This window comes from Styela clava, chromosome 11, assembly GCF_964204865.1.
Source record: "Styela clava chromosome 11, kaStyClav1.hap1.2, whole genome shotgun sequence".
Classification (NCBI taxonomy): domain Eukaryota; kingdom Metazoa; phylum Chordata; class Ascidiacea; order Stolidobranchia; family Styelidae; genus Styela; species Styela clava.
Window position 1 is genome coordinate 1,566,005 of NC_135260.1, and position 508,570 is coordinate 2,074,574.

Here is a 508,570-nt window from a genome sequence, read left to right on the forward strand (position 1 = left end):
ATTTTTGAGACAAACACAAAGAACAACACAAAGAAAACTCATGCATCCCAAGGTGTCAAAGGTAGATTTGATGACATCACAAACATCTTGAAATTACTGCCTATTTCAAAATTTTGGCGGCTAAGGTGACGCCGGCCGGCTTCTGGTGCTCCGTTTTCAAGGTTTTTGTTTCTGTACTACCGGTACTTCTCGTTGGAATGAAATGGACCAGGTTTCAATTTTTTTCTAGCAGTACATGTTGAATCAATGGTAATGGTAGTTACTTGCTGACGCATATTGGCTATTTTCTTGTAACCTTATCTTATCTAACCTTGTGTATGGTTTTGTAGTGACATCACTAGGATAGCCTAACCCCAGAACTATTACCGGTATCGGTACCCTACGTTTGTCTGAAGCCGAGGCCTGTAAATACCGTACGCTGATGCTAAGAACTTCGGTAATAAAGTTTAAATCTCAATGAAAAAATAGAGCCCAGGCGATTAGAACATCGCTATCAGCAGTAAAGTAGGCAATCATTTATTTTGATTCCCTGACATTAACAATACAAAAAGTAAACGGACAAAACAAAATGCAGAGATACCTGGGAGACGGGCATAACTCAAAATAAAGTTTAAAAGCGTACGAAGCGTGCCCGCCCACCAAAAAAAAAAAAAAAAACAGAAAAACGCGATTTAGAATCGGGAAGTACTTTGAAGGCAATTTAACAAAAACAGCAATATGAAGCAGATAATTGAATGTAATAAACTTCTGACAACTTTTTCTGTCTTTGGTTGATGAAAATTAGAACCACATGTTGGTATCCAATTAGAGTTTATTGGGAGATCACCAGAATTAATATATAAATGAAGCCAATTTTAAATACTGTGTAGGCCTATGGAATTCTTGGTTGTGTATAGCACAAATCCGAATAAGTAGAAAGCTATACGACAAATGCAACCACAAAAAAATGCATGATTGAAAGGCTGCATGAAGCTTTGAATATTGGAAGCATTAAAGCGCAACATTGCAGAATCAGTACTAAAATCCCAAATTGGATCAATAGATGCATTGTTTTGATAAGTTTGAGAACAATATCAAACCGGCAAATCTTAATAGGAGAGCTGTTCAAGAAGGATCTACTCTTTATATAAAATATGCTAGCCATCATGTTGTTTAAATAAGAACAAAAAATGAAATGATCGTAGCCTACATGCTTGAAATGGCTGTGAATACAAAAAATCAAGCAAGACATGCCAATGTTAAAAGTAAGTGGTGAATAATAATGAACACAGCAAAAAATGATTCGGACAGTGCACCTGGATAAAATTCAACAATAGCTATATACAATGGAACTATTTACCAAAACAATTTTCAAACAACTGCCAATACTGCTAAGCATCATGAAGATGTAAAATAATTTGTAAAGCACACTCACAAAAAGAAATACCTTGAGCAAAGGTGAAATAAGTGATAGAGGAAAGTAAATTATGCTCATATCCTATGTGCTGCATAACCACAGTACAGTTACTGCAAATTCCATCAAAATAAAAATTATTGGCAGAAAAAGAGAAAATATAACTACTATTGCAATAATATCCACTCACTAAGGTTATAGGAACTCATGATAAAATAGAAAGTGAGTACCAAAAATATGAAATTAATTACGTACTGAAACTATCCTGCTCGGAGACCTGAATTCCGTTGGGGAAGAATATATGCGAGGTACGGTACCACTTGGATGGTCACCGTCATACACTGGTTCACGTAAACGCCATTTAGTTGCGCCTGCCTCTACTATCAAGTCCATGTCACTGAGACAAGTTAACTTACTTTTTCCCCAAGACCGACATGGGACTGGTAAGCAGTAAGTGACCGTGGTTTGCCATATAATTAAGAAGTCCTACTGACTTATCCAGGATAAATATGAAATCAGTTCCTACATCAGAATTAGACAGAAGACTGAAATTAATAAATAGAAGCCGGGTCTTGCTTTTTAGAAATGAAGATCAGGCTTAATGAATATTCGCTTTTCTAATGGACTGATAATTTGACACAGGTACCGTACCGTACCCTTTACCAGTTTGTCAGACGTTTAGGCTTGGCATGAACTATCAACCAAAAAGACTCGCAAGATATGGCCATTGTGCGGTAAAATTATAAAAAATACACATTTATGGTGTTAGCATGGCTTGCCCAGCCACTAAGTTACCCAGACCTAAAAATGTGGACAGGAATTTTTGCCTCTTCCATTTTCAACAGAAAATACCCTTTGATAAGTTGGATAGTTGGCGATTTAGTTGCACCAGGTTATAGGTATAAATTACTCGGATACATCCAGCCACTACTAGAACATATTGGATATATAATATTAGATATTTGGGATTATTTTATCATGAACAATCTACTACAACTAGACCTTACATGGTAAAAAAGTGCCAGAGACCGGTGAGTAAATTTTGTTCATAACAACTTGCATTGTAATTAGTTGAGAACTTGATTATTTCATATAAAGCAGAGAGAAATTGCATTAGACTTGATATAAAAATTTGAACTCTGAGAAATTTAATTTTTAAAACAAAAACTTTGGTGTATGCATGCCTTCTTACATAGACTATCAGGAACACTTGGTAAAATATAAGCTTTAGTAGAAAATTGTGTATGTCATTGAAGAATTCTAATATAGAAAATACATAAAAATATTCAAGAATAAGATTTATGAAATTAAAAATCTATAAAAAAAAAAAACAGTAGTGATTAAAGTGCAGTAAACTTCTGCTAACCCCTTTTACTTGTAAGTGTTTAAAGAAGAATAGGTATAGCATAAGTTGGAACAAGCCCCAATATTTCAAAAGAGCCTGAGACAATCAGGTGACTCTGTTAAGGAAGACATTTGCTAAGGCACACATGCAGGCAATAGTAATACCCGTATATCAAAATTTAATGAATAGCAGGACAGTGGGTTATAATGCCAGTTGTTCACTACAAAATTCAAACTACACAAATTGGAGCTTTAAACTATACAAATTGAAACACGCAAACAAAGAAACTTGCATTATCTTACAGTTAGCATGATGACGCAGTCATTAATTAAAGTGTTACAAGTAACAATGTTGACATTGCATGTTATGCAACTCCAACTGAATCTATTGCAAACCACCCCGGGTGCAATAATTTAGGTAGACAACGCAGTACTGAAAAGATTTTTGGTCCTAGCAATCATAGTAGCTCTTTACGTATCGCTAGACATCGGTGGCTGCTTTAATATCGCCTTGTTTAAAGGAAAATGCAATCGCAGGACATTGACATTATGTAAAGGAAAGCGATGCTGAGACACGGTAATGTGCTTGATTTTGATGCGCAGACGCAGTGGAGTAAATGACCTCACTGCAAAATTTGACACATACAATGAGGAAACTTTCATTTACGGTAGAAAGCTTATTTGAACCTCTCACTCTAAAAGGGGCTCTGTACAAGCACTCGCTGATATCCAGCGATCTACTGTTTTTTAAAGGCCTGCAACCTTCCCATTTTATTACAACCTGACATGGGATTTGAACCTGCGATGCCAACACAGTTGAGTCTTATTCTTTAACCACTAGGTCATCGACCAAAACTTATAGCAAATACACCGTAATATTGTCACCACTATATGGCAGGGGTGGCCAACTCATCTATCGCAATTGCTCGGTCACTTGAGTATGTCAATCACGTCTGATGTTGAGCCAATTCAATAACATACGCAAAAATTGCCTTGTGTCTGTTTTAAAACAGGACGCATACATGCGCAAAATACGATATAAACATACAGTACACATGAAAGTTTCGCGGATGCAAAGATTTAGAAATGAACTGGCCAAATATTGTGTGTTTTGACTGAGAAACGATCCTAAAATAGCTTCTGCAGTACGCGAAAGCTATTGTCTCACTCCAAGGGTGGTGTGGTAAAGTGTATTTGCAACGATAGCATGGGCATAAGAATGCCCATTTTTTTCTAATTTTAAGCGAGCGACGAGTCTGAGTAGTAGGAAATTCTAAACCAGATAAATCATGTAACATTTATGGTTTGAAAATATTTTTTTTCGCTGTTTTGATATTGGGGAATTTTCAACACTTACGACTAAAAATTAGACAGGCCTTTTATATTACCAAATTGAATGGAACATGAATAATACAAATTTTTGTGGCAATTTCATTCAGTATGCGCCCCCTAAGCCGACTAAAAGCTCCACGTCACTCAAGACACATCAAACTGCCTCCTTGACTGGAATCTTCTGGTTTTGAAGTTTTGGCAATCTGTACGGAACTTTGGTTGGAGATGTTGGTTGTTGCATTTCCAGCACTGATCACATTGGCGGCAATATTGTACACATTGGTCGGTTTAGCTGTATAAAGAATAAAGCATCATTATGATTCTAATGGAAAAAGTACAGTAGAAAATAGTCTATTACTATATACAGTGATAAAGTGTTTCCCAAATTTGGGTCCGCGGACCCCTGGGGGTCCGTGACAACTACACAGGGGTCCGCAGCGATATTGAGAGTCTGAAATATATACATACAGAACTGTAATTTGCATTTTTTTTTCTAGTTTTCGGTCTTTGTGAATATTTTTATTTTATGGGAATTTTTTTTAGAGTTATCAATATTTATAACATGTCTTGATTAATGTTTATAAAACGTTTAACAGTGTGGTGTTTCTGATTGGGTCTTCCTCATAAGATTATAACACGAGGCTAACGTGACATGGCCTGTGTGAGCTATGCATGGTCATGCGACTAGTGTAGTCATGTCGCCTTCTAACACATGGCGCGACAAATTGGATAGGCATTAGGCAATACCAAAACTTTACGGTCTTTCTAATAAATGGCAGCTTCTTAAATAGATATCAGTGGAAGCTTGTACAAATAATGTTGTCTTACCTTCAGGAACTGGTATATCAAGAATTGGCCACGTAGTTGTCAGGGGTAGAACCTTTTCAGCGTTGTCTATCTTCAGGGAATATTCTATGTCAATGATTCCAGCTTGTTGTGGTCTCGGTCTCATCTTCAAATAAATTTCATGACGAAGATTATCTAGAACTTCTTTTGTGACTCTGAATGATGTATCGTCATAGCAGACTACTTCTGCTTCTTGCGGTTCTTCACAAATGAGATTGATTTTCATCTCTGATCCAACTTTCGCTGTGAATTTCTTACCGATTGGTATGAGCTGTACAAAATTCTTTTTTGCTAGAATTTGTGACACTTCATTCTGGGTTTTAACGTCAGAAAGAAAAACAGAGACAATGGTAGCTGTATCTTTTTGTATGTAGACATCATTGAGAAGATGGTACTTTCCATCCTCTGCGTTGTCTCCAGCTATCGCGACAACATCATCTGAGAAATGGTTGACTTCAAATTCGACTATGTTACGATCACGCAAAGTCATGTGCTGCATTATCTTCCAATCTGTGCTTTCATCCTCTCTGCTGAATATCATTGCGGGAATCTCCTGATTCTCCAATGTGCTGTACCATGTTCTCATGGAGGCTTTTACAGGTTTGTTGAACTGGATTGATGGTCTACAGCCAAGAATGGGGGAGATTGGCATAACATCTTTTGGAAAGCTTTCTGGATTGTTGCTCAGGAACATCTGAATTTCTGTCTCCTTTTCTAGTGCTTCCTCTGGAATAGTGATGACACATCCAAAAAGTTCAACTTTCCTCCCATTTTGTCTATTTTGATGATGTTAGATGCATTCACATGTGTCTGAATATAGAAATCTTCGTTAACTTCCTGTGTAAGGGCCTTCATGTCGAACTTTTCATTCCCCTTATCTGCGCGAGCGTTATGTCAGTAGTGTAGCGTACCGGCAATGTATGAAATAATTATCCAGGTTCAGAATATCTTCTAATATGATCTGACGTCAAGTTTTCTCTCAATAGTCCAAGTCTTTATGCTATTTTATGTCATTTATTAACAACTCGAACAGTAAACGATCCAAAACAACCAAACTCTCCCCAAAGGAACGAAAAGCATAAAATAAAAATAACAGATACCAGGCAGTAAAATGCAAGAAAGACCACATACACAACAAAAACACTGACAAACCCTGAAATCCAAGACAGCTCTGAATAAAAACCAAATGACTCCTAGAATCTGGTACAATAAACTAGCTACTGCAATTTGCAAAACAGGCCGAAAGTAACTTATGACAGGCATTTAAAAAGACTATAAACAATTCTATAGGTGCACAACATTTGAACAATACTGATGAAAGCTAATTCCACGATAAAACTGAAAATACAACACTACGGTAAATGAACTGTAATGGCACTGTACCGGTAAAAACAATAACATGGTCCCGACGTCAGCCCACTGTCCAGCACAAATCATCCGACAGTCACACAACACAGACAAACATCCCTGAAGACCAGAGGCATTCACACAGACATTCAAAACCCACCAATTCAACCGAAACACTCAGACGACTGCACTCTGTCACACAGCATACACCAACAGACCACGCTGCCCAAGAGAACCGATCGACCGTGTCGCAGCGTCTAAACTGCTAAAAATACCAAATATGGAAACGATATCACATGACGTCATTTAACAGATAAAACAAGGGTCCTAGAATACCAAATATGGAAACATATTACCTGAAGTCATTTAACAGGCAAAACAAGGGTCGTCACATTACCCCCCTCTTCTAGATGAAACATTATGAAAGAATGTTTTCATCTCTAAAAAAAAATATTTGAAACACGAAAAGCAGTAGTCAAAACCAAAATATGTCCACGAATGTCTTTAAAATATGCAGGCCGTCTACCCTCACGCTTAAGCATCCGTAAAGTTTGTCATTCCGGATTGAGTCCACCAACGTCATCGAAACGACCAAATTGATGTGCATATCTCCATTGGCTCAACAACGGCTACTATGTTAGATCTCCGGACGGCCAAGGCTGTTGTAGCTGAACTAGAACAACCAGTCCCGAGCGGCCGGTATAACCACATCTTCAACTTTAGTCCCATGACAGCAGGGAGAAGCTGTTTGGTGCTGTACCTTAACATCCTGTCCATCAAGAACGAAACGATGCGACGAATTTGCCAAGATAGTCCATCCGTGACCCTAGATCGGCGACGGCAACGGTATGCTCCACAGGCCAGCTTTCAATCGTCAGGTTGACATCAAGTGCACCATGAGACACTAACGACTCGCCACTGGCAGTACGCAATGGTACTGGAAAAGAATACAGTTCTGAAATGTCCGAATTTCCTGCAACGTCGAGTAAACAGCGGTGTCTACGAGCGAGACACCCGCACGTGACCCGGGATCGGCGACCACAACTGTATGCTCCACAGACCAGCTTCAATTGTCAGGTTGACATCAAGTACACCATGAGACACAAATGACTCGCAACCGGCAGTACGGAGTGGCGCTGGAACAGGATGCAGCACCGAAATGTTCGAATCTTCCTGCAACGTCGAGTGAACAGCGGTGTCAATGAGCCAGACACCCGCACCGGTATCAATCAAAAACAAAACAGGCACGTTATTGACCAGAGCCTTGACATATCATCCATTAGTCCAAGTAAGAGAAAAAAATCATAGTTCATAGAAAACATCCTGGCGTGCTCTCGCCAAAAATTGTAGCGTACCGGCAATGTATGAAATAATTATCCAGGTTCAGAATATCTTCTAATATGATCTGACGTCAAGTTTTCTCTCAATAGTCCAAGTCTTTATGCTATTTTATGTCATTTATTAACAACTCGAACAGTAAACGATCCAAAACAACCAAATCTCCCCAAAGGAACGAAAAGCATAAAATAACAGATACCAGGCAGTAAAATGCAAGAAAGACCACATACACAACAAAAACACTGACAAACAAGGGTCGTCACAGTAGTCATGGCCTTGACAGGGGTTACTGGTATAGTGCTTTCCTCTGGTTTAGCCAACGCACTAGTGATGACAACATGCAAGTATGGCATACGAAGTGTTTCTTTATTCACAATCGCTTCGCCTTCTTGAACGTTTGGTTTTTTATCTTTGGTTATTTTTTCTGGTGTTATTCCAATTCTGATAAAATCAGACTTGGTTGAAGGAAATCCAGCCTGAGGATCTGTGAATAGATAAAATATTTCCTTTCTGAATAATTTGTAGAATACATCTTTATATCAATTGTTTACTTAAAAATCAGTGAAACAACCATTGTGAGCGAACATCCTCGGCAAGAACTAAATCAGTTACAGTAACTTTTGGCAAATTGAGCCTATCACAACAGGCTGAGCGATTTGCAGTTCTATGCCATATCACCCCTATGCAGTTATAAATTTCAATAGGACACATATGTCTTGTGGCAACACATTTGATCACGAAAAGCAATGTACTGTTATGTATTTTAATTGTAAAAGTAAAGATGTCCAAATCCAAAACGAACAAAATGTTTTAACATATTCGGAATTATCATTTTCCATTAGTAGACATGACTATTTCTCAGAAGATACTAACAAAATTATTAAACCAATGATTTTTGATATTTCTTTTATGCAGTTCCAACGGTTTTGTAAAAATCCATCAAATTCAGATATTTCATGGATTGAGTTATTCTGGTTTGGTCCCAACATGTGTAATTTAAAGGTGAAAATCCGTATATACTCGCCGATAAGTCGCACTAATAGTTTTGTGTTAAAAAAATTTAATTTAGAGTTGACTCGCACATAAGTCGCACTGAAAATCTAGGGATTTAAAAGGCCCTTCCCCTATCCCAGGGGTTCTGAACCTGGGGTTCACGAACCACCAGGGGTTCACGAGAAGATATCCAGGGGTACTTGAATGGCAGTTGAGTTTCCATGTGTTGTTATTTTTTCATTCCTCTACCATGAGAGGAAAATGCATGCCGATTGAAACTCAGCGTGGATTTCCCTGATCTTGCGTTGTTGTGACTCAACAATGTGCAATATCAAAAGATAACGTGCTGTTAGCTTCTCGAATTGAAAAACTTATTCGCAATAAACAGGGACAGCCTTCACACTAATTTTCTGTATAATTTTCTGAATAAAATGAATACTTTTGTTTATTATCCTTTAAACAAGTGGTCCCCCCTATTTTTGTGGAGCGGTAAAATCGAATTAAATGTACTCGCGCATCAGCAAAAATTGGAATGAGTGGAATAGGAAATAATAACATATGTTTGCCAAATGTAATCCAATGTCGGGCACTCACTGTGATTCTAGATAAAAAGGCACACTTGGAAACATTTCACATAAATATTAATAAATAATGCGCCGGCCAACAATGAAAATGAATGAATCAAACGTTGTCCAAAAAAAGACTTATTCTTCTCGTTCTTATTGTAATATATCAAAATTCTTTATTGGTCAACTGGTCTCATATTAATCCTTCTGCAGTCAATCAACGCCTCAAACAAAATGAATTTACAAGGAGATGACAAAGTCGTCGGAAAGAGAAATTGCGTAATAAACAAGCACAACGTCGTTTTGTTAAACAACAAAATTTCCCACAGACCGACAAAAAAGCTTCCGATCCGAGGACCAGCAGTTGGGAACTACTGCTTTAAAACACAGTTTCAAAATTGTTATTTTACAACTTTGTTTGGTGTCTGATTACTGGGGGTTCGGGTTGATTATTTCATGACTCGGGGGGTACTTAACAAGAAAAAGGTTGAGAACCCTGCCTAGCTTTTTATACATAGATAACTTCCTGTTTCATTTTTTTTTTTTTGTGGGGCCTAAAACCCTATGGGACAGACTTTTTACTAACAAAAAATCCCCCTCCTAAAAATGTCATAACTTTTTTTTCAAACGTACGAGTCCATTCACTCAGATTTCTTTGGGAAGCGGATCTACGCCGCTTCTCACAAGCCGTTTCTCGATACATGATCACAATTATGTCGCCTCATTGCGTTGAAACAAGAAATGTAAAAAACATTTCGATAAAAGTTTTGTATTTCAAATTGGAGTGATGAATACAAGACAGATTGACTTGACATCTAATATTCCAGAAATAGGGAATTACGTCATCGTTCAAACGAGATAAGAGTGGCATTCTGGAGCGAAACGCAATGCAAAATATTCAAGATACAAAGCGTGCATGTTTTCACGAATGTTTCGAGCAAGCGCAAATATTGTTTGTTTATTATTGTGCGGGTGATGATTACCAGCTTGTTTACGCCTCGGAAACGATTTCTCGCTCACTCAAATTACTTTTTTTCAAAAAAAACATATTCCTCTGTATATTTCTTAGCTTTCAAATACTTACAGATATAAAACTCGTAAAATTGAAAATATGCGAAAAAGGAGTGACGCGCAACCGGGGGTCACAAACACTCGGACAAGCATATGATGCTTGAAAACGGCGCGAAAATGTCTCATTGCTTTTGTTTTGAGTTACGTCCACGACAAAACGTATACATAAAGAATGTTAACTCTTACTGACCAATCATATTATAGCCATATTCAACTACAAATAAGTGTCATCCCGGCAGTATAAGGATTTATAAAATCAAAATAAATGTTTATCGACACCTGTGAGCGATAATAAGTGCATGTACGCAAACGCAGACCATACAATTTTCATGAATAACCAACTCGTTTTTCAATTTTGTTCCGACTTGGTGGCGATTTGCACTTATGTCGAGCGGATTGGTCGTACCTATATTTTTTTTTAAATATAAGAAAAAAAAATTGCGACCTATCTGCGAGTATGTACGGTATTTATGTTCTGAAGACTCGTACCTGATAACTGGCTTGTCATGCGGTTAGCTTTTCGCCGTATAGCACCTGAAAAATGTTTTGTTTTGAAAAGCATTTACTTGGTTATAGAGTTGAGTTATTCGCATTGGTACATAAGTTCGAATACCATTTATGCTAACACTGTATGGTTGCGGTCTCTATCCCAAATCAAATCCATTATAAAAACAAAACCTGACTGACTGAAAAATGTTTTTGATAGCTAATTTTGCTAATACAACAGTGGCACTCGGATACTTGCAAAGTGATTGGAATTGCTCGCACGTGCCAGAATAACTAAACTAAGAACTTATTTCGCAGGCACTTCTTCGCAAAAAATTGTAGTGTAGTAGTTCGAAAATGATTGACCACTTTCAAACCTCAAAAAGTTCGAAAACTCGTTGGGTGTAACTACAATGTTTTTGTTGGAATAAGTTCTTATATTAGTCCTCTACACAATGGTGTTTTCGAATTTTTGCCCCAGCGACCGGAAAAATTCAAAATATTTCGATTTTTGGGTAAAAATAAAAATTTCAGCGAAATTGACCACTTTCAAACTTCAAAAATTTGAAAACTCGTCGGGTGTCACTACAATTTTCACGTTGGAATAGTTTTTTTTCATTAGTTCTCTATCCAATGTCGTTTTCAAATTTTTGCCCCCGAGACCGGAAAGATTCGAAATAATTCGATTTTTTGTAAAACAAATTCAATTTTTTCATAGTTAATCAATTTCAAACCCCAAAAAGTTCGCAAATCCTTCGGATGTCACTATAATATTTTTGTTGGAATATATTCCTATATTAGTCTTCTATCCAATGGTAGATTCAAATCTTTGCTGCCGAGACCGAAAAAATTCGAAATACCAAGTTTTTTTTATTAAAAAAATTCAATTTTTTCCCAAATAATCATTTTCAAACCCCAAAAAATTCGCAAACTCGTCGGATGTCACTATAATATTTTTGTTGGAATATATTTCTATATTAGTCTTCTATCCAATGGTAGATTCAAATCTGTGCCCCCGAGACCGGAAAGATTCGAAATAATTCGATTCGAACATTAAATTTTCGCATAATCGCAGATTTTTGAACCTACATTTTGTTTGACCAGGAAACACTTTATTCAGTTATTATGAAATTTGGGAATATAAGTTAGATATTTGGCTGGCATGACAGTGTTGACCTGAGTGACATATCATTTTTATAGTCGACGGCAATGCGATACCCCTAATAAGTACCGGTATAACAGTATAAATCTTTGGGCCACATACTGACATCTATATTGATGATAGTCAATAAATACTGAAATAACAATACTGGTGCCGGCACCGTAAACTCAACAACTTTGTTACTAACCTGATGAAGTAGCAACATCGTGATCCTTATATCCCCCTGTTGCCATATTTGAACAATGTACGCTTTCAGCTCTAACTTTAAAAGCTTAGCGCAAACAGTATTATGAAAAATAAGATTTTTTTTGACTTTTCTGTCAAATCTAAACGGAAATAAAAGAATATCCTCATCAATGTAAAATAAAATAATTACACAAACCGGTACTGTAACAGAAAAGCATTATCAGTGGTATAGTAAATTCAGGTTACACTGACATACAAAGACATGATGCGGTACCTACGGCAAGCAGAACGGCACTGGAGTGGTAGCCACTTGCCAGTAACCACAGCTCAGCCATAATTCTGTAATTAGATAGAGCGAATATATATGGGCTTTGGAGCGAACAGGAACAACCCCAACACAACGATGACGTCAATGATCATGTTGACCACTAGATGTCAGCCTGTAATGAGTATCGGGCGTTCCTCTAGTCTAGTCTAAGACCTGACATGGGAAAACCACGGTCCGTTAGATAATTCTATTAATTCCAATGGTTCTTAAGATGTGACTTGTCCCAGTTGTACTGCGATTTACTCACATAAGCACATATTAGAATTCACAATACGAGCGCATCGTCACCTTGGGTATGTGTTCTGATATAAATTCTTTATTTGATCCCAGTATAATGTATTTCCGGTAATTGTTGGTTAATTTTCCTTACTACCATCAGCGGGACTCGAACTCACTTTGATTCAATTTTGCTGACTACCAATTTTGTAGGCTACAATTGCACCACCCGACATAGAAATGTTGCAAAAATACTTAGAACTTTAACGACAGTCAATTTCGCACTTTGTTGAACCAATCATACCAGTGACCACCAGTGGTTCACTGGTAATGGTCGACCACTTTCCCAGAAATTTCTGTTCCGTACAAGAGCAGCTTATTCGGCGATGCATTTATGCATTTATCGATGCTTGTGAGCCGTCTATGGAGATTGACAAGTCGCACTCGAGTACTCCAATTCTCACTAATTGAAGCCAAAATAATGAGTTTTGGGGGGTTAGAAATACCTATTTCTAATGTCGATTTTGATAGAAACTGCAAAAACATTGAGTTAACTAAACATTTTCTTGACCTGTTTTTGTTAACGCCAAGTCAGGGTTGTTTTTAGAATAAAGTTGGGTTTCGGAACTCAAATATCTACGTCACATACTTGCTGGATAGGTGCTATGGATTTCCCCTTGGCAATTTTTTTAACAAATTTGTAAAAAAAAATACCTGTCTTATGAATGTGTGTCTAGTTTCAACCTCAGCCTTTTTTGTGTAGTTTTCAGACTAAACGATACCACGGCCATGATTATAGCCAAAATCGTTGCTAGGAATTTCATAATTGTATTTACGGAATCTGGCGCTACAATGTTTTCGATGACGTCACCCACTAATTATTACTACATAAAAGCTTCAAAATACTACGATTGTGATTATATCGGCGATAATAGGCGCAACCTATCGTAAAAACGCTAAGTGGGTACAGCAAAATTGACCACTCACCCATCATGTATGATCAAGTAAAATTTTCACATTTTTCCTTCACATTACAAGGCCAAGGACGAAATGGATCAATAAAAAATCATGCTGTGCTAATACAAACTAGATTAAAATAAAATTGCCCGCTATTGCTTATCCAATGTATATGTGATTCATACCAGATATTTCAAAGTTATTATTCAACATTTTCGAATTGTTGCTATTTATAAATCTGGCGGTACCAGATTATGCTAAAGTCGTTTTTCGCTTTGAGTTAATGAATAAAGTATACGTCGATTCGGATAGAGACATTCTTGAGTTGAAATTATACATAAAATATAACTGTGCTCTCCGACCAAGCCACTCCACGGAACGTTTCGACCTATATTTTGTCAACGTATTATAAGAGCTAAAAATTCTGCTTCACACATGTAGATCGTTTCAAAAGGCAATACAATTTTATTTCTAATGTCTACCCGAACGTTTATTAATAAATATCAGTAACTGATTTTATGTATTTGATGTTTTTAAAGTGGCTTTTGAATCAATTTCTGGATAAATGTCGAAAATTCACATTTTTAGGAATTGCAATGCGTTTGATGAGCGTCACTTTTAGAACTACGCTGACATTACATTGTTTTTTTCCAAGCCTTTTGTCATCCAAATGTAAAATACGAAGTCAATACCTATTTATACTTGATAGCGAGGGCGCATCAGCGGTGGGGCGTTAGGAATACTCAGAGAGAGAGTGTATTCTTTTCCCAATTCAGGTGTGGGACACATTCAGGTGTGGGTTAGGATTGATATATGCAAAAATTTTCATGCTACATCCAATGGACCTTTCCCCAAGCATCGACTTCCTTGTTTACTTCGTGACATTGGCCAACCAGCAAGATGCAAAAAGTGACGTAACAATGCTCCCTTTTCGCATCCGCTCAGACACTTTTCTCACTCAGACAGATTTTCAGGCGTGGTCGTAAACATTACCTCGTTTTCGCGTTTTTGAACTATATTCGTTAGTTTTCCGTTGTGTTTCATAAATTGAAATATAAATCAGAAAATTCAATGATCACTCTGTCTCCTTAAGAGTTTTAATTCAATTGCAGTAATAAAAAATTGGTGTAGAAATAGCTGTGATAGACTGGGCTAAAATTCTTTACCGGTACTTTAAAAAAACAGATTGTTGTATGCGATGAATCATAATGATGGTTCGAAACAAATACCCCATTTTACAGGCGCCAACTCGCGAAACCACTCTTAAAATAAGCACCGAAAATTATGCAATGGTAAAGTATAGGAAGAATTTTTTGGGGGTCAAAGGTCGGGGAAAGGTCCATAAAAGTACTTTAGGTACGAAACTACGACGAAAAACTAGACCCGAGTTTGTGGATTAAGCCGTTCAAGAACTATACATTATGTCAATATGTGGATAGATTACCAATTAATCGCGCTACTACTTGGTGTAACAATATGCCGGTCAAGTTGCCAGAACAAATTGAAAGCAGGGATCCATTGTTCCCCTACCGGAACTTTTTTCTGGGTTATTCATCCTATTTTGTCCTATTTGCCTGTACGTTTATATTGTAATTTAGTCCCTTGGCAAAATTCAATTTACATTGTCGGAAACGAAAAGGACATAACGATCGTTTTGTTGTTCTTTAACACTTTTTGGACACCTAGTGGAAATATTTAAAAACCGCTTTTCTCTTTGATCACTTGACCAATTGCTTTGAAATTTTTAGTGGTTAAAGATGAAATTTTCCTCCAGAAGTCTATTACTTTTATTTATTTCAAATATTCCTGTTAGCTCTGTGAGATTTTGTTTTTGTTTGCTATGACGTCGCCGAACGTTCTGCGGACATCGGACGCCATTTTGTGTCCTACTATACTGCTTCGCTTGGTGTGAATATATTTATAGACTGTGATCTGACGGTACGGTAAACCGTACTGTTCTGCGAACAGACGTGTCCATATATTTAGGCGTAGCTCTCTTGTTGTTATTATTATTATTTTTTCTCCGTCAATAGCATTAAAAAATCGCTTTTCTCTTCGAATACTGGACCAATTCTTTTGATATTTTCAGTGGTTAAAGATTGATTTTTTTGCCAGCAGACTACTACTTTTACTTTTTTCAAAAATTTCTGTGGACTTCAAGAGATTCGTTTTTTATGTGTCAGAATGAAAAATAGCGACACCTTGTGACGTGTCTATACGCCATTTTGTGTCCGACTGTACTGCTTCGCTTGGTGTGAATCAATGACATTAAACAACATGATGCGCAACCTCGGCATTTTTGGCCGAAGATCGTATCCGATAGCACGCTCCAATGCACATACTTGACGAGACGAAAACGAGCGGATGTGTGCTGCTTTCAAGGCATAGCACGAATTGTGTTCGTGTCTGCTTTGACAGTTGTTGTCGATTTTAAGGATATTTTGGAAAATTGAGGGTAAAAAGAAATCGGAAAAAGGTAAGGTAAATACTATTGTTATATATAACACCCGGGCATAGCACTGTTAAGTACATGTGGGAAAGCCAGCTTTTGTCAAATACTACAAAGTTAATAATTCAGTACGGTACGTAGTTGCCCATTTGCCAAAATTGCATATTTACTTACCCTTTATGGTTTCAAATAGTTCATGCACCTCCATTTAGATTTTTTTATTTCAGTGAGGATATATACTCATTGCTGTAACATACTATTGCTCATTCACTTTTATTTGCGTATTGAATCAAAGGGTTACCAAGTTCACCTAACATTTCACTCATACCGGTCTATATTGTATAGTCTGATCTCTCAAGTATTTGGAGCCACGAATGCTTGTAATTTTCTGACTAAACCCCTTTATTAGTTGGTTTATACACCAAATTCAGTAGAACATTATTTACATTAAACATGAGATATTGGATTCATTAGCTTTTCCATTCTAAATCATATAGACTGCTTTATTTATTCTTAACGAAAATTAATAAATTTCCTCTCTTTCTTCAGATGGGAAAGTTGTGGACAAACCTGTCTAAGCATTGTGAGACTCCTGTAGCACATGGGGCAATAGCAAAAATAGTAAGTATATCAATCAAGAAATTAAGCCGACATAAAGCAAAACTTTCAACTATTCGTCTAACATCAATTTCTTATTATTTATTCACAGGACAACTGTAGCAGAAGGGGAGATATCAGAAGTCTGGCTACGTATCAGTGACAGTGTGATTCCAAGAAATATAGTTAGAATACTTCATAAATGTTTGCAATAGAAGAACAACCTATGGAGACATGCAAAGACATTTGACCCTCCGGTAGAGTTGTGTATGGCCCCTACATCCTGCAAGGCTTGAGGAAAATAACTAAGAATTCCAAAGCGTAAGATTGCATAAGCGGTCTTATTTGTGAAAAGGCACAAAACATGCCAGGCATACTTAAAACAGCTTTGAAAATGAGGATTACGGGTCACTCACTACACCTGTGTTAGAATTGGTTCATCAACTTTTGGTAGTACTATAGAAGAAATTCAGGAAAGGGTGTAATCATAATCCATGATAAAATACTGGTATATATTTTAGACAACTTTAATCTAGACCAGGGATGTCAAACTCGCGGCCCCAGAGAACTTCCAGTGGGCCCTCGAACGCTTAACAATAGTTGTAATAGTATTTTGGAAGTTTTTTTTATCTAAATGTAACAGATTTTTCAAACTTTTTTAAGTGAAATTGAATATTTACACAGAAAACAATTTACTGAAAGTAGTTTTGAGAAATTAATTTTTTTTTGTTCACATTTTGACCCATTTAAGAATACACATCAAGCTAGCAAAAAAATACTTGAATAAAACACTTTGAGTGATTAAATTAAACGCAAAGTACATGAAGAAGGTGGCATTTTTGAAGAAAATCGGAGTTGCGATATTTCTGCCTTTCACAAAATTCTCTGAAGCACATTGATTAATTTGTCATATTTCCATCAATACAATGAAATAACACGATATGCTCAGCAGTCAATAAAACAAATTCGAAGACCAACTTCGAACAGAAAATTTCCATGTGTTTGTATATTAATATAATTATACAACGACTTAGTTACTAAAAATCAATATCAATAATATTTCAAGCAATCCTATGCCATGCAATGTGGCGCGAAATGTCTTGTCGAAAAAATCTGTCATTTGTTTTTTTACTGATTTATACATGAAATGATAAAAGTAACTTTTTTGCAATACTGGAAATAATTAAGCATTCGCAAAGATCCAGATTAACCCATGATCATGTGACCTCGTTAGTTAGAGTGGGTACTATAAAATCATTTCAGCCTGGCCTTAGTATGCTGTTGACACAAAAAAGATGCCAAACGTCAGGACAAATGTAATTAAAAAAAACATTGAGTTTATATTGTAGTATTTTTGTTAATTTTAGGTCCATATATTTAGATTAAGTCATTTTTTTAGTGTATGTATTATTCTTTCCTTATCCAAAGTAAAAATGATTTTGATGGTTGTACATAGAATTTTATGATTTTTTGTAATAAATACAGTAACTTGCAATAATAGTGGAATGCAAATATTAATATGTAATTGCATTTGAAATTGAAGAAAATAATAAAACTTAATCCAACTGTTTAGTTGCATCCTAATATATGTCACAAATTAAAACTATCTTGAAAATATCTTTCAAGTATACATTATCGAAAACTGTTTTCGGCCCTTTTTACAATTTCCAACAGGCAATGCGGCTCTCGAAAACCCATGAGTTTGACACCACTGATCTATTCTAGACGATTCAAGCATTGCTTTGGGAAATAATGTCACTTCAATTAAATTGAAAACAATCTCGCTATATCAAATACAAAATTGTTGCTATCATAAAGATAAACCAATTCAGCCACTCGGAATATATTGGCCTTCACAAAGCAATGGAGGCAAAATTGAGAGTTCATGAGCTATGAACTTTTGCTCTTTTCTTTGTCTTGAACTTTTCATACTCCACAGCCCCTATTATTTTTTTTTCAATTTTAATTACCATGTGCTGGTCATACATATCTTTAACTTGTATTTTCTGTCATGATGTATTATCTCAATGTGTCAAACTTTTAATTAGTGTGCATATTTTGCTTCCAGATGACATAAATGTATTGTCTTGTTTATTACCTCAGCTTGGAGTATTGACAAGAAAAAGGTGCCAATAAATTACGAAATTTTTTTTTAACTCTTTGTTATAATCAGAATTTATTAATAGGAATTATAAACAGCCAATAATCAATGAAAATTATATGCGGAATCCCTCAGAATAAATTTGTCTTCTAAAATCGGAGGAAGGCAAAACATATAGGTAGTTTCCATTCACACAAGTCTTTCAAGAAGACTTGTTCGAGCCAAACTAAATGAGCATCGTCAGGTGATCGGTAAGGCTGCAAGTCAAATCAGCCCTGCAACCTCCTGCATAGAAGATAATATTAATTAATGGGCTATGAGCTAAATTCCTAAATTTAGACACCAACCTATTTACGAGGCATTATGTACCAGCAATGTTACCTACGATTAACTAAATATGTAATATGTCTAATAAATTCACCTACTAAAGCAAGTTCGATAGGTGCAAACTTTGTTTTATGGAATTGTATCGCAGCACCGTTAAGAGTAGTAAAAACAGTTTTGCTGTTTTGTATGACACCCTTTTTAAATGAAATTTCAATGTTTGAGCGCAAACATTAAAATTACTAACTTTGAACTTTGTCATTATCTGCAAAATGTCCCAAACAAATCTGTACGCTATCGCGTTTGTAATCTTCTCTGCTAAAAAAAACGTCTATGATGTCCAGAATTACTCTTTACAGCTTGTCTGCCATTCCAGCTTCAGCAAAACTTCTTAGATATAGAGATTATTTTATTTCGTTACAGGCGCAAAACGGCAGGTACTACACGTAAAGAGGACGCCGAGTAGCAAAAGCGAGCGGTAAACGGTCGCGAAAGGCGACGAGAAATATGTGCATTGGAGCGTATCATGAAATACAATCTTTCGCATGTAGTCTTATGGAGTGACATCAGAGTTGTCTATCATGTTGTTTAATGTTATTGGTGTGAATATACTTGTAGACTGTAATCTGACGGTACGGTAAACCGTACTGTACTGCGAACAGACGTGTCCATATATTTGGGCGTAGCTCTCTTGTCTTATTTTGGAGAGATTGTGAACATGTTTGTTCGTGTTTAGGAATTGTTGAAGCGTGGTTTGTCAGAATGATAGCGTCCTAGCAGGATAGCAACAATGCTGTCATTTTACCTTTCATTGATCGCAATTATGAAGATGGGATTCGTATAAAGCCCAGCCAACACTCAAAATTAGTAATTATCCAGTCAGTGTAAGAAATGCAGAATGGATAGTTTCCTTAATCCCAACTGAATAATTACTAATTGTTAAAACGTGGCGTACATGTTTTTCTCAAATCTCACATTTCGCAATCCCTGAAGTTCGTTTGGAAGTCCTGCAGAAGGAATACACTTATAAAGATTATTTTACACCAATTGGTGGTTGAATTAAAGTACCACACCATTGTCCTTGTTTTTTGAGTTTCCGCACAGAACAAGGCGCAAGAGAAGCAGACCTATCAATTGAAATATAGCGGTGGGTATAGTATCTTAACAGACCGATGAACCTTCTTTATTATTATAAGTCCAGTCGTGGGTAAAGTGCTACGTTCATGGGACACTCGTTCTATTTTTTTGTATAAAAACGGGCAATAGTCTAAGGGAAATTCAACAAAAAGTTGGTAACGATTGTTTCAAGTCAAGGCATGCGTAGTACGCCATTTTGTGGCTGAACAAAAGATTTGCCAAATCATCCTGCGATGTTAATTCACGAACAGATGCGTAATAAATTCATCAAAAAGCAACTCTCGTGACAACGAATACTTCGCCAAACAATGCATTTATCAAAATATACAATATATAACACACGCTAACTTTTATCGATTTACGTGACAATATCAATGAACAACCAGGGATGTTGTATAGACTGAACTGACTAAAATTTCATTCCGTTGTTTTATTTTCATTCTCTGAGTTATTTAAATCAAGATGCTGAGTTTTTCGAATTTTTAGTGCTTTCGAGTGTCAAATTTTACATTTTGTTGCCAATTCAGTCAATTCCCATTAGTTTGTAGTTGAATTCATCTATTTCTCTAAACATCCTTATCCCACGACTTGACCACAGGATGCTGTGACATCATGTCCCTGGCGGGTGTACCACCTTGCCGTGCACCTATTGCAAGGGTGAACTCTACAAATTGCATAAGAATAATTCACGCAGCGAGCACCCTGACATACATCTGGACATCCATGAACTAGAGCTTCTCCAGGACCACATGCTGCACCTAAAATATATCAAATTATAAAATAGTATAAAACATTTTGTCAAAAGATGTTGTGCCGAGGAGATGCTTACTGAAAAAAGAAAAAAAAATGAAAATGTTATAGTTGTTTCCTACACGAAAATAGGCGCATTTTATTAAACTACTTCTGACTAAGGTTGGGGATTTCGATCTGAATAGTAAATTCCGAATCGCTGTCGAGGTAAATTCGTTACTTTTTCGTATTGAAGTCACTTTTTAGGGCAATATTATGTCTTTTTTACTGATAATCTGGGAATTAAAAATGCCGAGTATATCTGACTCTCTAGCATTTGAAACGCCGACTCTTGTGAAAATTTGCCAATTACGACTCCACAGCCTAACCTGGAGCCATTCCTTCAATTGTTTATCAAGAGCGTTCACTATTGTTATAGATTTCCCTCGCTAAATGTGTTCTTATTTCCACCAATTTGTAAGTCTATCTTTGTGAAAAAAACTCAGCGAAATGCGCGCGTGCACGGTTTTGTCAAATTCTTAATTATCGTGGTCGGGTGTGTGTATTCAATCATCAAGTTGGTGAGTTAGGGCAACAACTGGGACTAAAATGCTTGTAAATTCCCTAATTTTCATTGTTAAAACTTATCGAAAACAGCCCTGGTAACGCTGAAAATACAGTAAGGAGGAATATAACAAAAAACACAAACAAAAAGTTTCTATATAAAAAGTAATGTTATTGGTACCTGCTGGAGCAATTTGCACCACTGGCACGGCTGGTGCTGCTTGTACATATGGTACATGTGGTGCTGCTTGTACATATGGTTCATGTGGTGCTGCTTGTGCATACGGTCCTACTTGTACAATTGGTGGCCTTGGTACAGTTTGTTTGGGACGATTCGTTAAACTCATTAGGAGTGCAATTAGAGTGAGTTTTGAAATCTTTTGTGGTTGTTTCTTATCTGTAATAAAAGCAGATTTTGATTGAGTGTTTTTTTTACTTCATGGATTTAAACATAGATAATTCAATTCTGCGTAATAAAAGTCGAAGGAATGCCATTTCGGGATTTTTAATTCCCCTGCTACAACTTCAATTTCCGTATTTTGAGCGTTGGTGGGTGTGTTTTTTTTTGGCGGGAGCTTTGTACGAAAGATTCCTGATATCGAACTATACCAAGTAGCTTGTAATGTATCGCGATATCGACTGGCAAGAACAAAGTTATTACTAATAGTTAGAATACAATTACATTTTAAATAAGACTTGAACTGAAAAACATACAAAACACAGATCTAGTTTAGTCAGAATGACCAAACCCCCATCCCAGAGTTGGGTCGAGACCGCCGAGTTTCATCATTTCAAAGCACGATATCACAGCCAACAAAATCCCATAAAACAATGCAGAGTGGCTAGCAACATTGCCAAATTTTATAGGCGGTAGTCGTATTCTGACCATACGCGCAACTTTTCTCTGCATTTTTGAGGCAGAGAGAGCAATTGATAGGATGAGGAAGGACATTAAATCGTTTTCTCAATATGCAACTCTGCACTCGACAAAATTCATTTTCATGAATTGCTCAGAAAGCAATTTTGTTCGTGGCGAAGAGCTGACATTGCAGACGTGGGGCGTTGTTGACCAGACGCCCAAAAAGAAAAGAGGCTTAGCGGCGCATTTTTGCTTAGTTTTTTTTACTCTTGGCACTCTTGTATCTTCAAGAAGAAGTATTTGGCTAAACTAACTAAAGTCGCGTCTTTTCACCAACTGTTTTGGACCTGGTATCAATCGCTCACCTGAAAGTTTCACACAAGCCGTTCCACAACCTGTCGAACAGCATACTTCATCGTCTTCACAATCGGTAGCTTTCATACAAGGCGGGGTTTCAAACTCATCGCAGGTATCTTTAGAAACTTCGGGAAATGGACATTGTTTATCTATTCCGGCAAATCCTTAATGGTGAATGAGAAGGTATTAGAATTTTATAAGTCTAGAAAATCAGGAAGGCCCCTTCGTCAATCATCGTAAAAACTCGAGGGATGTTTTTTGCGCAAAACATAATGTCTCGCTATGTTCTTTTCTCTCGGGAAACCAACATTTATCAAACAACATACTATAGCGCTCAAAAAATTCGCCGCTTTTGAAGGCCAAACCTCTCATTACATTCGAAAATATTACCTGTTCTGCAATAATTTTTCAAATTAAATTTATACTTTTTATGCGGGATGTTATTCAAATATGCAAATAATTGAAATTATCTTTGTTTTCGGCTAAAAGCGGTTTTGCAATGGAATTCGAGTAATATTTGCTATCTTTTGCTAATCATTTTGATATAAAGTTGTTCCTTACTAAAGTATATCAATATATATTTTTGAAATCTAGACTTTTCGAATATAAAGAACAGTACGGATAGTGGACCACGCAGTCTGGATTGAAAAGAATAGCCCAAAATGCTAAGAAATTGATTTTGAATGCAATAAAATGTGAAAGCTTACGTGTGGCGCACATGAATCCACTGTATCCAAGTGGACATTGGCATGTGAAGCCGTCCGTAGAATCGTCGTCTATGCAGAGTTTCCTCTGATCAGTGCAGGTTTTAAGAATAACGGCGTTTTTACAGCCTGCATAAATATAAACATTTGATTCCATTTAGCACTCTTTTAGTATCAAGATGAGACGAAGATTAGGATGGAATTTAACATTACAATATCTAAATGAGCATATTGTGCACGAAGTTTAAATATTTAAATATTTATAATAAATATAACATAAATATAATAAATATTTAAACTATTGGACTAGTAGTTTAAATTTGTATTTTTCGCTATAAAAGGCTACTACTTTTATTTATTTCGTGTCCATTAATTGCATGCATTGCTTTCGTTATCAGTGTTACTTTTATTCCATTGCCAAAACTATGGCTAAAATCTGAAATATTAAATGAAAGAAATATATAATATAGACCGCTGAATTGTGTGTAATAAAAATTAAACTTATCAAATAAGGTATACCAATATGCCTTTTACAGCAAGGCTATAACTATTCGGACCATAGGCATATCGGCTTAAGTAGCGGCTAAGGTTATTTACTACATGAAAAGACTTTCTATTGGGTACAAAAACGAATAGTAGTATCTATAGCACTGACCCTTTCCTCTCCCTCCTGATAAATATGTAAATCCCACCCTAACTTCACATTGGTTTAAAAACCTAACTACAAGCAAGTACAGTATTGATCGAAGGCATTATTATGTATAGTACTGACCTATTGGAAAACATTTGAATGAACATCCATCTGATCCTAAGCAACATATGTTTCCATCCGGACAATTGAGACCTGGAACATCAATGGCACATTCATCGAATGTTTCGAATTCAGCTTGTTCGCAAAGATCGGCTGGATTATCCGGAAAAGGACATCTGTCGTCGTAGCCAACCTCTCCTAGTGTTAGAAAAATAACATTTTTTCAGGTATTTATTTTCATTGTGCAAGAATCAGTGTAGAGCAATAATCAGATATAAGAAAAAAACTAGCAAAAACGGAAACAGTGACTAATAGCGACTGAAAAAAAAAACACCTTGATGCTGAATCACCGAAGCAAACATAGAGAAGAAACAATTATATAAGAACTTAAAATGCAAAAACCATTAAAACAACAACAGATTACCAACAGAAACTAGAGAAATTAGTAGAGCCATTATTTTTTATATGCAATTTTGTGGCATATGCAGTAAAACATGGATTCGCAACACCATTTTGCTCTATTCTTAGGCGATTCACTAAAAACCGGACCTCTCCATTATGACATTTTTATAACGATTTGATTTGGCGGGGTAATTTTGCCTTTTACGACACCGACACCATTTTGTTATATTCAATTTACTGAAAACCGGACTTTTCCATTAGGATTTTTTATGTACATGGTTAAATAGCGTCTTCCAGTGATATCCTCAATGAGTGCAAACATTGGAAATTTATGCTTACTAACATTGCGTAGCCGCGCCCCTATTTTAGAATATGTCAAGTCTCGTGCCCAACCTAAAAAATAACTAGCTAACAATAAGCTACATTTGAGAACCATTGCTCATAAGAAGGGTCATATACAATATATATGTAATAATATGAAATATATAAAGTAAAATTAAATTGGCATGCTTTTTAAACATCAAATTCAACAAAGCGGACTAGGAATTAAACCGAAACCAGTCATGCTTCGTTAACGCCGATGTAACTCTAAACTGCACAAGAGCATATCAATCTCAAAATCGACATATACAAACAATAATTCGAATCCTAAGGGATTCAAAAGTCTTGCTGCACACTAACACAAATATATTTCCGTAACGTTTCGTCTGACCATGGTCAGACTTCTTCAGACATACATAGTTCAACAATAATTCGAATACTCACGTTCCATACAATCATCCCCTCTAAATCCAAATGGACAAAGACAACTATGCGGCGGTGGTGTGGTTTCGTAGCAAATTTTATTTCCCGGACAATCCGTGGTTGATGTGCAGGTTGCTAAATGTTAATAAAAATGAACTGAAAGGTCACAGCATCAATAAAATGACGTAATAAGTGGCCTGAGCTGTTATTGTGCTTAATTATTAAAACAACCAAATACGAAATACCCCAATAGTATCACAGAAAATGGTGATTTGATGACCTACAGTCTTACATAATACTTCAGTAAAAACGTCCGGAGAAAATCTTCCTATAAAACCAAATTTCAAAAAATTTGTAAAAACAAACATTGTACAAAATAAAATATATACTTCGTAAATGTAGATTATAAGGTGCTCCCGTAGTAAGTTCCCCAAGATGGCGCACAACTTGAACATAGTATGTTTACCAGGTTATGGTTATGAGGTTGTGCGTCATCTTGGTGCACATACTACGGGAGCGCCATGTGTACCAGGTTAGGGTTAGGCCATAATTTTAATCCAATTTTCCGTATTTTAGTTCTGTTACGAGTTCGGGTACTGGCTAAGTGACTCCCGTATTATTTGTACCTAAAATTATTGCTTAATTAATAACCCTAATCTGATACACATACTACGTTCCGTGTCCGCCATGTTGGTACACATACTTCAGGAGTACCTAATATTGTCATAACAGTTTGATGTAAATAATATAAATAAAAATAACTTATAAGTTTTCATCTCGTTTAGTTTAATGGCAGACACATTTTCAGAATTTTACATCATTAGCAAATTATTCAGAGCACTCCTGAAGTATGCGCACAACCTGAACCCTAATCTGGTACACAAGCTGAGTTCAGGTTGTGCGCCATCTTGGTGCGCATACTTCAGGAAGTCGTTATTCAGTATTTAATTTATGTATTCTAGTAAATGAATCCATTTCGCCCATTCCTAAAATCGAGTCTAAAACATACAATACTTGGCCAAGTAATATTCCACAGTGTAAAACATTGTGATTTGGTTTTCATCTTTGCAAAACAAAGGCGAGCGCATTCGAAGTCAATTAACGCTCATTAGAATAAGAAAGGCAAAAATGTTCGCACTCGTTTATAGCGAGCGTTTTTTTTCCACATATTTGGTTTTTATCCTTGCAAAGCAATTGGAAGACAATTTTTCGATAAGATGATTCATTAAAAATAAAAAACTATTTACACTGTTTCAAACATAATATCGTCGTTCGTGACCATCGTGAGAACTTGTTACATTTGCTCGGGGCGTTTATAATTAACTCTCTTAACGTAAAGTTTGCGATGTCACCGACTTCTCCTAGCTCGATCAAATAAATTTGCTTCGCGTCATTCGAATGTTCCGATCTATTTTTTACCCATAATTACCGCCATTAAGCAGTAATTAAAACACCAGATCGCACATCCGTGAATTTGAAACTTTAATAACGATGCGTTGCAAGTTAAGTCAACTTAACCAACCAGTAAGGAATATCACAAGCACAAATTTCGGAAAGTGATAATTTACACATGTTTACTGGGGAAGGGGAGCCGCAGGAATCAATGCTGGTTATCGAGCAGCGACACCCGAGTCGAAACGCATGACCGATATATTTCGTAAACGGCACAGTTTGACAATGCGTATATTCCGATAAAAATTGAGTGGTTGATAAAAATTATGTGGCGATATATATCTCACATTGGATCGTATGAAGATATTCCCCACTCCAAAGCGATCATATTAAGATACACCCTCTCCCTTGGCTACCTATTACCAAGGTTACCTCATCCCAGGTAGGTTTGGGAGTCCCCGTCACGCTCAATCGTATAAAGCCCTCTTTGATGGTAGGTTGGTTTTTATGGTAGGTTTGATGGGGGCATATTTATAAGATCCAGTTCATTTACTGGTGAGTATACAATTTTCGAAAATGAAACATTTTAAATGTGATGTTATCAGACATGATTTCAATTACAGTTGGAAAACAGCAGGTATTCATAGACCTTCAATATTATACACTTTCACCATTCGCCATATCCTGTTATTATCAAAGATTGGAGAAGACAGCTGCGTCGTGTTTATTTGAATATGTAATTTCATTTTCATCAGATTATTGTGTCGGTACTACTTGTTACCGACCATCGTTACATTTACAAGACCTATTAGTAATGAATTATTTCCTGTAAACACCAATTGTAATTTTGAAGTTACTCAGTCAGTATTTTTTTAACTTTGCAAACCAAATGCTATTTTTTTGGACAAGGTTTCGAAAGAGAGTCGCAATGTTTACTGAGTACAAGTATATTATAGTAAGATATTTTCGTCTTTAAAAAATTCATGGAAAAGCGGTGTATAGGAAGCTATGAACTACTCAATTCCATTTATTCATCTTCAGAATTCGATCGAAAGTTGAAACGCGGATTTTCTTGGTCTAGTTTACCGCCTCGGTGGAGTCCGTCAAACTTATCGCCCTAGTTTCTTCCCATTCCCTTTCGCAAATAGTAATAAGTCGTGCAATAGCAATTTGGTACCAAAAAATATATATTTACTCAGGGCACTTATAACTATTTCCCTTCGAATTTTGCGATGTCAAGAACTCTGCCAAACGTAATTTACCAGTAAATAACTTGCAACGTTGGCGTTCAATATAGCATAGGTGAAATAAAAAATCCGATAGTTCAAAATGCGATGTATAAAGCAATACTTCGCAATATTATAAACGTTAATTAGCCGGGGATCGTTGTTTTATGATAGACTCTGAAGCCTCTGCGCTTACTTCTTCAAGGCTTGACCGACATTTATGCTGAGCTAACGGATCAGTTTAGTCAAATTTGGTTTCCTGACCAAAAAAAAAGTATTTTACATGTAAATTCAAATGTTACTTATGTGAACTATTAAATTGACATCTAGTGAGACGTTCACGATTGTTAGTTAAATACTGATCAGTTTGTACGTCCTATTATCAATTGTTGAATAAAATCCAATGTCATTTAATAAATCATTACCATGCAATTATGATAATCAACTATAGATTGTCGTTGTTTACAAAGTAAGCTATATACATTTGGACGAAAAAGCGTGAGCTGAGTGTCAAAGTTTACGTCTACGTCATAGACTCTAAGATAAGTTCATCCATTCACCCCTTTATCATTTCTAACCCCAAAGAGTCTTTGTTCATAGTTATGTCGTGTTATCACAGTCTCTGCAAAAACGTTATTACGCTTCTTATTAGGTGTTTGACACCATCGCTACTAACACCTGCAATTAATCATCGATACACAACGAAACGCCGTGTTTAGGGAGTATGAAAGCTCATTTCCACAGTCTAGAAAGTCCATTACAACTCGAGTGAGATGTGGATGGGTGCACTTGAGGATTTGGCTTTCGTGATCTTCCTTGTAACACACTATTTTAAATTGGATTTTTCCCCTCCATGTACTTTAATCTTAGACATCCTCATAGGTGACGCTGCTCGATATCATTCACTGGTTTATCGCGATCTCCCTTCACATGAAACTCACTGAAATGCATTTTTTTTTGGTCTGTGTGTACAATGTCTACTTTCGGCATACGTAAAAATAAACTACTGACTGACATTGTTATGTTAGGACAATGCTTACGTGAAGGAAGAGATAGGCAAGATAAAATGCATCCATTTGAACAGCATATACTGCCCGAATCACAATTTCCACATAGGTCAATGGCTTCACCGCAAAATTCCGGTATTCGTTTTGGTACTGCACATGTTTCGTCAATGTAATCGGTGTTGGCTGAAAGTTGTAATTAGAAGAAAAAATGAGTTTCGATCGATTTAAATACCCGTGTTTGTACGATTTTTATACACGGGTTGATATGCATTCTGCAGCGAATCATAATTTTTCAAAACTAATTGTAGGTTTCTTTCTAAAGCTAGGTCATGAGACGATCAAAACGTTTCTATAGAATTGCAGGTTTAAATTTAATAGTAATTCAAAACTGTAAAAGTTCATGAAATTATTAAGATTCGTGTCGCTTAGAAAATATACCCCGGTTATTTTTATTGATAGATGAATGACATTATTGACCTAATTGGGAAATTATTTACAAATTCTAAATAAAAAAGAATAATTTTACGATAATCTTTATTTTTCCAGTTTACTCAATTTGATTTACATCATTAAAAAAATTGCAAAACACGTTTCGAATTGCAAAGCATTATTATTCCAAACTGCAACTTCACAAAGCAATGCCCCCGTTTTCAGGACGCCGTGATTGTTCATACTTCTAAAGTTATATGCCTTGAGATAATTAGGTATCTACCATATTTTCAAATTTAACTTACGTTCATCGCAGTTGACACCTTTAAATCCAGCTGGACAATAGCACGCGTTATTATCCAATGCAAAGCAAGTTTCCTTTGCAGCCCCGCATTTCGTGTTGCAATTAGCTCCTGAATATAGAAATACGGTTGTTTCATTCGAATGGACAAAATGATTCCAACGATAATTGTAAGATGATGGCCAGTACATTGCTCTTGGCGTTAGGTGGGATAGAATTACATTTCGTTTTGGAATTCTTATTTTAAATACTCAATATTTTCTCGGTAGCTTAACCACCAAAGAGACAGACAGACAGCAATTTTCTCAACAAAAGAAAAGATTAATAGTCAAAAATTAGCTCGCATAGACCTGAGTTACAAAATCTCCAGTTCGCAGAAGTGGCTTTTTTTATTGAAACAAAAAAATAATTTCAAACTATTCTTAAATATGGAACTTATCAAATGTAATCAATATTATTTTTAGATTGAAAAGAAACCTCAAACACAGTCAAACAGGCGAAATTCTTCGACGCTCTTTAACAGTGGTTCTCAAACTTTTTGGACCGCGCCCATTTTATAGAATTTGTCAAGTATCGCGCCCCCCTCGAAAAAAAAGCTAGCTGATAATGAGCTACATTTAATAGATAGTAGGGAGAAAAAAGGTATGTTTTATTCAAAAAATACGTGGCTGGAACGTAAATAATGAAATAAATGAAAAGTTTTAAAAACAGGCAAAATTGCCTCTTGTTGGGCGCGACCCACCGTTTGAAAACCACTGCTCCGAAAAAAAACTATCAACATAACTGCTTTGTCCACAAGAAATTTGTTGAGATTGCGTTTAAATTTAGTTTTGGCACGAGCTTATCGTTTACCATTATGCTTTAATAACATTGTAGTTTGTAAATACTGTTCATAAAACGTAACTTTTTACGTCGCACTTACATGGCCCGACAGTCTTGGTGAACGAAATTTGTGGCCCCGGGTCCAAAAAACTTGCCTACCCCTGCATTCGACCAAAAAAACACTAAAAAAATAAGATTGCTAACTAAATAAGAAAATTGTCAGTGAGAGCACTAACCCGAGCCAGTTAATATTATTCCATTGATAGCAACAGCAAACGAGAATAAAAATGCAATCCGGAAATATTCATCCATCTTGGTAGATTTTGTCGCAGCTGCACTCATCTCACTGACATTATGAATTGCGTGAACCCTAATTTGAATTGAATCATGCAAAATAAATTTGCCTTCGGGACGATGCGACGAAACAATTTTCTCCACCAGTATGTCACGATTAATAACGAGAGCTATCGATGAATACGTTGTCAGAACACTTAATTAGTTCGTGTATGAGCTTGCGGGTATGAAGAAATTATTATAGAATTGTATCTATTCCGACCATCTACCACAAGCAATATTGGGAAACGATGAAAATAGCAACTAAAGTTCAAAATTTGAACAAAAATAAAATATCGCCTGACGAAAAGTAGTCATCGAAATTCCATCTCACACAGGAAAATAAAACGGATTGAACAATACTGGACATCAGAAACGAAATTTGCATGTTTTATTGTGCACAAAATTCTGATCGAACCGCCGTCGGGTGCGGACGTGAAATATCGACGGTGGAATACTGGAGTAAGAAATATTTGGACAAAACTTGGAAAGCCGGACGAATATGAACCCTACTGAGAAGATACATACAGACCTAAATCAAAGCGATGCTGTTGGATACAGCACCGATACGATAAGGACCAGTTCCCATCAGATCATTCTGGCCTGCGTGGAGTTTATCATGGAAAACTGGTCGAAGCTGGAGATAACATGAACAGCCAAACGTCAAATGTAACGGATATTTGATGATGGATTCCATAAAAAAGACTACTTACACTTACACAAAGCGCATGAGATATGATTAAAACTGAAGTTGGAATGCCAGGGCGTGGAATGCTCTTGTCATATTTTACTTGGTTTGTTGTTGTTTTCTTTGTGGTGTTTTTGTTATTGTTGTTTGTCGACCAGTGGACTATTAGTTGAGTGCGTTCGTAATCAAATTAATTTTATTCTACAATTCTCGTTATTTCCTTGTACAGATATAGTAGAAATTCCATTTCATGTTAAAACTCCCCATCCACACCCAAGTATTTACGCCAGAATTATCTTTCGTGTTATTTTTTTTAATTTACTTCAATGTGTTGTTTACTGTTTGGGGCACCAGCACGTCTTAAATATTTTCTAGATTTTGCCCACTTTCCTGATTTTCCGTACATTGGTTTGTTTTGTCATGTATTGTTTTTGTTGTATTGAAAAATCGAAATAAACACTTACTTATTAAATCAAATGGCTTTGCGATTAATCCAAATCAAATTTTACTTTGCACGATACCTGGTTTTTGAAAATACGAAGTTATAACGCAAAACAATGCGTTTTGTTATATTTATTTTGAGCTCCCAATAAAATACATATATCTTGGATTTCGAGTCGCCAATGAATCCGTTCCTATCGCCCAAGTGCACCTGGTATTTTTGTCGACGATAAATTAAAAAAGTCGCACACGTGTATGTATAACGATGATAACTGGAAATTAAAATTTGGCTGCAGAAATGAATTTGTCTCAAGTTGCTATTTAAGGGGTTTTACTCGCAGAAGCAATCGATTTCTGTAAAAGGCACAAGACATTCAAACAATATATAACGATGTCATATCATTCCGATAACCTACATCCCCATTAGACATCGACCAAAGTGACTACAACACAAGTGAGGGCATGCATTGGTAACGTTATAAGCGCTTGTGTGACGTCACACCCGCCATTTTGGGTCCAAAGTTATATCGCTGGATATGATCTCTAAGTGATGTGCAGAGCGTAGGACTAAACTTGCCTAGCACTTCTGATAATTCCCCTACGCATGTCACATCCCGTGATTATGCGCAGGAAAATTACTCAACCTTACAACGGTTTAGGATGGTTTTCACAACCACTGGTCGTTTACGACTTCCTTCACCATCAAGTCCATGCGCCTGGAAATTATGACCGATCAACAAATCTCATATCCGACATTAACTGGTAAATATGAAACCCCAGTTAAATAGCGATCGCATGGCCCCTGATATTGCGCTTCGTCAGCATGTACGAAGTTGAAATTATCCAACTTCACTCGTTAAATCAACACCCAACAGGACCAAAAACATTAAATGAAGAGCATTAAATTTTATTATAAAAATTCCTGATGTAAGTATCAATACTTGCACACAGAGTACACTACAAAAACTTGCAACTATTTGTACGTGTCATTATATTAAAATCTGCTTATCGAAAAATTTCAACCGGGTGTACATTGAAAAAATATAATAAAAAAATATACTCCACGCATGGAATGGAGGATACGACATATAACAAGGTTACACTAAAATCTAATAATATCGAGTGTATGAAATAATATACTATCAACACTACTTGAGCTCTTGCTGCAGATTTACTAGCATACTGTTTTTCAATAATTTTATTTGTCCCTCTTTTGTGTGAATATTTAGCCCCATAGTGACAAAACTTTCCAAATTTCAAAGGGCGGCATTGTGGCTAAATAGGAAATCGGCATTTACGATTTCATTTTTGGATTGGTTGCACAAATAATTTTCAAATTTTTATTGTCATGTAAGACCGAAATAGAGGTAGTATCGATTGTGGGCATTCATCGGGATTGACACTTTCTATAGAAACAAACGCATCTCCACGGCCTTGCAGATGAAAGTCTGAAATCAAGATGTCCAAAACTCAACAGATAAATATATTACAAGTTTGTTATATTCGATATAGTAAATTCTTTCTTTTAAGAACATTTTGAAATTTTCGATTGGGACCTAAATTTGACATCAACCAAGCAGGGCAAAGCATGTGGTCATCAAATACAATCCCATTTAAAAACGATGACCATAAGAAGACTTAGACGACGGTAAAACGTCGTCAAATTACACCACATTGAAAAAGCAATGCCATTTAGCTGGATCAAATGAAAAGCAATTTTTGTAAAACCAGGCTCAGGCCCATTCAGTACCATCTTCTTATGACACTTGGGTATGAAAGGGCTAGAACTGTGCATACATATTGATATGCTTTATTTGAAAAAAAAGCTATTACCGAAATATGTGAACCAAGATAGCGAACACCGGAACATAGTAAGTGTACCAGGTTAGGATTAGGCTTTATTTTTATTCCAATTTACCTTATTTTAATTGTACTACGAGTTAGGGGACAGGCCAAGTGATTCACGTAGTATTTGTACAGGAAATTATGGTATAACCCCAACTACTACTGTCCGCCATCTTGGTTCACATACTTTTGGAGTACCGAAAAAAACTAAAACAAAGCTTTAATAGATTTTATAGATGATTTCTCGTGACAACACACAAGTCAATTTTTACTGATTTTGAATGCTGTAAGAAAAAGGTTATTCTTTTGATTGGTAGGTGAATCTGCGAGTATGGGCGGTCTTGAAACACATTGTCCAACTTGCTTTTCCGCTTCTGCTTTACCATTGTATGTAGATTTCTTATTGCCATCGACCTGCAAGCATATTTAGATCAGGGCTACTCCAACTGGCGAATCGCGGTCCGAATACGGACCTTTCGAGTATTTGCCCCACTTTTAACGTTTCATTTTATAAAATTATTTGCATTGTTTTGAATATGTATGAAAGGAACTATAACACCATAATCAACAATCTTGATTAGCTAATAATCACTAGCCGACCGAGGAAGTGCGCGTTTAAGGATGCCGAAATATAATTTCTGGAAACACCGGACCCAAATAATTTTGAAGTTTCGTATGCGGACCTTCGGTAAAAATAGTTGAGTCGCCCTGATTTAGATGATAAGCATTATAAGGGTTGAATAAAACCAATCTCGCTCATCACATAAGCAAGACTATTTATTATACAGATGATTTTATACTGCAATAACAATTGGTATAAATGACACTTAACCGAACCCACAAAAGGTATACTTCCCAACTGTAATAAATTTCAAGTTTGGAACCACAAATAGGGTTGCCAACTTTGTGTTAAACCATTCCGGAACACCTTAATGTCCAGAATTTTAAAATTGATGCAAGAGAAGTTTGTGAAACACAAAATACGTCAGAGGAACAGTGTGCACTGCGCGTCAATAAATATGCGCGCTTTAAATAATTTTATCATAATCAGAGAAACTTGTGAAATATTGACTCTTTGAGGCATAAATGCAAAAAACCTAAACATGGAAAATGTATAATTTGTGCCAAGCTTATTTAATTACTTAACAAAAAACACAAAAAATCATGAGGTCTTTAGGCATTTAAATTTGTATTTTTCTTGTGATTTTGCCGCTATACGTAGATCTTTGTTAGTTTCCCCAAGTGAATTTTGATTTTAATTTCCTGCCATAAGTTTGTTAAAATGTGCAATTCTTACGAAAATATATTAATCAATGAACTCTCGTTAAGACAAAAGGCTGTCGGCAAGGCGTCCTAATGTAGAAGGCTATGCAAGCCTGAAAAACTGGTTGAATAATGAAAATCTGTCCTTAAAAAAGCCTAACACTAGCAGTGTATTATAAACCAAAAACATAAAGTATTGTTACACACCGTAACTTTAACGACCTTATTTTTTTTTTCAAATTTCACTGGATTAGGTGTTTTAAAGCTTTGTCTAACTTACTGTACTAATTAAAAAAATTAACATTTGAAAGGCCCCCTAGTGCTAGTTTTTCTAGGTATATCTCCCCCCCCCCTCTTTCGCTTTGTGGTCTTTAGGGGAACCTGCACACTTTCACAACTTTTTCATATGAAAGATATTAATAAGTACTAAATATCAATTTGAGTTTATACAAACTAATAAAATCTAATCCTGTCTTCGCCCTTACTTGCCTTTTACGGCATACAGCTACAGAACCGTTTTAAAACTACCTGCGTTTTTTCAATTGATATACCAAGTTCAATGATCCTCTCAAATTAAGGTGACTGCTGTATATAATATTATCATCCATTTTGAAATTGTTCAGTCTATTTTAGTGGTATGTCATCGAGAGGTCACAGTTGACGAAACAAGTCTCATCCACGAGTTTCATCTCACTTCTATTTGAATGACCCATACAGATGTAACCATTTTTATTGAAAAAAAAATATTTGCGTGAATAACATCCGTTCCGTTGAATTACATTCCGAGACAACCGTAGCCCAGCCCGGGACACGGGACGCTAGACGTTAAATCCGGGACTGTCCCGGCCATTCCGGGACGGTTGGTAGCCCTAACCACAAACTCCTCTACCTTTATACTACAGTTTTTATAGTAACATCCTTTCATCACTCTCAGACTCCGGGTACAAGTTATCATATTTCTGCATTCATACTCATTGAGCATTTAGGATTCACACACTGCACTCCATAACGTACATTTACCAAGCACTGTGACATGAGATTGAGATCAGTAGCTATACCTGTCTACACGTTGGGTAGCTGCCTGTGGGACATGTCAGTCTGTAGACTACACGAACTGACAAAACAAAACTGACAGGCAATAAACCAATAACACTGATATTGATACGAACCAATACGGTACTGCTAGGCGATTTCTCTTACTTATGAATGTCCATGGATATATCGCTCACTTCCATCATTATCTCTTTCGCTACAAGCATACACGAAGAACAGGTACCGGTAACAGACCACAAAACGAGAAAGACGATCGTTCCATATATAAGTTAAACTATTTCCAGTTCAGTGTCCAGGATGTTATACACTTTCGCAGCTTTAACGATACTGCACGGAACCAGTATTGTTTCATTAATAACAAATAGCATGAGAAAAATACTAAACTCACCCGAGTAAAATTCAAAACATTCCAAATCTCCAGACAAAATGACGAACGAAACCCGATCTGTAGACTGACGAAGCTCAAACAAGCCGAGCCTGTTTGCGGACCGGCGTTTTGCTGGACACAGAATGGCGGCCGATTTGCATCATTGCACACGGTGTCTCCACTTGTGTTATAGTCACTTTGACATCGGCTACAGTCAGATCAAAGTGACTATATAAACCAAGTGAGGACATGCATTGGTAACGTTATAAACGCTCGTGTGACGTCACACCAGCCATTTTGTGTCCAGAGTTCTATCTCTGTATGATCCTAACTAAGTGATTTAAACCTGCGATCGTTGAACAGCTGATAAAAAAAGGGTGCTCAATAATTTGGATCAAACTTTCGCAGCGGCAAAACGAATGAACATTCTTCTGAAAATTTAATTATCCACAGATGTTTCTCAGATGACTTGGCTCGGCGGTATGGTCAGCATATACGAAGTTAAGGTTGAAGTCATCCAACTTCACTCGATAAATCAACAACCCAATAAGACCAAAATATTAAACAAAAAGATACACATTTTATTATTATATTTTTATAAAATTCCTGGTGTAAGTACGCTACTTGCACAGAACCTATTTTGACAAACTGACAGAACTACAATACAAATTATACTACAGAAACTTACACTATTTTTGCGATACATATCATGATATTAAAATTAGCGTATCGCAAATTTTCAACAAGGTGTACATTGCCAAAATAATAACCAAAAAATATACTACATGCATGGAATGAAGAATAACGGCGTATATCAAGTTTACAAGAACATATAATAATCTGGAGTGTATAAAATAATATATTATCTATTTGACTGGAGCTCTTGCCGCAGGTCTACTAGCATACCGTTTTTCGATAATTTTATTTGTCTCCTCTTTTGCGTGAATATTTAACCTTTAATTGAGAAAATGATTCAAAATTTTAAAAGCGATATTGTGGCAAGATGGGAAATTATATTTCAAGCAACTTTATCTGTCAGAAAAGTAACAGGCGAACATATATTATGAAAGGCATCAATATAAACTATATTTCGCGCAGAAAAATATATAGTTCATATTTCGCGCAAAAATACGATTGCTTTTTTGGATGGATGGCATAAATATTGGGTAAAACTATCAATTTTTAAATAGTTATCAGATGTTTAAGACCTAAAAAGAGTTAGTAACGATTGTGGGCATTCATCCGGATTGACACTTTCCATAGGAACAAACAAACAATTTAAACCCCGTGTCTTTATAGGGTTCCCCCGGAAACATCAAGGCTAATTTTCCACTGTTGGATATCGATTAACTTATTTCGGCTCGGCTTCTCTCGACGCCGATGCCGGCGACGCAGCACTCTTTCGCCCGCCGCCGAGGGAGTGTACGCCCCATACCGCCACGCACCGCATGCCGCTCTTGGCTCACTCGAGTTATCTGTCTTTCGCTCTCACGGGCCTTACCTAGGATAAGTTTTATCAACGAGAACGTAGAAGACATGATGGCGTCGCTAGATCACCTAGTAAATATTTTACAATTGTCGACGCAAAAGAATCGAAATATCCAGCCAATAATAAGTTGATAAGAGCTGCAACACCAGTCGCGGCGGCTGGTTTTCAAATTTTGTACCTTATAATTTACATGCTTCGATGAAATTCATTAGGCCGCACAATGTGCTAGCCATGGGATCGTTTACATTCTATAATTTTTGGAGAAACTGTTGCAACAGCTCGTTAAATTAGGAAACATTTTTCCGAGAAAATTCATTTCATCAGTTTCTGAAATGATTAATGTAAAACGCAGGCTTTAAACTTTCGGCATGGTGTGAACAGGTATCATAATACCAGTTCAAATAGTACCTGATTTAAACGTATGCATTGGGATTAGGTAAAGGACGTTTCACTTGCGAAGAAAAGCGATATGTGTTTTTCATACGGAACGTTGCTGCGTTGCGACGTAATTGAGTAACGAAGTAATTAGGAAACGTTGTTGTTTAACTCAACTTGGCGCAGTGGACATTTCAAGAATTGGAGAACATTGAATGAAATACCTTATACAATTTTACTGGTGCACGACAAATTATATGTAATGTCGAAAGCTATTCTTAACCTATGCAAATGTGTCGATGTCATATTAGGTTAAAACAAGCAAATCGAAGTTTTTGTTATTTAATTCGAAAGCTTTTCAAAAAAAAATTTCACGCTTTTCAATTTTGCCGATTTTTGTATGATAATCGCGACATTTTATCTCCATCTCCCAATTATAATTATTCTTCTAGATTGTCTTTCAAACAATATAAAACTTATCTGCATATAATATAAGGTTCGTGAGATATGAGGTTTCAAAGTTGCATAACTCACACGGGATGATAACATAACTATCGCAACTTTCACGAAACCGCACGATACCAGTATGAATCCACAAGGTAAATAGTAAAAGAAAAATAATGAAATTACCGAATAAAATGCAAAACAGTAAAAAATCTTCAAACAAATTGACGAACGAGACCTTCTGACGAAGCTAAAACAAACCGACGCTGCCGCGTTCCCCCGATTCGCTGGACACAAAATGACGTCCGATATGCATCATTGCACTCGGTGTCTCCACTTGGTTTATAGTCACTTTGAGTCTGATAGCTGAGGGGTACACGCGCCACAATATCGCGTTGAGAGAATACCATGACATCACTCGAGCTTATCGAGAGAACTGTGAACCTATCACGAAATCTAAAAGGTGATAAAACATGGCAATATTGCATTATCGCTGTCGTCACCGTTACCCCGACCTGTCGTGTCTGAAGTCGTTTTCTTCCATTAACTACAGCAGGGTTGTCCAAGGTTGACGGCCTCGCGGGCCACACTATTATTCTTGATGTGTTCGCGGGCAACAATAGTGTCAAGAATAGATTAAACAGTACAATACGAAACAAACACTTTCATTGTCCAAACACATTGATCATTATTTGTCATTTATCAAGCTAAAACCACCAAAAAACTCGCTACAACGTACAAAAAATCTTACTATATCCACATTTAGTGTAAGATTTCGAACTCATCATAACGGAGAAAGTGCCATAAAGAGATTTTACGGCATTTTAGATTGTCACCGACACAACTTGCAGACATATTGAGCAAGTATTGTGGTATTTTCCTCCCCATGTCCAGTTAAAAATCTGGTTGAATTAGTCAGCTTTCTTTTCAAACTCATGTTTACAAAATAACTTATAAATAACTGCGGATTGATTGAATACCGAATTTCACCAAATTTGAGATACAGGAGGGTAATACCTAATTTTCAGACATATAGGCAGCATTTTTTGTGATACTGTTCAGGCTGGTTGAAAAAAAAACGAGCAAGAAATATGTTGTTCGGTCATAACATTATTATTTAGTTATCAGGCATAGCCAACCTAGGCCAAAAAGATAGAAAACCTGTTAACAATTTAGACTAGTCAAGCACATTATTCAACTTCGCTAGTTGCCTCAGCTAGCCATAACACTAGTCAATTTAATAACATTAGTGATGTAACAATATGTCAAAAGATTTTTCTGGTTATTTTTATGACGAAACAACACCAAATGCGAATTTTGTTTACCCTCCCGCAATGGCGACGCGTGCCGCAGATAATTAAGCCGCGGGCCCGGGTTTGGACAACCCTGAACTAGAGTGACACCAGAATATCGGGTTGCTTAATATGTCTCAAAGTCCGGTTTTTGTTACTATTTCATGTTTGACTTTTTTTCTCGGTATGATTACTCACTCCCTCAAAAGTGACACTGCTCATTAAATGACATCATTAACATCACTCAATGACATCATTAAGATAAAATCCATAAATCCCATCTCCATCTCAGAATTGAAGCTCAAAAATGGAACCACTGTGACTGAACCAGTCCTGATTGCTAGTGAATTCAATAAATTCTTTTCCACGGTAGGGAAGAAACTTGCCGATGATCTCTCACAAAGCTCAGTCTCAATTACCGACTTCTTGGGCACTCCCTTGCAAAATTCATTTTTTCTTGAACCTACGTCACCTTCAGAGTTCTTCCAAATTATAGCGAAACTGAAAAAGGGAAAAGCTGTTGGACCTGATGGTATTCCGTCCCATATTCTTAAATCTGTCGCTGATATCATCTCACCAGCACTAAGTCATTTTTTAATGCGTCATTTAGATTAGGTACCTTCCCTTCTTCACTTAAGATTGCAAGAGTGGTACCAATATTTAAGAATGGTAGTAATAATGATCCTTCAAATTATAGACCAATTTCAATACTACCCCTAAATGGCATGATCTTAGAAAAACTATTGCACAGCAAAATGCTCAATTTTTTTACCAAATTCAATCTAATCAACAAATGTCAATTCAGATTCCAAACCAATCACTCGTCCAACCACGCTATTCTCGGCCTAATTTCTTATATTTACGATAAACTGGATGAAGGAGAATTTGTTTGTTGTATTTTCCACGATCTTAAAGAAGCCTTCGACACCGTCAATCACTCTATTCTCTCACACAAACTGAGACATTATGGTTTTCGAGGTGCTACAGGCAATTGTTGCCCTCAAGGTTCTGTATTGGGACCGCTTGCTTTCCTCGTTGCAATAAATGATCTGTCGTTCTGCTCCAACTTCTTGACCAAACTTTTCGCTGACGATGCCTGTTTGCTTGACAGTTCAAACGATTTGAATACGCTCCAAGACAAGGTAAACTCTAAAATTGAAAAAATATGTGATTGGATGGTTTGTAACAAATTTACAGTGAATGTGGATAAATCTAAAGTGATGTTGTTCACCCCCAAAACTCCTAATAGACATGCAAACATCTCGATCAAAATAAATGGCATCACTCTCGAAGTTGTCCACTCGTACAAATATCTGGGCCTTCATATCGACAGCCAGTTAAAATGGAACACCCACATTGCAGAATTACACAGAAAACTTTCAAGATCGATAGGGATTCTGGGAAGGCTCAGGCACTATGTACAAGACGCAACTTTGCGAACTGTATATTTTGCCCTTTTCCATTCCCATTTACAATATGCTATAGCTGCTTGGGGAGCTGCCTCCCAATCAAACTTGTATAAATTAGAGGTCCTACCAAATAGGGCCATTAAAATTCTCACTAGAGCATCAATTCGTTCCAACTTAAGCATCCTATACCACAAGATCAGAGTATTAAAATTGCCCGACATTCACAAGTTTGAGATCTCTAAGATCATGCATCAATTCCACAACCAGAACTTACCCGCGGCTTTTGACAATCATTTTGTTCAACTTGGTTCCATGCATGAGCATAACACCCGCTCCTCGTCAAAATCTAATTTATTTGTACCCCGTTATTCCCTAAGCAAAACTCATAATTCCCTAAAATATAGAGGCGTTTTAATTTGGAATAGTATCCCCCAATGTTTACGCGACTCCACATACACTACCTTTAAATTGAAATATAAAAAACTCATGCTCTCTTCTGACCTGTCTCCTGCCAGGACTATGAGTTGATGTGTTGTCAGCATTCAGTCTTGATATTGCCATGAATCCTCGATCTGATCCACAGATCTTAACAGTCCTTGTAATTGGGTTTTTGAATCTGTTATTTAATGTTTTCGTATCAAATGTTGATATGCTCTTTTCTCAATTATTGTTATTTTATATATTGATATAACCGTATAACTCGCCTTACACATTTTTGAACCATGTACCAATTGCTTTTATAGATAATTTATTTCGTAAGACTAAGAGTCTTCATGAGAACATATAGATGAAGCTATAAACTCATAAAGCTCAAAATCCATTTATTACTGCTGTTGATTAATGATATTTAAATCGTCTTCTATTTGATTGATCGAATATTATTTTTTAAAACCGGTTTGGGTATGTATTGCATACGCTAGGTAGGTTGGTGAGCTATCTTAATAATAACTCTTATCCTGCCCGAAGAATTTTTGTGTGTTTTTTTCTTTGAAATATTTTCTTACCTGTTATTCATGTTATCTTGCTTTTTAACTTATTGGATTGCTTTTGCATTTAATTCTCAACTCTTCTTGGACTTTGTAATGACTCCAGCACCAGAAAACCTCGCCCCCATATTACCTAATTCTCTATTTAAAGGTGAACTAAACAATGTCCTTGGTTACCGGCACCGTACTCTGTGCAGCCATATCTTTGAAATGTCGTTCCCATGGTTACATTACTGACGGTGCTCGGAGTCTAGTGTTGTACGTATTTGGTTTGACTTTTGCTGTCTTTTTTTAATCATGATATAATGTTTGACTTCTTTCTCTCTTCTGTTCATATTTCTGTTAGACTAATTCACGGGTGTCGCTGCTCGTTAATCAGTTTTGGTTTCTCGCGATTCCTTTCGCCCTGAAATGCCGTATTTAAATTTCTTTATTATATTTATTTGCATGAAGTGTTTTTTTCTGTTTGGTGAAACAATAAATTACTGATTACTGATCGATATCATTCACTGGTTCATCGCGTCTCCCTTCATACTGAAATGCATTTTTTATCTTTTCTAATTATATTTGTCCGATGTGTACTTTCGGTTTGTGATAAAGTAAACTACAGATTGACTGACTATTAACGTTGATACATTTTTATTAAACCAGACTTGATTGAAAAATTAAACTCTCGCCAAGTTACGGGCGATCACTGAAGTGCCACACGCTTGTGAGAGTTTATATTGAGTGAGTGCACGTAACCTTGCTTTGAGCACATTATATTAAAAACACGCTTACAAGGAGGGCAATTTCCATATATACTGTCGAGCTATCTGGGTTATGTGCAATACAATGGGCATACGCTTATCAAAAAGCTTTGTCAATAACACGTCAGGCCTCAATAACAAACAAGCGAGTTATATCACCGACTCGATGCTTGCGTTAAGCCACACACCAGAGTTAAATACCTACGAGGAAAACGTGCAATCAACAATAAATCAACGCATGTATTCAATAATACCAGAATTTGACACCGGTAAAAAATGTCGGCGTTAAGCCACTGTGCGAGACAGCGAAATATATTATCATCACTTCACCGAAAACCATAGGGTACCCTACGCCTGCACGAAACTGAACAGTGAAACAGCTACATTGCTAGGGTAACTGACTTATTAAAACTTGGGTACAAATAACGGAACAGGGATTGTCATAGCTCTTCTATGTCCTGTGGCAATGATCTATTCTTTTCTATCCAATTTCAACGTGAATTGAAATACCAAGTGATCCGAGTTACTTCTCCATTACGGTATGCGGTACGGTAACTTACCACCAAAGCCTGATATTCGTTTACGGACGGTTCTTCCTTGTCAAATAAGAACTCAATTCATTTCCTCATATCAAATAAAATAAATAAGGTAGGCTACAAAATTTATGTTGTTTACATCAGAACTGTAACGAAAAGATGAGAGCGTAATTCACAGAGGTACCAGTACCTTTTGCTGTACTGTAGGCCAGCTATTCGATCGTGGAACGGTTCTTCTCTGGCATATCAAAACTCAATCCAATTTTCTTTTATCAAAATTAACAAATACGGTATGCTAGATTTGCCAAAAAACCTACATTTGACATTACTGCAATAGTAAGATCGCGAAATGTACAAGAGAGCTGTGCTCAAATATATGAACATGTCACAAGGTGTCGCTATTTTTTATTCTGACACATAAAAAACGAAACTCCTGAAGTCCACAGAAATTTTGGAAATAAATAAAAGTAATAGCCTTCTGGCAAAAAAAATCAATCTTTAACCTAAAAATAAATGGCTAAAAATAAATACCCGAATATGTCTCGTCGATATCGCCTATGACCATACCACGTTGAATACACCCGATCTCGTAAGTTAAGCAACGTCGGGCTCGGTTAGTACTTGCATGGGTGACCGGCTGGGAATACCGGGTGCCGTAGGCTTTTCGCCTTTATCAAAAACAAAAGAAATGCTATCTGAACAGAACAGAATTTAAAACAAATTAGTATGTTTTGAAATATTTCAGATCGTCAATTGGATTGTCGAGGGCTGAATAATCACTAACAGGGGCGAAGCGCAACTTTACGAATAGTCCCCGAAACCCGTCATCGATATTTCGAATGCGTCTTTATAGGTATACTATATATAGCAGAATAATCGAGTTGGGATAGGGGAAATCGAGATAAGACGGCCCAATTAATCTCATGACGGATCACGGCCAATCGCCCGGTTATCAATCAAGGCCAGTTATTTCATTTCGGAAGCATGGACTTAATGGTAGCGGAAGCCGTAACTTACCTGCGGTAACATGGACTACCTTACGACGACGAAGGGTTCTGAAAACTATCCCTTAATGGAATTCGAACCCACGCAGAGTAATCAGAGGTGTGGTAACGAGCGTATATCTGACACTTAGCACGATGCGCCACACGGTTGAGCACGAGTTTTACCATAGCTTGAAATCTACCTATATCTAGTATTACATAGTGAGATCTACGTCAATTCAGTACTTTAGCGCAGGTTCAAAGCCTTCATTTTGCATCCCTAGTAGATATCTCATTAAATTTAGTTAGACTGACTGACTATTAACGTTGATACATTTTTATTGAACCGGACTTGATCGAAAAATTAAACTCTCGCCAAGTTACGGGCGATCACCGAAGTGCCACGCGCTTGTGAGAGTTTATATATAACTTTTGATACTGTGTGAGTGCACGTAACCTAGCTTTGAGCACATATAATAAAAAACAAGCTTATAAGAAGGGCAACTTTCATATATACTGTCGAACTATCTGGGTTATGTGCTATACAATGGGCATCCGCTCATCAAAAAGCTTTGTCAATAACACGTCAGGCCTCAGTAACAAACAAGCGAGTTATATCAGCGACTCGATGCTTGCGTTAAGCCATACACCAGAGATAAAATACCTATGAGGAAAAACATGCAATCAATAAATTAACGCATGTAATCAATAATAACAAAATTCGACACTGGTAGAAAATGTCGGCGGTAAGCCACTGAGCGAAACAGCGACTGCCTGAGTTTCATTGTTTGTGACTCTACAAACGAAACAGTTGCGCTTCGCTTCTCTCTCATTAGGCGTTGCCTAAATATAAATAACCGAATATGTCTCGTCGATATCGCCTACGACCATACCACGTTGAATACACCCGATCTCGTAAGTTAAGCAACGTCGGGCTCGGTTAGTACTTGCATGGGTGACCGGCTGGGAATACCGGGTGCCGTAGGCTTTTCGCTTTTATCAAAAATAAAAGGAATGCTGTCTGAACAAAACATAATTTAAAATGAATATGTTATAAAATATTTCAGATTGTCGAGGACTGAATAATAACTAACAGGGGCGAAACGCAACTTTACGAATAGTCACTGAGACCCGTCATCGATATTTCGAATGCGTCTTAATAGGTATACTATATATGGCAGAATAATCGGTGCTACTATGGAGTGAGTTAGGATATGGGAAATCGAGATAAGACGACTTAATTAATCATATGACGGATCACGGCCAATCGCCCGGTTATTTCATTTCGGAAGCAAGCACCTAATGGTAGCGGAAGCCCTAACTTACCTGCGGTAACATGGACTACCTTACGACAACGAAGGGTTCTGAAAACTATCCCTTAATGGAATTCGAACCCACGCAGAGTAATCAGAGGTGTGGTAACGAGCGTATATCTGACACTTCGCACGATGCGCCACACGGTTGAGCACGAGTTTTACCATAGCTTGAAATCTACCTATATCTAGTATTACATAGTGAGATCTACGTCAATTCAGTAATTTAGCGCAGGTTCAAAGCCTTCATTTGCATCCCTAGGAGATATCTCATTAAATTTATTTAGACTGACTGACTATTAACGTTGATACATTTTTATTGAACCGGACTTAATCGAAAAATTAAACTCTCGCCAAGTTATGGTCGATCACCGAAGTGCCACGCGCTTGTGAGAGTTTATATATAACTTTTGATACTGTGTGAGTGCACGTAACCTAGCTTTGAGCACATATAAAAAAAAAAAGCCTATAAGAAGGGCAACTTTCATATATACTGTCGAACTATCTGGGTTATGTGCAATACAATGGGCATCCGCTTATCAAAAAGCTTTGTCAATAACACGTCAGGCCTCAATAACAAACAAGCGAGTTATATCAGCGACTCGATGCTTGCGTTAAGCCATACACCAGAGATAAAATACCTATGAGGAAAAACATGCAATCAATAAATTAACGCATGTAATCAATAATAACAAAATTTGACACTGGTAGAAAATGTCGGCGGTAAGCCACTGAGCGAAACAGCGACTGCCTGAGTTTCATTGTTTGTGACTCCACAAACGAAACAGTTGCGCTTCGCTTCTCTCTCATTAGGCGTTGCCTAAATATAAATAACCGAATATGTCTCGTCGATATCGCCTACGACCATACCACGTTGAATACACTAGATCTCGTAAGTTAAGCAACGTCGGGCTCGGTTAGTACTTGCATGGGTGACCGGCTGGGAATACCGGGTGCCGTAGGCTTTTCGCTTTTATCAAAAATAAAAGGAATGCTGTCTGAACAAAACATAATTTAAAATGAATATGTTATGAAATATTTCAGATTGTCGAGGACTGAATAATAACTAACAGGGGCGAAACGCAACTTTACGAATAGTCACTGAGACCCGTCATCGATATTTCGAATGCGTCTTAATAGGTATAGGCCTACTATATATGGCAGAATAATCGGTGCTACTATGGAGTGAGTTAGGATATGGGAAATCGAGATAAGACGACTTAATTAATCATATGACGGATCACGGCCAATCGCCCGGTTATCAGTAAAGGCCAGTTATTTCATTTCGGAAGCAAGCACTTAATGGTAGCGGAAGCCGTAACTTACCTGCGGTAACATGGACTACCTTACGACGACGAAGGGTTCTGAAAACTACCCCTTAATGGAATTCGAACCCACGCAGAGTAATCAGAGGTGTGGTAACGAGCGTATATCTGACACTTAGCACGATGCGCCACACGGTTGAGCACAAGTTTTACCATAGCTTGAAATCTACCTATATCTAGTATTACATAGTGAGATCTACGTCAATTCAGTACTTTAGCGCAGGTTCAAAGCCTTCATTTTGCATCCCTAGTAGATATCTCATTAAATTTAGTTAGACTGACTGACTATTAACGTTGATACATTTTTATTGAACCGGACTTAATCGAAAAATTAAACTCTCGCCAAGTTACGGGCGATCACCGAAGTGCCACGCGCTTGTGAGAGTTTATATATAACTTTTGATACTGTGTGAGTGCACGTAACCTAGCTTTGAGCACATATAATAAAAAACAAGCTTATAAGAAGGGCAACTTTCATATATACTGTCGAACTATCTGGGTTATGTGCTATACAATGGGCATCCGCTCATCAAAAAGCTTTGTCAATAACACGTCAGGCCTCAGTAACAAACAAGCGAGTTATATCAGCGACTCGATGCTTGCGTTAAGCCATACACCAGAGATAAAATACCTATGAGGAAAAACATGCAATCAATAAATTAACGCATGTAATCAATAATAACAAAATTCGACACTGGTAGAAAATGTCGGCGGTAAGCCACTGAGCGAAACAGCGACTGCCTGACTTTCATTGTTTGTGACTCTACAAACGAAACAGTTGCGCTTCGCTTCTCTCTCATTAGGCGTTGCCTAAATACAAATAACCGAATATGTCTCGTCGATATCGCCTACGACCATACCACGTTGAATACACCCGATCTCGTAAGTTAAGCAACGTCGGGCTCGGTTAGTACTTGCATGGGTGACCGGCTGGGAATACCGGGTGCCGTAGGCTTTTCGCTTTTATCAAAAATAAAAGGAATGCTGTCTGAACAAAACATAATTTAAAATGAATATGTTACAAAATATTTCAGATTGTCGAGGACTGAATAATAACTAACAGGGGCGAAACGCAACTTTACGAATAGTCACTGAGACCCGTCATCGATATTTCGAATGCGTCTTAATAGGTATACTATATATGGCAGAATAATCGGTGCTACTATGGAGTGAGTTAGGATATGGGAAATCGAGATAAGACGACTTAATTAATCATATGACGGATCAAGGCCAATCGCCCGGTTATTTCATTTCGGAAGCAAGCACCTAATGGTAGCGGAAGCCCTAACTTACCTGCGGTAACATGGACTACCTTACGACGACGAAGGGTTCTGAAAACTATCCCTTAATGGAATTCGAACCCACGCAGAGTAATCAGAGGTGTGGTAACGAGCGTATATCTGACACTTAGCACGATGCGCCACACGGTTGAGCACGAGTTTTACCATAGCTTGAAATCTACCTATATCTAGTATTACATAGTGAGATCTACGTCAATTCAGTAATTTAGCGCAGGTTCAAAGCCTTCATTTGTATCCCTAGGAGATATCTCATTAAATTTAGTTAGACTGACTGACTATTAACGTTGATACATTTTTATTGAACCGGACTTAATCGAAAAATTAAACTCTCGCCAAGTTACGGGCGATCACCGAAGTGCCACGCGCTTGTGAGAGTTTATATATAACTTTTGATACTGTGTGAGTGCACGTAACCTAGCTTTGAGCACATATAAAAAAAAACAAGCTTATAAGAAGGGCAACTTTCATATATACTGTCGAACTATCTGGGTTATTTGCAATACAATGGGCATCCGCTTATCAAAAAGCTTTGTCAATAACACGTCAGGCCTCAATAACAAACAAGCGAGTTATATCAGCGACTCGATGCTTGCGTTAAGCCATACACCAGAGATAAAATACCTATGAGGAAAAACATGCAATCAATAAATTAACGCATGTAATCAATAATAACAAAATTTGACACTGGTAGAAAATGTCGGCGGTAAGCCACTGAGCGAAACAGCGACTGCCTGAGTTTCATTGTTTGTGACTCTACAAACGAAACAGTTGCGCTTCGCTCCTCTCTCATTAGGCGTTGCCTAAATATAAATAACCGAATATGTCTCGTCGATATCGCCTACGACCATACCACGTTGAATACACCCGATCTCGTTCGATCTCGGAAGTTAAGCAACGTCGGGCTCGGTTAGTACTTGCATGGGTGACCGGCTGGGAATACCGGGTGCCGTAGGCTTTTCGCTTTTATCAAAAATAAAAGGAATGCTGTCTGAACAAAACATAATTTAAAATGAATATGTTATAAAATATTTCAGATTGTCGAGGACTGAATAATAACTAACAGGGGCGAAACGCAACTTTACGAATAGTCACTGAGACCCGTCATCGATATTTCGAATGCGTTTTAATAGATATAGGCCTACTATATATGGCAGAATAATCGGCGCTACTATGGAGTGAGTTAGGATATGGGAAATCGAGATAAGACGACTTAATTAATCATATGACGGATCACGGCCAATCGCCCGGTTATCAGTCAAGGCCAGGTATTTCATTTCGGAAGCAAGCACTTAATGGTAGCGGAAGCCGTAACTTACCTGCGGTAACATGGACTACCTTACGACGACGAAGGGTTCTGAAAACTATCCCTTAATGGAATTCGAACCCACGCAGAGTAATCAGAGGTGTGGTAACGAGCGTATATCTGACACTTAGCACGATGCGCCACACGGTTGAGCATGAGTTTTACCATAGCTTGAAATCTACCTATATCTAGTATTACATAGTGAGATCTACGTCAATTCAGTACTTTAGCGCAGGTTCAAAGCCTTCATTTTGCATCCCTAGTAGATATCTCATTAAATTTAGTTAGACTGACTGACTATTAACGTTGATACATTTTTATTGAACTGGACTTAATCGAAAAATTAAACTCTCGCCAAGTTACGGGCGATCACCGAAGTGCCACGCGCTTGTGAGAGTTTATATATAACTTTTGATACTGTGTGAGTGCACATAACCTAGCTTTAAGCACATATAATAAAAAACAAGCTTATAAGAAGGGCAACTTTCATATATACTGTCGAACTATCTGGGTTATGTGCAATACAATGGGCATCCGCTTATCAAAAAGCTTTGTCAATAACACGTCAGGCCTCAATAACAAACAAGCGAGTTATATCAGCGACTCGATGCTTGCGTTAAGCCATACACCAGAGATAAAATACCAATGAGGAAAAACATGCAATCAATAAATTAACGCATGTAATCAATAATAACAAAATTTGACACTGGTAGAAAATGTCGGCGGTAAGTCACTGAGCGAAACAGCGACTGCCTGAGTTTCATTGTTTGTGACTCTACAAACGAAACAGTTGCGCTTCGCTTCTTTCTCATTAGGCGTTGCCTAAATATAAATAACCGAATATGTCTCGTCGATATCGCCTACGACCATACCACGTTGAATACACCCGATCTCGTAAGTTAAGCAACGTCGGGCTCGGTTAGTACTTGCATGGGTGACCGGCTGGGAATACCGGGTGCCGTAGGCTTTTCGCTTTTATCAAAAATAAAAGGAATGCTGTCTGAACAAAACATAATTTAAAATGAATATGTTATAAAATATTTCAGATTGTCGAGGACTGAATAATAACTAACAGGGGCGAAACGCAACTTTACGAATAGTCACTGAGACCCGTCATCGATATTTCGAATGCGTCTTAATAGGTATACTATATATGGCAGAATAATCGGTGTTACTATGGAGTGAGTTAGGATATGGGAAATCGAGATAAGACGACTTAATTAATCATATGACGGATCACGGCCAATCGCCCGGTTATTTCATTTCGGAAGCAAGCACCTAATGGTAGCGGAAGCCGTAATTTACCTGCGGTAACATGGACTACCTTACGACGACGAAGGGTTCTGAAAACTATCCCTTAATGGAATTCGAACCCACGCAGAGTAATCAGAGGTGTGGTAACGAGCGTATATCTGACACTTAGCACGATGCGCCACACGGTTGAGCACGAGTTTTACCATAGCTTGAAATCTACCTATATCTAGTATTACATAGTGAGATCTACGTCAATTCAGTAATTTAGCGCAGGTTCAAAGCCTTCATTTGCATCCCTAGGAGATATCTCATTAAATTTAGTTAGACTGACTGACTATTAACGTTGATACATTTTTATTGAACCGGACTTAATCGAAAAATAAACTCTCGCCAAGTTACGGGCGATCACCGAAGTGCCACGCGCTTGTGAGAGTTTATATATAACTTTTGATACTGTGTGAGTGCACGTAACCTAGCTTTGAGCACATATAAAAAAAAAAAAACTTATAAGAAGGGCAACTTTCATATATACTGTCGAACTATCTGGGTTATGTGCAATACAATGGGCATCCGCTTATCAAAAAGCTTTGTCAATAACACGTCAGGCCTCAATAACAAACAAGCGAGTTATATCAGCGACTCGATGCTTGCGTTAAGCCATACACCAGAGATAAAATACCTATGAGGAAAAACATGCAATCAATAAATTAACGCATGTAATCAATAATAACAAAATTTGACACTGGTAGAAAATGTCGGCGGTAAGCCACTGAGCGAAACAGCGACTGCCTGAGTTTCATTGTTTGTGACTCTACAAACGAAACAGTTGCGCTTCGCTTCTCTCTCATTAGGCGTTGCCTAAATATAAATAACCGAATATGTCTCGTCGATATCGCCTACGACCATACCACGTTGAATACACCCGATCTCGGAAGTTAAGCAACGTCGGGCTCGGTTAGTACTTGCATGGGTGACCGGCTGGGAATACCGGGTGCCGTAGGCTTTTCGCTTTTATCAAAAATAAAAGGAATGCTGTCTGAACAAAACATAATTTAAAATGAATATGTTATAAAATATTTCAGATTGTCGAGGACTGAATAATAACTAACAGGGGCGAAACGCAACTTTACGAATAGTCACTGAGACCCGTCATCGATATTTCGAATGCGTCTTAATAGGTATACTATATATGGCAGAATAATCGGTGCTACTATGGAGTGAGTTAGGATATGGGAAATCGAGATAAGACGACTTAATTAATCATATGACGGATCAAGGCCAATCGCCCGGTTATTTCATTTCGGAAGCAAGCACCTAATGGTAGCGGAAGCCCTAACTTACCTGCGGTAACATGGACTACCTTACGACGACGAAGGGTTCTGAAAACTATCCCTTAATGGAATTCGAACCCACGCAGAGTAATCAGAGGTGTGGTAACGAGCGTATATCTGACACTTAGCACGATGCGCCACACGGTTGAGCACGAGTTTTACCATAGCTTGAAATCTACCTATATCTAGTATTACATAGTGAGATCTACGTCAATTCAGTAATTTAGCGCAGGTTCAAAGCCTTCATTTGTATCCCTAGGAGATATCTCATTAAATTTAGTTAGACTGACTGACTATTAACGTTGATACATTTTTATTGAACCGGACTTAATCGAAAAATTAAACTCTCGCCAAGTTACGGGCGATCACCGAAGTGCCACGCGCTTGTGAGAGTTTATATATAACTTTTGATACTGTGTGAGTGCACGTAACCTAGCTTTGAGCACATATAAAAAAAAACAAGCTTATAAGAAGGGCAACTTTCATATATACTGTCGAACTATCTGGGTTATGTGCAATACAATGGGCATCCGCTTATCAGAAAGCTTTGTCAATAACACGTCAGGCCTCAATAACAAACAAGCGAGTTATATCAGCGACTCGATGCTTGCGTTAAGCCATACACCAGAGATAAAATACCTATGAGGAAAAACATGCAATCAATAAATTAACGCATGTAATCAATAATAACAAAATTTGACACTGGTAGAAAATGTCGGCGGTAAGCCACTGAGCGAAACAGCGACTGCCTGAGTTTCATTGTTTGTGACTCTACAAACGAAACAGTTGCGCTTCGCTCCTCTCTCATTAGGCGTTGCCTAAATATAAATAACCGAATATGTCTCGTCGATATCGCCTACGACCATACCACGTTGAATACACCCGATCTCGTTCGATCTCGGAAGTTAAGCAACGTCGGGCTCGGTTAGTACTTGCATGGGTGACCGGCTGGGAATACCGGGTGCCGTAGGCTTTTCGCTTTTATCAAAAATAAAAGGAATGCTGTCTGAACAAAACATAATTTAAAATGAATATGTTATAAAATATTTCAGATTGTCGAGGACTGAATAATAACTAACAGGGGCGAAACGCAACTTTACGAATAGTCACTGAGACCCGTCATCGATATTTCGAATGCGTTTTAATAGATATAGGCCTACTATATATGGCAGAATAATCGGCGCTACTATGGAGTGAGTTAGGATATGGGAAATCGAGATAAGACGACTTAATTAATCATATGACGGATCACGGCCAATTGTCCGGTTATCAGTCAAGGCCAGGTATTTCATTTCGGAAGCAAGCACTTAATGGTAGCGGAAGCCGTAACTTACCTGCGGTAACATGGACTACCTTACGACGACGAAGGGTTCTGAAAACTATCCCTTAATGGAATTCGAACCCACGCAGAGTAATCAGAGGTGTGGTAACGAGCGTATATCTGACACTTAGCACGATGCGCCACACGGTTGAGCACGAGTTTTACCATAGCTTGAAATCTACCTATATCTAGTATTACATAGTGAGATCTACGTCAATTCAGTACTTTAGCGCAGGTTCAAAGCCTTCATTTTGCATCCCTAGTAGATATCTCATTAAATTTAGTTAAACTGACTGACTATTAACGTTGATACATTTTTATTGAACCGGACTTAATCGAAAAATTAAACTCTCGCCAAGTTACGGGCGATCACCGAAGTGCCACGCGCTTGTGAGAGTTTATATATAACTTTTGATACTGTGTGAGTGCACATAACCTAGCTTTAAGCACATATAATAAAAAACAAGCTTATAAGAAGGGCAACTTTCATATATACTGTCGAACTATCTGGGTTATGTGCAATACAATGGGCATCCGCTTATCAAAAAGCTTTGTCAATACACGTCAGGCCTCAATAACAAACAAGCGAGTTATATCAGCGACTCGATGCTTGCGTTAAGCCATACACCAGAGATAAAATACCAATGAGGAAAAACATGCAATCAATAAATTAACGCATGTAATCAATAATAACAAAATTTGACACTGGTAGAAAATGTCGGCGGTAAGTCACTGAGCGAAACAGCGACTGCCTGAGTTTCATTGTTTGTGACTCTACAAACGAAACAGTTGCGCTTCGCTTCTTTCTCATTAGGCGTTGCCTAAATATAAATAACCGAATATGTCTCGTCGATATCGCCTACGACCATACCACGTTGAATACACCCGATCTTGTAAGTTAAGCAACGTCGGGCTCGGTTAGTACTTGCATGGGTGACCGGCTGGGAATACCGGGTGCCGTAGGCTTTTCGCTTTTATCAAAAATAAAAGGAATGCTGTCTGAACAAAACATAATTTAAAATGAATATGTTATAAAATATTTCAGATTGTCGAGGACTGAATAATAACTAACAGGGGCGAAACGCAACTTTACGAATAGTCACTGAGACCCGTCATCGATATTTCGAATGCGTCTTAATAGGTATACTATATATGGCAGAATAATCGGTGCTACTATGGAGTGAGTTAGGATATGGGAAATCGAGATAAGACGACTTAGTTAATCATATGACGGATCACGGCCAATCGCCCGGTTATTTCATTTCGGAAGCAAGCACCTAATGGTAGCGGAAGCCGTAATTTACCTGCGGTAACATGGACTACCTTACGACGACGAAGGGTTCTGAAAACTATCCCTTAATGGAATTCGAACCCACGCAGAGTAATCAGAGGTGTGGTAACGAGCGTATATCTGACACTTAGCACGATGCGCCACACGGTTGAGCACGAGTTTTACCATAGCTTGAAATCTACCTATATCTAGTATTACATAGTGAGATCTACGTCAATTCAGTAATTTAGCGCAGGTTCAAAGCCTTCATTTGCATCCCTAGGAGATATCTCATTAAATTTAGTTAGACTGACTGACTATTAACGTTGATACATTTTTATTGAACCGGACTTAATCGAAAAATAAACTCTCGCCAAGTTACGGGCGATCACCGAAGTGCCACGCGCTTGTGAGAGTTTATATATAACTTTTGATACTGTGTGAGTGCACGTAACCTAGCTTTGAGCACATATAAAAAAAAAACAAGCTTATAAGAAGGGCAACTTTCATATATACTGTCGAACTATCTGGGTTATGTGCAATACAATGGGCATCCGCTTATCAAAAAGCTTTGTCAATAACACGTCAGGCCTCAATAACAAACAAGCGAGTTATATCAGCGACTCGATGCTTGCGTTAAGCCATACACCAGAGATAAAATACCTATGAGGAAAAACATGCAATCAATAAATTAACGCATGTAATCAATAATAACAAAATTTGACACTGGTAGAAAATGTCGGCGGTAAGCCACTGAGCGAAACAGCGACTGCCTGAGTTTCATTGTTTGTGACTCTACAAACGAAACAGTTGCGCTTCGCTTCTCTCTCATTAGGCGTTGCCTAAATATAAATAACCGAATATGTCTCGTCGATATCGCCTACGACCATACCACGTTGAATACACCCGATCTCGGAAGTTAAGCAACGTCGGGCTCGGTTAGTACTTGCATGGGTGACCGGCTGGGAATACCGGGTGCCGTAGGCTTTTCGCTTTTATCAAAAATAAAAGGAATGCTGTCTGAACAAAACATAATTTAAAATGAATATGTTATAAAATATTTCAGATTGTCGAGGACTGAATAATAACTAACAGAGGCGAAACGCAACTTTACGAATAGTCACTGAGACCCGTCATCGATATTTCGAATGCGTCTTAATAGGTATAGGCCTACTATATATGGCAGAATAATCGGTGCTACTATGGAGTGAGTTAGGATATGGGAAATCGAGATAAGACAACTTAATTAATCATATGACGGATCACGGCCAATTGCCCGGTTATCAGTCAAGGCCAGTTATTTCATTTCGGAAGCGAGCACTTAATGGTAGCGGAAGCCGTAACTTACCTGCGGTAACATGGACTACCTTACGACGACGAAGGGTTCTGAAAACTATCCCTTAATAGAATTCGAACCCACGCAGAGTAATCAGAGGTGTGGTACGAGCGTATATCTGACACTTAGCACGATGCGCCACACGGTTGAGCACGAGTTTTACCATAGCTTGAAATCTACCTATATCTAGTATTACATAGTGAGATCTACGTCAATTCAGTACTTTAGCGCAGGTTCAAAGCCTTCATTTTGCATCCTTAGTAGATATCTCATTAAATTTAGTTAGACTGACTGACTATTAACGTTGATACATTTTTATTGAACCGGACTTAATTGAAAAATTAAACTCTCGCCAAGTTACGGGCGATCACCGAAGTGCCACGCGCTTGTGAGAGTTTATATATAACTTTTGATACTGTGTGAGTGCACGTAACCTAGCTTTGAGCACATATAAAAAAAAAAAGCTTATAAGAAGGGCAACTTTCATATATACTGTCGAACTATCTGGGTTATGTGCAATACAATGGGCATCCGCTTATCAAAAAGCTTTGTCAATAACACGTCAGGCCTCAATAACAAACAAGCGAGTTATATCAGCGACTCGATGCTTGCGTTAAGCCATACACCAGAGATAAAATACCTATGAGGAAAAACATGCAATCAATAAATTAACGCATGTAATCAATAATAACAAAATTTGACACTGGTAGAAAATGTCGGCGGTAAGCCACTGAGCGAAACAGCGACTGCCTGAGTTTCATTGTTTGTGACTCTACAAACGAAACAGTTGCGCTTCGCTTCTCTCTCATTAGGCGTTGCCTAAATATAAATAACCGAATATGTCTCGTCGATATCGCCTACGACCATACCACGTTGAATACACCCGATCTCGGAAGTTAAGCAACGTCGGGCTCGGTTAGTACTTGCATGGGTGACCGGCTGGGAATACCGGGTGCCGTAGGCTTTTCGCTTTTATCAAAAATAAAAGGAATGCTGTCTGAACAAAACATAATTTAAAATGAATATGTTATAAAATATTTCAGATTGTCGAGGACTGAATAATAACTAACAGGGGCGAAACGCAACTTTACGAATAGTCACTGAGACCCGTCATCGATATTTCGAATGCGTCTTAATAGGTATAGGCCTACTATATATGGCAGAATAATCGGTGCTACTATGGAGTGAGTTAGGATATGGGAAATCGAGATAAGACGACTTAATTAATCATATGACGGATCACGGCCAATCGCCCGGTTATCAGTCAAGGCCAGTTATTTCATTTCGGAAGCAAGCACTTAATGGTAGCGGAAGCCGTAACTTACCTGCGGTAACATGGACTACCTTACGACGACGAAGGGTTCTGAAAACTATCCCTTAATAGAATTCGAACCCACGCAGAGTAATCAGAGGTGTGGTACGAGCGTATATCTGACACTTAGCACGATGCGCCACACGGTTGAGCACGAGTTTTACCATAGCTTGAAATCTACCTATATCTAGTATTACATAGTGAGATCTACGTCAATTCAGTACTTTAGCGCAGGTTCAAAGCCTTCATTTTGCATCCCTAGTAGATATCTCATTAAATTTAGTTAGACTGACTGACTATTAACGTTGATACATTTTTATTGAACCGGACTTAATCGAAAAATTAAACTCTCGCCAAGTTACGGGCGATCACCGAAGTGCCACGCGCTTGTGAGAGTTTATATATAACTTTTGATACTGTGTGAGTGCACGTAACCTAGCTTTGAGCACATATAAAAAAAAAAGCTTATAAGAAGGGCAACTTTCATATATACTGTCGAACTATCTGGGTTATGTGCAATACAATGGGCATCCGCTTATCAAAAAGCTTTGTCAATAACACGTCAGGCCTCAATAACAAACAAGCGAGTTATATCAGCGACTCGATGCTTGCGTTAAGCCATACACCAGAGATAAAATACCTATGAGGAAAAACATGCAATCAATAAATTAACGCATGTAATCAATAATAACAGAATTTGACACTGGTAGAAAATGTCGGCGGTAAGCCACTGAGCGAAACAGCGACTGCCTGAGTTTCATTGTTTGTGACTCTACAAACGAAACAGTTGCGCTTCGCTTCTCTCTCATTAAGCGTTGCCTAAATATAAATAACCGAATATGTCTCGTCGATATCGCCTATGACCATACCACGTTGAATACACCCGATCTCGTTCGATCTCGGAAGTTAAGCAACGTCGGGCTCGGTTAGTACTTGCATGGGTGACCGGCTGGGAATACCGGGTGCCGTAGGCTTTTCGCTTTTATCAAAAATAAAAGGAATGCTGTCTGAACAAAACAAAATTTAAAATGAATATGTTATAAAATATTTCAGATTGTCGAGGACTGAATAATAACTAACAGGGGCGAAACGCAACTTTACGAATAGTCACTGAGACCCGTCATCGATATTTCGAATGCGTCTTAATAGGTATAGGCCTACTATATATGGCAGAATAATCGGTGCTACTATGGACTGAGTTAGGATATGGGAAATCGAGATAAGACGACCTAATTAATCATATGACGGATCACGGCCAATCGCCCGGTTATCAGTCAAGGCCAGGTATTTCATTTCGGAAGCAAGCACTTAATGGTAGCGGAAGCCGTAACTTACCTGCGGTAACATGGACTACCTGACGACGACGAAGGGTTCTGAAAACTATCCCTTAATGGAATTCGAACCCACGCAGAGTAATCAGAGGTGTGGTAACGAGCGTATATCTGACACTTAGCACGATGCGCCACACGGTTGAGCACGAGTTTTACCATAGCTTGAAATCTACCTATATCTAGTAATACATAGTGAGATCTACGTCAATTCAGTAATTTAGCGCAGGTTCAAAGCCTTCATTTGTATCCCTAGGAGATATCTCATTAAATTTAGTTAGACTGACTGACTATTAACGTTGATACATTTTTATTGAACCGGACTTAATCGAAAAATTAAACTCTCGCCAAGTTACGGGCGATCACCGAAGTGCCACGCGCTTGTGAGAGTTTATATATAACTTTTGATACTGTGTGAGTGCACGTAACCTAGCTTTGAGCACATATAATAAAAAACAAGCTTATAAGAAGGGCAACTTTCATATATACTGTCGAACTATCTGGGTTATGTGCTATACAATGGGCATCCGCTCATCAAAAAGCTTTGTCAATAACACGTCAGGCCTCAGTAACAAACAAGCGAGTTATATCAGCGACTCGATGCTTGCGTTAAGCCATACACCAGAGATAAAATACCTATGAGGAAAAACATGCAATCAATAAATTAACGCATGTAATCAATAATAACAAAATTCGACACTGGTAGAAAATGTCGGCGGTAAGCCACTGAGCGAAACAGCGACTGCCTGAGTTTCATTGTTTGTGACTCTACAAACGAAACAGTTGCGCTTCGCTTCTCTCTCATTAGGCGTTGCCTAAATATAAATAACCGAATATGTCTCGTCGATATCGCCTACGACCATACCACGTTGAATACACCCGATCTCGTAAGTTAAGCAACGTCGGGCTCGGTTAGTACTTGCATGGGTGACCGGCTGGGAATACCGGGTGCCGTAGGCTTTTCGCTTTTATCAAAAATAAAAGGAATGCTGTCTGAACAAAACATAATTTAAAATGAATATGTTATAAAATATTTCAGATTGTCGAGGACTGAATAATAACTAACAGGGGCGAAACGCAACTTTACGAATAGTCACTGAGACCCGTCATCGATATTTCGAATGCGTCTTAATAGGTATACTATATATGGCAGAATAATCGGTGCTACTATGGAGTGAGTTAGGATATGGGAAATCGAGATAAGACGACTTAATTAATCATATGACGGATCACGGCCAATCGCCCGGTTATTTCATTTCGGAAGCAAGCACCTAATGGTAGCGGAAGCCCTAACTTACCTGCGGTAACATGGACTACCTTACGACAACGAAGGGTTCTGAAAACTATCCCTTAATGGAATTTGAACCCACGCAGAGTAATCAGAGGTGTGGTAACGAGCGTATATCTGACACTTCGCACGATGCGCCACACGGTTGAGCACGAGTTTTACCATAGCTTGAAATCTACCTATATCTAGTATTACATAGTGAGATCTACGTCAATTCAGTAATTTAGCGCAGGTTCAAAGCCTTCATTTGCATCCCTAGGAGATATCTCATTAAATTTAGTTAGACTGACTGACTATTAACGTTGATACATTTTTATTGAACCGGACTTAATCGAAAAATTAAACTCTCGCCAAGTTATGGGCGATCACCGAAGTGCCACGCGCTTGTGAGAGTTTATATATAACTTTTGATACTGTGTGAGTGCACGTAACCTAGCTTTGAGCACATATAAAAAAAAAAAGCCTATAAGAAGGGCAACTTTCATATATACTGTCGAACTATCTGGGTTATGTGCAATACAATGGGCATCCGCTTATCAAAAAGCTTTGTCAATAACACGTCAGGCCTCAATAACAAACAAGCGAGTTATATCAGCGACTCGATGCTTGCGTTAAGCCATACACCAGAGATAAAATACCTATGAGGAAAAACATGCAATCAATAAATTAACGCATGTAATCAATAATACCAAAATTTGACACTGGTAGAAAATGTCGGCGGTAAGCCACTGAGCGAAACAGCGACTGCCTGAGTTTCATTGTTTGTGACTCCACAAACGAAACAGTTGCGCTTCGCTTCTCTCTCATTAGGCGTTGCCTAAATATAAATAACCGAATATGTCTCGTCGATATCGCCTACGACCATACCACGTTGAATACACTAGATCTCGTAAGTTAAGCAACGTCGGGCTCGGTTAGTACTTGCATGGGTGACCGGCTGGGAATACCGGGTGCCGTAGGCTTTTCGCTTTTATCAAAAATAAAAGGAATGCTGTCTGAACAAAACATAATTTAAAATGAATATGTTATGAAATATTTCAGATTGTCGAGGACTGAATAATAACTAACAGGGGCGAAACGCAACTTTACGAATAGTCACTGAGACCCGTCATCGATATTTCGAATGCGTCTTAATAGGTATAGGCCTACTATATATGGCAGAATAATCGGTGCTACTATGGAGTGAGTTAGGATATGGGAAATCGAGATAAGACGACTTAATTAATCATATGACGGATCACGGCCAATCGCCCGGTTATCAGTCAAGGCCAGGTATTTCATTTCGGAAGCAAGCACTTAATGGTAGCGGAAGCCGTAACAACTTACCTGCGGAAACAAGACTACCTTACGACGACGAAGGGTTCTGAAAACTACCCCTTAATGGAATTCGAACCCACGCAGAGTAATCAGAGGTGTGGTAACGAGCGTATATCTGACACTTAGCACGATGCGCCACACGGTTGAGCACAAGTTTTACCATAGCTTGAAATCTACCTATATCTAGTATTACATAGTGAGATCTACGTCAATTCAGTACTTTAGCGCAGGTTCAAAGCCTTCATTTTGCATCCCTAGTAGATATCTCATTAAATTTAGTTAGACTGACTGACTATTAACGTTGATACATTTTTATTGAACCGGACTTAATCGAAAAATTAAACTCTCGCCAAGTTACGGGCGATCACCGAAGTGCCACGCGCTTGTGAGAGTTTATATATAACTTTTGATACTGTGTGAGTGCACGTAACCTAGCTTTGAGCACATATAATAAAAAACAAGCTTATAAGAAGGGCAACTTTCATATATACTGTCGAACTATCTGGGTTATGTGCTATACAATGGGCATCCGCTCATCAAAAAGCTTTGTCAATAACACGTCAGGCCTCAGTAACAAACAAGCGAGTTATATCAGCGACTCGATGCTTGCGTTAAGCCATACACCAGAGATAAAATACCTATGAGGAAAAACATGCAATCAATAAATTAACGCATGTAATCAATAATAACAAAATTCGACACTGGTAGAAAATGTCGGCGGTAAGCCACTGAGCGAAACAGCGACTGCCTGAGTTTCATTGTTTGTGACTCTACAAACGAAACAGTTGCGCTTCGCTTCTCTCTCATTAGGCGTTGCCTAAATATAAATAACCGAATATGTCTCGTCGATATCGCCTACGACCATACCACGTTGAATACACCCGATCTCGTAAGTTAAGCAACGTCGGGCTCGGTTAGTACTTGCATGGGTGACCGGCTGGGAATACCGGGTGCCGTAGGCTTTTCGCTTTTATCAAAAATAAAAGGAATGCTGTCTGAACAAAACATAATTTAAAATGAATATGTTACAAAATATTTCAGATTGTCGAGGACTGAATAATAACTAACAGGGGCGAAACGCAACTTTACGAATAGTCACTGAGACCCGTCATCGATATTTCGAATGCGTCTTAATAGGTATACTATATATGGCAGAATAATCGGTGCTACTATGGAGTGAGTTAGGATATGGGAAATCGAGATAAGACGACTTAATTAATCATATGACGGATCAAGGCCAATCGCCCGGTTATTTCATTTCGGAAGCAAGCACCTAATGGTAGCGGAAGCCCTAACTTACCTGCGGTAACATGGACTACCTTACGACGACGAAGGGTTCTGAAAACTATCCCTTAATGGAATTCGAACCCACGCAGAGTAATCAGAGGTGTGGTAACGAGCGTATATCTGACACTTAGCACGATGCGCCACACGGTTGAGCACGAGTTTTACCATAGCTTGAAATCTACCTATATCTAGTATTACATAGTGAGATCTACGTCAATTCAGTAATTTAGCGCAGGTTCAAAGCCTTCATTTGTATCCCTAGGAGATATCTCATTAAATTTAGTTAGACTGACTGACTATTAACGTTGATACATTTTTATTGAACCGGACTTAATCGAAAAATTAAACTCTCGCCAAGTTACGGGCGATCACCGAAGTGCCACGCGCTTGTGAGAGTTTATATATAACTTTTGATACTGTGTGAGTGCACGTAACCTAGCTTTGAGCACATATAAAAAAAAACAAGCTTATAAGAAGGGCAACTTTCATATATACTGTCGAACTATCTGGGTTATGTGCAATACAATGGGCATCCGCTTATCAAAAAGCTTTGTCAATAACACGTCAGGCCTCAATAACAAACAAGCGAGTTATATCAGCGACTCGATGCTTGCGTTAAGCCATACACCAGAGATAAAATACCTATGAGGAAAAACATGCAATCAATAAATTAACGCATGTAATCAATAATAACAAAATTTGACACTGGTAGAAAATGTCGGCGGTAAGCCACTGAGCGAAACAGCGACTGCCTGAGTTTCATTGTTTGTGACTCTACAAACGAAACAGTTGCGCTTCGCTCCTCTCTCATTAGGCGTTGCCTAAATATAAATAACCGAATATGTCTCGTCGATATCGCCTACGACCATACCACGTTGAATACACCCGATCTCGTTCGATCTCGGAAGTTAAGCAACGTCGGGCTCGGTTAGTACTTGCATGGGTGACCGGCTGGGAATACCGGGTGCCGTAGGCTTTTCGCTTTTATCAAAAATAAAAGGAATGCTGTCTGAACAAAACATAATTTAAAATGAATATGTTATAAAATATTTCAGATTGTCGAGGACTGAATAATAACTAAAAGGGGCGAAACGCAACTTTACGAATAGTCACTGAGACCCGTCATCGATATTTCGAATGCGTTTTAATAGATATAGGCCTACTATATATGGCAGAATAATCGGCGCTACTATGGAGTGAGTTAGGATATGGGAAATCGAGATAAGACGACTTAATTAATCATATGACGGATCACGGCCAATCGCCCGGTTATCAGTCAAGGCCAGGTATTTCATTTCGGAAGCAAGCACTTAATGGTAGCGGAAGCCGTAACTTACCTGCGGTAACATGGACTACCTTACGACGACGAAGGGTTCTGAAAACTATCCCTTAATGGAATTCGAACCCACGCAGAGTAATCAGAGGTGTGGTAACGAGCGTATATCTGACACTTAGCACGATGCGCCACACGGTTGAGCACGAGTTTTACCATAGCTTGAAATCTACCTATATCTAGTATTACATAGTGAGATCTACGTCAATTCAGTACTTTAGCGCAGGTTCAAAGCCTTCATTTTGCATCCCTAGTAGATATCTCATTAAATTTAGTTAGACTGACTGACTATTAACGTTGATACATTTTTATTGAACCGGACTTAATCGAAAAATTAAACTCTCGCCAAGTTACGGGCGATCACCGAAGTGCCACGCGCTTGTGAGAGTTTATATATAACTTTTGATACTGTGTGAGTGCACATAACCTAGCTTTAAGCACATATAATAAAAAACAAGCTTATAAGAAGGGCAACTTTCATATATACTGTCGAACTATCTGGGTTATGTGCAATACAATGGGCATCCGCTTATCAAAAAGCTTTGTCAATAACACGTCAGGCCTCAATAACAAACAAGCGAGTTATATCAGCGACTCGATGCTTGCGTTAAGCCATACACCAGAGATAAAATACCAATGAGGAAAAACATGCAATCAATAAATTAACGCATGTAATCAATAATAACAAAATTTGACACTGGTAGAAAATGTCGGCGGTAAGTCACTGAGCGAAACAGCGACTGCCTGAGTTTCATTGTTTGTGACTCTACAAACGAAACAGTTGCGCTTCGCTTCTTTCTCATTAGGCGTTGCCTAAATATAAATAACCGAATATGTCTCGTCGATATCGCCTACGACCATACCACGTTGAATACACCCGATCTCGTAAGTTAAGCAACGTCGGGCTCGGTTAGTACTTGCATGGGTGACCGGCTGGGAATACCGGGTGCCGTAGGCTTTTCGCTTTTATCAAAAATAAAAGGAATGCTGTCTGAACAAAACATAATTTAAAATAAATATGTTATAAAATATTTCAGATTGTCGAGGACTGAATAATAACTAACAGGGGCGAAACGCAACTTTACGAATAGTCACTGAGACCCGTCATCGATATTTCGAATGCGTCTTAATAGGTATACTATATATGGCAGAATAATCGGTGCTACTATGGAGTGAGTTAGGATATGGGAAATCGAGATAAGACGACTTAATTAATCATATGACGGATCACGGCCAATCGCCCGGTTATTTCATTTCGGAAGCAAGCACCTAATGGTAGCGGAAGCCGTAATTTACCTGCGGTAACATGGACTACCTTACGACGATGAAGGGTTCTGAAAACTATCCCTTAATGGAATTCGAACCCACGCAGAGTAATCAGAGGTGTGGTAACGAGCGTATATCTGACACTTAGCACGATGCGCCACACGGTTGAGCACGAGTTTTACCATAGCTTGAAATCTACCTATATCTAGTATTACATAGTGAGATCTACGTCAATTCAGTAATTTAGCGCAGGTTCAAAGCCTTCATTTGCATCCCTAGGAGATATCTCATTAAATTTAGTTAGACTGACTGACTATTAACGTTGATACATTTTTATTGAACCGGACTTAATCGAAAAATAAACTCTCGCCAAGTTCCGGGCGATCACCGAAGTGCCACGCGCTTGTGAGAGTTTATATATAACTTTTGATACTGTGTGAGTGCACGTAACCTAGCTTTGAGCACATATAAAAAAAAACAAGCTTATAAGAAGGGCAACTTTCATATATACTGTCGAACTATCTGGGTTATGTGCAATACAATGGGCATCCGCTTATCAAAAAGCTTTGTCAATAACACGTCAGGCCTCAATAACAAACAAGCGAGTTATATCAGCGACTCGATGCTTGCGTTAAGCCATACACCAGAGATAAAATACCTATGAGGAAAAACATGCAATCAATAAATTAACGCATGTAATCAATAATAACAAAATTTGACACTGGTAGAAAATGTCGGCGGTAAGCCACTGAGCGAAACAGCGACTGCCCGAGTTTCATTGTTTGTGACTCTACAAACGAAACAGTTGCGCTTCGCTTCTCTCTCATTAGGCGTTGCCTAAATATAAATAACCGAATATGTCTCGTCGATATCGCCTACGACCATACCACGTTGAATACACCCGATCTCGGAAGTTAAGCAACGTCGGGCTCGGTTAGTACTTGCATGGGTGACCGGCTGGGAATACCGGGTGCCGTAGGCTTTTCGCTTTTATCAAAAATAAAAGGAATGCTGTCTGAACAAAACATAATTTAAAATGAATATGTTATAAAATATTTCAGATTGTCGAGGACTGAATAATAACTAACAGAGGCGAAACGCAACTTTACGAATAGTCACTGAGACCCGTCATCGATATTTCGAATGCGTCTTAATAGGTATAGGCCTACTATATATGGCAGAATAATCGGTGCTACTATGGAGTGAGTTAGGATATGGGAAATCGAGATAAGACGACTTAATTAATCATATGACGGATCACGGCCAATTGCCCGGTTATCAGTCAAGGCCAGTTATTTCATTTCGGAAGCGAGCACTTAATGGTAGCGGAAGCCGTAACTTACCTGCGGTAACATGGACTACCTTACGACGACGAAGGGTTCTGAAAACTATCCCTTAATAGAATTCGAACCCACGCAGAGTAATCAGAGGTGTGGTACGAGCGTATATCTGACACTTAGCACGATGCGCCACACGGTTGAGCACGAGTTTTACCATAGCTTGAAATCTACCTATATCTAGTATTACATAGTGAGATCTACGTCAATTCAGTACTTTAGCGCAGGTTCAAAGCCTTCATTTTGCATCCCTAGTAGATATCTCATTAAATTTAGTTAGACTGACTGACTATTAACGTTGATACATTTTTATTGAACCGGACTAAATCGAAAAATTAAACTCTCGCCAAGTTACGGGCGATCACCGAAGTGCCACGCGCTTGTGAGAGTTTATATATAACTTTTGATACTGTGTGAGTGCACGTAACCTAGCTTTGAGCACATATAAAAAAAAAAAGCTTATAAGAAGGGCAACTTTCATATATACTGTCGAACTATCTGGGTTATGTGCAATACAATGGGCATCCGCTTATCAAAAAGCTTTGTCAATAACACGTCAGGCCTCAATAACAAACAAGCGAGTTATATCAGCGACTCGATGCTTGCGTTAAGCCATACACCAGAGATAAAATACCTATGAGGAAAAACATGCAATCAATAAATTAACGCATGTAATCAATAATAACAAAATTTGACACTGGTAGAAAATGTCGGCGGTAAGCCACTGAGCGAAACAGCGACTGCCTGAGTTTCATTGTTTGTGACTCTACAAACGAAACAGTTGCGCTTCGCTTCTCTCTCATTAGGCGTTGCCTAAATATAAATAACCGAATATGTCTCGTCGATATCGCCTACGACCATACCACGTTGAATACACCCGATCTCGGAAGTTAAGCAACGTCGGGCTCGGTTAGTACTTGCATGGGTGACCGGCTGGGAATACCGGGTGCCGTAGGCTTTTCGCTTTTATCAACAATAAAAGGAATGCTGTCTGAACAAAACATAATTTAAAATGAATATGTTATAAAATATTTCAGATTGTCGAGGACTGAATAATAACTAACAGGGGCGAAACGCAACTTTACGAATAGTCACTGAGACCCGTCATCGATATTTCGAATGCGTCTTAATAGGTATAGGCCTACTATATATGGCAGAATAATCGGTGCTACTATGGAGTGAGTTAGGATATGGGAAATCGAGATAAGACGACTTAATTAATCATATGACGGATCACGGCCAATCGCCCGGTTATCAGTCAAGGCCAGTTATTTCATTTCGGAAGCAAGCACTTAATGGTAGCGGAAGCCGTAACTTACCTGCGGTAACATGGACTACCTTACGACGACGAAGGGTTCTGAAAACTATCCCTTAATAGAATTCGAACCCACGCAGAGTAATCAGAGGTGTGGTACGAGCGTATATCTGACACTTAGCACGATGCGCCACACGGTTGAGCACGAGTTTTACCATAGCTTGAAATCTACCTATATCTAGTATTACATAGTGAGATCTACGTCAATTCAGTACTTTAGCGCAGGTTCAAAGCCTTCATTTTGCATCCCTAGTAGATATCTCATTAAATTTAGTTAGACTGACTGACTATTAACGTTGATACATTTTTATTGAACCGGACTTAATCGAAAAATTAAACTCTCGCCAAGTTACGGGCGATCACCGAAGTGCCACGCGCTTGTGAGAGTTTATATATAACTTTTGATACTGTGTGAGTGCACGTAACCTAGCTTTGAGCACATATAAAAAAAAAAGCTTATAAGAAGGGCAACTTTCATATATACTGTCGAACTATCTGGGTTATGTGCAATACAATGGGCATCCGCTTATCAAAAAGCTTTGTCAATAACACGTCAGGCCTCAATAACAAACAAGCGAGTTATATCAGCGACTCGATGCTTGCGTTAAGCCATACACCAGAGATAACATACCTATGAGGAAAAACATGCAATCAATAAATTAACGCATGTAATCAAAAATAACAAAATTTGACACTGGTAGAAAATGTCGGCGGTAAGCCACTGAGCGAAACAGCGACTGCCTGAGTTTCATTGTTTGTGACTCTACAAACGAAACAGTTGCGCTTCGCTTCTCTCTCATTAAGCGTTGCCTAAATATGAATAACCGAATTAGCTCGTCGATATCGCCTATGACCATACCACGTTGAATACACCCGATCTCGTTCGATCTCGGAAGTTAAGCAACGTCGGGCTCGGTTAGTACTTGCATGGGTGACCGGCTGGGAATACCGGGTGCCGTAGGCTTTTCGCTTTTATCAAAAATAAAAGGAATGCTGTCTGAACAAAACAAAATTTAAAATGAATATGTTATAAAATATTTCAGATTGTCGAGGACTGAATAATAACTAACAGGGGCGAAACGCAACTTTACGAATAGTCACTGAGACCCGTCATCGATATTTCGAATGCGTCTTAATAGGTATAGGCCTACTATATATGGCAGAATAATCGGTGCTACTATGGAGTGAGTTAGGATATGGGAAATCGAGATAAGACGACCTAATTAATCATATGACAGATCACGGCCAATCGCCCGGTTATCAGTCAAGGCCAGGTATTTCATTTCGGAAGCAAGCACTTAATGGTAGCGGAAGCCGTAACTTACCTGCGGTAACATGGACTACCTGACGACGACGAAGGGTTCTGAAAACTATCCCTTAATGGAATTCGAACCCACGCAGAGTAATCAGAGGTGTGGTAACGAGCGTATATCTGACACTTAGCACGATGCGCCACACGGTTGAGCACGAGTTTTACCATAGCTTGAAATCTACCTATATCTAGTATTACATAGTGAGATCTACGTCAATTCAGTAATTTAGCGCAGGTTCAAAGCCTTCATTTGTATCCCTAGGAGATATCTCATTAAATTTAGTTAGACTGACTGACTATTAACGTTGATACATTTTTATTGAACCGGACTTAATCGAAAAATTAAACTCTCGCCAAGTTACGGGCGATCACCGAAGTGCCACGCGCTTGTGAGAGTTTATATATAACTTTTGATACTGTGTGAGTGCACGTAACCTAGCTTTGAGCACATATAATAAAAAACAAGCTTATAAGAAGGGCAACTTTCATATATACTGTCGAACTATCTGGGTTATGTGCAATACAATGGGCATCCGCTTATCAAAAAGCTTTGTCAATAACACGTCAGGCCTCAATAACAAACAAGCGAGTTATATCAGCGACTCGATGCTTGCGTTAAGCCATACACCAGAGATAAAATACCTATGAGGAAAAACATGCAATCAATAAATTAACGCATGTAATCAATAATAACAAAATTTGACACTGGTAGAAAATGTCGGCGGTAAGCCACTGAGCGAAACAGCGACTGCCCGAGTTTCATTGTTTGTGACTCTACAAACGAAACAGTTGCGCTTCGCTTCTCTCTCATTAGGCGTTGCCTAAATATAAATAACCGAATATGTCTCGTCGATATCGCCTACGACCATACCACGTTGAATACACCCGATCTCGGAAGTTAAGCAACGTCGGGCTCGGTTAGTACTTGCATGGGTGACCGGCTGGGAATACCGGGTGCCGTAGGCTTTTCGCTTTTATCAAAAATAAAAGGAATGCTGTCTGAACAAAACATAATTTAAAATGAATATGTTATAAAATATTTCAGATTGTCGAGGACTGAATAATAACTAACAGAGGCGAAACGCAACTTTACGAATAGTCACTGAGACCCGTCATCGATATTTCGAATGCGTCTTAATAGGTATAGGCCTACTATATATGGCAGAATAATCGGTGCTACTATGGAGTGAGTTAGGATATGGGAAATCGAGATAAGACGACTTAATTAATCATATGACGGATCACGGCCAATTGCCCGGTTATCAGTCAAGGCCAGTTATTTCATTTCGGAAGCGAGCACTTAATGGTAGCGGAAGCCGTAACTTACCTGCGGTAACATGGACTACCTTACGACGACGAAGGGTTCTGAAAACTATCCCTTAATAGAATTCGAACCCACGCAGAGTAATCAGAGGTGTGGTACGAGCGTATATCTGACACTTAGCACGATGCGCCACACGGTTGAGCACGAGTTTTACCATAGCTTGAAATCTACCTATATCTAGTATTACATAGTGAGATCTACGTCAATTCAGTACTTTAGCGCAGGTTCAAAGCCTTCATTTTGCATCCCTAGTAGATATCTCATTAAATTTAGTTAGACTGACTGACTATTAACGTTGATACATTTTTATTGAACCGGACTAAATCGAAAAATTAAACTCTCGCCAAGTTACGGGCGATCACCGAAGTGCCACGCGCTTGTGAGAGTTTATATATAACTTTTGATACTGTGTGAGTGCACGTAACCTAGCTTTGAGCACATATAAAAAAAAAAAGCTTATAAGAAGGGCAACTTTCATATATACTGTCGAACTATCTGGGTTATGTGCAATACAATGGGCATCCGCTTATCAAAAAGCTTTGTCAATAACACGTCAGGCCTCAATAACAAACAAGCGAGTTATATCAGCGACTCGATGCTTGCGTTAAGCCATACACCAGAGATAAAATACCTATGAGGAAAAACATGCAATCAATAAATTAACGCATGTAATCAATAATAACAAAATTTGACACTGGTAGAAAATGTCGGCGGTAAGCCACTGAGCGAAACAGCGACTGCCTGAGTTTCATTGTTTGTGACTCTACAAACGAAACAGTTGCGCTTCGCTTCTCTCTCATTAGGCGTTGCCTAAATATAAATAACCGAATATGTCTCGTCGATATCGCCTACGACCATACCACGTTGAATACACCCGATCTCGGAAGTTAAGCAACGTCGGGCTCGGTTAGTACTTGCATGGGTGACCGGCTGCCGTAGGCTTTTCGCTTTTATCAACAATAAAAGGAATGCTGTCTGAACAAAACATAATTTAAAATGAATATGTTATAAAATATTTCAGATTGTCGAGGACTGAATAATAACTAACAGGGGCGAAACGCAACTTTACGAATAGTCACTGAGACCCGTCATCGATATTTCGAATGCGTCTTAATAGGTATAGGCCTACTATATATGGCAGAATAATCGGTGCTACTATGGAGTGAGTTAGGATATGGGAAATCGAGATAAGACGACTTAATTAATCATATGACGGATCACGGCCAATCGCCCGGTTATCAGTCAAGGCCAGTTATTTCATTTCGGAAGCAAGCACTTAATGGTAGCGGAAGCCGTAACTTACCTGCGGTAACATGGACTACCTTACGACGACGAAGGGTTCTGAAAACTATCCCTTAATAGAATTCGAACCCACGCAGAGTAATCAGAGGTGTGGTACGAGCGTATATCTGACACTTAGCACGATGCGCCACACGGTTGAGCACGAGTTTTACCATAGCTTGAAATCTACCTATATCTAGTATTACATAGTGAGATCTACGTCAATTCAGTACTTTAGCGCAGGTTCAAAGCCTTCATTTTGCATCCCTAGTAGATATCTCATTAAATTTAGTTAGACTGACTGACTATTAACGTTGATACATTTTTATTGAACCGGACTTAATCGAAAAATTAAACTCTCGCCAAGTTACGGGCGATCACCGAAGTGCCACGCGCTTGTGAGAGTTTATATATAACTTTTGATACTGTGTGAGTGCACGTAACCTAGCTTTGAGCACATATAAAAAAAAAAGCTTATAAGAAGGGCAACTTTCATATATACTGTCGAACTATCTGGGTTATGTGCAATACAATGGGCATCCGCTTATCAAAAAGCTTTGTCAATAACACGTCAGGCCTCAATAACAAACAAGCGAGTTATATCAGCGACTCGATGCTTGCGTTAAGCCATACACCAGAGATAACATACCTATGAGGAAAAACATGCAATCAATAAATTAACGCATGTAATCAAAAATAACAAAATTTGACACTGGTAGAAAATGTCGGCGGTAAGCCACTGAGCGAAACAGCGACTGCCTGAGTTTCATTGTTTGTGACTCTACAAACGAAACAGTTGCGCTTCGCTTCTCTCTCATTAAGCGTTGCCTAAATATGAATAACCGAATTAGCTCGTCGATATCGCCTATGACCATACCACGTTGAATACACCCGATCTCGTTCGATCTCGGAAGTTAAGCAACGTCGGGCTCGGTTAGTACTTGCATGGGTGACCGGCTGGGAATACCGGGTGCCGTAGGCTTTTCGCTTTTATCAAAAATAAAAGGAATGCTGTCTGAACAAAACAAAATTTAAAATGAATATGTTATAAAATATTTCAGATTGTCGAGGACTGAATAATAACTAACAGGGGCGAAACGCAACTTTACGAATAGTCACTGAGACCCGTCATCGATATTTCGAATGCGTCTTAATAGGTATAGGCCTACTATATATGGCAGAATAATCGGTGCTACTATGGAGTGAGTTAGGATATGGGAAATCGAGATAAGACGACCTAATTAATCATATGACAGATCACGGCCAATCGCCCGGTTATCAGTCAAGGCCAGGTATTTCATTTCGGAAGCAAGCACTTAATGGTAGCGGAAGCCGTAACTTACCTGCGGTAACATGGACTACCTGACGACGACGAAGGGTTCTGAAAACTATCCCTTAATGGAATTCGAACCCACGCAGAGTAATCAGAGGTGTGGTAACGAGCGTATATCTGACACTTAGCACGATGCGCCACACGGTTGAGCACGAGTTTTACCATAGCTTGAAATCTACCTATATCTAGTATTACATAGTGAGATCTACGTCAATTCAGTAATTTAGCGCAGGTTCAAAGCCTTCATTTGTATCCCTAGGAGATATCTCATTAAATTTAGTTAGACTGACTGACTATTAACGTTGATACATTTTTATTGAACCGGACTTAATCGAAAAATTAAACTCTCGCCAAGTTACGGGCGATCACCGAAGTGCCACGCGCTTGTGAGAGTTTATATATAACTTTTGATACTGTGTGAGTGCACGTAACCTAGCTTTGAGCACATATAATAAAAAACAAGCTTATAAGAAGGGCAACTTTCATATATACTGTCGAACTATCTGGGTTATGTGCTATACAATGGGCATCCGCTCATCAAAAAGCTTTGTCAATAACACGTCAGGCCTCAGTAACAAACAAGCGAGTTATATCAGCGACTCGATGCTTGCGTTAAGCCATACACCAGAGATAAAATACCTATGAGGAAAAACATGCAATCAATAAATTAACGCATGTAATCAATAATAACAAAATTCGACACTGGTAGAAAATGTCGGCGGTAAGCCACTGAGCGAAACAGCGACTGCCTGAGTTTCATTGTTTGTGACTCTACAAACGAAACAGTTGCGCTTCGCTTCTCTCTCATTAGGCGTTGCCTAAATATAAATAACCGAATATGTCTCGTCGATATCGCCTACGACCATACCACGTTGAATACACCCGATCTCGGAAGTTAAGCAACGTCGGGCTCGGTTAGTACTTGCATGGGTGACCGGCTGGGAATACCGGGTGCCGTAGGCTTTTCGCTTTTATCAAAAATAAAAGGAATGCTGTCTGAACAAAACATAATTTAAAATGAATATGTTATAAAATATTTCAGATTGTCGAGGACTGAATAATAACTAACAGAGGCGAAACGCAACTTTACGAATAGTCACTGAGACCCGTCATCGATATTTCGAATGCGTCTTAATAGGTATAGGCCTACTATATATGGCAGAATAATCGGTGCTACTATGGAGTGAGTTAGGATATGGGAAATCGAGATAAGACGACTTAATTAATCATATGACGGATCACGGCCAATTGCCCGGTTATCAGTCAAGGCCAGTTATTTCATTTCGGAAGCGAGCACTTAATGGTAGCGGAAGCCGTAACTTACCTGCGGTAACATGGACTACCTTACGACGACGAAGGGTTCTGAAAACTATCCCTTAATAGAATTCGAACCCACGCAGAGTAATCAGAGGTGTGGTACGAGCGTATATCTGACACTTAGCACGATGCGCCACACGGTTGAGCACGAGTTTTACCATAGCTTGAAATCTACCTATATCTAGTATTACATAGTGAGATCTACGTCAATTCAGTACTTTAGCGCAGGTTCAAAGCCTTCATTTTGCATCCCTAGTAGATATCTCATTAAATTTAGTTAGACTGACTGACTATTAACGTTGATACATTTTTATTGAACCGGACTTAATCGAAAAATTAAACTCTCGCCAAGTTACGGGCGATCACCGAAGTGCCACGCGCTTGTGAGAGTTTATATATAACTTTTGATACTGTGTGAGTGCACGTAACCTAGCTTTGAGCACATATAAAAAAAAAAAGCTTATAAGAAGGGCAACTTTCATATATACTGTCGAACTATCTGGGTTATGTGCAATACAATGGGCATCCGCTTATCAAAAAGCTTTGTCAATAACACGTCAGGCCTCAATAACAAACAAGCGAGTTATATCAGCGACTCGATGCTTGCGTTAAGCCATACACCAGAGATAAAATACCTATGAGGAAAAACATGCAATCAATAAATTAACGCATGTAATCAATAATAACAAAATTTGACACTGGTAGAAAATGTCGGCGGTAAGCCACTGAGCGAAACAGCGACTGCCTGAGTTTCATTGTTTGTGACTCTACAAACGAAACAGTTGCGCTTCGCTTCTCTCTCATTAGGCGTTGCCTAAATATAAATAACCGAATATGTCTCGTCGATATCGCCTACGACCATACCACGTTGAATACACCCGATCTCGGAAGTTAAGCAACGTCGGGCTCGGTTAGTACTTGCATGGGTGACCGGCTGGGAATACCGGGTGCCGTAGGCTTTTCGCTTTTATCAAAAATAAAAGGAATGCTGTCTGAACAAAACATAATTTAAAATGAATATGTTATAAAATATTTCAGATTGTCGAGGACTGAATAATAACTAACAGGGGCGAAACGCAACTTTACGAATAGTCACTGAGACCCGTCATCGATATTTCGAATGCGTCTTAATAGGTATAGGCCTACTATATATGGCAGAATAATCGGTGCTACTATGGAGTGAGTTAGGATATGGGAAATCGAGATAAGACGACTTAATTAATCATATGACGGATCACGGCCAATCGCCCGGTTATCAGTCAAGGCCAGTTATTTCATTTCGGAAGCAAGCACTTAATGGTAGCGGAAGCCGTAACTTACCTGCGGTAACATGGACTACCTTACGACGACGAAGGGTTCTGAAAACTATCCCTTAATAGAATTCGAACCCACGCAGAGTAATCAGAGGTGTGGTACGAGCGTATATCTGACACTTAGCACGATGCGCCACACGGTTGAGCACGAGTTTTACCATAGCTTGAAATCTACCTATATCTAGTATTACATAGTGAGATCTACGTCAATTCAGTACTTTAGCGCAGGTTCAAAGCCTTCATTTTGCATCCCTAGTAGATATCTCATTAAATTTAGTTAGACTGACTGACTATTAACGTTGATACATTTTTATTGAACCGGACTTAATCGAAAAATTAAACTCTCGCCAAGTTACGGGCGATCACCGAAGTGCCACGCGCTTGTGAGAGTTTATATATAACTTTTGATACTGTGTGAGTGCACGTAACCTAGCTTTGAGCACATATAAAAAAAAAAGCTTATAAGAAGGGCAACTTTCATATATACTGTCGAACTATCTGGGTTATGTGCAATACAATGGGCATCCGCTTATCAAAAAGCTTTGTCAATAACACGTCAGGCCTCAATAACAAACAAGCGAGTTATATCAGCGACTCGATGCTTGCGTTAAGCCATACACCAGAGATAACATACCTATGAGGAAAAACATGCAATCAATAAATTAACGCATGTAATCAAAAATAACAAAATTTGACACTGGTAGAAAATGTCGGCGGTAAGCCACTGAGCGAAACAGCGACTGCCTGAGTTTCATTGTTTGTGACTCTACAAACGAAACAGTTGCGCTTCGCTTCTCTCTCATTAAGCGTTGCCTAAATATGAATAACCGAATTAGCTCGTCGATATCGCCTATGACCATACCACGTTGAATACACCCGATCTCGTTCGATCTCGGAAGTTAAGCAACGTCGGGCTCGGTTAGTACTTGCATGGGTGACCGGCTGGGAATACCGGGTGCCGTAGGCTTTTCGCTTTTATCAAAAATAAAAGGAATGCTGTCTGAACAAAACAAAATTTAAAATGAATATGTTATAAAATATTTCAGATTGTCGAGGACTGAATAATAACTAACAGGGGCGAAACGCAACTTTACGAATAGTCACTGAGACCCGTCATCGATATTTCGAATGCGTCTTAATAGGTATAGGCCTACTATATATGGCAGAATAATCGGTGCTACTATGGAGTGAGTTAGGATATGGGAAATCGAGATAAGACGACCTAATTAATCATATGACGGATCACGGCCAATCGCCCGGTTATCAGTCAAGGCCAGGTATTTCATTTCGGAAGCAAGCACTTAATGGTAGCGGAAGCCGTAACTTACCTGCGGTAACATGGACTACCTGACGACGACGAAGGGTTCTGAAAACTATCCCTTAATGGAATTCGAACCCACGCAGAGTAATCAGAGGTGTGGTAACGAGCGTATATCTGACACTTAGCACGATGCGCCACACGGTTGAGCACGAGTTTTACCATAGCTTGAAATCTACCTATATCTAGTATTACATAGTGAGATCTACGTCAATTCAGTAATTTAGCGCAGGTTCAAAGCCTTCATTTGTATCCCTAGGAGATATCTCATTAAATTTAGTTAGACTGACTGACTATTAACGTTGATACATTTTTATTGAACCGGACTTAATCGAAAAATTAAACTCTCGCCAAGTTACGGGCGATCACCGAAGTGCCACGCGCTTGTGAGAGTTTATATATAACTTTTGATACTGTGTGAGTGCACGTAACCTAGCTTTGAGCACATATAATAAAAAACAAGCTTATAAGAAGGGCAACTTTCATATATACTGTCGAACTATCTGGGTTATGTGCTATACAATGGGCATCCGCTCATCAAAAAGCTTTGTCAATAACACGTCAGGCCTCAGTAACAAACAAGCGAGTTATATCAGCGACTCGATGCTTGCGTTAAGCCATACACCAGAGATAAAATACCTATGAGGAAAAACATGCAATCAATAAATTAACGCATGTAATCAATAATAACAAAATTCGACACTGGTAGAAAATGTCGGCGGTAAGCCACTGAGCGAAACAGCGACTGCCTGAGTTTCATTGTTTGTGACTCTACAAACGAAACAGTTGCGCTTCGCTTCTCTCTCATTAGGCGTTGCCTAAATATAAATAACCGAATATGTCTCGTCGATATCGCCTACGACCATACCACGTTGAATACACCCGATCTCGTAAGTTAAGCAACGTCGGGCTCGGTTAGTACTTGCATGGGTGACCGGCTGGGAATACCGGGTGCCGTAGGCTTTTCGCTTTTATCAAAAATAAAAGGAATGCTGTCTGAACAAAACATAATTTAAAATAAATATGTTATAAAATATTTCAGATTGTCGAGGACTGAATAATAACTAACAGGGGCGAAACGCAACTTTACGAATAGTCACTGAGACCCGTCATCGATATTTCGAATGCGTCTTAATAGGTATACTATATATGGCAGAATAATCGGTGCTACTATGGAGTGAGTTAGGATATGGGAAATCGAGATAAGACGACTTAATTAATCATATGACGGATCACGGCCAATCGCCCGGTTATTTCATTTCGGAAGCAAGCACCTAATGGTAGCGGAAGCCGTAATTTACCTGCGGTAACATGGACTACCTTACGACGACGAAGGGTTCTGAAAACTATCCCTTAATGGAATTCGAACCCACGCAGACTAATCAGAGGTGTGGTAACGAGCGTATATCTGACACTTAGCACGATGCGCCACACGGTTGAGCACGAGTTTTACCATAGCTTGAAATCTACCTATATCTAGTATTACATAGTGAGATCTACGTCAATTCAGTAATTTAGCGCAGGTTCAAAGCCTTCATTTGCATCCCTAGGAGATATCTCATTAAATTTAGTTAGACTGACTGACTATTAACGTTGATACATTTTTATTGAACCGGACTTAATCGAAAAATAAACTCTCGCCAAGTTACGGGCGATCACCGAAGTGCCACGCGCTTGTGAGAGTTTATATATAACTTTTGATACTGTGTGAGTGCACGTAACCTAGCTTTGAGCACATATAAAAAAAAACAAGCTTATAAGAAGGGCAACTTTCATATATACTGTCGAACTATCTGGGTTATGTGCAATACAATGGGCATCCGCTTATCAAAAAGCTTTGTCAATAACACGTCAGGCCTCAATAACAAACAAGCGAGTTATATCAGCGACTCGATGCTTGCGTTAAGCCATACACCAGAGATAAAATACCTATGAGGAAAAACATGCAATCAATAAATTAACGCATGTAATCAATAATAACAAAATTTGACACTGGTAGAAAATGTCGGCGGTAAGCCACTGAGCGAAACAGCGACTGCCTGAGTTTCATTGTTTGTGACTCTACAAACGAAACAGTTGCGCTTCGCTTCTCTCTCATTAGGCGTTGCCTAAATATAAATAACCGAATATGTCTCGTCGATATCGCCTACGACCATACCACGTTGAATACACCCGATCTCGGAAATTAAGCAACGTCGGGCTCGGTTAGTACTTGCATGGGTGACCGGCTGGGAATACCGGGTGCCGTAGGCTTTTCGCTTTTATCAAAAATAAAAGGAATGCTGTCTGAACAAAACACAATTTAAAATGAATATGTTATAAAATATTTCAGATTGTCGAGGACTGAATAATAACTAACAGAGGCGAAACGCAACTTTACGAATAGTCACTGAGACCCGTCATCGATATTTCGAATGCGTCTTAATAGGTATAGGCCTACTATATATGGCAGAATAATCGGTGCTACTATGGAGTGAGTTAGGATATGGGAAATCGAGATAAGACGACTTAATTAATCATATGACGGATCACGGCCAATTGCCCGGTTATCAGTCAAGGCCAGTTATTTCATTTCGGAAGCGAGCACTTAATGGTAGCGGAAGCCGTAACTTACCTGCGGTAACATGGACTACCTTACGACGACGAAGGGTTCTGAAAACTATCCCTTAATAGAATTCGAACCCACGCAGAGTAATCAGAGGTGTGGTACGAGCGTATATCTGACACTTAGCACGATGCGCCACACGGTTGAGCACGAGTTTTACCATAGCTTGAAATCTACCTATATCTAGTATTACATAGTGAGATCTACGTCAATTCAGTACTTTAGCGCAGGTTCAAAGCCTTCATTTTGCATCCCTAGTAGATATCTCATTAAATTTAGTTAGACTGACTGACTATTAACGTTGATACATTTTTATTGAACCGGACTTAATCGAAAAATTAAACTCTCGCCAAGTTACGGGCGATCACCGAAGTGCCACGCGCTTGTGAGAGTTTATATATAACTTTTGATACTGTGTGAGTGCACGTAACCTAGCTTTGAGCACATATAAAAAAAAAAAGCTTATAAGAAGGGCAACTTTCATATATACTGTCGAACTATCTGGGTTATGTGCAATATAAATGGGCAATACAATGGGCATCCGCTTATCAAAAAGCTTTGTCAATAACACGTCAGGCCTCAATAACAAACAAGCGAGTTATATCAGCGACTCGATGCTTGCGTTAAGCCATACACCAGAGATAAAATACCTATGAGGAAAAACATGCAATCAATAAATTAACGCATGTAATCAATAATAACAAAATTTGACACTGGTAGAAAATGTCGGCGGTAAGCCACTGAGCGAAACAGCGACTGCCTGAGTTTCATTGTTTGTGACTCTACAAACGAAACAGTTGCGCTTCGCTTCTCTCTCATTAGGCGTTGCCTAAATATAAATAACCGAATATGTCTCGTCGATATCGCCTACGACCATACCACGTTGAATACACCCGATCTCGGAAGTTAAGCAACGTCGGGCTCGGTTAGTACTTGCATGGGTGACCGGCTGGGAATACCGGGTGCCGTAGGCTTTTCGCTTTTATCAAAAATAAAAGGAATGCTGTCTGAACAAAACATAATTTAAAATGAATATGTTATAAAATATTTCAGATTGTCGAGGACTGAATAATAACTAACAGGGGCGAAACGCAACTTTACGAATAGTCACTGAGACCCGTCATCGATATTTCGAATGCGTCTTAATAGGTATAGGCCTACTATATATGGCAGAATAATCGGTGCTACTATGGAGTGAGTTAGGATATGGGAAATCGAGATAAGACGACTTAATTAATCATATGACGGATCACGGCCAATCGCCCGGTTATCAGTCAAGGCCAGTTATTTCCTTTCGGAAGCAAGCACTTAATGGTAGCGGAAGCCGTAACTTACCTGCGGTAACATGGACTACCTTACGACGACGAAGGGTTCTGAAAACTATCCCTTAATGGAATTCGAACCCACGCAGAGTAATCAGAGGTGTGGTACGAGCGTATATCTGACACTTAGCACGATGCGCCACACGGTTGAGCACGAGTTTTACCATAGCTTGAAATCTACCTATATCTAGTATTACATAGTGAGATCTACGTCAATTCAGTACTTTAGCGCAGGTTCAAAGCCTTCATTTTGCATCCCTAGTAGATATCTCATTAAATTTAGTTAGACTGACTGACTATTAACGTTGATACATTTTTATTGAACCGGACTTAATCGAAAAATTAAACTCTCGCCAAGTTACGGGCGATCACCGAAGTGCCACGCGCTTGTGAGAGTTTATATATAACTTTTGATACTGTGTGAGTGCACGTAACCTAGCTTTGAGCACATATAAAAAAAAAAGCTTATAAGAAGGGCAACTTTCATATATACTGTCGAACTATCTGGGTTATGTGCAATACAATGGGCATCCGCTTATCAAAAAGCTTTGTCAATAACACGTCAGGCCTCAATAACAAACAAGCGAGTTATATCAGCGACTCGATGCTTGCGTTAAGCCATACACCAGAGATAAAATACCTATGAGGAAAAACATGCAATCAATAAATTAACGCATGTAATCAATAATAACAAAATTTGACACTGGTAGAAAATGTCGGCGGTAAGCCACTGAGCGAAACAGCGACTGCCTGAGTTTCATTGTTTGTGACTCTACAAACGAAACAGTTGCGCTTCGCTTCTCTCTCATTAAGCGTTGCCTAAATATAAATAACCGAATATGTCTCGTCGATATCGCCTATGACCATACCACGTTGAATACACCCGATCTCGTTCGATCTCGGAAGTTAAGCAACGTCGGGCTCGGTTAGTACTTGCATGGGTGACCGGCTGGGAATACCGGGTGCCGTAGGCTTTTCGCTTTTATCAAAAATAAAAGGAATGCTGTCTGAACAAAACAAAATTTAAAATGAATATGTTATAAAATATTTCAGATTGTCGAGGACTGAATAATAACTAACAGGGGCGAAACGCAACTTTACGAATAGTCACTGAGACCCGTCATCGATATTTCGAATGCGTCTTAATAGGTATAGGCCTACTATATATGGCAGAATAATCGGTGCTACTATGGAGTGAGTTAGGATATGGGAAATCGAGATAAGACGACCTAATTAATCATATGACGGATCACGGCCAATCGCCCGGTTATCAGTCAAGGCCAGGTATTTCATTTCGGAAGCAAGCACTTAATGGTAGCGGAAGCCGTAACTTACCTGCGGTAACATGGACTACCTGACGACGACGAAGGGTTCTGAAAACTATCCCTTAATGGAATTCGAACCCACGCAGAGTAATCAGAGGTGTGGTAACGAGCGTATATCTGACACTTAGCACGATGCGCCACACGGTTGAGCACGAGTTTTACCATAGCTTGAAATCTACCTATATCTAGTATTACATAGTGAGATCTACGTCAATTCAGTAATTTAGCGCAGGTTCAAAGCCTTCATTTGTATCCCTAGGAGATATCTCATTAAATTTAGTTAGACTGACCAATGACATTAAACAACATGATAGGCAACTCTGACGTCACTCCATAAGACTACGGGCGAAAGATTGTATTTCATGATACGCTCCAATGCACATATTTATCGTCGCCTTTCGTGACCGTTTTCCGCTCGCTTTTGCTACTCGGCGTCTTTTTTACGTGTAGTACCTGTCTTTTTGCGCTTGTAACGAAAGAAAATAATCTCTATATCTAAGACGTTTTGATCACTTGGAAAGCTGGGATGGCAGACAAGCTGTAAAGAGCAGTTCTGGACATCATAGACGTTTTTTTTTATCAGAGAAGATTACAAACGCGATAGCGGAAAGATTTGTGTGGAACATTTTGCAGATAATGACAAAGTTCAAAGTTAGTAATTTTAATGTTTGCGCTTAATGATTGAAATTTCATTTATAGAGGGTGTCATACAAAACTGTTTTTACTTTTCTTAACGGTGCTGTGATACAATTTCATAACACAAAGTTTGCACCTATCGAACTTAGGTGAATTTATTAGACATATTACATATTCAGTTAATCGTAGGTAACATTGCTGGTACATTCGGTTTGTTTAAATTTAAGAATTTAGCTCATAGCCCACTAATTAATATTATCATCTATGCAGGAGGTTGCAGAGCTGTATTCAACTTGCAGCCTTACCGATCACCTGATGATGCTCATTTAGTTTGGATCGAGCAAGTCTTCTTGAAATGCTTGTGTGGATGGAAACTACCTATATGTTTTTCATTCCTCCGATTTTAGACAAATTTATTCTGAGGGATTTTGCATATAATTCTCATTGATTGTTGGCTGTTTATAATTCCTATTTATCGTGAATTCTGATTAAAACAAAGAGTTTTACCTAATTTACTGGCAAAATTTTACCTAAACAAAATTTTTTACCTAATTTACTGGCACCTTTTTCTTGTCAATACTCTAAGCTGAGGTAATAAACAAGACAATACATTTATGTCATCTGGAAGCAAAATATGCACACTAATTAATAGTTTGACACATTGAGATAATACATCATGACAGAAAATACAAGTTAAAGATATGTATGACTATCCCATGGTAATTAAAATTGATAAAAATTAATAGGGGCTTTGGAGTATGAAAAGTTCAAGACAAAGAAAATAACAAATATTCATAGCTCATGAACTCTCAATTTTGCCTCCATTGCTTTGTGAAAGCCAATATATTTCGAGTGGCTGAATTGGTTTACCTTTATGATAGCAACGATTTTGTATTTAATATAGCGAGATTTTTTTCAATTTAATTGAAGTGATATTATTTCCCAAAGCAATGTTTGAATCGTCTAGAATTGATCAGTGGTGTCAAACTCATGTGTTTTCGAGAGCCGCATTGCATTTTGGAAATTGTAAAAAGGGCCGCAAACAGTTTTTGATAATGTATACTTGAAAGATATTTTTAAGATAGTTTTAGTTTGTGACATATATTGTGATGCAACTAAACAGCTGGATTAAGTTTTCATTATTTTCTTCAATTTGAAATGCAATTACATATTAATATTTGCATTCCACTATTATTGCAACATTTGCAAGTTACTGTATTATTTATAAACAAATAATAAAATTCTATGTACAACCATCAAAATCAATTTTGAACAAGCTTTGGATAAGGAAAGAATAATACATACACTAAAAATGACTTTATCTAAATATATGAACCTAAAATTAACAAAAATACTACAGTATATACTCAATGTTTTTTTTAATTACATTTGTCCTGACGTTTGGCATCTTTTTTGTGTCACCAGCATACTAAGGCCAGGCTGAAATGATTTTATAGTACCAACTCTAACTAAAGAGGTCACATGATCATGGGTTAATCTTGATCTTTGCGAATGTTTAATTAATTCCAGTAATGCAAAAAAGTTACTTTTATCATTTCATGTATAGATCAGTAAAAAATAAAATGACAGATTTTTTCGACAAGACATTTCGTACCACATTGCGTGGCATAGGATTGTTTGAATTATTATTGATATTGATTTTTAGTAACTAAGTCGTTGTATAATTATATTAATATATAAACATATTTCACTTTAAAAGGTTTGAAAAATCTATTACATTTAGATAAAAAAAAACTTCCAAAATACTATTATAATTAGCGTTAGCGTTCGAGGGCCGCACTGGAAGTTCTCTGGGGCCGCGAGTTTGACATCTCTGGTCTAGATTGAAGTTGTCCAAAATATATATTACAGTATTTTATCATGAATGATGATTATACCCCTTCCGGAATTTCTTCTATAGTACTACCAAAAGTTGATGAACCAAATATAACACAGGTGCAGTGAGTTACCCGTTATCCTAATTTTACAAAGCTGTTTTAAGTATGTCTGGCGTGTTTTGTGCCTTTTTACAAATAAGACCGCCTATGCAATCTTACGCTTTGGAATTTTTAGTTATTTTCTTCAAGACCTGCACGACGTGGGGGCCATACACAACTCTACCGGAGTCAAATGTCTTTGCATGCCCCCATAGGTCGTTTTTCTATTGCAAACATTTATGGAGTACTCTAATTATATTTCTTGGAATCACACTGTCACTGATATGTCGCCAGACTTTTGATATCTCCTCTTCTGCTATAGTGTCCTGTGAATAAATAATAGGAAATTGAGATTAGACGAATAGTTGAAACTTTGCATTACGTCGGCTTAATTTCTTGATTGATATAGGCTACTTACTATATTTGCTATTGCCTCTTGTGCTGCAGGGGTCTCACAATGCTTAGACAGGTTTGTCCACAACTTTCACATCTGAAGAAAGAGAGGAGATTTATTAATTTTCGTTAAGAATAAATAAAGCAGTCTATATGATTTAGAATGGAAAAGCTAATAAATCCAATATCCCATGATTTATGTAAAAAATGTTTTACTGAATTTGGTATATAAACCAACTAATAAAAGGGTTTGGTCAGAAAATTACAGGCATTCGTGGCTCCAAATACTTGAGAGATCAGACTATACAATATAGACCGTCATGAGTGAAATGTTAACACTTTGATTCAATACGCAAATAAAAGTGAATGCGCAATAGTATGTTACAATGAGCAATGAGTATATATCCTCACTGATTAAAAAAAATCTAAATGGAGGTGCATGAACTATTTGAAACCATAAGGGGTAAGTAAATATGCAATTTCGGCGAATGGGCAACTACTTACCGTACTGAATTAATAACTTCGTAGTATTTGACAAAGGCTGGCTTTCCCACGTGTACTTAACAGTGCGACGCCCGGGTGTGATATACAACAATAGTATTTACCTTACCTTTTTCCGATTTCTTTTTACCTCAACTTTCCGAAATATCATTAAAATCGACAACAACTGTCAAAGCAGACACGAACACCATTCGTGCTATGCCTTAAAAGCAGCACACATCCGCTCGTTTTCGTTTCGCCAAGTATGTGCATTGGAGCGTGCTATCGGATACGATCTTCGGCTAAAAAGGCCGGAGTTGCGCATCATGTTGTTTAATGTCATTGGACTGACTGACTATTAACGTTGATACATTTTTATTGAACCGGACTTAATCGAAAAATTAAACTCTCGCCAAGTTACGGGCGATCACCGAAGTGCCACGCGCTTGTGAGAGTTTATATATAACTTTTGATACTGTGTGAGTGCACGTAACCTAGCTTTGAGCACATATAAAAAAAAACAAGCTTATAAGAAAGGCAACTTTCATATATACTGTCGAACTATCTGGGTTATGTGCAATACAATGGGCATCCGCTTATCAAAAAGCTTTGTCAATAACACGTCAGGCCTCAATAACAAACAAGCGAGTTATATCAGCGACTCGATGCTTGCGTTAAGCCATACACCAGAGATAAAATACCTATGAGGAAAAACATGCAATCAATAAATTAACGCATGTAATCAATAATAACAAAATTTGACACTGGTAGAAAATGTCGGCGGTAAGCCACTGAGCGAAACAGCGACTGCCTGAGTTTCATTGTTTGTGACTCCACAAACGAAACAGTTGCGCTTCGCTTCTCTCTCATTAGGCGTTGCCTAAATATAAATAACCGAATATGTCTCGTCGATATCGCCTACGACCATACCACGTTGAATACACTAGATCTCGTAAGTTAAGCAACGTCGGGCTCGGTTAGTACTTGCATGGGTGACCGGCTGGGAATACCGGGTGCCGTAGGCTTTTCGCTTTTATCAAAAATAAAAGGAATGCTGTCTGAACAAAACATAATTTAAAATGAATATGTTATGAAATATTTCAGATTGTCGAGGACTGAATAATAACTAACAGGGGCGAAACGCAACTTTACGAATAGTCACTGAGACCCGTCATCGATATTTCGAATGCGTCTTAATAGGTATAGGCCTACTATATATGGCAGAATAATCGGTGCTACTATGGAGTGAGTTAGGATATGGGAAATCGAGATAAGACGACTTAATTAATCATATGACGGATCACGGCCAATCGCCCGGTTATCAGTCAAGGCCAGTTATTTCATTTCGGAAGCAAGCACTTAATGGTAGCGGAAGCCGTAACTTACCTGCGGTAACATGGACTACCTTACGACGACGAAGGGTTCTGAAAACTATCCCTTAATAGAATTCGAACCCACGCAGAGTAATCAGAGGTGTGGTACGAGCGTATATCTGACACTTAGCACGATGCGCCACACGGTTGAGCACGAGTTTTACCATAGCTTGAAATCTACCTATATCTAGTATTACATAGTGAGATCTACGTCAATTCAGTACTTTAGCGCAGGTTCAAAGCCTTCATTTTGCATCCCTAGTAGATATCTCATTAAATTTAGTTAGACTGACTGACTATTAACGTTGATACATTTTTATTGAACCGGACTTACGGGCGATCACCGAAGTGCCACGCGCTTGTGAGAGTTTATATATAACTTTTGATACTGTGTGAGTGCACGTAACCTAGCTTTGAGCACATATAATAAAAAACAAGCTTATAAGAAGGGCAACTTTCATATATACTGTCGAACTATCTGGGTTATGTGCAATACAATGGGCATCCGCTTATCAAAAAACTTTGTCAATAACTCGTCAGGCCTCAATAACAAACAAGCGAGTTATATCAGCGACTCGATGCTTGCGTTAAGCCATACACCAGAGATAAAATACCTATGAGGAAAAACATGCAATCAATAAATTAACGCATGTAATCAATAATAACAAAATTTGACACTGGTAGAAAATGTCGGCGGTAAGCCACTGAGCGAAACAGCGACTGCCTGAGTTTCATTGTTTGTGACTCTACAAACGAAACAGTTGCGCTTCGCTTCTCTCTCATTAGGCGTTGCCTAAATATAAATAACCGAATATGTCTCGTCGATATCGCCTACGACCATACCACGTTGAATACACTAGATCTCGTAAGTTAAGCAACGTCGGGCTCGGTTAGTACTTGCATGGGTGACCGGCTGGGAATACCGGGTGCCGTAGGCTTTTCGCTTTTATCAAAAATAAAAGGAATGCTGTCTGAACAAAACATAATTTAAAATGAATATGTTATGAAATATTTCAGATTGTCGAGGACTGAATAATAACTAACAGGGGCGAAACGCAACTTTACGAATAGTCACTGAGACCCGTCATCGATATTTCGAATGCGTCTTAATATGTATAGGCCTACTATATATGGCAGAATAATCGGTGCTACTATGGAGTGAGTTAGGATATGGGAAATCGAGATAAGACGACTTAATTAATCATATGACTGATCACGGCCAATCGCCCGGTTATCAGTCAAGGCCAGTTATTTCATTTCGGAAGCAAGCACTTAATGGTAGCGGAAGCCGTAACTTACCTGCGGTAACATGGACTACCTTACGACGACGAAGGGTTCTGAAAACTACCCCTTAATGGAATTCGAACCCACGCAGAGTAATCAGAGGTGTGGTAACGAGCGTATATCTGACACTTAGCACGATGCGCCACACGGTTGAGCACGAGTTTTACCATAGCTTGAAATCTACCTATATCTAGTATTACATAGTGAGATCTACGTCAATTCAGTACTTTAGCGCAGGTTCAAAGCCTTCATTTTGCATCCCTAGTAGATATCTCATTAAATTTAGTTAGACTGACTGACTATTAACGTTGATACATTTTATTGAACCGGACTTAATCGAAAAATTAAACTCTCGCCAAGTTACGGGCGATCACCGAAGTGCCACGCGCTTGTGAGAGTTTATATATAACTTTTGATACTGTGTGAGTGCACGTAACCTAGCTTTGAGCACATATAATAAAAAACAAGCTTATAAGAAGGGCAACTTTCATATATACTGTCGAACTATCTGGGTTATGTGCTATACAATGGGCATCCGCTCATCAAAAAGCTTTGTCAATAACACGTCAGGCCTCAGTAACAAACAAGCGAGTTATATCAGCGACTCGATGCTTGCGTTAAGCCATACACCAGAGATAAAATACCTATGAGGAAAAACATGCAATCAATAAATTAACGCATGTAATCAATAATAACAAAATTTGACACTGGTAGAAAATGTCGGCGGTAAGCCACTGAGCGAAACAGCGACTGCCTGAGTTTCATTGTTTGTGACTCTACAAACGAAACAGTTGTGCTTCGCTTCTCTCTCATTAGGCGTTGCCTAAATATAAATAACCGAATATGTCTCGTCGATATCGCCTACGACCATACCACGTTGAATACACTAGATCTCGTAAGTTAAGCAACGTCGGGCTCGGTTAGTACTTGCATGGGTGACCGGCTGGGAATACCGGGTGCCGTAGGCTTTTCGCTTTTATCAAAAATAAAAGGAATGCTGTCTGAACAAAACATAATTTAAAATGAATATGTTATGAAATATTTCAGATTGTCGAGGACTGAATAATAACTAACAGGGGCGAAACGCAACTTTACGAATAGTCACTGAGACCCGTCATCGATATTTCGAATGCGTCTTAATAGGTATAGGCCTACTATATATGGCAGAATAATCGGTGCTACTATGGAGTGAGTTAGGATATGGGAAATCGAGATAAGACGACTTAATTAATCATATGACGGATCACGGCCAATCGCCCGGTTATTTCATTTCGGAAGCAAGCACCTAATGGTAGCGGAAGCCGTAATTTACCTGCGGTAACATGGACTACCTTACGACGACGAAGGGTTCTGAAAACTATCCCTTAATGGAATTCGAACCCACGCAGAGTAATCAGAGGTGTGGTAACGAGCGTATATCTGACACTTAGCACGATGCGCCACACGGTTGAGCACGAGTTTCACCATAGCTTGAAATCTACCTATATCTAGTATTACATAGTGAGATCTACGTCAATTCAGTAATTTAGCGCAGGTTCAAAGCCTTCATTTGCATCCCTAAGAGATATCTCATTAAATTTAGTTAGACTGACTGACTATTAACGTTGATACATTTTTATTGAACCGGACTTAATCGAAAAATTAAACTCTCGCCAAGTTACGGGCGATCACCGAAGTGCCACGCGCTTGTGAGAGTTTATATATAACTTTTGATACTGTGTGAGTGCACGTAACCTAGCTTTGAGCACATATAAAAAAAAACAAGCTTATAAGAAGGGCAACTTTCATATATACTGTCGAACTATCTGGGTTATGTGCAATACAATGGGCATCCGCTTATCAAAAAGCTTTGTCAATAACACGTCAGGCCTCAATAACAAACAAGCGAGTTATATCAGCGACTCGATGCTTGCGTTAAGCCATACACCAGAGATAAAATACCTATGAGGAAAAACATGCAATCAATAAATTAACGCATGTAATCAATAATAACAAAATTTGACACTGGTAGAAAATGTCGGCGGTAAGCCACTGAGCGAAACAGCGACTGCCTGAGTTTCATTGTTTGTGACTCTACAAACGAAACAGTTGCGCTTCGCTTCTCTCTCATTAGGCGTTGCCTAAATATAAATAACCGAATATGTCTCGTCGATATCGCCTACGACCATACCACGTTGAATACACCCGATCTCGGAAGTTAAGCAACGTCGGGCTCGGTTAGTACTTGCATGGGTGACCGGCTGGGAATACCGGGTGCCGTAGGCTTTTCGCTTTTATCAAAAATAAAAGGAATGCTGTCTGAACAAAACATAATTTAAAATGAATATGTTATGAAATATTTCAGATTGTCGAGGACTGAATAATAACTAACAGGGGCGAAACGCAACTTTACGAATAGTCACTGAGACCCGTCATCGATATTTCGAATGCGTCTTAATATGTATAGGCCTACTATATATGGCAGAATAATCGGTGCTACTATGGAGTGAGTTAGGATATGGGAAATCGAGATAAGACGACTTAATTAATCATATGACTGATCACGGCCAATCGCCCGGTTATCAGTCAAGGCCAGTTATTTCATTTCGGAAGCAAGCACTTAATGGTAGCGGAAGCCGTAACTTACCTGCGGTAACATGGACTACCTTACGACGACGAAGGGTTCTGAAAACTACCCCTTAATGGAATTCGAACCCACGCAGAGTAATCAGAGGTGTGGTAACGAGCGTATATCTGACACTTAGCACGATGCGCCACACGGTTGAGCACGAGTTTTACCATAGCTTGAAATCTACCTATATCTAGTATTACATAGTGAGATCTACGTCAATTCAGTACTTTAGCGCAGGTTCAAAGCCTTCATTTTGCATCCCTAGTAGATATCTCATTAAATTTAGTTAGACTGACTGACTATTAACGTTGATACATTTTTATTGAACCGGACTTAATCGAAAAATTAAACTCTCGCCAAGTTACGGGCGATCACCGAAGTGCCACGCGCTTGTGAGAGTTTATATATAACTTTTGATACTGTGTGAGTGCACGTAACCTAGCTTTGAGCACATATAATAAAAAACAAGCTTATAAGAAGGGCAACTTTCATATATACTGTCGAACTATCTGGGGTATGTGCTATACAATGGGCATCCGCTCATCAAAAAGCTTTGTCAATAACACGTCAGGCCTCAGTAACAAACAAGCGAGTTATATCAGCGACTCGATGCTTGCGTTAAGCCATACACCAGAGATAAAATACCTATGAGGAAAAACATGCAATCAATAAATTAACGCATGTAATCAATAATAACAAAATTTGACACTGGTAGAAAATGTCGGCGGTAAGCCACTGAGCGAAACAGCGACTGCCTGAGTTTCATTGTTTGTGACTCTACAAACGAAACAGTTGCGCTTCGCTTCTCTCTCATTAGGCGTTGCCTAAATATAAATAACCGAATATGTCTCGTCGATATCGCCTACGACCATACCACGTTGAATACACTAGATCTCGTAAGTTAAGCAACGTCGGGCTCGGTTAGTACTTGCATGGGTGACCGGCTGGGAATACCGGGTGCCGTAGGCTTTTCGCTTTTATCAAAAATAAAAGGAATGCTGTCTGAACAAAACATAATTTAAAATGAATATGTTATGAAATATTTCAGATTGTCGAGGACTGAATAATAACTAACAGGGGCGAAACGCAACTTTACGAATAGTCACTGAGACCCGTCATCGATATTTCGAATGCGTCTTAATAGGTATACTATATATGGCAGAATAATCGGTGCTACTATGGAGTGAGTTAGGATATGGGAAATCGAGATAAGACGACTTAATTAATCATATGACGGATCACGGCCAATCGCCCGGTTATCAGTCAAGGCCAGTTATTTCATTTCGGAAGCAAGCACTTAATGGTAGCGGAAGCCGTACCTTACCTGCGGTAACATGGACTACCTTACGACGACGAAGGGTTCTGAAAACTATCCCTTAATGGAATTCGAACCCACGCAGAGTAATCAGAGGTGTGGTAACGAGCGTATATCTGACACTTAGCACGATGCGCCACACGGTTGAGCACAAGTTTTACCATAGCTTGAAATCTACCTATATCTAGTATTACATAGTGAGATCTACGTCAATTCAGTAATTTAGCGCAGGTTCAAAGCCTTCATTTGCATCCCTAGTAGATATCTCATTAAATTTAGTTAGACTGACTGACTATTAACGTTGATACATTTTTATTGAACCGGACTTAATCGAAAAATTAAACTCTCGCCAAGTTACGGGCGATCACCGAAGTGCCACGCGCTTGTGAGAGTTTATATATAACTTTTGATACTGTGTGAGTGCACGTAACCTAGCTTTGAGCACATATAAAAAAAAAAAAAGCTTATAAGAAGGGCAACTTTCATATATACTGTCGAACTATCTGGGTTATGTGCAATACAATGGGCATCCGCTTATCAAAAAGCTTTGTCAATAACACGTCAGGCCTCAATAGCAAACAAGCGAGTTATATCAGCGACTCGATGCTTGCGTTAAGCCATACACCAGAGATAAAATACCTATGAGGAAAAACATGCAATCAATAAATTAACGCATGAAATCAATAATAACAAAATTTGACACTGGTAGAAAATGTCGGCGGTAAGCCACTGAGCGAAACAGCGACTGCCTGAGTTTCATTGTTTGTGACTCTACAAACGAAACAGTTGCGCTTCGCTCCTCTCTCATTAGGCGTTGCCTAAATATAAATAACCGAATATGTCTCGTCGATATCGCCTACGACCATACCACGTTGAATACACCCGATCTCGTTCGATCTCGGAAGTTAAGCAACTTCGGGCTTGGTTAGTACTTGCATGGGTGACCGGCTGGGAATACCGGGTGCCGTAGGCTTTTCGCTTTTATCAAAAATAAAAGGAATGCTGTCTGAACAAAACATAATTTAAAATGAATATGTTATAAAATATTTCAGATTGTCGAGGACTGAATAATAACTAACAGGGGCGAAACGCAACTTTACGAATAGTCACTGAGACCCGTCATCGATATTTCGAATGCGTCTTAATAGGTATAGCCCTACTATATATGGCAGTATAATCGGTGCTACTATGGAGTGAGTTAGGATATGGGAAATCGAGATAAGACGACTTAATTAATCATATGACGGATCACGGCCAATCGCCCGGTTATCAGTCAAGGCCAGGTATTTCATTTCGGAAGCAAGCACTTAATGGTAGCGGAAGCCGTAACTTACCTGCGGTAACATGGACTACCTTACGACGACGAAGGGTTCTGAAAACTATCCCTTAATGGAATTCGAACCCACGCAGAGTAATCAGAGGTGTGGTAACGAGCGTATATCTGACACTTAGCACGATGCGCCACACGGTTGAGCACGAGTTTTACCATAGCTTGAAATCTACCTATATCTAGTATTACATAGTGAGATCTACGTCAAGCGTTGCGTTAAGCCATACACCAGAGATAAAATACCTATGAGGAAAAACATGCAATCAATAAATTAACGCATGTAATCAATAATAACAAAATTTGACACTGGTAGAAAATGTCGGCGGTAAGCCACTGAGCGAAACAGCGACTGCCTGAGTTTCATTGTTTGTGACTCTACAAACGAAACAGTTGCGCTTCGCTCCTCTCTCATTAGGCGTTGCCTAAATATAAATAACCGAATATGTCTCGTCGATATCGCCTACGACCATACCACGTTGAATACACCCGATCTCGTTCGATCTCGGAAGTTAAGCAACGTCGGGCTTGGTTAGTACTTGCATGGGTGACCGGCTGGGAATACCGGGTGCCGTAGGCTTTTCGCTTTTAGCAAAAATAAAAGGAATGCTGTCTGAACAAAACATAATTTAAAATGAATATGTTATAAAATATTTCAGATTGTCGAAGACTGAATAATAACTAACAGGGGCGAAACGCAACTTTACGAATAGTCACTGAGACCCGTCATCGATATTTCGAATGCGTCTTAATAGGTATAGGCCTACTATATATGGCAGAATAATCGGTGCTACTATGGAGTGAGTTAGGATATGGGAAATCGAGATAAGACGACTTAATTAATCATATGACGGATCACGGCCAATCGCCCGGTTATCAGTCAAGGCCAGGTATTTCATTTCGGAAGCAAGCACTTAATGGTAGCGGAAGCCGTAACTTACCTGCGGTAACATGGACTACCTTACGACGACGAAGGGTTCTGAAAACTATCCCTTAATGGAATTCGAACCCACGCAGAGTAATCAGAGGTGTGGTAACGAGCGTATATCTGACACTTAGCACGATGCGCCACACGGTTGAGCACGAGTTTTACCATAGCTTGAAATCTACCTATATCTAGTATTACATAGTGAGATCTACGTCAATTCAGTAGTTTAGCGCAGGTTCAAAGCCTTCATTTGCATCCCTAGGAGATTTCTCATTAAATTTAGTTAGACTGACTGACTATTAACGTTGATACATTTTTATTGAACCGGACTTAATCGAAAAATTAAACTCTCGCCAAGTTACGGGCGATCACCGAAGTGCCACGCGCTTGTGAGAGTTTATATATAACTTTTGATACTGTGTGAGTGCACGTAACCTAGCTTTGAGCACATATAATAAAAAACAAGCTTATAAGAAGGGCAACTTTCATATATACTGTCGAACTATCTGGGTTATGTGCAATACAATGGGCATCCGCTTATCAAAAAGCTTTGTCAATAACACGTCAGGCCTCAATAACAAACAAGCGAGTTATATCAGCGACTCGATGCTTGCGTTAAGCCATACACCAGAGATAAAATACCAATGAGGAAAAACATGCAATCAATAAATTAACGCATGTAATCAATAATAACAAAATTTGACACTGGTAGAAAATGTCGGCGGTAAGCCACTGAGCGAAACAGCGACTGCCTGAGTTTCATTGTTTGTGACTCCACAAACGAAACAGTTGCGCTTCGCTTCTCTCTCATTAGGCGTTGCCTAAATATAAATAACCGAATATGTCTCGTCGATATCGCCTACGACCATACCACGTTGAATACACTAGATCTCGTAAGTTAAGCAACGTCGGGCTCGGTTAGTACTTGCATGGGTGACCGGCTGGGAATACCGGGTGCCGTAGGCTTTTCGCTTTTATCAAAAATAAAAGGAATGCTGTCTGAACAAAACATAATTTAAAATGAATATGTTATAAAATATTTCAGATTGTCGAGGACTGAATAATAACTAACAGGGGCGAAACGCAACTTTACGAATAGTCACTGAGACCCGTCATCGATATTTCGAATGCGTCTTAATAGGTATAGGCCTACTATATATGGCAGAATAATCGGTGCTACTATGGAGTGAGTTAGGATATGGGAAATCGAGATAAGACGACTTAATTAATCATATGACGGATCACGGCCAATCGCCCGGTTATCAGTCAAGGCCAGTTATTTCATTTCGGAAGCAAGCACTTAATGGTAGCGGAAGCCGTACCTTACCTGCGGTAACATGGACTACCTCACGACGACGAAGGGTTCTGAAAACTATCCCTTAATGGAATTCGAACCCACGCAGAGTAATCAGAGGTGTGGTAACGAGCGTATATCTGACACTTAGCACGATGCGCCACACGGTTGAGCACAAGTTTTACCATAGCTTGAAATCTACCTATATCTAGTATTACATAGTGAGATCTACGTCAATTCAGTAATTTAGCGCAGGTTCAAAGCCTTCATTTGCATCCCTAGTAGATATCTCATTAAATTTAGTTAGACTGACTGACTATTAACGTTGATACATTTTTATTGAACCGGACTTAATCGAAAAATTAAACTCTCGCCAAGTTACGGGCGATCACCGAAGTGCCACGCGCTTGTGAGAGTTTATATATAACTTTTGATACTGTGTGAGTGCACGTAACCTAGCTTTGAGCACATATAAAAAAAAAAAAAGCTTATAAGAAGGGCAACTTTCATATATACTGTCGAACTATCTGGGTTATGTGCAATACAATGGGCATCCGCTTATCAAAAAGCTTTGTCAATAACACGTCAGGCCTCAATAACAAACAAGCGAGTTATATCAGCGACTCGATGCTTGCGTTAAGCCATACACCAGAGATAAAATACCTATGAGGAAAAACATGCAATCAATAAATTAACGCATGAAATCAATAATAACAAAATTTGACACTGGTAGAAAATGTCGGCGGTAAGCCACTGAGCGAAACAGCGACTGCCTGAGTTTCATTGTTTGTGACTCTACAAACGAAACAGTTGCGCTTCGCTCCTCTCTCATTAGGCGTTGCCTAAATATAAATAACCGAATATGTCTCGTCGATATCGCCTACGACCATACCACGTTGAATACACCCGATCTCGTTCGATCTCGGAAGTTAAGCAACTTCGGGCTTGGTTAGTACTTGCATGGGTGACCGGCTGGGAATACCGGGTGCCGTAGGCTTTTCGCTTTTATCAAAAATAAAAGGAATGCTGTCTGAACAAAACATAATTTAAAATGAATATGTTATAAAATATTTCAGATTGTCGAGGACTGAATAATAACTAACAGGGGCGAAACGCAACTTTACGAATAGTCACTGAGACCCGTCATCGATATTTCGAATGCGTCTTAATAGGTATAGCCCTACTATATATGGCAGTATAATCGGTGCTACTATGGAGTGAGTTAGGATATGGGAAATCGAGATAAGACGACTTAATTAATCATATGACGGATCACGGCCAATCGCCCGGTTATCAGTCAAGGCCAGGTATTTCATTTCGGAAGCAAGCACTTAATGGTAGCGGAAGCCGTAACTTACCTGCGGTAACATGGACTACCTTACGACGACGAAGGGTTCTGAAAACTATCCCTTAATGGAATTCGAACCCACGCAGAGTAATCAGAGGTGTGGTAACGAGCGTATGTCTGACACTTAGCACGATGCGCCACACGGTTGAGCACGAGTTTTACCATAGCTTGAAATCTACCTATATCTAGTATTACATAGTGAGATCTACGTCAAGCGTTGCGTTAAGCCATACACCAGAGATAAAATACCTATGAGGAAAAACATGCAATCAATAAATTAACGCATGTAATCAATAATAACAAAATTTGACACTGGTAGAAAATGTCGGCGGTAAGCCACTGAGCGAAACAGCGACTGCCTGAGTTTCATTGTTTGTGACTCTACAAACGAAACAGTTGCGCTTCGCTCCTCTCTCATTAGGCGTTGCCTAAATATAAATAACCGAATATGTCTCGTCGATATCGCCTACGACCATACCACGTTGAATACACCCGATCTCGTTCGATCTCGGAAGTTAAGCAACGTCGGGCTTGGTTAGTACTTGCATGGGTGACCGGCTGGGAATACCGGGTGCCGTAGGCTTTTCGCTTTTAGCAAAAATAAAAGGAATGCTGTCTGAACAAAACATAATTTAAAATGAATATGTTATAAAATATTTCAGATTGTCGAGGACTGAATAATAACTAACAGGGGCGAAACGCAACTTTACGAATAGTCACTGAGACCCGTCATCGATATTTCGAATGCGTCTTAATAGGTATAGGCCTACTATATATGGCAGAATAATCGGTGCTACTATGGAGTGAGTTAGGATATGGGAAATCGAGATAAGACGACTTAATTAATCATATGACGGATCACGGCCAATCGCCCGGTTATCAGTCAAGGCCAGGTATTTCATTTCGGAAGCAAGCACTTAATGGTAGCGGAAGCCGTAACTTACCTGCGGTAACATGGACTACCTTACGACGACGAAGGGTTCTGAAAACTATCCCTTAATGGAATTCGAACCCACGCAGAGTAATCAGAGGTGTGGTAACGAGCGTATATCTGACACTTAGCACGATGCGCTACACGGTTGAGCACGAGTTTTACCATAGCTTGAAATCTACCTATATCTAGTATTACATAGTGAGATCTACGTCAATTCAGTAATTTAGCGCAGGTTCAAAGCCTTCATTTGCATCCCTAGGAGATATCTCATTAAATTAAGTTAGACTGACTGACTATTAACGTTGATACATTTTTATTGAACCGGACCTAATCGAAAAATTAAACTCTCGCCAAGTTACGGGCGATCACCGAAGTGCCACGCGCTTGTGAGAGTTTATATATAACTTTTGATACTATGTGAGTGCACGTAACCTAGCTTTGAGCACATATAAAAAAAAAAGCTTATAAGAAGGGCAACTTTCATATATACTGTCGAACTATCTGGGTTATGTGCAATACAATGGGCATCCGCTTATCAAAAAGCTTTGTCAATAACACGTCAGGCCTCAATAACAAACAAGCGAGTTATATCAGCGACTCGATGCTTGCGTTAAGCCATACACCAGAGATAAAATACCTATGAGGAAAAACATGCAATCAATAAATTAACGCATGTAATCAATAATAACAAAATTTGACACTGGTAGAAAATGTCGGCGGTAAGCCACTGAGCGAAACAGCGACTGCCTGAGTTTCATTGTTTGTGACTCTACAAACGAAACAGTTGCGCTTCGCTTCTCTCTCATTAAGCGTTGCCTAAATATAAATAACCGAATATGTCTCGTCGATATCGCCTACGACCATACCACGTTGAATACACCCGATCTCGGAAGTTAAGCAACGTCGGGCTCGGTTAGTACTTGCATGGGTGACCGGCTGGGAATACCGGGTGCCGTAGGCTTTTCGCTTTTATCAAAAATAAAAGGAATGCTGTCTGAACAAAACAAAATTTAAAATGAATATGTTATAAAATATTTCAGATTGTCGAGGACTGAATAATAACTAACAGGGGCGAAACGCAACTTTACGAATAGTCACTGAGACCCGTCATCGATATTTCGAATGCGTCTTAATAGGTATAGGCCTACTATATATGGCAGAATAATCGGTGCTACTATGGAGTGAGTTAGGATATGGGAAATCGAGATAAGACGACTTAATTAATCATATGACGGATCACGGCCAATCGCCCGGTTATCAGTCAAGGCCAGGTATTTCATTTCGGAAGCAAGCACTTAATGGTAGCGGAAGCCGTAACTTACCTGCGGTAACATGGACTACCTTACGACGACGAAGGGTTCTGAAAACTATCCCTTAATGGAATTCGAACCCACGCAGAGTAATCAGAGGTGTGGTAACGAGCGTATATCTGACACTTAGCACGATGCGCCACACGGTTGAGCACGAGTTTTACCATAGCTTGAAATCTACCTATATCTAGTATTACATAGTGAGATCTACGTCAATTCAGTAGTTTAGCGCAGGTTCAAAGCCTTCATTTGCATCCCTAGGAGATATCTCATTAAATTTAGTTAGACTGACTGACTATTAACGTTGATACATTTTTATTGAACCGGACTTAATCGAAAAATTAAACTCTCGCCAAGTTACGGGCGATCACCGAAGTGCCACGCGCTTGTGAGAGTTTATATATAACTTTTGATACTGTGTGAGTGCACGTAACCTAGCTTTGAGCACATATAATAAAAAACAAGCTTATAAGAAGGGCAACTTTCATATATACTGTCGAACTATCTGGGTTATGTGCAATACAATGGGCATCCGCTTATCAAAAAGCTTTGTCAATAACACGTCAGGCCTCAATAACAAACAAGCGAGTTATATCAGCGACTCGATGCTTGCGTTAAGCCATACACCAGAGATAAAATACCAATGAGGAAAAACATGCAATCAATAAATTAACGCATGTAATCAATAATAACAAAATTTGACACTGGTAGAAAATGTCGGCGGTAAGCCACTGAGCGAAACAGCGACTGCCTGAGTTTCATTGTTTGTGACTCCACAAACGAAACAGTTGCGCTTCGCTTCTCTCTCATTAGGCGTTGCCTAAATATAAATAACCGAATATGTCTCGTCGATATCGCCTACGACCATACCACGTTGAATACACTAGATCTCGTAAGTTAAGCAACGTCGGGCTCGGTTAGTACTTGCATGGGTGACCGGCTGGGAATACCGGGTGCCGTAGGCTTTTCGCTTTTATCAAAAATAAAAGGAATGCTGTCTGAACAAAACATAATTTAAAATGAATATGTTATGAAATATTTCAGATTGTCGAGGACTGAATAATAACTAACAGGGGCGAAACGCAACTTTACGAATAGTCACTGAGACCCGTCATCGATATTTCGAATGCGTCTTAATAGGTATAGGCCTACTATATATGGCAGAATAATCGGTGCTACTATGGAGTGAGTTAGGATATGGGAAATCGAGATAAGACGACTTAATTAATCATATGACGGATCACGGCCAATCGCCCGGTTATCAGTCAAGGCCAGTTATTTCATTTCGGAAGCAAGCACTTAATGGTAGCGGAAGCCGTAACTTACCTGCGGTAACATGGACTACCTTGCGACGACGAAGGGTTCTGAAAACTACCCCTTAATGGAATTCGAACCCACGCAGAGTAATCAAAGGTGTGGTAACGAGCGTATATCTGACACTTAGCACGATGCGCCACACGGTTGAGCACAAGTTTTACCATAGCTTGAAATCTACCTATATCTAGTATTACATAGTGAGATCTACGTCAATTCAGTACTTTAGCGCAGGTTCAAAGCCTTCATTTTGCATCCCTAGTAGATATCTCATTAAATTTAGTTAGACTGACTGACTATTAACGTTGATACATTTTTATTGAACCGGACTTAATCGAAAAATTAAACTCTCGCCAAGTTACGGGCGATCACCGAAGTGCCACGCGCTTGTGAGAGTTTATATATAACTTTTGATACTGTGTGAGTGCACGTAACCTAGCTTTGAGCACATATAATAAAAAACAAGCTTATAAGAAGGGCAACTTTCATATATACTGTCGAACTATCTGGGTTATGTGTAGGGCCCGACCGATATATCGGCCGGCCGATATATCGGCCTTGTTTTTCACAAATTTTGAACTATCGGTATCGGCTAATTTTACCGATAGTTATCGGCTAATCACGTGACTGCCAAAGTGTCAAAATTGCGCCGGGAAAGCAGTTTTATCGCTTGTTTAATTCGAGAGCGGTTCTGCGTGAAACTCTTTTTCTTCACTATTTCTATTTCTCTCTTATCAAAAGCGGTTTCACGGACGATTGCGACACGGGATTTCACACTTTGCAAGCAAGTTTGCAGCGTGGTGGCTTACAAATCGAAGCGATAGAACACGTGAACGGCTTATTTGTGTCAAATAATATACGCTAGATTAAATAGAGAATTTTCGCGTAGTTTACACGGCGCTTGATTTCCCTTGCGCTTTAGTTGTTGAAGGTTGCCGGGAAAGCAGTTTTATCGCTTGTTTAATTCGAGAGCGGTTCTGCGTGAAACTCTTTTTCTTCACTATTTCTATTTCTCTCTTATCAAAAGCGGTTTCACGGACGATTGCGACACGGGATTTCACACTTTGCAAGCAAGTTTGCAGCGTGGTGGCTTACAAATCGAAGCAATAGAACACGTGAACGGCTTATTTGTGTCAAATAATATACGCTAGATAGAGAATTTTCGCGTAGTTTACACGGCGCTTGATTTCCCTTGCGCTTTAGTCGTTGAAGGTATTATTTAACTTCTTGTATTGGTATGTTATAGATGGCTGGTTCTAGCGGTAAGAGCAAAGTATGGGAATACTTTGTATGCCACAGTGATGGTGTACTTTGTAAAATATGCTCATCATTGTTAAGTCAAGGTTCCGCCGATTCCAAAAAGAAAAACACCAGTAATTTGTGGAGTCATCTCAGATCGAAACACAAGAGCAAGTATGATGAGATTTCGCAGACGCAGTTAACGCGAAAAAGGCCAGCTGAAGCTTCCCAGTTTAATCGGCAACCTTCATGGGAACACATAATGGATAAATTTAATAAATGGCATGGAAATGACGCAAGAACGAAATCACTTGATAAAATAATAATGGAGATGATAGCCACTGACAACAGGCCATTTGCAATAGTGCAAGATGATGGATTCCGCAGGCTAATAGAAACCATTGAACCTCGCTACGCCCTAAAGACTGAGAAGTATTTCAGAACAGAAATGCTGCCACAAATATATGAACTTGTGAGCCAGAAAATAATGACTCTTCTCGTGACAGAAAATGCTGGCGATGGATTAGCATTTACTACAGACTGCTGGTCAGGACCAACAGAATCACTTATGAGCTTGACTGTTCATTTTATAAATTGTAATTGGGGACGATTCCAAATTGTATTAAACATCAAGGCCATGCATGGCTCGCATACTGGAGAGTACATAGGAACCACTTTTTTGGATTTACTGCAACAGTGGGATATTGACAAGAACCGTGTGTTCCTAGTTCTTCGTGACAGCGGGGCAAACATGGTAAAGGGTTTAAATATGGTAGAACTTCCCAATCTAAGCTGCTTTGCCCATAGCCTTCAACTTGTTATTAATGATGGGCTCCAAGCACAAAGAGCTGTGTCTGACCTCTTGGCAAAAGTAAGGAAGATTGCCACACATTTCAACCATTCGGTTTTGGCCAAACAGCGACTACAAGATATACGTGATACTACAAGATTACGTGAGTGCACGTAACCTAGCTTTGAGCACATATAATAAAAACAAGCTTATAAGAAGGGCAACTTTCATATATACTGTCGAACTATCTGGGTTATGTGCAATACAATGGGCATCCGCTTATCAAAAAGCTTTGTCAATAACACGTCAGGCCTCAATAACAAACAAGCGAGTTATATCAGCGACTCGATGCTTGCGTTAAGCCATACACCAGAGATAAAATACCAATGAGGAAAAACATGCAATCAATAAATTAACGCATGTAATCAATAATAACAAAATTTGACACTGGTAGAAAATGTCGGCGGTAAGCCACTGAGCGAAACAGCGACTGCCTGAGTTTCATTGTTTGTGACTCCACAAACGAAACAGTTGCGCTTCGCTTCTCTCTCATTAGGCGTTGCCTAAATATAAATAACCGAATATGTCTCGTCGATATCGCCTACGACCATACCACGTTGAATACACTAGATCTCGTAAGTTAAGCAACGTCGGGCTCGGTTAGTACTTGCATGGGTGACCGGCTGGGAATACCGGGTGCCGTAGGCTTTTCGCTTTTATCAAAAATAAAAGGAATGCTGTCTGAACAAAACATAATTTAAAATGAATATGTTATGAAATATTTCAGATTGTCGAGGACTGAATAATAACTAACAGGGGCGAAACGCAACTTTACGAATAGTCACTGAGACCCGTCATCGATATTTCGAATGCGTCTTAATAGGTATAGGCCTACTATATATGGCAGAATAATCGGTGCTACTATGGAGTGAGTTAGGATATGGGAAATCGAGATAAGACGACTTAATTAATCATATGACGGATCACGGCCAATCGCCCGGTTATCAGTCAAGGCCAGTTATTTCATTTCGGAAGCAAGCACTTAATGGTAGCGGAAGCCGTAACTTACCTGCGGTAACATGGACTACCTTGCGACGACGAAGGGTTCTGAAAACTACCCCTTAATGGAATTCGAACCCACGCAGAGTAATCAAAGGTGTGGTAACGAGCGTATATCTGACACTTAGCACGATGCGCCACACGGTTGAGCACAAGTTTTACCATAGCTTGAAATCTACCTATATCTAGTATTACATAGTGAGATCTACGTCAATTCAGTACTTTAGCGCAGGTTCAAAGCCTTCATTTTGCATCCCTAGTAGATATCTCATTAAATTTAGTTAGACTGACTGACTATTAACGTTGATACATTTTTATTGAACCGGACTTAATCGAAAAATTAAACTCTCGCCAAGTTACGGGCGATCACCGAAGTGCCACGCGCTTGTGAGAGTTTATATATAACTTTTGATACTGTGTGAGTGCACGTAACCTAGCTTTGAGCACATATAATAAAAAACAAGCTTATAAGAAGGGCAACTTTCATATATACTGTCGAACTATCTGGGTTATGTGTAGGGCCCGACCGATATATCGGCCGGCCGATATATCGGCCTTGTTTTTCACAAATTTTGAACTATCGGTATCGGCTAATTTTACCGATAGTTATCGGCTAATCACGTGACTGCCAAAGTGTCAAAATTGCGCCGGGAAAGCAGTTTTATCGCTTGTTTAATTCGAGAGCGGTTCTGCGTGAAACTCTTTTTCTTCACTATTTCTATTTCTCTCTTATCAAAAGCGGTTTCACGGACGATTGCGACACGGGATTTCACACTTTGCAAGCAAGTTTGCAGCGTGGTGGCTTACAAATCGAAGCGATAGAACACGTGAACGGCTTATTTGTGTCAAATAATATACGCTAGATTAAATAGAGAATTTTCGCGTAGTTTACACGGCGCTTGATTTCCCTTGCGCTTTAGTTGTTGAAGGTTGCCGGGAAAGCAGTTTTATCGCTTGTTTAATTCGAGAGCGGTTCTGCGTGAAACTCTTTTTCTTCACTATTTCTATTTCTCTCTTATCAAAAGCGGTTTCACGGACGATTGCGACACGGGATTTCACACTTTGCAAGCAAGTTTGCAGCGTGGTGGCTTACAAATCGAAGCAATAGAACACGTGAACGGCTTATTTGTGTCAAATAATATACGCTAGATAGAGAATTTTCGCGTAGTTTACACGGCGCTTGATTTCCCTTGCGCTTTAGTCGTTGAAGGTATTATTTAACTTCTTGTATTGGTATGTTATAGATGGCTGGTTCTAGCGGTAAGAGCAAAGTATGGGAATACTTTGTATGCCACAGTGATGGTGTACTTTGTAAAATATGCTCATCATTGTTAAGTCAAGGTTCCGCCGATTCCAAAAAGAAAAACACCAGTAATTTGTGGAGTCATCTCAGATCGAAACACAAGAGCAAGTATGATGAGATTTCGCAGACGCAGTTAACGCGAAAAAGGCCAGCTGAAGCTTCCCAGTTTAATCGGCAACCTTCATGGGAACACATAATGGATAAATTTAATAAATGGCATGGAAATGACGCAAGAACGAAATCACTTGATAAAATAATAATGGAGATGATAGCCACTGACAACAGGCCATTTGCAATAGTGCAAGATGATGGATTCCGCAGGCTAATAGAAACCATTGAACCTCGCTACGCCCTAAAGACTGAGAAGTATTTCAGAACAGAAATGCTGCCACAAATATATGAACTTGTGAGCCAGAAAATAATGACTCTTCTCGTGACAGAAAATGCTGGCGATGGATTGGCATTTACTACAGACTGCTGGTCAGGACCAACAGAATCACTTATGAGCTTGACTGTTCATTTTATAAATTGTAATTGGGGACGATTCCAAATTGTATTAAACATCAAGGCCATGCATGGCTCGCATACTGGAGAGTACATAGGAACCACTTTTTTGGATTTACTGCAACAGTGGGATATTGACAAGAACCGTGTGTTCCTAGTTCTTCGTGACAGCGGGGCAAACATGGTAAAGGGTTTAAATATGGTAGAACTTCCCAATCTAAGCTGCTTTGCCCATAGCCTTCAACTTGTTATTAATGATGGGCTCCAAGCACAAAGAGCTGTGTCTGACCTCTTGGCAAAAGTAAGGAAGATTGCCACACATTTCAACCATTCGGTTTTGGCCAAACAGCGACTACAAGATATACAGCAGTCGCTTGACCTGCCCGTCCATGCAATAGTGCAATCAATACCAACACGGTGGAACTCCGCCTTACACATGCTGCAGCGAGTTTTAGAACAAAAAAGATCGCTATCATGGTACTCAGCAGAGCATGGCCATATCCAAAATTCATTGCCCAATGAGCAAGAGTGGAGTTTGATCGAAAATTTGATTGAGACGCTAGAGCCCTTCAACAGAGTTACTCTTGACATTTCAAGAAAGGATGCAACTATCTCTCTCATCATACCGAGTGTTGGCGTTTTGAAGCTGCTATTAGGATCTTCGGGGCCGGAAACCAGGGGTATAAAGTCCATGAGGGAGGTTATGCTTCGAAGTATCAATTCAAGATTTTGTAAAATTCAAGAAAACAGGCAGGCCATGCTGGCTTGTCTGCTGGATCCACGATTCAAAGATAGGGCAATTCTGGATGAAGCAAGCAAACAGCGGGCAATACAATGGATGGAGGAAGAGTCAAATGCCTTAGCAGCGTCTACACCTACTGCAGAGCCTGAAGTGACACAGCCAGGTCCAAGCTCGCTTGATACTATGTTTGACTCGATTTTGCATCATGAAAGACCATCATCTGGTACAGGCAGTAGTCAGCTCCATCAATATATGCTGGAGCCAGTGGCTGACAGAAAGAAAACGGATGTATGCAAATGGTGGCATGACAATGCTTGTCGATTTCCTATCTTAGCTATATTGGCCAGAAAATACCTTTCGGCACCACCAACATCTGTTCCCAGTGAAAGAGTATTCAGCACCGCTGGGAATATCTATGCAGATAACAGATGTTCATTGCTTGGAGCCAATGCAGAAAAACTCTGCTTTCTCAACTATAACTTGAGACTGTTAAACTGGAGCTATTGAGATTCCATAAACTTACATAAGTGTTCTTTCTTTTTCCCCATGCACACAATTTTCTTCAGCACTGTGGCTTTACACTGTTTGTTTCTAATATAAGGCGTTGAAAATCGCTATTCCTAAAAAAACTTAGTGATGCACAAATTTGCATTTTTTTATAATCATTGCATGAGTTTCAACATTTATTTCTTTTGCAAGAAAAACACAGAATTCTCAGAGTGTTGTTTGTTACTTGTAGCAATTTTTTTTATGTGAAGAAACATCGGTATCGTTATCGGCTTATCGGCCTAGTTTTGGAAAACTAGCAGTATCGGTATCGGTTCAAAAAGGCAGTATCGGTCGGGCCCTAGTTATGTGCAATACAATGGGCATCCGCTTATCAAAAAGCTTTGTTAATAACACGTCAGGCCTCAATAACAAACAAGCGAGTTATATCAGGGACTCGATGCTTGCGTTAAGCCATACACCAGAGATAAAATACCTATGAGGAAAAACATGCAATCAATAAATTAACGCATGTAATCAATAATAACAAAATTTGACACTGGGAGAAAATGTCGGCGGTAAGCCACTGAGCGAAACAGCGACTGCCTGAGTTTCATTGTTTGTGACTCTACAAACGAAACAGTTGCGCTTCGCTTCTCTCTCATTAGGCGTTGCCTAAATATAAATAACCGAATATGTCTCGTCGATATCGCCTACGACCATACCACGTTGAATACACCCGATCTCGTTCGATCTCGGAAGTTAAGCAACGTCGGGCTCGGTTAGTACTTGCATGGGTGACCGGCTGGGAATACCGGGTGCCGTAGGCTTTTCGCTTTTATCAAAAATAAAAGGAATGCTGTCTGAACAAAACATAATTTAAAATGAATATGTTATAAAATATTTCATATGGTCAAGGACTGAATAATAACTAACAGGGGCGAAACGCAACTTTACGAATAGTCACCGAGACCCGTCATCGATATTTCGAATGCGTCTAAATAGATATAGGCCTACTATATATGGCAGAATAATCGGTGCTACTATGGAGTGAGCTAGGATATGGGAAATCGAGATAAGACGACTTAATTAATCATATGACGGATCACGGCCAATCGCCCGGTTATCAGTCAAGGCCAGTTATTTCATTTCGGAAGCAAGCACTTAATGGTAGCGGAAGCCGTAACTTACCTGCGGTAACTACCTTACGACGACGAAGGTTTTCTGAAAACTATCCCTTAATGGAATTCGAACCCACGCAGAGTAATCAGAGGTGTGGTAACGAGCGTATATCTGACACTTAGTACGATGCGCCACACGGTTGAGCACGAGTTTTACCATAGCTTGAAATCTACCTATATCTAGTATTACATAGTGAGATCTACGTCAATTCAGTACTTTAGCGCAGGTTCAAAGCCTTCATTTTGCATCCCTAGTAGATATCTCATTAAATTTAGTTAGACTGACTGACTATTAACGTTGATACATTTTTATTGAACCGGACTTAATCGAAAAATTAAACTCTCGCCAAGTTACGGGCGATCACCGAAGTGCCACGCGCTTGTGAGAGTTTATATATAACTTTTGATACTGTGTGAGTGCACGTAACCTAGCTTTGAGCACATATAATAAAAAACAAGCTTATAAGAAGGGCAACTTTCATATATACTGTCGAACTATCTGGGTTATGTGCAATACAATGGGCATCCGCTTATCAAAAAGCTTTGTCAATAACACGTCAGGCCTCAATAACAAACAAGCGAGTTATATCAGGGACTCGATGCTTGCGTTAAGCCATACACCAGAGATAAAATACCTATGAGGAAAAACATACAATCAATAAATTAACGCATGTAATCAATAATAACAAAATTTGACACTGGTAGAAAATGTCGGCGGTAAGCCACTGAGCGAAACAGCGACTGCCTGAGTTTCATTGTTTGTGACTCTACAAACGAAACAGTTGCGCTTCGCTTCTCTCTCATTAGGCGTTGCCTAAATATAAATAACCGAATATGTCTCGTCGATATCGCCTACGAACATACCACGTTGAATACACCCGATCTCGTTCGATCTCGGAAGTTAGGCAACGTCGGGCTCGGTTAGTACTTGCATGGGTGACCGGCTGGGAATACCGGGTGCCGTAGGCTTTTCGCTTTTATCAAAAATAAAAGGAATGCTGTCTTAACAAAACATAATTTAAAATGAATATGTTATAAAATATTTCAGATTGTCGAGGACTGAATAATAACTAACAGGGGCGAAACGCAACTTTACGAATAGTCACTGAGACCCGTCATCGATATTTCGAATGCGTCTTAATAGGTATAGGCCTGCTATATATGGCAGAATAATCGGTGCTACTATGGAGTGAGTTAGTATATGAGAAATCGAGATAAGACGACTTAATTAATCATATGACGGATCACGCCAATCGCCCGGTTATCAGTCAAGGCCAGTTATTTCATTTCGGAAGCAAGCACTTAATGGTAGCGGAAGCCGTAACTTACCTGCGGTAACATGGACTACCTTACGACGACGAAGGGTTCTGAAAACTATCCCTTAATGGAATTCGAACCCACGCAGAGTAATCAGAGGTGTGGTAACGAGCGTATATCTGACACTTAGCACGATGCGCCACACGGTTGAGCACGAGTTTTACCATAGCTTGAAATCTACCTATATCTAGTATTACATAGTGAGATCTACGTCAATTCAGTACTTTAGCGCAGGTTCAAAGCCTTCATTTTGCATCCCTAGTAGATATCTCATTAAATTTAGTTAGACTGACTGACTATTAACGTTGATACATTTTTATTGAATCTCGCCAAGTTACGGGCGATCACCGAAGTGCCACGCGCTTGTGAGAGTTTATATATAACTTTTGATACTGTGTGAGTGCACGTAACCTAGCTTTGAGCACATATAATAAAAAACAAGCTTATAAGAAGGGCAACTTTCATATATACTGTCGAACTATCTGGGTTATGTGCAATACAATGGGCATCCGCTTATCAAAAAGCTTTGTCAATAACACGTCAGGCCTCAATAACAAACAAGCGAGTTATATCAGGGACTCGATGCTTGCGTTAAGCCATACACCAGAGATAAAATACCTATGAGGAAAAACATGCAATCAATAAATTAACGCATGTAATCAATAATAACAAAATTTGACACTGGTAGAAAATGTCGGCGGTAAGCCACTGAGCGAAACAGCCACTGCCTGAGTTTCATTGTTTGTGACTCTACAAACGAAACAGTTGAGCTTCGCTTCTCTCTCATTAGGCGTTGCCTAAATATAAATAACCGAATATGTCTCGTCGATATCGCCTACGACCATACCACGTTGAATACACCCGATCTCGTTCGATCTCGGAAGTTAAGCAACGTCGGGCTCGGTTAGTACTTGCATGGGTGACCGGCTGGGAATACCGGGTGCCGTAGGCTTTTCGCTTTTATCAAAAATAAAAGGAATGCTGTCTGAACAAAACATAATTTAAAATGAATATGTTATAAAATATTTCAGATTGTCGAGGACTGAATAATAACTAACAGGGGCGAAACGCAACTTTACGAATAGTCACTGAGACCCGTCATCGATATTTCGAATGCGTCTTAATAGGTATAGGCCTGCTATATATGGCAGAATAATCGGTGCTACTATGGAGTGAGTTAGTATATGAGAAATCGAGATAAGACGACTTAATTAATCATATGACGGATCACGCCAATCGCCCGGTTATCAGTCAAGGCCAGTTATTTCATTTCGGAAGCAAGCACTTAATGGTAGCGGAAGCCGTAACTTACCTGCGGTAACATGGACTACCTTACGACGACGAAGGGTTCTGAAAACTATCCCTTAATGGAATTCGAACCCACGCAGAGTAATCAGAGGTGTGGTAACGAGCGTATATCTGACACTTAGCACGATGCGCCACACGGTTGAGCACGAGTTTTACCATAGCTTGAAATCTACCTATATCTAGTATTACATAGTGAGATCTACGTCAATTCAGTACTTTAGCGCAGGTTCAAAGCCTTCATTTTGCATCCCTAGTAGATATCTCATTAAATTTAGTTAGACTGACTGACTATTAACGTTGATACATTTTTATTGAATCTCGCCAAGTTACGGGCGATCACCGAAGTGCCACGCGCTTGTGAGAGTTTATATATAACTTTTGATACTGTGTGAGTGCACGTAACCTAGCTTTGAGCACATATAATAAAAAACAAGCTTATAAGAAGGGCAACTTTCATATATACTGTCGAACTATCTGGGTTATGTGCAATACAATGGGCATCCGCTTATCAAAAAGCTTTGTCAATAACACGTCAGGCCTCAATAACAAACAAGCGAGTTATATCAGGGACTCGATGCTTGCGTTAAGCCATACACCAGAGATAAAATACCTATGAGGAAAAACATGCAATCAATAAATTAACGCATGTAATCAATAATAACAAAATTTGACACTGGTAGAAAATGTCGGCGGTAAGCCACTGAGCGAAACAGCGACTGCCTGAGTTTCATTGTTTGTGACTCTACAAACGAAACAGTTGAGCTTCGCTTCTCTCTCATTAGGCGTTGCCTAAATATAAATAACCGAATATGTCTCGTCGATATCGCCTACGACCATACCACGTTGAATACACCCGATCTCGTTCGATCTCGGAAGTTAAGCAACGTCGGGCTCGGTTAGTACTTGCATGGGTGACCGGCTGGGAATACCGGGTGCCGTAGTCTTTTCGCTTTTATCAAAAATAAAAGGAATGCTGTCTGAACAAAACATAATTTAAAATGAATATGTTATAAAATATTTCAGATTGTCGAGGACTGAATAATAACTAACAGGGGCGAAACGCAACTTTACGAATAGTCACTGAGACCCGTCATCGATATTTCGAATGCGTCTTAATAGATATAGGCCTACTATATATGGCAGAATAATCGGTGCTACTATGGAGTGAGTTAGGATATGGGAAATCGAGATAAGACGACTTAATTAATCATATGACGGATCACGGCCAATCGCCCGGTTATCAGTCAAGGCCAGTTATTTCATTTCGGAAGCAAGCACTTAATGGTAGCGGAAGCCGTAACTTACCTGCGGTAACATGGACTACCTTACGACGACGAAGGGTTCTGAAAACTATCCCTTAATGGAATTCGAACCGACGCAGAGTAATCAGAGGTGTGGTAACGAGCGTATATCTGACACTTAGCACGATGCGCCACACGGTTGAGCACGAGTTTTACCATAGCTTGAAATCTACCTATATCTAGTATTACATAGTGAGATCTACGTCAATTCAGTACTTTAGCGCAGGTTCAAAGCCTTCATTTTGCATCCCTAGTAGATATCTCATTAAATTTAGTTAAACTGACTGACTATTAACGTTGATACATTTTTATTGAACCGGACTTAATCGAAAAATTAAACTCTCGCCAAGTTACGGGCGATCACCGAAGTGCCACGCGCTTGTGAGAGTTTATATATAACTTTTGATACTGTGTGAATGCACGTAACCTAGCTTTGAGCACATATAATAGAAAACAAGCTTATAAGAAGGGCAACTTTCATATATACTGTCGAACTATCTGGGTTATGTGCAATACAATGGGCATCCGCTTATCAAAAAGCTTTGTCAATAACACGTCAGGCCTCAATAAAAAACAAGCGAGTTATATCAGCGACTCGATGCTTGCGTTAAGCCATACACCAGAGATAAAATACCTATGAGGAAAAACATGCAATCAATAAATTAACGCATGTAATCAATAATAACAAAATTTGACACTGGTAGAAAGTGTCGGCGGTAAGCCATTGAGCGAAACAGCGACTGCCTGAGTTTCATTGTTTGTGACTCTACAAACGAAACAGTTGCGCTTCGCTTCTCTCTCATTAGGCGTTGCCTAAATATAAATAACCGAATATGTCTCGTCGATATCGCCTACGACCATACCACGTTGAATACACCCGATCTCGGAAGTTAGGCAACGTCGGGCTCCGTTAGTACTTGCATGGGTGACCGGCTGGGAATACCGGGTGCCGTAGGCTTTTCGCTTTTATCAAAAATAAAAGGAATGCTGTCTGAACAAAACATAATTTAAAATGAATATGTTATAAAATATTTCAGATTGTCGAGGACTGAATAATAAATAACTAACAGGGGCGAAACGCAACTTTACGAATAGTCACTGAGACCCGTCATCGATATTTCGAATGCGTCCTAATAGATATAGGCCTACTATATATGGCAGAATAATCGGTGCTACTATGGAGTGAGTTGGATATGAGAAATCGAGATAAGACGACTTAATTAGTCATATGACGGATCACGCCAATCGCCCGGTTATCAGTCAAGGCCAGTTATTTCATTTCGGAAGCAAGCACTTAATGGTAGCGGTAGCCGTAACTTACCTGCGGTAACATTGACTACCTTACGACGACGAAGGGTTCTGAAAACTATCCCTTAATGGAATTCGAACCCACGCAGAGTAATCAGAGGTGTGGTAACGAGCGTATATCTGACACTTAGCACGATGCGCCACACGGTTGAGCACGAGTTTTACCATAGCTTGAAATCTACCTATATCTAGTATTACATAGTGAGATCTACGTCAAATCAGTACTTTAGCGCAGGTTCAAAGCCTTCATTTTGCATCCCTAGTAGATATCTCATTAAATTTAGTTAGACTGACTGACTATTAACGTTGATACATTTTTATTGAACCGGACTTAATCGAAAAATTAAACTCTCGCCAAGTTACGGGCGATCACCGAAGTGCCACGCGCTTGTGAGAGTTTATATATAACTTTTGATACTGTGTGAGTGCACGTAACCTAGCTTTGAGCACATATAATAAAAAACAAGCTTATAAGAAGGGCAACTTTCATATATACTGTCGAACTATCTGGGTTATGTGCAATACAATGGGCATCCGCTTATCAAAAAGCTTTGTCAATAACACGTCAGGCCTCAATAACAAACAAGCGAGTTATATCAGGGACTCGATGCTTGCGTTAGGCCATACACCAGAGATAAAATACCTATGAGGAAAAACATGCAATCAATAAATTAACGCATGTAATCAATAATAACAAAATTTGACACTGGTAGAAAATGTCGGCGGTAAGCCACTGAGCGAAACAGCGACTGCCTGAGTTTCATTGTTTGTGACTGTACAAACGAAACAGTTGCGCTTCGCTTCTCTCTCATTAGGCGTTGCCTAAATATAAATAACCGAATATGTCTCGTCGATATCGCCTACGACCATACCACGTTGAATACACTCGATCTCGTTCGATCTCGGAAGTTAGGCAACGTCGGGCTCGGTTAGTACTTGCATGGGTGACCGGCTGGGAATACCGGGTGCCGTAGGCTTTTCGCTTTTATCAAAAATAAAAGGAATGCTGTCTTAACAAAACATAATTTAAAATGAATATGTTATAAAATATTTCAGATTGTCGAGGACTGAATAATAACTAACAGGGGCGAAACGCAACTTTACGAATAGTCACTGAGACCCGTCATCGATATTTCGAATGCGTCTTAATAGATATAGGCCTACTATATATGGCAGAATAATCGGTGCTACTATGGAGTGAGTTAGGATATGGGAAATCGAGATAAGACGACTTAATTAATCATATGACGGATCACGGCCAATCGCCCGGTTATCAGTCAAGGCCAGTTATTTCATTTCGGAAGCAAGCACTTAATGGTAGCGGAAGCCGTACCTTACCTGCGGTAACATGGACTACCTTACGACGACGAAGGTTTTCTGAAAACTATCCCTTAATGGAATTCGAACCCACGCAGAGTAATCAGAGGTGTGGTAACGAGCGTATATCTGACACTTAGCACGATGCGCCACACGGTTGAGCACGAGTTTTACCATAGCTTGAAATCTACCTATATCTAGTATTACATAGTGAGATCTACGTCAATTCAGTACTTTAGCGCAGGTTCAAAGCCTTCATTTTGCATCCCTAGTAGATATCTCATTAAATTTAGTTAGACTGACTGACTATTAACGTTGATACATTTTTATTGAACCGGACTTAATCGAAAAATTAAACTCTCGCCAAGTTACGGGCGATCACCGAAGTGCCACGCGCTTGTGAGAGTTTATATATAACTTTTGATACTGTGTGAGTGCACGTAACCTAGCTTTGAGCCCATATAATAAAAAACAAGCTTATAAGAAGGGCAACTTTCATATATACTGTCGAACTATCTGGGTTATGTGCAATACAATGGGCATCCGCTTATCAAAAAGCTTTGTCAATAACACGTCAGGCCTCAATAACAAACAAGCGAGTTATATCAGCGACTCGATGCTTGCGTTAAGCCATACACCAGAGATAAAATACCTATGAGGAAAAACATGCAATCAATAAATTAACGCATGTAATCAATAATAACAAAATTTGACACTGGTAGAAAATGTCGGCGGTAAGCCACTGAGCGAAACAGCGACTGCCTGAGTTTCATTGTTTGTGACTCTACAAACGAAACAGTTGCGCTTCGCTTCTCTCTCATTAGGCGTTGCCTAAATATAAATAACCGAATATGTCTCGTCGATATCGCCTACGACCATACCACGTTGAATACACTAGATCTCGTAAGTTAAGCAACGTCGGGCTCGGTTAGTACTTGCATGGGTGACCGGCTGGGAATACCGGGTGCCGTAGGCTTTTCGCTTTTATCAAAAATAAAAGGAATGCTGTCTGAACAAAACATAATTTAAAATGAATATGTTATAAAATATTTCAGATTGTCGAGGACTGAATAATAAATAACTAACAGGGGCGAAACGCAACTTTACGAATAGTCACTGAGACCCGTCATCGATATTTCGAATGCGTCTTAATAGATATAGGCCTACTATATATGGCAGAATAATCGGTGCTACTATGGAGTGAGTTAGGATATGAGAAATCGAGATAAGACGACTTAATTAGTCATATGACGGATCACGCCAATCGCCCGGTTATCAGTCAAGGCCAGTTATTTCATTTCGGAAGCAAGCACTTAATGGTAGCGGAAGCCGTAACTTACCTGCGGTAACATTGACTACCTTACGACGACGAAGGGTTCTGAAAACTATCCCTTAATGGAATTCGAACCCACGCAGAGTAATCAGAGGTGTGGTAACGAGCGTATATCTGACACTTAGCACGATGCGCCACACGGTTGAGCACGAGTTTTACCATAGCTTGAAATCTACCTATATCTAGTATTACATAGTGAGATCTACGTCAAATCAGTACTTTAGCGCAGGTTCAAAGCCTTCATTTTGCATCCCTAGTAGATATCTCATTAAATTTAGTTAGACTGACTGACTATTAACGTTGATACATTTTTATTGAACCGGACTTAATCGAAAAATTAAACTCTCGCCAAGTTACGGGCGATCACCGAAGTGCCACGCGCTTGTGAGAGTTTATATATAACTTTTGATACTGTGTGAGTGCACGTAACCTAGCTTTAAGCACATATAATAAAAAACAAGCTTAAAAGAAGGGCAACTTTCATATATACTGTCGAACTATCTGGGTTATGTGCAATACAATGGGCATCCGCTTATCAAAAAGCTTTGTCAATAACACGTCAGGCCTCAATAACAAACAAGCGAGTTATATCAGCGACTCGATGCTTGCGTTAAGCCATACACCAGAGATAAAATACCTATGAGGAAAAACATGCAATCAATAAATTAACGCATGTAATCAATAATAACAAAATTTGACACTGGTAGAAAATGTCGGCGGTAAGCCACTGAGCGAAACAGCGACTGCCTGAGTTTCATTGTTTGTGACTCTACAAACGAAACAGTTGCGCTTCGCTTCTCTCTCATTAGGCGTTGCCTAAATATAAATAACCGAATATGTCTCGTCGATATCGCCTACGACCATACCACGTTGAATACACCCGATCTCGTTCGATCTCGGAAGTTAAGCAACGTCGGGCTCGGTTAGTACTTGCATGGGTGACCGGCTGGGAATACCGGGTGCCGTAGGCTTTTCGCTTTTATCAAAAATAAAAGGAATGCTGTCTGAACAAAACATAATTTAAAATGAATATGTTATAAAATATTTCAGATTGTCGAGGACTGAATAATAAATAACTAACAGGGGCGAAACGCAACTTTACGAATAGTCACTGAGACCCGTCATCGATATTTCGAATGCGTCTTAATAGATATAGGCCTACTATATATGGCAGAATAATCGGTGCTACTATGGAGTGAGTTAGGATATGAGAAATCGAGATAAGACGACTTAATTAGTCATATGACGGATCACGCCAATCGCCCGGTTATCAGTCAAGGCCAGTTATTTCATTTCGGAAGCAAGCACTTAATGGTAGCGGAAGCCGTAACTTACCTGCGGTAACATTGACTACCTTACGACGACGAAGGGTTCTGAAAACTATCCCTTAATGGAATTCGAACCCACGCAGAGTAATCAGAGGTGTGGTAACGAGCGTATATCTGACACTTAGCACGATGCGCCACACGGTTGAGCACGAGTTTTACCATAGCTTGAAATCTACCTATATCTAGTATTACATAGTGAGATCTACGTCAAATCAGTACTTTAGCGCAGGTTCAAAGCCTTCATTTTGCATCCCTAGTAGATATCTCATTAAATTTAGTTAGACTGACTGACTATTAACGTTGATACATTTTTATTGAACCGGACTTAATCGAAAAATTAAACTCTCGCCAAGTTACGGGCGATCACCGAAGTGCCACGCGCTTGTGAGAGTTTATATATAACTTTTGATACTGTGTGAGTGCACGTAACCTAGCTTTGAGCACATATAATAAAAAACAAGCTTAAAAGAAGGGCAACTTTCATATATACTGTCGAACTATCTGGGTTATGTGCAATACAATGGGCATCCGCTTATCAAAAAGCTTTGTCAATAACACGTCAGGCCTCAATAACAAACAAGCGAGTTATATCAGCGACTCGATGCTTGCGTTAAGCCATACACCAGAGATAAAATACCTATGAGGAAAAACATGCAATCAATAAATTAACGCATGTAATCAATAATAACAAAATATGACACTGGTAGAAAATGTCGGCGGTAAGCCACTGAGCGAAACAGCGACTGCCTGAGTTTCATTGTTTGTGACTCTACAAACGAAACAGTTGCGCTTCGCTTCTCTCTCATTAGGCGTTGCCTAAATATAAATAACCGAATATGTCTCGTCGATATCGCCTACGACCATACCACGTTGAATACACCCGATCTCGGAAGTTAAGCAACGTCGGGCTCGGTTAGTACTTGCATGGGTGACCGGCTGGGAATACCGGGTGCCGTAGGCTTTTCGCTTTTATCAAAAATAAAAGGAATGCTGTCTGAACAAAACATAATTTAAAATGAATATGTTATAAAATATTTCAGATTGTCGAGGACTGAATAATAACTAACAGGGGCGAAACGCAACTTTACGAATAGTCACTGAGACCCGTCATCGATATTTCGAATGCGGTTAATAGGTATAGGCCTGCTATATATGGCAGAATAATCGGTGCTACTATGGAGTGAGTTAGGATATGGGAAATCGAGATAAGACGACTTAATTAATCATATGACGGATCACGCCAATCGCCCGGTTATCAGTCAAGGCCAGTTATTTCATTTCGGAAGCAAGCACTTAATGGTAGCGGAAGCCGTAACTTACCTGCGGTAACATGGACTACCTTACGACGACGAAGGGTTCTGAAAACTATCCCTTAATGGAATTCGAACCCACGCAGAGTAATCAGAGGTGTGGTAACGAGCGTATATCTGACACTTAGCACGATGCGCCACACGGTTGAGCACGAGTTTTACCATAGCTTGAAATCTACCTATATCTAGTATTACATAGTGAGATCTACGTCAATTCAGTACTTTAGCGCAGGTTCAAAGCCTTCATTTTGCATCCCTAGTAGATATCTCATTAAATTTAGTTAGACTGACTGACTATTAACGTTGATACATTTTTATTGAACCGGACTTAATCGAAAAATTAAACTCTCGCCAAGTTACGGGCGATCACCGAAGTGCCACGCGCTTGTGAGAGTTTATATATAACTTTTGATACTGTGTGAGTGCACGTAACCTAGCTTTGAGCACATATAATAAAAAACAAGCTTATAAGAAGGGCAACTTTCATATATACTGTCGAACTATCTGGGTTATGTGCAATACAATGGGCATCCGCTTATCAAAAAGCTTTGTCAATAACACGTCAGGCCTCAATAACAAACAAGCGAGTTATATCAGCGACTCGATGCTTGCGTTAAGCCATACACCAGAGATAAAATACCTATGAGGAAAAACATGCAATCAATAAATTAACGCATGTAATCAATAATAACAAAATTTGACACTGGTAGAAAGTGTCGGCGGTAAGCCATTGAGCGAAACAGCGACTGCCTGAGTTTCATTGTTTGTGACTCTACAAACGAAACAGTTGCGCTTCGCTTCTCTCTCATTAGGCGTTGCCTAAATATAAATAACCGAATATGTCTCGTCGATATCGCCTACGACCATACCACGTTGAATACACCCGATCTCGTTCGATCTCGGAAGTTAAGCAACGTCGGTCTCGGTTAGTACTTGCATGGGTGACCGGCTGGGAATACCGGGTGCCGTAGGCTTTTCGCTTTTATCAAAAATAAAAGGAATGCTGTCTGAACAAAACATAATTTAAAATGAATATGTTATAAAATATTTCAGATTGTCGAGGACTGAATAATAAATAACTAACAGGGGCGAAACGCAACTTTACGAATAGTCACTGAGACCCGTCATCGATATTTCGAATGCGTCCTAATAGATATAGGCCTACTATATATGGCAGAATAATCGGTGCTACTATGGAGTGAGTTGGATATGAGAAATCGAGATAAGACGACTTTATTAGTCATATGACGGATCACGCCAATCGCCCGGTTATCAGTCAAGGCCAGTTATTTCATTTCGGAAGCAAGCACTTAATGGTAGCGGAAGCCGTAACTTACCTGCGGTAACATTGACTACCTTACGACGACGAAGGGTTCTGAAAACTATCCCTTAATGGAATTCGAACCCACGCAGAGTAATCAGAGGTGTGGTAACGAGCGTATATCTGACACTTAGCACGATGCGCCACACGGTTGAGCACGAGTTTTACCATAGCTTGAAATCTACCTATATCTAGTATTACATAGTGAGATCTACGTCAAATCAGTACTTTAGCGCAGGTTCAAAGCCTTCATTTTGCATCCCTAGTAGATATCTCATTAAATTTAGTTAGACTGACTGACTATTAACGTTGATACATTTTTATTGAACCGGACTTAATCGAAAAATTAAACTCTCGCCAAGTTACGGGCGATCACCGAAGTGCCACGCGCTTGTGAGAGTTTATATATAACTTTTGATACTGTGTGAGTGCACGTAACCTAGCTTTGAGCACATATAATGAAAAACAAGCTTATAAGAAGGGCAACTTTCATATATACTGTCGCACTATCTGGGTTATGTGCAATACAATGGGCATCCGCTTATCAAAAAGCTTTGTCAATAACACGTCAGGCCTCAATAACAAACAAGCGAGTTATATCAGCGACTCGATGCTTGCGTTAAGCCATACACCAGAGATAAAATACCAATGAGGAAAAACATGCAATCAATAAATTAACGCATGTAATCAATAATAACAAAATTTGACACTGGTAGAAAATGTCGGCGGTAAGTCACTGAGCGAAACAGCGACTGCCTGAGTTTCATTGTTTGTGACTCTACAAACGAAACAGTTGCGCTTCGCTTCTTTCTCATTAGGCGTTGCCTAAATATAAATAACCGAATATGTCTCGTCGATATCGCCTACGACCATACCACGTTGAATACACCCGATCTCGTAAGTTAAGCAACGTCAGGCTCGGTTAGTACTTGCATGGGTGACCGGCTGGGAATACCGGGTGCCGTAGGCTTTTCGCTTTTATCAAAAATAAAAGGAATGCTGTCTGAACAAAACATAATTTAAAATGAATATGTTATAAAATATTTCAGATTGTCGAGGACTGAATAATAACTAACAGGGGCGAAACGCAACTTTACGAATAGTCACTTTTTTTTTTTTTTTTTTTTTTTTTTTTCAAACGGATCAGGATGACATTACTGGAATCCAGCCCAATGCCTTCATGCCCAGTAATGCCAACGGAAGTATTAGACTCATTATCCCTTGATAAAGGGATCGTCTTTACCAAACTAGTATGGTAAGCTTCCTAACATCATATCCGCAATTCGAGATGGTATTGCTTATGTTTTATAAAAACCAAAACCAGTAATTTTCGGACGTATCGGTCATCCGTAGTAGTAGTACATGGATAGTCGTCAATTTTTTTTTTTTTTTTTTTTTTTTTTTTAGTTTTCACGGATCAGGACGACAAGTCTGGAATCCAGCCCAAATGCCTTCATACCCAGACTGTGCCGACGGAAGTTTATGGATCAATTCTCTTTGTAATAGAGATCACCATTTTGTATACCATGTGTTGTGGTAGAATTCCTTTCATCACTTCCGTTACTTGTTAGATGGTATTACCGTAGTTGAGATTTAACGCCATCAACTGGGCGTTTGATTGGGGAAATTTGTTCAAAGGCCAAATTGTAACATATCATGCCCGAAATGAAAAGACGAGAAGGGAATTTTGATGGTTCGCGGTCGAAACCTAGGTTGAGGCACTCACTGTTATTTTTTCTTTTTGCCTACTGCTCTCTTGTTGGTAGTTTTGGATGTTGACGAGTCTGTAGATGTTGTGTCCTCCCTGCTACGTTTACTGGTCGGATGATATGGATATGGATAGTCGTCAAAACCATTTATATACTATCCCGCGATTGGTGTAGGTCAGGCCTGGTTGGCTAATACGACTGATGTTGGCTACCATTTGTGGTGACTGATTAGAAAGTTCCAGATTGTGCGTCTTACTTCTCAGCCAATTAAGGTCGTGCATCCTGTATGATCCCATCTAATGCATTCTCCCACTCGTTCGACAAATTGTAGAAGTCTGTTGATCCATATCGATCCTTGATTATGTACATCCAGGTTTTGAATTTACGGAAGACGGTTTCGAGAAGTATAGATGAATCTTCTGGATTTATGTATCGGTTATCCCTGTCCAGATTATGTTTGAGTGAGATGATTTCCAACTTGAATATGTTGTACATTTTTAGGATTGCCAAACTATTTACCCCTGTGTATGAGTTTTCAAAAATTGATTGTAGGGATATATCCAGCTGCATGCCACAGACCCTTTCCATTGTTAATCTTAGTTCTTCATGTAGATTCTGGTACTCCGGACATTCGAGAAAAATGTGACTTGTTTTATCCTGGTTATTTGCACAGAGTTTGCAATTGAGTTTCATTGGACGCTTGTTTACATCTCGACGAATCATTCCATACCGCCATTTCCTATGGCCAAACAAAAATCCATCCATGACAATTAGATATGATGTTTGACGCTCGATGTTAGTAAAATGATGTTTCAAATTTCGGTCCAAGAGATGTATCGCATACCAGTCCCGTGTTAGGTCTGATTTTGGTTGATCGTATGTCTTTAATTTTAGCCTGTTATATATTATCTTTAAGGATGTTGTGGTCCATTCGTCCGGAGTGAAATCTAATACATGAATAATATTAAGTAGATGTCGCCAGTGGAGATTAACTTTGATTGAGTGAGGCCTAGAGTTGGAATACAGTGATTTGTTGAGTGACATTATTCTTGATCCTAATGAAAACAGGGCTTCATGGTGCCAGAATTCGGTCGGGGATGATATGGCACATAGCTGGCTGATCTTGTATACCAAGCATGCTTGTGCCTTCAGTTTGACGTCAAGCATATTGATGCCTCCATTTGAAATGTGGTGTAGCAATTTTTTTCTGGACACCACCTCAATAGTTTCCGGAAACCAGAGGTACCTAAAAAGGTCGGATTGTAGCTGATGGATGAATGACAAAGGAATGATGTGAACTCTAGCACTGTAATTAATCAACGAGAGGGCCAGGGAGTTCAGAACAGTCATTCTACCCCTCCAGGACAGCATTCTTGGTTTAGTGCAGTTAAGGATTTGCCTGACATCTGCACACTTTTCCGTCCATGTAGTTTCAATAGATCCTCGACCGAAGTAAACTCCCAGAATTTTTATTTTATTTTTCCCAAATCTTTTGTATTGCGTTAAGTTTAATGAAGTTTCAGCTGGGTATGTAATGCACAAAATCTCAGTTTTATCCGGGTTCACCCTCTGTCCTGTTGCTTCTGAGTATCTCCATAATTCATTGAAAATGTGTTCCAGTGAAAAAGGGGAGCATGTTATAAAAGTGGCGTCGTCAGCATATTGTTCTAATTTTTCTTCCTTCCTCCCCAGCATAACTCCCTTGATACGTTTATTTGCGAGAACAAGCCTGGCCAGCGGTTCCGCATTCAACGTATAAAGGAGCATGCTGAGGGGGCATCCTTGTCGTATCCCACGCAGGATCCGGATTTCCTCGGTGAATGCACCATTAACATCAACGATGCTTACGATATTGGAGTATAGGCCTTTTATCAGATTGGTTGTTTTTTCGGTCACTCCCACCGTTTCCAGTAGATTGAAAAGAAACTGGTGGTCAACCGTATCGAATGCCTTGAGTTGGTCGACTGTCATGATGCATGACGGAATATTTTTTTCGTGAGAGTAACGAATTACGCTATCCAGATTGTTATGAATATCCTGTATTGATCTTCCGGGTAAAGTCGATTTTTGAGTACTTGAGATTACCCCGTCCAAAGCGATTTTAAGGCGGTTGGACAGAATTTTTGTCATGATTTTGTAATCGACGTTAAGGTTCGCAATTGGACGCCAGTTTTTTAGCATCGTCCTTTCCCCTTTTTTATGACACAGAATAATCCTTGCGTAGCGCCAACTGTTCGGTATTTGTCCGGATATCAAGATATTATTCATCAATTGGGTGAACTGTAATTTTATTAAAGGCCAAAAAGTGATGTAAAACTCTTTTGCTAGACCGTCAAAACCAGGTGATTTATAATTGTCCATTTGTTTGATAGTATTATAAATTTCCTCTTCAGTTATAGGTAGGTCCAGATTTTCGGAAACTTCATGTATGATTTTAGGTTCACTCATTAGGTCAACTAGGTGTCGCTGTTGTATTTCATCTGTGTTTGATTTCATTCCCCAGAGGTCGCTATAAAATTCATGAGTTGTTTTTAAGATGGTTTCTTTGTCTGTTGTAGTTTCCCCATTGGGGAGGACAAGCTTTCGTAGAGTGCATTTGTTTTTTCTGTATCTGATTTTATCATAGAAGAAGCGGGATGGTTTTTCTTCCTCCTCAGTGGCTTCGATATGAGCTATTGTTTTGGTAAAAGCAACTTTTTGTTTCTGTATGGCCTGTAATTTTGATTTTAATTCATAAATTTTATTGGTGTCCGAATCATTTCCGTTTCTAATCAGCTCCGCTAATTCTTGTTCAATTTGAAGTTTTTGGTCCCTTTTATATTTTGCTTTATATATCGAGAAGTTGATTGTCTCACTTTTAATTTGGTGTTTAAAGTAGTCCCACCACTGTTGGGCTGTAACGAAGTGGCCCATGAAATCAAGGCACTCTTCAAACTTATGGGTTATGATTTCAATATAAATATCGTCGGCGTAATGCGACACGTTGTTCCGCCATGCACCTTTTCCCCACCGAGGTTGTGTGTACTCCCCAATTTCAAGGAATGAGAATAGCATGTGGTCCGAAACGAGATTTGGATAATATTGAAATTTTTTGACTATTGGATCCAAGTTTCTTGAGTGATGGATTCGATCAATACGTCGAGATTGTTTATGGATTTTCATAGTAAACAATTTTTTATCCGGGTATCTATATCTAAATGGGTCGATAATATCATGTTCCGTAAGGAAGGCGTCAAAAATTTTTTCGGCTTTGGAGAGAGTAAATTCCTTTACAAAATAAGCATCCTTTTTGTCCAATATAGAGTTAAAATCACCGCACATCACAAGATGCTGCATACATTGCAACTTTTCAGTCAATTTTTCCGATAAATCTCGAAAAAAGGTGGTTTGAGCACCTTGTCTTCCTGATGGGACATAAACGTTCACGATGTTCAAAGGTGTTTCGTCGAGTTTTATACGTAGCAGATCAACCCTGTTTTCAGTTATGATTTCATAGTTGATAACAGTATTTCAGTTTTTTCGTGAACTAGGATACCAGTACCCGATTTAAAGAATTTGATGTCCGACCTGTTATGAGATAGCGTATTGTGATATAATTTGTAATGGAGATTTTTGGACCATGACTCTATTGGAACTATATTAATTTTGTGCATTTCCTGTATGAGTAAGATATCCGGTTTGTAGTTTTTGATAAGAGTTTCTATTTCTGCCCTGTGTATACTAAATCCGTTTACGTTGATGGAGCACAACCGCATCTAGTAAGTTTATTTCTTTTCGGTGTTGACTGCTTTTTTAACCGGTTTGTTTTTTTTCCTTTCGCTGGAGTCGGGTTTTTCTGGACTGGTATTCATTCTTTTTTGTGATGGTGAATCCGGTCTCCCTCTCAGGTCGCTGTGACTCCTTGGTCGGTTTAGAGCAGCTACTGGGTTCGACGATTTTAACAGAGTCACATTCTTGTTGGCAATAGCCTTCTTCCGAGAAGTTTGCTGTGACCTTGGGGCAAATAAGTATGCCATTGGACCTCCGTCTTCAATTTCTCTGGCTTCGAAAACATTATCTGTGTTAGGCTGGGAAGGCGGCGTACATAAGAACGTCCTATCCTCTCCCCATTGTGTTGGAGGCACGTTTTGGGCAAGCTGAATTTCTGGTTCTTGCGAGTCCAAAGTGATTCCTTGGCTGTTATTTCTGGGCAAAGCTTCAATTATCGGTGATATTATTTCTGTAATTTCAAATGGAACAGGTTTCCTGGGTTCAGATTTAGCTTTATTTACTTCGGCGTCTTCGTTGTGTATTTGTACCTCTGTGACAATATTTTTATGTTGGGTTGTTGGCGCTTTAACAGAACTGAAACCTCTTGGTTTGAAGGAGGTAGCTGTGTCCAGCCCTATCGAGACGTCATCATCAATTTTGTGGTAAATTGTTTGATTAAATACCGCTGGAACTACAGACATAGATGTCAAAGCGTCTGTTCCAATTGGTTTTGACCTTCGATTCGTTCTTATCTCCTCTTCTATTGGTTGATTTGGTTTCCCACTGGTGCAATGTCTCTGTAGGTGACCTGGTTGTTTGCAGGCACGACATCGAACCTCGTTCACACAAGACGCCGTTGTGTGCCCACTTTCAAAACAGTTGTTACAGCGTGGTACATAAAGTTCTTTTGGCAGGAACGTCCTGCACCTCATGCCACCGATGGTAACGAATGGAGGTAGTTTATCGATCTTAAAATTCTTGATGATGAAAGCCGTGTGCCCATTGTGGACATCAGTACCTTTGTGCCAAAGTCGCACAGCCTTGGTTATTTCTCCACATCCGGTGCGTTTCATAGCTGCAATCGCTGCTTCCCGGGATGTCTCGTACGCGATTCCGCGGACGGAAATCCTGACTGGCGGTGGAGAAGGCAAGAAGAGGGTGATGGTGACGTCTCCATAGACCAAACGGCCGTCAGTTTTGTCCAGGAGGGTCTCTCGGCGATTGTCCGTCCCGTCAACCAGGGGCTTGAAAGATAAAATCCATTTGTTTTGCGACGACTCCCACAAGCATCCTATATCTTTGGCGTATATTGCCGTTTGTGGTGACTTCCGAAATATTTCGTAGATTTGAGGGAACGTCAGCTCTTTGGAGGTTTCTACAAGTAGTGTCCTTTCCCTCGATGTTGGTTCGGGCGCCTGTCCTTTGGATAGAGCTGCAGCGTATGCCATCTTCAGGTCCGATAAATCCCAATGTATATGTCCAAGTGTTAGTAATCCAATGAGTTAATAGTCCAAGTAAATCAGATTCCAATCTTCAAGTTACTTAGGCTTTCGGCAGATAAACTGAATTATTACGTCCTTAAAGCAGTTATACTTCTTCGGCCGAGGGCCTGGTGCTCGGGTCCGAAAACCGTTGCACTCTCCCTTGTCGAGAGGCCCCTTAAAAAACGCGCAGAGAGGGGCCTCTCACGGAAAGCGAGCAGAGCGGGGCTTTTAACCCTAAACAAACTCTGTTTTGGTGAATCAAGGGGCGCCAGGACAAACCCTTGATAAAGCCAAGTGCTCCGTACCGCTTTTCAAAATTTTCGAAATTTTAAAAACAGACACCGATATCGACCCGTCATCGATATTTCGAATGCGTCTTAATAGGTATACTATATATGGCAGAATAATCGGTGCTACTATGGAGTGAGTTAGGATATGGGAAATCGAGATAAGACGACTTAATTAATCATATGACGGATCACGGCCAATCGCCCGGTTATTTCATTTCGGAAGCAAGCACCTAATGGTAGCGGAAGCCGTAATTTACCTGCGGTAACATGGACTACCTTACGACGACGAAGGGTTCTGAAAACTATCCCTTAATGGAATTCGAACCCACGCAGAGTAATCAGAGGTGTGGTAACGAGCGTATATCTGACACTTAGCACGATGCGCCACACGGTTGAGCACGAGTTTTACCATAGCTTGAAATCTACCTATATCTAGTATTACATAGTGAGATCTACGTCAATTCAGTAATTTAGCGCAGGTTCAAAGCCTTCATTTGCATCCCTAGGAGATATCTCATTAAATTTAGTTAGACTGACTGACTATTAACGTTGATACATTTTTATTGAACCGGACTTAATCGAAAAATAAACTCTCGCCAAGTTACGGGCGATCACCGAAGTGCCACGCGCTTGTGAGAGTTTATATATAACTTTTGATACTGTGTGAGTGCACGTAACCTAGCTTTGAGCACATATAAAAAAAAACAAGCTTATAAGAAGGGCAACTTTCATATATACTGTCGAACTATCTGGGTTATGTGCAATACAATGGGCATCCGCTTATCAAAAAGCTTTGTCAATAACACGTCAGGCCTCAATAACAAACAAGCGAGTTATATCAGCGACTCGATGCTTGCGTTAAGCCATACACCAGAGATAAAATACCTATGAGGAAAAACATGCAATCAATAAATTAACGCATGTAATCAATAATAACAAAATTTGACACTGGTAGAAAATGTCGGCGGTAAGCCACTGAGCGAAACAGCGACTGCCTGAGTTTCATTGTTTGTGACTCTACAAACGAAACAGTTGCGCTTCGCTTCTCTCTCATTAGGCGTTGCCTAAATATAAATAACCGAATATGTCTCGACGATATCGCCTACGACCATACCACGTTGAATACACCCGATCTCGGAAGTTAAGCAACGTCGGGCTCGGTTAGTACTTGCATGGGTGACCGGCTGGGAATACCGGGTGCCGTAGGCTTTTCGCTTTTATCAAAAATAAAAGGAATGCTGTCTGAAAAAAACATAATTTAAAATGAATATGTTATAAAATATTTCAGATTGTCGAGGACTGAATAATAACTAACAGGGGCGAAACGCAACTTTACGAATAGTCACTGAGACCCGTCATCGATATTTCGAATGCGTCTTAATAGGTATAGGCCTACTATATATGGCAGAATAATCGGTGCTACTATGGAGTGAGTTAGGATATGGGAAATCGAGATAAGACGACTTAATTAATCATATGACGGATCACGGCCAATCGCCCGGTTATCAGTCAAGGCCAGTTATTTCATTTCGGAAGCAAGCACTTAATGGTAGCGGAAGCCGTAACTTACCTGCGGTAACATGGACTACCTTACGACGACGAAGGGTTCTGAAAACTATCCCTTAATAGAATTCGAACCCACGCAGAGTAATCAGAGGTGTGGTACGAGCGTATATCTGACACTTAGCACGATGCGCCACACGGTTGAGCACGAGTTTTACCATAGCTTGAAATCTACCTATATCTAGTATTACATAGTGAGATCTACGTCAATTCAGTACTTTAGCGCAGGTTCAAAGCCTTCATTTTGCATCCCTAGTAGATATCTCATTAAATTTAGTTAGACTGACTGACTATTAACGTTGATACATTTTTATTGAACCGGACTTAATCGAAAAATTAAACTCTCGCCAAGTTACGGGCGATCACCGAAGTGCCACGCGCTTGTGAGAGTTTATATATAACTTTTGATACTGTGTGAGTGCACGTAACCTAGCTTTGAGCACGTATAAAAAAAAAAAGCTTATAAGAAGGGCAACTTTCATATATACTGTCGAACTATCTGGGTTATGTGCAATACAATGGGCATCCGCTTATCAAAAAGCTTTGTCAATAACACGTCAGGCCTCAATAACAAACAAGCGAGTTATATCAGCGACTCGATGCTTGCGTTAAGCCATACACCAGAGATAAAATACCTATGAGGAAAAACATGCAATCAATAAATTAACGCATGTAATCAATAATAACAAAATTTGACACTGGTAGAAAATGTCGGCGGTAAGCCACTGAGCGAAACAGCGACTGCCTGAGTTTCATTGTTTGTGACTCTACAAACGAAACAGTTGCGCTTCGCTTCTCTCTCATTAAGCGTTGCCTAAATATAAATAACCGAATATGTCTCGTCGATATCGCCTACGACCATACCACGTTGAATACACCCGATCTCGTTCGATCTCGGAAGTTAAGCAACGTCGGGCTCGGTTAGTACTTGCATGGGTGACCGGCTGGGAATACCGGGTGCCGTAGGCTTTTCGCTTTTATCAAAAATAAAAGGAATGCTGTCTGAACAAAACAAAATTTAAAATGAATATGTTATAAAATATTTCAGATTGTCGAGGACTGAATAATAACTAACAGGGGCGAAACGCAACTTTACGAATAGTCACTGAGACCCGTCATCGATATTTCGAATGCGTCTTAATAGGTATAGGCCTACTATATATGGCAGAATAATCGGTGCTACTATGGAGTGAGTTAGGATATGGGAAATCGAGATAAGACGACTTAATTAATCATATGACGGATCACGGCCAATCGCCCGGTTATCAGTCAAGGCCAGGTATTTCATTTCGGAAGCAAGCACTTAATGGTAGCGGAAGCCGTAACTTACCTGCGGTAACATGGACTACCTTACGACGACGAAGGGTTCTGAAAACTATCCCTTAATGGAATTCGAACCCACGCAGAGTAATCAGAGGTGTGGTAACGAGCGTATATCTGACACTTAGCACGATGCGCCACACGGTTGAGCACGAGTTTTACCATAGCTTGAAATCTACCTATATCTAGTATTACATAGTGAGATCTACGTCAATTCAGTAATTTAGCGCAGGTTCAAAGCCTTCATTTGTATCCCTAGGAGATATCTCATTAAATTTAGTTAGACTGACCAATGACATTAAACAACATGATAGGCAACTCTGACGTCACTCCATAAGACTACAGGCGAAAGATTGTATTTCATGATACGCTCCAATGCACATATTTATCGTCGCCTTTCGTGACCGTTTTCCGCTCGCTTTTGCTACTCGGCGTCTTTTTTACGTGTAGTACCTGTCTTTTTGCGCTTGTAACGAAAGAAAATAATCTCTATATCTAAGACGTTTTGATCACTTGGAAAGCTGGGATGGCAGACAAGCTGTAAAGAGCAGTTCTGGACATCATAGACGTTTTTTTTTATCAGAGAAGATTACAAACGCGATAGCGGAAAGATTTGTGTGGAACATTTTGCAGATAATGACAAAGTTCAAAGTTAGTAATTTTAATGTTTGCGCTTAATGATTGAAATTTCATTTATAGAGGGTGTCATACAAAACTGTTTTTACTTTTCTTAACGGTGCTGTGATACAATTTCATAACACAAAGTTTGCACCTATCGAACTTAGGTGAATTTATTAGACATATTACATATTCAGTTAATCGTAGGTAACATTGCTGGTACATTCGGTTTGTTTAAATTTAAGAATTTAGCTCATAGCCCACTAATTAATATTATCATCTATGCAGGAGGTTGCAGAGCTGTATTCAACTTGCAGCCTTACCGATCACCTGATGATGCTCATTTAGTTTGGATCGAGCAAGTCTTCTTGAAATGCTTGTGTGGATGGAAACTACCTATATGTTTTTCATTCCTCCGATTTTAGACAAATTTATTCTGAGGGATTTTGCATATAATTCTCATTGATTGTTGGCTGTTTATAATTCCTATTTATCGTGAATTCTGATTAAAACAAAGAGTTTTACCTAATTTACTGGCAAAATTTTACCTAAACAAAATTTTTTACCTAATTTACTGGCACCTTTTTCTTGTCAATACTCTAAGCTGAGGTAATAAACAAGACAATACATTTATGTCATCTGGAAGCAAAATATGCACACTAATTAATAGTTTGACACATTGAGATAATACATCATGACAGAAAATACAAGTTAAAGATATGTATGACTATCCCATGGTAATTAAAATTGATAAAAATTAATAGGGGCTTTGGAGTATGAAAAGTTCAAGACAAAGAAAATAACAAATATTCATAGCTCATGAACTCTCAATTTTGCCTCCATTGCTTTGTGAAAGCCAATATATTTCGAGTGGCTGAATTGGTTTACCTTTATGATAGCAACGATTTTGTATTTAATATAGCGAGATTTTTTTCAATTTAATTGAAGTGATATTATTTCCCAAAGCAATGTTTGAGTCGTCTAGAATTGATCAGTGGTGTCAAACTCATGTGTTTTCGAGAGCCGCATTGCATTTTGGAAATTGTAAAAAGGGCCGCAAACAGTTTTTGATAATGTATACTTGAAAGATATTTTTAAGATAGTTTTAGTTTGTGACATATATTGTGATGCAACTAAACAGCTGGATTAAGTTTTCATTATTTTCTTCAATTTGAAATGCAATTACATATTAATATTTGCATTCCACTATTATTGCAACATTTGCAAGTTACTGTATTATTTATAAACAAATAATAAAATTCTATGTACAACCATCAAAATCAATTTTGAACAAGCTTTGGATAAGGAAAGAATAATACATACACTAAAAATGACTTTATCTAAATATATGAACCTAAAATTAACAAAAATACTACAGTATATACTCAATGTTTTTTTTAATTACATTTGTCCTGACGTTTGGCATCTTTTTTGTGTCACCAGCATACTAAGGCCAGGCTGAAATGATTTTATAGTACCAACTCTAACTAAAGAGGTCACATGATCATGGGTTAATCTTGATCTTTGCGAATGTTTAATTAATTCCAGTAATGCAAAAAAGTTACTTTTATCATTTCATGTATAGATCAGTAAAAAATAAAATGACAGATTTTTTCGACAAGACATTTCGTACCACATTGCGTGGCATAGGATTGCTTGAATTATTATTGATATTGATTTTTAGTAACTAAGTCGTTGTATAATTATATTAATATATAAACATATTTCACTTTAAAAGGTTTGAAAAATCTATTACATTTAGATAAAAAAAAACTTCCAAAATACTATTATAATTAGCGTTAGCGTTCGAGGGCCGCACTGGAAGTTCTCTGGGGCCGCGAGTTTGACATCTCTGGTCTAGATTGAAGTTGTCCAAAATATATATTACAGTATTTTATCATGAATGATGATTATACCCCTTCCCGAATTTCTTCTATAGTACTACCAAAAGTTGATGAACCAAATATAACACAGGTGCAGTGAGTTACCCGTTATCCTAATTTTACAAAGCTGTTTTAAGTATGTCTGGCGTGTTTTGTGCCTTTTTACAAATAAGACCGCCTATGCAATCTTACGCTTTGGAATTTTTAGTTATTTTCTTCAAGACCTGCACGACGTGGGGGCCATACACAACTCTACCGGAGTCAAATGTCTTTGCATGCCCCCATAGGTCGTTTTTCTATTGCAAACATTTATGGAGTACTCTAATTATATTTCTTGGAATCACACTGTCACTGATATGTCGCCAGACTTTTGATATCTCCTCTTCTGCTATAGTGTCCTGTGAATAAATAATAGGAAATTGAGATTAGACGAATAGTTGAAACTTTGCATTACGTCGGCTTAATTTCTGGATTGATAAAGGCTACTTACTATATTTGCTATTGCCTCTTGTGCTGCAGGGGTCTCACAATGCTTAGACAGGTTTGTCCACAACTTTCACATCTGAAGAAAGAGAGGAGATTTATTAATTTTCGTTAAGAATAAATAAAGCAGTCTATATGATTTAGAATGGAAAAGCTAATAAATCCAATATCCCATGATTTATGTAAAAAATGTTTTACTGAATTTGGTATATAAACCAACTAATAAAAGGGTTTGGTCAGAAAATTACAGGCATTCATGGCTCCAAATACTTGAGAGATCAGACTATACAATATAGACCGTCATGAGTGAAATGTTAACACTTTGATTCAATACGCAAATAAAAGTGAATGCGCAATAGTATGTTACAATGAGCAATGAGTATATATCCTCACTGATTAAAAAAAATCTAAATGGAGGTGCATGAACTATTTGAAACCATAAGGGGTAAGTAAATATGCAATTTCGGCGAATGGGCAACTACTTACCGTACTGAATTAATAACTTCGTAGTATTTGACAAAGGCTGGCTTTCCCACGTGTACTTAACAGTGCGACGCCCGGGTGTGATATACAACAATAGTATTTACCTTACCTTTTTCCGATTTCTTTTTACCTCAACTTTCCGAAATATCATTAAAATCGACAACAACTGTCAAAGCAGACACGAACACCATTCGTGCTATGCCTTAAAAGCAGCACACATCCGCTCGTTTTCGTTTCGCCAAGTATGTGCATTGGAGCGTGCTATCGGATACGATCTTCGGCCAAAAAGGCCGGAGTTGCGCATCATGTTGTTTAATGTCATTGGACTGACTAACTATTAACGTTGATACATTTTTATTGAACCGGACTTAATCGAAAAATTAAACTCTCGCCAAGTTACGGGCGATCACCGAAGTGCCACGCGCTTGTGAGAGTTTATATATAACTTTTGATACTGTGTGAGTGCACGTAACCTAGCTTTGAGCACATATAAAAAAAAACAAGCTTATAAGAAGGGCAACTTTCATATATACTGTCGAACTATCTGGGTTATGTGCAATACAATGGGCATCCGCTTATCAAAAAGCTTTGTCAATAACACGTCAGGCCTCAATAACAAACAAGCGAGTTATATCAGCGACTCGATGCTTGCGTTAAGCCATACACCAGAGATAAAATACCTATGAGGAAAAACATGCAATCAATAAATTAACGCATGTAATCAATAATAACAAAATTTGACACTGGTAGAAAATGTCGGCGGTAAGCCACTGAGCGAAACAGCGACTGCCTGAGTTTCATTGTTTGTGACTCCACAAACGAAACAGTTGCGCTTCGCTTCTCTCTCATTAGGCGTTGCCTAAATATAAATAACCGAATATGTCTCGTCGATATCGCCTACGACCATACCACGTTGAATACACTAGATCTCGTAAGTTAAGCAACGTCGGGCTCGGTTAGTACTTGCATGGGTGACCGGCTGGGAATACCGGGTGCCGTAGGCTTTTCGCTTTTATCAAAAATAAAAGGAATGCTGTCTGAACAAAACATAATTTAAAATGAATATGTTATGAAATATTTCAGATTGTCGAGGACTGAATAATAACTAACAGGGGCGAAACGCAACTTTACGAATAGTCACTGAGACCCGTCATCGATATTTCGAATGCGTCTTAATAGGTATAGGCCTACTATATATGGCAGAATAATCGGTGCTACTATGGAGTGAGTTAGGATATGGGAAATCGAGATAAGACGACTTAATTAATCATATGACGGATCACGGCCAATCGCCCGGTTATCAGTCAAGGCCAGTTATTTCATTTCGGAAGCAAGCACTTAATGGTAGCGGAAGCCGTAACTTACCTGCGGTAACATGGACTACCTTACGACGACGAAGGGTTCTGAAAACTATCCCTTAATAGAATTCGAACCCACGCAGAGTAATCAGAGGTGTGGTACGAGCGTATATCTGACACTTAGCACGATGCGCCACACGGTTGAGCACGAGTTTTACCATAGCTTGAAATCTACCTATATCTAGTATTACATAGTGAGATCTACGTCAATTCAGTACTTTAGCGCAGGTTCAAAGCCTTCATTTTGCATCCCTAGTAGATATCTCATTAAATTTAGTTAGACTGACTGACTATTAACGTTGATACATTTTTATTGAACCGGACTTAATCGAAAAATTAAACTCTCGCCAAGTTACGGGCGATCACCGAAGTGCCACGCGCTTGTGAGAGTTTATATATAACTTTTGATACTGTGTGAGTGCACGTAACCTAGCTTTGAGCACATATAATAAAAAACAAGCTTATAAGAAGGGCAACTTTCATATATACTGTCGAACTATCTGGGTTATGTGCAATACAATGGGCATCCGCTTATCAAAAAACTTTGTCAATAACTCGTCAGGCCTCAATAACAAACAAGCGAGTTATATCAGCGACTCGATGCTTGCGTTAAGCCATACACCAGAGATAAAATACCTATGAGGAAAAACATGCAATCAATAAATTAACGCATGTAATCAATAATAACAAAATTTGACACTGGTAGAAAATGTCGGCGGTAAGCCACTGAGCGAAACAGCGACTGCCTGAGTTTCATTGTTTGTGACTCTACAAACGAAACAGTTGCGCTTCGCTTCTCTCTCATTAGGCGTTGCCTAAATATAAATAACCGAATATGTCTCGTCGATATCGCCTACGACCATACCACGTTGAATACACTAGATCTCGTAAGTTAAGCAACGTCGGGCTCGGTTAGTACTTGCATGGGTGACCGGCTGGGAATACCGGGTGCCGTAGGCTTTTCGCTTTTATCAAAAATAAAAGGAATGCTGTCTGAACAAAACATAATTTAAAATGAATATGTTATGAAATATTTCAGATTGTCGAGGACTGAATAATAACTAACAGGGGCGAAACGCAACTTTACGAATAGTCACTGAGACCCGTCATCGATATTTCGAATGCGTCTTAATAGGTATACTATATATGGCAGAATAATCGGTGCTACTATGGAGTGAGTTAGGATATGGGAAATCGAGATAAGACGACTTAATTAATCATATGACGGATCACGGCCAATCGCCCGGTTATTTCATTTCGGAAGCAAGCACCTAATGGTAGCGGAAGCCGTAATTTACCTGCGGTAACATGGACTACCTTACGACGACGAAGGGTTCTGAAAACTATCCCTTAATGGAATTCGAACCCACGCAGAGTAATCAGAGGTGTGGTAACGAGCGTATATCTGACACTTAGCACGATGCGCCACACAGTTGAGCACGAGTTTTACCATAGCTTGAAATCTACCTATATCTAGTATTACATAGTGAGATCTACGTCAATTCAGTAATTTAGCGCAGGTTCAAAGCCTTCATTTGCATCCCTAGGAGATATCTCATTAAATTTAGTTAGACTGACTGACTATTAACGTTGATACATTTTTATTGAACCGGACTTAATCGAAAAATTAAACTCTCGCCAAGTTACGGGCGATCACCGAAGTGCCACGCGCTTGTGAGAGTTTATATATAACTTTTGATACTGTGTGAGTGCACGTAACCTAGCTTTGAGCACATATAAAAAAAAACAAGCTTATAAGAAGGGCAACTTTCATATATACTGTCGAACTATCTGGGTTATGTGCAATACAATGGGCATCCGCTTATCAAAAAGCTTTGTCAATAACACGTCAGGCCTCAATAACAAACAAGCGAGTTATATCAGCGACTCGATGCTTGCGTTAAGCCATACACCAGAGATAAAATACCTATGAGGAAAAACATGCAATCAATAAATTAACGCATGTAATCAATAATAACAAAATTTGACACTGGTAGAAAATGTCGGCGGTAAGCCACTGAGCGAAACAGCGACTGCCTGAGTTTCATTGTTTGTGACTCTACAAACGAAACAGTTGCGCTTCGCTTCTCTCTCATTAGGCGTTGCCTAAATATAAATAACCGAATATGTCTCGTCGATATCGCCTACGACCATACCACGTTGAATACACCCGATCTCGGAAGTTAAGCAACGTCGGGCTCGGTTAGTACTTGCATGGGTGACCGGCTGGGAATACCGGGTGCCGTAGGCTTTTCGCTTTTATCAAAAATAAAAGGAATGCTGTCTGAACAAAACATAATTTAAAATGAATATGTTATAAAATATTTCAGATTGTCGAGGACTGAATAATACCTAACAGGGGCGAAACGCAACTTTACGAATAGTCACTGAGACCCGTCATCGATATTTCGAATGCGTCTTAATAGGTATAACCTACTATATATGGCAGAATAATCGGTGCTACTATGGAGTGAGTTAGGATATGGGAAATCGAGATAAGACGACTTAATTAATCATATGACGGATCACGGCCAATCGCCCGGTTATCAGTCAAGGCCAGTTATTTCATTTCGGAAGCAAGCACTTAATGGTAGCGGAAGCCGTAACTTACCTGCGGTAACATGGACTACCTTACGACGACGAAGGGTTCTGAAAACTATCCCTTAATGGAATTCGAACCCACGCAGAGTAATCAGAGGTGTGGTACGAGCGTATATCTGACACTTAGCACGATGCGCCACACGGTTGAGCACGAGTTTTACCATAGCTTGAAATCTACCTATATCTAGTATTACATAGTGAGATCTACGTCAATTCAGTACTTTAGCGCAGGTTCAAAGCCTTCATTTTGCATCCCTAGTAGATATCTCATTAAATTTAGTTAGACTGACTGACTATTAACGTTGATACATTTTTATTGAACCGGACTTAATCGAAAAATTAAACTCTCGCCAAGTTACGGGCGATCACCGAAGTGCCACGCGCTTGTGAGAGTTTATATATAACTTTTGATACTGTGTGAGTGCACGTAACCTAGCTTTGAGCACATATAATAAAAAACAAGCTTATAAGAAGGGCAACTTTCATATATACTGTCGAACTATCTGGGTTATGTGCAATACAATGGGCATCCGCTTATCAAAAAACTTTGTCAATAACTCGTCAGGCCTCAATAACAAACAAGCGAGTTATATCAGCGACTCGATGCTTGCGTTAAGCCATACACCAGAGATAAAATACCTATGAGGAAAAACATGCAATCAATAAATTAACGCATGTAATCAATAATAACAAAATTTGACACTGGTAGAAAATGTCGGCGGTAAGCCACTGAGCGAAACAGCGACTGCCTGAGTTTCATTGTTTGTGACTCTACAAACGAAACAGTTGCGCTTCGCTTCTCTCTCATTAGGCGTTGCCTAAATATAAATAACCGAATATGTCTCGTCGATATCGCCTACGACCATACCACGTTGAATACACTAGATCTCGTAAGTTAAGCAACGTCGGGCTCGGTTAGTACTTGCATGGGTGACCGGCTGGGAATACCGGGTGCCGTAGGCTTTTCGCTTTTATCAAAAATAAAAGGAATGCTGTCTGAACAAAACATAATTTAAAATGAATATGTTATGAAATATTTCAGATTGTCGAGGACTGAATAATAACTAACAGGGGCGAAACGCAACTTTACGAATAGTCACTGAGACCCGTCATCGATATTTCGAATGCGTCTTAATATGTATAGGCCTACTATATATGGCAGAATAATCGGTGCTACTATGGAGTGAGTTAGGATATGGGAAATCGAGATAAGACGACTTAATTAATCATATGACTGATCACGGCCAATCGCCCGGTTATCAGTCAAGGCCAGTTATTTCATTTCGGAAGCAAGCACTTAATGGTAGCGGAAGCCGTAACTTACCTGCGGTAACATGGACTACCTTACGACGACGAAGGGTTCTGAAAACTACCCCTTAATGGAATTCGAACCCACGCAGAGTAATCAGAGGTGTGGTAACGAGCGTATATCTGACACTTAGCACGATGCGCCACACGGTTGAGCACGAGTTTTACCATAGCTTGAAATCTACCTATATCTAGTATTACATAGTGAGATCTACGTCAATTCAGTACTTTAGCGCAGGTTCAAAGCCTTCATTTTGCATCCCTAGTAGATATCTCATTAAATTTAGTTAGACTGACTGACTATTAACGTTGATACATTTTATTGAACCGGACTTAATCGAAAAATTAAACTCTCGCCAAGTTACGGGCGATCACCGAAGTGCCACGCGCTTGTGAGAGTTTATATATAACTTTTGATACTGTGTGAGTGCACGTAACCTAGCTTTGAGCACATATAATAAAAAACAAGCTTATAAGAAGGGCAACTTTCATATATACTGTCGAACTATCTGGGTTATGTGCTATACAATGGGCATCCGCTCATCAAAAAGCTTTGTCAATAACACGTCAGGCCTCAGTAACAAACAAGCGAGTTATATCAGCGACTCGATGCTTGCGTTAAGCCATACACCAGAGATAAAATACCTATGAGGAAAAACATGCAATCAATAAATTAACGCATGTAATCAATAATAACAAAATTTGACACTGGTAGAAAATGTCGGCGGTAAGCCACTGAGCGAAACAGCGACTGCCTGAGTTTCATTGTTTGTGACTCTACAAACGAAACAGTTGCGCTTCGCTTCTCTCTCATTAGGCGTTGCCTAAATATAAATAACCGAATATGTCTCGTCGATATCGCCTACGACCATACCACGTTGAATACACTAGATCTCGTAAGTTAAGCAACGTCGGGCTCGGTTAGTACTTGCATGGGTGACCGGCTGGGAATACCGGGTGCCGTAGGCTTTTCGCTTTTATCAAAAATAAAAGGAATGCTGTCTGAACAAAACATAATTTAAAATGAATATGTTATGAAATATTTCAGATTGTCGAGGACTGAATAATAACTAACAGGGGCGAAACGCAACTTTACGAATAGTCACTGAGACCCGTCATCGATATTTCGAATGCGTCTTAATAGGTATACTATATATGGCAGAATAATCGGTGCTACTATGGAGTGAGTTAGGATATGGGAAATCGAGATAAGACGACTTAATTAATCATATGACGGATCACGGCCAATCGCCCGGTTATTTCATTTCGGAAGCAAGCACCTAATGGTAGCGGAAGCCGTAATTTACCTGCGGTAACATGGACTACCTTACGACGACGAAGGGTTCTGAAAACTATCCCTTAATGGAATTCGAACCCACGCAGAGTAATCAGAGGTGTGGTAACGAGCGTATATCTGACACTTAGCACGATGCGCCACACGGTTGAGCACGAGTTTCACCATAGCTTGAAATCTACCTATATCTAGTATTACATAGTGAGATCTACGTCAATTCAGTAATTTAGCGCAGGTTCAAAGCCTTCATTTGCATCCCTAAGAGATATCTCATTAAATTTAGTTAGACTGACTGACTATTAACGTTGATACATTTTTATTGAACCGGACTTAATCGAAAAATTAAACTCTCGCCAAGTTACGGGCGATCACCGAAGTGCCACGCGCTTGTGAGAGTTTATATATAACTTTTGATACTGTGTGAGTGCACGTAACCTAGCTTTGAGCACATATAAAAAAAAACAAGCTTATAAGAAGAGCAACTTTCATATATACTGTCGAACTATCTGGGTTATGTGCAATACAATGGGCATCCGCTTATCAAAAAGCTTTGTCAATAACACGTCAGGCCTCAATAACAAACAAGCGAGTTATATCAGCGACTCGATGCTTGCGTTAAGCCATACACCAGAGATAAAATACCTATGAGGAAAAACATGCAATCAATAAATTAACGCATGTAATCAATAATAACAAAATTTGACACTGGTAGAAAATGTCGGCGGTAAGCCACTGAGCGAAACAGCGACTGCCTGAGTTTCATTGTTTGTGACTCCACAAACGAAACAGTTGCGCTTCGCTTCTCTCTCATTAGGCGTTGCCTAAATATAAATAACCGAATATGTCTCGTCGATATCGCCTACGACCATACCACGTTGAATACACTAGATCTCGTAAGTTAAGCAACGTCGGGCTCTGTTAGTACTTGCATGTCAGTCAGTCAGTCAGTCGTTTATTTTTCACCAAAATGAAACATACACGTAATGCGAACAAAAATTAGAGAAAACATAAATAAAGGCATTTCATGGTGAAGGGTGACGCGAAAAAACCAATGTTGGTTATCTAGCAGCGACACCTGTGATAAATGTCTAACTTTGATACAAGTAGAATAGAATAGATCGAACACATTTAAGCAGTGAAGGAAAGAATGTCCAAGAAAATCCAAAACCGTAACAAAAAAAGAGACTCCAGGCACAACCATGGTAATCATGGGCAACAAATGGGTGGGTGACCGGCTGGGAATACCGGGTGCCGTAGGCTTTTCGCTTTTATCAAAAATAAAAGGAATGCTGTCTGAACAAAACATAATTTAAAATGAATATGTTATGAAATATTTCAGATTGTCGAGGACTGAATAATAACTAACAGGGGCGAAACGCAACTTTACGAATAGTCACTGAGACCCGTCATCGATATTTCGAATGCGTCTTAATAGGTATAGGCCTACTATATATGGCAGAATAATCGGTGCTACTATGGAGTGAGTTAGGATATGGGAAATCGAGATAAGACGACTTAATTAATCATATGACGGATCACGGCCAATCGCCCGGTTATCAGTCAAGGCCAGTTATTTCATTTCGGAAGCAAGCACTTAATGGTAGCGGAAGCCGTAACTTACCTGCGGTAACATGGACTACCTTACGACGACGAAGGGTTCTGAAAACTATCCCTTAATGGAATTCGAACCCACGCAGAGTAATCAGAGGTGTGGTACGAGCGTATATCTGACACTTAGCACGATGCGCCACACGGTTGAGCACGAGTTTTACCATAGCTTGAAATCTACCTATATCTAGTATTACATAGTGAGATCTACGTCAATTCAGTACTTTAGCGCAGGTTCAAAGCCTTCATTTTGCATCCCTAGTAGATATCTCATTAAATTTAGTTAGACTGACTGACTATTAACGTTGATACATTTTTATTGAACCGGACTTAATCGAAAAATTAAACTCTCGCCAAGTTACGGGCGATCACCGAAGTGCCACGCGCTTGTGAGAGTTTATATATAACTTTTGATACTGTGTGAGTGCACGTAACCTAGCTTTGAGCACATATAATAAAAAACAAGCTTATAAGAAGGGCAACTTTCATATATACTGTCGAACTATCTGGGTTATGTGCAATACAATGGGCATCCGCTTATCAAAAAACTTTGTCAATAACTCGTCAGGCCTCAATAACAAACAAGCGAGTTATATCAGCGACTCGATGCTTGCGTTAAGCCATACACCAGAGATAAAATACCTATGAGGAAAAACATGCAATCAATAAATTAACGCATGTAATCAATAATAACAAAATTTGACACTGGTAGAAAATGTCGGCGGTAAGCCACTGAGCGAAACAGCGACTGCCTGAGTTTCATTGTTTGTGACTCTACAAACGAAACAGTTGCGCTTCGCTTCTCTCTCATTAGGCGTTGCCTAAATATAAATAACCGAATATGTCTCGTCGATATCGCCTACGACCATACCACGTTGAATACACTAGATCTCGTAAGTTAAGCAACGTCGGGCTCGGTTAGTACTTGCATGGATGACCGGCTGGGAATACCGGGTGCCGTAGGCTTTTCGCTTTTATCAAAAATAAAAGGAATGCTGTCTGAACAAAACATAATTTAAAATGAATATGTTATGAAATATTTCAGATTGTCGAGGACTGAATAATAACTAACAGGGGCGAAACGCAACTTTACGAATAGTCACTGAGACCCGTCATCGATATTTCGAATGCGTCTTAATATGTATAGGCCTACTATATATGGCAGAATAATCGGTGCTACTATGGAGTGAGTTAGGATATGGGAAATCGAGATAAGACGACTTAATTAATCATATGACTGATCACGGCCAATCGCCCGGTTATCAGTCAAGGCCAGTTATTTCATTTCGGAAACAAGCACTTAATGGTAGCGGAAGCCGTAACTTACCTGCGGTAACATGGACTACCTTACGACGACGAAGGGTTCTGAAAACTACCCCTTAATGGAATTCGAACCCACGCAGAGTAATCAGAGGTGTGGTAACGAGCGTATATCTGACACTTAGCACGATGCGCCACACGGTTGAGCACGAGTTTTACCATAGCTTGAAATCTACCTATATCTAGTATTACATAATGAGATCTACGTCAATTCAGTACTTTAGCGCAGGTTCAAAGCCTTCATTTTGCATCCCTAGTAGATATCTCATTAAATTTAGTTAGACTGACTGACTATTAACGTTGATACATTTTATTGAACCGGACTTAATCGAAAAATTAAACTCTCGCCAAGTTACGGGCGATCACCGAAGTGCCACGCGCTTGTGAGAGTTTATATATAACTTTTGATACTGTGTGAGTGCACGTAACCTAGCTTTGAGCACATATAATAAAAAACAAGCTTATAAGAAGGGCAACTTTCATATATACTGTCGAACTATCTGGGTTATGTGCTATACAATGGGCATCCGCTCATCAAAAAGCTTTGTCAATAACACGTCAGGCCTCAGTAACAAACAAGCGAGTTATATCAGCGACTCGATGCTTGCGTTAAGCCATACACCAGAGATAAAATACCTATGAGGAAAAACATGCAATCAATAAATTAACGCATGTAATCAATAATAACAAAATTTGACACTGGTAGAAAATGTCGGCGGTAAGCCACTGAGCGAAACAGCGACTGCCTGAGTTTCATTGTTTGTGACTCTACAAACGAAACAGTTGCGCTTCGCTTCTCTCTCATTAGGCGTTGCCTAAATATAAATAACCGAATATGTCTCGTCGATATCGCCTACGACCATACCACGTTGAATACACTAGATCTCGTAAGTTAAGCAACGTCGGGCTCGGTTAGTACTTGCATGGGTGACCGGCTGGGAATACCGGGTGCCGTAGGCTTTTCGCTTTTATCAAAAATAAAAGGAATGCTGTCTGAACAAAACATAATTTAAAATGAATATGTTATGAAATATTTCAGATTGTCGAGGACTGAATAATAACTAACAGGGGCGAAACGCAACTTTACGAATAGTCACTGAGACCCGTCATCGATATTTCGAATGCGTCTTAATAGGTATACTATATATGGCAGAATAATCGGTGCTACTATGGAGTGAGTTAGGATATGGGAAATCGAGATAAGACGACTTAATTAATCATATGACGGATCACGGCCAATCGCCCGGTTATTTCATTTCGGAAGCAAGCACCTAATGGTAGCGGAAGCCGTAATTTACCTGCGGTAACATGGACTACCTTACGACGACGAAGGGTTCTGAAAACTATCCCTAATGGAATTCGAACCCACGCAGAGTAATCAGAGGTGTGGTAACGAGCGTATATCTGACACTTAGCACGATGCGCCACACGGTTGAGCACGAGTTTCACCATAGCTTGAAATCTACCTATATCTAGTATTACGTAGTGAGATCTACGTCAATTCAGTAATTTAGCGCAGGTTCAAAGCCTTCATTTGCATCCCTAATAGATATCTCATTAAATTTAGTTAGACTGACTGACTATTAACGTTGATACATTTTTATTGAACCGGACTTAATCGAAAAATTAAACTCTCGCCAAGTTACGGGCGATCACCGAAGTGCCACGCGCTTGTGAGAGTTTATATATAACTTTTGATACTGTGTGAGTGCACGTAACCTAGCTTTGAGCACATATAAAAAAAAACAAGCTTATAAGAAGGGCAACTTTCATATATACTGTCGAACTATCTGGGTTATGTGCAATACAATGGGCATCCGCTTATCAAAAAGCTTTGTCAATAACACGTCAGGCCTCAATAACAAACAAGCGAGTTATATCAGCGACTCGATGCTTGCGTTAAGCCATACACCAGAGATAAAATACCTATGAGGAAAAACATGCAATCAATAAATTAACGCATGTAATCAATAATAACAAAATTTGACACTGGTAGAAAATGTCGGCGGTAAGCCACTGAGCGAAACAGCGACTGCCTGAGTTTCATTGTTTGTGACTCTACAAACGAAACAGTTGCGCTTCGCTTCTCTCTCATTAGGCGTTGCCTAAATATAAATAAGCGAATATGTCTCGTCGATATCGCCTACGACCATACCACGTTGAATACACCCGATCTCGGAAGTTAAGCAACGTCGGGCTCGGTTAGTACTTGCATGGGTGACCGGCTGGGAATACCGGGTGCCGTAGGCTTTTCGCTTTTATCAAAAATAAAAGGAATGCTGTCTGAACAAAACATAATTTAAAATGAATATGTTATAAAATATTTCAGATTGTCGAGGACTGAATAATAACTAACAGGGGCGAAACGCAACTCTACGAATAGTCACTGAGACCCGTCATCGATATTTCGAATGCGTCTTAATAGGTATAGGCCTACTATATATGGCAGAATAATCGGTGCTACTATGGAGTGAGTTAGGATATGGGAAATCGAGATAAGACGACTTAATTAATCATATGACGGATCACGGCCAATCGCCCGGTTATCAGTCAAGGCCAGTTATTTCATTTCGGAAGCAAGCACTTAATGGTAGCGGAAGCCGTAACTTACCTGCGGTAACATGGACTACCTTACGACGACGAAGGGTTCTGAAAACTATCCCTTAATGGAATTCGAACCCACGCAGAGTAATCAGAGGTGTGGTACGAGCGTATATCTGACACTTAGCACGATGCGCCACACGGTTGAGCACGAGTTTTACCATAGCTTGAAATCTACCTATATCTAGTATTACATAGTGAGATCTACGTCAATTCAGTACTTTAGCGCAGGTTCAAAGCCTTCATTTTGCATCCCTAGTAGATATCTCATTAAATTTAGTTAGACTGACTGACTATTAACGTTGATACATTTTTATTGAACCGGACTTAATCGAAAAATTAAACTCTCGCCAAGTTACGGGCGATCACCGAAGTGCCACGCGCTTGTGAGAGTTTATATATAACTTTTGATACTGTGTGAGTGCACGTAACCTAGCTTTGAGCACATATAATAAAAAACAAGCTTATAAGAAGGGCAACTTTCATATATACTGTCGAACTATCTGGGTTATGTGCAATACAATGGGCATCCGCTTATCAAAAAACTTTGTCAATAACTCGTCAGGCCTCAATAACAAACAAGCGAGTTATATCAGCGACTCGATGCTTGCGTTAAGCCATACACCAGAGATAAAATACCTATGAGGAAAAACATGCAATCAATAAATTAACGCATGTAATCAATAATAACAAAATTTGACACTGGTAGAAAATGTCGGCGGTAAGCCACTGAGCGAAACAGCGACTGCCTGAGTTTCATTGTTTGTGACTCTACAAACGAAACAGTTGCGCTTCGCTTCTCTCTCATTAGGCGTTGCCTAAATATAAATAACCGAATATGTCTCGTCGATATCGCCTACGACCATACCACGTTGAATACACTAGATCTCGTAAGTTAAGCAACGTCGGGCTCGGTTAGTACTTGCATGGGTGACCGGCTGGGAATACCGGGTGCCGTAGGCTTTTCGCTTTTATCAAAAATAAAAGGAATGCTGTCTGAACAAAACATAATTTAAAATGAATATGTTATGAAATATTTCAGATTGTCGAGGACTGAATAATAACTAACAGGGGCGAAACGCAACTTTACGAATAGTCACTGAGACCCGTCATCGATATTTCGAATGCGTCTTAATAGGTATAGGCCTACTATATATGGCAGAATAATCGGTGCTACTATGGAGTGAGTTAGGATATGGGAAATCGAGACAAGACGACTTAATTAATCATATGACTGATCACGGCCAATCGCCCGGTTATCAGTCAAGGCCAGTTATTTCATTTCGGAAGCAAGCACTTAATGGTAGCGGAAGTCGTAACTTACCTGCGGTAACATGGAATACCTTACGACGACGAAGGGTTCTGAAAACTACCCCTTAATGGAATTCGAACCCACGCAGAGTAATCAGAGGTGTGGTAACGAGCGTATATCTGACACTTAGCACGATGCGCCACACGGTTGAGCACGAGTTTTACCATAGCTTGAAATCTACCTATATCTAGTATTACATAGTGAGATCTACGTCAATTCAGTACTTTAGCGCAGGTTCAAAGCCTTCATTTTGCATCCCTAGTAGATATCTCATTAAATTTAGTTAGACTGACTGACTATTAACGTTGATACATTTTATTGAACCGGACTTAATCGAAAAATTAAACTCTCGCCAAGTTACGGGCGATCACCGAAGTGCCACGCGCTTGTGAGAGTTTATATATAACTTTTGATACTGTGTGAGTGCACGTAACCTAGCTTTGAGCACATATAATAAAAAAACAAGCTTATAAGAAGGGCAACTTTCATATATACTGTCGAACTATCTGGGTTATGTGCTATACAATGGGCATCCGCTCATCAAAAAGCTTTGTCAATAACACGTCAGGCCTCAGTAACAAACAAGCGAGTTATATCAGCGACTCGATGCTTGCGTTAAGCCATACACCAGAGATAAAATACCTATGAGGAAAAACATGCAATCAATAAATTAACGCATGTAATCAATAATAACAAAATTCGACACTGGTAGAAAATGTCGGCGGTAAGCCACTGAGCGAAACAGCGACTGCCTGAGTTTCATTGTTTGTGACTCTACAAACGAAACAGTTGCGCTTCGCTTCTCTCTCATTAGGCGTTGCCTAAATATAAATAACCGAATATGTCTCGTCGATATCGCCTACGACCATACCACGTTGAATACACTAGATCTCGTAAGTTAAGCAACGTCGGGCTCGGTTAGTACTTGCATGGGTGACCGGCTGGGAATACCGGGTGCCGTAGGCTTTTCGCTTTTATCAAAAATAAAAGGAATGCTGTCTGAACAAAACATAATTTAAAATGAATATGTTATGAAATATTTCAGATTGTCGAGGACTGAATAATAACTAACAGGGGCGAAACGCAACTTTACGAATAGTCACTGAGACCCGTCATCGATATTTCGAATGCGTCTTAATAGGTATACTATATATGGCAGAATAATCGGTGCTACTATGGAGTGAGTTAGGATATGGGAAATCGAGATAAGACGACTTAATTAATCATATGACGGATCACGGCCAATCGCCCGGTTATCAGTCAAGGCCAGTTATTTCATTTCGGAAGCAAGCACTTAATGGTAGCGGAAGCCGTAACTTACCTGCGGTAACATGGACTACCTTACGACGACGAAGGGTTCTGAAAACTATCCCTTAATGGAATTCGAACCCACGCAGAGTAATCAGAGGTGTGGTACGAGCGTATATCTGACACTTAGCACGATGCGCCACACGGTTGAGCACGAGTTTTACCATAGCTTGAAATCTACCTATATCTAGTATTACATAGTGAGATCTACGTCAATTCAGTACTTTAGCGCAGGTTCAAAGCCTTCATTTTGCATCCCTAGTAGATATCTCATTAAATTTAGTTAGACTGACTGACTATTAACGTTGATACATTTTTATTGAACCGGACTTAATCGAAAAATTAAACTCTCGCCAAGTTACGGGCGATCACCGAAGTGCCACGCGCTTGTGAGAGTTTATATATAACTTTTGATACTGTGTGAGTGCACGTAACCTAGCTTTGAGCACATATAATAAAAAACAAGCTTATAAGAAGGGCAACTTTCATATATACTGTCGAACTATCTGGGTTATGTGCAATACAATGGGCATCCGCTTATCAAAAAACTTTGTCAATAACTCGTCAGGCCTCAATAACAAACAAGCGAGTTATATCAGCGACTCGATGCTTGCGTTAAGCCATACACCAGAGATAAAATACCTATGAGGAAAAACATGCAATCAATAAATTAACGCATGTAATCAATAATAACAAAATTTGACACTGGTAGAAAATGTCGGCGGTAAGCCACTGAGCGAAACAGCGACTGCCTGAGTTTCATTGTTTGTGACTCTACAAACGAAACAGTTGCGCTTCGCTTCTCTCTCATTAGGCGTTGCCTAAATATAAATAACCGAATATGTCTCGTCGATATCGCCTACGACCATACCACGTTGAATACACTAGATCTCGTAAGTTAAGCAACGTCGGGCTCGGTTAGTACTTGCATGGGTGACCGGCTGGGAATACCGGGTGCCGTAGGCTTTTCGCTTTTATCAAAAATAAAAGGAATGCTGTCTGAACAAAACATAATTTAAAATGAATATGTTATGAAATATTTCAGATTGTCGAGGACTGAATAATAACTAACAGGGGCGAAACGCAACTTTACGAATAGTCACTGAGACCCGTCATCGATATTTCGAATGCGTCTTAATAGGTATAGGCCTACTATATATGGCAGAATAATCGGTGCTACTATGGAGTGAGTTAGGATATGGGAAATCGAGACAAGACGACTTAATTAATCATATGACTGATCACGGCCAATCGCCCGGTTATCAGTCAAGGCCAGTTATTTCATTTCGGAAGCAAGCACTTAATGGTAGCGGAAGCCGTAACTTACCTGCGGTAACATGGAATACCTTACGACGACGAAGGGTTCTGAAAACTACCCCTTAATGGAATTCGAACCCACGCAGAGTAATCAGAGGTGTGGTAACGAGCGTATATCTGACACTTAGCACGATGCGCCACACGGTTGAGCACGAGTTTTACCATAGCTTGAAATCTACCTATATCTAGTATTACATAGTGAGATCTACGTCAATTCAGTACTTTAGCGCAGGTTCAAAGCCTTCATTTTGCATCCCTAGTAGATATCTCATTAAATTTAGTTAGACTGACTGACTATTAACGTTGATACATTTTATTGAACCGGACTTAATCGAAAAATTAAACTCTCGCCAAGTTACGGGCGATCACCGAAGTGCCACGCGCTTGTGAGAGTTTATATATAACTTTTGATACTGTGTGAGTGCACGTAACCTAGCTTTGAGCACATATAATAAAAAAACAAGCTTATAAGAAGGGCAACTTTCATATATACTGTCGAACTATCTGGGTTATGTGCTATACAATGGGCATCCGCTCATCAAAAAGCTTTGTCAATAACACGTCAGGCCTCAGTAACAAACAAGCGAGTTATATCAGCGACTCGATGCTTGCGTTAAGCCATACACCAGAGATAAAATACCTATGAGGAAAAACATGCAATCAATAAATTAACGCATGTAATCAATAATAACAAAATTCGACACTGGTAGAAAATGTCGGCGGTAAGCCACTGAGCGAAACAGCGACTGCCTGAGTTTCATTGTTTGTGACTCTACAAACGAAACAGTTGTGCTTCGCTTCTCTCTCATTAGGCGTTGCCTAAATATAAATAACCGAATATGTCTCGTCGATATCGCCTACGACCATACCACGTTGAATACACTAGATCTCGTAAGTTAAGCAACGTCGGGCTCGGTTAGTACTTGCATGGGTGACCGGCTGGGAATACCGGGTGCCGTAGGCTTTTCGCTTTTATCAAAAATAAAAGGAATGCTGTCTGAACAAAACATAATTTAAAATGAATATGTTATGAAATATTTCAGATTGTCGAGGACTGAATAATAACTAACAGGGGCGAAACGCAACTTTACGAATAGTCACTGAGACCCGTCATCGATATTTCGAATGCGTCTTAATAGGTATACTATATATGGCAGAATAATCGGTGCTACTATGGAGTGAGTTAGGATATGGGAAATCGAGATAAGACGACTTAATTAATCATATGACGGATCACGGCCAATCGCCCGGTTATCAGTCAAGGCCAGTTATTTCATTTCGGAAGCAAGCACTTAATGGTAGCGGAAGCCGTAACTTACCTGCGGTAACATGGACTACCTTACGACGACGAAGGGTTCTGAAAACTATCCCTTAATGGAATTCGAACCCACGCAGAGTAATCAGAGGTGTGGTACGAGCGTATATCTGACACTTAGCACGATGCGCCACACGGTTGAGCACGAGTTTTACCATAGCTTGAAATCTACCTATATCTAGTATTACATAGTGAGATCTACGTCAATTCAGTACTTTAGCGCAGGTTCAAAGCCTTCATTTTGCATCCCTAGTAGATATCTCATTAAATTTAGTTAGACTGACTGACTATTAACGTTGATACATTTTTATTGAACCGGACTTAATCGAAAAATTAAACTCTCGCCAAGTTACGGGCGATCACCGAAGTGCCACGCGCTTGTGAGAGTTTATATATAACTTTTGATACTGTGTGAGTGCACGTAACCTAGCTTTGAGCACATATAATAAAAAACAAGCTTATAAGAAGGGCAACTTTCATATATACTGTCGAACTATCTGGGTTATGTGCTATACAATGGGCATCCGCTCATCAAAAAGCTTTGTCAATAACACGTCAGGCCTCAGTAACAAACAAGCGAGTTATATCAGCGACTCGATGCTTGCGTTAAGCCATACACCAGAGATAAAATACCTATGAGGAAAAACATGCAATCAATAAATTAACGCATGTAATCAATAATAACAAAATTCGACACTGGTAGAAAATGTCGGCGGTAAGCCACTGAGCGAAACAGCGACTGCCTGAGTTTCATTGTTTGTGACTCTACAAACGAAACAGTTGCGCTTCGCTTCTCTCTCATTAGGCGTTGCCTAAATATAAATAACCGAATATGTCTCGTCGATATCGCCTACGACCATACCACGTTGAATACACCCGATCTCGTAAGTTAAGCAACGTCGGGCTCGGTTAGTACTTGCATGGGTGACCGGCTGGGAATACCGGGTGCCGTAGGCTTTTCGCTTTTATCAAAAATAAAAGGAATGCTGTCTGAACAAAACATAATTTAAAATGAATATGTTATAAAATATTTCAGATTGTCGAGGACTGAATAATAACTAACAGGGGCGAAACGCAACTTTACGAATAGTCACTGAGACCCGTCATCGATATTTCGAATGCGTCTTAATAGGTATAGGCCTACTATATATGGCAGAATAATCGGTGCTACTATGGAGTGAGTTAGGATATGGGAAATCGAGATAAGACGACTTAATTAATCATATGACGGATCACGGCCAATCGCCCGGTTATCAGTCAAGGCCAGTTATTTCATTTCGGAAGCAAGCACTTAATGGTAGCGGAAGCCGTAACTTACCTGCGGTAACATGGACTACCTTACGACGACGAAGGGTTCTGAAAACTACCCCTTAATGGAATTCGAACCCACGCAGAGTAATCAGAGGTGTGGTAACGAGCGTATATCTGACACTTAGCACGATGCGCCACACGGTTGAGCACAAGTTTTACCATAGCTTGAAATCTACCTATATCTAGTATTACATAGTGAGATCTACGTCAATTCAGTACTTTAGCGCAGGTTCAAAGCCTTCATTTTGCATCCCTAGTAGATATCTCATTAAATTTAGTTAGACTGACTGACTATTAACGTTGATACATTTTTATTGAACCAGACTTAATCGAAAAATTAAACTCTCGCCAAGTTACGGGCGATCACCGAAGTGCCACGCGCTTTTGAGAGTTTATATATAACTTTTGATACTGTGTGAGTGCACGTAACCTAGCTTTGAGCACATATAATAAAAAACAAGCTTATAAGAAGGGCAACTTTCATATATACTGTCGAACTATCTGGGTTATGTGCTATACAATGGGCATCCGCTCATCAAAAAGCTTTGTCAATAACACGTCAGGCCTCAGTAACAAACAAGCGAGTTATATCAGCGACTCGATGCTTGCGTTAAGCCATACACCAGAGATAAAATACCTATGAGGAAAAACATGCAATCAATAAATTAACGCATGTAATCAATAATAACAAAATTCGACACTGGTAGAAAATGTCGGCGGTAAGCCACTGAGCGAAACAGCGACTGCCTGAGTTTCATTGTTTGTGACTCTACAAACGAAACAGTTGCGCTTCGCTTCTCTCTCATTAGGCGTTGCCTAAATATAAATAACCGAATATGTCTCGTCGATATCGCCTACGACCATACCACGTTGAATACACCCGATCTCGTAAGTTAAGCAACGTCGGGCTCGGTTAGTACTTGCATGGGTGACCGGCTGGGAATACCGGGTGCCGTAGGCTTTTCGCTTTTATCAAAAATAAAAGGAATGCTGTCTGAACAAAACATAATTTAAAATGAATATGTTATAAAATATTTCAGATTGTCGAGGACTGAATAATAACTAACAGGGGCGAAACGCAACTTTACGAATAGTCACTGAGACCCGTCATCGATATTTCGAATGCGTCTTAATAGGTATAGGCCTACTATATATGGCAGAATAATCGGTGCTACTATGGAGTGAGTTAGGATATGGGAAATCGAGATAAGACGACTTAATTAATCATATGACGGATCACGGCCAATCGCCCGGTTATCAGTCAAGGCCAGTTATTTCATTTCGGAAGCAAGCACTTAATGGTAGCGGAAGCCGTAACTTACCTGCGGTAACATGGACTACCTTACGACGACGAAGGGTTCTGAAAACTATCCCTTAATGGAATTCGAACCCACGCAGAGTAATCAGAGGTGTGGTAACGAGCGTATATCTGACACTTAGCACGATGCGCCACACGGTTGAGCACAAGTTTTACCATAGCTTGAAATCTACCTATATCTAGTATTACATAGTGAGATCTACGTCAATTCAGTAATTTAGCGCAGGTTCAAAGCCTTCATTTGCATCCCTAGTAGATATCTCATTAAATTTAGTTAGACTGACTGACTATTAACGTTGATACATTTTTATTGAACCGGACTTAATCGAAAAATTAAACTCTCGCCAAGTTACGGGCGATCACCGAAGTGCCACGCGCTTGTGAGAGTTTATATATAACTTTTGATACTGTGTGAGTGCACGTAACCTAGCTTTGAGCACATATAAAAAAAAAAAAGCTTATAAGAAGGGCAACTTTCATATATACTGTCGAACTATCTGGGTTATGTGCAATACAATGGGCATCCGCTTATCAAAAAGCTTTGTCAATAACACGTCAGGCCTCAATAACAAACAAGCGAGTTATATCAGCGACTCGATGCTTGCGTTAAGCCATACACCAGAGATAAAATACCTATGAGGAAAAACATGCAATCAATAAATTAACGCATGAAATCAATAATAACAAAATTTGACACTGGTAGAAAATGTCGGCGGTAAGCCACTGAGCGAAAGAGCGACTGCCTGAGTTTCATTGTTTGTGACTCTACAAACGAAACAGTTGCGCTTCGCTCCTCTCTCATTAGGCGTTGCCTAAATATAAATAACCGAATATGTCTCGTCGATATCGCCTACGACCATACCACGTTGAATACACCCGATCTCGTTCGATCTCGGAAGTTAAGCAACTTCGGGCTTGGTTAGTACTTGCATGGGTGACCGGCTGGGAATACCGGGTGCCGTAGGCTTTTCGCTTTTATCAAAAATAAAAGGAATGCTGTCTGAACAAAACATAATTTAAAATGAATATGTTATAAAATATTTCAGATTGTCGAGGACTGAATAATAACTAACAGGGGCGAAACGCAACTTTACGAATAGTCACTGAGACCCGTCATCGATATTTCGAATGCGTCTTAATAGGTATAGCCCTACTATATATGGCAGTATAATCGGTGCTACTATGGAGTGAGTTAGGATATGGGAAATCGAGATAAGACGACTTAATTAATCATATGACGGATCACGGCCAATCGCCCGGTTATCAGTCAAGGCCAGGTATTTCATTTCGGAAGCAAGCACTTAATGGTAGCGGAAGCCGTAACTTACCTGCGGTAACATGGACTACCTTACGACGACGAAGGGTTCTGAAAACTATCCCTTAATGGAATTCGAACCCACGCAGAGTAATCAGAGGTGTGGTAACGAGCGTATATCTGACACTTAGCACGATGCGCCACACGGTTGAGCACGAGTTTTACCATAGCTTGAAATCTACCTATATCTAGTATTACATAGTGAGATCTACGTCAATTCAGTAGTTTAGCGCAGGTTCAAAGCCTTCATTTGCATCCCTAGGAGATATCTCATTAAATTTAGTTAGACTGACTGACTATTAACGTTGATACATTTTTATTGAACCGGACTTAATCGAAAAATTAAACTCTCGCCAAGTTACGGGCGATCACCGAAGTGCCACGCGCTTGTGAGAGTTTATATATAACTTTTGATACTGTGTGAGTGCACGTAACCTAGCTTTGAGCACATATAATAAAAAACAAGCTTATAAGAAGGGCAACTTTCATATATACTGTCGAACTATCTGGGTTATGTGCAATACAATGGGCATCCGCTTATCAAAAAGCTTTGTCAATAACACGTCAGGCCTCAATAACAAACAAGCGAGTTATATCAGCGACTCGATGCTTGCGTTAAGCCATACACCAGAGATAAAATACCTATGAGGAAAAACATGCAATCAATAAATTAACGCATGTAATCAATAATAACAAAATTTGACACTGGTAGAAAATGTCGGCGGTAAGCCACTGAGCGAAACAGCGACTGCCTGAGTTTCATTGTTTGTGACTCCACAAACGAAACAGTTGCGCTTCGCTTCTCTCTCATTAGGCGTTGCCTAAATATAAATAACCGAATATGTCTCGTCGATATCGCCTACGACCATACCACGTTGAATACACTAGATCTCGTAAGTTAAGCAACGTCGGGCTCGGTTAGTACTTGCATGGGTGACCGGCTGGGAATACCGGGTGCCGTAGGCTTTTCGCTTTTATCAAAAATAAAAGGAATCCTGTCTGAACAAAACATAATTTAAAATGAATATGTTATAAAATATTTCAGATTGTCGAGGACTGAATAATAACTAACAGGGGCGAAACGCAACTTTACGAATAGTCACTGAGACCCGTCATCGATATTTCGAATGCGTCTTAATAGGTATAGGTCTACTATATATGGCAGAATAATCGGTGCTACTATGGAGTGAGTTAGGATATGGGAAATCGAGATAAGACGACTTAATTAATCATATGACGGATCACGGCCAATCGCCCGGTTATCAGTCAAGGCCAGTTATTTCATTTCGGAAGCAAGCACTTAATGGTAGCGGAAGCCGTAACTCACCTGCGGTAACATGGACTACCTTACGACGACGAAGGGTTCTGAAAACTACCCCTTAATGGAATTCGAACCCACGCAGAGTAATCAGAGGTGTGGTAACGAGCGTATATCTGACACTTAGCACGATGCGCCACACGGTTGAGCACAAGTTTTACCATAGCTTGAAATCTACCTATATCTAGTATTACATAGTGAGATCTACGTCAATTCAGTACTTTAGCGCAGGTTCAAAGCCTTCATTTTGCATCCCTAGTAGATATCTCATTAAATTTAGTTAGACTGACTGACTATTAACGTTGATACATTTTTATTGAACCAGACTTAATCGAAAAATTAAACTCTCGCCAAGTTACGGGCGATCACCGAAGTGCCACGCGCTTGTGAGAGTTTATATATAACTTTTGATACTGTGTGAGTGCACGTAACCTAGCTTTGAGCACATATAATAAAAAACAAGCTTATAAGAAGGGCAACTTTCATATATACTGTCGAACTATCTGGGTTATGTGCTATACAATGGGCATCCGCTCATCAAAAAGCTTTGTCAATAACACGTCAGGCCTCAGTAACAAACAAGCGAGTTATATCAGCGACTCGATGCTTGCGTTAAGCCATACACCAGAGATAAAATACCTATGAGGAAAAACATGCAATCAATAAATTAACGCATGTAATCAATAATAACAAAATTCGACACTGGTAGAAAATGTCGGCGGTAAGCCACTGAGCGAAACAGCGACTGCCTGAGTTTCATTGTTTGTGACTCTACAAACGAAACAGTTGCGCTTCGCTTCTCTCTCATTAGGCGTTGCCTAAATATAAATAACCGAATATGTCTCGTCGATATCGCCTACGACCATACCACGTTGAATACACCCGATCTCGTAAGTTAAGCAACGTCGGGCTCGGTTAGTACTTGCATGGGTGACCGGCTGGGAATACCGGGTGCCGTAGGCTTTTCGCTTTTATCAAAAATAAAAGGAATGCTGTCTGAACAAAACATAATTTAAAATGAATATGTTATAAAATATTTCAGATTGTCGAGGACTGAATAATAACTAACAGGGGCGAAACGCAACTTTACGAATAGTCACTGAGACCCGTCATCGATATTTCGAATGCGTCTTAATAGGTATAGGCCTACTATATATGGCAGAATAATCGGTGCTACTATGGAGTGAGTTAGGATATGGGAAATCGAGATAAGACGACTTAATTAATCATATGACGGATCACGGCCAATCGCCCGGTTATCAGTCAAGGCCAGTTATTTCATTTCGGAAGCAAGCACTTAATGGTAGCGGAAGCCGTAACTTACCTGCGGTAACATGGACTACCTTACGACGACGAAGGGTTCTGAAAACTATCCCTTAATGGAATTCGAACCCACGCAGAGTAATCAGAGGTGTGGTAACGAGCGTATATCTGACACTTAGCACGATGCGCCACACGGTTGAGCACAAGTTTTACCATAGCTTGAAATCTACCTATATCTAGTATTACATAGTGAGATCTACGTCAATTCAGTAATTTAGCGCAGGTTCAAAGCCTTCATTTGCATCCCTAGTAGATATCTCATTAAATTTAGTTAGACTGACTGACTATTAACGTTGATACATTTTTATTGAACCGGACTTAATCGAAAAATTAAACTCTCGCCAAGTTACGGGCGATCACCGAAGTGCCACGCGCTTGTGAGAGTTTATATATAACTTTTGATACTGTGTGAGTGCACGTAACCTAGCCTTGAGCACATATAAAAAAAAAAAGCTTATAAGAAGGGCAACTTTCATATATACTGTCGAACTATCTGGGTTATGTGCAATACAATGGGCATCCGCTTATCAAAAAGCTTTGTCAATAACACGTCAGGCCTCAATAACAAACAAGCGAGTTATATCAGCGACTCGATGCTTGCGTTAAGCCATACACCAGAGATAAAATACCTATGAGGAAAAACATGCAATCAATAAATTAACGCATGAAATAAATAATAACAAAATTTGACACTGGTAGAAAATGTCGGCGGTAAGCCACTGAGCGAAACAGCGACTGCCTGAGTTTCATTGTTTGTGACTCTACAAACGAAACAGTTGCGCTTCGCTCCTCTCTCATTAGGCGTTGCCTAAATATAAATAACCGAATATGTCTCGTCGATATCGCCTACGACCATACCACGTTGAATACACCCGATCTCGTTCGATCTCGGAAGTTAAGCAACTTCGGGCTTGGTTAGTACTTGCATGGGTGACCGGCTGGGAATACCGGGTGCCGTAGGCTTTTCGCTTTTATCAAAAATAAAAGGAATGCTGTCTGAACAAAACATAATTTAAAATGAATATGTTATAAAATATTTCAGATTGTCGAGGACTGAATAATAACTAACAGGGGCGAAACGCAACTTTACGAATAGTCACTGAGACCCGTCATCGATATTTCGAATGCGTCTTAATAGGTATAGCCCTACTATATATGGCAGTATAATCGGTGCTACTATGGAGTGAGTTAGGATATGGGAAATCGAGATAAGACGACTTAATTAATCATATGACGGATCACGGCCAATCGCCCGGTTATCAGTCAAGGCCAGGTATTTCATTTCGGAAGCAAGCACTTAATGGTAGCGGAAGCCGTAACTTACCTGCGGTAACATGGACTACCTTACGACGACGAAGGGTTCTGAAAACTATCCCTTAATGGAATTCGAACCCACGCAGAGTAATCAGAGGTGTGGTAACGAGCGTATATCTGACACTTAGCACGATGCGCCACACGGTTGAGCACGAGTTTTACCATAGCTTGAAATCTACCTATATCTAGTATTACATAGTGAGATCTACGTCAATTCAGTAGTTTAGCGCAGGTTCAAAGCCTTCATTTGCATCCCTAGGAGATATCTCATTAAATTTAGTTAGACTGACTGACTATTAACGTTGATACATTTTTATTGAACCGGACTTAATCGAAAAATTAAACTCTCGCCAAGTTACGGGCGATCACCGAAGTGCCACGCGGTTGTGAGAGTTTATATATAACTTTTGATACTGTGTGAGTGCACGTAACCTAGCTTTGAGCACATATAATAAAAAACAAGCTTATAAGAAGGGCAACTTTCATATATACTGTCGAACTATCTGGGTTATGTGCAATACAATGGGCATCCGCTTATCAAAAAGCTTTGTCAATAACACGTCAGGCCTCAATAACAAACAAGCGAGTTATATCAGCGACTCGATGCTTGCGTTAAGCCATACACCAGAGATAAAATACCTATGAGGAAAAACATGCAATCAATAAATTAACGCATGTAATCAATAATAACAAAATTTGACACTGGTAGAAAATGTCGGCGGTAAGCCACTGAGCGAAACAGCGACTGCCTGAGTTTCATTGTTTGTGACTCCACAAACGAAACAGTTGCGCTTCGCTTCTCTCTCATTAGGCGTTGCCTAAATATAAATAACCGAATATGTCTCGTCGATATCGCCTACGACCATACCACGTTGAATACACTAGATCTCGTAAGTTAAGCAACGTCGGGCTCGGTTAGTACTTGCATGGGTGACCGGCTGGGAATACCGGGTGCCGTAGGCTTTTCGCTTTTATCAAAAATAAAAGGAATGCTGTCTGAACAAAACATAATTTAAAATGAATATGTTATGAAATATTTCAGATTGTCGAGGACTGAATAATAACTAACAGGGGCGAAACGCAACTTTACGAATAGTCACTGAGACCCGTCATCGATATTTCGAATGCGTCTTAATAGGTATAGGCCTACTATATATGGCAGAATAATCGGTGCTACTATGGAGTGAGTTAGGATATGGGAAATCGAGATAAGACGACTTAATTAATCATATGACGGATCACGGCCAATCGCCCGGTTATCAGTCAAGGCCAGTTATTTCATTTCGGAAGCAAGCACTTAATGGTAGCGGAAGCCGTAACTTACCTGCGGTAACATGGACTACCTTGCGACGACGAAGGGTTCTGAAAACTACCCCTTAATGGAATTCGAACCCACGCAGAGTAATCAAAGGTGTGGTAACGAGCGTATATCTGACACTTAGCACGATGCGCCACACGGTTGAGCACAAGTTTTACCATAGCTTGAAATCTACCTATATCTAGTATTACATAGTGAGATCTACGTCAATTCAGTACTTTAGCGCAGGTTCAAAGCCTTCATTTTGCATCCCTAGTAGATATCTCATTAAATTTAGTTAGACTGACTGACTATTAACGTTGATACATTTTTATTGAACCGGACTTAATCGAAAAATTAAACTCTCGCCAAGTTACGGGCGATCACCGAAGTGCCACGCGCTTGTGAGAGTTTATATATAACTTTTGATACTGTGTGAGTGCACGTAACCTAGCTTTGAGCACATATAATAAAAAACAAGCTTATAAGAAGGGCAACTTTCATATATACTGTCGAACTATCTGGGTTTTGTGTAGGGCCCGACCGATATATCGGCCGGCCGATATATCGGCCTTGTTTTTCACAAATTTTGAACTATCGGTATCGGCTAATTTTACCGATAGTTATCGGCTAATCACGTGACTGCCAAAGTGTCAAAATTGCGCCGGGAAAGCAGTTTTATCGCTTGTTTAATTCGAGAGCGGTTCTGCGTGAAACTCTTTTTCTTCACTATTTCTATTTCTCTCTTATCAAAAGCGGTTTCACGGACGATTGCGACACGGGATTTCACACTTTGCAAGCAAGTTTGCAGCGTGGTGGCTTACAAATCGAAGCGATAGAACACGTGAACGGCTTATTTGTGTCAAATAATATACGCTAGATTAAATAGAGAATTTTCGCGTAGTTTACACGGCGCTTGATTTCCCTTGCGCTTTAGTTGTTGAAGGTTGCCGGGAAAGCAGTTTTATCGCTTGTTTAATTCGAGAGCGGTTCTGCGTGAAACTCTTTTTCTTCACTATTTCTATTTCTCTCTTATCAAAAGCGGTTTCACGGACGATTGCGACACGGGATTTCACACTTTGCAAGCAAGTTTGCAGCGTGGTGGCTTACAAATCGAAGCAATAGAACACGTGAACGGCTTATTTGTGTCAAATAATATGCGCTAGATAGAGAATTTTCGCGTAGTTTACACGGCGCTTGATTTCCCTTGCGCTTTAGTCGTTGAAGGTATTATTTAACTTCTTGTATTGGTATGTTATAGATGGCTGGTTCTAGCGGTAAGAGCAAAGTATGGGAATACTTTGTATGCCACGGTGATGGTGTACTTTGTAAAATATGCTCATCATTGTTAAGTCAAGGTTCCGCCGATTCCAAAAAGAAAAACACCAGTAATTTGTGGAGTCATCTCAGATCGAAACACAAGAGCAAGTATGATGAGATTTCGCAGACGCAGTTAACGCGAAAAAGGCCAGCTGAAGCTTCCCAGTTTAATCGGCAACCTTCATGGGAACACATAATGGATAAATTTAATAAATGGCATGGAAATGACGCAAGAACGAAATCACTTGATAAAATAATAATGGAGATGATAGCCACTGACAACAGGCCATTTGCAATAGTGCAAGATGATGGATTCCGCAGGCTAATAGAAACCATTGAACCTCGCTACGCCCTAAAGACTGAGAAGTATTTCAGAACAGAAATGCTGCCACAAATATATGAACTTGTGAGCCAGAAAATAATGACTCTTCTCGTGACAGAAAATGCTGGCGATGGATTGGCATTTACTACAGACTGCTGGTCAGGACCAACAGAATCACTTATGAGCTTGACTGTTCATTTTATAAATTGTAATTGGGGACGATTCCAAATTGTATTAAACATCAAGGCCATGCATGGCTCGCATACTGGAGAGTACATAGGAACCACTTTTTTGGATTTACTGCAACAGTGGGATATTGACAAGAACCGTGTGTTCCTAGTTCTTCGTGACAGCGGGGCAAACATGGTAAAGGGTTTAAATATGGTAGAACTTCCCAATCTAAGCTGCTTTGCCCATAGCCTTCAACTTGTTATTAATGATGGGCTCCAAGCACAAAGAGCTGTGTCTGACCTCTTGGCAAAAGTAAGGAAGATTGCCACACATTTCAACCATTCGGTTTTGGCCAAACAGCAACTACAAGATATACAGCAGTCGCTTGACCTGCCCGTCCATGCAATAGTGCAATCAATACCAACACGGTGGAACTCCGCCTTACACATGCTGCAGCGAGTTTTAGAACAAAAAAGATCGCTATCATGGTACTCAGCAGAGCATGGCCATATCCAAAATTCATTGCCCAATGAGCACGAGTGGAGTTTGATCGAAAATTTGATTGAGACGCTAGAGCCCTTCAACAGAGTTACTCTTGACATTTCAAGAAAGGATGCAACTATCCCTCTCATCATACCGAGTGTTGGCGTTTTGAAGCTGCTATTAGGATCTTCGGGGCCGGAAACCAGGGGTATAAAGTCCATGAGGGAGGTTATGCTTCGAAGTATCAATTCAAGATTTTGTAAAATTCAAGAAAACAGGCAGGCCATGCTGGCTTGTCTGCTGGATCCACGATTCAAAGATAGGGCAATTCTGGATGAAGCAAGCAAACAGCGGGCAATACAATGGATGGAGGAAGAGTCAAATGCCTTAGCAGCGTCTACACCTACTGCAGAGCCTGAAGTGACACAGCCAGGTCCAAGCTCGCTTGATACTATGTTTGACTCGATTTTGCATCATGAAAGACCATCATCTGGTACAGGCAGTAGTCAGCTCCATCAATATATGCTGGAGCCAGTGGCTGACAGAAAGAAAACGGATGTATGCAAATGGTGGCATGACAATGCTTGTCGATTTCCTATCTTAGCTATATTGGCCAGAAAATACCTTTCGGCACCACCAACATCTGTTCCCAGTGAAAGAGTATTCAGCACCGCTGGGAATATCTATGCAGATAACAGATGTTCATTGCTTGGAGCCAATGCAGAAAAACTCTGCTTTCTCAACTATAACTTGAGACTGTTAAACTGGAGCTATTGAGATTCCATAAACTTACATAAGTGTTCTTTCTTTTTCCCCATGCACACAATTTTCTTCAGCACTGTGGCTTTACACTGTTTGTTTCTAATATAAGGCGTTGAAAATCGCTATTCCTAAAAAAACTTAGTGATGCACAAATTTGCATTTTTTTATAATCATTGCATGAGTTTCAACATTTATTTCTTTTGCAAGAAAAACACAGAATTCTCAGAGTGTTGTTTGTTACTTGTAGCAATTTTTTTTATGTGAAGAAACATCGGTATCGTTATCGGCTTATCGGCCTAGTTTTGGAAAACTAGCAGTATCGGTATCGGTTCAAAAAGGCAGTATCGGTCGGGCCCTAGTTATGTGCAATACAATGGGCATCCGCTTATCAAAAAGCTTTGTTAATAACACGTCAGGCCTCAATAACAAACAAGCGAGTTATATCAGGGACTCGATGCTTGCGTTAAGCCATACACCAGAGATAAAATACCTATGAGGAAAAACATGCAATCAATAAATTAACGCATGTAATCAATAATAACAAAATTTGACACTGGGAGAAAATGTCGGCGGTAAGCCACTGAGCGAAACAGCGACTGCCTGAGTTTCATTGTTTGTGACTCTACAAACGAAACAGTTGCGCTTCGCTTCTCTCTCATTAGGCGTTGCCTAAATATAAATAACCGAATATGTCTCGTCGATATCGCCTACGACCATACCACGTTGAATACACCCGATCTCGTTCGATCTCGGAAGTTAAGCAACGTCGGGCTCGGTTAGTACTTGCATGGGTGACCGGCTGGGAATACCGGGTGCCGTAGGCTTTTCGCTTTTATCAAAAATAAAAGGAATGCTGTCTGAACAAAACATAATTTAAAATGAATATGTTATAAAATATTTCATATGGTCGAGGACTGAATAATAACTAACAGGGGCGAAACGCAACTTTACGAATAGTCACTGAGACCCGTCATCGATATTTCGAATGCGTCTAAATAGATATAGGCCTACTATATATGGCAGAATAATCGGTGCTACTATGGAGTGAGCTAGGATATGGGAAATCGAGATAAGACGACTTAATTAATCATATGACGGATCACGGCCAATCGCCCGGTTATCAGTCAAGGCCAGTTATTTCATTTCGGAAGCAAGCACTTAATGGTAGCGGAAGCCGTAACTTACCTGCGGTAACTACCTTACGACGACGAAGGTTTTCTGAAAACTATCCCTTAATGGAATTCGAACCCACGCAGAGTAATCAGAGGTGTGGTAACGAGCGTATATCTGACACTTAGTACGATGCGCCACACGGTTGAGCACGAGTTTTACCATAGCTTGAAATCTACCTATATCTAGTATTACATAGTGAGATCTACGTCAATTCAGTACTTTAGCGCAGGTTCAAAGCCTTCATTTTGCATCCCTAGTAGATATCTCATTAAATATAGTTAGACTGACTGACTATTAACGTTGATACATTTTTATTGAACCGGACTTAATCGAAAAATTAAACTCTCGCCAAGTTACGGGCGATCACCGAAGTGCCACGCGCTTGTGAGAGTTTATATATAACTTTTGATACTGTGTGAGTGCACGTAACCTAGCTTTGAGCACATATAATAAAAAACAAGCTTATAAGAAGGGCAACTTTCATATATACTGTCGAACTATCTGGGTTATGTGCAATACAATGGGCATCCGCTTATCAAAAAGCTTTGTCAATAACACGTCAGGCCTCAATAACAAACAAGCGAGTTATATCAGGGACTCGATGCTTGCGTTAAGCCATACACCAGAGATAAAATACCTATGAGGAAAAACATACAATCAATAAATTAACGCATGTAATCAATAATAACAAAATTTGACACTGGTAGAAAATGTCGGCGGTAAGCCACTGAGCGAAACAGCGACTGCCTGAGTTTCATTGTTTGTGACTCTACAAACGAAACAGTTGTGCTTCGCTTCTCTCTCATTAGGCGTTGCCTAAATATAAATAACCGAATATGTCTCGTCGATATCGCCTACGAACATACCACGTTGAATACACCCGATCTCGTTCGATCTCGGAAGTTAGGCAACGTCGGGCTCGGTTAGTACTTGCATGGGTGACCGGCTGGGAATACCGGGTGCCGTAGGCTTTTCGCTTTTATCAAAAATAAAAGGAATGCTGTCTTAACAAAACATAATTTAAAATGAATATGTTATAAAATATTTCAGATTGTCGAGGACTGAATAATAACTAACAGGGGCGAAACGCAACTTTACGAATAGTCACTGAGACCCGTCATCGATATTTCGAATGCGTCTTAATAGGTATAGGCCTGCTATATATGGCAGAATAATCGGTGCTACTATGGAGTGAGTTAGTATATGAGAAATCGAGATAAGACGACTTAATTAATCATATGACGGATCACGCCAATCGCCCGGTTATCAGTCAAGGTCAGTTATTTCATTTCGGAAGCAAGCACTTAATGGTAGCGGAAGCCGTAACTTACCTGCGGTAACATGGACTACCTTACGACGACGAAGGGTTCTGAAAACTATCCCTTAATGGAATTCGAACCCACGCAGAGTAATCAGAGGTGTGGTAACGAGCGTATATCTGACACTTAGCACGATGCGCCACACGGTTGAGCACGAGTTTTACCATAGCTTGAAATCTACCTATATCTAGTATTACATAGTGAGATCTACGTCAATTCAGTACTTTAGCGCAGGTTCAAAGCCTTCATTTTGCATCCCTAGTAGATATCTCATTAAATTTAGTTAGACTGACTGACTATTAACGTTGATACATTTTTATTGAATCTCGCCAAGTTACGGGCGATCACCGAAGTGCCACGCGCTTGTGAGAGTTTATATATAACTTTTGATACTGTGTGAGTGCACGTAACCTAGCTTTGAGCACATATAATAAAAAACAAGCTTATAAGAAAGGCAACTTTCATATATACTGTCGAACTATCTGGGTTATGTGCAATACAATGGGCATCCGCTTATCAAAAAGCTTTGTCAATAACACGTCAGGCCTCAATAACAAACAAGCGAGTTATATCAGGGACTCGATGCTTGCGTTAAGCCATACACCAGAGATAAAATACCTATGAGGAAAAACATGCAATCAATAAATTAACGCATGTAATCAATAATAACAAAATTTGACACTGGTAGAAAATGTCGGCGGTAAGCCACTGAGCGAAACAGCGACTGCCTGAGTTTCATTGTTTGTGACTCTACAAACGAAACAGTTGAGCTTCGCTTCTCTCTCATTAGGCGTTGCCTAAATATAAATAACCGAATATGTCTCGTCGATATCGCCTACGACCATACCACGTTGAATACACCCGATCTCGTTCGATCTCGGAAGTTAAGCAACGTCGGGCTCGGTTAGTACTTGCATGGGTGACCGGCTGGGAATACCGGGTGCCGTAGGCTTTTCGCTTTTATCAAAAATAAAAGGAATGCTGTCTGAACAAAACATAATTTAAAATGAATATGTTATAAAATATTTCAGATTGTCGAGGACTGAATAATAACTAACAGGGGCGAAACGCAACTTTACGAATAGTCACTGAGACCCGTCATCGATATTTCGAATGCGTCTTAATAGGTATAGGCCTACTATATATGGCAGAATAATCGGTGCTACTATGGAGTGAGTTAGGATATGAGAAATCGAGATAAGACGACCTAATTAATCATATGACGGATCACGCCAATCGCCCGGTTATCAGTCAAGGCCAGTTATTTCATTTCGAAAGCAAGCACTTAATGGTAGCGGAAGCCGTAACTTACCTGCGGTAACATGGACTACCTTACGACGACGAAGGGTTCTGAAAACTATCCCTTAATGGAATTCGAACCCACGCAGAGTAATCAGAGGTGTGGTAACGAGCGTATATCTGACACTTAGCACGATGCGCCACACGGTTGAGCACGAGTTTTACCATAGCTTGAAATCTACCTATATCTAGTATTACATAGTGAGATCTACGTCAATTCAGTACTTTAGCGCAGGTTCAAAGCCTTCATTTTGCATCCCTAGTAGATATCTCATTAAATTTAGTTAAACTGACTGACTATTAACGTTGATACATTTTTATTGAACCGGACTTAATCGAAAAATTAAACTCTCGCCAAGTTACGGGCGATCACCGAAGTGCCACGCGCTTGTGAGAGTTTATATATAACTTTTGATACTGTGTGAGTGCACGTAACCTAGCTTTGAGCACATATAATAGAAAACAAGCTTATAAGAAGGGCAACTTTCATATATACTGTCGAACTATCTGGGTTATGTGCAATACAATGGGCATCCGCTTATCAAAAAGCATTGTCAATAACACGTCAGGCCTCAATAACAAACAAGCGAGTTATATCAGCGACTCGATGCTTGCGTTAAGCCATACACCAGAGATAAAATACCTATGAGGAAAAACATGCAATCAATAAATTAACGCATGTAATCAATAATAACAAAATTTGACACTGGTAGAAAGTGTCGGCGGTAAGCCACTGAGCGAAACAGCGACTGCCTGAGTTTCATTGTTTGTGACTCTACAAACGAAACAGTTGCGCTTCGCTTCTCTCTCATTAGGCGTTGCCTAAATATAAATAACCGAATATGTCTCGTCGATATCGCCTACGACCATACCACGTTGAATACACCCGATCTCGTTCGATCTCGGAAGTTAAGCAACGTCGGGCTCGGTTAGTACTTGCATGGGTGACCGGCTGGGAATACCGGGTGCCGTAGGCTTTTCGCTTTTATCAAAAATAAAAGGAATGCTGTCTGAACAAAACATAATTTAAAATGAATATGTTATAAAATATTTCAGATTGTCGAGGACTGAATAATAAATAACTAACAGGGGCGAAACGCAACTTTACGAATAGTCACTGAGACCCGTCATCGATATTTCGAATGCGTCTTAATAGATATAGGCCTACTATATATGGCAGAATAATCGGTGCTACTATGGAGTGAGTTAGGATATGGGAAATCGAGATAAGACGACTTAATTAATCATATGACGGATCACGGCCAATCGCCCGGTTATCAGTCAAGGCCAGTTATTTCATTTCGGAAGCAAGCACTTAATGGTAGCGGAAGCCGTAACTTACCTGCGGTAACATGGAATACCTTACGACGACGAAGGGTTCTGAAAACTATCCCTTAATGGAATTCGAACCCACGCAGAGTAATCAGAGGTGTGGTAACGAGCGTATATCTGACACTTGGCACGATGCGCCACACGGTTGAGCACGAGTTTTACCATAGCTTGAAATATACCTATATCTAGTATTACATAGTGAGATCTACGTCAGTTCAGTACTTTAGCGCAGGTTCAAAGCCTTCATTTTGCATCCCTAGTAGATATCTAATTAAATTTAGTTAGACTGACTGACTATTAACGTTGATACATTTTTATTGAACCGGACTTAATCGAAAAATTAAACTCTCGCCAAGTTACGGGCGATCACCGAAGTGCCACGCGCTTGTGAGAGTTTATATATAACTTTTGATATTGTGTGAGTGCACGTAACCTAGCTTTGAGCACATATAATAAAAAACAAGCTTATAAGAAGGGCAACTTTCATATATATCCTACTGTCGAACTATCTGGGTTATGTGCTATACAATGGGCATCCGCTTATCAAAAAGCTTTGTCAATAACACGTCAGGCCTCAATAACAAACAAGCGAGTTATATCAGCGACTCGATGCTTGCGTTAAGCCGTACACCAGAGATAAAATACCTATGAGGAAAAACATGCAATCAATAAATTAACGCATGTAATCAATAATAACAAAATTTGACACTGGTAGAAAATGTCGGCGGTAAGCCACTGAGCGAAACAGCGACTGCCTGAGTTTCATTGTTTGTGACTCTACAAACGAAACAGTTGAGCTTCGCTTCTCTCTCATTAGGCGTTGCCTAAATATAAATAACCGAATATGTCTCGTCGATATCGCCTACGACCATACCACGTTGAATACACCCGATCTCGTTCGATCTCGGAAGTTAAGCAACGTCGGGCTCGGTTAGTACTTGCATGGGTGACCGGCTGGGAATACCGGGTGCCGTAGTCTTTTCGCTTTTATCAAAAATAAAAGGAATGCTGTCTGAACAAAACATAATTTAAAATGAATATGTTATAAAATATTTCAGATTGTCGAGGACTGAATAATAACTAACAGGGGCGAAACGCAACTTTACGAATAGTCACTGAGACCCGTCATCGATATTTCGAATGCGTCTTAATAGATATAGGCCTACTATATATGGCAGAATAATCGGTGCTACTATGGAGTGAGTTAGGATATGGGAAATCGAGATAAGACGACTTAATTAATCATATGACGGATCACGGCCAATCGCCCGGTTATCAGTCAAGGCCAGTTATTTCATTTCGGAAGCAAGCACTTAATGGTAGCGGAAGCCGTAACTTACCTGCGGTAACATGGACTACCTTACGACGACGAAGGGTTCTGAAAACTATCCCTTAATGGAATTCGAACCGACGCAGAGTAATCAGAGGTGTGGTAACGAGCGTATATCTGACACTTAGCACGATGCGCCACACGGTTGAGCACGAGTTTTACCATAGCTTGAAATCTACCTATATCTAGTATTACATAGTGAGATCTACGTCAATTCAGTACTTTAGCGCAGGTTCAAAGCCTTCATTTTGCATCCCTAGTAGATATCTCATTAAATTTAGTTAAACTGACTGACTATTAACGTTGATACATTTTTATTGAACCGGACTTAATCGAAAAATTAAACTCTCGCCAAGTTACGGGCGATCACCGAAGTGCCACGCGCTTGTGAGAGTTTATATATAACTTTTGATACTGTGTGAATGCACGTAACCTAGCTTTGAGCACATATAATAGAAAACAAGCTTATAAGAAGGGCAACTTTCATATATACTGTCGAACTATCTGGGTTATGTGCAATACAATGGGCATCCGCTTATCAAAAAGCTTTGTCAATAACACGTCAGGCCTCAATAACAAACAAGCGAGTTATATCAGCGACTCGATGCTTGCGTTAAGCCATACACCAGAGATAAAATACCTATGAGGAAAAACATGCAATCAATAAATTAACGCATGTAATCAATAATAACAAAATTTGACACTGGTAGAAAGTGTTGGCGGTAAGCCATTGAGCGAAACAGCGACTGCCTGAGTTTCATTGTTTGTGACTCTACAAACGAAACAGTTGCGCTTCGCTTCTCTCTCATTAGGCGTTGCCTAAATATAAATAACCGAATATGTCTCGTCGATATCGCCTACGACCATACCACGTTGAATACACCCGATCTCGTTCGATCTCGGAAGTTAAGCAACGTCGGGCTCGGTTAGTACTTGCATGGGTGACCGGCTGGGAATACCGGGTGCCGTAGGCTTTTCGCTTTTATCAAAAATAAAAGGAATGCTGTCTGAACAAAACATAATTTAAAATGAATATGTTATAAAATATTTCAGATTGTCGAGGACTGAATAATAAATAACTAACAGGGGCGAAACGCAACTTTACGAATAGTCACTGAGACCCGTCATCGATATTTCGAATGCGTCCTAATAGATATAGGCCTACTATATATGGCAGAATAATCGGTGCTACTATGGAGTGAGTTGGATATGAGAAATCGAGATAAGACGACTTAATTAGTCATATGACGGATCACGCCAATCGCCCGGTTATCAGTCAAGGCCAGTTATTTCATTTCGGAAGCAAGCACTTAATGGTAGCGGAAGCCGTAACTTACCTGCGGTAACATTGACTACCTTACGACGACGAAGGGTTCTGAAAACTATCCCTTAATGGAATTCGAACCCACGCAGAGTAATCAGAGGTGTGGTAACGAGCGTATATCTCACACTTAGCACGATGCGCCACACGGTTGAGCACGAGTTTTACCATAGCTTGAAATCTACCTATATCTAGTATTACATAGTGAGATCTACGTCAATTCAGTACTTTAGCGCAGGTTCAAAGCCTTCATTTTGCATCCCTAGTAGATATCTCATTAAATTTAGTTAAACTGACTGACTATAAACGTTGATACATTTTTATTGAACCGGACTTAATCGAAAAATTAAACTCTCGCCAAGTTACGGGCGATCACCGAAGTGCCACGCGCTTGTGAGAGTTTATATATAACTTTTGATACTGTGTGAGTGCACGTAACCTAGCTTTGAGCACATATAATAGAAAACAAGCTTATAAGAAGGGCAACTTTCATATATACTGTCGAACTATCTGGGTTATGTGCAATACAATGGGCATCCGCTTATCAAAAAGCTTTGTCAATAACACGTCAGGCCTCAATAACAAACAAGCGAGTTATATCAGCGACTCGATGCTTGCGTTAAGCCATACACCAGAGATAAAATACCTATGAGGAAAAACATGCAATCAATAAATTAACGCATGTAATCAATAATAACAAAATTTGACACTGGTAGAAAGTGTCGGCGGTAAGCCATTGAGCGAAACAGCGACTGCCTGAGTTTCATTGTTTGTGACTCTACAAACGAAACAGTTGCGCTTCGCTTCTCTCTCATTAGGCGTTGCCTAAATATAAATAACCGAATATGTCTCGTCGATATCGCCTACGACCATACCACGTTGAATACACCCGATCTCGTTCGATCTCGGAAGTTAAGCAACGTCGGGCTCGGTTAGTACTTGCATGGGTGACCGGCTGGGAATACCGGGTGCCGTAGGCTTTTCGCTTTTATCAAAAATAAAAGGAATGCTGTCTGAACAAAACATAATTTAAAATGAATATGTTATAAAATATTTCAGATTGTCGAGGACTGAATAATAAATAACTAACAGGGGCGAAACGCAACTTTACGAATAGTCACTGAGACCCGTCATCGATATTTCGAATGCGTCCTAATAGATATAGGCCTACTATATATGGCAGAATAATCGGTGCTACTATGGAGTGAGTTGGATATGAGAAATCGAGAAAAGACGACTTAATTAGTCATATGACGGATCACGCCAATCGCCCGGTTATCAGTCAAGGCCAGTTATTTCATTTCGGAAGCAAGCACTTAATGGTAGCGGAAGCCGTAACTTACCTGCGGTAACATTGACTACCTTACGACGACGAAGGGTTCTGAAAACTATCCCTTAATGGAATTCGAACCCACGCAGAGTAATCAGAGGTGTGGTAACGAGCGTATATCTGACACTTAGCACGATGCGCCACACGGTTGAGCACGAGTTTTACCATAGCTTGAAATCTACCTATATCTAGTATTACATAGTGAGATCTACGTCAAATCAGTACTTTAGCGCAGGTTCAAAGCCTTCATTTTGCATCCCTAGTAGATATCTCATTAAATTTAGTTAGACTGACTGACTATTAACGTTGATACATTTTTATTGAACCGGACTTAATCGAAAAATTAAACTCTCGCCAAGTTACGGGCGATCACCGAAGTGCCACGCGCTTGTGAGAGTTTATTTTTTGATTTTGATTTTGATTTTGATACTGTGTGAGTGCACGTAACCTAGCTTTGAGCACATATAATAAAAAACAAGCTTATAAGAAGGGCAACTTTCATATATACTGTCGAACTATCTGGGTTATGTGCAATACAATGGGCATCCGCTTATCAAAAAGCTTTGTCAATAACACGTCAGGCCTCAATAACAAACAAGCGAGTTATATCAGCGACTCGATGCTTGCGTTAAGCCATACACCAGAGATAAAATACCTATGAGGAAAAACATGCAATCAATAAATTAACGCATGTAATCAATAATAACAAAATTTGACACTGGTAGAAAATGTCGGCGGTAAGCCACTGAGCGAAACAGCGACTGCCTGAGTTTCATTGTTTGTGACTCTACAAACGAAACAGTTGCGCTTCGCTTCTCTCTCATTAGGCGTTGCCTAAATATAAATAACCGAATATGTCTCGTCGATATCGCCTACGACCATACCACGTTGAATACACTCGATCTCGTTCGATATCGGAAGTTAGGCAACGTCGGGCTCGGTTAGTACTTGCATGGGTGACCGGCTGGGAATACCGGGTGCCGTAGGCTTTTCGCTTTTATCAAAAATAAAAGGAATGCTGTCTTAACAAAACATAATTTAAAATGAATATGTTATAAAATATTTCAGATTGTCGAGGACTGAATAATAACTAACAGGGGCGAAACGCAACTTTACGAATAGTCACTGAGACCCGTCATCGATATTTCGAATGCGTCTTAATAGATATAGGCCTACTATATATGGCAGAATAATCGGTGCTACTATGGAGTGAGTTAGGATATGGGAAATCGAGATAAGACGACTTAATTAATCATATGACGGATCACGGCCAATCGCCCGGTTATCAGTCAAGGCCAGTTATTTCATTTCGGAAGCAAGCACTTAATGGTAGCGGAAGCCGTAACTTACCTGCGGTAACATGGACTACCTTACGACGACGAAGAGTTCTGAAAACTATCCCTTAATGGAATTCGAACCCACGCAGAGTAATCAGAGGTGTGGTAACGAGCGTATATCTGACACTTAGCACGATGCGCCACACGGTTGAGCACGAGTTTTACCATAGCTTGAAATCTACCTATATCTAGTATTACATAGTGAGATCTACGTCAATTCAGTACTTTAGCGCAGGTTCAAAGCCTTCATTTTGCATCCCTAGTAGATATCTCATTAAATTTAGTTAGAGTGACTGACTATTAACGTTGATACATTTTTATTGAACCGGACTTAATCGAAAAATTAAACTCTCGCCAAGTTACGGGCGATCACCGAAGTGCCACGCGCTTGTGAGAGTTTATATATAACTTTTGATACTGTGTGAGTGCACGTAACCTAGCTTTGAGCACATATAATAAAAAACAAGCTTATAAGAAGGGCAACTTTCATATATACTGTCGAACTATCTGGGTTATGTGCAATACAATGGGCATCCGCTTATCAAAAAGCTTTGTCAATAACACGTCAGGCCTCAATAACAAACAAGCGAGTTATATCAGGGACTCGATGCTTGCGTTAGGCCATACACCAGAGATAAAATACCTATGAGGAAAAACATGCAATCAATAAATTAACGCATGTAATCAATAATAACAAAATTTGACACTGGTAGAAAATGTCGGCGGTAAGCCACTGAGCGAAACAGCGACTGCCTGAGTTTCATTGTTTGTGACTGTACAAACGAAACAGTTGCGCTTCGCTTCTCTCTCATTAGGCGTTGCCTAAATATAAATAACCGAATATGTCTCGTCGATATCGCCTACGACCATACCACGTTGAATACACCCGATCTCGTTCGATCTCGGAAGTTAGGCAACGTCGGGCTCGGTTAGTACTTGCATGGGTGACCGGCTGGGAATACCGGGTGCCGTAGGCTTTTCGCTTTTATCAAAAATAAAAGGAATGCTGTCTTAACAAAACATAATTTAAAATGAATATGTTATAAAATATTTCAGATTGTCGAGGACTGAATAATAACTAACAGGGGCGAAACGCAACTTTACGAATAGTCACTGAGACCCGTCATCGATATTTCGAATGCGTCTTAATAGATATAGGCCTACTATATATGGCAGAATAATCGGTGCTACTATGGAGTGAGTTAGGATATGGGAAATCGAGATAAGACGACTTAATTAATCATATGACGGATCACGGCCAATCGCCCGGTTATCAGTCAAGGCCAGTTATTTCATTTCGGAAGCAAGCACTTAATGGTAGCGGAAGCCGTAACTTACCTGCGGTAACATGGACTACCTTACGACGACGAAGGTTTTCTGAAAACTATCCCTTAATGGAATTCGAACCCACGCAGAGTAATCAGAGGTGTGGTAACGAGCGTATATCTGACACTTAGCACGATGCGCCACACGGTTGAGCACGAGTTTTACCATAGCTTGAAATCTACCTATATCTAGTATTACATAGTGAGATCTACGTCAATTCAGTAATTTAGCGCAGGTTCAAAGCCTTCATTTGTATCCCTAGGAGATATCTCATTAAATTTAGTTAGACTGACTGACTATTAACGTTGATACATTTTTATTGAACCGGACTTAATCGAAAAATTAAACTCTCGCCAAGTTACGGGCGATCACCGAAGTGCCACGCGCTTGTGAGAGTTTATATATAACTTTTGATACTGTGTGAGTGCACGTAACCTAGCTTTGAGCACATATAATAAAAAACAAGCTTATAAGAAGGGCAACTTTCATATATACTGTCGAACTATCTGGGTTATGTGCAATACAATGGGCATCCGCTTATCAAAAAGCTTTGTCAATAACACGTCAGGCCTCAATAACAAACAAGCGAGTTATATCAGGGACTCGATGCTTGCGTTAGGCCATACACCAGAGATAAAATACCTATGAGGAAAAACATGCAATCAATAAATTAACGCATGTAATCAATAATAACAAAATTTGACACTGGTAGAAAATGTCGGCGGTAAGCCACTGAGCGAAACAGCGACTGCCTGAGTTTCATTGTTTGTGACTGTACAAACGAAACAGTTTCGCTTCGCTTCTCTCTCATTAGGCGTTGCCTAAATATAAATAACCGAATATGTCTCGTCGATATCGCCTACGACCATACCACGTTGAATACACTCGATCTCGTTCGATCTCGGAAGTTAGGCAACGTCGGGCTCGGTTAGTACTTGCATGGGTGACCGACTGGGAATACCGGGTGCCGTAGGCTTTTCGCTTTTATCAAAAATAAAAGGAATGCTGTCTTAACAAAACATAATTTAAAATGAATATGTTATAAAATATTTCAGATTGTCGAGGACTGAATAATAACTAACAGGGGCGAAACGCAACTTTACGAATAGTCACTGAGACCCGTCATCGATATTTCGAATGCGTCTTAATAGATATAGGCCTACTATATATGGCAGAATAATCGGTGCTACTATGGAGTGAGTTAGGATATGGGAAATCGAGATAAGACGACTTAATTAATCATATGACGGATCACGGCCAATCGCCCGGTTATCAGTCAAGGCCAGTTATTTCATTTCGGAAGCAAGCACTTAATGGTAGCGGAAGCCGTAACTTACCTGCGGTAACATGGACTACCTTACGACGACGAAGGTTTTCTGAAAACTATCCCTTAATGGAATTCGAACCCACGCAGAGTAATCAGAGGTGTGGTAACGAGCGTATATCTGACACTTAGCACGATGCGCCACACGGTTGAGCACGAGTTTTACCATAGCTTGAAATCTACCTATATCTAGTATTACATAGTGAGATCTACGTCAATTCAGTACTTTAGCGCAGGTTCAAAGCCTTCATTTTGCATCCCTAGTAGATATCTCATTAAATTTAGTTAGACTGACTGACTATTAACGTTGATACATTTTTATTGAACCGGACTTAATCGAAAAATTAAACTCTCGCCAAGTTACGGGCGATCACCGAAGTGCCACGCGCTTGTGAGAGTTTATATATAACTTTTGATACTGTGTGAGTGCACGTAACCTAGCTTTGAGCACATAAAATAAAAAACAAGCTTATAAGAAGGGCAACTTTCATATATACTGTCGAACTATCTGGGTTATGTGCAATACAATGGGCATCCGCTTATCAAAAAGCTTTGTCAATAACACGTCAGGCCTCAATAACAAACAAGCGAGTTATATCAGGGACTCGATGCTTGCGTTAGGCCATACACCAGAGATAAAATACCTATGAGGAAAAACATGCAATCAATAAATTAACGCATGTAATCAATAATAACAAAATTTGACACTGGTAGAAAATGTCGGCGGTAAGCCACTGAGCGAAACAGCGACTGCCTGAGTTTCATTGTTTGTGACTGTACAAACGAAACAGTTGCGCTTCGCTTCTCTCTCATTAGGCGTTGCCTAAATATAAATAACCGAATATGTCTCGTCGATATCGCCTACGACCATACCACGTTGAATACACTCGATCTCGTTCGATCTCGGAAGTTAGGCAACGTCGGGCTCGGTTAGTACTTGCATGGGTGACCGGCTGGGAATACCGGGTGCCGTAGGCTTTTCGCTTTTATCAAAAATAAAAGGAATGCTGTCTTAACAAAACATAATTTAGAATGAATATGTTATAAAATATTTCAGATTGTCGAGGACTGAATAATAACTAACAGGGGCGAAACGCAACTTTACGAATAGTCACTGAGACCCGTCATCGATATTTCGAATGCGTCTTAATAGATATAGGCCTACTATATATGGCAGAATAATCGGTGCTACTATGGAGTGAGTTAGGATATGGGAAATCGAGATAAGACGACTTAATTAATCATATGACGGATCACGGCCAATCGCCCGGTTATCAGTCAAGGCCAGTTATTTCATTTCGGAAGCAAGCACTTAATGGTAGCGGAAGCCGTAACTTACCTGCGGTAACATGGACTACCTTACGACGACGAAGGTTTTCTGAAAACTATCCCTTAATGGAATTCGAACCCACGCAGAGTAATCAGAGGTGTGGTAACGAGCGTATATCTGACACTTAGCACGATGCGCCACACGGTTGAGCACGAGTTTTACCATAGCTTGAAATCTACCTATATCTAGTATTACATAGTGAGATCTACGTCAATTCAGTACTTTAGCGCAGGTTCAAAGCCTTCATTTTGCATCCCTAGTAGATATCTCATTAAATTTAGTTAGACTGACTGACTATTAACGTTGATACATTTTTATTGAACCGGACTTAATCGAAAAATTAAACTCTCGCCAAGTTACGGGCGATCACCGAAGTGCCACGCGCTTGTGAGAGTTTATATATAACTTTTGATACTGTGTGAGTGCACGTAACCTAGCTTTGAGCACATATAATAAAAAACAAGCTTATAAGAAGGGCAACTTTCATATATACTGTCGAACTATCTGGGTTATGTGCAATACAATGGGCATCCGCTTATCAAAAAGCTTTGTCAATAACACGTCAGGCCTCAATAACAAACAAGCGAGTTATATCAGCGACTCGATGCTTGCGTTAAGCCATACACCAGAGATAAAATACCTATGAGGAAAAACATGCAATCAATAAATTAACGCATGTAATCAATAATAACAAAATTTGACACTGGTAGAAAATGTCGGCGGTAAGCCACTGAGCGAAACAGCGACTGCCTGAGTTTCATTGTTTGTGACTCTACAAACGAAACAGTTGCGCTTCGCTTCTCTCTCATTAGGCGTTGCCTAAATATAAATAACCGAATATGTCTCGTCGATATCGCCTACGACCATACCACGTTGAATACACCCGATCTCGTTCGATCTCGGAAGTTAAGCAACGTCGGGCTCGGTTAGTACTTGCATGGGTGACCGGCTGGGAATACCGGGTGCCGTAGGCTTTTCGCTTTTATCAAAAATAAAAGGAATGCTGTCTGAACAAAACATAATTTAAAATGAATATGTTATAAAATATTTCAGATTGTCGAGGACTGAATAATAAATAACTAACAGGGGCGAAACGCAACTTTACGAATAGTCACTGAGACCCGTCATCGATATTTCGAATGCGTCTTAATAGATATAGGCCTACTATATATGGCAGAATAATCGGTGCTACTATGGAGTGAGTTAGGATATGAGAAATCGAGATAAGACGACTTAATTAGTCATATGACGGATCACGCCAATCGCCCGGTTATCAGTCAAGGCCAGTTATTTCATTTCGGAAGCAAGCACTTAATGGTAGCGGAAGCCGTAACTTACCTGCGGTAACATTGACTACCTTACGACGACGAAGGGTTCTGAAAACTATCCCTTAATGGAATTCGAACCCACGCAGAGTAATCAGAGGTGTGGTAACGAGCGTATATCTGACACTTAGCACGATGCGCCACACGGTTGAGCACGAGTTTTACCATAGCTTGAAATCTACCTATATCTAGTATTACATAGTGAGATCTACGTCAAATCAGTACTTTAGCGCAGGTTCAAAGCCTTCATTTTGCATCCCTAGTAGATATCTCATTAAATTTAGTTAGACTGACTGACTATTAACGTTGATACATTTTTATTGAACCGGACTTAATCGAAAAATTAAACTCTCGCCAAGTTACGGGCGATCACCGAAGTGCCACGCGCTTGTGAGAGTTTATATATAACTTTTGATACTGTGTGAGTGCACGTAACCTAGCTTTGAGCACATATAATAAAAAACAAGCTTAAAAGAAGGGCAACTTTCATATATACTGTCGAACTATCTGGGTTATGTGCAATACAATGGGCATCCGCTTATCAAAAAGCTTTGTCAATAACACGTCAGGCCTCAATAACAAACAAGCGAGTTATATCAGCGACTCGATGCTTGCGTTAAGCCATACACCAGAGATAAAATACCTATGAGGAAAAACATGCAATCAATAAATTAACGCATGTAATCAATAATAACAAAATTTGACACTGGTAGAAAATGTCGGCGGTAAGCCACTGAGCGAAACAGCGACTGCCTGAGTTTCATTGTTTGTGACTCTACAAACGAAACAGTTGCGCTTCGCTTCTCTCTCATTAGGCGTTGCCTAAATATAAATAACCGAATATGTCTCGTCGATATCGCCTACGACCATACCACGTTGAATACACCCGATCTCGTTCGATCTCGGAAGTTAAGCAACGTCGGGCTCGGTTAGTACTTGCATGGGTGACCGGCTGGGAATACCGGGTGCCGTAGGCTTTTCGCTTTTATCAAAAATAAAAGGAATGCTGTCTGAACAAAACATAATTTAAAATGAATATGTTATAAAATATTTCAGATTGTCGAGGACTGAATAATAACTAACAGGGGCGAAACGCAACTTTACGAATAGTCACTGAGACCCGTCATCGATATTTCGAATGCGGTTAATAGGTATAGGCCTGCTATATATTGCAGAATAATCGGTGCTACTATGGAGTGAGTTAGGATATGAGAAATCGAGATAAGACGACTTAATTAATCATATGACGGATCACGCCAATCGCCCGGTTATCAGTCAAGGCCAGTTATTTCATTTCGGAAGCAAGCACTTAATGGTAGCGGAAGCCGTAACTTACCTGCGGTAACATGGACTACCTTACGACGACGAAGGGTTCTGAAAACTATCCCTTAATGGAATTCGAACCCACGCAGAGTAATCAGAGGTGTGGTAACGAGCGTATATCTGACACTTAGCACGATGCGCCACACGGTTGAGCACGAGTTTTACCATAGCTTGAAATCTACCTATATCTAGTATTACATAGTGAGATCTACGTCAATTCAGTACTTTAGCGCAGGTTCAAAGCCTTCATTTTGCATCCCTAGTAGATATCTCATTAAATTTAGTTAGACTGACTGACTATTAACGTTGATACATTTTTATTGAACCGGACTTAATCGAAAAATTAAACTCTCGCCAAGTTACGGGCGATCACCGAAGTGCCACGCGCTTGTGAGAGTTTATATATAACTTTTGATACTGTGTGAGTGCACGTAACCTAGCTTTGAGCACATAAAATAAAAAACAAGCTTATAAGAAGGGCAACTTTCATATATACTGTCGAACTATCTGGGTTATGTGCAATACAATGGGCATCCGCTTATCAAAAAGCTTTGTCAATAACACGTCAGGCCTCAATAACAAACAAGCGAGTTATATCAGGGACTCGATGCTTGCGTTAGGCCATACACCAGAGATAAAATACCTATGAGGAAAAACATGCAATCAATAAATTAACGCATGTAATCAATAATAACAAAATTTGACACTGGTAGAAAATGTCGGCGGTAAGCCACTGAGCGAAACAGCGACTGCCTGAGTTTCATTGTTTGTGACTGTACAAACGAAACAGTTGCGCTTCGCTTCTCTCTCATTAGGCGTTGCCTAAATATAAATAACCGAATATGTCTCGTCGATATCGCCTACGACCATACCACGTTGAATACACTCGATCTCGTTCGATCTCGGAAGTTAGGCAACGTCGGGCTCGGTTAGTACTTGCATGGGTGACCGGCTGGGAATACCGGGTGCCGTAGGCTTTTCGCTTTTATCAAAAATAAAAGGAATGCTGTCTTAACAAAACATAATTTAGAATGAATATGTTATAAAATATTTCAGATTGTCGAGGACTGAATAATAACTAACAGGGGCGAAACGCAACTTTACGAATAGTCACTGAGACCCGTCATCGATATTTCGAATGCGTCTTAATAGATATAGGCCTACTATATATGGCAGAATAATCGGTGCTACTATGGAGTGAGTTAGGATATGGGAAATCGAGATAAGACGACTTAATTAATCATATGACGGATCACGGCCAATCGCCCGGTTATCAGTCAAGGCCAGTTATTTCATTTCGGAAGCAAGCACTTAATGGTAGCGGAAGCCGTAACTTACCTGCGGTAACATGGACTACCTTACGACGACGAAGGTTTTCTGAAAACTATCCCTTAATGGAATTCGAACCCACGCAGAGTAATCAGAGGTGTGGTAACGAGCGTATATCTGACACTTAGCACGATGCGCCACACGGTTGAGCACGAGTTTTACCATAGCTTGAAATCTACCTATATCTAGTATTACATAGTGAGATCTACGTCAATTCAGTACTTTAGCGCAGGTTCAAAGCCTTCATTTTGCATCCCTAGTAGATATCTCATTAAATTTAGTTAGACTGACTGACTATTAACGTTGATACATTTTTATTGAACCGGACTTAATCGAAAAATTAAACTCTCGCCAAGTTACGGGCGATCACCGAAGTGCCACGCGCTTGTGAGAGTTTATATATAACTTTTGATACTGTGTGAGTGCACGTAACCTAGCTTTGAGCACATATAATAAAAAACAAGCTTATAAGAAGGGCAACTTTCATATATACTGTCGAACTATCTGGGTTATGTGCAATACAATGGGCATCCGCTTATCAAAAAGCTTTGTCAATAACACGTCAGGCCTCAATAACAAACAAGCGAGTTATATCAGCGACTCGATGCTTGCGTTAAGCCATACACCAGAGATAAAATACCTATGAGGAAAAACATGCAATCAATAAATTAACGCATGTAATCAATAATAACAAAATTTGACACTGGTAGAAAATGTCGGCGGTAAGCCACTGAGCGAAACAGCGACTGCCTGAGTTTCATTGTTTGTGACTCTACAAACGAAACAGTTGCGCTTCGCTTCTCTCTCATTAGGCGTTGCCTAAATATAAATAACCGAATATGTCTCGTCGATATCGCCTACGACCATACCACGTTGAATACACCCGATCTCGTTCGATCTCGGAAGTTAAGCAACGTCGGGCTCGGTTAGTACTTGCATGGGTGACCGGCTGGGAATACCGGGTGCCGTAGGCTTTTCGCTTTTATCAAAAATAAAAGGAATGCTGTCTGAACAAAACATAATTTAAAATGAATATGTTATAAAATATTTCAGATTGTCGAGGACTGAATAATAAATAACTAACAGGGGCGAAACGCAACTTTACGAATAGTCACTGAGACCCGTCATCGATATTTCGAATGCGTCTTAATAGATATAGGCCTACTATATATGGCAGAATAATCGGTGCTACTATGGAGTGAGTTAGGATATGAGAAATCGTGATAAGACGACTTAATTAGTCATATGACGGATCACGCCAATCGCCCGGTTATCAGTCAAGGCCAGTTATTTCATTTCGGAAGCAAGCACTTAATGGTAGCGGAAGCCGTAACTTACCTGCGGTAACATTGACTACCTTACGACGACGAAGGGTTCTGAAAACTATCCCTTAATGGAATTCGAACCCACGCAGAGTAATCAGAGGTGTGGTAACGAGCGTATATCTGACACTTAGCACGATGCGCCACACGGTTGAGCACGAGTTTTACCATAGCTTGAAATCTACCTATATCTAGTATTACATAGTGAGATCTACGTCAAATCAGTACTTTAGCGCAGGTTCAAAGCCTTCATTTTGCATCCCTAGTAGATATCTCATTAAATTTAGTTAGACTGACTGACTATTAACGTTGATACATTTTTATTGAACCGGACTTAATCGAAAAATTAAACTCTCGCCAAGTTACGGGCGATCACCGAAGTGCCACGCGCTTGTGAGAGTTTATATATAACTTTTGATACTGTGTGAGTGCACGTAACCTAGCTTTGAGCACATATAATAAAAAACAAGCTTAAAAGAAGGGCAACTTTCATATATACTGTCGAACTATCTGGGTTATGTGCAATACAATGGGCATCCGCTTATCAAAAAGCTTTGTCAATAACACGTCAGGCCTCAATAACAAACAAGCGAGTTATATCAGCGACTCGATGCTTGCGTTAAGCCATACACCAGAGATAAAATACCTATGAGGAAAAACATGCAATCAATAAATTAACGCATGTAATCAATAATAACAAAATTTGACACTGGTAGAAAATGTCGGCGGTAAGCCACTGAGCGAAACAGCGACTGCCTGAGTTTCATTGTTTGTGACTCTACAAACGAAACAGTTGCGCTTCGCTTCTCTCTCATTAGGCGTTGCCTAAATATAAATAACCGAATATGTCTCGTCGATATCGCCTACGACCATACCACGTTGAATACACCCGATCTCGTTCGATCTCGGAAGTTAAGCAACGTCGGGCTCGGTTAGTACTTGCATGGGTGACCGGCTGGGAATACCGGGTGCCGTAGGCTTTTCGCTTTTATCAAAAATAAAAGGAATGCTGTCTGAACAAAACATAATTTAAAATGAATATGTTATAAAATATTTCAGATTGTCGAGGACTGAATAATAACTAACAGGGGCGAAACGCAACTTTACGAATAGTCACTGAGACCCGTCATCGATATTTCGAATGCGGTTAATAGGTATAGGCCTGCTATATATTGCAGAATAATCGGTGCTACTATGGAGTGAGTTAGGATATGAGAAATCGAGATAAGACGACTTAATTAATCATATGACGGATCACGCCAATCGCCCGGTTATCAGTCAAGGCCAGTTATTTCATTTCGGAAGCAAGCACTTAATGGTAGCGGAAGCCGTAACTTACCTGCGGTAACATGGACTACCTTACGACGACGAAGGGTTCTGAAAACTATCCCTTAATGGAATTCGAACCCACGCAGAGTAATCAGAGGTGTGGTAACGAGCGTATATCTGACACTTAGCACGATGCGCCACACGGTTGAGCACGAGTTTTACCATAGCTTGAAATCTACCTATATCTAGTATTACATAGTGAGATCTACGTCAATTCAGTACTTTAGCGCAGGTTCAAAGCCTTCATTTTGCATCCCTAGTAGATATCTCATTAAATTTAGTTAGACTGACTGACTATTAACGTTGATACATTTTTATTGAACCGGACTTAATCGAAAAATTAAACTCTCGCCAAGTTACGGGCGATCACCGAAGTGCCACGCGCTTGTGAGAGTTTATATATAACTTTTGATACTGTGTGAGTGCACGTAACCTAGCTTTGAGCACATATAATAAAAAACAAGCTTATAAGAAGGGCAACTTTCATATATACTGTCGAACTATCTGGGTTATGTGCAATACAATGGGCATCCGCTTATCAAAAAGCTTTGTCAATAACACGTCAGGCCTCAATAACAAACAAGCGAGTTATATCAGCGACTCGATGCTTGCGTTAAGCCATACACCAGAGATAAAATACCTATGAGGAAAAACATGCAATCAATAAATTAACGCATGTAATCAATAATAACAAAATTTGACACTGGTAGAAAATGTCGGCGGTAAGCCACTGAGCGAAACAGCGACTGCCTGAGTTTCATTGTTTGTGACTCTACAAACGAAACAGTTGCGCTTCGCTTCTCTCTCATTAGGCGTTGCCTAAATATAAATAACCGAATATGTCTCGTCGATATCGCCTACGACCATACCACGTTGAATACACCCGATCTCGTTCGATCTCGGAAGTTAAGCAACGTCGGGCTCGGTTAGTACTTGCATGGGTGACCGGCTGGGAATACCGGGTGCCGTAGGCTTTTCGCTTTTATCAAAAATAAAAGGAATAATGTCTGAACAAAACATAATTTAAAATGAATATGTTATAAAATATTTCAGATTGTCGAGGACTGAATAATAAATAACTAACAGGGGCGAAACGCAACTTTACGAATAGTCACTGAGACCCGTCATCGATATTTCGAATGCGTCTTAATAGATATAGGCCTACTATATATTGCAGAATAATCGGTGCTACTATGGAGTGAGTTAGGATATGAGAAATCGAGATAAGACGACTTAATTAGTCATATGACGGATCACGCCAATCGCCCGGTTATCAGTCAAGGCCAGTTATTTCATTTCGGAAGCAAGCACTTAATGGTAGCGGAAGCCGTAACTTACCTGCGGTAACATTGACTACCTTACGACTACGAAGGGTTCTGAAAACTATCCCTTAATGGAATTCGAACCCACGCAGAGTAATCAGAGGTGTGGTAACGAGCGTATATCTGACACTTAGCACGATGCGCCACACGGTTGAGCACGAGTTTTACCATAGCTTGAAATCTACCTATATCTAGTATTACATAGTGAGATCTACGTCAAATCAGTACTTTAGCGCAGGTTCAAAGCCTTCATTTTGCATCCCTAGTAGATATCTCATTAAATTTAGTTGAACTGACTGACTATTAACGTTGATACATTTTTATTGAACCGGACTTAATCGAAAAATTAAACTCTCGCCAAGTTACGGGCGATCACCGAAGTGCCACGCGCTTGTGAGAGTTTATATATAACTTTTGATACTGTGTGAGTGCACGTAACCTAGCTTTGAGCACATATAATAAAAAACAAGCTTAAAAGAAGGGCAACTTTCATATATACTGTCGAACTATCTGGGTTATGTGCAATACAATGGGCATCCGCTTATCAAAAAGCTTTGTCAATAACACGTCAGGCCTCAATAACAAACAAGCGAGTTATATCAGCGACTCGATGCTTGCGTTAAGCCATACACCAGAGATAAAATACCTATGAGGAAAAACATGCAATCAATAAATTAACGCATGTAATCAATAATAACAAAATTTGACACTGGTAGAAAATGTCGGCGGTAAGCCACTGAGCGAAACAGCGACTGCCTGAGTTTCATTGTTTGTGACTCTACAAACGAAACAGTTGCGCTTCGCTTCTCTCTCATTAGGCGTTGCCTAAATATAAATAACCGAATATGTCTCGTCGATATCGCCTACGACCATACCACGTTGAATACACCCGATCTCGTTCGATCTCGGAAGTTAAGCAACGTCGGGCTCGGTTAGTACTTGCATGGGTGACCGGCTGGGAATACCGGGTGCCGTAGGCTTTTCGCTTTTATCAAAAATAAAAGGAATGCTGTCTGAACAAAACATAATTTAAAATGAATATGTTATAAAATATTTCAGATTGTCGAGGACTGAATAATAACTAACAGGGGCGAAACGCAACTTTACGAATAGTCACTGAGACCCGTCATCGATATTTCGAATGCGGTTAATGGGTATAGGCCTGCTATATATGGCAGAATAATCGGTGCTACTATGGAGTGAGTTAGGATATGAGAAATCGAGATAAGACGACTTAATTAATCATATGACGGATCACGCCAATCGCCCGGTTATCAGTCAAGGCCAGTTATTTCATTTCGGAAGCAAGCACTTAATGGTAGCGGAAGCCGTAACTTACCTGCGGTAACATGGACTACCTTACGACGACGAAGGGTTCTGAAAACTATCCCTTAATGGAATTCGAACCCACGCAGAGTAATCAGAGGTGTGGTAACGAGCGTATATCTGACACTTAGCACGATGCGCCACACGGTTGAGCACGAGTTTTACCATAGCTTGAAATCTACCTATATCTAGTATTACATAGTGAGATCTACGTCAATTCAGTACTTTAGCGCAGGTTCAAAGCCTTCATTTTGCATCCCTAGTAGATATCTCATTAAATTTAGTTAGACTGACTGACTATTAACGTTGATACATTTTTATTGAACCGGACTTAATCGAAAAACTAAACTCTCGCCAAGTTACGGGCGATCACCGAAGTGCCACGCGCTTGTGAGAGTTTATATATAACTTTTGATACTGTGTGAGTGCACGTAACCTAGCTTTGAGCACATATAATAAAAAACAAGCTTATAAGAAGGGCAACTTTCATATATACTGTCGAACTATCTGGGTTATGTGCAATACAATGGGCATCCGCTTATCAAAAAGCTTTGTCAATAACACGTCAGGCCTCAATAACAAACAAGCGAGTTATATCAGCGACTCGATGCTTGCGTTAAGCCATACACCAGAGATAAAATACCTATGAGGAAAAACATGCAATCAATAAATTAACGCATGTAATCAATAATAACAAAATTTGACACTGGTAGAAAGTGTCGGCGGTAAGCCATTGAGCGAAACAGCGACTGCCTGAGTTTCATTGTTTGTGACTCTACAAACGAAACAGTTGCGCTTCGCTTCTCTCTCATTAGGCGTTGCCTAAATATAAATAACCGAATATGTCTCGTCGATATCGCCTACGACCATACCACGTTGAATACACCCGATCTCGTTCGATCTCGGAAGTTAAGCAACGTCGGGCTCGGTTAGTACTTGCATGGGTGACCGGCTGGGAATACCGGGTGCCGTAGGCTTTTCGCTTTTATCAAAAATAAAAGGAATGCTGTCTGAACAAAACATAATTTAAAATGAATATGTTATAAAATATTTCAGATTGTCGAGGACTGAATAATAAATAACTAACAGGGGCGAAACGCAACTTTACGAATAGTCACTGAGACCCGTCATCGATATTTCGAATGCGTCCTAATAGATATAGGCCTACTATATATGGCAGAATAATCGGTGCTACTATGGAGTGAGTTGGATATGAGAAATCGAGATAAGACGACTTAATTAGTCATATGACGGATCACGCCAATCGCCCGGTTATCAGTCAAGGCCAGTTATTTCATTTCGGAAGCAAGCACTTAATGGTAGCGGAAGCCGTAACTTACCTGCGGTAACATGGACTACCTTACGACGACGAAGGGTTCTGAAAACTATCCCTTAATGGAATTCGAACCCACGCAGAGTAATCAGAGGTGTGGTAACGAGCGTATATCTGACACTTAGCACGATGCGCCACACGGTTGAGCACGAGTTTTACCATAGCTTGAAATCTACCTATATCTAGTATTACATAGTGAGATCTACGTCAAATCAGTACTTTAGCGCAGGTTCAAAGCCTTCATTTTGCATCCCTAGTAGATATCTCATTAAATTTAGTTAGACTGACTGACTATTAACGTTGATACATTTTTATTGAACCGGACTTAATCGAAAAATTAAACTCTCGCCAAGTTACGGGCGATCACCGAAGTGCCACGCGCTTGTGAGAGTTTATATATAACTTTTGATACTGTGTGAGTGCACGTAACCTAGCTTTGAGCACATATAATAAAAAACAAGCCTATAAGAAGGGCAACTTTCATATATACTGTCGAACTATCTGGGTTATGTGCAATACAATGGGCATCCGCTTATCAAAAAGCTTTGTCAATAACACGTCAGGCCTCAATAACAAACAAGCGAGTTATATCAGGGACTCGATGCTTGCGTTAGGCCATACACCAGAGATAAAATACCTATGAGGAAAAACATGCAATCAATAAATTAACGCATGTAATCAATAATAACAAAATTTGACACTGGTAGAAAATGTCGGCGGTAAGCCACTGAGCGAAACAGCGACTGCCTGAGTTTCATTGTTTGTGACTGTACAAACGAAACAGTTGCGCTTCGCTTCTCTCTCATTAGGCGTTGCCTAAATATAAATAACCGAATATGTCTCGTCGATATCGCCTACGATCATACCACGTTGAATACACTCGATCTCGTTCGATCTCGGAAGTTAGGCAACGTCGGGCTCGGTTAGTACTTGCATGGGTGACCGGCTGGGAATACCGGGTGCCGTAGGCTTTTCGCTTTTATCAAAAATAAAAGGAATGCTGTCTTAACAAAACATAATTTAAAATGAATATGTTATAAAATATTTCAGATTGTCGAGGACTGAATAATAACTAACAGGGGCGAAACGCAACTTTACGAATAGTCACTGAGACCCGTCATCGATATTTCGAATGCGTCTTAATAGATATAGGCCTACTATATATGGCAGAATAATCGGTGCTACTATGGAGTGAGAGAGGATATGGGAAATCGAGATAAGACGACTTAATTAATCATATGACTGATCACGGCCAATCGCCCGGTTATCAGTCAAGGCCAGTTATTTCATTTCGGAAGCAAGCACTTAATGGTAGCGGAAGCCGTAACTTACCTGCGGTAACATGGACTACCTTACGACGACGAAGGTTTTCTGAAAACTATCCCTTAATGGAATTCGAACCCACGCAGAGTAATCAGAGGTGTGGTAACGAGCGTATATCTGACACTTAGCACGATGCGCCACACGGTTGAGCACGAGTTTTACCATAGCTTGAAATCTACCTATATCTAGTATTACATAGTGAGATCTACGTCAATTCAGTACTTTAGCGCAGGTTCAAAGCCTTCATTTTGCATCCCTAGTAGATATCTCATTAAATTTAGTTAGACTGACTGACTATTAACGTTGATACATTTTTATTGAACCGGACTTAATCGAAAAATTAAACTCTCGCCAAGTTACGGGCGATCACCGAAGTGCCACGCGCTTGTGAGAGTTTATATATAACTTTTGATACTGTGTGAGTGCACGTAACCTAGCTTTGAGCACATATAATAAAAAACAAGCTTATAAGAAGGGCAACTTTCATATATACTGTCGAAATATCTGGGTTATGTGCAATACAATGGGCATCCGCTTATCAAAAAGCTTTGTCAATAACACGTCAGGCCTCAATAACAAACAAGCGAGTTATATCAGCGACTCGATGCTTGCGTTAAGCCATACACCAGAGATAAAATACCTATGAGGAAAAACATGCAATCAATAAATTAACGCATGTAATCAATAATAACAAAATTTGACACTGGTAGAAAATGTCGGCGGTAAGCCACTGAGCGAAACAGCGACTGCCTGAGTTTCATTGTTTGTGACTCTACAAACGAAACAGTTGCGCTTCGCTTCTCTCTCATTAGGCGTTGCCTAAATATAAATAACCGAATATGTCTCGTCGATATCGCCTACGACCATACCACGTTGAATACACCCGATCTCGTTCGATCTCGGAAGTTAAGCAACGTCGGGCTCGGTTAGTACTTGCATGGGTGACCGGCTGGGAATACCGGGTGCCGTAGGCTTTTCGCTTTTATCAAAAATAAAAGGAATGCTGTCTGAACAAAACATAATTTAAAATGAATATGTTATAAAATATTTCAGATTGTCGAGGACTGAATAATAAATAACTAACAGGGGCTAAACGCAACTTTACGAATAGTCACTGAGACCCGTCATCGATATTTCGAATGCGTCTTAATAGATATAGGCCTACTATATATGGCAGAATAATCGGTGCTACTATGGAGTGAGTTAGGATATGAGAAATCGAGATAAGACGACTTAATTAGTCATATGACGGATCACGCCAATCGCCCGGTTATCAGTCAAGGCCAGTTATTTCATTTCGGAAGCAAGCACTTAATGGTTGCGGAAGCCGTAACTTACCTGCGGTAACATTGACTACCTTACGACGACGAAGGGTTCTGAAAACTATCCCTTAATGGAATTCGAACCCACGCAGAGTAATCAGAGGTGTGGTAACGAGCGTATATCTGACACTTAGCACGATGCGCCACACGGTTGAGCACGAGTTTTACCATAGCTTGAAATCTACCTATATCTAGTATTACATAGTGAGATCTACGTCAAATCAGTACTTTAGCGCAGGTTCAAAGCCTTCATTTTGCATCCCTAGTAGATATCTCATTAAATTTAGTTAGACTGACCAATGACATTAAACAACATGATGCGCAACTCCGGCATTTTTGGCCGAAGATCGTATCCGATAGCACGCTCCAATGCACATACTTGGCGAGACGAAAACGAGCGGATGTGTGCTGCTTTCAAGGCATAGCACGAATAGTGTTCGCGCCTGCTTTGACAGTTGTTGTCGATTTTAATGATATTTTGGAAAGTTGAGGTAAAAAGAAATCGGAAAAAGGTAAGGTAAATACTATTGTTGTATATCACACCCGGGCATCGCACTGTTAAGTACGTGTGGAAAGCCAGCCTTTGTCAAATACTACAAAGTTATTAATTCAGTACGGTACGTAGTTGCCCATTTGCCGAAATTGCATATTTACTTACCCCTTATGGTTTCAAATAGTTCATGCACCTCCGTTTAGATTTTTTTAATCAGTGAGGATATGTACTCATTGCTGATTGCTGTTCATTGTAACATACTATTGCACATTCACTTTTATTTGCGTATTGAATCAAAGTGTTCACAAGTTCACCTAACATTTCACTCATACCGGTCTATATTGTATAGTCTGATCTCTCAAGTATTTGGAGCCACCAATGCTTGTAATTTTCTGACTAAACCCTTTTATTAGCTGGTTTATATACCAAATTCAGTAAAACATTTTTTACATAAAACATGAGATATTGGATTTATTAGCTTTTCCATTCTAAATCACATAGACTGCTTTATTTATTCTTAACGAAAATTAATAAATCTCCTCTCTTTCTTTAGATGTGAAAGTTGTGGAGCAACCTGTCTAAGCATTGTGAGACTCCTGCAGCACAAGAGGCAATAGCAAAAATAGTAAGTATATCAATCAAGAAATTAAGCCGACATAAAGCAAAATTTTCAACTATTCGCCTAATCTCAATTTCCCATTATTTATTCACAGGACAACTATACCAGAGGGGAGATATCAGAAATCTGGCGACATATCAGTGACAGTGTGATTCCAAGAAATATAATTAGAGTACTCCATGAATGTTTGCAATAGAAAAACAACCTATGGAAGCATGCAAAGACATTCGAGATTCGACCATCCGGTAGATTTGTGTATGGCCCCCACATCCTGCAGGGCTTGAGGAAAATAACTAAAAATTCCAAAGCGTAGGATTGCATAGGCGGTCTTCTTTGTAAAAAGGCACAAAACACGCCAGACATACTTAAAACAGCTTTGGAAAATGAGGATTACGGGTAACTCACTGCACCAGTGTTATATTTGGTTCATCAACTTTTGGTAGTATTATAGAAGAAATTCCGGAAGGGGTATAATCATCATTCATGATAAAATACTGTTTATATATATATTTTGGACAACTTCAATCTAGACCAGGGATGTCAAACTCGTGGCCCCAGAGAACTTCCAGTGCGGCCCTAGAACGCTTAACAATAATTGTAATAGTATTTTGGAAGTTTTTTTTTATCTAAATGTAATATATTTTTCAAACCTTTAAAAGTGAAATTGATTATTCACACAGAAAACAATTTACTGAAAGTAGTTTTGGAATATTATTTTTTTTTGTCCCCATTTTGACCCAATTAAGAATACACAACAAGCTAGCCAAAGAATACTTGAATAAAACACTTGAGTGATTAAATTAAACGCAAAGTACATGAAGAAGGTGGCATTTTCGAAGAAAATGGGAGTTGCAATATTTCTGCATTTCACAAAATTCTGAAGCACATTGTTTAATTTGTCATATTTCCATCAATACAATGAAAAAACACAATAAGCTCAGCAGTCAATATGACAAATTCGAAGACCAACTTCGAACAGAAAATTTCCATGTGTTTGTATATTAATATAATTATACAACGACTTAGTTACTAAAAAGCAATATCAATAATAATTCAAGCAATCCTATGCCACGCAATGTGGTGCGAAATGTCTTGTCGAAAAAATCTGTCATTTGTTTTTTTACTGATCTATACATGCAGTGAGTAACTTTTTTGCATTACTGGAATTAATTAAACATTCGCAAAGATCCAGATTAACCCATGATCATGTGACCTCGTTAGTTAGACTATAAAATCATTTCAGCCTGGCCTTAGTATGCTGGTGACACAAAAAAGATGCCAAACGTCAGAACAAATGTAACTAAAAAAACATTGAGTATATACTGTAGTATTTTTGTTAATTTTAGGTTCATATATTTAGATTAAGTCATTTTTAGTGTATGTATTATTTTTTCCTTATCCAAAGCTTGTTCAAAAATGATTTTGATGGTTGTACATGGAATTTTATGATTTTTTATAATAAATACAGTAACTTGCAAATGTTGCAATAATAGTGGAATGCAAATATTAATATGTAATTGCATTTGAAATTGAAGAAAATAATAAAACTTAAACTGTTTAGTTGCATCACAATATAGGTCACAAACTAAAACTATCTTAAAAATATCTTTCAAGTATACATTATCAAAAACTGTTTGCGGCCCTTTTTACAATTTCCAAAATGCAATGCGGCTCTCGAAAACCCATGAGTTTGACACCACTGATCTATTCTAGAGGATTCAAGCATAGCTTTGGGAAAGAATATCACTTCAATTAAATTGAAAAAAAACTCGCTATATTAAATACAAAATCGTTGCTATCATAAAGGTAAACCAATTCAGCCACTCGAAATATATTGGCCTTCACAAAGCAATGGAGGCAAAATCGAGAGTTCATTAGCAATGAACATTTGTTCTTTTCGTTGTCTTGAACTTTTCATACTCCACAGCCCCTGTTCATTTTTTTAATTTTAATTACCATGTGATGCTCATACTTATCTTTAACTTGTATTTTCTGTCATGATGTATTATCTCAATGTGTCAAACTATTAATTAGTGTGCATATTTTGCTTCCAGATGACATAAATGTATTGTCTTGTTTATTACCTCAGCTTGGAGTATTGACAAGAAAAAGGTGCCAGTAAATTAGGTAAAAAAATTTTCAACTCTTTGTTATAATCAGAATTCACAATTAATAGGAATTATAAACAGCCAACAATCAATGAGAATTATATGCGAAATCCCTCAGAATAAAGTTGTCTAATATCGGAGGAAGGCAAAATATATAGGTAGTTTCCATTCACACAAGCATTTCAAGAAGACTTGCTCGAGCCAAACTAAATGAGCATCGTCAAGTGATCGGTAAGGCTGCAAGTTGAATTCAGCCCTGGAACCTCCTGCATAGAAGATAATATTAATTAGTGGGCTATGAGCTAAATTCCTAAATTTAGACACAAACATATCTACGATTCATTATGTACCAGCAATGTTACCTACGATAAACTGAATATGTAATATGTCTAATAAATTATAGGTGCAAACTTTGTGTTATAGAATTGTATCACAGCATCGTTAATAAGAGAAGTAAAAACAGTTTTGTATGACACCCTCTTTAAATGAAAATGCAATGTTTAAGTGCAAACATCAAAATTACTAACTTTGAACTTTGTCATTATCTGCAAAATGTTCCACACAAATCTTCTTAGATAACTTCTTCTTCACAAACTTCTTAGATATAGAGATTATTTTCTTTTGTTACAGGCGCAAAAAGGCAGGTACTACACGTAAAAAAGCCGCCGAGTAGCAAGAGCGAGCGGAAAACGGTCGCGAAAGGCGACGAGAAATATGTGAATTGGAGCGTATCATGAAATACAATCTTTCGCCTGCAGTCTTATGGAGTGACGTCAGAGTTGCCTATCATGTTGTTTAATGTCATTGGACTGACTGACTATTAACGTTGATACATTTTTATTGAACCGGACTTAATCGAAAAATTAAACTCTCGCCAAGTTACGGGCGATCACCGAAGTGCCACGCGCTTGTGAGAGTTTATATATAACTTTTGATACTGTGTGAGTGCACGTAACCTAGCTTTGAGCACATATAATAAAAAACAAGCTTAAAAGAAGGGCAACTTTCATATATACTGTCGAACTATCTGGGTTATGTGCAATACAATGGGCATCCGCTTATCAAAAAGCTTTGTCAATAACACGTCAGGCCTCAATAACAAACAAGCGAGTTATATCAGCGACTCGATGCTTGCGTTAAGTCATACACCAGAGATAAAATACCTATGAGGAAAAACATGCAATCAATAAATTAACGCATGTAATCAATAATAACAAAATTTGACACTGGTAGAAAATGTCGGCGGTAAGCCACTGAGCGAAACAGCGACTGCCTGAGTTTCATTGTTTGTGACTCTACAAACGAAACAGTTGCGCTTCGCTTCTCTCTCATTAGGCGTTGCCTAAATATAAATAACCGAATATGTCTCGTCGATATCGCCTACGACCATACCACGTTGAATACACCCGATCTCGTTCGATCTCGGAAGTCAAGCAACGTCGGGCTCGGTTAGTACTTGCATGGGTGACCGGCTGGGAATACCGGGTGCCGTAGGCTTTTCGCTTTTATCAAAAATAAAAGGAATGCTGTCTGAACAAAACATAATTTAAAATGAATATGTTATAAAATATTTCAGATTGTCGAGGACTGAATAATAACTAACAGGGGCGAAACGCAACTTTACGAATAGTCACTGAGACCCGTCATCGATATTTCGAATGCGGTTAATAGGTATAGGCCTGCTATATATGGCAGAATAATCGGTGCTACTATGGAGTGAGTTAGGATATGAGAAATCGAGATAAGACGACTTAATTAATCATATGACGGATCACGCCAATCGCCCGGTTATCAGTCAAGGCCAGTTATTTCATTTCGGAAGCAAGCACTTAATGGTAGCGGAAGCCGTAACTTACCTGCGGTAACATGGACTACCTTACGACGACGAAGGGTTCTGAAAACTATTCCTTAATGGAATTCGAACCCACGCAGAGTAATCAGAGGTATGGTAACGAGCGTATATCTGACACTTAGCACGATGCGCCACACGGTTGAGCACGAGTTTTACCATAGCTTGAAATCTACCTATATCTAGTATTACATAGTGAGATCTACGTCAATTCAGTACTTTAGCGCAGGTTCAAAGCCTTCATTTTGCATCCCTAGTAGATATCTCATTAAATTTAGTTAGACTGACTGACTATTAACGTTGATACATTTTTATTGAACCGGACTTAATCGAAAAATTAAACTCTCGCCAAGTTACGGGCGATCACCGAAGTGCCACGCGCTTGTGAGAGTTTATATATAACTTTTGATACTGTGTGAGTGCACGTAACCTAGCTTTGAGCACATATAATAAAAAACAAGCTTATAAGAAGGGCAACTTTCATATATACTGTCGAACTATCTGGGTTATGTGCAATACAATGGGCATCCGCTTATCAAAAAGCTTTGTCAATAACACGTCAGGCCTCCATAACAAACAAGCGAGTTATATCAGCGACTCGATGCTTGCGTTAAGCCATACACCAGAGATAAAATACCTATGAGGAAAAACATGCAATCAATAAATTAACGCATGTAATCAATAATAACAAAATTTGACACTGGTAGAAAGTGTCGGCGGTAAGCCATTGAGCGAAACAGCGACTGCCTGAGTTTCATTGTTTGTGACTCTACAAACGAAACAGTTGCGCTTCGCTTCTCTCTCATTAGGCGTTGCCTAAATATAAATAACCGAATATGTCTCGTCGATATCGCCTACGACCATACCACGTTGAATACACCCGATCTCGTTCGATCTCGGAAGTTAAGCAACGTCGGGCTCGGTTAGTACTTGCATGGGTGACCGGCTGGGAATACCGGGTGCCGTAGGCTTTTCGCTTTTATCAAAAATAAAAGGAATGCTGTCTGAACAAAACATAATTTAAAATGAATATGTTATAAAATATTTCAGATTGTCGAGGACTGAATAATAAATAACTAACAGGGGCGAAACGCAACTTTACGAATAGTCACTGAGACCCGTCATCGATATTTCGAATGCGTCCTAATAGATATAGGCCTACTATATATGGCAGAATAATCGGTGCTACTATGGAGTGAGTTGGATATGAGAAATCGAGATAAGACGACTTAATTAGTCATATGACGGATCACGCCAATCGCCCGGTTATCAGTCAAGGCCAGTTATTTCATTTCGGAAGCAAGCACTTAATGGTAGCGGAAGCCGTAACTTACCTGCGGTAACATTGACTACCTTACGACGACGAAGGGTTCTGAAAACTATCCCTTAATGGAATTCGAACCCACGCAGAGTAATCAGAGATGTGGTAACGAGCGTATATCTGACACTTAGCACGATGCGCCACACGGTTGAGCACGAGTTTTACCATAGCTTGAAATCTACCTATATCTAGTATTACATAGTGAGATCTACGTCAAATCAGTACTTTAGCGCAGGTTCAAAGCCTTCATTTTGCATCCCTAGTAGATATCTCATTAAATTTAGTTAGACTGACTGACTATTAACGTTGATACATTTTTATTGAACCGGACTTAATCGAAAAATTAAACTCTCGCCAAGTTACGGGCGATCACCGAAGTGCCACGCGCTTGTGAGAGTTTATATATAACTTTTGATACTGTGTGAGTGCACGTAACCTAGCTTTGAGCACATATAATAAAAAACAAGCTTATAAGAAGGGCAACTTTCATATATACTGTCGAACTATCTGGGTTATGTGCAATACAATGGGCATCCGCTTATCAAAAAGCTTTGTCAATAACACGTCAGGCCTCAATAACAAACAAGCGAGTTATATCAGGGACTCGATGCTTGCGTTAGGCCATACACCAGAGATAAAATACCTATGAGGAAAAACATGCAATCAATAAATTAACGCATGTAATCAATAATAACAAAATTTGACACTGGTAGAAAATGTCGGCGGTAAGCCACTGAGCGAAACAGCGACTGCCTGAGTTTCATTGTTTGTGACTGTACAAACGAAACAGTTGCGCTTCGCTTCTCTCTCATTAGGCGTTGCCTAAATATAAATAACCGAATATGTCTCGTCGATATCGCCTACGACCATACCACGTTGAATACACTCGATCTCGTTCGATCTCGGAAGTTAGGCAACGTCGGGCTCGGTTAGTACTTGCATGGGTGACCGGCTGGGAATACCGGGTGCCGTAGGCTTTTCGCTTTTATCAAAAATAAAAGGAATGCTGTCTTAACAAAACATAATTTAAAATGAATATGTTATAAAATATTTCAGATTGTCGAGGACTGAATAATAACTAACAGGGGCGAAACGCAACTTTACGAATAGTCACTGAGACCCGTCATCGATATTTCGAATGCGTCTTAATAGATATAGGCCTACTATATATGGCAGAATAATCGGTGCTACTATGGAGTGAGTTAGGATATGGGAAATCGAGATAAGACGACTTAATTAATCATATGACGGATCACGGCCAATCGCCCGGTTATCAGTCAAGGCCAGTTATTTCATTTCGGAAGCAAGCACTTAATGGTAGCGGAAGCCGTAACTTACCTGCGGTAACATGGACTACCTTACGACGACGAAGGTTTTCTGAAAACTATCCCTTAATGGAATTCGAACCCACGCAGAGTAATCAGAGGTGTGGTAACGAGCGTATATCTGACACTTAGCACGATGCGCCACACGGTTGAGCACGAGTTTTACCATAGCTTGAAATCTACCTATATCTAGTATTACATAGTGAGATCTACGTCAATTCAGTACTTTAGCGCAGGTTCAAAGCCTTCATTTTGCATCCCTAGTAGATATCTCATTAAATTTAGTTAGACTGACTGACTATTAACGTTGATACATTTTTATTGAACCGGACTTAATCGAAAAATTAAACTCTCGCCAAGTTACGGGCGATCACCGAAGTGCCACGCGCTTGTGAGAGTTTATATATAACTTTTGATACTGTGTGAGTGCACGTAACCTAGCTTTGAGCACATATAATAAAAAACAAGCTTATAAGAAGGGCAACTTTCATATATACTGTCGAACTATCTGGGTTATGTGCAATACAATGGGCATCCGCTTATCAAAAAGCTTTGTCAATAACACGTCAGGCCTCAATAACAAACAAGCGAGTTATATCAGCGACTCGATGCTTGCGTTAAGCCATACACCAGAGATAAAATACCTATGAGGAAAAACATGCAATCAATAAATTAACGCATGTAATCAATAATAACAAAATTTGACACTGGTAGAAAATGTCGGCGGTAAGCCACTGAGCGAAACAGCGACTGCCTGAGTTTCATTGTTTGTGACTCTACAAACGAAACAGTTGCGCTTCGCTTCTCTCTCATTAGGCGTTGCCTAAATATAAATAACCGAATATGTCTCGTCGATATCGCCTACGACCATACCACGTTGAATACACCCGATCTCGTTCGATCTCGGAAGTTAAGCAACGTCGGGCTCGGTTAGTACTTGCATGGGTGACCGGCTGGGAATACCGGGTGCCGTAGGCTTTTCGCTTTTATCAAAAATAAAAGGAATGCTGTCTGAACAAAACATAATTTAAAATGAATATGTTATAAAATATTTCAGATTGTCGAGGACTGAATAATAAATAACTAACAGGGGCGAAACGCAACTTTACGAATAGTCACTGAGACCCGTCATCGATATTTCGAATGCGTCTTAATAGATATAGGCCTACTATATATGGCAGAATAATCGGTGCTACTATGGAGTGAGTTAGGATATGAGAAATCGAGATAAGACGACTTAATTAGTCATATGACGGATCACGCCAATCGCCCGGTTATCAGTCAAGGCCAGTTATTTCATTTCGGAAGCAAGCACTTAATGGTAGCGGAAGCCGTAACTTACCTGCGGTAACATTGACTACCTTACGACGACGAAGGGTTCTGAAAACTATCCCTTAATGGAATTCGAACCCACGCAGAGTAATCAGAGGTGTGGTAACGAGCGTATATCTGACACTTAGCACGATGCGCCACACGGTTGAGCACGAGTTTTACCATAGCTTGAAATCTACCTATATCTAGTATTACATAGTGAGATCTACGTCAAATCAGTACTTTAGCGCAGGTTCAAAGCCTTCATTTTGCATCCCTAGTAGATATCTCATTAAATTTAGTTAGACTGACTGACTATTAACGTTGATACATTTTTATTGAACCGGACTTAATCGAAAAATTAAACTCTCGCCAAGTTACGGGCGATCACCGAAGTGCCACGCGCTTGTGAGAGTTTATATATAACTTTTGATACTGTGTGAGTGCACGTAACCTAGCTTTGAGCACATATAATAAAAAACAAGCTTAAAAGAAGGGCAACTTTCATATATACTGTCGAACTATCTGGGTTATGTGCAATACAATGGGCATCCGCTTATCAAAAAGCTTTGTCAATAACACGTCAGGCCTCAATAATAAACAAGCGAGTTATATCAGCGACTCGATGCTTGCGTTAAGCCATACACCAGAGATAAAATACCTATGAGGAAAAACATGCAATCAATAAATTAACGCATGTAATCAATAATAACAAAATTTGACACTGGTAGAAAATGTCGGCGGTAAGCCACTGAGCGAAACAGCGACTGCCTGAGTTTCATTGTTTGTGACTCTACAAACGAAACAGTTGCGCTTCGCTTCTCTCTCATTAGGCGTTGCCTAAATATAAATAACCGAATATGTCTCGTCGATATCGCCTACGACCATACCACGTTGAATACACCCGATCTCGTTCGATCTCGGAAGTTAAGCAACGTCGGGCTCGGTTAGTACTTGCATGGGTGACCGGCTGGGAATACCGGGTGCCGTAGGCTTTTCGCTTTTATCAAAAATAAAAGGAATGCTGTCTGAACAAAACATAATTTAAAATGAATATGTTATAAAATATTTCAGATTGTCGAGGACTGAATAATAACTAACAGGGGCGAAACGCAACTTTACGAATAGTCACTGAGACCCGTCATCGATATTTCGAATGCGTCTTAATAGGTATAGGCCTGCTATATATGGCAGAATAATCGGTGCTACTATGGAGTGAGTTAGGATATGAGAAATCGAGATAAGACGACTTAATTAATCATATGACGGATCACGCCAATCGCCCGGTTATCAGTCAAGGCCAGTTATTTCATTTCGGAAGCAAGCACTTAATGGTAGCGGAAGCCGTAACTTACCTGCGGTAACATGGACTACCTTACGACGACGAAGGGTTCTGAAAACTATCCCTTAATGGAATTCGAACCCACGCAGAGTAATCAGAGGTGTGGTAACGAGCGTATATCTGACACTTAGCACGATGCGCCACACGGTTGAGCACGAGTTTTACCATAGCTTGAAATCTACCTATATCTAGTATTACATAGTGAGATCTACGTCAATTCAGTACTTTAGCGCAGGTTCAAAGCCTTCATTTTGCATCCCTAGTAGATATCTTATTAAATTTAGTTAGAGTGACTGACTATTAACGTTGATACATTTTTATTGAACCGGACTTAATCGAAAAATTAAACTCTCGCCAAGTTACGGGCGATCACCGAAGTGCCACGCGCTTGTGAGAGTTTATATATAACTTTTGATACTGTGTGAGTGCACGTAACCTAGCTTTGAGCACATATAATAAAAAACAAGCTTATAAGAAGGGCAACTTTCATATATACTGTCGAACTATCTGGGTTATGTGCAATACAATGGGCATCCGCTTATCAAAAAGCTTTGTCAATAACACGTCAGGCCTCAATAACAAACAAGCGAGTTATATCAGGGACTCGATGCTTGCGTTAGGCCATACACCAGAGATAAAATACCTATGAGGAAAAACATGCAATCAATAAATTAACGCATGTAATCAATAATAACAAAATTTGACACTGGTAGAAAATGTCGGCGGTAAGCCACTGAGCGAAACAGCGACTGCCTGAGTTTCATTGTTTGTGACTGTACAAACGAAACAGTTGCGCTTCGCTTCTCTCTCATTAGGCGTTGCCTAAATATAAATAACCGAATATGTCTCGTCGATATCGCCTACGACCATACCACGTTGAATACACCCGATCTCGTTCGATCTCGGAAGTTAGGCAACGTCGGGCTCGGTTAGTACTTGCATGGGTGACCGGCTGGGAATACCGGGTGCCGTAGGCTTTTCGCTTTTATCAAAAATAAAAGGAATGCTGTCTTAACAAAACATAATTTAAAATGAATATGTTATAAAATATTTCAGATTGTCGAGGACTGAATAATAACTAACAGGGGCGAAACGCAACTTTACGAATAGTCACTGAGACCCGTCATCGATATTTCGAATGCGTCTTAATAGATATAGGCCTACTATATATGGCAGAATAATCGGTGCTACTATGGAGTGAGTTAGGATATGGGAAATCGAGATAAGACGACTTAATTAATCATATGACGGATCACGGCCAATCGCCCGGTTATCAGTCAAGGCCAGTTATTTCATTTCGGAAGCAAGCACTTAATGGTAGCGGAAGCCGTAACTTACCTGCGGTAACATGGACTACCTTACGACGACGAAGGTTTTCTGAAAACTATCCCTTAATGGAATTCGAACCCACGCAGAGTAATCAGAGGTGTGGTAACGAGCGTATATCTGACACTTAGCACGATGCGCCACACGGTTGAGCACGAGTTTTACCATAGCTTGAAATCTACCTATATCTAGTATTACATAGTGAGATCTACGTCAATTCAGTACTTTAGCGCAGGTTCAAAGCCTTCATTTTGCATCCCTAGTAGATATCTCATTAAATTTAGTTAGACTGACTGACTATTAACGTTGATACATTTTTATTGAACCGGACTTAATCGAAAAATTAAACTCTCGCCAAGTTACGGGCGATCACCGAAGTGCCACGCGCTTGTGAGAGTTTATATATAACTTTTGATACTGTGTGAGTGCACGTAACCTAGCTTTGAGCACATATAATAAAAAACAAGCTTATAAGAAGGGCAACTTTCATATATACTGTCGAACTATCTGGGTTATGTGCAATACAATGGGCATCCGCTTATCAAAAAGCTTTGTCAATAACACGTCAGGCCTCAATAACAAACAAGCGAGTTATATCAGCGACTCGATGCTTGCGTTAAGCCATACACCAGAGATAAAATACCTATGAGGAAAAACATGCAATCAATAAATTAACGCATGTAATCAATAATAACAAAATTTGACACTGGTAGAAAGTGTCGGCGGTAAGCCATTGAGCGAAACAGCGACTGCCTGAGTTTCATTGTTTGTGACTCTACAAACGAAACAGTTGCGCTTCGCTTCTCTCTCATTAGGCGTTGCCTAAATATAAATAACCGAATATGTCTCGTCGATATCGCCTACGACCATACCACGTTGAATACACCCGATCTCGTTCGATCTCGGAAGTTAAGCAACGTCGGGCTCGGTTAGTACTTGCATGGGTGACCGGCTGGGAATACCGGGTGCCGTAGGCTTTTCGCTTTTATCAAAAATAAAAGGAATGCTGTCTGAACAAAACATAATTTAAAATGAATATGTTATAAAATATTTCAGATTGTCGAGGACTGAATAATAAATAACTAACAGGGGCGAAACGCAACTTTACGAATAGTCACTGAGACCCGTCATCGATATTTCGAATGCGTCCTAATAGATATAGGCCTACTATATATGGCAGAATAATCGTTGCTACTATGGAGTGAGTTGGATATGAGAAATCGAGATAAGACGACTTAATTAGTCATATGACGGATCACGCCAATCGCCCGGTTATCAGTCAAGGCCAGTTATTTCATTTCGGAAGCAAGCACTTAATGGTAGCGGAAGCCGTAACTTACCTGCGGTAACATTGACTACCTTACGACGACGAAGGGTTCTGAAAACTATCCCTTAATGGAATTCGAACCCACGCAGAGTAATCAGAGATGTGGTAACGAGCGTATATCTGACACTTAGCACGATGCGCCACACGGTTGAGCACGAGTTTTACCATAGCTTGAAATCTACCTATATCTAGTATTACATAGTGAGATCTACGTCAAATCAGTACTTTAGCGCAGGTTCAAAGCCTTCATTTTGCATCCCTAGTAGATATCTCATTAAATTTAGTTAGACTGACTGACTATTAACGTTGATACATTTTTATTGAACCGGACTTAATCGAAAAATTAAACTCTCGCCAAGTTACGGGCGATCACCGAAGTGCCACGCGCTTGTGAGAGTTTATATATAACTTTTGATACTGTGTGAGTGCACGTAACCTAGCTTTGAGCACATATAATAAAAAACAAGCTTATAAGAAGGGCAACTTTCATATATACTGTCGAACTATCTGGGTTATGTGCAATACAATGGGCATCCGCTTATCAAAAAGCTTTGTCAATAACACGTCAGGCCTCAATAACAAACAAGCGAGTTATATCAGGGACTCGATGCTTGCGTTAGGCCATACACCAGAGATAAAATACCTATGAGGAAAAACATGCAATCAATAAATTAACGCATGTAATCAATAATAACAAAATTTGACACTGGTAGAAAATGTCGGCGGTAAGCCACTGAGCGAAACAGCGACTGCCTGAGTTTCATTGTTTGTGACTGTACAAACGAAACAGTTGCGCTTCGCTTCTCTCTCATTAGGCGTTGCCTAAATATAAATAACCGAATATGTCTCGTCGATATCGCCTACGACCATACCACGTTGAATACACTCGATCTCGTTCGATCTCGGAAGTTAGGCAACGTCGGGCTCGGTTAGTACTTGCATGGGTGACCGGCTGGGAATACCGGGTGCCGTAGGCTTTTCGCTTTTATCAAAAATAAAAGGAATGCTGTCTTAACAAAACATAATTTAAAATGAATATGTTATAAAATATTTCAGATTGTCGAGGACTGAATAATAACTAACAGGGGCGAAACGCAACTTTACGAATAGTCACTGAGACCCGTCATCGATATTTCGAATGCGTCTTAATAGATATAGGCCTACTATATATGGCAGAATAATCGGTGCTACTATGGAGTGAGTTAGGATATGGGAAATCGAGATAAGACGACTTAATTAATCATATGACGGATCACGGCCAATCGCCCGGTTATCAGTCAAGGCCAGTTATTTCATTTCGGAAGCAAGCACTTAATGGTAGCGGAAGCCGTAACTTACCTGCGGTAACATGGACTACCTTACGACGACGAAGGTTTTCTGAAAACTATCCCTTAATGGAATTCGAACCCACGCAGAGTAATCAGAGGTGTGGTAACGAGCGTATATCTGACACTTAGCACGATGCGCCACACGGTTGAGCACGAGTTTTACCATAGCTTGAAATCTACCTATATCTAGTATTACATAGTGAGATCTACGTCAATTCAGTACTTTAGCGCAGGTTCAAAGCCTTCATTTTGCATCCCTAGTAGATATCTCATTAAATTTAGTTAGACTGACTGACTATTAACGTTGATACATTTTTATTGAACCGGACTTAATCGAAAAATTAAACTCTCGCCAAGTTACGGGCGATCACCGAAGTGCCACGCGCTTGTGAGAGTTTATATATAACTTTTGATACTGTGTAAGTGCACGTAACCTAGCTTTGAGCACATATAATAAAAAACAAGCTTATAAGAAGGGCAACTTTCATATATACTGTCGAACTATCTGGGTTATGTGCAATACAATGGGCATCCGCTTATCAAAAAGCTTTGTCAATAACACGTCAGGCCTCAATAACAAACAAGCGAGTTATATCAGCGACTCGATGCTTGCGTTAAGCCATACACCAGAGATAAAATACCTATGAGGAAAAACATGCAATCAATAAATTAACGCATGTAATCAATAATAACAAAATTTGACACTGGTAGAAAATGTCGGCGGTAAGCCACTGAGCGAAACAGCGACTGCCTGAGTTTCATTGTTTGTGACTCTACAAACGAAACAGTTGCGCTTCGCTTCTCTCTCATTAGGCGTTGCCTAAATATAAATAACCGAATATGTCTCGTCGATATCGCCTACGACCATACCACGTTGAATACACCCGATCTCGTTCGATCTCGGAAGTTAAGCAACGTCGGGCTCGGTTAGTACTTGCATGGGTGACCGGCTGGGAATACCGGGTGCCGTAGGCTTTTCGCTTTTATCAAAAATAAAAGGAATGCTGTCTGAACAAAACATAATTTAAAATGAATATGTTATAAAATATTTCAGATTGTCGAGGACTGAATAATAAATAACTAACAGGGGCGAAACGCAACTTTACGAATAGTCACTGAGACCCGTCATCGATATTTCGAATGCGTCTTAATAGATATAGGCCTACTATATATGGCAGAATAATCGGTGCTACTATGGAGTGAGTTAGGATATGAGAAATCGAGATAAGACGACTTAATTAGTCATATGACAAATCACGCCAATCGCCCGGTTATCAGTCAAGGCCAGTTATTTCATTTCGGAAGCAAGCACTTAATGGTAGCGGAAGCCGTAACTTACCTGCGGTAACATTGACTACCTTACGACGACGAAGGGTTCTGAAAACTATCCCTTAATGGAATTCGAACCCACGCAGAGTAATCAGAGGTGTGGTAACGAGCGTATATCTGACACTTAGCACGATGCGCCACACGGTTGAGCACGAGTTTTACCATAGCTTGAAATCTACCTATATCTAGTATTACATAGTGAGATCTACGTCAAATCAGTACTTTAGCGCAGGTTCAAAGCCTTCATTTTGCATCCCTAGTAGATATCTCATTAAATTTAGTTAGACTGACTGACTATTAACGTTGATACATTTTTATTGAATCGGACTTAATCTAAAAATTAAACTCTCGCCAAGTTACGGGCGATCACCGAAGTGCCACGCGCTTGTGAGAGTTTATATATAACTTTTGATACTGTGTGAGTGCACGTAACCTAGCTTTGAGCACATATAATAAAAAACAAGCTTAAAAGAAGGGCAACTTTCATATATACTGTCGAACTATCTGGGTTATGTGCAATACAATGGGCATCCGCTTATCAAAAAGCTTTGTCAATAACACGTCAGGCCTCAATAATAAACAAGCGAGTTATATCAGCGACTCGATGCTTGCGTTAAGCCATACACCAGAGATAAAATACCTATGAGGAAAAACATGCAATCAATAAATTAACGCATGTAATCAATAATAACAAAATTTGACACTGGTAGAAAATGTCGGCGGTAAGCCACTGAGCGAAACAGCGACTGCCTGAGTTTCATTGTTTGTGACTCTACAAACGAAACAGTTGCGCTTCGCTTCTCTCTCATTAGGCGTTGCCTAAATATAAATAACCGAATATGTCTCGTCGATATCGCCTACGACCATACCGGTACCACGTTGAATACACCCGATCTCGTTCGATCTCGGAAGTTAAGCAACGTCGGGCTCGGTTAGTACTTGCATGGGTGACCGGCTGGGAATACCGGGTGCCGTAGGCTTTTCGCTTTTATCAAAAATAAAAGGAATGCTGTCTGAACAAAACATAATTTAAAATGAATATGTTATAAAATATTTCAGATTGTCGAGGACTGAATAATAACTAACAGGGGCGAAACGCAACTTTACGAATAGTCACTGAGACCCGTCATCGATATTTCGAATGCGTCTTAATAGGTATAGGCCTGCTATATATGGCAGAATAATCGGTGCTACTATGGAGTGAGTTAGGATATGAGAAATCGAGATAAGACGACTTAATTAATCATATGACGGATCACGCCAATCGCCCGGTTATCAGTCAAGGCCAGTTATTTCATTTCGGAAGCAAGCACTTAATGGTAGCGGAAGCCGTAACTTACCTGCGGTAACATGGACTACCTTACGACGACGAAGGGTTCTGAAAACTATCCCTTAATGGAATTCGAACCCACGCAGAGTAATCAGAGGTGTGGTAACGAGCGTATATCTGACACTTAGCACGATGCGCCACACGGTTGAGCACGAGTTTTACCATAGCTTGAAATCTACCTATATCTAGTATTACATAGTGAGATCTACGTCAATTCAGTACTTTAGCGCAGGTTCAAAGCCTTCATTTTGCATCCCTAGTAGATATCTTATTAAATTTAGTTAGAGTGACTGACTATTAACGTTGATACATTTTTATTGAACCGGACTTAATCGAAAAATTAAACTCTCGCCAAGTTACGGGCGATCACCGAAGTGCCACGCGCTTGTGAGAGTTTATATATAACTTTTGATACTGTGTGAGTGCACGTAACCTAGCTTTGAGCACATATAATAAAAAACAAGCTTATAAGAAGGGCAACTTTCATATATACTGTCGAACTATCTGGGTTATGTGCAATACAATGGGCATCCGCTTATCAAAAAGCTTTGTCAATAACACGTCAGGCCTCAATAACAAACAAGCGAGTTATATCAGGGACTCGATGCTTGCGTTAGGCCATACACCAGAGATAAAATACCTATGAGGAAAAACATGCAATCAATAAATTAACGCATGTAATCAATAATAACAAAATTTGACACTGGTAGAAAATGTCGGCGGTAAGCCACTGAGCGAAACAGCGACTGCCTGAGTTTCATTGTTTGTGACTGTACAAACGAAACAGTTGCGCTTCGCTTCTCTCTCATTAGGCGTTGCCTAAATATAAATAACCGAATATGTCTCGTCGATATCGCCTACGACCATACCACGTTGAATACACCCGATCTCGTTCGATCTCGGAAGTTAGGCAACGTCGGGCTCGGTTAGTACTTGCATGGGTGACCGGCTGGGAATACCGGGTGCCGTAGGCTTTTCGCTTTTGTCAAAAATAAAAGGAATGCTGTCTTAACAAAACATAATTTAAAATGAATATGTTATAAAATATTTCAGATTGTCGAGGACTGAATAATAACTAACAGGGGCGAAACGCAACTTTACGAATAGTCACTGAGACCCGTCATCGATATTTCGAATGCGTCTTAATAGATATAGGCCTACTATATATGGCAGAATAATCGGTGCTACTATGGAGTGAGTTAGGATATGGGAAATCGAGATAAGACGACTTAATTAATCATATGACGGATCACGGCCAATCGCCCGGTTATCAGTCAAGGCCAGTTATTTCATTTCGGAAGCAAGCACTTAATGGTAGCGGAAGCCGTAACTTACCTGCGGTAACATGGACTACCTTACGACGACGAAGGTTTTCTGAAAACTATCCCTTAATGGAATTCGAACCCACGCAGAGTAATCAGAGGTGTGGTAACGAGCGTATATCTGACACTTAGCACGATGCGCCACACGGTTGAGCACGAGTTTTACCATAGCTTGAAATCTACCTATATCTAGTATTACATAGTGAGATCTACGTCAATTCAGTACTTTAGCGCAGGTTCAAAGCCTTCATTTTGCATCCCTAGTAGATATCTCATTAAATTTAGTTAGACTGACTGACTATTAACGTTGATACATTTTTATTGAACCGGACTTAATCGAAAAATTAAACTCTCGCCAAGTTACGGGCGATCACCGAAGTGCCACGCGCTTGTGAGAGTTTATATATAACTTTTGATACTGTGTGAGTGCACGTAACCTAGCTTTGAGCACATATAATAAAAAACAAGCTTATAAGAAGGGCAACTTTCATATATACTGTCGAACTATCTGGGTTATGTGCAATACAATGGGCATCCGCTTATCAAAAAGCTTTGTCAATAACACGTCAGGCCTCAATAACAAACAAGCGAGTTATATCAGCGACTCGATGCTTACGTTAAGCCATACACCAGAGATAAAATACCTATGAGGAAAAACATGCAATCAATAAATTAACGCATGTAATCAATAATAACAAAATTTGACACTGGTAGAAAATGTCGGCGGTAAGCCACTGAGCGAAACAGCGACTGCCTGAGTTTCATTGTTTGTGACTCTACAAACGAAACAGTTGCGCTTCGCTTCTCTCTCATTAAGCGTTGCCTAAATATAAATAACCGAATATGTCTCGTCGATATCGCCTACGACCATACCACGTTGAATACACCCGATCTCGTTCGATCTCGGAAGTTAAGCAACGTCGGGCTCGGTTAGTACTTGCATGGGTGACCGGCTGGGAATACCGGGTGCCGTAGGCTTTTCGCTTTTATCAAAAATAAAAGGAATGCTGTCTGAACAAAACATAATTTAAAATGAATATGTTATAAAATATTTCAGATTGTCGAGGACTGAATAATAACTAACAGGGGCGAAACGCAACTTTACGAATAGTCACTGAGACCCGTCATCGATATTTCGAATGCGGTTAATAGGTATAGGCCTGCTATATATGGCAGAATAATCGGTGCTACTATGGAGTGAGTTAGGATATGAGAAATCGAGATAAGACGACTTAATTAATCATATGACGGATCACGCCAATCGCCCGGTTATCAGTCAAGGCCAGTTATTTCATTTCGGAAGCAAGCACTTAATGGTAGCGGAAGCCGTAACTTACCTGCGGTAACATGGACTACCTCACGACGACGAAGGGTTCTGAAAACTATCCCTTAATGGAATTCGAACCCACGCAGAGTAATCAGAGGTGTGGTAACGAGCGTATATCTGACACTTAGCACGATGCGCCACACGGTTGAGCACGAGTTTTACCATAGCTTGAAATCTACCTATATCTAGTATTACATAGTGAGATCTACGTCAATTCAGTACTTTAGCGCAGGTTCAAAGCCTTCATTTTGCATCCCTAGTAGATATCTCATTAAATTTAGTTAGACTGACTGACTATTAACGTTGATACATTTTTATTGAACCGGACTTAATCGAAAAATTAAACTCTCGCCAAGTTACGGGCGATCACCGAAGTGCCACGCGCTTGTGAGAGTTTATATATAACTTTTGATACTGTGTGAGTGCACGTAACCTAGCTTTGAGCACATATAATAAAAAACAAGCTTATAAGAAGGGCAACTTTCATATATACTGTCGAACTATCTGGGTTATGTGCAATACAATGGGCATCCGCTTATCAAAAAGCTTTGTCAATAACACGTCAGGCCTCAATAACAAACAAGCGAGTTATATCAGCGACTCGATGCTTGCGTTAAGCCATACACCAGAGATAAAATACCTATGAGGAAAAACATGCAATCAATAAATTAACGCATGTAATCAATAATAACAAAATTTGACACTGGTAGAAAGTGTCGGCGGTAAGCCATTGAGCGAAACAGCGACTGCCTGAGTTTCATTGTTTGTGACTCTACAAACGAAACAGTTGCGCTTCGCTTCTCTCTCATTAGGCGTTGCCTAAATATAAATAACCGAATATGTCTCGTCGATATCGCCTACGACCATACCACGTTGAATACACCCGATCTCGTTCGATCTCGGAAGTTAAGCAACGTCGGGCTCGGTTAGTACTTGCATGGGTGACCGGCTGGGAATACCGGGTGCCGTAGGCTTTTCGCTTTTATCAAAAATAAAAGGAATGCTGTCTGAACAAAACATAATTTAAAATGAATATGTTATAAAATATTTCAGATTGTCGAGGACTGAATAATAAATAACTAACAGGGGCGAAACGCAACTTTACGAATAGTCACTGAGACCCGTCATCGATATTTCGAATGCGTCCTAATAGATATAGGCCTACTATATATGGCAGAATAATCGGTGCTACTATGGAGTGAGTTGGATATGAGAAATCGAGATAAGACGACTTAATTAGTCATATGACGGATCACGCCAATCGCCCGGTTATCAGTCAAGGCCAGTTATTTCATTTCGGAAGCAAGCACTTAATGGTAGCGGAAGCCGTAACTTACCTGCGGTAACATTGACTACCTTACGACGACGAAGGGTTCTGAAAACTATCCCTTAATGGAATTCGAACCCACGCAGAGTAATCAGAGGTGTGGTAACGAGCGTATATCTGACACTTAGCACGATGCGCCACACGGTTGAGCACGAGTTTTACCATAGCTTGAAATCTACCTATATCTAGTATTACATAGTGAGATCTACGTCAAATCAGTACTTTAGCGCAGGTTCAAAGCCTTCATTTTGCATCCCTAGTAGATATCTCATTAAATTTAGTTAGACTGACTGACTATTAACGTTGATACATTTTTATTGAACCGGACTTAATCGAAAAATTAAACTCTCGCCAAGTTACGGGCGATCACCGAAGTGCCACGCGCTTGTGAGAGTTTATATATAACTTTTGATACTGTGTGAGTGCACGTAACCTAGCTTTGAGCACATATAATAAAAAACAAGCTTATAAGAAGGGCAACTTTCATATATACTGTCGAACTATCTGGGTTATGTGCAATACAATGGGCATCCGCTTATCAAAAAACTTTGTCAATAACTCGTCAGACCTCAATAACAAACAAGCGAGTTATATCAGCGACTCGATGCTTGCGTTAAGCCATACACCAGAGATAAAATACCTATGAGGAAAAACATGCAATCAATAAATTAACGCATGTAATCAATAATAACAAAATTTGACACTGGTAGAAAATGTCGGCGGTAAGCCACTGAGCGAAACAGCGACTGCCTGAGTTTCATTGTTTGTGACTCTACAAACGAAACAGTTGCGCTTCGCTTCTCTCTCATTAGGCGTTGCCTAAATATAAATAACCGAATATGTCTCGTCGATATCGCCTACGACCATACCACGTTGAATACACTCGATCTCGTTCGATCTCGGAAGTTAAGCAACGTCGGGCTCGGTTAGTACTTGCATGGGTGACCGGCTGGGAATACCGGGTGCCGTAGGCTTTTCGCTTTTATCAAAAATAAAAGGAATGCTGTCTTAACAAAACATAATTTAAAATGAATATGTTATAAAATATTTCAGATTGTCGAGGACTGAATAATAACTAACAGGGGCGAAACGCAACTTTACGAATAGTCACTGAGACCCGTCATCGATATTTCGAATGCGTCTTAATAGATATAGGCCTACTATATATGGCAGAATAATCGGTGCTACTATGGAGTGAGTTAGGATATGGGAAATCGAGATAAGACGACTTAATTAATCATATGACGGATCACGGCCAATCGCCCGGTTATCAGTCAAGGCCAGTTATTTCATTTCGGAAGCAAGCACTTAATGGTAGCGGAAGCCGTAACTTACCTGCGGTAACATGGACTACCTTACGACGACGAAGGTTTTCTGAAAACTATCCCTTAATGGAATTCGAACCCACGCAGAGTAATCAGAGGTGTGGTAACGAGCGTATATCTGACACTTAGCACGATGCGCCACACGGTTGAGCACGAGTTTCACCATAGCTTGAAATCTACCTATATCTAGTATTACATAGTGAGATCTACGTCAATTCAGTACTTTAGCGCAGGTTCAAAGCCTTCATTTTGCATCCCTAGTAGATATCTCATTAAATTTAGTTAGACTGACCAATGACATTAAACAACATGATGCGCAACTCCGGCATTTTTGGCCGAAGATCGTATCTGATAGCACGCTCCAATGCACATACTTGACGAGACGAAAACGAGCGGATGCGTGCTGCTTTCAAGGCATAGCACGAATGGTGTTCGTGCCTGCTTTGACAGTTGTTGTCGATTTTAATGATATTTTGGAAGGTTGAGGTAAAAAGAAATTGGAAAAAGGTAAGGTAAATACCATTGTTGTATATCACACCCGGGCATCGCACTGTTAAGTACATGTGGGAAAACCAGCTTTTGTCAAATTCTACGAAGTTATTAATTCAGTACGGTACGTAGTTGCCCATTTGCCGAAATTGCATATTTAGTTACCCCTTATGGTTTCAAATAGTTCATGCACCTTCATTTAGATTTTTTTTTAATCAGTGAGGATATATACTCATCGCTGTAACTTACTATTGCTCATTCACTTTTATTTGCGTATTGAATCAAAGGGTTAACAAGTTCACCTAACATTCACTCATACCGGACTATATTGTATAGTCTGATCTCTCAAGTATTTGGAGCCACGAATGCTTGTAATTTTCTGACTAAACCCTTTATTAATTGGTTTATATACCAAATTCAGTAAAACATTTTTTACATAAAACATGAGATATTGGATTTATTATCTTTTTCATTCTAAATCATATAGACTGCTTTATTTATTCTTAACGAAAATTAATAAATCTCCTCTCTTCCTTCAGATGTGGAAGTTGTGGACAAACCTGTCTAAGCATTGTGAGACTCCTGTAGCACAAGAAGCAACAGCAAAAATAGTAAGTATATCAATCAAAAAATTAGGCCGACATAAAGCAAAACTTTCAACTATTCGTCTAACCTCAATTTCATATTATTTATTCACAGGACAAAACACGTCAGACATACTTAAAACAGCTTTGGAAAATGAGGATTACGGGTCACTCACTACACCTGTGTTATATTTAGTTCATCAACTTTTGGTAGTACTATAGAAGAAATTCAGGAAAGGGTATAGTCATGATACACGATAAAATACTGTTATATATTTTAGCCAACTTTAATCTAGACCAGGGATGTCAAACTCGCGGCCCCAGAGAACTTCCAGTGCGGCCCTCGAACGCCTAACAATAATTCTAATAGTATTTTGGAAGTTTTTTTTATCTAAATGTAATAGATTTTTCAAACCTTTTAAAGTGAAATTGATTATTCACACAGAAAACAATTTACTGAAAGTAGTTTTGGAAAATCAATTTTTTTTGTTCACATTTTGACCCAATTAAGAATACACATCAAGCTAGCAAAAGAATACTTGAATTAAACACTTGAGTGAATAAATTAAACGCAAGTACATGAAGAAGGTGGCATTTTCGAAGAAAATAGGAGTTGCAATATTTCTGCATTTCAAAATATTCTGAAGCAAAGAAGAATTCTGTTTAATTTGTCATATTTCCATCAGTACAATGAAAAAACACAATAAGCTCAGCAGTCAATATGACAAATTCGAAGAGCAACTTCGAACAGAAAGTTTCCATGTGTTTGTATATTAATATAATTATACAACGACTTAGTTATTAAAAATCAATAATAATTCAAGCAATCCTATGCCACGCAATGTGGCGCGAAATGTCTTGTCGAAAAAATCTGTCATTTGTTTTTTTACTGATCTATACATGAAATGATAAAAGTAACTTTTTTTGCATTACTGGAATTATTTAAGCATTCGCAAAGATCCAGATTAACCCATGATCATGTGACCTCGTGAGTTAGAGTTGGTACTATAAAATCATTTCAGCCTGGCCTTAGTATGCTGGTGACACATAAAAGATGCCAAACGTCAGGACAAATGTAATTAAAAAAACATTGAGGTTATACTGTAGTATTTTTGTCAATTTTAGGTCCATATATTTCGATTAAGTGTATGTATTATTCTTTCCTTATCCAAAGCTTGTTCAAAAATGATTTTGATGGTTGTAAATAGAATTTTATGATCTTTTGTAAAAAATACAGTAACTTGCAATAATAGTGGAATGCAAATATTAATATGTAATTGCATTTGAAATTGAAGAAAATAATAAAACTTAATTCAACTGTTTAGTTGCATCACAATGTATGTCACAAACTGAAACTATCTTTCAAGTATACATTATCAAAAACTGTTTGCGGCCCTTTTTACAATTTTCAAAATGCAATGCGGCTCTCGAAAACCCATGTGTTTGACACCACTAATCTACTCTACACGATTCAAGCATTGCTTTGGGAAATAATATCACTTTAAATAAATTGAAAAAAATCTCGCTATATTAAATACAAAATCGTTGCTATCATAAAGGTAAACCAATTCACCCACTCGGAATATATTGGCCCTCACAAAGCAATGGGGGCAAAATTGGGAGTTTATGAGCTATGAACTTTTGTTCTTTTCTTTGTCTTGAACTTTCCATACTCCACAGCCCCTATTATTATTTTTTTGATTTTAATTACCATGTGATGGTCATATACATCTTTAACTTGTATTTTCTGTCATGGTGTATTATCTCAATGTGTCAAACTTTTAATTAGTGTGCATATTTTGCTTCCAGATGACATAAATGTATTGTCTTGTTTATTACCTCATCTTCGAGTATTGACAAGGAAAAGGTGCCAGTAAATTACGTAAAAATTTTTTTAACTCTTTGTTATAATCAGAATTCACAATTAATAGAAATTATAAACAGCCAACAATCAATGAGAATTATATGCGAAATCCCTCAGAATAAATTTTCTCCTAAAATCGGAGGAAGGCAAAACATATAGGTAGTTCCCATTCACACAAGTCTTTCAAGAGGACTTGCTCGAGCCAAACTAAATGAGCATTGTCAGGTGATCGGTAAGGCTGAAAGTTGAATTTAGCCCTGCAACCTCCTGCATCGAAGATAATATTAATTAGTGAGCTATGAGCTAAATTTAGACACAAACCTATCTACGGGGCATTATGTACCAGAAATGTTACCTACGATTAGCTGAATATGTAATATGTCTAAGAAATTCACCTACTAAAACAAGCAGTTCGATAGGTGCAAACATTGTGTTATGGAATTGTATCACAGCACCGTAAAAAGAAGTAAAAACAGTTTTGCTGTTTTGTATGCTGTTTTGTATGCTCTTTAAATGAAATTTCAATGTTCAAGCGCAAACATTAATATTATTAACTTTGAACTTTGTCATTATCTGCAAAATGTTCCAAACATATCTTTACGCTATCGCGTTTGTAATCTTCTCTGATAAAAAAAAACGTTTATGATGTGCAGAATTACTCTTCGCAGCTTGTCTGCAATTCCAGCTTTCCAAGTGAGCAAAACTTCTTAGATATAAGGATTATTTTCTTTTGTTACAGGCGCAAAAAGGCAGGTACTACACGTAAAGAAAACGCCGAGTAGCAAAAGCGAGCGGAAAACGGTCGCGAAAGGCGACGAGAAATATGTGCATTGGAGCGTATCATGAAATACAATCTTTTGCCTGTAGCCTTATGGAGTGACGTCAGAGTTGCCTATCATGTTGTTTAATGTCATTGGACTGACTGACTATTAACGTTGATACATTTTTATTGAACCGGACTTAATCGAAAAATTAAACTCTCGCCAAGTTACGGGCGATCACCGAAGTGCCACGCGCTTGTGAGAGTTTATATATAACTTTTGATACTGTGTGAGTGCACGTAACCTAGCTTTGAGCACATATAATAAAAAACAAGCTTATAAGAAGGGCAACTTTCATATATACTGTCGAACTATCTGGGTTATGTGCAATACAATGGGCATCCGCTTATCAAAAAGCTTTGTCAATAACACGTCAGGCCTCAATAACAAACAAGCGAGTTATATCAGCGACTCGATGCTTGCGTTAAGCCATACACCAGAGATAAAATACCTATGAGGAAAAACATGCAATCAATAAATTAACGCATGTAATCAATAATAACAAAATTTGACACTGGTAGAAAATGTCGGCGGTAAGCCACTGAGCGAAACAGCGACTGCCTGAGTTTCATTGTTAGTGACTCTACAAACGAAACAGTTGCGCTTCGCTTCTCTCTCATTAGGCGTTGCCTAAATATAAATAACCGAATATGTCTCGTCGATATCGCCTACGACCATACCACGTTGAATACACCCGATCTCGTTCGATCTCGGAAGTTAAGCAACGTCGGGCTCGGTTAGTACTTGCATGGGTGACCGGCTGGGAATACCGGGTGCCGTAGGCTTTTCGCTTTTATCAAAAATAAAAGGAATGCTGTCTGAACAAAACATAATTTAAAATGAATATGTTATAAAATATTTCAGATTGTCGAGGACTGAATAATAAATAACTAACAGGGGCGAAACGCAACTTTACGAATAGTCACTGAGACCCGTCATCGATATTTCGAATGCGTCTTAATAGATATAGGCCTACTATATATGGCAGAATAATCGGTGCTACTATGGAGTGAGTTAGGATATGAGAAATCGAGATAAGACGACTTAATTAGTCATATGACGGATCACGCCAATCGCCCGGTTATCAGTCAAGGCCAGTTATTTCATTTCGGAAGCAAGCACTTAATGGTAGCGGAAGCCGTAACTTACCTGCGGTAACATTGACTACCTTACGACGACGAAGGGTTCTGAAAACTATCCCTTAATGGAATTCGCCCACGCAGAGTAATCAGAGGTGTGGTAACGAACGTATATCTGACACTTAGCACGATGCGCCACACGGTTGAGCACGAGTTTTACCATAGCTTGAAATCTACCTATATCAAGTATTACATAGTGAGATCTACGTCAAATCAGTACTTTAGCGCAGGTTCAAAGCCTTCATTTTGCATCCCTAGTAGATATCTCATTAAATTTAGTTAGACTGACTGACTATTAACGTTGATACATTTTTATTGAACCGGACTTAATCGAAAAATTAAACTCTCGCCAAGTTACGGGCGATCACCGAAGTGCCACGCGCTTGTGAGAGTTTATATATAACTTTTGATACTGTGTGAGTGCACGTAACCTAGCTTTGAGCACATATAATAAAAAACAAGCTTAAAAGAAGGGCAACTTTCATATATACTGTCGAACTATCTGGGTTATGTGCAATACAATGGGCATCCGCTTATCAAAAAGCTTTGTCAATAACACGTCAGGCCTCAATAACAAACAAGCGAGTTATATCAGCGACTCGATGCTTGCGTTAAGCCATACACCAGAGATAAAATACCTATGAGGAAAAACATGCAATCAATAAATTAACGCATGTAATCAATAATAACAAAATTTGACACTGGTAGAAAATGTCGGCGGTAAGCCACTGAGCGAAACAGCGACTGCCTGAGTTTCATTGTTTGTGACTCTACAAACGAAACAGTTGCGCTTCGCTTCTCTCTCATTAGGCGTTGCCTAAATATAAATAACCGAATATGTCTCGTCGATATCGCCTACGACCATACCACGTTGAATACACCCGATCTCGTTCGATCTCGGAAGTTAAGCAACGTCGGGCTCGGTTAGTACTTGCATGGGTGACCGGCTGGGAATACCGGGTGCCGTAGGCTTTTCGCTTTTATCAAAAATAAAAGGAATGCTGTCTGAACAAAACATAATTTAAAATGAATATGTTATAAAATATTTCAGATTGTCGAGGACTGAATAATAACTAACAGGGGCGAAACGCAACTTTACGAATAGTCACTGAGACCCGTCATCGATATTTCGAATGCGGTTAATAGGTATAGGCCTGCTATATATGGCAGAATAATCGGTGCTACTATGGAGTGAGTTAGGATATGAGAAATCGAGATAAGACGACTTAATTAATCATATGACGGATCACGCCAATCGCCCGGTTATCAGTCAAGGCCAGTTATTTCATTTCGGAAGCAAGCACTTAATGGTAGCGGAAGCCGTAACTTACCTGCGGTAACATGGACTACCTTACGACGACGAAGGGTTCTGAAAACTATCCCTTAATGGAATTCGAACCCACGCAGAGTAATCAGAGGTGTGGTAACGAGCGTATATCTGACACTTAGCACGATGCGCCACACGGTTGAGCACGAGTTTTACCATAGCTTGAAATCTACCTATATCTAGTATTACATAGTGAGATCTACGTCAATTCAGTACTTTAGCGCAGGTTCAAAGCCTTCATTTTGCATCCCTAGTAGATATCTCATTAAATTTAGTTAGACTGACTGACTATTAACGTTGATACATTTTTATTGAACCGGACTTAATCGAAAAATTAAACTCTCGCCAAGTTACGGGCGATCACCGAAGTGCCACGCGCTTGTGAGAGTTTATATATAACTTTTGATACTGTGTGAGTGCACGTAACCTAGCTTTGAGCACATATAATAAAAAACAAGCTTATAAGAAGGGCAACTTTCATATATACTGTCGAACTATCTGGGTTATGTGCAATACAATGGGCATCCGCTTATCAAAAAGCTTTGTCAATAACACGTCAGGCCTCAATAACAAACAAGCGAGTTATATCAGCGACTCGATGCTTGCGTTAAGCCATACACCAGAGATAAAATACCTATGAGGAAAAACATGCAATCAATAAATTAACGCATGTAATCAATAATAACAAAATTTGACACTGGTAGAAAGTGTCGGCGGTAAGCCATTGAGCGAAACAGCGACTGCCTGAGTTTCATTGTTTGTGACTCTACAAACGAAACAGTTGCGCTTCGCTTCTCTCTCATTAGGCGTTGCCTAAATATAAATAACCGAATATGTCTCGTCGATATCGCCTACGACCATACCACGTTGAATACACCCGATCTCGTTCGATCTCGGAAGTTAAGCAACGTCGGGCTCGGTTAGTACTTGCATGGGTGACCGGCTGGGAATACCGGGTGCCGTAGGCTTTTCGCTTTTATCAAAAATAAAAGGAATGCTGTCTGAACAAAAACATAATTTAAAATGAATATGTTATAAAATATTTCAGATTGTCGAGGACTGAATAATAAATAACTAACAGGGGCGAAACGCAACTTTACGAATAGTCACTGAGACCCGTCATCGATATTTCGAATGCGTCCTAATAGATATAGGCCTACTATATATGGCAGAATAATCGGTGCTACTATGGAGTGAGTTGGATATGAGAAATCGAGATAAGACGACTTAATTAGTCATATGACGGATCACGCCAATCGCCCGGTTATCAGTCAAGGCCAGTTATTTCATTTCGGAAGCAAGCACTTAATGGTAGCGGAAGCCGTAACTTACCTGCGGTAACATTGACTACCTTACGACGACGAAGGGTTCTGAAAACTATCCCTTAATGGAATTCGAACCCACGCAGAGTAATCAGAGGTGTGGTAACGAGCGTATATCTGACACTTAGCACGATGCGCCACACGGTTGAGCACGAGTTTTACCATAGCTTGAAATCTACCTATATCTAGTATTACATAGTGAGATCTACGTCAAATCAGTACTTTAGCGCAGGTTCAAAGCCTTCATTTTGCATCCCTAGTAGATATCTCATTAAATTTAGTTAGACTGACTGACTAATTAACGTTGATACATTTTTATTGAACCGGACTTAATCGAAAAATTAAACTCTCGCCAAGTTACGGGCGATCACCGAAGTGCCACGCGCTTGTGAGAGTTTATATATAACTTTTGATACTGTGTGAGTGCACGTAACCTAGCTTTGAGCACATATAATAAAAAACAAGCTTATAAGAAGGGCAACTTTCATATATACTGTCGAACTATCTGGGTTATGTGCAATACAATGGGCATCCGCTTATCAAAAAGCTTTGTCAATAACACGTCAGGCCTCAATAACAAACAAGCGAGTTATATCAGGGACTTGATGCTTGCGTTAGGCCATACACCAGAGATAAAATACCTATGAGGAAAAACATGCAATCAATAAATTAACGCATGTAATCAATAATAACAAAATTTGACACTGGTAGAAAATGTCGGCGGTAAGCCACTGAGCGAAACAGCGACTGCCTGAGTTTCATTGATTGTGACTGTACAAACGAAACAGTTGCGCTTCGCTTCTCTCTCATTAGGCGTTGCCTAAATATAAATAACCGAATATGTCTCGTCGATATCGCCTACGACCATACCACGTTGAATACACTCGATCTCGTTCGATCTCGGAAGTTAGGCAACGTCGGGCTCGGTTAGTACTTGCATGGGTGACCGGCTGGGAATACCGGGTGCCGTAGGCTTTTCGCTTTTATCAAAAATAAAAGGAATGCTGTCTTAACAAAACATAATTTAAAATGAATATGTTATAAAATATTTCAGATTGTCGAGGACTGAATAATAACTAACAGGGGCGAAACGCAACTTTACGAATAGTCACTGAGACCCGTCATCGATATTTCGAATGCGTCTTAATAGATATAGGCCTACTATATATGGCAGAATAATCGGTGCTACTATGGAGTGAGTTAGGATATGGGAAATCGAGATAAGACGACTTAATTAATCATATGACGGATCACGGCCAATCGCCCGGTTATCAGTCAAGGCCAGTTATTTCATTTCGGAAGCAAGCACTTAATGGTAGCGGAAGCCGTAACTTACCTGCGGTAACATGGACTACCTTACGACGACGAAGGTTTTCTGAAAACTATCCCTTAATGGAATTCGAACCCACGCAGAGTAATCAGAGGTGTGGTAACGAGCGTATATCTGACACTTAGCACGATGCGCCACACGGTTGAGCACGAGTTTTACCATAGCTTGAAATCTACCTATATCTAGTATTACATAGTGAGATCTACGTCAATTCAGTACTTTAGCGCAGGTTCAAAGCCTTCATTTTGCATCCCTAGTAGATATCTCATTAAATTTAGTTAGACTGACTGACTATTAACGTTGATACATTTTTATTGAACCGGACTTAATCGAAAAATTAAACTCTCGCCAAGTTACGGGCGATCACCGAAGTGCCACGCGCTTGTGAGAGTTTATATATAACTTTTGATACTGTGTGAGTGCACGTAACCTAGCTTTGAGCACATATAATAAAAAACAAGCTTATAAGAAGGGCAACTTTCATATATACTGTCGAACTATCTGGGTTATGTGCAATACAATGGGCATCCGCTTATCAAAAAGCTTTGTCAATAACACGTCAGGCCTCAATAACAAACAAGCGAGTTATATCAGCGACTCGATGCTTGCGTTAAGCCATACACCAGAGATAAAATACCTATGAGGAAAAACATGCAATCAATAAATTAACGCATGTAATCAATAATAACAAAATTTGACACTGGTAGAAAATGTCGGCGGTAAGCCACTGAGCGAAACAGCGACTGCCTGAGTTTCATTGTTTGTGACTCTACAAACGAAACAGTTGCGCTTCGCTTCTCTCTCATTAGGCGTTGCCTAAATATAAATAACCGAATATGTCTCGTCGATATCGCCTACGACCATACCACGTTGAATACACCCGATCTCGTTCGATCTCGGAAGTTAAGCAACGTCGGGCTCGGTTAGTACTTGCATGGGTGACCGGCTGGGAATACCGGGTGCCGTAGGCTTTTCGCTTTTATCAAAAATAAAAGGAATGCTGTCTGAACAAAACATAATTTAAAATGAATATGTTATAAAATATTTCAGATTGTCGAGGACTGAATAATAAATAACTAACAGGGGCGAAACGCAACTTTACGAATAGTCACTGAGACCCGTCATCGATATTTCGAATGCGTCTTAATAGATATAGGCCTACTATATATGGCAGAATAATCGGTGCTACTATGGAGTGAGTTAGGATATGAGAAATCGAGATAAGACGACTTAATTAGTCATATGACGGATCACGCCAATCGCCCGGTTATCAGTCAAGGCCAGTTATTTCATTTCGGAAGCAAGCTCTTAATGGTAGCGGAAGCCGTAACTTACCTGCGGTAACATTGACTACCTTACGACGGCGAAGGGTTCTGAAAACTATCCCTTAATGGAATTCGAACCCACGCAGAGTAATCAGAGGTGTGGTAACGAGCGTATATCTGACACTTAGCACGATGCGCCACACGGTTGAGCACGAGTTTTACCATAGCTTGAAATCTACCTATATCTAGTATTACATAGTGAGATCTACGTCAAATCAGTACTTTAGCGCAGGTTCAAAGCCTTCATTCTGCATCCCTAGTAGATATCTCATTAAATTTAGTTAGACTGACTGACTATTAACGTTGATACATTTTTATTGAACCGGACTTAATCGAAAAATTAAACTCTCGCCAAGTTACGGGCGATCACCGAAGTGCCACGCGCTTGTGAGAGTTTATATATAACTTTTGATACTGTGTGAGTGCACGTAACCTAGCTTTGAGCACATATAATAAAAAACAAGCTTAAAAGAAGGGCAACTTTCATATATACTGTCGAACTATCTGGGTTATGTGCAATACAATGGGCATCCGCTTATCAAAAAGCTTTGTCAATAACACGTCAGGCCTCAATAACAAACAAGCGAGTTATATCAGCGACTCGATGCTTGCGTTAAGCCATACACCAGAGATAAAATACCTATGAGGAAAAACATGCAATCAATAAATTAACGCATGTAATCAATAATAACAAAATTTGACACTGGTAGAAAATGTCGGCGGTAAGCCACTGAGCGAAACAGCGACTGCCTGAGTTTCATTGTTTGTGACTCTACAAACGAAACAGTTGCGCTTCGCTTCTCTCTCATTAGACGTTGCCTAAATATAAATAACCGAATATGTCTCGTCGATATCGCCTACGACCATACCACGTTGAATACACCCGATCTCGTTCGATCTCGGAAGTTAAGCAACGTCGGGCTCGGTTAGTACTTGCATGGGTGACCGGCTGGGAATACCGGGTGCCGTAGGCTTTTCGCTTTTATCAAAAATAAAAGGAATGCTGTCTGAACAAAACATAATTTAAAATGAATATGTTATAAAATATTTCAGATTGTCGAGGACTGAATAATAACTAACAGGGGCGAAACGCAACTTTACGAATAGTCACTGAGACCCGTCATCGATATTTCGAATGCGTCTTAATAGGTATATCCTGCTATATATGGCAGAATAATCGGTGCTACTATGGAGTGAGTTAGGATATGAGAAATCGAGATAAGACGACTTAATTAATCATATGACGGATCACGCCAATCGCCCGGTTATCAGTCAAGGCCAGTTATTTCATTTCGGAAGCAAGCACTTAATGGTAGCGGAAGCCGTAACTTACCTGCGGTAACATGGACTACCTTACGACGACGAAGGGTTCTGAAAACTATCCCTTAATGGAATTCGAACCCACGCAGAGTAATCAGAGGTGTGGTAACGAGCGTATATCTGACACTTAGCACGATGCGCCACACGGTTGAGCACGAGTTTTACCATAGCTTGAAATCTACCTATATCTAGTATTACATAGTGAGATCTACGTCAATTCAGTACTTTAGCGCAGGTTCAAAGCCTTCATTTTGCATCCCTAGTAGATATCTCATTAAATTTAGTTAGACTGACTGACTATTAACGTTGATACATTTTTATTGAACCGGACTTAATCGAAAAATTAAACTCTCGCCAAGTTACGGGCGATCACCGAAGTGCCACGCGCTTGTGAGAGTTTATATATAACTTTTGATACTGTGTGAGTGCACGTAACCTAGCTTTGAGCACATATAATAAAAAACAAGCTTATAAGAAGGGCAACTTTCATATATACTGTCGAACTATCTGGGTTATGTGCAATACAATGGGCATCCGCTTATCAAAAAGCTTTGTCAATAACACGTCAGGCCTCAATAACAAACAAGCGAGTTATATCAGCGACTCGATGCTTACGTTAAGCCATACACCAGAGATAAAATACCTATGAGGAAAAACATGCAATCAATAAATTAACGCATGTAATCAATAATAACAAAATTTGACACTGGTAGAAAATGTCGGCGGTAAGCCACTGAGCGAAACAGCGACTGCCTGAGTTTCATTGTTTGTGACTCTACAAACGAAACAGTTGCGCTTCGCTTCTCTCTCATTGGGCGTTGCCTAAATATAAATAACCGAATATGTCTCGTCGATATCGCCTACGACCATACCACGTTGAATACACCCGATCTCGTTCGATCTCGGAAGTTAAGCAACGTCGGGCTCGGTTAGTACTTGCATGGGTGACCGGCTGGGAATACCGGGTGCCGTAGGCTTTTCGCTTTTTTCAAAAAATAAAAGGAATGCTGTCTGAACAAAACATAATTTAAAATGAATATGTTATAAAATATTTCAGATTGTCGAGGACTGAATAATAAATAACTAACAGGGGCGAAACGCAACTTTACGAATAGTCACTGAGACCCGTCATCGATATTTCGAATGCGTCTTAATAGATATAGGCCTACTATATATGGCAGAATAATCGGTGCTACTATGGAGTGAGTTAGGATATGGGAAATCGAGATAAGACGACTTAATTAATCATATGACGGATCACGGCCAATCGCCCGGTTATCAGTCAAGGCCAGTTATTTCATTTCGGAAGCAAGCACTTAATGGTAGCGGAAGCCGTAACTTACCTGCGGTAACATGGACTACCTTACGACGACGAAGGTTTTCTGAAAACTATCCCTTAATGGAATTCGAACCCACGCAGAGTAATCAGAGGTGTGGTAACGAGCGTATATCTGACACTTAGCACGATGCGCCACACGGTTGAGCACGAGTTTTACCATAGCTTGAAATCTACCTATATCTAGTATTACATAGTGAGATCTACGTCAATTCAGTACTTTAGCGCAGGTTCAAAGCCTTCATTTTGCATCCCTAGTAGATATCTCATTAAATTTAGTTAGACTGACTGACTATTAACGTTGATACATTTTTATTGAACCGGACTTAATCGAAAAATTAAACTCTCGCCAAGTTACGGGCGATCACCGAAGTGCCACGCGCTTGTGAGAGTTTATATATAACTTTTGATACTGTGTGAGTGCACGTAACCTAGCTTTGAGCACATATAATAAAAAATAAGCTTATAAGAAGGGCAACTTTCATATATACTGTCGAACTATCTGGGTTATGTGCAATACAATGGGCATCCGCTTATCAAAAAGCTTTGTCAATAACACGTCAGGCCTCAATAACAAACAAGCGAGTTATATCAGGGACTCGATGCTTTCGTTAAGCCATACACCAGAGATAAAATACCTATGAGGAAAAACATGCAATCAATAAATTAACGCATGTAATCAATAATAACAAAATTTGACACTGGTAGAAAATGTCGGCGGTAAGCCACTGAGCGAAACAGCGACTGCCTGAGTTTCATTGTTTGTGACTCTACAAACGAAACAGTTGCGCTTCGCTTCTCTCTCATTAGGCGTTGCCTAAATATGAATAACCGAATATGTCTCGTCGATATCGCCTACGACCATACCACGTTGAATACACCCGATCTCGTTCGATCTCGGAAGTTAAGCAACGTCGGGCTCGGTTAGTACTTGCATGGGTGACCGGCTGGGAATACCGGGTGCCGTAGGCTTTTCGCTTTTATCAAAAATAAAAGGAATGCTGTCTGAACAAAACATAATTTAAAATGAATATGTTATAAAATATTTCAGATTGTCGAGGACTGAATAATAAATAACTAACAGGGGCGAAACGCAACTTTACGAATAGTCACTGAGACCCGTCATCGATATTTCGAATGCGTCTTAATAGATATAGGCCTACTATATATGGCAGAATAATCGGTGCTACTATGGAGTGAGTTAGGATATGGGAAATCGAGATAAGACGACTTAATTAATCATATGACGGATCACGGCCAATCGCCCGGTTATCAGTCAAGGCCAGTTATTTCATTTCGGAAGCAAGCACTTAATGGTAGCGGAAGCCGTAACTTACCTGCGGTAACATGGACTACCTTACGACGACGAAGGTTTTCTGAAAACTATCCCTTAATGGAATTCGAACCCACGCAGAGTAATCAGAGGTGTGGTAACGAGCGTATATCTGACACTTAGCACGATGCGCCACACGGTTGAGCACGAGTTTTACCATAGCTTGAAATCTACCTATATCTAGTATTACATAGTGAGATCTACGTCAATTCAGTACTTTAGCGCAGGTTCAAAGCCTTCATTTTGCATCCCTAGTAGATATCTCATTAAATTTAGTTAGACTGACTGACTATTAACGTTGATACATTTTTATTGAACCGGACTTAATCGAAAAATTAAACTCTCGCCAAGTTACGGGCGATCACCGAAGTGCCACGCGCTTGTGAGAGTTTATATATAACTTTTGATACTGTGTGAGTGCACGTAACCTAGCTTTGAGCACATATAATAAAAAATAAGCTTATAAGAAGGGCAACTTTCATATATACTGTCGAACTATCTGGGTTATGTGCAATACAATGGGCATCCGCTTATCAAAAAGCTTTGTCAATAACACGTCAGGCCTCAATAACAAACAAGCGAGTTATATCAGCGACTCGATGCTTGCGTTAAGCCATACACCAGAGATAAAATACCTATGAGGAAAAACATGCAATCAATAAATTAACGCATGTAATCAATAATAACAAAATTTGACACTGGTAGAAAATGTCGGCGGTAAGCCACTGAGCGAAACAGCGACTGCCTGAGTTTCATTGTTTGTGACTCTACAAACGAAACAGTTGCGCTTCGCTTCTCTCTCATTAGGCGTTGCCTAAATATAAATAACCGAATATGTCTCGTCGATATCGCCTACGACCATACCACGTTGAATACACCCGATCTCGTTCGATCTCGGAAGTTAAGCAACGTCGGGCTCGGTTAGTACTTGCATGGGTGACCGGCTGGGAATACCGGGTGCCGTAGGCTTTTCGCTTTTATCAAAAATAAAAGGAATGCTGTCTGAACAAAACATAATTTAAAATGAATATGTTATAAAATATTTCAGATTGTCGAGGACTGAATAATAAATAACTAACAGGGGCGAAACGCAACTTTACGAATAGTCACTGAGACCCGTCATCGATATTTCGAATGCGTCTTAATAGATATAGGCCTACTATATAGGGCAGAATAATCGGTGCTACTATGGAGTGAGTTAGGATATGAGAAATCGAGATAAGACGACTTAATTAGTCATATGACGGATCACGCCAATCGCCCGGTTATCAGTCAAGGCCAGTTATTTCATTTCGGAAGCAAGCACTTAATGGTAGCGGAAGCCGTAACTTACCTGCGGTAACATTGACTACCTTACGACGGCGAAGGGTTCTGAAAACTATCCCTTAATGGAATTCGAACCCACGCAGAGTAATCAGAGGTGTGGTAACGAGCGTATATCTGACACTTAGCACGATGCGCCACACGGTTGAGCACGAGTTTTACCATAGCTTGAAATCTACCTATATCTAGTATTACATAGTGAGATCTACGTCAAATCAGTACTTTAGCGCAGGTTCAAAGCCTTCATTCTGCATCCCTAGTAGATATCTCATTAAATTTAGTTAGACTGACTGACTATTAACGTTGATACATTTTTATTGAACCGGACTTAATCGAAAAATTAAACTCTCGCCAAGTTACGGGCGATCACCGAAGTGCCACGCGCTTGTGAGAGTTTATATATAACTTTTGATACTGTGTGAGTGCACGTAACCTAGCTTTGAGCACATATAATAAAAAACAAGCTTAAAAGAAGGGCAACTTTCATATATACTGTCGAACTATCTGGGTTATGTGCAATACAATTGGCATCCGCTTATCAAAAAGCTTTGTCAATAACACGTCAGGCCTCAATAACAAACAAGCGAGTTATATCAGCGACTCGATGCTTGCGTTAAGCCATACACCAGAGATAAAATACCTATGAGGAAAAACATGCAATCAATAAATTAACGCATGTAATCAATAATAACAAAATTTGACACTGGTAGAAAATGTCGGCGGTAAGCCACTGAGCGAAACAGCGACTGCCTGAGTTTCATTGTTTGTGACTCTACAAACGAAACAGTTGCGCTTCGCTTCTCTCTCATTAGACGTTGCCTAAATATAAATAACCGAATATGTCTCGTCGATATCGCCTACGACCATACCACGTTGAATACACCCGATCTCGTTCGATCTCGGAAGTTAAGCAACGTCGGGCTCGGTTAGTACTTGCATGGGTGACCGGCTGGGAATACCGGGTGCCGTAGGCTTTTCGCTTTTATCAAAAATAAAAGGAATGCTGTCTGAACAAAACATAATTTAAAATGAATATGTTATAAAATATTTCAGATTGTCGAGGACTGAATAATAACTAACAGGGGCGAAACGCAACTTTACGAATAGTCACTGAGACCCGTCATCGATATTTCGAATGCGTCTTAATAGGTATATCCTGCTATATATGGCAGAATAATCGGTGCTACTATGGAGTGAGTTAGGATATGAGAAATCGAGATAAGACGACTTAATTAATCATATGACGGATCACGCCAATCGCCCGGTTATCAGTCAAGGCCAGTTATTTCATTTCGGAAGCAAGCACTTAATGGTAGCGGAAGCCGTAACTTACCTGCGGTAACATGGACTACCTTACGACGACGAAGAGTTCTGAAAACTATCCCTTAATGGAATTCGAACCCACGCAGAGTAATCAGAGGTGTGGTAACGAGCGTATATCTGACACTTAGCACGATGCGCCACACGGTTGAGCACGAGTTTTACCATAGCTTGAAATCTACCTATATCTAGTATTACATAGTGAGATCTACGTCAATTCAGTACTTTAGCGCAGGTTCAAAGCCTTCATTTTGCATCCCTAGTAGATATCTCATTAAATTTAGTTAGACTGACTGACTATTAACGTTGATACATTTTTATTGAACCGGACTTAATCGAAAAATTAAACTCTCGCCAAGTTACGGGCGATCACCGAAGTGCCACGCGCTTGTGAGAGTTTATATATAACTTTTGATACTGTGTGAGTGCACGTAACCTAGCTTTGAGCACATATAATAAAAAACAAGCTTATAAGAAGGGCAACTTTCATATATACTGTCGAACTATCTGGGTTATGTGCAATACAATGGGCATCCGCTTATCAAAAAGCTTTGTCAATAACACGTCAGGCCTCAATAACAAACAAGCGAGTTATATCAGCGACTCGATGCTTACGTTAAGCCATACACCAGAGATAAAATACCTATGAGGAAAAACATGCAATCAATAAATTAACGCATGTAATCAATAATAACAAAATTTGACACTGGTAGAAAATGTCGGCGGTAAGCCACTGAGCGAAACAGCGACTGCCTGAGTTTCATTGTTTGTGACTCTACAAACGAAACAGTTGCGCATCGCTTCTCTCTCATTGGGCGTTGCCTAAATATAAATAACCGAATATGTCTCGTCGATATCGCCTACGACCATACCACGTTGAATACACCCGATCTCGTTCGATCTCGGAAGTTAAGCAACGTCGGGCTCGGTTAGTACTTGCATGGGTGACCGGCTGGGAATACTGGGTGCCGTAGGCTTTTCGCTTTTATCAAAAATAAAAGGAATGCTGTCTGAACAAAACATAATTTAAAATGAATATGTTATAAAATATTTCAGATTGTCGAGGACTGAATAATAAATAACTAACAGGGGCGAAACGCAACTTTACGAATAGTCACTGAGACCCGTCATCGATATTTCGAATGCGTCTCAATAGATATAGGCCTACTATATATGGCAGAATAATCGGTGCTACTATGGAGTGAGTTAGGATATGGGAAATCGAGATAAGACGACTTAATTAATCATATGACGGATCACGGCCAATCGCCCGGTTATCAGTCAAGGCCAGTTATTTCATTTCGGAAGCAAGCACTTAATGGTAGCGGAAGCCGTAACTTACCTGCGGTAACATGGACTACCTTACGACGACGAAGGTTTTCTGAAAACTATCCCTTAATGGAATTCGAACCCACGCAGAGTAATCAGAGGTGTGGTAACGAGCGTATATCTGACACTTAGCACGATGCGCCACACGGTTGAGCACGAGTTTTACCATAGCTTGAAATCTACCTATATCTAGTATTACATAGTGAGATCTACGTCAATTCAGTACTTTAGCGCAGGTTCAAAGCCTTCATTTTGCATCCCTAGTAGATATCTCATTAAATTTAGTTAGACTGACTGACTATTAACGTTGATACATTTTTATTGAACCGGACTTAATCGAAAAATTAAACTCTCGCCAAGTTACGGGCGATCACCGAAGTGCCACGCGCTTGTGAGAGTTTATATATAACTTTTGATACTGTGTGAGTGCACGTAACCTAGCTTTGAGCACATATAATAAAAAATAAGCTTATAAGAAGGGCAACTTTCATATATACTGTCGAACTATCTGGGTTATGTGCAATACAATGGGCATCCGCTTATCAAAAAGCTTTGTCAATAACACGTCAGGCCTCAATAACAAACAAGCGAGTTATATCAGGGACTCGATGCTTGCGTTAAGCCATACACCAGAGATAAAATACCTATGAGGAAAAACATGCAATCAATAAATTAACGCATGTAATCAATAATAACAAAATTTGACACTGGTAGAAAATGTCGGCGGTAAGCCACTGAGCGAAACAGCGACTGCCTGAGTTTCATTGTTTGTGACTCTACAAACGAAACAGTTGCGCTTCGCTTCTCTCTCATTAGGCGTTGCCTAAATATGAATAACCGAATATGTCTCGTCGATATCGCCTACGACCATACCACGTTGAATACACCCGATCTCGTTCGATCTCGGAAGTTAAGCAACGTCGGGCTCGGTTAGTACTTGCATGGGTGACCGGCTGGGAATACCGGGTGCCGTAGGCTTTTCGCTTTTATCAAAAATAAAAGGAATGCTGTCTGAACAAAACATAATTTAAAATGAATATGTTATAAAATATTTCAGATTGTCGAGGACTGAATAATAAATAACTAACAGGGGCGAAACGCAACTTTACGAATAGTCACTGAGACCCGTCATCGATATTTCGAATGCGTCTTAATAGATATAGGCCTACTATATATGGCAGAATAATCGGTGCTACTATGGAGTGAGTTAGGATATGGGAAATCGAGATAAGACGACTTAATTAATCATATGACGGATCACGGCCAATCGCCCGGTTATCAGTCAAGGCCAGTTATTTCATTTCGGAAGCAAGCACTTAATGGTAGCGGAAGCCGTAACTTACCTGCGGTAACATGGACTACCTTACGACGACGAAGGTTTTCTGAAAACTATCCCTTAATGGAATTCGAACCCACGCAGAGTAATCAGAGGTGTGGTAACGAGCGTATATGTGACACTTAGCACGATGCGCCACACGGTTGAGCACGAGTTTTACCATAGCTTGAAATCTACCTATATCTAGTATTACATAGTGAGATCTACGTCAATTCAGTACTTTAGCGCAGGTTCAAAGCCTTCATTTTGCATCCCTAGTAGATATCTCATTAAATTTAGTTAGACTGACTGACTATTAACGTTGATACATTTTTATTGAACCGGACTTAATCGAAAAATTAAACTCTCGCCAAGTTACGGGCGATCACCGAAGTGCCACGCGCTTGTGAGAGTTTATATATAACTTTTGATACTGTGTGAGTGCACGTAACCTAGCTTTGAGCACATATAATAAAAAATAAGCTTATAAGAAGGGCAACTTTCATATATACTGTCGAACTATCTGGGTTATGTGCAATACAATGGGCATCCGCTTATCAAAAAGCTTTGTCAATAACACGTCAGGCCTCAATAACAAACAAGCGAGTTATATCAGGGACTCGATGCTTGCGTTAAGCCATACACCAGAGATAAAATACCTATGAGGAAAAACATGCAATCAATAAATTAACGCATGTAGTCAATAATAACAAAATTTGACACTGATAGAAAATGTCGGCGGTAAGCCACTGAGCGAAACAGCGACTGCCTGAGTTCCATTGTTTGTGACTCTACAAACGAAACAGTTGCGCTTCGATTCTCTCTCATTAGGCGTTGCCTAAATATAAATAACCGAATATGTCTCGTCGATATCGCCTACGACCATACCACGTTGAATACACCCGATCTCGTTCGATCTCGGAAGTTAGGCAACGTCGGGCTCCGTTAGTACTTGCATGGGTGACCGGCTGGGAATACCGGGTGCCGTAGGCTTTTCGCTTTTATCAAAAATAAAAGGAATGCTGTCTTAACAAAACATAATTTAAAATGAATATGTTATAAAATATTTCAGATTGTCGAGGACTGAATAATAACTAACAGGGGCGAAACGCAACTTTACGAATAGTCACTGAGACCCGTCATCGATATTTCGAATGCGTCTTAATATATATAGGCCTACTATATATGGCAGAATAATCGGTGCTACTATGGAGTGAGTTAGGATATGAGAAATCGAGATAAAACGACTTAATTAATCATATGACGGATCACGCCAATCGCCCGGTTATCAGTCAAGGCCAGTTATTTCATTTCGGAAGCAAGCACTTAATGGTAGCGGAAGCCGTAACTTACCTGCGGTAACATGGACTACCTTACGACGACGAAGGGTTCTGAAGATTATCCCTTAATGGAATTCGAACCCACGCAGAGTAATCAGAGGTGTGGTAACGAGCGTATATCTGACACTTAGCACGATGCGCCACACGGCTGAGCACGAGTTTTACCATAGCTTGAAATCTACCTATATCTAGTATTACATAGTGAGATCTACGTCAATTCAGTACTTTAGCGCAGGTTCAAAGCCTTCATTTTGCATCCCTAGTAGATATCTCATTAAATTTAGTTAAACTGACTGACTATTAACGTTGATACATTTTTATTGAACCGGACTTAATCGAAAAATTAAACTCTCGCCAAGTTACGGGCGATCACCGAAGTGCCACGCGCTTGTGAGAGTTTATATATAACTTTTGATACTGTGTGAGTGCACGTAACCTAGCTTTGAGCACATATAATAAAAAACAGGCTTATAAGAAGGGCAACTTTCATATATAGCCTACTGTCGAACTATCTGGGTTATGTGCAATACAATGGGCATCCGCTTATCAAAAAGCTTTGTCAATAATACATCAGGCCTCAATAACAAACAAGCGAGTTATATCAGCGACTCGATGCTTGCGTTAAGCCATACACCAGTGATAAAATACCTATGAGGAAAAACATGCAATCAATAAATTAACGCATGTAATCAATAATAACAAAATTTGACACTGGTAGAAAATGTCGGCGGTAAGCCACTGAGCGAAACAGCGACTGCCTGAGTTTCATTGTTTGTGACTCTACAAACGAAACAGTTGAGCTTCGCTTCTCTCTCATTAGGCGTTGCCTAAATATAAATAACCGAATATGTCTCGTCGATATCGCCTACGACCATACCACGTTGAATACACCCGATCTCGTTCGATCTCGGAAGTTAAGCAACGTCGGGCTCGGTTAGTACTTGCATGGGTGACCGGCTGGGAATACCGGGTGCCGTAGGCTTTTCGCTTTTATCAAAAATAAAAGGAATGCTGTCTGAACAAAACATAATTTAAAATGAATATGTTATAAAATATTTCAGATTGTCGAGGACTGAATAATAACTAACAGGGGCGAAACGCAACTTTACGAATAGTCACTGAGACCCGTCATTGATATTTCGAATGCGTCTTAATAGATATAGGCCTACTATATATGGCAGAATAATCGGTGCTACTATGGAGTGAGTTAGGATATGGGAAATCGAGATAAGACGACTTAATTAATCATATGACGGATCACGCCAATCGCCCGGTTATCAGTCAAGGCCAGTTATTTCATTTCGGAAGCAAGCACTTAATGGTAGCGGAAGCCGTAACTTACCTGCGGTAACATGGACTACCTTACGACGACGAAGGGTTCTGAAAACTATCCCTTAATGGAATTCGAACCGACGCAGAGTAATCAGAGGTGTGGTAACGAGCGTATATCTGACACTTAGCACGATGCGCCACACGGTTGAGCACGAGTTTTACCATAGCTTGAAATCTACCTATATCTAGTATTACATAGTGAGATCTACGTCAATTCAGTACTTTAGCGCAGGTTCAAAGCCTTCATTTTGCATCCCTAGTAGATATCTCATTAAATTTAGTTAGACTGACTGACTATTAACGTTGATACATTTTTATTGAACCGGACTTAATCGAAAAATTAAACTCTCGCCAAGTTACGGGCGATCACCGAAGTGCCACGCGCTTGTGAGAGTTTATATATAACTTTTGATACTGTGTGAGTGCACGTAACCTAGCTTTGAGCACATATAATAAAAAATAAGCTTATAAGAAGGGCAACTTTCATATATACTGTCGAACTATCTGGGTTATGTGCAATACAATGGGCATCCGCTTATCAAAAAGCTTTGTCAATAACACGTCAGGCCTCAATAACAAACAAGCGAGTTATATCAGGGACTCGATGCTTGCGTTAAGCCATACACCAGAGATAAAATACCTATGAGGAAAAACATGCAATCAATAAATTAACGCATGTAATCAATAATAACAAAATTTGACACTGGTAGAAAATGTCGGCGGTAAGCCACTGAGCGAAACAGCGACTGCCTGAGTTTCATTGTTTGTGACTCTACAAACGAAACAGTTGCGCTTCGATTCTCTCTCATTAGGCGTTGCCTAAATATAAATAACCGAATATGTCTCGTCGATATCGCCTACGACCATACCACGTTGAATACACCCGATCTCGTTCGATCTCGGAAGTTAGGCAACGTCGGGCTCCGTTAGTACTTGCGTGGGTGACCGGCTGGGAATACCGGGTGCCGTAGGCTTTTCGCTTTTATCAAAAATAAAAGGAATGCTGTCTTAACAAAACATAATTTAAAATGAATATGTTATAAAATATTTCAGATTGTCGAGGACTGAATAATAACTAACAGGGGCGAAACGCAACTTTACGAATAGTCACTGAGACCCGTCATCGATATTTCGAATGCGTCTTAATATATATAGGCCTACTATATATGGCAGAATAATCGGTGCTACTATGGAGTGAGTTAGGATATGAGAAATCGAGATAAAACGACTTAATTAATCATATGACGGATCACGCCAATCGCCCGGTTATCAGTCAAGGCCAGTTATTTCATTTCGGAAGCAAGCACTTAATGGTAGCGGAAGCCGTAACTTACCTGCGGTAACATGGACTACCTTACGACGACGAAGGGTTCTGAAGATTATCCCTTAATGGAATTCGAACCCACGCAGAGTAATCAGAGGTGTGGTAACGAGCGTATATCTGACACTTAGCACGATGCGCCACACGGTTGAGCACGAGTTTTACCATAGCTTGAAATCTACCTATATCTAGTATTACATAGTGAGATCTACGTCAATTCAGTACTTTAGCGCAGGTTCAAAGCCTTCATTTTGCATCCCTAGTAGATATCTCATTAAATTTAGTTAAACTGACTGACTATTAACGTTGATACATTTTTATTGAACCGGACTTAATCGAAAAATTAAACTCTCGCCAAGTTACGGGCGATCACCGAAGTGCCACGCGCTTGTGAGAGTTTATATATAACTTTTGATACTGTGTGAGTGCACGTAACCTAGCTTTGAGCACATATAATAAAAAACAGGCTTATAAGAAGGGCAACTTTCATATATAGCCTACTGTCGAACTATCTGGGTTATGTGCAATACAATGGGCATCCGCTTATCAAAAAGCTTTGTCAATAACACATCAGGCCTCAATAACAAACAAGCGAGTTATATCAGCGACTCGATGCTTGCGTTAAGCCATACACCAGTGATAAAATACCTATGAGGAAAAACATGCAATCAATAAATTAACGCATGTAATCAATAATAACAAAATTTGACACTGGTAGAAAATGTCGGCGGTAAGCCACTGAGCGAAACAGCGACTGCCTGAGTTTCATTGTTTGTGACTCTACAAACGAAACAGTTGAGCTTCGCTTCTCTCTCATTAGGCGTTGCCTAAATTTAAATAACCGAATATGTCTCGTCGATATCGCCTACGACCATACCACGTTGAATACACCCGATCTCGTTCGATCTCGGAAGTTAAGCAACGTCGGGCTCGGTTAGTACTTGCATGGGTGACCGGCTGGGAATACCGGGTGCCGTAGGCTTTTCGCTTTTATCAAAAATAAAAGGAATGCTGTCTGAACAAAACATAATTTAAAATGAATATGTTATAAAATATTTCAGATTGTCGAGGACTGAATAATAACTAACAGGGGCGAAACGCAACTTTACGAATAGTCACTGAGACCCGTCATTGATATTTCAAATGCGTCTTAATAGATATAGGCCTACTATATATGGCAGAATAATCGGTGCTACTATGGAGTGAGTTAGGATATGGGAAATCGAGATAAGACGACTTAATTAATCATATGACGGATCACGCCAATCGCCCGGTTATCAGTCAAGGCCAGTTATTTCATTTCGGAAGCAAGCACTTAATGGTAGCGGAAGCCGTAACTTACCTGCGGTAACATGGACTACCTTACGACGACGAAGGGTTCTGAAAACTATCCCTTAATGGAATTCGAACCGACGCAGAGTAATCAGAGGTGTGGTAACGAGCGTATATCTGACACTTAGCACGATGCGCCACACGGTTGAGCACGAGTTTTACCATAGCTTGAAATCTACCTATATCTAGTATTACATAGTGAGATCTACGTCAATTCAGTACTTTAGCGCAGGTTCAAAGCCTTCATTTTGCATCCCTAGTAGATATCTCATTAAATTTAGTTAGACTGACTGACTATTAACGTTGATACATTTTTATTGAACCGGACTTAATCGAAAAATTAAACTCTCGCCAAGTTACGGGCGATCACCGAAGTGCCACGCGCTTGTGAGAGTTTATATATAACTTTTGATACTGTGTGAGTGCACGTAACCTAGCTTTGAGCACATATAATAAAAAATAAGCTTATAAGAAGGGCAACTTTCATATATACTGTCGAACTATCTGGGTTATGTGCAATACAATGGGCATCCGCTTATCAAAAAGCTTTGTCAATAACACGTCAGGCCTCAATAACAAACAAGCGAGTTATATCAGGGACTCGATGCTTGCGTTAAGCCATACACCAGAGATAAAATACCTATGAGGAAAAACATGCAATCAATAAATTAACGCATGTAATCAATAATAACAAAATTTGACACTGGTAGAAAATGTCGGCGGTAAGCCACTGAGCGAAACAGCGACTGCCTGAGTTTCATTGTTTGTGACTCTACAAACGAAACAGTTGCGCTTCGATTCTTTCTCATTAGGCGTTGCCTAAATATAAATAACCGAATATGTCTCGTCGATATCGCCTACGACCATACCACGTTGAATACACCCGATCTCGTTCGATCTCGGAAGTTAGGCAACGTCGGGCTCCGTTAGTACTTGCATGGGTGACCGGCTGGGAATACCGGGTGCCGTAGGCTTTTCGCTTTTATCAAAAATAAAAGGAATGCTGTCTTAACAAAACATAATTTAAAATGAATATGTTATAAAATATTTCAGATTGTCGAGGACTGAATAATAACTAACAGGGGCGAAACGCAACTTTACGAATAGTCACTGAGACCCGTCATCGATATTTCGAATGCGTCTTAATATATATAGGCCTACTATATATGGCAGAATAATCGGTGCTACTATGGAGTGAGTTAGGATATGAGAAATCGAGATAAAACGACTTAATTAATCATATGACGGATCACGCCAATCGCCCGGTTATCAGTCAAGGCCAGTTATTTCATTTCGGAAGCAAGCACTTAATGGTAGCGGAAGCCGTAACTTACCTGCGGTAACATGGACTACCTTACGACGACGAAGGGTTCTGAAGATTATCCCTTAATGGAATTCGAACCCACGCAGAGTAATCAGAGGTGTGGTAACGAGCGTATATCTGACACTTAGCACGATGCGCCACACGGTTGAGCACGAGTTTTACCATAGCTTGAAATCTACCTATATCTAGTATTACATAGTGAGATCTACGTCAATTCAGTACTTTAGCGCAGGTTCAAAGCCTTCATTTTGCATCCCTAGTAGATATCTCATTAAATTTAGTTAAACTGACTGACTATTAACGTTGATACATTTTTATTGAACCGGACTTAATCGAAAAATTAAACTCTCGCCAAGTTACGGGCGATCACCGAAGTGCCACGCGCTTGTGAGAGTTTATATATAACTTTTGATACTGTGTGAGTGCACGTAACCTAGCTTTGAGCACATATAATAAAAAACAGGCTTATAAGAAGGGCAACTTTCATATATACCTACTGTCGAACTATCTGGGTTATGTGCAATACAATGGGCATCCGCTTATCAAAAAGCTTTGTCAATAACACATCAGGCCTCAATAACAAACAAGCGAGTTATATCAGCGACTCGATGCTTGCGTTAAGCCATACACCAGTGATAAAATACCTATGAGGAAAAACATGCAATCAATAAATTAACGCATGTAATCAATAATAACAAAATTTGACACTGGTAGAAAATGTCGGCGGTAAGCCACTGAGCGAAACAGCGACTGCCTGAGTTTCATTGTTTGTGACTCTACAAACGAAACAGTTGAGCTTCGCTTCTCTCTCATTAGGCGTTGCCTAAATATAAATAACCGAATATGTCTCGTCGATATCGCCTACGACCATACCACGTTGAATACACCCGATCTCGTTCGATCTCGGAAGTTAAGCAACGTCGGGCTCGGTTAGTACTTGCATGGGTGACCGGCTGGGAATACCGGGTGCCGTAGGCTTTTCGCTTTTATCAAAAATAAAAGGAATGCTGTCTGAACAAAACATAATTTAAAATGAATATGTTATAAAATATTTCAGATTGTCGAGGACTGAATAATAACTAACAGGGGCGAAACGCAACTTTACGAATAGTCACTGAGACCCGTCATTGATATTTCGAATGCGTCTTAATAGATATAGGCCTACTATATATGGCAGAATAATCGGTGCTACTATGGAGTGAGTTAGGATATGGGAAATCGAGATAAGACGACTTAATTAATCATATGACGGATCACGCCAATCGCCCGGTTATCAGTCAAGGCCAGTTATTTCATTTCGGAAGCAAGCACTTAATGGTAGCGGAAGCCGTAACTTACCTGCGGTAACATGGACTACCTTACGACGACGAAGGGTTCTGAAAACTATCCCTTAATGGAATTCGAACCGACGCAGAGTAATCAGAGGTGTGGTAACGAGCGTATATCTGACACTTAGCACGATGCGCCACACGGTTGAGCACGAGTTTTACCATAGCTTGAAATCTACCTATATCTAGTATTACATAGTGAGATCTACGTCAATTCAGTACTTTAGCGCAGGTTCAAAGCCTTCATTTTGCATCCCTAGTAGATATCTCATTAAATTTAGTTAGACTGACTGACTATTAACGTTGATACATTTTTATTGAACCGGACTTAATCGAAAAATTAAACTCTCGCCAAGTTACGGGCGATCACCGAAGTGCCACGCGCTTGTGAGAGTTTATATATAACTTTTGATACTGTGTGAGTGCACGTAACCTAGCTTTGAGCACATATAATAAAAAATAAGCTTATAAGAAGGGCAACTTTCATATATACTGTCGAACTATCTGGGTTATGTGCAATACAATGGGCATCCGCTTATCAAAAAGCTTTGTCAATAACACGTCAGGCCTCAATAACAAACAAGCGAGTTATATCAGGGACTCGATGCTTGCGTTAAGCCATACACCAGAGATAAAATACCTATGAGGAAAAACATGCAATCAATAAATTAACGCATGTAATCAATAATAACAAAATTTGACACTGGTAGAAAATGTCGGCGGTAAGCCACTGAGCGAAACAGCGACTGCCTGAGTTTCATTGTTTGTGACTCTACAAACGAAACAGTTGCGCTTCGATTCTCTCTCATTAGGCGTTGCCTAAATATAAATAACCGAATATGTCTCGTCGATATCGCCTACGACCATACCACGTTGAATACACCCGATCTCGTTCGATCTCGGAAGTTAGGCAACGTCGGGCTCCGTTAGTACATGCATGGGTGACCGGCTGGGAATACCGGGTGCCGTAGGCTTTTCGCTTTTATCAAAAATAAAAGGAATGCTGTCTTAACAAAACATAATTTAAAATGAATATGTTATAAAATATTTCAGATTGTCGAGGACTGAATAATAACTAACAGGGGCGAAACGCAACTTTACGAATAGTCACTGAGACCCGTCATCGATATTTCGAATGCGTCTTAATATATATAGGCCTACTATATATGGCAGAATAATCGGTGCTACTATGGAGTGAGTTAGGATATGGGAAATCGAGATAAGACGACTTAATTAATCATATGACGGATCACGCCAATCGCCCGGTTATCAGTCAAGGCCAGTTATTTCATTTCGGAAGCAAGCACTTAATGGTAGCGGAAGCCGTAACTTACCTGCGGTAACATGGACTACCTTACGACGACGAAGGGTTCTGAAAACTATCCCTTAATGGAATTCGAACCGACGCAGAGTAATCAGAGGTGTGGTAACGAGCGTATATCTGACACTTAGCACGATGCGCCACACGGTTGAGCACGAGTTTTACCATAGCTTGAAATCTACCTATATCTAGTATTACATAGTGAGATCTACGTCAATTCAGTACTTTAGCGCAGGTTCAAAGCCTTCATTTTGCATCCCTAGTAGATATCTCATTAAATTTAGTTAGACTGACTGACTATTAACGTTGATACATTCTTATTGAACCGGACTTAATCGAAAAATTAAACTCTCGCCAAGTTACGGGCGATCACCGAAGTGCCACGCGCTTGTGAGAGTTTATATATAACTTTTGATACTGTGTGAGTGCACGTAACCTAGCTTTGAGCACATATAATAAAAAACAAGCTTATAAGAAGGGCAACTTTCATATATACTGTCGAACTATCTGGGTTATGTGCAATACAATGGGCATCCGCTTATCAAAAAGCTTTGTCAATAACACGTCAGGCCTCAATAACAAACAAGCGAGTTATATCAGGGACTCGATGCTTGCGTTAGGCCATACACCAGAGATAAAATACCTATGAGGAAAAACATGCAATCAATAAATTAACGCATGTAATCAATAATAACAAAATTTGACACTGGTAGAAAATGTCGGCGGTAAGCCACTGAGCGAAACAGCGACTGCCTGAGTTTCATTGTTTGTGACTCTACAAACGAAACAGTTGCGCTTCGCTTCTCTCTCATTAGGCGTTGCCTAAATATAAATAACCGAATATGTCTCGTCGATATCGCCTACGACCATACCACGTTGAATACACCCGATCTCGTTCGATCTCGGAAGTTAAGCAACGTCGGGCTCGGTTAGTACTTGCATGGGTGACCGGCTGGGAATACCGGGTGCCGTAGGCTTTTCGCTTTTATCAAAAATAAAAGGAATGCTGTCTGAACAAAACATAATTTAAAATGAATATGTTATAAAATATTTCAGATTGTCGAGGACTGAATAATAAATAACTAACAGGGGCGAAACGCAACTTTACGAATAGTCACTGAGACCCGTCATCGATATTTCGAATGCGTCTTAATAGATATAGGCCTACTATATATGGCAGAATAATCGGTGCTACTATGGAGTGAGTTAGGATATGAGAAATCGAGATAAGACGACTTAATTAGTCATATGACGGATCACGCCAATCGCCCGGTTATCAGTCAAGGCCAGTTATTTCATTTCGGAAGCAAGCACTTAATGGTAGCGGAAGCCGTAACTTACCTGCGGTAACATGGACTACCTTACGACGACGAAGGGTTCTGAAAACTATCCCTTAATGGAATTCGAACCGACGCAGAGTAATCAGAGGTGTGGTAACGAGCGTATATCTGACACTTAGCACGATGCGCCACACGGTTGAGCACGAGTTTTACCATAGCTTGAAATCTACCTATATCTAGTATTACATAGTGAGATCTACGTCAATTCAGTACTTTAGCGCAGGTTCAAAGCCTTCATTTTGCATCCCTAGTAGATATCTCATTAAATTTAGTTAGACTGACTGACTATTAACGTTGATACATTTTTATTGAACCGGACTTAATCGAAAAATTAAACTCTCGCCAAGTTACCGGCGATCACCGAAGTGCCACGCGCTTGTGAGAGTTTATATATAACTTTTGATACTGTGTGAGTGCACGTAACCTAGCTTTGAGCACATATAATAAAAAACAAGCCTATAAGAAGGGCAACTTTCATATATACTGTCGAACTATCTGGGTTATGTGCAATACAATGGGCATCCGCTTATCAAAAAGCTTTGTCAATAACACGTCAGGCCTCAATAACAAACAAGCGAGTTGTATCAGGGACTCGATGCTTGCGTTAGGCCATACACCAGAGATAAAATACCTATGAGGAAAAACATGCAATCAATAAATTAACGCATGTAATCAATAATAACAAAATTTGACACTGGTAGAAAATGTCGGCGGTAAGCCACTGAGCAAAACAGCGACTGCCTGAGTTTCATTGTTTGTGACTGTACAAACGAAACAGTTGCGCTTCGCTTCTCTCTCATTAGGCGTTGCCTAAATATAAATAACCGAATATGTCTCGTCGATATCGCCTACGACCATACCACGTTGAATACACCCGATCTCGGAAGTTAGGCAACGTCGGGCTCGGTTAGTACTTGCATGGGTGACCGGCTGGGAATACCGGGTGCCGTAGGCTTTTCGCTTTTATCAAAAATAAAAGGAATGCTGTCTGAACAAAACATAATTTAAAATGAATATGTTATAAAATATTTCAGATTGTCGAGGACTGAATAATAACTAACAGGGGCGAAACGCAACTTTACGAATAGTCACTGAGACCCGTCATCGATATTTCGAATGCGTCTTAATAGGTATAGGCCTGCTATATATGGCAGAATAATCGGTGCTACTATGGAGTGAGTTAGGATATGAGAAATCGAGATAAGACGACTTAATTAATCATATGACGGATCACGCCAATCGCCCGGTTATCAGTCAAGGCCAGTTATTTCATTTCGGAAGCAAGCACTTAATGGTAGCGGAAGCCGTAACTTACCTGCGGTAACATGGACTACCTTACGACGACGAAGGGTTCTGAAAACTATCCCCTAATGGAATTCGAACCCACGCAGAGTAATCAGAGGTGTGGTAACGAGCGTATATCTGACACTTAGCACGATGCGCCACACGGTTGAGCACGAGTTTTACCATAGCTTGAAATCTACCTATATCTAGTATTACATAGTGAGATCTACGTCAATTCAGTACTTCAGCGCAGGTTCAAAGCCTTCATTTTGCATCCCTTGTAGATATCTCATTAAATTTAGTTAGACTGACTGACTATTAACGTTGATACATTTTTATTGAACCGGACTTAATCGAAAAATTAAACTCTCGCCAAGTTACGGGCGATCACCGAAGTGCCACGCGCTTGTGAGAGTTTATATATAACTTTTGATACTGTGTGAGTGCACGTAACCTAGCTTTGAGCACATATAATAAAAAACAAGCTTATAAGAAGGGCAACTTTCATATATACTGTCGAACTATCTGGGTTATGTGCAATACAATGGGCATCCGCTTATCAAAAAGCTTTGTCAATAACACGTCAGGCCTCAATAACAAACAAGCGAGTTATATCAGGGACTCGATGCTTGCGTTAGGCCATACACCAGAGATAAAATACCTATGAGGAAAAACATGCAATCAATAAATTAACGCATGTAATCAATAATAACAAAATTTGACACTGGTAGAAAATGTCGGCGGTAAGCCACTGAGCGAAACAGCGACTGCCTGAGTTTCATTGTTTGTGACTGTACAAACGAAACAGTTGCGCTTCGCTTCTCTCTCATTAGGCGTTGCCTAAATATAAATAACCGAATATGTCTCGTCGATATCGCCTACGACCATACCACGTTGAATACACCCGATCTCGTTCGATCTCGGAAGTTAGGCAACGTCGGGCTCGGTTAGTACTTGCATGGGTGACCGGCTGGGAATACCGGGTGCCGTAGGCTTTTCGCTTTTATCAAAAATAAAAGGAATGCTGTCTTAACAAAACATAATTTAAAATGAATATGTTATAAAATATTTCAGATTGTCGAGGACTGAATAATAACTAACAGGGGCGAAACGCAACTTTACGAATAGTCACTGAGACCCGTCATCGATATTTCGAATGCGTCTTAATAGATATAGGCCTACTATATATGGCAGAATAATCGGTGCTACTATGGAGTGAGTTAGGATATGGGAAATCGAGATAAGACGACTTAATTAATCATATGACGGATCACGGCCAATCGCCCGGTTATCAGTCAAGGCCAGTTATTTCATTTCGGAAGCAAGCACTTAATGGTAGCGGAAGCCGTAACTTACCTGCGGTAACATGGACTACCTTACGACGACGAAGGTTTTCTGAAAACTATCCCTTAATGGAATTCGAACCCACGCAGAGTAATCAGAGGTGTGGTAACGAGCGTATATCTGACACTTAGCACGATGCGCCACACGGTTGAGCACGAGTTTTACCATAGCTTGAAATCTACCTATATCTAGTATTACATAGTGAGATCTACGTCAATTCAGTACTTTAGCGCAGGTTCAAAGCCTTCATTTTGCATCCCTAGTAGATATCTCATTAAATTTAGTTAGACTGACTGACTATTAACGTTGATACATTTTTATTGAACCGGACTTAATCGAAAAATTAAACTCTCGCCAAGTTACCGGCGATCACCGAAGTGCCACGCGCTTGTGAGAGTTTATATATAACTTTTGATACTGTGTGAGTGCACGTAACCTAGCTTTGAGCACATATAATAAAAAACAAGCTTATAAGAAGGGCAACTTTCATATATACTGTCGAACTATCTGGGTTATGTGCAATACAATGGGCATCCGCTTATCAAAAAGCTTTGTCAATAACATGTCAGGCCTCAATAACAAACAAGCGAGTTATATCAGCGACTCGATGCTTGCGTTAAGCCATACACCAGAGATAAAATACCTATGAGGAAAAACATGCAATCAATAAATTAACGCATGTAATCAATAATAACAAAATTTGACACTGGTAGAAAATGTCGGCGGTAAGCCACTGAGCGAAACAGCGACTGCCTGAGTTTCATTGTTTGTGACTCTACAAACGAAACAGTTGCGCTTCGCTTCTCTCTCATTAGGCGTTGCCTAAATATAAATAACCGAATATGTCTCGTCGATATCGCCTACGACCATACCACGTTGAATACACCCGATCTCGTTCGATCTCGGAAGTTAAGCAACGTCGGGCTCGGTTAGTACTTGCATGGGTGACCGGCTGGGAATACCGGGTGCCGTAGGCTTTTCGCTTTTATCAAAAATAAAAGGAATGCTGTCTGAACAAAACATAATTTAAAATGAATATGTTATAAAATATTTCAGATTGTCGAGGACTGAATAATAAATAACTAACAGGGGCGAAACGCAACTTTACGAATAGTCACTGAGACCCGTCATCGATATTTCGAATGCGTCTTAATAGATATAGGCCTACTATATATGGCAGAATAATCGGTGCTACTATGGAGTGAGTTAGGATATGAGAAATCGAGATAAGACGACTTAATTAGTCATATGACGGATCACGCCAATCGCCCGGTTATCAGTCAAGGCCAGTTATTTCATTTCGGAAGCAAGCACTTAATGGTAGCGGAAGCCGTAACTTACCTGCGGTAACATTGACTACCTTACGACGACGAAGGGTTCTGAAAACTATCCCTTAATGGAATTCGAACCCACGCAGAGTAATCAGAGGTGTGGTAACGAGCGTATATCTGACACTTAGCACGATGCGCCACACGGTTGAGCACGAGTTTTACCATAGCTTGAAATCTACCTATATCTAGTATTACATAGTGAGATCTACGTCAAATCAGTACTTTAGCGCAGGTTCAAAGCCTTCATTTTGCATCCCTAGTAGATATCTCATTAAATTTAGTTAGACTGACTGACTATTAACGTTGATACATTTTTATTGAACCGGACTTAATCGAAAAATTAAACTCTCGCCAAGTTACGGGCGATCACCGAAGTGCCACGCGCTTGTGAGAGTTTATATATAACTTTTGATACTGTGTGAGTGCACGTAACCTAGCTTTGAGCACATATAATAAAAAACAAGCTTAAAAGAAGGGCAACTTTCATATATACTGTCGAACTATCTGGGTTATGTGCAATACAATGGGCATTCGCTTATCAAAAAGCTTTGTCAATAACACGTCAGGCCTCAATAACAAACAAGCGAGTTATATCAGCGACTCGATGCTTGCGTTAAGCCATACACCAGAGATAAAATATCTATGAGGAAAAACATGCAATCAATAAATTAACGCATGTAATCAATAATAACAAAATTTGACACTGGTAGAAAATGTCGGCGGTAAGCCACTGAGCGAAACAGCGACTGCCTGAGTTTCATTGTTTGTGACTCTACAAACGAAACAGTTGCGCTTCGCTTCTCTCTCATTAGGCGTTGCCTAAATATAAATAACCGAATATGTCTCGTCGATATCGCCTACGACCATACCACGTTGAATACACCCGATCTCGGAAGTTAAGCAACGTCGGGCTCGGTTAGTACTTGCATGGGTGACCGGCTGGGAATACCGGGTGCCGTAGGCTTTTCGCTTTTATCAAAAATAAAAGGAATGCTGTTCGAACAAAACATAATTTAAAATGAATATGTTATAAAATATTTCAGATTGTCGAGGACTGAATAATAACTAACAGGGGCGAAACGCAACTTTACGAATAGTCACTGAGACCCGTCATCGATATTTCGAATGCGTCTTAATAGGTATAGGCCTGCTATATATGGCAGAATAATCGGTGCTACTATGGAGTGAGTTAGGATATGAGAAATCGAGATAAGACGACTTAATTAATCATATGACGGATCACGCCAATCGCCCGGTTATCAGTCAAGGCCAGTTATTTCATTTCGGAAGCAAGCACTTAATGGTAGCGGAAGCCGTAACTTACCTGCGGTAACATGGACTACCTTACGACGACGAAGGGTTCTGAAAACTATCCCTTAATGGAATTCGAACCCACGCAGAGTAATCAGAGGTGTGGTAACGAGCGTATATCTGACACTTAGCACGATGCGCCACACGGTTGAGCACGAGTTTTACCATAGCTTGAAATCTACCTATATCTAGTATTACATAGTGAGATCTACGTCAATTCAGTACTTTAGCGCAGGTTCAAAGCCTTCATTTTGCATCCCTAGTAGATATCTCATTAAATTTAGTTAGACTGACTGACTATTAACGTTGATACATTTTTATTGAACCGGACTTAATCGAAAAATTAAACTCTCGCCAAGTTACGGGCGATCACCGAAGTGCCACGAGCTTGTGAGAGTTTATATATAACTTTTGATACTGTGTGAGTGCACGTAACCTAGCTTTGAGCACATATAATAAAAAACAAGCTTATAAGAAGGGCAACTTTCATATATACTGTCGAACTATCTGGGTTATGTGCAATACAATGGGCATCCGCTTATCAAAAAGCTTTGTCAATAACACGTCAGGCCTCAATAACAAACAAGCGAGTTATATCAGGGACTCGATGCTTGCGTTAGGCCATACACCAGAGATAAAATACCTATGAGGAAAAACATGCAATCAATAAATTAACGCATGTAATCAATAATAACAAAATTTGACACTGGTAGAAAATGTCGGCGGTAAGCCACTGAGCGAAACAGCGACTGCCTGAGTTTCATTGTTTGTGACTGTACAAACGAAACAGTTGCGCTTCGCTTCTCTCTCATTAGGTGTTGCCTAAATATAAATAACCGAATATGTCTCGTCGATATCGCCTACGACCATACCACGTTGAATACACCCGATCTCGTTCGATCTCGGAAGTTAGGCAACGTCGGGCTCGGTTAGTACTTGCATGGGTGACCGGCTGGGAATACCGGGTGCCGTAGGCTTTTCGCTTTTATCAAAAATAAAAGGAATGCTGTCTTAACAAAACATAATTTAAAATGAATATGTTATAAAATATTTCAGATTGTCGAGGACTGAATAATAACTAACAGGGGCGAAACGCAACTTTACGAATAGTCACTGAGACCCGTCATCGATATTTCGAATGCGTCTTAATAGATATAGGCCTACTATATATGGCAGAATAATCGGTGCTACTATGGAGTGAGTTAGGATATGGGAAATCGAGATAAGACGACTTAATTAATCATATGACGGATCACGGCCAATCGCCCGGTTATCAGTCAAGGCCAGTTATTTCATTTCGGAAGCAAGCACTTAATGGTAGCGGAAGCCGTAACTTACCTGCGGTAACATGGACTACCTTACGACGACGAAGGTTTTCTGAAAACTATTCCTTAATGGAATTCGAACCCACGCAGAGTAATCAGAGGTGTGGTAACGAGCGTATATCTGACACTTAGCACGATGCGCCACACGGTTGAGCACGAGTTTTACCATAGCTTGAAATCTACCTATATCTAGTATTACATAGTGAGATCTACGTCAATTCAGTACTTTAGCGCAGGTTCAAAGCCTTCATTTTGCATCCCTAGTAGATATCTCATTAAATTTAGTTAGACTGACTGACTATTAACGTTGATACATTTTTATTGAACCGGACTTAATCGAAAAATTAAACTCTCGCCAAGTTACGGGCGATCACCGAAGTGCCACGCGCTTGTGAGAGTTTATATATAACTTTTGATACTGTGTGAGTGCACGTAACCTAGCTTTGAGCACATATAATAAAAAACAAGCTTATAAGAAGGGCAACTTTCATATATACTGTCGAACTATCTGGGTTATGTGCAATACAATGGGCATCCGCTTATCAAAAAGCTTTGTCAATAACACGTCAGGCCTCAATAACAAACAAGCGAGTTATATCAGCGACTCGATGCTTGCGTTAAGCCATACACCAGAGATAAAATACCTATGAGGAAAAACATGCAATCAATAAATTAACGCATGTAATCAATAATAACAAAATTTGACACTGGTAGAAAATGTCGGCGGTAAGCCACTGAGCGAAACAGCGACTGCCTGAGTTTCATTGTTTGTGACTGTACAAACGAAACAGTTGCGCTTCGCTTCTCTCTCATTAGGCGTTGCCTAAATATAAATAACCGAATATGTCTCGTCGATATCGCCTACGACCATACCACGTTGAATACACCCGATATCGTTCGATCTCGGAAGTTAGGCAACGTCGGGCTCGGTTAGTACTTGCATGGGTGACCGGCTGGGAATACCGGGTGCCGTAGGCTTTTCGCTTTTATCAAAAATAAAAGGAATGCTGTCTGAACAAAACATAATTTAAAATGAATATGTTATAAAATATTTCAGATTGTCGAGGACTGAATAATAACTAACAGGGGCGAAACGCAACTTTACGAATAGTCACTGAGACCCGTCATCGATATTTCGAATGCGTCTTAATAGGTATAGGCCTGCTATATATGGCAGAATAATCGGTGCTACTATGGAGTGAGTTAGGATATGAGAAATCGAGATAAGACGACTTAATTAATCATATGACGGATCACGCCAATCGCCCGGTTATCAGTCAAGGCCAGTTATTTCATTTCGGAAGCAAGCACTTAATGGTAGCGGAAGCCGTAACTTACCTGCGGTAACATGGACTACCTTACGACGACGAAGGGTTCTGAAAACTATCCCCTAATGGAATTCGAACCCACGCAGAGTAATCAGAGGTGTGGTAACGAGCGTATATTTGACACTTAGCACGATGCGCCACACGGTTGAGCACGAGTTTTACCATAGCTTGAAATCTACCTATATCTAGTATTACATAGTGAGATCTACGTCAATTCAGTACTTTAGCGCAGGTTCAAAGCCTTCATTTTGCATCCCTAGTAGATATCTCATTAAATTTAGTTAGACTGACTGACTATTAACGTTGATACATTTTTATTGAACCGGACTTAATCGAAGAATTAAACTCTCGCCAAGTTACGGGCGATCACCGAAGTGCCACGCGCTTGTGAGAGTTTATATATAACTTTTGATACTGTGTGAGTGCACGTAACCTAGCTTTGAGCACATATAATAAAAAACAAGCTTATAAGAAGGGCAACTTTCATATATACTGTCGAACTATCTGGGTTATGTGCAATACAATGGGCATCCGCTTATCAAAAAGCTTTGTCAATAACACGTCAGGCCTCAATAACAAACAAGCGAGTTATATCAGGGACTCGATGCTTGCGTTAGGCCATACACCAGAGATAAAATACCTATGAGGAAAAACATGCAATCAATAAATTAACGCATGTAATCAATAATAACAAAATTTGACACTGGTAGAAAATGTCGGCGGTAAGCCACTGAGCGAAACAGCGACTGCCTGAGTTTCATTGTTTGTGACTGTACAAACGAAACAGTTGCGCTTCGCTTCTCTCTCATTAGGCGTTGCCTAAATATAAATAACCGAATATGTCTCGTCGATATCGCCTACGACCATACCACGTTGAATACACCCGATCTCGTTCGATCTCGGAAGTTAGGCAACGTCGGGCTCGGTTAGTACTTGCATGGGTGACCGGCTGGGAATACCGGGTGCCGTAGGCTTTTCGCTTTTATCAAAAATAAAAGGAATGCTGTCTTAACAAAACATAATTTAAAATGAATATGTTATAAAATATTTCAGATTGTCGAGGACTGAATAATAACTAACAGGGGCGAAACGCAACTTTACGAATAGTCACTGAGACCCGTCATCGATATTTCGAATGCGTCTTAATAGATATAGGCCTACTATATATGGCAGAATAATCGGTGCTACTATGGAGTGAGTTAGGATATGGGAAATCGAGATAAGACGACTTAATTAATCATATGACGGATCACGGCCAATCGCCCGGTTATCAGTCAAGGCCAGTTATTTCATTTCGGAAGCAAGCACTTAATGGTAGCGGAAGCCGTAACTTACCTGCGGTAACATGGACTACCTTACGACGACGAAGGTTTTCTGAAAACTATCCCTTAATGGAATTCGAACCCACGCAGAGTAATCAGAGGTGTGGTAACGAGCGTATATCTGACACTTAGCACGATGCGCCACACGGTTGAGCACGAGTTTTACCATAGCTTGAAATCTACCTATATCTAGTATTACATAGTGAGATCTACGTCAATTCAGTACTTTAGCGCAGGTTCAAAGCCTTCATTTTGCATCCCTAGTAGATATCTCATTAAATTTAGTTAGACTGACTGACTATTAACGTTGATACATTTTTATTGAACCGGACTTAATCGAAAAATTAAACTCTCGCCAAGTTACGGGCGATCACCGAAGTGCCACGCGCTTGTGAGAGTTTATATATAACTTTTGATACTGTGTGAGTGCACGTAACCTAGCTTTGAGCACATATAATAAAAAACAAGCTTATAAGAAGGGCAACTTTCATATATACTGTCGAACTATCTGGGTTATGTGCAATACAATGGGCATCCGCTTATCAAAAAGCTTTGTCAATAACATGTCAGGCCTCAATAACAAACAAGCGAGTTATATCAGCGACTCGATGCTTGCGTTAAGCCATACACCAGAGATAAAATACCTATGAGGAAAAACATGCAATCAATAAATTAACGCATGTAATCAATAATAACAAAATTTGACACTGGTAGAAAATGTCGGCGGTAAGCCACTGAGCGAAACAGCGACTGCCTGAGTTTCATTGTTTGTGACTCTACAAACGAAACAGTTGCGCTTCGCTTCTCTCTCATTAGGCGTTGCCTAAATATAAATAACCGAATATGTCTCGTCGATATCGCCTACGACCATACCACGTTGAATACACCCGATCTCGGAAGTTAGGCAACGTCGGGCTCGGTTAGTACTTGCATGGGTGACCGGCTGGGAATACCGGGTGCCGTAGGCTTTTCGCTTTTATCAAAAATAAAAGGAATGCTGTCTTAACAAAACATAATTTAAAATGAATATGTTATAAAATATTTCAGATTGTCGAGGACTGAATAATAACTAACAGGGGCGAAACGCAACTTTACGAATATTCACTGAGACCCGTCATCGATATTTCGAATGCGTCTTAATAGATATAGGCCTACTATATATGGCAGAATAATCGGTGCTACTATGGAGTGAGTTAGGATATGGGAAATCGAGATAAGACGACTTAATTAGTCATATGACGGATCACGGCCAATCGCCCGGTTATCAGTCAAGGCCAGTTATTTCATTTCGGAAGCAAGCACTTAATGGTAGCGGAAGCCGTAACTTACCTGCGGTAACATGGACTACCTTACGACGACGAAGGTTTTCTGAAAACTATCCCTTAATGGAATTCGAACCCACGCAGAGTAATCAGAGGTGTGGTAACGAGCGTATATCTGACACTTAGCACGATGCGCCACACGGTTGAGCACGAGTTTTACCATAGCTTGAAATCTACCTATATCTAGTATTACATAGTGAGATCTACGTCAATTCAGTACATTAGCGCAGGTTCAAAGCCTTCATTTTGCATCCCTAGTAGATATCTCATTAAATTTAGTTAGACTGACTGACTATTAACGTTGATACATTTTTATTGAACCGGACTTAATCGAAAAATTAAACTCTCGCCAAGTTACGGGCGATCACCGAAGTGCCACGCGCTTGTGAGAGTTTATATATAACTTTTGATACTGTGTGAGTGCACGTAACCTAGCTTTGAGCACATATAATAAAAAACAAGCTTATAAGAAGGGCAACTTTCATATATACTGTCGAACTATCTGGGTTATGTGCAATACAATGGGCATCCGCTTATCAAAAAGCTTTGTCAATAACACGTCAGGCCTCAATAACAAACAAGCGAGTTATATCAGCGACTCGATGCTTGCGTTAAGCCATACACCAGAGATAAAATACCTATGAGGAAAAACATGCAATCAATAAATTAACGCATGTAATCAATAATAACAAAATTTGACACTGGTAGAAAATGTCGGCGGTAAGCCACTGAGCGAAACAGCGACTGCCTGAGTTTCATTGTTTGTGACTCTACAAACGAAACAGTTGCGCTTCGCTTCTCTCTCATTAGGCGTTGCCTAAATATAAATAACCGAATATGTCTCGTCGATATCGCCTACGACCATACCACGTTGAATACACCCGATCTCGTTCGATCTCGGAAGTTAAGCAACGTCGGGCTCGGTTAGTACTTGCATGGGTGACCGGCTGGGAATACCGGGTGCCGTAGGCTTTTCGCTTTTATCAAAAATAAAAGGAATGCTGTCTGAACAAAACATAATTTAAAATGAATATGTTATAAAATATTTCAGATTGTCGAGGACTGAATAATAAATAACTAACAGGGGCGAAACGCAACTTTACGAATAGTCACTGAGACCCGTCATCGATATTTCGAATGCGTCTTAATAGATATAGGCCTACAAATATGGCAGAATAATCGGTGCTACTATGGAGTGAGTTAGGATATGGGAAATCGAGATAAGACGACTTAATTAATCATATGACGGATCACGGCCAATCGCCCGGTTATCAGTCAAGGCCAGTTATTTCATTTCGGAAGCAAGCACTTAATGGTAGCGGAAGCCGTAACTTACCTGCGGTAACATGGACTACCTTACGACGACGAAGGTTATCTGAAAACTATCCCTTAATGGAATTCGAACCCACGCAGAGTAATCAGAGGTGTGGTAACGAGCGTATATCTGACACTTAGCACGATGCGCCACACGGTTGAGCACGAGTTTTACCATAGCTTGAAATCTACCTATATCTAGTATTACATAGTGAGATCTACGTCAATTCAGTACTTTAGCGCAGGTTCAAAGCCTTCATTTTGCATCCCTAGTAGATATCTCATTAAATTTAGTTAGACTGACTGACTATTAACGTTGATACATTTTTATTGAACCGGACTTAATCGAAAAATTAAACTCTCGCCAAGTTACGGGCGATCACCGAAGTGCCACGCGCTTGTGAGAGTTTATATATAACTTTTGATACTGTGTGAGTGCACGTAACCTAGCTTTGAGCACATATAATAAAAAATAAGCTTATAAGAAGGGCAACTTTCATATATACTGTCGAACTATCTGGGTTATGTGCAATACAATGGGCATCCGCTTATCAAAAAGCTTTGTCAATAACACGTCAGGCCTCAATAACAAACAAGCGAGTTATATCAGGGACTCGATGCTTGCGTTAAGCCATACACCAGAGATAAAATACCTATGAGGAAAAACATGCAATCAATAAATTAACGCATGTAATCAATAATAACAAAATTTGACACTGGTAGAAAATGTCGGCGGTAAGCCACTGAGCGAAACAGCGACTGCCTGAGTTTCATTGTTTGTGACTCTACAAACGAAACAGTTGCGCTTCGATTCTCTCTCATTAGGCGTTGCCTAAATATAAATAACCGAATATGTCTCGTCGATATCGCCTACGACCATACCACGTTGAATACACCCGATCTCGTTCGATCTCGGAAGTTAGGCAACGTCGGGCTCCGTTAGTACTTGCATGGGTGACCGGCTGGGAATACCGGGTGCCGTAGGCTTTTCGCTTTTATCAAAAATAAAAGAAATGCTGTCTTAACAAAACATAATTTAAAATGAATATGTTATAAAATATTTCAGATTGTCGAGGACTGAATAATAACTAACAGGGGCGAAACGCAACTTTACGAATAGTCACTGAGACCCGTCATCGATATTTCGAATGCGTCTTAATATATATAGGCCTACTATATATGGCAGAATAATCGGTGCTACTATGGAGTGAGTTAGGATATGAGAAATCGAGATAAAACGACTTAATTAATCATATGACGGATCACGCCAATCGCCCGGTTATCAGTCAAGGCCAGTTATTTCATTTCGGAAGCAAGCACTTAATGGTAGCGGAAGCCGTAACTTACCTGCGGTAACATGGACTACCTTACGACGACGAAGGGTTCTGAAGATTATCCCTTAATGGAATTCGAACCCACGCAGAGTAATCAGAGGTGTGGTAACGAGCGTATATCTGACACTTAGCACGATGCGCCACACGGTTGAGCACGAGTTTTACCATAGCTTGAAATCTACCTATATCTAGTATTACATAGTGAGATCTACGTCAATTCAGTACTTTAGCGCAGGTTCAAAGCCTTCATTTTGCATCCCTAGTAGATATCTCATTAAATTTAGTTAAACTGACTGACTATTAACGTTGATACATTTTTATTGAACCGGACTTAATCGAAAAATTAAACTCTCGCCAAGTTACGGGCGATCACCGAAGTGCCACGCGCTTGTGAGAGTTTATATATAACTTTTGATACTGTGTGAGTGCACGTAACCTAGCTTTGAGCACATATAATAAAAAACAAGCTTATAAGAAGGGCAACTTTCATATATACTGTCGAACTATCTGGGTTATGTGCAATACAATGGGCATCCGCTTATCAAAAAGCTTTGTCAATAACACGTCAGGCCTCAATAACAAACAAGCGAGTTATATCAGCGACTCGATGCTTGCGTTAAGCCATACACCAGAGATTAAATACCTATGAGGAAAAACATGCAATCAATAAATTAACGCATGTAATCAATAATAACAAAATTTGACACTGGTAGAAAGTGTCGGCGGTAAGCCATCGAGCGAAACAGCGACTGCCTGAGTTTCATTGTTTGTGACTCTACAAACGAAACAGTTGCGCTTCGCTTCTCTCTCATTAGGCGTTGCCTAAATATAAATAACCGAATATGTCTCGTCGATATCGCCTACGACCATACCACGTTGAATACACCCGATCTCGTTCGATCTCGGAAGTTAAGCAACGTCGGGCTCGGTTAGTACTTGCATGGGTGACCGGCTGGGAATACCGGGTGCCGTAGGCTTTTCGCTTTTATCAAAAATAAAAGGAATGCTGTCTGAACAAAACATAATTTAAAATGAATATGTTATAAAATATTTCAGATTGTCGAGGACTGAATAATAACTAACAGGGGCGAAACGCAACTTTACGAATAGTCACTGAGACCCGTCATTGATATTTCGAATGCGTCTTAATAGATATAGGCCTACTATATATGGCAGAATAATCGGTGCTACTATGGAGTGAGTTAGGATATGGGAAATCGAGATAAGACGACTTAATTAATCATATGACGGATCACGCCAATCGCCCGGTTATCAGTCAAGGCCAGTTATTTCATTTCGGAAGCAAGCACTTAATGGTAGCGGAAGCCGTAACTTACCTGCGGTAACATGGACTACCTTACGACGACGAAGGGTTCTGAAAACTATCCCTTAATGGAATTCGAACCGACGCAGAGTAATCAGAGGTGTGGTAACGAGCGTATATCTGACACTTAGCACGATGCGCCACACGGTTGAGCACGAGTTTTACCATAGCTTGAAATCTACCTATATCTAGTATTACATAGTGAGATCTACGTCAATTCAGTACTTTAGCGCAGGTTCAAAGCCTTCATTTTGCATCCCTAGTAGATATCTCATTAAATTTAGTTAAACTGACTGACTATTAACGTTGATACATTTTTATTGAACCGGACTTAATCGAAAAATTAAACTCTCGCCAAGTTACGGGCGATCACCGAAGTGCCACGCGCTTGTGAGAGTTTATATATAACTTTTGATACTGTGTGAGTGCACGTAACCTAGCTTTGAGCACATATAATAAAAAACAGGCTTATAAGAAGGGCAACTTTCATATATAGCCTACTGTCGAACTATCTGGGTTATGTGCAATACAATGGGCATCCGCTTATCAAAAAGCTTTGTCAATAACACATCAGGCCTCAATAACAAACAAGCAAGGTATATCAGCGACTCGATGCTTGCGTTAAGCCATACACCAGTGATAAAATACCTATGAGGAAAAACATGCAATCAATAAATTAACGCATGTAATCAATAATAACAAAATTTGACACTGGTAGAAAATGTCGGCGGTAAGCCACTGAGCGAAACAGCGACTGCCTGAGTTTCATTGTTTGTGACTCTACAAACGAAACAGTTGAGCTTCGCTTCTCTCTCATTAGGCGTTGCCTAAATATAAATAACCGAATATGTCTCGTCGATATCGCCTACGACCATACCACGTTGAATACACCCGATCTCGTTCGATCTCGGAAGTTAAGCAACGTCGGGCTCGGTTAGTACTTGCATGGGTGACCGGCTGGGAATACCGGGTGCCGTAGGCTTTTCGCTTTTATCAAAAATAAAAGGAATGCTGTCTGAACAAAACATAATTTAAAATGAATATGTTATAAAATATTTCAGATTGTCGAGGACTGAATAATAACTAACAGGGGCGAAACGCAACTTTACGAATAGTCACTGAGACCCGTCATTGATATTTCGAATGCGTCTTAATAGATATAGGCCTACTATATATGGCAGAATAATCGGTGCTACTATGGAGTGAGTTAGGATATGGGAAATCGAGATAAGACGACTTAATTAATCATATGACGGATCACGCCAATCGCCCGGTTATCAGTCAAGGCCAGTTATTTCATTTCGGAAGCAAGCACTTAATGGTAGCGGAAGCCGTAACTTACCTGCGGTAACATGGACTACCTTACGACGACGAAGGGTTCTGAAAACTATCCCTTAATGGAATTCGAACCGACGCAGAGTAATCAGAGGTGTGGTAACGAGCGTATATCTGACACTTAGCACGATGCGCCACACGGTTGAGCACGAGTTTTACCATAGCTTGAAATCTACCTATATCTAGTATTACATAGTGAGATCTACGTCAATTCAGTACTTTAGCGCAGGTTCAAAGCCTTCATTTTGCATCCCTAGTAGATATCTCATTAAATTTAGTTAAACCGACTGACTATTAACGTTGATACATTTTTATTGAACCGGACTTAATCGAAAAATTAAACTCTCGCCAAGTTACGGGCGATCACCGAAGTGCCACGCGCTTGTGAGAGTTTATATATACCTTTTGATACTGTGTGAATGCACGTAACCTAGCTTTGAGCTAATATAATAGAAAACAAGCTTATAAGAAGGGCAACTTTCATATATACTGTCGAACTATCTGGGTTATGTGCAATACAATGGGCATCCGCTTATCAAAAAGCTTTGTCAATAACACGTCAGGCCTCAATAACAAACAAGCGAGTTATATCAGCGACTCGATGCTTGCGTTAAGCCATACACCAGAGATTAAATACCTATGAGGAAAAACATGCAATCAATAAATTAACGCATGTAATCAATAATAACAAAATTTGACACTGGTAGAAAGTGTCGGCGGTAAGCCATCGAGCGAAACAGCGACTGCCTGAGTTTCATTGTTTGTGACTCTACAAACGAAACAGTTGCGCTTCGCTTCTCTCTCATTAGGCGTTGCCTAAATATAAATAACCGAATATGTCTCGTCGATATCGCCTACGACCATACCACGTTGAATACACCCGATCTCGTTCGATCTCGGAAGTTAAGCAACGTCGGGCTCGGTTAGTACTTGCATGGGTGACCGGCTGGGAATACCGGGTGCCGTAGGCTTTTCGCTTTTATCAAAAATAAAAGGAATGCTGTCTGAACAAAACATAATTTAAAATGAATATGTTATAAAATATTTCAGATTGTCGAGGACTGAATAATAACTAACAGGGGCGAAACGCAACTTTACGAATAGTCACTGAGACCCGTCATTGATATTTCGAATGCGTCTTAATAGATATAGGCCTACTATATATGGCAGAATAATCGGTGCTACTATGGAGTGAGTTAGGATATGGGAAATCGAGATAAGACGACTTAATTAATCATATGACGGATCACGCCAATCGCCCGGTTATCAGTCAAGGCCAGTTATTTCATTTCGGAAGCAAGCACTTAATGGTAGCGGAAGCCGTAACTTACCTGCGGTAACATGGACTACCTTACGACGACGAAGGGTTCTGAAAACTATCCCTTAATGGAATTCGAACCGACGCAGAGTAATCAGAGGTGTGGTAACGAGCGTATATCTGACACTTAGCACGATGCGCCACACGGTTGAGCACGAGTTTTACCATAGCTTGAAATCTACCTATATCTAGTATTACATAGTGAGATCTACGTCAATTCAGTACTTTAGCGCAGGTTCAAAGCCTTCATTTTGCATCCCTAGTAGATATCTCATTAAATTTAGTTAAACCGACTGACTATTAACGTTGATACATTTTTATTGAACCGGACTTAATCGAAAAATTAAACTCTCGCCAAGTTACGGGCGATCACCGAAGTGCCACGCGCTTGTGAGAGTTTATATATACCTTTTGATACTGTGTGAATGCACGTAACCTAGCTTTGAGCTAATATAATAGAAAACAAGCTTATAAGAAGGGCAACTTTCATATATACTGTCGAACTATCTGGGTTATGTGCAATACAATGGGCATCCGCTTATCAAAAAGCTTTGTCAATAACACGTCAGGCCTCAATAACAAACAAGCGAGTTATATCAGCGACTCGATGCTTGCGTTAAGCCATACACCAGAGATTAAATACCTATGAGGAAAAACATGCAATCAATAAATTAACGCATGTAATCAATAATAACAAAATTTGACACTGGTAGAAAGTGTCGGCGGTAAGCCATCGAGCGAAACAGCGACTGCCTGAGTTTCATTGTTTGTGACTCTACAAACGAAACAGTTGCGCTTCGCTTCTCTCTCATTAGGCGTTGCCTAAATATAAATAACCGAATATGTCTCGTCGATATCGCCTACGACCATACCACGTTGAATACACCCGATCTCGTTCGATCTCGGAAGTTAAGCAACGTCGGGCTCGGTTAGTACTTGCATGGGTGACCGGCTGGGAATACCGGGTGCCGTAGGCTTTTCGCTTTTATCAAAAATAAAAGGAATGCTGTCTGAACAAAACATAATTTAAAATGAATATGTTATAAAATATTTCAGATTGTCGAGGACTGAATAATAAATAACTAACAGGGGCGAAACGCAACTTTACGAATAGTCACTGAGACCCGTCATCGATATTTCGAATGCGTCTTAATAGATATAGGCCTACTATATATGGCAGAATAATCGGTGCTACTATGGAGTGAGTTAGGATATGAGAAATCGAGATAAGACGACTTAATTAGTCATATGACGGATCACGCCAATCGCCCGGTTATCAGTCAAGGCCAGTTATTTCATTTCGGAAGCAAGCACTTAATGGTAGCGGAAGCCGTAACTTACCTGCGGTAACATTGACTACCTTACGACGACGAAGGGTTCTGAAAACTATCCCTTAATGGAATTCGAACCCACGCAGAGTAATCAGAGGTGTGGTAACGAGCGTATATCTGACACTTAGCACGATGCGCCACACGGTTGAGCACGAGTTTTACCATAGCTTGAAATCTACCTATATCTAGTATTACATAGTGAGATCTACGTCAAATCAGTACTTTAGCGCAGGTTCAAAGCCTTCATTTTGCATCCCTAGTAGATATCTCATTAAATTTAGTTAGACTGACTGACTATTAACGTTGATACATTTTTATTGAACCGGACTTAATCGAAAAATTAAACTCTCGCCAAGTTACGGGCGATCACCGAAGTGCCACGCGCTTGTGAGAGTTTATATATAACTTTTGATACTGTGTGAGTGCACGTAACCTAGCTTTGAGCACATATAATAAAAAACAAGCTTAAAAGAAGGGCAACTTTCATATATACTGTCGAACTATCTGGGTTATGTGCAATACAATGGGCATCCGCTTATCAAAAAGCTTTGTCAATAACACGTCAGGCCTCAATAACAAACAAGCGAGTTATATCAGCGACTCGATGCTTGCGTTAAGCCATACACCAGAGATAAAATACCTATGAGGAAAAACATGCAATCAATAAATTAACGCATGTAATCAATAATAACAAAATTTGACACTGGTAGAAAATGTCGGCGGTAAGCCACTGAGCGAAACAGCGACTGCCTGAGTTTCATTGTTTGTGACTCTACAAACGAAACAGTTGCGCTTCGCTTCTCTCTCATTAGGCGTTGCCTAAATATAAATAACCGAATATGTCTCGTCGATATCGCCTACGACCATACCACGTTGAATACACCCGATCTCGTTCGATCTCGGAAGTTAAGCAACGTCGGGCTCGGTTAGTACTTGCATGGGTGACCGGCTGGGAATACCGGGTGCCGTAGGCTTTTCGCTTTTATCAAAAATAAAAGGAATGCTGTCTGAACAAAACATAATTTAAAATGAATATGTTATAAAATATTTCAGATTGTCGAGGACTAAATAATAACTAACAGGGGCGAAACGCAACTTTACGAATAGTCACTGAGACCCGTCATCGATATTTCGAATGCGTCTTAATAGGTATAGGCCTGCTATATATGGCAGAATAATCAGTGCTACTATGGAGTGAGTTAGGATATGGGAAATCGAGATAAGACGACTTAATTAATCATATGACGGATCACGGCCAATCGCCCGGTTATCAGTCAAGGCCAGTTATTTCATTTCGGAAGCAAGCACTTAATGGTAGCGGAAGCCGTAACTTACCTGCGGTAACATGGACTACCTTACGACGACGAAGGTTTTCTGAAAACTATCCCTTAATGGAATTCGAACCCACGCAGAGTAATCAGAGGTGTGGTAACGAGCGTATATCTGACACTTAGCACGATGCGCCACACGGTTGAGCACGAGTTTTACCATAGCTTGAAATCTACCTATATCTAGTATTACATAGTGAGATCTACGTCAATTCAGTACTTTAGCGCAGGTTCAAAGCCTTCATTTTGCATCCCTAGTAGATATCTCATTAAATTTAGTTAGACTGACTGACTATTAACGTTGATACATTTTTATTGAACCGGACTTAATCGAAAAATTAAACTCTCGCCAAGTTACGGGCGATCACCGAAGTGCCACGCGCTTGTGAGAGTTTATATATAACTTTTGATACTGTGTGAGTGCACGTAACCTAGCTTTGAGCACATATAATAAAAAACAAGCTTATAAGAAGGGCAACTTTCATATATACTGTCGAACTATCTGGGTTATGTGCAATACAATGGGCATCCGCTTATCAAAAAGCTTTGTCAATAACACGTCAGGCCTCAATAACAAACAAGCGAGTTATATCAGCGACTCGATGCTTGCGTTAAGCCATACACCAGAGATAAAATACCTATGAGGAAAAACATGCAATCAATAAATTAACGCATGTAATCAGTAATAACAAAATTTGACACTGGTAGAAAATGTCGGCGGTAAGCCACTGAGCGAAACAGCGACTGCCTGAGTTTCATTGTTTGTGACTCTACAAACGAAACAGTTGCGCTTCGCTTCTCTCTCATTAGGCGTTGCCTAAATATAAATAACCGAATATGTCTCGTCGATATCGCCTACGACCATACCACGTTGAATACACCCGATCTCGTTCGATCTCGGAAGTTAAGCAACGTCGGGCTCGGTTAGTACTTGCATGGGTGACCGGCTGGGAATACCGGGTGCCGTAGGCTTTTCGCTTTTATCAAAAATAAAAGGAATGCTGTCTGAACAAAACATAATTTAAAATGAATATGTTATAAAATATTTCAGATTGTCGAGGACTGAATAATAAATAACTAACAGGGGCGAAACGCAACTTTACGAATAGTCACTGAGACCCGTCATCGATATTTCGAATGCGTCTTAATAGATATAGGCCTACTATATATGGCAGAATAATCGGTGCTACTATGGAGTGAGTTAGGATATGGGAAATCGAGATAAGACGACTTAATTAATCATATGACGGATCACGGCCAATCGCCCGGTTATCAGTCAAGGCCAGTTATTTCATTTCGGAAGCAAGCACTTAATGGTAGCGGAAGCCGTAACTTACCTGCGGTAACATGGACTACCTTACGACGACGAAGGTTTTCTGAAAACTATCCCTTAATGGAATTCGAACCCACGCAGAGTAATCAGAGGTGTGGTAACGAGCGTATATCTGACACTTAGCACGATGCGCCACACGGTTGAGCACGAGTTTTACCATAGCTTGAAATCTACCTATATCTAGTATTACATAGTGAGATCTACGTCAATTCAGTACTTTAGCGCAGGTTCAAAGCCTTCATTTTGCATCCCTAGTAGATATCTCATTAAATTTAGTTAAACCGACTGACTATTAACGTTGATACATTTTTATTGAACCGGACTTAATCGAAAAATTAAACTCTCGCCAAGTTACGGGCGATCACCGAAGTGCCACGCGCTTGTGAGAGTTTATATATACCTTTTGATACTGTGTGAATGCACGTAACCTAGCTTTGAGCACATATAATAGAAAACAAGCTTATAAGAAGGGCAACTTTCATATATACTGTCGAACTATCTGGGTTATGTGCAATACAATGGGCATCCGCTTATCAAAAAGCTTTGTCAATAACACGTCAGGCCTCAATAACAAACAAGCGAGTTATATCAGCGACTCGATGCTTGCGTTAAGCCATACACCAGAGATAAAATACCTATGAGGAAAAACATGCAATCAATAAATTAACGCATGTAATCAATAATAACAAAATTTGACACTGGTAGAAAGTGTCGGCGGTAAGCCATCGAGCGAAACAGCGACTGCCTGAGTTTCATTGTTTGTGACTCTACAAACGAAACAGTTGCGCTTCGCTTCTCTCTCATTAGGCGTTGCCTAAATATAAATAACCGAATATGTCTCGTCGATATCGCCTACGACCATACCACGTTGAATACACCCGATCTCGTTCGATCTCGGAAGTTAGGCAACGTCGGGCTCGGTTAGTACTTGCATGGGTGACCGGCTGGGAATACCGGGTGCCGTAGGCTTTTCGCTTTTATCAAAAATAAAAGGAATGCTGTCTGAACAAAACATAATTTAAAATGAATATGTTATAAAATATTTCAGATTGTCGAGGACTGAATAATAAATAACTAACAGGGGCGAAACGCAACTTTACGAATAGTCACTGAGACCCGTCATCGATATTTCGAATGCGTCTTAATAGATATAGGCCTACTATATATGGCAGAATAATCGGTGCTACTATGGAGTGAGTTAGGATATGAGAAATCGAGATAAGACGACTTAATTAGTCATATGACGGATCACGCCAATCGCCCGGTTATCAGTCAAGGCCAGTTATTTCATTTCGGAAGCAAGCACTTAATGGTAGCGGAAGCCGTAACTTACCTGCGGTAACATTGACTACCTTACGACGACGAAGGGTTCTGAAAACTATCCCTTAATGGAATTCGAACCCACGCAGAGTAATCAGAGGTGTGGTAACGAGCGTATATCTGACACTTAGCACGATGCGCCACACGGTTGAGCACGAGTTTTACCATAGCTTGAAATCTACCTATATCTAGTATTACATAGTGAGATCTACGTCAAATCAGTACTTTAGCGCAGGTTCAAAGCCTTCATTTTGCATCCCTAGTAGATATCTCATTAAATTTAGTTAGACTGACTGACTATTAACGTTGATACATTTTTTTGAACCGGACTTAATCGAAAAATTAAACTCTCGCCAAGTTACGGGCGATCACCGAAGTGCCACGCGCTTGTGAGAGTTTATATATAACTTTTGATACTGTGTGAGTGCACGTAACCTAGCTTTGAGCACATATAATAAAAAACAAGCTTAAAAGAAGGGCAACTTTCATATATACTGTCGAACTATCTGGGTTATGTGCAATACAATGGGCATCCGCTTATCAAAAAGCTTTGTCAATAACACGTCAGGCCTCAATAACAAACAAGCGAGTTATATCAGCGACTCGATGCTTGCGTTAAGCCATACACCAGAGATAAAATACTTATGAGGAAAAACATGCAATCAATAAATTAACGCATGTAATCAATAATAACAAAATTTGACACTGGTAGAAAATGTCGGCGGTAAGCCACTGAGCGAAACAGCGACTGCCTGAGTTTCATTGTTTGTGACTCTACAAACGAAACAGTTGCGCTTCGCTTCTCTCTCATTAGGCGTTGCCTAAATATAAATAACCGAATATGTCTCGTCGATATCGCCTACGACCATACCACGTTGAATACACCCGATCTCGTTCGATCTCGGAAGTTAAGCAACGTCGGGCTCGGTTAGTACTTGCATGGGTGACCGGCTGGGAATACCGGGTGCCGTAGGCTTTTCGCTTTTATCAAAAATAAAAGGAATGCTGTCTGAACAAAACATAATTTAAAATGAATATGTTATAAAATATTTCAGATTGTCGAGGACTGAATAATAAATAACTAACAGGGGCGAAACGCAACTTTACGAATAGTCACTGAGACCCGTCATCGATATTTCGAATGCGTCTTAATAGATATAGGCCTACTATATATGGCAGAATAATCGGTGCTACTATGGAGTGAGTTAGGATATGGGAAATCGAGATAAGACGACTTAATTAATCATATGACGGATCACGGCCAATCGCCCGGTTATCAGTCAAGGCCAGTTATTTCATTTCGGAAGCAAGCACTTAATGGTAGCGGAAGCCGTAACTTACCTGCGGTAACATGGACTACCTTACGACGACGAAGGTTTTCTGAAAACTATCCCTTAATGGAATTCGAACCCACGCAGAGTAATCAGAGGTGTGGTAACGAGCGTATATCTGACACTTAGCACGATGCGCCACACGGTTGAGCACGAGTTTTACCATAGCTTGAAATCTACCTATATCTAGTATTACATAGTGAGATCTACGTCAATTCAGTACTTTAGCGCAGGTTCAAAGCCTTCATTTTGCATCCCTAGTAGATATCTCATTAAATTTAGTTAAACCGACTGACTATTAACGTTGATACATTTTTATTGAACCGGACTTAATCGAAAAATTAAACTCTCGCCAAGTTACGGGCGATCACCGAAGTGCCACGCGCTTGTGAGAGTTTATATATACCTTTTGATACTGTGTGAATGCACGTAACCTAGCTTTGAGCACATATAATAGAAAACAAGCTTATAAGAAGGGCAACTTTCATATATACTGTCGAACTATCTGGGTTATGTGCAATACAATGGGCATCCGCTTATCAAAAAGCTTTGTCAATAACACGTCAGGCCTCAATAACAAACAAGCGAGTTATATCAGCGACTCGATGCTTGCGTTAAGCCATACACCAGAGATAAAATACCTATGAGGAAAAACATGCAATCAATAAATTAACGCATGTAATCAATAATAACAAAATTTGACACTGGTAGAAAGTGTCGGCGGTAAGCCATCGAGCGAAACAGCGACTGCCTGAGTTTCATTGTTTGTGACTCTACAAACGAAACAGTTGCGCTTCGCTTCTCTCTCATTAGGCGTTGCCTAAATATAAATAACCGAATATGTCTCGTCGATATCGCCTACGACCATACCACGTTGAATACACCCGATCTCGTTCGATCTCGGAAGTTAGGCAACGTCGGGCTCGGTTAGTACTTGCATGGGTGACCGGCTGGGAATACCGGGTGCCGTAGGCTTTTCGCTTTTATCAAAAATAAAAGGAATGCTGTCTGAACAAAACATAATTTAAAATGAATATGTTATAAAATATTTCAGATTGTCGAGGACTGAATAATAAATAACTAACAGGGGCGAAACGCAACTTTACGAATAGTCACTGAGACCCGTCATCGATATTTCGAATGCGTCTTAATAGATATAGGCCTACTATATATGGCAGAATAATCGGTGCTACTATGGAGTGAGTTAGGATATGAGAAATCGAGATAAGACGACTTAATTAGTCATATGACGGATCACGCCAATCGCCCGGTTATCAGTCAAGGCCAGTTATTTCATTTCGGAAGCAAGCACTTAATGGTAGCGGAAGCCGTAACTTACCTGCGGTAACATTGACTACCTTACGACGACGAAGGGTTCTGAAAACTATCCCTTAATGGAATTCGAACCCACGCAGAGTAATCAGAGGTGTGGTAACGAGCGTATATCTGACACTTAGCACGATGCGCCACACGGTTGAGCACGAGTTTTACCATAGCTTGAAATCTACCTATATCTAGTATTACATAGTGAGATCTACGTCAAATCAGTACTTTAGCGCAGGTTCAAAGCCTTCATTTTGCATCCCTAGTAGATATCTCATTAAATTTAGTTAGACTGACTGACTATTAACGTTGATACATTTTTTTGAACCGGACTTAATCGAAAAATTAAACTCTCGCCAAGTTACGGGCGATCACCGAAGTGCCACGCGCTTGTGAGAGTTTATATATAACTTTTGATACTGTGTGAGTGCACGTAACCTAGCTTTGAGCACATATAATAAAAAACAAGCTTAAAAGAAGGGCAACTTTCATATATACTGTCGAACTATCTGGGTTATGTGCAATACAATGGGCATCCGCTTATCAAAAAGCTTTGTCAATAACACGTCAGGCCTCAATAACAAACAAGCGAGTTATATCAGCGACTCGATGCTTGCGTTAAGCCATACACCAGAGATAAAATACTTATGAGGAAAAACATGCAATCAATAAATTAACGCATGTAATCAATAATAACAAAATTTGACACTGGTAGAAAATGTCGGCGGTAAGCCACTGAGCGAAACAGCGACTGCCTGAGTTTCATTGTTTGTGACTCTACAAACGAAACAGTTGCGCTTCGCTTCTCTCTCATTAGGCGTTGCCTAAATATAAATAACCGAATATGTCTCGTCGATATCGCCTACGACCATACCACGTTGAATACACCCGATCTCGTTCGATCTCGGAAGTTAAGCAACGTCGGGCTCGGTTAGTACTTGCATGGGTGACCGGCTGGGAATACCGGGTGCCGTAGGCTTTTCGCTTTTATCAAAAATAAAAGGAATGCTGTCTGAACAAAACATAATTTAAAATGAATATGTTATAAAATATTTCAGATTGTCGAGGACTAAATAATAACTAACAGGGGCGAAACGCAACTTTACGAATAGTCACTGAGACCCGTCATCGATATTTCGAATGCGTCTTAATAGGTATAGGCCTGCTATATATGGCAGAATAATCGGTGCTACTATGGAGTGAGTTAGGATATGGGAAATCGAGATAAGACGACTTAATTAATCATATGACGGATCACGGCCAATTGCCCGGTTATCAGTCAAGGCCAGTTATTTCATTTCGGAAGCAAGCACTTAATGGTAGCGGAAGCCGTAACTTACCTGCGGTAACATGGACTACCTTACGACGACGAAGGTTTTCTGAAAACTATCCCTTAATGGAATTCGAACCCACGCAGAGTAATCAGAGGTGTGGTAACGAGCGTATATCTGACACTTAGCACGATGCGCCACACGGTTGAGCACGAGTTTTACCATAGCTTGAAATCTACCTATATCTAGTATTACATAGTGAGATCTACGTCAATTCAGTACTTTAGCGCAGGTTCAAAGCCTTCATTTTGCATCCCTAGTAGATATCTCATTAAATTTAGTTAGACTGACTGACTATTAACGTTGATACATTTTTATTGAACCGGACTTAATCGAAAAATTAAACTCTCGCCAAGTTACGGGCGATCACCGAAGTGCCACGCGCTTGTGAGAGTTTATATATAACTTTTGATACTGTGTGAGTGCACGTAACCTAGCTTTGAGCACATATAATAAAAAACAAGCTTATAAGAAGGGCAACTTTCATATATACTGTCGAACTATCTGGGTTATGTGCAATACAAAGGGCATCCGCTTATCAAAAAGCTTTGTCAATAACACGTCAGGCCTCAATAACAAACAAGCGAGTTATATCAGGGACTCGATGCTTGCGTTAAGCCAACACCAGAGATAAAATACCTATGAGGAAAAACATGCAATCAATAAATTAACGCATGTAATCAATAATAACAAAATTTGACACTGGTAGAAAATGTCGGCGGTAAGCCACTGAGCGAAACAGCGACTGCCTGAGTTTCATTGTTTGTGACTCTACAAACGAAACAGTTGCGCTTCGCTTCTCTCTCATTAGGCGTTGCCTAAATATAAATAACCGAATATGTCTCGTCGATATCGCCTACGACCATACCACGTTGAATACACCCGATCTCGTTCGATCTCGGAAGTTAGGCAACGTCGGGCTCGGTTAGTACTTGCATGGGTGACCGGCTGGGAATACCGGGTGCCGTAGGCTTTTCGCTTTTATCAAAATTAAAAGGAATGCTGTCTTAACAAAACATAATTTAAAATGAATATGTTATAAAATATTTCAGATTGTCGAGGACTGAATAATAACTAACAGGGGCGAAACGCAACTTACGAATAGTCACTGAGACCCGTCATCGATATTTCGAATGCGTCTTAATAGGTATAGGCCTGCTATATATGGCAGAATAATCGGTGCTACTATGGAGTGAGTTAGGATATGAGAAATCGAGATAAGACGACTTAATTAGTCATATGACGGAGCACGCCAATCGCCCGGTTATCAGTCAAGGCCAGTTATTTCATTTCGGAAGCAAGCACTTAATGGTAGCGGAAGCCGTAACATACCTGCGGTAACATTGACTACCTTACGACGACGAAGGGTTCTGAAAACTATCCCTTAATGGAATTCGAACCCACGCAGAGTAATCAGAGGTGTGGTAACGAGCGTATATCTGACACTTAGCACGATGCGCCACACGGTTGAGCACGAGTTTTACCATAGCTTGAAATCTACCTATATCTAGTATTACATAGTGAGATCTACGTCAATTCAGTACTTTAGCGCAGGTTCAAAGCCTTCATTTTGCATCCCTAGTAGATATCTCATTAAATTTAGTTAGACTGACTGACTATTAACGTTGATACATTTTTATTGAACCGGACTTAATCGAAAAATTAAACTCTCGCCAAGTTACGGGCGATCACCGAAGTGCCACGCGCTTGTGAGAGTTTATATATAACTTTTGATACTGTGTGAGTGCACGTAACCTAGCTTTGAGCACATATAATAAAAAACAAGCTTAAAAGAAGGGCAACTTTCATATATACTGTCGAACTATCTGGGTTATGTGCAATACAATGGGCATCCGCTTATCAAAAAGCTTTGTCAATAACACGTCAGGCCTCAATAACAAACAAGCGAGTTATATCAGCGACTCGATGCTTGCGTTAAGCCATACACCAGAGATAAAATACCTATGAGGAAAAACATGCAATCAATAAATTAACGCATGTAATCAATAATAACAAAATTTGACACTGGTAGAAAATGTCGGCGGTAAGCCACTGAGCGAAACAGCGACTGCCTGAGTTTCATTGTTTGTGACTCTACAAACGAAACAGTTGCGCTTCGCTTCTCTCTCATTAGGCGTTGCCTAAATATAAATAACCGAATATGTCTCGTCGATATCGCCTACGACCATACCACGTTGAATACACCCGATCTCGTTCGATCTCGGAAGTTAGGCAACGTCGGGCTCGGTTAGTACTTGCATGGGTGACCGGCTGGGAATACCGGGTGCCGTAGGCTTTTCGCTTTTATCAAAATTAAAAGGAATGCTGTCTTAACAAAACATAATTTAAAATGAATATGTTATAAAATATTTCAGATTGTCGAGGACTGAATAATAACTAACAGGGGCGAAACGCAACTTACGAATAGTCACTGAGACCCGTCATCGATATTTCGAATGCGTCTTAATAGGTATAGGCCTGCTATATATGGCAGAATAATCGGTGCTACTATGGAGTGAGTTAGGATATGAGAAATCGAGATAAGACGACTTAATTAGTCATATGACGGAGCACGCCAATCGCCCGGTTATCAGTCAAGGCCAGTTATTTCATTTCGGAAGCAAGCACTTAATGGTAGCGGAAGCCGTAACATACCTGCGGTAACATTGACTACCTTACGACGACGAAGGGTTCTGAAAACTATCCCTTAATGGAATTCGAACCCACGCAGAGTAATCAGAGGTGTGGTAACGAGCGTATATCTGACACTTAGCACGATGCGCCACACGGTTGAGCACGAGTTTTACCATAGCTTGAAATCTACCTATATCTAGTATTACATAGTGAGATCTACGTCAATTCAGTACTTTAGCGCAGGTTCAAAGCCTTCATTTTGCATCCCTAGTAGATATCTCATTAAATTTAGTTAGACTGACTGACTATTAACGTTGATACATTTTTATTGAACCGGACTTAATCGAAAAATTAAACTCTCGCCAAGTTACGGGCGATCACCGAAGTGCCACGCGCTTGTGAGAGTTTATATATAACTTTTGATACTGTGTGAGTGCACGTAACCTAGCTTTGAGCACATATAATAAAAAACAAGCTTAAAAGAAGGGCAACTTTCATATATACTGTCGAACTATCTGGGTTATGTGCAATACAATGGGCATCCGCTTATCAAAAAGCTTTGTCAATAACACGTCAGGCCTCAATAACAAACAAGCGAGTTATATCAGGGACTCGATGCTTGCGTTAAGCCATACACCAGAGATAAAATACCTATGAGGAAAAACATGCAATCAATAAATTAACGCATGTAATCAATAATAACAAAATTTGACACTGGTAGAAAATGTCGGCGGTAAGCCACTGAGCGAAACAGCGACTGCCTGAGTTTCATTGTTTGTGACTCTACAAACGAAACAGTTGCGCTTCGCTTCTCTCTCATTAGGCGTTGCCTAAATATAAATAACCGAATATGTCTCGTCGATATCGCCTACGACCATACCACGTTGAATACACCCGATCTCGGAAGTTAGGCAACGTCGGGCTCGGTTAGTACTTGCATGGGTGACCGGCTGGAAATACCGGGTGCCGTAGGCTTTTCGCTTTTATCAAAATTAAAAGGAATGCTGTCTTAACAAAACATAATTTAAAATGAATATGTTATAAAATATTTCAGATTGTCGAGGACTGAATAATAACTAACAGGGGCGAAACGCAACTTTACGAATAGTCACTGAGACCCGTCATCGATATTTCGAATGCGTCTTAATAGGTATAGGCCTGCTATATATGGCAGAATAATCGGTGCTACTATGGAGTGAGTTAGGATATGAGAAATCGAGATAAGACGACTTAATTAGTCATATGACGGATCACGCCAATCGCCCGGTTATCAGTCAAGGCCAGTTATTTCATTTCGGAAGCAAGCACTTAATGGTAGCGGAAGCCGTAACTTACCTGCGGTAACATTGACTACCTTACGACGACGAAGGGTTCTGAAAACTATCCCTTAATGGAATTCGAACCCACGCAGAGTAATCAGAGGTGTGGTAACGAGCGTATATCTGACACTTAGCACGATGCGCCACACGGTTGAGCACGAGTTTTACCATAGCTTGAAATCTACCTATATCTAGTATTACATAGTGAGACCTACGTCAATTCAGTACTTTAGCGCAGGTTCAAAGCCTTCATTTTGCATCCCTAGTAGATATCTCATTAAATTTAGTTAGACTGACTGACTATTAACGTTGATACATTTTTATTGAACCGGACTTAATCGAAAAATTAAACTCTCGCCAAGTTACGGGCGATCACCGAAGTGCCACGCGCTTGTGAGAGTTTATATATAACTTTTGATACTGTGTGAGTGCACGTAACCTAGCTTTAAGCACATATAATAAAAAACAAGCTTAAAAGAAGGGCAACTTTAATATATACTGTCGAACTATCTGGGTTATGTGCAATACAATGGGCATCCGCTTATCAAAAAGCTTTGTCAATAACACGTCAGGCCTCAATAACAAACAAGCGAGTTATATCAGGGACTCGATGCTTGCGTTAAGCCATACACCAGAGATAAAATACCTATGAGGAAAAACATGCAATCAATAAATTAACGCATGTAATCAATAATAACAAAATTTGACACTGGTAGAAAATGTCGGCGGTAAGCCACTGAGCGAAACAGCGACTGCCTGAGTTTCATTGTTTGTGACTCTACAAACGAAACAGTTGCGCTTCGCTTCTCTCTCATTAGGCGTTGCCTATATATAAATAACCGAATATGTCTCGTCGATATCGCCTACGACCATACCACGTTGAATACACCCGATCTCGTTCGATCTCGGAAGTTAGGCAACGTCGGGCTCGGTTAGTACTTGCATGGGTGACCGGCTGAGAATACCGGGTGCCGTAGGCTTTTCGCTTTTATCAAAAATGAAAGGAATGCTGTCTTAACAAAACATAATTTAAAATGAATATGTTATAAAATATTTCAGATTGTCGAGGACTGAATAATAACTAACAGGGGCGAAACGCAACTTTACGAATAGTCACTGAGACCCGTCATCGATATTTCGAATGCGTCTTAATAGGTATAGGCCTGCTATATATGGCAGAATAATCGGTGCTACTATGGAGTGAGTTAGGATATGAGAAATCGAGATAAGACGACTTAATTAATCATATGACGGATCACGCCAATCGCCCGGTTATCAGTCAAGGCCAGTTATTTCATTTCGGAAGCAAGCACTTAATGGTAGCGGAAGCCGTAACTTACCTGCGGTAACATTGACTACCTTACGACGACGAAGGGTTCTGAAAACTATCCCTTAATGGAATTCGAACCCACGCAGAGTAATCAGAGGTGTGGTAACGAGCGTATATCTGACACTTGGCACGATGCGCCACACGGTTGAGCACGAGTTTTACCATAGCTTGAAATATACCTATATCTAGTATTACATAGTGAGATCTACGTCAGTTCAGTACTTTAGCGCAGGTTCAAAGCCTTCATTTTGCATCCCTAGTAGATATCTCATTAAATTTAGTTAGACTGACTGACTATTAACGTTGATACATTTTTATTGAACCGGACTTAATCGAAAAATTAAACTCTCGCCAAGTTACGGGCGATCACCGAAGTGCCACGCGCTTGTGAGAGTTTATATATAACTTTTGATACTGTGTGAGTGCACGTAACCTAGCTTTGAGCACATATAATAAAAAACAAGATTATAAGAAGGGCAACCTTCATATATAGCCTACTGTCGAACTATCTGGGTTATGTGCTATACAATGGGCATCCGCTTATCAAAAAGCTTTGTCAATAACACATCAGGCCCCAATAACAAACAAGCGAGTTATATCAGCGACTCGATGCTTGCGTTAAGCCATACACCAGAGATAAAATACCTATGAGGAAAAACATGCAATCAATAAATTAACGCATGTAATCAATAATAACAAAATTTGACACTGGTAGAAAATGTCGGCGGTAAGCCACTGAGCGAAACAGCGACTGCCTGAGTTTCATTGTTTGTGACTCTACAAACGAAACAGTTGCGCTTCGCTTCTCTCTCATTAGGCGTTGCCTAAATATAAATAACCGAATATGTCTCGTCGATATCGCCTACGACCATACCACGTTGAATACACCCGATCTCGTTCGATCTCGGGAGTTAAGCAACGTCGGGCTCGGTTAGTACTTGCATGGGTGACCGGCTGGGAATACCGGGTGCCGTAGGCTTTTCGCTTTCATCAAAAATAAAAGGAATGCTGTCTGAACAAAACATAATTTAAAATGAATATGTTATAAAATATTTCAGATTGTCGAGGACTGAATAATAACTAACAGGGGCGAAACGCAACTTTACGAATAGTCACTGAGACCCGTCATCGATATTTCGAATGCGTCTTAATAGATATAGGCCTACTATATATGGCAGAATAATCGGTGCTACTATGGAGTGAGTTAGGATATGGGAAATCGAGATAAGACGACTTGATTAATCATATGACGGATCACGGCCAATCGCCCGGTTATCAGTCAAGGCCAGTTATTTCATTTCGGAAGCAAGCACTTAATGGTAGCGGAAGCCGTAACTTACCTGCGGTAACATGGACTACCTTACGACGACGAAGGGTTCTGAAAACTATCCCTTAATGGAATTCGAACCCACGCAGAGTAATCAGAGGTGTGGTAACGAGCGTATATCTGACACTTGGCACGATGCGCCACACGGTTGAGCACGAGTTTTACCATAGCTTGAAATATACCTATATCTAGTATTACATAGTGAGATCTACGTCAAATCAGTACTTTAGCGCAGGTTCAAAGCCTTCATTTTGCATCCCTAGTAGATATCTCATTAAATTTAGTTAGACTGACTGACTATTAACGTTGATACATTTTTATTGAACCGGACTTAATCGAAAAATTAAACTCTCGCCAAGTTACGGGCGATCACCGAAGTGCCACGCGCTTGTGAGAGTTTATATATAACTTTTGATACTGTGTGAGTGCACGTAACCTAGCTTTGAGCACATATAATAAAAAACAAGCTTAAAAGAAGGGCAACTTTCATATATACTGTCGAACTATCTGGGTTATGTGCAATACAATGGGCATCCGCTTATCAAAAAGCTTTGTCAATAACACGTCAGGCCTCAATAACAAACAAGCGAGTTATATCAGCGACTCGATGCTTGCGTTAAGCCATACACCAGAGATAAAATACCTATGAGGAAAAACATGCAATCAATAAATTAACGCATGTAATCAATAATAACAAAATTTGACACTGGTAGAAAATGTCGGCGGTAAGCCACTGAGCGAAACAGCGACTGCCTGAGTTTCATTGTTTGTGACTCTACAAACGAAACAGTTGCGCTTCGCTTCTCTCTCATTAGGTGTTGCCTAAATATAAATAACCGAATATGTCTCGTCGATATCGCCTACGACCATACCACGTTGAATACACCCGATCTCGTTCGATCTCGGAAGTTAGGCAACGTCGGGCTCGGTTAGTACTTGCATGGGTGACCGGCTGGGAATACCGGGTGCCGTAGGCTTTTCGCTTTTATCAAAAATAAAAGGAATGCTGTCTTAACAAAACATAATTTAAAATGAATATGTTATAAAATATTTCAGATTGTCGAGGACTGAATAATAACTAACAGGGGCGAAACGCAACTTTACGAATATTCACTGAGACCCGTCATCGATATTTCGAATGCGTCTTAATAGATATAGGCCTACTATATATGGCAGAATAATCGGTGCTACTATGGAGTGAGTTAGGATATGGGAAATCGAGATAAGACGACTTAATTAATCATATGACGGATCACGGCCAATCGCCCGGTTATCAGTCAAGGCCAGTTATTTCATTTCGGAAGCAAGCACTTAATGGTAGCGGAAGCCGTAACTTACCTGCGGTAACATGGACTACCTTACGACGACGAAGGTTTTCTGAAAACTATCCCTTAATGGAATTCGAACCCACGCAGAGTAATCAGAGGTGTGGTAACGAGCGTATATCTGACACTTAGCACGATGCGCCACACGGTTGAGCACGAGTTTTACCATAGCTTGAAATCTACCTATATCTAGTATTACATAGTGAGATCTACGTCAATTCAGTACTTTAGCGCAGGTTCAAAGCCTTCATTTTGCATCCCTAGTAGATATCTCATTAAATTTAGTTAGACTGACTGACTATTAACGTTGATACATTTTTATTGAACCGGACTTAATCGAAAAATTAAACTCTCGCCAAGTTACGGGCGATCACCGAAGTGCCACGCGCTTGTGAGAGTTTATATATAACTTTTGATACTGTGTGAGTGCACGTAACCTAGCTTTGAGCACATATAATAAAAAACAAGCTTATAAGAAGGGCAACTTTCATATATACTGTCGAACTATCTGGGTTATGTGCAATACAATGGGCATCCGCTTATCAAAAAGCTTTGTCAATAACACGTCAGGCCTCAATAACAAACAAGCGAGTTATATCAGCGACTCGATGCTTGCGTTAAGCCATACACCAGAGATAAAATACCTATGAGGAAAAACATGCAATCAATAAATTAACGCATGTAATCAATAATAACAAAATTTGACACTGGTAGAAAATGTCGGCGGTAAGCCACTGAGCGAAACAGCGACTGCCTGAGTTTCATTGTTTGTGACTCTACAAACGAAACAGTTGCGCTTCGCTTCTCTCTCATTAGGCGTTGCCTAAATATAAATAACCGAATATGTCTCGTGGATATCGCCTACGACCATACCACGTTGAATACACCCGATCTCGGAAGTTAGGCAACGTCGGGCTCGGTTAGTACTTGCATGGGTGACCGGCTGGGAATACCGGGTGCCGTAGGCTTTTCGCTTTTATCAAAATTAAAAGGAATGCTGTCTTAACAAAACATAATTTAAAATGAATATGTTATAAAATATTTCAGATTGTCGAGGACTGAATAATAACTAACAGGGGCGAAACGCAACTTTACGAATAGTCACTGAGACCCGTCATCGATATTTCGAATGCGTCTTAATAGGTATAGGCCTGCTATATATGGCAGAATAATCGGTGCTACTATGGAGTGAGTTAGGATATGAGAAATCGAGATAAGACGACTTAATTAGTCATATGACGGATCACGCCAATCGCCCGGTTATCAGTCAAGGCCAGTTATTTCATTTCGGAAGCAAGCACTTAATGGTAGCGGAAGCCGTAACTTACCTGCGGTAACATTGACTACCTTACGACGACGAAGGGTTCTGAAAACTATCCCTTAATGGAATTCGAACCCACGCAGAGTAATCAGAGGTGTGGTAACGAGCGTATATCTGACACTTGGCACGATGCGCCACACGGTTGAGCACGAGTTTTACCATAGCTTGAAATATACCTATATCTAGTATTACATAGTGAGATCTACGTCAGTTCAGTACTTTAGCGCAGGTTCAAAGCCTTCATTTTGCATCCCTAGTAGATATCTCATTAAATTTAGTTAGACTGACTGACTATTAACGTTGATACATTTTTATTGAACCGGACTTAATCGAAAAATTAAACTCTCGCCAAGTTACGGGCGATCACCGAAGTGCCACGCGCTTGTGAGAGTTTATATATAACTTTTGATACTGTGTGAGTGCACGTAACCTAGCTTTGAGCACATATAATAAAAAACAAGATTATAAGAAGGGCAACCTTCATATATAGCCTACTGTCGAACTATCTGGGTTATGTGCTATACAATGGGCATCCGCTTATCAAAAAGCTTTGTCAATAACACATCAGGCCCCAATAACAAACAAGCGAGTTATATCAGCGACTCGATGCTTGCGTTAAGCCATACACCAGAGATAAAATACCTATGAGGAAAAACATGCAATCAATAAATTAACGCATGTAATCAATAATAACAAAATTTGACACTGGTAGAAAATGTCGGCGGTAAGCCACTGAGCGAAACAGCGACTGCCTGAGTTTCATTGTTTGTGACTCTACAAACGAAACAGTTGCGCTTCGCTTCTCTCTCATTAGGCGTTGCCTAAATATAAATAACCGAATATGTCTCGTCGATATCGCCTACGACCATACCACGTTGAATACACCCGATCTCGTTCGATCTCGGGAGTTAAGCAACGTCGGGCTCGGTTAGTACTTGCATGGGTGACCGGCTGGGAATACCGGGTGCCGTAGGCTTTTCGCTTTCATCAAAAATAAAAGGAATGCTGTCTGAACAAAACATAATTTAAAATGAATATGTTATAAAATATTTCAGATTGTCGAGGACTGAATAATAACTAACAGGGGCGAAACGCAACTTTACGAATAGTCACTGAGACCCGTCATCGATATTTCGAATGCGTCTTAATAGATATAGGCCTACTATATATGGCAGAATAATCGGTGCTACTATGGAGTGAGTTAGGATATGGGAAATCGAGATAAGACGACTTGATTAATCATATGACGGATCACGGCCAATCGCCCGGTTATCAGTCAAGGCCAGTTATTTCATTTCGGAAGCAAGCACTTAATGGTAGCGGAAGCCGTAACTTACCTGCGGTAACATGGACTACCTTACGACGACGAAGGGTTCTGAAAACTATCCCTTAATGGAATTCGAACCCACGCAGAGTAATCAGAGGTGTGGTAACGAGCGTATATCTGACACTTGGCACGATGCGCCACACGGTTGAGCACGAGTTTTACCATAGCTTGAAATATACCTATATCTAGTATTACATAGTGAGATCTACGTCAAATCAGTACTTTAGCGCAGGTTCAAAGCCTTCATTTTGCATCCCTAGTAGATATCTCATTAAATTTAGTTAGACTGACTGACTATTAACGTTGATACATTTTTATTGAACCGGACTTAATCGAAAAATTAAACTCTCGCCAAGTTACGGGCGATCACCGAAGTGCCACGCGCTTGTGAGAGTTTATATATAACTTTTGATACTGTGTGAGTGCACGTAACCTAGCTTTGAGCACATATAATAAAAAACAAGCTTAAAAGAAGGGCAACTTTCATATATACTGTCGAACTATCTGGGTTATGTGCAATACAATGGGCATCCGCTTATCAAAAAGCTTTGTCAATAACACGTCAGGCCTCAATAACAAACAAGCGAGTTATATCAGCGACTCGATGCTTGCGTTAAGCCATACACCAGAGATAAAATACCTATGAGGAAAAACATGCAATCAATAAATTAACGCATGTAATCAATAATAACAAAATTTGACACTGGTAGAAAATGTCGGCGGTAAGCCACTGAGCGAAACAGCGACTGCCTGAGTTTCATTGTTTGTGACTCTACAAACGAAACAGTTGCGCTTCGCTTCTCTCTCATTAGGTGTTGCCTAAATATAAATAACCGAATATGTCTCGTCGTAGTACTTGCATCGGCAGAATAATCGGTGCTACTATGGAGTGAGTTAGGATATGGGAAATCGAGATAAGACGACTTAATTAATCATATGACGGATCACGGCCAATCGCCCGGTTATCAGTCAAGGCCAGTTATTTCATTTCGGAAGCAAGCACTTAATGGTAGCGGAAGCCGTAACTTACCTGCGGTAACATGGACTACCTTACGACGACGAAGGTTTTCTGAAAACTATCCCTTAATGGAATTCGAACCCACGCAGAGTAATCAGAGGTGTGGTAACGAGCGTATATCTGACACTTAGCACGATGCGCCACACGGTTGAGCACGAGTTTTACCATAGCTTGAAATCTACCTATATCTAGTATTACATAGTGAGATCTACGTCAATTCAGTACTTTAGCGCAGGTTCAAAGCCTTCATTTTGCATCCCTAGTAGATATCTCATTAAATTTAGTTAGACTGACTGACTATTAACGTTGATACATTTTTATTGAACCGGACTTAATCGAAAAATTAAACTCTCGCCAAGTTACGGGCGATCACCGAAGTGCCACGCGCTTGTGAGAGTTTATATATAACTTTTGATACTGTGTGAGTGCACGTAACCTAGCTTTGAGCACATATAATAAAAAACAAGCTTATAAGAAGGGCAACTTTCATATATACTGTCGAACTATCTGGGTTATGTGCAATACAATGGGCATCCGCTTATCAAAAAGCTTTGTCAATAACACGTCAGGCCTCAATAACAAACAAGCGAGTTATATCAGCGACTCGATGCTTGCGTTAAGCCATACACCAGAGATAAAATACCTATGAGAAAAAACATGCAATCAATAAATTAACGCATGTAATCAATAATAACAAAATTTGACACTGGTAGAAAATGTCGGCGGTAAGCCACTGAGCGAAACAGCGACTGCCTGAGTTTCATTGTTTGTGACTCTACAAACGAAACAGTTGCGCTTCGCTTCTCTCTCATTAGGCGTTGCCTAAATATAAATAACCGAATATGTCTCGTCGATATCGCCTACGACCATACCACGTTGAATACACCCGATCTCGTTCGATCTCGGAAGTTAAGCAACGTCGGGCTCGGTTAGTACTTGCATGGGTGACCGGCTGGGAATACCGGGTGCCGTAGGCTTTTCGCTTTTATCAAAAATAAAAGGAATGCTGTCTGAACAAAACATAATTTAAAATGAATATGTTATAAAATATTTCAGATTGTCGAGGACTGAATAATAAATAACTAACAGGGGCGAAACGCAACTTTACGAATAGTCACTGAGACCCGTCATCGATATTTCGAATGCGTCTTAATAGATATAGGCCTACTATATATGGCAGAATAATCGGTGCTACTATGGAGTGAGTTAGGATATGGGAAATCGAGATAAGACGACTTAATTAATCATATGACGGATCACGGCCAATCGCCCGGTTATCAGTCAAGGCCAGTTATTTCATTTCGGAAGCAAGCACTTAATGGTAGCGGAAGCCGTAACTTACCTGCGGTAACATGGACTACCTTACGACGACGAAGGTTATCTGAAAACTATCCCTTAATGGAATTCGAACCCACGCAGAGTAATCAGAGGTGTGGTAACGAGCGTATATCTGACACTTAGCACGATGCGCCACACGGTTGAGCACGAGTTTTACCATAGCTTGAAATCTACCTATATCTAGTATTACATAGTGAGATCTACGTCAATTCAGTACTTTAGCGCAGGTTCAAAGCCTTCATTTTGCATCCCTAGTAGATATCTCATTAAATTTAGTTAAACCGACTGACTATTAACGTTGATACATTTTTATTGAACCGGACTTAATCGAAAAATTAAACTCTCGCCAAGTTACGGGCGATCACCGAAGTGCCACGCGCTTGTGAGAGTTTATATATACCTTTTGATACTGTGTGAATGCACGTAACCTAGCTTTGAGCACATATAATAGAAAACAAGCTTATAAGAAGGGCAACTTTCATATATACTGTCGAACTATCTGGGTTATGTGCAATACAATGGGCATCCGCTTATCAAAAAGCTTTGTCAATAACACGTCAGGCCTCAATAACAAACAAGCGAGTTATATCAGGGACTCGATGCTTGCGTTAAGCCATACACCAGAGATAAAATACCTATGAGGAAAAACATGCAATCAATAAATTAACGCATGTAATCAATAATAACAAAATTTGACACTGGTAGAAAATGTCGGCGGTAAGCCACTGAGCGAAACAGCGACTGCCTGAGTTTCATTGTTTGTGACTCTACAAACGAAACAGTTGCGCTTCGATTCTCTCTCATTAGGCGTTGCCTAAATATAAATAACCGAATATGTCTCGTCGATATCGCCTACGACCATACCACGTTGAATACACCCGATCTCGTTCGATCTCGGAAGTTAGGCAACGTCGGGCTCCGTTAGTACTTGCATGGGTGACCGGCTGGGAATACCGGGTGCCGTAGGCTTTTCGCTTTTATCAAAAATAAAAGAAATGCTGTCTTAACAAAACATAATTTAAAATGAATATGTTATAAAATATTTCAGATTGTCGAGGACTGAATAATAACTAACAGGGGCGAAACGCAACTTTACGAATAGTCACTGAGACCCGTCATCGATATTTCGAATGCGTCCTAATATATATAGGCCTACTATATATGGCAGAATAATCGGTGCTACTATGGAGTGAGTTAGGATATGAGAAATCGAGATAAAACGACTTAATTAATCATATGACGGATCACGCCAATCGCCCGGTTATCAGTCAAGGCCAGTTATTTCATTTCGGAAGCAAGCACTTAATGGTAGCGGAAGCCGTAACTTACCTGCGGTAACATGGACTACCTTACGACGACGAAGGGTTCTGAAGATTATCCCTTAATGGAATTCGAACCCACGCAGAGTAATCAGAGGTGTGGTAATGAGCGTATATCTGACACTTAGCACGATGCGCCACACGGTTGAGCACGAGTTTTACCATAGCTTGAAATCTACCTATATCTAGTATTACATAGTGAGATCTACGTCAATTCAGTACTTTAGCGCAGGTTCAAAGCCTTCATTTTGCATCCCTAGTAGATATCTCATTAAATTTAGTTAAACTGACTGACTATTAACGTTGATACATTTTTATTGAACCGGACTTAATCGAAAAATTAAACTCTCGCCAAGTTACGGGCGATCACCGAAGTGCCACGCGCTTGTGAGAGTTTATATATAACATTTGATACTGTGTGAGTGCACGTAACCTAGCTTTGAGCACATATAATAAAAAACAGGCTTATAAGAAGGGCAACTTTCATATATAGCCTACTGTCGAACTATCTGGGTTATGTGCAATACAATGGGCATCCGCTTATCAAAAAGCTTTGTCAATAACACATCAGGCCTCAATAACAAACAAGCGAGGTATATCAGCGACTCGATGCTTGCGTTAAGCCATACACCAGTGATAAAATACCTATGAGGAAAAACATGCAATCAATAAATTATCGCATGTAATCAATAATAACAAAATTTGACACTGGTAGAAAATGTCGGCGGTAAGCCACTGAGCGAAACAGCGACTGCCTGAGTTTCATTGTTTGTGACTCTACAAACGAAACAGTTGAGCTTCGTTTCTCTCTCATTAGGCGTTGCCTAAATATAAATAACCGAATATGTCTCGTCGATATCGCCTACGACCATACCACGTTGAATACACCCGATCTCGTTCGATCTCGGAAGTTAAGCAACGTCGGGCTCGGTTAGTACTTGCATGGGTGACCGGCTGGGAATACCGGGTGCCGTAGGCTTTTCGCTTTTATCAAAAATAAAAGGAATGCTGTCTGAACAAAACATAATTTAAAATGAATATGTTATAAAATATTTCAGATTGTCGAGGACTGAATAATAACTAACAGGGGCGAAACGCAACTTTACGAATAGTCACTGAGACCCGTCATTGATATTTCGAATGCGTCTTAATAGATATAGGCCTACTATATATGGCAGAATAATCGGTGCTACTATGGAGTGAGTTAGGATATGGGAAATCGAGATAAGACGACTTAATTAATCATATGACGGATCACGCCAATCGCCCGGTTATCAGTCAAGGCCAGTTATTTCATTTCGGAAGCAAGCACTTAATGGTAGCGGAAGCCGTAACTTACCTGCGGTAACATGGACTACCTTACGACGACGAAGGGTTCTGAAAACTATCCCTTAATGGAATTCGAACCGACGCAGAGTAATCAGAGGTGTGGTAACGAGCGTATATCTGACACTTAGCACGATGCGCCACACGGTTGAGCACGAGTTTTACCATAGCTTAAAATCTACCTATATCTAGTATTACATAGTGAGATCTACGTCAATTCAGTACTTTAGCGCAGGTTCAAAGCCTTCATTTTGCATCCCTAGTAGATATCTCATTAAATTTAGTTAAACCGACTGACTATTAACGTTGATACATTTTTATTGAACCGGACTTAATCGAAAAATTAAACTCTCGCCAAGTTACGGGCGATCACCGAAGTGCCACGCGCTTGTGAGAGTTTATATATACCTTTTGATACTGTGTGAATGCACGTAACCTAGCTTTGAGCACATATAATAGAAAACAAGCTTATAAGAAGGGCAACTTTCATATATACTGTCGAACTATCTGGGTTATGTGCAATACAATGGGCATCCGCTTATCAAAAAGCTTTGTCAATAACACGTCAGGCCCAATAACAAACAAGCGAGTTATATCAGGGACTCGATGCTTGCGTTAAGCCATACACCAGAGATAAAATACCTATGAGGAAAAACATGCAATCAATAAATTAACGCATGTAATCAATAATAACAAAATTTGACACTGGTAGAAAATGTCGGCGGTAAGCCACTGAGCGAAACAGCGACTGCCTGAGTTTCATTGTTTGTGACTCTACAAACGAAACAGTTGCGCTTCGATTCTCTCTCATTAGGCGTTGCCTAAATATAAATAACCGAATATGTCTCGTCGATATCGCCTACGACCATACCACGTTGAATACACCCGATCTCGTTCGATCTCGGAAGTTAGGCAACGTCGGGCTCCGTTAGTACTTGCATGGGTGAACGGCTGGGAATACCGGGTGCCGTAGGCTTTTCGCTTTTATCAAAAATAAAAGAAATGCTGTCTTAACAAAACATAATTTAAAATGAATATGTTATAAAATATTTCAGATTGTCGAGGACTGAATAATAACTAACAGGGGCGAAACGCAACTTTACGAATAGTCACTGAGACCCGTCATCGATATTTCGAATGCGTCCTAATATATATAGGCCTACTATATATGGCAGAATAATCGGTGCTACTATGGAGTGAGTTAGGATATGAGAAATCGAGATAAAACGACTTAATTAATCATATGACGGATCACGCCAATCGCCCGGTTATCAGTCAAGGCCAGTTATTTCATTTCGGAAGCAAGCACTTAATGGTATCGGAAGCCGTAACTTACCTGCGGTAACATGGACTACCTTACGACGACGAAGGGTTCTGAAGATTATCCCTTAATGGAATTCGAACCCACGCAGAGTAATCAGAGGTGTGGTAACGAGCGTATATCTGACACTTAGCACGATGCGCCAAACGGTTGAGCACGAGTTTTACCATAGCTTGAAATCTACCTATATCTAGTATTACATAGTGAGATCTACGTCAATTCAGTACTTTAGCGCAGGTTCAAAGCCTTCATTTTGCATCCCTAGTAGATATCTCATTAAATTTAGTTAAACTGACTGACAATTAACGTTGATACATTTTTATTGAACCGGACTTAATCGAAAAATTAAACTCTCGCCAAGTTACGGGCGATCACCGAAGTGCCACGCGCTTGTGAGAGTTTATATATAACTTTTGATACTGTGTGAGTGCACGTAACCTAGCTTTGAGCACATATAATAAAAAACAGGCTTATAAGAAGGGCAACTTTCATATATAGCCTACTGTCGAACTATCTGGGTTATGTGCAATACAATGGGCATCCGCTTATCAAAAAGCTTTGTCAATAACACATCAGGCCTCAATAACAAACAAGCGAGGTATATCAGCGACTCGATGCTTGCGTTAAGCCATACACCAGTGATAAAATACCTATGAGGAAAAACATGCAATCAATAAATTAACGCATGTAATCAATAATAACAAAATTTGACACTGGTAGAAAATGTCGGCGGTAAGCCACTGAGCGAAACAGCGACTGCCTGAGTTTCATTGTTTGTGACTCTACAAACGAAACAGTTGAGCTTCGCTTCTCTCTCATTAGGCGTTGCCTAAATATAAATAACCGAATATGTCTCGTCGATATCGCCTACGACCATACCACGTTGAATACACCCGATCTCGTTCGATCTCGGAAGTTAAGCAACGTCGGGCTCGGTTAGTACTTGCATGGGTGACCGGCTGGGAATACCGGGTGCCGTAGGCTTTTCGCTTTTATCAAAAATAAAAGGAATGCTGTCTGAACAAAACATAATTTAAAATGAATATGTTATAAAATATTTCAGATTGTCGAGGACTGAATAATAACTAACAGGGGCGAAACGCAACTTTACGAATAGTCACTGAGACCCGTCATTGATATTTCGAATGCGTCTTAATAGATATAGGCCTACTATATATGGCAGAATAATCGGTGCTACTATGGAGTGAGTTAGGATATGGGAAATCGAGATAAGACGACTTAATTAATCATATGACGGATCACGCCAATCGCCCGGTTATCAGTCAAGGCCAGTTATTTCATTTCGGAAGCAAGCACTTAATGGTAGCGGAAGCCGTAACTTACCTGCGGTAACATGGACTACCTTACGACGACGAAGGGTTCTGAAAACTATCCCTTAATGGAATTCGAACCGACGCAGAGTAATCAGAGGTGTGGTAACGAGCGTATATCTGACACTTAGCACGATGCGCCACACGGTTGAGCACGAGTTTTACCATAGCTTAAAATCTACCTATATCTAGTATTACATAGTGAGATCTACGTCAATTCAGTACTTTAGCGCAGGTTCAAAGCCTTCATTTTGCATCCCTAGTAGATATCTCATTAAATTTAGTTAAACCGACTGACTATTAACGTTGATACATTTTTATTGAACCGGACTTAATCGAAAAATTAAACTCTCGCCAAGTTACGGGCGATCACCGAAGTGCCACGCGCTTGTGAGAGTTTATATATACCTTTTGATACTGTGTGAATGCACGTAACCTAGCTTTGAGCACATATAATAGAAAACAAGCTTATAAGAAGGGCAACTTTCATATATACTGTCGAACTATCTGGGTTATGTGCAATACAATGGGCATCCGCTTATCAAAAAGCTTTGTCAATAACACGTCAGGCCTCAATAACAAACAAGCGAGTTATATCAGCGACTCGATGCTTGCGTTAAGCCATACACCAGAGATAAAATACCTATGAGGAAAAACATGCAATCTATAAATTAACGCATGTAATCAATAATAACAAAATTTGACACTGGTAGAAAGTGTCGGCGGTAAGCCATCGAGCGAAACAGCGACTGCCTGAGTTTCATTGTTTGTGACTCTACAAACGAAACAGTTGCGCTTCGCTTCTCTCTCATTAGGCGTTGCCTAAATATAAATAACCGAATATGTCTCGTCGATATCGCCTACGACCATACCACGTTGAATACACCCGATCTCGTTCGATCTCGGAAGTTAAGCAACGTCGGGCTCGGTTAGTACTTGCATGGGTGACCGGCTGGGAATACCGGGTGCCGTAGGCTTTTCGCTTTTATCAAAAATAAAAGGAATGCTGTCTGAACAAAACATAATTTAAAATGAATATGTTATAAAATATTTCAGATTGTCGAGGACTGAATAATAAATAACTAACAGGGGCGAAACGCAACTTTACGAATAGTCACTGAGACCCGTCATCGATATTTCGAATGCGTCTTAATAGATATAGGCCTACTATATATGGCAGAATAATCGGTGCTACTATGGAGTGAGTTAGGATATGAGAAATCGAGATAAGACGACTTAATTAGTCATATGACGGATCACGCCAATCGCCCGGTTATCAGTCAAAGCCAGTTATTTCATTTCGGAAGCAAGCACTTAATGGTAGCGGAAGCCGTAACTTACCTGCGGTAACATTGACTACCTTACGACGACGAAGGGTTCTGAAAACTATCCCTTAATGGAATTCGAACCCACGCAGAGTAATCAGAGGTGTGGTAACGAGCGTATATCTGACTGCGCCACACGGTTGAGCACGAGTTTTACCATAGCTTGAAATCTACCTATATCTAGTATTACATAGTGAGATCTACGTCAAATCAGTACTTTAGCGCAGGTTCAAAGCCTTCATTTTGCATCCCTAGTAGATATCTCATTAAATTTAGTTAGACTGACTGACTATTAACGTTGATACATTTTTATTGAACCGGACTTAATCGAAAAATTAAACTCTCGCCAAGTTCCGGGCGATCACCGAAGTGCCACGCGCTTGTGAGAGTTTATATATAACTTTTGATACTGTGTGAGTGCACGTAACCTAGCTTTGAGCACATATAATAAAAAACAAGCTTAAAAGAAGGGCAACTTTCATATATACTGTCGAACTATCTGGGTTATGTGCAATACAATGGGCATCCGCTTATCAAAAAGCTTTGTCAATAACACGTCAGGCCTCAATAACAAACAAGCGAGTTATATCAGCGACTCGATGCTTGCGTTAAGCCATACACCAGAGATAAAATACCTATGAGGAAAAACATGCAATCAATAAATTAACGCATGTAATCAATAATAACAAAATTTGACACTGGTAGAAAATGTCGGCGGTAAGCCACTGAGCGAAACAGCGACTGCCTGAGTTTCATTGTTTGTGACTCTACAAACGAAACAGTTGCGCTTCGCTTCTCTCTCATTAGGCGTTGCCTAAATATAAATAACCGAATATGTCTCGTCGATATCGCCTACGACCATTCCACGTTGAATACACCCGATCTCGTTCGATCTCGGAAGTTAAGCAACGTCGGGCTCGGTTAGTACTTGCATGGGTGACCGGCTGGGAATACCGGGTGCCGTAGGCTTTTCGCTTTTATCAAAAATAAAAGGAATGCTGTCTGAACAAAACATAATTTAAAATGAATATGTTATAAAATATTTCAGATTGTCGAGGACTAAATAATAACTAACAGGGGCGAAACGCAACTTTACGAATAGTCACTGAGACCCGTCATCGATATTTCGAATGCGTCTTAATAGGTATAGGCCTGCTATATATGGCAGAATAATCGGTGCTACTATGGAGTGAGTTAGGATATGGGAAATCGAGATAAGACGACTTAATTAATCATATGACGGATCACGGCCAATCGCCCGGTTATCAGTCAAGGCCAGTTATTTCATTTCGGAAGCAAGCACTTAATGGTAGCGGAAGCCGTAACTTACCTGCGGTAACATGGACTACCTTACGACGACGAAGGTTTTCTGAAAACTATCCCTTAATGGAATTCGAACCCACGCAGAGTAATCAGAGGTGTGGTAACGAGCGTATATCTGACACTTAGCACGATGCGCCACACGGTTGAGCACGAGTTTTACCATAGCTTGAAATCTACCTATATCTAGTATTACATAGTGAGATCTACGTCAATTCAGTACTTTAGCGCAGGTTCAAAGCCTTCATTTTGCATCCCTAGTAGATATCTCATTAAATTTAGTTAGACTGACTGACTATTAACGTTGATACATTTTTATTGAACCGGACTTAATCGAAAAATTAAACTCTCGCCAAGTTACGGGCGATCACCGAAGTGCCACGCGCTTGTGAGAGTTTATATATAACTTTTGATACTGTGTGAGTGCACGTAACCTAGCTTTGAGCACATATAATAAAAAACAAGCTTATAAGAAGGGCAACTTTCATATATACTGTCGAACTATCTGGGTTATGTGCAATACAATGGGCATCCGCTTATCAAAAAGCTTTGTCAATAACACGTCAGGCCTCAATAACAAACAAGCGAGTTATATCAGCGACTCGATGCTTGCGTTAAGCCATACACCAGAGATAAAATACCTATGAGGAAAAACATGCAATCAATAAATTAACGCATGTAATCAATAATAACAAAATTTGACACTGGTAGAAAATGTCGGCGGTAAGCCACTGAGCGAAACAGCGACTGCCTGAGTTTCATTGTTTGTGACTCTACAAACGAAACAGTTGCGCTTCGCTTCCCTCTCATTAGGCGTTGCCTAAATATAAATAACCGAATATGTCTCGTCTATATCGCCTACGACCATACCACGTTGAATACACCCGATCTCGTTCGATCTCGGAAGTTAAGCAACGTCGGGCTCGGTTAGTACTTGCATGGGTGACCGGCTGGGAATACCGGGTGCCGTAGGCTTTTCGCTTTTATCAAAAATAAAAGGAATGCTGTCTGAACAAAACATAATTTAAAATGAATATGTTATAAAATATTTCAGATTGTCGAGGACTGAATAATAACTAACAGGGGCGAAACGCAACTTTACGAATAGTCACTGAGACCCGTCATTGATATTTCGAATGCGTCTTAATTGATATAGGCCTACTATATATGGCAGAATAATCGGTGCTACTATGGAGTGAGTTAGGATATGGGAAATCGAGATAAGACGACTTAATTAATCATATGACGGATCACGCCAATCGCCCGGTTATCAGTCAAGGCCAGTTATTTCATTTCGGAAGCAAGCACTTAATGGTAGCGGAAGCCGTAACTTACCTGCGGTAACATGGACTACCTTACGACGACGAAGGGTTCTGAAAACTATCCCTTAATGGAATTCGAACCGACGCAGAGTAATCAGAGGTGTGGTAACGAGCGTATATCTGACACTTAGCACGATGCGCCACACGGTTGAGCACGAGTTTTACCATAGCTTAAAATCTACCTATATCTAGTATTACATAGTGAGATCTACGTCAATTCAGTACTTTAGCGCAGGTTCAAAGCCTTCATTTTGCATCCCTAGTAGATATCTCATTAAATTTAGTTAAACCGACTGACTATTAACGTTGATACATTTTTATTGAACCGGACTTAATCGAAAAATTAAACTCTCGCCAAGTTACGGGCGATCACCGAAGTGCCACGCGCTTGTGAGAGTTTATATATACCTTTTGATACTGTGTGAATGCACGTAACCTAGCTTTGAGCACATATAATAGAAAACAAGCTTATAAGAAGGGCAACTTTCATATATACTGTCGAACTATCTGGGTTATGTGCAATACAATGGGCATCCGCTTATCAAAAAGCTTTGTCAATAACACGTCAGGCCTCAATAACAAACAAGCGAGTTATATCAGCGACTCGATGCTTGCGTTAAGCCATACACCAGAGATAAAATACCTATGAGGAAAAACATGCAATCTATAAATTAACGCATGTAATCAATAATAACAAAATTTGACACTGGTAGAAAGTGTCGGCGGTAAGCCATCGAGCGAAACAGCGACTGCCTGAGTTTCATTGTTTGTGACTCTACAAACGAAACAGTTGCGCTTCGCTTCTCTCTCATTAGGCGTTGCCTAAATATAAATAACCGAATATGTCTCGTCGATATCGCCTACGACCATACCACGTTGAATACACCCGATCTCGTTCGATCTCGGAAGTTAAGCAACGTCGGGCTCGGTTAGTACTTGCATGGGTGACCGGCTGGGAATACCGGGTGCCGTAGGCTTTTCGCTTTTATCAAAAATAAAAGGAATGCTGTCTGAACAAAACATAATTTAAAATGAATATGTTATAAAATATTTCAGATTGTCGAGGACTGAATAATAAATAACTAACAGGGGCGAAACGCAACTTTACGAATAGTGACTGAGACCCGTCATCGATATTTCGAATGCGTCTTAATAGATATAGGCCTACTATATATGGCAGAATAATCGGTGCTACTATGGAGTGAGTTAGGATATGAGAAATCGAGATAAGACGACTTAATTAGTCATATGACGGATCACGCCAATCGCCCGGTTATCAGTCAAAGCCAGTTATTTCATTTCGGAAGCAAGCACTTAATGGTAGCGGAAGCCGTAACTTACCTGCGGTAACATTGACTACCTTACGACGACGAAGGGTTCTGAAAACTATCCCTTAATGGAATTCGAACCCACGCAGAGTAATCAGAGGTGTGGTAACGAGCGTATATCTGACTGCGCCACACGGTTGAGCACGAGTTTTACCATAGCTTGAAATCTACCTATATCTAGTATTACATAGTGAGATCTACGTCAAATCAGTACTTTAGCGCAGGTTCAAAGCCTTCATTTTGCATCCCTAGTAGATATCTCATTAAATTTAGTTAGACTGACTGACTATTAACGTTGATACATTTTTATTGAACCGGACTTAATCGAAAAATTAAACTCTCGCCAAGTTCCGGGCGATCACCGAAGTGCCACGCGCTTGTGAGAGTTTATATATAACTTTTGATACTGTGTGAGTGCACGTAACCTAGCTTTGAGCACATATAATAAAAAACAAGCTTAAAAGAAGGGCAACTTTCATATATACTGTCGAACTATCTGGGTTATGTGCAATACAATGGGCATCCGCTTATCAAAAAGCTTTGTCAATAACACGTCAGGCCTCAATAACAAACAAGCGAGTTATATCAGCGACTCGATGCTTGCGTTAAGCCATACACCAGAGATAAAATACCTATGAGGAAAAACATGCAATCAATAAATTAACGCATGTAATCAATAATAACAAAATTTGACACTGGTAGAAAATGTCGGCGGTAAGCCACTGAGCGAAACAGCGACTGCCTGAGTTTCATTGTTTGTGACTCTACAAACGAAACAGTTGCGCTTCGCTTCTCTCTCATTAGGCGTTGCCTAAATATAAATAACCGAATATGTCTCGTCGATATCGCCTACGACCATACCACGTTGAATACACCCGATCTCGTTCGATCTCGGAAGTTAAGCAACGTCGGGCTCGGTTAGTACTTGCATGGGTGACCGGCTGGGAATACCGGGTGCCGTAGGCTTTTCGCTTTTATCAAAAATAAAAGGAATGCTGTCTGAACAAAACATAATTTAAAATGAATATGTTATAAAATATTTCAGATTGTCGAGGACTAAATAATAACTAACAGGGGCGAAACGCAACTTTACGAATAGTCACTGAGACCCGTCATCGATATTTCGAATGCGTCTTAATAGGTATAGGCCTGCTATATATGGCAGAATAATCGGTGCTACTATGGAGTGAGTTAGGATATGGGAAATCGAGATAAGACGACTTAATTAATCATATGACGGATCACGGCCAATCGCCCGGTTATCAGTCAAGGCCAGTTATTTCATTTCGGAAGCAAGCACTTAATGGTAGCGGAAGCCGTAACTTACCTGCGGTAACATGGACTACCTTACGACGACGAAGGTTTTCTGAAAACTATCCCTTAATGGAATTCGAACCCACGCAGAGTAATCAGAGGTGTGGTAACGAGCGTATATCTGACACTTAGCACGATGCGCCACACGGTTGAGCACGAGTTTTACCATAGCTTGAAATCTACCTATATCTAGTATTACATAGTGAGATCTACGTCAATTCAGTACTTTAGCGCAGGTTCAAAGCCTTCATTTTGCATCCCTAGTAGATATCTCATTAAATTTAGTTAGACTGACTGACTATTAACGTTGATACATTTTTATTGAACCGGACTTAATCGAAAAATTAAACTCTCGCCAAGTTACGGGCGATCACCGAAGTGCCACGCGCTTGTGAGAGTTTATATATAACTTTTGATACTGTGTGAGTGCACGTAACCTAGCTTTGAGCACATATAATAAAAAACAAGCTTATAAGAAGGGCAACTTTCATATATACTGTCGAACTATCTGGGTTATGTGCAATACAATGGGCATCCGCTTATCAAAAAGCTTTGTCAATAACACGTCAGGCCTCAATAACAAACAAGCGAGTTATATCAGCGACTCGATGCTTGCGTTAAGCCATACACCAGAGATAAAATACCTATGAGGAAAAACATGCAATCAATAAATTAACGCATGTAATCAATAATAACAAAATTTGACACTGGTAGAAAATGTCGGCGGTAAGCCACTGAGCGAAACAGCGACTGCCTGAGTTTCATTGTTTGTGACTCTACAAACGAAACAGTTGCGCTTCGCTTCTCTCTCATTAGGCGTTGCCTAAATATAAATAACCGAATATGTCTCGTCGATATCGCCTACGACCATACCACGTTGAATACACCCGATCTCGTTCGATCTCGGAAGTTAAGCAACGTCGGGCTCGGTTAGTACTTGCATGGGTGACCGGCTGGGAATACCGGGTGCCGTAGGCTTTTCGCTTTTATCAAAAATAAAAGGAATGCTGTCTGAACAAAACATAATTTAAAATGAATATGTTATAAAATATTTCAGATTGTCGAGGACTGAATAATAAATAACTAACAGGGGCGAAACGCAACTTTACGAATAGTCACTGAGACCCGTCATCGATATTTCGAATGCGTCTTAATAGATATAGGCCTACTATATATGGCAGAATAATCGGTGCTACTATGGAGTGAGTTAGGATATGGGAAATCGAGATAAGACGACTTAATTAATCATATGACGGATCACGGCCAATCGCCCGGTTATCAGTCAAGGCCAGTTATTTCATTTCGGAAGCAAGCACTTAATGGTAGCGGAAGCCGTAACTTACCTGCGGTAACATGGACTACCTTACGACGACGAAGGTTTTCTGAAAACTATCCCTTAATGGAATTCGAACCCACGCAGAGTAATCAGAGGTGTGGTAACGAGCGTATATCTGACACTTAGCACGATGCGCCACACGGTTGAGCACGAGTTTTACCATAGCTTGAAATCTACCTATATCTAGTATTACATAGTGAGATCTACGTCAATTCAGTACTTTAGCGCAGGTTCAAAGCCTTCATTTTGCATCCCTAGTAGATATCTCATTAAATTTAGTTAAACCGACTGACTATTAACGTTGATACATTTTTATTGAACCGGACTTAATCGAAAAATTAAACTCTCGCCAAGTTACGGGCGATCACCGAAGTGCCACGCGCTTGTGAGAGTTTATATATACCTTTTGATACTGTGTGAATGCACGTAACCTAGCTTTGAGCACATATAATAGAAAACAAGCTTATAAGAAGGGCAACTTTCATATATACTGTCGAACTATCTGGGTTATGTGCAATACAATGGGCATCCGCTTATCAAAAAGCTTTGTCAATAACACGTCAGGCCTCAATAACAAACAAGCGAGTTATATCAGCGACTCGATGCTTGCGTTAAGCCATACACCAGAGATAAAATACCTATGAGGAAAAACATGCAATCAATAAATTAACGCATGTAATCAATAATAACAAAATTTGACACTGGTAGAAAGTGTCGGCGGTAAGCCATCGAGCGAAACAGCGACTGCCTGAGTTTCATTGTTTGTGACTCTACAAACGAAACAGTTGCGCTTCGCTTCTCTCTCATTAGGCGTTGCCTAAATATAAATAACCGAATATGTCTCGTCGATATCGCCTACGACCATACCACGTTGAATACACCCGATCTCGTTCGATCTCGGAAGTTAAGCAACGTCGGGCTCGGTTAGTACTTGCATGGGTGACCGGCTGGGAATACCGGGTGCCGTAGGCTTTTCGCTTTTATCAAAAATAAAAGGAATGCTGTCTGAACAAAACATAATTTAAAATGAATATGTTATAAAATATTTCAGATTGTCGAGGACTGAATAATAAATAACTAACAGGGGCGAAACGCAACTTTACGAATAGTCACTGAGACCCGTCATCGATATTTCGAATGCGTCTTAATAGATATAACCTACTATATATGGCAGAATAATCGGTGCTACTATGGAGTGAGTTAGGATATGAGAAATCGAGATAAGACGACTTAATTAGTCATATGACGGATCACGCCAATCGCCCGGTTATCAGTCAAGGCCAGTTATTTCATTTCGGAAGCAAGCACTTAATGGTAGCGGAAGCCGTAACTTACCTGCGGTAACATTGACTACCTTACGACGACGAAGGGTTCTGAAAACTATCCCTTAATGGAATTCGAACCCACGCAGAGTAATCAGAGGTGTGGTAACGAGCGTATATCTGACACTTAGCACGATGCGCCACACGGTTGAGCACGAGTTTTACCATAGCTTGAAATCTACCTATATCTAGTATTACATAGTGAGATCTACGTCAAATCAGTACTTTAGCGCAGGTTCAAAGCCTTCATTTTGCATCCCTAGTAGATATCTCATTAAATTTAGTTAGACTGACTGACTATTAACGTTGATACATTTTTATTGAACCGGACTTAATCGAAAAATTAAACTCTCGCCAAGTTACGGGCGATCACCGAAGTGCCACGCGCTTGTGAGAGTTTATATATAACTTTTGATACTGTGTGAGTGCACGTAACCTAGCTTTGAGCACATATAATAAAAAACAAGCTTAAAAGAAGGGCAACTTTCATATATACTGTCGAACTATCTGGGTTATGTGCAATACAATGGGCATCCGCTTATCAAAAAGCTTTGTCAATAACACGTCAGGCCTCAATAACAAACAAGCGAGTTATATCAGCGACTCGATGCTTGCGTTAAGCCATACACCAGAGATAAAATACCTATGAGGAAAAACATGCAATCAATAAATTAACGCATGTAATCAATAATAACAAAATTTGACACTGGTAGAAAATGTCGGCGGTAAGCCACTGAGCGAAACAGCGACTGCCTGAGTTTCATTGTTTGTGACTCTACAAACGAAACAGTTGCGCTTCGCTTCTCTCTCATTAGGCGTTGCCTAAATATAAATAACCGAATATGTCTCGTCGATATCGCCTACGACCATACCACGTTGAATACACCCGATCTCGTTCGATCTCGGAAGTTAAGCAACGTCGGGCTCGGTTAGTACTTGCATGGGTGACCGGCTGGGAATACCGGGTGCCGTAGGCTTTTCGCTTTTATCAAAAATAAAAGGAATGCTGTCTGAACAAAACATAATTTAAAATGAATATGTTATAAAATATTTCAGATTGTCGAGGACTAAATAATAACTAACAGGGGCGAAACGCAACTTTACGAATAGTCACTGAGACCCGTCATCGATATTTCGAATGCGTCTTAATAGGTATAGGCCTGCTATATATGGCAGAATAATCGGTGCTACTATGGAGTGAGTTAGGATATGGGAAATCGAGATAAGACGACTTAATTAATCATATGACGGATCACGGCCAATCGCCCGGTTATCAGTCAAGGCCAGTTATTTCATTTCGGAAGCAAGCACTTAATGGTAGCGGAAGCCGTAACTTACCTGCGGTAACATGGACTACCTTACGACGACGAAGGTTTTCTGAAAACTATCCCTTAATGGAATTCGAACCCACGCAGAGTAATCAGAGGTGTGGTAACGAGCGTATATCTGACACTTAGCACGATGCGCCACACGGTTGAGCACGAGTTTTACCATAGCTTGAAATCTACCTATATCTAGTATTACATAGTGAGATCTACGTCAATTCAGTACTTTAGCGCAGGTTCAAAGCCTTCATTTTGCATCCCTAGTAGATATCTCATTAAATTTAGTTAGACTGACTGACTATTAACGTTGATACATTTTTATTGAACCGGACTTAATCGAAAAATTAAACTCTCGCCAAGTTACGGGCGATCACCGAAGTGCCACGCGCTTGTGAGAGTTTATATATAACTTTTGATACTGTGTGAGTGCACGTAACCTAGCTTTGAGCACATATAATAAAAAACAAGCTTATAAGAAGGGCAACTTTCATATATACTGTCGAACTATCTGGGTTATGTGCAATACAATGGGCATCCGCTTATCAAAAAGCTTTGTCAATAACACGTCAGGCCTCAATAACAAACAAGCGAGTTATATCAGCGACTCGATGCTTGCGTTAAGCCATACACCAGAGATAAAATACCTATGAGGAAAAACATGCAATCAATAAATTAACGCATGTAATCAATAATAACAAAATTTGACACTGGTAGAAAATGTCGGCGGTAAGCCACTGAGCGAAACAGCGACTGCCTGAGTTTCATTGTTTGTGACTCTACAAACGAAACAGTTGCGCTTCGCTTCTCTCTCATTAGGCGTTGCCTAAATATAAATAACCGAATATGTCTCGTCGATATCGCCTACGACCATACCACGTTGAATACACCCGATCTCGTTCGATCTCGGAAGTTAAGCAACGTCGGGCTCGGTTAGTACTTGCATGGGTGACCGGCTGGGAATACCGGGTGCCGTAGGCTTTTCGCTTTTATCAAAAATAAAAGGAATGCTGTCTGAACAAAACATAATTTAAAATGAATATGTTATAAAATATTTCAGATTGTCGAGGACTGAATAATAAATAACTAACAGGGGCGAAACGCAACTTTACGAATAGTCACTGAGACCCGTCATCGATATTTCGAATGCGTCTTAATAGATATAGGCCTACTATATATGGCAGAATAATCGGTGCTACTATGGAGTGAGTTAGGATATGGGAAATCGAGATAAGACGACTTAATTAATCATATGACGGATCACGGCCAATCGCCCGGTTATCAGTCAAGGCCAGTTATTTCATTTCGGAAGCAAGCACTTAATGGTAGCGGAAGCCGTAACTTACCTGCGGTAACATGGACTACCTTACGACGACGAAGGTTTTCTGAAAACTATCCCTTAATGGAATTCGAACCCACGCAGAGTAATCAGAGGTGTGGTAACGAGCGTATATCTGACACTTAGCACGATGCGCCACACGGTTGAGCACGAGTTTTACCATAGCTTGAAATCTACCTATATCTAGTATTACATAGTGAGATCTACGTCAATTCAGTACTTTAGCGCAGGTTCAAAGCCTTCATTTTGCATCCCTAGTAGATATCTCATTAAATTTAGTTAGACTGACTGACTATTAACGTTGATACATTTTTATTGAACCGGACTTAATCGAAAAATTAAACTCTCGCCAAGTTACGGGCGATCACCGAAGTGCCACGCGCTTGTGAGAGTTTATATATAACTTTTGATACTGTGTGAGTGCACGTAACCTAGCTTTGAGCACATATAATAAAAAACAAGCTTATAAGAAGGGCAACTTTCATATATACTGTCGAACTATCTGGGTTATGTGCAATACAATGGGCATCCGCTTATCAAAAAGCTTTGTCAATAACACGTCAGGCCTCAATAACAAACAAGCGAGATATATCAGGGACTCGATGCTTGCGTTAAGCCAACACCAGAGATAAAATACCTATGAGGAAAAACATGCAATCAATAAATTAACGCATGTAATCAATAATAACAAAATTTGACACTGGTAGAAAATGTCGGCGGTAAGCCACTGAGCGAAACAGCGACTGCCTGAGTTTCATTGTTTGTGACTCTACAAACGAAACAGTTGCGCTTCGCTTCTCTCTCATTAGGCGTTGCCTAAATATAAATAACCGAATATGTCTCGTCGATATCGCCTACGACCATACCACGTTGAATACACTCGATCTCGTTCGATCTCGGAAGTTAGGCAACGTCGGGCTCGGTTAGTACTTGCATGGGTGACCGGCTGGGAATACCGGGTGCCGTAGGCTTTTCGCTTTTATCAAAATTAAAAGGAATGCTGTCTTAACAAAACATAATTTAAAATGAATATGTTATAAAATATTTCAGATTGTCGAGGACTGAATAATAACTAACAGGGGCGAAACGCAACTTTACGAATAGTCACTGAGACCCGTCATCGATATTTCGAATGCGTCTTAATAGGTATAGGCCTGCTATATATGGCAGAATAATCGGTGCTACTATGGAGTGAGTTAGGATATGAGAAATCGAGATAAGACGACTTAATTAGTCATATGACGGATCACGCCAATCGCCCGGTTATCAGTCAAGGCCAGTTATTTCATTTCGGAAGCAAGCACTTAATGGTAGCGGAAGCCGTAACATACCTGCGGTAACATTGACTACCTTACGACGACGAAGGGTTCTGAAAACTATCCCTTAATGGAATTCGAACCCACGCAGAGTAATCAGAGGTGTGGTAACGAGCGTATATCTGACACTTAGCACGATGCGCCACACGGTTGAGCACGAGTTTTACCATAGCTTGAAATCTACCTATATCTAGTATTACATAGTGAGATCTACGTCAATTCAGTACTTTAGCGCAGGTTCAAAGCCTTCATTTTGCATCCCTAGTAGATATCTCATTAAATTTAGTTAGACTGACTGACTATTAACGTTGATACATTTTTATTGAACCGGACTTAATCGAAAAATTAAACTCTCGCCAAGTTACGGGCGATCACCGAAGTGCCACGCGCTTGTGAGAGTTTATATATAACTTTTGATACTGTGTGAGTGCACGTAACCTAGCTTTGAGCACATATAATAAAAAACAAGCTTAAAAGAAGGGCAACTTTCATATATACTGTCGAACTATCTGGGTTATGTGCAATACAATGGGCATCCGCTTATCAAAAAGCTTTGTCTATAACACGTCAGGCCTCAATAACAAACAAGCGAGTTATATCAGGGACTCGATGCTTGCGTTAAGCCATACACCAGAGATAAAATACCTATGAGGAAAAACATGCAATCAATAAATTAACGCATGTAATCAATAATAACAAAATTTGACACTGGTAGAAAATGTCGGCGGTAAGCCACTGAGCGAAACAGCGACTGCCTGAGTTTCATTGTTTGTGACTCTACAAACGAAACAGTTGCGCTTCGCTTCTCTCTCATTAGGCGTTGCCTAAATATAAATAACCGAATATGTCTCGTCGATATCGCCTACGACCATACCACGTTGAATACACCCGATCTCGGAAGTTAGGCAACGTCGGGCTCGGTTAGTACTTGCATGGGTGACCGGCTGGGAATACCGGGTGCCGTAGGCTTTTCGCTTTTATCAAAATTAAAAGGAATGCTGTCTTAACAAAACATAATTTAAAATGAATATGTTATAAAATATTTCAGATTGTCGAGGACTGAATAATAACTAACAGGGGCGAAACGCAACTTTACGAATAGTCACTGAGACCCGTCATCGATATTTCGAATGCGTCTTAATAGGTATAGGCCTGCTATATATGGCAGAATAATCGGTGCTACTATGGAGTGAGTTAGGATATGAGAAATCGAGATAAGACGACTTAATTAGTCATATGACGGATCACGCCAATCGCCCGGTTATCAGTCAAGGCCAGTTATTTCATTTCGGAAGCAAGCACTTAATGGTAGCGGAAGCCGTAACTTACCTGCGGTAACATTGATTACCTTACGACGACGAAGGGTTCTGAAAACTATCCCTTAATGGAATTCGAACCCACGCAGAGTAATCAGAGGTGTGGTAACGAGCGTATATCTGACACTTAGCACGATGCGCCACACGGTTGAGCACGAGTTTCACCATAGCTTGAAATCTACCTATATCTAGTATTACATAGTGAGACCTACGTCAATTCAGTACTTTAGCGCAGGTTCAAAGCCTTCATTTTGCATCCCTAGTAGATATCTCATTAAATTTAGTTAGACTGACTGACTATTAACGTTGATACATTTTTATTGAACCGGACTTAATCGAAAAATTAAACTCTCGCCAAGTTACGGGCGATCACCGAAGTGCCACGCGCTTGTGAGAGTTTATATATAACTTTTGATACTGTGTGAGTGCACGTAACCTAGCTTTGAGCACATATAATAAAAAACAAGCTTATAAGAAGGGCAACTTTCATATATACTGTCGAACTATCTGGGTTATGTGCAATACAATGGGCATCCGCTTATCAAAAAGCTTTGTCAATAACACGTCAGGCCTCAATAACAAACAAGCGAGATATATCAGGGACTCGATGCTTGCGTTAAGCCAACACCAGAGATAAAATACCTATGAGGAAAAACATGCAATCAATAAATTAACGCATGTAATCAATAATAACAAAATTTGACACTGGTAGAAAATGTCGGCGGTAAGCCACTGAGCGAAACAGCGACTGCCTGAGTTTCATTGTTTGTGACTCTACAAACGAAACAGTTGCGCTTCGCTTCTCTCTCATTAGGCGTTGCCTAAATATAAATAACCGAATATGTCTCGTCGATATCGCCTACGACCATACCACGTTGAATACACTCGATCTCGTTCGATCTCGGAAGTTAGGCAACGTCGGGCTCGGTTAGTACTTGCATGGGTGACCGGCTGGGAATACCGGGTGCCGTAGGCTTTTCGCTTTTATCAAAATTAAAAGGAATGCTGTCTTAACAAAACATAATTTAAAATGAATATGTTATAAAATATTTCAGATTGTCGAGGACTGAATAATAACTAACAGGGGCGAAACGCAACTTTACGAATAGTCACTGAGACCCGTCATCGATATTTCGAATGCGTCTTAATAGGTATAGGCCTGCTATATATGGCAGAATAATCGGTGCTACTATGGAGTGAGTTAGGATATGAGAAATCGAGATAAGACGACTTAATTAGTCATATGACGGATCACGCCAATCGCCCGGTTATCAGTCAAGGCCAGTTATTTCATTTCGGAAGCAAGCACTTAATGGTAGCGGAAGCCGTAACATACCTGCGGTAACATTGACTACCTTACGACGACGAAGGGTTCTGAAAACTATCCCTTAATGGAATTCGAACCCACGCAGAGTAATCAGAGGTGTGGTAACGAGCGTATATCTGACACTTAGCACGATGCGCCACACGGTTGAGCACGAGTTTTACCATAGCTTGAAATCTACCTATATCTAGTATTACATAGTGAGATCTACGTCAATTCAGTACTTTAGCGCAGGTTCAAAGCCTTCATTTTGCATCCCTAGTAGATATCTCATTAAATTTAGTTAGACTGACTGACTATTAACGTTGATACATTTTTATTGAACCGGACTTAATCGAAAAATTAAACTCTCGCCAAGTTACGGGCGATCACCGAAGTGCCACGCGCTTGTGAGAGTTTATATATAACTTTTGATACTGTGTGAGTGCACGTAACCTAGCTTTGAGCACATATAATAAAAAACAAGCTTAAAAGAAGGGCAACTTTCATATATACTGTCGAACTATCTGGGTTATGTGCAATACAATGGGCATCCGCTTATCAAAAAGCTTTGTCTATAACACGTCAGGCCTCAATAACAAACAAGCGAGTTATATCAGGGACTCGATGCTTGCGTTAAGCCATACACCAGAGATAAAATACCTATGAGGAAAAACATGCAATCAATAAATTAACGCATGTAATCAATAATAACAAAATTTGACACTGGTAGAAAATGTCGGCGGTAAGCCACTGAGCGAAACAGCGACTGCCTGAGTTTCATTGTTTGTGACTCTACAAACGAAACAGTTGCGCTTCGCTTCTCTCTCATTAGGCGTTGCCTAAATATAAATAACCGAATATGTCTCGTCGATATCGCCTACGACCATACCACGTTGAATACACCCGATCTCGGAAGTTAGGCAACGTCGGGCTCGGTTAGTACTTGCATGGGTGACCGGCTGGGAATACCGGGTGCCGTAGGCTTTTCGCTTTTATCAAAATTAAAAGGAATGCTGTCTTAACAAAACATAATTTAAAATGAATATGTTATAAAATATTTCAGATTGTCGAGGACTGAATAATAACTAACAGGGGCGAAACGCAACTTTACGAATAGTCACTGAGACCCGTCATCGATATTTCGAATGCGTCTTAATAGGTATAGGCCTGCTATATATGGCAGAATAATCGGTGCTACTATGGAGTGAGTTAGGATATGAGAAATCGAGATAAGACGACTTAATTAGTCATATGACGGATCACGCCAATCGCCCGGTTATCAGTCAAGGCCAGTTATTTCATTTCGGAAGCAAGCACTTAATGGTAGCGGAAGCCGTAACTTACCTGCGGTAACATTGATTACCTTACGACGACGAAGGGTTCTGAAAACTATCCCTTAATGGAATTCGAACCCACGCAGAGTAATCAGAGGTGTGGTAACGAGCGTATATCTGACACTTAGCACGATGCGCCACACGGTTGAGCACGAGTTTCACCATAGCTTGAAATCTACCTATATCTAGTATTACATAGTGAGACCTACGTCAATTCAGTACTTTAGCGCAGGTTCAAAGCCTTCATTTTGCATCCCTAGTAGATATCTCATTAAATTTAGTTAGACTGACTGACTATTAACGTTGATACATTTTTATTGAACCGGACTTAATCGAAAAATTAAACTCTCGCCAAGTTACGGGCGATCACCGAAGTGCCACGCGCTTGTGAGAGTTTATATATAACTTTTGATACTGTGTGAGTGCACGTAACCTAGCTTTAAGCACATATAATAAAAAACAAGCTTAAAAGAAGGGCAACTTTCATATATACTGTCGAACTATCTGGGTTATGTGCAATACAATGGGCATCCGCTTATCAAAAAGCTTTGTCAATAACACGTCAGGCCTCAATAACAAACAAGCGAGTTATATCAGGGACTCGATGCTTGCGTTAAGCCATACACCAGAGATAAAATACCTATGAGGAAAAACATGCAATCAATAAATTAACGCATGTAATCAATAATAACAAAATTTGACACTGGTAGAAAATGTCGGCGGTAAGCCACTGAGCGAAACAGCGACTGCCTGAGTTTCATTGTTTGTGACTCTACAAACGAAACAGTTGCGCTTCGCTTCTCTCTCATTAGGCGTTGCCTATATATAAATAACCGAATATGTCTCGTCGATATCGCCTACGACCATACCACGTTGAATACACCCGATCTCGTTCGATCTCGGAAGTTAGGCAACGTCGGGCTCGGTTAGTACTTGCATGGGTGACCGGCTGAGAATACCGGGTGCCGTAGGCTTTTCGCTTTTATCAAAAATGAAAGGAATGCTGTCTTAACAAAACATAATTTAAAATGAATATGTTATAAAATATTTCAGATTGTCGAGGACTGAATAATAACTAACAGGGGCGAAACGCAACTTTACGAATAGTCACTGAGACCCGTCATCGATATTTCGAATGCGTCTTAATAGGTATAGGCCTGCTATATATGGCAGAATAATCGGTGCTACTATGGAGTGAGTTAGGATGAGAAATCGAGATAAGACGACTTAATTAATCATATGACGGATCACGCCAATCGCCCGGTTATCAGTCAAGGCCAGTTATTTCATTTCGGAAGCAAGCACTTAATGGTAGCGGAAGCCGTAACTTACCTGCGGTAACATGGACTACCTTACGACGACGAAGGGTTCTGAAAACTATCCCTTAATGGAATTCGAACCCACGCAGAGTAATCAGAGGTGTGGTAACGAGCGTATATCTGACACTTAGCCTGATGCGCCACACGGTTGAGCACGAGTTTTACCATAGCTTGAAATCTACCTATATCTAGTATTACATAGTGAGATCTACGTCAATTCAGTACTTTAGCGCAGGTTCAAAGCCTTCATTTTGCATCCCTAATAGATATCTTATTAAATTTAGTTAGACTGACTGACTATTAACGTTGATACATTTTTATTGAACCGGACTTAATCGAAAAATTAAACTCTCGCCAAGTTACGGGCGATCACCGAAGTGCCACGCGCTTGTGAGAGTTTATTTATAACTTTTGATACTGTGTGAGTGCACGTAACCTAGCTTTGAGCACATATAATAAAAAACAAGCTTATAAGAAGGGCAACTTTCATATATACTGTCGAACTATCTGGGTTATGTGCAATACAATGGGCATCCGCTTATCAAAAAGCTTTGTCAATAACACGTCAGGCCTCAATAACAAACAAGCGAGTTATATCAGCGACTCGATGCTTGCGTTAAGCCATACACCAGAGATAAAATACCTATGAGGAAAAACATGCAATCAATAAATTAACGCATGTAATCAATAATAACAAAATTTGACACTGGTAGAAAATGTCGGCGGTAAGCCACTGAGCGAAACAGCGACTGCCTGAGTTTCATTGTTTGTGACTCTACAAACGAAACAGTTGCGCTTCGCTTCTCTCTCATTAGGCGTTGCCTAAATATAAATAACCGAATATGTCTCGTGGATATCGCCTACGACCATACCACGTTGAATACACCCGATCTCGGAAGTTAGGCAACGTCGGGCTCGGTTAGTACTTGCATGGGTGACCGGCTGGGAATACCGGGTGCCGTAGGCTTTTCGCTTTTATCAAAATTAAAAGGAATGCTGTCTTAACAAAACATAATTTAAAATGAATATGTTATAAAATATTTCAGATTGTCGAGGACTGAATAATAACTAACAGGGGCGAAACGCAACTTTACGAATAGTCACTGAGACCCGTCATCGATATTTCGAATGCGTCTTAATAGGTATAGGCCTGCTATATATGGCAGAATAATCGGTGCTACTATGGAGTGAGTTAGGATATGAGAAATCGAGATAAGACGACTTAATTAGTCATATGACGGATCACGCCAATCGCCCGGTTATCAGTCAAGGCCAGTTATTTCATTTCGGAAGCAAGCACTTAATGGTAGCGGAAGCCGTAACTTACCTGCGGTAACATTGACTACCTTACGACGACGAAGGGTTCTGAAAACTATCCCTTAATGGAATTCGAACCCACGCAGAGTAATCAGAGGTGTGGTAACGAGCGTATATCTGACACTTGGCACGATGCGCCACACGGTTGAGCACGAGTTTTACCATAGCTTGAAATATACCTATATCTAGTATTACATAGTGAGATCTACGTCAGTTCAGTACTTTAGCGCAGGTTCAAAGCCTTCATTTTGCATCCCTAGTAGATATCTCATTAAATTTAGTTAGACTGACTGACTATTAACGTTGATACATTTTTATTGAACCGGACTTAATCGAAAAATTAAACTCTCGCCAAGTTACGGGCGATCACCGAAGTGCCACGCGCTTGTGAGAGTTTATATATAACTTTTGATACTGTGTGAGTGCACGTAACCTAGCTTTGAGCACATATAATAAAAAACAAGATTATAAGAAGGGCAACTTTCATATATAGCCTACTGTCGAACTATCTGGGTTATGTGCTATACAATGGGCATCCGCTTATCAAAAAGCTTTGTCAATAACACATCAGGCCCCAATAACAAACAAGCGAGTTATATCAGCGACTCGATGCTTGCGTTAAGCCATACACCAGAGATAAAATACCTATGAGGAAAAACATGCAATCAATAAATTAACGCATGTAATCAATAATAACAAAATTTGACACTGGTAGAAAATGTCGGCGGTAAGCCACTGAGCGAAACAGCGACTGCCTGAGTTTCATTGTTTGTGACTCTACAAACGAAACAGTTGCGCTTCGCTTCTCTCTCATTAGGCGTTGCCTAAATATAAATAACCGAATATGTCTCGTCGATATCGCCTACGACCATACCACGTTGAATACACCCGATCTCGTTCGATCTCGGGAGTTAAGCAACGTCGGGCTCGGTTAGTACTTGCATGGGTGACCGGCTGGGAATACCGGGTGCCGTAGGCTTTTCGCTTTCATCAAAAATAAAAGGAATGCTGTCTGAACAAAACATAATTTAAAATGAATATGGTATAAAATATTTCAGATTGTCGAGGACTGAATAATAACTAACAGGGGCGAAACGCAACTTTACGAATAGTCACTGAGACCCGTCATCGATATTTCGAATGCGTCTTAATAGATATAGGCCTACTATATATGGCAGAATAATCGGTGCTACTATGGAGTGAGTTAGGATATGGGAAATCGAGATAAGACGACTTGATTAATCATATGACGGATCACGGCCAATCGCCCGGTTATCAGTCAAGGCCAGTTATTTCATTTCGGAAGCAAGCACTTAATGGTAGCGGAAGCCGTAACTTACCTGCGGTAACATGGACTACCTTACGACGACGAAGGGTTCTGAAAACTATCCCTTAATGGAATTCGAACCCACGCAGAGTAATCAGAGGTGTGGTAACGAGCGTATATCTGACACTTGGCACGATGCGCCACACGGTTGAGCACGAGTTTTACCATAGCTTGAAATATACCTATATCTAGTATTACATAGTGAGATCTACGTCAGTTCAGTACTTTAGCGCAGGTTCAAAGCCTTCATTTTGCATCCCTAGTAGATATCTCATTAAATTTAGTTAGACTGACTGACTATTAACGTTGATACATTTTTATTGAACCGGACTTAATCGAAAAATTAAACTCTCGCCAAGTTACGGGCGATCACCGAAGTGCCACGCGCTTGTGAGAGTTTATATATAACTTTTGATACTGTGTGAGTGCACGTAACCTAGCTTTGAGCACATATAATAAAAAACAAGATTATAAGAAGGGCAACTTTCATATATAGCCTACTGTCGAACTATCTGGGTTATGTGCTATACAATGGGCATTCGCTTATCAAAAAGCTTTGTCAATAACACATCAGGCCCCAATAACAAACAAGCGAGTTATATCAGCGACTCGATGCTTGCGTTAAGCCATACACCAGAGATAAAATACCTATGAGGAAAAACATGCAATCAATAAATTAACGCATGTAATCAATAATAACAAAATTTGACACTGGTAGAAAATGTCGGCGGTAAGCCACTGAGCGAAACAGCGACTGCCTGAGTTTCATTGTTTGTGACTCTACAAACGAAACAGTTGCGCTTCGCTTCTCTCTCATTAGGCGTTGCCTAAATATAAATAACCGAATATGTCTCGTCGATATCGCCTACGACCATACCACGTTGAATACACCCGATCTCGTTCGATCTCGGGAGTTAAGCAACGTCGGGCTCGGTTAGTACTTGCATGGGTGACCGGCTGGGAATACCGGGTGCCGTAGGCTTTTCGCTTTTATCAAAAATAAAAGGAATGCTGTCTGAACAAAACATAATTTAAAATGAATATGTTATAAAATATTTCAGATTGTCGAGGACTGAATAATAACTAACAGGGGCGAAACGCAACTTTACGAATAGTCACTGAGACCCGTCATCGATATTTCGAATGCGTCTTAATAGATATAGGCCTACTATATATGGCAGAATAATCGGTGCTACTATGGAGTGAGTTAGGATATGGGAAATCGAGATAAGACGACTTGATTAATCATATGACGGATCACGGCCAATCGCCCGGTTATCAGTCAAGGCCAGTTATTTCATTCCGGAAGCAAGCACTTAATGGTAGCGGAAGCCGTAACTTACCTGCGGTAACATGGACTACCTTACGACGACGAAGGGTTCTGAAAACTATCCCTTAATGGAATTCGAACCCACGCAGAGTAATCAGAGGTGTGGTAACGAGCGTATATCTGACACTTAGCACGATGCGCCACACGGTTGAGCACGAGTTTTACCATAGCTTGAAATCTACCTATATCTAGTATTACATAGTGAGATCTACGTCAATTCAGTACTTTAGCGCAGGTTCAAAGCCTTCATTTTGCATCCCTAGTAGATATCTCATTAAATTTAGTTAGACTGACTGACTATTAACGTTGATACATTTTTATTGAACCGGACTTAATCGAAAAATTAAACTCTCGCCAAGTTACGGGCGATCACCGAAGTGCCACGCGCTTGTGAGAGTTTATTTATAACTTTTGATACTGTGTGAGTGCACGTAACCTAGCTTTGAGCACATATAATAAAAAACAAGCTTATAAGAAGGGCAACTTTCATATATACTGTCGAACTATCTGGGTTATGTGCAATACAATGGGCATCCGCTTATCAAAAAGCTTTGTCAATAACACGTCAGGCCTCAATAACAAACAAGCGAGTTATATCAGCGACTCGATGCTTGCGTTAAGCCATACACCAGAGATAAAATACCTATGAGGAAAAACATGCAATCAATAAATTAACGCATGTAATCAATAATAACAAAATTTGACACTGGTAGAAAATGTCGGCGGTAAGCCACTGAGCGAAACAGCGACTGCCTGAGTTTCATTGTTTGTGACTCTACAAACGAAACAGTTGCGCTTCGCTTCTCTCTCATTAGGCGTTGCCTAAATATAAATAACCGAATATGTCTCGTGGATATCGCCTACGACCATACCACGTTGAATACACCCGATCTCGGAAGTTAGGCAACGTCGGGCTCGGTTAGTACTTGCATGGGTGACCGGCTGGGAATACCGGGTGCCGTAGGCTTTTCGCTTTTATCAAAATTAAAAGGAATGCTGTCTTAACAAAACATAATTTAAAATGAATATGTTATAAAATATTTCAGATTGTCGAGGACTGAATAATAACTAACAGGGGCGAAACGCAACTTTACGAATAGTCACTGAGACCCGTCATCGATATTTCGAATGCGTCTTAATAGGTATAGGCCTGCTATATATGGCAGAATAATCGGTGCTACTATGGAGTGAGTTAGGATATGAGAAATCGAGATAAGACGACTTGATTAATCATATGACGGATCACGCCAATCGCCCGGTTATCAGTCAAGGCCAGTTATTTCATTTCGGAAGCAAGCACTTAATGGTAGCGGAAGCCGTAACTTACCTGCGGTAACATTGACTACCTTACGATGACGAAGGGTTCTGAAAACTATCCCTTAATGGAATTCGAACCCACGCAGAGTAATCAGAGGTGTGGTAACGAGCGTATATCTGACACTTGGCACGATGCGCCACACGGTTGAGCACGAGTTTTACCATAGCTTGAAATATACCTATATCTAGTATTACATAGTGAGATCTACGTCAGTTCAGTACTTTAGCGCAGGTTCAAAGCCTTCATTTTGCATCCCTAGTAGATATCTCATTAAATTTAGTTAGACTGACTGACTATTAACGTTGATACATTTTTATTGAACCGGACTTAATCGAAAAATTAAACTCTCGCCAAGTTACGGGCGATCACCGAAGTGCCACGCGCTTGTGAGAGTTTATATATAACTTTTGATACTGTGTGAGTGCACGTAACCTAGCTTTGAGCACATATAATAAAAAACAAGATTATAAGAAGGGCAACTTTCATATATAGCCTACTGTCGAACTATCTGGGTTATGTGCTATACAATGGGCATCCACTTATCAAAAAGCTTTGTCAATAACACATCAGGCCCCAATAACAAACAAGCGAGTTATATCAGCGACTCGATGCTTGCGTTAAGCCATACACCAGAGATAAAATACCTATGAGGAAAAACATGCAATCAATAAATTAACGCATGTAATCAATAATAACAAAATTTGACACTGGTAGAAAATGTCGGCGGTAAGCCACTGAGCGAAACAGCGACTGCCTGAGTTTCATTGTTTGTGACTCTACAAACGAAACAGTTGCGCTTCGCTTCTCTCTCATTAGGCGTTGCCTAAATATAAATAACCGAATATGTCTCGTCGATATCGCCTACGACCATACCACGTTGAATACACCCGATCTCGTTCGATCTCGGGAGTTAAGCAACGTCGGGCTCGGTTAGTACTTGCATGGGTGACCGGCTGGGAATACCGGGTGCCGTAGGCTTTTCGCTTTTATCAAAAATAAAAGGAATGCTGTCTGAACAAAACATAATTTAAAATGAATATGTTATAAAATATTTCAGATTGTCGAGGACTGAATAATAACTAACAGGGGCGAAACGCAACTTTACGAATAGTCACTGAGACCCGTCATCGATATTTCGAATGCGTCTTAATAGATATAGGCCTACTATATATGGCAGAATAATCGGTGCTACTATGGAGTGAGTTAGGATATGGGAAATCGAGATAAGACGACTTGATTAATCATATGACGGATCACGGCCAATCGCCCGGTTATCAGTCAAGGCCAGTTATTTCATTCCGGAAGCAAGCACTTAATGGTAGCGGAAGCCGTAACTTACCTGCGGTAACATGGACTACCTTACGACGACGAAGGGTTCTGAAAACTATCCCTTAATGGAATTCGAACCCACGCAGAGTAATCAGAGGTGTGGTAACGAGCGTATATCTGACACTTAGCACGATGCGCCACACGGTTGAGCACGAGTTTTACCATAGCTTGAAATCTACCTATATCTAGTATTACATAGTGAGATCTACGTCAATTCAGTACTTTAGCGCAGGTTCAAAGCCTTCATTTTGCATCCCTAGTAGATATCTCATTAAATTTAGTTAGACTGACTGACTATTAACGTTGATACATTTTTATTGAACCGGACTTAATCGAAAAATTAAACTCTCGCCAAGTTACGGGCGATCACCGAAGTGCCACGCGCTTGTGAGAGTTTATATATAACTTTTGATACTGTGTGAGTGCACGTAACCTAGCTTTGAGCACATATAATAAAAAACAAGCTTATAAGAAGGGCAACTTTCATATATACTGTCGAACTATCTGGGTTATGTGCAATACAATGGGCATCCGCTTATCAAAAAGCTTTGTCAATAACACGTCAGGCCTCAATAACAAACAAGCGAGTTATATCAGCGACTCGATGTTTGCGTTAAGCCATACACCAGAGATAAAATACCTATGAGGAAAAACATGCAATCAATAAATTAACGCATGTAATCAATAATAACAAAATTTGACACTGGTAGAAAATGTCGGCGGTAAGCCACTGAGCGAAACAGCGACTGCCTGAGTTTCATTGTTTGTCACTCTACAAACGAAACAGTTGCGCTTCGCTTCTCTCTCATTAGGCGTTGCCTAAATATAAATAACCGAATATGTCTCGTCGATATCGCCTACGACCATACCACGTTGAATACACCCGATCTCGTTCGATCTCGGAAGTTAAGCAACGTCGGGCTCGGTTAGTACTTGCATGGGTGACCGGCTGGGAATACCGGGTGCCGTAGGCTTTTCGCTTTTATCAAAAATAAAAGGAATGCTGTCTGAACAAAACATAATTTAAAATGAATATGTTATAAAATATTTCAGATTGTCAGGGGCGAAACGCAACTTTACGAATAGTCACTGAGACCCGTCATCGATATTTCGAATGCGTCTTAATAGGTATAGGCCTACTATATATGGCAGAATAACCGGTGCTACTATGGAGTGAGTTAGGATATGAGAAATCGAGATAAGACGACTTAATTATTCATATGACGGATCACGCCAATCGCCCGGTTATCAGTCAAGGCCAGTTATTTCATTTCGGAAGCAAGCACTTAATGGTAGCGGAAGCCGTAACTTACCTGCGGTAACATGGACTACCTTACGACGACGAAGGGTTCTGAAAACTATCCCTTAATGGAATTCGAACCCACGCAGAGTAATCAGAGGTGTGGTAACGAGCGTATATCTGACACTTAGCACGATGCGCCACACGGTTGAGCACGAGTTTTACCATAGCTTGAAATCTACCTATATCTAGTATTACATAGTGAGATCTACGTCAATTCAGTACTTTAGCGAAGGTTCAAAGCCTTCATTTTGCATCCCTAGTAGATATCTCATTAAATTTAGTTAGACCGACTGACTATTAACGTTGATACATTTTTATTGAACCGGACTTAATCGAAAAATTAAACTCTCGCCAAGTTACGGGCGATCACCGAAGTGCCACGCGCTTGTGAGAGTTTATATATAACTTTTGATACTGTGTGAGTGCACGTAACCTAGCTTTGAGCACATATAATAAAAAACAAGCTTATAAGAAGGGCAACTTTCATATATACTGTCGAACTATCTGGGTTAAGTGCAATACAATGGGCATCCGCTTATCAAAAAGCTTTGTCAATAACACGTCAGGCCTCAATAACAAACAAGCGAGTTATATCAGCGACTCGATGTTTGCGTTAAGCCATACACCAGAGATAAAATACCTGTTGTTACCGCCAATATCTTGAAGTAAAATCATTTCTCCCGCAAGTTGGCGCCATGGACCAGCTTATCGAATGCTTGGTTATTGCACCACAATGATTTTGTGGAAGTGACGTCAGGGGACCGCGCGCGCTGCAGGATCCTGGAAGTTTCTGGCTGATGGCTGTTTTGACGTCGGCCTGAGAGTGTTATTTTAGGGTTTATAATTGATTAATTAGTGAACGACTTAGGCTTGTAGTGTTAGTAAAATGTACTGTATTTATTTGTACTGCTAATAATAGTGTATTATTGATATTCCTCACAGTTTTCATTGTAATATTGCTAAGTAATTCAGTCAAGTTATTGTGATTTAATGTTCAAGTTACTGCTTGACGACCCTTGAGGACACAACGTCAAGTAAGTTTATACATATAGCTTTGTATTCTAAGTTTTACATGGTTTGTATTTGTTTTCCTGTCAGGCCTTGAAAGTGCCGGCAGAGGTAATTTGTGTGTTTATTTATTATAACCGTTAGTGATGCCATATTTGGTCATTAGGTAATTGTGTGACGTAACAACGATATTTAGGGTTTGTTTACAATAGTATAGGCCTACTGATACGTTACTGCCCCGATCTTGTTATTATTTGTGTATTTATTATTTTTATGTTATTTCAGAAAACCGTACTTCTTTGTATTGTGCATCTGTTCGTACTGAAGTATTGTTATTCGTACTGTGTATCTGTTCATACTGCAGTACTGCATCTGTTCGTATTGTTTTACACTGTTTGCAACACATCACAAGAAAATAAAACATCTTATGCTGATACAGTGATAGTACGCGTCTTTTTGGGAGTGCAACCTGGTCGTCGAGAGTATTGGTATTGGCCATCCGTACACCCTATGTGGGCAGAGTCCGCGCTCCACAATTAAGATTTAATCAAGGCTCTGCGCCAACATAAAGTTTTTTGACGTTTCTACAAAGTATTGACAATTGTGAAATTCAAAGGCCTTTACTAGTGGACATAAAATTATGGCTGAGTCAAATCCAGTTCAATACACTGAAGAAGATGTACAAAGTTTACAAAATGCACAAGAAATGGTGCTAGAACAAGAATCTGATGATTTAGAACCGTCCCAAGTTCCAATAAAACTGTCATCACAAATGAAAGAGCCTACAGTTGACCGTGAAGTTGTCGCTGCTGAAAAAATATTATCTCCTGTTGGTTCCGGTAGTGGCTCGATTCATGACCTTTTTCGAAGATCGTCTGATGTGGATTCGGTTTCCCAAATAGAAAATGAAACAAATAAACCAGGGAAGTCCGTAGCATCTTTCAATGCCGAAGATAAGCAAATGAATGTTCACAAAATGACCACAAGAGCGAAATCAAAATATAGCGCTCAATCACGTGACAGTGTTTCACAAAAATCAAAAGTTTTCAGTGTTGGGGGTTCGTTACGATCTCGAAGTATCCGAACTGCGTCATCGGTAATGTCACGGGTATCCACTTACAGTGACTCTCAAATCCAAGATATTTACAAAGCAAGAAAATTAAATTTACAAAAAAAGATTGAGCTGGAAAAGATTCAGCTACAAGACTCCATTTCTCAAGAAGAAGCAGATTGGAGCGAGAAGGTGAGAATGGAAAATGAAGAAATAAGACGAAAACGTCAAATTGAAGAAGAAAAGTTAATACGAGAAAACGAAGAAATCAAACAAAAACGTCATATTGAAGAAGAAAAGCTAAGACGGGATCGACAGATTCTAGAGGAAAAGATTCGAATGGAAGAACAAGAGCTAAGAAGAAAGCGTCAAATCGAAAAGGAAAGTTTCCAAAAACGCAAAGAAAGAGAACTAAATGAACTAAAACGTAGAGATCAGCGCACCCAGCTAGAATTGGATGCTGACTTTACGGAAGCTATGGCAGAGAGGGGGTTACCATATGACCTTCCTGCTATTTCCGATACAAATGTAAACAAACTGTTACTTGGCACCTGTACAAATGTGTCAAATAGTAACGAGATACAGAATGTATCTCCACCTGAAATAAGATCCGATTCTCCTGCTACAATTGGAAATAATATTCAATCTACTGTGCCATCTGAGACCATGTTAACAACTGCAAATCAGCCAAGTTACACGTTGGGGGATGTTTCGCTTTCCGTGCCTTCTATTGGTGTGGATCAAGGTATGTCGGTTTATTCATCCTCCCCAGGTTTTGAAATTTGTTGTCCACATACTACCAGTGTGCTTGGTGTGAATGAATGTATGGTTGTGACTAGTACTGCATCTCATAATGCTAATAATTCAATAACAATTCCTAAACAAATAAATTCTGCTGTGAATCCAGTAAATGTGCTTGCAAATCAAATTCAGCCTATTCGTATGAGTTCATATGCTGCATGCCCTACCTGTACTGCTAGCTCAAGTTATTTTGCTGCTTCTACTACCAGTAATAATGCACCTACCAGTAATTGCATGACTTATTCTTGCACTGATTTTGCTAGCAATTTTAGTTCAAATACAGGTACAATTCCAATTTATAACATGTCACAAGCAGCCAATGGTGACATCAATAGACTGACAATGCCAATTATTAATGAAGAAGCTACTCAAATTAATATACCCCAGCCAAGCCAGGTACCAATACAATCAACACCACAAGTGATTTATGTGCCCCAGCAAGCAAATTTACCTCCAACAGAACCTCCAGTTTTTTCTGGTGATCCTGGTGAATACCACGACTTTATTGACATTTTTGATACCGTTATTGCTGCAAAGGTGCAGAATGCAAAGCAAAGATTTGTTTATCTGTTACAATACACAAGAGGCACTGCTCGTGCTCTAGTAAAAGGATGCCAACATAAAGGTTCGGCATGCTATGATGAAGCGTTGAAATTACTCGCAGAAACTTATGGCCATAAATTGCAAATTGAACAGGCATGTTTGAATTCTATTATAGAGGGCCCGCAACTTAGAACCAATGACCTGGAAGCTTTAACAATGTTTGCTGCTGAATTAATTGCATGTGAAAATACATTAAAAGGTATTAAAAATAAAGGTCTGTCTTTGATGATCATTGATAAAATATCGTGGAGAATGCCATCAGTTTGGAGGCCAGGTTGGCGAACTTTGGTAGATGATACTCTTCATGTGAAAGAAGAGGACTTGAGCTTAGCACATCTTGTGTCATATGTGCGTAAGAAAACGAGGGAATTGTCAAACCTTTCTAATCCTGAAACAAATAATGTCCAAAAACCCAGAGAAATTGCAAATAAACCAATGAAGCAACACAAGTCATATTTTACTACAACTGTCTCCGCTGCTGACAAACCAATTCCTAAATGTTTTAAATGCAGTGGCACTCATTTCCTGAATCAATGTCAAGAGTTTAGGAACATGAAACATGCGGACAGAGAAAGATTTGTGAGGGATTTGAAATTATGTTTTTCTTGTCTACAAAAAGGGCACTGGTCAAGGCAGTGCAGACGCGAGAACCCATGCAGAGTTCCAAATTGTAAGCGAAAGCATACTACGCTTTTGCACCCCCCAGATAATGTAAATGCGGATGATCAATCTGAACATCATAAGCCTGCTGATGATGCTTCTGTATCAAAAAATACTAATGAAAACAAAGAAGAAAATAAATTTAGTGCGTTTGTGAATTCTGCCAGCGAAGCAAGAGTGTTATTAAACGTAATTCCAGTCAAGGTACGTGTGAAGGGACAGAATGATGTTGTTTTAACAAATGCCTTTTTCGACACTGGCTCAACATGTTCTTTTATAAGTGAAGCGCTCATGCAAAGATTGAATGCCACTGGCCATGAAACAAATTTAAATATTCGTACTATTTCAAATGTGACTGAACAAAAGAAAAGCTCTGTTATTAACGACATTGAGCTACCCCATTTTGATGAATCTGATTTTATTGCATTGGGTCAACTGTTTTCTAATAAATGTATCGATATTGATGTTTCAAATATTCCAACACAGAAGGATGTGGATCAGTTTCATGAATTCAAGGATGTGGTTATTCCCAGGCTAAATCAAGAAGTTGGCTTGCTGATAGGAAAAGATAATTTTGCCCTACATAAGCCATTGGAAATTGTACACGGGCCAGATGAATATTTTGCTGTGAGATGCCCTGCTGGATGGATGATTAGTTGTCCTCCCAAAACTAAGAAAGTTGAAAGATCAAATTCTAATTTTTTCGCCAAATCTAGTGTGCACCCACTCTGTAAAATGTGCACTGAAGTGGTCGATTCGATACAAAACGAAAAACCAGAATTTTCCCCTAATCAAGAAATTTTCATGGAAAGAGTGAACAAGTCTATTCATTTGACAACGGATGGACATTATGAAATTGATCTTCCATTTAAAAATCCTAATGTGATTTTGCCAAAAAACAAAAGTCATGCAGAACAAAGATTAGAATATCTCAGAAGACGATTTTTAAAAGAACCGGATTTCTACAATGAATACAAAAGTTTTGTAAAAGATATGATTGATAATGGTTATGCAGAGGAGGTCCATAATTCAGGGGAATGTGATGGTAAAACTTGGTATCTTAGTCACCACGGAGTGCGCCACCCAGAAAAGAAAAGCCTTCGTGTTGTATTTGATTGTTCAGCTAAATTTTCTGAACTGTGTTTGAATGACGTTCTGTTACAGGGGCCAGACCTTGCAAATAATTTGGTTGGTGTTCTGGCTCGTTTTCGAAAACAATCCGTTGCAATTCAAGGAGACATCCGAGCAATGTTTCACCAAGTGAAAGTTTCCGAACCTCATAGAGATTTTTTGAGATTTCTCTGGTGGCGCAATGGCGATGTCTCACAACCTGTGGCCTGCTTTAGAATGACTTCATTTCATTTTGGTACAATCTGCTCACCCAGCTGTGGCAATTTTGCCTTGAAAAGGACTGCTGAAGATAATAAAGAAGATTTTAGTGAAAGCACTGTGAATGCTGTTTATGATGCTTTCTACGTTGATGATTTTTTGGATTCAAAAACCAATGCTGAGGAAGCTATAGATCATGTCAAGAATGTAAGAAATTTAGTATCCAAAGGTGGATTTGAAATAACAAAATGGGTCAGTAATGATCGAGCTGTTTTGCTGTCAATTCCGGAAGAGCATCGTGCGAAAGATGTCAAAGGATTGGATCTCTCAGTGGATGACCTGCCAGTGGAAAAGGCGCTTGGCATGATTTGGGATGTAGAACGAGATACTTTGTGCTTTCGTGTCAAACATAAGGATAAACCTGCTACAAAAAGAGGATTGTTGTCAACTATTAATTCTATTTTTGATCCTCTTGGTTTCGGTCAGCCAGTTATTCAACCTATGAAAGTTTTGATCCAAGATTTATGTAGGAAGAAATTTGATTTGGACGATCCTATTCCACCAGAATTGAAGAAAGAATGGTCAAAATGGCTTTCTGATTTACCAAAATTAAAGAATTTCAATGTACCGAGATGCTATACGCCAAAAGATTTTGGTAAAATAATCAATATACAACTTCATCATTTTTCAGATGCATCTGAAAAGTCATATGGTGCTGTGTCTTACATTAGAATTACAAATACGTATGAACAAGTTCATTGTGCTATTATAAGTGGAAAAACCAGACTTGTCCCTTTAAATGGTTCAACAATACCGCGACTCGAACTTTGTGCAGCAACAATTTCTGCTAAAAATGATGCATTTCTAAAAAAGGAACTCAAACTTCCAATTTCGGCTTCTTATTTTTGGACCGACAGTACAACTGTTCTTCGATACCTGGCAAATACAGATAAAGTATTTAAAACTTTTGTGGCCAATAGAGTAAACTTGATAAAGGAAACTTCTGAAATTGAACAATGGCGTTATGTGCCTTCACAACTGAACCCAGCAGATGTTGCCTCAAGAGGGCTCTCAGTTGATGCGTTTTTGAATTGCCAACACTGGAAATCTGGTCCTGATTTTTTGTGGCAAGCTGCTGAGGAATGGCCTTTACAGCCCGACTTTATGAACGATTGCTCTACGGATAATCTTGAGGTGAAAAAAGAATCGATACAATGTTTCTCAAATACAGCATGTGAAAAATCGGTTCTGGATCGTATAATTTCAAAATATTCAGACTGGTTTCGTCTGAAGAAATCTTTTGCCTGGATATTACGAGGTAAAAATATGTTGTTTTCAAAACTTAATGCAAATGAATTGCCTTCTAACCTGTCTAATGCAAATCGCATTCAACCACTTTCTGTTACTGAGCTACAAAATGCGGAATTGGAGATAATCAAATATGAACAATCAAAATATTTCTGCGAAGAAATACGTTTGCTGTCAAATAATCAAGAAATTCCAAAATCAAGCACTTTGATTTCGCTGCGTCCTTTCTTGAAAAATGATATTCTTCGTGTTGGAGGTAGAATCAAAGATGCTCCAATTAGTTAAGATGCTAAGCATCCAATTGTTATACCAAAAGAAAGTCTTATTGCATCCCTGATGGTTGAATATATTCATAGGACAACTGGACACAATGGAAGAGAATATGTTCTTGCAGAAATCAGGCAGAACTATTGGATTGTAAAGGGGACTTCATTAGTGAGGAAAATTATCAACAATTGTGTCTTGTGCAGAAGAAAGCAGCGTAAACCCGAATATCAAGAAATGTCGGATTTGCCTGTTGATAGAGTAACTCCTGACAAACCACCATTTTCATATGTGACTTTGGACTGTTTTGGGCCTTTCTTCATTCGTCAAGGAAGAAGTGATGTTAAGCGATATGGGGTTCTTTTCACATGTCTAACTACCCGTGCAGTACATGTGGAAATAGCTCAAAATTTGGACATGAACTCATTTATAATGGCTTTAAGGAGATTTGTTTCTCGTAGAGGTCAAGTGTTGGAAATTCGAAGTGACAATGGTTCAAATTTTGTGGCCGCTGAACATGAACTTCGTCAAGCAATAAAATGTTGGAATCAGAAGCAAGTTCATGATTATCTGCTTCAGAAAAATATAAAATGGATATTTCAAACACCTTCCGCTTCACATCATGGTGGTGTTTTTGAAAGACAAATTCGGACTGTCAGAAAGGTATTTAATTCAATTTGTCGGGAACAAACTTTAAGCGACGAGGCTCTATCCACTTTAATGTGTGAATGTGAATCTATTATAAATGGACGTCCAATTACAACAGTTTCAAGTGATGTAAATGACTTGACACCACTGTCTCCAAATTCATTATTGTTATTAAAACAAGAACCTGTTCTTCCACCAGGTTTGTTTGAACAAAAGGATGTGTATTCGAGGAAACGCTGGAAACAGGTCCAGTATTTGGCAGATATTTTCTGGCAAAGATGGAGAAAAGAATATCTACCTCTTTTACAACAAAGAAAAAAGTGGAACAAACCTCAACGTAATATGTGTGTGAACGATATCGTTCTCATTGTGGATCATAACTTGCCACGAAATACCTGGCTGTTGGGTAGAGTTATCAAGACTTTTCCTGGCAAGGAGGGCCTTGTTCGATCTGTTAGTGTTCAGACCCAATATTCTGTTCTTCAAAGACCTGTTACAAAGCTTATTTTATTGCATGCTTGTAATTAACAAGTTAGCTCTTGCATGAAATTTCTTTTGCATGACACAATTTCGTTATATTTTGTGTGTTTGTTATTTGTTTGAATGTGTGTGTGGAAATCTGTAAATTGGTGTATGTGGACACAAATTTTCAATTTCCAAGGGGCCAGGGTGTTACCGCCAATATCTTGAAGTAAAATCATTTTTCCCGCAAGTTGGCGCCATGGACCAGCTTATCGAATGCTTGGTTATTGCACCACAATGATTTTGTGGAAGTGACGTCAGGGGACCGCGCGCGCTGCAGGATCCTGGAAGTTTCTGGCTGATGGCTGTTTTGACGTCGGCCTGAGAGTGTTATTTTAGGGTTTATAATTGATTAATTAGTGAACGACTTAGGCTTGTAGTGTTAGTAAAATGTACTGTATTTATTTGTACTGCTAATAATAGTGTATTATTGATATTCCTCACAGTTTTCATTGTAATATTGCTAAGTAATTCAGTCAAGTTATTGTGATTTAATGTTCAAGTTACTGCTTGACGACCCTTGAGGACACAACGTCAAGTAAGTTTATACATATAGTTTTGTATTCTAAGTTTTACATGGTTTGTATTTGTTTTCCTGTCAGGCCTTGAAAGTGCCGGCAGAGGTAATTTGTGTGTTTATTTATTATAACCGTTAGTGATGCCATATTTGGTCATTAGGTAATTGTGTGACGTAACAACGATATTTAGGGTTTGTTTACAATAGTATAGGCCTACTGATACGTTACTGCCCCGATCTTGTTATTATTTGTGTATTTATTATTTTTATGTTATTTCAGAAAACCGTACTTCTTTGTATTGTGCATCTGTTCGTACTGAAGTATTGTTATTCGTACTGTGTATCTGTTCATACTGCAGTACTGCATCTGTTCGTATTGTTTTACACTGTTTGCAACACATCACAAGAAAATAAAACATCTTATGCTGATACAGTGATAGTACGCTTCTTTTTGGGAGTGCAACCTGGTCGTCGAGAGAATTGGTATTGGCCATCCGTACACCCTATGTGGGCAGAGTCCGCGCTCCACAATTAAGATTTAATCAAGGCTCTGCGCCAACACCTGTAACGTAGCGGGGTTTTTAGGCGATGGCGTTCGACGGTGATATACTGTGTAGAAAAGACCGTCTACTTCCTCGCTAAACGACAGCTTAATTGACTTTTAAATACTGGCAAATACTCGGCTATTCTGTTGCCCCAGTCCACAGGTTCACACGATAAACAGTCAAGAAATATTCACGGTGCACTTTTGTATTCAACGCTAGGATACGATACCCAGCCATCAAGGTCAGAGAACAGAAAAGAACAGTGTGTCCGATGCAACAGACACGACGCAAAAAGGACAAGTAATCAAAAACACGTGGCAACACAACAAATGCGCAACGCATAAGCGCCACACAGTGGAATGAACGTAAGACTACGTATTACGTTACACCTCCCTTCTTTACAAAAAAAAGAAATTTACGTAGTCAATTTCTTTCACACCTAATATGGGTGCAAGTAAATCCAACGTGAAGGAATTAAAATATATCTATACATCATCTGATTAGGATGAGGGCGTTATTACTTGAACTTGGGACAATGCAATAGTTGAAATCAAATATTGAAACACATTAGCAATGAAATGCGATAATTACAAAATTCACACAGTAGATAACGATTACATTGAAAATACAACAGCAATGTAATAATGTGAACTAAATGTGAGAATACAATTACAATAAATTCACACTCATAAAAATATGAAAATACTGAAATAAAATAAAACTAATACAATTCAAAATTATCAAATCTGGTAGGTAATTTTGAAACACGAGTTTTTGAAACATAGGGTTTGATTTGTGAAGTACTTGGAATATCGGGTACACCACGACAAACCAAAGATAAATCAGAATGCAAAGTTTTCGGCGGGGTATGATTACAAATCCACTCCGATACAAATAAAGGTGTTATCGTACTAGCTTTTTGGTCGGGAATTGCTACACAACGTAAAAATCTACTAAAGTTGTCAATCATAGATAAAATATACTTATTGCCGGAATTGCTCTTTGATATTGTGATAACATCACAACTTATCCGCTCGTTAATGCCACTCAAAACTGTTGGAACCAGATGTGCTTTACGAGCAGGAACTGGATTTTTCCTAGACTGACAGTTCAAACAAGATTTAACAAAATCATTTACGTCATCATACAATGAATGCCAATAATGAAATTGCATTGCTCTTAAACGAGTCTTTCTAATACCAAAATGTCCTGAAGTACTTTTGTCATGAACATGATGAAGTACTAAGGGTATCATAACTTTGGGAACCACGATTCTATAAGAATCTTTTCCAAGGGCTGAATCTCCAAAACGTCTATACAATACGTCATCAATGATTTTCAAATCATCAAATTTTGACCATAAGGTTTTCAAATCTGGGGAAAAATTCTCAATCTCATCTATTTCAGGTCTTAATTTATTTTCCATCCAGCACAATACAACAGAAATGTCTGGATCTGCCTGTTGGTGTCTCATTATATAATGATTATCAAGAACACAATTATCTGCAACTGAAACTTCATAAATTTCAGTTTGGGGAATTCTAGACAAGGCATCGGCATTGCCATGCAATCTACCAGGTCTAACAATTACATCAAAATTATATTCGGCAAGAATATCTCGCCACCTACAAAACAATCTACAGGAACCTTTAAAAGATTTTAACCATTGTAATGAGGCATGATCTGTACGTATAGTAAATTTCTTTCCAAGCAAGTAAGTTCGAAAATGTTGGACAAAGTACACAATAGCATACAGTTCTTGCTTGGTTGTGGAATAATTTCTCTGGGCTTTATTAAGAGCCAGACTACCATACGCAATGATGCGCAATTCGCCATTTTGATTTTGACTTAAAACGGCTCCAATAGCTGTAATCGAAGCATCACAATCTAAAACATACGTATCCTCCATTTTATCTGAAGGAAAGGCTAAAATGGGCAGGGAAGTAAATTTTTCTTTTAACAAATGAAATGCTTCATCAGCTTCTGAAGACCATACGAAAGTCTGTAAATTCTTATAAGTTAGTTTGTACAATACATCAGCAATGTGTGAAAATGATTTAACAAAACGCTTATAATACGTCAAAAATCCTAAAAATGATTTCAATTCAGTAACATTCTTTGGCACAGGCCAATTTTTTACAGCAGTGATTTTCTCAGGGTCTGAAGAAACACCTACACTACTTACAACATGACCAAGAAATTTTACTTTACTACACAAAAACTTCGATTTGCCGACATTGAGTTTCAATCTCGCGGAACGAATCCGCTCAAAAACACGGCAAATTCTGGACTCCAATTCAGTCAAATTTGAAGCATACACAACTAGGTCATCTAAGTAGCAAACACAAATTTTATATTCCAATCCTTTCAACATACGTCTCATTAGTTTAACAAAAACAGCAGGGGCAGAAGTTAAACCAAATGGAAGTACATTAAATAGGTACTGTGAAGTAGATGTAACAAAACTTGTTTTATATTTGTCCTTCTCTGCAATAGGAATTTGGTAATAGCCAGAAGTAAAATCTAGACAACAAAAATATTTAGCACCACCTAGGGCATCTAAAACATCGTCAATTCTAGATAAGGGTGTATTCTGTTTTACTGTAATGTCATTCGAAAATCTATAATCACAACATATTCTAAGGGAACCATTCTTCTTCCTTACGGGTACAATAGGACAAGGAAATGGACTTTCACACTCTTGAATTATACCATTATCTAGCAATTCTTGTATTTGCCTTTTAATTTCACCTCTAAATGCATGTGGCTCACGCCTTGGAGGTAAACGAATCGGTCCCCCGACCGTTGGAATTTCATGTTCGCATAAATTTGTTCTACCCAGATCCCATGGACTAGAAGACATGATATCTAAATTATGTTCAAGAAAAGTATACCATTCCTCCTTCTCCTTAGGAGTTAATTTCACATCATCAAAAGATACTTTTGAACGAAAATCTGAAAACTTTTCTTTTAAACTGCTTATCTCAGGGGGATTCTTTTTCGTGCTCTCGGTCACGTTAATATTGCAACAAGAGTGACCCGCATTGTGTTCAACAAGAATCCAGTCATTGGGCGAAGCATTAAAAGCATCACCCGAACCTACTACAGGTGTAAATTCACCAAGTAATTGATTTATATTTACTTTCAATGAGAACGGTCCTGGGTTCATAATACGAACCGGTATTTGGGCATCAATAGAATAAGAAACAAAGTTTGAAACAAGGGCCGACTCTTTTTGCTGCAAGGGAAGTCTATTTTCAAAATAACCAAAAATACGGGTCGGCACAATACCACTTGACTCATCAGAAGACACAGATTGCAAATTAGTCTCGATAATATTATTGGTGCTTATATCTGTGTCATTATAATCATCACCCATCAGACTTCCCATTAGGACGACAGTTTCAGATGGTCGGATTACGACTTCATCTATTGACGACACTTTGTAAGTGCGTCTTGGATATGGGGTAGGTTCACATGTAAAATAAACGCAGCTATGCCCAATCTTAAGACTACAGTCATTGTAATCTAGAATGCAGGAATACTTATTAAGGAAGTCGTTTCCTAACAGTATCTTATCGACATTACCCCTAATGTCTCCTGTTACAAAAAACATGTGATAGTCGTCTATACTTCCAATACGAATACGTATTTTTGTTCTACCTTTAATATTAATAGGTTCTCCCCTATAACATTCAAATCTCTGTGTGACGGATTCTATGTCCTGATTTTTGCTAGCTCTTTCCCACAGAGTAGATGAAATGAAAGAGGCACCAGCACCACTATCTATGATAGTATTTGCATGCAAATTATCGCCGATCAAAATGTCGGTGTAAACGGGAGTACGCAGTTCCCTGTGCTGGTTAGTAACATTGGAAAGGGTGTTCGAGACTTTCTTAGCATATTCTTCATATGCTTTAGTTGTCAAGGGTTTTTCAGTTTCATTTACAGGCCGTTCATTTGATTCGGGATTTACCTTGGAATCTATTTCTCGGGTTGGTGACTGGCCTCGTTCCCCAACCCTTCCGTGTTTAACACTGTGTTAACATCGTATTTGAACTGTTTATCATCCTTAATCTTTATATTCTTATATCTACGTAACACTTTCTGTAAAGCAAAACAATTCTCCTCTATGTGGTTAGTCTTTCTACAATAACTACAACCATCGCGATTTCGAGGTTCTTGTGTGCCGGAGAAACCTCCACGGCCACCCCGACCTCTGTTACATGATCCACGGCCTCGGCGGTCAGTTTGTTTACCGCGATAGTTTTGGCGTCTGGAATCGCCACTACCGCTATATCTTTGCTTTGCGAGTTTTGTGAATCATTAGGATCCACATAATTATATGCAAACTGTTTCGTATTAGCAGCCCTCTCCATTAGACATTTAACATAAACACGAAAAGAGGTATTCATAGGTCCAACCATATCTAAAAATTCTTTAGCTCTTTTATTTCTAAGGCCATACTTAAATTGTTGGCACAGTATATCTTCTGTAGTTGGTGTTTTACCATATGCCAAATAACCCAAATGTTCGAGATCCTGAGCATACGCATTATAGCTTTCGCCAACCTGCTGTATGCGATCTCTAAATTTCTGGTGGGGACTAGTTTCACCAGCGGTACCAGAAAACTTTACCAAATATTGTAAAATAGCATCAGAATTAATAGACAATAGACAATAAGTTTATTTCGTCGTGCAAGAAATCACAATACAAATTCAGTATTACAGTACATTTCAAATACAGTAACGGATTTCATCGCAATTGACAGGAAGTCGCAAAGGACCAGGAATGGTCATCACAAGTCTGCGACACCAAGATTAAAAACGAGTCAATAATAAAAAATTGAAATAAGTGAAAGCAATATGCACAAAGAAAAGCTTATCCATTCATAAATTAACCAACAAGGTTGATATGAATCATTATATATGATTTGGGAGAGAAAGTAAAAATAAAAGTCGGGAAAATTCAATTGATATACAGTAATTATAAAAATAAATCACCATATCATTCAGCTGTGTTTTTGTACAATTGCAGCGATTAAATTTTTATATATTGTCATATGCAACATTAAATTGAGCGATCATTTTATTTGATGAGAAAAAATTAAATTAAGCAACCTCTATGTACGAATTATAAGGCACAATTCATACTCAATGTACAACCATCCACATAAAACTTTTAGAGTAGAAAATAAAATTTGGCACCAGGCCGATGTTAGGCGCATATATCCAGGTCGGAGGCGACTCCAGCCACATCTTAGTTACAGTTGGTTAGCTACGGAGGGCAATCATTTGTCAACGAACTGGAAAATTGTTCAGGTTGCTGAGCGACCGCACGCGCTTCAGAATCTGATTTATATAGACAGAAAATTTGAAAATATGTGAGTAAGTAAGATAATACCATATTAGATAACTCGGAAGCTATATCACGGTACACAGTGAAGCGAACTAATGAACCGCTATCGTTTATATGACACAGAAGACAGTACCGGTAGGTTACCACGGTACCGGTACGGTATGGTGCTGTATGACACTGTCCAGCTGTCAGCAAAACCACAGTTTATGAAGACTAACGGTACCGGTAGTTTTTGATTAAATATTTTTTATATGTATTCTTGAAAGTCGTGTAGCCATGTGATTTTACTTCATGTGGAATATTGTTCCATATTTTAATGCCCGTATACTTGATTGAGTTTTGTGTTCTTGCAGTGGAATATCTGGGCACAAAATAATTTCCACGCGCAGAAGATCGGGTGTAGTGTGTGTGTGTTTTAGACTGCTTAGTGAAATATTTATCGAATGCTTCGGGTAGGGATTTATTTTGGTGTTGATGCATTAGTTTTGCAATTTCAAAATTGAATAAGTCTGTTAATTTTAGAATGTTGAGTGACGAATAAAGATGATTAATATTAGTTCTAGGTGCTGCATTGCAAAGAGATCTAGCAATTCGGTTTTGTAAAACATTAATTTGTCTTAAATATTTTTGTGCAGCAGCTCCCCATGCTGCGATTCCATACTGGACATAAGATTGAAAAAGTGAAAAATACACAGAGCGCAGGGTAGATGTAGGCATGTATTGTTTGAGCTTGTAGGTGATACCAACTGCTCTGGTTATTTTTTTTACCACATGCTCAATATGTTTGTCCCATTTAAGACCAGAATCAATAAAAATTCCCAGGTATTTGTATGATAACACATTTTCTAATTTGGTACCATCAATTTTTATTGACAAGTCATGGTTTATCTGATGCTTTTGAGGAGTGATTATCATGGATTTCGATTTTTCAATATTAACTGTCAGTTTGTTTGATACCATCCAATCATGCACCTTCATCATTTCATAGTTCACATTATTCTCTAAAGTTGGAATTGAATTATGACTGGAGAGAAGGCCGGTGTCGTCGGCGAATAATTTCGTTAATAAGTTTGAGCAGTTGGTGAGATCATTGATATATGTTAAGAAAAGGATTGGACCTAAACATGATCCTTGTGGGACGCCACAAACTATTGGTAAAGTCTCAGATGTTACTTCACCAATTTTTACAAATTGTACTCGGTTTGTTAGGTAGCTCTTTAAAAGTGATTGGGCGGGTCCACGAAATCCATAATTAAATAGTTTATGAAGCAAAATTTTGTGGTCAACTGTATCAAACGCTTTCTTTAAATCAATGAAAACAGAACAAACAATCTCATTATTTTCTAATTTGTCATAGATGTATGACATCATGTCTAAAATAGCATGGTTAGTTGAGTGGTTGTCCCTAAATCCAAATTGAGACTTATTAATTATATTATGTTTAGTAATAAATTTTACCATTCTTTCGTATATTAGTTTTTCAAAAAGCATGTTTAAACAAGAAAGGATAGAAATCGGTCTGTAGTTAGATATTAATTTATTATCACCAGATTTGAAAATCGGTGTTACTCGAGCAATTTTGAAAACTGAAGGGTACATACCCAACTGTATTGACGCATTGAACAAAATCATAAGGGCCGGCGATATTATGTCTACAATATGCTGAAGGAAACATGATGTAATGTTATCAGGACCAACAGCTTTGCCCTTTTTCAGGCTTAAAATACCACATATAATTTCAGAGAGTGAAACAGGCTGAAGAAATATGGTTTGTGAGATCTTCAGATGTAAATATTTTTTGTAATCCGAAACATCATTAAATTCACTGGCTAATTTTGGACCGATGTTAGTGAAATAGCTGTTGAACTCATTTGCTATCAGCAATTTGTCAGAAGAAATAATTTTATTTTGTAACATAATTTCTGTAATAGTATTCTGTTTGTCATTCTTAACATTTACTATTTCTTTGATTGTTCTCCATGTTTGCTTTATATTGTTTCGGTTTTGCTTTAGCGTATTATGATAATAAAGTTGTTTAGCTTTGTTTATTATTCCTTTCAGTTTGTTGCAATACCTCTTGTACAAATGCTGCTGTGACATGTTACCTTTCAAATAGTACTTATTGCGCATTTTATTTTTATTTTTGATTGACACTCGAATACCCTTGCTTAACCATGGTTTTTTCTTAATTTTCAGGTCTTTTCTAGATAGCATTTTCATAGGGGCATGTTTGTCAATAAGATTTTTGATTTTGAAGATAAAATCATCACATAATGCATCAAAGTTTTCCCTATTGGGTACTATTGTAGAAGACCAGCTGGTGAAGATTGAATTAGCATCCTCTCGGAAATTGTCGATGCGAAACTGTTTCATGTCTCGTTTGTATCGAGGTTCGTTACGACTGTTGAGAGATATGTCGGAAATAGAACACAAAACTGGAAAGTGGTCGGTTATCGAGCAGGATATGACATAAGCATGGATTTTTTTATGTATGATGTTGGTGTATACATGATCAATTAATGTGCAAGATGAACTTGAGACTCTGGTAGGTTTTGTGATGATCTGCACCGTGCAATATGAAGATATCATATCCATGTATTCAGATATGGATTTGTTCAAGGAATGTTTCAAGAGGTTTATGTTGAAATCTCCAAGCAAAATGAATTGTTTGGTCGATATTCTTTCAAGAACAGCAGAAAGAGCACTTGTGAAGGTTGGAATATCATTTCGTGGATGTTTGTATAGAATGCAGATAATGAGTGTTTTGACTGTTTTATGGTTATCCGAGTTATTTAACTCTATCCAGAGGTCTTCGCAATCTGGATGATTCAATTTTATATCATGGATAATCTTGAATTTTAAGTTGCTTCGGATATAGCATCCTACCCCTCCAGCATTTGTATCAGAGGGTTGATGAATGAAGTTATAACCAGGAATGTTGATTTTTGCCAAGGGGTTGTGTTTCAACTTGGTCTCGCTGATTCCAATGATATGAGGTGGGTGTTGGAATTCAGACAGAAGATTTATCAAATAATCGAAATTTCTCTGGATTGACCGAATATTCATATGGAAAATAGAGAGATTACTAGGATTGGAAATAGTCGATATTTCTTCTATTTCAAGAGTATCACATGAGAAGTTTGTCATGGAGTTGAAATTAAATAATATGGGGTCATTTTCTAGACATGGTTGTTGAGAGCCAATTGAATTGAAAACAAAGCCTCATTTGAATGTTGCATTGACAATTGAGTTCGAGTACAAGATGGACAGGTATTCGAGATGCAATATATATTCCCTTCAGAGGTTGCACAATCATTATGAAAAGGTTTCAAACAGAAGGCACAGCAAAAATAAGATTCATTTACTCTACAAAGTCTATTACATATGGTACATTGGTTGCCCAATGACATTATAATAAGAGTTTCAATAAAAAAAATTAGGTGTGACTCTATTTAATTAAATTCAGGTCACCTTCATTCTTGATGAGTATTGGTCTGAAAAAGTCATTTTTCTTGACTAGGATCCTCCCACTTGATGTCCAAATGCTTGAGTAGCCACATTCGTTTTTCTTTTCTCTCGCTTGATAAAATAGGTCTCTTGTGTAATCCGTTAAATTTTCTACTATAAACATGTTGGTAGGGTATCCAGAGTCTTTTGGAATAAGCTTCAAGTTTCTTCTATTTTTCATTATTTGGCTGATAACCCTTCTGTTAGAAAATTTGATTATTAAAGGGGGTGGTCTTTCAGTTTTTATGTTTGGCTGAGTCGATTGGTTTTTGTATCTTGTGTTGAGCCTGTGTGAATTAACTATATCTGTTTCTTTAATGTCAACTTGAATAAAAGAGCAAATTCTTGTGATTACTGCATCAGTGTTTTCTTTTGTTGTAACAGGGACTCCATGGAATTCCAGATTTTGGAGTCTAGAGCGCCTTTCTTGATCATGCTGGCGTTCCGCATAATACTGCAGGTCGTCCTCAAGCTCATCAATACGCTCTTCCAGGCTTTTTATCCGTTTTTGATTAGAGGATGTAGAATCTTTTAATTTAACAAGACTTTCTAAAATTGAGTCAAATTTGTTTGACTGGAATTCCTGAATTTTTTTGATTTCAGATATGTCATTCTGTATTTCAGCAACAGATTCAAGTTTTCCAAAGATTTTTTGGAGAGAAGCCTCGACTGACATAAGTGACTCCTGTATATAGGAAATATTACCATCACCAGGTGTTGATTGGTTTGAGAGATCAAATTTGTCATTAAGGAATTGCTCTATCATAGTAGGCAGCTGCACTTTGATTGCATTGAATATTGAGGAATGGAGTACAGGCAGAAGTGAGCTTGAGTCGATTAACCCCTTGGATGTCGATGGTGACGAATCTGACATGCTTACAATTGCCGTTTTTGCTTGTTCAGTTGGACTATTCCTCTTTGAAGATTGCTTCTTTTCATGATTTCCTTTTTTGTTTTCACTCATGGTGTTGTTAGAGCAGGATGTATTATATTATCTATATTAGATTAACTCTAGTTTTAAATCTTAATCAAATAGCGTCTTGGGCAGGAATAATAGTTTTCAAGCGGGTAAGAACATCAGCATCAATGAACCCATACAAGCAAATTGCTTTTGCAGGGTCATCCCTAGCTTCGGTATGAGATAGACTAGCATTAAACCGAAGTGCAAATTTATTCGGATCATCCCCGTCATGAAAAACTTTGATACTACGGTTAAGGGTTTTTGTTGCTGAATGAGCAATTTGATAATCTTCCCGTGTAACATCAGGACGACGTCCCTCGACCCCCGGTAGAAATTGTACATACGGTTGTTGAATAGGTTGTTGTTGGGGGGCGGGCTGTTGGGACCCCTGGTAAAATGGATATTGCGGAGAAACCATAGGAGGGTTACTAGGGAAATAAGGAGCATAATTCTGACAATACATTTGATACGGAATATTCCCATAAAACATATTTGGTAGTTGACTACTAGGATAAGCAACACCAGCTAAGGACGTTGATAGGGTGGTAACAATGGTAGTATCGTTACTCCTAACACTTGGTGTTGTTACGCCCGTAGTAAAACCAGAAATAGTAACAAAAGTGTTAGACATACTTGATACGATAATTTCTTCTTCTGAAGTCGCACCAGAAGTTGACGGAATATCTTCATCTTTCGATTGGTTCATTATTTTACGTGGAATTGTTTTTTTGTTGTGTCGATGTGGAGTGACAGTTATTGAAGTACTCGAAATATAGGTACTTGTAGTTGTTTCGAGAATGTTCTGGAGATTTCTGCTGCGCAGATCCATAAACCGCAACAAATATTAGAAAAGTCTGTCACTGTCCAGTTCGTCGTTTATCAATCCAATTTAATTGCACTAATTGTTCAATTGTTCTACAACCAAGTAACGGAATTTGATTTGATGAAGCGAATTGTCCAACTCATTTGAAGTTGTCTCGACTCTCGAGCAATGTGATTATTAACGCGATGATATGCTGACAGCAATCGGTGTTTTGGTTGTTGAGTTGACGCAATCTTCTGTTGTGTCTGCAAGACCAGAGAACTGAAGGTTGATTAGAGTTCTTCAAGATTTCCGAGTCCCGTAGTCTGGTAGTACTCGCCTTCTTGTATTAAGCAAACTCCAAATAAAACTTTGAATAGTCAATAGTCGTCATCCACGCTCTTACAACGCTGCCACCAATTTGTAACGTAGCGGGGTTTTTAGGCGATGGCGTTCGACGGTGATATACTGTGTAGAAAAGACCGTCTACTTCCTCGCTAAACGACAGCTTAATTGACTTTTAAATACTGGCAAATACTCGGCTATTCTGTTGCCCCAGTCCACAGGTTCACACGATAAACAGTCAAGAAATATTCACGGTGCACTTTTGTATTCAACGCTAGGATACGATACCCAGCCATCAAGGTCAGAGAACAGAAAAGAACAGTGTGTCCGATGCAACAGACACGACTTAAAAAGGACAAGTAATCAAAAACACGTGGCAACACAACAAATGCGCAACGCATAAGCGCCACACAGTGGAATGAACGTAAGACTACGTATTACGTTACATACCTATGAGGAAAAACATGCAATCAATAAATTAACGCATGTAATCAATAATAACAAAATTTGACACTGGTAGAAAATGTCGGCGGTAAGCCACTGAGCGAAACAGCGACTGCCTGAGTTTCATTGTTTGTGACTCTACAAACGAAACAGTTGCGCTTCGCTTCTCTCTCATTAGGCGTTGCCTAAATATAAATAACCGAATATGTCTCGTCGATATCGCCTACGACCATACCACGTTGAATACACCCGATCTCGAAAGTTAAGCAACGTCGGGCTCGGTTAGTACTTGCATGGGTGACCGGCTGGGAATACCGGGTGCCGTAGGCTTTTCGCTTTTATCAAAAATAAAAGGAATGCTGTCTGAACAAAACATAATTTAAAATGAATATGTTATAAAATATTTCAGATTGTCGAGGACTGAATAATAACTAACAGGGGCGAAACGCAACTTTACGAATAGTCACTGAGACCCGCCATCGATATTTCGAATGCGTCTTAATAGATATAGGCCTACTATATATGGCAGAATAATCGGTGCTACTATCAAGTGAGTTAGGATATGGGAAATCGAGATAAGACGACTTGATTAATGATATGACGGATCACGGCCAATCGCCCGGTTATCAGTCAAGGCCAGTTATTTCATTTCGGAAGCAAGCACTTAATGGTAGTGGAAGCCGTAACTTACCTGCGGTAACATGGACTACCTTACGACGACGAAGGGTTCTGAAAACTATCCCATAATGGAATTCGAACCCACGCAGAGTAATCAGAGGTGTGGTAACGAGCGTATATCTGACACTTAGCACGATGCGCCACACGGTTGAGCCCGAGTTTTACCATAGCTTGAAATCTACCTATATCTAGTATTACATAGTGAGATCTACGTCAATTCAGTACTTTAGCGCAGGTTCAAAGCCTTCATTTTGCATCCCTAGTAGATATCTCATTAAATTTAGTTAGACTGACTGACTATTAACGTTGATACATTTTTATTGAACCGGACTTAATCGAAAAATTAAACTCTCGCCAAGTTACGGGCGATCACCGAAGTGCCACGCGCTTGTGAGAGTTTATATATAACTTTTGATACTGTGTGAGTGCACGTAACCTAGCTTTGAGCACATATAATAAAAAACAAGCTTATAAGAAGGGCAACTTTCATATATACTGTCGAACTATCTGGGTTATGTGCAATACAATGGGCATCCGCTTATCAAAAAGCTTTGTTAATAACACGTCAGGCCTCAATAACAAACAAGCGAGTTATATCAGCGACTCGATGTTTGCGTTAAGCCATACACCAGAGATAAAATACCTATGAGGAAAAACATGCAATCAATAAATTAACGCATGTAATCAATAATAACAAAATTTGACACTGGTAGAAAATGTCGGCGGTAAGCCACTGAGCGAAACAGCGACTGCCTGAGTTTCATTGTTTGTGACTCTACAAACGAAACAGTTGCGCTTCGCTTCTCTTTTTTTTTTTTTTTTTTTTTTTTTTTTTTACTTTTTTTTAAATTTAACGGATCAGGATGACATTACTGGAATCCAGCCCAATGCCTTCATGCCCAGTAATGCCAACGGAAGTATTAGACTCATTATCCCTTGATAAAGGGATCGTCTTTACCAAACTAGTATGGTAAGCTTCCTAACATCATATCCGCAATTCGAGATGGTATTGCTTATGTTTTATAAAAACCAAAACCAGTAATTTTCGGACGTATCGGTCATCCGTAGTAGTAGTACATGGATAGTCGTCAAAACCATTTATATACTATCCCGCGATTGATGTAGGTCAGGCCTGGTTGGCCAATACGACTGATGTTGGCTACCATTTGTGGTGACTGATTAGATAGTTCCAGATTGTGCGTCTTACTTCTCAGCCAATTAAGGTCGTGCATCCTGTATGATCCCATCCAATGCATTCTCCCACTCGTTCGACAAATTGTAGAGGTCTGTTGATCCATATCGATCCTTGATTATGTACATCCAGGTTTTGAATTTACGGAAGACGGTTTCGAGAAGTATAGATGAATCTTCTGGATTTATGTATCGGTTATCCCTGTCCAGATTATGTTTGAGTGAGATGATTTCCAACTTGAATATGTTGTACATTTTTAGGATTGCCAAACTATTTACCCCTGTGTATGAGTTTTCAAAAATTGATTGTAGGGATATATCCAGCTGCATGCCACAGACCCTTTCCATTGTTAATCTTAGTTCTTCATGTAGATTCTGGTACTCCGGACATTCGAGAAAAATGTGACTTGTTTTATCCTGGTTATTTGCACAGAGTTTGCAATTGAGTTTCATTGGACGCTTGTTTACATCTCGACGAATCATTCCATACCGCCATTTCCTATGGCCAAACAAAAATCCATCCATGACAATTAGATATGATGTTTGACGCTCGATGTTAGTAAAATGATGTTTCAAATTTCGGTCCAAGAGATGTATCGCATACCAGTCCCGTGTTAGGTCTGATTTTGGTTGATCGTATGTCTTTAATTTTAGCCTGTTATATATTATCTTTAAGGATGTTGTGGTCCATTCGTCCGGAGTGAAATCTAATACATGAATAATATTAAGTAGATGTCGCCAGTGGAGATTAACTTTGATTGAGTGAGGCCTAGAGTTGGAATACAGTGATTTGTTGAGTGACATTATTCTTGATCCTAATGAAAACAGGGCTTCATGGTGCCAGAATTCGGTCGGGGATGATATGGCACATAGCTGGCTGATCTTGTATACCAAGCATGCTTGTGCCTTCAGTTGACGTCAAGCATATTGATGCCTCCATTTGAAATGTGGTGTAGCAATTTTTTTCTGGACACCACCTCAATAGTTTCCGGAAACCAGAGGTACCTAAAAAGGTCGGATTGTAGCTGATGGATGAATGACAAAGGAATGATGTGAACTCTAGCACTGTAATTAATCAACGAGAGGGCCAGGGAGTTCAGAACAGTCATTCTACCCCTCCAGGACAGCATTCTTGGTTTAGTGCAGTTAAGGATTTGCCTGACATCTGCACACTTTTCCGTCCATGTAGTTTCAATAGATCCTCGACCGAAGTAAACTCCCAGAATTTTTATTTTATTTTTCCCAAATCTTTTGTATTGCGTTAAGTTTAATGAAGTTTCAGCTGGGTATGTAATGCACAAAATCTCAGTTTTATCCGGGTTCACCCTCTGTCCTGTTGCTTCTGAGTATCTCCATAATTCATTGAAAATGTGTTCCAGTGAAAAAGGGGAGCATGTTATAAAAGTGGCGTCGTCAGCATATTGTTCTAATTTTTCTTCCTTCCTCCCCAGCATAACTCCCTTGATACGTTTATTTGCGAGAACAAGCCTGGCCAGCGGTTCCGCATTCAACGTATAAAGGAGCATGCTGAGGGGGCATCCTTGTCGTATCCCACGCAGGATCCGGATTTCCTCGGTGAATGCACCATTAACATCAACGATGCTTACGATATTGGAGTATAGGCCTTTTATCAGATTGGTTGTTTTTTCGGTCACTCCCACCGTTTCCAGTAGCTTGAAAAGAAACTGGTGTTCAACCGTATCGAATGCCTTGAGTTGGTCGACTGTCATGATGCATGACGGAATATTTTTTTCGTGAGAGTAACGAATTACGCTATCCAGGTTGTTATGAATATCCTGTATTGATCTTCCGGGTAAAGTCGATTTTTGAGTACTTGAGATTACCCCGTCCAAAGCGATTTTAAGGCGGTTGGACAGAATTTTTGTCATGATTTTGTAATCGACGTTAAGGTTCGCAATTGGACGCCAGTTTTTTAGCATCGTCCTTTCCCCTTTTTTATGACACAGAATAATCCTTGCGTAGCGCCAACTGTTCGGTATTTGTCCGGATATCAAGATATTATTCATCAATTGGGTGAACTGTAATTTTATTAAATGCCAAAAAGTGATGTAAAACTCTTTTGCTAGACCGTCAAAACCAGGTGATTTATAATTGTCCATTTGTTTGATAGTATTATAAATTTCCTCTTCAGTTATAGGTAGGTCCAGATTTTCGAAAACTTCATGTATGATTTTAGGTTCACTCATTAGGTCAACTAGGTGTCGCTGTTGTATTTCATCTGTGTTTGATTTCATTCCCCAGAGGTCGCTATAAAATTCATGAGTTGTTTTTAAGATGGTTTCTTTGTCTGTTGTAGTTTCCCCATTGGGGAGGACAAGCTTTCGTAGAGTGCATTTGTTTTTTCTGTATCTGATTTTATCATAGAAGAAGCGGGATGGTTTTTCTTCCTCCTCAGTGGCTTCGATATGAGCTATTGTTTTGGTAAAAGCAACTTTTTGTTTCTGTATGGCCTGTAATTTTGATTTTAATTCATAAATTTTATTGGTGTCCGAATCATTTCCGTTTCTAATCAGCTCCGCTAATTCTTGTTCAATTTGAAGTTTTTGGTCCCTTTTATATTTTGCTTTATATATCGAGAAGTTGATTGTCTCACTTTTAATTTGGTGTTTAAAGTAGTCCCACCACTGTTGGGCTGTAACGAAGTGGCCCATGAAATCAAGGCACTCTTCAAACTTATGGGTTATGATTTCAATATAAATATCGTCGGCGTAATGCGACACGTTGTTCCGCCATGCACCTTTTCCCCACCGAGGTTGTGTGTACTCCCCAATTTCAAGGAATGAGAATAGCATGTGGTCCGAAACGAGATTTGGATAATATTGAAATTTTTTGACTATTGGATCCAAGTTTCTTGAGTGATGGATTCGATCAATACGTCGAGATTGTTTATGGATTTTCATAGTAAACACTTTTTTATCCGGGTATCTATATCTAAATGGGTCGATAATATCATGTTCCGTAAGGAAGGCGTCAAAAATTTTTTCGGCTTTGGAGAGAGTAAATTCCTTTACAAAATAAGCATCCTTTTTGTCCAATATAGAGTTAAAATCACCGCACATCACAAGATGCTGCATACATTGCAACTTTTCAGTCAATTTTTCCGATAAATCTCGAAAAAAGGTGGTTTGAGCACCTTGTCTTCCTGATGGGACATAAACGTTCACGATGTTCAAAGGTGTTTCGTCGAGTTTTATACGTAGCAGATCAACCCTGTTTTCAGTTATGATTTCATAGTTGATAACAGTATTTTCAGTTTTTTCGTGAACTAGGATACCAGTACCCGATTTAAAGAATTTGATGTCCGACCTGTTATGAGATAGCGTATTGTGATATAATTTGTAATGGAGATTTTTGGACCATGACTCTATTGGAACTATATTAATTTTGTGCATTTCCTGTATGAGTAAGATATCCGGTTTGTAGTTTTTGATAAGAGTTTCTATTTCTGCCCTGTGTATACTAAATCCGTTTACGTTGATGGAGCACAACCGCATCTAGTAAGTTTATTTCTTTTCGGTGTTGACTGCTTTTTTAACCGGTTTGGTTTTTTTCCTTTCGCTGGAGTCGGGTTTTTCTGGACTGGTATTCATTCTTTTTTGTGATGGTGAATCCGGTCTCCCTCTCAGGTCGCTGTGACTCCTTGGTCGGTTTAGAGCAGCTACTGGGTTCGACGATTTTAACAGAGTCACATTCTTGTTGGCAATAGCCTTCTTCCGAGAAGTTTGCTGTGACCTTGGGGCAAATAAGTATGCCATTGGACCTCCGTCTTCAATTTCTCTGGCTTCGAAAACATTATCTGTGTTAGGCTGGGAAGGCGGCGTACATAAGAACGTCCTATCCTTTCCCCATTGTGTTGGAGGCACGTTTTGGGCAAGCTGAATTTCTGGTTCTTGCGAGTCCAAAGTGATTCCTTGGCTGTTATTTCTGGGCAAAGCTTCAATTATCGGTGATATTATTTCTGTAATTTCAAATGGAACAGGTTTCCTGGGTTCAGATTTATCTTTATTTACTTCGGCGTCTTCGTTGTGTATTTGTACCTCTGTGACAATATTTTTATGTTGGGTTGTTGGCGCTTTAACAGAACTGAAACCTCTTGGTTTGAAGGAGGTAGCTGTGTCCAGCCCTATCGAGACGTCATCATCAATTTTGTGGTAAATTGTTTGATTAAATACCGCTGGAACTACAGACATAGATGTCAAAGCGTCTGTTCCAATTGGTTTTGACCTTCGATTCGTTCTTATCTCCTCTTCTATTGGTTGATTTGGTTTCCCACTGGTGCAATGTCTCTGTAGGTGACCTGGTTGTTTGCAGGCACGACATCGAACCTCGTTCACACAAGACGCCGTTGTGTGCCCACTTTCAAAACAGTTGTTACAGCGTGGTACATAAAGTTCTTTTGGCAGGAACGTCCTGCACCTCATGCCATCGATGGTAACGAATGGAGGTAGTTTATCGATCTTAAAATTCTTGATGATGAAAGCCGTGTGCCCATTGTGGACATCAGTACCTTTGTGCCAAAGTCGCACAGCCTTGGTTATTTCTCCACATCCGGTGCGTTTCATAGCTGCAATCGCTGCTTCCCGGGATGTCTCGTACGCGATTCCGCGGACGGAAATCCTGACTGGCGGTGGAGAAGGCAAGAAGAGGGTGATGGTGACGTCTCCATAGACCAAACGGCCGTCAGTTTTGTCCAGGAGGGTCTCTCGGCGATTGTCCGTCCCGTCAACCAGGGGCTTGAAAGATAAAATCCATTTGTTTTGCGACGACTCCCACAAGCATCCTATATCTTTGGCGTATATTGCCGTTTGTGGTGACTTCCGAAATATTTCGTAGATTTGAGGGAACGTCAGCTCTTTGGAGGTTTCTACAAGTAGTGTCCTTTCCCTCGATGTTGGTTCGGGCGCCTGTCCTTTGGATAGAGCTGCAGCGTAAGCCATCTTCAGGTCCGATAAATCCCAATGTATATGTCCAAGTGTTAGTAATCCAATGAGTTAATAGTCCAAGTAAATCAGATTCCAATCTTCAAGTTACTTAGGCTTTCGGCAGATAAACTGAATTATTACGTCCTTAAAGCAGTTATACTTCTTCGGCCGAGGGCCTGGTGCTCGGGTCCGAAAACCGTTGCACTCTCCCTTGTCGAGAGGCCCCTTAAAAAACGCGCAGAGAGGGGCCTCTCACGGAAAGCGAGCAGAGCGGGGCTTTTAACCCTAAACAAACTCTGTTTTGGTGAATCAAGGGGCGCCAGGACAAACCCTTGATAAAGCCAAGTGCTCCGTACCGCTTTTCAAAATTTTCAAAATTTTAAAAACAGTCACCTCGCTTTGCTTCTCTCTCTCATTAGGCGTTGCCTAAATATAAATGACCGAATATGTCTCGTCGATATCGCCTACGACCATACCACGTTGAATACACCCGATCTCGTAAGTTAAGCAACGTCGGGCTCGGTTAGTACTTGCATGGGTGACCGGCTGGGAATACCGGATGCCGTAGGCTTTTCGCTTTTATCAAAAATAAAAGGAATGCTATCTGAACAAAACATAATTTAAAATAAATATGTTATAAAATATTTCAGATTGTTGAGGACTGAATAATAACTAACAGGGGTGAAACGCAACTTTACGAATAATCACTGAGACCCGTCATCGATATTTCGAATGCGTCTTAATAGGTATACTATATATGGCAGAATATTCGGTGCTACTATAGAGTGATACAGGATATGGGAAATCGAGATAAGACGGCTTAATTAATCACATGACGGATCACGACCAATCGCCCGGTTATCAGTCAAGGCGAGTTATTTCATTTCGGAAGCATGTAATTAAAGGTAGCGGAAGCCGTAACTTACCTGCGGTAACATGGACTACCTTACGACGACGAAGGGTCTAAAAACTATCCCTTAATGGAATTCGAACCAACGCAGAGTAATCAGAGGTGTGGTAACGAGCGTAAATCTAACACTTAGCACGATGCGCCACACGGTTGAGCATGGGTTTTACCATAGCTTGAAATCTACCTATATCTAGTATTACATAGTGCGATCTACGTCAATTCAGTACTTTAGCGCAGGTTCAAAGCCTTCATTTTGCATCCCTAGTAGATATCTCATTAAATTTAGTTAGACTGACTGACTATTAACGTTGATACATTTTTATTGAACCGGACTTAATCGAAAAATTAAACTCTCGCCAAGTTACGGCCGATCACCGAAGTGACACGCGCTTGTGAGAGTTTATATATAACTTTTGATACTGTGTGAGTGCACGTAACCTAGCTTTGAGCACATATAATAAAAACAAGCTTATAAGAAGGGCAACTTTCATATATACTGTCGAACTATCTGGGTTATATGTAATACAATGGGCATCCGCTTATCAAAAAAGCTTTGTCAATAACACGTCAGGCCTCAATAACAAACAAGCGAGTTATATCAGCGACTCGATGCTTGCGTTAAGCCATACACCAGAGATAAAATACCTATGAGGAAAAACATGCAATCAATAAATTAACGCATGTAACCAATAATAACAAAATTTGACACTGGTAGAAAATGTCGGCGGTAAGCCACTGAGCGAAACAGCGACTGCCTGAGTTTCATTGTTTGTGACTCTATAAACGAAATGGTTGCGCTTCGCTTCTCTCTCTTTAGGCGTTGCCTAAATATAAATACCCGAATATGTCTCGTCGATATCGCCTACGACCATACCACGTTGAATACACCCGATCTCGTAAGTTAAGCAACGTCGGGCTCGGTTAGTACTTGCATGGGTGACCGGCTGGGAATACCGGGTGCCGTAGGCTTTTCGCTTTTATCACAAATAAAAGGAATGCTGTCTGAACAAAACATAATTTAAAATAAATATGTTATAAAATATTTCAGATTGTCGAGGACTGAATAATAACTAACCGGGGCGAAACGCAACTTTACGAATAGTCACTGAAACCCGTCATCGATATTTCGAATGCGTCTTAATAGGTATACTATATATGGCAGAATAATCGGTGCTACTATAGAGTGAGTTAGGATATGGGAAATCGAGATAAGACGGCTTAATTAATCACATGACGGATCACGGCCAATCGCCCGGTTATCAGTCAAGGCGAGTTATTTCATTTCGGAAGCATGGAATTAATGGTAGCGGAAGCCGTAACTTACCTGCGGTAACATGGACTACCTTACGACGACGAAGGGTCTAAAAACTATCCCTTAATGGAATTCGAACCCACGCAGAGTAATCAGAGGTGTGGTAACGAGCGTAAATCTAACACTTAGCACGATGCGCCACACGGTTGAGCATGAGTTTTACCATAGCTTGAAATCTACCTATATCTAGTATTACATAGTGCGATCTACGTCAATTCAGTACTTTAGCGCAGGTTCAAAGCCTTCATTTTGCATCCCTAGTAGATATCTCATTAAATTTAGTTAGACTGACTGACTATTAACGTTGATACATTTTTATTAAAACGGACTTAATCGAAAAATTAAACTCTCGCCAAGTTACGGCCGATCACCGAAGTGCCACGCGCTTGTGAGAGTTTATATATAACTTTTGATACTGTGTGAGTGCACGTAACCTAGCTTTGAGCACATATAATAAAAACAAGCTTATAAGAAGGGCAACTTTCATATATACTGTCGAACTATCTGGGTTATGTGCAATACAATGGGCATCCGCTTATCAAAAAGCTTTGTCAATAACACGTCAGACCTCAATAACAAACAAGCGAGTTATATCAGCGACTCGATGCTTGCGTTAAGCCATACACCAGAGATAAAATACCTATGAGGAAAAACATGCAATCAATAAATTAACGCATGTAACCAATAATAACAAAATTTGACACTGGTAGAAAATGTCGGCGGTAAGCCACTGAGCGAAACAGCGACTGCCTGAGTTTCATTGTTTGTGACTCTACAAACGAAACGGTTGCGCTTCGCTTCTCTCTCTTTAGGCGTTGCCTGAATATAAATACCCGAATATGTCTCGTCGATATCGCCTACGACCATACCACATTGAATACACCCGATCTCGTTCGATCTCGGAAGTTAAGCAACGTCGGGCTCGGTTAGTACTTGCATGGGTGACCGGCTGGGAATACCGGGTGCCGTAGGCTTTTCGCTTTTATCAAAAATAAAAGGAATGCTGTCTGAACAAAACATAATTTAAAATAAATATGTTATAAAATATTTCAGATTGTCGAGGACTGAATAATAACTAACAGGGGCGAAACGCAACTTTACGAATAGTCACTGAAACCCGTCATCGATATTTCGAATGCGTCTTAATAGGTATACTATATATGGCAGAATAATCGGTGCTACAATAGAGTGAGTTAGGATATGGGAAATCGAGATAAGACGGCTTAATTAATCACATGACGGATCACGGCCAATCGCCCGGTTATCAGTCAAGGCGAGTTATTTCATTTCGGAAGCATGGGATTAATGGTAGCGGAAGCCGTAACTTACCTGCGGTAACATGGACTACCTTACGACGACGAAGGGTCTAAAAACTATCCCTTAATGGAATTCGAACCCACGCAGAGTAATCAGAGGTGTGGTAACGAGCGTAAATCTAACACTTAGCACGATGCGCCACACGGTTGAGCATGAGTTTTACCATAGCTTGAAATCTACCTATATCTAGTATTACATAGTGCGATCTACGTCAATTCAGTACTTTAGCGCAGGTTCAAAGCCTTCATTTTGCATCCCTAGTAGATATCTCGTTAAATTTAGTTAGACTGACTGACTATTAACGTTGATACATTTTTATTAAACCGGACTTAATCGAAAAATTAAACTCTCGCCAAGTTACGGCCGATCACCGAAGTGCCACGCGCTTGTGAGAGTTTATATATAACTTTTGATACTGTGTGAGTGCACGTAACCTAGCTTTGAGCACATATAATAAAAACAAGCTTATAAGAAGGGCAACTTTCATATATACTGTCGAACTATCTGGGTTATGTGCAATACAATGGGCATCCGCTTATCAAAAAGCTTTGTCAATAACACGTCAGACCTCAATAACAAACAAGCGAGTTATATCAGCGACTCGATGCTTGCGTTAAGCCATACACCAGAGATAAAATACCTATGAGGAAAAACATGCAATCAATAAATTAACGCATGTAACCAATAATAACAAAATTTGACACTGGTAGAAAATGTCGGCGGTAAGCCACTGAGCGAAACAGCGACTGCCTGAGTTTCATTGTTTGTGACTCTACAAACGAAACAGTTGCGCTTCGCTTCTCTCTCTCATTAGGCGTTGCCTAAATATAAATGACCGAATATGTCTCGTCGATATCGCCTACGACCATACCACGTTGAATACACCCGATCTCGTTCGATCTCGGAAGTTAAGCAACGTCGGGCTCGGTTAGTACTTGCATGGGTGACCGGCTGGGAATACCGGGTGCCGTAGGCTTTTCGCTTTTATCAAAAATAAAAGGAATGCTATCTAAACAAAACATAATTTAAAATAAATATGTTATAAAATATTTCAGATTGTCGAGGACTGAATAATTACTAACAGGGGCGAAACGCAACTTTACGACATCGATATTTCGAATGCGTCTTAATAGGTATACTATATATGGCAGAATAATCGGTGCTACTATAGAGTGAGTTAGAATATGGGAAATCGAGATAAGACGGCTTAATTAATCATATGACGGATCACGGCCAATCGCCCAGTTATCAGTCAAGGCGAGTTATTTCATTTCGGAAGCATGGACTTAATGGTAGCGGAAGCCGTAACTTACCTGCGGTAACATGGACTACCTTACGACGACGAAGGGTCTAAAAACTATCCCTTAATGGAATTCGAACCCACGCAGAGTAATCAGAGGTGTGGTAACGAGCGTAAATCTAACATTTAGCACGATGCGCCACACGGTTGAGCATGAGTTTTACCATAGCTTGAAATCTACCTATATCTAGTATTACATAGTGCGATCTACGTCAATTCAGTACTTTAGCGCAGGTTCAAAGCCTTCATTTTGCATCCCTAGTAGATATCTCATTAAATTTAGTTAGACTGACTGACTATTAACGTTGATACATTTTTATTGAACCGGACTTAATCGAAAAATTAAACTCTCGCCAAGTTACGGCCGATCACCGAAGTGACACGCGCTTGTGAGAGTTTATATATAACTTTTGATACTGTGTGAGTGCACGTAACCTAGCTTTGAGCACATATAATAAAAACAAGCTTATAAGAAGGGCAACTTTCATATATACTGTCGAACTATCTGGGTTATATGTAATACAATGGGCATCCGCTTATCAAAAAAGCTTTGTCAATAACACGTCAGGCCTCAATAACAAACAAGCGAGTTATATCAGCGACTCGATGCTTGCGTTAAGCCATACACCAGAGATAAAATACCTATGAGGAAAAACATGCAATCAATAAATTAACGCATGTAACCAATAATAACAAAATTTGACACTGGTAGAAAATGTCGGCGGTAAGCCACTGAGCGAAACAGCGACTGCCTGAGTTTCATTGTTTGTGACTCTATAAACGAAATGGTTGCGCTTCGCTTCTCTCTCTTTAGGCGTTGCCTAAATATAAATACCCGAATATGTCTCGTCGATATCGCCTACGACCATACCACGTTGAATACACCCGATCTCGTAAGTTAAGCAACGTCGGGCTCGGTTAGTACTTGCATGGGTGACCGGCTGGGAATACCGGGTGCCGTAGGCTTTTCGCTTTTATCACAAATAAAAGGAATGCTGTCTGAACAAAACATAATTTAAAATAAATATGTTATAAAATATTTCAGATTGTCGAGGACTGAATAATAACTAACCGGGGCGAAACGCAACTTTACGAATAGTCACTGAAACCCGTCATCGATATTTCGAATGCGTCTTAATAGGTATACTATATATGGCAGAATAATCGGTGCTACTATAGAGTGAGTTAGGATATGGGAAATCGAGATAAGACGGCTTAATTAATCACATGACGGATCACGGCCAATCGCCCGGTTATCAGTCAAGGCGAGTTATTTCATTTCGGAAGCATGGAATTAATGGTAGCGGAAGCCGTAACTTACCTGCGGTAACATGGACTACCTTACGACGACGAAGGGTCTAAAAACTATCCCTTAATGGAATTCGAACCCACGCAGAGTAATCAGAGGTGTGGTAACGAGCGTAAATCTAACACTTAGCACGATGCGCCACACGGTTGAGCATGAGTTTTACCATAGCTTGAAATCTACCTATATCTAGTATTACATAGTGCGATCTACGTCAATTCAGTACTTTAGCGCAGGTTCAAAGCCTTCATTTTGCATCCCTAGTAGATATCTCATTAAATTTAGTTAGACTGACTGACTATTAACGTTGATACATTTTTATTAAACCGGACTTAATCGAAAAATTAAACTCTCGCCAAGTTACGGCCGATCACCGAAGTGCCACGCGCTTGTGAGAGTTTATATATAACTTTTGATACTGTGTGAGTGCACGTAACCTAGCTTTGAGCACATATAATAAAAACAAGCTTATAAGAAGGGCAACTTTCATATATACTGTCGAACTATCTGGGTTATGTGCAATACAATGGGCATCCGCTTATCAAAAAGCTTTGTCAATAACACGTCAGACCTCAATAACAAACAAGGCGAGTTATATCAGCGACTCGATGCTTGCGTTAAGCCATACACCAGAGATAAAATACCTATGAGGAAAAACATGCAATCAATAAATTAACGCATGTAACCAATAATAACAAAATTTGACACTGGTAGAAAATGTCGGCGGTAAGCCACTGAGCGAAACAGCGACTGCCTGAGTTTCATTGTTTGTGACTCTACAAACGAAACGGTTGCGCTTCGCTTCTCTCTCTTTAGGCGTTGCCTGAATATAAATACCCGAATATGTCTCGTCGATATCGCCTACGACCATACCACATTGAATACACCCGATCTCGTTCGATCTCGGAAGTTAAGCAACGTCGGGCTCGGTTAGTACTTGCATGGGTGACCGGCTGGGAATACCGGGTGCCGTAGGCTTTTCGCTTTTATCAAAAATAAAAGGAATGCTGTCTGAACAAAACATAATTTAAAATAAATATGTTATAAAATATTTCAGATTGTCGAGGACTGAATAATAACTAACAGGGGCGAAACGCAACTTTACGAATAGTCACTGAAACCCGTCATCGATATTTCGAATGCGTCTTAATAGGTATAGGCCTGCTATATATGGCAAAATAATCGGTGCTACTATGGAGTGAGTTAGGATATGAGAAATCGAGATAAGACGACTTAATTAATCATATGACGGATCACGGCCAATCGCCCAGTTATCAGTCAAGGCGAGTTATTTCATTTCGGAAGCATGGACTTAATGGTAGCGGAAGCCGTAACTTACCTGCGGTAACATGGACTACCTTACGACGACGAAGGGTCTAAAAACTATCCCTTAATGGAATTCGAACCCACGCAGAGTAATCAGAGGTGTGGTAACGAGCGTAAATCTAACATTTAGCACGATGCGCCACACGGTTGAGCATGAGTTTTACCATAGCTTGAAATCTACCTATATCTAGTATTACATAGTGCGATCTACGTCAATTCAGTACTTTAGCGCAGGTTCAAACCCTTCATTTTGCATCCATAGTAGATATCTCATTAAATTTAGTTATAAAACATCATTAAATTGTAAATATCCCAGGATTGGAGTTGGTAACTATTTGAACACCTGAGCCAGTATATGAGTAAGCGAAATATGGCGTTAGGCCTCACGCTATAGTTGTACCAGAAATGTCGGGCTTGCAATATAATGTTGAATACGCCCGATCAAGAAATATCAATAACATAGGTCCAATTAGTACTTGAATAATTAGTGATCAACGTGTAACATAAAGTGCCCTAGTTACGACTTTAACAAGTCATGGCGAGAACCACTAACAAGAGATCAAATTTGGCAATATTGCATTATCACTGTTGTCACCGTTACCCCAACCTGTTGTGTCTGGAGTCGTTTTCTTCCATTAACTAGAGTGACACCGGAATATCGGGTTGCTTAATATGTCTCAAAGTCCGGCTTTTGTTAGTATTTCATGTTTAACTTTTTTCTTAGTATGATGTAATGTAAGACTCACTCCCTCAAAAGTGACGCTGCTCGATATATTCACTGGTTTATCGTGTCTCCATTCACACTGAAATGCATTTTTTATCTTTTACAATTATATTTGTCCGATGTGTACTTTCGGTTTGTGATAAAATAAACTACAGACTGACTGACTATTAACGTTGATACATTTTTATTGAACCGGACTTAATCGAAAAATTAAACTCTCGCCAAGTTACGGGCGATCACCGAAGTGCCACGCGCTTGTGAGAGTTTATATATAACTTTTGATACTGTGTGAGTGCACGCAACCTAGCTTTGAGCACATTATAATAAAAACAAGCTTATAAGAAGGGCAACTTTCATATATACTGTCGAACTATCTGGGTTATATGTAATACAATGGGCATCCGCTTATCAAAAAAGCTTTGTCAATAACACGTCAGGCCTCAATAACAAACAAGCGAGTTATATCAGCGACTCGATGCTTGCGTTAAGCCATACACCAGAGATAAAATACCTATGAGGAAAAACATGCAATCAATAAATTAACGCATGTAACCAATAATAACAAAATTTGACACTGGTAGAAAATGTCGGCGGTAAGCCACTGAGCGAAACAGCGACTGCCTGAGTTTCATTGTTTGTGACTCTACAAACGAAACGGTTGCGCTTCGCTTCTCTCTCTTTAGGCGTTGCCTAAATATAAATACCCGAATATGTCTCGTCGATATCGCCTACGACCATACCACGTTGAATACACCCGATCTCGTTCGATCTCGGAAGTTAAGCAACGTCGGGCTCGGTTAGTACTTGCATGGGTTACCGGCTGGGAATACCGGGTGCCGTAGGCTTTTCGCTTTTATCAAAAATAAAAGGAATGCTATCTAAACAAAACATAATTTAAAATAAATATGTTATAAAATATTTCAGATTGTCGAGGACTGAATAATTACTAACAGGGGCGAAACGCAACTTTACGACATCGATATTTCGAATGCGTCTTAATAGGTATACTATATATGGCAGAATAATCGGTGCTACTATAGAGTGAGTTAGAATATGGGAAATCGAGATAAGACGGCTTAATTAATCACATGACGGATCACGGCCAATCGCCCAGTTATCAGTCAAGGCGAGTTATTTCATTTCGGAAGCATGGACTTAATGGTAGCGGAAGCCGTAACTTACCTGCGGTAACATGGACTACCTTACGACGACGAAGGGTCTAAAAACTATCCCTTAATGGAATTCGACCCACGCAGAGTAATCAGAGGTGTGGTAACGAGCGTAAATCTAACACTTAGCACGATGCGCCACACGGTTGAGCATGAGTTTTACCATAGCTTGAAATCTACCTATATCTAGTATAACATAGTGCGATCTACGTCAATTCAGTACTTTAGCGCAGGTTCAAAGCCTTCATTTTGCATCCATAGTAGATATCTCATTAAATTTAGTTATAAAACATCATTAAATTGTAAATATCCCAGGATTGGAGTTGGTAACTATTTGAACACCTGAGACAGTATATGAGTAAGCGAAATATGGCGTTAGGCCTCACGCTATAGTTGTACCAGAAATGTCGGGCTTGCAATATAATGTTGAATACGCCCGATCAAGAAATAATAACAACATAGGTCCAATTAGTACTTGAATAATTAGTGATCAACGTGTAACATAAAGTGCCCCAGTTACGACTTTAACAAGTCATGGCGAGAACCACTAACAAGAGATCAAATTTGGCAATATTGCATTATCACTGTTGTCACCGTTACCCCAACCTGTTGTGTCTGGAGTCGTTTTCTTCCATTAACTAGAGTGACACCGGAATATCGGGTTGCTTAATATGTCTCAAAGTCCGGCTTTTGTTAGTATTTCATGTTTAACTTTTTTCTTAGTATGATGTAATGTAAGACTCACTCCCTCAAAAGTGACGCTGCTCGATATTATTCACTGGTTTATCGTGTCTCCATTCACACTGAAATGCATTTTTTATCTTTTACAATTATATTTGTCCGATGTGTACTTTCGGTTTGTGATAAAATAAACTACAGACTGACTGACTATTAACGTTGATACATTTTTATTGAACCGTACTTAATCGAAAAGTTAAACTCTCGCCAAGTTACGGGCGATCACCGAAGTGCCACGCGCTTGTGAGAGTTTATATATAACTTTTGATACTGTGTGGGTGCACGTAACCTAGCTTTGAGCACATATAATAAAAACAAGCTTATAAGAAGGGCAACTTTCATATATACTGTCGAACTATCTGGGTTATGTGCAATACAATGGGCATCCGCTTATCGAAAAGCTTTGTCAATAACACGTCAGGCCTCAATAACAAACAAGCGAGTTATATCAGCAACTCGATGCTTGCGTTAAGCCATACACCAGAGATAAAATACCTATGAGGAAAAACATGCAATCAATAAATTAACGCATGTAACCAATAATAACAAAATTTGACACTGGTAGAAAATGTCGGCGGTAAGCCACTGAGCGAAACAGCGACTGCCTGAGTTTCATTGTTTGTGACTCTACAAACGAAACAGTTGCGCTTTGCTTCTCTCTCTCATTAGGCGTTGCCTAAATATAAATGACCGAATATGTCTCGTCGATATCGCCTACGACCATACCACGTTGAATACACCCGATCTCGTTCGATCTCGGAAGTTAAGCAACGTCGGGCTCGGTTAGTACTTGCATGGGTGACCGGCTGGGAATACCGGGTGCCGTAGGCTTTTCGCTTTTATCAAAAATAAAAGGAATGCTGTCTGAACAAAACATAATTTAAAATGAATAAGTTATAAAATATTTCAGATTGTCGAGGACTGAATAATAACTAACAGGGGCGAAACGCAACTTTACGAATAGGCACTGAAACCCGTCATCGATATTTCGAATGCGTCTTAATAGGTATAGGCCTACTATATATGGCAGAATAATCGGTGCTACTATGGAGTGAGTTAGGATATGGGAAATCGAGATAAGACGACCTAATTAATCATATGACGGATCACGGCCAATCGCCCGGTTATCAGTCAAGGCCAGTTATTTCATTTCGGAAGCAAGCACTTAATGGTAGCGGAAGCCGTAACTTACCTGCGGTAACATGGACTACCTTACGACGACGAAGGGTTCTAGCTATATCTAGTATTACATAGTGAGATCTACGTCAATTCAGTACTTTAGCGCAGGTTCAAAGCCTTCATTTTGCATCCCTAGTAGATATCTCATTAAATTTAGTTAGACTGACTGACTATTAACGTTGATACATTCTTATTGAACCGGACTTAATCGAAAAATTAAACTCTCGCCAAGTTACGGGCGATCACCGAAGTGCCACGCGCTTGTGAGAGTTTATATATAACTTTTGATACTGTGTGAGTGCACGTTACCTAGCTTTGAGCACATATAATAAAAAACAAGCTTATAAGAAGGGCAACTTTCATATATACTGTCGAACTATCTGGGTTATGTGCAATACAATGGGTATCCGCTTATCAAAAAGCTTTGTCAATAACACGTCAGGCCTCAATAACAAACAAGCGAGTTATATCAGCGACTCGATGCTTGCGTTATGCCATACACCAGAGATAAAATACCTATGAGGAAAAACATGCAATCAATAAATTAACGCATGTAATCAATAACAAGAGAGCTATGCTCAAATATATGGACACGTAGAGTCACATAATTTTGATGACGTCATAGCGAAAAAAAAGGTAATAGCCTTCTGGAGAAAATTTTTATCTTTAACCACTAAAAATGTCAAAGCAATTGGTCCAGTATTCGAAGAGAAAAGCCACTTTTTAAAAACGTGTCAAGCGGTACTGAGTTAGCAGTCAGGCAGCATCTTACCTGTACACTGTAGGCCATATACGGTAATTGATCACAGAACAGATGTTCCCTTGCAAATTTTATGTTGTTTACACTTTAGGACAGATAATTGATCACAGAACAATTCTTCCCTTTCAAATTTTATGTTGTTTCCAGTAGACTCTCATCAAAATAAACAAATATAGTAGTCTACAAGTGCTACAACGCTTGCATTACTGCACTGGTAGGACCGTGAAAGAATAAGTTACGGTAATTTCATTGTGGTAAGACACCGGTACCGGCACCAGTACCAGTATCGTACTTACGTACTGAGCTACCAGTACCGGTTAGCAGTCAGCCAGCATCTTACCTGTACACTGTAGGCCATATACGGTAATTGATCACAGAACAGTTGTTCCCTTGCAAATTTTATGTTGTTTACACTTTAGGACAGATAATTGATCACAGAACAATTCTTCCCTTTCAAATCTTATGTTGTTTCCAGTAGACTCTCATCAAAATAAACAAATATAGTAGGCTACAAGTGCTACAACGCTTGCATTACTGCACTGGTAGGACCGTGGAAGAATAAGTTACGGTAATTTCATTGTGGTAAGACACCGGTACCGGCACCAGTACCAGTATCGTACTTACGTACTGAGCTACCAGTACCGGTACCGAACCTGTAGGTCTGATATTCCGTTCCGCATACGATAGGCTATAAAACTTGCATTGCAGCATTAGTAATACCGCGGAAGGAATAAGTCAATTTCACTGCGTTAAGGTACCTGTATGACAACTTACCAGTACCGACCTACAGTAGCTGTAGTACTGAGCAAGACAATCGATCGCGAAACCGCTTGAAATAAGTGTAAAACAGTGTTCCCATGGGTAAAAATAAATACCGCGAAATTTTGTATGAAATATCATATCTCATAGGATTCATATAAAATTTAAGAATAAACAAAAGTAATAGCCTTCTAGCGAAAAAAATTAATCTTTAACCACTGAAAATTTCAAAGCAATTGGTCCAGTATTCGAAGAGAAAAGCGACTTTTTAAAAACGTGTCAAAGAACAAGAACAAGAACAACAAGAACAAGAACAACAACAACATAATATTGAAACGATCGTTATGTCCACTACGTGTCCAATAACAAAATTTGACACTGGTAGAAAATGTCGGCGGTAAGCCACTGAGCGAAACAGCGACTGCCTGAGTTTCATTGTTTGTGACTCTACAAACGAAACAGTTGCGCTTCGCTTCTCTCTCATTAGGCGTTGCCTAAATATAAATAACCGAATATGTCTCGTCGATATCGCCTACGACCATACCACGTTGAATACACCCGATCTCGTTCGATCTCGGAAGTTAAGCAACGTCGGGCTCGGTTAGTACTTGCATGGGTGACCGGCTGGGAATACCGGGTGCCGTGTGCTTTTCGCTTTTATCAAAAATAAAAGGAATGCTGTCTGAACAAAACATAATTTAAAATGAATATGTTATAAAATATTTCAGATTGTCGAGGACTGAATAATAACTAACAGGGGCGAAACGCAACTTTACGAATAGTCACTGAGACCCGTCATCGATATTTCGAATGCGTCTTAATAGGTATAGGCCTACTATGTATGGCAGAATAATCGGTGCTACTATGGAGTGAGTTAGGATATGGGAAATCGAGATAAGACGACTTAATTAATCATATGACGGATCACGGCCAATCGCCCGGTTATCAGTCAAGGCTAGTTATTTCATTTCGGAAGCAAGCACTTAATGGTAGCGGAAGCCGTAACTTACCTGCAGTAACATGGACTACCTTACGACGACGAAGGGTTCTAGCTATATCTAGTATTACATAGTGAGATCTACGTCAATTCAGTACTTTAGCGCAGGTTCAAAGCCTTCATTTTGCATCCCTAGTAGATATCTCATTAAATTTAGTTAGACTGACTGACTATTAACGTTGATACATTTTTATTGAACCGGACTTAATCGAAAAATTAAACTCTCGCCAAGTTACGGGCGATCACCGAAGTGCCACGCGCTTGTGAGAGTTTATATATAACTTTTGATACTGTGTGAGTGCACGTCACCTAGCTTTGAGCACATATAATAAAAAACAAGCTTATAAGAAGGGCAACTTTCATATATACTGTCGAACTATCTGGGTTATGTGCAATACAATGGGCATCCGCTTATCGAAAAGCTTTGTCAATAACACGTCAGGCCTCAATAAAAAACAAGCGAGTTATATCAGCGACTCGATGCTTGCGTTAAGCCATACACCAGAGATAAAATACCTATGAGGAAAAACATGCAATCAATAAATTAACGCATATAATCAATAATAACAAAATTTGACACTGGTAGAAAATGTCGGCGGTAAGCCACTGAGCGAAACACCGACTGCCTGAGTTTCATTGTTTGTGACTCTACAAACGAAACAGTTGCGCTTCGCTTCTCTCTCATTAGGCGTTGCCTAAATATAAATAACCGAATATGTCTCGTCGATATCGCCTACGACCATACCACGTTGAATACACCCGATCTCGTTCGATCTCGGAAGTTAAGCAACGTCGGGCTCGGTTAGTACTTGCATGGGTGACCGGCTGGGAATACCGGGTGCCGTAGGCTTTTCGCTTTTATCAAAAATAAAAGGAATGCTGTCTGAACAAAACATAATTTAAAATGAATATGTTATAAAATATTTCAGATTGTCGAGGACTGAATAATAACTAACAGGGGCGAAACGCAACTTTACGAATAGGCACTGAAACCCGTCATCGATATTTCGAATGCGTCTTAATAGGTATAGGCCTACTATGTATGGCAGAATAATCGGTGCTACTGTGGAGTGAGTTAGGATATGGGAAATCGAGATAAGACGACTTAATTAATCATATGACGGATCACGGCCAATCGCCCGGTTATCAGTCAAGGCTAGTTATTTCATTTCGGAAGCAAGCACTTAATGGTAGCGGAAGCCGTAACTTACCTGCGGTAACATGGACTACCTTACGACGACGAAGGGTTCTAGCTATATCTAGTATTACATAGTGAGATCTACGTCAATTCAGTACTTTAGCGCAGGTTCAAAGCCTTCATTTTGCATCCCTAGTAGATATCTCATTAAATTTAGTTAGACTGACTGACTATTAACGTTGATACATTTTTATTGAACCGGACTTAATCGAAAAATTAAACTCTCGCCAAGTTACGGGCGATCACCGAAGTGCCACGCGCTTGTGAGAGTTTATATATAACTTTTGATACTGTGTGAGTGCACGTCACCTAGCTTTGAGCACATATAATAAAAAACAAGCTTATAAGAAGGGCAACTTTCATATATACTGTCGAACTATCTGGGTTATGTGCAATACAATGGGCATCCGCTTATCGAAAAGCTTTGTCAATAACACGTCAGGCCTCAATAAAAAACAAGCGAGTTATATCAGCGACTCGATGCTTGCGTTAAGCCATACACCAGAGATAAAATACCTATGAGGAAAAACATGCAATCAATAAATTAACGCATATAATCAATAATAACAAAATTTGACACTGGTAGAAAATGTCGGCGGTAAGCCACTGAGCGAAACACCGACTGCCTGAGTTTCATTGTTTGTGACTCTACAAACGAAACAGTTGCGCTTCGCTTCTCTCTCATTAGGCGTTGCCTAAATATAAATAACCGGATATGTCTCGTCGATATCGCCTACGACCATACCACGTTGAATACACCCGATCTCGTAAGTTAAGCAACGTCGGGCTCGGTTAGTACTTGCATGGGTGACCGGCTGGGAATACCGGGTGCCGTAGGCTTTTCGCTTTTATCAAAAATAAAAGGAATGCTGTCTGAACAAAACATAATTTGAAATGAATATGTTATAAAATATTTCAGATTGTCGAGGACTGAATAATAACTAACAGGGGCGAAACGCAACTTTACGAATAGTCACTGAGACCCGTCATCGATATTTCGAATGCGTCTTAATAGGTATAGGCCTACTATATATGGCAGAATAATCGGTGCTACTATGGAGTGAGTTAGGATATGGGAAATCGAGATAAGACGACTTAATTAATCATATGACGGATTACGGCCAATCGCCCGGTTATCAGTCAAGGCCAGTTATTTCATTTCGGAAGCAAGCACTTAATGGTAGCGGAAGCCGTAACTTACCTGCGGTAACATGGACTACCTTACGACGACGAAGGGTTCTGAAAACTATCCCTTAATGGAATTCGAACCCACGCAGAGTAATCAGAGGTGTGGTAACGAGCGTATATCTGACACTTAGCACGATGCGCCACACGGTTGAGCACGAGTTCTACCATAGCTTGAAATCTACCTATATCTAGTATTACATAGTGAGATCTACGTCAATTCAGTAATTTAGCGCAGGTTCAAAGCCTTCATTTGCATCCCTAGGAGATATCTCATTAAATTTAGTTAGACTGACTGACTATTAACGTTGATACATTTTTATTGAACCGGACTTAATCGAAAAATTAAACTCTCGCCAAGTTACGGGCGATCACCGAAGTGCCACGCGCTTGTGAGAGTTTATATATAACTTTTGATACTGTGTGAGTGCACGTAACCTAGCTTTGAGCACATATAAAAAAAAAACAAGCTTATAAGAAGGGCAACTTTCATATATACTGTCGAACTATCTGGGTTATGTGCAATACAATGGGCATCCGCTTATCAAAAAGCTTTGTCAATAACACGTCAGGCCTCAATAACAAACAAGCAAGTTATATCAGCGACTCGATGCTTGCGTTAAGCCATACACCAGAGATAAAATACCTACGAGGAAAAACATGCAATCAATAAATTAACGCATGTAATCAATATTAACAAAATTTGACACTGGTAGAAAATGTCGGCGGTAAGCCACTGAGCGAAACAGCGACTGCCTGAGTTTCATTGTTTGTGACTCTACAAACGAAACAGTTGCGCTTCGCTTCTCTCTCATTAGGCGTTGCCTAAATATAAATAACCGAATATGTCTCGTCGATATCGCCTACGACCATACCACGTTGAATACACCCGATCTCGTAAGTTAAGCAACGTCGGGCTCGGTTAGTACTTGCATGGGTGACCGGCTGGGAATACCGGGTGCCGTAGGCTTTTCGCCTTTATCAAAAATAAAAGAAATGCTGTCTGAACAAAACATAATTTAAAATGAATATGTTATAAAATATTTCAGATTGTCGAGGACTGAATAATAACTAACAGGGGCGAAACGCAACTTTACGAATAGTCACTGAGACCCGTCATCGATATTTCGAATGCGTCTTAATAGGTATAGGCCTACTATATATGGCAGAATAATCGTTGCTACTATGGAGTGAGTTAGGATATGGGAAATCGAGATAAGACGACTTAATTAATCATATGACGGATCACGGCCAATCGCCCGGTTATCAGTCAAGGCCAGGTATTTCAATTCGGCTTCTCAAACCTCTTGTATATAAAACGCCCAGTTGCCGGCGTAAAACCTCAACTCAGTAAATACCATCTCACATATAGCGGATGTGATGACAGGAAGCCCACCACTCTACGTGGTATACAAAATGGTGATCTCTATTACAAAGAGAATTGATCCATAAACTTCCGTCGGCATAGTCTGGGTATGAAGGCATTTGGGCTGGATTCCAGACTTGTCGTTCTGATCCGTAATAGAAAATAAAAAAAAATTTCATTTCGGAAGCAAGCACTTAATGGTAGCGGAAGCCGTAACTTACCTGCGATAACATGGACTACCTTACGACGACGAAGGGTTCTGAAAACTATCCCTTAATGGAATTCGAACCCACGCAGAGTAATCAGAGGTGTGGTAACGAGCGTATATCTGACACTTAGCACGATGCGCCACACGGTTGAGCACGAGTTTTACCATAGCTTGAAATCTACCTATATCTAGTATTACATAGTGAGATCTACGTCAATTCAGTAATTTAGCGCAGGTTCAAAGCCTTCATTTGCATCCCTAGGAGATATCTCATTAAATTTAGTTAGACTGACTGACTATTAACGTTGATACATTTTTATTGAACCGGACTTAATCGAAAAATTAAACTCTCGCCAAGTTACGGGCGATCACCGAAGTGCCACGCGCTTGTGAGAGTTTATATATAACTTTTGATACTGTGTGAGTGCACGTAACCTAGCTTTGAGCACATATAAAAAAAAACAAGCTTATAAGAAGGGCAACTTTCATATATACTGTCGAACTATCTGGGTTATGTGCAATACAATGGGCATCCGCTTATCAAAAAGCTTTGTCAATAACACGTCAGGCCTCAATAACAAACAAGCAAGTTATATCAGCGACTCGATGCTTGCGTTAAGCCATACACCAGAGATAAAATACCTACGAGGAAAAACATGCAATCAATAAATTAACGCATGTAATCAATATTAACAAAATTTGACACTGGTAGAAAATGTCGGCGGTAAGCCACTGAGCGAAACAGCGACTGCCTGAGTTTCATTGTTTGTGACTCTACAAACGAAACAGTTGCGCTTCGCTTCTCTCTCATTAGGCGTTGCCTAAATATAAATAACCGAATATGTCTCGTCGATATCGCCTACGACCATACCACGTTGAATACACCCGATCTCGTAAGTTAAGCAACGTCGGGCTCGGTTAGTACTTGCATGGGTGACCGGCTGGGAATACCGGGTGCCGTAGGCTTTTCGCTTTTATCAAAAATAAAAGAAATGCTGTCTGAACAAAACATAATTTAAAATGAATATGTTATAGAATATTTCAGATTGTCGAGGACTGAATAATAACTAACAGGGGCGAAACGCAACTTTACGAATAGTTACTGAGACCCGTCATCGATATTTCGAATGCGTCTTAATAGGTATAGGCCTACTATATATGGCAGAATAATCGTTGCTACTATGGAGTGAGTTAGGATATGGGAAATCGAGATAAGACGACTTAATTAATCATATGACGGATCACGGCCAATCGCCCGGTTATCAGTCAAGGCCAGGTATTTCAATTCGGCTTCTCAAACTTCTTGTATATAAAACTCCCAGTTGCCGGCGTAAAACCTCAACTCAGTAAATACCATCTCACATATAGCGGATGTGATGACAGGAAGCCCACCACTCTACGTGGTATACAAAATGGTGATCTCTATTACAAAGAGAATTGATCCATAAACTTCCGTCGGCATAGTCTGGGTATGAAGGCATTTGGGCTGGATTCCAGACTTGTCGTTCTGATCCGTAATAGAAAATAAAAAAAAAAATAAAAAAAATTTCATTTCGGAAGCAAGCACTTAATGGTAGCGGAAGCCGTAACTTACCTGCGATAACATGGACTACCTTACGACGACGAAGGGTTCTGAAAACTATCCCTTAATGGAATTCGAACCCACGCAGAGTAATCAGAGGTGTGGTAACGAGCGTATATCTGACACTTAGCACGATGCGCCACACGGTTGAGCACGAGTTTTACCATAGCTTGAAATCTACCTATATCTAGTATTACATAGTGAGATCTACGTCAATTCAGTAATTTAGCGCAGGTTCAAAGCCTTCATTTGCATCCCTAGGAGATATCTCATTAAATTTAGTTAGACTGACTGACTATTAACGTTGATACATTTTTATTGAACCGGACTTAATCGAAAAATTAAACTCTCGCCAAGTTACGGGCGATCACCGAAGTGCCACGCGCTTGTGAGAGTTTATATATAACTTTTGATACTGTGTGAGTGCACGTAACCTAGCTTTGAGCACATATAATAAAAAACAAGCTTATAAGAAGGGCAACTTTCATATATACTGTCGAACTATCTGGGTTATGTGCAATACAATGGGCATCCGCTTATCAAAAAGCTCTGTCAATAACACGTCAGGCCTCAATAACAAACAAGCGAGTTATATCAGCGACTCGATGCTTGCGTTAAGCCATACACCAGAGATAAAATACCTATGAGGAAAAACATGCAATCAATAAATTAACGCATGTAATCAATAATAACAAAATTTGACACTGGTAGAAAATGTCGGCGGTAAGCCACTGAGCGAAACAGCGACTGCCTGAGTTTCATTGTTTGTGACTCTACAAACGAAACAGTTGCGCTTCGCTTCTCTCTCATTAGGCGTTGCCTAAATATAAATAACCGAATATGTCTCGTCGATATCGCCTACGACCATACCACGTTGAATACACCCGATCTCGTTCGATCTCGGAAGTTAAGCAACGTCGGGCTCGGTTAGTACTTGCATGGGTGACCGGCTGGGAATACCGGGTGCCGTAGGCTTTTCGCTTTTATCAAAAATAAAAGGAATGCTGTCTGAACAAAACATAATTTAAAATGAATATGTTATAAAATATTTCAGATTGTCGAGGACTGAATAATAACTAACAGGGGCGAAACGCAACTTTACGAATAGTCACTGAGACCCGTCATCGATATTTCGAATGCGTCTTAATAGGTATAGGCCTACTATATATGGCAGAATAATCGGTGCTACTATGGAGTGAGTTAGGATATGGGAAATCGAGATAAGACGACTTAATTAATCATATGACGGATCACGGCCAATCGCCCGGTTATCAGTCAAGGCCAGTTATTTCATTTCGGAAGCAAGCACTTAATGGTAGCGGAAGCCGTAACTTACCTGCGGTAACATGGACTACCTTACGACGACGAAGAGTTCTGAAAACTATCCCTTAATGGAATTCGAACCCACGCAGAGTAATCAGAGGTGTGGTAACGAGCGTATATCTGACACTTAGCACGATGCGCCACACGGTTGAGCACGAGTTTTACCATAGCTTGAAATCTACCTATATCTAGTATTACATAGTGAGATCTACGTCAATTCAGTAATTTAGCGCAGGTTCAAAGCCTTCATTTGCATCCCTAGGAGATATCTCATTAAATTTAGTTAGACTGACTGACTATTAACGTTGATACATTTTTATTGAACCGGACTTAATCGAAAAATTAAACTCTCGCCAAGTTACGGGCGATCACCGAAGTGCCACGCGCTTGTGAGAGTTTATATATAACTTTTGATACAGTGTGAGTGCACGTAACCTAGCTTTGAGCACATATAATAAAAAACAAGCTTATAAGAAGGGCAACTTTCATATATACTGTCGAACTATCTGGGTTATGTGCAATACAATGGGCATCCGCTTATCAAAAAGCTCTGTCAATAACACGTCAGGCCTCAATAACAAACAAGCGAGTTATATCAGCGACTCGATGCTTGCGTTAAGCCATACACCAGAGATAAAATACCTATGAGGAAAAACATGCAATCAATAAATTAACGCATGTAATCAATAATAACAAAATTTGACACTGGTAGAAAATGTCGGCGGTAAGCCACTGAGCGAAACAGCGACTGCCTGAGTTTCATTGTTTGTGACTCTACAAACGAAACAGTTGCGCTTCGCTTCTCTCTCATTAGGCGTTGCCTAAATATAAATAACCGAATATGTCTCGTCGATATCGCCTACGACCATACCACGTTGAATACACCCGATCTCGGAAGTTAAGCAACGTCGGGCTCGGTTAGTACTTGCATGGGTGACCGGCTGGGAATACCGGGTGCCGTAGGCTTTTCGCTTTTATCAAAAATAAAAGGAATGCTATCTAAACAAAACATAATTTGAAATAAATATGTTATAAAATATTTCAGATTGTCGAGGACTGAATAATTACTAACAGGGGCGAAAGGCAACTTTACGACATCGATATTTCGAATGCGTCTTAATAGGTATACTATACATGGCAGAATAATCGGTGCTACTATAGAGTGAGTTAGAATATGGGAAATCGAGATAAGACGGCTTAATTAATCACATGACGGATCACGGCCAATCGCTCGGTTATCAGTCAAGGCGAGTTATTTCATTTCGGAAGCATGGATTTAATGGTAGCGGAAGCCGTAACTTACCTGCGGTAACATGGACTACCTTACGACGACGAAGGGTCTAAAAACTATCCCTTAATGAAATTCGAACTCACGCAGAGTAATCAGAGATGTGGTAACGAGCGTAAATCTAACACTTAGCACGATGCGCCACACGGTTGAGCATGAATTTTACCATAGCTTGAAATCTACCTATATATAGTATTACATAGTGAGATCTACGTCAATTCAGTACTTTAGCGCAGGTTCAAAGCCTTCATTTTGCATCCATAGTAGATATCTCATTAAATTTAGTTATAAAACATCATTAAAATTGTAAATATCCCAGGATTGGAGTTGGTAACTATTTGAACACCTGAGACAGTATATGAGTAAGCGAAATATGGCGTTAGGCCTCACGCTATAGTTGTACCAGAAATGTCGGGCTTGCAATATAATGTTGAATACGCCCGATCAAGAAATATCAACAACATAGGTCCAATTAGTACTTGAATAATTAGTGATCAACGTGTAACATAAAGTGCCCCAGTTACGACTTTAACAAGTCATGGCGAGAACCACTAACAAGAGATCAAATTTGGCAATATTGCATTATCACTGTGGTCACCGTCACCCCAACCTGTTGTGTCTGGAGTCGTTTTCTTCCATTAACACCGGACACCGGAATATCGGGTTGCTTAATATGTCTCAAAGTCCGGCTTTTGTTAGTATTTCATGTTTAACTTTTTTCTTAGTATGATGTAATGTAAGACTCACTCCCTCAAAAGTGACGCTGCTCGATATTATTCACTGGTTTATCGTGTCTCCATTCACACTGAAATGCATTTTTTATCTTTTACAATTATATTTGTCCGATGTGTACTTTCAGTTTGTGATAAAATAAACTACAGACTGGCTGACTATTAACGTTGATACATTTTTATTGAACCGGACTTAATCGAAAAATTAAACTCTCGCCAAGTTACGGGCGATCACCGAAGTGCCACGCGCTTGTGAGAGTTTATATATAACTTTTGATACTGTGTGAGTGCACGCAACCTAGCTTTGAGCACATTATAATAAAAACAAGCTTATAAGTAGGGCAACTTTCATATATACTGTCGAACTATCTGGGTTATATGTAATACAATGGGCATCCGCTTATCAAAAAAGCTTTGTCAATAACACGTCAGGCCTCAATAACAAACAAGCGAGTTATATCAGCGACTCGATGCTTGCGTTAAGCCATACACCAGAGATAAAATACCTATGAGGAAAAACATGCAATCAATAAATTAACGCATGTAACCAATAATAACAAAATTTGTCACTGGTAGAAAATGTCGGCGGTAAGCCACTGAGCGAAACAGCGACTGCCTGAGTTTCATTGTTTGTGACTCTACAAACGAAACGGTTGCGCTTCGCTTCTCTCTCTTTGGGCGTTGCCTAAATATAAATACCCGAATATGTCTCGTCGATATCGCCTACGACCATACCACGTTGAATACACCCGATCTCGGAAGTTAAGCAACGTCGGGCTCGGTTAGTACTTGCATGGGTGACCGGCTGGGAATACCGGGTGCCGTAGGCTTTTCGCTTTTATCAAAAATAAAAGGAATGCTGTCTGAACAAAACATAATTTAAAATAAATATGTTATAAAATATTTCAGATTGTCGAGGACTGAATAATAACTAACAGGGGCGAAACGCAACTTTACGAATAGTCACTGAGACCCGTCATCGATATTTCGAATGCGTCTTAATAGGTATACTATATATGGCAGAATAATCGGTGCCACTATAGAGTGAGTTAGGATATGGGAAATCGAGATAAGACGGCTTAATTAATCACATGACGGATCACGGCCAATCGCCCGGTTATCAGTCAAGGCGAGTTATTTCATTTCGGAAGCATGGAATTAATGGTAGCGGAAGCCGTAACTTACCTGCGGTAACATGGACTACCTTACGACGACGAAGGGTCTAAAAACTATCCCTTAATGGAATTCGAACCCACGCAGAGTAATCAGAGGTGTGGTAACGAGCGTAAATCTAACACTTAGCACGATGCGCCACACGGTTGAGCATGAGTTTTACCATAGCTTGAAATCTACCTATATCTAGTATTACATAGTGCGATCTACGTCAATTCAGTACTTTAGCGCAGGTTCAAAGCCTTCATTTTGCATCCCTAGTAGATATCTCATTAAATTTATTTAGACTGACTGACTATTAACGTTGATACATTTTTATTAAACCGGACTTAATCGAAAAATTAAACTCTCGCCAAGTTACGGCCGATCACCGAAGTGCCACGCGCTTGTGAGAGTTTAAATATAACTTTCGATACTGTGTGAGTGCACGTAACCTAGCTTTGAGCACATATAATAAAAACAAGCTTATAAGAAGGACAACTTTCATATATACTGTCGAACTATCTGGGTTATGTGCAATACAATGGGCATCCGCTTATCAAAAAGCTTTGTCAATAACACGTCAGACCTCAATAACAAACAAGCGAGTTATATCAGCGACTCGATGCTTGCGTTAAGCCATACACCAGAGATAAAATATCTATGAGGAAAAACATGCAATCAATAAATTACGCATGTAACCAATAATAACAAAATTTGACACTGGTAGAAAATGTCGGCGGTAAGCCACTGAGCGAAACAGCGACTGCCTGAGTTTCATTGTTTGTGACTCTACAAACGAAACAGTTGCGCTTCGCTTCTCTCTCTCATTAGGCGTTGCCTAAATATAAATGACCGAATATGTCTCGTCGATATCGCCTACGATCATACCACGTTGAATACACCCGATCTCGGAAGTTAAGCAACGTCGGGCTCGGTTAGTACTTGCATGGGTGACCGGCTGGGAATACCGGGTGCCGTAGGCTTTTCGCTTTTATCAAAAATAAAAGGAATGCTATCTAAACAAAACATAATTTAAAATAAATATGTTATAAAATATTTCAGATTGTCGAGGACTGAATAATTACTAACAGGGGCGAAACGCAACTTTACGACATCGATATTTCGAATGCGTCTTAATAGGTATACTATATATGGCAGAATAATCGGTGCTACTATAGAGTGAGTTAGAATATGGGAAATCGGAATAAGACGGCTTAATTTATCACATGACGGATCACGGCCAATCGCCCGGTTATCAGTCAAGGCGAGTTATTTCATTTCGGAAGCATGGACTTAATGGTAGCGGAAGCCGTAACTTACCTGCGGTAACATGGACTACCTTACGACGACGAAGGGTCTAAAAACTATCCCTTAATGGAATTCGAACCCACGCAGAGTAATCAGAGGTGTGGTAACGAGCGTAAATCTAACACTTAGCACGATGCGCCACACGGTTGAGCATGAGTTTTACCATAGCTTGAAATCTACCTATATCTAGTATTACATAGTGCGATCTAGGTCAATTCAGTACTTTAGCGCAGGTTCAAAGCCTTCATTTTGCATCCATAGTAGATATCTCATTAAATTTAGTTATAAAACATCATTAAATTGTAAATATCCCAGGATTGGAGTTGGTAACTATTTGAACACCTGAGACAGTATATGAGTAAGCGGAATATGGCGTTAAGCCTCACGCTATAGTTGTACCAGAAATGTCGGGCTTGCAATATAATGTTGAATACGCCCGATCAAGAAATATCAACAACATAGGTCCAATTAGTACTTGAATAATTAGTGATCAACGTGTAACATAAAGTGCCCCAGTTACGACTTTAACAAGTCATGGCGAGAACCACTAACAAGAAATCAAATTTGGCAATATTGCATTATCACTGTTGTCACCGTTACCTCAACCTGTTGTGTCTGGAGTCGTTTTCTTCCATTAACACCGGACACCGGAATATCGGGTTGCTTAATATGTCTCAAAGTCCGGCTTTTGTTAGTATTTCATGTTTAACTTTTTTCTTAGTATGATGTAATGTAAGACTCACACCCTCAAAAGTGACGCTGCTCGATATTATTCACTGGTTTATCGTGTCTTCATTCACACTGAAATGCATTTTTTATCTTTTACAATTATATTTGTCCGATGTGTACTTTCGGTTTGTGATAAAATAAACTACAGACTGGCTGACTATTAACGTTGATACATTTTTATTGAACCGGACTTAATCGAAAAATTAAACTCTCGCCAAGTTACGGGCGATCACCGAAGTGCCACGCGCTTGTGAGAGTTTATATATAACTTTTGATACTGTGTGAGTGCACGCAACCTAGCTTTGAGCACATTATAATGAAAACAAGCTTATAAGAAGGGCAACTTTCATATATACTGTCGAACTATCTGGGTTATATGTAATACAATGGGCATCCGCTTATCAAAAAAGCTTTGTCAATAACACGTCAGGCCTCAATAACAAACAAGCGAGTTATATCAGCGACTCGATGCTTGCGTTAAGCCATACACCAGAGATAAAATACCTATGAGGAAAAACATGCAATCAATAAATTAACGCATGTAACCAATAATAACAAAATTTGACACTGGTAGAAAATGTCGGCGGTAAGCCACTGAGCGAAACAGCGACTGCCTGAGTTTCATTGTTTGTGACTCTACAAACGAAACGGTTGCGCTTCGCTTCTCTCTCTTTAGGCGTTGCCTAAATATAAATACCCGAATATGGCTCGTCGATATCGCCTACGACCATACCACGTTGAATACACCCGATCTCGTTCGATCTCGGAAGTTAAGCAACGTCGGGCTCGGTTAGTACTTGCATGGGTGACCGGCTGGGAATACCGGGTGCCGTAAGCTTTTCGCTTTTATCAAAAATAAAAGGAATGCTGTCTGAACAAAACATAATTTAAAATAAATATGTTATAAAATATTTCAGATTGTCGAGGACTGAATAATAACTAACAGGGGCGAAACGCAACTTTACGAATAGTCACTGAGACCCGTCATCGATATTTCGAATGCGTCTTAATAGGTATACTATATATGGCAGAATAATCGGTGCCACTATAGAGTGAGTTAGGATATGGGAAATCGAGATAAGACGGCTTAATTAATCACATGACGGATCACGGCCAATCGCCCGGTTATCAGTCATTTCATTTCGGAAGCATGGAATTAATGGTAGCGGAAGCCGTAACTTACCTGCGGTAACATGGACTACCTTACGACGACGAAGGGTCTAAAAACTATCCTTTAATGGAATTCGAACCCACGCAGAGTAATCAGAGGTGTGGTAACGAGCGTAAATCTAACACTTAGCACGATGCGCCACACGGTTGAGCATGAGTTTTACCATAGCTTGAAATCTACCTATATCTAGTATTACATAGTGCGATCTACGTCAATTCAGTACTTTAGCGCAGGTTCAAAGCCTTCATTTTGCATCCCTAGTAGATATCTCATTAAATTTAGTTAGACTGACTGACTATTAACGTTGATACATTTTTATTAAACCGGACTTAATCGAAAAATTAAACTCTCGCCAAGTTACGGCCGATCACCGAAGTGCCACGCGCTTGTGAGAGTTTATATATAACTTTCGATACTGTGTGAGTGCACGTAACCTAGCTTTGAGCACATATAATAAAAAAAAGCTTATAAGAAGGGCAACTTTCATATATACTGTCGAACTATCTGGGTTATGTGCAATACAATGGGCATCCGCTTATCAAAAAGCTTTGTCAATAACACGTCAGACCTCAATAACAAACAAGCGAGTTATATCAGCGACTCGATGCTTGCGTTAAGCCATACACCAGAGATAAAATATCTATGAGGAAAAACATGCAATCAATAAATTAACGCATGTAACCAATAATAACAAAATTTGACACTGGTAGAAAATGTCGGCGGTAAGCCACTGAGCGAAACAGCGACTGCCTGAGTTTCATTGTTTGTGACTCTACAAACGAAACAGTTGCGCTTCGCTTCTCTCTCTCATTAGGCGTTGCCTAAATATAAATGACCGAATATGTCTCGTCGATATCGCCTACGACCATACCACGTTGAATACACCCGATCTCGTTCGATCTCGGAAGTTAAGCAACGTCGGGCTCGGTTAGTACTTGCATGGGTGACCGGCTGGGAATACCGGGTGCCGTAGGCTTTTCGCTTTTATCAAAAATAAAAGGAATGCTGTCTGAACAAAACATAATTTAAAATAAATATGTTATAAAATATTTCAGATTGTCGAGGACTGAATAATAACTAACAGGGGCGAAACGCAACTTTACGAATAGTCACTGAGACCCGTCATCGATATTTCGAATGCGTCTTAATAGGTATACTATATATGGCAGAATAATCGGTGCCACTATAGAGTGAGTTAGAATATGGGAAATCGGAATAAGACGGCTTAATTAATCACATGACGGATCACGGCCAATCGCCCGGTTATCAGTCAAGGCCAGTTATTTCATTTCGGAAGCATGGACTTAATGGTAGCGGAAGCCGTAACTTACCTGCGGTAACATGGACTACATTACGACGACGAAGGGTCTAAAAACTATCCCTTAATGGAATTCGAACCCACGCAGAGTAATCAGAGGTGTGGTAACGAGCGTAAATCTAACACTTAGCACGATGCGCCACACGGTTGAGCATGAGTTTTACCATAGCTTGAAATCTACCTATATCTAGTATTACATAGTGCGATCTAGGTCAATTCAGTACTTTAGCGCAGGTTCAAAGCCTTCATTTTGCATCCATAGTAGATATCTCATTAAATTTATTTATAAAACATCATTAAATTGTAAATATCCCAGGATTGGAGTTGGTAACTATTTGAACACCTGAGACAGTATATGAGTAAGCGAAATATGGCGTTAGGCCTCACGCTATAGTTGTACCAGAAATGTCGGGCTTGCAATATAATGTTGAATACGCCCGATCAAGAAATATCAACAACATAGGTCCAATTAGTACTTGAATAATTAGTGATCAACGTGTAACATAAAGTGCCCCAGTTACGACTTTAACAAGTCATGGCGAGAACCACTAACAAGAGATCAAATTTGGCAATATTGCATTATCACTGTTGTCACCGTTACCTCAACCTGTTGTGTCTGGAGTCGTTTTCTTCCATTAACACCGGACACCGGAATATCGGGTTGCTTAATATGTCTCAAAGTCCGGCTTTTGTTAGTATTTCATGTTTAACTTTTTTCTTAGTATGATGTAATGTGAGACTCACTCCCTCAAAAGTGACGCTGCTCGATATTATTCACTGGTTTATCGTGTCTTCATTCACACTGAAATGCATTTTTTATCTTTTACAATTATATTTGTCCGATGTGTACTTTCGGTTTGTGATAAAATAAACTACAGACTGGCTGACTATTAACGTTGATACATTTTTATTGAACCGGACTTAATCGAAAAATTAAACTCTCGCCAAGTTACGGGCGATCACCGAAGTGCCACGCGCTTGTGAGAGTTTATATATAACTTTTGATACTGTGTGAGTGCACGCAACCTAGCTTTGAGCACATTATAATAAAAACAAGCTTATAAGAAGGGCAACTTTCATATATACTGTCGAACTATCTGGGTTATATGTAATACAATGGGCATCCGCTTATCAAAAAAGCTTTGTCAATAACACGTCAGGCCTCAATAACAAACAAGCGAGTCATATCAGCGACTCATGCTTGCGTTAAGCCATACACCAGAGATAAAATACCTATGAGGAAAAACATGCAATCAATAAATTAACGCATGTAACCAATAATAACAAAATTTGACACTGGTAGAAAATGTCGGCGGTAAGCCACTGAGCGAAACAGCGACTGCCTGAGTTTCATTGTTTGTGACTCTACAAACGAAACGGTTGCGCTTCGCTTCTCTCTCTTTAGGCGTTGCCTAAATATAAATACCCGAATATGGCTCGTCGATATCGCCTACGACCATACCACGTTGAATACACCCGATCTCGTTCGATCTCGGAAGTTAAGCAACGTCGGGCTCGGTTAGTACTTGCATGGGTGACCGGCTGGGAATACCGGGTGCCGTAGGCTTTTCGCTTTTATCAAAAATAAAAGGAATGCTGTCTGAACAAAACATAATTTAAAATAAATATGTTATAAAATATTTCAGATTGTTGAGGACTGAATAATAACTAACAGGGGCGAAACGCAACTTTACGAATAGTCACTGAGACCCGTCATCGATATTTCGAATGCGTCTTAATAGGTATACTATATATGGCAGAATAATCGGTGCCACTATAGAGTGAGTTAGGATATGGGAAATCGAGATAAGACGGCTTAATTAATCACATGACGGATCACGGCCAATCGCCCGGTTATCAGTCAAGACGAGTTATTTCATTTCGGAAGCATGGAATTAATGGTAGCGGAAGCCGTAACTTACCTGCGGTAACATGGACTACCTTACGACGACGAAGGGTCTAAAAACTATCCCTTAATGGAATTCGAACCCACGCAGAGTAATCAGAGGTGTGGTAACGAGCGTAAATCTAACACTTAGCACGATGCGCCACACGGTTGAGCATGAGTTTTACCATAGCTTGAAATCTACCTATATCTAGTATTACATAGTGCGATCTACGTCAATTCAGTACTTTAGCGCAGGTTCAAAGCCTTCATTTTGCATCCCTAGTAGATATCTCATTAAATTTATTTAGACTGACTGACTATTAACGTTGATACATTTTTATTAAACCGGACTTAATCGAAAAATTAAACTCTCGCCAAGTTACGGCCGATCACCGAAGTGCCACGCGCTTGTGAGAGTTTAAATATAACTTTCGATACTGTGTGAGTGCACGTAACCTAGCTTTGAGCACATATAATAAAAACAAGCTTATAAGAAGGGCAACTTTCATATATACTGTCGAACTATCTGGGTTATGTGCAATACAATGGGCATCCGCTTATCAAAAAGCTTTGTCAATAACACGTCAGACCTCAATAACAAACAAGCGAGTTATATCAGCGACTCGATGCTTGCGTTAAGCCATACACCAGAGATAAAATATCTATGAGGAAAAACATGCAATCAATAAATTAACGCATGTAACCAATAATAACAAAATTTGACACTGGTAGAAAATGTCGGCGGTAAGCCACTGAGCGAAACAGCGACTGCCTGAGTTTCATTGTTTGTGACTCTACAAACGAAACAGTTGCGCTTCGCTTCTCTCTCTCATTAGGCGTTGCCTAAATATAAATGACCGAATATGTCTCGTCGATATCGCCTACGATCATACCACGTTGAATACACCCGATCTCGGAAGTTAAGCAACGTCGGGCTCGGTTAGTACTTGCATGGGTGACCGGCTGGGAATACCGGGTGCCGTAGGCTTTTCGCTTTTATCAAAAATAAAAGGAATGCTATCTAAACAAAACATAATTTAAAATAAATATGTTATAAAATATTTCAGATTGTCGAGGACTGAATAATTACTAACAGGGGCGAAGCGCAACTTTACGACATCGATATTTCGAATGCGTCTTAATAGGTATACTATATATGGCAGAATAATCGGTGCTACTATAGAGTGAGTTAGAATATGGGAAATCGGAATAAGACGGCTTAATTAATCACATGACGGATCACGGCCAATCGCCCGGTTATCAGTCAAGGCGAGTTATTTCATTTCGGAAGCATGGACTTAATGGTAGCGGAAGCCGTAACTTACCTGCGGTAACATGGACTACCTTACGACGACGAAGGGTCTAAAAACTATCCCTTAATGGAATTCGAACCCACGCAGAGTAATCAGAGGTGTGGTAACGAGCGTAAATCTAACACTTAGCACGATGCGCCACACGGTTGAGCATGAGTTTTACCATAGCTTGAAATCTACCTATATCTAGTATTACATAGTGCGATCTACGTCAATTCAGTACTTTAGCGCAGGTTCAAAGCCTTCATTTTGCATCCCTAGTAGATATCTCATTAAATTTAGTTAGACTGACTGACTATTAACGTTGATACATTTTTATTAAACCGGACTTAATCGAAAAATTAAACTCTCGCCAAGTTACGGCCGATCACCGAAGTGCCACGCGCTTGTGAGAGTTTATATATAACTTTCGATACTGTGTGAGTGCACGTAACCTAGCTTTGAGCACATATAATAAAAAAAAGCTTATAAGAAGGGCAACTTTCATATATACTGTCGAACTATCTGGGTTATGTGCAATACAATGGGCATCCGCTTATCAAAAAGCTTTGTCAATAACACGTCAGACCTCAATAACAAACAAGCGAGTTATATCAGCGACTCGATGCTTGCGTTAAGCCATACACCAGAGATAAAATATCTATGAGGAAAAACATGCAATCAATAAATTAACGCATGTAACCAATAATAACAAAATTTGACACTGGTAGAAAATGTCGGCGGTAAGCCACTGAGCGAAACAGCGACTGCCTGAGTTTCATTGTTTGTGACTCTACAAACGAAACAGTTGCGCTTCGCTTCTCTCTCTCATTAGGCGTTGCCTAAATATAAATGACCGAATATGTCTCGTCGATATCGCCTACGATCATACCACGTTGAATACACCCGATCTCGGAAGTTAAGCAACGTCGGGCTCGGTTAGTACTTGCATGGGTGACCGGCTGGGAATACCGGGTGCCGTAGGCTTTTCGCTTTTATCAAAAATAAAAGGAATGCTATCTAAACAAAACATAATTTAAAATAAATATGTTATAAAATATTTCAGATTGTCGAGGACTGAATAATTACTAACAGGGGCGAAGCGCAACTTTACGACATCGATATTTCGAATGCGTCTTAATAGGTATACTATATATGGCAGAATAATCGGTGCTACTATAGAGTGAGTTAGAATATGGGAAATCGGAATAAGACGGCTTAATTAATCACATGACGGATCACGGCCAATCGCCCGGTTATCAGTCAAGGCGAGTTATTTCATTTCGGAAGCATGGACTTAATGGTAGCGGAAGCCGTAACTTACCTGCGGTAACATGGACTACCTTACGACGACGAAGGGTCTAAAAACTATCCCTTAATGGAATTCGAACCCACGCAGAGTAATCAGAGGTGTGGTAACGAGCGTAAATCTAACACTTAGCACGATGCGCCACACGGTTGAGCATGAGTTTTACCATAGCTTGAAATCTACCTATATCTAGTATTACATAGTGCGATCTAGGTCAATTCAGTACTTTAGCGCAGGTTCAAAGTCTTCATTTTGCATCCATAGTAGATATCTCATTAAATTTAGTTATAAAACATCATTAAATTGTAAATATCCCAGGATTGGAGTTGGTAACTATTTGAACACCTGAGACAGTATATGAGTAAGCGAAATATGGCGTTAGGCCTCACGCTATAGTTGTACCAGAAATGTCGGGCTTGCAATATAATGTTGAATACGCCCGATCAAGAAATATCAACAACATAGGTCCAATTAGTACTTGAATAATTAGTGATCAACGTGTAACATAAAGTGCCCCAGTTACGACTTTAACAAGTCATGGCGAGAACCACTAACAAGAGACCAAATTTGGCAATATTGCATTATCACTGTTGTCACCGTTACCTCAACCTGTTGTGTCTGGAGTCGTTTTCTTCCATTAACACCGGACACCGGAATATCGGGTTGCTTAATATGTCTCAAAGTCCGGCTTTTGTTAGTATTTCATGTTTAACTTTTTTCTCAGTATGATGTAATGTAAGACTCACTCCCTCAAAAGTGACGCTGCTCGATATTATTCACTGGTTTATCGTGTCTTCATTCACACTGAAATGCGTTTTTTATCTTTTACAATTATATTTGTCCGATGTGTACTTTCGGTTTGTGATAAAATAAACTACAGACTGGCTGACTATTAACGTTGATACATTTTTATTGAACCGGACTTAATCGAAAAATTAAACTCTCGCCAAGTTACGGGCGATCACCGAAGTGCCACGCGCTTGTGAGAGTTTATATATAACTTTTGATACTGTGTGAGTGCACGCAACCTAGCTTTGAGCACATTATAATAAAAACAAGCTTATAAGAAGGGCAACTTTCATATATACTGTCGAACTATCTGGGTTATATGTAATACAATGGGCATCCGCTTATCAAAAAAGCTTTGTCAATAACACGTCAGGCCTCAATAACAAACAAGCGAGTTATATCAGCGACTCGATGCTTGCGTTAAGCCATACACCAGAGATAAAATACCTATGAGGAAAAACATGCAATCAATAAATTAACGCATGTAACCAATAATAACAAAATTTGACACTGGTAGAATATGTCGGCGGTAAGCCACTGAGCGAAACAGCGACTGCCTGAGTTTCATTGTTTGTGACTCTACAAACGAAACGGTTGCGCTTCGCTTCTCTCTCTTTAGGCGTTGCCTAAATATAAATACCCGAATATGGCTCGTCGATATCGCCTACGACCATACCACGTTGAATACACCCGATCTCGTTCGATCTCGGAAGTTAAGCAACGTCGGGCTCGGTTAGTACTTGCATGGGTGACCGGCTGGGAATACCGGGTGCCGTAAGCTTTTCGCTTTTATCAAAAATAAAAGGAATGCTGTCTGAACAAAACATAATTTAAAATAAATATGTTATAAAATATTTCAGATTGTCGAGGACTGAATAATAACTAACAGGGGCGAAACGCAACTTTACGAATAGTCACTGAGACCCGTCATCGATATTTCGAATGCGTCTTAATAGGTATACTATATATGGCAGAATAATCGGTGCCACTATAGAGTGAGTTAGGATATGGGAAATCGAGATAAGACGGCTTAATTAATCACATGACGGATCACGGCCAATCGCCCGGTTATCAGTCAAGGCGAGTTATTTCATTTCGGAAGCATGGAATTAATGGTAGCGGAAGCCGTAACTTACCTGCGGTAACATGGACTACCTTACGACGACGAAGGGTCTAAAAACTATCCTTTAATGGAATTCGAACCCACGCAGAGTAATCAGAGGTGTGGTAACGAGCGTAAATCTAACACTTAGCACGATGCGCCACACGGTTGAGCATGAGTTTTACCATAGCTTGAAATCTACCTATATCTAGTATTACATAGTGCGATCTACGTCAATTCAGTACTTTAGCGCAGGTTCAAAGCCTTCATTTTGCATCCCTAGTAGATATCTCATTAAATTTAGTTAGACTGACTGACTATTAACGTTGATACATTTTTATTAAACCGGACTTAATCGAAAAATTAAACTCTCGCCAAGTTACGGCCGATCACCGAAGTGCCACGCGCTTGTGAGAGTTTATATATAACTTTCGATACTGTGTGAGTGCACGTAACCTAGCTTTGAGCACATATAATAAAAAAAAGCTTATAAGAAGGGCAACTTTCATATATACTGTCGAACTATCTGGGTTATGTGCAATACAATGGGCATCCGCTTATCAAAAAGCTTTGTCAATAACACGTCAGACCTCAATAACAAACAAGCGAGTTATATCAGCGACTCGATGCTTGCTTTAAGCCATACACCAGAGATAGAATATCTATGAGGAAAAACATGCAATCAATAAATTAACGCATGTAACCAATAATAACAAAATTTGACACTGGTAGAAAATGTCGGCGGTAAGCCACTGAGCGAAACAGCGACTGCCTGAGTTTCATTGTTTGTGACTCTACAAACGAAACAGTTGCGCTTCGCTTCTCTCTCTCATTAGGCGTTGCCTAAATATAAATGACCGAATATGTCTCGTCGATATCGCCTACGACCATACCACGTTGAATACACCCGATCTCGTTCGATCTCGGAAGTTAAGCAACGTCGGGCTCGGTTAGTACTTGCATGGGTGACCGGCTGGGAATACCGGGTGCCGTAGGCTTTTCGCTTTATCAAAAATAAAAGGAATGCTGTCTGAACAAAACATAATTTAAAATAAATATGTTATAAAATATTTCAGATTGTCGAGGACTGAATAATAACTAACAGGGGCGAAACGCAACTTTACGAATAGTCACTGAGACCCGTCATCGATATTTCGAATGCGTCTTAATAGGTATACTATATATGGCAGAATAATCGGTGCCACTATAGAGTGAGTTAGAATATGGGAAATCGGAATAAGACGGCTTAATTAATCACATGACGGATCACGGCCAATCGCCCGGTTATCAGTCAAGGCCAGTTATTTCATTTCGGAAGCATGGACTTAATGGTAGCGGAAGCCGTAACTTACCTGCGGTAACATGGACTACCTTACGACGACGAAGGGTCTAAAAACTATCCCTTAATGGAATTCGAACCCACGCAGAGTAATCAGAGGTGTGGTAACGAGCGTAAATCTAACACTTAGCACGATGCGCCACACGGTTGAGCATGAGTTTTACCATAGCTTGAAATCTACCTATATCTAGTATTACATAGTGCGATCTAGGTCAATTCAGTACTTTAGCGCAGGTTCAAAGCCTTCATTTTGCATCCATAGTAGATATCTCATTAAATTTAGTTATAAAACATCATTAAATTGTAAATATCCCAGGATTGGAGTTGGTAACTATTTGAACACCTGAGACAGTATATGAGTAAGCGAAATATGGCGTTAGGCCTCACGCTATAGTTGTACCAGAAATGTCGGGCTTGCAATATAATGTTGAATACGCCCGATCAAGAAATATCAACAACATAGGTCCAATTAGTACTTGAATAATTAGTGATCAACGTGTAACATAAAGTGCCCCAGTTACGACTTTAACAAGTCATGGCGAGAACCACTAACAAGAGATCAAATTTGGCAATATTGCATTATCACTGTTGTCACCGTTACCTCAACCTGTTGTGTCTGGAGTCGTTTTCTTCCATTAACACCGGACACCGGAATATCGGGTTGCTTAATATGTCTCAAAGTCCGGCTTTTGTTAGTATTTCATGTTTAACTTTTTTCTTAGTATGATGTAATGTGAGACTCACTCCCTCAAAAGTGACGCTGCTCGATATTATTCACTGGTTTATCGTGTCTTCATTCACACTGAAATGCATTTTTTATCTTTTACAATTATATTTGTCCGATGTGTACTTTCGGTTTGTGATAAAATAAACTACAGACTGGCTGACTATTAACGTTGATACATTTTTATTGAACCGGACTTAATCGAAAAATTAAACTCTCGCCAAGTTACGGGCGATCACCGAAGTGCCACGCGCTTGTGAGAGTTTATATATAACTTTTGATACTGTGTGAGTGCACGCAACCTAGCTTTGAGCACATTATAATAAAAACAAGCTTATAAGAAGGGCAACTTTCATATATACTGTCGAACTATCTGGGTTATATGTAATACAATGGGCATCCGCTTATCAAAAAAGCTTTGTCAATAACACGTCAGGCCTCAATAACAAACAAGCGAGTTATATCAGCGACTCATGCTTGCGTTAAGCCATACACCAGAGATAAAATACCTATGAGGAAAAACATGCAATCAATAAATTAACGCATGTAACCAATAATAACAAAATTTGACACTGGTAGAAAATGTCGGCGGTAAGCCACTGAGCGAAACAGCGACTGCCTGAGTTTCATTGTTTGTGACTCTACAAACGAAACGGTTGCGCTTCGCTTCTCTCTCTTTAGGCGTTGCCTAAATATAAATACCCGAATATGGCTCGTCGATATCGCCTACGACCATACCACGTTGAATACACCCGATCTCGTTCGATCTCGGAAGTTAAGCAACGTCGGGCTCGGTTAGTACTTGCATGGGTGACCGGCTGGGAATACCGGGTGCCGTAGGCTTTTCGCTTTTATCAAAAATAAAAGGAATGCTGTCTGAACAAAACATAATTTAAAATAAATATGTTATAAAATATTTCAGATTGTTGAGGACTGAATAATAACTAACAGGGGCGAAACGCAACTTTACGAATAGTCACTGAGACCCGTCATCGATATTTCGAATGCGTCTTAATAGGTATACTATATATGGCAGAATAATCGGTGCCACTATAGAGTGAGTTAGGATATGGGAAATCGAGATAAGACGGCTTAATTAATCACATGACGGATCACGGCCAATCGCCCGGTTATCAGTCAAGGCGAGTTATTTCATTTCGGAAGCATGGAATTAATGGTAGCGGAAGCCGTAACTTAGCTGCGGTAACATGGACTACCTTACGACGACGAAGGGTCTAAAAACTATCTCTTAATGGAATTCGAACCCACGCAGAGTAATCAGAGGTGTGGTAACGAGCGTAAATCTAACACTTAGCACGATGCGCCACACGGTTGAGCATGAGTTTTACCATAGCTTGAAATCTACCTATATCTAGTATTACATAGTGCGATCTACGTCAATTCAGTACTTTAGCGCAGGTTCAAAGCCTTCATTTTGCATCCCTAGTAGATATCTCATTAAATTTATTTAGACTGACTGACTATTAACGTTGATACATTTTTATTAAACCGGACTTAATCGAAAAATTAAACTCTCGCCAAGTTACGGCCGATCACCGAAGTGCCACGCGCTTGTGAGAGTTTAAATATAACTTTCGATACTGTGTGAGTGCACGTAACCTAGCTTTGAGCACATATAATAAAAACAAGCTTATAAGAAGGGCAACTTTCATATATACTGTCGAACTATCTGGGTTATGTGCAATACAATGGGCATCCGCTTATCAAAAAGCTTTGTCAATAACACGTCAGACCTCAATAACAAACAAGCGAGTTATATCAGCGACTCGATGCTTGCGTTAAGCCATACACCAGAGATAAAATATCTATGAGGAAAAACATGCAATCAATAAATTAACGCATGTAACCAATAATAACAAAATTTGACACTGGTAGAAAATGTCGGCGGTAAGCCACTGAGCGAAACAGCGACTGCCTGAGTTTCATTGTTTGTGACTCTACAAACGAAACGGTTGCGCTTCGCTTCTCTCTCTTTAGGCGTTGCCTAAATATAAATACCCGAATATGGCTCGTCGATATCGCCTACGACCATACCACGTTGAATACACCCGATCTCGTTCGATCTCGGAAGTTAAGCAACGTCGGGCTCGGTTAGTACTTGCATGGGTGACCGGCTGGGAATACCGGGTGCCGTAGGCTTTTCGCTTTTATCAAAAATAAAAGGAATGCTGTCTGAACAAAACATAATTTAAAATAAATATGTTATAAAATATTTCAGATTGTTGAGGACTGAATAATAACTAACAGGGGCGAAACGCAACTTTACGAATAGTCACTGAGACCCGTCATCGATATTTCGAATGCGTCTTAATAGGTATACTATATATGGCAGAATAATCGGTGCCACTATAGAGTGAGTTAGGATATGGGAAATCGAGATAAGACGGCTTAATTAATCACATGACGGATCACGGCCAATCGCCCGGTTATCAGTCAAGGCGAGTTATTTCATTTCGGAAGCATGGAATTAATGGTAGCGGAAGCCGTAACTTAGCTGCGGTAACATGGACTACCTTACGACGACGAAGGGTCTAAAAACTATCTCTTAATGGAATTCGAACCCACGCAGAGTAATCAGAGGTGTGGTAACGAGCGTAAATCTAACACTTAGCACGATGCGCCACACGGTTGAGCATGAGTTTTACCATAGCTTGAAATCTACCTATATCTAGTATTACATAGTGCGATCTACGTCAATTCAGTACTTTAGCGCAGGTTCAAAGCCTTCATTTTGCATCCCTAGTAGATATCTCATTAAATTTATTTAGACTGACTGACTATTAACGTTGATACATTTTTATTAAACCGGACTTAATCGAAAAATTAAACTCTCGCCAAGTTACGGCCGATCACCGAAGTGCCACGCGCTTGTGAGAGTTTAAATATAACTTTCGATACTGTGTGAGTGCACGTAACCTAGCTTTGAGCACATATAATAAAAACAAGCTTATAAGAAGGGCAACTTTCATATATACTGTCGAACTATCTGGGTTATGTGCAATACAATGGGCATCCGCTTATCAAAAAGCTTTGTCAATAACACGTCAGACCTCAATAACAAACAAGCGAGTTATATCAGCGACTCGATGCTTGCGTTAAGCCATACACCAGAGATAAAATATCTATGAGGAAAAACATGCAATCAATAAATTAACGCATGTAACCAATAATAACAAAATTTGACACTGGTAGAAAATGTCGGCGGTAAGCCACTGAGCGAAACAGCGACTGCCTGAGTTTCATTGTTTGTGACTCTACAAACGAAACAGTTGCGCTTCGCTTCTCTCTCTCATTAGGCGTTGCCTAAATATAAATGACCGAATATGTCTCGTCGATATCGCCTACGATCATACCACGTTGAATACACCCGATCTCGGAAGTTAAGCAACGTCGGGCTCGGTTAGTACTTGCATGGGTGACCGGCTGGGAATACCGGGTGCCGTAGGCTTTTCGCTTTTATCAAAAATAAAAGGAATGCTATCTAAACAAAACATAATTTAAAATAAATATGTTATAAAATATTTCAGATTGTCGAGGACTGAATAATTACTAACAGGGGCGAAACGCAACTTTACGACATCGATATTTCGAATGCGTCTTAATAGGTATACTATATATGGCAGAATAATCGGTGCTACTATAGAGTGAGTTAGAATATGGGAAATCGGAATAAGACGGCTTAATTAATCACATGACGGATCACGGCCAATCGCCCGGTTATCAGTCAAGGCGAGTTATTTCATTTCGGAAGCATGGACTTAATGGTAGCGGAAGCCGTAACTTACCTGCGGTAACATGGACTACCTTACGACGACGAAGGGTCTAAAAACTATCCCTTAATGGAATTCGAACCCACGCAGAGTAATCAGAGGTGTGGTAACGAGCGTAAATCTAACACTTAGCACGATGCGCCACACGGTTGAGCATGAGTTTTACCATAGCTTGAAATCTACCTATATCTAGTATTACATAGTGCGATCTAGGTCAATTCAGTACTTTAGCGCAGGTTCAAAGCCTTCATTTTGCATCCATAGTAGATATCTCATTAAATTTATTTATAAAACATCATTAAATTGTAAATATCCCAGGATTGGAGTTGGTAACTATTTGAACACCTGAGACAGTATATGAGTAAGCGAAATATGGCGTTAGGCCTCACGCTATAGTTGTACCAGAAATGTCGGGCTTGCAATATAATGTTGAATACGCCCGATCAAGAAATATCAACAACATAGGTCCAATTAGTACTTGAATAATTAGTGATCAACGTGTAACATAAAGTGCCCCAGTTACGACTTTAACAAGTCATGGCGAGAACCACTAACAAGAGATCAAATTTGGCAATATTGCATTATCACTGTTGTCACCGTTACCTCAACCTGTTGTGTCTGGAGTCGTTTTCTTCCATTAACACCGGACACCGGAATATCGGGTTGCTTAATATGTCTCAAAGTCCGGCTTTTGTTAGTATTTCATGTTTAACTTTTTTCTTAGTATGATGTAATGTAAGACTCACTCCCTCAAAAGTGACGCTGCTCGATATTATTCACTGGTTTATCGTGTCTTCATTCACACTGAAATGCATTTTTTATCTTTTACAATTATATTTGTCCGATGTGTACTTTCGGTTTGTGATAAAATAAACTACAGACTGGCTGACTATTAACGTTGATACATTTTTATTGAACCGGACTTAATCGAAAAATTAAACTCTCGCCAAGTTACGGGCGATCACCGAAGTGCCACGCGCTTGTGAGAGTTTATATATAACTTTTGATACTGTGTGAGTGCACGCAACCTAGCTTTGAGCACATTATAATAAAAACAAGCTTATAAGAAGGGCAACTTTCATATATACTGTCGAACTATCTGGGTTATATGTAATACAATGGGCATCCGCTTATCAAAAAAGCTTTGTCAATAACACGTCAGGCCTCAATAACAAACAAGCGAGTTATATCAGCGACTCGATGCTTGCGTTAAGCCATACACCAGAGATAAAATACCTATGAGGAAAAACATGCAATCAATAAATTAACGCATGTAACCAATAATAACAAAATTTGACACTGGTAGAATATGTCGGCGGTAAGCCACTGAGCGAAACAGCGACTGCCTGAGTTTCATTGTTTGTGACTCTACAAACGAAACGGTTGCGCTTCGCTTCTCTCTCTTTAGGCGTTGCCTAAATATAAATACCCGAATATGGCTCGTCGATATCGCCTACGACCATACCACGTTGAATACACCCGATCTCGTTCGATCTCGGAAGTTAAGCAACGTCGGGCTCGGTTAGTACTTGCATGGGTGACCGGCTGGGAATACCGGGTGCCGTAAGCTTTTCGCTTTTATCAAAAATAAAAGGAATGCTGTCTGAACAAAACATAATTTAAAATAAATATGTTATAAAATATTTCAGATTGTCGAGGACTGAATAATAACTAACAGGGGCGAAACGCAACTTTACGAATAGTCACTGAGACCCGTCATCGATATTTCGAATGCGTCTTAATAGGTATACTATATATGGCAGAATAATCGGTGCCACTATAGAGTGAGTTAGGATATGGGAAATCGAGATAAGACGGCTTAATTAATCACATGACGGATCACGGCCAATCGCCCGGTTATCAGTCAAGACGAGTTATTTCATTTCGGAAGCATGGAATTAATGGTAGCGGAAGCCGTAACTTACCTGCGGTAACATGGACTACCTTACGACGACGAAGGGTCTAAAAACTATCCCTTAATGGAATTCGAACCCACGCAGAGTAATCAGAGGTGTGGTAACGAGCGTAAATCTAACACTTAGCACGATGCGCCACACGGTTGAGCATGAGTTTTACCATAGCTTGAAATCTACCTATATCTAGTATTACATAGTGCGATCTACGTCAATTCAGTACTTTAGCGCAGGTTCAAAGCCTTCATTTTGCATCCCTAGTAGATATCTCATTAAATTTATTTAGACTGACTGACTATTAACGTTGATACATTTTTATTAAACCGGACTTAATCGAAAAATTAAACTCTCGCCAAGTTACGGCCGATCACCGAAGTGCCACGCGCTTGTGAGAGTTTAAATATAACTTTCGATACTGTGTGAGTGCACGTAACCTAGCTTTGAGCACATATAATAAAAACAAGCTTATAAGAAGGGCAACTTTCATATATACTGTCGAACTATCTGGGTTATGTGCAATACAATGGGCATCCGCTTATCAAAAAGCTTTGTCAATAACACGTCAGACCTCAATAACAAACAAGCGAGTTATATCAGCGACTCGATGCTTGCGTTAAGCCATACACCAGAGATAAAATATCTATGAGGAAAAACATGCAATCAATAAATTAACGCATGTAACCAATAATAACAAAATTTGACACTGGTAGAAAATGTCGGCGGTAAGCCACTGAGCGAAACAGCGACTGCCTGAGTTTCATTGTTTGTGACTCTACAAACGAAACAGTTGCGCTTCGCTTCTCTCTCTCATTAGGCGTTGCCTAAATATAAATGACCGAATATGTCTCGTCGATATCGCCTACGATCATACCACGTTGAATACACCCGATCTCGGAAGTTAAGCAACGTCGGGCTCGGTTAGTACTTGCATGGGTGACCGGCTGGGAATACCGGGTGCCGTAGGCTTTTCGCTTTTATCAAAAATAAAAGGAATGCTATCTAAACAAAACATAATTTAAAATAAATATGTTATAAAATATTTCAGATTGTCGAGGACTGAATAATTACTAACAGGGGCGAAGCGCAACTTTACGACATCGATATTTCGAATGCGTCTTAATAGGTATACTATATATGGCAGAATAATCGGTGCTACTATAGAGTGAGTTAGAATATGGGAAATCGGAATAAGACGGCTTAATTAATCACATGACGGATCACGGCCAATCGCCCGGTTATCAGTCAAGGCGAGTTATTTCATTTCGGAAGCATGGACTTAATGGTAGCGGAAGCCGTAACTTACCTGCGGTAACATGGACTACCTTACGACGACGAAGGGTCTAAAAACTATCCCTTAATGGAATTCGAACCCACGCAGAGTAATCAGAGGTGTGGTAACGAGCGTAAATCTAACACTTAGCACGATGCGCCACACGGTTGAGCATGAGTTTTACCATAGCTTGAAATCTACCTATATCTAGTATTACATAGTGCGATCTACGTCAATTCAGTACTTTAGCGCAGGTTCAAAGCCTTCATTTTGCATCCCTAGTAGATATCTCATTAAATTTAGTTAGACTGACTGACTATTAACGTTGATACATTTTTATTAAACCGGACTTAATCGAAAAATTAAACTCTCGCCAAGTTACGGCCGATCACCGAAGTGCCACGCGCTTGTGAGAGTTTATATATAACTTTCGATACTGTGTGAGTGCACGTAACCTAGCTTTGAGCACATATAATAAAAAAAAGCTTATAAGAAGGGCAACTTTCATATATACTGTCGAACTATCTGGGTTATGTGCAATACAATGGGCATCCGCTTATCAAAAAGCTTTGTCAATAACACGTCAGACCTCAATAACAAACAAGCGAGTTATATCAGCGACTCGATGCTTGCGTTAAGCCATACACCAGAGATAAAATATCTATGAGGAAAAACATGCAATCAATAAATTAACGCATGTAACCAATAATAACAAAATTTGACACTGGTAGAAAATGTCGGCGGTAAGCCACTGAGCGAAACAGCGACTGCCTGAGTTTCATTGTTTGTGACTCTACAAACGAAACAGTTGCGCTTCGCTTCTCTCTCTCATTAGGCGTTGCCTAAATATAAATGACCGAATATGTCTCGTCGATATCGCCTACGATCATACCACGTTGAATACACCCGATCTCGGAAGTTAAGCAACGTCGGGCTCGGTTAGTACTTGCATGGGTGACCGGCTGGGAATACCGGGTGCCGTAGGCTTTTCGCTTTTATCAAAAATAAAAGGAATGCTATCTAAACAAAACATAATTTAAAATAAATATGTTATAAAATATTTCAGATTGTCGAGGACTGAATAATTACTAACAGGGGCGAAGCGCAACTTTACGACATCGATATTTCGAATGCGTCTTAATAGGTATACTATATATGGCAGAATAATCGGTGCTACTATAGAGTGAGTTAGAATATGGGAAATCGGAATAAGACGGCTTAATTAATCACATGACGGATCACGGCCAATCGCCCGGTTATCAGTCAAGGCGAGTTATTTCATTTCGGAAGCATGGACTTAATGGTAGCGGAAGCCGTAACTTACCTGCGGTAACATGGACTACCTTACGACGACGAAGGGTCTAAAAACTATCCCTTAATGGAATTCGAACCCACGCAGAGTAATCAGAGGTGTGGTAACGAGCGTAAATCTAACACTTAGCACGATGCGCCACACGGTTGAGCATGAGTTTTACCATAGCTTGAAATCTACCTATATCTAGTATTACATAGTGCGATCTAGGTCAATTCAGTACTTTAGCGCAGGTTCAAAGTCTTCATTTTGCATCCATAGTAGATATCTCATTAAATTTAGTTATAAAACATCATTAAATTGTAAATATCCCAGGATTGGAGTTGGTAACTATTTGAACACCTGAGACAGTATATGAGTAAGCGAAATATGGCGTTAGGCCTCACGCTATAGTTGTACCAGAAATGTCGGGCTTGCAATATAATGTTGAATACGCCCGATCAAGAAATATCAACAACATAGGTCCAATTAGTACTTGAATAATTAGTGATCAACGTGTAACATAAAGTGCCCCAGTTACGACTTTAACAAGTCATGGCGAGAACCACTAACAAGAGACCAAATTTGGCAATATTGCATTATCACTGTTGTCACCGTTACCTCAACCTGTTGTGTCTGGAGTCGTTTTCTTCCATTAACACCGGACACCGGAATATCGGGTTGCTTAATATGTCTCAAAGTCCGGCTTTTGTTAGTATTTCATGTTTAACTTTTTTCTCAGTATGATGTAATGTAAGACTCACTCCCTCAAAAGTGACGCTGCTCGATATTATTCACTGGTTTATCGTGTCTTCATTCACACTGAAATGCGTTTTTTATCTTTTACAATTATATTTGTCCGATGTGTACTTTCGGTTTGTGATAAAATAAACTACAGACTGGCTGACTATTAACGTTGATACATTTTTATTGAACCGGACTTAATCGAAAAATTAAACTCTCGCCAAGTTACGGGCGATCACCGAAGTGCCACGCGCTTGTGAGAGTTTATATATAACTTTTGATACTGTGTGAGTGCACGCAACCTAGCTTTGAGCACATTATAATAAAAACAAGCTTATAAGAAGGGCAACTTTCATATATACTGTCGAACTATCTGGGTTATATGTAATACAATGGGCATCCGCTTATCAAAAAAGCTTTGTCAATAACACGTCAGGCCTCAATAACAAACAAGCGAGTTATATCAGCGACTCGATGCTTGCGTTAAGCCATACACCAGAGATAAAATACCTATGAGGAAAAACATGCAATCAATAAATTAACGCATGTAACCAATAATAACAAAATTTGACACTGGTAGAATATGTCGGCGGTAAGCCACTGAGCGAAACAGCGACTGCCTGAGTTTCATTGTTTGTGACTCTACAAACGAAACGGTTGCGCTTCGCTTCTCTCTCTTTAGGCGTTGCCTAAATATAAATACCCGAATATGGCTCGTCGATATCGCCTACGACCATACCACGTTGAATACACCCGATCTCGTTCGATCTCGGAAGTTAAGCAACGTCGGGCTCGGTTAGTACTTGCATGGGTGACCGGCTGGGAATACCGGGTGCCGTAAGCTTTTCGCTTTTATCAAAAATAAAAGGAATGCTGTCTGAACAAAACATAATTTAAAATAAATATGTTATAAAATATTTCAGATTGTCGAGGACTGAATAATAACTAACAGGGGCGAAACGCAACTTTACGAATAGTCACTGAGACCCGTCATCGATATTTCGAATGCGTCTTAATAGGTATACTATATATGGCAGAATAATCGGTGCCACTATAGAGTGAGTTAGGATATGGGAAATCGAGATAAGACGGCTTAATTAATCACATGACGGATCACGGCCAATCGCCCGGTTATCAGTCAAGGCGAGTTATTTCATTTCGGAAGCATGGAATTAATGGTAGCGGAAGCCGTAACTTACCTGCGGTAACATGGACTACCTTACGACGACGAAGGGTCTAAAAACTATCCTTTAATGGAATTCGAACCCACGCAGAGTAATCAGAGGTGTGGTAACGAGCGTAAATCTAACACTTAGCACGATGCGCCACACGGTTGAGCATGAGTTTTACCATAGCTTGAAATCTACCTATATCTAGTATTACATAGTGCGATCTACGTCAATTCAGTACTTTAGCGCAGGTTCAAAGCCTTCATTTTGCATCCCTAGTAGATATCTCATTAAATTTAGTTAGACTGACTGACTATTAACGTTGATACATTTTTATTAAACCGGACTTAATCGAAAAATTAAACTCTCGCCAAGTTACGGCCGATCACCGAAGTGCCACGCGCTTGTGAGAGTTTATATATAACTTTCGATACTGTGTGAGTGCACGTAACCTAGCTTTGAGCACATATAATAAAAAAAAGCTTATAAGAAGGGCAACTTTCATATATACTGTCGAACTATCTGGGTTATGTGCAATACAATGGGCATCCGCTTATCAAAAAGCTTTGTCAATAACACGTCAGACCTCAATAACAAACAAGCGAGTTATATCAGCGACTCGATGCTTGCTTTAAGCCATACACCAGAGATAGAATATCTATGAGGAAAAACATGCAATCAATAAATTAACGCATGTAACCAATAATAACAAAATTTGACACTGGTAGAAAATGTCGGCGGTAAGCCACTGAGCGAAACAGCGACTGCCTGAGTTTCATTGTTTGTGACTCTACAAACGAAACAGTTGCGCTTCGCTTCTCTCTCTCATTAGGCGTTGCCTAAATATAAATGACCGAATATGTCTCGTCGATATCGCCTACGACCATACCACGTTGAATACACCCGATCTCGTTCGATCTCGGAAGTTAAGCAACGTCGGGCTCGGTTAGTACTTGCATGGGTGACCGGCTGGGAATACCGGGTGCCGTAGGCTTTTCGCTTTATCAAAAATAAAAGGAATGCTGTCTGAACAAAACATAATTTAAAATAAATATGTTATAAAATATTTCAGATTGTCGAGGACTGAATAATAACTAACAGGGGCGAAACGCAACTTTACGAATAGTCACTGAGACCCGTCATCGATATTTCGAATGCGTCTTAATAGGTATACTATATATGGCAGAATAATCGGTGCCACTATAGAGTGAGTTAGAATATGGGAAATCGGAATAAGACGGCTTAATTAATCACATGACGGATCACGGCCAATCGCCCGGTTATCAGTCAAGGCCAGTTATTTCATTTCGGAAGCATGGACTTAATGGTAGCGGAAGCCGTAACTTACCTGCGGTAACATGGACTACCTTACGACGACGAAGGGTCTAAAAACTATCCCTTAATGGAATTCGAACCCACGCAGAGTAATCAGAGGTGTGGTAACGAGCGTAAATCTAACACTTAGCACGATGCGCCACACGGTTGAGCATGAGTTTTACCATAGCTTGAAATCTACCTATATCTAGTATTACATAGTGCGATCTAGGTCAATTCAGTACTTTAGCGCAGGTTCAAAGCCTTCATTTTGCATCCATAGTAGATATCTCATTAAATTTAGTTATAAAACATCATTAAATTGTAAATATCCCAGGATTGGAGTTGGTAACTATTTGAACACCTGAGACAGTATATGAGTAAGCGAAATATGGCGTTAGGCCTCACGCTATAGTTGTACCAGAAATGTCGGGCTTGCAATATAATGTTGAATACGCCCGATCAAGAAATATCAACAACATAGGTCCAATTAGTACTTGAATAATTAGTGATCAACGTGTAACATAAAGTGCCCCAGTTACGACTTTAACAAGTCATGGCGAGAACCACTAACAAGAGATCAAATTTGGCAATATTGCATTATCACTGTTGTCACCGTTACCTCAACCTGTTGTGTCTGGAGTCGTTTTCTTCCATTAACACCGGACACCGGAATATCGGGTTGCTTAATATGTCTCAAAGTCCGGCTTTTGTTAGTATTTCATGTTTAACTTTTTTCTTAGTATGATGTAATGTGAGACTCACTCCCTCAAAAGTGACGCTGCTCGATATTATTCACTGGTTTATCGTGTCTTCATTCACACTGAAATGCATTTTTTATCTTTTACAATTATATTTGTCCGATGTGTACTTTCGGTTTGTGATAAAATAAACTACAGACTGGCTGACTATTAACGTTGATACATTTTTATTGAACCGGACTTAATCGAAAAATTAAACTCTCGCCAAGTTACGGGCGATCACCGAAGTGCCACGCGCTTGTGAGAGTTTATATATAACTTTTGATACTGTGTGAGTGCACGCAACCTAGCTTTGAGCACATTATAATAAAAACAAGCTTATAAGAAGGGCAACTTTCATATATACTGTCGAACTATCTGGGTTATATGTAATACAATGGGCATCCGCTTATCAAAAAAGCTTTGTCAATAACACGTCAGGCCTCAATAACAAACAAGCGAGTTATATCAGCGACTCATGCTTGCGTTAAGCCATACACCAGAGATAAAATACCTATGAGGAAAAACATGCAATCAATAAATTAACGCATGTAACCAATAATAACAAAATTTGACACTGGTAGAAAATGTCGGCGGTAAGCCACTGAGCGAAACAGCGACTGCCTGAGTTTCATTGTTTGTGACTCTACAAACGAAACGGTTGCGCTTCGCTTCTCTCTCTTTAGGCGTTGCCTAAATATAAATACCCGAATATGGCTCGTCGATATCGCCTACGACCATACCACGTTGAATACACCCGATCTCGTTCGATCTCGGAAGTTAAGCAACGTCGGGCTCGGTTAGTACTTGCATGGGTGACCGGCTGGGAATACCGGGTGCCGTAGGCTTTTCGCTTTTATCAAAAATAAAAGGAATGCTGTCTGAACAAAACATAATTTAAAATAAATATGTTATAAAATATTTCAGATTGTTGAGGACTGAATAATAACTAACAGGGGCGAAACGCAACTTTACGAATAGTCACTGAGACCCGTCATCGATATTTCGAATGCGTCTTAATAGGTATACTATATATGGCAGAATAATCGGTGCCACTATAGAGTGAGTTAGGATATGGGAAATCGAGATAAGACGGCTTAATTAATCACATGACGGATCACGGCCAATCGCCCGGTTATCAGTCAAGGCGAGTTATTTCATTTCGGAAGCATGGAATTAATGGTAGCGGAAGCCGTAACTTAGCTGCGGTAACATGGACTACCTTACGACGACGAAGGGTCTAAAAACTATCTCTTAATGGAATTCGAACCCACGCAGAGTAATCAGAGGTGTGGTAACGAGCGTAAATCTAACACTTAGCACGATGCGCCACACGGTTGAGCATGAGTTTTACCATAGCTTGAAATCTACCTATATCTAGTATTACATAGTGCGATCTACGTCAATTCAGTACTTTAGCGCAGGTTCAAAGCCTTCATTTTGCATCCCTAGTAGATATCTCATTAAATTTATTTAGACTGACTGACTATTAACGTTGATACATTTTTATTAAACCGGACTTAATCGAAAAATTAAACTCTCGCCAAGTTACGGCCGATCACCGAAGTGCCACGCGCTTGTGAGAGTTTAAATATAACTTTCGATACTGTGTGAGTGCACGTAACCTAGCTTTGAGCACATATAATAAAAACAAGCTTATAAGAAGGGCAACTTTCATATATACTGTCGAACTATCTGGGTTATGTGCAATACAATGGGCATCCGCTTATCAAAAAGCTTTGTCAATAACACGTCAGACCTCAATAACAAACAAGCGAGTTATATCAGCGACTCGATGCTTGCGTTAAGCCATACACCAGAGATAAAATATCTATGAGGAAAAACATGCAATCAATAAATTAACGCATGTAACCAATAATAACAAAATTTGACACTGGTAGAAAATGTCGGCGGTAAGCCACTGAGCGAAACAGCGACTGCCTGAGTTTCATTGTTTGTGACTCTACAAACGAAACGGTTGCGCTTCGCTTCTCTCTCTTTAGGCGTTGCCTAAATATAAATACCCGAATATGGCTCGTCGATATCGCCTACGACCATACCACGTTGAATACACCCGATCTCGTTCGATCTCGGAAGTTAAGCAACGTCGGGCTCGGTTAGTACTTGCATGGGTGACCGGCTGGGAATACCGGGTGCCGTAGGCTTTTCGCTTTTATCAAAAATAAAAGGAATGCTGTCTGAACAAAACATAATTTAAAATAAATATGTTATAAAATATTTCAGATTGTTGAGGACTGAATAATAACTAACAGGGGCGAAACGCAACTTTACGAATAGTCACTGAGACCCGTCATCGATATTTCGAATGCGTCTTAATAGGTATACTATATATGGCAGAATAATCGGTGCCACTATAGAGTGAGTTAGGATATGGGAAATCGAGATAAGACGGCTTAATTAATCACATGACGGATCACGGCCAATCGCCCGGTTATCAGTCAAGGCGAGTTATTTCATTTCGGAAGCATGGAATTAATGGTAGCGGAAGCCGTAACTTAGCTGCGGTAACATGGACTACCTTACGACGACGAAGGGTCTAAAAACTATCTCTTAATGGAATTCGAACCCACGCAGAGTAATCAGAGGTGTGGTAACGAGCGTAAATCTAACACTTAGCACGATGCGCCACACGGTTGAGCATGAGTTTTACCATAGCTTGAAATCTACCTATATCTAGTATTACATAGTGCGATCTACGTCAATTCAGTACTTTAGCGCAGGTTCAAAGCCTTCATTTTGCATCCCTAGTAGATATCTCATTAAATTTATTTAGACTGACTGACTATTAACGTTGATACATTTTTATTAAACCGGACTTAATCGAAAAATTAAACTCTCGCCAAGTTACGGCCGATCACCGAAGTGCCACGCGCTTGTGAGAGTTTAAATATAACTTTCGATACTGTGTGAGTGCACGTAACCTAGCTTTGAGCACATATAATAAAAACAAGCTTATAAGAAGGGCAACTTTCATATATACTGTCGAACTATCTGGGTTATGTGCAATACAATGGGCATCCGCTTATCAAAAAGCTTTGTCAATAACACGTCAGACCTCAATAACAAACAAGCGAGTTATATCAGCGACTCGATGCTTGCGTTAAGCCATACACCAGAGATAAAATATCTATGAGGAAAAACATGCAATCAATAAATTAACGCATGTAACCAATAATAACAAAATTTGACACTGGTAGAAAATGTCGGCGGTAAGCCACTGAGCGAAACAGCGACTGCCTGAGTTTCATTGTTTGTGACTCTACAAACGAAACAGTTGCGCTTCGCTTCTCTCTCTCATTAGGCGTTGCCTAAATATAAATGACCGAATATGTCTCGTCGATATCGCCTACGATCATACCACGTTGAATACACCCGATCTCGGAAGTTAAGCAACGTCGGGCTCGGTTAGTACTTGCATGGGTGACCGGCTGGGAATACCGGGTGCCGTAGGCTTTTCGCTTTTATCAAAAATAAAAGGAATGCTATCTAAACAAAACATAATTTAAAATAAATATGTTATAAAATATTTCAGATTGTCGAGGACTGAATAATTACTAACAGGGGCGAAACGCAACTTTACGACATCGATATTTCGAATGCGTCTTAATAGGTATACTATATATGGCAGAATAATCGGTGCTACTATAGAGTGAGTTAGAATATGGGAAATCGGAATAAGACGGCTTAATTAATCACATGACGGATCACGGCCAATCGCCCGGTTATCAGTCAAGGCGAGTTATTTCATTTCGGAAGCATGGACTTAATGGTAGCGGAAGCCGTAACTTACCTGCGGTAACATGGACTACCTTACGACGACGAAGGGTCTAAAAACTATCCCTTAATGGAATTCGAACCCACGCAGAGTAATCAGAGGTGTGGTAACGAGCGTAAATCTAACACTTAGCACGATGCGCCACACGGTTGAGCATGAGTTTTACCATAGCTTGAAATCTACCTATATCTAGTATTACATAGTGCGATCTAGGTCAATTCAGTACTTTAGCGCAGGTTCAAAGCCTTCATTTTGCATCCATAGTAGATATCTCATTAAATTTATTTATAAAACATCATTAAATTGTAAATATCCCAGGATTGGAGTTGGTAACTATTTGAACACCTGAGACAGTATATGAGTAAGCGAAATATGGCGTTAGGCCTCACGCTATAGTTGTACCAGAAATGTCGGGCTTGCAATATAATGTTGAATACGCCCGATCAAGAAATATCAACAACATAGGTCCAATTAGTACTTGAATAATTAGTGATCAACGTGTAACATAAAGTGCCCCAGTTACGACTTTAACAAGTCATGGCGAGAACCACTAACAAGAGATCAAATTTGGCAATATTGCATTATCACTGTTGTCACCGTTACCTCAACCTGTTGTGTCTGGAGTCGTTTTCTTCCATTAACACCGGACACCGGAATATCGGGTTGCTTAATATGTCTCAAAGTCCGGCTTTTGTTAGTATTTCATGTTTAACTTTTTTCTTAGTATGATGTAATGTAAGACTCACTCCCTCAAAAGTGACGCTGCTCGATATTATTCACTGGTTTATCGTGTCTTCATTCACACTGAAATGCATTTTTTATCTTTTACAATTATATTTGTCCGATGTGTACTTTCGGTTTGTGATAAAATAAACTACAGACTGGCTGACTATTAACGTTGATACATTTTTATTGAACCGGACTTAATCGAAAAATTAAACTCTCGCCAAGTTACGGGCGATCACCGAAGTGCCACGCGCTTGTGAGAGTTTATATATAACTTTTGATACTGTGTGAGTGCACGCAACCTAGCTTTGAGCACATTATAATAAAAACAAGCTTATAAGAAGGGCAACTTTCATATATACTGTCGAACTATCTGGGTTATATGTAATACAATGGGCATCCGCTTATCAAAAAAGCTTTGTCAATAACACGTCAGGCCTCAATAACAAACAAGCGAGTTATATCAGCGACTCGATGCTTGCGTTAAGCCATACACCAGAGATAAAATACCTATGAGGAAAAACATGCAATCAATAAATTAACGCATGTAACCAATAATAACAAAATTTGACACTGGTAGAATATGTCGGCGGTAAGCCACTGAGCGAAACAGCGACTGCCTGAGTTTCATTGTTTGTGACTCTACAAACGAAACGGTTGCGCTTCGCTTCTCTCTCTTTAGGCGTTGCCTAAATATAAATACCCGAATATGGCTCGTCGATATCGCCTACGACCATACCACGTTGAATACACCCGATCTCGTTCGATCTCGGAAGTTAAGCAACGTCGGGCTCGGTTAGTACTTGCATGGGTGACCGGCTGGGAATACCGGGTGCCGTAAGCTTTTCGCTTTTATCAAAAATAAAAGGAATGCTGTCTGAACAAAACATAATTTAAAATAAATATGTTATAAAATATTTCAGATTGTCGAGGACTGAATAATAACTAACAGGGGCGAAACGCAACTTTACGAATAGTCACTGAGACCCGTCATCGATATTTCGAATGCGTCTTAATAGGTATACTATATATGGCAGAATAATCGGTGCCACTATAGAGTGAGTTAGGATATGGGAAATCGAGATAAGACGGCTTAATTAATCACATGACGGATCAAGGCCAATCGCCCGGTTATCAGTCAAGGCGAGTTATTTCATTTCGGAAGCATGGAATTAATGGTAGCGGAAGCCGTAACTTACCTGCGGTAACATGGACTACCTTACGACGACGAAGGGTCTAAAAACTATCCTTTAATGGAATTCGAACCCACGCAGAGTAATCAGAGGTGTGGTAACGAGCGTAAATCTAACACTTAGCACGATGCGCCACACGGTTGAGCATGAGTTTTACCATAGCTTGAAATCTACCTATATCTAGTATTACATAGTGCGATCTACGTCAATTCAGTACTTTAGCGCAGGTTCAAAGCCTTCATTTTGCATCCCTAGTAGATATCTCATTAAATTTAGTTAGACTGACTGACTATTAACGTTGATACATTTTTATTAAACCGGACTTAATCGAAAAATTAAACTCTCGCCAAGTTACGGCCGATCACCGAAGTGCCACGCGCTTGTGAGAGTTTATATATAACTTTCGATACTGTGTGAGTGCACGTAACCTAGCTTTGAGCACATATAATAAAAAAAAGCTTATAAGAAGGGCAACTTTCATATATACTGTCGAACTATCTGGGTTATGTGCAATACAATGGGCATCCGCTTATCAAAAAGCTTTGTCAATAACACGTCAGACCTCAATAACAAACAAGCGAGTTATATCAGCGACTCGATGCTTGCGTTAAGCCATACACCAGAGATAAAATATCTATGAGGAAAAACATGCAATCAATAAATTAACGCATGTAACCAATAATAACAAAATTTGACACTGGTAGAAAATGTCGGCGGTAAGCCACTGAGCGAAACAGCGACTGCCTGAGTTTCATTGTTTGTGACTCTACAAACGAAACAGTTGCGCTTCGCTTCTCTCTCTCATTAGGCGTTGCCTAAATATAAATGACCGAATATGTCTCGTCGATATCGCCTACGACCATACCACGTTGAATACACCCGATCTCGTTCGATCTCGGAAGTTAAGCAACGTCGGGCTCGGTTAGTACTTGCATGGGTGACCGGCTGGGAATACCGGGTGCCGTAGGCTTTTCGCTTTATCAAAAATAAAAGGAATGCTGTCTGAACAAAACATAATTTAAAATAAATATGTTATAAAATATTTCAGATTGTCGAGGACTGAATAATAACTAACAGGGGCGAAACGCAACTTTACGAATAGTCACTGAGACCCGTCATCGATATTTCGAATGCGTCTTAATAGGTATACTATATATGGCAGAATAATCGGTGCCACTATAGAGTGAGTTAGAATATGGGAAATCGGAATAAGACGGCTTAATTAATCACATGACGGATCACGGCCAATCGCCCGGTTATCAGTCAAGGCCAGTTATTTCATTTCGGAAGCATGGACTTAATGGTAGCGGAAGCCGTAACTTACCTGCGGTAACATGGACTACCTTACGACGACGAAGGGTCTAAAAACTATCCCTTAATGGAATTCGAACCCACGCAGAGTAATCAGAGGTGTGGTAACGAGCGTAAATCTAACACTTAGCACGATGCGCCACACGGTTGAGCATGAGTTTTACCATAGCTTGAAATCTACCTATATCTAGTATTACATAGTGCGATCTAGGTCAATTCAGTACTTTAGCGCAGGTTCAAAGCCTTCATTTTGCATCCATAGTAGATATCTCATTAAATTTAGTTATAAAACATCATTAAATTGTAAATATCCCAGGATTGGAGTTGGTAACTATTTGAACACCTGAGACAGTATATGAGTAAGCGAAATATGGCGTTAGGCCTCACGCTATAGTTGTACCAGAAATGTCGGGCTTGCAATATAATGTTGAATACGCCCGATCAAGAAATATCAACAACATAGGTCCAATTAGTACTTGAATAATTAGTGATCAACGTGTAACATAAAGTGCCCCAGTTACGACTTTAACAAGTCATGGCGAGAACCACTAACAAGAGATCAAATTTGGCAATATTGCATTATCACTGTTGTCACCGTTACCTCAACCTGTTGTGTCTGGAGTCGTTTTCTTCCATTAACACCGGACACCGGAATATCGGGTTGCTTAATATGTCTCAAAGTCCGGCTTTTGTTAGTATTTCATGTTTAACTTTTTTCTTAGTATGATGTAATGTGAGACTCACTCCCTCAAAAGTGACGCTGCTCGATATTATTCACTGGTTTATCGTGTCTTCATTCACACTGAAATGCATTTTTTATCTTTTACAATTATATTTGTCCGATGTGTACTTTCGGTTTGTGATAAAATAAACTACAGACTGGCTGACTATTAACGTTGATACATTTTTATTGAACCGGACTTAATCGAAAAATTAAACTCTCGCCAAGTTACGGGCGATCACCGAAGTGCCACGCGCTTGTGAGAGTTTATATATAACTTTTGATACTGTGTGAGTGCACGCAACCTAGCTTTGAGCACATTATAATAAAAACAAGCTTATAAGAAGGGCAACTTTCATATATACTGTCGAACTATCTGGGTTATATGTAATACAATGGGCATCCGCTTATCAAAAAAGCTTTGTCAATAACACGTCAGGCCTCAATAACAAACAAGCGAGCTATATCAGCGACTCATGCTTGCGTTAAGCCATACACCAGAGATAAAATACCTATGAGGAAAAACATGCAATCAATAAATTAACGCATGTAACCAATAATAACAAAATTTGACACTGGTAGAAAATGTCGGCGGTAAGCCACTGAGCGAAACAGCGACTGCCTGAGTTTCATTGTTTGTGACTCTACAAACGAAACGGTTGCGCTTCGCTTCTCTCTCTTTAGGCGTTGCCTAAATATAAATACCCGAATATGGCTCGTCGATATCGCCTACGACCATACCACGTTGAATACACCCGATCTCGTTCGATCTCGGAAGTTAAGCAACGTCGGGCTCGGTTAGTACTTGCATGGGTGACCGGCTGGGAATACCGGGTGCCGTAGGCTTTTCGCTTTTATCAAAAATAAAAGGAATGCTGTCTGAACAAAACATAATTTAAAATAAATATGTTATAAAATATTTCAGATTGTTGAGGACTGAATAATAACTAACAGGGGCGAAACGCAACTTTACGAATAGTCACTGAGACCCGTCATCGATATTTCGAATGCGTCTTAATAGGTATACTATATATGGCAGAATAATCGGTGCCACTATAGAGTGAGTTAGGATATGGGAAATCGAGATAAGACGGCTTAATTAATCACATGACGGATCACGGCCAATCGCCCGGTTATCAGTCAAGGCGAGTTATTTCATTTCGGAAGAATGGAATTAATGGTAGCGGAAGCCGTAACTTAGCTGCGGTAACATGGACTACCTTACGACGACGAAGGGTCTAAAAACTATCTCTTAATGGAATTCGAACCCACGCAGAGTAATCAGAGGTGTGGTAACGAGCGTAAATCTAACACTTAGCACGATGCGCCACACGGTTGAGCATGAGTTTTACCATAGCTTGAAATCTACCTATATCTAGTATTACATAGTGCGATCTACGTCAATTCAGTACTTTAGCGCAGGTTCAAAGCCTTCATTTTGCATCCCTAGTAGATATCTCATTAAATTTATTTAGACTGACTGACTATTAACGTTGATACATTTTTATTAAACCGGACTTAATCGAAAAATTAAACTCTCGCCAAGTTACGGCCGATCACCGAAGTGCCACGCGCTTGTGAGAGTTTAAATATAACTTTCGATACTGTGTGAGTGCACGTAACCTAGCTTTGAGCACATATAATAAAAACAAGCTTATAAGAAGGGCAACTTTCATATATACTGTCGAACTATCTGGGTTATGTGCAATACAATGGGCATCCGCTTATCAAAAAGCTTTGTCAATAACACGTCAGACCTCAATAACGAACAAGCGAGTTATATCAGCGACTCGATGCTTGCGTTAAGCCATACACCAGAGATAAAATATCTATGAGGAAAAACATGCAATCAATAAATTAACGCATGTAACCAATAATAACAAAATTTGACACTAGTAGAAAATGTCGGCGGTAAGCCACTGAGCGAAACAGCGACTGCCTGAGTTTCATTGTTTGTGACTCTACAAACGAAACAGTTGCGCTTCGCTTCTCTCTCTCATTAGGCGTTGCCTAAATATAAATGACCGAATATGTCTCGTCGATATCGCCTACGATCATACCACGTTGAATACACCCGATCTCGGAAGTTAAGCAACGTCGGGCTCGGTTAGTACTTGCATGGGTGACCGGCTGGGAATACCGGGTGCCGTAGGCTTTTCGCTTTTATCAAAAATAAAAGGAATGCTATCTAAACAAAACATAATTTAAAATAAATATGTTATAAAATATTTCAGATTGTCGAGGACTGAATAATTACTAACAGGGGCGAAACGCAACTTTACGACATCGATATTTCGAATGCGTCTTAATAGGTATACTATATATGGCAGAATAATCGGTGCTACTATAGAGTGAGTTAGAATATGGGAAATCGGAATAAGACGGCTTAATTAATCACATGACGGATCACGGCCAATCGCCCGGTTATCAGTCAAGGCGAGTTATTTCATTTCGGAAGCATGGACTTAATGGTAGCGGAAGCCGTAACTTACCTGCGGTAACATGGACTACCTTACGACGACGAAGGGTCTAAAAACTATCCCTTAATGGAATTCGAACCCACGCAGAGTAATCAGAGGTGTGGTAACGAGCGTAAATCTAACACTTAGCACGATGCGCCACACGGTTGAGCATGAGTTTTACCATAGCTTGAAATCTACCTATATCTAGTATTACATAGTGCGATCTAGGTCAATTCAGTACTTTAGCGCAGGTTCAAAGCCTTCATTTTGCATCCGTAGTAGATATCTCATTAAATTTATTTATAAAACATCATTAAATTGTAAATATCCCAGGATTGGAGTTGGTAACTATTTGAACACCTGAGACAGTATATGAGTAAGCGAAATATGGCGTTAGGCCTCACGCTATAGTTGTACCAGAAATGTCGGGCTTGCAATATAATGTTGAATACGCCCGATCAAGAAATATCAACAACATAGGTCCAATTAGTACTTGAATAATTAGTGATCAACGTGTAACATAAAGTGCCCCAGTTACGACTTTAACAAGTCATGGCGAGAACCACTAACAAGAGATCAAATTTGGCAATATTGCATTATCACTGTTGTCACCGTTACCTCAACCTGTTGTGTCTGGAGTCGTTTTCTTCCATTAACACCGGACACCGGAATATCGGGTTGCTTAATATGTCTCAAAGTCCGGCTTTTGTTAGTATTTCATGTTTAACTTTTTTCTTAGTATGATGTAATGTAAGACTCACTCCCTCAAAAGTGACGCTGCTCGATATTATTCACTGGTTTATCGTGTCTTCATTCACACTGAAATGCATTTTTTATCTTTTACAATTATATTTGTCCGATGTGTACTTTCGGTTTGTGATAAAATAAACTACAGACTGGCTGACTATTAACGTTGATACATTTTTATTGAACCGGACTTAATCGAAAAATTAAACTCTCGCCAAGTTACGGGCGATCACCGAAGTGCCACGCGCTTGTGAGAGTTTATATATAACTTTTGATACAGTGTGAGTGCACGCAACCTAGCTTTGAGCACATTATAATAAAAACAAGCTTATAAGAAGGGCAACTTTCATATATACTGTCGAACTATCTGGGTTATATGTAATACAATGGGCATCCGCTTATCAAAAAAGCTTTGTCAATAACACGTCAGGCCTCAATAACAAACAAGCGAGTTATATCAGCGACTCATGCTTGCGTTAAGCCATACACCAGAGATAAAATACCTATGAGGAAAAACATGCAATCAATAAATTAACGCATGTAACCAATAATAACAAAATTTGACACTGGTAGAAAATGTCGGCGGTAAGCCACTGAGCGAAACAGCGACTGCCTGAGTTTCATTGTTTGTGACTCTACAAACGAAACGGTTGCGCTTCGCTTCTCTCTCTTTAGGCGTTGCCTAAATATAAATACCCGAATATGGCTCGTCGATATCGCCTACGACCATACCACGTTGAATACACCCGATCTCGTTCGATCTCGGAAGTTAAGCAACGTCGGGCTCGGTTAGTACTTGCATGGGTGACCGGCTGGGAATACCGGGTGCCGTAGGCTTTTCGCTTTTATCAAAAATAAAAGGAATGCTGTCTGAACAAAACATAATTTAAAATAAATATGTTATAAAATATTTCAGATTGTTGAGGACTGAATAATAACTAACAGGGGCGAAACGCAACTTTACGAATAGTCACTGAGACCCGTCATCGATATTTCGAATGCGTCTTAATAGGTATACTATATATGGCAGAATAATCGGTGCCACTATAGAGTGAGTTAGGATATGGGAAATCGAGATAAGACGGCTTAATTAATCACATGACGGATCACGGCCAATCGCCCGGTTATCAGTCAAGGCGAGTTATTTCATTTCGGAAGCATGGAATTAATGGTAGCGGAAGCCGTAACTTACCTGCGGTAACATGGACTACCTTACGACGACGAAGGGTCTAAAAACTATCCCTTAATGGAATTCGAACCCACGCAGAGTAATCAGAGGTGTGGTAACGAGCGTAAATCTAACACTTAGCACGATGCGCCACACGGTTGAGCATAAGTTTTACCATAGCTTGAAATCTACCTATATCTAGTATTACATAGTGCGATCTACGTCAATTCAGTACTTTAGCGCAGGTTCAAAGCCTTCATTTTGCATCCCTAGTAGATATCTCATTAAATTTATTTAGACTGACTGACTATTAACGTTGATACATTTTTATTAAACCGGACTTAATCGAAAAATTAAACTCTCGCCAAGTTACGGCCGATCACCGAAGTGCCACGCGCTTGTGAGAGTTTAAATATAACTTTCGATACTGTGTGAGTGCACGTAACCTAGCTTTGAGCACATATAATAAAAACAAGCTTATAAGAAGGGCAACTTTCATATATACTGTCGAACTATCTGGGTTATGTGCAATACAATGGGCATCCGCTTATCAAAAAGCTTTGTCAATAACACGTCAGACCTCAATAACAAACAAGCGAGTTATATCAGCGACTCGATGCTTGCGTTAAGCCATACACCAGAGATAAAATATCTATGAGGAAAAACATGCAATCAATAAATTAACGCATGTAACCAATAATAACAAAATTTGACACTGGTAGAAAATGTCGGCGGTAAGCCACTGAGCGAAACAGCGACTGCCTGAGTTTCATTGTTTGTGACTCTACAAACGAGACAGTTGCGCTTCGCTTCTCTCTCTCATTAGGCGTTGCCTAAATATAAATGACCGAATATGTCTCGTCGATATCGCCTACGATCATACCACGTTGAATACACCCGATCTCGGAAGTTAAGCAACGTCGGGCTCGGTTAGTACTTGCATGGGTGACCGGCTGGGAATACCGGGTGCCGTAGGCTTTTCGCTTTTATCAAAAATAAAAGGAATGCTATCTAAACAAAACATAATTTAAAATAAATATGTTATAAAATATTTCAGATTGTCGAGGACTGAATAATTACTAACAGGGGCGAAACGCAACTTTACGACATCGATATTTCGAATGCGTCTTAATAGGTATACTATATATGGCAGAATAATCGGTGCTACTATAGAGTGAGTTAGAATATGGGAAATCGGAATAAGACGGCTTAATTAATCACATGACGGATCACGGCCAATCGCCCGGTTATCAGTCAAGGCGAGTTATTTCATTTCGGAAGCATGGACTTAATGGTAGCGGAAGCCGTAACTTACCTGCGGTAACATGGACTACCTTACGACGACGAAGGGTCTAAAAACTATCCCTTAATGGAATTCGAACCCACGCAGAGTAATCAGAGGTGTGGTAACGAGCGTAAATCTAAAACTTAGCACGATGCGCCACACGGTTGAGCATGAGTTTTACCATAGCTTGAAATCTACCTATATCTAGTATTACATAGTGCGATCTAGGTCAATTCAGTACTTTAGCGCAGGTTCAAAGCCTTCATTTTGCATCCATAGTAGATATCTCATTAAATTTAGTTATAAAACATCATTAAATTGTAAATATCCCAGGATTGGAGTTGGTAACTATTTGAACACCTGAGACAGTATATGAGTAAGCGAAATATGGCGTTAGGCTTCACGCTATAGTTGTACCAGAAATGTCGGGCTTGCAATATAATGTTGAATACGCCCGATCAAGAAATATCAACAACATAGGTCCAATTAGTACTTGAATAATTAGTGATCAACGTGTAACATAAAGTGCCCCAGTTACGACTTTAACAAGTCATGGCGAGATCCACTAACAAGAGATCAAATTTGGCAATATTGCATTATCACTGTTGTCACCGTTACCCCAACCTGTTGTGTCTGGAGTCGTTTTCTTCCATTAACTAGAGTGACACCGGAATATCGGGTTGCTTAATATGTCTCAAAGTCCGGCTTTTGTTAGTATTCCATGTTTAACTTTTTTCTTAGTATGATGTAATGTAAGACTCACTCCCTCAAAAGTGACGCTGCTCGATATTATTCACTGGTTTATCGTGTCTCCATTCACACTGAAATGCATTTTTTATCTTTTACAATTATATTTGTCCGATGTGTACTTTCGGTTTGTGATAAAATAAACTACAGACTGACTGAATATTAACGTTGATACATTTTTATTGAACCGGACTTAATCGAAAAATTAAACTCTCGCCAAGTTACGGGCGATCACCGAAGTGCCACGCGCTTGTGAGAGTTTATATATAACTTTTGATACTGTGTGAGTGCACGCAACCTAGCTTTGAGCACATTATAATAAAAACAAGCTTATAAGAAGGGCAACTTTCATATATACTGTCGAACTATCTGGGTTATATGTAATACAATGGGCATCCGCTTATCAAAAAAGCTTTGTCAATAACACGTCAGGCCTCAATAACAAACAAGCGAGTTATATCAGCGACTCGATGCTTGCGTTAAGCCATACACCAGAGATAAAATACCTATGAGGAAAAACATGCAATCAATAAATTAACGCATGTAACCAATAATAACAAAATTTGACACTGGTAGAAAATGTCGGCGGTAAGCCACTGAGCGAAACAGCGACTGCCTGAGTTTCATTGTTTGTGACTCTACAAACGAAACGGTTGCGCTTCGCTTCTCTCTCTTTAGGCGTTGCCTAAATATAAATACCCGAATATGTCTCGTCGATATCGCCTACGACCATACCACGTTGAATACACCCGATCTCGTTCGATCTCGGAAGTTAAGCAACGTCGGGCTCGGTTAGTACTTGCATGGGTGACCGGCTGGGAATACCGGGTGCCGTAGGCTTTTCGCTTTTATCAAAAATAAAAGGAATGCTGTCTGAACAAAACATAATTTAAAATGAATATGTTATAAAATATTTCAGATTGTCGAGGACTGAATAATAACTAACAGGGGCGAAACGCAACTTTACGAATAGTCACTGAGACCCGTCATCGATATTTCGAATGCGTCTTAATAGGTATACTATATATGGCAGAATAATCGGTGCCACTATAGAGTGAGTTAGAATATGGGAAATCGGAATAAGACGGCTTAATTAATCACATGACGGATCACGGCCAATCGCCCGGTTATCAGTCAAGGCCAGTTATTTCATTTCGGAAGCATGGACTTAATGGTAGCGGAAGCCTTAACTTACCTGCGGTAACATGGACTACCTTACGACGACGAAGGGTCTAAAAACTATCCCTTAATGGAATTCGAACCCACGCAGAGTAATCAGAGGTGTGGTAACGAGCGTAAATCTAACACTTAGCACGATGCGCCACACGGTTGAGCATGAGTTTTACCATAGCTTGAAATCTACCTATATCTAGTATTACATAGTGCGATCTAGGTCAATTCAGTACTTTAGCGCAGGTTCAAAGCCTTCATTTTGCATCCATAGTAGATATCTCATTAAATTTAGTTATAAAACATCATTAAATTGTAAATATCCCAGGATTGGAGTTGGTAACTATTTGAACACCTGAGACAGTATATGAGTAAGCGAAATATGGCGTTAGGCCTCACGCTATAGTTGTACCAGAAATGTCGGGCTTGCAATATAATGTTGAATACGCCCGATCAAGAAATATCAACAACATAGGTCCAATTAGTACTTGAATAATTAGTGATCAACGTGTAACATAAAGTGCCCCAGTTACGACTTTAACAAGTCATGGCGAGAACCACTAACAAGAGATCAAATTTGGCAATATTGCATTATCACTGTTGTCACCGTTACCTCAACCTGTTGTGTCTGGAGTCGTTTTCTTCCATTAACACCGGACACCGGAATATCGGGTTGCTTAATATGTCTCAAAGTCCGGCTTTTGTTAGTATTTCATGTTTAACTTTTTTCTTAGTATGATGTAATGTGAGACTCACTCCCTCAAAAGTGACGCTGCTCGATATTATTCACTGGTTTATCGTGTCTTCATTCACACTGAAATGCATTTTTTATCTTTTACAATTATATTTGTCCGATGTGTACTTTCGGTTTGTGATAAAATAAACTACAGACTGGCTGACTATTAACGTTGATACATTTTTATTGAACCGGACTTAATCGAAAAATTAAACTCTCGCCAAGTTACGGGCGATCACCGAAGTGCCACGCGCTTGTGAGAGTTTATATATAACTTTTGATACTGTGTGAGTGCACGCAACCTAGCTTTGAGCACATTATAATAAAAACAAGCTTATAAGAAGGGCAACTTTCATATATACTGTCGAACTATCTGGGTTATATGTAATACAATGGGCATCCGCTTATCAAAAAAGCTTTGTCAATAACACGTCAGGCCTCAATAACAAACAAGCGAGTTATATCAGCGACTCATGCTTGCGTTAAGCCATACACCAGAGATAAAATACCTATGAGGAAAAACATGCAATCAATAAATTAACGCATGTAACCAATAATAACAAAATTTGACACTGGTAGAAAATGTCGGCGGTAAGCCACTGAGCGAAACAGCGACTGCCTGAGTTTCATTGTTTGTGACTCTACAAACGAAACGGTTGCGCTTCGCTTCTCTCTCTTTAGGCGTTGCCTAAATATAAATACCCGAATATGGCTCGTCGATATCGCCTACGACCATACCACGTTGAATACACCCGATCTCGTTCGATCTCGGAAGTTAAGCAACGTCGGGCTCGGTTAGTACTTGCATGGGTGACCGGCTGGGAATACCGGGTGCCGTAGGCTTTTCGCTTTTATCAAAAATAAAAGGAATGCTGTCTGAACAAAACATAATTTAAAATAAATATGTTATAAAATATTTCAGATTGTTGAGGACTGAATAATAACTAACAGGGGCGAAACGCAACTTTACGAATAGTCACTGAGACCCGTCATCGATATTTCGAATGCGTCTTAATAGGTATACTATATACGGCAGAATAATCGGTGCCACTATAGAGTGAGTTAGGATATGGGAAATCGAGATAAGACGGCTTAATTAATCACATGACGGATCACGGCCAATCGCCCGGTTATCAGTCAAGGCGAGTTATTTCATTTCGGAAGCATGGAATTAATGGTAGCGGAAGCCGTAACTTACCTGCGGTAACATGGACTACCTTACGACGACGAAGGGTCTAAAAACTATCCCTTAATGGAATTCGAACCCACGCAGAGTAATCAGAGGTGTGGTAACGAGCGTAAATCTAACACTTAGCACGATGCGCCACACGGTTGAGCATAAGTTTTACCATAGCTTGAAATCTACCTATATCTAGTATTACATAGTGCGATCTTCATAGTCAATTCAGTACTTTAGCGCAGGTTCAAAGCCTTCATTTTGCATCCCTAGTAGATATCTCATTAAATTTATTTAGACTGACTGACTATTAACGTTGATACATTTTTATTAAACCGGACTTAATCGAAAAATTAAACTCTCGCCAAGTTACGGCCGATCACCGAAGTGCCACGCGCTTGTGAGAGTTTAAATATAACTTTCGATACTGTGTGAGTGCACGTAACCTAGCTTTGAGCACATATAATAAAAACAAGCTTATAAGAAGGGCAACTTTCATATATACTGTCGAACTATCTGGGTTATGTGCAATACAATGGGCATCCGCTTATCAAAAAGCTTTGTCAATAACACGTCAGACCTCAATAACAAACAAGCGAGTTATATCAGCGACTCGATGCTTGCGTTAAGCCATACACCAGAGATAAAATATCTATGAGGAAAAACATGCAATCAATAAATTAACGCATGTAACCAATAATAACAAAATTTGACACTGGTAGAAAATGTCGGCGGTAAGCCACTGAGCGAAACAGCGACTGCCTGAGTTTCATTGTTTGTGACTCTACAAACGAGACAGTTGCGCTTCGCTTCTCTCTCTCATTAGGCGTTGCCTAAATATAAATGACCGAATATGTCTCGTCGATATCGCCTACGATCATACCACGTTGAATACACCCGATCTCGGAAGTTAAGCAACGTCGGGCTCGGTTAGTACTTGCATGGGTGACCGGCTGGGAATACCGGGTGCCGTAGGCTTTTCGCTTTTATCAAAAATAAAAGGAATGCTATCTAAACAAAACATAATTTAAAATAAATATGTTATAAAATATTTCAGATTGTCGAGGACTGAATAATTACTAACAGGGGCGAAACGCAACTTTACGACATCGATATTTCGAATGCGTCTTAATAGGTATACTATATATGGCAGAATAATCGGTGCTACTATAGAGTGAGTTAGAATATGGGAAATCGGAATAAGACGGCTTAATTAATCACATGACGGATCACGGCCAATCGCCCGGTTATCAGTCAAGGCGAGTTATTTCATTTCGGAAGCATGGACTTAATGGTAGCGGAAGCCGTAACTTACCTGCGGTAACATGGACTACCTTACGACGACGAAGGGTCTAAAAACTATCCCTTAATGGAATTCGAACCCACGCAGAGTAATCAGAGGTGTGGTAACGAGCGTAAATCTAACACTTAGCACGATGCGCCACACGGTTGAGCATGAGTTTTACCATAGCTTGAAATCTACCTATATCTAGTATTACATAGTGCGATCTAGGTCAATTCAGTACTTTAGCGCAGGTTCAAAGCCTTCATTTTGCATCCATAGTAGATATCTCATTAAATTTAGTTATAAAACATCATTAAATTGTAAATATCCCAGGATTGGAGTTGGTAACTATTTGAACACCTGAGACAGTATATGAGTAAGCGAAATATGGCGTTAGGCTTCACGCTATAGTTGTACCAGAAATGTCGGGCTTGCAATATAATGTTGAATACGCCCGATCAAGAAATATCAACAACATAGGTCCAATTAGTACTTGAATAATTAGTGATCAACGTGTAACATAAAGTGCCCCAGTTACGACTTTAACAAGTCATGGCGAGATCCACTAACAAGAGATCAAATTTGGCAATATTGCATTATCACTGTTGTCACCGTTACCCCAACTTGTTGTGTCTGGAGTCGTTTTCTTCCATTAACTAGAGTGACACCGGAATATCGGGTTGCTTAATATGTCTCAAAGTCCGGCTTTTGTTAGTATTCCATGTTTAACTTTTTTCTTAGTATGATGTAATGTAAGACTCACTCCCTCAAAAGTGACGCTGCTCGATATTATTCACTGGTTTATCGTGTCTCCATTCACACTGAAATGCATTTTTTATCTTTTACAATTATATTTGTCCGATGTGTACTTTCGGTTTGTGATAAAATAAACTACAGACTGACTGAATATTAACGTTGATACATTTTTATTGAACCGGACTTAATCGAAAAATTAAACTCTCGCCAAGTTACGGGCGATCACCGAAGTGCCACGCGCTTGTGAGAGTTTATATATAACTTTTGATACTGTGTGAGTGCACGCAACCTAGCTTTGAGCACATTATAATAAAAACAAGCTTATAAGAAGGGCAACTTTCATATATACTGTCGAACTATCTGGGTTATATGTAATACAATGGGCATCCGCTTATCAAAAAAGCTTTGTCAATAACACGTCAGGCCTCAATAACAAACAAGCGAGTTATATCAGCGACTCGATGCTTGCGTTAAGCCATACACCAGAGATAAAATACCTATGAGGAAAAACATGCAATCAATAAATTAACGCATGTAACCAATAATAACAAAATTTGACACTGGTAGAAAATGTCGGCGGTAAGCCACTGAGCGAAACAGCGACTGCCTGAGTTTCATTGTTTGTGACTCTACAAACGAAACGGTTGCGCTTCGCTTCTCTCTCTTTAGGCGTTGCCTAAATATAAATACCCGAATATGTCTCGTCGATATCGCCTACGACCATACCACGTTGAATACACCCGATCTCGTTCGATCTCGGAAGTTAAGCAACGTCGGGCTCGGTTAGTACTTGCATGGGTGACCGGCTGGGAATACCGGGTGCCGTAGGCTTTTCGCTTTTATCAAAAATAAAAGGAATGCTATCTAAACAAAACATAATTTAAAATAAATATGTTATAAAATATTTCGGATTGTCGAGGACTGAATAATTACTAACAGGGGCGAAACGCAACTTTACGACATCGATATTTCGAATGCGTCTTAATAGGTATACTATATATGGCAGAATAATCGGTGCTACTATAGAGTGAGTTAGAATATGGGAAATCGAGATAAGACGGCTTAATTAATCACATGACGGATCACGGCCAATCGCCCAGTTATCAGTCAAGGCGAGTTATTTCATTTCGGAAGCATGGACTTAATGGTAGCGGAAGCCGTAACTTACCTGCGGTAACATGGACTACCTTACGACGACGAAGGGTCTAAAAACTATCCCTTAATGGAATTCGAACCCACGTAGAGTAATCAGAGGTGTGGTAACGAGCGTAAATCTAACACTTAGCACGATGCGCCACACGGTTGAGCATGAGTTTTACCATAGCTTGAAATCTACCTATATCTAGTATTACATAGTGCGATCTACGTCAATTCAGTACTTTAGCGCAGGTTCAAAGCCTTCATTTTGCATCCATAGTAGATATCTCATTAAATTTAGTTATAAAACATCATTAAATTGTAAATATCCCAGGATTGGAGTTGGTAACTATTTGAACACCTGAGCCAGTATATGAGTAAGCGGAATATGGCGTTAGGCCTCACGCTATAGTTGTACCAGAAATGTCGGGCTTGCAATATAATGTTGAATACGCCCGATCAAGAAATATCAACAACATAGGTCCAATTAGTACTTGAATAATTAGTGATCAACGTGTAACATAAAGTGCCCCAGTTACGACTTTAACAAGTCATGGCGAGAACCACTAACAAGAGATCAAATTTGGCAATATTGCATTATCACTGTTGTCACCGTTACCCCAACCTGTTGTGTCTGGAGTCGTTTTCTTCCATTAACTAGAGTGACACCGGAATATCGGGTTGCTTAATATGTCTCAAAGTCCGGCTTTTGTTAGTATTTCATGTTTGACTTTTTTTTCTCAGTATGATTTAATGTAAGACTCACTCCCTCAAAAGTGACGCTGCTCGATATTATTCACTGGTTTATTGTGTCTCCCTTCACACTGAAATGCATTTTTTATCTTTTACAATTATATTTGTCCGATGTGTACTTTCGGTTTGTGATAAAATAAACTACAGACTGACTGACTATTAACGTTGATACATTTTTATTGAACCGGACTTGATCGAAAATTGAACTCTCGCCAAGTTACGGGCGATCACTGTGCCACGCGCTTGTGAAAGTTTATATATAACTTTTGATCTTGTGTGAGTGCACATAACCTTGATTTGAGCACAATATATTAAAAACACGCCTACAAGAAGGGCAACTTCCATATATACTATCGAGCTAACTGGGTTATGTGCAATAAAATGGGCATCCGCTTATCAGAAAGCTTTGTCAATAACATGTCAGGAGTCTCAGGACTCAACAACAATCAAGCGAGTTATATCACCGACTTGATGCTTGCGTTAAGCCATACACCGGAGATAAAATACCTATGAGGAAAAACATGCAATCAATAAACGCATGTAATCGATAATAACAAAATTTGACATTGGTAAAAAATGTCGGCGGTAAGCCACCAAACGAGACAACGACTGCCATGAGCGTGAGGCCTGCCCTCATATTCCGCTAACTCACATACTGTCGGGGGCTGCTCAATTATTACCTCCATTCCTAGGATATTTGCAATTTTAGTAATCGCTCTATTTAATGGAATATATACAAGGAATTCAAAATGAAGCCGATGAATCTGTACTAAAGTGCTGGATTTACGTGGATTGCATTCTATAACACTAGGTATAGGCAGATTTCATGCTATGGTAAAACTCGAGCTCATTAGTGTGGCGCATCGTGCTATGCGTTAGATGTACGCTCGTCACCACACCTCTGATTACCCTGCGCAAGGATCGCAAGTTTGAATTCTATGCGGGGATAGTTTTGTGCGAAAGGATCGCTGGACTTCTCGTCGTCGTAGGGTGGTCCACGGTAACCGCAGATCCGTTATGGCTTCCTCCACCATTAAAGTCCATGCTTCCGAAAACAAATAACTAGGTTTGACTGGTCTGGTAACCGGACGAGAGGCCATGGTCCGCCATATGATCAATTATGTTTGTCCAATGTGTACTTTCGGTTTGTGATAAAATAAACTACTGATTGAATGTATCCCAAAATGGATCGCAATATTAAACTCTCGCCGAGTTACGGGCGATCACTGATTAATTACCGATCACCGATTAATGTTGCAAACGGTTGAATGTTGTAATGCAACAGAAAACAGACGATGACTTTGACATGACGAAATGACACTAATCCATACAAGGGTCTCGCTTCCCCATCTCTCCTTCGAACACACGCCGCCAAATAAAAGACCCCCTTTTTCCATTGTCCCTTTTTGTTTTTTCCACAGTGCTAAGAGAATTAGAAAGCTGTAATACTAGATGTTACCGGTACTTGTTGCAAATTACGTTCACGAAATCTATATATATTTATACTCAAAGGCTTCGCCCAAGGACGGCACCTTACAGGTACAGGTCAACCAACTGCTATTTCGAACCAAAAAATAGTGGGCAGTCATGCTGATGAAATCAAGGGTACCGGTAGCCTATCATATGTCAGTACGGAAGAATTCGAAGGCAAAAAGAGCCACATAAAACCGGCGCAAGAGCCGCACGCGGCTCGCGAGCCGCGGGTTGGCCACCCCTGGTATAAAGTATTATATTATAGACCAGGGCTACTCAACCTAGCGGACGGCGGTCCGAATCCGGACCTTTCGAGTATTAAAATTGGACCGCGGCTGCTTCTTTATTTGGAAAGCATCTTTTTTTAGTTCATAACTGTGATGTAACGCATTTTTCGCTAAATCACTGAAAAAAATTGTGACATACCAATATTATGTATCTCCTTGCATTGGCTTACTTGTTTACTTCCATAGCATTTCAGCAAGCTGTCGATGGTGGCGAAAAAACTGAAATTTAGCGACTACTCAAAGACTCTTTTTCACATTCATTATTGCATACTTTTTCAGTACATCATTTGTAAGTGCTTGTTTTAAAACAAACAAAAAAAAGAATCGTTTTCACACATTTTTGGCATGGTGGTAAACAGTTTGTTTTTGTGGCTTTGCGTGCAAGTTTCAACACAGAAAATTGGATGCAGCAATTCATATCAACATATACAATAATAATGATTTGCGATATAAATCCTTTAGATTGGATAAAATAATATAAATGCAAGTTTGGTTTAACATAGAAAATAGAATGCAGCAATTCATATCAACATATACAATAATCTTGATTTGAGACATATAAATGCAAGATTGAACACAGAAAAAATAGGATTCAGCAATTTATATGGACATATACAATAATGAAGATTTGAGATATACCTCCTTTAGATTGGATTGATAATATAAATGCTAGTTTGGTTTAACATAGAGAATAGAATGCAGCAATTCATATCAACATATAGTCATATACAATAGTGATAATTTGAGATATTAACCCAAGTTTGGTTTAACACAGATAATAGGATTCAGCAATTTATATCAACATACGATAATGAACGCCTTCAACCTACAGCATAAATTGTTTAATTTTATAGGCCAGAATTAAAAAATAAATTCATGAGAACAAGAGCCAATATACCGTACCTATTTTCATAAAGAACTAGTAACATATAAAGGGTAACTGTAAATATCGTGGCAGAGAAATGTCTGCATGTCATTTAAGAAACAGTAATATACAATAATACATGAACAATTTTTACAATAATATATGAATAATAATGTACATAACTTGTGAGACAAATGCAATTCAAGTCAATATTTGATAAGCTAATATAGTGGAATTGCGAGAAATTGTGAACAATAGAAAAATTTCCACGACAAGTTTAGTAATAGTCTATATAAATAAAAATAATGTAAACTCTAGACATGTGAACTCAAATAAAAGTTCAGTATGCTATACATTTATATATGAAGAACTACCATAGTCACATCAAAATGCAACAAAGAAAACCTAATTACAGGTTACATATAATAGCAAAATTTCATCCAGATATCTGCTGAACTGAACAGATATTGAATTATGATATAATATACATACAATGTGATATAGTGGATTTCATTTTAAATTACAGTAGTACAATTTTAGATACCACCATTTACTATAAAACCACACATACTATTACTAGGTCTAGATCAGTGGTCGGCAACCACCGGGCCGCGGCCCATCGCCGGTCCGCGGAAAGGTTACTGCCGGTCCGCAGAGAGGTGACACAAAAACGGACAAGGTCGTGATAAAACCTCTACAATCTCACCACAAACCCCACGTTTAAAAAACAGCACCCAACAGTAAAGCGGGGCGACGAGGGTCGAGCATTCCAAAGTGCTTGAACGAAAAAATATTTTCCTCTCTTACGCATTCCAAAACCGGTTTACTCGATATGCCCTGTCAGCCATGCAGTTGTTAAGGGTTTCAATGTTGAACTCGTTACGAAACGATTCGTCGAAAATTCGATCCCGAGGAACCCGAGACTGCGCCACAGCTCATCTGTTGGCCTTGAGCCGCTTTATCTAAAATGCATTACGCTTACCGTACTCAGATTGAATTTCGTACTCGCTTGTCAGATCCTCATTTGGACGACAAGTTGCCATAAAAACATCATCTTTCACATTGATAATAATAAGTAAATAAAAACAATGTAATGTTGGATAATATATATAAAACGCCACATACACATCTCATTGGGACAGGCTTTCAACACAGCAACAGGAGGGCAGCAATGCGAATGCGCCATAATTTGAGGTTTAATTCATGTAGCGATTATTCGACCGCGGCCCGCGCGCTACCCGAAATGTGTATATTTGGCCCACAAGTACATGAAGTTTGTCGACCACTGCACAACACTATTGAGCAGCATGTCTGACTCCATAAACAATTGCCATGTCAGTATGTCGCAATAATGCTGGGTCAATTGTTTTCTCTACGCCCGTATAAGAATGTCTCTCATCAGTCCGACTAAGATCTCCCCAACAAAATGATACAGGCATTGTTAACTTTCCCGAGATCTTATTAACATGAGGCCTGGTTTTCAATATTGATAACTACAAAAACGAAATATCGAAGTTGGCTGGATGTAAGAAACAGGTTACGTGTGTCAATGTCGACCATATCTCGAATATATATGGGAACAGGTAATGACCATCAAACAAATACAGATATCGCATTAAATAGCATCACTGTCGTTTTTAGTATATTGTCAACATAAATTTCCTAATGCGTATAACTCATTGCATAGGATTAGTCCGTTTGTATAAATGTGGTCCGCCAAAATTTTGGTCAGGCTTTACCAGTCCGTCACTTGAAAAAGGTTGCCGACCACTGGTCTAGATGATTTCCACTGGACAAAATTACATAAATTAGAATCAAGGATAATTGCATGAGATTCTTCATTATTGTTCAACCTCAAATTCAATTTCGTTTTGTTACCTTATGTGGGCAATCATCTCAATTCTATAATAGAGGTTCACAGTGTAGCACCACTGTGCACAATAATGAGGACTCCACACATGCATACCAGACATTATACTACAAGAAAATATACAATTTTAAGTGCTGGCATTTTAGATCATGTTTTGGCTATAGAAGTATGATAACACACAATAGAAAAATTTCGGGGCTCCCAAAGTATGCGAACCAAGATGGCGGACATCGGAATGTAATATGTGTACTAGGTTAGGGTCAGGCCATAATTTTAGGTATAAATACTACGGGAGGCTCTTGGCTAGTCTTCGAACTGATAATAGGACTAAAATAAAGAAAATTGGAAAAAAATTATCGCCTAACCCTAACCTGTTACCCATGTTACGTTCCGATGTCCGCCATCTTGGTTCGCATACTTCGGGAGCACCAAAATTTCTAACTATTTACACTCAACATTTATTATGTATAATCAGAATATTTTCAGATCTGGGAACTGAGTTGTTAGTGAAAAAAATGCACTAATTTGAGCTTACATAGTTATAGATCAGAACAGATTAACTAAAGAACAGGGAACCTTGGAGATATGTAGATATGCTTAGTAAGTCAGTGGCATGGGTTGCACATTGTCAGTTCATAAGTTTGCCTGCGTTTCAATAATCATTAGAGAAAAGAAACCCACAATACAATTGACAGAAAACGAGATAGAAATGAACTTTTGACCTCCAGTTCATATCTGTCTAATTGGTAATACTACTGGTGTCAGGATTAATATTTAGAAATGATATATTTCATAAACTCAAATTTGAATTTTTTATATGAATATGTTTTAAAAATATCAGGTATATCATCCCAAATTTTTGGACCCGCAATTTTTATAGATTTTTAAGCAAATTTGAGATTTGTCCTGGAAATAAAAAAAAAGCTCCTTTAGATGATGAGCATCGAAAGCCTGTGGTAACATGTTATTACCGAATTGGTACATTAGTTTTGCAACTTCGTGAATATACACATCATTAAGTTTTAAAAGATTCATTCCCCTATAAATAGGGCTCATGCTATGATGCAGTGGGGTGTTACCAGGGATGGCCAATTCGAATAATGTATTCGAATATCTCGTCATTCGAATATCGGAATTCACGTTCATAAGAATATCGGATATTTGTCTGACGTCACACATTTTCGACGCCGCTTTCTAGACGTTTCCGTTGAATGAAAACATTCTCGTTAGAAACTTGCGCGTGATTGTTTTCATCACTTATCAGCGTAACGTGTTATTTAGGCCCGTAAACGCCTTCACGATTGTGTTATTTTCTCTAAAACGAAAATTTTCAACAAATTTGTTCCACGATAACGATAACATTTATTTTATTTTTGTACGCGCACGGAATTGTGAATCTGGTAAATACGTTCATCGGCGGCGAGTTTCTAAAGACAACGCAACTTTTTGATTGAAAAGCGGCAATTTAAAATACTGAAAATAAAACCGTAAACAACATAAATTTTATTGAGGCCCGCGAAAATTTAAAAAACCATTTTCTAGGCAGTGAAAATCGCAAAATTTCGTGTGCCTCTGGCACACATTATGTATGGTCGGCGTTTAGAAACATATCGTCACTAATTGAGGGCGGGATTTGCCTGATTATCCACTACTTTAAATTGCCGTCGAATATTTTCGTGTAAACACGATACAAGGTTTGAAACGCGACTTTTTCCCTGGTTGTGAGGTTGTATATAATATAATTAATCTAAAGTATATTCATTCAATTTTATTGTGATGAAATAAATTTTACTCTGAGCATTTCGATCGAGCGGAGTCACTGTTAACAAGTACATCTAAATAATTGCCGAATTCGCAAAATACGGATCTGAACATTATTTAATCGGGCAGTTTACCACACGTTTTTATTCCTATGATCGCAGACTGCAATGGTATATAAGAGTGGTGAGGATTTCATTTTGTCGACGCAACCGCAGGTTAAATTGAAGACCATTAAATAATAAGAGCAAGACATTTCAAATATGCCCGTGTCGGTCACGAATTCATTACTTTGCACAACAGAAAAATATATCCTAAGTGATTCAAGAGTCTTGCTGCACACTAACACAAATATATTTCTGTAACGTTTCGTCTGACCAAGGTCAGACTTCTTCAGACATACATAATTCAACTACAACACGAAAAGCAGTTACATGCATATTTAAACAATCATAGTAGAATTATAGGAGTCACGCATGTTAAATAATCAATAAAATCTGTGAATTTCTTGATTAAATAACAGCGGGTGGCCGAAATAAGTGTCATTGATGAGATCTCTCTCTTTGTTTTATATTTAGCAATTGAAGTCCAAATTATACAATGGTGTTTTATTTCTCAGTATTGTATAATGCAGACCAGAAAAGTTGTCTGTGTGTCAAATGTAATATAGTGATATTTTGTCTGTTATTAGCATATCTGGCCATGCATGATCCAATTCTGAGAAAAAAATATATTAGGTACAAGAATTGATTAAAACAATGAATGAAAATATCTAAACTTCCTTAATATTCATCCCTTGTGGCTCGTGTGTCCCGAAAAGATGAATGTAATGGGATTCCTTGTTCTTTCGATAAATGTGGTCATGAAATAGTTTTTCAATGCCAATGACACTCAAATCTTTAAGTGAATGTCCCGGTTGACTGAAATGGGCGCCAACAACCAGATCTTTGTTTTGGGTTTTTATACTTCTAATATGCTCAGTTATTCGGTATTTTAAATGTCTTCCCGTTTCTCCTATGTATTGCATGCCACACTTTTTGCAGCTTATCAGGTAGATTACATTTTCCGAGTTGCATGTAACTTTTTGACGAATCCTTATTTCTGCTGTCTTTTGTTTGTTTGTTGCAATTTTCCTTTCTTCGGAATATTGGCAGGTACTGCACGATTTTCTGCCACATTTGAAAAAGCCTGGATTCTTTTTAACGGGAGTTTCTGGTTTCAATTTTGCTCTGACTAATTTGTCCCTTAGTGTGGGGCATTTACGATAGGCTAATCTTGGTGGTTTTGGGAAAATTTCTTTTAGTCTATCGTTGTTATCTAAAATGTATTGGTAATCTGAAAATATTTTTCGAAGGTTTGGTTGGGTCGGGTGATAGTTTGTGATGAAGGGAAGCAAAGTTTCTTTTTTGGTTTCAGTTTTTGGGATTAAAAGGAGTTTTCTGTCGAGTTCTTTTGCAGATTGTATTGCATCTTCAACCAAATTTTCTTTGTAGTTTCTCTTCGTGAGGTATGTTTTCATTATTTTTGCATGTTTATCAAAGAGCTCATTTGTTGAACAGGTTCTTCTTATTCTGATGAATAGATTATTTGTTGTAAAAGTCGACTCTTTTAACAGATGGCATAATCGCGGCGATGAATAGGTATTTTTAATTTACCGCTAAACTTTATATGTATATTCATTGTATGAAATGAATTATTCTCTACACTTAACAGGATTTTATATAATTATAAACTCCAAACACAACAATATGTTACACATAATAACAATATGGTTCACATAAATTTATATACAAATATACTGGTAAGTAGTAGAATACTCTAGGCTTAAATATCAGAATTTTTAAAGGCATAATGGATTTTCGATTGTTATTGCCTGTATTGCCAATAAATTTTATTACTCTCAGAAAATATACACAATTATCTCAATACAAGTAGTATTAGACTAGACTATTATCGTAACATCATGGTACCAATGAGTCAATGACAGAAAGCGTCAGACAACTCCTTGGCTATCTTTTCATATGGTCATTTGTACAAGTGAATAATTTTAATAAACTGACTGTGTCATAAGTTGCTATTATTTTTTATTGATAGCTATAAACTATCAATTACTTTGTGTACATATACTGTTGATTTGTGGCTTCATTCTGATATTTCTATTGAAGGTTATTTCCTAATTTACTGGGTTTTAATCAACTAAAACAAAAATGTGTTATTTTTGATTTTAGAATGTATTCGGAATTCCAGATTCGAAAACATTATTTTAGAATGTATTCGGAATAGTTTAGTATTCGGAAATGGCCATCCCTGGGTGTTACTCATAACTCTGACAGCTCTATTTTGTGAGACTGACAGAGCATGGAGTCTATTTCTATCAAATGAGCCCCAAGCCACAATTTCATACTGTAGGTGTGCATAAAAGAGGGAAAAATAAACAGTTCGAAGGATTTTTTTGGGAATTAAACTTTTTAACCTTGTTATAATTCCTACAGCCCTGGACAATTTTAATTTCAAGTGGTTAATGTGGGTGTACCAATTTAGCCTGTCATCAATAAATACCCCAAGATATTTCACAGAGTCGCAAACTTTCAGATTAGCACCATTCAAAGTGAAATGGAGGCTAGTGGAATACTTCTGCTTTTTATTAGAGGAATGATTAATTAATAGTACTTGTGTTTTCCCAGGATTATTTGTTAATTTGTTAGCTTTCATGCATTCAGAAATATTATCTAAATTTTGCTCAACTTTGGGGGACAAAACGGCAACATTGGAGGAAATCGAGGTTGTGCTGGTATCGTCAGCGAAAAGTTTGACAAATGCTGAGATAGAATTTACGACATCATTGATATATATCAAGAACAAAGTTGGACCGAGCACAGATCCTTGTGGGACTCCTACAGAGACAAATTCATGTTTAGATTCACTGCCGGAAAGAGCGACAAATTGACTACGATTGTTCAAGTAACAAGAAAACAATTTATTTACACTACCACGAATTCCATAGTGTTTGAGTTTGCTAATGAGTATTTTGTGGTAGACTGTATCAAATGCTTTCTTCAAATCTAAAAATACACTACATCCTACCAATCCCTTATCAATGATATCGTAATATTTGCTAATAATGTCTAAGACTGCATGTTTAGTAGAATGGTGGTTCCGAAAACCAAACTGATCACAATTTATTATTGAGTGTTTGTCTAAAAAGTTTTTTAGCTGAGCAAGTACTAGTTTTTAAAAACAATTGAGAGAGATGAAAGAATAGAAATGGGACAGTAATTGGACACATCACCTTTTTTTCCAGTCTTGTACACAGGAACAACCCTAGCTATTCTGAGGTGTTCTGGAAACACGCCAAGGGACATGGAATAATTAAAAGAGTTTGCACAGTGAAGAACTAATAGACCCACAAAGATGTTCCAAGAGATATGCCGGTATATTATCATACCCAGCTGCTTTATCTGTTTTCGAAGAATTGATCGTATTTTTATTTCTATCACTGAGGCATCTTCCATGAACATAGATGATACGATTGGAGCCCTCATTAATTTAAGGTTTTCGCAATCACTTACGCTTTGAAATATTGCGGCTAGATTTCTTCCTATCTGAGAAAAGGAACCTTTAAATGTTGTAGGAATTTTGCTACTGTCATGAAAAACCTCCCCAGAGTGCTGATTGGTTATCTTTTGGGGTACATTTCTGCTAGAATTAGAGTTTAACAATGAATTTATTATATTCCAAGTTATTTTAGGGTCATTTATATTTTTTTCGAAGCATTTGGAAAAATGTATCTCTTTGGCTTTTTTTTTTAGATGGCATAATTTGTTAGCATACTTTTTATAGTGAAGTTTTTCTTCTATGAAACCATTGATAAAATGAGTTTTGTGCAATCTGTCTCTCACTTTGGTAGAACGCAAAATGCCAGTGGTTATCCAGGGTTTTCTTTCTGGGTGCCGTTCTTTTCTAGTTAATTTACGAATTGGCGCATGCTTATTGCATAGACTTAATACTTTTGAGACAAAATCATCAAAATTTTGACTATCTACATTAGAAAGGTCACAAGAATCAAACAATTCTTGAGCAAAGTTAGCGGAATCAAAATTTCTCATATCGCGTTTTAATTTGTGTTGATTATGGGATAATGTATGTCTAATCTGAAATTGACAAAAAATTGGATAGTGATCTGTCAAACAATTTTGCCAAAAAACTGATGAAACACTTTTTTCGCTGATATTTGAATATATGTGATCTATCAAAGTAGAACTGGAACTAGTAATTTTTGTTGGGTGTGTAATCAGTGGAATTGTGACATGGTGCCTCAGCATGTCAAGAAAATCCTTTGTGAATTTTGAACAGCTAAATAAGTTTATGTTTATGTCCCGTGTATTACAAAGTTAAGCTCAGTGCATTCATAAAATCTGAACACATACCCGAGCTGCCGATGCGCATGTATCGATTCCAATATGTGCCTATGTGAGCAAATCGCAGTACAACTGGGACAAGTCACATATTAGAACCATTAGAATTGATTAAATTACGGGATTAGAATTGATTAAACGGGCCGTAGATTGACCATGTCGGGTCTATGTCAATATTTGGAAACAAATATAACTCATACTGTACTAGGGGATTTATCATATATGTTCTATATTTCTGTGGATACCATAAATTGTGGATGCCCTTAATTTTTTGTGGGTCATAAGTTGTATAGCACCATGGTTAATTTATTACCCTCTATGCCAATATTTGGAAACAAATACAACTCATACTGTACTAGGAAATTTCTGATATATGTTTTGTTATTTACATTGATGAGTTCCATTGAATGCATTCTTTTTGTTACAATCTTTGCAAATTTTCCTCCCATACTCATTCTGTATTGTACATCATGACACCACTAATCTGTTTTTATTGATTATCTCATTTTTTGTGATTTATTCATGTTGTACCAATTTATATTTACTGTGCTCTCTATACTACTGCTAAAATATTATGCACACTTCCTTCGTCACATGGGTACTGAAATTATACAGTGACAATTCCTTGTTACTTATAGTATGCATGGGTTAATATGGCCTATAAGAAGACCCCACCTTAAAAATTTAATGAACTCATGCAACCTGTTTATGCAATATTTAAAATATAATTAAACTTGCAGTGTGCAATCTTAAATGACATGTTTTTCCTAACCTGATATTTCTTTATAGCGTGCAATGTTGTTCCATTCAACCATCAACTATTTATTAACCCGTTTAATTCGTTAATCATACTGTACTTGTCTTAGTTGTCCATCACTTTCATAATTATCCAAATGATATAAGAATTATCCTATATGTTTGATTACTGTTATATTATTTCTTTTGAATATTGTATTTATATAAATGAGATCTTTTGAGTGCCTTTATTGAGCTTTAATATTTACAAATTTTCCTCCTATACTTCATTGTGATTAGGTCAGTTTGATCACCGCATTGGTACATTTACATTGATAATGACCATGCTGAAAACCTCTTGAACGCCCCAACTATACTAGATCCAGGATGGAGTGTAATTATTTTTATTCCCAGCACTCCTCTCAAATCTATTTTTATCAATGCGGACCCTACGACCAGTAATTCGACTGACTTGTATACATCACCCAAAGGCTCAAGTTTTTATTAGCAAAAAATATTTCTCATAGCATTAAGTCAGCAAACATAGATATAGTTCGAGTTATGACATTCCCTATAAATATATGTCCTATGAATATATAATAGGGGGCACTCAGTCTTCCGCATTATCAAGTCCAACATTCCTCAGATGTGTATAAATTTTCTTCTTGCCAACACATGCCTTTCAATGAAAGCTTTTCTCACAATTGTCATCATAAAAGTTCATCATTAGGTTTTTGAATGTACTTGACGTTGACAATGTGAAAGTTTTATTTATTTTTTGCATAAGTTGCTAAGTGAAATTTTCCCAGACGTGACCAATTTTCGTGATCATGATTTTCAGAAGTGGTTCTCAATCTTCTCCAAATCTTTTCTGTAACTGTTTTCCACACCGCTGCTCCTTCCAAGCTCCAGTGCACATATCCCATGATTTGTTATCAGCTGGCATGTTGAACAAAAATTCCACCTAACTCAATATTAGATATCTATTTAGGATGTCATTATTTTCTGTATTATTTCTGTATTTCTTCTGTAATAGAAAATTTTTTTTTTTTTTCAATTTTCAAGAATTCTCATATGCATAATTAAAACAGTGAATATGGGGGGAGCTGACTCTGATGACCGTATGGTCGTATCGCTCCCCCCAGTCTATACCGAAAAACTATACATTTTTATTGTTGCTATTGTCTCAGTGTTTTTTTTTTTTCTGGTTGACGAAAATAAATCTCTCTCTCTCTCTCTAGAGGAACGCCCGATACTTATTGCAGGCTGACATCTAGTGGTCAACATGATCGGTGACGTCATCGTTGACTTGAGATTGTTCCTGTTCGCTTTGTCTAATTATGGCTGGGCTGTGGTTACTGGCTGCCATTCTGCTTGCAATACCGTACAATACGTACCTTATATGTCAGTGTAACCTGAACTTACTATACGACTGATAAAACATATGGTAAATGTTTGTATGTATATAAACATATGTATGTTTATTTTAGTTTACATTGATGGGGATTAACACATTTTACAGTTTTACCGTATTTTGTTTTGACAGAAAAGTCAAAAAAATATTATCTTTCATGATTAGACTATAATTGCATACCTAAGCTTTTAAAGTTAAAGCTGAAAGCGTGCATTGTTCGAATATGGCAACAGGTGGATATGATGTTGCTACTTCATCAGGTTAGTAACAAAGTTGTTGAGTGTTTGGTGCTGGGGCCAATATTGTTATTTGTGGACTATCATCAATATATGTTGTATGTGGCCCAGAGATTCGGGCAATTGTATGTATATTTGGCAAGCTCTATGACGTGATTGTGATGTAATTTTTGGATGGCGTAGTCAGATGGGGGTCAGAATTGACATATCAAAAAATTGTTATGCTACGCCCACTAGAAGGGGAGGCGGACAACTCGACTACACGGACAACTCACCAGAGACAACTCGACTACCTAGAGGCCTGGTGAGTTGTCCGTCTTTTGGCATTTTCTACGGTGGTGTTTTAGGTCTATAGAAATGCGTTTTTGATATGTTTAGTGCTCAAATGTTGAGAAAAATACATAAATATGCTCTAGAAAGCATTTTTATTTGTATAAGTGGCTTATTTTGATCATGTTGTATGAATACAAATACAGTCTACAGACGAAATTGGAGTAACGTTAGCGAAGTTAGACTGTTGCCTTTTGGGACTGTGTTCGTTTAATTTTTTGAACTTTATTAGTATTAAATGTTTTGAATGAGAACCTTTAAATATATTAAAATCTTTATACTTCACAGTAACACTTAAATATTTATGAATGTAAGCTCAGTAGTCTATGGTTGCAATAGTCTAAACTCGCCTACGGCAGTCGCCCGACAGGCCGTCAACTCACCAGTCGAGCAAACGCTCTGCGACGTGACGTCATCGATGCTCGAGGTGAAGACAACTCGACTACCGAGTAACGAGAGGCAGACAACTCACCAGTCGAGCAATCGCTCTGCGATATCGATGCTCGAGGAGAAGACATTGCTTTGCAAAACGCAGACTCAAGAGTTGCATAGCATTTACTTAGTGCCGACTGATATTATTTGTAAGCCAAGTCACCACGGCAAAGTTTCAGTCATAGAGTTGGAATTTATTTTTGCAGAAGAAAACCAGGAACAGATAGGCACTGTCGCTGCTGCGCCTGGCAAAGAAACTGGGCCGAAGAATGGATGAAAGATGTTTACTTTTTGTTACGATTAATGAATTTAATATGATATTTGAATACTAAACGTTACGGGGAAATTTAATGAATGGAAGGTTTTGTTTTCTTTTTCGTTACGAATAATTAATTTTATTTGAATACTAAACGTTATGGGAAATTTGCTGCGTTACATAGGCCTACTTACTCTTTGCAATACTGCGGCCCGTAGATCCTTGAACACCTCCGAAGAAGAGAGTCCACAGATAACTCTCCTTCCTTAAACTGTTCCCAGACACGTTGCACCCTCTCGTTGGCTTCCGCATACCTGCGTTGACACGCCCCACAACATTCTCTTCCAATATCTCCACAACGTCCGCCCCTATCCCTATACTTACCTCGTACATTGTTGAGATTAAACTTTAAAAAGGCATATTTTTCCGAGTTATACTGTTAAAATGGCGGTGCCAACCTTTCAGATGATTGTTGGTTCTTATTTCTACGTCGAATACTGACCAATCATTGGGAGTCCAGACACTGTTGTGTAGCCATGTGTTTTGAAAATATTCGGCGACGTTCTTGAGTTTGCATCTTTCCTTTCATTCATTTGAGTCTGGACGTCATAAACATAGCTGGTATATAGCACAGCGCCATGACATGCTTGATCAGGTCTCTTGTTCCAGCGTCCCTAAAACAAAATAAAAACATGTTAATACAAAAGAAGTGAAAGATGTACAAAGACATAAATATGGTTAACCACTCACTTGTTGTATAGGCGAGCCAAATTATTGTGGCGCACATTCTTCATGATGGCCTGAGTGAAGTAATATCCATGAACGGAGATAGATAAGGTGCCAGATCGGTGATAATGAAGCCGCGCGCCGAGATTACTGCTCGGTTATCGCCGAGTTTAAAGCCTCATTATCGCCGGTCTGAGACCTTACAAACGTAAATACTCATTAGCCGAGGTCGTTTTCATCACAGTTTTATACTGAAACGAGAACGACTAACGGTATATTAACTCCACAAAACTACGCAAAAATTCAAGATGACTACTCCAAATATGTGCAAGAGATGTGACGACAACGTTTCCATGAAGCAGGAGGGACTCATCTGTGACGTCTGTCGAAATTGGTTTCATTGCAAATGTTTTAATAATTCAGATGTGGCAATGACAAGGGAACAGTACAGGCTATTAAAAACTGGACTGGACTGCTACCAGGCCCATGACTCCAGCCCGATGGACCTTTCCCCGAGCATCGACTTCCTTGTTTACTTCGTGACATATTTTCAAGCGTGGTCGTAAACATTACCTCGTTTTTTAAACTCTATTCGTTAGTTTTCAGTCGTGTTCCGGAAACTTAAATATAAATCAGATAATTCAATGATCACTCTGTCTTCCTAGGAGTTTTAATTTAATTGAAGTAATAAAAAATTAGTATAGAAATATCTGTGATAGACTAGGCTAAAATTCTTTACCGGTACTTTTAAAAATCAGATTGCTGTATGCGATGAATCATAATGATGGTTTGAAACACATACCCCATTTTACAGGCGCCAACTCGCAAAAGCACTCTTAAAATATCCCCAAACATTTTGCAATGGTAAAGTATAGGAAGAATTTTTCTGGGGTCAAAGGTCGGGGAAAGGTCCATTGTTGTATCTCAGCAGATGGAACCTAGCCGTCGGCTGGTAGACTACTCAGGTGGTGAGTTGGCTTACAAATAATATCAGTCGGCACTAAGTAAATGCCATGCAACTCTTGAGTCTGCGTTTTGCAAAGCAATGTCTTTTCCCCGAGCATCGATATTGTAGAGCGATCGCTCGACTGGTGAGTTGTCTGCCTCTCGTTGCTCGGTAGTCGAGTTGTCTTCACCTCGAGCATCGATGACGTCATGTCGCAGAGCGTTTGCTCGACTGGTGAGTTGACGGCCTGTCAGGCGACTGCCGTAGGCGAGTTTAGACTACTGCAACCATAGACTACTGAGCTCACATTCATAAATATTTAAGTGTTACTGTGAAGTATAAAGGTTTTAATATATTTAGAGGTGCCCATTCAAAACATTTAAAACTAATAAAGTTCAAAAAATTAAACGAACACAGTCCTATAAGTCAACAGTCTAACTTCGCTAACGTTACTCCAATTTCGTCTGTAGACTGTATTTGTATTCATACAACATGATCAAAATAAGCCACTTATACAAATAAATATGCTTTCTAGAGCATATTTATGAATTTTTCTCAACATTTGAGCACTAAAAATATCAAAAACGCATTTCTATAGACCTAAAACACCGCCGTAGAAAATGCCAAAAGACGGACAACTCACCAGGTCTCTAGGTAGTCGAGTTGTCTCTGGTGAGTTGTCCGTGTAGTCGAGCTGTCCGTCAGCCACTAGAAGTACCGGTACATTAGGTACGAAACTACACGAGACCCATTAGGTGTACTGGTATCGCATTGCCATCAACTATAAAAAGTATATGGGGCTCAGGTCTGTGGTTCAAACACCTAGCCACACATTCTCTGACATTAATATCTCACTCAGGTTGTCCAAAATTTGAAGTATTCATTGGGATGTTTTTCAGCTCATTTGTTGGGTCTGGAATAGTTTAGTACCACATGCTCTTCTAGTTGGCCTGGCTCAACAATTTTGCGTGTCAATCCTAACACCCACCTGACTATGTCACCGAAAAATCAAGACATTGCAACGTCACAGTGGGGTAATATGGCCCACCAGAGTATGCCAATGGTCGTCCAAAATGTGCAGATGATCACCTGAAATCAAGCAAGCTATTTCTCTCGTTTTCTCGTCGCAGCGATCACGATATGAGAGATCGCCGGCGTTAGCGAGTTCGTTATTGGCGGCGCAGATGCCATTTTGGTCGATCGTAATTATACTTTGACAAGCTCTATGACACGGGTTCCCAAACCAGGGGTCGCGACCCCAAATTGGGTCGGAGTGATGAGTAGGTGGGGTCGCGAACAGGTCATGGGGTCGCTGATGTATGATAGAGGATGGATGTACAAATCATCTAAGATTTGACAAACCATGTTATATTTAGCAGTTTGTACAATGGCTTACTGTAAAACAGGCCCATATGTATCGCTCTATGCCTATGTACGTGCTTATTGTGACATCACTGTTTGGTTTTAGCTTATTTTACTTTATACCACAACATTACCAAACTCAAAACTCCAGTGAAAGAAGCTCTAAAAATTCATGAAAAATATATATATCGACCTGGGGTCGCACTGGACACTTGAAAGTTGTCCTTGGGGTCGTCCTGAAAAAAGCTTGGGAACCCCTGCTCTATGACATGATGGTGACGTCGTAGTGACGTAATTTTTGGATGGCATAGTCACGTGGGGATTAGGAATAACATATGCAAAATTCGTTATGTTTCGCCCATTGGAAGTACTTGTGGTACTAAACTATACTAGACCCCATTTGTCGACAGAGGCAAAATGGGATAATCATTTTTTTCTTGTATTATTATAATTCTTCCTAGCATCAAGAAAACCTTGATTTTATTTTAGAATATATACTTGATATCTCGTAAATGATAAAAAAAAATAACTCATAATTAGGGGTGGGCAAAATCGAATATTTTTTTCGAATCGAATAGTTCGAATATTTTTCACGAATACCGAATAGTCGAATAACAAATATTTTTTAAAAATACAACGAGGTCCGTCGAAGGTCGATACTCCCTTCGAAAATTAGAAATTTTCTTCGAAATTTTTTTTTGAAAGTATTAATTTTTGCGGGTCGGCGGACATCGAAGATTTATATATTAGGTATACCCGTGCGTTGCCGTTGAAATTTTTTAAAACTGAAAAATTCGCCAATAACGCGTGCAATAGCATTTTGCTATAATCGCCGATTGTTATTATCAGCGTGACGTGGTATTTAAGCCGTAAACAACTTTATATTGGTTTTATTTTCTCCAAATCTAAATCAAAAATTTTCCACAACGTTGTGCGACGTTAACGATGATAATTATTTTATTTTTGTACACACCTGGAATTGCGAATCCGGCGATAGTTTAATTAATATACGTTCATCGGCGGCGAGTTTCTGAGGACAACGCAAATTTTTTGATTGAGAAGCGGAAATAAAAAAATACTGAAAATAAAACTGTAAACAATATGAGTTTTATTTAGGCCTGCGACAGTTTAAAAACGCCTTTTTAGACATTGAAAATCGCAAAAACACATTATGTTTGGTCGGCGTTTAGAAAACATATCGTCACTAAAATCGAAGCACTGTTAATTGTGGGCGGGATTGGCCTTATTATCCATTACTTTAAGTTTAAATTGCCGTCGAAAATTTTTTTTTCAACATTATACAAGGTTTGAAACAGGACAATTTTTCCCGGGTTGTGATGATATATATAAGATGATCAATCTAATGTATATTCAATCTATTTTTATTGTGCTAAAATAAATTTTAACCCGAGATATTACATTCCAGTAGATTTATGGATTTTTTGATGTTACAAGTCCTGAAAATAAGGAAATCAAAGCTTTATATATTCGGGTAGTTTACCACACTTCATGTCCGCAGATTGGCGTGGTATTTTAAAATTGTGAAGATTTCATTTTGTCGATTCAACCGCTGGTTAAATTGAAGACAATAATAAAGCAAGACATTTTATATATGCCCTTATCGGTCACAAATTAATTACTTTGTACAACAGAAAACTCATCATTCATTGTAAAAGTCGGCTCTTTTAACAAGTGGCCTAATCGCGGCGATGAATATGTATTTTTGAATAAACGATATACTTTGTATGTATTTTCATTGTACGAAATAAAATTGTACTCTACAGGATTTTATATTAGTTATTGAGATTTTTCTAACGGTGATTACGAGTTCGCAAGATTCCAAAAACACGTATTAAAATTAAATACACCCGGCAGTTTATCTCATACTCTTATGTCCACAAATTGCCGTGGAATTTCATAGAAGTACTGTTTTAATTTTGACTTAAGAAGAAGCAACCGCGAGTTACGTTTGACATAACTAAATTAATATATAAAGACACTTTGGAATCTCGTAGTTGTCATGGGTTGAATATTTTACGCAACAGAAAAATCATTATACGCTGAAAAAACGTCTCTTTAACGAGCGCGTAATCGCGGTGACTGTTACAGACGGCAATGGGAATTTCCGATTTTGAACCCCACCTCCCCCCTTTTGAAAATCCTGGATGTGCGCTTGGGCATTTCTACATGATCATAAGGCTTTTGGGCCTGATATAGGTTCAGACGCCAATTATAACTAATTCCCTCAAGTTTCAACTTTTTTTTTTCAACCAAACAATACCCCGGCGATTCTTATAGCTAAAATCGTTACCGAGTAATTCACATTTTATTTACGGAAATTGCAAACTCAACACTTTACTCGAGATTTTTATGGTGTCACGTCATAATTATTTACCGCTAAAACGCTTCAAATACAACACATTTAATGCATGGTCGAGTGAAATGTTTACATTTTTAAAACATAACTTGTCCCAGGATGGAGCTATGGCTAACAACATTTCACTAGGCATACGGAGTACAAAATCTGAAAAATTTTATTTCAAATACATCGTCATACGTTTATAATTTACAGAACGTTCATAAATTTACGCAACGGTGGGGGCCTATTTTGCAAAATAAGGAAATGAAACGATACGTTAGGCGTGAAAAGAAAACAAATAACATCATAACGCAAAGAAAATTTGTCGCTTTTGTATGTTAGCGAGCCCCGTTTGTGAATTCTCGCGCAATTCGTGGTACCTGGTATTCGAATAGTAAAATGCCATTCGAATATTTTGATATTCGATTTGATATTCGTTATTCGAATATTTTGCCCGGCCCTACTCATAATGTATTCGAAATAGTGGAACATTCAGTATTGATAAGAATATATGGAATTAGTTTTTCAACTAGCTAAGGTTTGACAAATGAGTTGTTCATTCACAATCACAATGGTAGGTGATGAAGGATCTGGCCTAGCAATAGCCATGAATGGTATTTTGGGGTTGAACATTAACAAAATGTTTGTCAGACCAAATTAATAATAAACTTGAATTATTTTTACTGCTAGATCCATGTAGCTAGTACTGAAATGGGCAAACTACGACCCGCGGGCCAAATCTGGCCCGCTGGGTAATTCAATCCGTGCAGTCACAACCAAACCAAAATCAATTTTGATGTTTTAGCTAAAAGTAGCTCAAGAAATATTTTGAGATTGCGATTAAATTTAGCTATTGCATGAGGCTTATTGTTTTCCAGTTTAACTTTTGTCACACTCTAATTATCGTTTTACATCAAACCTATATGGCTAATAATAAACTTGAATTATTTTTACTGCTAGATCCATGTAGCTAGTACTGAAATGGGCAAACTACGACCCGCGGGCCAAATCTGGCCCGCTGGGTAATTCAATCCGTGCAGTCACAACCAAACCAAAATCAGAGATTGCGATTAAATTTAGCCATTGCACGAGGCTTATTGTTTTCCAGTTTAACTTTTGTCACACTGTAATTATCGTTTTACATCAAACCTATATGGCCCTCTAGGGGGACAACATTTTTGGCCCCTGGTCCAAATTCTTGTCCACACCTGATTCAGTATGTTACCAAACATGCAATATTTATCCCTCAAATTGTTTTTAGATGAGGACACTGATATGGACCTGTTAGAGGCTGCAAAACAGGTAAGATTAATATGATCTTCTGTAACTCACTTGTCTTGTGCTGTCTGTTATATAAAGACTTCACAAACCACAAGGTGGACGATTTGATTTTCTGTGCTTTGAGAGATCAAAAAAATTGAAATATACCGAATTGCTAATACATGTGGAGTTTTAGGAAGGACATTTGGCCGTAATTAAGGTTCTACTGTGGTAAAGATTAATATACAACTCATAATGCAGTTAAAATTAAATCCTATGGCCCGAGAAATCTGTAAACTCTGTTGTTAGACTGATTGATTCTTGTGACTTTTCAGAAACTAAGAGTTTTGGGAGCATATGACGAAGTTGAGGCAGAATCCAAAGAATTACAAACAACCTCTAAATCAGGTCTGTGACTTAAACGCTTCATATAACAAAATTTATAAGAAAAGCTCCTCTGATATATTAGAGCAGAGTGGTCCAAGGTTGATGGCCTCTCGGGCCACACTATTATTTTTGATGTGTTCGCGGGCCACAGAAGTGTAACTTATAAATAACTGCAGATTGATTGAATACCGAATTTCACCAAATTTGAGGTACAGGAGGAAAATTACTAAATTTTCTGACATATAGGCAGCATTGTTTGTAATACTGTTTGGGCTGATTGAAAAACACCCAGCAGGAATTATATTGTTCGGCCATATTATTAATATATATATATATATATATATAGTTATCAGGCATAGCCCACCTAGGCTAATAGATTGCTCATTCGATTTTCATCAATTTATGAAGCCTATTTTGCTGGCATATATCTCGACCCAAAAGATAGGAAGGGAAGCAAGTCAACAATTTCGACTAGCCAAGCACATTATTCAACTTCGCTGCTTGCCTCAGCCAGCTATAATACTAGTCAATTCACTGACATCAGTGATGTAACAATATGTCAAAAGATTTTTCTGTTTATTTTTATGACAAAACAACACCAAATTTCGTTTTGTTTTATTTTTTGTTTACCCTCCCGCAATGGCGACGCGGGCCATAGATAATGAAGCTGTGGCCCGCAGGCCTGGGTTTGGACCACCCTGTATTAGAGCCTAATGGTTGGCGCAATGAAAGCTTGGTAGAGTAATACAACATCTAATTTGGTTTTACTGAAGGGCAGTCTCAAAGAAAAAATATGGCTGAGATAACATAAAATACAAAATATCAATTCTCGCCTCAAGTCCCCCCTATGCCAGTCCGAAAAAGTTACTCATGCTTTCCCTATTCCCCATTCATTCCTTAGAGGGGTATTTACTTTCTCCAGATTCACTTTTCGTCATGTTACATAATCTATGATTTCTAACTAGAGCTCGACCGATATCACTTTTTGGAACCGATACCGATAACGATATATCGGCCAACTAGTGACCGATAACCGATATCGACATACCGATATCTACAACCTGAACCTGCAGTAAATACAACTAGTAAGAAAAATTCAGTTTCAGTCAATCAAAAGTTTATGTTGAAAAATAAAGCAGTCCTACACAGTGCTTGCATCATTGATAAAAGTTTCACAGCAAATAATAAGAACACACACAGAAGGCAATGTTTGAACAAACCAAGCACAAAAGAAAAAAGGCAGTCAGTAAAAAGGTTCTGGAAGTCCATTTTGATCCATACAGTAGTAGGTGGGGAGTAGGCTTGCACGTAATTTACGGAATTACGTAATTATTTCGAGTTACAAATTACGTTACAAATTACGTAAATTCGTAATTATTGGTCGAGCGCTTTCGCGTTTGAAACGTACTCCTTCAAAGAAGTCAATTCCGTCGATTGTAAAAATGAAAGTTTAACAAGTAGAAAAAGTTACAGTTACGGTATTCGCTCCGTTTTTCTCTCTCTTGTTACGCAGGTGGGGGAAGGCATGACGCGTTGCCACCCCGTTTGAGCGTTCGGTTTCACGGTTAAAACGATATTATTATGAGCGTTATCACCGTAACGCAATTAACACCTACAGGCTTTTTTGTCTTCACGATTTGGTATCTTTTTTATTCGGCGCTGATAATGATAAATAAGAATGTGTGATAGTTGATTGTAATTCCGGAAGGCATATTTTTCTTTCTCTCCGTGAAACAGACATGAAACGAATTTTACCGCCGCTATGGGCCCTCAAAAGGAGAGAAGGCTACTTTCTTTTCCCGACTCAATCACTTTTATTAATACAAATCACGGCGCATTAAAAAACAAAATAGAATTTATTAGCATTAATTTACAACGAGTTACGGGTAAGAATTTATCGCCGGCTAAATAATTAATATTTGATATAAAATGAAGCTTGGTAATCGGAATATCGTCAATAATTCATCATCAATAATTATTATAAAATGCTAACTAGGTAGCAAAGTCGGATAATGTAAAAAACGTAGCAATAACAAGTCTTCGTCGCGAGGCAAGCGCAGGTATAATCAAACGAGAGAATGCGCTTGTCGTTGATTAATAACTTAGAAACCCGAAATTTTTATTCAATACGAAAGTCGATTTTAAAAAAGCCAACTATCGTTTCATAAATATCCGTATACCAGTGTCGATAATGATAAAATTGATCGCATAAAATTGGGACGGTTAATTTGCGAATATGATAAAGGAAAATCACAGCCAACACAAAAGATAAAAATCAGAATAAATTTAATTTGAATTCACTCCTTGGTATTTGTCTTTAACATCTGTCGCCGGTGTGTAGTACTGTCTGTAATATGAAAACCAATTTTGATGCCCCGTTCGGAAAAGAAGTGGATTCAAATGGTTGTTATGATAGGTTTAAATGTGTGAAAAAATATCGCAATTACGGGGTCATTACGTAATCAATTTTGCCGTAAATACAGAATTGATTTTTGTCGATTACGTGCAAGCCTAGTTGGGACGCAAGATATTCGAAGGCGAGGATTTTGCGCCGCACGACGAGATAAAAGAGAGAGAGAAATATAGAAAAGAACTCTGTTCACTGAAAGGCAAAATGAGAGAAGCGAAAAAAAGAAAACGCTCGGCCGCAGATATATCCCGGGTAAAAATACTCATTTTTTAGAACGTGGAAAAGCGACTAACACTGATATATATCGGCCAGATATATCGGCCGGTTGGGCCGATATGATATATCGGCAAACACGCAATATCGGCCCGATATATCGGTTGGCCGATATATCGGTCGAGCTCTATTTCTAACATTTTACTGATAGTGTGAAAATGCAACACGAAAAATCTGTCAAATGTACACTGCACTATAATGGACTTTGTATATTTTCACAAAAGGTTCATAAAATCAACCCTGAGGAAACTGTGGATTATTATGTTATGAATTTTTTTGCCTCACAGATCACAGATTTGGCAAAATTATGTCTTACTGGCGTTTCGGTCGAATCTTATAAGTTTTGCATGGCAACTGTAAATCTAAGGCTATGATTATATCAATTACAGATGGTAACATGGGGATACAAATAATTGAAAAGAAATTACTCGAGTTAAAACTACAGCAAAATCTAAGTATACCTTTTGCCATAATTTGTCCCGAAACGGGTACTCGTTGTCATGTTTCTAGTACCGCATAACCTTTATTGAGAAGCGATTTGTATATATTTAAACTATTTTTCTATTTCAACTAATTACGGTAAGCAGCCGCATATAGATTGCACCCACGGACATTTGTACTCCGAACATTTGCAACGTGTACATATGCACCGCATTTGTTTGCATCCATGTACATTCAGACACGCATATATTTGCATTCATGTCTATTTGCACTCATGTAAAATGTGGGAGCAAATGTTCATGGGTTCAAATGTACGTGAGTGTGAATGTTCATGACTGCAATCTGTATGCGAAGTGGGTGCTAAATCTACGGCGCAAATGTATGGGAGCGAAAGTAGACAGGTGCAATGATGATGGTCCTTGTACAACAAAATAAATTAGTCTATTTAAATAAATCATTATTTGTATATAATTATTGCCAGTTGTATGTATCATATAAACATTTCATTGTAAATGTTAAAAATCAGTCAAATGTGCAATCTCTTTGGGACATGCATCACAACATTTTTTGGTGGAATGTTCATCCATTTTCAATCAATGACTTACCAGTATTTCATTCAATCAAGGTGGAATATGACATATTTGAGATTATGTAATTGGATTAATGAAGGACAAATGTTGAACTATTTTTAGTGAATAAATTAGAATATCATTTAGGGGAAAAAGAAATGTTGTACCGTGCAAGAGGAAGGAAACGTAACTTGCAAAATTTCTTGAGAGATCAGGAAGAACAAAGTAAGTTTTACTGAATTAAATAAATTTCGGGTTGAATAACGGGTCTCATAAAAGCCGCCGAGGATTTGTAAAACTACACAAACCAATAATCCTCTAATTTCTTCACCCATATTTAAATACTGAAACTTTGAAATCGATTCTTTAATTGTAACTTAATAAAGGAAAAGTACTTATCAAAACCCACGGCAACAACTCCAATGATAATTTTTAAAAATGGCCCGTTTATACACTTTGAATTTTTAAAAATGGCCCGTTTATACACTTTGCGCCCAATAGATTTTACTGCAAAACGCATATGTCTAAATCCATCACTTCTTAATATGGACATCAGTGTTCACTCCAATAGATACCAGAAAAGCGTTATGTCGTTTAAAAGTGATTATAACTCAGGTTGTCTAATAGAGTCCCAAATTATTCGAATGGTTTTGCGATAATTCAAGAAAATTTGAATCATACGATAATATAATATAAACATAGCTCACACAGCGAAAAAATGTTTTAGCCTTTTTTCGTGCATAAATAACTCTCGTCCTCGCATAACGGGTTTCTGGAAATTTGCCTCGTTTTTATTTTACGCAGAAAACTTTGCCAGATGACATGATGTTAGCCATATCACGTATGCTCTAAACTATAAAGTTATAATCGGAATTCAAGTATTAAAATAATGTTTTCGAGAGAATAAATAGTCAAAAAAGGCAATCTAACGTCGTCAGAAAATGATTGGTATATACATAGCATCAATCTATACCTGCTGAACATATATATTCTAATGGTTGTCGCGTAGTAATAATGAAGTCATCAAACATACCTTACAATCAACATACCTTACATTTCCCAAAGGCTGGATTCAAGATGCAAAAGTAAGAGAATATGGTCACAAACTCACAATTGGTCGCCTTGTTAATATCAGTTAAACCAGTGGTTTCCAACCATCGTACCGCGACACATGCAAATGGCATGTGTGATACGATTAAAATTAGTGATTTTCTTGCTTCTAAAGAAAAATCAAGACCGCAAATTGTGTTTAATTTTTGAGTCGGTCCTGATTTAAACAAATCATGTCGGCTGGTATCCTTTTATTTTTGCTCATAAATTAATACTACCAACTCAAACTGAACGATATTATCATCAATGACGCCAGGCTAATGATAAAATCCTCGTTAAATACTAAAAATATTTAAAGAGCTATTTTATACGCTGTAAATTGCAAGAAATGCAAAAATTCCTTGTTATGCTCTGTCACTATCGAAACTGTGGAATTATATTGAAAATATTACTAAATTAATAATAACCTTAAGAATTTTTTTTACTGCTAGATCCGTGTATTTAGTACTGACATGGGCAAACTACCGCCCGCTGGGTAATTCAATCTGGCCCTCCTGATGCTGCCACAACCAAACTAAAATCAATTTTTATGTTTTTGCTAAAAATAGCTTATTAAGAAATTTGTCGAGATTGGGATTAAATTTAGTTCTTGCGCGAGACCTATTGATTTCTACTCTTGCTTTTGTAACACTGTAAATATTGTTCATAAAACGTAACTTTTTATGTCATACTTATAGTGTCCGCCAGTCTAGGGAGACAAAATTTTTGGTCCCTGATCCAAAAACCTTGCCTACACCTGATCTAGTATGTCATAAAACATGCAATACCGATCCGCCAAATTGTTTTTAGGTGAGGACACTGATATTGACTTGGGAGAGCCAAAACAGGTAAGAGCAATTTGAAATGCTGTCACTGATTCTCCTGTGCTGTCGGTTGTATACAGACTTCATGGACCACGAGGTGGCATAAGAGGGTTTGATTTTCTGTCTCATTGAGAGTTATTAAAAATATAAATATGCAGAATTGCTGATACATGTGGATTTATAGAACACTTGGTGCCCTACTGGTGTCGTTTATCGGTATATCTCGCTACTCTGGTAAAGATTAATATACAACTCACAAGGCAGGTAAAATTAGTTCGTATGGCCTGTAAAAATCTTATGTTAGACTTAAAGATAGCAAGACTTAAAGATAAAAATTCAGTAGGCATAGCTGACATGGAAACGTTCTGGTCATTTCAAACTATAGTAGCCTCTTACTCAGCTAATGGCTTCTTGGTATAGATGTAAGGCGCATGAATATATGTTTAAATAAATTTGTCCATTTATTCTGTATGAATATACGATCCCATGCATGCTGAATATGCAAATATCAAATAATCAACACTTATTAAGGTTAATTCTTGTGACTTTTCAGAAACTAGGAGCTTTGGGGGCATCTGGCAAAATTGAGAAAGATTCCAACGTGTGGCATTCTGAAAAATGGCAGTCAACCTCAAAGTCAGGTATGTGCCTTTTGTCCCTCCTGTATCGTAGGACCATCCCATCTAGTTAAACGCCATGTCATATTACCTTGCGTGGGTTTGTAAGTCGAAATCCTGTGGGGGAAATTCATGTACGAAAGGATTACTGAACCTGTCGCTATTGTTCGGTGGTTGAAAAAACTACTGGCTGGTTACAGCTTCTTTGCCATTATGTCCTTGCCTGCATGAATATAATACCTACCGTAAGACTAACCAGCGCCCTGTCTGACATAAACTGGAAACCAGACGAAAGGCCCTGGTTTGCCTTATGTTCAAGCCGTTTTATCATCTATTTTCTACAGTGGATACAGTTATAAAGAAAAGATTTTGGTGATCTTTATGCAGTAGATTCTGTAGTGTGTTGTGTTATATTTAAATCACACTGTAAGAAAAAAAAATGATCACCTTTTTGGGACATGCATCACAATATTTTTTGGTGGAATGTTCAACCATTTTCAATCAATCCTTTATTTCATCCAATCAAAACCGTCTAATTTATGGAATAGCTGATAAAAAATATTCACTCATCATTTCAGGAACTTACAAAAAGTTACAAGAAGATAAGATAACCAGTGTTTCGGTAAGTTATTGCCATACCAGCTCAGGATGTGGTTGGCATGCAGGAATTCTCCTATACACGCAAGCAATTTACTAATAGTACAAAAATCTAATTCTGTGATCAGCAAGGCCCAAAGTGTAGAACAATATTTATTATTGTATCTGTATTGTTGATAACCTTGAAAGGTACTCGCAGGCTTAGCTAGTGTCTGCTTTGTTGTTTTTGTTGATAAAAAAGCTTCAATAGGGTATTTGTTTATTCTTTTACTCGTTATTTACCCCAGCCTACCTCCTTTAGTATATTTAAACCAGTCTATTAGTCACATGGGTTGTTGTCTAGCATTTCCTGAAGGCTGGGTTCAAAATTAAGAGAATGCCATGAAAAAATACCAGAACGTTAATAAAAAATAACCCCTCCTGTAACAAGCCCGCATCTTTTTGATTTTATGTCTCGCATAATTATTACAAATGATTATTTTTGTAACTGTTTGATTAAAGTGTTAGACATAACTATGATGGCATTGAAAGTTCAAGTCACACTTTATGAAACCCCTTTTTTTGGCTTTTTAGAAACAGAGAGCTTTGGAAGCATATACGGAAGTTGGGAAAGATCTTGAACAATTGCAGTTAACCTCAAAATCAGGTTTGTGACTCAGCACTTTTGTCTTCCCGTATTGCAAGGTATTGAGTTTGTTAAGGTAAGCGGTTGGCACATTGGCGTTACAAACATGCTTGCAGCTTTCTATCTCACCTATAATTAGCATTTAAATCTTGTGGACGATAATTATGTGCTAGTGGATTGTTGGACTCCATGCCATCCTAGGGTGGTTCTCCGTAAACTGAAATGACTAACTGCTTCCATAATCGAGCTACCTGACCTTTAGTTTACTATATACATTTATATTGCACATATTGTAAGTAATAAGGCATTTATTCTGTCACGAATCGATGCAGTCGCGTGTTGCATCGAACACAATTAATATCGTTAATAGACTCATAGATTGAATTATCTGCTGAGAAAGTTGACTACCCCTATTTTATCAAGGAGTCGTAATAATCTTAGCGAATTTTCCCCAAATGTAGATGCATATTATGTATCATTGCTTAATATACAAAAATACGGTAATTTTTCAATTAGTGATTATAAGAATCTTGCCTAAATTCTAATTATTTTTCGATTTCAGGTAAACCATTTTTCAAAGCTACCCCGGCAATGAAAGAGCATATAGCCAGAAGGCTAATTAGAAAACATGGGATTGGACAACAAGAGGCACAGGCTGCTGTACAACAAAGCGGGTGTGACATAGAAAAATGTCTTTCATGGACCGAAAAAAACAAATACAACTTTTCCCTTATTGAGGAAAAGTCAAAAGAATATGAGTACAGTTGCGGTGAGTCTGCCTACATCAGGGATCAGCAAGCTTTTGGCGCTCGCGGGCCAAATAAGGGTTGCAAGTCATTGGCGGGTCGCACATATTTTTAGAAAGTTGAAAACCAAACGGTTGATACTTTTTATATTAAAAATGAAGCAGTGATACATCTCTCGGATAGAATATAGATTGCATTGCATTTTCGGCGCCATTGAACCCTTTGAACTTAGCATCAACTTTTCTGCGTTTTGTTGTCATTTGTCTAATTATAATTAAATTCTAGGCTCACTAAACGAGTAGTTGAGAATTTTATACTTGTTAGATTATGATATAAATTAGTCTACACCCGTCTCGCAATGAATTGTGTAACATGAAAAATATAGTGGTAATCGTCAAAACAGCTGTTTTGTTACTATAATTCAGTGAAGCCGACACCTGGCCTACATCATCACATCGAAACAAAATATATATTTACGGCAATAATCAGTTTGAAGAATTAGTATCAATTAAGTATTCTGCAATTTCTACTCCTTTTTGTCAATTTAGCCATTCAAATTGTTACTTAAGTTACTAAACAAATTTTTTTTTTCAGGCAAATTGTCGAAATCGAAGATGATGGAATGGATAGTGGATAGACTCATCAATACTTTCAAAAACGTGGGCCTGGAACGAGCAAAGGCTGCTGTACAAAAGAAAGGTTGCAGCAACTATAGAGCTTGCCAACAAGAAGTTCGTAGTATACAACAATCCGAGTCAATTGAATTAGCAGACGAGTATGACAATGCAGTAGGTGAGTATACTGAACATATCAGTCATAGGCTAGTGAACAATATCACCTGTTTCTATCCCTATTACCTTGAGATCTTTACTTTCACTAATGAAAATTTTGTGACAGTTAAGTAAGGCATTACAACTGAGGATTATTGAGCATAATCTGTCCAAGTATTTCAAATTTACTCGTATGAAAATATTTCCAAAAATATTCATGCTATAGGCCTATTTATTCAATGTGAAGGGAGAGGTTAATAACATACCTTGGGTATTTGTGATTATCAAAAATATGGTATAGTTATATACTTATATTCATGCAATATTAACAATGTTTGAAATTATAATAAAATATCCAATATTCCAACAAATTCTGTTACAAAACTATTGATTTTTATTATGGCTTTTTCGATGTTATAAATCTGCTGCAAGTGTGTTACTGGTAACATTTCATGTTTTTAAAGCAGAGGTCCTGACTATTTATAAAACTAAATTACCAGAGTTAGTGATTCTGCCTTTTCTTGCTCACTAACTACTATTATGAATGCCCAGGATATCAGAGTCCAATTTGCGTTTTATAGCTTTCAGCTTTTTATTAGCTTTTATTATTTCAATTATATCATCATGATTACAGAGGAACTGAAGGTAAAAGAAGCTTCAGAAGCGTCTGCTACAACAAAGTCAGGTAATATTAGCAACAAAAATTAATATTTCACAGTGAGAAAAAGTCGCAATGGATATTGGTTTTAAAACAAGTTTGTGAGTCCTGTAGTGAAGGTTATAGAATTACTGATGGGAGAGTCGAAAAAATGACCATTATGTTGTCGACATTTATTTTTGCAACAAACATGTCAGTAAATGTCATTTGGTGCAGGGGTGGTGTTCACCATGCCAAAATAATTCATTTATTTGTGGCATAAGACTAGGTGTTTTTGTGCAATGGTCAAATGGTGCAATGGTCAATGTAATGTCATGCAAACAAAAGTATAGCAAAAAAAAAAACAAGCCACCACTGCTGTGTACTTGAACAAACCATTGGATTGCTGTGTTTAGCACAAACATGCTGAGTTGCATTATCATCTCTCGTCAAGTTATATTTGCAATCAGCTCGCGGGCCAGATGCAACCCACAAAGAAAAACCAATTTATTATCTATGACGTTATAATGCCTCAACAGCTAGCTTGTGCGAAGCGAACAACACATGTCATGAGATCAATAACCAAAATTTTTATGCCTGCAGTTACTCGAGAGCCTATATGTTAAATAAAAGCCAGCGGTTACACCCAGTTATTTGTATCTGGCCCTCCTGTATTAAAGGTTGCAAATCACTGGCATACACTATAGGCTTAATATGAATTTATGTTCAATTTTCGTCAGGTGGCACAACCACAGTCGAAGAGCTCCAAAACAAGTATGGATTTGAACCAAACTTGGCCCAACTTGCTGTAAAATTGATTGGCAGTGGTAATGTTGAAAACTGTGTGGACTGGGCAATAGAAAACCAAAACGATCTTCAGCTGTGGTCAACAAAATATGAGGGTAAGAATTAGGGATGGGCAATGTAGAATACCAAATCCGGAGGATTCGAATCCCAAAGTATTCGAATCTAACGGGATTTGATAACAGGATTCGGTTTCCGCCTCTCCGGCGCCAATTTTTGTATTTCAGATTTCTAAAGCGTTTTTTCTCGCTTGGAAATCTCTCTCGTTTAATATAACTAGCGTCTGCTCGAAAATCGGTACACATCAAACACTGTTATCTCAATCCGCATATTCGGGGCAAGAAGTCGACGAAATACAACTCACGGCGAAGACTCGTTATTGCACCATTTTTGCGTTTTACTGATTTGCTAATAGCTAACGTATAATATTATTAATTATCTGTGCCGACTTACTAGCAATATTCCGATAATCTGATTGCAACAATCTTTAATTGTTTACAGACTGAGGTCTGTGTAGATAATGCTATGTAATGATAATCATAGAAAAGGAATTAGTCTTTAGATGTTATTACCTAATAACTAACTACGAAATCGCGTTTACGGGAACTTTGTTTTGCAAGTCTTGCTCGCACAGAAATAAAAAGTTGATTTTGATTGATAGTGGTTAAATTTAATATTTTACAACGACCGCATAGGTTGCAGTGGCCACACGCTGGTCCTACATCTAATTATTCTCAGCGGGTATGTTTTAGTACACTGGGCAGACTAACATTGAAAATGATTTAACGCTGTTTCATATCTATTATTGGAACAATTGAAGGCAAAAAATATTGTAATATTCCTAAATTTTATTGTCCTGGGAAATGCCTGTTTAGTATCAAATGAAATCCAATGTTCAGGACATTTCCAAATATATAATTCATTTATAGTAATACATTTACAAATTTTTAACATCTAAACCCAGCATTGTGGGAATTCCCACTATTTGAATAAGTATGAAAATAGAATGTGATTCGGTATTCTGGATTTGATTTTAACTATTCTAGAATAGTAAATTATTCTACATTGCGCATCCCTAGTAAGAATAGTCCTTTTTATTTGTCACAGGGTGCAGGACCACTTACAATGTATTTTCGCTCATAAAATTACATTATATGGCGCAAATCAAGATAGGTTGAAACAGTAGCGCAGCCAGGGGGGTTTTCGGGGTTGTTTTTTTTTGAAAACTGAAAAAGTCACCAATTGTTTTCGTCAGCGTGACGTGTTATTTCGGCCATAATCGCCTTCACATTGGTGTTTATTCACTCTAAATCACAAATTTGTGCCATTATTATTATACGGTCATGGGCGCCAAGACAAATGAAGTAGTAAAACCTAAATTTTTGATTGAAAAGTGGCAGTATAAATTACTGAAAATGAAACAGTAAACAATATAACTTTTGTTGATAACCACGAAATTCTAAAAGCGCAAATTTTCGTGTGCCCAAGGCACACATTATGTTTGGTCTGCATTTAGAAACAGTTCGTCACTAAAAATATAAACACGGTTAATCTCAACAAGGTTGAGAATGCGACTTTTTCCCGGTTTGTGATAATATATAACATAATTTAAAGCAGGGTCGTCCAACCCGTGGCCTGCGGGCCACATGTGGCCCGTCGAAGGCTTCCGAGTGGCCCGCGAGATATTATTGTAATCCCAACGTCTTTCACAAATGGGAGCCACACTGCAAAAGTGTTGATTACCGATGGTTAATCGTGTTGCGCAATCTGTGACGTCAGTCACGTTTCTTTTTAGCCTTACCTCGTACTGTTGTTTTGTGGCTTTATTCTGATATTTCAATTTGGAGCTTATTTCCTATTTTACTGGATATTGATTTACTAAAACAAAAATTTGTATGTCTGATTTTAGAATGTATTCGGAATTCCAGATTCGAAAATATTATTTTAGAATGTATTCGGAATAGTTCAGTATTTGGAAATGGCCATCCCTGGTTACAAGTACATCTCAAATTTGTAAAATAACAATAATACGGATTAAAACAATATATAATCGGGAAGTTCACCACACATTTTTATGTCCACATATTGCCGTGGTGTTTTAAAGTGACTCTTGTTATGTTGTCACAACCGCAGGTTAAATTGCAGACAATTAAATTATAAAGCAAGACATTTATAATATGCCTGTATCGGTCATGAATTGATTACTTTGCACAACAGAAAAATCATTTTTCCTTGAAAAAGTCGTCTCTTTTAACAAGTGGCGTAATCGCGGCGACATTTTGTCGCGGTGAATATGTATTTTTGATTTACTGGTATACTTTATATGTATTTTCATTGTATGAAGTAAAATAGTACTATACAGGATTTCATATTAGATATTGATATTTTTTTAACGGCGATAACGAATAATAAAAATTATGGAATATGAAAAAAATCACTGGATATGGACCTAGAGGACAGTTATATAATTCAAGGTGAAAGAGCTATGTAGTTTTCTCTCAAAACAATGTTTTTTTTTTTGCAGAAATCAAACAAGTTTCTGAATTGTATATGAAACTTGGCTTCTTTTTCCACATTCAAAAGGTTAAAGCGTCGATTGAAGCAGTAGTTTATATTAAAACGAGACCAAATGTGCTTTTGTCTGAATTCTATAAAGAATGCACGGAATGGATTGAAAAAGACAACCAACCAGATGTCATTGATATCTTACATGATACATTCATATTAAGAATTGGTGAGTTTTGCTCTGGTTTTTATTTGTTTGGTTCAAATGAATTGATATAGGCTGATGATACTATGTAGGATTTTCACATTTATCCCTCTGGGGAGAGGAAAGTGTTAGATGGCATATTCATATTGCATACCACAGCCGCTCATCCGATTACCAGTCTATGTATGGTATGGAATTAGTTAAACATTTTTTGTTTCAAATGCATGGACTACGCTATGTTATCCACCTGTGGTGGCGAAGAGTCCAGCATCCTTTTCGCACATAATTATTCTCCTACGGAATTCAAACCTGCGAGTGGGGACCCAAAAAGTGTAATCAGAGATGTGATGGCAAGAGTAATCCTAACTATTAGCATAATTTGTCAACCGCTGACATACAGCTTGACCGGTATCGATACCTGATATTAATATAAATCATATTATGAGACACAAATGAGCTTTTTCGATGTATCTTGTGAGTCTGTAGTTTTATTTTGGTTTTTATTTTCATTGCAGTCATAGTTTTATTCAACTAACCCCAGTTAATGCTTGAACAAATGTTATTCTGTAACTTTTCCTGTGACTTCAATATCATACTTTCCTTTTCGGGATCAAATATTGTTAATCTGACATACCTAAATATAACTGTGGGCATATGTTAGGGGTATTGGAAAATTATAAATCAATATATTAGTCAAATATAATATAAGTCATGAAAAATTATAAACAACTATTAATATAGATAAAACTGTTGCCCGAGAAATTCAAAATTGCTTTTAGGGAGGTTACAAATTCTGTACAAGTTTGAGGACACTATATGATAACCATATTGTTACTGTACAACAGCCACCATCAAAATGCAAGAGTGCAATTAGTGGACACGTTAGTGAACATAACGATCCTTGTGTTATTATGTTGTTTTTTGACACAGAATAGGAGACCTAGTGGAAATCTTAAAAAAACGCTCTTCTCTTTGATTACTGGACCAATTGCTCTGAAATTTTTAGTGGTTAAAGATAAAATTTTCCTTCAGAAGGCTATTACTTACTTTTATTTCAAACGTGTCCATATATTTGAGCATAGCTCTCTTGTTTGTCATAGTAATAAATGGTTAACTAATACAAGTTCCATTGAAATGAGGTATTGCCATCATAAGGACCCCAATCAATTTCAGCTTTAAGGTACCTACCGTATACCTGTTTCTGTGATTAATGATATTCATTGATTATAATTTTTAAAAAGCAAAATTGTGAATGTACTACTCACTCACTACCTGTAGTATGTTCACAATTATTTGATAGAAAATACTCCGGGCATTGGATTTTATTTATTATCAAATTGGAGAATGAAAATATAAGAATTTTAACAAAATACTTTTTGCTTCGAATCATGCAAATTTTATGTGGTCCCTCAATACTTATATGCTAAATAAATAGCGCAGTATACACTTCAATACTAAATTATGGAATACAAAAAAAAGGTATGAAAAAACTATTAAATGAAAAAACTTAAATAAACTAGAGCTGCGTGCAGCTTCAACAGGCTTCCCGCGTAAAAAAAAATTTGCATTTTATTGCTAGCTGAGAACTTCTGCACATTTGAGGTGAATTTTAAGTTTGTAGGACCAATTTGAAAAAATAATAATAATAAATAAATAATAATAATAATAAAACACATGAATACAATAGGTTCCCTGCTGACAAGCAGCGGGAAGCCTAATTATTATTAATGTGAGAGCGCCGAAAACATACAGTCTAGACCAGTGTTCTTCAACCTTTTTTTATCTTGATATTCCCTTTTACAAAATTTCAAGAACTTTCTATACCTTACAAATACCAATGTTTATTTAAGGCTTAAATAAACATTCAATTTTAAGCACATATTGTACTGCAATATCATCATGCAATCTAATAGGCTAGTGTCCGCGAGTTATAAATTTGACTGACGGTGTTAGCATCAACGGGGATAATGTTTAACGTAAATTAAACAATGGCAGTGCATGGCAGCCGAAATCACCAACCCAGACATGTGACCGCAATATTTATATAATTTGTGATGTAACAATGTGCCCAAGTCGGTTCTTTGCATAAAGGAAATTTCATATTTCATATGCGCCGCGTTTGCATTGTTGTCTTCGCTTGAATATTTTATAATTAAATATATTAGAGTTTGGAGTCCCTGACTTAGACTGTACACCCTTTGTATATCCTTTATCAGTTGTATTATACCCAACTTATGGTCTGGTATACACTTGGGTATACCGTACACCCGGTTGAAGAGCACTGGTCTAGACCATTGCCACTGGCATCCCTCAACGGATGATGCACTGGGTAGCGTTAAAAAATGGTGTAAAATAAATTGAACAACTATCAATTATGATCAAGTATGTCAGCGTGCCTATTTTTTGCGAGCAAACTCTTAAAATAACATCATTTTACAAATTCATCTCGATTGTAAAATCTTAATTTTCAGTTATTATCGTTATACATACCACAAGCGGCAAATTTTTAAATTATCGTCGACTAAAATACCGCCCGACACTCTACTAAACAACAGGACACTCTATATCGAGCTTGGGCGATAGGATTCCAAATAATTTTTATTTTATTGGGAGTGCAAAATAAATGTAACAAAACGCAGTGTTTTGCGATATAACTTTGCATTTTCGTAAACGGGGTGTCGGCGACTTCTATTCCAAATAATGTGTATTTTATTGGGTGTGCAAAACGAATGTAACAAAACGCATTGTTTTGTGATATAACTTTGTATTTTCGTAAATGGGGTGTTATGAAGAGTAACATTGGATGTAAATTAATCGCAAATAATATTTTAACATCTAATGTCGCAGACACATCATTTTCCAGGAAAACTTGAAGGCCGCAAAAAGTCATTTAATTTAAAATAATGTTTCACATATTCCAAAAAGATTGCTGTGATCGGAAAATCTCCGGTAAGCCGGCAGTCGGCACCAATGGTAATTATTATTATAAGCAGGCGAGATAATAAAATTTTAAAACGCAGAAATGGTGCGATAACATCATCTTATCCTTTCCAATATGCAAGCTGGATTTACGGTGTTTGATATCTGCCGCTTTTGCGAGTGAGTCCTTTGCGAGAGAACATCACGAGTGAGTACTTTGCGAGAGAACACAAGTATAATCAAATAAGAGAGATTTTGTCGGAGAGAAAACGCTGCTGAAGTCACTGATTAATAAATTAGAGAAGCGGAAGCGGAAACCACATCCTGTTATCATATCTTTTTGGATTCAAGTACTTAGGGGTTCGAATCCTTCGGACTCGGTATTCTGTATTGCCCATCCCTACTTGAAACATCTTTTTTAAATGTTACTCCGTATAATATTTTTTCAGATATGGCCATCCATAACCATTTTCACGAGTGTAGTCCCACAGTTAGAATTTGCTTTGTTGCCATAGTTTGTTAAAAAACATTGAACAAAGCTATTCTTTTAGTGAATATTAATATCATCTGTAATTAAAATTCTCATTACAAATATTCTAGTTACTCTATCTGTTCCCCGTGAATTATAACTTTGTTTGCATTTTTACACAGGCCAAATGTTGAAAACACTGGCTTCAATGGAACTGATGTCCCAACCAGTCAGCCCCGACCTTGCTACAGCTGCTGTAGAGGCAACTTCATCAACCAACATTTCAGACTGCAAGGAATGGATTGAGGGGAATCGTGAAGATCAAACAATAATTGGGCAAATGTCAGAAGCTAGTAAAGCAGGTATAGAAGTATAAAATTTGCTTTGGATTTCCCTTGTGCTCTAGTCGTTGAAGATGCGATTTGACTTCTTGTATCGATATGTTATAGATGGCTGGTTCTAGCGGTATGTTTCCTGCCCATACTAATAAGTTCAGGGCTGTGCTTGCTTGATCGCTTCCTGACAGATAGCCTGGCTTGACTAAGAACAGACCAACGGGTGTAGAACTGAGCTTTTATTATCAGTAACAAAGAATATAATCCTAACTGCAGTAAACTACTGTTTTATCTGTAAATTACATGTTAATAGTTAAAGCAGATTGTTCAGTGCACAAGGCTAGTCTAGTACCAGAGTACCGTCAGACAGGAAGCTCATTGCCATGTACAGCTGGAGGGGTGCAAAGGTCAAGGCATGGCACAAGTGCCATAATGTTGTGTTACTGGAAGGATACATGTTGGAAAAGAAGATTGAAATGAAATTATGTGTTACTGTACATATAAAATAATATCAAAACGCTGTACACGTTAGCACAATAAAGCACTTTTTCAGTACACTGAGTCACACTGTATTTTAGGGTGATAGTGAATGTTTGGGGACATTTCACTACTCCCCTCGTTTATACTTGTTTCAATAGTCATACATTGCTGTGTACCCTGGATTGTTGAAGTCAGCTAAGTGACTCAGTGCTCGTGGCACCGCAGGGTGTGACTGTGGCCTGTGATCCACCTGGTATTCTGGGTATTGGGTATCCAATGAAATGGGATTGCTGTCAGTCTGAGCCATATCATCCCATTGCCACCAGCTAGGAGGTTGTGTCTGGTTTTGAGCAGAAAGTCGTGAACGTTGTGGTGCGGAGAAATATGGCTTTACATCGTCGAAATGTCTTCGAAATCTTTTGCCATCAGACTGACGCTATAGTGCCAGTCCATTACAGCCAATGTTGTTGACTTTGAGAACATCTGGACCGAAGGTTGGGTCGAATTTCTTAGCGTTATTGTTTCGCATCAGTACCATATCGCCATATCTGAACTGTGAAGGTGCCCTTTTGATAGAGCTGTTGATGGAACTTTGACGCTCCAGTTTCTGCTGTATGTCCAGATATTCCGCATCTTGAACTTCTTGTGGAGTGGGTACTTTGCGGGGAAAATCTTGTTGGTAGCCACCTCTGAACATAAGATTTCCTGGTGATTGCCCCGTGGCAATGTGAGGGGTAGATCGAAATCCTGTCAGAAAGTTGTTTAGGGCTTTGGTCTTGTCCCTGCCCTCAGCGTGTGCGATTTTCATTGCTTTACCGAGAGGTTTCATCAGTGTTTCCACCGGGTTAGCTTGAGGGTGTCTGATGAGGGTAGGATGTCTGATGAGTAATGCTAGTCTATCTGAAAATTCCTTGAACTCTCTGGAGTTGAATGGTGGTCCATTGTCCGTTCTATGTGTGTTAGGTTGCCCATAGTAGGTGTATGTTTCCACTATGGCTGGTATGACATGACGTACTGCTGTGGAATTCACAATTTTTGCATTTGGGAATCGCGTCTTCATGTCTTGTATTACTACCACATGTTTGTGATCTGGCATAGGACCAAAAAGGTCTATTTACCTTGTTTTCTGCAAGCTTGTTTAAGCCTGGAATCCAGAAATGGCTGCGAATTCGTCGCTTGAGAATATTAATCCCTGGGTGGTCTCCTTGATGTGCTTTTTCAATGGCTTTTTCCCAGAGTGTCTCTGGCAACACTATTTTGTCTTGCTTCATAATGAGTCCACCAACGAGTGTTAGCTGATCCTGGAATTTCCGGTACTCGTTGAAGCTCGATTTGTGCTCAGGGATTTGCCCTTTGACAATGTATTTTTTAGCTTCCGCAAAACTCTATCTTTGCTCGTCTCTTGCGCGATGGTTGACATAGATATTGCTTCGATGAAAAGCCCGTACTGAAGCCAGTATACAGTCCTTTCAAGCTCTCCAGCCTCTTTCTGCCACTCTTCGGGTGTTTCATGGAAGGGAGTTGAGTGTCGTGAGCAGTGTTCACTATTAGCGCACTTTTTTGCGAAAATTGCGAAGCACTTTCGCAACTTTTTTTAGAGACTGCGAAATAGCACTTTTTTCCGATTTTGAAGAGAAATAGCACTTTTTTTCGATTTTGAATGGAATAAAAATTCAAAGTTGACAAATGTTTTTGTGTGCGTATTAAGTTGACAAATAAGTAACATACTAGTACTTTTGTAACTCAATTCTGCATATTATAACGATATTTACCGGAATTCTAACCTATGTGGTGAAGACATGGAAGATAAAGCTTTTGCATTAATGGCAAAATTCTTGTTTATAATATGATTATTATACAAGCACACGGATTCCGCTTCGACCGCGAAAACGCTCGGCGGCGTCTTTGAAACCAGATGTCCGCAGTGCTTTCTCTAAACGAGAGTGGTCATGTGACTATCAATGACATCGATGGATTGTGACCAAAGTACACGATTTTCTAGTACTGGTTTGACAGGTCTGTGTTCTCTTCTTAGTTAATTTACTGGAGCCATTCAGAAATTTCTGATACTCGACACGACATTGTTTAGTAATGGAATGTAAACTTGGGTCATTGTTTGTTAAATTAGAAGAAACTTTTAGCAGCATCTCACAGATTTGCAAAATCGCCAAATTGACAAAATACATAGGTCGTATTAACATTTAACAGCCATTTTATTGTAACCACGAATGTTAAAAGCAAATGGCGTTTCGCGGAATTTTGCGATATTCAGTATTAGCTAGTCTAGTCATTCACGATAAATCAAACTCAGACCAGGGTCAAAAATCAATCTAAACTATTTCCTCATTAATATGCGAGTAGGGGTGGGAAAAATCGAATATTTTTTCGAATTGAATATTTTTAACGAATAAGGAATATTTTTTATGCACAGCAGGAGTCTAGAACGTCGGTCGAAAAATTAGCAAGGAAGCCTTTTCTACTGGTTAATTTCGTTATAATAGCTAATTGTTTTTGTCACCGCAATCGTTTTGGCGACTATATCCCGGGTTTGGCAATCCAGGCTTACGCGTGCGTTCACATCGGCAACAGCTGTTAAGGGCATCAACGACAAATTTCAAAACCAAAATAAACATTTGCGTTGACTTGATATTACCTATCAACGTTTGTAAATTTACTGTCCCAATTTTAAGCGAATGGTATTATTATTATCGATGCCGGAATACAAATATTTAATACGATAATTAACTTTTATAATTTTTTTATGGTGTCTGTATTAATTTACAGATAAATCTCGCAAATCTGAGATTGTGCCAATCCTGAATGTTGATTTTAAATTGTGATTAAATAATTCGGCAATAAAGTCATTTCTGCGTGGCCATAAGACGAGATGACTTTAATAAACAGCACTCCTTTAAGTATATTTTACATATGCGACTAATGCTAAAAACATTGGGCTCGAGTGCTCTGGTGCCTAATCAGGCGCAAATTGCAACTAATTCAACTCAAGTTTCAACGACTTTTTTCATCTTCACGATATGTTATCTTTTTTTATTCGGCACTGATAATGATAAATAAAAAATGTGTAATTGTTGATTGCAATTCCGGAAAACGAACGAATTTAACCGCGGTTAACCGCGCATTGGAAAGCAAAACACAATTTATTAACATTACTTTACAATGAGTTACAGGTAAGAATTAACCAGACGGCTATCGCTAACATGTAGAAACAATAAATTTGAAACGATTTTGTATAAAGCGTGTCAACATCGTTTTTGTAAATTTAGAAACGTCGATAAGTAAGACAAGTAAATAATGTATTTTATGGAACTTTCATGAGATATTGGTGAGAAATATTATTTTGACCATGTCGAAATGCCATTATTGCCGATTTATTCACGTGTTTAGTTACTATCAGTGTTTTAACCCAAAGCTGAGTTACGTAAATACTTAACACTGAGTACTCAAGAGATAACCAATTTGCGGAGTTTTTCAATTATTATTTAATACGAAAGTAACACAGACACGATCTAAAATTAAAAGCATAGAAATGTCAACTATCTGCTTCACAAATATCGCATCCCGGGGTCAGTAATAATATTGTTGTTCGCTTAAACTCGGGACGGTAATTTACGAACTGATACAAATCCTACACAGAAGATAAAAATCAGAACAAAATCAATTTTCGTTGTGAATGCGCTCATTAATAGTTGTCTTTAAAATCTTCGCCGATGTGAATTCACAATTCTATCCGAAATATAAAAACCAAACTACGATGTCCGCCATTACGTGAGAATTAATATTTGCTAGTGAATAAAAACATGCTTTAATATAGTTTAACAACACGATCGCGGCGAAAAAAAATTTACTGCAGCCTTCGATTATGACAAAATTATGAAATAATCATTGAATGGCAATAAAAATTTAACTTCATTAACAATAATTCTCAAGTAATAGTTTCACATTTTCATGATTTTGATCGTCGCTACATGCGAGCGTGTTTTTGTACATATAAACCATGATGACACTACTGACATCTGCTAGTTATAGATCTCTCCAAATTTAATTTTCGCGATTTTTAATGTTTCATTTCTAGATGCGGATGCCCGCTGACTACGGATAAATGGTCGATGTTTAAAAATAGGACTTCGGACCGTTGGGCAAAGAAAGGCGGGCTACACGTAACTGCGAAATTTCGCCGTGAACGACCTTACATTTTAGTTATAAACGCATTACGTCGTCGCGAATTGCAGTTTTGGTGTAATGTTTTAACTTCCCCCTAATCTCCCGTTGAAAAAATCCTGGCTGCGCCCCTGCCCGGTGATAATTCTAGCTAAAATGTTACAATTTTATTTACGGAATTCGCAAATTCACCATTTTGATAATCACGCCCTAATTATTGGTGCAAAAATACTCAAAATATCACGAATTTAATCATTTCCGATGTTACTAGGCGCAATTCATGACGGCGACAGTGTGCGTTGTTACATCGAAATTCACGATTGATTTTACGTTCTACTCTTGTTCACGATTTCAACACTCCACCCGCCATGCATGGCTGAGTGGAAGGTTCACATTTTCGAAACATTACTTGGCCAAGGATGGGAGGGATCACTAACGAGCTAATTGAAAGCACATTAAAAGGATTATGACTTGTCATTTTTTTCTGGTTATAGCCTAAACATGTTATACCATGTGTGGGCTCTCGGAACGTCAATTTAACTTTTAATTTTCGACAATCAATTGTATGTGCGGCTCCTACATGAAACGGCTAATTCATGCTGCCAATATACGGAGTTTGAAATCTGGGATATTTATTTCGAATAGTCTATTTATTTTGACTCTTCTAAAATTAGGAAGCTTTGTTGGTACCTTTTTTGGCGCAAAGTATGAAATTGAAACGATACGAATATTTTGCCCAGTCCTATAGGCGAGGTTATGATATTAACGCAGAGAATATTTGTAAGCATATCACTGGATGGAAATATTTTGCACCAAGACTGTTTGCAGAAGTTGATTTATCGAATACACGGAAAGTATTTATTTATCATCTCACTTGCGAACATCGGGGTTTGGGCGGAATTATACGATTATGTTGTTGTTCTTAAATAATAACTTTTTCGATGAATGTTTATTTTACTTTTGTGTATTAATTATGATATGTTGAGTTTTCGTTTATTTCAAATTCGAAATTGTCCGGAATACTCAAACAGGTGTAATAAGTGTAATATTGATAGTATAGTGCAATCGAGTAACCAACTTAGAAGTCTTTAGAGATGTCTAATGAACTTGATGTGTTACGGGTGTCGTAACCCCCGTTTTTTTTTTATTAAATTTGATTGTTCTACCTTCCGCTTATAAAACAAAATCGTTATAGGGTCATCTAAGGTAACTCTCGCGACCAAATCTTTTTGGTCTGTATGGCATCACCTTAGCGCCATTTATTACCGACTGAATTTTAGTTGTGATTTATGATAAGTTATTTTCTGTTAGTTGGCGCTGATAACGTGGCTAATTTCTTTATAAACATTTTTAATATGTTTAATTTTAAAATTTAAAATTTTTTCTAAATATGTTCCTTACGTCTCTGCTATAATGGCAAGCGATAGCACAAGATTCAGCAGCAAATGATAAGCAAAGCTATTTTATAATCATGGGTTGCTTAATAAAGATTTGCTAATTATGGCAGGATATAAAGAACATGGCCTGAATTATATAATTAACAGAACGATGTTTATTTTTCAGTCGACGAAAACCCTTAATAATAACGATTGCCGAAATCGCGAAAAAAATGAATACGGATTTTCGATTGTGATCAGATGACTGACAGGGCACATGTTTTTTTCTCTGTTCAAAGCAGATATAAAACGAATACCATGTTGCCGAAAAGCGGTTACGTGTTATCTTTCTTTAGCCAATCAAAATAGTGGTAATGGTATATACAGGAGGTTTCTAAACTTTACAAACTCGGAACGCAATTAATATTAAAATTACAAGTAATGGTGCATGGAAAAACGAATTTGATTTTATTGAAATTGAAACGCACACACATAAGAGTTTTACATTTCATGCACAACTAACCGATGCTACATGTGAGATTTGTGCACATGAACGATTATATATCGCGATTATTTATATGAGAATGCGTACTTCTCTTTCAACTTTAATATCCAGGATTTCGGCGTTCACGTGGTCGACTAAAAAGATTTATCAAATGGATTGGTATTTCGCGTCACACTCAAAATTATTTGGGAACCACTATCATGTCATTCGTTTATTTTTTACATTCATGTTTTTTTCAAGAATCACCCTGTTGTATTTCCTGTACCTTCGCAAAGGAAAACTCTTTGGTGTCATCATTACTATTAGTGTAATTGAAAGTGGCGTTGAGATGCGAATATTTCATACTAGGTCTGCAGCATTAGAGAGAGCGTTATTTATAAATGCTGGAAGTACATGGCATTTCTAAAAAAAATTGCAAATATATGATGTTTTCTACCCGATTTGAACTAACTGGCACGCAAACCAATGCAAGTCGATATTTGAAAATTACACGTCTTAGCGTAATCCGTGAGACAGTATAACATAAATTAGGCCAAGCTAGCTCATGAAAGGGATTTCAAAGTGATCTTGCATAAAAAATCTTCGATAGAAAGTAGGTCACTCTATCTATAAAAACAGCCGTACTTTCATGGTGATCTTGCGTTATTTCCCAAAGAAAAACTGGCCGGAGAAACATGACTTTAACCAATCTCTTTTAAAAGGGAAGAGGGCGGACTACTTCCAAGCATATTCTTTCGGACGAGGAAGCGTGTTATACTAAAGCGATATTGGTGATGGGTCATGGGGATATCATTTTGCCCGGGTTTTGTACAAATGATCCCCCTCCCTAGCTATGGCCGGTAGTAACTAATATCTGCATGTATCAATCGGTGTCTGTTAGATGGAAGAAACAAGTTTGCAAGGCTTGTCTGTTCAGGCGGGAGTGCGCTTCGTTACTGACGCTGGTGGTTGATTGCACGAAACTTTTATTCCCACAGGTGTGCTTATCAGGTGTCCTTTGATGAATTCGCTTGTTTTTAACAAGAGTTTAAACGAAACTCCGTTAACGGAAAGACTTCAGTTCACAATATTAACGGAAGGAGCGCTTTTTCGAGTATCTATGCTGTTCGAAATGAGTTTAAACGAAAGCTAGGGCACCTAACTAGTTAAAATCAGAAAAAGCACTTTCGCACTTTTTTTTTCGACTGCGAAGCACTTTCGCACTCATAATTTCCTTAGAGTTAACACTGGTCGTGAGAGATAATCTGCTGGATTGTGCTTGCCTGGCTCCCATTGAACTTCGTACAGTATGTCTTGATGTCTCATTTTGATTCTGTCGGTTCTGATTGAGCCTTTGCGCGAATTGCTAAAAATGCTGACCAGTGGGAAATGGTCTGTGATGATTTTCACTGGTGGGCCGGCCTCCAGCGATATAGTTGCGGAATCGTCGCAAAACAAAATCAACAGCTAGTGCTTCGAGATCGAGTTGAGGGTAGCGTTGTTCTTCCGGCTTAGTTGCACGGCTTGCAAACGCTACTGCTTTGGATTCCTGGATGCTTTTTTCTTGGGCGAAGATAGCTGAGATGCCAGATGTATGGGCATCCACGAACACGAAGGTTAAGGAATTTATATCAAAATATCTTAGCTCTGTGTCTGCTTGCAAAGATTGTTTTAGAGCTTTGAATTCTTTGTTGCATTGTGATGACCATCTAAATTTTTTGTGAGGCTGCGCAGATGTGTGGTCTTGCTTGACAAGTGTGGAATGAAGTCACCAAATGATTGTACAAAGCACAAGAAGGACATGACTTCATCTTTTGACTGGGGTTTTGTTGCTTTTTTAAGTGACTCCACTTTGACTGGGTCTGGCCGAACCCCATTTTTTGTAACGATCATGCCCCAGAACGGGATTTCTGATTTGCGAAAAATGCATTTGTCTGGGTTGAGTGTCATGCCAACTTGATGTATTTTATTGAGCGCTTCGTGCAAGGATTTGTCGTGCTCTTTTTTATCTTTGCCTGCCACTAAAACATCGTCATGAATGATATGTACACCCTTGATGTTAGCGAAGACTGGGATCAGCGCTTTAGTAAATTCGCCTGATGCCAGTTTAGCTCCCATTGTTAGTTTTCTGTATCTCATTAGACGCTGTCCATCATGGAATACCGTTGCAATGCATGAGCTCTCATCTAAGAGAAGTTGGTGGAAGGCTGATTTGAAGTCTAGTTTGCTGAAAACTGCACACCCAGACAGCTTGGCTTTGATGTCTTCCACCCTGGAATTGGGATGTTTGTTGCTTTGTTTACAGCTCTAAGATCTATGGTTACTCTGATATTAACATTGTCTTTTGGTGTGAGCACCGGGTTTGAGACCCAAAGTGCTGGACCGCTGTGCTCTTTGATGATTCCTTGTTCTTCCATTTGTACAATAGCCTGTTGAAATCTCTCCCGGAGATGAAATGGAATTGGACGCGCTGCCTGAGCAACAGGAGGTATTTTATTGTTCATATAGAAATGCACTTCATGATCGATCAGTGTCCCCACACCCATGAAGACCTCTGGGTATTTTGCAAAAATGTCTGATTCAGATGAATGAAGCTTTCTTACAGCTCGTAATTTGCCTGAACATTCCTTTGTGCAGTTGTTGAATTTGATGATTCCTAGTTCTTCACACAAAGCTGGCCACTGAGTAGTGTTTCTGAATCACCTGGGACTATGTAAAATCGAGCTGTGGTCACTGCGTTTTGAACATGATACTACCTTCATAATATCCAGCACATCTGATTGGCTTGGAGCCATACAGTCTGAGCTTTATCTTTGTTTTGCACAGAGGCAGTTTCAGTTTGGATGCAGAAGTCTCTGACATCACATTGATGTCTGCTCCCGTGTCCGCGAAACCTTTGATGCGTCTCTCGGCTACAATTATCTCCACTCTGTATCGAGGTTTTGTTATGTTGCGAATAGTAGATCCTGTTTCGTGCGGATTGGATGGGGTGAAGGCAGGCTTCTTCGAACGGCTGTACTTTGATACTCCCTTCTTACATTGGACTCTATGTATGCGTCTCATTCTGCGCACTCCCTCTTTGGAGCTGGGTGGACTGCTTTCTTCCTCTGTATCATTCTCGGAGGAGCTGTCAGTTTCCGAATCTCTGAGGATCTACCGTATTTTCTCGAAATTACGCCTATCTCGCGAATAAGCCGACTTCCAAATACCAGCTTCAAAGTAGTGAATTTATAAAAATTCGCATATACGCCGTTTCTACAAATCGTAATGGAAGACAGCACTTTGCGGATTACTGTCAACATAAAAGGAATTAAATCAGCGCCGACTTGAAGTACCGAATGTATGACATGAGAACATTTTTGATTGAATATATTTTACAATCCTTATTTTATATTAACGTAGTCGAGATATTCTGAGCGGCAACGGCAATAAATTTGGTTATTTTTCACAAGTCTTCTCAAACATGATTTGTGTAAGCTTCATATATGGGCTGATATATTTTATAATGTATGCCAAAGTGTCTGCCTATTATTTAATTGACTTTGTATACCAGCTGTTATTTGTATTAATCCTTTAAAAACAAAAACGTGGGAAGCACTTCCTGCCCGATATCGGCACTTCAGAAAGAAAACGCTACCACGAGATAACGTAATTGATTTATGACCCTTCCGTTTTGCTGATTCAGGAAAAAAACGGAAAACACAGTTGTTGCCTAACCCATGGACGTACAGCAATATTTATCACACCATATTCATATGTTATTTCAACTTTTCAGTTAAATGGTTGTTCAAAATAATTGAAATTACAGTTTTATTGTAAAGAGTTAATGCTGTGACTGTGAGTATTATTCTACCTGATTCTTACTTGTAAATTTATGTTAATAACGTCTATATTGCTTTTCAATGCGCGGTGATTTGTATTAATGAAGGGATAAAACAGAAGGGATCAGCATAAAACAATTTCTTTTAAATCGAATGTTGTATTAACACATTCTTATAAATCGCTGATTCGGAAGTTGCTATTAAAAGGATTTTCAAACGTCGTAGAATGAATGTCGTTTTGTGACATATTTACAAGCTCCATTATTTCGATGTTGCTCCGTAATGCGATTTGAATAATTTTATTTATCATTTAATTTTAAATATTGTGTCATCACCTCAACAGCGTAAGCGATGTCATGCATATGTAACGGTAAATATTTCAATTATAACGGAGATAAGAGTCTTTATCAGCGCAACTGAAAAGGATAACATATCGTAAAGGTGATCAAAATGAGGGCGCCGTTACTTGCGTTGTACCGCGATAGTGCACTAAATGATAATGTTTCACCACGAAACGCTGGCCGTAAATCAACGCCAATCAGACTGTACAAGCGTCACATGTTTAGCAACCAATCACAGACTGTACGAGCCATCAGCTGTATGATGAGACAATCACACCGGCACAAGCGATTGTGTGTGTGCGTTCTTTATCGTGAGAACTTAGTGCGGTTTGAAGCTTTTGGAATTACCGGCAAGTTAGCTAAATGTCGATCTCGTTGCGTGATCAAAGTCATGCGCGAATGAGTCGATTTTTTTATGCAATCTGAGTTATGCGAGTATAAGCCGCCCCCTTAGTTTGGCAACTTTTTTTTTGTGTTTTAAACTCGGCGTATGTGCGAAAATATACGGTAGTTCTTGGCTTCACCCTGTGTGCTCTTGCTGCTGGTTTTCCTCTACATATTTTTGACCCTTTGAGGTGGCCTTTTCTACCACAAGCAAAGCAGTTTGAATGGCGTGCCTGACATGTTCTTCCACCCTGACATGTCTTCGAAGAACATGTGGTGCACTGGGAAAGAGGATATTTTGGCCCTGAATCAGCTTTGGATTTTTTTGTTTTACGAGAGTATTTCCCTGGTCTCATCCTGGATATGCTTGTGAAGTCTTCCTCAGTTGTCGAGTTTTCCAGGAGGCGTTGTGCTGTGTGGGATGCAGCCTCTATCTTGCGCCCATTTTCTATCAGGTCCTTAAGCCCCCACTGATTTTTTAAAGCATTCCTTTTAATGTCATTATGTCTCGTTCCAAATATAATTTGGTCGCGTACCATGATATCTGGGATGTCGCAGCCTTCATTGCTGCACCTGAATTTGCAAGCTCGAGCTTCATGCTGCAAACGATGGACAAAGTTATTGAAGCTCTCGTCCTGATCTTGATTTAAGCGATGAAACTCATGATTGGCCAAGGTATAGTTGCGAGTGGGCTCATATCTGGCCTTCATTCTTGTAATGAGGTTTGTGAATGTGAGAAGCGAGCGATCAATCTCTGCGACAGTGTCTTCAAAGTCTTTTTGAAAGTTGCGAGATGCGAATCGGCCAAGAAATATTTTTCTTTTGTTGATCTGGACCCATGCATTTGTGTCCTCCGTGCCTTGAGGGGGATCCCTCGCAATAGCCTCATATTCGTAATGAAACTGGTTGACAAAGTCACAGAATGCGTCATGCACATTCGTGGTGTGCATCTCTGGGTCAAACTTTCCGATTGACCTGGATGGTGATTCAAATTGATCAGTAGCCATTGTTCCAATTCAAAACTACAGTCAGGATTATCTGTTGTGATGTCTGAGATGGGTTACTATAGTGTCTGTTCCTCCGTTTCACCTCGTCGCCATTAATAAGTTCAGGGCTGTGCTTGCTTGATCGCTTCCTGACAGATAGCCTGGCTTGACTAAGAACAGACCAACGGGTGTAGAACTGAGCTTTTATTATCAGTAACAAAGAATATAATCCTAACTGCAGTAAACTACTGTTTTATCTGTAAATTACAGTCAGTGGCGTATCTAGGGTATGGCAGCCATGGCTCGTGCCATGGGCGCCGTTTGGACGGGTGCGCAAAAAACGCGAAAAGTTCTAATTGAATAATTTTCAATAAAACTTGAAAATGAATGTAACTCGTATTTCTAATTAAATCCTAACAAATTCAACAAAAGCCAATGCATTTTGCAGTTTCCAACGATCAATGCAGTTTGTTTCGTCACTTAGCGCAATTGACGGTGATGTCATAATTCAACATTGATAAGCCGAAATTGATAGGTACTGGACTTACTGCACCCCATATGAGCTCTGATTTCGTACTGGAGTGAACATTTATGAATATTCGTACAATGAGAGAGAATGTTTTACAGCGTGGGAAGAAATTTGAGCAATAAACCGGAATTATTGACGCAGATTTCCATGTACAAATTAAAAAGGAAAGGCAAAAATGTAGTGGGATTCTTAAATGAATATCGCATGGAATAAAGTGTCTGGCGGAACAAAATCTCGCTTTGCGAGGGCACAGGGAGTCACTTCAAGCAGATAGTAATCTAAATGGTGGTCATTTTCTTGTCTTAATAAAAATCCTTGCCGTCCTTGATGGTGGAGGGGGGGCAAGGTCTTTGGTTCACGGGCCAAACATTTTGCCCGCCTATAGTTACATATTATGGACAATATTTCCAGTATTACAAAGCAAAAGTGGAAAACAATAAGCTTCCTGCCAAAACTAAATTTAATCGCAATCTATTCCTCAAGCTATTTTTCAGCTAAAACATCAAAATTTAGTTTTCGTTTGGTTGTGGAAGCATCAGGCGGGCCAGTTTGAAATAGCCAACGGGCCGGATTTGGCCAGCGGGCCTTAGTTTGCCCATGTAAGATCTAGACAATGACTAGGCTTACAATATGTCCGGCTTTAGGCGGGACAGTCCCGCTTTTTAGCGTCTTGTCCCGCGGTCCCGACAAGTCAGCCAAAAGTCCCGCTTTTGCGTTCAGCCATCCAGCATAATACATGAACATGTTCTCGTTACTGTCTTTGCTGTGTAACGCAATGCTAGCGTACTTACTGAAGATGAATGCGTTATTTTGTTTGTTTCGTTGTTTCCCGCTAACATTGTTAGCGAACGTATCACATGTAAAATCAATTCTACTTGGTCCTGTTAGGACGTTCGCGTGAATGTAACATTGAACAACGTTTTTTTTAAACGTGTTATCCACAAGCATGCTTGGGCGAATAAGCAAATTCTCAATGCTTCAAAACGGCAGACTATTTCAATATTCTTTATTCCTTTTGATGTACATGAAAAATCTAAATTCGGATCATTTGTATCGTTAGCGTCTATTCCTTTCTATTTTTCGAACTGAACTCGAGATTTAGACAGAGAATATGCGCATGAACTCTCGATGGCAATATGGTCAATGAAGACAGCCGGGATGGCTTAAATGTAGACCTATGTAGTAAAGTCGGAAACAGGAGGCGTCCCGCTTTGAGGTCAAAAAAATATGGTAACCCTAACTATGACAAGAAAACAGTGTGTGTCAAAGAGTCTTTTCTGGATTTCCCCAATCTACAGATAGATTTGCAAATTTTGCTGACATTGGCAGTATCCATAGAAAATTACGATCGGTCGTTTAGTGAACTAAAATTAATTCTGTCATACCTTCGATCTTCAATTAGCCAGGAAAGCTTTGTGATCTGGCTATATTAAGTATAAAGAGGGGTGAAACAAAAAATACAAATTTTGATGAAATCATTGGGAAATTTGTGTCACGAAATATACTATTCTAAGATCTTGTTATTGCACGATCGTCTACTGCTTATTGTTTATTGTGTAGTTATTAAATTGCTTGTTATGTTGCGTAGTTGAGAGCAAGTAATTTCATGTAAACAAAAAAAGGAAACAAGCGAAGTAGGGGGCGCATTTTTAAACCTTTGCCATAGGCGCCAATTTACCTAGATACGCCACTGATTACAGGTTAATAGTTAAAGCAGATTGTTCAGTGCACAAGGCTAGTCTAGTACCAGAGTACCGGCAGACAGGAAGCTCATTGCCATGTACAGCTGGAGGGGTGCAAAGGTCAGGGCATGGCACAAGTGCCATAATGTTGTGTTACTGAAAAGATACATGTTGGAAAAGAAGATTGAAATGAAATTATGTGTTACTGTACATATAAAATAATATCAAAACGCTGTACACAATATTAGCACAATAAAGCACTTTACAGTACACTGAGTCACACTGTATTTTAGGGTGATAGTGAATCTTTTGGGACATATCACATACAATAAGTGTTTTTCTTGCCATGTACACAAGTTTCTTTGGCACTGTGGCTTGGCACTGTTAATTTTTAGTATAAAGCGTTGAAATTCGCTAAACTCAGTGATGCACGAAGAAAGAAAATTGTACGTTTTATGCAGTTTTTTGTCATCATTGCATGAGTTTAACTTTTTGTTAAAGATTTCATTACTTATGCAAAAAAACACAGAATTCTCAAGAGCGTTGCTTGGTACTCATAGCCATCTTTTTATTTGAGGAAACATCGGTATCAGCATCGGTTTGAAAGGCAGTATCGGTCGGGCCCTAAATAACTATAACTAAGACATAGTTTTTTGGAGTATCAGCAACATTTCAGAATAATTTGTTACTCCTGCTTCAATTTTGATCTCTGGTATTCAGCTACTGCAAACTTCAGAAAAATGGAAATGGTAAAGCAGTTGGTCATGAATCAAGGCATTTCTCCCATAGCAGCAAAGGCTGCTGTTCAGAGAGAAACAAATGAAGAGAACTGTTTGGATTGGTTGAAAAATAATGAAACTGATGATGGTCTGGTCCAGATGCTTTCAAAGCTGCTTGAGATTGAGACAAGTAAGTCGACATATTGTTTTTAAATAAAAAGAAACCATCTGTAGAACAGGCCTGGCTCTATTCCTATCTCCCATTGAATTTGAAAATCTATTTCCATCATCTCAAAAATTCTTCAAATCAGACTTAGACACTGTATTACATGCACATTTCCACAATATTGGAAATTGGCTTAGATATAACAGTTTCCAATTTATGTATCTTTGTCTGGTTTCCAGCCTAGGTTGGCTATCGGAATAGCTAATCAATCAATTTTCAGGGATAGAAACCGCAACCATACAATATTAACATAAATGTGATTCGAACCTGTGAACCAAGGCGAATGACTTAACTCGTTGACCTAACTGTCTAGCCAGACTCTGGATATTTATATAATTTTTCTAAACAGGTAAATGCTTTTCAAAACAAAACCTTTTTTCAGGTGCTACATTGCAAAAAGCTAACCACATGATATCAACAAGCGAGTTCACGTTCACGGAGAGGCAAAAAGTTTTTCATAGGCGGCGAATTTCGAAGCAGAGAATATTATCAGGTATGAGTCTTCAGAACATAAATAGATACTCACCTTTATATTGACACATGTAGTGAACAAACCAGAATAACTTAATCCAAGTAATTATCTGAATTTAGTGGATGTTTACAAAACGGCTGTAACTAGGGATGGGCAAAATAGAATACCAAACAATACAATCCAACAGGATCCGATAACAGGATTCGGTTTCCGCCTCTCCGGCGTCGTTCGTCAATTTTGGCTTTCGGGTTTCTAATTTATTAATCTGTGACAAACGTTTCCTCTTGCGACGAAAACTCTCTCGCCTGATTATATTTGCGTTTGCATGCAAAGGACACCGTAAACCCAGCTTGAATATTCAGAACGCGGAAACGGCGTTATCGCACCATTTTTGCATTTCACAATTTCAGCGACAAACATCAAACACCGTAAACCCAACTTGCATATTCAGAACGCGAGGACGGCGTTATTACATCATTTTTGCGTTTCGCAATTTCTCTATCTAATCCGCTTGTAATAATTATTATTGTCGGTGCCGACTCACTAGCGATTTTTCGATTATCTGATTGCAAAAACCTTAAATTTTCAGAATACCTGAAACATTTGTTATTTTACATTTGACTTTTCAAGTTCTTCCGGAAAAGGAAATGTACCAGACGTTCCATATTAAAACATTCTTTGCGATTAATTTAGATTTTTATTTCCTATGACGCCTCGTTTCCGAAAATACTAATTTATAATGCGAAACAAGGCACTCGTTACATTTAATGTGCTCTTCCCTATGTCCTCCGACAATCTGAGCAACTATTGACACCTCCCATAAAAAAGTTTATTCCCCGCCGTTCAAATACCCGAGATACACCACTTAAGTGTCTATCGAACGGTTTTCTTAGTCTCCTTGCAATCGAGATTACTAGAGAGCAGTGTTCACTATTAGCGCTCTTTTTTGCGAAAATTGCGAAGCACTTTCGCAACTTTTTTTAGGGACTGCGAAATAGCACTTTTTTTCCGATTTTGAAGGGAAATAGCAATTTTTCCCGATTTTGAATGGAATAAAAATTCAAAGTTGACAAATATTTTCATGTGAGTATTATGTTGACAAATAAGTTACATACTAGTACTTTTGTAACTCAATTCCGCATATCATAACAATATTTACCGGAATTCTAACCTATGAGATGCAGACATAGGAGATAAAGCTTTTGCATTAACGGCAAAATTCTTGTTTATAATATGATTATTATACAAGCACACCGATTCCGCTTCTCCCACAAAAACGCTCCCGGCGTCTTTGAAACCAGATGTTGGAATACTACGCAGTGCGTTTCTTTGAACGAGAGTGGTCATGTGACTATCAATGATATCGATGAATTCAAATTGACTATAAAAGTGTTATTAAAGTGTTATAGTCACTTTGGATGGATTGTGACCAAAGTGCACGATTTTCAAATCAGGCGAAACTTTTAGCAGCATGTCACAGATTTGCAAAATCACCAAATTCACAAAATACCATTAAGTGCCATTTTATTGTAATCACAATGTTGAAAGCACGTGGCATTTTCTGGAATTTCGCGATATTTACACAACTATCTGTCATTGATATGCGAGTACGGGTGGGCAAAATTCAATATTTTTTTTAATTGAATATTTTCAACGAGTACTGAATGACAAATATTTTTGGATCGTCGGTGGAAACATTAAAAAATCGGCAACAAAGCCTTTTTACTGGTTAATTCCGTTGTAATCGCTAATTGTTCTTGTAACCGTTCATTATCATTTTGGCGGCGATGTCCAGGTTTTGGTAATCTATATTACCGCCCTCTCTTTTTTACAAATTTGAATTCTTGCGGGTCGGCGGACATCGAAGTTTTATATTTCAGGTTTACCCGTTCATTCACATCGCAACAGCTGTTGAAGACATTGAGGACTCAAATTAACATTTGCGTTGGCTTTAATATTACCTATCAAGATTTGTAAATTTACCGTCCCAATTTTATGCGAATGGTAATATTATTGTCGATACCGTGATGCAGATATTTATTAAGACGATAATTAACTTTCTCATGTTTTTCTATGGTGATAAACTTCGCAAATCTGAAATTGTGCCAATGTTGAATGTTGATTTAAAACAGTGATTGAATAATTCGGCAATAAAGGCATTTCTGCGTGGTCATAAGACGAGATGACGTTAATGAACAGCACTTCTTTCACGGGATATTTTACGCATGCGACTTAATGCTAAAAAGATTGGGCTCGAGTGCTTTTGTGCCTAATAGAGGTCAGGCGCTAAATGTAACTAATTTCCTCAAGTTTCAATGTTTTTTTTACAACAAAACAATACCCTGGCGATAATTATAGCTAAAATGTTACCGAGCAATTCAAAAAAAATGCGTTTTGTTACATTTATTTTGCATTCCCAATAAAATACATATTTTCCCTAATTAAAGTCGTCGATGAATCTGTTCCTGTCGTTCAAGCTCGACACACGTTTGGACGAGTGTGGGGTGGTTTTTGGTCGACGATAAATTAAAAAGTTGCCACACGTCCTTTGTATAACGATAATAACTGAAAATTAAGATTTTGCAATAGAAGTGAATTTGTCTCAAAATGGTATTTTATGATCCTTGCCCACAGAAAATAAACTCGCTGACAGGCTTGGTTATAATTGATATTCCTTTAATTTATTTTACACTATTAATAAACGCGCCACACCAAGTGCGGCCTTATAAATTGCAGTTGCATCGGTATGGACCAGTGTTCACTATTAGCGCACTTTTTTGCGAAAAGTGAGAAGCACTTTCGCAACTTTTTTTAGGGACTGCGAAATAGCACTTTTTCTGATAATTCAGGTTGACAATTATTTTGCCTACTAGTACTTTTGTAACCCAATTATTACATTGCATTACATAATGATATTTGCTGGAATTCTAACCTATGTGGTGCATACATATGAGATAAAGCTTTCGCATTAACGGCAAAAATCTTGTGTATAATATGATTAATATACAAGCACACCGATTCCGCTTCTCCCGCAAAAGCAGTTGGCGTCAATGACATCGATGAATTGTGACCAAAGTACACGATTTTCTAGTGCAAGTTTGACAGGATTTGTTCCTTCCTTAGTGAATTTATTGGAGCCATTCAGAAGATTCTGATACCCGATACGGCATTGTTTTTTGTAGCGAATGTAAACCTAGGCCAATATTTTTTGAATTAGAAGAAACTTCCAGCAGCATCTTACAGATTTGCGAAATCACCAAATACATAGGTCGTATTAACAGTCATTTTATTGTAACCACGAATGTCAAAAGCAGTATTTGTGAGTATATCACTGGACGGAAATATTTTGCACCCCTGCTATTTGCAGAACAACGATTCGCTAAAGTTAAGTTGATCGATCAAATAATCAATCATGGTAAGCATTTATTTATCATCTCACTGGCCAACATCGGGCGGAATTGTACGATCATGTTGTCCTCCTTAAATACCAACTTTTTTAATGAATGTTTATACTTTACATCTGTGTATTAATTATGATATGTTCTTGTTGGGTTTTCATTTATTTCAAATTAGAAATTGTTCGGGATGCCCAAATAAGTTTATAATTTTAATATCCTAGTGTAATCGAGTAACCAACTTTCCAAAAAGGAAGTCTGAGGAACTTGAGGCGCTCAGCCAGGATTTTTCCAACGGGGGTCTTACGGTAAAATTAAATACCGGTAAGGGCTCAATCGTACAATTTACAACTCCGTGATACGTCTGTTAAATACATTCCAGAGTTCGTGTAGCTCGTCTCCCTCTGTAGTCGTTTGGTGAATATTTGGTATGCCTATTCCAAGAATATACTTGCTAATCTTCGACCATTATTTAATTCGCAATCAGTTGTAACCATTTTTAGCGTACCGTAGCGTATTTTTTTTTCATAAATGAGGTATTTTCGGAGAGAAACAAATGTGAGAAATGTTAGAAATAAAACGATAAAAATAGTGAAAATTAATTTCAAGAGAAAAGTAAAACTCGCGAGTATCAATGGTGTTATAATTGTTTATATGCACAAAAACATCGATTGAATGTGCATGAAATGTGTGAAACTATACTCGTGGTAATCAATGTTAATCTTTTTATTGTCATTCTATGAGTATTTACCTACAGGTGATTAGAGGTGGGCAAAATCGGATTTTTTTCTAATAGAATAATTTGAATATTTAGTTTTATTTAAAAGAAACTCACTAAAGACCGAAAACTCGGTAACAAGGCAGACTTTTGACTTCCTAATTTTGTCACAATCTCAGATTATTTTTTGTCACGGCGACCGACATCCTAATTACTGTTGTACTATATTTTAAAGCACTTTTTTCACAAGTAATAATTCTCACACAACGGCGGACATTGAAGTTATTTTTATATTTCAAGCTGAACTATGAGTTCACATGGGCGAAAATGTTAAAGACACTATCAAGTAGTGAATTCATACCGTATTTTCTCGACTATACGTCTATCATGCGGATAAGCCGACTCCCTAATAACAGCTTCAAAATAGTGAATTTATAAAAATTCGCATATACGCCGTTTCCACAAATCGTAACACGGCGCACCCATCTATTACAGTCAATGATGTTCAATTCAAAATTAAATTCCAAATATCGCGATTCGCTACCTTCTTGTATATGGCACACACATTCTAGCGCCGCTGTCCACATTTTGATTAAAACAATTTTCGATTATTATATTTTCTGTTTTATCTTAATGGAAGACAGCATTTTGCGGCACAACTAAATTACTGCCAATGAAAGGAATTAAATCAGCGTCGACTTAAAGTACCAAACGTATAACATGAGGACATTTTTGATTGAAAATATTTTACAATCATTATTTTATATTAAGGTAGTCGAGATATCCTGAGCGGACACGGCAATAAATTTGGTTATTTTTCGCAAGTCTTCTCAAACATGATTTGTGTGAGCTTCATATATGGGCTGATATATTTTATAATGTATGCCAAAGTGTCTGCCGAATATTTAATTGACTTTGTATACCAGCTATTATTTCTCCTAATCCTAAGACAAAAACGTGGCCGGTGCAATGAAGCACTCCCTGCTCGATAGCGGCACTTCAGAAAGAAAACGGCTACCACGAATTAAAGTGATTGATTTATGACCCTTCCGTTTTGCTGATTCAGGAAAAAACGGAAAACACAGCTGTTGCCTAACCCATGAACGTACAGCACAGTATTTATCACATCATATTCATATGTTATTTCAACCTTTCAGTTACCGTAAATGGTTATTTAAAATGATTGAAATTACAGTTTTATTGTTAAGAATTAATGCTGTGAGTATTATTCTACCTGAAACTTCTATCTGATTCTTACTTGTGCACAAATGATAACGTTTTGACCACGAGACGGCTGGTAGATCAATGCTGTTGCTCTTGTGCAAAAGATACAATCAAATACAAGCCGTCACGTTTATGATCAGACAATCACACCTAGACAAGCGATCGCGTGTGTGCGTGCACACTCTTTATCGTGAGAATTAAGCATGGTTTGTAGCTGTAGCAATTATCGGCAAGTCAGCATTATATCATTTCGTTGCGTGATCAAAGCGCGAAGGAGCCGATTTTTTGGTGCTATCTGAGTTATGCGCGCATAAGACAGTCCTTTAGTTGGGCAACTTTTTTTTTTTAGTTTTAAACTTGGCGTATTTGCGAATAAATACAGTAACGTTTTAATTTTATTTTAATCTCATCTAGTTCGATAACAGTTTGTAAATTACAGCCCTAGTTTTTAGCGAACAATATTATCATTACTGACCATGTGATGAAAATATTTATGAAGTTAACAATAGCTGACTTTTTATGATTTTAATTTCTATCGTTTCTGTGTTATTTTCGTATTAAATATTAAATAAAACACTTTGCAAAATGGTCATTGCGTGACCATTTTATTGTTAAGAATTAATGCTGTGAGTAATATTCTACCTGAAACTTCTATCTGATTCTTACTTGTGCACAAATGATAACGTTTTGACCACGAGACGGCTGGTAGATCAATGCTGTTGCTCTTGTGCAAAAGATACAATCAAATACAAGCCGTCACGTTTATGATCAGACAATCACACCTAGACAAGCGATCGCGTGTGTGCGTGCACACTCTTTATCGTGAGAATTAAGCATGGTTTGTAGCTGTTGTAGCTGTAGCAATTACCGGCAAGTCAGCATTATATCATTTCGTTGCGTGATCAATGCGCGAAGGAGCCGATTTTTTGGTGCTATCTGAGTTATGCGCGCATAAGACAGTCCTTTAGTTGGGCAACTTTTTTTTTTTAGTTTTAAACTTGGCGTATTTGCGAATAAATACAGTAACGTTTTAATTTTATTTTAATCTCATCTAGTTCGATACAGTTTGTAAATTACAGCCCTAGTTTTTAGCGAACAATATTATCATTACTGACCATGTGATGAAAATATTTATGAAGTTAACAATAGCTGACTTTTTATGATTTTAATTTCTATCGTTTCTGTGTTATTTTCGTATTAAATATTAAATAAAACACTTTGCAAAATGGTCATTGCGTGAATACTCAGTGTTGCTTTGAATTAAATATACTGATTAAATAAATCGGCAATAATAGCATTTCTACATGGTCAAAGTAATATTTCCGCCTGAAATCTCTAGAAATTTTTTATAGAATACATTATTTACCTGTCTTACTTTATCTGGTTTGACGTTTCTAAACTTAAAAAACGGCTCTGAAGCGCTTGAATTGAACAGATGTGATAGGCGCAGAAAGAAAAAACACCACAACTGACACATGTCATGAGATAAATAACTAAAATTTTTATGCCTGCAACTACTCGAGAGCCTATATGTTAAATAAAGGTGTTGCCAACTTGCTGTAAAATTGATTGGCAGTGGTAATGTTGAAAACTGTGTGGACTGGGCAATAGAAAACCAAAACAATCTTCAGCTGTGGTCAACAAAAGATGAGGGTAAGAATTAGGGATGGGCAATATAGGATACCGAATCCGGAGGATTCGAATCCCAAAGTATCCGAATCTAACGGGATTTGATAACAGGATTCGGTTTCCGCCTCTCCGGCGCCAATTTTTGTATTTCCGGTTTCTAAAGCGTTTTTTCTCGCGTGGAAATCTCTCTCGTTTAATATAACTAGCGTCTGCTCGAAAATCGGTACACATCAAACACTGTTATCTAGATCGGCATATTCAGGGCAAGAAGTCGGCGAAATACAACTCACGGCGAGGACTCGTTATTGCACCATTTTTGCGTTTTACTGATTTGCTAATAGCTAACGTATAATATTAATAATTATCTGTGCCGACTTACTAGCAATATTCCGATAATGTGATTGCAACAATCTTTAATTGTTTACAGACGTTGCTTCATTTTATATTAAATGATATCTCGCGACTTGCGAGTTTTCCCCAAAAATGATGCATGTAAACCAAAAGCCTGGCGTTAAATGTCATAACATTGCTTGCGAACAATTTAGATCAAATATTATTTACGTATAAATTTATTACACCATTTTCCGAAATACAAAAGTTACATCGCAATACGCACTCTCAAAAGATTACATTTTTTTCGGTCCGTTTCTATCGTTCAAGATAGACGCACGTTTGATCGAGTGTCTGTAATATTTTCGTCGCTGATAAATTTTAAAAAAGTTGCCGCATCTGGCGAAGATAGTGACGTATTGAGTTAAAATAGGGCCAAGTCTGTGTAGATAATGCTATGTAATGATAAATAAAAAAGGATTTAGTCTTTAGATGTTATTACCTAATAACTAAGTACACCATTTTCCGAAATACAAATTTATATCGCAATACGCGAAAAGCTGTCACATTTAAATTTCACTCTCAAAAGATTACACATTTTTCCGTCTGTTCCTACCGTTCAAGATAGACGCACGTTTGATAGAGTGTCTGTATTATTTCAGTCGCCGATAAACTTAAAAAAAAGTTGCCGCAGTTGGCGAAGACAGTGACGTATTGAGTTAAAATAGGGCCAAGTCTGTGTAGATAATGCTATGTAATGATAATCATAGAAAAGGAATTAGTCTTTAGATGTTATTACGTAATAACTAACTACGAAATCGCGTTTTCGGTAACTTTGTTTTGCAAGTCTTGCTCGCACAGAAATAAAAAGTTGATTTTGATTGATAGTGGTTAAATTTAATATTTTACAACGACCGCATTGGTTGCAGTGGCCACACGCTGGTCCTACATCTAATTATTCTCAGCGGGTATGTTTTAGTACACTAGGCAGACTAACATTGAAAATGATTTAACGCTGTTTCATATCTAATTTTGGAACAATTGAATGCAAAAAATCTTGTAATATTCCTAAATTTTATTGTCCTGGGAAATGCCTGTTTAGTATCAAATGAAATCCAATGTTCAGGACATTTCCAAATACATAATACATTTACAATTCTTTAACATCTAAACCCAGCATTGTGGCAATTCCCACTATTTGAATAAGTATGAAAATTCCTGATTTGATTTAACTATTCTAGAATAGTAAATTATTCTACATTGCCCATCCCTAGTATGAATAGTCCTTTTAATTTGTCACAGGGTGCAGAACCACTCACAATGTATTTTCGCTCATAAAATGACATTATACGGCGCAAATCGAGATAGGTTGAAACAGTAGCGCAGTCAGGGGGGTTTTCGGGGTTGGAACCCCTCTTTTGGTTTTTTTTTGAAAACTGAAAAAGTCGCCAATTGTTTTCGTCAGCGTGACGTGTTATTTCGGCCATAACCGCCTTCACGCTGGTGTTTTTTCACTCTAAATCACAAAACACAAATTTGTGCCATGATTATTATACGATCATGGGCGATAAGATTCTAAAGACAAATGAAGTAGTAAAACCTGAATTTTTGATTGGAAAGCGGCAGTATAAATTACTGAAAAGGAAACCGTAAACAATATAACTTTTGTTGATACCCACGAAATTCTAAAAGCACAAATTTTTGTTTGCCCAAGGCACACGTTATGTTTGGTCTGCATTTAGAAACAGATCGTCACTAAAATATAAACACGGTTTTTTGTGGGCGGTATTTGCCTTTTTATCCAATACCTTAAATTTGTTGTCGAAAACTTTAAAGGTTGATAATGCGACTCTTTCCCGGTTTGTGATGATATATAAGATAATTTAAAGTCTATTTGATCGAATTTTATTGTACTGAAGTAAATTTTACTCTGTGAGATTTCACAGCAGATTTACGGATTTGGCAGGATTGCGATTGAGCAGAGTCAGTGTTACAAGCAGGGATGGCCAATTCAAATAAAGTATTCGAATATTTCGTCATTCGAATATCGGAATTAACGTTTAAAAGAATATCGGATTTTTGTGTGACGTCACACATCTGCGACACGGCTCTCAAGGCGTCTTTATTAAATGTTAACTTTCTCGATAGAAACTTGCGCATTGCACACACTCTCAGCATATGCGCGCTCTCGCCACAATAATTCAGGTCATACCCGTTCTCTCGTTTTGCAAAAATCTCTTCTTTTCCCGTCTTATATCAACGCCACGTGCTTTCTCAGGGCACGCAACAACAAACCAGGTCAAACTATATTATTTTCCTTCTCTTTCAGCATTTCATTAACTTTTTACTGTGCATAAACACAATTACGCATTGGTAGATGTAAGTTCTGCGCTACTCATAATAACAATATGGTACACATAAATTAATATATAAATACTGTAGCGCAGGGTTGTCCAAAACGAATCGAATATTCGAATATCAAGGTATTCGAATACCTTTTTGGCTGATTTTCGAATAATTCCGAATAGTAGCCACTTTTCGCCGTAAACGTGGTGTTTCGTTTTTTTTTTTTTTACGGGAATCTTTAAACGACTTTTTAAATCGGCACTTTGATTGTTTATATTCTGTGCGACCGTACGTCGCATAGTGTTGCGACACATTTGCACGTTTGCGTGGGTGGACATTGCCGACATTCGTGTACGAAGCTTTCAATTTACAAATTCATTTCCATTACGTCGAAAAATTGAAAAAGTATGTTTCTTTTATTTCTATGTGGCCTGCTTATTACTCGCATGAGTCTTCTCAAGCATGATTTGTGTAACCTTATATTTGGGTCTTAGGGTCTGCCAATCATGATATTTAATCGCAGGCTGGTTATCGTTACTTAAAAGAGGAACACGGCCACCAAGATAAAGTGATTTGTGACCCTTTCGTTTTGCCGATTCAGCAAAACACGACAGGGACAGGAAAACACAGCTGTGAAATAACCCGTGGACGTACAGTGTAGTACTTATCACATTCCAAAATTATTTCAACATTCGGGTTAATAGGTTGTCCAAAATGATTGCCGCTTTACAACTTAAATTTACCGCTCAATTGTTAAAAATAGTTAATTCTGTGAGTATGATTCTACCAAACTAACATGATCTGGTTCTAAACATATAAAATTATTAGCGAATTTTTCTACCCGTCTTATTGGAGGCCTATATGGAAAAACCCCTTTTTTGAGTGCTAAAAATAGACATCGTCCTACTTGCCATGTGGACTTATTAGCCGGGAAATACGGTATTTATAGCCGTAATTGTTACGATATCCAATAAATTGTCACAAGTTGGAAAAACAAGTCGATTTATTAGAAAATAATTTCTGGCAAATAATTCTGATAACGATAGTTAAAAGTATCGATCCTTTCCAGGATGATTTTTTATAGCGCAAAATAGTCCAATCCATGACTGGTACCAGCATTTAAAACGTCATGCCGTATTGATTTAATTCTGTTCAACGTAACTCATGGTTGTATCGACAATCTGTGGACATAAAATGTGTAGTAAACTGACCGATATTATTAAATATTGATTCATATTTTTATATTGATAAAATAATGAAAGTATTAATGCCAAATACAACGGGTATTTGTGGACATGAAATACGTGGTAAACTGCCCAATTATAATTAATTTCGGATTCGTGTTTACAAAATAATAAAACTAATAATTCTAAAATGCAACGGCGATCTGTGGCCTTCGAATGTGTGGTAAACTGCCCGATTTACCAACATTTGAGTTATGATAATAGAATTAAATTAACACGGTAAGGCATTTTAAGTAGTAGTATCGGTCATGGATTCGAATATTTTGCGCAGCACAAAATCATCCTAGTAAAAAGTCCATACTTTTAAATACAAACCAATGGCAACCATTATACAAATTAGTTCCCAAGAGCGGGATAAAATATAAATTCTTTTTCCGACTTGTGACAATTTTTCGTGAGTACGAAAATAAGAATCAAAACTAATTATATTCGGCACAATATCACGGCAATCTGTGGACATAAATTGTGTGGCAAACTCGCGATTAATATTAATTTTTGATTCCTATTTTCGTATTTACAAAATACAAGGCGATCTGTGGACTTACAATGTGTGGTAAACTACCCGATTATAAATAGTTTTTGATTCCTATTTTCATATTTATGAAATAATAAAAGTATTATTACTCAAACATACAACGGCGATCTGCGGACTTAAAATGTGTGGTAAAGTTCCCAAATATAATTAATTTTTTATTCGTATTTTTGTACTCACGAAAAAATTGTCACAAGTCGGAAAAATACCTCATACTTTATCCCGCTTTTTGGCAAATAATTTGGATAATGGTTGGTTTCACTAGGGTGATTTTGTGTTGCGCAAATATTCAAAGCCCTCATCGATACCACTATTGTCGTATGAATTTAATTCTGTTAACATGACTCATGGTATATAAAATATATACTGCAATAATCTGCAAATATGAAATGCCTGGTAGTATAGCTAGGTTGTAACTTGTAGATAGCAGTTATTCCATTGCTTATTGTATGGAAATTCCTACATACATTTAGATAAGCTTCAATTAGTGGATTTTATTTTCGAAGTATTCGAAATTTCATATTCGAAAAAAATAATTTCGAATGTATTCGAAATAGTGAACTATTCGGTATTGGCCATCCCTGAAACTGTAGGCTTAAATATTAGAATTTGTACAAAGGCCTAATGGATATTGAATTGTTGTTGCTTGATTCAGTTGCCTGTATTGCCAATGAATTTTATTACTTTCGGAAAATATACAAAATTATTTAAATACAAATAGTTTGTGTACATATACGAGGTGCGGCTAAAATGAAACGTGACTGACGTCACAGATTGCGCAACACGATTAACCATCGGTAATCAACACTTTTGCAGTGTGGCGTAATATGTTTTCTTTGTTTAACAGCTGTTTTGACACAATATCGCAATTATTTTTGCTTTTTAGGATCCTTAAGTGAATGTGATAAATTTCTTGTTGAAAAAAAAATGCTGTGTGAGGTCTGATTGAGTTTTTTGGCGATCCTGAAAAGCAAAAATAATTGCGATATTGTGTCAAAACAGCTGTTAAAAAAAGAACACATATTACGCCACACTGCAAAAGTGTTGATTACCGATGGTTAATCGTGTTGCGCAATCTGTGACGTCAGTCACGTTTCTTTTTAGCCTTACCTCGTACTGTTGTTTTGTGGCTTTATTCTGATATTTCAATTTGGAGCTTATTTCCTATTTTACTGGATATTGATTTACTAAAACAAAAATTTGTATGTCTGATTTTAGAATGTATTCGGAATTCCAGATTCGAAAATATTATTTTAGAATGTATTCGGAATAGTTCAGTATTTGGAAATGGCCATCCCTGGTTACAAGTACATCTCAAATTTGTAAAATAGCAATAATACGGATTAAAACAATATATAATCGGGAAGTTCACCACACATTTTTATGTCCACATATTGCCGTGGTGTTTTAAAGTGACTCTTGTTATGTTGTCACAACCGCAGGTTAAATTGCAGACAATTAAATTATAAAGCAAGACATTTTGTCGCGGTGAATATGTATTTTTACTGGTACACTTTATATGGATTTTCATTGTATGAAGTAAAATAGTACTATACAGGATTTCATATTGGATATTGATATTTTTTTAACGGCGATAACGAATAATAAAAATTATGGAATATGAAAAAAATCACTGGATATGGACCTAGAGGACAGTTATATAATTCAAGGTGAAAGAGCTATGTAGTTTTCTCTCAAAACAATGTTTTTTTTTTTTGCAGAAATCAAACAAGTTTCTAAATTGTGTATGAAACTTGGCCGCTTTTTCCACATTCAAAAGGTTAAAGCGTCGATTGAAGCAGTAGTTTATGATAAAACGAGACCAAATGTGCTTTTGTCTGAATTCTATGAAGAATGCACGGAATGGATTGAAAAAGACAACCAACCAGATGTCATTGATATCTTACATGATACATTCATATTAAGAATTGGTGAGTTTTGCTCTGGTTTTTATTTGTTTGGTTCAAATGAATTGATATAGGCTGATGATACTATGTAGGATTTTCACATTTATCCCTCTGGGGAGAGGAAAGTGTTAGATGGCATATTCATATTGCATACCACAGCCGCTCATCCGATTACCAGTCTATGTATGGTATGGAATTAGTTAAACATTTTTTGTTTCAAATGCATGGACTACGCTATGTTATCCACCTGTGGTGGCGAAGAGTCCAGCATCCTTTTCGCACATAATTATTCTCCTACGGGATTCAAACCTGCGAGTGGGGACCCAAAAAGTGTAATCAGAGATGTGATGGCAAGAGTAATCCTAACTATTAGCATAATTTGTCAACCGCTGACATACAGCTTGACCGGTATCGATACCTGATATTAATATAAATCATATTATGAGACACAAATGGGCTTTTTCGATGTATCTTGTGAGTCTGTAGTTAGGCTTCCCGCTGCTTGTCAGCAGGGAACCTATTGTATTCCTGTGTTTTATTATTACTTATCGATCTTAAGATCGGTAAGTATATTGATAGGTATTTGTCTGTCTGTCTGTCTGTCTGTGTGTGTGTCTGTTAGATGAACGCGATATCTCACGAACGCGTGGTTGAATCTGCTCCAAATTTTGCATGTGCATGCATCTTACCTCGGACCAGAAGCCTATAGATTTTGGGTTAATCATGTCGTATAATTAGCGAGTTATTAACTAATTACCGATCTAAGATCGATAAGTCTTCGGTCTCCGACCGATATTCTCGTTATTATTTATTATTATTATTATTATTTTTTTTTTCAAATTGGTCCTACAAACTTGAAATTCACCTCAAATGTGCAGAAGTTCTCAGCTAGCAATAAAATGCAAATTTTATGCATGACTGACCATGCTTTCACGCTCCAGTGAGCAAAACGCGTTTTCAGTTTTTTTGCGATTTCTCAAAATTGATACATGCTATTGGGTTGAAATTCATAACAATGATTAATGGACATGTTCCGGATACGATATGTCAAGGATACGCATGAGTGACCTCGGCGATACGCTCCAGTGATCAATATAGGATTTTACATTTTCATCTTCTTCTCGAGAACGACACTACTTAGAGACTTGACATTTACATCACATGCAGATAATAAGTCCCCCATCATAAATTGCAAATTTTATGCATGAGTGACCACGCTTTCACGCTCCAGTGAACAAAACGCGTTTTCAGTTTTTTTGCGATTTCTCAAAATTAATACATGCTATTGGGTTGAAATTCATAACAATGATTAATGGACATGTTCCGGATACGATATGTCAAGGACACGCATGAGTGACCTCGGCGATACGCTCCAGTAAGCAATATAGGATTTTACATTTTCATCTTCTTCTTGAGAACGACACTACTTAGAGACTTGAAATTTACATCACATGCAGATAATAAGTCCCCCATCATAAATTGCGAATTTTATGCATGACTGACCACGCTTTCACGCTCCAGTGAGCAAAACGCGTCTTCAGTTTTTTTTATGCGGGAAGCCTGTTAAAGCTGCACGCAGCTCTAGTTTTATTTTGGTTTTTATTTTCATTGCAGTCATAGTTTTATTCAAGTAACCCCAGTTAATGTTTGAACAAATGTTATTCTGTAACTTTTCCTGTGACTTCAATATCATACTTTCCTTTTCGGGATCAAATATTGTTAATCTGACATACCTAAATATAACTGTGGGCATATGTTAGGGGTATTGGAAAATTATAAATCAATATATTAGTCAAATATAATATAAGTCATGAAAAATTATAAACAACTATTAATATAGATAAAACTGTTGCCAGAGAAATTCAAAATTGCTTTTAGGGAGGTTACAAATTCTGTACAAGTTTGAGGACATTATATGATAACCATATTGTGACTGTACAACAGCCACCATCAAAATGCAAGAGTGCAATTAGTGGACACGTTAGTGAACATAACGATCGTTGTGTTATTATGTTATTTTTTGACACAGAATAGGAGACCTAGTGGAAGCTTTTCTCCTTGATTACTGAACCAATTGCTCTTGAAATTTTTAGTGGTTGAAGATAAAATTTTTCTTCAGAAGGCTATTACTTACATTTATTTCAAACGTGTCCATAAATTTGAGCATAGCTCTCTTGTTTGTCATAGTAATAAATGGTTAACTAATACAAGTTCCATTGAAAGGAGGTATTGCCATCATAAGGACCCCAATGAATTTCAGCTTTAAGGTACCTACCGTATACCATGTTTCTGTGATTAATGATATTCATTGATTATAATTTTTTAAAAGCAAAATTGTGAATGTACTACTCACTCACTACCTGTAGTATGTTCACAATTATTTGATAGAAAATACTCCGGGCATTGGATTTTATTTATTATCAAATTGGAAAATGAAAATATAAGAATTTTAACAAAATACTTTTTGCTTCGAATCATGCAAATTTTATGTGATCCCTCAATACTTATATGCTAAATGAATAGCGCAGTATACACTTCAATACTAAATTATGGAATACAAAAAAAAAGGTATGAAAAAACTATTAAATGAAAAAACTTAAATAAATTATTATTAATATGAGAGCGCCGAAAACATACAGTCTAGACCAGTGTTCTTCCACCTTTTTTTATCGTGATATTCCCTTTTACAATTTTTCAAGAACTTTGTATACCTTACAAATACCAATGTTTATTTAAGGCTTAAATAAACATTCAATTTTAAGCACATATTGTACTGCAATATCATCATGCAATCTAATAGGCTAGTGTCCGCAAGTTATAATTTTGACTGACGGTCTTAGCATCAACGGGGATAATGTTCAACGTAAGTTAAACAATGGCAGTGCATGGCAGCCGAAATCACCAACCCAGACACATGACCGCAATATCTATATAATTTGTGATGTAACAATGTGCCCAAGTCGGTTCTTTGCATAAATGACATTTGATATTTCATATGCGCCGCGTTTGCATTGTTGTCTTCGCTTGAATATTTTATAATTAAATATATTAGAGTTTGGAGTCCCTGACTTAGACTGTACACCCTTCGTATACCCTTTATCAGTTGTATACAGTGGCGCAACCTGCGGGGGGTTACGGGGGTCGTGTCCCCCCCGTTTGAAATTCTTTCTTTTTTTATTATTGTTCTACGTTCAAACAACGTCGTTCTACGGTCATAACAATCCGGTGAAAACTATTTTTTCCAGTGCTTTATCACCTTGACGTAATTTAACACCGCCCGATTTCAATCATACCTTTTGCTGTTAGTTACGTAATATTCGCTATCCCCGCATATATGTTTGTATTCGAAAATGAGATATGTCACCTCAAAAAAGTAGAAATCGCGCGCTGTCGATGCGAATTGAAAGCGGCAATAGCATAATGCTATATCTCTCTTTCTTGTGACGAATACTCTCTTGTGCTTCATCATCTTGACGCAATGTAACGCCGCCCGTCTTCATGTTATAATGATGCAGTAGAAACTCTGAAAATCTGGATACGAAAATTATTTTCAGAAAAATATTGCTTCGATTAACCTACGATTTTCTACATATGAAAGGCCGAAAACCGGAAACGCATCCTACCGTCGCCCTCCTCGTTCTGATTTAAAAACATTTCACAATTATTTCATTTTTATCGCAATCGAAAGCAGCCATGTGTGGCACGGCAATAACTAACAGTCGTCGTGAAAGGTTTTCAATAAACTTCAAACACTTGCCTGACTATTGCCTGTAACACCCACCGCGATTCCGCGCTCGTTAAAAGAGCCGTCTTGTCAGCGTATAATGATCATTCTGTTACGTAAAATATTCAATCCATGACAACTACGAGATTCTAAAATATCTTTATATATTAATTTAATGTGTCCAACATAACTCGCGGTTGCTTCTTCTTACCTCAAAAAAAAACATTACTATTCGGTCCACGGCAATCTGTGACCTAAAATTAGATAAACTGCTTGATGTATTTAATTTTAATATGTATTTTTGCAATCTTGCCAACTCGTTATCGCCGTTAGAGATAAGTGTAGAGAATAATTCATTTCATACAATGAATATATATACATATAAAGTTTAGCAGTAAATTAAAAATACATATTCATCGCCGCGATTATGCCACCTGTTAAAAGAGTCGACTTTTACAACAAATAATATAACAACGAAGATATATTTTTGTGCAAAGTGATGAATTTGTGACCGACACGGGCATATTTAAAATGCCTTGCTCTTATTAATTTAATTGTCTTCAATTTAACCTGCGGTTGCGTCGACAAAATAAATTCCTCACCACTCTTATATACCATTGGAATCCGCGGCCATAAAAATAAAAACGTGAGGTAAACTGTCCGATTAAATATAGTTTTTATCCGTATTTTGCGAATTCGGCAAATATTTAGATGTACTTGTTAAGAGTGACTCCGCTCGATCGAAATGCACAGAGTAAAATATCTCAGAGTAAAATTTATTTCATCACAATAAAATTGATTGAATATACTTTAGATTAATTATATTATATACATCCTCACAACCAGGGAAAAAGTCGCGTTTCAAACCTTGTATCGTGTTAACCCGAAAATATTCGACGGCATATTAAAGTAATGAATAATCAGGCAAATCCCGCCCTCCCGCCCCGCGTACAAAAATAAAATAAATATTATCGTTATCGTGGAACAAATTTGTGGAAAATTTTCATTTTAGAGAAGATAACACAATCGGTTAGGCGTTTACGGGCCTGAATAACACGTTATGCTGATGAGTGATAAAAACAATCACGCGCAAGTTTCTTTGAGAATGTTTTCATTCAACGGAAACGTCTTGAAAGCGGCGTCGAAAATGTGTGACGTCACACAAATATCCGATATTCTTATGAACGTGAATTCCGATATTCGAATGACGAGATATTCGAATACATTCGAATACTTTATCCGAATTGGCCATCCCTGTGGACGACGATGCTAGGATATGTGCACCATATTCGGGATTATTATAAACTTGAAAAAACAGTGTTTGAAGTTTGCGATATTTGAATTTAAATTCGATTTGGACATCCCTGCATTAAATTAGTCAGTTTTTAGTTAAAATATTTAGTTAAAATATTTAGTAAAATATTTAAAATATCAGTGGTTGCACTGTGTAAATTCCGGTCGGACCCTCCTGGTTGCGCCACTGGTTTTATACCCAACTTATTGTTCGGTATACACTTGGGTACACCCGGTTGAAGAGCACTGGTCTAAACCATTGCCACTGGCATCCCTCAACGGATGCCGCACTGGGTAGCGTTAAAAAATGGTGTAAACAAAATTGAACGACTATCAATTATGATCAAGTATGTCAGCGTGACTATTTTTTGCCAGCAAACTCCTAAAATAACATCATTTTACAAATTCATCTCGATTGTAAAATCTTAATTTTCAGTTATTATCGTTATACATACCACAAGCGGCAACTTTTTTAAATTATCGTCGACTAAAATACCGCCCGACACTCTACTAAACAACAGGACACTCTATATCGAGCTTGGGCGATGGGAGCGGATTCATCTGCAACTTTAAATTCCAAGTAATTTTATTTTATTGGGAGTGCAAAATAAATGTAACAAAACGCAGTGTTTTGCGATATAACTTTGCATTTTCGTAAACGGGGTGTCGGCGACTTTTATTCCAAATAATGTGTATTTTATTGGGAGTGCAAAACGAATGTAACAAAACGCATTGTTTTGTGATATAACTTTGTATTTTCGTAAACGGGGTGTTATGAAAAGTAACATTGGATGTAAATTAATCGCAAATAATATTTTAACATCTAATGTCTCAGACACATCATTTTCCGGGAAAACTTGAAGGCCGCAAAAAGTCATTTAACTTAAAATAATGTTTCACATATTCCAAAAAGATTGTTGTGATCGGAAAATCTCCGGTAAGTCGGCATCAATGATAATTATTATTATAAGCAGGCGAGATAATAAAATTTTAAAGCGCCGAAATTGTGCGATAACATCGTCTTATCCTTTCCAATATGCAAGCTGGATTTACGGTGTTTGATATCTGCCGCTTTTGCGAGTGAGTCCTTTGCGAGAGAACATCACGAGTGGGTACTTTGCGAGAGAACACAAGTATAATCAAATGAGAGAGATTTTGTCGGAGAGAAAACGCTGCTGAAGTCACTGATTAATAAATTAGAGAAGCGGAAGCGGAAACCACATCCTGTTATCATATCTTTTTGGATTCAAGTACTTAGGGATTCGAATCCTTCGGACTCGGTATTCTGTATTGCCCATCCCTACTTGAAACATCTTTTTTAAATGTTACTCCGGATAATATCTTTTCAGATATGGCCATCCATAACCATTTTCACGAGTGTAGTCCCACAGTTAGAATTTGCTTTGTTGCCATAGTTTGTTAAAAAACATTGAACAAAGCTATTCTTTTAGTGAATATTAATATCATCTGTAATTAAAATTCTCATTACAAATATTCTAGTTACTCTATCTGTTCCCCGTGAATTATAACTTTGTTTGCATTTTTACACAGGCCAAATGTTGAAAACACTGGCTTCAATTGAACTGATGTCCCAACCAGTCAGCCCCGACCTTGCTACAGCTGCTGTAGAGGCAACTTCATCAACCGACATTTCAGACTGCAAGGAATGGATTGAGGGGAATCGTGAAGATCAAACAATAATTGAGCAAATGTCAGAAGCTAGTGAAGCAGGTATAGAAGTATAAAATTTGCTTTGGATTTCCCTTGCGCTCTAGTCGTTGAAGATGCGATTTGACTTCTTGTATCGATATGTTATAGATGGCCGGTTCTAGCGGTATGTTTCCTGCCCATACAATAAGTGTTTTTCTTGCCATGTACACAAGTTTTTGGCACTGTGGCTGTGCACTGGTAATTTTCAGTATAAAGCGTTGAAATTAGCCATCTTTTTATGTGAGGAAACATCGGTATCGGCATCGGTTTAAAAGGCAGTATCGGTCGGGCCTTAAATAACTATAGCTAAGACATAATTTTTTGGAGTATCAGCAACATTTCAGAATAATTTGTTACTCCTGCTTCAATTTTGATCTCTGGTATTCAGCTACTGCAAACTTCAGAAAAATGGAAATGGTAAAGAAGTTGGTCATGAATCAAGGCATTTCTCCCATAGCAGCAAAGGCTGCTGTTCAGAGAGAAACAAATGAAGAGAACTGTTTGGATTGGTTGAAAAATAATGGAACTGATGATGGTCTGGTCCAGATGCTTTCAAAGAAGCTTGATAATGAGACAAGTAAGTCGACATACTGTTTTTAAATAAAAAGAAACCATCTGTAGAACAGGCCTGGCTCTATTCCTATCTCCCATTGAATTTGAATTTCTACAATATTGAAAATTGGCTTAGATATAACAGTTTCCAATTTATGTATCTTTGTCCGGTTTCCAGCCTAGGTTGGCCATCAGAATAGCTAATCATTCAATTTTCATGGATAGAAACCGCAACCATACAATATTAACATAAATGTGATTCGAACCTGTGAACCAAGGCGAATGACTCGATGACCCAACTAGTCTAGCCAGATTCTGGATATTTGTATAATTTTCCTAAACAAGTAAATGCTTTTCAAAATAAAACATTTTTCAGGTGCAATATTTCGAAAAGCTGACCGCGTGATATCAACAAGCGAGTTCATGTTCATGCCAGATCCGAGAACAACATTTTTTCATGGGCTAGGAGTTTCAGAACGTAAATAGATCTTCACCTTCAAATTACACATGTAGTGACCAACCAAAATAACTTAATCCATGTATAGGGTTGCCACTTCTGGATACATTTTTTTTCGAATCGAATCTCGAATCAAAACTTTTCGAATCGAATCTTTCCGAATCTGATTCCATTAAGCTTTTTTTTTTATTACATGCGTATGTTTGCCCAAAGTCACAAAAAAGCTCAAATCTAGTAGAAAAAAATTTGAAAATGGAATAGGCTATATAGCAAGGATGATAAGGGTTTTTCAGTGAATAAGCCACACATATTTTCATCATGATAAAAAAGATGTAGGTCATAGATATCACTAATAAATGCATTGATGAAAAACTTGCTGTTGCAACTTATCTGTGAGTCTTACAATACTGAGTTATTGTGTTATACTTGTATCAGGGCTGAGGCAATTTGATGGAATTCATATGAGAAAATAAGCAGGGAACAGTTGTACTGTTATGTCGTAAACACAGTAACAGCACTGCTTTTCCTTGTCCCACACCAGTATATGTGACCGTGGTATTTCCCTTCTTGTTATATTGAATTAAGGCCGGCCTTATTACCGATTCTTTATCTTCAAAATCTTAGTACAATATTTTATATTTATGCTAGCAGCATAGAGTAATACGACAAAAACATTCTAATTGCATCTGAATTACTATAAATGGGAAATGCTTACAATAATATGATTGAAGACGATAAAATTAACCACGATTAAATTAAATTCGATAAAAACAATCGTTCATCCGACTACGATTGCGAACAAAAATTTCCATAAATATTAGAGAAAGTATTATTTGTGGCTAACAGCGTTATTGGCTAACTCGGGCTTCATTATTAATGTGGACTACGTTTAATTTCGTAATTCAGAAAGTCCAAATGTGCATAATGGACGCCGCGCTGACGAGCGATAATTGGTTGACGCTTTATCTCGATCGGACATGGTCGCTGGGGCTAAAGTAAGACGACATTCGCACAGTATGCTCGGTCTGGTATGAAATCTGCCACGTGTTGATGTAAAACAGTGCACAAGTTGCCATTCCTCAAGTATTATTTACTCCCACCTGTCCGTTATGACATTTGCTCGAAATAATCCGAAATGTTTTATTCGCTTGTATCGCGCTAACAAAATTAAAAGTAAATACTACTTTTTTTTGTAACAGCTGAAAAAAGACGTGTATGTACTATGACATTATGTCCCCCTGATTTCGTTTATCGCCACTTGAGTGGAAGCCTGACAAACGCAAACAAAATAAATATATATTTTAGGATGAGAAACATGATTGTCAATTAACATTGCCGGCCGATGAACTCATTCAGTAATAGTTCTCTTCAAATGTACGCAAAATATTGCTCTCAGAACAAAGTTTAAATTAAATTTCAATCAAAATTAAACATTATCTAGACGTCGGTGGCCGATTCTTTATCCAATCATGCCAGGGCGTACAATAACTTAGTCGCAGCGCAGGTGTGCTGTTGAAAATTTTCAGCAAAATTGTCACGAATTTTCAGGTATACGATCCATTTAAATTCGCGCATAATGGAAACTTCGGCTATTTAGTGGAAAACTGAACTCGCAGTTTGCTGGTAATTACGCCACACATCATCTCGAGTGATGCGTAAAAGAGTGTGTTGTGTCGAACTTGAAACAAATGATGGCAGACAAGTAAAAAAGTCAATCACGAAAAATTCATTTTCATTTATTTACGTCCCGTAATTTGTTGCTATTTGGAGTGCCGCATAAACGCATTCGGCAGTTTTAACGCCACCGAAAACAACGATTAACAAATGTTCAATGTTTTTCTTTCGGTCCCGTAATTTGGTGTTATTTGGAGTGCTGCATAAACGCATTCGGTAGTTTTAACACCGCCGAAAACAACAATTAACACACGTTCAATGTTTTTTTTTTCGCTAAATCGCTCTCTTTTTCCGAATCGCGTAAATCTGATTCGAATCGATCCGGAAAAGATGCGATTCGAATCGATCCGATTCGTAAATCCTAAAGTGGCATCCCTATCCATGTAATTATCTGAATTTAGTGGATTTTGAAAAACCTCTGCAACTGCATAAACAAATCAAGAATTGTCCGTTTAGTTGTCTGTTTGCAGGCGTAATAATTATATTAGTAACTTCTGAGAAATAATCATGTTCTACTAATTGAAAATAGTAATTTTGAATATGTTAAAATAATTTGTTTGTTCTCTGGTATGGCATAAAACTGCAAATCGCCCAGCCTGTTGTGATAAGCTCAATTTGCTAAAAGTTACTTCAACTGATTATTTCTTGCCAACAATGTTCTCTTATAATGGCTCTTTCACTTATTTTTAAGTAAAAAATTGATATAAAGATGTATTCTACAAATTATTCAGAGGGGATATATTTTTATCTGTTCACAGACCCTCTGACTGGATTTCCTCCGACCAAGTCAGATTTCACCAGAAGTGGCATAACACCAGAAAAAATAGCCAAAGAAAAAGAACCGAACGTTCAAGAAGGCGAATCGATTGTGAATGAAGAAACACTTCACATGCCAGAGTTAGATATTGTCATCACTGGTGCATTGGCTAAAACAGATGAAAGCACTATACCAGTCACCCATGTCAAGGCCACGACCACTGACACGAATGCTCCCGCAGATAAGGGGAATGAAAAGTTCGACATGAAGGCTCTTTTAGAAAAAATTAATGAAGAGGTCTTCATTCAGTCGCATGTGAATGCATCTAACATCGTCAAAATAGACAAAATGGGAGGAAAGATTGAACTTTTTGGATGTGACATCACTATTCCAGAGGGAGCACTAGAAAAGGAGACAAAATTTCAGATTTTCCTGAGCAACAATCCAGAAAGCTTTCCAAAAGATGTTATGCCAATCTCCCCCATTCTTGGCTGTAGACCATCAATCCAGTTCAACAAACCTGTAAAGGCCTCCATGAGAACATGGTACAGCACATTGGAGAATCAGGAGATTCCTGCAATGATATTCAGCAGAGAGGATGAAAGCACAGATTGGAAGATAATGCAGCACATGACTTTGCGTGATCGTAACATAGTCGAATTTGAAGTCAACCATTTCTCAGATGATGTAGTCGCGATAGCTGAAGACAATGCGGGAGATGGAAAGTACCATCTTCTCAATGATGTCTACATACAAAAAGATACAGCTACCATTGTCTCCGTTTTCCTTTGTGATGTCAAAACCCAGAATGAAGTGTCACAAATTCTAGCAAAAAAAAATTTTGTACAGCTCATACCAATCGGAAAGAAATTCACAGCAAAAGTTGGATCAGAAATAGAAATCAATCTCAATTGTGAAGAACCGCAAGGAACAGAAGTTGTCTGCTATGACGATACATCATTCAGAGTCACAAGAGAAATTCTAGATAATCTTCGTCATGAAATTTATTTCAAGATGAGACCGAGACCACAACAAGCTGGAATCATTGACATAGAATATTCCCTGAAGATAGACAACGATGAAAAGGTTCTACCCCTGACAACTACATGGCCTATTCTCCATGTACAAATTCCTGAAGGTAAGACAATATTATCTGTACAAGCATCCACTGATATCTACTTAGAGAAATTGGAAATACCAAGCGGTTCTGCATTGCCTATACAATTTGTCGCAACATCTGTGGGGTGGTGACATGACTCCAGTAGTCAACGCATGAGCTTTCACAGAACATGTTGTGTTGACATCACGTCATGGTCTAGTGAAGGGCTCAGCAAACTGCGGCCCATGGGCCAAATGCAATGCGGCCTGCGAACTAATTTTTTGCGGCCCCCGAATGTCCCGACTTTAAATGCATAATATAAAAATTGATTAAAAATTTATCATTGTGTCCACATGGATTTGCGCGGTAACTAATCCAGCTGTACGGCGCTTTTCTGTAGCGTTGTATCTGAGTTGTATGCCGTTTACTTGATGTTGGTTGTAATTTTGAAATAAGTTTATTTTGATGTTTAAAATATAAAAATGGGAATTTTTTCTTTCCGGGAACGAAGGGAAGTTCGCATAGCGTTGACGAAAATATTTTTCTTCCTTGTTGCGTATTTCGAAAACGGTTTGCTTGATATGCCAAGTCAGCATCGCAGTTATTAGGGATTCAATGTTAAACGTCATTACAGAACGTGTCAGTACAAATACGAAATTTGACCTAGCGACCCCAGGTTGCTCGCCAGTGCAAAACTTGTAATGTGCATGCCACATATTGTATTACACTCACTATAAATCTCATACTTGCCTCTTGCCCAGGGCTGGGGAGCTGGAGTCGGAGCCATGGAGTCGTTACATTTTGATGGAGTCGGAGTTGGAGCCAAGCTTTTCATAACAGATGGAGCTGGAGCTACCAAAAATTTAGTGGCTCCAGGCTCCAGCTCCTAAATATCTCATTTTTTGTTTTTCAAATTTATAATTTTTTTCTGATAGCGTTACAAATGATAAAATCTTTTCTTTTCAGCTTATAATTCATTTTAAAAATTTTAGTTCCTAATATTTTTCAAAAAGTTTCCAGTTATTCTGTATGTTTGAAAGTTCAGTATCAAAATTTGAAGCGGTTCACTTTTATCAAAATTTCGATTCTCATTTCCACTAAGCTGCAATTTTTCATGATTGCGGTCAAGCTCAAAAACCCTAATGGCCAGGGATTTTCGAAGAAGTGATTTTGGAATTTCCATGTCACATATTATGATTTTTTCGTGGCGTTGAATATCCAATCCATTTCAAATGTCTTCAATTCTGTTCAACGTATCTCGAGATTGAGTCGTTTTACGACAAAAGAAAGGTTTAACTACTCCAAAATGCTCCGCAGCAGTCACCTGGCATAAAAATGTATGATAAAGTGCCCCATTATATCTTGTTTTGATCCATAACATAGAATGTTCTGGAGAAAAGTCTCATCAATTTCCGTTGTTATTTTTTCAATATATAAAAAGTATATCGCGAGTAAGATTGATTGCGTTTAGATTTATTTTAGTGACTGTATAATTTTCAAAGTCAACCGGTAAATAATATGTCGTAGGCAAAAAAAATAATGAGATTAACAAGGCATTTTTTTTAGCTGTTGGGAGTCTCCTAGAACAAAGTTTATAGTGTTTTCCGTTTCATTTTAGTATCTTATAATAACTCTCCAATGTGGAAATTCGGCTTGCGAATTGACTTCTCTATTTATCTTTAACATCTCATCGCTGATAATTATGATAACTCCTCGATTCTAGAACCAACTTTTGGCCTGATTTGGGAGAGGGGGACCGCATCTAATTGGGTGACGATGGTAATTTCCATTATTTTGGGTCTGCTTATCCAATTTGGACCATAAAATACTGCCTCCCCGTCAGGCCAGTTTAAATTATCATGAGTTGAAGGGCTATTGCAGTTACTATCACATGTGCGTTGCATTTCGTGAAAAGTGTCAATTGTTTTAGTCGCCATAAACATTAGGCCATAGCATCTTTTATTTCAGTGTTTATTTTTCCCTTAATCACAATTTCCCAAGACATATGTTTTGTGTCGCGCACCATATTTGTGAGAAAACGAGTTATTACATAATCATCGGTGATGAAATTCTAAGATAAATACAGAAGTCAATACGCAAACCAAATTTTCCTGATTAAAAAGCGACATTATAAAATACTAAAAATAAAACAGAAAACACCATAAGTTTTGCTTTAGAAGGGCCCACGACAGATTTTATTTGGCCGGCATGATTGCCAGTTATGTTGAACACAATTAAATTAAAATAAAAAGACAGTTATTATAGGTTAAATATTATGTGGTAGAAAAAGTCATTATGAGCTATTTTACCGAATGCGCAAACGCTGCGACCATTCCATAAGCCGATTTTCCTTCCCGTCTTATTGTGGGGTTATATGTAAAACCCTTTTATGCTGGGTAGACCGATTCGCCCGGAAATACAGCATATAATATCTCTCAGTGGATTCACAAGTTATATGCAGGAACAAAAAGGAATTATCATGACACCGACTTGAAGGGTGTTTACAGCCTAAATAACATGCCACACTTAGAAAACAATTAGCAAAATGCGTTATTGGGCTGCACTACTGATAATGGCTATGGAGCCGGAGCTGGAGCCAGCTCCGGCATAAAAAAAAATGAAGCTCCGGAGCTGGAGTTGGAGCTAAAGATTGAATACACTGCGACTCCGGAGCTGGAGCCGGAGCCATCATGATTTCGAACCAGCTCCCCAGCCCTGCAGTCTTGCCTGTCAAATTGTGTTTTGGACTTTGGAAGACGTAATGTGGTGTTGCAAGGCTTTGGCCATGGCACAGAAAAAACAATGTATAGTTTGATAATATATATATATGTATTAAAAAAGGCAACATGAACATCTTATTGTAACACAGCAATTAATGCGGCTCGCACGCTACCAGAAATGTGTATATGAGGCCCGCGAGTACATAATTAGAATCTCCACCCATTTATGATTGTATCATGTTAAAAATATTGAAAACTACCAAAAAATTTCCAATGAACGAAAACTAGAAAAAAGTACATTCTGCCCTGTAACGCACATTAGAAGAGCTAAATGTAAAAATTTTGTTCATGCCAATTTTATTTTTCATGTGTAGGAATAGCCCGAGATCTATTATGGTATATAAAAATGGGCTATTTCTATCGTACTTTTACAATTATAGTCATAATGATGTTTTATTCTTTATACAGCCAAATCGACCAATGTGTACAATATTGCCGCCAATGTGATCAGTGCTGGAAATGCAACAACCAACATCTCCAACCAAAGTTCCGTACAGATTGCCAAAACTTCAACACCAGATGATTCCAGTCAAGAAAGCAGTTTGATGTGTCTTGAGTGACATGGAGATTTTAGTTGACGATGTTCAAGACCAGGGTTGTCCAAAACGAATCGAATATTCGAATATCAAAGTATTCGAATACCTTTTCGCCTGTTTTTCGAATAATTCTGAATAGTAGCCACTTTTCGCCGTAATCGTGGTGTTTCGTTTTATGGGAATCATCAAACGACTTTTTACGCTGTCTCACGTATTGTAATGACGATCGGCACTTTGATTGTTTATATTCTGTGCGACCGTACGTCGCATAGTGTTGCGACACGTTTGCGTGGGTGGACATTGCCGACATTCGTCTACGAGGCTTTCAATTTACAAATTAATTTCCATTACGTCGAAAAATTGACAATTACCGTATTTCCCGGCAATAAGTCGCTTTTCTAGGGGGGCGTCTAATTGAGAAATATGTAGTTCTATGTGGTCTGTTTTTATTCGCATGAGTCTTCTCAAGCATGATTTGTGTAACCTTATATTTGGGTCTTAGGGTCTGCCAATCATGATATTTAATCGCAGACCGGTTATCGTTACTTTAATAAAGAGAAACACGGCCACCGAGATAAAGTGATTTGTGACCCTTTCGTTTTGCCGATTCGGCAGAACACGACGGGACGGGGACAAGGAAAACACAGCTGTGAAATAACCCGTGGACGTACAGTGTGTTACTTATCACATTCCAAAATTATTTCAACATTCGGGTTAATAGGTTGTCCAAAATGATTGCCGTTTTACAACTTAAATTTACCGCTCAATTGTTAAAAATAGTTAATTCTGTAAGTATGATTCTACCAAACTAATATGATCTGGTTCTAAACATAATAAAATTATTAGCGCATATCAGCATAACTTAACAACAGGGACACAATTTTTCTACCCGTCTTATTGGAGGCCTGTATGGAAAAAAAACTTTTTTGAGTGCTAAAAATAGACATCGTCCTATTTGCCATGTGGACTTATTAGCCGGGAAATACGGTATTTATAGCCGTCATTGTTACGATATCCAATAAATTGTCACAAGTTGGAAAAACAAGTCATTTATTAGAAAATAATTTCTGGTAAATAATTCTGATAACGATAGTTAAAAGTATCGATCCTTTAGCAGGATGATTTTTCGTTGCGCAAAATAATCCAATCCATGACTGGTACCAGCATTTAAAATGTAATGCCGTATTAATTTAATTCTGTTCAATGTAACTCATGGCTGTATCGGCAATCTGTGGACATAAAATGTGTGGTAAACTGATCGATATTATTAAATATTGATTCCCATTTTTATATTGATAAAATAATGGAAGTATTAATACCATATACCACGGGTATTTGTGGACATGAAATATGTGGTAAACTGCCCAATTATAATTAATTTCGGATTCGTATTTACAAAATAATAAAACTATTATAATTCTAAAATGCAACGGCGATCTGTGGCCTTAAAATGTGTGGTAAACTGCCCGATTTACCAACATTTGAGTTATGATAATAGAATTAAAATAACACGATCAGGCATTTTAAAAATATAATTAGTTTTTGATTCTTATTTTACGAAAAATTGTCACAAGACGGAAAAAGAATTTATACTTTATCCCACTCTTGAGAACTAATTTGGATAATGGTTGCCATTGGTTTGTATTTAAGAGTATGGACTTTTTACTAGGATGATTTTGTGTTACGCAAATATTCAAATCCATCATCGATACCACTATTGCCGTATTAATTTAATTCTGTTAACATGACTCGTGGTATATAAAATATATACTGCAATAATCTGCAAATATGAAATGCCTGGTAAAATAGCTAGGTTGTAACTTGTAGATAGCAGTTATTCCATTGCTTATTATATGGAAATTCTTACATACATTTAGATAAGCTTCAATTAGTGGATTTTATTTTCGAAATATTCGAAATTTCATATTCGAAAAAAATAATTTCGAATGTATTCGAAATAGTGAACTATTCGATATTGGCCATCGTTGTTCAAGACACTTCAAAAATCTGGATACTTAACTTAATATTTATCTCTCAAAAAATTCCACTGCTGCCGATAAGTTCGTCTCTTGAGGCCGCATTTTTAATGAAATTGCGACCAATTTTTTTTTTTTCATGTTCCATTCAATTGGCATTTGATAAATGTGTAAAAGGCCTGCCTAATTTTTAATCGTAAGTGTTAAAAATTCCTCAAAAAACTTTGCCAAGTATCCATGTATTAACGGAACAGCGAAAAAAACATTTTCGAACCATAAGTGTTACATGACTGATCAAATTTCAGTATCTAATTTAGAATTTCCTATAACTCGTGGTTGCTTGCTTGGAATTGGATGTTTGCTACCGTTGCAAATACACTTAACCTCACTACCCTTGGAGTGAGACGCGTACTGCAGAAGTTATTGTAGGATTGTTTCTCAGTCGGGACACACAATATTCGGTGCATTCATTTCTAATCCTTGTCGGCGATGAAACTTTCCATTTGTTACGTAATAATATGCTCTATTTGGCCACCCCTGCCATACCGGATAAATTTACAAGTTTTGGTCGATGATATAGTGGAAGCATAAGACTCGACTGTGTTGGCATCGCAGGTTCAAATCCCATGTCAGGGTTTTAATAAATTGGGAAGGTTGCGGGCTCTTAAAAAATAATAGATCACTGGATATCAGCGAATGGCTTGTACAGGGCCCTTCTCAGAGTGAAAGGTTCAAATATGCGTTGTAAATAGACGTTTCTTCATTGTATGTGTCAAATTTTGCAGTGAGGCCTTTTACTGCACTGCGCATCAAAATCATGCTCATTACTGTGTCTCAGCATTGCCTTCGTTTACATAATCTCCTGTGATTGCCTTTTTCTCTGAACAAGGGTATACAAGCAGCTACTGACGACATGTAAAGAGCTACTATTTATTATTGCTAGGACCAAAATCTTTTGGGTCTGCGCTGTCTATCTAAATTATTGCGCCCAGGGTGAGGTGGTTGGCAATAGATTCGGTTGAAGTTGCATTAACTTGCAATGTTATGCAATGCAACATTGTTACTTTTAACACTTTAATCACTGTCATCATGCCAACTTTAAGGTAATACAAGATTTTTGTTTGCATGTTCCGATTTGTATAGTTTAAAGTTTCAATTTAAACAGTTTAAATTTTGTAGTGACCCACTGGCATTATCGCTTACTGTCCAACTATTCGTTAAAATTTGATATCACTATTGCATGCATATGTGCCTTAGCTAATGTTTTCCCTAACAGGGTCACTTGATTGTCTCGTGCTTTCTGAAATATTGGGGCTTGTTCTAACGTATGCTGTACTTATACTTCTATATACATTCACAAGTATAAGGGTTTGCAGAAGTTTACTGCACTTTTATCACTACTGTTTTATTGGTTTCTTTTTAATTTCATATATCATATTCTTAAATATTTTTTATGTATTTTCTATATTAGAATTCTTCAATAACATGCACAATTTTCTACTAAAACTAAAAGCATTATTTCAAACTTTTGTGACTGCGTCATTTTGCCAACTGTAAGATAATGCAAGTTTTTTCGTTTGCTTTTTCCTATTTGTTTAGTTAAAGTTGCAATTTGTATAGTTCAAATTTTTTAGTGACCGACTGGCATTATAGCCTACAGCAGGGATGGCGAACCACTGACCCGCTGGTCACAAAGTGACCCACCGCATTTTATTTGTGACCCGCCAAGCGAAGGCACGAATAAAATAAAAAAATGCCAACATATCAGTGATAAAAATTGATAAAACCAGCCTTAAATTAATCTAACAATAACTAAACTATTATAATGTACCGTCAGTTGGACAGCCAGGAAGGGCTGCGATCGCTCATGTTCAAAATGTTATTTTCGGGCCGGTATGGTAATTTTCAAAACCCCTAATCTTGTACGCATGTATGCACCGCTGTGTACTGTTATTCAGCTATTGGGCCTGACATCGATTATGACATAACAATGCAATTGATCTGTTCATTTCTCGCAACGCCTGTCTTTTTTGAAAGTGCATCTGCAGACTGTTTTAGGGGTTATACGAGAACTAGATGCTACTTTGCATTTTATTAGTTTCTCGTCTACAATGACGTTGTGAAAACAAAAACTTTCAGACTTGAAATAAAAATCTAGAAATCTGATATAACAATGGGGCAGTGTAAAAGTGGCTTAATGTGGTTGGAAGCTGATCGAAAATTATAGCACTATCAAAGCGGAATTACCTCCAAACACTAGAACCGTAAAATAATTTAACGCATCATCCTAAACGTTTTTGGTAATTCATGTGCGTGTTTTCGTACTCTAATATCATAAAACCGAGTGCCATGAAAAGTCCCTGATAGAAGTGCTGCATAAGTTAAGCCCAAAACTACACCAACACCAGCTTATAAGATTTGTTTCAGAAGTTTCTTATAGATACAAACGTGAATTAAATATCTGTGACCCACTCTCTTCTGTTCCGCGATAAAATTATAATTTTTGACCCATTCATTGAAAAAGGTTCGCCATCCCTGGCCTACAGTATTGCCATTCATAAAAGTTTGATATACGGGGATTACTATTGCCTGCATGTGTGCCTTAGCAAATGTCTTCCCTAACAGGGTCACTTGATTGTCTCATGCTTTTTGAAATACTATGGCTTATTCCAATTTATGCTATACTTATACTGCTATATACTGCTTACAGGTATAAGAGGTTAGCAGAAGTTTACTGCACTTTACTACTCTACTGTTTTATTCGTTGATTTTTATTTTCATGAATCATATTATTGAATATTTTATGCATTTTATATATAAGGATTCTTCAATAACATACAGAATTTCCTACTAATACTTATATTTTACCAAGTGTTTTCAATAATCTGAGAAAGAAGGCTTTCATACACCTAAGTTTATGTTAGCAAAATTTAATTTCTTAGAAATTCAATTCTTATATCCTCTAATGCAATTTTTCTCTGCTCTGTGTGAAATAATCAAGTTCCCAACTAATGGACCTTTCCCCGACCTTTGACCCCCGGAAAATTCTTCCTATATTTTACCATTGCAAAATTTTCGGGGCTATTTTAAGTGTGCTTTTGCGAGTTGGTGCCTGTGAAATGGGGTATGTGTTTCTAACCCTCATTATGATTCATCGCATACAACAATCTGTTTTTTAAAAGTACCGGTAAAGAATTTCAGGCTACTCTATCACAGCTATTTCTACACTAATTTTTATTACTGCAATTAAATTAAAACTCCTAGGAAGACAGAGTGATCATTGAATTATCTGATTTATATTCAAGTTTCCGAAACACATCTAAAAACTAACGAATAGAGTTCAAAAACGCGAAAACGAGGTAATGTTTACAACCACGCTTGAAAATCTGTCTGAGTGAGAAAAGTGTCTGAGCGGATGCGAAAAGGGGGCATTGTTACGTCACTTTTTGCATCTTGCTGATTGGTCAATGTCACGAAGTAAACAAGGAAGTCGATGTTCGGGGAAAGGTCCATTAAACTGCAAGTTATTATCAACAAAATTTACTCACCGTTCTCTGGCGCTCATTTACTATGTAAAGTCCAGTAGCTTGTTCATGATAGAATAATCCGAAATATTATATATCCAAAATGCTGTAGTTGTGGCTAGCTGATCCGAATAATTAACACCGGTAACTCTGTGCATTGTAAATCGTTGTTCACCAACAGTTCATCTTATCAAAGGCTATTCTTTATTGAAAATATGCGAGGCAGAAATTTCTGTCCACATTTTCGGTCTGGTTAACTTGGTGGCTGGACAAGCTATGCTAATAACACCATAAATATGTATTTTTCATAACTTTACCACACAAGCACAATGTCCACATCTAGTGAGTCATTTTGGTTGAAAGTTCATGTCAAGCTTAAAAGTCTCGTAAAGGGTGTGGCATCCCAAATTATCAGCCGATTAGAAAATCGAATAATCATTCCGACCTGAAAAGTAAGATCCGATTTATTAATAGGCTTATTTATAAATCTCAGACTTTCCTTTAACTCTGACATAGGAACAGATGGGCTCTATTACGTCATGACGTAATTTTTGGATGGTGTAGTCAAGTGGGGGTTAGGATTGATACGTGAAAAAATTGTCATGCTACGCCCACTAGAAGTATGTTAGGTAAGAAACTACATGAGACCCAGAACAGATTTTATATTCATATCCCGACATAGACAAACATTACGGTACCGGTAACGTATAAGCCTAGTTCTGGGGTTAGGTTATGGGGTTGATGTCGATACTACAAGGTTACAAAAATAGCCAATATGCGTCGGTGGTCGCAAGTGACTGCTCTTACCATTAATTTACCATGTACTGCTAAAAAAAACGAAACCTGGCCTATTACATTCCAGCGAGAAGATGTAACTTACTGAGAAATAAACCTTAAAAACGAAGTACCAGAAGCAGACGTCAACCCTGGCCGCCAAATTTTTGAAGTTGGCGGGAATCTCGCGATGTTTGTGATGTCATCAAATCGACCTTTGGCACTTGTGGACGCATGAGTTATTTCATTGTGCTTGTGCTCCAAATCCGAGCTTCGTCGAAGAGGTTTTGAAAAACCAACAGGTTTAGGGTTACCATATTTAAAGAAGCAAAATTCCGCACAGTGCAATTTTTGAAGTTGGCGGGAATCTCGCGATGTTTGTGATGTCATCAAATCGACCTTTGGCACTTGTGGACGCATGAGTTATTTCATTGTGCTTGTGCTCTAAATCCGAGCTTCGTCGAAGAGGTTTTGAAAAACCAACAGGTTTAGGGTTACCATATTTAAAAAAGCAAAATTCCGCACAGTGCATGACTATTTTCATGACCTCGTAGTGAAAAATATGCGCACGGTACGAAATAACAATGTTTTGTATCAGCAGCGTGCACAGTACGATTGCAGATGCAGTAAAATTCCGGATTCCGCACATTTAAGCATTTTTAAAATTTCTCCTGGACGCAAAATTTAACCCTAAATTCCGGACGGTATGGCAACCCTAGCGATTGGGTTAGCGAAGAAGAAATAGGATTGATATTTATTCTTAATTTATTTACGATATAGAAATCAAGTCGGCCTAATCACATAACCAACCACGACTCATGTAAGGCACGGGATTAGTTGCGTTTAAATCGTATTTTTGCGAAAAAGTATTATCGTGAAAGCAATATTTTGAGAGATAGTTTAGACTTAGGGTTACCATATTTTTGTGATCTCAAAGCGGACACCGGGACAAGACGTTGAAAAGCTGGACTGTCCCGCCTAAAACGGGACGTATGGTAAGCCTAAGTTTAGTGAGAATGGATTTTTTAACAATAATTCATTTGCCTTAACGTAATCAGGTATGGCTAAATAGCAATGTATAAACAACAAAGATAGGAATTTTCGTATTTATACCATGGAGTGAAAGCTAATTTGACTATTGCATGCGTACACCCCTGAAGGGCATAGCCAAGAACTTTAAAGAGAGGGGGTCTGAAGTTCTAATTTCTAAGATAGATCCCTAATAGGTCCGGTTCTACTGTTAGTGATTGAAGCAATTTATCATTATTTTGATATATGACGTTAAAGTTAGCAATGTTCCCCCAAAACATTAACTCTTTACGAGAATAAATAAACACAACCGGTGATAGCAAAACGATGTAATTTGCCGGTAACACGGATTCTGCTTTATTTAATCTTAAAGAGCCAAGACTGTATGTGCAAATTAATAGCACTTGCCGACAAACAATCTTTTTTGAATTCCAATACAAACGAACTCCAATGCGGTCATTCAAACGGTACCGACTATTGTACATATCGTCGCTGTGCCGTACTTTGGTCTTGTTTATTACTAAAATTTTACATATACAGTATAATTTCGATATACCACTATGTTGTCCTATCATGATGTAGCAATTCTGGTTGCTGTTATATTCGTGAAGGGTATGTACCGCACAATTGGGCCAATACAGGTCCTGTACATGTAGCCACCCGTTTTTGTCAGATTGCAGGTACTGTAAAATTTGGCGGCAAATAACCATGCACACAGCCAGATATAAGAGTTAAAATTTCTAAGAGGTAATAATCACGACATTACTGCTTGTAATTAATTACAAAATTTTAGCGACCGAACGAAGCATCGACTGCTTTCGTATCGCTTGGGTTTCGTTCTCTGTGGTGCTACAATCAATAAGGTTCAGCTTCGCGTCTTTTTTGTATCAAACCACACTTAAATAGTCGAGTAGGACCATACCACGTTGAATACACCCGATCTCAAAAGTTGAGCAACGTTGGACTCGGGCATGGATGACCGGTGGGAATACCGGGTGTCATAAGCTTTTCGCTTCTATAAATGTTTAAATAACTGCTATCTTGATTGATCAAATCATTAAAACTTCAAATATAAAGCTAATTTATAAGCGAGATTTACCTCAAGCTATAGCGCGAGATCTACCACATTATAGCGTGAGATATATCCCAAGCTGGTAGGCCCACTATAGCGTAAGTCACACGTAATACTATTCCAAAGACTCCCGAGACTTGTGGCCGCTTGCCCTTCTATAAAAAATATCTAGTTTCGTTTTTAATTTCGCTCAATTTGTTTATAATAAAAAGCCAACAAGTAACAATAACAACAAAAGTCAATGAGTATTTAAGATGCAGTCAAAGAATCAAAAAAATAAAGTCTAGTTAATTGAACTAAATGCAGTTATCACAAATGGCACGCAGCGAAGGCCTCCCATTTTCCCTACAGCAGGGGTGGCCAACACGTCGATCGCGATCACCACGTCTTGAGTAGTCGATCGCGTCGCCACGCCTGAGAATTGGGTTACGTACCTCAAGATATTGCCTTGAACAAGTTTCATACAGCGCATGTTGTGTGCTTCTAAAACAGGAATGATACAATACTGTACTGTGTACGCGCAAAATACGAAACACTATGGACATATAGTATTTATGCCTGGGCAAGGCAAAAAATTTCAAACTTCAAACAGAGTCGTTTCTGTTTTTCGCCAGCATCAAGAAAACGCCGTGCCGCATACCCTACGATTTTGATCACCAAAAATTATACCGCAAACATAAAAAAAATTTATCACTCTCAAACGGGGAATATTATCGGTCACTGTCCGATAGTAACCTAGGATGTGAGAGACTAGTTTTGTGAATGGGGATTATTACTCATCTTCGTCACACTGGGTAAATAACGAACAAAGGAAACCGTCATATAATATCAAGGATTTAAATTTACAACCTTTACGTTTTTTTAGGAACACCATGGCGAACTATTAAGCAGGGCTGGGAATTTCATGGAAACACTTCAATCGTTAACCGGGTATAATTAACCTGGGATGTCAGTTAACGGTGAAAATGAATCATAACCGTTAACTACCTTAAATCGGTTAACCAAAGCCCTACTGTTGAGATATATACAATACCAGAATATACAATAAGACAGTGTTCTCAACCCTTTCGGTTGAACGGAACCCCAATGAAGTCATACAAATGCTCGAGGAACCCCTTTTCAATAATTTAATCGTCAGAATTGTACAAAGTACGAACCTAATACTGGCGAAAATGATCCTTAAAGTGTAGCAATTTTAATATTGGTAGAAAATCAAAAGGGTATTTGATTATATTCAAACAATATACATATTAATACAGACTTTCGAATGAATGCGTTTTAATAGGAAAATCGTCTTGTGATATCAATATATTTTTTTTAATATAGCAGTTTTAGAGCTATAAGTCCATAATGGTTTCCCGAAATAAGAGAACCCGTTGTTAGTGAGTTCGATACAAAAGAAATCCAGTTCCTAAAATGCCAAATCCCACATTGGAAGTAGGATATAGATCAGACATGGGCAAAGTACGGCCCGCGGGCCAAATCCGGCCCGTTGCGTGACTCAATCTGGCCCGCCTAATGCTGCCACAATCAAGATGAAATCAAATTTTCATGTTTTAGTTGAAAATAGCTCAAGGAATTTGTTGAGATTGCGATTAAATTTAGCCTATCGTTTTTAACTTTTGCTTTTGTAAGACTGTGAATATTGTTCATAAAATGTAACTTTTTACATCACACTTACATGGCCCGCCAGTCTAGGTGGAAAAATTTTTTGGCCCCTGGTCCAATAACCTTTCCCACCCCTGATATAGATCGTCAGTTTTTACAATAAATCTTACGACATAGATTGAAACCGTTGACCGCGGCGAAATGCGCTAGTTCTAGTGAACCATCCTTGTCTCAAAATAAAATTCGTAACAAAGCAATGAGCCACTCCCGAATATCTGTTGTGTTACGCCATAGTTCCACACCCAACTTCAACAAAGGCTGGTTTAACAGAAAACCAACAGTAATTGTTACCCATCCCCATCTTCGGTTCAACGTTCAAGTATAAATAAACAGTAAAATTTACTTGACTATTATGCAAAGAGTCGCAGTTTGGCATGTTTTTATGGATGTTTCCCCGAGTCTGGATTTCCTTGTTTTTTTCCGTAACAATAACTTATCAGCGTCATCAACTTATCAAAGTCAACGATGACGTAACAAAGGGGACATAGACAGAATTTTCAAACTCGTCTGATTCGAAATGTTGAACTCGTTGAAGTAGGAGTGAAATGAAATAGGTAGGTAATGCCGAATAGGAGATATGTCGGTACTTCAAAATTAATACCAATATATATATACAGTTTACTACACTCCAACTCCGATGAGTTCGAAATTTTGACTCAGAAGAGTTTGAAAACTAACTTACACAACAATGACCGCTTGTACATAGCCTTCTACAAGGTCCCAACAAAAGTTTCAAATACGACTCCGCAGTACTGAATATATATGTACACCTCTAAGCGTTGGCTGTGTGGCCATGCTGGTCACTCATCAATCTTTTCTCACAAGCCAAAAGCCCGATTTCAGAGTATCTTATAATGTTTTACACCTATATTATGTCAAGAGGCGAGATTGACCTCGTAATACTTTTATGGGACTTCCTGAAGTATGCGCACCAAGATGGCGCACAACCTGAACTCAGGTTGTGTACCAGGTCAGGGTTCAGGTTATGCGACATCTTGGTGCGCATACTTCAGGAGTACCCTTTTATGTATGTCTTATGTATGTTTAAACCTCATTTTGAGGTTAAAAATAAATCATCCACCTTCTCATACTCGAGATAACGGCGTGGGTGGTACGTATGCCTACGAATCCGCCCATTATCTAACAATTCGTTTAATAAATTTATCAACGCCCTTTGAGATTTTCTTTGGTAAACGTTGCGTCATTCCTCTCGAATGACGTCGTCCTCGAATTTCAACTTTATATTGTATCGATTTTTCTTTATTGTATGAAATAAGGTTGCAAGTTCTTACCTGACACGTATAGATTGAATAATACATAGAGGAGACGACGAACGAGCGAATGTAATGATGGGTACGAGGTTCATAAACACAGAGATATGTATGTATACCAAAAAATAACTAGAGTTAGATATAGAATCCCAATTAGAGACGAATTAGTGCTATTTCGAGTCATAAGCTATACAGTTGGAGCCTATAAATTTGCTCAGAGATCGGTCTTTTTCGCTTCTGGGTGAGTGTTCTAGTGGTCTCACTTTAAGCAATTTTTTTTGGTATAATTTTTGTTGGTATAATCCCCGCAACCAGTGGCGCATTTTTTTTTCTTCCAGTTTGGAATTTTCATCAAAAGTGACTTGAAGCCGCCATAGTAAACATTTTGATATCTCGCATAATGAACCGACGATGTATAGTCAATCCGTTGCGGGTCGACGGGTTAACAAGTTCGCAAAGGTAAGAAGATTGTCCGCATATGGACTAAACTGCGTCGCGTTACGGCTTTGAAAAAGTTATGGAAATATTTTTTTAGGATTTTAGTTCATGCCTGAGCGGGAACCTACTTAATCAAATGGTAGATCACTTCTGTTCGTCCGATTACCAGTCCTTGTAGCATCTGTTACTTATCAAATGTGTTATATATTCGACTGATCATCTGTACCAGCATATACAGATGTACGCCACTCTTTGGATATTCAAATGCAATTATATTTACGTCAATATTGGTGTCACACCTCAAAATTAGGGAGGTGGGATTTTGGGAGGGAGTGTTCACCCCTCACACGGATGTGTAGCGAAATAACTGCATGTAGACCAGGAGTCGCCAACCTACGGCCCGCGGGCAGCATCCGGCCCGCGACGTTTCACTGAATTATAGTATAACAAAAACAGCTTTTTTTTACGTTTATATTCTTTACGTCACAGAGACACGTGTATAATTTAGTCTATAAACTAAATTATATTATAATTAGACAAATGGCAACAAAACGCAGGAGAGTTGATGCTAAGTGCAAAGGGTTCAATGGCGCCGAAAATATTCAAATGGAATGGAATGCAATGCAATGAAAAAATAAATCTATATTCTATTCGAGAGATATATCACTGCTTGATTTTTATTATAAAAAGTATCATCCGTTCGGTTTTCAGCTTTTTAAAAATATGTGTGGCCCGCCAATAACTTGCAACCTATAAGTTTGGCCCGCGGGCGACGAAAGGTTGTCGACCACTGATGTAGACCATGGAAATGTCTCGCCAATAACTTGCGCCCGAAACATCCCGGTCTAGTTAGAAGGAAATAAGCCGCCGTCGATAAGTGTTCGTTTGAACTGAAATTTGTATTTTTCTTAAAAACATTTTGCTCGACTAGAAAATTTGACACAATGCCCGGTAAATAAGATATATTGACACATTTTGGCTTAGTATACGACAAACCGTCAAAGTGAGCTCCATGGCGTTCAAATTTTAATGACTCGCATATAAGGTTTTCTCGCCAAAACATCAGTCACTCGAAAACTTTAACCCAATTGAACTGTGGACAGCGAATGCGGATTTAAAAGGACCTGACTAAAAAGGTAGGTATCAGTAGTAGATGACTAAAAAGATAGGTATCAGTAGTAGATGACTAAAAAGGTAGGGTTACCCCTTTTGGTCATCTACTACTGATACCTACATTTTTAGTCATCTACTACTGATACCTACATTTTTAGTCAATGATACCTGTGATACCTACATTTTTAGTCAATGATACCTGTGATACCTTTTTAGTCGGGTCCGATTTAAACATTGTTTTGAATGATATGATTTTCCGTATAAGACAAAGCTAAAGTGTCAGGTCGGGTCATTATTTAAACCGTTCACTCAAAAGCAGGTGACGAAACTAGATATATCCGATATTGACCTGTTGCGCAATGAAGACAGCAATTATCAATTATTACATAACAATATCTAATGAACCGAGAATATTGATTATTGCCTAATTATGCCTCTAATTACCGCAGACGATCGTTAGTAATAAACGATTTTGGAAAAAATAAACGCCCAAATGAGCCTAGATTTATCTCATCGTCTCCCGTATATACAGTTGTGAACGGGGTTTATTACTCATTTAAGCCCCGAATAATACAACAAATATCTCGACACAAAAAGTAAGGCAATACAACAAATAGAGACGGAGTAGTCGATAGTTTATCTTTTTTACTGAATCCTATCATCCTATCCTATTCGGAAAACATATGGCCGATAGCTATGACGTACGTTATGGTATACTTCTTAGTTCTCACCCAACCCCTTGTTCGGAGACGTGTAATAGCCTTTAATAACAAAGTTTATTTTTTCACTCATATTTTTTGTCACAATGTGAGATTACACAAGTACTTTGATTTTCATCATTCCTGATTTTCCGTCTTGGGTGTTTGCATTGTGTGTCGTCATTTTTGTACCGTGGTGGAGTAAAAACAAAATTGTCCATGTATCTGAAACAAATAACTGGCTAAATAATCCCATACCCGACCTGGAAAAAATCTTATTCAAGTCAAGTTTATTTTTTCCAACCAGTAAAAAGTCCGTTTTATAAAGAATATGAAGAAAAAGGAAAATCATACATTTCAAATGGGGAAGGTAAACCACAAGGAACTTATTCTGTATAACGTAATGGGAAAAACCAGTGACGAATATTGTGATTTCCATTGGCTTTCAGCCACGAAAACACAAATTTGTTTCTCCATAATATACTATATTCGATTTACGGAAGCGACTTCAAGGTAACTTTAAAATCTTCCGTAACGACACCATATATGTTCAAAGGCTGATTTATTTATAGACGTCGTGCGTGAAAATCGACGTCGGCTGAGAAAATCGTCGACGTAGTATGACGCATTTTGTGTCATGGTTTGTTTAGTCACATGACACGGTATCACGAGTTCTCTCAGTCAACTTTTTTCGTTTCGTCTATTTCTTCCTTAGTTTATATTATCTCATATTTTCTCGTCGCCTGGGGTTTCAATTTCAGATTTTGACGGGAATTTTTTGTTGTATTTGTCTTTATCGGGTCTATAAGATGGCAAGGGGTCAGCTGTTCTTGTTTCTGACTTGTTTGCTTGTCTAGTTATCCTAGTTTTGTGTCGACTGTCTAACACTTGCCATTGTCAGGTCACTAAGCTAAGCCAATTCACTTGTCTTGCCTAATTCAGTAATTACAGAATTATTACTGTATTACATGTATTAAGTATTTTTCTATCATGTTCTGATGTTAGTTGT

The 508,570-nt window shown here is 39.1% G+C and overlaps 7 protein-coding genes, 1 long non-coding RNA gene, 138 other non-coding genes and 90 pseudogenes across 149 annotated transcripts; 234 read left to right on the forward strand and 2 right to left on the reverse strand.

Annotated features, from left to right (window-relative positions):
* Positions 1 to 20,452: 20,452 nt before the first annotated feature.
* LOC120347566 (uncharacterized) lies at positions 20,453 to 30,855 on the reverse strand. Of its 3 annotated transcripts, XM_078117858.1 has the most exons (9): positions 30,697 to 30,855; positions 29,643 to 29,750; positions 28,942 to 29,091; positions 25,305 to 25,418; positions 24,159 to 24,335; positions 23,390 to 23,515; positions 22,691 to 22,846; positions 21,648 to 21,863; positions 20,453 to 20,931 (listed from the first exon to the last, which is right to left on the reverse strand). In XM_078117858.1, the coding sequence occupies exons 1-9, from the start codon at positions 30,800 to 30,802 to the stop codon at positions 20,750 to 20,752; spliced, it is 1,335 nt and encodes a 444-aa protein (XP_077973984.1). In that variant the 5' UTR covers positions 30,803 to 30,855; the 3' UTR covers positions 20,453 to 20,749. The 3 variants fall into 3 exon arrangements, with proteins under 3 accessions (XP_077973984.1, XP_077973985.1, XP_077973986.1); XM_078117859.1 differs by lacking the exon at positions 23,390 to 23,515; XM_078117860.1 differs by lacking the exon at positions 22,691 to 22,846.
* A 10,176-nt stretch (positions 30,856 to 41,031) lies between these two features.
* LOC144429768 (uncharacterized) lies at positions 41,032 to 43,761 on the reverse strand. Its single transcript, XR_013479069.1, has 3 exons — positions 42,464 to 43,761; positions 41,961 to 42,075; positions 41,032 to 41,199 (listed from the first exon to the last, which is right to left on the reverse strand). It is a non-coding gene; the product is annotated as an uncharacterized LOC144429768 (long non-coding RNA).
* A 522-nt stretch (positions 43,762 to 44,283) lies between these two features.
* LOC144430174 (5S ribosomal RNA) lies at positions 44,284 to 44,392 on the forward strand (annotated as a pseudogene).
* A 1,200-nt stretch (positions 44,393 to 45,592) lies between these two features.
* Positions 45,593 to 45,701, forward strand: LOC144430147 (5S ribosomal RNA; annotated as a pseudogene).
* A 1,181-nt stretch (positions 45,702 to 46,882) lies between these two features.
* On the forward strand, positions 46,883 to 46,991 carry LOC144430176 (5S ribosomal RNA; annotated as a pseudogene).
* A 1,206-nt stretch (positions 46,992 to 48,197) lies between these two features.
* LOC144430148 (5S ribosomal RNA) lies at positions 48,198 to 48,306 on the forward strand (annotated as a pseudogene).
* A 1,182-nt stretch (positions 48,307 to 49,488) lies between these two features.
* LOC144430233 (5S ribosomal RNA) lies at positions 49,489 to 49,607 on the forward strand. Its single transcript, XR_013479389.1, has one exon. It is a non-coding gene; the product is annotated as a 5S ribosomal RNA (ribosomal RNA).
* Positions 49,608 to 50,813: 1,206 nt separating this feature from the next.
* LOC144430149 (5S ribosomal RNA) lies at positions 50,814 to 50,922 on the forward strand (annotated as a pseudogene).
* Positions 50,923 to 52,103: 1,181 nt separating this feature from the next.
* LOC144430108 (5S ribosomal RNA) lies at positions 52,104 to 52,212 on the forward strand (annotated as a pseudogene).
* Positions 52,213 to 53,394: 1,182 nt separating this feature from the next.
* On the forward strand, positions 53,395 to 53,513 carry LOC144430312 (5S ribosomal RNA). Its single transcript, XR_013479444.1, has one exon. It is a non-coding gene; the product is annotated as a 5S ribosomal RNA (ribosomal RNA).
* Positions 53,514 to 54,718: 1,205 nt separating this feature from the next.
* On the forward strand, positions 54,719 to 54,827 carry LOC144430175 (5S ribosomal RNA; annotated as a pseudogene).
* A 1,182-nt stretch (positions 54,828 to 56,009) lies between these two features.
* LOC144430109 (5S ribosomal RNA) lies at positions 56,010 to 56,118 on the forward strand (annotated as a pseudogene).
* A 1,204-nt stretch (positions 56,119 to 57,322) lies between these two features.
* Positions 57,323 to 57,431, forward strand: LOC144430110 (5S ribosomal RNA; annotated as a pseudogene).
* A 1,203-nt stretch (positions 57,432 to 58,634) lies between these two features.
* LOC144430030 (5S ribosomal RNA) lies at positions 58,635 to 58,753 on the forward strand. Its single transcript, XR_013479276.1, has one exon. It is a non-coding gene; the product is annotated as a 5S ribosomal RNA (ribosomal RNA).
* Positions 58,754 to 59,958: 1,205 nt separating this feature from the next.
* On the forward strand, positions 59,959 to 60,067 carry LOC144430151 (5S ribosomal RNA; annotated as a pseudogene).
* Positions 60,068 to 61,248: 1,181 nt separating this feature from the next.
* LOC144430177 (5S ribosomal RNA) lies at positions 61,249 to 61,357 on the forward strand (annotated as a pseudogene).
* A 1,208-nt stretch (positions 61,358 to 62,565) lies between these two features.
* LOC144430152 (5S ribosomal RNA) lies at positions 62,566 to 62,674 on the forward strand (annotated as a pseudogene).
* A 1,182-nt stretch (positions 62,675 to 63,856) lies between these two features.
* Positions 63,857 to 63,975, forward strand: LOC144430330 (5S ribosomal RNA). The gene has a single exon (XR_013479457.1). It is a non-coding gene; the product is annotated as a 5S ribosomal RNA (ribosomal RNA).
* A 1,206-nt stretch (positions 63,976 to 65,181) lies between these two features.
* On the forward strand, positions 65,182 to 65,290 carry LOC144430153 (5S ribosomal RNA; annotated as a pseudogene).
* Positions 65,291 to 66,471: 1,181 nt separating this feature from the next.
* LOC144430112 (5S ribosomal RNA) lies at positions 66,472 to 66,580 on the forward strand (annotated as a pseudogene).
* Positions 66,581 to 67,784: 1,204 nt separating this feature from the next.
* LOC144430113 (5S ribosomal RNA) lies at positions 67,785 to 67,893 on the forward strand (annotated as a pseudogene).
* A 1,202-nt stretch (positions 67,894 to 69,095) lies between these two features.
* LOC144430031 (5S ribosomal RNA) lies at positions 69,096 to 69,214 on the forward strand. The gene has a single exon (XR_013479277.1). It is a non-coding gene; the product is annotated as a 5S ribosomal RNA (ribosomal RNA).
* Positions 69,215 to 70,419: 1,205 nt separating this feature from the next.
* On the forward strand, positions 70,420 to 70,528 carry LOC144430114 (5S ribosomal RNA; annotated as a pseudogene).
* A 2,502-nt stretch (positions 70,529 to 73,030) lies between these two features.
* On the forward strand, positions 73,031 to 73,149 carry LOC144430033 (5S ribosomal RNA). Its single transcript, XR_013479279.1, has one exon. It is a non-coding gene; the product is annotated as a 5S ribosomal RNA (ribosomal RNA).
* Positions 73,150 to 74,354: 1,205 nt separating this feature from the next.
* On the forward strand, positions 74,355 to 74,463 carry LOC144430115 (5S ribosomal RNA; annotated as a pseudogene).
* A 1,204-nt stretch (positions 74,464 to 75,667) lies between these two features.
* On the forward strand, positions 75,668 to 75,776 carry LOC144430117 (5S ribosomal RNA; annotated as a pseudogene).
* A 1,202-nt stretch (positions 75,777 to 76,978) lies between these two features.
* On the forward strand, positions 76,979 to 77,097 carry LOC144430034 (5S ribosomal RNA). Its single transcript, XR_013479280.1, has one exon. It is a non-coding gene; the product is annotated as a 5S ribosomal RNA (ribosomal RNA).
* Positions 77,098 to 78,302: 1,205 nt separating this feature from the next.
* Positions 78,303 to 78,411, forward strand: LOC144430154 (5S ribosomal RNA; annotated as a pseudogene).
* A 1,181-nt stretch (positions 78,412 to 79,592) lies between these two features.
* Positions 79,593 to 79,701, forward strand: LOC144430146 (5S ribosomal RNA; annotated as a pseudogene).
* A 1,217-nt stretch (positions 79,702 to 80,918) lies between these two features.
* On the forward strand, positions 80,919 to 81,027 carry LOC144430119 (5S ribosomal RNA; annotated as a pseudogene).
* A 1,203-nt stretch (positions 81,028 to 82,230) lies between these two features.
* Positions 82,231 to 82,349, forward strand: LOC144430035 (5S ribosomal RNA). Its single transcript, XR_013479281.1, has one exon. It is a non-coding gene; the product is annotated as a 5S ribosomal RNA (ribosomal RNA).
* A 4,713-nt stretch (positions 82,350 to 87,062) lies between these two features.
* Positions 87,063 to 87,171, forward strand: LOC144430178 (5S ribosomal RNA; annotated as a pseudogene).
* A 1,177-nt stretch (positions 87,172 to 88,348) lies between these two features.
* On the forward strand, positions 88,349 to 88,457 carry LOC144430180 (5S ribosomal RNA; annotated as a pseudogene).
* A 1,205-nt stretch (positions 88,458 to 89,662) lies between these two features.
* On the forward strand, positions 89,663 to 89,771 carry LOC144430181 (5S ribosomal RNA; annotated as a pseudogene).
* Positions 89,772 to 90,959: 1,188 nt separating this feature from the next.
* LOC144430120 (5S ribosomal RNA) lies at positions 90,960 to 91,068 on the forward strand (annotated as a pseudogene).
* A 1,206-nt stretch (positions 91,069 to 92,274) lies between these two features.
* On the forward strand, positions 92,275 to 92,383 carry LOC144430182 (5S ribosomal RNA; annotated as a pseudogene).
* Positions 92,384 to 93,583: 1,200 nt separating this feature from the next.
* LOC144430060 (5S ribosomal RNA) lies at positions 93,584 to 93,702 on the forward strand. The gene has a single exon (XR_013479306.1). It is a non-coding gene; the product is annotated as a 5S ribosomal RNA (ribosomal RNA).
* An 815-nt stretch (positions 93,703 to 94,517) lies between these two features.
* On the forward strand, positions 94,518 to 94,636 carry LOC144429990 (5S ribosomal RNA). The gene has a single exon (XR_013479235.1). It is a non-coding gene; the product is annotated as a 5S ribosomal RNA (ribosomal RNA).
* Positions 94,637 to 95,841: 1,205 nt separating this feature from the next.
* LOC144430184 (5S ribosomal RNA) lies at positions 95,842 to 95,950 on the forward strand (annotated as a pseudogene).
* Positions 95,951 to 97,156: 1,206 nt separating this feature from the next.
* On the forward strand, positions 97,157 to 97,275 carry LOC144430062 (5S ribosomal RNA). The gene has a single exon (XR_013479307.1). It is a non-coding gene; the product is annotated as a 5S ribosomal RNA (ribosomal RNA).
* An 815-nt stretch (positions 97,276 to 98,090) lies between these two features.
* LOC144430111 (5S ribosomal RNA) lies at positions 98,091 to 98,209 on the forward strand. Its single transcript, XR_013479345.1, has one exon. It is a non-coding gene; the product is annotated as a 5S ribosomal RNA (ribosomal RNA).
* Positions 98,210 to 99,412: 1,203 nt separating this feature from the next.
* On the forward strand, positions 99,413 to 99,521 carry LOC144430121 (5S ribosomal RNA; annotated as a pseudogene).
* A 1,205-nt stretch (positions 99,522 to 100,726) lies between these two features.
* On the forward strand, positions 100,727 to 100,835 carry LOC144430185 (5S ribosomal RNA; annotated as a pseudogene).
* A 1,595-nt stretch (positions 100,836 to 102,430) lies between these two features.
* LOC120332677 (zinc finger BED domain-containing protein 4-like) lies at positions 102,431 to 103,390 on the forward strand. The gene has a single exon (XM_078117973.1). The coding sequence runs from the start codon at positions 102,431 to 102,433 to the stop codon at positions 103,388 to 103,390; it is 960 nt and encodes a 319-aa protein (XP_077974099.1).
* A 422-nt stretch (positions 103,391 to 103,812) lies between these two features.
* On the forward strand, positions 103,813 to 103,921 carry LOC144430186 (5S ribosomal RNA; annotated as a pseudogene).
* Positions 103,922 to 104,793: 872 nt separating this feature from the next.
* LOC120338448 (zinc finger BED domain-containing protein 4-like) lies at positions 104,794 to 107,673 on the forward strand. The gene has a single exon (XM_078118179.1). It carries the CDS (start codon positions 105,517 to 105,519, stop codon positions 107,326 to 107,328), a length of 1,812 nt encoding a protein of 603 aa, XP_077974305.1. The 5' UTR covers positions 104,794 to 105,516; the 3' UTR covers positions 107,329 to 107,673.
* Positions 107,674 to 108,018: 345 nt separating this feature from the next.
* LOC144429997 (5S ribosomal RNA) lies at positions 108,019 to 108,137 on the forward strand. Its single transcript, XR_013479242.1, has one exon. It is a non-coding gene; the product is annotated as a 5S ribosomal RNA (ribosomal RNA).
* A 1,201-nt stretch (positions 108,138 to 109,338) lies between these two features.
* On the forward strand, positions 109,339 to 109,457 carry LOC144430095 (5S ribosomal RNA). The gene has a single exon (XR_013479340.1). It is a non-coding gene; the product is annotated as a 5S ribosomal RNA (ribosomal RNA).
* Positions 109,458 to 110,638: 1,181 nt separating this feature from the next.
* Positions 110,639 to 110,757, forward strand: LOC144430009 (5S ribosomal RNA). The gene has a single exon (XR_013479254.1). It is a non-coding gene; the product is annotated as a 5S ribosomal RNA (ribosomal RNA).
* Positions 110,758 to 111,938: 1,181 nt separating this feature from the next.
* On the forward strand, positions 111,939 to 112,057 carry LOC144430038 (5S ribosomal RNA). Its single transcript, XR_013479284.1, has one exon. It is a non-coding gene; the product is annotated as a 5S ribosomal RNA (ribosomal RNA).
* Positions 112,058 to 113,263: 1,206 nt separating this feature from the next.
* Positions 113,264 to 113,372, forward strand: LOC144430207 (5S ribosomal RNA; annotated as a pseudogene).
* A 1,208-nt stretch (positions 113,373 to 114,580) lies between these two features.
* On the forward strand, positions 114,581 to 114,699 carry LOC144430084 (5S ribosomal RNA). The gene has a single exon (XR_013479329.1). It is a non-coding gene; the product is annotated as a 5S ribosomal RNA (ribosomal RNA).
* Positions 114,700 to 115,906: 1,207 nt separating this feature from the next.
* Positions 115,907 to 116,015, forward strand: LOC144430187 (5S ribosomal RNA; annotated as a pseudogene).
* A 1,209-nt stretch (positions 116,016 to 117,224) lies between these two features.
* On the forward strand, positions 117,225 to 117,343 carry LOC144430021 (5S ribosomal RNA). The gene has a single exon (XR_013479266.1). It is a non-coding gene; the product is annotated as a 5S ribosomal RNA (ribosomal RNA).
* Positions 117,344 to 118,552: 1,209 nt separating this feature from the next.
* Positions 118,553 to 118,661, forward strand: LOC144430122 (5S ribosomal RNA; annotated as a pseudogene).
* Positions 118,662 to 119,865: 1,204 nt separating this feature from the next.
* On the forward strand, positions 119,866 to 119,984 carry LOC144430059 (5S ribosomal RNA). The gene has a single exon (XR_013479305.1). It is a non-coding gene; the product is annotated as a 5S ribosomal RNA (ribosomal RNA).
* A 1,208-nt stretch (positions 119,985 to 121,192) lies between these two features.
* On the forward strand, positions 121,193 to 121,301 carry LOC144430202 (5S ribosomal RNA; annotated as a pseudogene).
* A 7,363-nt stretch (positions 121,302 to 128,664) lies between these two features.
* Positions 128,665 to 128,773, forward strand: LOC144430123 (5S ribosomal RNA; annotated as a pseudogene).
* A 1,204-nt stretch (positions 128,774 to 129,977) lies between these two features.
* On the forward strand, positions 129,978 to 130,096 carry LOC144430032 (5S ribosomal RNA). The gene has a single exon (XR_013479278.1). It is a non-coding gene; the product is annotated as a 5S ribosomal RNA (ribosomal RNA).
* Positions 130,097 to 134,809: 4,713 nt separating this feature from the next.
* On the forward strand, positions 134,810 to 134,918 carry LOC144430188 (5S ribosomal RNA; annotated as a pseudogene).
* Positions 134,919 to 136,123: 1,205 nt separating this feature from the next.
* LOC144430189 (5S ribosomal RNA) lies at positions 136,124 to 136,232 on the forward strand (annotated as a pseudogene).
* Positions 136,233 to 137,414: 1,182 nt separating this feature from the next.
* Positions 137,415 to 137,523, forward strand: LOC144430124 (5S ribosomal RNA; annotated as a pseudogene).
* A 1,204-nt stretch (positions 137,524 to 138,727) lies between these two features.
* On the forward strand, positions 138,728 to 138,836 carry LOC144430190 (5S ribosomal RNA; annotated as a pseudogene).
* Positions 138,837 to 140,041: 1,205 nt separating this feature from the next.
* Positions 140,042 to 140,150, forward strand: LOC144430192 (5S ribosomal RNA; annotated as a pseudogene).
* A 2,790-nt stretch (positions 140,151 to 142,940) lies between these two features.
* Positions 142,941 to 143,049, forward strand: LOC144430206 (5S ribosomal RNA; annotated as a pseudogene).
* Positions 143,050 to 144,254: 1,205 nt separating this feature from the next.
* LOC144430193 (5S ribosomal RNA) lies at positions 144,255 to 144,363 on the forward strand (annotated as a pseudogene).
* A 1,181-nt stretch (positions 144,364 to 145,544) lies between these two features.
* On the forward strand, positions 145,545 to 145,653 carry LOC144430125 (5S ribosomal RNA; annotated as a pseudogene).
* A 1,205-nt stretch (positions 145,654 to 146,858) lies between these two features.
* On the forward strand, positions 146,859 to 146,967 carry LOC144430195 (5S ribosomal RNA; annotated as a pseudogene).
* A 1,206-nt stretch (positions 146,968 to 148,173) lies between these two features.
* On the forward strand, positions 148,174 to 148,282 carry LOC144430196 (5S ribosomal RNA; annotated as a pseudogene).
* A 1,199-nt stretch (positions 148,283 to 149,481) lies between these two features.
* LOC144430197 (5S ribosomal RNA) lies at positions 149,482 to 149,590 on the forward strand (annotated as a pseudogene).
* A 1,206-nt stretch (positions 149,591 to 150,796) lies between these two features.
* On the forward strand, positions 150,797 to 150,905 carry LOC144430198 (5S ribosomal RNA; annotated as a pseudogene).
* Positions 150,906 to 152,104: 1,199 nt separating this feature from the next.
* Positions 152,105 to 152,213, forward strand: LOC144430156 (5S ribosomal RNA; annotated as a pseudogene).
* Positions 152,214 to 153,419: 1,206 nt separating this feature from the next.
* Positions 153,420 to 153,528, forward strand: LOC144430157 (5S ribosomal RNA; annotated as a pseudogene).
* A 1,205-nt stretch (positions 153,529 to 154,733) lies between these two features.
* On the forward strand, positions 154,734 to 154,852 carry LOC144430063 (5S ribosomal RNA). The gene has a single exon (XR_013479308.1). It is a non-coding gene; the product is annotated as a 5S ribosomal RNA (ribosomal RNA).
* Positions 154,853 to 156,057: 1,205 nt separating this feature from the next.
* LOC144430199 (5S ribosomal RNA) lies at positions 156,058 to 156,166 on the forward strand (annotated as a pseudogene).
* A 1,206-nt stretch (positions 156,167 to 157,372) lies between these two features.
* On the forward strand, positions 157,373 to 157,481 carry LOC144430158 (5S ribosomal RNA; annotated as a pseudogene).
* A 1,204-nt stretch (positions 157,482 to 158,685) lies between these two features.
* Positions 158,686 to 158,804, forward strand: LOC144430064 (5S ribosomal RNA). The gene has a single exon (XR_013479309.1). It is a non-coding gene; the product is annotated as a 5S ribosomal RNA (ribosomal RNA).
* A 1,205-nt stretch (positions 158,805 to 160,009) lies between these two features.
* Positions 160,010 to 160,118, forward strand: LOC144430200 (5S ribosomal RNA; annotated as a pseudogene).
* Positions 160,119 to 161,713: 1,595 nt separating this feature from the next.
* Positions 161,714 to 163,525, forward strand: LOC144429771 (zinc finger BED domain-containing protein 4-like). The gene has a single exon (XM_078117975.1). The coding sequence runs from the start codon at positions 161,714 to 161,716 to the stop codon at positions 163,523 to 163,525; it is 1,812 nt and encodes a 603-aa protein (XP_077974101.1).
* A 690-nt stretch (positions 163,526 to 164,215) lies between these two features.
* On the forward strand, positions 164,216 to 164,334 carry LOC144430044 (5S ribosomal RNA). The gene has a single exon (XR_013479289.1). It is a non-coding gene; the product is annotated as a 5S ribosomal RNA (ribosomal RNA).
* Positions 164,335 to 165,535: 1,201 nt separating this feature from the next.
* On the forward strand, positions 165,536 to 165,654 carry LOC144430096 (5S ribosomal RNA). Its single transcript, XR_013479341.1, has one exon. It is a non-coding gene; the product is annotated as a 5S ribosomal RNA (ribosomal RNA).
* Positions 165,655 to 166,835: 1,181 nt separating this feature from the next.
* On the forward strand, positions 166,836 to 166,954 carry LOC144430056 (5S ribosomal RNA). Its single transcript, XR_013479302.1, has one exon. It is a non-coding gene; the product is annotated as a 5S ribosomal RNA (ribosomal RNA).
* Positions 166,955 to 168,159: 1,205 nt separating this feature from the next.
* On the forward strand, positions 168,160 to 168,278 carry LOC144430068 (5S ribosomal RNA). Its single transcript, XR_013479314.1, has one exon. It is a non-coding gene; the product is annotated as a 5S ribosomal RNA (ribosomal RNA).
* A 1,215-nt stretch (positions 168,279 to 169,493) lies between these two features.
* LOC144430040 (5S ribosomal RNA) lies at positions 169,494 to 169,612 on the forward strand. Its single transcript, XR_013479285.1, has one exon. It is a non-coding gene; the product is annotated as a 5S ribosomal RNA (ribosomal RNA).
* Positions 169,613 to 170,818: 1,206 nt separating this feature from the next.
* On the forward strand, positions 170,819 to 170,937 carry LOC144430080 (5S ribosomal RNA). Its single transcript, XR_013479326.1, has one exon. It is a non-coding gene; the product is annotated as a 5S ribosomal RNA (ribosomal RNA).
* Positions 170,938 to 172,145: 1,208 nt separating this feature from the next.
* Positions 172,146 to 172,264, forward strand: LOC144430092 (5S ribosomal RNA). Its single transcript, XR_013479338.1, has one exon. It is a non-coding gene; the product is annotated as a 5S ribosomal RNA (ribosomal RNA).
* Positions 172,265 to 173,484: 1,220 nt separating this feature from the next.
* LOC144430099 (5S ribosomal RNA) lies at positions 173,485 to 173,603 on the forward strand (annotated as a pseudogene).
* A 1,206-nt stretch (positions 173,604 to 174,809) lies between these two features.
* LOC144430065 (5S ribosomal RNA) lies at positions 174,810 to 174,928 on the forward strand. Its single transcript, XR_013479310.1, has one exon. It is a non-coding gene; the product is annotated as a 5S ribosomal RNA (ribosomal RNA).
* A 1,206-nt stretch (positions 174,929 to 176,134) lies between these two features.
* LOC144430082 (5S ribosomal RNA) lies at positions 176,135 to 176,253 on the forward strand. The gene has a single exon (XR_013479328.1). It is a non-coding gene; the product is annotated as a 5S ribosomal RNA (ribosomal RNA).
* A 1,207-nt stretch (positions 176,254 to 177,460) lies between these two features.
* LOC144430085 (5S ribosomal RNA) lies at positions 177,461 to 177,579 on the forward strand. The gene has a single exon (XR_013479330.1). It is a non-coding gene; the product is annotated as a 5S ribosomal RNA (ribosomal RNA).
* A 1,207-nt stretch (positions 177,580 to 178,786) lies between these two features.
* On the forward strand, positions 178,787 to 178,905 carry LOC144430104 (5S ribosomal RNA). Its single transcript, XR_013479343.1, has one exon. It is a non-coding gene; the product is annotated as a 5S ribosomal RNA (ribosomal RNA).
* Positions 178,906 to 180,114: 1,209 nt separating this feature from the next.
* On the forward strand, positions 180,115 to 180,233 carry LOC144430118 (5S ribosomal RNA). Its single transcript, XR_013479346.1, has one exon. It is a non-coding gene; the product is annotated as a 5S ribosomal RNA (ribosomal RNA).
* A 1,204-nt stretch (positions 180,234 to 181,437) lies between these two features.
* LOC144430086 (5S ribosomal RNA) lies at positions 181,438 to 181,556 on the forward strand. Its single transcript, XR_013479331.1, has one exon. It is a non-coding gene; the product is annotated as a 5S ribosomal RNA (ribosomal RNA).
* Positions 181,557 to 182,763: 1,207 nt separating this feature from the next.
* LOC144430130 (5S ribosomal RNA) lies at positions 182,764 to 182,882 on the forward strand. Its single transcript, XR_013479348.1, has one exon. It is a non-coding gene; the product is annotated as a 5S ribosomal RNA (ribosomal RNA).
* A 1,209-nt stretch (positions 182,883 to 184,091) lies between these two features.
* LOC144430142 (5S ribosomal RNA) lies at positions 184,092 to 184,210 on the forward strand. Its single transcript, XR_013479350.1, has one exon. It is a non-coding gene; the product is annotated as a 5S ribosomal RNA (ribosomal RNA).
* Positions 184,211 to 185,414: 1,204 nt separating this feature from the next.
* LOC144430155 (5S ribosomal RNA) lies at positions 185,415 to 185,533 on the forward strand. The gene has a single exon (XR_013479352.1). It is a non-coding gene; the product is annotated as a 5S ribosomal RNA (ribosomal RNA).
* A 1,209-nt stretch (positions 185,534 to 186,742) lies between these two features.
* On the forward strand, positions 186,743 to 186,861 carry LOC144430167 (5S ribosomal RNA). Its single transcript, XR_013479355.1, has one exon. It is a non-coding gene; the product is annotated as a 5S ribosomal RNA (ribosomal RNA).
* Positions 186,862 to 188,065: 1,204 nt separating this feature from the next.
* On the forward strand, positions 188,066 to 188,184 carry LOC144430179 (5S ribosomal RNA). Its single transcript, XR_013479357.1, has one exon. It is a non-coding gene; the product is annotated as a 5S ribosomal RNA (ribosomal RNA).
* A 1,208-nt stretch (positions 188,185 to 189,392) lies between these two features.
* Positions 189,393 to 189,511, forward strand: LOC144430093 (5S ribosomal RNA). The gene has a single exon (XR_013479339.1). It is a non-coding gene; the product is annotated as a 5S ribosomal RNA (ribosomal RNA).
* A 1,207-nt stretch (positions 189,512 to 190,718) lies between these two features.
* On the forward strand, positions 190,719 to 190,837 carry LOC144430191 (5S ribosomal RNA). The gene has a single exon (XR_013479359.1). It is a non-coding gene; the product is annotated as a 5S ribosomal RNA (ribosomal RNA).
* Positions 190,838 to 195,783: 4,946 nt separating this feature from the next.
* LOC144430041 (5S ribosomal RNA) lies at positions 195,784 to 195,902 on the forward strand. Its single transcript, XR_013479286.1, has one exon. It is a non-coding gene; the product is annotated as a 5S ribosomal RNA (ribosomal RNA).
* Positions 195,903 to 197,106: 1,204 nt separating this feature from the next.
* LOC144430203 (5S ribosomal RNA) lies at positions 197,107 to 197,225 on the forward strand. The gene has a single exon (XR_013479362.1). It is a non-coding gene; the product is annotated as a 5S ribosomal RNA (ribosomal RNA).
* A 1,208-nt stretch (positions 197,226 to 198,433) lies between these two features.
* Positions 198,434 to 198,552, forward strand: LOC144430087 (5S ribosomal RNA). The gene has a single exon (XR_013479332.1). It is a non-coding gene; the product is annotated as a 5S ribosomal RNA (ribosomal RNA).
* Positions 198,553 to 199,759: 1,207 nt separating this feature from the next.
* Positions 199,760 to 199,878, forward strand: LOC144430214 (5S ribosomal RNA). The gene has a single exon (XR_013479370.1). It is a non-coding gene; the product is annotated as a 5S ribosomal RNA (ribosomal RNA).
* Positions 199,879 to 201,087: 1,209 nt separating this feature from the next.
* LOC144430226 (5S ribosomal RNA) lies at positions 201,088 to 201,206 on the forward strand. The gene has a single exon (XR_013479382.1). It is a non-coding gene; the product is annotated as a 5S ribosomal RNA (ribosomal RNA).
* Positions 201,207 to 202,411: 1,205 nt separating this feature from the next.
* Positions 202,412 to 202,530, forward strand: LOC144430066 (5S ribosomal RNA). The gene has a single exon (XR_013479311.1). It is a non-coding gene; the product is annotated as a 5S ribosomal RNA (ribosomal RNA).
* Positions 202,531 to 203,737: 1,207 nt separating this feature from the next.
* Positions 203,738 to 203,856, forward strand: LOC144430240 (5S ribosomal RNA). The gene has a single exon (XR_013479395.1). It is a non-coding gene; the product is annotated as a 5S ribosomal RNA (ribosomal RNA).
* Positions 203,857 to 205,064: 1,208 nt separating this feature from the next.
* Positions 205,065 to 205,183, forward strand: LOC144430088 (5S ribosomal RNA). The gene has a single exon (XR_013479333.1). It is a non-coding gene; the product is annotated as a 5S ribosomal RNA (ribosomal RNA).
* A 1,207-nt stretch (positions 205,184 to 206,390) lies between these two features.
* LOC144430247 (5S ribosomal RNA) lies at positions 206,391 to 206,509 on the forward strand. The gene has a single exon (XR_013479401.1). It is a non-coding gene; the product is annotated as a 5S ribosomal RNA (ribosomal RNA).
* Positions 206,510 to 207,718: 1,209 nt separating this feature from the next.
* On the forward strand, positions 207,719 to 207,843 carry LOC144430097 (5S ribosomal RNA; annotated as a pseudogene).
* A 1,205-nt stretch (positions 207,844 to 209,048) lies between these two features.
* Positions 209,049 to 209,167, forward strand: LOC144430067 (5S ribosomal RNA). The gene has a single exon (XR_013479313.1). It is a non-coding gene; the product is annotated as a 5S ribosomal RNA (ribosomal RNA).
* Positions 209,168 to 210,374: 1,207 nt separating this feature from the next.
* Positions 210,375 to 210,493, forward strand: LOC144430258 (5S ribosomal RNA). The gene has a single exon (XR_013479412.1). It is a non-coding gene; the product is annotated as a 5S ribosomal RNA (ribosomal RNA).
* A 1,204-nt stretch (positions 210,494 to 211,697) lies between these two features.
* Positions 211,698 to 211,816, forward strand: LOC144430270 (5S ribosomal RNA). The gene has a single exon (XR_013479424.1). It is a non-coding gene; the product is annotated as a 5S ribosomal RNA (ribosomal RNA).
* A 1,208-nt stretch (positions 211,817 to 213,024) lies between these two features.
* On the forward strand, positions 213,025 to 213,143 carry LOC144430037 (5S ribosomal RNA). The gene has a single exon (XR_013479283.1). It is a non-coding gene; the product is annotated as a 5S ribosomal RNA (ribosomal RNA).
* Positions 213,144 to 217,918: 4,775 nt separating this feature from the next.
* Positions 217,919 to 218,037, forward strand: LOC144430279 (5S ribosomal RNA). Its single transcript, XR_013479432.1, has one exon. It is a non-coding gene; the product is annotated as a 5S ribosomal RNA (ribosomal RNA).
* Positions 218,038 to 219,244: 1,207 nt separating this feature from the next.
* Positions 219,245 to 219,363, forward strand: LOC144430280 (5S ribosomal RNA). Its single transcript, XR_013479433.1, has one exon. It is a non-coding gene; the product is annotated as a 5S ribosomal RNA (ribosomal RNA).
* A 1,204-nt stretch (positions 219,364 to 220,567) lies between these two features.
* On the forward strand, positions 220,568 to 220,686 carry LOC144430281 (5S ribosomal RNA). The gene has a single exon (XR_013479434.1). It is a non-coding gene; the product is annotated as a 5S ribosomal RNA (ribosomal RNA).
* Positions 220,687 to 221,896: 1,210 nt separating this feature from the next.
* On the forward strand, positions 221,897 to 222,015 carry LOC144430089 (5S ribosomal RNA). The gene has a single exon (XR_013479335.1). It is a non-coding gene; the product is annotated as a 5S ribosomal RNA (ribosomal RNA).
* A 1,207-nt stretch (positions 222,016 to 223,222) lies between these two features.
* LOC144430282 (5S ribosomal RNA) lies at positions 223,223 to 223,341 on the forward strand. Its single transcript, XR_013479436.1, has one exon. It is a non-coding gene; the product is annotated as a 5S ribosomal RNA (ribosomal RNA).
* A 1,209-nt stretch (positions 223,342 to 224,550) lies between these two features.
* LOC144430293 (5S ribosomal RNA) lies at positions 224,551 to 224,669 on the forward strand. Its single transcript, XR_013479438.1, has one exon. It is a non-coding gene; the product is annotated as a 5S ribosomal RNA (ribosomal RNA).
* Positions 224,670 to 225,873: 1,204 nt separating this feature from the next.
* On the forward strand, positions 225,874 to 225,992 carry LOC144430305 (5S ribosomal RNA). The gene has a single exon (XR_013479440.1). It is a non-coding gene; the product is annotated as a 5S ribosomal RNA (ribosomal RNA).
* A 1,212-nt stretch (positions 225,993 to 227,204) lies between these two features.
* Positions 227,205 to 227,323, forward strand: LOC144430318 (5S ribosomal RNA). The gene has a single exon (XR_013479446.1). It is a non-coding gene; the product is annotated as a 5S ribosomal RNA (ribosomal RNA).
* Positions 227,324 to 228,534: 1,211 nt separating this feature from the next.
* LOC144430321 (5S ribosomal RNA) lies at positions 228,535 to 228,653 on the forward strand. Its single transcript, XR_013479447.1, has one exon. It is a non-coding gene; the product is annotated as a 5S ribosomal RNA (ribosomal RNA).
* A 1,209-nt stretch (positions 228,654 to 229,862) lies between these two features.
* Positions 229,863 to 229,981, forward strand: LOC144430322 (5S ribosomal RNA). Its single transcript, XR_013479448.1, has one exon. It is a non-coding gene; the product is annotated as a 5S ribosomal RNA (ribosomal RNA).
* A 1,204-nt stretch (positions 229,982 to 231,185) lies between these two features.
* LOC144430043 (5S ribosomal RNA) lies at positions 231,186 to 231,304 on the forward strand. Its single transcript, XR_013479288.1, has one exon. It is a non-coding gene; the product is annotated as a 5S ribosomal RNA (ribosomal RNA).
* A 1,211-nt stretch (positions 231,305 to 232,515) lies between these two features.
* LOC144430323 (5S ribosomal RNA) lies at positions 232,516 to 232,634 on the forward strand. The gene has a single exon (XR_013479449.1). It is a non-coding gene; the product is annotated as a 5S ribosomal RNA (ribosomal RNA).
* A 1,211-nt stretch (positions 232,635 to 233,845) lies between these two features.
* On the forward strand, positions 233,846 to 233,964 carry LOC144430100 (5S ribosomal RNA; annotated as a pseudogene).
* A 1,210-nt stretch (positions 233,965 to 235,174) lies between these two features.
* LOC144430324 (5S ribosomal RNA) lies at positions 235,175 to 235,293 on the forward strand. Its single transcript, XR_013479450.1, has one exon. It is a non-coding gene; the product is annotated as a 5S ribosomal RNA (ribosomal RNA).
* A 1,205-nt stretch (positions 235,294 to 236,498) lies between these two features.
* Positions 236,499 to 236,617, forward strand: LOC144430106 (5S ribosomal RNA; annotated as a pseudogene).
* Positions 236,618 to 237,827: 1,210 nt separating this feature from the next.
* Positions 237,828 to 237,946, forward strand: LOC144430325 (5S ribosomal RNA). Its single transcript, XR_013479451.1, has one exon. It is a non-coding gene; the product is annotated as a 5S ribosomal RNA (ribosomal RNA).
* A 1,205-nt stretch (positions 237,947 to 239,151) lies between these two features.
* On the forward strand, positions 239,152 to 239,270 carry LOC144430101 (5S ribosomal RNA; annotated as a pseudogene).
* Positions 239,271 to 240,479: 1,209 nt separating this feature from the next.
* LOC144430326 (5S ribosomal RNA) lies at positions 240,480 to 240,598 on the forward strand. Its single transcript, XR_013479453.1, has one exon. It is a non-coding gene; the product is annotated as a 5S ribosomal RNA (ribosomal RNA).
* Positions 240,599 to 241,803: 1,205 nt separating this feature from the next.
* LOC144430107 (5S ribosomal RNA) lies at positions 241,804 to 241,922 on the forward strand (annotated as a pseudogene).
* Positions 241,923 to 243,127: 1,205 nt separating this feature from the next.
* Positions 243,128 to 243,246, forward strand: LOC144430327 (5S ribosomal RNA). Its single transcript, XR_013479454.1, has one exon. It is a non-coding gene; the product is annotated as a 5S ribosomal RNA (ribosomal RNA).
* Positions 243,247 to 244,455: 1,209 nt separating this feature from the next.
* On the forward strand, positions 244,456 to 244,564 carry LOC144430165 (5S ribosomal RNA; annotated as a pseudogene).
* Positions 244,565 to 245,769: 1,205 nt separating this feature from the next.
* On the forward strand, positions 245,770 to 245,888 carry LOC144430069 (5S ribosomal RNA). Its single transcript, XR_013479315.1, has one exon. It is a non-coding gene; the product is annotated as a 5S ribosomal RNA (ribosomal RNA).
* A 1,207-nt stretch (positions 245,889 to 247,095) lies between these two features.
* Positions 247,096 to 247,214, forward strand: LOC144430328 (5S ribosomal RNA). Its single transcript, XR_013479455.1, has one exon. It is a non-coding gene; the product is annotated as a 5S ribosomal RNA (ribosomal RNA).
* Positions 247,215 to 248,423: 1,209 nt separating this feature from the next.
* Positions 248,424 to 248,532, forward strand: LOC144430126 (5S ribosomal RNA; annotated as a pseudogene).
* A 1,205-nt stretch (positions 248,533 to 249,737) lies between these two features.
* LOC144430070 (5S ribosomal RNA) lies at positions 249,738 to 249,856 on the forward strand. Its single transcript, XR_013479316.1, has one exon. It is a non-coding gene; the product is annotated as a 5S ribosomal RNA (ribosomal RNA).
* A 1,207-nt stretch (positions 249,857 to 251,063) lies between these two features.
* On the forward strand, positions 251,064 to 251,182 carry LOC144430098 (5S ribosomal RNA; annotated as a pseudogene).
* Positions 251,183 to 252,387: 1,205 nt separating this feature from the next.
* On the forward strand, positions 252,388 to 252,506 carry LOC144430071 (5S ribosomal RNA). Its single transcript, XR_013479317.1, has one exon. It is a non-coding gene; the product is annotated as a 5S ribosomal RNA (ribosomal RNA).
* A 1,207-nt stretch (positions 252,507 to 253,713) lies between these two features.
* Positions 253,714 to 253,822, forward strand: LOC144430166 (5S ribosomal RNA; annotated as a pseudogene).
* Positions 253,823 to 255,029: 1,207 nt separating this feature from the next.
* Positions 255,030 to 255,148, forward strand: LOC144430329 (5S ribosomal RNA). Its single transcript, XR_013479456.1, has one exon. It is a non-coding gene; the product is annotated as a 5S ribosomal RNA (ribosomal RNA).
* Positions 255,149 to 256,358: 1,210 nt separating this feature from the next.
* Positions 256,359 to 256,477, forward strand: LOC144430102 (5S ribosomal RNA; annotated as a pseudogene).
* A 1,205-nt stretch (positions 256,478 to 257,682) lies between these two features.
* LOC144430332 (5S ribosomal RNA) lies at positions 257,683 to 257,801 on the forward strand. The gene has a single exon (XR_013479458.1). It is a non-coding gene; the product is annotated as a 5S ribosomal RNA (ribosomal RNA).
* Positions 257,802 to 259,011: 1,210 nt separating this feature from the next.
* LOC144430333 (5S ribosomal RNA) lies at positions 259,012 to 259,130 on the forward strand. The gene has a single exon (XR_013479459.1). It is a non-coding gene; the product is annotated as a 5S ribosomal RNA (ribosomal RNA).
* Positions 259,131 to 260,335: 1,205 nt separating this feature from the next.
* Positions 260,336 to 260,454, forward strand: LOC144430334 (5S ribosomal RNA). Its single transcript, XR_013479460.1, has one exon. It is a non-coding gene; the product is annotated as a 5S ribosomal RNA (ribosomal RNA).
* A 1,205-nt stretch (positions 260,455 to 261,659) lies between these two features.
* LOC144430335 (5S ribosomal RNA) lies at positions 261,660 to 261,778 on the forward strand. The gene has a single exon (XR_013479461.1). It is a non-coding gene; the product is annotated as a 5S ribosomal RNA (ribosomal RNA).
* Positions 261,779 to 262,987: 1,209 nt separating this feature from the next.
* On the forward strand, positions 262,988 to 263,106 carry LOC144430336 (5S ribosomal RNA). The gene has a single exon (XR_013479462.1). It is a non-coding gene; the product is annotated as a 5S ribosomal RNA (ribosomal RNA).
* A 1,207-nt stretch (positions 263,107 to 264,313) lies between these two features.
* On the forward strand, positions 264,314 to 264,432 carry LOC144429991 (5S ribosomal RNA). The gene has a single exon (XR_013479237.1). It is a non-coding gene; the product is annotated as a 5S ribosomal RNA (ribosomal RNA).
* A 1,211-nt stretch (positions 264,433 to 265,643) lies between these two features.
* Positions 265,644 to 265,762, forward strand: LOC144430073 (5S ribosomal RNA). Its single transcript, XR_013479318.1, has one exon. It is a non-coding gene; the product is annotated as a 5S ribosomal RNA (ribosomal RNA).
* A 1,208-nt stretch (positions 265,763 to 266,970) lies between these two features.
* LOC144429992 (5S ribosomal RNA) lies at positions 266,971 to 267,089 on the forward strand. The gene has a single exon (XR_013479238.1). It is a non-coding gene; the product is annotated as a 5S ribosomal RNA (ribosomal RNA).
* A 1,211-nt stretch (positions 267,090 to 268,300) lies between these two features.
* Positions 268,301 to 268,419, forward strand: LOC144430074 (5S ribosomal RNA). The gene has a single exon (XR_013479319.1). It is a non-coding gene; the product is annotated as a 5S ribosomal RNA (ribosomal RNA).
* Positions 268,420 to 269,627: 1,208 nt separating this feature from the next.
* On the forward strand, positions 269,628 to 269,746 carry LOC144429993 (5S ribosomal RNA). The gene has a single exon (XR_013479239.1). It is a non-coding gene; the product is annotated as a 5S ribosomal RNA (ribosomal RNA).
* Positions 269,747 to 270,952: 1,206 nt separating this feature from the next.
* On the forward strand, positions 270,953 to 271,071 carry LOC144430075 (5S ribosomal RNA). Its single transcript, XR_013479320.1, has one exon. It is a non-coding gene; the product is annotated as a 5S ribosomal RNA (ribosomal RNA).
* A 1,204-nt stretch (positions 271,072 to 272,275) lies between these two features.
* LOC144430076 (5S ribosomal RNA) lies at positions 272,276 to 272,394 on the forward strand. The gene has a single exon (XR_013479321.1). It is a non-coding gene; the product is annotated as a 5S ribosomal RNA (ribosomal RNA).
* A 1,204-nt stretch (positions 272,395 to 273,598) lies between these two features.
* LOC144430201 (5S ribosomal RNA) lies at positions 273,599 to 273,707 on the forward strand (annotated as a pseudogene).
* A 1,205-nt stretch (positions 273,708 to 274,912) lies between these two features.
* On the forward strand, positions 274,913 to 275,031 carry LOC144430079 (5S ribosomal RNA). The gene has a single exon (XR_013479325.1). It is a non-coding gene; the product is annotated as a 5S ribosomal RNA (ribosomal RNA).
* A 1,210-nt stretch (positions 275,032 to 276,241) lies between these two features.
* Positions 276,242 to 276,360, forward strand: LOC144430045 (5S ribosomal RNA). Its single transcript, XR_013479291.1, has one exon. It is a non-coding gene; the product is annotated as a 5S ribosomal RNA (ribosomal RNA).
* Positions 276,361 to 277,566: 1,206 nt separating this feature from the next.
* LOC144430077 (5S ribosomal RNA) lies at positions 277,567 to 277,685 on the forward strand. The gene has a single exon (XR_013479322.1). It is a non-coding gene; the product is annotated as a 5S ribosomal RNA (ribosomal RNA).
* Positions 277,686 to 278,892: 1,207 nt separating this feature from the next.
* On the forward strand, positions 278,893 to 279,001 carry LOC144430168 (5S ribosomal RNA; annotated as a pseudogene).
* Positions 279,002 to 280,211: 1,210 nt separating this feature from the next.
* Positions 280,212 to 280,330, forward strand: LOC144430046 (5S ribosomal RNA). Its single transcript, XR_013479292.1, has one exon. It is a non-coding gene; the product is annotated as a 5S ribosomal RNA (ribosomal RNA).
* A 2,227-nt stretch (positions 280,331 to 282,557) lies between these two features.
* On the forward strand, positions 282,558 to 282,676 carry LOC144429994 (5S ribosomal RNA). The gene has a single exon (XR_013479240.1). It is a non-coding gene; the product is annotated as a 5S ribosomal RNA (ribosomal RNA).
* A 1,211-nt stretch (positions 282,677 to 283,887) lies between these two features.
* Positions 283,888 to 284,006, forward strand: LOC144430103 (5S ribosomal RNA; annotated as a pseudogene).
* Positions 284,007 to 285,216: 1,210 nt separating this feature from the next.
* Positions 285,217 to 285,335, forward strand: LOC144429995 (5S ribosomal RNA). The gene has a single exon (XR_013479241.1). It is a non-coding gene; the product is annotated as a 5S ribosomal RNA (ribosomal RNA).
* Positions 285,336 to 286,539: 1,204 nt separating this feature from the next.
* Positions 286,540 to 286,658, forward strand: LOC144430143 (5S ribosomal RNA; annotated as a pseudogene).
* Positions 286,659 to 287,868: 1,210 nt separating this feature from the next.
* Positions 287,869 to 287,987, forward strand: LOC144429998 (5S ribosomal RNA). The gene has a single exon (XR_013479243.1). It is a non-coding gene; the product is annotated as a 5S ribosomal RNA (ribosomal RNA).
* Positions 287,988 to 289,192: 1,205 nt separating this feature from the next.
* Positions 289,193 to 289,311, forward strand: LOC144429999 (5S ribosomal RNA). The gene has a single exon (XR_013479244.1). It is a non-coding gene; the product is annotated as a 5S ribosomal RNA (ribosomal RNA).
* A 1,198-nt stretch (positions 289,312 to 290,509) lies between these two features.
* On the forward strand, positions 290,510 to 290,628 carry LOC144430042 (5S ribosomal RNA). The gene has a single exon (XR_013479287.1). It is a non-coding gene; the product is annotated as a 5S ribosomal RNA (ribosomal RNA).
* Positions 290,629 to 291,835: 1,207 nt separating this feature from the next.
* Positions 291,836 to 291,954, forward strand: LOC144430000 (5S ribosomal RNA). The gene has a single exon (XR_013479245.1). It is a non-coding gene; the product is annotated as a 5S ribosomal RNA (ribosomal RNA).
* A 1,205-nt stretch (positions 291,955 to 293,159) lies between these two features.
* Positions 293,160 to 293,278, forward strand: LOC144430001 (5S ribosomal RNA). The gene has a single exon (XR_013479246.1). It is a non-coding gene; the product is annotated as a 5S ribosomal RNA (ribosomal RNA).
* A 1,198-nt stretch (positions 293,279 to 294,476) lies between these two features.
* On the forward strand, positions 294,477 to 294,595 carry LOC144430002 (5S ribosomal RNA). The gene has a single exon (XR_013479248.1). It is a non-coding gene; the product is annotated as a 5S ribosomal RNA (ribosomal RNA).
* Positions 294,596 to 295,802: 1,207 nt separating this feature from the next.
* Positions 295,803 to 295,921, forward strand: LOC144430003 (5S ribosomal RNA). The gene has a single exon (XR_013479249.1). It is a non-coding gene; the product is annotated as a 5S ribosomal RNA (ribosomal RNA).
* Positions 295,922 to 297,132: 1,211 nt separating this feature from the next.
* Positions 297,133 to 297,251, forward strand: LOC144430004 (5S ribosomal RNA). Its single transcript, XR_013479250.1, has one exon. It is a non-coding gene; the product is annotated as a 5S ribosomal RNA (ribosomal RNA).
* Positions 297,252 to 298,459: 1,208 nt separating this feature from the next.
* LOC144430005 (5S ribosomal RNA) lies at positions 298,460 to 298,578 on the forward strand. The gene has a single exon (XR_013479251.1). It is a non-coding gene; the product is annotated as a 5S ribosomal RNA (ribosomal RNA).
* Positions 298,579 to 299,785: 1,207 nt separating this feature from the next.
* On the forward strand, positions 299,786 to 299,904 carry LOC144430006 (5S ribosomal RNA). Its single transcript, XR_013479252.1, has one exon. It is a non-coding gene; the product is annotated as a 5S ribosomal RNA (ribosomal RNA).
* A 1,210-nt stretch (positions 299,905 to 301,114) lies between these two features.
* On the forward strand, positions 301,115 to 301,233 carry LOC144430090 (5S ribosomal RNA). The gene has a single exon (XR_013479336.1). It is a non-coding gene; the product is annotated as a 5S ribosomal RNA (ribosomal RNA).
* A 1,205-nt stretch (positions 301,234 to 302,438) lies between these two features.
* On the forward strand, positions 302,439 to 302,547 carry LOC144430169 (5S ribosomal RNA; annotated as a pseudogene).
* Positions 302,548 to 303,751: 1,204 nt separating this feature from the next.
* Positions 303,752 to 303,870, forward strand: LOC144430091 (5S ribosomal RNA). The gene has a single exon (XR_013479337.1). It is a non-coding gene; the product is annotated as a 5S ribosomal RNA (ribosomal RNA).
* A 1,205-nt stretch (positions 303,871 to 305,075) lies between these two features.
* Positions 305,076 to 305,184, forward strand: LOC144430170 (5S ribosomal RNA; annotated as a pseudogene).
* Positions 305,185 to 306,389: 1,205 nt separating this feature from the next.
* Positions 306,390 to 306,508, forward strand: LOC144430081 (5S ribosomal RNA). Its single transcript, XR_013479327.1, has one exon. It is a non-coding gene; the product is annotated as a 5S ribosomal RNA (ribosomal RNA).
* A 1,203-nt stretch (positions 306,509 to 307,711) lies between these two features.
* Positions 307,712 to 307,820, forward strand: LOC144430171 (5S ribosomal RNA; annotated as a pseudogene).
* A 1,210-nt stretch (positions 307,821 to 309,030) lies between these two features.
* Positions 309,031 to 309,149, forward strand: LOC144430047 (5S ribosomal RNA). Its single transcript, XR_013479293.1, has one exon. It is a non-coding gene; the product is annotated as a 5S ribosomal RNA (ribosomal RNA).
* A 1,211-nt stretch (positions 309,150 to 310,360) lies between these two features.
* LOC144430048 (5S ribosomal RNA) lies at positions 310,361 to 310,479 on the forward strand. The gene has a single exon (XR_013479294.1). It is a non-coding gene; the product is annotated as a 5S ribosomal RNA (ribosomal RNA).
* Positions 310,480 to 311,685: 1,206 nt separating this feature from the next.
* Positions 311,686 to 311,794, forward strand: LOC144430173 (5S ribosomal RNA; annotated as a pseudogene).
* Positions 311,795 to 313,004: 1,210 nt separating this feature from the next.
* Positions 313,005 to 313,123, forward strand: LOC144430049 (5S ribosomal RNA). The gene has a single exon (XR_013479295.1). It is a non-coding gene; the product is annotated as a 5S ribosomal RNA (ribosomal RNA).
* A 1,206-nt stretch (positions 313,124 to 314,329) lies between these two features.
* LOC144430008 (5S ribosomal RNA) lies at positions 314,330 to 314,448 on the forward strand. Its single transcript, XR_013479253.1, has one exon. It is a non-coding gene; the product is annotated as a 5S ribosomal RNA (ribosomal RNA).
* Positions 314,449 to 315,445: 997 nt separating this feature from the next.
* LOC120329762 (uncharacterized) lies at positions 315,446 to 321,822 on the forward strand. Its single transcript, XM_078117976.1, has 2 exons — positions 315,446 to 315,811; positions 316,071 to 321,822. The coding sequence occupies exon 2, from the start codon at positions 316,426 to 316,428 to the stop codon at positions 321,820 to 321,822; it is 5,397 nt and encodes a 1,798-aa protein (XP_077974102.1). The 5' UTR covers positions 315,446 to 315,811; positions 316,071 to 316,425.
* A 51-nt stretch (positions 321,823 to 321,873) lies between these two features.
* Positions 321,874 to 323,916, forward strand: LOC120337567 (uncharacterized). Its single transcript, XM_078117795.1, has 2 exons — positions 321,874 to 323,509; positions 323,769 to 323,916. The coding sequence occupies exon 1, from the start codon at positions 321,874 to 321,876 to the stop codon at positions 322,975 to 322,977; it is 1,104 nt and encodes a 367-aa protein (XP_077973921.1). The 3' UTR covers positions 322,978 to 323,509; positions 323,769 to 323,916.
* An 11,755-nt stretch (positions 323,917 to 335,671) lies between these two features.
* LOC144430145 (5S ribosomal RNA) lies at positions 335,672 to 335,780 on the forward strand (annotated as a pseudogene).
* Positions 335,781 to 342,724: 6,944 nt separating this feature from the next.
* On the forward strand, positions 342,725 to 342,833 carry LOC144430204 (5S ribosomal RNA; annotated as a pseudogene).
* A 1,199-nt stretch (positions 342,834 to 344,032) lies between these two features.
* LOC144430159 (5S ribosomal RNA) lies at positions 344,033 to 344,141 on the forward strand (annotated as a pseudogene).
* Positions 344,142 to 345,339: 1,198 nt separating this feature from the next.
* LOC144430051 (5S ribosomal RNA) lies at positions 345,340 to 345,458 on the forward strand. The gene has a single exon (XR_013479296.1). It is a non-coding gene; the product is annotated as a 5S ribosomal RNA (ribosomal RNA).
* A 1,200-nt stretch (positions 345,459 to 346,658) lies between these two features.
* LOC144430010 (5S ribosomal RNA) lies at positions 346,659 to 346,777 on the forward strand. The gene has a single exon (XR_013479255.1). It is a non-coding gene; the product is annotated as a 5S ribosomal RNA (ribosomal RNA).
* A 1,181-nt stretch (positions 346,778 to 347,958) lies between these two features.
* On the forward strand, positions 347,959 to 348,067 carry LOC144430160 (5S ribosomal RNA; annotated as a pseudogene).
* A 1,199-nt stretch (positions 348,068 to 349,266) lies between these two features.
* LOC144430052 (5S ribosomal RNA) lies at positions 349,267 to 349,385 on the forward strand. The gene has a single exon (XR_013479297.1). It is a non-coding gene; the product is annotated as a 5S ribosomal RNA (ribosomal RNA).
* A 1,798-nt stretch (positions 349,386 to 351,183) lies between these two features.
* LOC144430036 (5S ribosomal RNA) lies at positions 351,184 to 351,302 on the forward strand. Its single transcript, XR_013479282.1, has one exon. It is a non-coding gene; the product is annotated as a 5S ribosomal RNA (ribosomal RNA).
* A 1,774-nt stretch (positions 351,303 to 353,076) lies between these two features.
* Positions 353,077 to 353,195, forward strand: LOC144430011 (5S ribosomal RNA). Its single transcript, XR_013479256.1, has one exon. It is a non-coding gene; the product is annotated as a 5S ribosomal RNA (ribosomal RNA).
* Positions 353,196 to 355,592: 2,397 nt separating this feature from the next.
* LOC144430078 (5S ribosomal RNA) lies at positions 355,593 to 355,711 on the forward strand. The gene has a single exon (XR_013479324.1). It is a non-coding gene; the product is annotated as a 5S ribosomal RNA (ribosomal RNA).
* Positions 355,712 to 356,790: 1,079 nt separating this feature from the next.
* On the forward strand, positions 356,791 to 356,909 carry LOC144430012 (5S ribosomal RNA). Its single transcript, XR_013479257.1, has one exon. It is a non-coding gene; the product is annotated as a 5S ribosomal RNA (ribosomal RNA).
* A 1,079-nt stretch (positions 356,910 to 357,988) lies between these two features.
* LOC144430162 (5S ribosomal RNA) lies at positions 357,989 to 358,097 on the forward strand (annotated as a pseudogene).
* A 1,206-nt stretch (positions 358,098 to 359,303) lies between these two features.
* LOC144430163 (5S ribosomal RNA) lies at positions 359,304 to 359,412 on the forward strand (annotated as a pseudogene).
* Positions 359,413 to 360,873: 1,461 nt separating this feature from the next.
* On the forward strand, positions 360,874 to 360,982 carry LOC144430164 (5S ribosomal RNA; annotated as a pseudogene).
* A 1,472-nt stretch (positions 360,983 to 362,454) lies between these two features.
* On the forward strand, positions 362,455 to 362,573 carry LOC144430013 (5S ribosomal RNA). Its single transcript, XR_013479259.1, has one exon. It is a non-coding gene; the product is annotated as a 5S ribosomal RNA (ribosomal RNA).
* A 1,205-nt stretch (positions 362,574 to 363,778) lies between these two features.
* Positions 363,779 to 363,887, forward strand: LOC144430128 (5S ribosomal RNA; annotated as a pseudogene).
* Positions 363,888 to 365,661: 1,774 nt separating this feature from the next.
* Positions 365,662 to 365,770, forward strand: LOC144430129 (5S ribosomal RNA; annotated as a pseudogene).
* A 1,199-nt stretch (positions 365,771 to 366,969) lies between these two features.
* LOC144430131 (5S ribosomal RNA) lies at positions 366,970 to 367,078 on the forward strand (annotated as a pseudogene).
* Positions 367,079 to 368,851: 1,773 nt separating this feature from the next.
* On the forward strand, positions 368,852 to 368,970 carry LOC144430053 (5S ribosomal RNA). Its single transcript, XR_013479298.1, has one exon. It is a non-coding gene; the product is annotated as a 5S ribosomal RNA (ribosomal RNA).
* A 1,190-nt stretch (positions 368,971 to 370,160) lies between these two features.
* LOC144430014 (5S ribosomal RNA) lies at positions 370,161 to 370,279 on the forward strand. The gene has a single exon (XR_013479260.1). It is a non-coding gene; the product is annotated as a 5S ribosomal RNA (ribosomal RNA).
* A 1,790-nt stretch (positions 370,280 to 372,069) lies between these two features.
* LOC144430015 (5S ribosomal RNA) lies at positions 372,070 to 372,188 on the forward strand. Its single transcript, XR_013479261.1, has one exon. It is a non-coding gene; the product is annotated as a 5S ribosomal RNA (ribosomal RNA).
* Positions 372,189 to 373,388: 1,200 nt separating this feature from the next.
* Positions 373,389 to 373,497, forward strand: LOC144430132 (5S ribosomal RNA; annotated as a pseudogene).
* A 1,182-nt stretch (positions 373,498 to 374,679) lies between these two features.
* On the forward strand, positions 374,680 to 374,788 carry LOC144430133 (5S ribosomal RNA; annotated as a pseudogene).
* A 1,773-nt stretch (positions 374,789 to 376,561) lies between these two features.
* Positions 376,562 to 376,680, forward strand: LOC144430054 (5S ribosomal RNA). The gene has a single exon (XR_013479299.1). It is a non-coding gene; the product is annotated as a 5S ribosomal RNA (ribosomal RNA).
* A 1,200-nt stretch (positions 376,681 to 377,880) lies between these two features.
* LOC144430016 (5S ribosomal RNA) lies at positions 377,881 to 377,999 on the forward strand. Its single transcript, XR_013479262.1, has one exon. It is a non-coding gene; the product is annotated as a 5S ribosomal RNA (ribosomal RNA).
* A 1,789-nt stretch (positions 378,000 to 379,788) lies between these two features.
* Positions 379,789 to 379,907, forward strand: LOC144430017 (5S ribosomal RNA). The gene has a single exon (XR_013479263.1). It is a non-coding gene; the product is annotated as a 5S ribosomal RNA (ribosomal RNA).
* A 1,198-nt stretch (positions 379,908 to 381,105) lies between these two features.
* On the forward strand, positions 381,106 to 381,224 carry LOC144430019 (5S ribosomal RNA). The gene has a single exon (XR_013479264.1). It is a non-coding gene; the product is annotated as a 5S ribosomal RNA (ribosomal RNA).
* A 1,200-nt stretch (positions 381,225 to 382,424) lies between these two features.
* On the forward strand, positions 382,425 to 382,533 carry LOC144430134 (5S ribosomal RNA; annotated as a pseudogene).
* Positions 382,534 to 384,306: 1,773 nt separating this feature from the next.
* Positions 384,307 to 384,425, forward strand: LOC144430055 (5S ribosomal RNA). Its single transcript, XR_013479300.1, has one exon. It is a non-coding gene; the product is annotated as a 5S ribosomal RNA (ribosomal RNA).
* Positions 384,426 to 385,625: 1,200 nt separating this feature from the next.
* Positions 385,626 to 385,734, forward strand: LOC144430135 (5S ribosomal RNA; annotated as a pseudogene).
* Positions 385,735 to 386,916: 1,182 nt separating this feature from the next.
* Positions 386,917 to 387,025, forward strand: LOC144430136 (5S ribosomal RNA; annotated as a pseudogene).
* Positions 387,026 to 388,798: 1,773 nt separating this feature from the next.
* LOC144430057 (5S ribosomal RNA) lies at positions 388,799 to 388,917 on the forward strand. The gene has a single exon (XR_013479303.1). It is a non-coding gene; the product is annotated as a 5S ribosomal RNA (ribosomal RNA).
* Positions 388,918 to 390,117: 1,200 nt separating this feature from the next.
* On the forward strand, positions 390,118 to 390,236 carry LOC144430020 (5S ribosomal RNA). Its single transcript, XR_013479265.1, has one exon. It is a non-coding gene; the product is annotated as a 5S ribosomal RNA (ribosomal RNA).
* Positions 390,237 to 392,025: 1,789 nt separating this feature from the next.
* On the forward strand, positions 392,026 to 392,144 carry LOC144430022 (5S ribosomal RNA). Its single transcript, XR_013479267.1, has one exon. It is a non-coding gene; the product is annotated as a 5S ribosomal RNA (ribosomal RNA).
* Positions 392,145 to 393,342: 1,198 nt separating this feature from the next.
* Positions 393,343 to 393,461, forward strand: LOC144430023 (5S ribosomal RNA). The gene has a single exon (XR_013479268.1). It is a non-coding gene; the product is annotated as a 5S ribosomal RNA (ribosomal RNA).
* Positions 393,462 to 394,661: 1,200 nt separating this feature from the next.
* LOC144430137 (5S ribosomal RNA) lies at positions 394,662 to 394,770 on the forward strand (annotated as a pseudogene).
* Positions 394,771 to 396,543: 1,773 nt separating this feature from the next.
* Positions 396,544 to 396,662, forward strand: LOC144430058 (5S ribosomal RNA). The gene has a single exon (XR_013479304.1). It is a non-coding gene; the product is annotated as a 5S ribosomal RNA (ribosomal RNA).
* Positions 396,663 to 397,862: 1,200 nt separating this feature from the next.
* On the forward strand, positions 397,863 to 397,981 carry LOC144430024 (5S ribosomal RNA). Its single transcript, XR_013479270.1, has one exon. It is a non-coding gene; the product is annotated as a 5S ribosomal RNA (ribosomal RNA).
* A 1,789-nt stretch (positions 397,982 to 399,770) lies between these two features.
* Positions 399,771 to 399,889, forward strand: LOC144430025 (5S ribosomal RNA). Its single transcript, XR_013479271.1, has one exon. It is a non-coding gene; the product is annotated as a 5S ribosomal RNA (ribosomal RNA).
* A 1,200-nt stretch (positions 399,890 to 401,089) lies between these two features.
* On the forward strand, positions 401,090 to 401,198 carry LOC144430139 (5S ribosomal RNA; annotated as a pseudogene).
* Positions 401,199 to 402,970: 1,772 nt separating this feature from the next.
* Positions 402,971 to 403,089, forward strand: LOC144430026 (5S ribosomal RNA). Its single transcript, XR_013479272.1, has one exon. It is a non-coding gene; the product is annotated as a 5S ribosomal RNA (ribosomal RNA).
* A 1,200-nt stretch (positions 403,090 to 404,289) lies between these two features.
* LOC144430140 (5S ribosomal RNA) lies at positions 404,290 to 404,398 on the forward strand (annotated as a pseudogene).
* A 1,775-nt stretch (positions 404,399 to 406,173) lies between these two features.
* Positions 406,174 to 406,292, forward strand: LOC144430027 (5S ribosomal RNA). The gene has a single exon (XR_013479273.1). It is a non-coding gene; the product is annotated as a 5S ribosomal RNA (ribosomal RNA).
* Positions 406,293 to 408,082: 1,790 nt separating this feature from the next.
* LOC144430028 (5S ribosomal RNA) lies at positions 408,083 to 408,201 on the forward strand. Its single transcript, XR_013479274.1, has one exon. It is a non-coding gene; the product is annotated as a 5S ribosomal RNA (ribosomal RNA).
* A 1,203-nt stretch (positions 408,202 to 409,404) lies between these two features.
* On the forward strand, positions 409,405 to 409,513 carry LOC144430141 (5S ribosomal RNA; annotated as a pseudogene).
* A 1,775-nt stretch (positions 409,514 to 411,288) lies between these two features.
* Positions 411,289 to 411,407, forward strand: LOC144430029 (5S ribosomal RNA). The gene has a single exon (XR_013479275.1). It is a non-coding gene; the product is annotated as a 5S ribosomal RNA (ribosomal RNA).
* Positions 411,408 to 425,406: 13,999 nt separating this feature from the next.
* Positions 425,407 to 499,953, forward strand: LOC120347792 (uncharacterized). 2 transcript variants are annotated; one of them, XM_078117738.1, is made up of 22 exons: positions 425,407 to 425,543; positions 433,192 to 433,232; positions 433,526 to 433,598; positions 437,418 to 437,495; positions 439,170 to 439,207; positions 439,737 to 439,824; positions 440,379 to 440,422; positions 440,971 to 441,043; positions 441,585 to 441,791; positions 442,363 to 442,560; positions 443,173 to 443,223; positions 443,916 to 444,077; positions 446,504 to 446,713; positions 450,260 to 450,439; positions 465,395 to 465,583; positions 466,002 to 466,112; positions 479,231 to 479,440; positions 485,985 to 486,164; positions 486,532 to 486,720; positions 487,072 to 487,173; positions 489,585 to 490,721; positions 493,871 to 499,953. In XM_078117738.1, exons 1-22 carry the CDS (start codon positions 425,507 to 425,509, stop codon positions 494,020 to 494,022), a joined length of 3,750 nt encoding a protein of 1,249 aa, XP_077973864.1. In that variant the 5' UTR covers positions 425,407 to 425,506; the 3' UTR covers positions 494,023 to 499,953. The 2 variants fall into 2 exon arrangements, with proteins under 2 accessions (XP_077973864.1, XP_077973865.1); XM_078117739.1 differs by lacking the exon at positions 437,418 to 437,495.
* Positions 499,954 to 508,570: the final 8,617 nt, after the last annotated feature.

Excerpts from the sequence above, each read along its gene's own strand:
- LOC120347566 (XM_078117858.1), bottom strand. The coding sequence starts at position 30,802 with ATGAGTGCAGCTGCGACAAAATCTACCAAGATGGATGAATATTTCCGG. Across the intron at positions 29,751-30,696 it reads AATAATATTAACTGGCTCGG|GAGCTAATTGCAACACGAAA; the intron begins GTTAGTGCTCTC and ends TTCTATATTCAG. Across the intron at positions 25,419-28,941 it reads TTGCCTATCTCTTCCTTCAC|CAACCTGCACATCAACCACG; the intron begins GTAAGCATTGTC and ends ATTAACATTTAG.
- LOC120332677 (XM_078117973.1), top strand. The coding sequence starts at position 102,431 with ATGGCTGGTTCTAGCGGTAAGAGCAAAGTATGGGAATACTTTGTATGC.
- LOC120338448 (XM_078118179.1), top strand. The coding sequence starts at position 105,517 with ATGGCTGGTTCTAGCGGTAAGAGCAAAGTATGGGAATACTTTGTATGC.
- LOC144429771 (XM_078117975.1), top strand. The coding sequence starts at position 161,714 with ATGGCTGGTTCTAGCGGTAAGAGCAAAGTATGGGAATACTTTGTATGC.
- LOC120329762 (XM_078117976.1), top strand. The coding sequence starts at position 316,426 with ATGGCTGAGTCAAATCCAGTTCAATACACTGAAGAAGATGTACAAAGT.
- LOC120337567 (XM_078117795.1), top strand. The coding sequence starts at position 321,874 with ATGGTTGAATATATTCATAGGACAACTGGACACAATGGAAGAGAATAT.
- LOC120347792 (XM_078117738.1), top strand. The coding sequence starts at position 425,507 with ATGGCAACAGGTGGATATGATGTTGCTACTTCATCAG. Across the intron at positions 433,599-437,417 it reads ACAAACAACCTCTAAATCAG|GGGAAAAAGAAATGTTGTAC; the intron begins GTCTGTGACTTA and ends AATATCATTTAG. Across the intron at positions 486,721-487,071 it reads GAAGCTTGATAATGAGACAA|GTGCAATATTTCGAAAAGCT; the intron begins GTAAGTCGACAT and ends AACATTTTTCAG.